The sequence below is a fragment of the Taudactylus pleione genome, unplaced genomic scaffold, assembly GCF_031769625.1.
Source record: "Taudactylus pleione unplaced genomic scaffold, aTauple2 ptg000157l, whole genome shotgun sequence".
Taxonomy (NCBI): domain Eukaryota; kingdom Metazoa; phylum Chordata; class Amphibia; order Anura; family Myobatrachidae; genus Taudactylus; species Taudactylus pleione.
In genome coordinates, this window is record NW_028284559.1 from 8,088,884 (window position 1) to 8,665,599 (window position 576,716).

The following is a 576,716-nucleotide window of genomic DNA, read 5'->3' on the forward strand; positions in this document are numbered from 1 at the left end:
TGGGTGGCGTGTCATGTTGGCATGCCCCATTTTTAGTGGCCACGCCCCTTCGATATGTGACCACACCCATTTTTTGCTGGGCGCCAGAGGCGCGCATAAATACTTTTCTCTATGTGTCTATGGGGGGGTCGGGGGGGGGGCACGCAGTTCTTCTCAACTTGCCCTAGGCTCCCAAGACCCTAGTGATGCCTCTGGCTGTTTTTTTTCCTAGGGAAGAGGCACACATCCCCTGCAGAATATGCTTGGACTAGGTGACAGGAGGACCCCATGCTTTGGGTTTTCTTCTTATGGTGTCAACAGCACAGGATCATGACATTGAGCAATTGCCTGGGTCTTGGCAGACACAATTAGGCATCTCGTAAGTTATTGTGAGCCAATGATGCCATTTTTCATCCATTCAGAATGGCTACCTGTTCTGCAAGTGCACCCCACTGCTTCCAAGTCTGCAGGATGATTGCATTAAATAATGCAACTGGACAGGGTATCCGACCTCTTTAAGAAATGCCTTGAAAACCATCTTAAATATTTGCTACTTAAAGGGACTGTAACCTTCCATATGTCGTTTGCTTCATTTTGTCCAGCACAGAAGAGTATATACTGTATATTAGAAAACATTTTATATTATTTCTGTTTCACCTGATCTCTTTTATTTTTTGTGTCCTTTCTAGACTTGACCAGTTCCCCAATGACATCATGTACCACCGCCATATCCTACACATTGCCATTAGGTCATAACCTTAAACTATTATGTAGTGCGAAGATTATCAAATCTCAATTCTATTAACAGGATAGTAGACCTCACTGCCTCTTAACCTTCTAAGAGACTCCATTATGAAAAAAAGGAAAGACCACATCAAGTAAAATCAATTTGAAAATATATTTATTATGAATTTTTAGCACAAGGAAAATAACACTTTATTTCTACTCTGCATTGTAAATAAATTAGTGCCCAAGATTAGCCGGAGGCTCTTACAAGGTTGTCCTATAAGAGGACCAAGATGGTGGAAGCCTCGTGACTCACAAAGAATCATCCTTCAGCACTCAGGAGAGGAAAAACCCCCTGTGGAGGAAACCTCTGGGGACCCATGGCTTGAAGGATTGCCCGTCCCTCTGGGCACTAGGAGGCTATGCAGAGTTATATTTCCAAACTTATTTAAAATACTGTATGAACATTTGACACTAAAATACATTATACAGTTTGCCACATTAATAAATAACATTGGCTGACGTCATTAATATAGTTCCTGTCCACATCTCCTGACATTACCCAATTTACATTCCTCACAAAGCTGCGCAATTTTCTGAAGAGGATGGTCATCCCCTTTTGAGAAGCACCGAGTTTACCTGAATGGCTACTACATTGCGATAGATGTGCTGTGCTGCTAGAACCTCCAATTATAGAAATAAACAAGCTCAAGGTCATATTTTAGGGTAGTCAAGCTCCAAGTCTGCAGGCACATCCAAGTGAAACGCCCTTGTCTTTGATGAGATACTTACCTCAAGAGGATATTTTTCCCTCAGTGGGCTGGGTGCAAGAGATTTATTTGGAGTATGTTAATGCCAGCAATGATAATGCTATGTCAGTGTCCTGGGCGGTTAAGAGTGAGCAACAGCAAAGAGTTACCATTATGACATCACAGCATGACCTCACTCGTGTTCTACATTCCTTAAAGGAGAAGTGCACAAAATAATCTCTACTGATGTGTGATATTTTTATATTCTCCATCACCTCTGCTTCCCATGATACACCTGCCATTTATTATTATTATTACACATCTGTCCCTTTGCCTTCTCCTTATTCGCCAAAGTTCTCTTTTACTGCATCCACTCATTTAATCAATCAGTTCCTATCAGCTCTTTCTCATTTCATTAACCTGCTGCTTCTGTCCAATTTTTATTTTTCAAGACTGCTACTTGGGTAGAAAACAAGCAAGGGATTAAATGAAAATAAAAAACACAATTAATATGAAAATACTGCTAGGATGTTTATAAATTGAAATGACATTAATAGCTAGGCCAAGGCTAGTTATTTCTGCACCTCTATAGGTGTGAGCAAAGCCGAGCGAGGTTTTCCTGCAGGATGACCAGCATTACATCAGCGTGCAATATTCTGATGGAAACGTGCATCTTTTAGAATCTCCCCAATAGTCTCTGTTCCCAGTATAGAATAGAATTGGCAATGATGAATATACAGTGGAGGACCGATTTTGCCCATTATACAGTAGACTTTTAGGATTGATAAATATTCAATTTAGCCTAATGTAACTTTTGATCAGTATGCAATATATCCCTGTTATGCTTGGCCACTATACAGAATAGGCCCACTGTGCTAAATATACGTACACTCTGGGGGTCATTTAGAGTTGGCTGTGCTGGCAAAGTGACTGTGTAAGGGGGCACACTGCTCGCTGATGTATGCTGCGCTATATACTGCTGATTAAAGGGGCTGTGTCCAGACTCACAAGTGGCTGTGTGTGCAAAAAAAACAAAGTTTAAAAGTAAAAAAAAAATTGAAGAGATTTAAAAGTTTAAAAAGTAAAAAAAAACACTTTTTTTTTGTGCTGTACCCCACTGTGTATACAAGCACCTTGACTCCTTGGGCTGTACCCCACTGTGTATACAAGTACTGTGATTCCTTGGGCCATAGCCCACTGTGTTTACATGCACCGTGACTCATTGGGCCTTAGCCCTCAGTGTGTCCGTAACACACAAGTACTGTGACTCAGTAGTCAGTGGCAATGTTTCATAGATGTGCTTTAAACTGTGGTGTCTGTGCCGCCACTCTGTCGCTTAGTAACCTGCCAGCTCACTGCAGCCTTTGGCCAATCATGGTGAAAATAATATTGTGAGCTGTGAGGTGGTCTAAATTGACTGTAAATGACTGGAAATGAATGTTATTGAGGTTAATAATACTCTGGGAACAAAAAAATGCCCAAATTATGTGATTTTAGCTTTCTTTGTCAATTTTTGTAAAAAAATCCAAATCTAAATTCGAATCCAAAACCAGTCATGGCGCTTTGGCAAATCCAAATCCAAGGCCGGACGACGAATCAGAGCCAAAACCAAATCCAGCAAAAATGGTCTGGCGCACATATCTAGTTTATATGTGTTTTTTTCTGTGGCACTACAGGTCCCAGCAGGTCCTGGGTGATTTCTTCAAGCTTCACCATGCTTTTTCAGCCATGGGTATGCAGGCACTGGTAGTGCTAAAAGTGCCTGCATACGCAAGCCGTTTTATTTATTTGGCTGGCTGCATTTGTGTGAAAGAGGTGTGCGTGTCTGTGTACGCTTTTGTCAGTGTGTGTCTGTCTGGGGAGGTTATGATGTGCTGAGAGACGATGCAGGGGGAGATGTTGTGGCTAAGAGATGCAGGGGGCAGGAAATACACAGGGGGAATGAGTGTGGTTGAACCGCTGTTGTAAGTTGATGACCTTGTTAATATTCCCACACAAACAGGCATCTTCTGGACGATGTGCCCTACATGAATAATGAATGCCGACTGCAGACGCTGTCTTCCCATGGAGGATATATTTCTTCAGAGGTTCCACATTGTGAGAAACCACCGCATCGGTAAGGTGTATATGGAATAGAAAGTAATGTTCCCAGAGTGACGAGAAATGGGTGGCATGTCATGTTGGCACGCCCCATTTTTAGTGGCCACGCCCCTTCGATATGTGACCACACCCATTTTTTGCTGGGCGCCAGAGGCGCGCATAAATACTTTTCTCTATGTGTCTATGGGGGGGTCGGGGGGGGGGGGCACGCAGTTCTTCTCAACTTGCCCTAGGCTCCCAAGACCCTAGTGATGCCTCTGGCTGTTTTTTTTCCTAGGGAAGAGGCACACATCCCCTGCAGAATATGCTTGGACTAGGTGACAGGAGGACCCCATGCTTTGGGTTTTCTTCTTATGGTGTCAACAGCACAGGATCATGACATTGAGCAATTGCCTGGGTCTTGGCAGACACAATTAGGCATCTCGTAAGTTATTGTGAGCCAATGATGCCATTTTTCATCCATTCAGAATGGCTACCTGTTCTGCAAGTGCACCCCACTGCTTCCAAGTCTGCAGGATGATTGCATTAAATAATGCAACTGGACAGGGTATCCGACCTCTTTAAGAAATGCCTTGAAAACCATCTTAAATATTTGCTACTTAAAGGGACTGTAACCTTCCATATGTCGTTTGCTTCATTTTGTCCAGCACAGAAGAGTATATACTGTATATTAGAAAACATTTTATATTATTTCTGTTTCACCTGATCTCTTTTATTTTTTGTGTCCTTTCTAGACTTGACCACTTCCCCAATGACATCATGTACCACCGCCATATCCTACACATTGCCATTAGGTCATAACCTTAAACTATTATGTAGTGCGAAGATTATCAAATCTCAATTCTATTAACAGGATAGTAGACCTCACAGCCTCTTAACCTTCTAAGAGACTCCATTATGAAAAAAAGGAAAGACCACATCAAGTAAAATCAATTTGAAAATATATTTATTATGAATTTTTAGCACAAGGAAAATAACACTTTATTTCTACTCTGCATTGTAAATAAATTAGTGCCCAAGATTAGCCGGGGGCTCTTACAAGGTTGTCCTATAAGAGGACCAAGATGGTGGAAGCCTCGTGACTCACAAAGAATCATCCTTCAGCACTCAGGAGAGGAAAAACCCCCTGTGGAGGAAACCTCTGGGGACCCATGGCTTGAAGGATTGCCCGTCCCTCTGGGCACTAGGAGGCTATGCAGAGTTATATTTCCAAACTTATTTAAAATACTGTATGAACATTTGACACTAAAATACAGTATACAGTTTACCACATTAATAAATAACATTGGCTGACGTCATTAATATAGTTCCTGTCCACATCTCCTGACATTACCCAATTTACATTCCTCACAAAGCTGCGCAATTTTCTGAAGAGGATGGTCATCCCCTTTTGAGAAGCACCGAGTTTACCCGAATGGCTACTACATTGCGATAGATGTGCTGTGCTGCTAGAACCTCCAATTATAGAAATAAACAAGCTCAAGGTCATATTTTAGGGTAGTCAAGCTCCAAGTCTGCAGGCACATCCAAGTGAAACGCCCTTGTCTTTGATGAGATACTTACCTCAAGAGGATATTTTTCCCTCAGTGGGCTGGGTGCAAGAGATTTATTTGGAGTATGTTAATGCCAGCAATGATAATGCTATGTCAGTGTCCTGGGCGGTTAAGAGTGAGCAACAGCAAAGAGTTACCATTATGACATCACAGCATGACCTCACTCGTGTTCTACATTCCTTAAAGGAGAAGTGCACAAAATAATCTCTACTGATGTGTGATATTTTTATATTCTCCATCACCTCTGCTTCCCATGATACACCTGCCATTTATTATTATTATTACACATCTGTCCCTTTGCCTTCTCCTTATTCGCCAAAGTTCTCTTTTACTGCATCCACTCATTTAATCAATCAGTTCCTATCAGCTCTTTCTCATTTCATTAACCTGCTGCTTCTGTCCAATTTTTATTTTTCAAGACTGCTACTTGGGTAGAAAACAAGCAAGGGATTAAATGAAAATAAAAAACACAATTAATATGAAAATACTGCTAGGATGTTTATAAATTGAAATGACATTAATAGCTAGGCCAAGGCTAGTTATTTCTGCACCTCTATAGGTGTGAGCAAAGCCGAGCGAGGTTTTCCTGCAGGATGACCAGCATTACATCAGCGTGCAATATTCTGATGGAAACGTGCTTCTTTTTGAATCTCCCCAATAGTCTCTGTTCCCAGTATAGAATAGAATTGGCAATGATGAATATACAGTGGAGGACCGATTTTGCCCATTATACAGTAGACTTTTAGGATTGATAAATATTCAATTTAGCCTAATGTAACTTTTGATCAGTATGCAATATATCCCTGTTATGCTTGGCCACTATACAGAATAGGCCCACTGTGCTAAATATACGTACACTCTGGGGGTCATTTAGAGTTGGCTGTGCTGGCAAAGTGACTGTGTAAGGGGGCACACTGCTCGCTGATGTATGCTGCGCTATATACTGCTGATTAAAGGGGCTGTGTCCAGACTCACAAGTGGCTGTGTGTGCAAAAAAAACAAAGTTTAAAAGTAAAAAAAAAATTGAAGAGATTTAAAAGTTTAAAAAGTAAAAAAAAAACACTTTTTTTTTGTGCTGTACCCCACTGTGTATACAAGCACCTTGACTCCTTGGGCTGTACCCCACTGTGTATACAAGTACTGTGATTCCTTGGGCCATAGCCCACTGTGTTTACATGTACCGTGACTCATTGGGCCTTAGCCCTCAGTGTGTCCGTAACACACAAGTACTGTGACTCAGTAGTCAGTGGCAATGTTTCATAGATGTGCTTTAAACTGCGGTGTCTGTGCCGCCACTCTGTCGCTTAGTAACCTGCCAGCTCACTGCAGCCTTTGGCCAATCATGGTGAAAATAATATTGTGAGCTGTGAGGTGGTCTAAATTGACTGTAAATGACTGGAAATGAATGTTATTGAGGTTAATAATACTCTGGGAACAAAAAAATGCCCAAATTATGTGATTTTAGCTTTCTTTGTCAATTTTTGTAAAAAAATCCAAATCTAAATTCGAATCCAAAACCAGTCATGGCGCTTTGGCAAATCCAAATCCAAGGCCGGACGACGAATCAGAGCCAAAATCAAATCCAGCAAAAATGGTCTGGCGCACATATCTAGTTTATATGTGTTTTTTTCTGTGGCACTACAGGTCCCAGCAGGTCCTGGGTGATTTCTTCAAGCTTCACCATGCTTTTTCAGCCATGGGTATGCAGGCACTGGTAGTGCTAAAAGTGCCTGCATACTCAAGCCGTTTTATTTATTTGGCTGGCTGCATTTGTGTGAAAGAGGTGTGCGTGTCTGTGTACGCTTTTGTCAGTGTGTGTCTGTCTGGGGAGGTTATGATGTGCTGAGAGACGATGCAGGGGGAGATGTTGTGGCTAAGAGATGCAGGGGGCAGGAAATACACAGGGGGAATGAGTGTGGTTGAACCGCTGTTGTAAGTTGATGACCTTGTTAATATTCCCACACAAACAGGCATCTTCTGGACGATGTGCCCTACATGAATAATGAATGCCGACTGCAGACGCTGTCTTCCCATGGAGGATATATTTCTTCAGAGGTTCCACATTGTGAGAAACCACCGCATCAGTAAGGTGTATATGGAATAGAAAGTAATGTTCCCAGAGTGACGAGAAATGGGTGGCGTGTCATGTTGGCATGCCCCATTTTTAGTGGCCACGCCCCTTCGATATGTGACCACACCCATTTTTTGCTGGGCGCCAGAGGCGCGCATAAATACTTTTCTCTATGTGTCTATGGGGGGGTCGGGGGGGGGGGCACGCAGTTCTTCTCAACTTGCCCTAGGCTCCCAAGACCCTAGTGATGCCTCTGGCTGTTTTTTTTCCTAGGGAAGAGGCACACATCCCCTGCAGAATATGCTTGGACTAGGTGACAGGAGGACCCCATGCTTTGGGTTTTCTTCTTATGGTGTCAACAGCACAGGATCATGACATTGAGCAATTGCCTGGGTCTTGGCAGACACAATTAGGCATCTCGTAAGTTATTGTGAGCCAATGATGCCATTTTTCATCCATTCAGAATGGCTACCTGTTCTGCAAGTGCACCCCACTGCTTCCAAGTCTGCAGGATGATTGCATTAAATAATGCAACTGGACAGGGTATCCGACCTCTTTAAGAAATGCCTTGAAAACCATCTTAAATATTTGCTACTTAAAGGGACTGTAACCTTCCATATGTCGTTTGCTTCATTTTGTCCAGCACAGAAGAGTATATACTGTATATTAGAAAACATTTTATATTATTTCTGTTTCACCTGATCTCTTTTATTTTTTGTGTCCTTTCTAGACTTGACCAGTTCCCCAATGACATCATGTACCACCGCCATATCCTACACATTGCCATTAGGTCATAACCTTAAACTATTATGTAGTGCGAAGATTATCAAATCTCAATTCTATTAACAGGATAGTAGACCTCACTGCCTCTTAACCTTCTAAGAGACTCCATTATGAAAAAAAGGAAAGACCACATCAAGTAAAATCAATTTGAAAATATATTTATTATGAATTTTTAGCACAAGGAAAATAACACTTTATTTCTACTCTGCATTGTAAATAAATTAGTGCCCAAGATTAGCCGGAGGCTCTTACAAGGTTGTCCTATAAGAGGACCAAGATGGTGGAAGCCTCGTGACTCACAAAGAATCATCCTTCAGCACTCAGGAGAGGAAAAACCCCCTGTGGAGGAAACCTCTGGGGACCCATGGCTTGAAGGATTGCCCGTCCCTCTGGGCACTAGGAGGCTATGCAGAGTTATATTTCCAAACTTATTTAAAATACTGTATGAACATTTGACACTAAAATACATTATACAGTTTGCCACATTAATAAATAACATTGGCTGACGTCATTAATATAGTTCCTGTCCACATCTCCTGACATTACCCAATTTACATTCCTCACAAAGCTGCGCAATTTTCTGAAGAGGATGGTCATCCCCTTTTGAGAAGCACCGAGTTTACCTGAATGGCTACTACATTGCGATAGATGTGCTGTGCTGCTAGAACCTCCAATTATAGAAATAAACAAGCTCAAGGTCATATTTTAGGGTAGTCAAGCTCCAAGTCTGCAGGCACATCCAAGTGAAACGCCCTTGTCTTTGATGAGATACTTACCTCAAGAGGATATTTTTCCCTCAGTGGGCTGGGTGCAAGAGATTTATTTGGAGTATGTTAATGCCAGCAATGATAATGCTATGTCAGTGTCCTGGGCGGTTAAGAGTGAGCAACAGCAAAGAGTTACCATTATGACATCACAGCATGACCTCACTCGTGTTCTACATTCCTTAAAGGAGAAGTGCACAAAATAATCTCTACTGATGTGTGATATTTTTATATTCTCCATCACCTCTGCTTCCCATGATACACCTGCCATTTATTATTATTATTACACATCTGTCCCTTTGCCTTCTCCTTATTCGCCAAAGTTCTCTTTTACTGCATCCACTCATTTAATCAATCAGTTCCTATCAGCTCTTTCTCATTTCATTAACCTGCTGCTTCTGTCCAATTTTTATTTTTCAAGACTGCTACTTGGGTAGAAAACAAGCAAGGGATTAAATGAAAATAAAAAACACAATTAATATGAAAATACTGCTAGGATGTTTATAAATTGAAATGACATTAATAGCTAGGCCAAGGCTAGTTATTTCTGCACCTCTATAGGTGTGAGCAAAGCCGAGCGAGGTTTTCCTGCAGGATGACCAGCATTACATCAGCGTGCAATATTCTGATGGAAACGTGCATCTTTTAGAATCTCCCCAATAGTCTCTGTTCCCAGTATAGAATAGAATTGGCAATGATGAATATACAGTGGAGGACCGATTTTGCCCATTATACAGTAGACTTTTAGGATTGATAAATATTCAATTTAGCCTAATGTAACTTTTGATCAGTATGCAATATATCCCTGTTATGCTTGGCCACTATACAGAATAGGCCCACTGTGCTAAATATACGTACACTCTGGGGGTCATTTAGAGTTGGCTGTGCTGGCAAAGTGACTGTGTAAGGGGGCACACTGCTCGCTGATGTATGCTGCGCTATATACTGCTGATTAAAGGGGCTGTGTCCAGACTCACAAGTGGCTGTGTGTGCAAAAAAAACAAAGTTTAAAAGTAAAAAAAAAATTGAAGAGATTTAAAAGTTTAAAAAGTAAAAAAAAACACTTTTTTTTTGTGCTGTACCCCACTGTGTATACAAGCACCTTGACTCCTTGGGCTGTACCCCACTGTGTATACAAGTACTGTGATTCCTTGGGCCATAGCCCACTGTGTTTACATGCACCGTGACTCATTGGGCCTTAGCCCTCAGTGTGTCCGTAACACACAAGTACTGTGACTCAGTAGTCAGTGGCAATGTTTCATAGATGTGCTTTAAACTGTGGTGTCTGTGCCGCCACTCTGTCGCTTAGTAACCTGCCAGCTCACTGCAGCCTTTGGCCAATCATGGTGAAAATAATATTGTGAGCTGTGAGGTGGTCTAAATTGACTGTAAATGACTGGAAATGAATGTTATTGAGGTTAATAATACTCTGGGAACAAAAAAATGCCCAAATTATGTGATTTTAGCTTTCTTTGTCAATTTTTGTAAAAAAATCCAAATCTAAATTCGAATCCAAAACCAGTCATGGCGCTTTGGCAAATCCAAATCCAAGGCCGGACGACGAATCAGAGCCAAAACCAAATCCAGCAAAAATGGTCTGGCGCACATATCTAGTTTATATGTGTTTTTTTCTGTGGCACTACAGGTCCCAGCAGGTCCTGGGTGATTTCTTCAAGCTTCACCATGCTTTTTCAGCCATGGGTATGCAGGCACTGGTAGTGCTAAAAGTGCCTGCATACGCAAGCCGTTTTATTTATTTGGCTGGCTGCATTTGTGTGAAAGAGGTGTGCGTGTCTGTGTACGCTTTTGTCAGTGTGTGTCTGTCTGGGGAGGTTATGATGTGCTGAGAGACGATGCAGGGGGAGATGTTGTGGCTAAGAGATGCAGGGGGCAGGAAATACACAGGGGGAATGAGTGTGGTTGAACCGCTGTTGTAAGTTGATGACCTTGTTAATATTCCCACACAAACAGGCATCTTCTGGACGATGTGCCCTACATGAATAATGAATGCCGACTGCAGACGCTGTCTTCCCATGGAGGATATATTTCTTCAGAGGTTCCACATTGTGAGAAACCACCGCATCGGTAAGGTGTATATGGAATAGAAAGTAATGTTCCCAGAGTGACGAGAAATGGGTGGCATGTCATGTTGGCACGCCCCATTTTTAGTGGCCACGCCCCTTCGATATGTGACCACACCCATTTTTTGCTGGGCGCCAGAGGCGCGCATAAATACTTTTCTCTATGTGTCTATGGGGGGGTCGGGGGGGGGGGGCACGCAGTTCTTCTCAACTTGCCCTAGGCTCCCAAGACCCTAGTGATGCCTCTGGCTGTTTTTTTTCCTAGGGAAGAGGCACACATCCCCTGCAGAATATGCTTGGACTAGGTGACAGGAGGACCCCATGCTTTGGGTTTTCTTCTTATGGTGTCAACAGCACAGGATCATGACATTGAGCAATTGCCTGGGTCTTGGCAGACACAATTAGGCATCTCGTAAGTTATTGTGAGCCAATGATGCCATTTTTCATCCATTCAGAATGGCTACCTGTTCTGCAAGTGCACCCCACTGCTTCCAAGTCTGCAGGATGATTGCATTAAATAATGCAACTGGACAGGGTATCCGACCTCTTTAAGAAATGCCTTGAAAACCATCTTAAATATTTGCTACTTAAAGGGACTGTAACCTTCCATATGTCGTTTGCTTCATTTTGTCCAGCACAGAAGAGTATATACTGTATATTAGAAAACATTTTATATTATTTCTGTTTCACCTGATCTCTTTTATTTTTTGTGTCCTTTCTAGACTTGACCACTTCCCCAATGACATCATGTACCACCGCCATATCCTACACATTGCCATTAGGTCATAACCTTAAACTATTATGTAGTGCGAAGATTATCAAATCTCAATTCTATTAACAGGATAGTAGACCTCACAGCCTCTTAACCTTCTAAGAGACTCCATTATGAAAAAAAGGAAAGACCACATCAAGTAAAATCAATTTGAAAATATATTTATTATGAATTTTTAGCACAAGGAAAATAACACTTTATTTCTACTCTGCATTGTAAATAAATTAGTGCCCAAGATTAGCCGGGGGCTCTTACAAGGTTGTCCTATAAGAGGACCAAGATGGTGGAAGCCTCGTGACTCACAAAGAATCATCCTTCAGCACTCAGGAGAGGAAAAACCCCCTGTGGAGGAAACCTCTGGGGACCCATGGCTTGAAGGATTGCCCGTCCCTCTGGGCACTAGGAGGCTATGCAGAGTTATATTTCCAAACTTATTTAAAATACTGTATGAACATTTGACACTAAAATACAGTATACAGTTTACCACATTAATAAATAACATTGGCTGACGTCATTAATATAGTTCCTGTCCACATCTCCTGACATTACCCAATTTACATTCCTCACAAAGCTGCGCAATTTTCTGAAGAGGATGGTCATCCCCTTTTGAGAAGCACCGAGTTTACCCGAATGGCTACTACATTGCGATAGATGTGCTGTGCTGCTAGAACCTCCAATTATAGAAATAAACAAGCTCAAGGTCATATTTTAGGGTAGTCAAGCTCCAAGTCTGCAGGCACATCCAAGTGAAACGCCCTTGTCTTTGATGAGATACTTACCTCAAGAGGATATTTTTCCCTCAGTGGGCTGGGTGCAAGAGATTTATTTGGAGTATGTTAATGCCAGCAATGATAATGCTATGTCAGTGTCCTGGGCGGTTAAGAGTGAGCAACAGCAAAGAGTTACCATTATGACATCACAGCATGACCTCACTCGTGTTCTACATTCCTTAAAGGAGAAGTGCACAAAATAATCTCTACTGATGTGTGATATTTTTATATTCTCCATCACCTCTGCTTCCCATGATACACCTGCCATTTATTATTATTATTACACATCTGTCCCTTTGCCTTCTCCTTATTCGCCAAAGTTCTCTTTTACTGCATCCACTCATTTAATCAATCAGTTCCTATCAGCTCTTTCTCATTTCATTAACCTGCTGCTTCTGTCCAATTTTTATTTTTCAAGACTGCTACTTGGGTAGAAAACAAGCAAGGGATTAAATGAAAATAAAAAACACAATTAATATGAAAATACTGCTAGGATGTTTATAAATTGAAATGACATTAATAGCTAGGCCAAGGCTAGTTATTTCTGCACCTCTATAGGTGTGAGCAAAGCCGAGCGAGGTTTTCCTGCAGGATGACCAGCATTACATCAGCGTGCAATATTCTGATGGAAACGTGCTTCTTTTTGAATCTCCCCAATAGTCTCTGTTCCCAGTATAGAATAGAATTGGCAATGATGAATATACAGTGGAGGACCGATTTTGCCCATTATACAGTAGACTTTTAGGATTGATAAATATTCAATTTAGCCTAATGTAACTTTTGATCAGTATGCAATATATCCCTGTTATGCTTGGCCACTATACAGAATAGGCCCACTGTGCTAAATATACGTACACTCTGGGGGTCATTTAGAGTTGGCTGTGCTGGCAAAGTGACTGTGTAAGGGGGCACACTGCTCGCTGATGTATGCTGCGCTATATACTGCTGATTAAAGGGGCTGTGTCCAGACTCACAAGTGGCTGTGTGTGCAAAAAAAACAAAGTTTAAAAGTAAAAAAAAAATTGAAGAGATTTAAAAGTTTAAAAAGTAAAAAAAAAACACTTTTTTTTTGTGCTGTACCCCACTGTGTATACAAGCACCTTGACTCCTTGGGCTGTACCCCACTGTGTATACAAGTACTGTGATTCCTTGGGCCATAGCCCACTGTGTTTACATGTACCGTGACTCATTGGGCCTTAGCCCTCAGTGTGTCCGTAACACACAAGTACTGTGACTCAGTAGTCAGTGGCAATGTTTCATAGATATGCTTTAAACTGCGGTGTCTGTGCCGCCACTCTGTCGCTTAGTAACCTGCCAGCTCACTGCAGCCTTTGGCCAATCATGGTGAAAATAATATTGTGAGCTGTGAGGTGGTCTAAATTGACTGTAAATGACTGGAAATGAATGTTATTGAGGTTAATAATACTCTGGGAACAAAAAAATGCCCAAATTATGTGATTTTAGCTTTCTTTGTCAATTTTTGTAAAAAAATCCAAATCTAAATTCGAATCCAAAACCAGTCATGGCGCTTTGGCAAATCCAAATCCAAGGCCGGACGACGAATCAGAGCCAAAATCAAATCCAGCAAAAATGGTCTGGCGCACATATCTAGTTTATATGTGTTTTTTTCTGTGGCACTACAGGTCCCAGCAGGTCCTGGGTGATTTCTTCAAGCTTCACCATGCTTTTTCAGCCATGGGTATGCAGGCACTGGTAGTGCTAAAAGTGCCTGCATACTCAAGCCGTTTTATTTATTTGGCTGGCTGCATTTGTGTGAAAGAGGTGTGCGTGTCTGTGTATGCTTTTGTCAGTGTGTGTCTGTCTGGGGAGGTTATGATGTGCTGAGAGACGATGCAGGGGGAGATGTTGTGGCTAAGAGATGCAGGGGGCAGGAAATACACAGGGGGAATGAGTGTGGTTGAACCGCTGTTGTAAGTTGATGACCTTGTTAATATTCCCACACAAACAGGCATCTTCTGGACGATGTGCCCTACATGAATAATGAATGCCGACTGCAGACGCTGTCTTCCCATGGAGGATATATTTCTTCAGAGGTTCCACATTGTGAGAAACCACCGCATCGGTAAGGTGTATATGGAATAGAAAGTAATGTTCCCAGAGTGACGAGAAATGGGTGGCATGTCATGTTGGCACGCCCCATTTTTAGTGGCCACGCCCCTTCGATATGTGACCACACCCATTTTTTGCTGGGCGCCAGAGGCGCGCATAAATACTTTTCTCTATGTGTCTATGGGGGGGTCGGGGGGGGGGGGCACGCAGTTCTTCTCAACTTGCCCTAGGCTCCCAAGACCCTAGTGATGCCTCTGGCTGGTTTTTTTCCTAGGGAAGAGGCACACATCCCCTGCAGAATATGCTTGGACTAGGTGACAGGAGGACCCCATGCTTTGGGTTTTCTTCTTATGGTGTCAACAGCACAGGATCATGACATTGAGCAATTGCCTGGGTCTTGGCAGACACAATTAGGCATCTCGTAAGTTATTGTGAGCCAATGATGCCATTTTTCATCCATTCAGAATGGCTACCTGTTCTGCAAGTGCACCCCACTGCTTCCAAGTCTGCAGGATGATTGCATTAAATAATGCAACTGGACAGGGTATCCGACCTCTTTAAGAAATGCCTTGAAAACCATCTTAAATATTTGCTACTTAAAGGGACTGTAACCTTCCATATGTCGTTTGCTTCATTTTGTCCAGCACAGAAGAGTATATACTGTATATTAGAAAACATTTTATATTATTTCTGTTTCACCTGATCTCTTTTATTTTTTGTGTCCTTTCTAGACTTGACCACTTCCCCAATGACATCATGTACCACCGCCATATCCTACACATTGCCATTAGGTCATAACCTTAAACTATTATGTAGTGCGAAGATTATCAAATCTCAATTCTATTAACAGGATAGTAGACCTCACAGCCTCTTAACCTTCTAAGAGACTCCATTATGAAAAAAAGGAAAGACCACATCAAGTAAAATCAATTTGAAAATATATTTATTATGAATTTTTAGCACAAGGAAAATAACACTTTATTTCTACTCTGCATTGTAAATAAATTAGTGCCCAAGATTAGCCGGGGGCTCTTACAAGGTTGTCCTATAAGAGGACCAAGATGGTGGAAGCCTCGTGACTCACAAAGAATCATCCTTCAGCACTCAGGAGAGGAAAAACCCCCTGTGGAGGAAACCTCTGGGGACCCATGGCTTGAAGGATTGCCCGTTCCTCTGGGCACTAGGAGGCTATGCAGAGTTATATTTCCAAACTTATTTAAAATACTGTATGAACATTTGACACTAAAATACAGTATACAGTTTACCACATTAATAAATAACATTGGCTGACGTCATTAATATAGTTCCTGTCCACATCTCCTGACATTACCCAATTTACATTCCTCACAAAGCTGCGCAATTTTCTGAAGAGGATGGTCATCCCCTTTTGAGAAGCACCGAGTTTACCCGAATGGCTACTACATTGCGATAGATGTGCTGTGCTGCTAGAACCTCCAATTATAGAAATAAACAAGCTCAAGGTCATATTTTAGGGTAGTCAAGCTCCAAGTCTGCTGGCACATCCAAGTGAAACGCCCTTGTCTTTGATGAGATACTTACCTCAAGAGGATATTTTTCCCTCAGTGGGCTGGGTGCAAGAGATTTATTTGGAGTATGTTAATGCCAGCAATGATAATGCTATGTCAGTGTCCTGGGCGGTTAAGAGTGAGCAACAGCAAAGAGTTACCATTATGACATCACAGCATGACCTCACTCGTGTTCTACATTCCTTAAAGGAGAAGTGCACAAAATAATCTCTACTGATGTGTGATATTTTTATATTCTCCATCACCTCTGCTTCCCATGATACACCTGCCATTTATTATTATTATTACACATCTGTCCCTTTGCCTTCTCCTTATTCGCCAAAGTTCTCTTTTACTGCATCCACTCATTTAATCAATCAGTTCCTATCAGCTCTTTCTCATTTCATTAACCTGCTGCTTCTGTCCAATTTTTATTTTTCAAGACTGCTACTTGGGTAGAAAACAAGCAAGGGATTAAATGAAAATAAAAAACACAATTAATATGAAAATACTGCTAGGATGTTTATAAATTGAAATGACATTAATAGCTAGGCCAAGGCTAGTTATTTCTGCACCTCTATAGGTGTGAGCAAAGCCGAGCGAGGTTTTCCTGCAGGATGACCAGCATTACATCAGCGTGCAATATTCTGATGGAAACGTGCTTCTTTTTGAATCTCCCCAATAGTCTCTGTTCCCAGTATAGAATAGAATTGGCAATGATGAATATACAGTGGAGGACCGATTTTGCCCATTATACAGTAGACTTTTAGGATTGATAAATATTCAATTTAGCCTAATGTAACTTTTGATCAGTATGCAATATATCCCTGTTATGCTTGGCCACTATACAGAATAGGCCCACTGTGCTAAATATACGTACACTCTGGGGGTCATTTAGAGTTGGCTGTGCTGGCAAAGTGACTGTGTAAGGGGGCACACTGCTCGCTGATGTATGCTGCGCTATATACTGCTGATTAAAGGGGCTGTGTCCAGACTCACAAGTGGCTGTGTGTGCAAAAAAAACAAAGTTTAAAATTAAAAAAAAAATTGAAGAGATTTAAAAGTTTAAAAAGTAAAAAAAAACACTTTTTTTTTGTGCTGTACCCCACTGTGTATACAAGCACCTTGACTCCTTGGGCTGTACCCCACTGTGTATACAAGTACTGTGATTCCTTGGGCCATAGCCCACTGTGTTTACATGCACCGTGACTCATTGGGCCTTAGCCCTCAGTGTGTCCGTAACACACAAGTACTGTGACTCAGTAGTCAGTGGCAATGTTTCATAGATGTGCTTTAAACTGCGGTGTCTGTGCCGCCACTCTGTCGCTTAGTAACCTGCCAGCTCACTGCAGCCTTTGGCCAATCATGGTGAAAATAATATTGTGAGCTGTGAGGTGGTCTAAATTGACTGTAAATGACTGGAAATGAATGTTATTGAGGTTAATAATACTCTGGGAACAAAAAAATGCCCAAATTATGTGATTTTAGCTTTCTTTGTCAATTTTTGTAAAAAAATCCAAATCTAAATTAGAATCCAAAACCAGTCATGGCGCTTTGGCAAATCCAAATCCAAGGCCGGACGACGAATCAGAGCCAAAATCAAATCCAGCAAAAATGGTCTGGCGCACATATCTAGTTTATATGTGTTTTTTTCTGTGGCACTACAGGTCCCAGCAGGTCCTGGGTGATTTCTTCAAGCTTCACCATGCTTTTTCAGCCATGGGTATGCAGGCACTGGTAGTGCTAAAAGTGCCTGCATACGCAAGCCGTTTTATTTATTTGGCTGGCTGCATTTGTGTGAAAGAGGTGTGCGTATCTGTGTACGCTTTTGTCAGTGTGTGTCTGTCTGGGGAGGTTATGATGTGCTGAGAGACGATGCAGGGGGAGATGTTGTGGCTAAGAGATGCAGGGGGCAGGAAATACACAGGGGGAATGAGTGTGGTTGAACCGCTGTTGTAAGTTGATGACCTTGTTAATATTCCCACACAAACAGGCTTCTTCTGGACGATGTGCCCTACATGAATAATGAATGCCGACTGCAGACGCTGTCTTCCCATGGAGGATATATTTCTTCAGAGGTTCCACATTGTGAGAAACCACCGCATCAGTAAGGTGTATATGGAATAGAAAGTAATGTTCCCAGAGTGACGAGAAATGGGTGGCGTGTCATGTTGGCACGCCCCATTTTTAATGGCCACGCCCCTTCGATATGTGACCACACCCATTTTTTGCTGGGCGCCAGAGGCGCGCATAAATACTTTTCTCTATGTGTCTATGGGGGGGTCGGGGGGGGGGGGGGGGGCACGCAGTTCTTCTCAACTTGCCCTAGGCTCCCAAGACCCTAGTGATGCCTCTGGCTGGTTTTTTTCCTAGGGAAGAGGCACACATCCCCTGCAGAATATGCTTGGACTAGGTGACAGGAGGACCCCATGCTTTGGGTTTTCTTCTTATGGTGTCAACAGCACAGGATCATGACATTGAGCAATTGCCTGGGTCTTGGCAGACACAATTAGGCATCTCGTAAGTTATTGTGAGCCAATGATGCCATTTTTCATCCATTCAGAATGGCTACCTGTTCTACAAGTGCACCCCACTGCTTCCAAGTCTGCAGGATGATTGCATTAAATAATGCAACTGGACAGGGTATCCGACCTCTTTAAGAAATGCCTTGAAAACCATCTTAAATATTTGCTACTTAAAGGGACTGTAACCTTCCATATGTCGTTTGCTTCATTTTGTCCAGCACAGAAGAGTATATACTGTATATTAGAAAACATTTTATATTATTTCTGTTTCACCTGATCTCTTTTATTTTTTGTGTCCTTTCTAGACTTGACCACTTCCCCAATGACATCATGTACCACCGCCATATCCTACACATTGCCATTAGGTCATAACCTTAAACTATTATGTAGTGCGAAGATTATCAAATCTCAATTCTATTAACAGGATAGTAGACCTCACAGCCTCTTAACCTTCTAAGAGACTCCATTATGAAAAAAAGGAAAGACCACATCAAGTAAAATCAATTTGAAAATATATTTATTATGAATTTTTAGCACAAGGAAAATAACACTTTATTTCTACTCTGCATTGTAAATAAATTAGTGCCCAAGATTAGCCGGGGGCTCTTACAAGGTTGTCCTATAAGAGGACCAAGATGGTGGAAGCCTCGTGACTCACAAAGAATCATCCTTCAGCACTCAGGAGAGGAAAAACCCCCTGTGGAGGAAACCTCTGGGGACCCATGGCTTGAAGGATTGCCCGTTCCTCTGGGCACTAGGAGGCTATGCAGAGTTATATTTCCAAACTTATTTAAAATACTGTATGAACATTTGACACTAAAATACAGTATACAGTTTACCACATTAATAAATAACATTGGCTGACGTCATTAATATAGTTCCTGTCCACATCTCCTGACATTACCCAATTTACATTCCTCACAAAGCTGCGCAATTTTCTGAAGAGGATGGTCATCCCCTTTTGAGAAGCACCGAGTTTACCCGAATGGCTACTACATTGCGATAGATGTGCTGTGCTGCTAGAACCTCCAATTATAGAAATAAACAAGCTCAAGGTCATATTTTAGGGTAGTCAAGCTCCAAGTCTGCTGGCACATCCAAGTGAAACGCCCTTGTCTTTGATGAGATACTTACCTCAAGAGGATATTTTTCCCTCAGTGGGCTGGGTGCAAGAGATTTATTTGGAGTATGTTAATGCCAGCAATGATAATGCTATGTCAGTGTCCTGGGCGGTTAAGAGTGAGCAACAGCAAAGAGTTACCATTATGACATCACAGCATGACCTCACTCGTGTTCTACATTCCTTAAAGGAGAAGTGCACAAAATAATCTCTACTGATGTGTGATATTTTTATATTCTCCATCACCTCTGCTTCCCATGATACACCTGCCATTTATTATTATTATTACACATCTGTCCCTTTGCCTTCTCCTTATTCGCCAAAGTTCTCTTTTACTGCATCCACTCATTTAATCAATCAGTTCCTATCAGCTCTTTCTCATTTCATTAACCTGCTGCTTCTGTCCAATTTTTATTTTTCAAGACTGCTACTTGGGTAGAAAACAAGCAAGGGATTAAATGAAAATAAAAAACACAATTAATATGAAAATACTGCTAGGATGTTTATAAATTGAAATGACATTAATAGCTAGGCCAAGGCTAGTTATTTCTGCACCTCTATAGGTGTGAGCAAAGCCGAGCGAGGTTTTCCTGCAGGATGACCAGCATTACATCAGCGTGCAATATTCTGATGGAAACGTGCTTCTTTTTGAATCTCCCCAATAGTCTCTGTTCCCAGTATAGAATAGAATTGGCAATGATGAATATACAGTGGAGGACCGATTTTGCCCATTATACAGTAGACTTTTAGGATTGATAAATATTCAATTTAGCCTAATGTAACTTTTGATCAGTATGCAATATATCCCTGTTATGCTTGGCCACTATACAGAATAGGCCCACTGTGCTAAATATACGTACACTCTGGGGGTCATTTAGAGTTGGCTGTGCTGGCAAAGTGACTGTGTAAGGGGGCACACTGCTCGCTGATGTATGCTGCGCTATATACTGCTGATTAAAGGGGCTGTGTCCAGACTCACAAGTGGCTGTGTGTGCAAAAAAAACAAAGTTTAAAATTAAAAAAAAAATTGAAGAGATTTAAAAGTTTAAAAAGTAAAAAAAAACACTTTTTTTTTGTGCTGTACCCCACTGTGTATACAAGCACCTTGACTCCTTGGGCTGTACCCCACTGTGTATACAAGTACTGTGATTCCTTGGGCCATAGCCCACTGTGTTTACATGCACCGTGACTCATTGGGCCTTAGCCCTCAGTGTGTCCGTAACACACAAGTACTGTGACTCAGTAGTCAGTGGCAATGTTTCATAGATGTGCTTTAAACTGCGGTGTCTGTGCCGCCACTCTGTCGCTTAGTAACCTGCCAGCTCACTGCAGCCTTTGGCCAATCATGGTGAAAATAATATTGTGAGCTGTGAGGTGGTCTAAATTGACTGTAAATGACTGGAAATGAATGTTATTGAGGTTAATAATACTCTGGGAACAAAAAAATGCCCAAATTATGTGATTTTAGCTTTCTTTGTCAATTTTTGTAAAAAAATCCAAATCTAAATTAGAATCCAAAACCAGTCATGGCGCTTTGGCAAATCCAAATCCAAGGCCGGACGACGAATCAGAGCCAAAATCAAATCCAGCAAAAATGGTCTGGCGCACATATCTAGTTTATATGTGTTTTTTTCTGTGGCACTACAGGTCCCAGCAGGTCCTGGGTGATTTCTTCAAGCTTCACCATGCTTTTTCAGCCATGGGTATGCAGGCACTGGTAGTGCTAAAAGTGCCTGCATACGCAAGCCGTTTTATTTATTTGGCTGGCTGCATTTGTGTGAAAGAGGTGTGCGTATCTGTGTACGCTTTTGTCAGTGTGTGTCTGTCTGGGGAGGTTATGATGTGCTGAGAGACGATGCAGGGGGAGATGTTGTGGCTAAGAGATGCAGGGGGCAGGAAATACACAGGGGGAATGAGTGTGGTTGAACCGCTGTTGTAAGTTGATGACCTTGTTAATATTCCCACACAAACAGGCTTCTTCTGGACGATGTGCCCTACATGAATAATGAATGCCGACTGCAGACGCTGTCTTCCCATGGAGGATATATTTCTTCAGAGGTTCCACATTGTGAGAAACCACCGCATCAGTAAGGTGAATATGGAATAGAAAGTAATGTTCCCAGAGTGACGAGAAATGGGTGGCGTGTCATGTTGGCACGCCCCATTTTTAATGGCCACGCCCCTTCGATATGTGACCACACCCATTTTTTGCTGGGCGCCAGAGGCGCGCATAAATACTTTTCTCTATGTGTCTATGGGGGGGTCGGGGGGGGGGGGGGGGCACGCAGTTCTTCTCAACTTGCCCTAGGCTCCCAAGACCCTAGTGATGCCTCTGGCTGGTTTTTTTCCTAGGGAAGAGGCACACATCCCCTGCAGAATATGCTTGGACTAGGTGACAGGAGGACCCCATGCTTTGGGTTTTCTTCTTATGGTGTCAACAGCACAGGATCATGACATTGAGCAATTGCCTGGGTCTTGGCAGACACAATTAGGCATCTCGTAAGTTATTGTGAGCCAATGATGCCATTTTTCATCCATTCAGAATGGCTACCTGTTCTACAAGTGCACCCCACTGCTTCCAAGTCTGCAGGATGATTGCATTAAATAATGCAACTGGACAGGGTATCCGACCTCTTTAAGAAATGCCTTGAAAACCATCTTAAATATTTGCTACTTAAAGGGACTGTAACCTTCCATATGTCGTTTGCTTCATTTTGTCCAGCACAGAAGAGTATATACTGTATATTAGAAAACATTTTATATTATTTCTGTTTCACCTGATCTCTTTTATTTTTTGTGTCCTTTCTAGACTTGACCACTTCCCCAATGACATCATGTACCACCGCCATATCCTACACATTGCCATTAGGTCATAACCTTAAACTATTATGTAGTGCGAAGATTATCAAATCTCAATTCTATTAACAGGATAGTAGACCTCACAGCCTCTTAACCTTCTAAGAGACTCCATTATGAAAAAAAGGAAAGACCACATCAAGTAAAATCAATTTGAAAATATATTTATTATGAATTTTTAGCACAAGGAAAATAACACTTTATTTCTACTCTGCATTGTAAATAAATTAGTGCCCAAGATTAGCCGGGGGCTCTTACAAGGTTGTCCTATAAGAGGACCAAGATGGTGGAAGCCTCGTGACTCACAAAGAATCATCCTTCAGCACTCAGGAGAGGAAAAACCCCCTGTGGAGGAAACCTCTGGGGACCCATGGCTTGAAGGATTGCCCGTTCCTCTGGGCACTAGGAGGCTATGCAGAGTTATATTTCCAAACTTATTTAAAATACTGTATGAACATTTGACACTAAAATACAGTATACAGTTTACCACATTAATAAATAACATTGGCTGACGTCATTAATATAGTTCCTGTCCACATCTCCTGACATTACCCAATTTACATTCCTCACAAAGCTGCGCAATTTTCTGAAGAGGATGGTCATCCCCTTTTGAGAAGCACCGAGTTTACCCGAATGGCTACTACATTGCGATAGATGTGCTGTGCTGCTAGAACCTCCAATTATAGAAATAAACAAGCTCAAGGTCATATTTTAGGGTAGTCAAGCTCCAAGTCTGCAGGCACATCCAAGTGAAACGCCCTTGTCTTTGATGAGATACTTACCTCAAGAGGATATTTTTCCCTCAGTGGGCTGGGTGCAAGAGATTTATTTGGAGTATGTTAATGCCAGCAATGATAATGCTATGTCAGTGTCCTGGGCGGTTAAGAGTGAGCAACAGCAAAGAGTTACCATTATGACATCACAGCATGACCTCACTCGTGTTCTACATTCCTTAAAGGAGAAGTGCACAAAATAATCTCTACTGATGTGTGATATTTTTATATTCTCCATCACCTCTGCTTCCCATGATACACCTGCCATTTATTATTATTATTACACATCTGTCCCTTTGCCTTCTCCTTATTCGCCAAAGTTCTCTTTTACTGCATCCACTCATTTAATCAATCAGTTCCTATCAGCTCTTTCTCATTTCATTAACCTGCTGCTTCTGTCCAATTTTTATTTTTCAAGACTGCTACTTGGGTAGAAAACAAGCAAGGGATTAAATGAAAATAAAAAACACAATTAATATGAAAATACTGCTAGGATGTTTATAAATTGAAATGACATTAATAGCTAGGCCAAGGCTAGTTATTTCTGCACCTCTATAGGTGTGAGCAAAGCCGAGCGAGGTTTTCCTGCAGGATGACCAGCATTACATCAGCGTGCAATATTCTGATGGAAACGTGCTTCTTTTTGAATCTCCCCAATAGTCTCTGTTCCCAGTATAGAATAGAATTGGCAATGATGAATATACAGTGGAGGACCGATTTTGCCCATTATACAGTAGACTTTTAGGATTGATAAATATTCAATTTAGCCTAATGTAACTTTTGATCAGTATGCAATATATCCCTGTTATGCTTGGCCACTATACAGAATAGGCCCACTGTGCTAAATATACGTACACTCTGGGGGTCATTTAGAGTTGGCTGTGCTGGCAAAGTGACTGTGTAAGGGGGCACACTGCTCGCTGATGTATGCTGCGCTATATACTGCTGATTAAAGGGGCTGTGTCCAGACTCACAAGTGGCTGTGTGTGCAAAAAAAACAAAGTTTAAAATTAAAAAAAAAATTGAAGAGATTTAAAAGTTTAAAAAGTAAAAAAAAACACTTTTTTTTTGTGCTGTACCCCACTGTGTATACAAGCACCTTGACTCCTTGGGCTGTACCCCACTGTGTATACAAGTACTGTGATTCCTTGGGCCATAGCCCACTGTGTTTACATGCACCGTGACTCATTGGGCCTTAGCCCTCAGTGTGTCCGTAACACACAAGTACTGTGACTCAGTAGTCAGTGGCAATGTTTCATAGATGTGCTTTAAACTGCGGTGTCTGTGCCGCCACTCTGTCGCTTAGTAACCTGCCAGCTCACTGCAGCCTTTGGCCAATCATGGTGAAAATAATATTGTGAGCTGTGAGGTGGTCTAAATTGACTGTAAATGACTGGAAATGAATGTTATTGAGGTTAATAATACTCTGGGAACAAAAAAATGCCCAAATTATGTGATTTTAGCTTTCTTTGTCAATTTTTGTAAAAAAATCCAAATCTAAATTCGAATCCAAAACCAGTCATGGCGCTTTGGCAAATCCAAATCCAAGGCCGGACGACGAATCAGAGCCAAAACCAAATCCAGCAAAAATGGTCTGGCGCACATATCTAGTTTATATGTGTTTTTTTCTGTGGCACTACAGGTCCCAGCAGGTCCTGGGTGATTTCTTCAAGCTTCACCATGCTTTTTCAGCCATGGGTATGCAGGCACTGGTAGTGCTAAAAGTGCCGGCATACGCAAGCCATTTTATTTATTTGGCTGGCTGCATTTGTGTGAAAGAGGTGTGCGTGTCTGTGTACGCTTTTGTCAGTGTGTGTCTGTCTGGGGAGGTTATGATGTGCTGAGAGACGATGCAGGGGGAGATGTTGTGGCTAAGAGATGCAGGGGGCAGGAAATACACAGGGGGAATGAGTCTGGTTGAACCGCTGTTGTAAGTTGATGACCTTGTTAATATTCCCACACAAACAGGCATCTTCTGGATGATGTGCCCTACATGAATAATGAATGCCGACTGCAGACGCTGTCTTCCCATGGAGGATATATTTCTTCAGAGGTTCCACATTGTGAGAAACCACCGCATCGGTAAGGTGTATATGGAATAGAAAGTAATGTTCCCAGAGTGACGAGAAATGGGTGGCGTGTCATGTTGGCACGCCCCATTTTTAGTGGCCATGCCCCTTCGATATGTGACCACACCCATTTTTTGCTGGGCGCCAGAGGCGCGCATAAATACTTTTCTCTATGTGTCTATGGGGGGGTCGGGGGGGGGGGGCACGCAGTTCTTCTCAACTTGCCCTAGGCTCCCAAGACCCTAGTGATGCCTCTGGCTGTTTTTTTTCCTAGGGAAGAGGCACACATCCCCTGCAGAATATGCTTGGACTAGGTGACAGGAGGACCCCATGCTTTGGGTTTTCTTCTTATGGTGTCAACAGCACAGGATCATGACATTGAGCAATTGCCTGGGTCTTGGCAGACACAATTAGGCATCTCGTAAGTTATTGTGAGCCAATGATGCCATTTTTCATCCATTCAGAATGGCTACCTGTTCTGCAAGTGCACCCCACTGCTTCCAAGTCTGCAGGATGATTGCATTAAATAATGCAATTGGACAGGGTATCCGACCTCTTTAAGAAATGCCTTGAAAACCATCTTAAATATTTGCTACTTAAAGGGACTGTAACCTTCCATATGTCGTTTGCTTCATTTTGTCCAGCACAGAAGAGTATATACTGTATATTAGAAAACATTTTATATTATTTCTGTTTCACCTGATCTCTTTTATTTTTTGTGTCCTTTCTAGACTTGACCACTTCCCCAATGACATCATGTACCACCGCCATATCCTACACATTGCCATTAGGTCATAACCTTAAACTATTATGTAGTGCGAAGATTATCAAATCTCAATTCTATTAACAGGATAGTAGACCTCACAGCCTCTTAACCTTCTAAGAGACTCCATTATGAAAAAAAGGAAAGACCACATCAAGTAAAATCAATTTGAAAATATATTTATTATGAATTTTTAGCACAAGGAAAATAACACTTTATTTCTACTCTGCATTGTAAATAAATTAGTGCCCAAGATTAGCCGGAGGCTCTTACAAGGTTGTCCTATAAGAGGACCAAGATGGTGGAAGCCTCGTGACTCACAAAGAATCATCCTTCAGCACTCAGGAGAGGAAAAACCCCCTGTGGAGGAAACCTCTGGGGACCCATGGCTTGAAGGATTGCCCGTCCCTCTGGGCACTAGGAGGCTATGCAGAGTTATATTTCCAAACTTATTTAAAATACTGTATGAACATTTGACACTAAAATACAGTATACAGTTTACCACATTAATAAATAACATTGGCTGACGTCATTAATATAGTTCCTGTCCACATCTCCTGACATTACCCAATTTACATTCCTCACAAAGCTGCGCAATTTTCTGAAGAGGATGGTCATCCCCTTTTGAGAAGCACCGAGTTTACCTGAATGGCTACTACATTGCGATAGATGTGCTGTGCTGCTAGAACCTCCAATTATAGAAATAAACAAGCTCAAGGTCATATTTTAGGGTAGTCAAGCTCCAAGTCTGCAGGCACATCCAAGTGAAACGCCCTTGTCTTTGATGAGATACTTACCTCAAGAGGATATTTTTCCCTCAGTGGGCTGGGTGCAAGAGATGTATTTGGAGTATGTTAATGCCAGCAATGATAATGCTATGTCAGTGTCCTGGGCGGTTAAGAGTGAGCAACAGCAAAGAGTTACCATTATGACATCACAGCATGACCTCACTCGTGTTCTACATTCCTTAAAGGAGAAGTGCACAAAATAATCTCTACTGATGTGTGATATTTTTATATTCTCCATCACCTCTGCTTCCCATAATACACCTGCCATTTATTATTATTATTTCACATCTGTCCCTTTGCCTTCTCCTTATTCGCCAAAGTTCTCTTTTACTGCATCCACTCATTTAATCAATCAGTTCCTATCAGCTCTTTCTCATTTCATTAACCTGCTGCTTCTGTCCAATTTTTATTTTTCAAGACTGCTACTTGGGTAGAAAACAAGCAAGGGATTAAATGAAAATAAAAAACACAATTAATATGAAAATACTGCTAGGATGTTTATAAATTGAAATGACATTAATAGCTAGGCCAAGGCTAGTTATTTCTGCACCTCTATAGGTGTGAGCAAAGCCGAGCGAGGTTTTCCTGCAGGATGACCAGCATTACATCAGCGTGCAATATTCTGATGGAAACGTGCTTCTTTTTGAATCTCCCCAATAGTCTCTGTTCCCAGTATAGAATAGAATTGGCAATGATGAATATACAGTGGAGGACCGATTTTGCCCATTATACAGTAGACTTTTAGGATTGATAAATATTCAATTTAGCCTAATGTAACTTTTGATCAGTATGCAATATATCCCTGTTATGCTTGGCCACTATACAGAATAGGCCCACTGTGCTAAATATACGTACACTCTGGGGGTCATTTAGAGTTGGCTGTGCTGGCAAAGTGACTGTGTAAGGGGGCACACTGCTCGCTGATGTATGCAGCGCTATATACTGCTGATTAAAGGGGCTGTGTCCAGACTCACAAGTGGCTGTGTGTGCAAAAAAAACAAAGTTTAAAAGTAAAAAAAAAATTGAAGAGATTTAAAAGTTTAAAAAGTTAAAAAAAACACTTTTTTTTTGTGCTGTACCCCACTGTGTATACAAGCACCTTGACTCCTTGGGCTGTACCCCACTGTGTATACAAGTACTGTGATTCCTTGGGCCATAGCCCACTGTGTTTACATGCACCGTGACTCATTGGGCCTTAGCCCTCAGTGTGTCCGTAACACACAAGTACTGTGACTCAGTAGTCAGTGGCAATGTTTCATAGATGTGCTTTAAACTGCGGTGTCTGTGCCGCCACTCTGTCGCTTAGTAACCTGCCAGCTCACTGCAGCCTTTGGCCAATCATGGTGAAAATAATATTGTGAGCTGTGAGGTGGTCTAAATTGACTGTAAATGACTGGAAATGAATGTTATTGAGGTTAATAATACTCTGGGAACAAAAAAATGCCCAAATTATGTGATTTTAGCTTTCTTTGTCAATTTTTGTAAAAAAATCCAAATCTAAATTCGAATCCAAAACCAGTCATGGCGCTTTGGCAAATCCAAATCCAAGGCCGGACGACGAATCAGAGCCAAAACCAAATCCAGCAAAAATGGTCTGGCGCACATATCTAGTTTATATGTGTTTTTTTCTGTGGCACTACAGGTCCCAGCAGGTCCTGGGTGATTTCTTCAAGCTTCACCATGCTTTTTCAGCCATGGGTATGCAGGCACTGGTAGTGCTAAAAGTGCCTGCATACGCAAGCCGTTTTATTTATTTGGCTGGCTGCATTTGTGTGAAAGAGGTGTGCGTGTCTGTGTACGCTTTTGTCAGTGTGTGTCTGTCTGGGGAGGTTATGATGTGCTGAGAGACGATGCAGGGGGATATGTTGTGGCTAAGAGATGCAGGGGGCAGAAAATACACAGGGGGAATGAGTGTGGTTGAACCGCTGTTGTAAGTTGATGACCTTGTTAATATTCCCACACAAACAGGCATCTTCTGGACGATGTGCCCTACATGAATAATGAATGCCGACTGCAGACGCTGTCTTCCCATGGAGGATATATTTCTTCAGAGGTTCCACATTGTGAGAAACCACCGTATCGGTAAGGTGTATATGGAATAGAAAGTAATGTTCCCAGAGTGACGAGAAATGGGTGGCGTGTCATGTTTGCACGCCCCATTTTTAGTGGCCACGCCCCTTCGATATGTGACCACACCCATTTTTTGCTTGGCGCCAGAGGCGCGCATAAATACTTTTCTCTATGTGTCTATGGGGGGGTCGGGGGGGGGGCACGCAGTTCTTCTCAACTTGCCCTAGGCTCCCAAGACCCTAGTGATGCCTCTGGCTGTTTTTTTTCCTAGGGAAGAGGCACACATCCCCTGCAGAATATGCTTGGACTAGGTGACAGGAGGACCCCGTGCTTTGGGTTTTCTTCTTATGGTGTCAACAGCACAGGATCATGACATTGAGCAATTGCCTGGGTCTTGGCAGACACAATTAGGCATCTCGTAAGTTATTGTGAGCCAATGATGCCATTTTTCATCCATTCAGAATGGCTACCTGTTCTGCAAGTGCACCCCACTGCTTCCAAGTCTGCAGGATGATTGCATTAAATAATGCAATTGGACAGGGTATCCGACCTCTTTAAGAAATGCCTTGAAAACCATCTTAAATATTTGCTACTTAAAGGGACTGTAACCTTCCATATGTCGTTTGCTTCATTTTGTCCAGCACAGAAGAGTATATACTGTATATTAGAAAACATTTTATATTATTTCTGTTTCACCTGATCTCTTTTATTTTTTGTGTCCTTTCTAGACTTGACCACTTTCCCCAATGACATCATGTACCACCGCCATATCCTACACATTGCCATTAGGTCATAACCTTAAACTATTATGTAGTGCGAAGATTATCAAATCTCAATTCTATTAACAGGATAGTAGACCTCACAGCCTCTTAACCTTCTAAGAGACTCCATTATGAAAAAAAGGAAAGACCACATCAAGTAAAATCAATTTGAAAATATATTTATTATGAATTTTTAGCACAAGGAAAATAACACTTTATTTCTACTCTGCATTGTAAATAAATTAGTGCCCAAGATTAGCCGGAGGCTCTTACAAGGTTGTCCTATAAGAGGACCAAGATGGTGGAAGCCTCGTGACTCACAAAGAATCATCCTTCAGCACTCAGGAGAGGAAAAACCCCCTGTGGAGGAAACCTCTGGGGACCAATGGCTTGAAGGATTGCCCGTCCCTCTGGGCACTAGGAGGCTATGCAGAGTTATATTTCCAAACTTATTTAAAATACTGTATGAACATTTGACACTAAAATACAGTATACAGTTTACCACATTAATAAATAACATTGGCTGACGTCATTAATATAGTTCCTGTCCACATCTCCTGACATTACCCAATTTACATTCCTCACAAAGCTGCGCAATTTTCTGAAGAGGATGGTCATCCCTTTTGAGAAGCACCGAGTTTACCTGAATGGCTACTACATTGCGATAGATGTGCTGTGCTGCTAGAACCTCCAATTATAGAAATAAACAAGCTCAAGGTCATATTTTAGGGTAGTCAAGCTCCAAGTCTGCAGGCACATCCAAGTGAAACTCCCTTGTCTTTGATGAGATACTTACCTCAAGAGGATATTTTTCCCTCAGTGGGCTGGGTGCAAGAGATGTATTTGGAGTATGTTAATGCCAGCAATGATAATGCTATGTCAGTGTCCTGGGCGGTTAAGAGTGAGCAACAGCAAAGAGTTACCATTATGACATCACAGCATGACCTCACTCGTGTTCTACATTCCTTAAAGGAGAAGTGCACAAAATAATCTCTACTGATGTGTGATATTTTTATATTCTCCATCACCTCTGCTTCCCATGATACACCTGCCATTTATTATTATTATTACACATCTGTCCCTTTGCCTTCTCCTTATTCGCCAAAGTTCTCTTTTACTGCATCCACTCATTTAATCAATCAGTTCCTATCAGCTCTTTCTCATTTCATTAACCTGCTGCTTCTGTCCAATTTTTATTTTTCAAGACTGCTACTTGGGTAGAAAACAAGCAAGGGATTAAATGAAAATAAAAAACACAATTAATATGAAAATACTGCTAGGATGTTTATAAATTGAAATGACATTAATAGCTAGGCCAAGGCTAGTTATTTCTGCACCTCTATAGGTGTGAGCAAAGCCGAGCGAGGTTTTCCTGCAGGATGACCAGCATTACATCAGCGTGCAATATTCTGATGGAAACGTGCTTCTTTTTGAATCTCCCCAATAGTCTCTGTTCCCAGTATAGAATAGAATTGGCAATGATGAATATACAGTGGAGGACCGATTTTGCCCATTATACAGTAGACTTTTAGGATTGATAAATATTCAATTTAGCCTAATGTAACTTTTGATCAGTATGCAATATATCCCTGTTATGCTTGGCCACTATACAGAATAGGCCCACTGTGCTAAATATACGTACACTCTGGGGGTCATTTAGAGTTGGCTGTGCTGGCAAAGTGACTGTGTAAGGGGGCACACTGCTCGCTGATGTATGCTGCGCTATATACTGCTGATTAAAGGGGCTGTGTCCAGACTCACAAGTGGCTGTGTGTGCAAAAAAAACAGTTTAAAAGTAAAAAAAAAATTGAAGAGATTTAAAAGTTTAAAAAGTAAAAAAAAACACTTTTTTTTTGTGCTGTACCCCACTGTGTATACAAGCACCTTGACTCCTTGGGCTGTACCCCACTGTGTATACAAGTACTGTGATTCCTTGGGCCATAGCCCACTGTGTTTACATGCACCGTGACTCATTGGGCCTTACCCCTCAGTGTGTCCGTAACACACAAGTACTGTGACTCAGTAGTCAGTGGCAATGTTTCATAGATGTGCTTTAAACTGCGGTGTCTGTGCCGCCACTCTGTCGCTTAGTAACCTGCCAGCTCACTGCAGCCTTTGGCCAATCATGGTGAAAATAATATTGTGAGCTGTGAGGTGGTCTAAATTGACTGTAAATGACTGGAAATGAATGTTATTGAGGTTAATAATACTCTGGGAACAAAAAAATGCCCAAATTATGTGATTTTAGCTTTCTTTGTCAATTTTTGTAAAAAAATCCAAATTTAAATTCGAATCCAAAACCAGTCATGGCGCTTTGGCAAATCCAAATCCAAGGCCGGACGACGAATCAGAGCCAAAACCAAATCCAGCAAAAATGGTCTGGCGCACATATCTAGTTTATATTAGGGATGTGCGCCGGACCATTTTTGGCGGATTTGGATTTGGATTTGGTTCTAATTCGTCATCCGGCTTTGGATTTGGATTTGGATTTGCCAAACTGCGGTGACTGGCTTTGGATTTGGATTTGGATTTGGATTTGGATTTTTTGCCAAAATTGGCAAAAAAAGCTAAAATTACATAAATTGGGCTTTTTTTTCTTCCTAGAGTGTTATTTACCTCAATAACATTAATTTCCAGTCATTTACAGTCAATTTAGACCACCTCACAGCTTAAATTATTCGTTTCACCATTATTGGCCAAAGGTTGCAGTGAGCTGACTGGTGACCAAGCGTCAGAGCAGCGGCGCAGTGGCACAGACACCACAGTTTAAAGCACATCTATGAAACTATGCCACACAGCAGTGGCAGAAATGAAAGGTAGTGCTAGATGGAATTGTCCTTGGGCCCTCCCACCCACCCTTTATGTTGGATCTTAAAAAGGACATGCACACTTTAACAAACAAAGCATTTCAGCGACAGGTACTGCCACTTTGTGGCTGAAGTGCTTGGTTTGTTTGGGCCCCCACAATAAAATCTTCCAATCTACTAAAGGCAACAGGTCTACAGTGGCATGATGTCACCATCATTGCCATCCTCACCCTCATCAGTGTGTACATCATCCGATTCCTCACACAATATCAGTTCATCCCCGCTGGAATCTACCATTACAGAAGTATCTGTACTGTGACGTGATTGGTGGGAAAGGTTTTCCTCGTGAAATTTCCAGTTCATTTTAATGAACATCATTTTTTCTACATTTTGTGGAAGTAGCCTCCTTTGTCGTTCACTCACAAGGTTCCCGGCTGTACTGAAAACTCTCTCCGAGTACACACTGGAGGGTGGGCAGCTTAAATAATGCAAAGCCAGTTTATACAAGGGTCTCCAAATTGCCTTTTTTTTCTTCCAATATTCGAAGGGACTCTGTGACATGTCTACGTGTATGGTGTCCTGAAAATAATCCTCCACCATTCTTTGGATGGTAATCGTATTAGATGGAGTTGCGGTAGAGGTGTCACTGGTGTTGGGCAAATCTTTTAGACCCGACCAGATGTCAAAATGTTGACTTGACTTATCTGCATCACCACTGGGTCTTTTGGAAAAGGTGCATTTTTTTCTGGCTGCTGCTGCAGAAACCGAAGGAGGAGACGTCATCGTAGTGCCATGTGTCACTTCAGCTGCCAACTTGCTCACCAGGAGCGCTTTGGTTCTTTTAAGATCTGGGTCAGTTGTAAAGAAAGACACAGCATATGACTTGAACCTAGGATCAAGAATGGTTGCTAAAATATAATGATCAGATTTCAAGATCTTGGCCACCCGTGGATCCTGGCGAAGCGAACAAAGGACTTGATCTATCAGTCCAGCATACTTTGCGGAATCACTTTGTTTAATATCATCCTTCAATTTCTCCAGCTGCTTTTCCAAAAGCGAAATCAGGGGAATCACCTTACTCAAGCTAGCAGTGTCAGCACTCACTTCACAAGTGGCAACTTCAAATGGTTTGAGCACCTTGCACAAGACAGAAAGTACTCTCCACTGTGCTGGGGTAAGGTACATTCCCCCTCCTCTCCCAATGTCATGGCTTGTCGTATAGCTATGGATGGCTTTTTGCTGCTCCTCCATCCGCTGAAGCATATACAGGGTTGAGTTCCACCTCGTTACCACTTCTTGCTTCAGTTGATGGCAGGGCAAATTAAACTGCTCTTGCAGGTGCTGCAATCTCCTGCATGCTGTTGCTGAATGCCGAAAATGTCCCGAAATTTTTCGGGCCACAGACAGCATCTCCTGAACGCCCCTGTCGTTTTTTAAAAAACCCTGCACCACTAAGTTTATTGTGTGAGCAAAACAGGGGATATGTTGGAATTCACCCAGCTGTAATGCTTTCACTATATTTGTAGCATTGTCAGAAATCACAAATCCTGAGGAGAGTCCAAGTGGGGTAAGCCATGTTTCTATGACATCTCTTAGTTTTTCTAAGAGGTTGTCAGCGGTATGCCTCTTATTGAATCCGGTGATGCACAGAGTTGCCTGCCTCTGAATGAGCTGGTGTTGTTTGTTAGATACTGCTGCTGCTGAAGGCGATTCACCCACCCAGTGGGCTGTCACAGTCATGTAATCTTTAGTTTGTCCACTACCGCTTGTCCACATATCTGTGGTTAAGTGGACAGTGGGTACAATAGCATTTTGCAGACCAATAATTAGGTTCTGTTTAACGTCCTGGTACAGCCGAGGAATGGCTTTTCGGGTAAAATGAAACCGAGATGGAATTTGGTACCGGGGACACATGACCTCAACTAGCTGTGTAAATCCCACTGCATTAATTGAGGATATTGGACGCAGATCTAATATTAGCATAGCTGTCATGGCGTCAGTGATCCGCTGTGCGACAGGGTGAGAGCTGTCATACTTGCTTCCCCTTGCAAGAGATTCTTTAACAGTCAATTGTTTTTTTGGTATACTACTAGTAGTCTTCTTTGTCCACTTCTGGGATGAAGATCCACCAGCAGCAGCAGCAGCAGGCCTAGCGCTCAAAGATTCAGTTTCTTCTGAGGTGTCCTGGAAATTGGAGGAGTCACCGTGACTTAGCACTAATAAATTGGATGTTGTACTACCACTGATCATTCCTGAGGATATTGAGGAGGAAGGTGTTGTCGGTGGAGATTGCAGGTGCTGGGATTTAGTAGAGAGAAGGCATCTAGCTAATGCTGGACTGCTTGTTGTTATTTTTTTTGCAGTAGTTTCTGTTATCAAACACCTGTCATGAGCTCGCTGCAGATGACGTAATAGCGTAGAGGTTCCTAGATGTTTAACGTCCCTACCTCTACTAACTGTGGTCTCACAGAGGCTACAAATGGCTTGACAAACGTTGTCAGGGTTTGGGTAAAAGTAATTCCACACAAAAGATGTGGATTTCTTGGTTCTATGCCCAGGCATGGCAATGGCCTTCTTATCTTGGCCAAGAGCTGCTTCCACTGGTGCCTGACTTATACAAATAATATCCTCATCCTCAACATCCTCATTAGTGCCAGCATCAGCTGCACATATATTCCTCTCATCCTCTTGCAATTCCACGGTGGCATCCTCAATTTCTATGTCCTCGGCAATACTGCTCATCCCCACAACTACAGATGGAAAAGAAACTGTGGAGGGCGGCTTCTCTGAAAGGTCAGGCTTACACATAGAAATGCCACTTGTGGACCCACTTAGACTCTCCTCAGGGATTTCTGACATTTGTGTTTCAAAAAACACAGTTTGTTCGACTGCCTTATTGGTTTTAAATTTTTTCACACTTCTATAGTCTGATTGAAAAGGTCTTTTATCATCACGAGAGGCACAAGATGCCTCACTGACAGCTGCAGAACCACCACTCAGAAATAAAGGGCAAAGCCTGAGTCTTTCCTTGCTGCTACGTGTGGTGAATGGTATGTTGCCAATTTTCTGTTTCTCTGCAAAAGTAGTAGTCTTTAGAGGTTTTTTTTTTGTCTTTACCCCTGTAAAATCTAAATTTTTTGATTTCAGATTCCCTAAGGTTTTAAAGCCTCTACGCCCTTGAGCATCAGCTTTAGATAAAAGTGATGGACTTCCAGCCGCTGCAATGCTAGCATTTACATGTTGTTTCTGCTCTCCTCTCAGTTCATTCTCGTGATCAATATTACTTTATCACTATGAACTGGAGTCACAGAGCTTGTATACACACAGTGGGCTATGCCCTTTCACGGAGCTTGTATAATAGACACAGTGGGCTATGCCCTGTCACGGAGCTTGTATAATACACTCAGTGGGCTATGCCCTGTCACGGAGCTTGTATAATAGACACAGTGGGCTATGCCCTGTCACGGAGCTTTTATAATACACTCAGTGGGCTATGCCCTGTCACGAAGCTTGTATAATACTCAGTGGGCTTATGCCCTGTCACGGAGCTTGTATAATAGACTCAGTGGGCTATGCCCTGTCACGAAGCTTGTATAATAGACACAGTGGGCTTATGCCCTGTCACAGAGCTTGTATAATAGACACAGTGGGCTTATGCCCTGTCACGGAGCTTGTATAATACTCAGTGGGCTTATGCCCTGTCACGGAGCTTGTATAATACACTCAGTGGGCTATGCCCTGTCACGGAGCTTGTATAATAGACACAGTGGGCTATGCCCTGTCACGGAGCTTGTATAATACTCAGTGGGCTTATGCCCTGTCACGGAGCTTGTATAATACTCAGTGGGCTTATGCCCTGTCACGGAGCTTGTATAATACACTCAGTGGGCTATGCCCTGTCACGGAGCTTGTATAATAGACACAGTAGGCTATGCCCTGTCACGGAGCTTGTATAATACTCAGTGGGTTTATGCCCTGTCACGGAGCTTGTATAATAGACACAGTGGGCTATGCCCTGTCACGGAGCTTGTATAATACACTCAGTGGGCTATGCCCTGTCACGGAGCTTGTATAATAGACACAGTGGGCTATGCCCTGTCACGGAGCTTGTATAATAGACCCAGTGGGCTATGCCCTGTCACGGAGCTTGTATAATACACTCAGTGGGCTATGCCCTGTCACGGAGCTTGTATAATAGACCCAGTGGGCTATGCCCTGTCACGGAGCTTGTATAATAGACACAGTGGGCTATGCCCTGTCACGGAGCTTGTATAATACTCAGTGGGCTTATGCCCTGTCACGGAGCTTGTATAATAGACACAGTGGGCTATGCCCTGTCACAGAGCTTGTATAATACACTCAGTGGGCTATGCCCTGTCACGGAGCTTGTATAATAGACACAGTAGGCTATGCCCTGTCACGGAGCTTGTATAATACTCAGTGGGTTTATGCCCTGTCACGGAGCTTGTATAATAGACACAGTGGGCTATGCCCTGTCACGGAGCTTGTATAATACACTCAGTGGGCTATGCCCTGTCACGGAGCTTGTATAATAGACACAGTGGGCTATGCCCTGTCACGGAGCTTGTATAATACACTCAGTGGGCTATGCCCTGTCACGGAGCTTGTATAATAGACCCAGTGGGCTATGCCCTGTCACGGAGCTTGTATAATAGACACAGTGGGCTATGCCCTGTCACGGAGCTTGTATAATAGACACAGTGGGCTATGCCCTGTCACGGAGCTTGTATAATACACTCAGTGGGCTATGCCCTGTCACGGAGCTTGTATAATACTCAGTGGGCATATGCCCTGTCACGGAGCTTGTATAATACACTCAGTGGGCTATGCCCTGTCACGGAGCTTGTATAATAGACACAGTGGGCTATGCCCTGTCACAGAGCTTGTATAATAGACACAGTGGGCTATGCCCTGTCAAGAAGCTTGTATAATACTCAGTGGGCTATGCCCTGTCACGGAGCTTGTATAATACACTGAGTGGGCTATGCCCTGTCACGGAGCTTGTATAATACTCAGTGGGCTTATGCCCTGTCACGGAGCTTGTATAATACACTCAGTGGGCTTATGCCCTGTCACGGAGCTTGTATAATAGACACAGTGGGCTATGCCCTGTCACAGAGCTTGTATAATAGACACAGTGGGCTATGCCCTGTCAAGGAGCTTGTATAATACTCAGTGGGCTATGCCCTGTCACGGAGCTTGTATAATACACTCAGTGGGCTATGCCCTGTCAGTTGTCATGGAGCTTGTATAATACAGTGAGTAGTAGAGTACACATACACACAGTGGGCTTATTATGCCCAGTCACGGAGCACACACAAGGGCTTATGCCCAGTAAAGTCACAGAGCACTGCCTACTCTAATCTATCTAACACTAGAACAGACAGCGCACTAGCTAACTACCTAACTACGCGTCACGCGAGAAATGGCGCCGACTGCCGGGCGCCGCGCCTTTTTATTGAGGCCGAAAGTCACTCGGCTCTCGCGAGAATCCGACGCCGGACGGGTGACGTTCGGCCTCGAGGTGGAATCCGAGTCAGGCGGGAACACCCGAACTTGCGTTTGGGTGGACTCGGATTCCACCTGTTCGGAGAGGTTCGGATTCCTCAGAATCCGAACCGCTCATCACTAGTTTATATGTGTTTTTTCTGTGGCACTACAGGTCCCAGCAGGTCCTGGGTGATTTCTTCAAGCTTCACCATGCTTTTTCAGCCATGGGTATGCAGGCACTGGTAGTGCTAAAAGTGCCTGCATACGCAAGCCGTTTTATTTATTTGGCTGGCTGCATTTGTGTGAAAGAGGTGTGCGTGTCTGTGTACGCTTTTGTCAGTGTGTGTCTGTCTGGGGAGGTTATGATGTGCTGAGAGATGATGCAGGGGGAGATGTTGTGGCTAAGAGATGCAGGGGGCAGGAAATACACAGGGGGAATGAGTGTGGTTGAACCGCTGTTGTAAGTTGATGACCTTGTTAATATTCCCACACAAACAGGCATCTTCTGGACGATGTGCCCTACATGAATAATGAATGCCGACTGCAGACGCTGTCTTCCCATGGAGGATATATTTCTTCAGAGGTTCCACATTGTGAGAAACCACCGCATCGGTAAGGTGTATATGGAATAGAAAGTAATGTTCCCAGAGTGACGAGAAATGGGTGGCGTGTCATGTTGGCACGCCCCATTTTTAGAGGCCACGCCCCTTCGATATGTGACCACACCCATTTTTTGCTGGGCGCCAGAGGCGCGCATAAATACTTTTCTCTATGTGTCTATGGGGGGGTCGGGGGGGGGGCACGCAGTTCTTCTCAACTTGCCCTAGGCTCCCAAGACCCTAGTGATGCCTCTGGCTGTTTTTTTTCCTAGGGAAGAGGCACACATCCCCTGCAGAATATGCTTGGACTAGGTGACAGGAGGACCCCATGCTTTGGGTTTTCTTCTTATGGTGTCAACAGCACAGGATCATGACATTGAGCAATTGCCTGGGTCTTGGCAGACACAATTAGGCATCTCGTAAGTTATTGTGAGCCAATGATGCCATTTTTCATCCATTCAGAATGGCTACCTGTTCTGCAAGTGCACCCCACTGCTTTCAAGTCTGCAGGATGATTGCATTAAATAATGCAATTGGACAGGGTATCCGACCTCTTTAAGAAATGCCTTGAAAACCATCTTAAATATTTGCTACTTAAAGGGACTGTAACCTTCCATATGTCGTTTGCTTCATTTTGTCCAGCACAGAAGAGTATATACTGTATATTAGAAAACATTTTAGATTATTTCTGTTTCACCTGATCTCTTTTATTTTTTGTGTCCTTTCTAGACTTGACCACTTCCCCAATGACATCATGTACCACCGCCATATCCTACACATTGCCATTAGGTCATAACCTTAAACTATTATGTAGTGCGAAGATTATCAAATCTCAATTCTATTAACAGGATAGTAGACCTCACAGCCTCTTAACCTTCTAAGAGACTCCATTATGAAAAAAAGGAAAGACCACATCAAGTAAAATCAATTTGAAAATATATTTATTATGAATTTTTAGCACAAGGAAAATAACACTTTATTTCTACTCTGCATTGTAAATAAATTAGTGCCCAAGATTAGCCGGAGGCTCTTACAAGGTTGTCCTATAAGAGGACCAAGATGGTGGAAGCCTCGTGACTCACAAAGAATCATCCTTCAGCACTCAGGAGAGGAAAAACCCCCTGTGGAGGAAACCTCTGGGGACCCATGGCTTGAAGGATTGCCCGTCCCTCTGGGCACTAGGAGGCTATGCAGAGTTATATTTCCAAACTTATTTAAAATACTGTATGAACATTTGACACTAAAATACAGTATACAGTTTACCACATTAATAAATAACATTGGCTGACGTCATTAATATAGTTCCTGTCCACATCTCCTGACATTACCCAATTTACATTCCTCACAAAGCTGCGCAATTTTCTGAAGAGGATGGTCATCCCCTTTTGAGAAGCACCGAGTTTACCTGAATGGCTACTACATTGCGATAGATGTGCTGTGCTGCTAGAACCTCCAATTATAGAAATAAACAAGCTCAAGGTCATATTTTAGGGTAGTCAAGCTCCAAGTCTGCAGGCACATCCAAGTGAAACGCCCTTGTCTTTGATGAGATACTTACCTCAAGAGGATATTTTTCCCTCAGTGGGCTGGGTGCAAGAGATGTATTTGGAGTATGTTAATGCCAGCAATGATAATGCTATGTCAGTGTCCTGGGCGGTTAAGAGTGAGCAACAGCAAAGAGTTACCATTATGACATCACAGCATGACCTCACTCGTGTTCTACATTCCTTAAAGGAGAAGTGCACAAAATAATCTCTACTGATGTGTGATATTTTTATATTCTCCATCACCTCTGCTTCCCATGATACACCTGCCATTTATTATTATTATTACACATCTGTCCCTTTGCCTTCTCCTTATTCGCCAAAGTTCTCTTTTACTGCATCCACTCATTTAATCAATCAGTTCCTATCAGCTCTTTCTCATTTCATTAACCTGCTGCTTCTGTCCAATTTTTATTTTTCAAGACTGCTACTTGGGTAGAAAACAAGCAAGGGATTAAATGAAAATAAAAAACACAATTAATATGAAAATACTGCTAGGATGTTTATAAATTGAAATGACATTAATAGCTAGGCCAAGGCTAGTTATTTCTGCACCTCTATAGGTGTGAGCAAAGCCGAGCGAGGTTTTCCTGCAGGATGACCAGCATTACATCAGCGTGCAATATTCTGATGGAAACGTGCTTCTTTTTGAATCTCCCCAATAGTCTCTGTTCCCAGTATAGAATAGAATTGGCAATGATGAATATACAGTGGAGGACCGATTTTGCCCATTATACAGTAGACTTTTAGGATTGATAAATATTCAATTTAGCCTAATGTAACTTTTGATCAGTATGCAATATATCGCTGTTATGCTTGGCCACTATACAGAATAGGCCCACTGTGCTAAATATACGTACACTCTGGGGGTCATTTAGAGTTGGCTGTGCTGGCAAAGTGACTGTGTAAGGGGGCACACTGCTCGCTGATGTATGCTGCGCTATATACTGCTGATTAAAGGGGCTGTGTCCAGACTCACAAGTGGCTGTGTGTGCAAAAAAAACAAAGTTTAAAAGTAAAAAAAAAATTGAAGAGATTTAAAAGTTTAAAAAGTTAAAAAAAACACTTTTTTTTTGTGCTGTACCCCACTGTGTATACAAGCACCTTGACTCCTTGGGCTGTACCCCACTGTGTATACAAGTACTGTGATTCCTTGGGCCATAGCCCACTGTGTTTACATGCACCGTGACTCATTGGGCCTTAGCCCTCAGTGTGTCCGTAACACACAAGTACTGTGACTCAGTAGTCAGTGGCAATGTTTCATAGATGTGCTTTAAACTGCGGTGTCTGTGCCGCCACTCTGTCGCTTAGTAACCTGCCAGCTCACTGCAGCCTTTGGCCAATCATGGTGAAAATAATATTGTGAGCTGTGAGGTGGTCTAAATTGACTGTAAATGACTGGAAATGAATGTTATTGAGGTTAATAATACTCTGGGAACAAAAAAATGCCCAAATTATGTGATTTTAGCTTTCTTTGTCAATTTTTGTAAAAAAATCCAAATCTAAATTCGAATCCAAAACCAGTCATGGCGCTTTGGCAAATCCAAATCCAAGGCCGGACGACGAATCAGAGCCAAAACCAAATCCAGCAAAAATGGTCTGGCGCACATATCTAGTTTATATGTGTTTTTTTCTGTGGCACTACAGGTCCCAGCAGGTCCTGGGTGATTTCTTCAAGCTTCACCATGCTTTTTCAGCCATGGGTATGCAGGCACTGGTAGTGCTAAAAGTGCCTGAATACGCAAGCCGTTTTATTTATTTGGCTGGCTGCATTTGTGTGAAAGAGGTGTGCGTGTCTGTGTACGCTTTTGTCAGTGTGTGTCTGTCTGGGGAGGTTATGATGTGCTGAGAGACGATGCAGGGGGAGATGTTGTGGCTAAGAGATGCAGGGGGTAGGAAATACACAGGGGGAATGAGTGTGGTTGAACCGCTGTTGTAAGTTGATGACCTTGTTAATATTCCCACACAAACAGGCATCTTCTGGACGATGTGCCCTACATGAATAATGAATGCCGACTGCAGACGCTGTCTTCCCATGGAGGATATATTTCTTCAGAGGTTCCACATTGTGAGAAACCACCGCATCGGTAAGGTGTATATGGAATAGAAAGTAATGTTCCCAGAGTGACGAGAAATAGGTGGCGTGTCATGTTGGTACGCCCCATTTTTAGTGGCCACGCTCCTTCGATATGTGACCACACCCATTTTTTGCTGGGCGCCAGAGGCGCGCATAAATACTTTTCTCTATGTGTCTATGGGGGGGTCGGGGGGGGGGGCACGCAGTTCTTCTCAACTTGCCCTAGGCTCCCAAGACCCTAGTGATGCCTCTGGCTGTTTTTTTTCCTAGGGAAGAGGCACACATCCCCTGCAGAATATGCTTGGACTAGGTGACAGGAGGACCCCATGCTTTGGGTTTTCTTCTGATGGTGTCAACAGCACAGGATCATGACATTGAGCAATTGCCTTGGTCTTGGCAGACACAATTAGGCATCTCGTAAGTTATTGTGAGCCAATGATGCCATTTTTCATCCATTCAGAATGGCTACCTGTTCTGCAAGTGCACCCCACTGCTTCCAAGTCTGCAGGATGATTGCATTAAATAATGCAATTGGACAGGGTATCCGACCTTTTTAAGAAATGCCTTGAAAACCATCTTAAATATTTGCTACTTAAAGGGACTGTAACCTTCCATATGTCGTTTGCTTCATTTTGTCCAGCACAGAAGAGTATATACTGTATATTAGAAAACATTTTAGATTATTTCTGTTTCACCTGATCTCTTTTATTTTTTGTGTCCTTTCTAGACTTGACCACTTCCCCAATGACATCATGTACCACCGCCATATCCTACACATTGCCATTAGGTCATAACCTTAAACTATTATGTAGTGCGAAGATTATCAAATCTCAATTCTATTAACAGGATAGTAGACCTCACAGCCTCTTAACCTTCTAAGAGACTCCATTATGAAAAAAAGGAAAGACCACATCAAGTAAAATCAATTTGAAAATATATTTATTATGAATTTTTAGCACAAGGAAAATAACACTTTATTTCTACTCTGCATTGTAAATAAATTAGTTCCCAAGATTAGCCGGAGGCTCTTACAAGGTTGTCCTATAAGAGGACCAAGATGGTGGAAGCCTCGTGACTCACAAAGAATCATCCTTCAGCACTCAGGAGAGGAAAAACCCCCTGTGGAGGAAACCTCTGGGGACCCATGGCTTGAAGGATTGCCCGTCCCTCTGGGCACTAGGAGGCTATGCAGAGTTATATTTCCAAACTTATTTAAAATACTGTATGAACATTTGACACTAAAATACAGTATACAGTTTACCACATTAATAAATAACATTGGCTGACGTCATTAATATAGTTCCTGTCCACATCTCCTGACATTACCCAATTTACATTCCTCACAAAGCTGCGCAATTTTCTGAAGAGGATGGTCATCCCCTTTTGAGAAGCACCGAGTTTACCTGAATGGCTACTACATTGCGATAGATGTGCTGTGCTGCTAGAACCTCCAATTATAGAAATAAACAAGCTCAAGGTCATATTTTAGGGTAGTCAAGCTCCAAGTCTGCAGGCACATCCAAGTGAAACGCCCTTGTCTTTGATGAGATACTTACCTCAAGAGGATATTTTTCCCTCAGTGGGCTGGGTGCAAGAGATGTATTTGGAGTATGTTAATGCCAGCAATGATAATGCTATGTCAGTGTCCTGGGCGGTTAAGAGTGAGCAACAGCAAAGAGTTACCATTATGACATCACAGCATGACCTCACTCGTGTTCTACATTCCTTAAAGGAGAAGTGCACAAAATAATCTCTACTGATGTGTGATATTTTTATATTCTCCATCACCTCTGCTTCCCATGATACACCTGCCATTTATTATTATTATTATTACACATCTGTCCCTTTGCCTTCTCCTTATTCGCCAAAGTTCTCTTTTACTGCATCCACTCATTTAATCAATCAGTTCCTATCAGCTCTTTCTCATTTCATTAACCTGCTGCTTCTGTCCAATTTTTATTTTTCAAGACTGCTACTTGGGTAGAAAACAAGCAAGGGATTAAATGAAAATAAAAAACACAATTAATATGAAAATACTGCTAGGATGTTTATAAATTGAAATGACATTAATAGCTAGGCCAAGGCTAGTTATTTCTGCACCTCTATAGGTGTGAGCAAAGCCGAGCGAGGTTTTCCTGCAGGATGACCAGCATTACATCAGCGTGGAATATTCTGATGGAAACGTGCTTCTTTTTGAATCTCCCCAATAGTCTCTGTTCCCAGTATAGAATAGAATTGCAATGATGAATATACAGTGGAGGACCGATTTTGCCCATTATACAGTAGACTTTTAGGATTGATAAATATTCAATTTAGCCTAATGTAACTTTTGATCAGTATGCAATATATCCCTGTTATGCTTGGCCACTATACAGAATAGGCCCACTGTGCTAAACATACGTACACTCTGGGGGTCATTTAGAGTTGGCTGTGCTGGCAAAGTGACTGTGTAAGGGGGCACACTGCTCGCTGATGTATGCTGCGCTATATACTGCTGATTAAAGGGGCTGTGTCCAGACTCACAAGTGGCTGTGTGTACTAAAAAAACAAAGTTTAAAAGTAAAAAAAAAATTGAAGAGATTTAAAAGTTTAAAAAGTAAAAAAGAACACTTTTTTTTTGTGCTGTACCCCACTGTGTATACAAGCACCTTGACTCCTTGGGCTGTACCCCACTGTGTATACAAGTACTGTGATTCCTTGGGCCATAGCCCACTGTGTTTACATGCACCGTGACTCATTGGGCCTTAGCCCTCAGTGTGTCCGTAACACACAAGTACTGTGACTCAGTAGTCAGTGGCAATGTTTCATAGATGTGCTTTAAACTGCGGTGTCTGTGCCGCCACTCTGTCGCTTAGTAACCTGCCAGCTCACTGCAGCCTTTGGCCAATCATGGTGAAAATAATATTGTGAGCTGTGAGGTGGTCTAAATTGACTGTAAATGACTGGAAATGAATGTTATTGAGGTTAATAATACTCTGGGAACAAAAAAATGCCCAAAGTATGTGATTTTAGCTTTCTTTGTCAATTTTTGTAAAAAAATCCAAATCTAAATTCGAATCCAAAACCAGTCATGGCGCTTTGGCAAATCCAAATCCAAGGCCGGACGACGAATCAGAGCCAAAACCAAATCCAGCAAAAATGGTCTGGCGCACATATCTAGTTTATATGTGTTTTTTTCTGTGGCACTACAGGTCCCAGCAGGTCCTGGGTGATTTCTTCAAGCTTCAACATGCTTTTTCAGCCATGGGTATGCAGGCACTGGTAGTGCTAGAAGTGCCTGCATACGCAAGCCGTTTTATTTATTTGGCTGGCTGCATTTGTGTGAAAGAGGTGTGCGTGTCTGTGTACGCTTTTGTCAGTGTGTGTCTGTCTGGGGAGGTTATGATGTGCTGAGAGACGATGCAGGGGGAGATGTTGTGGCTAAGAGATGCAGGGGGCAGGAAATACACAGGGGGAATGAGTGTGGTTGAACCGCTGTTGTAAGTTGATGACCTTGTTAATATTCCCACACAAACAGGCATCTTCTGGACGATGTGCCCAACATGAATAATGAATGCCGACTGCAGACGCTGTCTTCCCATGGAGGATATATTTCTTCAGAGGTTCCACATTGTGAGAAACCACCGCATCGGTAAGGTGTATATGGAATAGAAAGTAATGTTCCCAGAGTGACGAGAAATGGGTGGCGTGTCATGTTGGCACGCCCCATTTTTAGTGGCCACGCCCCTTCGATATGTGACCACACCCATTTTTTGCTGGGCGCCAGAGGCGCGCATAAATACTTTTCTCTATGTGTCTATGGGGGGGTCGGGGGGGGGGGGCACGCAGTTCTTCTCAACTTGCCCTAGGCTCCCAAGACCCTAGTGATGCCTCTGGCTGTTTTTTTTCCTAGGGAAGAGGCACACATCCCCTGCAGAATATGCTTGGACTAGGTGACAGGAGGACCCCATGCTTTGGGTTTTCTTCTTATGGTGTCAACAGCACAGGATCATGACATTGAGCAATTGCCTGGGTCTTGGCAGACACAATTAGGCATCTCGTAAGTTATTGTGAGCCAATGATGCCATTTTTCATCCATTCAGAATGGCTACCTGTTCTGCAAGTGCACCCCACTGCTTCCAAGTCTGCAGGATGATTGCATTAAATAATGCAATTGGACAGGGTATCCGACCTCTTTAAGAAATGCCTTGAAAACCATCTTAAATATTTGCTACTTAAAGGGACTGTAACCTTCCATATGTCGTTTGCTTCATTTTGTCCAGCACAGAAGAGTATATACTGTATATTAGAAAACATTTTATATTATTTCTGTTTCACCTGATCTCTTTTATTTTTTGTGTCCTTTCTAGACTTGACCACTTCCCCAATGGCATCATGTACCACCGCCATATCCTACACATTGCCATTAGGTCATAACCTTAAACTATTATGTAGAGCGAAGATTATCAAATCTCAATTCTATTAACAGGATAGTAGACCTCACAGCCTCTTAACCTTCTAAGAGACTCCATTATGAAAAAAAGGAAAGACCACATCAAGTAAAAGGAAAATAACACTTTATTTCTACTCTGCATTGTAAATAAATTAGTGCCCAAGATTAGCCGGAGGCTCTTACAAGGTTGTCCTATAAGAGGACCAAGATGGTGGAAGCCTCATGACTCACAAAGAATCATCCTTCAGCACTCAGGAGAGGAAAAACCCCCTGTGGAGGAAACCTCTGGGGACCCATGGCTTGAAGGATTGCCCGTCCCTCTGGGCACTAGGAGGCTATGCAGAGTTATATTTCCAAACTTATTTAAAATACTGTATGAACATTTGACACTAAAATACAGTATACAGTTTACCACATTAATAAATAACATTGGCTGACGTCATTAATATAGTTCCTGTCCACATCTCCTGACATTACCCAATTTACATTCCTCACAAAGCTGCGCAATTTTCTGAAGAGGATGGTCATCCCCTTTTGAGAAGCACCGAGTTTACCTGAATGGCTACTACATTGCGACAGATGTGCTGTGCTGCTAGAACCTCCAATTATAGAAATAAACAAGCTCATGGTCATATTTTAGGGTAGTCAAGCTCCAAGTCTGCAGGCACATCCAAGTGAAATACCCTTGTCTTTGATGAGATACTTACCTCAAGAGGATATTTTTCCCTCAGTGGGCTGGGTGCAAGAGATGTATTTGGAGGAGTATGTTAATGCCAGCAATGATAATGCTATGTCAGTGTCCTGGGCGGTTAAGAGTGAGCAACAGCAAAGAGTTACCATTATGACATCACAGCATGACCTCACTCGTGTTCTACATTCCTTAAAGGAGAAGTGCACAAAATAATCTCTACTGATGTGTGATATTTTTATAAACTTTCTATCGTCAGATGATAGATGTGACCCATAAACTTAAACTAAACTTAACTAAAATAAACGCAGGAGACCAAGTTATGCCGTTTAAATTAATTGGTCAGCTTTATTTGGTTACAAAGGTAGACATGGTGGCAGGAGAAAGAACGGCAACTAACCCGCGTCCGCTTGTCTTAGGCCGGAAGTAATTCACAACTTGTGAGGGCCAACTATCCCAGACAAGGGTAGGGTGATCTTAAAAACTTGCAAAGGGCCAACTATCCCTTTCAGAGCAAGTGATGCGGCCCCAACACCCATGCCAATGCACCATACATCCTGCTCGGTCGAGAGGTGCCGCTGACCCCAATAGGGTGAAATCAGCCTATCAGTGCATTGAAGGGGTGCGCACCGCTATTACTGCTGCAAGATGGACACTTCAATATTGCCGGTCTTTCCCCGCCAATGAAATAAAGCCGACACAAGACACAAGAGGGTAGGGAGGGTGGGAGATCAATTCAAAAGAGGCAGATTTTACCACAGTAGATTCTCTACACCCTCTCACTAACTCCGCCCCTAACCCAACGTCCTATCGCATCTGCCTATAACTGTAAACAAACATTTTTAACTTTATTAACCCCTCTATCCCTGACTAGAAGTTTATGTGCCGTCGGCTCTATTCCTAACCTCCGTTATATTAAACTTTCTATCGTCAGATGATAGATGTGACCCATAAACTTAAACTAAACTTAACTAAAATAAACACAGGAGACCAAGTTATGCCGTTTAAATTAATTGGTCAGCTTTATTTGGTTACAAAGGTAGACATGGTGGCAGGAGAAAGAACGGCAACTAACCCGCGTCCGCTTGTCTTAGGCCGGAAGTAAATCACAACTTGTGAGGGCCAACTATCCCAGACAAGGGTAGGGTGATCTTAAAAACTTGCAAAGGGCCAACTATCCCTTTCAGAGCAAGTGATGCGGCCCCAACACCCATGCCAATGCACCATACATCCTGCTCGGTCGAGAGGTGCCGCTGACCCCAATAGGGTGAAATCAGCCTATCAGTGCATTGAAGGGGTGCGCACCGCTATTACTGCTGCAAGATGGACACTTCAATATTGCCGGTCTTTCCCTCCACAGCGGCTCTCAGGAGAGAAGCAGCCCGCCACCATGCCAACCAACCAAACCCTTAAAAACTGCAAAAATATCTTCTAGAAACAAAAAATTACCCTCCTCAGTAAGATGAACTCCATCCCTGCGGAAAAGGTGGGCATCCTGAATCCGAATTAAAGGATGGTGCACCACTAGCCCTCCCATTTCCAGCACGTGCCTAGCCACCCATTTGTTAACCTTCCTCCTGGACCTGTCCAAAGCCACACTATTATAGCAATAGCGCCAGGAAAGCCTGGCGATGATAGGGGACCACACCAAAAGGCAGTTAGGCAATAACCGAACCACCTCTCTCAAGTCACGAACAATCGCATGGCGCAACTCTAAGGACGTTTGCTGACCCAAATCGTTGCCCCCGAGATGGATAATTAACACTAAAGGGGGACCAAATTCAGCTACTGCCCTGTGCAAGTTGCGCAACAAAGCTTCCCACAGCATGCCCCTCTGCCCCAACCACCTAACACTCTCCCAACGTGGGAACACGGAGGCATCTTCAGCAAAGCGCGACTGCCCGGCCCAAAAAATAAAAGAGTGACCAATCAACCAAATGGGCCTAGCGTCCTGGAAACCTGCAAATATACAGAAATATAATAGATAAGTATATATGCAACATGTAAATCACGAAGGAGGAGTGGGAGGGTGGGAGGGGGGGAGGAAGACTTGACCCGAGGTGAAAACCTACAAAAAACCTGCTGGATCTTTTCTATATTTCATTCGTTCACATTAATATTATTTTAAGCTAAACGATCAATGTCCAAAGCAGGGCAAAAAACAGGGCAAAATCTCTCGGGACCCCCACCGGAAAGGCAGCGAGTTGGCCAAGGCACTCAAGTCCAAACGAATAAAGTATAACAATTTATGATTCCAGACGAACATAACTTCTGTAAGCATTGGACTTCCATCTTCGGGAAGAGCCTGGATCTCCTGTGAAGAAAGACCCGAGGAGGCCGCAAAAGTGGCGGCACCTATTCTAAAAGAATGGGTGCCGTAATCCGAAGGGGAAAGCCCGAGGTGCCGTATGCAGCGATGGAAGACCGATCTAAATTGGAATTTAGTCAAAGGACTTCCGTCCTCGTGCATAAGCCAAGCCCCCGGCCGCATTGGCCTGCAAAGAGTATATTGGGAGGCTAAGTGAACCGGACAAATCCCGTCATCAGGACAGGACTTCAGGGACACCCAGCGACCTCTACCCATCTGATCGGTCTTGGAACGCCGAATACGGCACAGCAGCGTATCATGCAGCAAAATGTGACAACGAAGCAGAGGGGGCTGAGCGCGGCGTGAAGACGCTACCAGCTCGCTGATGCGAAACGCCCCATGAAAGGCCATCGCAAAAGCGAGTCGGAATAACAGAACCTCGAATTGCGAAGAACAAATGCCCGTCAAACTTTCACCTAGACGCGCTAACAAATCAGGACCAATAGGACGACGTCGGTCATCCGCGGCAGGCCTGACGCGAGACCAACCCCTAAGGGCCCTTTGTATTAAAAAACCCTTAGTTATGTCCCTCCGCCCCGCTAGGCGCAAAAAGAACGAAATCCCAGCAAGCCTCTGGGCAACATAAGCCCGCGACCTTCCGGAATCGAACAAGAAACAAACAAAAGCAACCATATTAGTATCACGAAATTTACCTGACGAACTCCGCCCTTGCAAAAACTTCTCCCACTGTTGCCAAGATGTCTGGTAGGCCGTCAACGTCCGTGGGGCCACGGACCGACGTGCGAGATCTTCCATTCTGGTTTGATGATCTGCCAGCAATGAAATGGACAAAGCTCACCTTTTAATGCCGCGTACGGGGCCAATTCGCGGAACCGTCGCCAATCCTGTCTGGAGAGCGCATCAGCAATGGAATTATCAGTACCCGGCACATGACGAGCTGTGAACAATATGTTAAACTGCAAAGCGCGCAGAACCAGCCAAGCAAGAAGCCGCAACACTGGCAGCGATGACGATCTTTGGTTATTGATCGCATGTACTACCCCCAGGTTATCGCACCAAAAAACTATGGAACGGTCGCGCAACCGCTGACACCATAGCTCTAATGCCACCACTATGGGAAACAGCTCCAGTAGGAGCAAGTTCTTGGTCAATCCTGCCTGCACCCATTCCGCCGGCCAAACTGAAAAACACCAATCTCCTCCCAAAAAAGATCCGAAACCTGATGATCCAGCAGCATCCGTGAAGAGCTGCAGGCAAGCATTAGGCTGAGGATCCGCAGGCCAGACGCGCACTCCATTAAAATCGACCAAAAAAAAACGTCCCAAACCGCCAGGTCCAGCTTTAGCTCAGACGACAGTCGCAGAAAATGGTGCGGGTGACGCAGCCCTACCAAAGCCCTCTGTAGCTTCCGACAGAAAATCTTCCCCATCGGGATAACTCGACACGCGAAGTTAAACAGCCCGAGCAGGGATTGACCTTGACGAAGAGTTACCTTTCCTCCTGCCAATGCTAGGAGGATAGCATCCTGCAAGCGACAAATCTTGTCTGGCGGCAGCCGGCAAAGACCCTCCAAGGTATCAATTTCAATACCCAAGAAAACCAGCTTAGTGGCTGGGCCCTCAGTTTTATCTTGCGCAATAGGTACTCCAAATTCCGAGAAGAGTGCTTGCAATGAAAAAAGGAGACGATTGCAGCGACGCGAGCCAGCTGGACCTACGCACAAGAAGTCATCCAAGTAATGGGCTATGCTCGTCTCCCCAGACCCCACCGCGACACACCAATGGAGAAAGGAACTGAAACGCTCGAAGAACGCGCAGGAAATAGAACAACCCATCGGAAGACATTTGTCCAGGTAATAGCCATCCGTCAACCGAAACCCCATGAAACGAAATGATTCAGGATGCAGGGGCAACAATCTGAAGGCGGACTCAATGTCCACTTTCGCCATGAAAGAACCCGGACCCGCTGCGCGAACCAAGGCTAACGCAGATTCGAATGACTGGTACTGTACGCGGCAGACCTCAACATCTATGGCATCGTTAACCGACGTGCCTGACGGATGTGACAGGTGCTGAATTAAACGGTAACTCCCGGGGGCCTTCTTGGGGACAACACCCACAGGGGAAAGGACCAGATCGGGTATCGGAGGCTGCGGGAAAGGTCCAATCATGCGACCCAGCCCTACCTCCTTCATAACCTTATCCTTTAGTACGTGAGGTAAATCGCAGGCCGAGCGTAAATTCCTAGGGGACCCGGAACTGACAGGCCGTATTATTGGAAGCGAAAATCCTTCTGCAAAACCCTTACGCAAAAAGGCGGCGGCGTCCCGCACAGGATACCAGTCTAACCATTTTGCCATGGCATCTAGATGAATGGGGGTCAACGCTTTACTTTGAAGTCCCGGCCCCTGACCGTTTGGCAGAGGGTACTGCAGAGGAGGCCTGAGCTCCTCCTGGACCGCGGGAGCAGTCCTTACTGGGGTGTGCCGCACCGCAGCGGAGGCACTGGTGTCGAAAGCGACACCTGTTACCAAGGGTACAATTCCCATTGTTGTATGCGTAACACTTCCACTTGTTTTGCCCTCCATTGGCTGTCCTTGGTGCCGAGGGGGACGAGGGTTGAACTGGCCGCCCAGGGGACTGATCAGCAAGGACGCGTGTAGGCTGTGTCACCTCCATCCACACTTCAACATCTTTACAACCCAATTCCATGACCTTAACCCGATCTTGCTTCCGACAAAACTCTTCGTCGTATTGGCGCCACGCCGTACTGCGTGAGGCCTTGAATAGGCCATGTATCAGGTGTAAATATCGTATAACATTAAGGTACTCGGAAGGCCTGGTTTTTAGATAGCAAGTTGAGAACACGCAGAACCCAGATAGCCAATTCGTGTAAGACTTAAAGGCCTCCAGACCAATACCCCCTTTTGTCTTTGCGGTCGCAGCAGCTTTCTTCGCCGTAGCTGTAAGGGTGAACATATCCACGTAGCGCCCTTTTTTGATCCGCTGCTTAACCCTGGTATGCATACCTCGAGTGACAGCTGTATTAGCGCTAAGGATGTGCAGGCTCGGATAGGTTCGAGTTTGCACGTAGAGTTTGGATTTTTCCCTCCAAAAAAACGGAACTCAGAACGAGGCAAAACGTCATCTTACATGGACGAACATCATCATTCCTGGTCTTTTGTCCAGGAATGATGATGTTCGTCCATGTAAGATGACGTTTTGCCTCGTTCTGAGTTCCGTTTTTTTGGAGGGAAAAATCCGAACTCCACGTGCAAACTCGAACCTATCCGAGCCTGCACATCCCTAATTAGCGCAGTGTACAACATCCTCCGGACCTGCTCCGCGATCTACACTGGTACTACTGCCAGAGGACCGTTCACTAGAATGCCTATGACGACGTGAGCGACGTCTGCGAGACCTCCTTGCCCTTTTACGCCTAGCCTTCTGCGAACTATCGCTTGAAGAGGAGGAGGAAATGGAAGTAGACCCGCAGTCAGATGTACTGTCACACTCACCAGAAGCACTGGCAAGGGCATTGGTAACTCCAGCGCCTGCGTTAGCTCCGACTTCCGCCGTCGCACTTCTGGTCGGGGCTGCGACCACTGTTAACTCCTCCAGACTGTCGTCTGTAAAAGAAGAGACTGAGGCGGCATCGTGCGCATTGTCTGTGTCCGTAGCCTGAGTGGGCTGAGGAAGGGTGATGGCAGAGGGAAAGAAAGAAACGGAAGGAGCTGCAGGCATGGGAGCGAGGGAAAGACCGCAAATCCTGCCTAATTGCTGCACCAGAGGGCCAAGCTGCGTCTGCACGGCGGACGCCGCCAACGCAGAAGGGCCTCCAGTGTCAGTGTTTCCAGGCTGCTGGGTCAAAAGCGGTGTCAGTGCACCCACCACAGACACCAGCAGTCCGGCTATGGCACCAGCATCCAGCAACGGAGCACTCCCTGGTGTCGCAGGCCCTGCAGGCATAGCAGACGCTTGAGCAGCTGCCACCCCCGTAGGCCTGGAGGAGCTGGCAACTGCAGACATGGGGGACCCCATGTCTGCATCATTATGAACAGAAGGCAGCAGAAGAGGGGGCGGATTAACCTGCCTGTCACTATGCAGGCGTTGGCTCCGCCCCCTTCGTCTCCGCCCCCCGCCTGTAGGAATATTGGCCTGCGTGCAAGCCGGCGCCATGACAGGCATCCGGCCTGCACGCTTATGTGGCCGCTTCCGCCGCCCTTCCCCCCGGACTTCAGCCGGCTCACTCTGAGCGGCCATTGGGGGAGAAGGGCCGGGCAGTGTAACTGCCCGCTGCTGGCCGCGTGAACGGCCGGAGCGCGCACCCGCTACATGCGTGGGCGCTGTATTATGCCCGGCCGCCGATCCCCGCCTGCCCTGGTCCCCCGTCGCACTAGTACTGGCGACCAGCGGGGAACCAGGGGCAGGCGGAGGCAGCAACTGCTGCGTTTCGCGGGACCGCCGCGTCCGCGTGCACGGGAAGGGGGCCGCTGTACCTGACCCTCCCGAACGCCGGGAGGGTAGGACCTGAGGGGGATAAAGCGCGCCGGGCCCGACACCGTCTGACAGACGGGCGGGTACCGAGCGCGCGCGCTGGGGGCGGCTCATAGTGCTAATGCACGGCAAGGGATAGAACAAAGAAAGAGAAAGAAAAGTTAGATAAGAAAAAAAGAGTGTAGATATAGGGAGAGTATGGAGTATGGAGAAGAGAGTAGGGAGAGATATAAAGTAGGGAAAAAGAAAGTAGGGATGTACAAACGATTATCCCAGCAGACAGATCTGCTAATAAGGAACTGTACTTTCCTGGTCGCAGATCAATTCAAAAGAGGCAGATTTTACCACAGTAGATTCTCTACACCCTCTCACTAACTCCGCCCCTAACCCAACGTCCTATCGCATCTGCCTATAACTGTAAACAAACATTTTTAACTTTATTAACCCCTCTATCCCTGACTAGAAGTTTATGTGCCGTCGGCTCTATTCCTAACCTCCGTTATATTATTCTCCATCACCTCTGCTTCCCATGATACACCTGCCATTTATTATGATTATTACACATCTGTCCCTTTGCCTTCTCCTTATTCGCCAAAGTTCTCTTTTACTGCATCCACTCATTTAATCAATCAGTTCCTATCAGCTCTTTCTCATTTCATTAACCTGCTGCTTCTGTCCAATTTTTATTTTTCAAGACTGCTACTTGGGTAGAAAACAAGCAAGGGATTAAATGAAAATAAAAAACACAATTAATATGAAAATACTGCTAGGATGTTTATAAATTGAAATGACATTAATAGCTAGGCCAAGGCTAGTTATTTCTGCACCTCTATAGGTGTGAGCAAAGCCGAGCGAGGTTTTCCTGCAGGATGACCAGCATTACATCAGCATGCAATATTCTGATGGAAACGTGCTTCTTTTTGAATCTCCCCAATAGTCTCTGTTCCCAGTATAGAATAGAATTGGCAATGATGAATATACAGTGGAGGACCGATTTTGCCCATTATACAGTAGACTTTTAGGATTGATAAATATTCAATTTAGCCTAATGTAACTTTTGATCAGTATGCAATATATCCCTGTTATGCTTGGCCACTATACAGAATAGGCCCACTGTGCTAAATATACGTACACTCTGGGGGTCATTTAGAGTTGGCTGTGCTGGCAAAGTGACTGTGTAAGGGGGCACACTGCTCGCTGATGTATGCTGCGCTATATACTGCTGATTAAAGGGGCTGTGTCCAGACTCACAAGTGGCTGTGTGTGCAAAAAAAACAAAGTTTAAAAGTAAAAAAAAAATTGAAGAGATTTAAAAGTTTAAAAAGTAAAAAAAAACACTTTTTTTTTTTGTGCTGTACCCCACTGTGTATACAAGCACCTTGACTCCTTGGGCTGTACCCCACTGTGTATACAAGTACTGTGATTCCTTGGGCCATAGCCCACTGTGTTTACATGCACCGTGACTCATTGGGCCTTAGCCCTCAGTGTGTCCGTAACACACAAGTACTGTGACTCAGTAGTCAGTGGCAATGTTTCATAGATGTGCTTTAAACTGCGGTGTCTGTGCCGCCACTCTGTCGCTTAGTAACCTGCCAGCTCACTGCAGCCTTTGGCCAATCATGGTGAAAATAATATTGTGAGCTGTGAGGTGGTCTAAATTGACTGTAAATGACTGGAAATTAATGTTATTGAGGTTAATAATACTCTGGGAACAAAAAAATGCCCAAATTATGTGATTTTAGCTTTCTTTGTCAATTTTTGTAAAAAAATCCAAATCTAAATTCGAATCCAAAACCAGTCATGGCGCTTTGGCAAATCCAAATCCAAGGCCGGACGACGAATCAGAGCCAAAACCAAATCCAGCAAAAATGGTCTGGCGCACATATCTAGTTTATATGTGTTTTTTTCTGTGGCACTACAGGTCCCAGCAGGTCCTGGGTGATTTCTTCAAGCTTCACCATGCTTTTTCAGCCATGGGTATGCAGGCACTGGTAGTGCTAAAAGTGCCTGCATACGCAAGCCGTTTTATTTATTTGGCTGGCTGCATTTGTGTGAAAGAGGTGTACGTGTCTGTGTACGCTTTTGTCAGTGTGTGTCTGTCTGGGGAGGTTATGATGTGCTGAGAGACGATGCAGGGGGAGATGTTGTGGCTAAGAGATGCAGGGGGTAGGAAATACACAGGGGGAATGAGTGTGGTTGAACCGCTGTTGTAAGTTGATGACCTTGTTAATATTCCCACACAAACAGGCATCTTCTGGACGATGTGCCCTACATGAATAATGAATGCCGACTGCAGACGCTGTCTTCCCATGGAGGATATATTTCTTCAGAGGTTCCACATTGTGAGAAACCACCGCATCGGTAAGGTGTATATGGAATAGAAAGTAATGTTCCCAGAGTGACGAGAAATGGGTGGCGTGTCATGTTGGCACGCCCCATTTTTAGTGGCCACGCCCCTTCGATATGTGACCACACCCATTTTTTGCTGGGCGCCAGAGGCGCGCATAAATACTTTTCTCTATGTGTCTATGGGGGGGTCGGGGGGGGGGGCACGCAGTTCTTCTCAACTTGCCCTAGGCTCCCAAGACCCTAGTGATGCCTCTGGCTGTTTTTTTTCCTAGGGAAGAGGCACACATCCCCTGCAGAATATGCTTGGACTAGGTGACAGGAGGACCCCATGCTTTGGGTTTTCTTCTTATGGTGTCAACAGCACAGGATCATGACATTGAGCAATTGCCTTGGTCTTGGCAGACACAATTAGGCATCTCGTAAGTTATTGTGAGCCAATGATGCCATTTTTCATCCATTCAGAATGGCTACCTGTTCTGCAAGTGCACCCCACTGCTTCCAAGTCTGCAGGATGATTGCATTAAATAATGCAATTGGACAGGGTATCCGACCTCTTTAAGAAATGCCTTGAAAACCATCTTAAATATTTGCTACTTAAAGGGACTGTAACCTTCCATATGTCGTTTGCTTCATTTTGTCCAGCACAGAAGAGTATATACTGTATATTAGAAAACATTTTAGATTATTTCTGTTTCACCTGATCTCTTTTATTTTTTGTGTCCTTTCTAGACTTGACCACTTCCCCAATGACATCATGTACCACCGCCATATCCTGCACATTGCCATTAGGTCATAACCTTAAACTATTATGTAGTGCGAAGATTATCAAATCTCAATTCTATTAACAGGATAGTAGACCTCACAGCCTCTTAACCTTCTAAGAGACTCCATTATGAAAAAAAGGAAAGACCACATCAAGTAAAATCAATTTGAAAATATATTTATTATGAATTTTTAGCACAAGGAAAATAACACTTTATTTCTACTCTGCATTGTAAATAAATTAGTGCCCAAGATTAGCCGGAGGCTCTTACAAGGTTGTCCTATAAGAGGACCAAGATGGTGGAAGCCTCGTGACTCACAAAGAATCATCCTTCAGCACTCAGGAGAGGAAAAACCCCCTGTGGAGGAAACCTCTGGGGACCCATGGCTTGAAGGATTGCCCGTCCCTCTGGGCACTAGGAGGCTATGCAGAGTTATATTTCCAAACTTATTTAAAATACTGTATGAACATTTGACACTAAAATACAGTATACAGTTTACCACATTAATAAATAACATTGGCTGACGTCATTAATATAGTTCCTGTCCACATCTCCTGACATTACCCAATTTACATTCCTCACAAAGCTGCGCAATTTTCTGAAGAGGAAGGTCATCCCCTTTTGAGAAGCACCGAGTTTACCTGAATGGCTACTACATTGCGATAGATGTGCTGTGCTGCTAGAACCTCCAATTATAGAAATAAACAAGCTCAAGGTCATATTTTAGGGTAGTCAAGCTCCAAGTCTGCAGGCACATCCAAGTGAAACGCCCTTGTCTTTGATGAGATACTTACCTCAAGAGGATATTTTTCCCTCAGTGGGCTGGGTGCAAGAGATGTATTTGGAGTATGTTAATGCCAGCAATGATAATGCTATGTCAGTGTCCTGGGCGGTTAAGAGTGAGCAACAGCAAAGAGTTACCATTATGACATCACAGCATGACCTCACTCGTGTTCTACATTCCTTAAAGGAGAAGTGCACAAAATAATCTCTACTGATGTGTGATATTTTTATATTCTCCATCACCTCTGCTTCCCATGATACACCTGCCATTTATTATTATTATTACACATCTGTCCCTTTTCCTTCTCCTTATTCGCCAAAGTTCTCTTTTACTGCATCCACTCATTTAATCAATCAGTTCCTATCAGCTCTTTCTCATTTCATTAACCTGCTGCTTCTGTCCAATTTTTATTTTTCAAGACTGCTACTTGGGTAGAAAACAAGCAAGGGATTAAATGAAAATAAAAAACACAATTAATATGAAAATACTGCTAGGATGTTTATAAATTGAAATGACATTAATAGCTAGGCCAAGGCTAGTTATTTCTGCACCTCTATAGGTGTGAGCAAAGTCGAGCGAGGTTTTCCTGCAGGATGACCAGCATTACATCAGCGTGCAATATTCTGATGGAAACGTGCTTCTTTTTGAATCTCCCCAATAGTCTCTGTTCCCAGTATAGAATAGAATTGGCAATGATGAATATACAGTGGAGGACCGATTTTGCCCATTATACAGTAGACTTTTAGGATTGATAAATATTCAATTTAGCCTAATGTAACTTTTGATCAGTATGCAATATATCCATGTTATGCTTGGCCACTATACAGAATAGGCCCACTGTGCTAAATATACGTACACTCTGGGGGTCATTTAGAGTTGGCTGTGCTGGCAAAGTGACTGTGTAAGGGGGCACACTGCTCGCTGATGTATGCTGCGCTATATACTGCTGATTAAAGGGGCTGTTTCCAGACTCACAAGTGGCTGTGTGTGCAAAAAAAACAAAGTTTAAAAGTAAAAAAAAAATTGAAGAGATTTAAAAGTTTAAAAAGTAAAAAAAAACACTTTTTTTTTGTGCTGTACCCCACTGTGTATACAAGCACCTTGACTCCTTGGGCTGTACCCCACTGTGTATACAAGTACTGTGATTCCTTGGGCCATAGCCCACTGTGTTTACATGCACCGTGACTCATTGGGCCTTAGCCCTCAGTGTGTCCGTAACACACAAGTACTGTGACTCAGTAGTCAGTGGCAATGTTTCATAGATGTGCTTTAAACTGCGGTGTCTGTGCCGCCACTCTGTCGCTTAGTAACCCGCCAGCTCACTGCAGCCTTTGGCCAATCATGGTGAAAATAATATTGTGAGCTGTGAGGTGGTCTAAATTGACTGTAAATGACTGGAAATGAATGTTATTGAGGTTAATAATACTCTGGGAACAAAAAAATGCCCAAATTATGTGATTTTAGCTTTCTTTGTCAATTTTTGTAAAAAAATCCAAATCTAAATTCGAATCCAAAACCAGTCATGGCGCTTTGGCAAATCCAAATCCAAGGCCGGACGACGAATCAGAGCCAAAACCAAATCCAGCAAAAATGGTCTGGCGCACATATCTAGTTTATATGTGTTTTTTTCTGTGGCACTACAGGTCCCAGCAGGTCCTGGGTGATTTCTTCAAGCTTCACCATGCTTTTTCAGCCATGGGTATGCAGGCACTTGTAGTGCTAAAAGTGCCTGCATACGCAAGCCGTTTTATTTATTTGGCTGGCTGCATTTGTGTGAAAGAGGTGTGCGTGTCTGTGTACGCTTTTGTCAGTGTGTGTCTGTCTGGGGAGGTTATGATGTGCTGAGAGACGATGCAGGGGGAGATGTTGTGGCTAAGAGATGCAGGGGGCAGGAAATACACAGGGGGAATGAGTGTGGTTGAACCGCTGTTGTAAGTTGATGACCTTGTTAATATTCCCACACAAACAGGCATCTTCTGGACGATGTGCCCTACATGAATAATGAATGCCGACTGCAGACGCTGTCTTCCCATGGAGGATATATTTCTTCAGAGGTTCCACATTGTGAGAAACCACCGCATCGGTAAGGTGTATATGGAATAGAAAGTAATGTTCCCAGAGTGACGAGAAATGGGTGGCGTGTCATGTTGGCACGCCCCATTTTTAGTGGCCACGCCCCTTCGATATGTGACCACACCCATTTTTTGCTGGGCGCCAGAGGCGCGCATAAATACTTTTCTCTATGTGTCTATGGGGGGGTCGGGGGGGGGGGGCACGCAGTTCTTCTCAACTTGCCCTAGGCTCCCAAGACCCTAGTGATGCCTCTGGCTGTTTTTTTTCCTAGGGAAGAGGCACACATCCCCTGCAGAATATGCTTGGACTAGGTGACAGGAGGACCCCATGCTTTGGGTTTTCTTCTTATGGTGTCAACAGCACATTATCATGACATTGAGCAATTGCCTGGGTCTTGGCAGACACAATTAGGCATCTCGTAAGTTATTGTGAGCCAATGATGCCATTTTTCATCCATTCAGAATGGCTACCTGTTCTGCAAGTGCACCCCACTGCTTCCAAGTCTGCAGGATGATTGCATTAAATAATGCAATTGGACAGGGTATCCGACCTCTTTAAGAAATGCCTTGAAAACCATCTTAAATATTTGCTACTTAAAGGGACTGTAACCTTCCATATGTCGTTTGCTTCATTTTGTCCAGCACAGAAGAGTATATACTGTATATTAGAAAACATTTTAGATTATTTCTGTTTCACCTGATCTCTTTTATTTTTTGTGTCCTTTCTAGACTTGACCACTTCCCCAATGACATCATGTACCACCGCCATATCCTACACATTGCCATTAGGTCATAACCTTAAACTATTATGTAGTGCGAAGATTATCAAATCTCAATTCTATTAACAGGATAGTAGACCTCACAGCCTCTTAACCTTCTAAGAGACTCCATTATGAAAAAAAGGAAAGACCACATCAAGTAAAATCAATTTGAAAATATATTTATTATGAATTTTTAGCACAAGGAAAATAACACTTTATTTCTACTCTGCATTGTAAATAAATTAGTGCCCAAGATTAGCCGGAGGCTCTTACAAGGTTGTCCTATAAGAGGACCAAGATGGTGGAAGCCTCGTGACTCACAAAGAATCATCCTTCAGCACTCAGGAGAGGAAAAACCCCCTGTGGAGGAAACCTCTGGGGACCCATGGCTTGAAGGATTGCCCGTCCCTCTGGGCACTAGGAGGCTATGCAGAGTTATATTTCCAAACTTATTTAAAATACTGTATGAACATTTGACACTAAAATACAGTATACAGTTTACCACATTAATAAATAACATTGGCTGACGTCATTAATATAGTTCCTGTCCACATCTCCTGACATTACCCAATTTACATTCCTCACAAAGCTGCGCAATTTTCTGAAGAGGATGGTCATCCCCTTTTGAGAAGCACCGAGTTTACCCGAATGGCTACTACATTGCGATAGATGTGCTGTGCTGCTAGAACCTCCAATTATAGAAATAAACACGCTCAAGGTCATATTTTAGGGTAGTCAAGCTCCAAGTCTGCAGGCACATCCAAGTGAAACGCCCTTGTCTTTGATGAGATACTTACCTCAAGAGGATATTTTTCCCTCAGTGGGCTGGGTGCAAGAGATGTATTTGGAGTATGTTAATGCCAGCAATGATAATGCTATGTCAGTGTCCTGGGCGGTTAAGAGTGAGCAACAGCAAAGAGTTACCATTATGACATCACAGCATGACCTCACTCGTGTTCTACATTCCTTAAAGGAGAAGTGCACAAAATAATCTCTACTGATGTGTGATATTTTTATATTCTCCATCACCTCTGCTTCCCATGATACACCTGCCATTTATTATTATTATTACACATCTGTCCCTTTGCCTTCTCCTTATTCACCAAAGTTCTCTTTTACTGCATCCACTCATTTAATCAATCAGTTCCTATCAGCTCTTTCTCATTTCATTAACCTGCTGCTTCTGTCCAATTTTTATTTTTCAAGACTGCTACTTGGGTAGAAAACAAGCAAGGGATTAAATGAAAATAAAAAACACAATTAATATGAAAATACTGCTAGGATGTTTATAAATTGAAATGACATTAATAGCTAGGCCAAGGCTAGTTATTTCTGCACCTCTATAGGTGTGAGCAAAGCCGAGCGAGGTTTTCCTGCAGGATGACCAGCATTACATCAGCGTGGAATATTCTGATGGAAACGTGCTTCTTTTTGAATCTCCCCAATAGTCTCTGTTCCCAGTATAGAATAGAATTGGCAATGATGAATATACAGTGGAGGACCGATTTTGCCCATTATACAGTAGACTTTTAGGATTGATAAATATTCAATTTAGCCTAATGTAACTTTTGATCAGTATGCAATATATCCCTGTTATGCTTGGCCACTATACAGAATAGGCCCACTGTGCTAAATATACGTACACTCTGGGGGTCATTTAGAGTTGGCTGTGCTGGCAAAGTGACTGTGTAAGGGGGCACACTGCTCGCTGATGTATGCTGCGCTATATACTGCTGATTAAAGGGGCTGTGTCCAGACTCACAAGTGGCTGTGTGTGCAAAAAAAACAAAGTTTAAAAGTAAAAAAAAAATTGAAGAGATTTAAAAGTTTAAAAAGTAAAAAAAACCACTTTTTTTTTTGTGCTGTACCCCACTGTGTATACAAGCACCTTGACTCCTTGGGCTGTACCCCACTGTGTATACAAGTACTGTGATTCCTTGGGCCATAGCCCACTGTGTTTACATGCACCGTGACTCATTGGGCCTTAGCCCTCAGTGTGTCCGTAACACACAAGTACTGTGACTCAGTAGTCAGTGGCAATGTTTCATAGATGTGCTTTAAACTGCGGTGTCTGTGCCGCCACTCTGTCGCTTAGTAACCTGCCAGCTCACTGCAGCCTTTGGCCAATCATGGTGAAAATAATATTGTGAGCTGTGAGGTGGTCTAAATTGACTGTAAATGACTGGAAATGAATGTTATTGAGGTTAATAATACTCTGGGAACAAAAAAATGCCCAAATTATGTGATTTTAGCTTTCTTTGTCAATTTTTGTAAAAAAATCCAAATCTAAATTCGAATCCAAAACCAGTCATGGCGCTTTGGCAAATCCAAATCCAAGGCCGGACGACGAATCAGAGCCAAAACCAAATCCAGCAAAAATGGTCTGGCGCACATATCTAGTTTATATGTGTTTTTTTCTGTGGCACTACAGGTCCCAGCAGGTCCTGGGTGATTTCTTCAAGCTTCACCATGCTTTTTCAGCCATGGGTATGCAGGCACTTGTAGTGCTAAAAGTGCCTGCATACGCAAGCCGTTTTATTTATTTGGCTGGCTGCATTTGTGTGAAAGAGGTGTGCGTGTCTGTGTACGCTTTTGTCAGTGTGTGTCTGTCTGGGGAGGTTATGATGTGCTGAGAGACGATGCAGGGGGAGATGTTGTGGCTAAGAGATGCAGGGGGTAGGAAATACACAGGGGGAATGAGTGTGGTTGAACCGCTGTTGTAAGTTGATGACCTTGTTAATATTTCCACACAAACAGGCATCTTCTGGACGATGTGCCCTACATGAATAATGAATGCCGACTGCAGACGCTGTCTTCCCATGGAGGATATATTTCTTCAGAGGTTCCACATTGTGAGAAACCACCGCATCGGTAAGGTGTATATGGAATAGAAAGTAATGTTCCCAGAGTGACGAGAAATGGGTGGCGTGTCATGTTGGCACGCCCCATTTTTAGTGGCCACGCCCCTTCGATATGTGACCACACCCATTTTTTGCTGGGCGCCAGAGGCGCGCATAAATACTTTTCTCTATGTGTCTATGGGGGGGTCGGGGGGGGGGGCACGCAGTTCTTCTCAACTTGCCCTAGGCTCCCAAGACCCTAGTGATGCCTCTGGCTGTTTTTTTTCCTAGGGAAGAGGCACACATCCCCTGCAGAATATGCTTGGACTAGGTGACAGGAGGACCCCATGCTTTGGGTTTTCTTCTGATGGTGTCAACAGCACAGGATCATGACATTGAGCAATTGCCTTGGTCTTGGCAGACACAATTAGGCATCTCGTAAGTTATTGTGAGCCAATGATGCCATTTTTCATCCATTCAGAATGGCTACCTGTTCTTCAAGTGCACCCCACTGCTTCCAAGTCTGCAGGATGATTGCATTAAATAATGCAATTGGACAGGGTATCCGACCTCTTTAAGAAATGCCTTGAAAACCATCTTAAATATTTGCTACTTAAAGGGACTGTAACCTTCCATATGTCGTTTGCTTCATTTTGTCCAGCACAGAAGAGTATATACTGTATATTAGAAAACATTTTAGATTATTTCTGTTTCACCTGATCTCTTTTATTTTTTGTGTCCTTTCTAGACTTGACCACTTCCCCAATGACATCATGTACCACCGCCATATCCTACACATTGCCATTAGGTCATAACCTTAAACTATTATGTAGTGCGAAGATTATCAAATCTCAATTCTATTAACAGGATAGTAGACCTCACAGCCTCTTAACCTTCTAAGAGACTCCATTATGAAAAAAAGGAAAGACCACATCAAGTAAAATCAATTTGAAAATATATTTATTATGAATTTTTAGCACAAGGAAAATAACACTTTATTTCTACTCTGCATTGTAAATAAATTAGTGCCCAAGATTAGCCGGAGGCTCTTACAAGGTTGTCCTATAAGAGGACCAAGATGGTGGAAGCCTCGTGACTCACAAAGAATCATCCTTCAGCACTCAGGAGAGGAAAAACCCCCTGTGGAGGAAACCTCTGGGGACCCATGGCTTGAAGGATTGCCCGTCCCTCTGGGCACTAGGAGGCTATGCAGAGTTATATTTCCAAACTTATTTAAAATACTGTATGAACATTTGACACTAAAATACAGTATACAGTTTACCACATTAATAAATAACATTGGCTGACGTCATTAATATAGTTCCTGTCCACATCTCCTGACATTACCCAATTTACATTCCTCACAAAGCTGCGCAATTTTCTGAAGAGGATGGTCATCCCCTTTTGAGAAGCACCGAGTTTACCTGAATGGCTACTACATTGCGATAGATGTGCTGTGCTGCTAGAACCTCCAATTATAGAAATAAACAAGCTCAAGGTCATATTTTAGGGTAGTCAAGCTCCAAGTCTGCAGGCACATCCAAGTGAAACGCCCTTGTCTTTGATGAGATACTTACCTCAAGAGGATATTTTTCCCTCAGTGGGCTGGGTGCAAGAGATGTATTTGGAGTATGTTAATGCCAGCAATGATAATGCTATGTCAGTGTCCTGGGCGGTTAAGAGTGAGCAACAGCAAAGAGTTACCATTATGACATCACAGCATGACCTCACTCATGTTCTACATTCCTTAAAGGAGAAGTGCACAAAATAATCTCTACTGATGTGTGATATTTTTATATTCTCCATCACCTCTGCTTCCCATGATACACCTGCCATTTATTATTATTATTACACATCTGTCCCTTTTCCTTCTCCTTATTCGCCAAAGTTCTCTTTTACTGCATCCACTCATTTAATCAATCAGTTCCTATCAGCTCTTTCTCATTTCATTAACCTGCTGCTTCTGTCCAATTTTTATTTTTCAAGACTGCTACTTGGGTAGAAAACAAGCAAGGGATTAAATGAAAATAAAAAACACAATTAATATGAAAATACTGCTAGGATGTTTATAAATTGAAATGACATTAATAGCTAGGCCAAGGCTAGTTATTTCTGCACCTCTATAGGTGTGAGCAAAGTCGAGCGAGGTTTTCCTGCAGGATGACCAGCATTACATCAGCGTGCAATATTCTGATGGAAACGTGCTTCTTTTTGAATCTCCCCAATAGTCTCTGTTCCCAGTATAGAATAGAATTGGCAATGATGAATATACAGTGGAGGACCGATTTTGCCCATTATACAGTAGACTTTTAGGATTGATAAATATTCAATTTAGCCTAATGTAACTTTTGATCAGTATGCAATATATCCATGTTATGCTTGGCCACTATACAGAATAGGCCCACTGTGCTAAATATACGTACACTCTGGGGGTCATTTAGAGTTGGCTGTGCTGGCAAAGTGACTGTGTAAGGGGGCACACTGCTCGCTGATGTATGCTGCGCTATATACTGCTGATTAAAGGGGCTGTTTCCAGACTCACAAGTGGCTGTGTGTGCAAAAAAAACAAAGTTTAAAAGTAAAAAAAAAATTGAAGAGATTTAAAAGTTTAAAAAGTAAAAAAAAACACTTTTTTTTTGTGCTGTACCCCACTGTGTATACAAGCACCTTGACTCCTTGGGCTGTACCCCACTGTGTATACAAGTACTGTGATTCCTTGGGCCATAGCCCACTGTGTTTACATGCACCGTGACTCATTGGGCCTTAGCCCTCAGTGTGTCCGTAACACACAAGTACTGTGACTCAGTAGTCAGTGGCAATGTTTCATAGATGTGCTTTAAACTGCGGTGTCTGTGCCGCCACTCTGTCGCTTAGTAACCTGCCAGCTCACTGCAGCCTTTGGCCAATCATGGTGAAAATAATATTGTGAGCTGTGAGGTGGTCTAAATTGACTGTAAATGACTGGAAATGAATGTTATTGAGGTTAATAATACTCTGGGAACAAAAAAATGCCCAAATTATGTGATTTTAGCTTTCTTTGTCAATTTTTGTAAAAAAATCCAAATCTAAATTCGAATCCAAAACCAGTCATGGCGCTTTGGCAAATCCAAATCCAAGGCCGGACGACGAATCAGAGCCAAAACCAAATCCAGCAAAAATGGTCTGGCGCACATATCTAGTTTATATGTGTTTTTTTCTGTGGCACTACAGGTCCCAGCAGGTCCTGGGTGATTTCTTCAAGCTTCACCATGCTTTTTCAGCCATGGGTATGCAGGCACTTGTAGTGCTAAAAGTGCCTGCATACGCAAGCCGTTTTATTTATTTGGCTGGCTGCATTTGTGTGAAAGAGGTGTGCGTGTCTGTGTACGCTTTTGTCAGTGTGTGTCTGTCTGGGGAGGTTATGATGTGCTGAGAGACGATGCAGGGGGAGATGTTGTGGCTAAGAGATGCAGGGGGCAGGAAATACACAGGGGGAATGAGTGTGGTTGAACCGCTGTTGTAAGTTGATGACCTTGTTAATATTCCCACACAAACAGGCATCTTCTGGACGATGTGCCCTACATGAATAATGAATGCCGACTGCAGACGCTGTCTTCCCATGGAGGATATATTTCTTCAGAGGTTCCACATTGTGAGAAACCACCGCATCGGTAAGGTGTATATGGAATAGAAAGTAATGTTCCCAGAGTGACGAGAAATGGGTGGCGTGTCATGTTGGCACGCCCCATTTTTAGTGGCCACGCCCCTTCGATATGTGACCACACCCATTTTTTGCTGGGCGCCAGAGGCGCGCATAAATACTTTTCTCTATGTGTCTATGGGGGGGTCGGGGGGGGGGGCACGCAGTTCTTCTCAACTTGCCCTAGGCTCCCAAGACCCTAGTGATGCCTCTGGCTGTTTTTTTTCCTAGGGAAGAGGCACACATCCCCTGCAGAATATGCTTGGACTAGGTGACAGGAGGACCCCATGCTTTGGGTTTTCTTCTTATGGTGTCAACAGCACATTATCATGACATTGAGCAATTGCCTGGGTCTTGGCAGACACAATTAGGCATCTCGTAAGTTATTGTGAGCCAATGATGCCATTTTTCATCCATTCAGAATGGCTACCTGTTCTGCAAGTGCACCCCACTGCTTCCAAGTCTGCAGGATGATTGCATTAAATAATGCAATTGGACAGGGTATCCGACCTCTTTAAGAAATGCCTTGAAAACCATCTTAAATATTTGCTACTTAAAGGGACTGTAACCTTCCATATGTCGTTTGCTTCATTTTGTCCAGCACAGAAGAGTATATACTGTATATTAGAAAACATTTTAGATTATTTCTGTTTCACCTGATTTCTTTTATTTTTTGTGTCCTTTCTAGACTTGACCACTTCCCCAATGACATCATGTACCACCGCCATATCCTACACATTGCCATTAGGTCATAACCTTAAACTATTATGTAGTGCGAAGATTATCAAATCTCAATTCTATTAACAGGATAGTAGACCTCACAGCCTCTTAACCTTCTAAGAGACTCCATTATGAAAAAAAGGAAAGACCACATCAAGTAAAATCAATTTGAAAATATATTTATTATGAATTTTTAGCACAAGGAAAATAACACTTTATTTCTACTCTGCATTGTAAATAAATTAGTGCCCAAGATTAGCCGGAGGCTCTTACAAGGTTGTCCTATAAGAGGACCAAGATGGTGGAAGCCTCGTGACTCACAAAGAATCATCCTTCAGCACTCAGGAGAGGAAAAACCCCCTGTGGAGGAAACCTCTGGGGACCCATGGCTTGAAGGATTGCCCGTCCCTCTGGGCACTAGGAGGCTATGCAGAGTTATATTTCCAAACTTATTTAAAATACTGTATGAACATTTGACACTAAAATACAGTATACAGTTTACCACATTAATAAATAACATTGGCTGACGTCATTAATATAGTTCCTGTCCACATCTCCTGACATTACCCAATTTACATTCCTCACAAAGCTGCGCAATTTTCTGAAGAGGATGGTCATCCCCTTTTGAGAAGCACCGAGTTTACCTGAATGGCTACTACATTGCGATAGATGTGCTGTGCTGCTAGAACCTCCAATTATAGAAATAAACACGCTCAAGGTCATATTTTAGGGTAGTCAAGCTCCAAGTCTGCAGGCACATCCAAGTGAAACGCCCTTGTCTTTGATGAGATACTTACCTCAAGAGGATATTTTTCCCTCAGTGGGCTGGATGCAAGAGATGTATTTGGAGTATGTTAATGCCAGCAATGATAATGCTATGTCAGTGTCCTGGGCGGTTAAGAGTGAGCAACAGCAAAGAGTTACCATTATGACATCACAGCATGACCTCACTCGTGTTCTACATTCCTTAAAGGAGAAGTGCACAAAATAATCTCTACTGATGTGTGATATTTTTATATTCTCCATCACCTCTGCTTCCCATGATACACCTGCCATTTATTATTATTATTACACATCTGTCCCTTTGCCTTCTCCTTATTCGCCAAAGTTCTCTTTTACTGCATCCACTCATTTAATCAATCAGTTCCTATCAGCTCTTTCTCATTTCATTAACCTGCTGCTTCTGTCCAATTTTTATTTTTCAAGACTGCTACTTGGGTAGAAAACAAGCAAGGGATTAAATGAAAATAAAAAACACAATTAATATGAAAATACTGCTAGGATGTTTATAAATTGAAATGACATTAATAGCTAGGCCAAGGCTAGTTATTTCTGCACCTCTATAGGTGTGAGCAAAGCCGAGCGAGGTTTTCCTGCAGGATGACCAGCATTACATCAGCGTGGAATATTCTGATGGAAACGTGCTTCTTTTTGAATCTCCCCAATAGTCTCTGTTCCCAGTATAGAATAGAATTGGCAATGATGAATATACAGTGGAGGACCGATTTTGCCCATTATACAGTAGACTTTTAGGATTGATAAATATTCAATTTAGCCTAATGTAACTTTTGATCAGTATGCAATATATCCCTGTTATGCTTGGCCACTATACAGAATAGGCCCACTGTGCTAAATATACGTACACTCTGGGGGTCATTTAGAGTTGGCTGTGCTGGCAAAGTGACTGTGTAAGGGGGCACACTGCTCGCTGATGTATGCTGCGCTATATACTGCTGATTAAAGGGGCTGTGTCCAGACTCACAAGTGGCTGTGTGTGCAAAAAAAACAAAGTTTAAAAGTAAAAAAAAAATTGAAGAGATTTAAAAGTTTAAAAAGTAAAAAAAACCACTTTTTTTTTTGTGCTGTACCCCACTGTGTATACAAGCACCTTGACTCCTTGGGCTGTACCCCACTGTGTATACAAGTACTGTGATTCCTTGGGCCATAGCCCACTGTGTTTACATGCACCGTGACTCATTGGGCCTTAGCCCTCAGTGTGTCCGTAACACACAAGTACTGTGACTCAGTAGTCAGTGGCAATGTTTCATAGATGTGCTTTAAACTGCGGTGTCTGTGCCGCCACTCTGTCGCTTAGTAACCTGCCAGCTCACTGCAGCCTTTGGCCAATCATGGTGAAAATAATATTGTGAGCTGTGAGGTGGTCTAAATTGACTGTAAATGACTGGAAATGAATGTTATTGAGGTTAATAATACTCTGGGAACAAAAAAATGCCCAAATTATGTGATTTTAGCTTTCTTTGTCAATTTTTGTAAAAAAATCCAAATCTAAATTCGAATCCAAAACCAGTCATGGCGCTTTGGCAAATCCAAATCCAAGGCCGGACGACGAATCAGAGCCAAAACCAAATCCAGCAAAAATGGTCTGGCGCACATATCTAGTTTATATGTGTTTTTTTCTGTGGCACTACAGGTCCCAGCAGGTCCTGGGTGATTTCTTCAAGCTTCACCATGCTTTTTCAGCCATGGGTATGCAGGCACTTGTAGTGCTAAAAGTGCCTGCATACGCAAGCCGTTTTATTTATTTGGCTGGCTGCATTTGTGTGAAAGAGGTGTGCGTGTCTGTGTACGCTTTTGTCAGTGTGTGTCTGTCTGGGGAGGTTATGATGTGCTGAGAGACGATGCAGGGGGAGATGTTGTGGCTAAGAGATGCAGGGGGTAGGAAATACACAGGGGGAATGAGTGTGGTTGAACCGCTGTTGTAAGTTGATGACCTTGTTAATATTCCCACACAAACAGGCATCTTCTGGACGATGTGCCCTACATGAATAATGAATGCCGACTGCAGACGCTGTCTTCCCATGGAGGATATATTTCTTCAGAGGTTCCACATTGTGAGAAACCACCGCATCGGTAAGGTGTATATGGAATAGAAAGTAATGTTCCCAGAGTGACGAGAAATGGGTGGCGTGTCATGTTGGCACGCCCCATTTTTAGTGGCCACGCCCCTTCGATATGTGACCACACCCATTTTTTGCTGGGCGCCAGAGGCGCGCATAAATACTTTTCTCTATGTGTCTATGGGGGGGTCGGGGGGGGGGGCACGCAGTTCTTCTCAACTTGCCCTAGGCTCCCAAGACCCTAGTGATGCCTCTGGCTGTTTTTTTTCCTAGGGAAGAGGCACACATCCCCTGCAGAATATGCTTGGACTAGGTGACAGGAGGACCCCATGCTTTGGGTTTTCTTCTTATGGTGTCAACAGCACAGGATCATGACATTGAGCAATTGCCTTGGTCTTGGCAGACACAATTAGGCATCTCGTAAGTTATTGTGAGCCAATGATGCCATTTTTCATCCATTCAGAATGGCTACCTGTTCTGCAAGTGCACCCCACTGCTTCCAAGTCTGCAGGATGATTGCATTAAATAATGCAATTGGACAGGGTATCCGACCTCTTTAAGAAATGCCTTGAAAACCATCTTAAATATTTGCTACTTAAAGGGACTGTAACCTTCCATATGTCGTTTGCTTCATTTTGTCCAGCACAGAAGAGTATATACTGTATATTAGAAAACATTTTAGATTATTTCTGTTTCACCTGATCTCTTTTATTTTTTGTGTCCTTTCTAGACTTGACCACTTCCCCAATGACATCATGTACCACCGCCATATCCTACACATTGCCATTAGGTCATAACCTTAAACTATTATGTAGTGCGAAGATTATCAAATCTCAATTCTATTAACAGGATAGTAGACCTCACAGCCTCTTAACCTTCTAAGAGACTCCATTATGAAAAAAAGGAAAGACCACATCAAGTAAAATCAATTTGAAAATATATTTATTATGAATTTTTAGCACAAGGAAAATAACACTTTATTTCTACTCTGCATTGTAAATAAATTAGTGCCCAAGATTAGCCGGAGGCTCTTACAAGGTTGTCCTATAAGAGGACCAAGATGGTGGAAGCCTCGTGACTCACAAAGAATCATCCTTCAGCACTCAGGAGAGGAAAAAATCCCTGTGGAGGAAACCTCTGGGGACCCATGGCTTGAAGGATTGCCCGTCCCTCTGGGCACTAGGAGGCTATGCAGAGTTATATTTCCAAACATTTAAAATACTGTATGAACATTTGACACTAAAATACAGTATACAGTTTACCACATTAATAAATAACATTGGCTGACGTCATTAATATAGTTCCTGTCCACATCTCCTGACATTACCCAATTTACATTCCTCACAAAGCTGCGCAATTTTCTGAAGAGGATGGTCATCCCCTTTTGAGAAGCACCGAGTTTACCTGAATGGCTACTACATTGCGATAGATGTGCTGTGCTGCTAGAACCTCCAATTATAGAAATAAACAAGCTCAAGGTCATATTTTAGGGTAGTCAAGCTCCAAGTCTGCAGGCACATCCAAGTGAAACGCCCTTGTCTTTGATGAGATACTTACCTCAAGAGGATATTTTTCCCTCAGTGGGCTGGGTGCAAGAGATGTATTTGGAGTATGTTAATGCCAGCAATGATAATGCTATGTCAGTGTCCTGGGCGGTTAAGAGTGAGCAACAGCAAAGAGTTACCATTATGACATCACAGCATGACCTCACTCGTGTTCTACATTCCTTAAAGGAGAAGTGCACAAAATAATCTCTACTGATGTGTGATATTTTTATATTCTCCATCACCTCTGCTTCCCATGATACACCTGCCATTTATTATTATTATTACACATCTGTCCCTTTGCCTTCTCCTTATTCGCCAAAGTTCTCTTTTACTGCATCCACTCATTTAATCAATCAGTTCCTATCAGCTCTTTCTCATTTCATTAACCTGCTGCTTCTGTCCAATTTTTATTTTTCAAGACTGCTACTTGGGTAGAAAACAAGCAAGGGATTAAATGAAAATAAAAAACACAATTAATATGAAAATACTGCTAGGATGTTTATAAATTGAAATGACATTAATAGCTAGGCCAAGGCTAGTTATTTCTGCACCTCTATAGGTGTGAGCAAAGCCGAGCGAGGTTTTCCTGCAGGATGACCAGCATTACATCAGCGTGGAATATTCTGATGGAAACGTGCTTCTTTTTGAATCTCCCAAATAGTCTCTGTTCCCAGTATAGAATAGAATTGGCAATGATGAATATACAGTGGAGGACCGATTTTGCCCATTATACAGTAGACTTTTAGGATTGATAAATATTCAATTTAGCCTAATGTAACTTTTGATCAGTATGCAATATATCCCTGTTATGCTTGGCCACTATACAGAATAGGCCCACTGTGCTAAATATACGTACACTCTGGGGGTCATTTAGAGTTGGCTGTGCTGGCAAAGTGACTGTGTAAGGGGGCACACTGCTCGCTGATGTATGCTGCGCTATATACTGCTGATTAAAGGGGCTGTGTCCAGACTCACAAGTGGCTGTGTGTGCAAAAAAAACAAAGTTTAAAAGTAAAAAAAAAATTGAAGAGATTTAAAAGTTTAAAAAGTAAAAAAAAACACTTTTTTTTTGTGCTGTACCCCACTGTGTATACAAGCACCTTGACTCCTTGGGCTGTACCCCACTGTGTATACAAGTACTGTGATTCCTTGGGCCATAGCCCACTGTGTTTACATGCACCGTGACTCATTGGGCCTTAGCCCTCAGTGTGTCCGTAACACACAAGTACTGTGACTCAGTAGTCAGTGGCAATGTTTCATAGATGTGCTTTAAACTGCGGTGTCTGTGCCGCCACTCTGTCGCTTAGTAACCTGCCAGCTCACTGCAGCCTTTGGCCAATCATGGTGAAAATAATATTGTGAGCTGTGAGGTGGTCTACTGTAAATGACTGGAAATGAATGTTATTGAGGTTAATAATACTCTGGGAACAAAAAAATGCCCAAATTATGTGATTTTAGCTTTCTTTGTCAATTTTTGTAAAAAAATCCAAATCTAAATTCGAATCCAAAACCAGTCATGGCGCTTTGGCAAATCCAAATACAAGGCCGGACGACGAATCAGAGCCAAAACCAAATCCAGCAAAAATGGTCTGGCGCACATATCTAGTTTATATGTGTTTTTTTCTGTGGCACTACAGGTCCCAGCAGGTCCTGGGTGATTTCTTCAAGCTTCACCATGCTTTTTCAGCCATGGGTATGCAGGCACTGGTAGTGCTAAAAGTGCCTGCATACGCAAGCCGTTTAATTTATTTGGCTGGCTGCATTTGTGTGAAAGAGGTGTGCGTGTCTGTGTACGCTTTTGTCAGTGTGTGTCTGTCTGGGGAGGTTATGATGTGCTGAGAGACGATGCAGGGGGAGATGTTGTGGCTAAGAGATGCAGGGGGTAGGAAATACACAGGGGGAATGAGTGTGGTTGAACCGCTGTTGTAAGTTGATGACCTTGTTAATATTCCCACACAAACAGGCATCTTCTGGATGATGTGCCCTACATGAATAATGAATGCCGACTGCAGACGCTGTCTTCCCATGGAGAATATATTTCTTCAGAGGTTCCACATTGTGAGAAACCACCGCATCGGTAAGGTGTATATGGAATAGAAAGTAATGTTCCCAGAGTGACGAGAAATGGGTGGCGTGTCATGTTGGCACGCCCCATTTTTAGAGGCCACGCCCCTTCGATATGTGACCACACCCATTTTTTGCTGGGCGCCAGAGGCGCGCATAAATACTTTTCTCTATGTGTCTATGGGGGGGTCGGGGGGGGGGGCACGCAGTTCTTCTCAACTTGCCCTAGGCTCCCAAGACCCTAGTGATGCCTCTGGCTGTTTTTTTTCCTAGGGAAGAGGCACACATCCCCTGCAGAATATGCTTGGACTAGGTGACAGGAGGACCCCATGCTTTGGGTTTTCTTATTATGGTGTCAACAGCACAGGATCATGACATTGAGGAATTGCCTTGGTCTTTGCAGACACAATTAGGCATCTCGTAAGTTATTGTGAGCCAATGATGCCATTTTTCATCCATTCAGAATGGCTACCTGTTCTGCAAGTGCACCCCACTGCTTCCAAGTCTGCAGGATGATTGCATTAAATAATGCAATTGGACAGGGTATCCGACCTCTTTAAGAAATGCCTTGAAAACCATCTTAAATATTTGCTACTTAAAGGGACTGTAACCTTCCATATGTCGTTTGCTTCATTTTGTCCAGCACAGAAGAGTATATACTGTATATTAGAAAACATTTTAGATTATTTCTGTTTCACCTGATCTCTTTTATTTTTTGTGTCCTTTCTAGACTTGACCACTTCCCCAATGACATCATGTACCACCGCCATATCCTACACATTGCCATTAGGTCATAACCTTAAACTATTATGTAGTGCGAAGATTATCAAATCTCAATTCTATTAACAGGATAGTAGACCTCACAGCCTCTTAACCTTCTAAGAGACTCCATTATGAAAAAAAGGAAAGACCACATCAAGTAAAATCAATTTGAAAATATATTTATTATGAATTTTTAGCACAAGGAAAATAACACTTTATTTCTACTCTGCATTGTAAATAAATTAGTGCCCAAGATTAGCCGGAGGCTCTTACAAGGTTGTCCTATAAGAGGACCAAGATGGTGGAAGCCTCGTGACTCACAAAGAATCATCCTTCAGCACTCAGGAGAGGAAAAACCCCCTGTGGAGGAAACCTCTGGGGACCCATGGCTTGAAGGATTGCCCGTCCCTCTGGGCACTAGGAGGCTATGCAGAGTTATATTTCCAAACTTATTTAAAATACTGTATGAACATTTGACACTAAAATACAGTATACAGTTTACCACATTAATAAATAACATTGGCTGACGTCATTAATATAGTTCCTGTCCACATCTCCTGACATTACCCAATTTACATTCCTCACAAAGCTGCGCAATTTTCTGAAGAGGATGGTCATCCCCTTTTGAGAAGCACCGAGTTTACCTGAATGGCTACTACATTGCGATAGATGTGCTGTGCTGCTAGAACCTCCAATTATAGAAATAAACAAGCTCAAGGTCATATTTTAGGGTAGTCAAGCTCCAAGTCTGCAGGCACATCCAAGTGAAACGCCCTTGTCTTTGATGAGATACTTACCTCAAGAGGATATTTTTCCCTCAGTGGGCTGGGTGCAAGAGATGTATTTGGAGTATGTTAATGCCAGCAATGATAATGCTATGTCAGTGTCCTGGGCGGTTAAGAGTGAGCAATAGCAAAGAATTACCATTATGACATCACAGCATGACCTCACTCGTGTTCTACATTCCTTAAAGGAGAAGTGCACAAAATAATCTCTACTGATGTGTGATATTTTTATATTCTCCATCACCTCTGCTTCCCATGATACACCTGCCATTTATTATTATTATTACACATCTGTCCCTTTGCCTTCTGCTTATTCGCCAAAGTTCTCTTTTACTGCATCCACTCATTTAATCAATCAGTTCCTATCAGCTCTTTCTCATTTCATTAACCTGCTGCTTCTGTCCAATTTTTATTGTTCAAGACTGCTACTTGGGTAGAAAACAAGCAAAGGATTAAATGAAAATAAAAAACACAATTAATATGAAAATACTGCTAGGATGTTTATAAATTGAAATGACATTAATAGCTAGGCCAAGGCTAGTTATTTCTGCACCTCTATAGGTGTGAGCAAAGCCGAGCGAGGTTTTCCTGCAGGATGACCAGCATTACATCAGCGTGCAATATTCTGATGGAAACGTGCTTCTTTTTGAATCTCCCCAATAGTCTCTGTTCCCAGTATAGAATAGAATTGGCAATGATGAATATACAGTGGAGGACCGATTTTGCCCATTATACAGTAGACTTTTAGGATTGATAAATATTCAATTTAGCCTAATGTAACTTTTGATCAGTATGCAATATATCCCTGTTATGCTTGGCCACTATACAGAATAGGCCCACTGTGCTAAATATACGTACACTCTGGGGGTCATTTAGAGTTGGCTGTGCTGGCAAAGTGACTGTGTAAGGGGGCACACTGCTCGCTGATGTATGCTGCGCTATATACTGCTGATTAAAGGGGCTGTGTCCAGACTCACAAGTGGCTGTGTGTGCAAAAAAAACAAAGTTTAAAAGTAAAAAAAAAATTGAAGAGATTTAAAAGTTTAAAAAGTAAAAAAAAACACTTTTTTTTTGTGCTGTACCCCACTGTGTATACAAGCACCTTGACTCCTTGGGCTGTACCCCACTGTGTATACAAGTACTGTGATTCCTTGGGCCATAGCCCACTGTGTTTACATGCACCGTGACTCATTGGGCCTTAGCCCTCAGTGTGTCCGTAACACACAAGTACTGTGACTCAGTAGTCAGTGGCAATGTTTCATAGATGTGCTTTAAACTGCGGTGTCTGTGCCGCCACTCTGTCGCTTAGTAACCTGCCAGCTCACTGCAGCCTTTGGCCAATCATGGTGAAAATAATATTGTGAGCTGTGAGGTGGTCTAAATTGACTGTAAATGACTGGAAATGAATGTTATTGAGGTTAATAATACTCTGGGAACAAAAAAATGCCCAAATTATGTGATTTTAGCTTTCTTTGTCAATTTTTGTAAAAAAATCCAAATCTAAATTCGAATCCAAAACCAGTCATGGCGCTTTGGCAAATCCAAATCCAAGGCCGGACGACGAATCAGAGCCAAAACCAAATCCAGCAAAAATGGTCTGGCGCACATATCTAGTTTATATGTGTTTTTTTCTGTGGCACTACAGGTCCCAGCAGGTCCTGGGTGATTTCTTCAAGCTTCACCATGCTTTTTCAGCCATGGGTATGCAGGCACTTGTAGTGCTAAAAGTGCCTGCATACGCAAGCCGTTTTATTTATTTGGCTGGCTGCATTTGTGTGAAAGAGGTGTGCGTGTCTGTGTACGCTTTTGTCAGTGTGTGTCTGTCTGGGGAGGTTATGATGTGCTGAGAGACGATGCAGGGGGAGATGTTGTGGCTAAGAGATGCAGGGGGCAGGAAATACACAGGGGGAATGAGTGTGGTTGAACCGCTGTTGTAAGTTGATGGCCTTGTTAATATTCCCACACAAACAGGCATCTTCTGGACGATGTGCCCTACATGAATAATGAATGCCGACTGCAGACGCTGTCTTCCCATGGAGGATATATTTCTTCAGAGGTTCCACATTGTGAGAAACCACCGCATCGGTAAGGTGTATATGGAATAGAAAGTAATGTTCCCAGAGTGACGAGAAATGGGTGGCGTGTCATGTTGGCACGCCCCATTTTTAGTGGCCACGCCCCTTCGATATGTGACCACACCCATTTTTTGCTGGGCGCCAGAGGCGCGCATAAATACTTTTCTCTATGTGTCTATGGGGGGGTCGGGGGGGGGGGGCACGCAGTTCTTCTCAGCTTGCCCTAGGCTCCCAAGACCCTAGTGATGCCTCTGGCTGTTTTTTTTCCTAGGGAAGAGGCACACATCCCCTGCAGAATATGCTTGGACTAGGTGACAGGAGGACCCCATGCTTTGGGTTTTCTTCTTATGGTGTCAACAGCACATTATCATGACATTGAGCAATTGCCTGGGTCTTGGCAGACACAATTAGGCATCTCGTAAGTTATTGTGAGCCAATGATGCCATTTTTCATCCATTCAGAATGGCTACCTGTTCTGCAAGTGCACCCCACTGCTTCCAAGTCTGCAGGATGATTGCATTAAATAATGCAATTGGACAGGGTATCCGACCTCTTTAAGAAATGCCTTGAAAACCATCTTAAATATTTGCTACTTAAAGGGACTGTAACCTTCCATATGTCGTTTGCTTCATTTTGTCCAGCACAGAAGAGTATATACTGTATATTAGAAAACATTTTAGATTATTTCTGTTTCACCTGATCTCTTTTATTTTTTGTGTCCTTTCTAGACTTGACCACTTCCCCAATGACATCATGTACCACCGCCATATCCTACACATTGCCATTAGGTCATAACCTTAAACTATTATGTAGAGCGAAGATTATCAAATCTCAATTCTATTAACAGGATAGTAGACCTCACAGCCTCTTAACCTTCTAAGAGACTCCATTATGAAAAAAAGGAAAGACCACATCAAGTAAAATCAATTTGAAAATATATTTATTATGAATTTTTAGCACAAGGAAAATAACACTTTATTTCTACTCTGCATTGTAAATAAATTAGTGCCCAAGATTAGCCGGAGGCTCTTACAAGGTTGTCCTATAAGAGGACCAAGATGGTGGAAGCCTCGTGACTCACAAAGAATCATCCTTCAGCACTCAGGAGAGGAAAAACCCCCTGTGGAGGAAACCTCTGGGGACCCATGGCTTGAAGGATTGCCCGTCCCTCTGGGCACTAGGAGGCTATGCAGAGTTATATTTCCAAACTTATTTAAAATACTGTATGAACATTTGACACTAAAATACAGTATACAGTTTACCACATTAATAAATAACATTGGCTGACGTCATTAATATAGTTCCTGTCCACATCTCCTGACATTACCCAATTTACATTCCTCACAAAGCTGCGCAATTTTCTGAAGAGGATGGTCATCCCCTTTTGAGAAGCACCGAGTTTACCTGAATGGCTACTACATTGCGACAGATGTGCTGTGCTGCTAGAACCTCCAATTATAGAAATAAACAAGCTCAAGGTCATATTTTAGGGTAGTCAAGCTCCAAGTCTGCAGGCACATCCAAGTGAAATGCCCTTGTCTTTGATGAGATACTTACCTCAAGAGGATATTTTTCCCTCAGTGGGCTGGGTGCAAGAGATGTATTTGGAGTATGTTAATGCCAGCAATGATAATGCTATGTCAGTGTCCTGGGCGGTTAAGAGTGAGCAACAGCGAAGAGTTACCATTATGACATCACAGCATGACCTCACTCGTGTTCTACATTCCTTAAAGGAGAAGTGCACAAAATAATCTCTACTGATGTGTGATATTTTTATAAACTTTCTATCGTCAGATGATAGATGTGACCCATAAACTTAAACTAAACTTAACTAAAATAAACACAGGAGACCAAGTTATGCCGTTTAAATTAATTGGTCAGCTTTATTTGGTTACAAAGGTAGACATGGTGGCAGGAGAAAGAACGGCAACTAACCCGCGTCCGCTTGTCTTAGGCCGGAAGTAAATCACAACTTGTGAGGGCCAACTATCCCAGACAAGGGTAGGGTGATCTTAAAAACTTGCAAAGGGCCAACTATCCCTTTCAGAGCAAGTGATGCGGCCCCAACACCCATGCCAATGCACCATACATCCTGCTCGGTCGAGAGGTGCCGCTGACCCCAATAGGGTGAAATCAGCCTATCAGTGCATTGAAGGGGTGCGCACCGCTATTACTGCTGCAAGATGGACACTTCAATATTGCCGGTCTTTCCCCGCCAATGAAATAAAGCCGACACAAGACACAAGAGGGTAGGGAGGGTGGGAGATCAATTCAAAAGAGGCAGATTTTACCACAGTAGATTCTCTACACCCTCTCACTAACTCCGCCCCTAACCCAACGTCTTATCGCATCTGCCTATAACTGTAAACAAACATTTTTAACTTTATTAACCCCTCTATCCCTGACTAGAAGTTTATGTGCCGTCGGCTCTATTCCTAACCTCCGTTATATTAAACTTTCTATCGTCAGATGATAGATGTGACCCATAAACTTAAACTAAACTTAACTAAAATAAACACAGGAGACCAAGTTATGCCGTTTAAATTAATTGGTCAGCTTTATTTGGTTACAAAGGTAGACATGGTGGCAGGAGAAAGAACGGCAACTAACCCGCGTCCGCTTGTCTTAGGCCGGAAGTAAATCACAACTTGTGAGGGCCAACTATCCCAGACAAGGGTAGGGTGATCTTTAAAACTTGCAAAGGGCCAACTATCCCTTTCAGAGCAAGTGATGCGGCCCCAACACCCATGCCAATGCACCATACATCCTGCTCGGTCGAGAGGTGCCGCTGACCCCAATAGGGTGAAATCAGCCTATCAGTGCATTGAAGGGGTGCGCACCGCTATTACTGCTGCAAGATGGACACTTCAATATTGCCGGTCTTTCCCGCCACAGCGGCTCTCAGGAGAGAAGCAGCCCGCCACCATGCCAACCAACCAAACCCTTAAAAACTGCAAAAATATCTTCTAGAAACAAAAAATTACCCTCCTCAGTAAGATGAACTCCATCCCTGCGGAAAAGGTGGGCATCCTGAATCCGAATTAAAGGATGGTGCACCACTAGCCCTCCCATTTCCAGCACGTGCCTAGCCACCCATTTGTTAACCTTTCTCCTGGACCTGTCCAAAGCCACACTATTATAGCAATAGCGCCAGGAAAGCCTGGCGATGATAGGGGACCACACCAAAAGGCAGTTAGGCAATAACCGAACCACCTCTCTCAAGTCACGAACAATCGCATGGCGCAACTCTAAGGACGTTTGCTGACCCAAATCGTTGCCCCCGAGATGGATAATTAACACTAAAGGGGGACCAAATTCAGCTACTGCCCTGTGCAAGTTGCGCAACAAAGCTTCCCACAGCATGCCCCTCTGCCCCAACCACCTAACACTCTCCCAACGTGGGAACACGGAGGCATCTTCAGCAAAGCGCGACTGCCCGGCCCAAAAAATAAAAGAGTGACCAATCAACCAAATGGGCCTAGCGTCCTGGAAACCTGCAAATATACAGAAATATAATAGATAAGTATATATGCAACATGTAAATCACGAAGGAGGAGTGGGAGGGTGGGAGGGGGGGAGGAAGACTTGACCCGAGGTGAAAACCTACAAAAAACCTGCTGGATCTTTTCTATATTTCATTCGTTCACATTAATATTATTTTAAGCTAAACGATCAATGTCCAAAGCAGGGCAAAAAACAGGGCAAAATCTCTCGGGACCCCCACCGGAAAGGCAGCGAGTTGGCCAAGGCACTCAAGTCCAAACGAATAAAGTATAACAATTTATGATTCCAGACGAACATAACTTCTGTAAGCATTGGACTTCCATCTTCCGAGAGCCTGGATCTCCTGTGAAGAAAGACCCGAGGAGGCCGCAAAAGTGGCGGCACCTATTCTAAAAGAATGGGTGCCGTAATCCGAAGGGGAAAGCCCGAGGTGCCGTATGCAGCGATGGAAGACCGATCTAAATTGGAATTTAGTCAAAGGACTTCCGTCCTCGTGCATAAGCCAAGCCTCCGGCCGCATTGGCCTGCAAAGAGTATATTGGGAGGCTAAGTGAACCGGACAAATCCCGTCATCAGGACAGGACTTCAGGGACACCCAGCGACCTCTACCCATCTGATCGGTCTTGGAACGGCGAATACGGCACAGCAGCGTATCACGCAGCAAAATGTGACAACGAAGCAGAGGGGGCTGAGCACGGCGCGAAGACGCTACCAGCTCGCTGATGCGAAACGCCCCATGAAAGGCCATCGCAAAAGCGAGTCGGAATAACAGAACCTCGAATTGCGAAGAACAAATGCCCGTCAAACTTTCACCTAGACGCGCTAACAAATCAGGACCAATAGGACGACGTCGGTCATCCGCGGCAGGCCTGACGCGAGACCAACCCCTAAGGGCCCTTTGTATTAAAAAACCCTTAGTTATGTCCCTCCGCCCCGCTAGGCGCAAAAAGAACGAAATCCCAGCAAGCCTCTGGGCAACATAAGCCCGCGACCTTCCGGAATCGAACAAGAAACAAACAAAAGCAACCATATTAGTATCACGAAATTTACCTGACGAACTCCGCCCTTGCAAAAACTTCTCCCACTGTTGCCAAGATGTCTGGTAGGCCGTCAACGTCCGTGGGGCCACGGACCGACGTGCGAGATCTTCCATTCTGGTTTGATGATCTGCCAGCAATGAAATGGACAAAGCTCACCTTTTAATGCCGCGTACGGGGCCAATTCGCGGAACCGTCGCCAATCCTGTCTGGAGAGCGCATCAGCAATGGAATTATCAGTACCCGGCACATGACGAGCTGTGAACAATATGTTAAACTGCAAAGCGCGCAGAACCAGCCAAGCAAGAAGCCGCAACACTGGCAGCGATGACGATCTTTGGTTATTGATCGCATGTACTACCCCCAGGTTATCGCACCAAAAAACTATGGAACGGTCGCGCAACCGCTGACACCATAGCTCTAATGCCACCACTATGGGAAACAGCTCCAGTAGGAGCAAGTTCTTGGTCAATCCTGCCTGCACCCATTCCGCCGGCCAAACTGAAAAACACCAATCTCCTCCCAAAAAAGATCCGAAACCTGATGATCCAGCAGCATCCGTGAAGAGCTGCAGGCAAGCATTAGGCTGAGGATCCGCAGGCCAGACGCGCACTCCATTAAAATCGACCAAAAAAAAACGTCCCAAACCGCCAGGTCCAGCTTTAGCTCAGACGACAGTCGCAGAAAATGGCGCGGGTGACGCAGCCCTACCAAAGCCCTCTGTAGCTTCCGACAGAAAATCTTCCCCATCGGGATAACTCGACACGCGAAGTTAAACAGCCCGAGCAGGGATTGACCTTGACGAAGAGTTACCTTTCCTCCTGCCAACGCTAGGAGGATAGCATCCTGCAAGCGACGAATCTTGTCCGGCGGCAGCCGGCAAAGACCCTCCAAGGTATCAATTTCAATACCCAAGAAAACCAGCTTAGTGGCTGGGCCCTCAGTTTTATCTTGCGCAATAGGTACTCCAAATTCCGAGAAGAGTGCTTGCAATGAAAAAAGGAGACGATTGCAGCGGCACGAGCCAGCTGGACCTACGCACAAGAAGTCATCCAAGTAATGGGCTATGCTCGTCTCCCCAGACCCCACCGCGACACACCAATGGAGAAAGGAACTGAAACGCTCGAAGAACGCGCAGGAAATAGAACAACCCATCGGAAGACATTTGTCCAGGTAATAGCCATCCGTCAACCGAAACCCCATGAAACGAAATGATTCAGGATGCAGGGGCAACAATCTGAAGGCGGACTCAATATCCACTTTCGCCATGAAAGAACCCGGACCCGCTGCGCGAACCAAGGCTAACGCAGATTCGAATGACTGGTACTGTACGCGGCAGACCTCAACATCTATGGCGTCGTTAACCGACGTGCCTGACGGATGTGACAGGTGCTGAATTAAACGGTAACTCCCGGGGGCCTTCTTGGGGACAACACCCACAGGGGAAAGGACCAGATCGGGTATCGGAGGCTGCGGGAAAGGTCCAATCATGCGACCCAGCCCTACCTCCTTCATAACCTTATCCTTTAGTACGTGAGGTAAATCGCAGGCCGAGCGTAAATTCCTAGGGGACCCGGAACTGACAGGCCGTATTATTGGAAGCGAAAATCCTTCTGCAAAACCCTTACGCAAAAAGGCGGCGGCGTCCCGCACAGGATACCAGTCTAACCATTTTGCCATGGCATCTAGATGAATGGGGGTCATCGCTTTACTTTGAAGTCCCGGCCCCTGACCGTTTGGCAGAGGGTACTGCAGAGGAGGCCTGAGCTCCTCCTGGACCGCGGGAGCAGTCCTTACTGGGGTGTGCCGCACCGCAGCGGAGGCACTGGTGTCGAAAGCGACACCTGTTACCAAGGGTACAATTCCCATTGTTGTATGCGTAACACTTCCGCTTGTTTTGCCCTCCATTGGCTGTCCTTGGTGCCGAGGGGGACGAGGGTTGAACTGGCCGCCCAGGGGACTGATCAGCAAGGACGCGTGTAGGCTGTGTCACCTCCATCCACACTTCAACATCTTTACAACCCAATTCCATGACCTTAACCCGATCTTGCTTCCGACGAAACTCTTCGTCGTATTGGCGCCACGCCGTACTGCGTGAGGCCTTGAATAGGCCATGTATCAGGTGTAAATATCGTATAACATTAAGGTACTCGGAAGGCCTGGTTTTTAGATAGCAAGTTGAGAACACGCAGAACCCAGATAGCCAATTCGTGTAAGACTTAAAGGCCTCCAGACCAATACCCCCTTTTGTCTTTGCGGTCGCAGCAGCTTTCTTCGCCGTAGCTGTAAGGGTGAACATATCCACGTAGCGCCCTTTTTTGATCCGCTGCTTAACCCTGGTACGCATACCTCAAGTGACAGCTGTATTAGCGCAGTGTACAACATCCTCCGGACCTGCTCCGCGATCTACACTGGTACTACTGCCAGAGGACCGTTCGCTAGAATGCCTATGACGACGTGAGCGACGTCTGCGAGACCTCCTTGCCCTTTTACGCCTAGCCTTCTGCGAACTATCGTTTGAAGAGGAGGAGGAAATGGAAGTAGACCCGCAGTCAGATGTACTGTCACACTCACCAGAAGCACTGGCAAGGGCATTGGTAACTCCAGCGCCTGCGTTAGCTCCGACTTCCGCCGTCGCACTTCTGGTCGGGGCTGCGACCACTGTTAACTCCTCCAGACTGTCGTCTGTAAAAGAAGAGACTGAGGCGGCATCGTGCACATTGTCTGTGTCCGTAGCCTGAGTGGGCTGAGGAAGGGAGATGGCAGAGGGAGAGAAAGAAACGGAAGGAGCTGCGGGCATGGGAGCGAGGGAAAGACCGCAAATCCTGCCTAATTGCTGCACCAGAGGGCCAAGCTGCGTCTGCACGGCGGACGCCGCCAACGCAGAAGGGCCTCCAGTGTCAGTGTTTCCAGGCTGCTGGGTCAAAAGCGGTGTCAGTGCACCCACCACAGACACCAGCAGTCCGGCTATGGCACCAGCATCCAGCAACGGAGCACTCCCTGGTGTCGCAGGCCCTGCAGGCATAGCAGACGCCTGAGCAGCTGCCACCCCCGTAGGCCTGGAGGAGCTGGCAACTGCAGACATGGGGGACCCCATGTCTGCATCATTATGAACAGAAGGCAGCAGAAGAGGGGGCGGATTAACCTGCCTGTCACTATGCAGGCGTTGGCTCCGCCCCCTTCGTCTCTGCCCCCCGCCTGTAGGAATATTGGCCTGCGTGCAAGCCGGCGCCATGACAGGCATCCGGCCTGCACGCTTATGTGGCCGCTTCCGCCGCCCTTCCCCCCGGACTTCAGCCGGCTCACTCTGAGCGGCCATTGGGGGAGAAGGGCCGGGCGGTGTAACTGCCCGCTGCTGGCCGCGTGAACGGCCGGAGCGCGCACCCGCTACATGCGCGGGCGCTGTATTATGCCCGGCCGCTGATCCCCGCCTGCCCTGGTCCCCCGTCGCACTAGTACTGGCGACCAGCGGGGAACCAGGGGAATGCGGAGGCAGCAACTGTGGCGTTTCGCGGGACCGCCGCGTCCGCGTGCACGGGAAGGGGGCCGCTGTACCTGACCCTCCCGAACGCCGGGAGGGTAGGACCTGAGGGGGATAAAGCGCGCCGGGCCCAACACCGTCTGACAGACGGGCGGGTACCGAGCGCGCGCGCTGGGGGCGGCTCATAGTGCTAATGCACGGCAAGGGATAGAACAAAGAAAGAGAAAGGAAAGTTAGATAAGAAAAAAAGAGTGTAGATATAGGGAGAGTATGGAGTATGGAGAAGAGAGTAGGGAGAGATATAAAGTAGGGAAAAAGAAAGTAGGGATGTACAAACGATTATCCCCACAGACAGATCTGCTAATAAGGAAATGTACTTTCCTGGTCGCAGATCAATTCAAAAGAGGCAGATTTTTCCACAGTAGATTCTCTACACCCTCTCACTAACTCCGCCCCTAACCCAACGTCCTATCGCATCTGCCTATAACTGTAAACAAACATTTTTAACTTTATTAACCCTTCTATCCCTGACTAGAAGTTTATGTGCCGTCGGCTCTATTCCTAACCTCCGTTATATTATTCTCCATCACCTCTGCTTCCCATGATACACCTGCCATTTATTATTATTATTACACATCTGTCCCTTTGCCTTCTCCTTATTCGCCAAAGTTCTCTTTTACTGCATCCGCTCATTTAATCAATCAGTTCCTATCAGCTCTTTCTCATTTCATTAACCTGCTGCTTCTGTCCAATTTTTATTTTTCAAGACTGCTACTTGGGTAGAAAACAAGCAAGGGATTAAATGAAAATAAAAAACACAATTAATATGAAAATACTGCTAGGATGTTTATAAATTGAAATGACATTAATAGCTAGGCCAAGGCTAGTTATTTCTGCACCTCTATAGGTGTGAGCAAAGCCGAGCGAGGTTTTCCTGCAGGATGACCAGCATTACATCAGCGTGCAATATTCTGATGGAAACGTGCTTCTTTTTGAATCTCCCCAATAGTCTCTGTTCCCAGTATAGAATAGAATTGGCAATGATGAATATACAGTGGAGGACCGATTTTGCCCATTATACAGTAGACTTTTAGGATTGATAAATATTCAATTTAGCCTAATGTAACTTTTGATCAGTATGCAATATATCCCTGTTATGCTTGGCCACTATACAGAATAGGCCCACTGTGCTAAATATACGTACACTCTGGGGGTCATTTAGAGTTGGCTGTGCTGGCAAAGTGACTGTGTAAGGGGGCACACTGCTCGCTGATGTATGCTGCGCTATATACTGCTGATTAAAGGGGCTGTGTCCAGACTCACAAGTGGCTGTGTGTGCAAAAAAACCAAAGTTTAAAAGTAAAAAAAAAATTGAAGAGATTTAAAAGTTTAAAAAGTAAAAAAAAACACTTTTTTTTTGTGCTGTACCCCACTGTGTATACAAGCACCTTGACTCCTTGGGCTGTACCCCACTGTGTATACAAGTACTGTGATTCCTTGGGCCATAGCCCACTGTGTTTACATGCACCGGGATTCATTGGGCCTTAGCCCTCAGTGTGTCCGTAACACACAAGTACTGTGACTCAGTAGTCAGTGGCAATGTTTCATAGATGTGCTTTAAACTGCGGTGTCTGTGCCGCCACTCTGTCGCTTAGTAACCTGCCAGCTCACTGCAGCCTTTGGCCAATCATGGTGAAAATAATATTGTGAGCTGTGAGGTGGTCTAAATTGACTGTAAATGACTGGAAATGAATGTTATTGAGGTTAATAATACTCTGGGAACAAAAAAATGCCCAAATTATGTGATTTTAGCTTTCTTTGTAAATTTTTGTAAAAATATCCAAATCTAAATTCGAATCCAAAACCAGTCATGGCGCTTTGGCAAATCCAAATCCAAGGCCGGACGACGAATCAGAGCCAAAACCAAATCCAGCAAAAATGGTCTGGCGCACATATCTAGTTTATATGTGTTTTTTTCTGTGGCACTACAGGTCCCAGCAGGTCCTGGGTGATTTCTTCAAGCTTCACCATGCTTTTTCAGCCATGGGTATGCAGGCACTTGTAGTGCTAAAAGTGCCTGCATACGCAAGCCGTTTTATTTATTTGGCTGGCTGCATTTGTGTGAAAGAGGTGTGCGTGTCTGTGTACGCTTTTGTCAGTGTGTGTCTGTCTGGGGAGGTTATGATGTGCTGAGAGACGATGCAGGGGGAGATGTTGTGGCTAAGAGATGCAGGGGGCAGGAAATACACAGGGGGAATGAGTGTGGTTGAACCGCTGTTGTAAGTTGATGACCTTGTTAATATTCCCACACAAACAGGCATCTTCTGGACGATGTGCCCTACATGAATAATGAATGCCGACTGCAGACGCTGTCTTCCCATGGAGGATATATTTCTTCAGAGGTTCCACATTGTGAGAAACCACCGCATCGGTAAGGTGTATATGGAATAGAAAGTAATGTTCCCAGAGTGACGAGAAATGGGTGGCGTGTCATGTTGGCACGCCCCATTTTTAGTGGCATCGCCCCTTCGATATGTGACCACACCCAATTTTTGCTGGGCGCCAGAGGCGCGCATAAATACTTTTCTCTATGTGTCTATGGGGGGGTCGGGGGGGGGGGCACACAGTTCTTCTCAACTTGCCCTAGGTTCCCAAGACCCTAGTGATGCCTCTGGCTGTTTTTTTTCCTAGGGAAGAGGCACACATCCCCTGCAGAATATGCTTGGACTAGGTGACAGGAGGACCCCATGCTTTGGGTTTTCTTCTTATGGTGTCAACAGCACAGGATCATGACATTGAGCAATTGCCTGGGTCTTGGCAGACACAATTAGGCATCTCGTAAGTTATTGTGAGCCAATGATGCCATTTTTCATCCATTCAGAATGGCTACCTGTTCTGCAAGTGCACCCCACTGCTTCCAAGTCTGCAGGATGATTGCATTAAATAATGCAATTGGACAGGGTATCCGACCTCTTTAAGAAATGCCTTGAAAACCATCTTAAATATTTGCTACTTAAAGGGACTGTAACCTTCCATATGTCGTTTGCTTCATTTTGTCCAGCACAGAAGAGTATATACTGTATATTAGAAAACATTTTAGATTATTTCTGATTCACCTGATCTCTTTTATTTTTTGTGTCCTTTCTAGACTTGACCACTTCCCCAATGACATCATGTACCACCGCCATATCCTACACATTGCCATTAGGTCATAACCTTAAACTATTATGTAGTGCGAAGATTATCAAATCTCAATTCTATTAACAGGATAGTAGACCTCACAGCCTCTTAACCTTCTAAGAGACTCCATTATGAAAAAAAGGAAAGACCACATCAAGTAAAATCAATTTGAAAATATATTTATTATGAATTTTTAGCACAAGGAAAATAACACTTTATTTCTACTCTGCATTGTAAATAAATTAGTGCCCAAGATTAGCCGGAGGCTCTTACAAGGTTGTCCTATAAGAGGACCAAGATGGTGGAAGCCTCGTGACTCACAAAGAATCATCCTTCAGCACTCAGGAGAGGAAAAACCCCCTGTGGAGGAAACCTCTGGGGACCCATGGCTTGAAGGATTGCCCGTCCCTCTGGGCACTAGGAGGCTATGCAGAGTTATATTTCCAAACTTATATAAAATACTGTATGAACATTTGACACTAAAATACAGTATACAGTTTACCACATTAATAAATAACATTGGCTGACGTCATTAATATAGTTCCTGTCCACATCTCCTGACATTACCCAATTTACATTCCTCACAAAGCTGCGCAATTTTCTGAAGAGGATGGTCATCCCCTTTTGAGAAGCACCGAGTTTACCTGAATGGCTACTACATTGCGATAGATGTGCTGTGCTGCTAGAACCTCCAATTACAGAAATAAACAAGCTCAAGGTCATATTTTAGGGTAGTCAAGCTCCAAGTCTGCAGGCACATCCAAGTGAAACGCCCTTGTCTTTGATGAGATACTTACCTCAAGAGGATATTTTTCCCTCAGTGGGCTGGGTGCAAGAGATGTATTTGGAGTATGTTAATGCCAGCAATGATAATGCTATGTCAGTGTCCTGGGCGGTTAAGAGTGAGCAACAGCAAAGAGTTACCATTATGACATCACAGCATGACCTCACTCGTGTTCTACATTCCTTAAAGGAGAAGTGCACAAAATAATCTCTACTGATGTGTGATATTTTTATATTCTCCATCACCTCTGCTTCCCATGATACACCTGCCATTTATTATTATTATTACACATCTGTCCCTTTGCCTTCTCCTTATTCGCCAAAGTTCTCTTTTACTGCATCCGCTCATTTAATCAATCAGTTCCTATCAGCTCTTTCTCATTTCATTAACCTGCTGCTTCTGTCCAATTTTTATTTTTCAAGACTGCTACTTGGGTAGAAAACAAGCAAGGGATTAAATGAAAATAAAAAACACAATTAATATGAAAATACTGCTAGGATGTTTATAAATTGAAATGACATTAATAGCTAGGCCAAGGCTAGTTATTTCTGCACCTCTATAGGTGTGAGCAAAGCCGAGCGAGGTTTTCCTGCAGGATGACCAGCATTACATCAGCGTGCAATATTCTGATGGAAACGTGCTTCTTTTTGAATCTCCCCAATAGTCTCTGTTCCCAGTATAGAATAGAATTGGCAATGATGAATATACAGTGGAGGACCGATTTTGCCCATTATACAGTAGACTTTTAGGATTGATAATTATTCAATTTAGCCTAATGTAACTTTTGATCAGTATGCAATATATCCCTGTTATGCTTGGCCACTATACAGAATAGGCCCACTGTGCTAAATATACGTACACTCTGGGGGTCATTTAGAGTTGGCTGTGCTGGCAAAGTGACTGTGTAAGGGGGCACACTGCTCGCTGATGTATGCTGCGCTATATACTGCTGATTAAAGGGGCTGTGTCCAGACTCACAAGTGGCTGTGTGTGCAAAAAAAACAAAGTTTAAAAGTAAAAAAAAAATTGAAGAGATTTAAAAGTTTAAAAAGTAAAAAAAAACACTTTTTTTTTGTGCTGTACCCCACTGTGTATACAAGCACCTTGACTCCTTGGGCTGTACCCCACTGTGTATACAAGTACTGTGATTCCTTGGGCCATAGCCCACTGTGTTTACATGCACCGTGACTCATTGGGCCTTAGCCCTCAGTGTGTCCGTAACACACAAGTACTGTGACTCAGTAGTCAGTGGCAATGTTTCATAGATGTGCTTTAAACTGCGGTGTCTGTGCCGCCACTCTGTCACTTAGTAACCTGCCAGCTCACTGCAGCCTTTGGCCAATCATGGTGAAAATAATATTGTGAGCTGTGAGGTGGTCTAAATTGACTGTAAATGACTGGAAATGAATGTTATTGAGGTTAATAATACTCTGGGAACAAAAAAATGCCCAAATTATGTGATTTTAGCTTTCTTTGTCAATTTTTGTAAAAATATCCAAATCTAAATTCGAATCCAAAACCAGTCATGGCGCTTTGGCAAATCCAAATCCAAGGCCGGACGACGAATCAGAGCCAAAACCAAATCCAGCAAAATGGTCTGGCGCACATATCTAGTTTATATGTGTTTTTTTCTGTGGCACTACAGGTCCCAGCAGGTCCTGGGTGATTTCTTCAAGCTTCACCATGCTTTTTCAGCCATGGGTATGCAGGCACTTGTAGTGCTAAAAGTGCCTGCATACGCAAGCCGTTTTATTTATTTGGCTGGCTGCATTTGTGTGAAAGAGGTGTGCGTGTCTGTGTACGCTTTTGTCAGTGTGTGTCTGTCTGGGGAGGTTATGATGTGCTGAGAGACGATGCAGGGGGAGATGTTGTGGCTAAGAGATGCAGGGGGCAGGAAATACACAGGGGGAATGAGTGTGGTTGAACCGCTGTTGTAAGTTGATGACCTTGTTAATATTCCCACACAAACAGGCATCTTCTGGACGATGTGCCCTACATGAATAATGAATGCCGACTGCAGACGCTGTCTTCCCATGGAGGATATATTTCTTCAGAGGTTCCACATTGTGAGAAACCACCGCATCGGTAAGGTGTATATGGAATAGAAAGTAATGTTCCCAGAGTGACGAGAAATGGGTGGCGTGTCATGTTGGCACGCCCCATTTTTAGTGGCATCGCCCCTTCGATATGTGACCACACCCTTTTTTTGCTGGGCGCCAGAGGCGCGCATAAATACTTTTCTCTATGTGTCTATGGGGGGGTCGGGGGGGGGGGCACACAGTTCTTCTCAACTTGCCCTAGGTTCCCAAGACCCTAGTGATGCCTCTGGCTGTTTTTTTTCCTAGGGAAGAGGCACACATCCCCTGCAGAATATGCTTGGACTAGGTGACAGGAGGACCCCATGCTTTGGGTTTTCTTCTTATGGTGTCAACAGCACAGGATCATGACATTGAGCAATTGCCTGGGTCTTGGCAGACACAATTAGGCATCTCGTAAGTTATTGTGAGCCAATGATGCCATTTTTCATCCATTCAGAATGGCTACCTGTTCTGCAAGTGCACCCCACTGCTTCCAAGTCTGCAGGATGATTGCATTAAATAATGCAATTGGACAGGGTATCCGACCTCTTTAAGAAATGCCTTGAAAACCATCTTAAATATTTGCTACTTAAAGGGACTGTAACCTTCCATATGTCGTTTGCTTCATTTTGTCCAGCACAGAAGAGTATATACTGTATATTAGAAAACATTTTAGATTATTTCTGATTCACCTGATCTCTTTTATTTTTTGTGTCCTTTCTAGACTTGACCACTTCCCCAATGACATCATGTACCACCGCCATATCCTACACATTGCCATTAGGTCATAACCTTAAACTATTATGTAGTGCGAAGATTATCAAATCTCAATTCTATTAACAGGATAGTAGACCTCACAGCCTCTTAACCTTCTAAGAGACTCCATTATGAAAAAAAGGAAAGACCACATCAAGTAAAATCAATTTGAAAATATATTTATTATGAATTTTTAGCACAAGGAAAATAACACTTTATTTCTACTCTGCATTGTAAATAAATTAGTGCCCAAGATTAGCCGGAGGCTCTTACAAGGTTGTCCTATAAGAGGACCAAGATGGTGGAAGCCTCGTGACTCACAAAGAATCATCCTTCAGCACTCAGGAGAGGAAAAACCCCCTGTGGAGGAAACCTCTGGGGACCCATGGCTTGAAGGATTGCCCGTCCCTCTGGGCACTAGGAGGCTATGCAGAGTTATATTTCCAAACTTATATAAAATACTGTATGAACATTTGACACTAAAATACAGTATACAGTTTACCACATTAATAAATAACATTGGCTGACGTCATTAATATAGTTCCTGTTCACATCTCCTGACATTACCCAATTTACATTCCTCACAAAGCTGCGCAATTTTCTGAAGAGGATGGTCATCCCCTTTTGAGAAGCACCGAGTTTACCTGAATGGCTACTACATTGCGATAGATGTGCTGTGCTGCTAGAACCTCCAATTACAGAAATAAACAAGCTCAAGGTCATATTTTAGGGTAGTCAAGCTCCAAGTCTGCAGGCACATCCAAGTGAAACGCCCTTGTCTTTGATGAGATACTTACCTCAAGAGGATATTTTTCCCTCAGTGGGCTGGGTGCAAGAGATGTATTTGGAGTATGTTAATGCCAGCAATGATAATGCTATGTCAGTGTCCTGGGCGGTTAAGAGTGAGCAACAGCAAAGAGTTACCATTATGACATCACAGCATGACCTCACTCGTGTTCTACATTCCTTAAAGGAGAAGTGCACAAAATAATCTCTACTGATGTGTGATATTTTTATATTCTCCATCACCTCTGCTTCCCATGATACACCTGCCATTTATTATTATTATTACACATCTGTCCCTTTGCCTTCTCCTTATTCGCCAAAGTTCTCTTTTACTGCATCCACTCATTTAATCAATCAGTTCCTATCAGCTCTTTCTCATTTCATTAACCTGCTGCTTCTGTCCAATTTTTATTTTTCAAGACTGCTACTTGGGTAGAAAACAAGCAAGGGATTAAATGAAAATAAAAAACACAATTAATATGAAAATACTGCTAGGATGTTTATAAATTGAAATGACATTAATAGCTAGGCCAAGGCTAGTTATTTCTGCACCTCTATAGGTGTGAGCAAAGCCGAGCGAGGTTTTCCTGCAGGATGACCAGCATTACATCAGCGTGCAATATTCTGATGGAAACGTGCTTCTTTTTGAATCTCCCCAATAGTCTCTGTTCCCAGTATAGAATAGAATTGGCAATGATGAATATACAGTGGAGGACCGATTTTGCCCATTATACAGTAGACTTTTAGGATTGATAAATATTTAATTTAGCCTAATGTAACTTTTGATCAGTATGCAATATATCCCTGTTATGCTTGGCCACTATACAGAATAGGCCCACTGTGCTAAATATACGTACACTCTGGGGGTCATTTAGAGTTGGCTGTGCTGGCAAAGTGACTGTGTAAGGGGGCACACTGCTCGCTGATGTATGCTGCGCTATATACTGCTGATTAAAGGGGCTGTGTCCAGACTCACAAGTGGCTGTGTGTGCAAAAAAAACAAAGTTTAAAAGTAAAAAAAAAATTGAAGAGATTTAAAAGTTTAAAAAGTAAAAAAAACCACTTTTTTTTTGTGCTGTACCCCACTGTGTATACAAGCACCTTGACTCCTTGGGCTATACCCCACTGTGTATACAAGTACTGTGATTCCTTGGGCCATAGCCCACTGTGTTTACATGCACCGTGACTCATTGGGCCTTAGCCCTCAGTGTGTCCGTAACACACAAGTACTGTGACTCAGTAGTCAGTGGCAATGTTTCATAGATGTGCTTTAAACTGCGGTGTCTGTGCCGCCACTCTGTCGCTTAGTAACCTGCCAGCTCACTGCAGCCTTTGGCCAATCATGGTGAAAATAATATTGTGAGCTGTGAGGTGGTCTAAATTGACTGTAAATGACTGGAAATGAATGTTATTGAGGTTAATAATACTCTGGGAACAAAAAAATGCCCAAATTATGTGATTTTAGCTTTCTTTGTCAATTTTTGTAAAAAAATCCAAATCTAAATTCGAATCCAAAACCAGTCATGGCGCTTTGGCAAATCCAAATCCAAGGCCGGACGACGAATCAGAGCCAAAACCAAATCCAGCAAAAATGGTCTGGCGCACATATCTAGTTTATATGTGTTTTTTTCTGTGGCACTACAGGTCCCAGCAGGTCCTGGGTGATTTCTTCAAGCTTCACCATGCTTTTTCAGCCATGGGTATGCAGGCACTGGTAGTGCTAAAAGTGCCTGCATACGCAAGCCGTTTTATTTATTTGGCTGGCTGCATTTGTGTGAAAGAGGTGTGCGTGTCTGTGTACGCTTTTGTCAGTGTGTGTCTGTCTGGGGAGGTTATGATGTGCTGAGAGACGATGCAGGGGGAGATGTTGTGGCTAAGAGATGCAGGGGGCAGGAAATACACAGGGGAAATGAGTGTGGTTGAACCGCTGTTGTAAGTTGATGACCTTGTTAATATTCCCACACAAACAGGCATCTTCTGGACGATGTGCCCTACATGAATAATGAATGCCGACTGCAGACGCTGTCTTCCCATGGAGGATATATTTCTTCAGAGGTTCCACATTGTGAGAAACCACCGCATCGGTAAGGTGTATATGGAATAGAAAGTAATGTTCCCAGAGTGACGAGAAATGGGTGGCGTGTCATGTTGGCACACCCCATTTTTAGTGGCCACGCCCCTTCGATATGTGACCACACCCATTTTTTGCTGGGCGCCAGAGGCGCGCATAAATACTTTTCTCTATGTGTCTATGGGGGGGTCGGGGGGGGGGGCACGCAGTTCTTCTCAACTTGCCCTAGGCTCCCAAGACCCTAGTGATGCCTCTGGCTGTTTTTTTTCCTAGGGAAGAGGCACACATCCCCTGCAGAATATGCGTGGACTAGGTGACAGGAGTACCCCATGCTTTGGGTTTTCTTCTTATGGTGTCAACAGCACAGGATCATGACATTGAGCAATTGCCTGGGTCTTGGCAGACACAATTAGGCATCTCGTAAGTTATTGTGAGCCAATGATGCCATTTTTCATCCATTCAGAATGGCTACCTGTTCTGCAAGTGCACCCCACTGCTTCCAAGTCTGCAGGATGATTGCATTAAATAATGCAATTGGACAGGGTATCCGACCTCTTTAAGAAATGCCTTGAAAACCATCTTAAATATTTGCTACTTAAAGGGACTGTAACCTTCCATATGTCGTTTGCTTCATTTTGTCCAGCACAGAAGAGTATATACTGTATATTAGAAAACATTTTAGATTATTTCTGTTTCACCTGATCTCTTTTATTTTTTGTGTCCTTTCTAGACTTGACCACTTCCCCAATGACATCATGTACCACCGCCATATCCTACACATTGCCATTAGGTCATAACCTTAAACTATTATGTAGTGCGAAGATTATCAAATCTCAATTCTATTAACAGGATAGTAGACCTCACAGCCTCTTAACCTTCTAAGAGACTCCATTATGAAAAAAAGGAAAGACCACATCAAGTAAAATCAATTTGAAAATATATTTATTATGAATTTTTAGCACAAGGAAAATAACACTTTATTTCTACTCTGCATTGTAAATAAATTAGTGCCCAAGATTAGCCGGAGGCTCTTACAAGGTTGTCCTATAAGAGGACCAAGATGGTGGAAGCCTCGTGACTCACAAAGAATCATCCTTCAGCACTCAGGAGAGGAAAAACCCCCTGTGGAGGAAACCTCTGGGGACCCATGGCTTGAAGGATTGCCCGTCCCTCTGGGCACTAGGAGGCTATGCAGAGTTAAATTTCCAAACTTATTTAAAATACTGTATGAACATTTGACCCTAAAATACAGTATACAGTTTACCACATTAATAAATAACATTGGCTGACGTCATTAATATAGTTCCTGTCCACATCTCCTGACATTACCCAATTTACATTCCTCACAAAGCTGCGCAATTTTCTGAAGAGGATGGTCATCCCCTTTTGAGAAGCACCGAGTTTACCTGAATGGCTACTACATTGCGACAGATGTGCTGTGCTGCTAGAACCTCCAATTATAGAAATAAACAAGCTCAAGGTCATATTTTAGGGTAGTCAAGCTCCAAGTCTGCAGGCACATCCAAGTGAAATGCCCTTGTCTTTGATGAGATACTTACCTCAAGAGGATATTTTTCCCTCAGTGGGCTGGGTGCAAGAGATGTATTTGGAGTATGTTAATGCCAGCAATGATAATGCTATGTCAGTGTCCTGGGCGGTTAAGAGTGAGCAACAGCAAAGAGTTACCATTATGACATCACAGCATGACCTCACTCGTGTTCTACATTCCTTAAAGGAGAAGTGCACAAAATAATCTCTACTGATGTGTGATATTTTTATAAACTTTCTATCGTCAGATGATAGATGTGACCCATAAACTTAAACTAAACTTAACTAAAATAAACACAGGAGACCAAGTTATGCCGTTTAAATTAATTGGTCAGCTTTATTTGGTTACAAAGGTAGACATGGTGGCAGGAGAAAGAACGGCAACTAACCCGCGTCCGCTTGTCTTAGGCCGGAAGTAAATCACAACTTGTGAGGGCCAACTATCCCAGACAAGGGTAGGGTGATCTTTAAAACTTGCAAAGGGCCAACTATCCCTTTCAGAGCAAGTGATGCGGCCCCAACACCCATGCCAATGCACCATACATCCTGCTCGGTCGAGAGGTGCCGCTGACCCCAATAGGGTGAAATCAGCCTATCAGTGCATTGAAGGGGTGCGCACCGCTATTACTGCTGCAAGATGGACACTTCAATATTGCCGGTCTTTCCCGCCACAGCGGCTCTCAGGAGAGAAGCAGCCCGCCACCATGCCAACCAACCAAACCCTTAAAAACTGCAAAAATATCTTCTAGAAACAAAAAATTACCCTCCTCAGTAAGATGAACTCCATCCCTGCGGAAAAGGTGGGCATCCTGAATCCGAATTAAAGGATGGTGCACCACTAGCCCTCCCATTTCCAGCACGTGCCTAGCCACCCATTTGTTAACCTTCCTCCTGGACCTGTCCAAAGCCACACTATTATAGCAATAGCGCCAGGAAAGCCTGGCGATGATAGGGGACCACACCAAAAGGCAGTTAGGCAATAACCGAACCACCTCTCTCAAGTCACGAACAATCGCATGGCGCAACTCTAAGGACGTTTGCTGACCCAAATCGTTGCCCCCGAGATGGATAATTAACACTAAAGGGGGACCAAATTCAGCTACTGCCCTGTGCAAGTTGCGCAACAAAGCTTCCCACAGCATGCCCCTCTGCCCCAACCACCTAACACTCTCCCAACGTGGGAACACGGAGGCATCTTCAGCAAAGCGCGACTGCCCGGCCCAAAAAATAAAAGAGTGACCAATCAACCAAATGGGCCTAGCGTCCTGGAAACTTGCAAATATACAGAAATATAATAGATAAGTATATATGCAACATGTAAATCACGAAGGAGGAGTGGGAGGGTGGGAGGGGGGGAGGAAGACTTGACCCGAGGTGAAAACCTACAAAAAACCTGCTGGATCTTTTCTATATTTCATTCGTTCACATTAATATTATTTTAAGCTAAACGATCAATGTCCAAAGCAGGACAAAAAACAGGGCAAAATCTCTCGGGACCCCCACCGGAAAGGCAGCGAGTTGGCCAAGGCACTCAAGTCCAAACGAATAAAGTATAACAATTTATGATTCCAGACGAACATAACTTCTGTAAGCATTGGACTTCCATCTTCCGAGAGCCTGGATCTCCTGTGAAGAAAGACTCGAGGAGGCCGCAAAAGTGGCGGCACCTATTGTAAAAGAATGGGTGCCGTAATCCGAAGGGGAAAGCCCGAGGTGCCGTATGCAGCGATGGAAGACCGATCTAAATTGGAATTTAGTCAAAGGACTTCCGTCCTCGTGCATAAGCCAAGCCCCCGGCCGCATTGGCCTGCAAAGAGTATATTGGGAGGCTAAGTGAACCGGACAAATCCCGTCATCAGGACAGGACTTCAGGGACACCCAGCGACCTCTACCCATCTGATCGGTCTTGGAACGCCGAATACGGCACAGCAGCGTATCACGCAGCAAAATGTGACAACGAAGCAGAGGGGGCTGAGCGCGGCGCGAAGACGCTACCAGCTCGCTGATGCGAAACGCCCCATGAAAGGCCATCGCAAAAGCGAGTCGGAATAACAGAACCTCGAATTGCGAAGAACAAATGCCCATCAAACTTTCACCTAGACGTGCTAACAAATCAGGACCAATAGGACGACGTCGGTCATCCGCGGCAGGCCTGACGCGAGACCAACCCCTAAGGGCCCTTTGTATTAAAAAACCCTTAGTTATGTCCCTCCGCCCCGCTAGGCGCAAAAAGAACGAAATCCCAGCAAGCCTCTGGGCAACATAAGCCCGCGACCTTCCGGAATCGAACAAGAAACAAACAAAAGCAACCATATTAGTATCACGAAATTTACCTGACGAACTCCGCCCTTGCAAAAACTTCTCCCACTGTTGCCAAGATGTCTGGTAGGCCGTCAACGTCCGTGGGGCCACGGACCGACGTGCGAGATCTTCCATTCTGGTTTGATGATCTGCCAGCAATGAAATGGACAAAGCTCACCTTTTAATGCCGCGTACGGGGCCAATTCGCGGAACCGTCGCCAATCCTGTCTGGAGAGCGCATCAGCAATGGAATTATCAGTACCCGGCACATGACGAGCTGTGAACAATATGTTAAACTGCAAAGCGCGCAGAACCAGCCAAGCAAGAAGCCGCAACACTGGCAGCGATGACGATCTTTGGTTATTGATCGCATGTACTACCCCCAGGTTATCGCACCAAAAAACTATGGAACGGTCGCGCAACCGCTGACACCATAGCTCTAATGCCACCACTATGGGAAACAGCTCCAGTAGGAGCAAGTTCTTGGTCAATCCTGCCTGCACCCATTCCGCCGGCCAAACTGAAAAACACCAATCTCCTCCCAAAAAAGATCCGAAACCTGATGATCCAGCAGCATCCGTGAAGAGCTGCAGGCAAGCATTAGGCTGAGGATCCGCAGGCCAGACGCGCACTCCATTAAAATCGACCAAAAAAAAACGTCCCAAACCGCCAGGTCCAGCTTTAGCTCAGACGACAGTCGCAGAAAATGGTGCGGGTGACGCAGCCCTTCCAAAGCCCACTGTAGCTTCCGACAGAAAATCTTCCCCATCGGGATAACTCGACACGCGAAGTTAAACAGCCCGAGCAGGGATTGACCTTGACGAAAAGTTACCTTTCCTCCTGCCAACGCTAGGAGGATAGCATCCTGCAAGCGACGAATCTTGTCCGGCGGCAGCCGGCAAAGAACCTCCAAGGTATCAATTTCAATACCCAAGAAAACCAGCTTAGTGGCTGGGCCCTCAGTTTTATCTTGCGCAATAGGTACTCCAAATTCCGAGAAGAGTGCTTGCAATGAAAAAAGGAGACGATTGCAGTGACGCGAGCCAGCTGGACCTACGCACAAGAAGTCATCCAAGTAATGGGCTATGCTCGTCTCCCCAGACCCCACCACGACACACCAATGGAGAAAGGAACTGAAACGCTCGAAGAACGCGCAGGAAATAGAACAACCCATCGGAAGACATTTGTCCAGGTAATAGCCATCCGTCAACCGAAACCCCATGAAACGAAATGATTCAGGATGCAGGGGCAACAATCTGAAGGCGGACTCAATGTCCACTTTCGCCATGAAAGAACCCGGACCCGCTGCGCGAACCAAGGCTAACGCAGATTCGAATGACTGGTACTGTACGCGGCAGACCTCAACATCTATGGCGTCGTTAACCGACGTGCCTGACGGATGTGACAGGTGCTGAATTAAACGGTAACTCCCGGGGGCCTTCTTGGGGACAACACCCACAGGGGAAAGGACCAGATCGGGTATCGGAGGCTGCGGGAAAGGTCCAATCATGCGACCCAGCCCTACCTCCTTCATAACCTTATCCTTTAGTACGTGAGGTAAATCGCAGGCCGAGCATAAATTCCTAGGGGACCCGGAACTGACAGGCCGTATTATTGGAAGCGAAAATCCTTCTGCAAAACCCTTACGCAAAAAGGCGGCGGCGTCCCGCACAGGATACCAGTCTAACCATTTTGCCATGGCATCTAGATGAATGGGGGTCAACGCTTTACTTTGAAGTCCCGGCCCCTGACCGTTTGGCAGAGGGTACTGCAGAGGAGGCCTGAGCTCCTCCTGGGCCGCGGGAGCAGTCCTTACTGGGGTGTGCCGCACCGCAGCGGAGGCACTGGTGTCGAAAGCGACACCTGTTACCAAGGGTACAATTCCCATTGTTGTATGCGTAACACTTCCGCTTGTTTTGCCCTCCATTGGCTGTCCTTGGTGCCGAGGGGGACGAGGGATGAACTGGCCGCCCAGGGGACTGATCAGCAAGGACGCGTGTAGGCTGTGTCACCTCCATCCACACTTCAACATCTTTACAACCCAATTCCATGACCTTAACCCGATCTTGCTTCCGACGAAACTCTTCGTCGTATTGGCGCCACGCCGTACTGCGTGAGGCCTTGAATAGGCCATGTATCAGGTGTAAATATCGTATAACATTAAGGTACTCGGAAGGCCTGGTTTTTAAATAGCAAGTTGAGAACACGCAGAACCCAGATAGCCAATTCGTGTAAGACTTAAAGGCCTCCAGACCAATACCCCCTTTTGTCTTTGCGGTCGCAGCAGCTTTCTTTGCCGTAGCTGTAAGGGTGAACATATCCACGTAGCGCCCTTTTTTGATCCGCTGCTTAACCCTGGTACGCATACCTCGAGTGACAGCTGTATTAGCGCAGTGTACAACATCCTCCGGACCTGCTCCGCGATCTACACTGGTACTACTGCCAGAGGACCGTTCGCTAGAATGCCTATGACGACGTGAGCGACGTCTGCGAGACCTCCTTGCCCTTTTACGCCTAGCCTTCTGCGAACTATCGATTGAAGAGGAGGAGGAAATGGAAGTAGACCCGCAGTCAGATGTACTGTCACACTCACCAGAAGCACTGGCAAGGGCATTGGTAACTCCAGCGCCTGCGTTAGCTCCGACTTCCGCCGTCGCACTTCTGGTCGGGGCTGCGACCACTGTTAACTCCTCCAGACTGTCGTCTGTAAAAGAAGAGACTGAGGCGGCATCGTGCGCATTGTCTGTGTCCGTAGCCTGAGTGGGCTGAGGAAGGGAGATGGTAGAGGGAGAGAAAGAAACGGAAGGAGCTGCGGGCATGGGAGCGAGGGAAAGACCGCAAATCCTGCCTAATTGCTGCACCAGAGGGCCAAGCTGCGTCTGCACGGCGGACGCCGCCAACGCAGAAGGGCCTCCAGTGTCAGTGTTTCCAGGCTGCTGGGTCAAAAGCGGTGTCAGTGCACCCACCACAGACACCAGCAGTCCGGCTATGGCACCAGCATCAAGCAACGGAGCACTCCCTGGTGTCGCAGGCCCTGCAGGCATAGCAGACGCCTGAGCAGCTGCCACCCCCGTAGGCCTGGAGGAGCTGGCAACTGCAGACATGGGGGACCCCATGTCTGCATCATTATGAACAGAAGGCAGCAGAAGAGGGGGCGGATTAACCTGCCTGTCACTATGCAGGTGTTGGCTCCGCCCCCTTCATCTCTGCCCCCCGCCTGTAGGAATATTGGCCTGCGTGCAAGCCGGCGCCATGACAGGCATCCGGCCTGCACGCTTATGTGGCCGCTTCCGCCGCCCTTCCCCCCGGACTTCAGCCGGCTCACTCTGAGCGGCCATTGGGGGAGAAGGGCCGGGCGGTGTAACTGCCCGCTGCTGGCCGCGTGAACGGCCGGAGCGCGCACCCGCTACATGCGCGGGCGCTGTATTATGCCCGGCCGCCGATCCCCGCCTGCCCTGGTCCCCCGTCGCACTAGTACTGGCGACCAGCGGGGAACCAGGGGCAGGAGGAGGCAGCAACTGCGGCGTTTCGCGGGACCGCCGCTTCCGCGTGCACGGGAAGGGGGCCGCTGTACCTGACCCTCCCGAACGCCGGGAGGGTAGGACCTGAGGGGGATAAAGCGCGCCGGGCCCGACACCGTCTGACAGACAGGCGGGTAACGAGCGCGCGCGCTGGGGGCGGCTCATAGTGCTAATGCACGGCAAGGGATAGAACAAAGAAAGAGAAAGAAAAGTTAGATAAGAAAAAAAGAGTGTAGATATAGGGAGAGTATGGAGTATGGAGAAGAGAGTAGGGAGAGATATAAAGTAGGGAAAAAGAAAGTAGGGATGTACAAACGATTATCCCAACAGACAGATCTGCTAATAAGGAACTGTACTTTCCTGGTCGCAGATCAATTCAAAAGAGGCAGATTTTACCACAGTAGATTCTCTACACCCTCTCACTAACTCCGCCCCTAACCCAACGTCCTATCGCATCTGCCTATAACTGTAAGCAAACATTTTTAACTTTATTAACCCCTCTATCCCTGACTAGAAGTTTATGTGCAGTCGGCTCTATTCCTAACCTCCGTTATATTATTCTCCATCACCTCTGCTTCCCATGATACACCTGCCATTTATTATTATTATTACACATCTGTCCCTTTGCCTTCTCCTTATTCGCCAAAGTTCTCTTTTACTGCATCCACTCATTTAATCAATCAGTTCCTATCAGCTCTTTCTCATTTCATTAACCTGCTGCTTCTGTCCAATTTTTATTTTTCAAGACTGCTACTTGGGTAGAAAACAAGCAAGGGATTAAATGAAAATAAAAAACACAATTAATATGAAAATACTGCTAGGATGTTTATAAATTGAAATGACATTAATAGCTAGGCCAAGGCTAGTTATTTCTGCACCTCTATAGGTGTGAGCAAAGCCGAGCGAGGTTTTCCTGCAGGATGACCAGCATTACATCAGCGTGCAATATTCTGATGGAAACGTGCTTCTTTTTGAATCTCCCCAATAGTCTCTGTTCCCAGTATAGAATAGAATTGGCAATGATGAATATACAGTGGAGGACCGATTTTGCCCATTATACAGTAGACTTTTAGGATTGATAAATATTCAATTTAGCCTAATGTAACTTTTGATCAGTATGCAATATATCCCTGTTATGCTTGGCCACTATACAGAATAGGCCCACTGTGCTAAATATACGTACACTCTGGGGGTCATTTAGAGTTGGCTGTGCTGGCAAAGTGACTGTGTAAGGGGGCACACTGCTCGCTGATGTATGCTGCGCTATATACTGCTGATTAAAGGGGCTGTGTCCAGACTCTCAAGTGGCTGTGTGTGCAAAAAAAACAAAGTTTAAAAGTAAAAAAAAAATTGAAGAGATTTAAAAGTTTAAAAAGTAAAAAAAAACACTTTTTTTTTGTGCTGTACCCCACTGTGTATACAAGCACCTTGACTCCTTGGGCTGTACCCCACTGTGTATACAAGTACTGTGATTCCTTGGGCCATAGCCCACTGTGTTTACATGCACCGTGACTCATTGGGCCTTAGCCCTCAGTGTGTCCGTAACACACAAGTACTGTGACTCAGTAGTCAGTGGCAATGTTTCATAGATGTGCTTTAAACTGCGGTGTCTGTGCCGCCACTCTGTCGCTTAGTAACCTGCCAGCTCACTGCAGCCTTTGGCCAATCATGGTGAAAATAATATTGTGAGCTGTGAGGTGGTCTAAATTGACTGTAAATGACTGGAAATGAATGTTATTGAGGTTAATAATACTCTGGGAACAAAAAAATGCCCAAATTATGTGATTTTAGCTTTCTTTGTCAATTTTTGTAAAAAAATCCAAATCTAAATTCGAATCCAAAACCAGTCATGGCGCTTTGGCAAATCCAAATCCAAGGCCGGACGACGAATCAGAGCCAAAACCAAATCCAGCAAAAATGGTCTGGCGCACATATCTAGTTTATATGTGTTTTTTTCTGTGGCACTACAGGTCCCAGCAGGTCCTGGGTGATTTCTTCAAGCTTCACCATGCTTTTTCAGCCATGGGTATGCAGGCACTGGTAGTGCTAAAAGTGCCTGCATACGCAAGCCGTTTTATTTATTTGGCTGGCTGCATTTGTGTGAAAGAGGTGTGCGTGTCTGTGTACGCTTTTGTCAGTGTGTGTCTGTCTGGGGAGGTTATGATGTGCTGAGAGACGATGCAGGGGGAGATGTTGTGGCTAAGAGATGCAGGGGGCAGGAAATACACAGGGGGAATGAGTGTGGTTGAACCGCTGTTGTAAGTTGATGACCTTGTTAATATTCCCACACAAACAGGCATCTTCTGGACGATGTGCCCTACATGAATAATGAATGCCGACTGCAGACGCTGTCTTCCCATGGAGGATATATTTCTTCAGAGGTTCCACATTGTGAGAAACCACCGCATCGGTAAGGTGTATATGGAATAGAAAGTAATGTTCCCAGAGTGACGAGAAATGGGTGGCGTGCCATGTTGGCACGCCCCATTTTTAGTGGCCATGCCCCTTCGATATGTGACCACACCCATTTTTTGCTGGGCGCCAGAGGCGCGCATAAATACTTTTCTCTATGTGTCTATGGGGGGGTCGGGGGGGGGGGGGGGCACGCAGTTCTTCTCAACTTGCCCTAGGCTCCCAAGACCCTAGTGATGCCTCTGGCTGTTTTTTTTCCTAGGGAAGAGGCACACATCCCCTGCAGAATATGCTTGGACTAGGTGACAGGAGGACCCCATGCTTTGGGTTTTCTTCTTATGGTGTCAACTGCACAGGATCATGACATTGAGCAATTGCCTGGGTCTTGGCAGACACAATTAGGCATCTCGTAAGTTATTGTGAGCCAATGATGCCATTTTTCATCCATTCAGAATGGCTACCTGTTCTGCAAGTGCACCCCACTGCTTCCAAGTCTGCAGGATGATTGCATTAAATAATGCAATTGGACAGGGTATCCTACCTCTTTAAGAAATGCCTTGAAAACCATCTTAAATATTTGCTACTTAAAGGGACTGTAACCTTCCATATGTCGTTTGCTTCATTTTGTCCAGCACAGAAGAGTATATACTGTATATTAGAAAACATTTTAGATTACTTCTGTTTCACCTGATCTCTTTTATTTTTTGTGTCCTTTCTAGACTTGACCACTTCCCCAATGACATCATGTACCACCGCCATATCCTACACATTGCCATTAGGTCATAACCTTAAACTATTATGTAGTGCGAAGATTATCAAATCTCAATTCTATTAACAGGATAGTAGACCTCACAGCCTCTTAACCTTCTAAGAGACTCCATTATGAAAAAAAGGAAAGACCACATCAAGTAAAATCAATTTGAAAATATATTTATTATGAATTTTTAGCACAAGGAAAATAACACTTTATTTCTACTCTGCATTGTAAATAAATTAGTGCCCAAGATTAGCCGGAGGCTCTTACAAGGTTGTCCTATAAGAGGACCAAGATGGTGGAAGCCTCGTGACTCACAAAGAATCATCCTTCAGCACTCAGGAGAGGAAAAACCCCCTGTGGAGGAAACCTCTGGGGACCCATGGCTTGAAGGATTGCCCGTCCCTCTGGGCACTAGGAGGCTATGCAGAGTTATATTTCCAAACTTATATAAAATACTGTATGAACATTTGACACTAAAATACAGTATACAGTTTACCACATTAATAAATAACATTGGCTGACGTCATTAATATAGTTCCTGTCCACATCTCCTGACATTACCCAATTTACATTCCTCACAAAGCTGCGCAATTTTCTGAAGAGGATGGTCATCCCCTTTTGAGAAGCACCGAGTTTACCTGAATGGCTACTACATTGCGATAGATGTGCTGTGCTGCTAGAACCTCCAATTATAGAAATAAACAAGCTCAAGGTCATATTTTAGGGTAGTCAAGCTCCAAGTCTGCAGGCACATCCAAGTGAAACGCCCTTGTCTTTGATGAGATACTTACCTCAAGAGGATATTTTTCCCTCAGTGGGCTGGGTGCAAGAGATGTATTTGGAGTATGTTAATGCCAGCAATGATAATGCTATGTCAGTGTCCTGGGCGGTTAAGAGTGAGCAACAGCAAAGAGTTACCATTATGACATCACAGCATGACCTCACTCGTGTTCTACATTCCTTAAAGGAGAAGTGCACAAAATAATCTCTACTGATGTGTGATATTTTTATATTCTCCATCACCTCTGCTTCCCATGATACACCTGCCATTTATTATTATTATTACACATCTGTCCCTTTGCCTTCTCCTTATTCGCCAAAGTTCTCTTTTACTGCATCCACTCATTTAATCAATCAGTTCCTATCAGCTCTTTCTCATTTCATTAACCTGCTGCTTCTGTCCAATTTTATTTTTCAAGACTGCTACTTGGGTAGAAAACAAGCAAGGGATTAAATGAAAATAAAAAACACAATTAATATGAAAATACTGCTAGGATGTTTATAAATTGAAATGACATTAATAGCTAGGCCAAGGCTAGTTATTTCTGCACCTCTATATGTGTGAGCAAAGCCGAGCGAGGTTTTCCTGCAGGAAGACCAGCATTACATCAGCGTGCAATATTCTGATGGAAACGTGCTTCTTTTTGAATCTCCCCAATAGTCTCTGTTCCCAGTATAGAATAGAATTGGCAATGATGAATATACAGTGGAGGACCGATTTTGCCCATTATACAGTAGACTTTTAGGATTGATAAATATTCAATTTAGCCTAATGTAACTTTTGATCAGTATGCAATATATCCCTGTTATGCTTGGCCACTATACAGAATAGGCCCACTGTGCTAAATATACGTACACTCTGGGGGTCATTTAGAGTTGGCTGTGCTGGCAAAGTGACTGTGTAAGGGGGCACACTGCTCGCTGATGTATGCTGCGCTATATACTGCTGATTAAAGGGGCTGTGTCCAGACTCTCAAGTGGCTGTGTGTGCAAAAAAAACAAAGTTTAAAAGTAAAAAAAAAATTGAAGAGATTTAAAAGTTTAAAAAGTAAAAAAAAACACTTTTTTTTTTTGTGCTGTACCCCACTGTGTATACAAGCACCTTGACTCCTTGGGCTGTACCCCACTGTGTATACAAGTACTGTGATTCCTTGGGCCATAGCCCACTGTGTTTACATGCACCGTGACTCATTGGGCCTTAGCCCTCAGTGTGTCCGTAACACACAAGTACTGTGACTCAGTAGTCAGTGGCAATGTTTCATAGATGTGCTTTAAACTGCGGTGTCTGTGCCGCCACTCTGTCGCTTAGTAACCTGCCAGCTCACTGCAGCCTTTGGCCAATCATGGTGAAAATAATATTGTGAGCTGTGAGGTGGTCTAAATTGACTGTAAATGACTGGAAATGAATGTTATTGAGGTTAATAATACTCTGGGAACAAAAAAATGCCCAAATTATGTGATTTTAGCTTTCTTTGTCAATTTTTGTAAAAAAATCCAAATCTAAATTAGAATCCAAAACCAGTCATGGCGCTTTGGCAAATCCAAATCCAAGGCCGGACGACGAATCAGAGCCAAAACCAAATCCAGCAAAAATGGTCTGGCGCACATATCTAGTTTATATGTGTTTTTTTCTGTGGCACTACAGGTCCCAGCAGGTCCTGGGTGATTTCTTCAAGCTTCACCATGCTTTTTCAGCCATGGGTATGCAGGCACTGGTAGTGCTAAAAGTGCCTGCATACGCAAGCCGTTTTATTTATTTGGCTGGCTGCATTTGTGTGAAAGAGGTGTGCGTGTCTGTGTACGCTTTTCTCAGTGTGTGTCTGTCTGGGGAGGTTATGATGTGCTGAGAGACGATGCAGGGGGAGATGTTGTGGCTAAGAGATGCAGGGGGCAGGAAATACACAGGGGGAATGAGTGTGGTTGAACCGCTGTTGTAAGTTGATGACCTTGTTAATATTCCCACACAAACAGGCATCTTCTGGACGATGTGCCCTACATGAATAATGAATGCCGACTGCAGACGCTGTCTTCCCATGGAGGATATATTTCTTCAGAGGTTCCACATTGTGAGAAACCACCGCATCGGTAAGGTGTATATGGAATAGAAAGTAATGTTCCCAGAGTGACGAGAAATGGGTGGCGTGTCATGTTGGCACGCCCCATTTTTAGTGGCCACGCCCCTTCGATATGTGACCACACCCATTTTTTGCTGGGCGCCAGAGGCGCGCATAAATACTTTTCTCTATGTGTCTATGGGGGGGTCGGGGGGGGGGGGGCACGCAGTTCTTCTCAACTTGCCCTAGGCTCCCAAGACCCTAGTGATGCCTCTGGCTGTTTTTTTTCCTAGGGAAGAGGCACACATCCCCTGCAGAATATGCTTGGACTAGGTGACAGGAGGACCCCATGCTTTGGGTTTTCTTCTTATGGTGTCAACAGCACAGGATCATGACATTGAGCAATTGCCTGGGTCTTGGCAGACACAATTAGGCATCTCGTAAGTTATTGTGAGCCAATGATGCCATTTTTCATCCATTCAGAATGGCTACCTGTTCTGCAAGTGCACCCCACTGCTTCCAAGTCTGCAGGATGATTGCATTAAATAATGCAATTGGACAGGGTATCCGACCTCTTTAAGAAATGCCTTGAAAACCATCTTAAATATTTGCTACTTAAAGGGACTGTAACCTTCCATATGTCGTTTGCTTCATTTTGTCCAGCACAGAAGAGTATATACTGTATATTAGAAAACATTTTAGATTATTTCTGTTTCACCTGATCTCTTTTATTTTTTGTGTCCTTTCTAGACTTGACCACTTCCCCAATGACATCATGTACCACCGCCATATCCTACACATTGCCATTAGGTCATAACCTTAAACTATTATGTAGTGCGAAGATTATCAAATCTCAATTCTATTAACAGGATAGTAGACCTCACAGCCTCTTAACCTTCTAAGAGACTCCATTATGAAAAAAAGGAAAGACCACATCAAGTAAAATCAATTTGAAAATATATTTATTATGAATTTTTAGCACAAGGAAAATAACACTTTATTTCTACTCTGCATTGTAAATAAATTAGTGCCCAAGATTAGCCGGAGGCTCTTACAAGGTTGTCCTATAAGAGGACTAAGATGGTGGAAGCCTCGTGACTCACAAAGAATCATCCTTCAGCACTCAGGAGAGGAAAAACCCCCTGTGGAGGAAACCTCTGGGGACCCATGGCTTGAAGGATTGCCCGTCCCTCTGGGCACTAGGAGGCTATGCAGAGTTATATTTCCAAACTTATATAAAATACTGTATGAACATTTGACACTAAAATACAGTATACAGTTTACCACATTAATAAATAACATTGGCTGACGTCATTAATATAGTTCCTGTCCACATCTCCTGACATTACCCAATTTACATTCCTCACAAAGCTGCGCAATTTTCTGAAGAGGATGGTCATCCCCTTTTGAGAAGCACCGAGTTTACCTGAATAGCTACTACATTGCGATAGATGTGCTGTGCTGCTAGAACCTCCAATTATAGAAATAAACAAGCTCAAGGTCATATTTTAGGGTAGTCAAGCTCCAAGTCTGCAGGCACATCCAAGTGAAACGCCCTTGTCTTTGATGAGATACTTACCTCAAGAGGATATTTTTCCCTCAGTGGGCTGGGTGCAAGAGATGTATTTGGAGTATGTTAATGCCAGCAATGATAATGCTATGTCAGTGTCCTGGGCGGTTAAGAGTGAGCAACAGCAAAGAGTTACCATTATGACATCACAGCATGACCTCACTCGTGTTCTACATTCCTTAAAGGAGAAGTGCACAAAATAATCTCTACTGATGTGTGATATTTTTATATTCTCCATCACCTCTGCTTCCCATGATACACCTGCCATTTATTATTATTATTACACATCTGTCCCTTTGCCTTCTCCTTATTCGCCAAAGTTCTCTTTTACTGCATCCACTCATTTAATCAATCAGTTCCTATCAGCTCTTTCTCATTTCATTAACCTGCTGCTTCTGTCCAATTTTTATTTTTCAAGACTGCTACTTGGGTAGAAACCAAGCAAGGGATTAAATGAAAATAAAAAACACAATTAATATGAAAATACTGCTAGGATGTTTATAAATTGAAATGACATTAATAGCTAGGCCAAGGCTAGTTATTTCTGCACCTCTATAGGTGTGAGCAAAGCCGAGCGAGGTTTTCCAGCAGGATGACCAGCATTACATCAGCGTGCAATATTCTGATGGAAACGTGCTTCTTTTTGAATCTCCCCAATAGTCTCTGTTCCCAGTATAGAATAGAATTGGCAATGATGAATATACAGTGGAGGACCGATTTTGCCCATTATACAGTAGACTTTTAGGATTGATAAATATTCAATTTAGCCTAATGTAACTTTTGATCAGTATGCAATATATCCCTGTTATGCTTGGCCACTATACAGAATAGGCCCACTGTGCTAAATATACGTACACTCTGGGGGTCATTTAGAGTTGGCTGTGCTGGCAAAGTGACTGTGTAAGGGGGCACACTGCTCGCTGATGTATGCTGCGCTATATACTGCTGATTAAAGGGGCTGTGTCCAGACTCACAAGTGGCTGTGTGTGCAAAAAAAACAAAGTTTAAAAGTAAAAAAAAAATTGAAGAGATTTAAAAGTTTAAAAAGTAAAAAAAAACACTTTTTTTTTGTGCTGTACCCCACTGTGTATACAAGCACCTTGACTCCTTGGGCTGTACCCCACTGTGTATACAAGTACTGTGATTCCTTGGGCCATAGCCCACTGTGTTTACATGCACCGTGACTCATTGGGCCTTAGCCCTCAGTGTGTCCGTAACACACAAGTACTGTGACTCAGTAGTCAGTGGCAATGTTTCATAGATGTGCTTTAAACTGCGGTGTCTGTGCCGCCACTCTGTCGCTTAGTAACCTGCCAGCTCACTGCAGCCTTTGGCCAATCATGGTGAAAATAATATTGTGAGCTGTGAGGTGGTCTAAATTGACTGTAAATGACTGGAAATGAATGTTATTGAGGTTAATAATACTCTGGGAACAAAAAAATGCCCAAATTATGTGATTTTAGCTTTCTTTGTCAATTTTTGTAAAAAAATCCAAATCTAAATTCGAATCCAAAACCAGTCATGGCGCTTTGGCAAATCCAAATCCAAGGCCGGACGACGAATCAGAGCCAAAACCAAATCCAGCGAAAATGGTCTGGCGCACATATCTAGTTTATATGTGTTTTTTTCTGTGGCACTACAGGTCCCAGCAGGGTCCTGGGTGATTTCTTCAAGCTTCACCATGCTTTTTCAGCCATGGGTATGCAGGCACTGGTAGTGCTAAAAGTGCCTGCATACGCAAGCCGTTTTATTTATTTGGCTGGCTGCATTTGTGTGAAAGAGGTGTGCGTGTCTGTGTACGCTTTTCTCAGTGTGTGTCTGTCTGGGGAGGTTATGATGTGCTGAGAGACGATGCAGGGGGAGATGTTGTGGCTAAGAGATGCAGGGGGCAGGAAATACACAGGGGGAATGAGTGTGGTTGAACCGCTGTTGTAAGTTGATGACCTTGTTAATATTCCCACACAAACAGGCATCTTCTGGACGATGTGCCCTACATGAATAATGAATGCCGACTGCAGACGCTGTCTTCCCATGGAGGATATATTTCTTCAGAGGTTCCACATTGTGAGAAACCACCGCATCGGTAAGGTGTATATGGAATAGAAAGTAATGTTCCCAGAGTGACGAGAAATGGGTGGTGTGTCATGTTGGCACGCCCCATTTTTAGTGGCCACGCCCCTTCGATATGTGACCACACCCATTTTTTGCTGGGCGCCAGAGGCGCGCATAAATACTTTTCTCTATGTGTCTATGGGGGGGTCGGGGGGGGGGGGCTCGCAGTTCTTCTCAACTTGCCCTAGGCTCCCAAGACCCTAGTGATGCCTCTGGCTGTTTTTTTTCCTAGGGAAGAGGCACACATCCCCTGCAGAATATGCTTGGACTAGGTGACAGGAGGACCCCATGCTTTGGGTTTTCTTCTTATGGTGTCAACAGCACAGGATCATGACATTGAGCAATTGCCTGGGTCTTGGCAGACAATTAGGCATCTCGTAAGTTATTGTGAGCCAATGATGCCATTTTTCATCCATTCAGAATGGCTACCTGTTCTGCAAGTGCACCCCACTGCTTCCAAGTCTGCAGGATGATTGCATTAAATAATGCAATTGGACAGGGTATCCGACCTCTTTAAGAAATGCCTTGAAAACCATCTTAAATATTTGCTACTTAAAGGGACTGTAACCTTCCATATGTCATTTGCTTCATTTTGTCCAGCACAGAAGAGTATATACTGTATATTAGAAAACATTTTAGATTATTTCTGTTTCACCTGATCTCTTTTATTTTTTGTGTCCTTTCTAGACTTGACCACTTCCCCAATGACATCATGTACCACCGCCATATCCTACACATTGCCATTAGGTCATAACCTTAAACTATTATGTAGTGCGAAGATTATCAAATCTCAATTCTATTAACAGGATAGTAGACCTCACAGCCTCTTAACCTTCTAAGAGACTCCATTATGAAAAAAAGGAAAGACCACATCAAGTAAAATCAATTTGAAAATATATTTATTATGAATTTTTAGCACAAGGAAAATAACACTTTATTTCTACTCTGCATTGTAAATAAATTAGTGCCCAAGATTAGCCGGAGGCTCTTACAAGGTTGTCCTATAAGAGGACCAAGATGGTGGAAGCCTCGTGACTCACAAAGAATCATCCTTCAGCACTCAGGAGAGGAAAAACCCCCTGTGGAGGAAACCTCTGGGGACCCATGGCTTGAAGGATTGCCCGTCCCTCTGGGCACTAGGAGGCTATGCAGAGTTATATTTCCAAACTTATTTAAAATACTGTATGAACATTTGACACTAAAATACAGTATACAGTTTACCACATTAATAAATAACATTGGCTGACGTCATTAATATAGTTCCTGTTCACATCTCCTGACATTACCCAATTTACATTCCTCACAAAGCTGCGCAATTTTCTGAAGAGGATGGTCATCCCCTTTTGAGAAGCACCGAGTTTACCCGAATGGCTACTACATTGCGATAGATGTGCTGTGCTGCTAGAACCTCCAATTATAGAAATAAACAAGCTCAAGGTCATATTTTAGGGTAGTCAAGCTCCAAGTCTGCAGGCACATCCAAGTGAAACGCCCTTGTCTTTGATGAGATACTTACCTCAAGAGGATATTTTTCCCTCAGTGGGCTGGGTGCAAGAGATGTATTTGGAGTATGTTAATGCCAGCAATGATAATGCTATGTCAGTGTCCTGGGCGGTTAAGAGTGAGCAACAGCAAAGAGTTACCATTATGACATCACAGCATGACCTCACTCGTGTTCTACATTCCTTAAAGGAGAAGTGCACAAAATAATCTCTACTGATGTGTGATATTTTTATATTCTCCATCACCTCTGCTTCCCATGATACACCTGCCATTTATTATTATTATTACACATCTGTCCCTTTGCCTTCTCCTTATTCGCCAAAGTTCTCTTTTACTGCATCCACTCATTTAATCAATCAGTTCCTATCAGCTCTTTCTCATTTCATTAACCTGCTGCTTCTGTCCAATTTTTATTTTTCAAGACTGCTACTTGGGTAGAAAACAAGCAAGGGATTAAATGAAAATAAAAAACACAATTAATATGAAAATACTGCTAGGATGTTTATAAATTGAAATGACATTAATAGCTAGGCCAAGGCTAGTTATTTCTGCACCTCTATAGGTGTGAGCAAAGCCGAGCGAGGTTTTCCTGCAGGATAACCAGCATTACATCAGCGTGCAATATTCTGATGGAAACGTGCTTCTTTTTGAATCTCACCAATAGTCTCTGTTCCCAGTATAGAATAGAATTGGCAATGATGAATATACAGTGGAGGACCGATTTTGCCCATTATACAGTAGACTTTTAGGATTGATAAATATTCAATTTAGCCTAATGTAACTTTTGATCAGTATGCAATATATCCCTGTTATGCTTGGCCACTATACAGAATAGGCCCACTGTGCTAAATATACGTACACTCTGGGGGTCATTTAGAGTTGGCTGTGCTGGCAAAGTGACTGTGTAAGGGGGCACACTGCTCGCTGATGTATGCTGCGCTATATACTGCTGATTAAAGGGGCTGTGTCCAGACTCACAAGTGGCTGTGTGTGCAAAAAAAACAAAGTTTAAAAGTAAAAAAAAAATTGAAGAGATTTAAAAGTTTAAAAAGTAAAAAAAAACACTTTTTTTTTTGTGCTGTACCCCACTGTGTATACAAGCACCTTGACTCCTTGGGCTGTACCCCACTGTGTATACAAGTACTGTGATTCCTTGGGCCATAGCCCACTGTGTTTACATGCACCGTGACTCATTGGGCCTTAGCCCTCAGTGTGTCCGTAACACACAAGTACTGTGACTCAGTAGTCAGTGGCAATGTTTCATAGATGTGCTTTAAACTGCGGTGTCTGTGCCGCCACTCTGTCGCTTAGTAACCTGCCAGCTCACTGCAGCCTTTGGCCAATCATGGTGAAAATAATATTGTGAGCTGTGAGGTGGTCTAAATTGACTGTAAATGACTGGAAATGAATGTTATTGAGGTTAATAATACTCTGGGAACAAAAAAATGCCCAAATTATGTGAATTTAGCTTTCTTTGTCAATTTTTGTAAAAAAATCCAAATCTAAATTCGAATCCAAAACCAGTCATGGCGCTTTGGCAAATCCAAATCCAAGGCCGGACGACGAATCAGAGCCAAAACCAAATCCAGCAAAAATGGTCTGGCGCACATATCTAGTTTATATGTGTTTTTTTCTGTGGCACTACAGGTCCCAGCAGGTCCTGGGTGATTTCTTCAAGCTTCACCATGCTTTTTCAGCCATGGGTATGCAGGCACTGGTAGTGCTAAAAGTGCCTGCATACGCAAGCCGTTTTATTTATTTGGCTGGCTGCATTTGTGTGAAAGAGGTGTGCGTGTCTGTGTACGCTTTTGTCAGTGTGTGTCTGTCTGGGGAGGTTATGATGTGCTGAGAGACGATGCAGGGGGAGATGTTGTGGCTAAGAGATGCAGGGGGCAGGAAATACACAGGGGGAATGAGTGTGGTTGAACCGCTGTTGTAAGTTGATGACCTTGTTAATATTCCCACACAAACAGGCATCTTCTGGACGATGTGCCCTACATGAATAATGAATGCCGACTGCAGACGCTGTCTTCCCATGGAGGATATATTTCTTCAGAGGTTCCACATTGTGAGAAACCACCGCATCGGTAAGGTGTATATGGAATAGAAAGTAATGTTCCCTGAGTGACGAGAAATGGGTGGCGTGTCATGTTGGCACGCCCCATTTTTAGTGGCCACGCCCCTTCGGTATGTGACCACACCCATTATTTGCTGCGCGCCTCTGCCGCGCATGAATACTTTTCTCTATGTGTCTATGGGGGGGTCGGGGGGGGGGGCACGCAGTTCTTCTCAACTTGCCCTAGGCTCCCAAGACCCTAGTGATGCCTCTGGCTGTTTTTTTTCCTAGGGAAGAGGCACACATCCCCTGCAGAATATGCTTGGACTAGGTGACAGGAGGACCCCATGCTTTGGGTTTTCTTCTTATGGTGTCAACAGCACAGGATCATGACATTGAGCAATTGCCTGGGTCTTGGCAGACACAATTAGGCATCTCGTAAGTTATTGTGAGCCAATGATGCCATTTTTCATCCATTCAGAATGGCTACCTGTTCTGCAAGTGCACCCCACTGCTTCCAAGTCTGCAGGATGATTGCATTAAATAATGCAATTGGACAGGGTATCCGACCTCTTTAAGAAATGCCTTGAAAACCATCTTAAATATTTGCTACTTAAAGGGACTGTAACCTTCCATATGTCGTTTGCTTCATTTTGTCCAGCACAGAAGAGTATATAGTGTATATTAGAAAACATTTTGGATTATTTCTGTTTCACCTGATCTCTTTTATTTTTTGTGTCCTTTCTAGACTTGATCACTTCCCCAATGACATCATGTACCACCGCCATATCCTACACATTGCCATTAGGTCATAACCTTAAACTATTATGTAGTGCGAAGATTATCAAATCTCAATTCTATTAACAGGATAGTAGACCTCACAGCCTCTTAACCTTCTAAGAGACTCCATTATGAAAAAAAGGAAAGACCACATCAAGTAAAATCAATTTGAAAATATATTTATTATGAATTTTTAGCACAAGGAAAATAACACTTTATTTCTACTCTGCATTGTAAATAAATTAGTGCCCAAGATTAGCCGGAGGCTCTTACAAGGTTGTCCTATAAGAGGACCAAGATGGTGGAAGCCTCGTGACTCACAAAGAATCATCCTTCAGCACTCAGGAGAGGAAAAACCCCCTGTGGAGGAAACCTCTGGGGACCCATGGCTTGAAGGATTGCCCGTCCCTCTGGGCACTAGGAGGCTATGCAGAGTTATATTTCCAAACTTATTTAAAATACTGTATGAACATTTGACACTAAAATACAGTATACAGTTTACCACATTAATAAATAACATTGGCTGACATCATTAATATAGTTCCTGTTCACATCTCCTGACATTACCCAATTTACATTCCTCACAAAGCTGCGCAATTTTCTGAAGAGGATGGTCATCCCCTTTTGAGAAGCACCGAGTTTACCTGAATGGCTACTACATTGCGACAGATGTGCTGTGCTGCTAGAACCTCCAATTATAGAAATAAACAAGCTCAAGGTCATATTTTAGGGTAGTCAAGCTCCAAGTCTGCAGGCACATCCAAGTGAAACGCCCTTGTCTTTGATGAGATACTTACCTCAAGAGGATATTTTTCCCTCAGTGGGCTGGGTGCAAGAGATGTATTTGGAGTATGTTAATGCCAGCAATGATAATGCTATGTCAGTGTCCTGGGCGGTTAAGAGTGAGCAACAGCAAAGAGTTACCATTATGACATCACAGCATGACCTCACTCGTGTTCTACATTCCTTAAAGGAGAAGTGCACAAAATAATCTCTACTGATGTGTGATATTTTTATATTCTCCATCACCTCTGCTTCCCATGATACACCTGCCATTTATTATTATTATTACACATCTGTCCCTTTGCCTTCTCCTTATTCGCCAAAGTTCTCTTTTACTGCATCCACTCATTTAATCAATCAGTTCCTATCAGCTCTTTCTCATTTCATTAACCTGCTGCTTCTGTCCAATTTTTATTTTTCAAGACTGCTACTTGGGTAGAAAACAAGCAAGGGATTAAATGAAAATAAAAAACACAATTAATATGAAAATACTGCTAGGATGTTTATAAATTGAAATGACATTAATAGCTAGGCCAAGGCTAGTTATTTCTGCACCTCTATAGGTGTGAGCAAAGCCGAGCGAGGTTTTCCTGCAGGATGACCAGCATTACATCAGCGTGCAATATTCTGATGGAAACGTGCTTCTTTTTGAATCTCCCCAATAGTCTCTGTTCCCAGTATAGAATAGAATTGGCAATGATGAATATACAGTGGAGGACCGATTTTGCCCATTATACAGTAGACTTTTAGGATTGATAAATATTCAATTTAGCCTAATGTAACTTTTGATCAGTATGCAATATATCCCTGTTATGCTTGGCCACTATACAGAATAGGCCCACTGTGCTAAATATACGTACACTCTGGGGGTCATTTAGAGTTGGCTGTGCTGGCAAAGTGACTGTGTAAGGGGGCACACTGCTCGCTGATGTATGCTGCGCTATATACTGCTGATTAAAGGGGCTGTGTCCAGACTCACAAGTGGCTGTGTGTGCAAAAAAAACAAAGTTTAAAAGTAAAAAAAAAATTGAAGAGATTTAAAAGTTTAAAAAGTAAAAAAAAACACTTTTTTTTGTGCTGTACCCCACTGTGTATACAAGCACCTTGACTCCTTGGGCTGTACCCCACTGTGTATACAAGTACTGTGATTCCTTGGGCCATAGCCCACTGTGTTTACATGCTCCGTGACTCATTGGGCCTTAGCCCTCAGTGTGTCCGTAACACACAAGTACTGTGACTCAGTAGTCAGTGGCAATGTTTCATAGATGTGCTTTAAACTGCGGTGTCTGTGCCGCCACTCTGTCGCTTAGTAACCTGCCAGCTCACTGCAGTCTTTGGCCAATCATGGTGAAAATAATATTGTGAGCTGTGAGGTGGTCTAAATTGACTGTAAATGACTGGAAATGAATGTTATTGAGGTTAATAATACTCTGGGAACAAAAAAATGCCCAAATTATGTGATTTTAGCTTTCTTTGTCAATTTTTGTAAAAAAATCCAAATCTAAATTCGAATCCAAAACCAGTCATGGCGCTTTGGCAAATCCAAATCCAAGGCCGGACGACGAATCAGAGCCAAAACCAAATCCAGCAAAAATGGTCTGGCGCACATATCTAGTTTATATGTGTTTTTTTCTGTGGCACTACAGGTCCCAGCAGGTCCTGGGTGATTTCTTCAAGCTTCACCATGCTTTTTCAGCCATGGGTATGCAGGCACTGGTAGTGCTAAAAGTGCCTGCATACGCAAGCCGTTTTATTTCTTTGGCTGGCTGCATTTGTGTGAAAGAGGTGTGCGTGTCTGTGTACGCTTTTGTCAGTGTGTGTCTGTCTGGGGAGGTTATGATGTGCTGAGAGACGATGCAGGGGGAGATGTTGTGGCTAAGAGATGCAGGGGGCAGGAAATACACAGGGGGAATGAGTGTGGTTGAACCGCTGTTGTAAGTTGATGACCTTGTTAATATTCCCACACAAACAGGCATCTTCTGGACGATGTGCCCTACATGAATAATGAATGCCGACTGCAGACGCTGTCTTCCCATGGAGGATATATTTCTTCAGAGGTTCCACATTGTGAGAAACCACCGCATCGGTAAGGTGTATATGGAATAGAAAGTAATGTTCCCAGAGTGACGAGAAATGGGTGGCGTGTCATGTTGGCACGCCCCATTTTTAGTGGCCACGCCCCTTCGATATGTGACCACACCCATTTTTTGCTGGGCGCCAGAGGCGCGCATAAATACTTTTCTCTATGTGTCTATGGGGGGGTCGGGGGGGGGGGGGCACGCAGTTCTTCTCAACTTGCCCTAGGCTCCCAAGACCCTAGTGATGCCTCTGGCTGTTTTTTTTCCTAGGGAAGAGGCACACATCCCCTGCAGAATATGCTTGGACTAGGTGACAGGAGGACCCCATGCTTTGGGTTTTCTTCTTATGGTGTCAACAGCACAGGATCATGACATTGAGCAATTGCCTGGGTCTTGGCAGACACAATTAGGCATCTCGTAAGTTATTGTGAGCCAATGATGCCATTTTTCATCCATTCAGAATGGCTACCTGTTCTGCAAGTGCACCCCACTGCTTCCAAGTCTGCAGGATGATTGCATTAAATAATGCAATTGGACAGGGTATCCGACCTCTTTAAGAAATGCCTTGAAAACCATCTTAAATATTTGCTACTTAAAGGGACTGTAACCTTCCATATGTCGTTTGCTTCATTTTGTCCAGCACAGAAGAGTATATACTGTATATTAGAAAACATTTTAGATTATTTCTGTTTCACCTGATCTCTTTTATTTTTTGTGTCCTTTCTAGACTTGACCACTTCCCCAATGACATCATGTACCACCGCCATATCCTACACATTGCCATTAGGTCATAACCTTAAACTATTATGTAGTGCGAAGATTATCAAATCTCAATTCTATTAACAGGATAGTAGACCTCACAGCCTCTTAACCTTCTAAGAGACTCCATTATGAAAAAAAGGAAAGACCACATCAAGTAAAATCAATTTGAAAATATATTTATTATGAATTTTTAGCACAAGGAAAATAACACTTTATTTCTACTCTGCATTGTAAATAAATTAGTGCCCAAGATTAGCCGGAGGCTCTTACAAGGTTGTCCTATAAGAGGACCAAGATGGTGGAAGCCTCGTGACTCACAAAGAATCATCCTTCAGCACTCAGGAGAGGAAAAAGCCCCTGTGGAGGAAACCTCTGGGGACCCATGGCTTGAAGGATTGCCCGTCCCTCTGGGCACTAGGAGGCTATGCAGAGTTATATTTCCAAACTTATTTAAAATACTGTATGAACATTTGACACTAAAATACAGTATACAGTTTACCACATTAATAAATAACATTGGCTGACGTCATTAATATAGTTCCTGTCCACATCTCCTGACATTACCCAATTTACATTCCTCACAAAGCTGCGCAATTTTCTGAAGAGGATGGTCATCCCCTTTTGAGAAGCACCGAGTTTACCTGAATGGCTACTACATTGCGACAGATGTGCTGTGCTGCTAGAACCTCCAATTATAGAAATAAACAAGCTCAAGGTCATATTTTAGGGTAGTCAAGCTCCAAGTCTGCAGGCACATCCAAGTGAAACGCCCTTGTCTTTGATGAGATACTTACCTCAAGAGGATATTTTTCCCTCAGTGGGCTGGGTGCAAGAGATGTATTTGGAGTATGTTAATGCCAGCAATGATAATGCTATGTCAGTGTCCTGGGCGGTTAAGAGTGAGCAACAGCAAAGAGTTACCATTATGACATCACAGCATGACCTCACTCGTGTTCTACATTCCTTAAAGGAGAAGTGCACAAAATAATCTCTACTGATGTGTGATATTTTTATATTCTCCATCACCTCTGCTTCCCATGATACACCTGCCATTTATTATTATTATTACACATCTGTCCCTTTGCCTTCTCCTTATTCGCCAAAGTTCTCTTTTACTGCATCCACTCATTTAATCAATCAGTTCCTATCAGCTCTTTCTCATTTCATTAACCTGCTGCTTCTGTCCAATTTTTATTTTTCAAGACTGCTACTTGGGTAGAAAACAAGCAAGGGATTAAATGAAAATAAAAAACACAATTAATATGAAAATACTGCTAGGATGTTTATAAATTGAAATGACATTAATAGCTAGGCCAAGGCTAGTTATTTCTGCACCTCTATAGGTGTGAGCAAAGCCGAGCGAGGTTTTCCTGCAGGATGACCAGCATTACATCAGCGTGCAATATTCTGATGGAAACGTGCTTCTTTTTGAATCTCCCCAATAGTCTCTGTTCCCAGTATAGAATAGAATTGGCAATGATGAATATACAGTGGAGGACCGATTTTGCCCATTATACAGTAGACTTTTAGGATTGATAAATATTCAATTTAGCCTAATGTAACTTTTGATCAGTATGCAATATATCCCTGTTATGCTTGGCCACTATACAGAATAGGCCCACTGTGCTAAATATACGTACACTCTGGGGGTCATTTAGAGTTGGCTGTGCTGGCAAAGTGACTGTGTAAGGGGGCACACTGCTCGCTGATGTATGCTGCGCTATATACTGCTGATTAAAGGGGCTGTGTCCAGACTCACAAGTGGCTGTGTGTGCAAAAAAAACAAAGTTTAAAAGTAAAAAAAAAATTGAAGAGATTTAAAAGTTTAAAAAGTAAAAAAAAACACTTTTTTTTTGTGCTGTACCCCACTGTGTATACAAGCACCTTGACTCCTTGGGCTGTACCCCACTGTGTATACAAGTACTGTGATTCCTTGGGCCATAGCCCACTGTGTTTACATGCACCGTGACTCATTGGGCCTTAGCCCTCAGTGTGTCCGTAACACACAAGTACTGTGACTCAGTAGTCAGTGGCAATGTTTCATAGATGTGCTTTAAACTGCGGTGTCTGTGCCGCCACTCTGTCGCTTAGTAACCTGCCAGCTCACTGCAGCCTTTGGCCAATCATGGTGAAAATAATATTGTGAGCTGTGAGGTGGTCTAAATTGACTGTAAATGACTGGAAATGAATGTTATTGAGGTTAATAATACTCTGGGAACAAAAAAATGCCCAAATTATGTGATTTTAGCTTTCTTTGTCAATTTTTGTAAAAAAATCCAAATCTAAATTCGAATCCAAAACCAGTCATGGCGCTTTGGCAAATCCAAATCCAAGGCCGGACGACGAATCAGAGCCAAAACCAAATCCAGCAAAAATGGTCTGGCGCACATATCTAGTTTATATGTGTTTTTTTCTGTGGCACTACAGGTCCCAGCAGGTCCTGGGTGATTTCTTCAAGCTTCACCATGCTTTTTCAGCCATGGGTATGCAGGCACTGGTAGTGCTAAAAGTGCCTGCATACGCAAGCCGTTTTATTTATTTGGCTGGCTGCATTTGTGTGAAAGAGGTGTGCGTGTCTGTGTACGCTTTTGTCAGTGTGTGTCTGTCTGGGGAGGTTATGATGTGCTGAGAGACGATGCAGGGGGAGATGTTGTGGCTAAGAGATGCAGGGGGCAGGAAATACACAGGGGGAATGAGTGTGGTTGAACCGCTGTTGTAAGTTGATGACCTTGTTAATATTCCCACACAAACAGGCATCTTCTGGACGATGTGCCCTACATGAATAATGAATGCCGACTGCAGACGCTGTCTTCCCATGGAGGATATATTTCTTCAGAGGTTCCACATTGTGAGAAACCACCGCATCGGTAAGGTGTATATGGAATAGAAAGTAATGTTCCCAGAGTGACGAGAAATGGGTGGCGTGTCATGTTGGCACGCCCCATTTTTAGTGGCCACGCCCCTTCGATATGTGACCACACCCATTTTTTGCTGGGCGCCAGAGGCGCGCATAAATACTTTTCTCTATGTGTCTATGGGGGGGTCGGGGGGGGGGGCACGCAGTTCTTCTCAACTTGCCCTAGGCTCCCAAGACCCTAGTGATGCCTCTGGCTGTTTTTTTTCCTAGGGAAGAGGCACACATCCCCTGCAGAATATGCTTGGACTAGGTGACAGGAGGACCCCATGCTTTGGGTTTTCTTCTTATGGTGTCAACAGCACAGGATCATGACATTGAGCAATTGCCTGGGTCTTGGCAGACACAATTAGGCATCTCGTAAGTTATTGTGAGCCAATGATGCCATTTTTCATCCATTCAGAATGGCTACCTGTTCTGCAAGTGCACCCCACTGCTTCCAAGTCTGCAGGATGATTGCATTAAATAATGCAATTGGACAGGGTATCCGACCTCTTTAAGAAATGCCTTGAAAACCATCTTAAATATTTGCTACTTAAAGGGACTGTAACCTTCCATATGTCGTTTGCTTCATTTTGTCCAGCACAGAAGAGTATATACTGTATATTAGAAAACATTTTAGATTACTTCTGTTTCACCTGATCTCTTTTATTTTTTGTGTCCTTTCTAGACTTGACCACTTCCCCAATGACATCATGTACCACCGCCATATCCTACACATTGCCATTAGGTCATAACCTTAAACTATTATGTAGTGCGAAGATTATCAAATCTCAATTCTATTAACAGGATAGTAGACCTCACAGCCTCTTAACCTTCTAAGAGACTCCATTATGAAAAAAACGAAAGACCACATCAAGTAAAATCAATTTGAAAATATATTTATTATGAATTTTTAGCACAAGGAAAATAACACTTTATTTCTACTCTGCATTGTAAATAAATTAGTGCCCAAGATTAGCCGGAGGCTCTTACAAGGTTGTCCTATAAGAGGACCAAGATGGTGGAAGCCTCGTGACTCACAAAGAATCATCCTTCAGCACTCAGGAGAGGAAAAACCCCCTGTGGAGGAAACCTCTGGGGACCCATGGCTTGAAGGATTGCCCGTCCCTCTGGGCACTAGGAGGCTATGCAGAGTTATATTTCCAAACTTATATAAAATACTGTATGAACATTTGACACTAAAATACAGTATACAGTTTACCACATTAATAAATAACATTGGCTGACGTCATTAATATAGTTCCTGTCCACATCTCCTGACATTACCCAATTTACATTCCTCACAAAGCTGCGCAATTTTCTGAAGAGGATGGTCATCCCCTTTTGAGAAGCACCGAGTTTACCTGAATGGCTACTACATTGCGATAGATGTGCTGTGCTGCTAGAACCTCCAATTATAGAAATAAACAAGCTCAAGGTCATATTTTAGGGTAGTCAAGCTCCAAGTCTGCAGGCACATCCAAGTGAAATGCCCTTGTCTTTGATGAGATACTTACCTCAAGAGGATATTTTTCCCTCAGTGGGCTGGGTGCAAGAGATGTATTTGGAGTATGTTAATGCCAGCAATGATAATGCTATGTCAGTGTCCTGGGCGGTTAAGAGTGAGCAACAGCAAAGAGTTACCATTATGACATCACAGCATGACCTCATTCGTGTTCTATATTCCTTAAAGGAGAAGTGCACAAAATAATCTCTACTGATGTGTGATATTTTTATATTCTCCATCACCTCTGCTTCCCATGATACACCTGCCATTTATTATTATTATTACACATCTGTCCCTTTGCCTTCTCCTTATTCGCCAAAGTTCTCTTTTACTGCATCCACTCATTTAATCAATCAGTTCCTATCAGCTCTTTCTCATTTCATTAACCTGCTGCTTCTGTCCAATTTTTATTTTTCAAGACTGCTACTTGGGTAGAAAACAAGCAAGGGATTAAATGAAAATAAAAAACACAATTAATATGAAAATACTGCTAGGATGTTTATAAATTGAAATGACATTAATAGCTAGGCCAAGGCTAGTTATTTCTGCACCTCTATAGGTGTGAGCAAAGCCGAGCGAGGTTTTCCTGCAGGATGACCAGCATTACATCAGCGTGCAATATTCTGATGGAAACGTGCTTCTTTTTGAATCTCCCCAATAGTCTCTGTTCCCAGTATAGAATAGAATTGGCAATGATGAATATACAGTGGAGGACCGATTTTGCCCATTATACAGTAGACTTTTAGGATTGATAAATATTCAATTTAGCCTAATGTAACTTTTGATCAGTATGCAATATATCCCTGTTATGCTTGGCCACTATACAGAATAGGCCCACTGTGCTAAATATACGTACACTCTGGGGGTCATTTAGAGTTGGCTGTGCTGGCAAAGTGACTGTGTAAGGGGGCACACTGCTCGCTGATGTATGCTGCGCTATATACTGCTGATTAAAGGGGCTGTGTCCAGACTCACAAGTGGCTGTGTGTGCAAAAAAAACAAAGTTTAAAAGTAAAAAGAAAATTGAAGAGATTTAAAAGTTTAAAAAGTAAAAAAAAACACTTTTTTTTTTGTGCTGTACCCCACTGTGTATACAAGCACCTTGACTCCTTGGGCTGCACCCCACTGTGTATACAAGTACTGTGATTCCTTGGGCCATAGCCCACTGTGTTTACATGCACCGTGACTCATTGGGCCTTAGCCCTCAGTGTGTCCGTAACACACAAGTACTGTGACTCAGTAGTCAGTGGCAATGTTTCATAGATGTGCTTTAAACTGCGGTGTCTGTGCCGCCACTCTGTCGCTTAGTAACCTGCCAGCTCACTGCAGCCTTTGGCCAATCATGGTGAAAATAATATTGTGAGCTGTGAGGTGGTCTAAATTGACTGTAAATGACTGGAAATGAATGTTATTGAGGTTAATAATACTCTGGGAACAAAAAAATGCCCAAATTATGTGATTTTAGCTTTCTTTGTCAATTTTTGTAAAAAAATCCAAATCTAAATTCGAATCCAAAACCAGTCATGGCGCTTTGGCAAATCCAAATCCAAGGCCGGACGACGAATCAGAGCCACAACCAAATCCAGCAAAAATGGTCTGGCGCACATATCTAGTTTATATGTGTTTTTTTCTGTGGCACTACAGGTCCCAGCAGGTCCTGGGTGATTTCTTCAAGCTTCACCATGCTTTTTCAGCCATGGGTATGCAGGCACTGGTAGTGCTAAATGTGCCTGCATACGCAAGCCGTTTTATTTATTTGGCTGGCTGCATTTGTGTGAAAGAGGTGTGCGTGTCTGTGTACGCTTTTGTCAGTGTGTGTCTGTCTGGGGAGGTTATGATGTGCTGAGAGACGATGCAGGGGGAGATGTTGTGGCTAAGAGATGCAGGGGGCAGGAAATACACAGGGGGAATGAGTGTGGTTGAACCGCTGTTGTAAGTTGATGACCTTGTTAATATTCCCACACAAACAGGCATCTTCTGGACGATGTGCCCTACATGAATAATGAATGCCGACTGCAGACGCTGTCTTCCCATGGAGGATATATTTCTTCAGAGGTTCCACATTGTGAGAAACCACCGCATCGGTAAGGTGTATATGGAATAGAAAGTAATGTTCCCAGAGTGACGAGAATGGGTGGCGTGTCATGTTGGCACGCCCCATTTTTAGTGGCCACGCCCCTTCGATATGTGACCACACCCATTTTTTGCTGGGCGCCAGAGGCGCGCATAAATACTTTTCTCTATGTGTCTATGGGGGGGTCGGGGGGGGGGGGGCACGCCGTTCTTCTCAACTTTTCCTAGGCTCCCAAGACCCTAGTGATGCCTCTGGCTGTTTTTTTTCCTAGGGAAGAGGCACACATCCCCTGCAGAATATGCTTGGACTAGGTGACAGGAGGACCCCATGCTTTGGGTTTTCTTCTTATGGTGTCAACAGCACAGGATCATGACATTGAGCAATTGCCTGGGTCTTGGCAGACACAATTAGGCATCTCGTAAGTTATTGTGAGCCAATGATGCCATTTTTCATCCATTCAGAATGGCTACCTGTTCTGCAAGTGCACCCCACTGCTTCCAAGTCTGCAGGATGATTGCATTAAATAATGCAATTGGACAGGGTATCCGACCTCTTTAAGAAATGCCTTGAAAACCATCTTAAATATTTGCTACTTAAAGGGACTGTAACCTTCCATATGTCGTTTGCTTCATTTTGTCCAGCACAGAAGAGTATATACTGTATATTAGAAAACATTTTAGATTATTTCTGTTTCACCTGATCTCTTTTATTTTTTGTGTCCTTTCTAGACTTGACCACTTCCCCAATGACATCATGTACCACCGCCATATCCTACACATTGCCATTAGGTCATAACCTTAAACTATTATGTAGTTCGAAGATTATCAAATCTCAATTCTATTAACAGGATAGTAGACCTCACAGCCTCTTAACCTTCTAAGAGACTCCATTATGAAAAAAAGGAAAGACCACATCAAGTAAAATCAATTTGAAAATATATTTATTATGAATTTTTAGCACAAGGAAAATAACACTTTATTTCTACTCTGCATTGTAAATAAATTAGTGCCCAAGATTAGCCGGAGGCTCTTACAAGGTTGTCCTATAAGAGGACCAAGATGGTGGAAGCCTCGTGACTCACAAAGAATCATCCTTCAGCACTCAGGAGAGGAAAAACCCCCTGTGGAGGAAACCTCTGGGGACCCATGGCTTGAAGGATTGCCCGTCCCTCTGGGCACTAGGAGGCTATGCAGAGTTATATTTCCAAACTTATATAAAATACTGTATGAACATTTGACACTAAAATACAGTATACAGTTTACCACATTAATAAATAACATTGGCTGACGTCATTAATATAGTTCCTGTCCACATCTCCTGACATTACCCAATTTACATTCCTCACAAAGCTGCGCAATTTTCTGAAGAGGATGGTCATCCCCTTTTGAGAAGCACCGAGTTTACCTGAATAGCTACTACATTGTGATAGATGTGCTGTGCTGCTAGAACCTCCAATTATAGAAATAAACAAGCTCAAGGTCATATTTTAGGGTAGTCAAGCTCCAAGTCTGCAGGCACATCCAAGTGAAACGCCCTTGTCTTTGATGAGATACTTACCTCAAGAGGATATTTTTCCCTCAGTGGGCTGGGTGCAAGAGATGTATTTGGAGTATGTTAATGCCAGCAATGATAATGCTATGTCAGTGTCCTGGGCGGTTAAGAGTGAGCAACAGCAAAGAGTTACCATTATGACATCACAGCATGACCTCACTCGTGTTCTACATTCCTTAAAGGAGAAGTGCACAAAATAATCTCTACTGATGTGTGATATTTTTATATTCTCCATCACCTCTGCTTCCCATGATACACCTGCCATTTATTATTATTGTTACACATCTGTCCCTTTGCCTTCTCCTTATTCGCCAAAGTTCTCTTTTACTGCATCCACTCATTTAATCAATCAGTTCCTATCAGCTCTTTCTCATTTCATTAACCTGCTGCTTCTGTCCAATTTTTATTTTTCAAGACTGCTACTTGGGTAGAAAACAAGCAAGGGATTAAATGAAAATAAAAAACACAATTAATATGAAAATACTGCTAGGATGTTTATAAATTGAAATGACATTAATAGCTAGGCCAAGGCTAGTTATTTCTGCACCTCTATAGGTGTGAGCAAAGCCGAGCTAGGTTTTCCTGCAGGATGACCAGCATTACATCAGCGTGCAATATTCTGATGGAAACGTGCTTCTTTTTGAATCTCCCCAATAGTCTCTGTTCCCAGTATAGAATAGAATTGGCAATGATGAATATACAGTGGAGGACCGATTTTGCCCATTATACAGTAGACTTTTAGGATTGATAAATATTCAATTTAGCTTAATGTAACTTTTGATCAGTATGCAATATATCCCTGTTATGCTTGGCCACTATACAGAATAGGCCCACTGTGCTAAATATACGTACACTCTGGGGGTCATTTAGAGTTGGCTGTGCTGGCAAAGTGACTGTGTAAGGGGGCACACTGCTCGCTGATGTATGCTGCGCTATATACTGCTGATTAAAGGGGCTGTGTCCAGACTCACAAGTGGCTGTGTGTGCAAAAAAAACAAAGTTTAAAAGTAAAAAAAAAATTGAAGAGATTTAAAAGTTTAAAAAGTAAAAAAAAACACTTTTTTTTTGTGCTGTACCCCACTGTGTATACAAGCACCTTGACTCCTTGGGCTGTACCCCACTGTGTATACAAGTACTGTGATTCCTTGGGCCATAGCCCACTGTGTTTACATGCACCGTGACTCATTGGGCCTTAGCCCTCAGTGTGTCCATAACACACAAGTACTGTGACTCAGTAGTCAGTGGCAATGTTTCATAGATGTGCTTTAAACTGCGGTGTCTGTGCCGCCACTCTGTCGCTTAGTAACCTGCCAGCTCACTGCAGCCTTTGGCCAATCATGGTGAAAATAATATTGTGAGCTGTGAGGTGGTCTAAATTGACTGTAAATGACTGGAAATGAATGTTATTGAGGTTAATAATACTCTGGGAACAAAAAAATGCCCAAATTATGTGATTTTAGCTTTCTTTGTCAATTTTTGTAAAAAAATCCAAATCTAAATTCGAATCCAAAACCAGTCATGGCGCTTTGGCAAATCCAAATCCAAGGCCGGACGACGAATCAGAGCCAAAACCAAATCCAGCAAAAATGGTCTGGCGCACATATCTAGTTTATATGTGTTTTTTTCTGTGGCACTACAGGTCCCAGCAGGTCCTGGGTGATTTCTTCAAGCTTCACCATGCTTTTTCAGCCATGGGTATGCAGGCACTGGTAGTGCTAAAAGTGCCTGCATACGCAAGCCGTTTTATTTATTTGGCTGGCTGCATTTGTGTGAAAGAGGTGTGCGTGTCTGTGTACGCTTTTGTCAGTGTGTGTCTGTCTGAGGAGGTTATGATGTGCTGAGAGACGATGCAGGGGGAGATGTTGTGGCTAAGAGATGCAGGGGGCAGGAAATACACAGGGGGAATGAGTGTGGTTGAACCGCTGTTGTAAGTTGATGACCTTGTTAATATTCCCACACAAACAGGCATCTTCTGGACGATGTGCCCTACATGAATAATGAATGCCGACTGCAGATGCTGTCTTCCCATGGAGGATATATTTCTTCAGAGGTTCCACATTGTGAGAAACCACCGCATCGGTAAGGTGTATATGGAATAGAAAGTAATGTTCCCAGAGTGACGAGAAATGGGTGGCGTGTCATGTTGGCACGCCCCATTTTTAGTGGCCACGCCCCTTCGATATGTGACCACACCCATTTTTTGCTGGGCACCAGAGGCGCGCATAAATACTTTTCTCTATGTGTCTATGGGGGGGTCGGGGGGGGGGGGCACGCAGTTCTTCTCAACTTGCCCTAGGCTCCCAAGACCCTAGTGATGCCTCTGGCTGTTTTTTTTCCTAGGGAAGAGGTACACATCCCCTGCAGAATATGCTTGGACTAGGTGACAGGAGGACCCCATGCTTTGGGTTTTCTTCTTATGGTGTCAACAGCACAGGATCATGACATTGAGCAATTGCCTGGGTCTTGGCAGACACAATTAGGCATCTCGTAAGTTATTGTGAGCCAATGATGCCATTTTTCATCCATTCAGAATGGCTAGCTGTTCTGCAAGTGCACCCCACTGCTTCCAAGTCTGCAGGATGATTGCATTAAATAATGCAATTGGACAGGGTATCCGACCTCTTTAAGAAATGCCTTGAAAACCATCTTAAATATTTGCTACTTAAAGGGACTGTAACCTTCCATATGTCGTTTGCTTCATTTTGTCCAGCACAGAAGAGTATATACTGTATATTAGAAAACATTTTAGATTATTTCTGTTTCACCTGATCTCTTTTATTTTTTGTGTCCTTTCTAGACTTGACCACTTCCCCAATGACATCATGTACCACCGCCATATCCTACACATTGCCATTAGGTCATAACCTTAAACTATTATGTAGTGCGAAGATTATCAAATCTCAATTCTATTAACAGGATAGTAGACCTCACAGCCTCTTAACCTTCTAAGAGACTCCATTATGAAAAAAAGGAAAGACCACATCAAGTAAAATCAATTTGAAAATATATTTATTATGAATTTTTAGCACAAGGAAAATAACACTTTATTTCTACTCTGCATTGTAAATAAATTAGTGCCCAAGATTAGCCGGAGGCTCTTACAAGGTTGTCCTATAAGATGACCAAGATGGTGGAAGCCTCGTGACTCACAAAGAATCATCCTTCAGCACTCAGGAGAGGAAAAACCCCCTGTGGAGGAAACCTCTGGGGACCCATGGCTTGAAGGATTGCCCGTCCCTCTGGGCACTAGGAGGCTATGCAGAGTTATATTTCCAAACTTATATAAAATACTGTTTGAACATTTGACACTAAAATACAGTATACAGTTTACCACATTAATAAATAACATTGGCTGACGTCATTAATATAGTTCCTGTCCACATCTCCTGACATTACCCAATTTACATTCCTCACAAAGCTGCGCAATTTTCTGAAGAGGATGGTCATCCCCTTTTGAGAAGCACCGAGTTTACCTGAATGGCTACTACATTGCGATAGATGTGCTGTGCTGCTAGAACCTCCAATTATAGAAATAAACAAGCTCAAGGTCATATTTTAGGGTAGTCAAGCTCCAAGTCTGCAGGCACATCCAAGTGAAACGCCCTTGTCTTTGATGAGATACTTACCTCAAGAGGATATTTTTCCCTCAGTGGGCTGGGTGCAAGAGAAGTATTTGGAGTATGTTAATGCCAGCAATGATAATGCTATGTCAGTGTCCTGGGCGGTTAAGAGTGAGCAACAGCAAAGAGTTACCATTATGACATCACAGCATGACCTCACTCGTGTTCTACATTCCTTAAAGGAGAAGTGCACAAAATAATCTCTACTGATGTGTGATATTTTTATATTCTCCATCACCTCTGCTTCCCATGATACACCTGCCATTTATTATTATTATTACACATCTGTCCCTTTGACTTCTCCTTATTCGCCAAAGTTCTCTTTTACTGCATCCACTCATTTAATCAATCAGTTCCTATCAGCTCTTTCTCATTTCATTAACCTGCTGCTTCTGTCCAATTTTTATTTTTCAAGACTGCTACTTGGGTAGAAAACAAGCAAGGGATTAAATGAAAATAAAAAACACAATTAATATGAAAATACTGCTAGGATGTTTATAAATTGAAATGACATTAATAGCTAGGCCAAGGCTAGTTATTTCTGCACCTCTATAGGTGTGAGCAAAGCCGAGCGAGGTTTTCCTGCAGGATGACCAGCATTACATCAGCGTGCAATATTCTGATGGAAACGTGCTTCTTTTTGAATCTCCCCAATAGTCTCTGTTCCCAGTATAGAATAGAATTGGCAATGATGAATATACAGTGGAGGACCGATTTTGCCCATTATACAGTAGACTTTTAGGATTGATAAATATTCAATTTAGCCTAATGTAACTTTTGATCAGTATGCAATATATCCCTGTTATGCTTGGCCACTATACAGAATAGGCCCACTGTGCTAAATATACGTACACTCTGGGGGTCATTTAGAGTTGGCTGTGCTGGCAAAGTGACTGTGTAAGGGGGCACACTGCTCGCTGATGTATGCTGCGCTATATACTGCTGATTAAAGGGGCTGTGTCCAGACTCACAAGTGGCTGTGTGTGCAAAAAAAACAAAGTTTAAAAGTAAAAAAAAAATTGAAGAGATTTAAAAGTTTAAAAAGTAAAAAAAAACACTTTTTTTTTGTGCTGTACCCCACTGTGTATACAAGCACCTTGACTCCTTGGGCTGTACCCCACTGTGTATACAAGTACTGTGATTCCTTGGGCCATAGCCCACTGTGTTTACATGCACCGTGACTCATTGGGCCTTAGCCCTCAGTGTGTCCGTAACACACAAGTACTGTGACTCAGTAGTCAGTGGCAATGTTTCATAGATGTGCTTTAAACTGCGGTGTCTGTGCCGCCACTCTGTCGCTTAGTAACCTGCCAGCTCACTGCAGCCTTTGGCCAATCATGGTGAAAATAATATTGTGAGCTGTGAGGTGGTCTAAATTGACTGTAAATGACTGGAAATGAATGTTATTGAGGTTAATAATACTCTGGGAACAAAAAAAATGCCCAAATTATGTGATTTTAGCTTTCTTTGTCAATTTTTGTAAAAAAATCCAAATCTAAATTCGAATCCAAAACCAGTCATGGCGCTTTGGCAAATCCAAATCCAAGGCCGGACGACGAATCAGAGCCAAAACCAAATCCAGCAAAAATGGTCTGGCGCACATATCTAGTTTATATGTGTTTTTTTCTGTGGCACTACAGGTCCCAGCAGGTCCTGGGTGATTTCTTCAAGCTTCACCATGCTTTTTCAGCCATGGGTATGCAGGCACTGGTAGTGCTAAAAGTGCCTGCATACGCAAGCCGTTTTATTTATTTGGCTGGCTGCATTTGTGTGAAAGAGGTGTGCGTGTCTGTGTACGCTTTTGTCAGTGTGTGTCTGTCTGGGGAGGTTATGATGTGCTGAGAGACGATGCAGGGGGAGATGTTGTGGCTAAGAGATGCAGGGGGCAGGAAATACACAGGGGGAATGAGTGTGGTTGAACCGCTGTTGTAAGTTGATGACCTTGTTAATATTCCCACACAAACAGGCATCTTCTGGACGATGTGCCCTACATGAATAATGAATGCCGACTGCAGACGCTGTCTTCCCATGGAGGATATATTTCTTCAGAGGTTCCACATTGTGAGAAACCACCGCATCTTTAAGGTGTATATGGAATAGAAAGTAATGTTCCCAGAGTGACGAGAAATGGGTGGCGTGTCATGTTGGCACGCCCCATTTTTAGTGGCCACGCCCCTTCGATATGTGACCACACCCATTTTTTGCTGGGCGCCAGAGGCGCGCATAAATACTTTTCTCTATGTGTCTATGGGGGGGTCGGGGGGGGGGCACGCCGTTCTTCTCAACTTGCCCTAGGCTCCCAAGACCCTAGTGATGCCTCTGGCTGGTTTTTTTCCTAGGGAAGAGGCACACATCCTCTGCAGAATATGCTTGGACTAGGTGACAGGAGGACCCAATGCTTTGGGTTTTCTTCTTATGGTGTCAACAGCACAGGATCATGACATTGAGCAATTGCCTGGGTCTTGGCAGACACAATTAGGCATCTCGTAAGTTATTGTGAGCCAATGATGCCATTTTTCATCCATTCAGAATGGCTACCTGTTCTGCAAGTGCACCCCACTGCTTCCAAGTCTGCAGGATGATTGCATTAAATAATGCAATTGGACAGGGTATCCGACCTCTTTAAGAAATGCCTTGAAAACCATCTTAAATATTTGCTACTTAAAGGGACTGTAACCTTCCATATGTCATTTGCTTCATTTTGTCCAGCACAGAAGAGTATATACTGTATATTAGAAAACATTTTAGATTATTTCTGTTTCACCTGATCTCTTTTATTTTTTGTGTCCTTTCTAGACTTGACCACTTCCCCAATGACATCATGTACCACCGCCATATCCTACACATTGCCATTAGGTCATAACCTTAAACTATTATGTAGTGCGAAGATTATCAAATCTCAATTCTATTAACAGGATAGTAGACCTCACAGCCTCTTAACCTTCTAAGAGACTCCATTATGAAAAAAAGGAAAGACCACATCAAGTAAAATCAATTTGAAAATATATTTATTATGAATTTTTAGCACAAGGAAAATAACACTTTATTTCTACTCTGCATTGTAAATAAATTAGTGCCCAAGATTAGCCGGAGGCTCTTACAAGGTTGTCCTATAAGAGGACCAAGATGGTGGAAGCCTCGTGACTCACAAAGAATCATCCTTCAGCACTCAGGAGAGGAAAAACCCCCTGTGGAGGAAACCTCTGGGGACCCATGGCTTGAAGGATTGCCCGTCCCTCTGGGCACTAGGAGGCTATGCAGAGTTATATTTCCAAACTTATATAAAATACTGTATGAACATTTGACACTAAAATACAGTATACAGGTTACCACATTAATAAATAACATTGGCTGACGTCATTAATATAGTTCCTGTCCACATCTCCTGACATTACCCAATTTACATTCCTCACAAAGCTGCGCAATTTTCTGAAGAGGATGGTCATCCCCTTTTGAGAAGCACCGAGTTTACCTGAATGGCTACTACATTGCGATAGATGTGCAGTGCTGCTAGAACCTCCAATTATAGAAATAAACAAGCTCAAGGTCATATTTTAGGGTAGTCAAGCTCCAAGTCTGCAGGCACATCCAAGTGAAACGCCCTTGTCTTTGATGAGATACTTACCTCAAGAGGATATTTTTCCCTCAGTGGGCTGGGTGCAAGAGAAGTATTTGGAGTATGTTAATGCCAGCAATGATAATGCTATGTCAGTGTCCTGGGCGGTTAAGAGTGAGCAACAGCAAAGAGTTACCATTATGACATCACAGCATGACCTCACTCGTGTTCTACATTCCTTAAAGGAGAAGTGCACAAAATAATCTCTACTGATGTGTGATATTTTTATATTCTCCATCACCTCTGCTTCCCATGATACACCTGCCATTTATTATTATTATTACACATCTGTCCCTTTGCCTTCTCCTTATTCGCCAAAGTTCTCTTTTACTGCATCCACTCATTTAATCAATCAGTTCCTATCAGCTCTTTCTCATTTCATTAACCTGCTGCTTCTGTCCAATTTTTATTTTTCAAGACTGCTACTTGGGTAGAAAACAAGCAAGGGATTAAATGAAAATAAAAAACACAATTAATATGAAAATACTGCTAGGATGTTTTTAAATTGAAATTACATTAATAGCTAGGCCAAGGCTAGTTATTTCTGCACCTCTATAGGTGTGAGCAAAGCCGAGCGAGGTTTTCCTGCAGGATGACCAGCATTACATCAGCGTGCAATATTCTGATGGAAACGTGCTTCTTTTTGAATCTCCCCAATAGTCTCTGTTCCCAGTATAGAATAGAATTGGCAATGATGAATATACAGTGGAGGACCGATTTTGCCCATTATACAGTAGACTTTTAGGATTGATAATTATTCAATTTAGCCTAATGTAACTTTTGATCAGTATGCAATATATCCCTGTTATGCTTGGCCACTATACAGAATAGGCCCACTGTGCTAAATATACGTACACTCTGGGGGTCATTTAGAGTTGGCTGTGCTGGCAAAGTGACTGTGTAAGGGGGCACACTGCTCGCTGATGTATGCTGCGCTATATACTGCTGATTAAAGGGGCTGTGTCCAGACTCACAAGTGGCTGTGTGTGCAAAAAAAACAAAGTTTAAAAGTAAAAAAAAAATTGAAGAGATTTAAAAGTTTAAAAAGTAAAAAAAAACACTTTTTTTTTGTGCTGTACCCCACTGTGTATACAAGCACCTTGACTCCTTGGGCTGTACCCCACTGTGTATACAAGTACTGTGATTCCTTGGGCCATAGCCCACTGTGTTTACATGCACCGGGATTCATTGGGCCTTAGCCCTCAGTGTGTCCGTAACACACAAGTACTGTGACTCAGTAGTCAGTGGCAATGTTTCATAGATGTGCTTTAAACTGCGGTGTCTGTGCCGCCACTCTGTCGCTTAGTAACCTGCCAGCTCACTGCAGCCTTTGGCCAATCATGGTGAAAATAATATTGTGAGCTGTGAGGTGGTCTAAATTGACTGTAAATGACTGGAAATGAATGTTATTGAGGTTAATAATACTCTGGGAACAAAAAAAATGCCCAAATTATGTGATTTTAGCTTTCTTTGTCAATTTTTGTAAAAAAATCCAAATCTAAATTCGAATCCAAAACCAGTCATGGCGCTTTGGCAAATCCAAATCCAAGGCCGGACGACGAATCAGAGCCAAAACCAAATCCAGCAAAAATGGTCTGGCGCACATATCTAGTTTATATGTGTTTTTTTCTGTGGCACTACAGGTCCCAGCAGGTCCTGGGTGATTTCTTCAAGCTTCACCATGCTTTTTCAGCCATGGGTATGCAGGCACTGGTAGTGCTAAAAGTGCCTGCATACGCAAGCCGTTTTATTTATTTGGCTGGCTGCATTTGTGTGAAAGAGGTGTGCGTGTCTGTGTACGCTTTTGTCAGTGTGTGTCTGTCTGGGGAGGTTATGATGTGCTGAGAGACGATGCAGGGGGAGATGTTGTGGCTAAGAGATGCAGGGGGCAGGAAATACACAGGGGGAATGAGTGTGGTTGAACCGCTGTTGTAAGTTGATGACCTTGTTAATATTCCCACACAAACAGGCATCTTCTGGACGATGTGCCCTACATGAATAATGAATGCCGACTGCAGACGCTGTCTTCCCATGGAGGATATATTTCTTCAGAGGTTCCACATTGTGAGAAACCACCGCATCTTTAAGGTGTATATGGAATAGAAAGTAATGTTCCCAGAGTGACGAGAAATGGGTGGCGTGTCATGTTGGCACGCCCCATTTTTAGTGGCCACGCCCCTTCGATATGTGACCACACCCATTTTTTGCTGGGCGCCAGAGGCGCGCATAAATACTTTTCTCTATGTGTCTATGGGGGGGTCGGGGGGGGGGCACGCCGTTCTTCTCAACTTGCCCTAGGCTCCCAAGACCCTAGTGATGCCTCTGGCTGGTTTTTTTCCTAGGGAAGAGGCACACATCCTCTGCAGAATATGCTTGGACTAGGTGACAGGAGGACCCAATGCTTTGGGTTTTCTTCTTATGGTGTCAACAGCACAGGATCATGACATTGAGCAATTGCCTGGGTCTTGGCAGACACAATTAGGCATCTCGTAAGTTATTGTGAGCCAATGATGCCATTTTTCATCCATTCAGAATGGCTACCTGTTCTGCAAGTGCACCCCACTGCTTCCAAGTCTGCAGGATGATTGCATTAAATAATGCAATTGGACAGGGTATCCGACCTCTTTAAGAAATGCCTTGAAAACCATCTTAAATATTTGCTACTTAAAGGGACTGTAACCTTCCATATGTCATTTGCTTCATTTTGTCCAGCACAGAAGAGTATATACTGTATATTAGAAAACATTTTAGATTATTTCTGTTTCACCTGATCTCTTTTATTTTTTGTGTCCTTTCTAGACTTGACCACTTCCCCAATGACATCATGTACCACCGCCATATCCTACACATTGCCATTAGGTCATAACCTTAAACTATTATGTAGTGCGAAGATTATCAAATCTCAATTCTATTAACAGGATAGTAGACCACACAGCCTCTTAACCTTCTAAGAGACTCCATTATGAAAAAAAGGAAAGACCACATCAAGTAAAATCAATTTGAAAATATATTTATTATGAATTTTTAGCACAAGGAAAATAACACTTTATTTCTACTCTGCATTGTAAATAAATTAGTGCCCAAGATTAGCCGGAGGCTCTTACAAGGTTGTCCTATAAGAGGACCAAGATGGTGGAAGCCTCGTGACTCACAAAGAATCATCCTTCAGCACTCAGGAGAGGAAAAACCCCCTGTGGAGGAAACCTCTGGGGACCCATGGCTTGAAGGATTGCCCGTCCCTCTGGGCACTAGGAGGCTATGCAGAGTTATATTTCCAAACTTATATAAAATACTGTATGAACATTTGACACTAAAATACAGTATACAGGTTACCACATTAATAAATAACATTGGCTGACGTCATTAATATAGTTCCTGTCCACATCTCCTGACATTACCCAATTTACATTCCTCACAAAGCTGCGCAATTTTCTGAAGAGGATGGTCATCCCCTTTTGAGAAGCACCGAGTTTACCTGAATGGCTACTACATTGCGATAGATGTGCAGTGCTGCTAGAACCTCCAATTATAGAAATAAACAAGCTCAAGGTCATATTTTAGGGTAGTCAAGCTCCAAGTCTGCAGGCACATCCAAGTGAAACGCCCTTGTCTTTGATGAGATACTTACCTCAAGAGGATATTTTTCCCTCAGTGGGCTGGGTGCAAGAGAAGTATTTGGAGTATGTTAATGCCAGCAATGATAATGCTATGTCAGTGTCCTGGGCGGTTAAGAGTGAGCAACAGCAAAGAGTTACCATTATGACATCACAGCATGACCTCACTCGTGTTCTACATTCCTTAAAGGAGAAGTGCACAAAATAATCTCTACTGATGTGTGATATTTTTATATTCTCCATCACCTCTGCTTCCCATGATACACCTGCCATTTATTATTATTATTACACATCTGTCCCTTTGCCTTCTCCTTATTCGCCAAAGTTCTCTTTTACTGCATCCACTCATTTAATCAATCAGTTCCTATCAGCTCTTTCTCATTTCATTAACCTGCTGCTTCTGTCCAATTTTTATTTTTCAAGACTGCTACTTGGGTAGAAAACAAGCAAGGGATTAAATGAAAATAAAAAACACAATTAATATGAAAATACTGCTAGGATGTTTTTAAATTGAAATTACATTAATAGCTAGGCCAAGGCTAGTTATTTCTGCACCTCTATAGGTGTGAGCAAAGCCGAGCGAGGTTTTCCTGCAGGATGACCAGCATTACATCAGCGTGCAATATTCTGATGGAAACGTGCTTCTTTTTGAATCTCCCCAATAGTCTCTGTTCCCAGTATAGAATAGAATTGGCAATGATGAATATACAGTGGAGGACCGATTTTGCCCATTATACAGTAGACTTTTAGGATTGATAATTATTCAATTTAGCCTAATGTAACTTTTGATCAGTATGCAATATATCCCTGTTATGCTTGGCCACTATACAGAATAGGCCCACTGTGCTAAATATACGTACACTCTGGGGGTCATTTAGAGTTGGCTGTGCTGGCAAAGTGACTGTGTAAGGGGGCACACTGCTCGCTGATGTATGCTGCGCTATATACTGCTGATTAAAGGGGCTGTGTCCAGACTCACAAGTGGCTGTGTGTGCAAAAAAAACAAAGTTTAAAAGTAAAAAAAAAATTGAAGAGATTTAAAAGTTTAAAAAGTAAAAAAAAACACTTTTTTTTTGTGCTGTACCCCACTGTGTATACAAGCACCTTGACTCCTTGGGCTGTACCCCACTGTGTATACAAGTACTGTGATTCCTTGGGCCATAGCCCACTGTGTTTACATGCACCGTGACTCATTGGGCCTTAGCCCTCAGTGTGTCCGTAACACACAAGTACTGTGACTCAGTAGTCAGTGGCAATGTTTCATAGATGTGCTTTAAACTGCGGTGTCTGTGCCGCCACTCTGTCGCTTAGTAACCTGCCAGCTCACTGCAGCCTTTGGCCAATCATGGTGAAAATAATATTGTGAGCTGTGAGGTAGTCTAAATTGACTGTAAATGACTGGAAATGAATGTTATTGAGGTTAATAATACTCTGGGAACAAAAAAATGCCCAAATTATGTGATTTTAGCTTTCTTTGTCAATTTTTGTAAAAAAATCCAAATCTAAATTCGAATCCAAAACCAGTCATGGCGCTTTGGCAAATCCAAATCCAAGGCCGGACGACGAATCAGAGCCAAAACCAAATCCAGCAAAAATGGTCTGGCGCACATATCTAGTTTATATGTGTTTTTTTCTGTGGCACTACAGGTCCCAGCAGGTCCTGGGTGATTTCTTCAAGCTTCACCATGCTTTTTCAGCCATGGGTATGCAGGCACTTGTAGTGCTAAAAGTGCCTGCATACACAAGCCATTTTATTTATTTGGCTGGCTGCATTTGTGTGAAAGAGGTGTGCGTGTCTGTGTACGCTTTTGTCAGTGTGTGTCTGTCTGGGGAGGTTATGATGTGCTGAGAGACGATGCAGGGGGAGATGTTGTGGCTAAGAGATGCAGGGGGCAGGAAATACACAGGGGGAATGAGTGTGGTTGAACCGCTGTTGTAAGTTGATGACCTTGTTAATATTCCCACACAAACAGGCATCTTCTGGACGATGTGCCCTACATGAATAATGAATGCCGACTGCAGACGCTGTCTTCCCATGGAGGATATATTTCTTCAGAGGTTCCACATTGTGAGAAACCACCGCATCTTTAAGGTGTATATGGAATAGAAAGTAATGTTCCCAGAGTGACGAGAAATGGGTGGCGTGTCATGTTGGCACGCCCCATTTTTAGTGGCCACGCCCCTTCGATATGTGACCACACCCATTTTTTGCTGGGCGCCAGAGGCGCGCATAAATACTTTTCTCTATGTGTCTATGGGGGGGTCGGGGGGGGGGGGCACGCCGTTCTTCTCAACTTGCCCTAGGCTCCCAAGACCCTAGTGATGCCTCTGGCTGGTTTTTTTCCTAGGGAAGAGGCACACATCCCCTGCAGAATATGCTTGGACTAGGTGACAGGAGGACCCCATGCTTTGGGTTTTCTTCTTATGGTGTCAACAGCACAGGATCATGACATTGAGCAATTGCCTGGGTCTTGGCAGACACAATTAGGCATCTCGTAAGTTATTGTGAGCCAATGATGCCATTTTTCATCCATTCAGAATGGCTACCTGTTCTGCAAGTGCACCCCACTGCTTCCAAGTCTGCAGGATGATTGCATTAAATAATGCAATTGGACAGGGTATCCGACCTCTTTAAGAAATGCCTTGAAAACTATCTTAAATATTTGCAACTTAAAGGGACTGTAACCTTCCATATGTCGTTTGCTTCATTTTGTCCAGCACAGAAGAGTATATACTGTATATTAGAAAACATTTTATATTATTTCTGTTTCACCTGATCTCTTTTATTTTTTGTGTCCTTTCTAGACTTGACCACTTCCCCAATGACATCATGTACCACCGCCATATCCTACACATTGCCATTAGGTCATAACCTTAAACTATTATGTAGTGCGAAGATTATCAAATCTCAATTCTATTAACAGGATAGTAGACCTCACAGCCTCTTAACCTTCTAAGAGACTCCATTATGAAAAAAAGGAAAGACCACATCAAGTAAAATCAATTTGAAAATATATTTATTATGAATTTTTAGCACAAGGAAAATAACACTTTATTTCTACTCTGCATTGTAAATAAATTAGTGCCCAAGATTAGCCGGAGGCTCTTACAAGGTTGTCCTATAAGAGGACCAAGATGGTGGAAGCCTCGTGACTCACAAAGAATCATCCTTCAGCACTCAGGAGAGGAAAAACCCCCTGTGGAGGAAACCTCTGGGGACCCATGGCTTGAAGGATTGCCCGTCCCTCTGGGCACTAGGAGGCTATGCAGAGTTATATTTCCAAACTTATTTAAAATACTGTATGAACATTTGACACTAAAATACAGTATACAGTTTACCACATTAATAAATAACATTGGCTGACGTCATTAATATAGTTCCTGTCCACATCTCCTGACATTACCCAATTTACATTCCTCACAAAGCTGCGCAATTTTCTGAAGAGAATGGTCATCCCCTTTTGAGAAGCACCGAGTTTACCTGAATGGCTACTACATTGCGATAGATGTGCTGTGCTGCTAGAACCTCCAATTATAGAAATAAACAAGCTCAAGGTCATATTTTAGGGTAGTCAAGCTCCAAGTCTGCAGGCACATCCAAGTGAAACGCCCTTGTCTTTGATGAGATACTTACCTCAAGAGGATATTTTTCCCTCAGTGGGCTGGGTGCAAGAGATGTATTTGGAGTATGTTAATGCCAGCAATGATAATGCTATGTCAGTGTCCTGGGCGGTTAAGAGTGAGCAACAGCAAAGAGTTACCATTATGACATCACAGCATGACCTCACTCGTGTTCTACATTCCTTAAAGGAGAAGTGCACAAAATAATCTCTACTGATGTGTGATATTTTTATATTCTCCATCACCTCTGCTTCCCATGATACACCTGCCATTTATTATTATTATTACACATCTGTCCCTTTGCCTTCTCCTTATTCGCCAAAGTTCTCTTTTACTGCATCCACTCATTTAATCAATCAGTTCCTATCAGCTCTTTCTCATTTCATTAACCTGCTGCTTCTGTCCAATTTTTATTTTTCAAGACTGCTACTTGGGTAGAAAACAAGCAAGGGATTAAATGAAAATAAAAAACACAATTAATATGAAAATACTGCTAGGATGTTTATAAATTGAAATGACATTAATAGCTAGGCCAAGGCTAGTTATTTCTGCACCTCTATAGGTGTGAGCAAAGCCGAGCGAGGTTTTCCTGCAGGATGACCAGCATTACATCAGCGTGCAATATTCTGATGGAAACGTGCTTCTTTTTGAATCTCCCCAATAGTCTCTGTTCCCAGTATAGAATAGAATTGGCAATGATGAATATACAGTGGAGGACCGATTTTGCCCATTATACAGTAGACTTTTAGGATTGATAAATATTCAATTTAGCCTAATGTAACTTTTGATCAGTATGCAATATATCCCTGTTATGCTTGGCCACTATACAGAATAGGCCCACTGTGCTAAATATACGTACACTCTGGGGGTCATTTAGAGTTGGCTGTGCTGGCAAAGTGACTGTGTAAGGGGGCACACTGCTCGCTGATGTATGCTGCGCTATATACTGCTGATTAAAGGGGCTGTGTCCAGACTCACAAGTGGCTGTGTGTGCAAAAAAAACAAAGTTTAAAAGTAAAAAAAAAATTGAAGAGATTTAAAAGTTTAAAAAGTAAAAAAAAACACTTTTTTTTTTTGTGCTGTACCCCACTGTGTATACAAGCACCTTGACTCCTTGGGCTGTACCCCACTGTGTATACAAGTACTGTGATTCCTTGGGCCATAGCCCACTGTGTTTACATGCACCGTGACTCATTGGGCCTTAGCCCTCAGTGTGTCCGTAACACACAAGTACTGTGACTCAGTAGTCAGTGGCAATGTTTCATAGATGTGCTTTAAACTGCGGTGTCTGTGCCGCCACTCTGTCGCTTAGTAACCTGCCAGCTCACTGCAGCCTTTGGCCAATCATGGTGAAAATAATATTGTGAGCTGTGAGGTGGTCTAAATTGACTGTAAATGACTGGAAATGAATGTTATTGAGGTTAATAATACTCTGGGAACAAAAAAATGCCCAAATTATGTGATTTTAGCTTTCTTTGTCAATTTTTGTAAAAAAATCCAAATCTAAATTCGAATCCAAAACCAGTCATGGCGCTTTGGCAAATCCAAATCCAAGGCCGGACGACGAATCAGAGCCAAAACCAAATCCAGCAAAAATGGTCTGGCGCACATATCTAGTTTATATGTGTTTTTTTCTGTGGCACTACAGGTCCCAGCAGGTCCTGGGTGATTTCTTCAAGCTTCACCATGCTTTTTCAGCCATGGGTATGCAGGCACTGGTAGTGCTAAAAGTGCCTGCATACGCAAGCCGTTTTATTTATTTGGCTGGCTGCATTTGTGTGAAAGAGGTGTGCGTGTCTGTGTACGCTTTTGTCAGTGTGTGTCTGTCTGGGGAGGTTATGATGTGCTGAGAGACGATGCAGGGGGAGATGTTGTGGCTAAGAGATGCAGGGGGCAGGAAATACACAGGGGGAATGAGTGTGGTTGAACCGCTGTTGTAAGTTGATGACCTTGTTAATATTCCCACACAAACAGGCATCTTCTGGACGATGTGCCCTACATGAATAATGAATGCCGACTGCAGACGCTGTCTTCCCATGGAGGATATATTTCTTCAGAGGTTCCACATTGTGAGAAACCACCGCATCAGTAAGGTGTATATGGAATAGAAAGTAATGTTCCCAGAGTGACGAGAAATGGGTGGCGTGTCATGTTGGCACGCCCCATTTTTAGTGGCCACGCCCCTTCGATATGTGACCACACCCATTTTTTGCTGGGCGCCAGAGGCGCGCATAAATACTTTTCTCTATGTGTCTATGGGGGGGTCGGGGGGGGGGGGCATGCAGTTCTTCTCAACTTGCCCTAGGCTCCCAAGACCCTAGTGATGCCTCTGGCTGTTTTTTTTCCTAGGGAAGAGGCACACATCCCTGCAGAATATGCTTGGACTAGGTGACAGGAGGACCCCATGCTTTGGGTTTTCTTCTTATGGTGTCAACAGCACAGGATCATGACATTGAGCAATTGCCTGGGTCTTGGCAGACACAATTAGGCATCACGTAAGTTATTGTGAGCCAATGATGCCATTTTTCATCCATTCAGAATGGCTACCTGTTCTGCAAGTGCACCCCACTGCTTCCAAGTCTGCAGGATGATTGCATTAAATAATGCAATTGGACAGGGTATCCGACCTCTTTAAGAAATGCCTTGAAAACCATCTTAAATATTTGCTACTTAAAGGGACTGTAACCTTCCATATGTCGTTTGCTTCATTTTGTCCAGCACAGAAGAGTATATACTGTATATTAGAAAACATTTTAGATTATTTCTGTTTCACCTGATCTCTTTTATTTTTTGTGTCCTTTCTAGACTTGACCACTTCCCCAATGACATCATGTACCACCGCCATATCCTACACATTGCCATTAGGTCATAACCTTAAACTATTATGTAGTGCGAAGATTATCAAATCTCAATTCTATTAACAGGATAGTAGACCTCACAGCCTCTTAACCTTCTAAGAGACTCCATTATGAAAAAAAGGAAAGACCACATCAAGTAAAATCAATTTGAAAATATATTTATTATGAATTTTTAGCACAAGGAAAATAACACTTTATTTCTACTCTGCATTGTAAATAAATTAGTGCCCAAGATTAGCCGGAGGCTCTTACAAGGTTGTCCTATAAGAGGACCAAGATGGTGGAAGCCTCGTGACTCACAAAGAATCATCCTTCAGCACTCAGGAGAGGAAAAACCCCCTGTGGAGGAAACCTCTGGGGACCCATGGCTTGAAGGATTGCCCGTCCCTCTGGGCACTAGGAGGCTATGCAGAGTTATATTTCCAAACTTATTTAAAATACTGTATGAACATTTGACACTAAAATACAGTATACAGTTTACCACATTAATAAATAACATTGGCTGACGTCATTAATATAGTTCCTGTCCACATCTCCTGACATTACCCAATTTACATTCCTCACAAAGCTGCGCAATTTTCTGAAGAGGATGGTCATCCCCTTTTGAGAAGCACCGAGTTTACCTGAATGGCTACTACATTGCGATAGATGTACTGTGCTGCTAGAACCTCCAATTATAGATATAAACAAGCTCAAGGTCATATTTTAGGGTAGTCAAGCTCCAAGTCTGCAGGCACATCCAAGTGAAACGCCCTTGTCTTTGATGAGATACTTACCTCAAGAGGATATTTTTCCCTCAGTGGGCTGGGTGCAAGAGATGTATTTGGAGTATGTTAATGCCAGCAATGATAATGCTATGTCAGTGTCCTGGGCGGTTAAGAGTGAGCAACAGCAAAGAGTTACCATTATGACATCACAGCATGACCTCACTCGTGTTCTACATTCCTTAAAGGAGAAGTGCACAAAATAATCTCTACTGATGTGTGATATTTTTATATTCTCCATCACCTCTGCTTCCCATGATACACCTGCCATTTATTATTATTATTACACATCTGTCCCTTTGCCTTCTCCTTATTCGCCAAAGTTCTCTTTTACTGCATCCACTCATTTAATCAATCAGTTCCTATCAGCTCTTTCTCATTTCATTAACCTGCTGCTTCTGTCCAATTTTTATTTTTCAAGACTGCTACTTGGGTAGAAAACAAGCAAGGGATTAAATGAAAATAAAAAACACAATTAATATGAAAATACTGCTAGGATGTTTATAAATTGAAATGACATTAATAGCTAGGCCAAGGCTAGTTATTTCTGCACCTCTATAGGTGTGAGCAAAGCCGAGCGAGGTTTTCCTGCAGGATGACCAGCATTACATCAGCGTGCAATATTCTGATGGAAACGTGCTTCTTTTTGAATCTCCCCAATAGTCTCTGTTCCCAGTATAGAATAGAATTGGCAATGATGAATATACAGTGGAGGACCGATTTTGCCCATTATAGAGTAGACTTTTAGGATTGATAAATATTCAATTTAGCCTAATGTAACTTTTGATCAGTATGCAATATATCCCTGTTATGCTTGGCCACTATACAGAATAGGCCCACTGTGCTAAATATACGTACACTCTGGGGGTCATTTAGAGTTGGCTGTGCTGGCAAAGTGACTGTGTAAGGGGGCACACTGCTCGCTGATGTATGCTGCGCTATATACTGCTGATTAAAGGGGCTGTGTCCAGACTCACAAGTGGCTGTGTGTGCAAAAAAAACAAAGTTTAAAAGTAAAAAAAAAATTGAAGAGATTTAAAAGTTTAAAAAGTAAAAAAAAACACTTTTTTTTTTTGTGCTGTACCCCACTGTGTATACAAGCACCTTGACTCCTTGGGCTGTACCCCACTGTGTATACAAGTACTGTGATTCCTTGGGCCATAGCCCACTGTGTTTACATGCACCGTGACTCATTGGGCCTTAGCCCTCAGTGTGTCCGTAACACACAAGTACTGTGACTCAGTAGTCAGTGGCAATGTTTCATAGATGTGCTTTAAACTGCGGTGTCTGTGCCGCCACTCTGTCGCTTAGTAACCTGCCAGCTCACTGCAGCCTTTGGCCAATCATGGTGAAAATAATATTGTGAGCTGTGAGGTGGTCTAAATTGACTGTAAATGACTGGAAATGAATGTTATTGAGGTTAATAATACTCTGGGAACAAAAAAATGCCCAAATTATGTGATTTTAGCTTTCTTTGTCAATTTTTGTAAAAAAATCCAAATCTAAATTCGAATCCAAAACCAGTCATGGCGCTTTGGCAAATCCAAATCCAAGGCCGGACGACGAATCAGAGCCAAAACCAAATCCAGCAAAAATGGTCTGGCGCACATATCTAGTTTATATGTGTTTTTTTCTGTGGCACTACAGGTCCCAGCAGGTCCTGGGTGATTTCTTCAAGCTTCACCATGCTTTTTCAGCCATGGGTATGCAGGCACTGGTAGTGCTAAAAGTGCCTGCATACGCAAGCCGTTTTATTTATTTGGCTGGCTGCATTTGTGTGAAAGAGGTGTGCGTGTCTGTGTACGCTTTTGTCAGTGTGTGTCTGTCTGGGGAGGTTATGATGTGCTGAGAGACGATGCAGGGGGAGATGTTGTGGCTAAGAGATGCAGGGGGCAGGAAATACACAGGGGGAATGAGTGTGGTTGAACCGCTGTTGTAAGTTGATGACCTTGTTAATATTCCCACACAAACAGGCATCTTCTGGACGATGTGCCCTACATGAATAATGAATGCCGACTGCAGACGCTGTCTTCCCATGGAGGATATATTTCTTCAGAGGTTCCACATTGTGAGAAACCACCGCATCAGTAAGGTGTATATGGAATAGAAAGTAATGTTCCCAGAGTGACGAGAAATGGGTGGCGTGTCATGTTGGCACGCCCCATTTTTAGTGGCCACGCCCCTTCGATATGTGACCACACCCATTTTTTGCTGGGCGCCAGATGCGCGCATAAATACTTTTCTCTATGTGTCTATGGGGGGGTCGGGCACGCAGTTCTTCTCAACTTGCCCTAGGCTCCCAAGACCCTAGTGATGCCTCTGGCTGTTTTTTTTCCTAGGGAAGAGGCACACATCCCCTGCAGAATATGCTTGGACTAGGTGACAGGAGGACCCCATGCTTTGGGTTTTCTTCTTATGGTGTCAACAGCACAGGATCATGACATTGAGCAATTGCCTGGGTCTTGGCAGACACAATTAGGCATCTCGTAAGTTATTGTGAGCCAATGATGCCATTTTTCATCCATTCAGAATGGCTACCTGTTCTGCAAGTGCACCCCACTGCTTCCAAGTCTGCAGGATGATTGCATTAAATAATGCAATTGGACAGGGTATCCGACCTCTTTAAGAAATGCCTTGAAAACTATCTTAAATATTTGCAACTTAAAGGGACTGTAACCTTCCATATGTCGTTTGCTTCATTTTGTCCAGCACAGAAGAGTATATACTGTATATTAGAAAACATTTTATATTATTTCTGTTTCACCTGATCTCTTTTATTTTTTGTGTCCTTTCTAGACTTGACCACTTCCCCAATGACATCATGTACCACCGCCATATCCTACACATTGCCATTAGGTCATAACCTTAAACTATTATGTAGTGCGAAGATTATCAAATCTCAATTCTATTAACAGGATAGTAGACCTCACAGCCTCTTAACCTTCTAAGAGACTCCATTATGAAAAAAGGAAAGACCACATCAAGTAAAATCAATTTGAAAATATATTTATTATGAATTTTTAGCACAAGGAAAATAACACTTTATTTCTACTCTGCATTGTAAATAAATTAGTGCCCAAGATTAGCCGGAGGCTCTTACAAGGTTGTCCTATAAGAGGACCAAGATGGTGGAAGCCTCGTGACTCACAAAGAATCATCCTTCAGCACTCAGGAGAGGAAAAACCCCCTGTGGAGGAAACCTCTGGGGACCCATGGCTTGAAGGATTGCCCGTCCCTCTGGGCACTAGGAGGCTATGCAGAGTTATATTTCCAAACTTATTTAAAATACTGTATGAACATTTGACACTAAAATACAGTATACAGTTTACCACATTAATAAATAACATTGGCTGACGTCATTAATATAGTTCCTGTCCACATCTCCTGACATTACCCAATTTACATTCCTCACAAAGCTGCGCAATTTTCTGAAGAGAATGGTCATCCCCTTTTGAGAAGCACCGAGTTTACCTGAATGGCTACTACATTGCGATAGATGTGCTGTGCTGCTAGAACCTCCAATTATAGAAATAAACAAGCTCAAGGTCATATTTTAGGGTAGTCAAGCTCCAAGTCTGCAGGCACATCCAAGTGAAACGCCCTTGTCTTTGATGAGATACTTACCTCAAGAGGATATTTTTCCCTCAGTGGGCTGGGTGCAAGAGATGTATTTGGAGTATGTTAATGCCAGCAATGATAATGCTATGTCAGTGTCCTGGGCGGTTAACAGTGAGCAACAGCAAAGAGTTACCATTATGACATCACAGCATGACCTCACTCGTGTTCTACATTCCTTAAAGGAGAAGTGCACAAAATAATCTCTACTGATGTGTGATATTTTTATATTCTCCATCACCTCTGCTTCCCATGATACACCTGCCATTTATTATTATTATTACACATCTGTCCCTTTGCCTTCTCCTTATTCGCCAAAGTTCTCTTTTACTGCATCCACTCATTTAATCAATCAGTTCCTATCAGCTCTTTCTCATTTCATTAACCTGCTGCTTCTGTCCAATTTTTATTTTTCAAGACTGCTACTTGGGTAGAAAACAAGCAAGGGATTAAATGAAAATAAAAAACACAATTAATATGAAAATACTGCTAGGATGTTTATAAATTGAAATGACATTAATAGCTAGGCCAAGGCTAGTTATTTCTGCACCTCTATAGGTGTGAGCAAAGCCGAGCGAGGTTTTCCTGCAGGATGACCAGCATTACATCAGCGTGCAATATTCTGATGGAAACGTGCTTCTTTTTGAATCTCCCCAATAGTCTCTGTTCCCAGTATAGAATAGAATTGGCAATGATGAATATACAGTGGAGGACCGATTTTGCCCATTATACAGTAGACTTTTAGGATTGATAAATATTCAATTTAGCCTAATGTAACTTTTGATCAGTATGCAATATATCCCTGTTATGCTTGGCCACTATACAGAATAGGCCCACTGTGCTAAATATACGTACACTCTGGGGGTCATTTAGAGTTGGCTGTGCTGGCAAAGTGACTGTGTAAGGGGGCACACTGCTCGCTGATGTATGCTGCGCTATATACTGCTGATTAAAGGGGCTGTGTCCAGACTCACAAGTGGCTGTGTGTGCAAAAAAAACAAAGTTTAAAAGTAAAAAAAAAATTGAAGAGATTTAAAAGTTTAAAAAGTAAAAAAAAACACTTTTTTTTTTTTGTGCTGTACCCCACTGTGTATACAAGCACCTTGACTCCTTGGGCTGTACCCCACTGTGTATACAAGTACTGTGATTCCTTGGGCCATAGCCCACTGTGTTTACATGCACCGTGACTCATTGGGCCTTAGCCCTCAGTGTGTCCGTAACACACAAGTACTGTGACTCAGTAGTCAGTGGCAATGTTTCATAGATGTGCTTTAAACTGCGGTGTCTGTGCCGCCACTCTGTCGCTTAGTAACCTGCCAGCTCACTGCAGCCTTTGGCCAATCATGGTGAAAATAATATTGTGAGCTGTGAGGTGGTCTAAATTGACTGTAAATGACTGGAAATGAATGTTATTGAGGTTAATAATACTCTGGGAACAAAAAAATGCCCAAATTATGTGATTTTAGCTTTCTTTGTCAATTTTTGTAAAAAAATCCAAATCTAAATTCGAATCCAAAACCAGTCATGGCGCTTTGGCAAATCCAAATCCAAGGCCGGACGACGAATCAGAGCCAAAACCAAATCCAGCAAAAATGGTCTGGCGCACATATCTAGTTTATATGTGTTTTTTTTCTGTGGCACTACAGGTCCCAGCAGGTCCTGGGTGATTTCTTCAAGCTTCACCATGCTTTTTCAGCCATGGGTATGCAGGCACTGGTAGTGCTAAAAGTGCCTGCATACGCAAGCCGTTTTATTTATTTGGCTGGCTGCATTTGTGTGAAAGAGGTGTGCGTGTCTGTGTACGCTTTTGTCAGTGTGTGTCTGTCTGGGGAGGTTATGATGTGCTGAGAGACGATGCAGGGGGAGATGTTGTGGCTAAGAGATGCAGGGGGCAGGAAATACACAGGGGGAATGAGTGTGGTTGAACCGCTGTTGTAAGTTGATGACCTTGTTAATATTCCCACACAAACAGGCATCTTCTGGACGATGTGCCCTACATGAATAATGAATGCCGACTGCAGACGCTGTCTTCCCATGGAGGATATATTTCTTCAGAGGTTCCACATTGTGAGAAACCACCGCATCAGTAAGGTGTATATGGAATAGAAAGTAATGTTCCCAGAGTGACGAGAAATGGGTGGCGTGTCATGTTGGCACGCCCCATTTTTAGTGGCCACGCCCCTTCGATATGTGACCACACCCATTTTTTGCTGGGCGCCAGAGGCGCGCATAAATACTTTTCTCTATGTGTCTATGGGGGGGTCGGGCACGCAGTTCTTCTCAACTTGCCCTAGGCTCCCAAGACCCTAGTGATGCCTCTGGCTGTTTTTTTTCCTAGGGAAGAGGCACACATCCCCTGCAGAATATGCTTGGACTAGGTGACAGGAGGCCCCCATGCTTTGGGTTTTCTTCTTATGGTGTCAACAGCACAGGATCATGACATTGAGCAATTGCCTGGGTCTTGGCAGACACAATTAGGCATCTCGTAAGTTATTGTGAGCCAATGATGCCATTTTTCATCCATTCAGAATGGCTACCTGTTCTGCAAGTGCACCCCACTGCTTCCAAGTCTGCAGGATGATTGCATTAAATAATGCAATTGGACAGGGTATCCGACCTCTTTAAGAAATGCCTTGAAAACTATCTTAAATATTTTCAACTTAAAGGGACTGTAACCTTCCATATGTCGTTTGCTTCATTTTGTCCAGCACAGAAGAGTATATACTGTATATTAGAAAACATTTTATATTATTTCTGTTTCACCTGATCTCTTTTATTTTTTGTGTCCTTTCTAGACTTGACCACTTCCCCAATGACATCATGTACCACCGCCATATCCTACACATTGCCATTAGGTCATAACCTTAAACTATTATGTAGTGCGAAGATTATCAAATCTCAATTCTATTAACAGGATAGTAGACCTCACAGCCTCTTAACCTTCTAAGAGACTCCATTATGAAAAAAGGAAAGACCACATCAAGTAAAATCAATTTGAAAATATATTTATTATGAATTTTTAGCACAAGGAAAATAACACTTTATTTCTACTCTGCATTGTAAATAAATTAGTGCCCAAGATTAGCCGGAGGCTCTTACAAGGTTGTCCTATAAGAGGACCAAGATGGTGGAAGCCTCGTGACTCACAAAGAATCATCCTTCAGCACTCAGGAGAGGAAAAACCCCCTGTGGAGGAAACCTCTGGGGACCCATGGCTTGAAGGATTGCCCGTCCCTCTGGGCACTAGGAGGCTATGCAGAGTTATATTTCCAAACTTATTTAAAATACTGTATGAACATTTGACACTAAAATACAGTATACAGTTTACCACATTAATAAATAACATTGGCTGACGTCATTAATATAGTTCCTGTCCACATCTCCTGACATTACCCAATTTACATTCCTCACAAAGCTGCGCAATTTTCTGAAGAGAATGGTCATCCCCTTTTGAGAAGCACCGAGTTTACCTGAATGGCTACTACATTGCGATAGATGTGCTGTGCTGCTAGAACCTCCAATTATAGAAATAAACAAGCTCAAGGTCATATTTTAGGGTAGTCAAGCTCCAAGTCTGCAGGCACATCCAAGTGAAACGCCCTTGTCTTTGATGAGATACTTACCTCAAGAGGATATTTTTCCCTCAGTGGGCTGGGTGCAAGAGATGTATTTGGAGTATGTTAATGCCAGCAATGATAATGCTATGTCAGTGTCCTGGGCGGTTAAGAGTGAGCAACAGCAAAGAGTTACCATTATGACATCACAGCATGACCTCACTCGTGTTCTACATTCCTTAAAGGAGAAGTGCACAAAATAATCTCTACTGATGTGTGATATTTTTATATTCTCCATCACCTCTGCTTCCCATGATACACCTGCCATTTATTATTATTATTACACATCTGTCCCTTTGCCTTCTCCTTATTCGCCAAAGTTCTCTTTTACTGCATCCACTCATTTAATCAATCAGTTCCTATCAGCTCTTTCTCATTTCATTAACCTGCTGCTTCTGTCCAATTTTTATTTTTCAAGACTGCTACTTGGGTAGAAAACAAGCAAGGGATTAAATGAAAATAAAAAACACAATTAATATGAAAATACTGCTAGGATGTTTATAAATTGAAATGACATTAATAGCTAGGCCAAGGCTAGTTATTTCTGCACCTCTATAGGTGTGAGCAAAGCCGAGCGAGGTTTTCCTACAGGATGACCAGCATTACATCAGCGTGCAATATTCTGATGGAAACGTGCTTCTTTTTGAATCTCCCCAATAGTCTCTGTTCCCAGTATAGAATAGAATTGGCAATGATGAATATACAGTGGAGGACCGATTTTGCCCATTATACAGTAGACTTTTAGGATTGATAAATATTCAATTTAGCCTAATGTAACTTTTGATCAGTATGCAATATATCCCTGTTATGCTTGGCCACTATACAGAATAGGCCCACTGTGCTAAATATACGTACACTCTGGGGGTCATTTAGAGTTGGCTGTGCTGGCAAAGTGACTGTGTAAGGGGGCACACTGCTCGCTGATGTATGCTGCGCTATATACTGCTGATTAAAGGGGCTGTGTCCAGACTCACAAGTGGCTGTGTGTGCAAAAAAAACAAAGTTTAAAAGTAAAAAAAAAATTGAAGAGATTTAAAAGTTTAAAAAGTAAAAAAAAACACTTTTTTTTTTTGTGCTGTACCCCACTGTGTATACAAGCACCTTGACTCCTTGGGCTGTACCCCACTGTGTATACAAGTACTGTGATTCCTTGGGCCATAGCCCACTGTGTTTACATGCACCGTGACTCATTGGGCCTTAGCCCTCAGTGTGTCCGTAACACACAAGTACTGTGACTCAGTAGTCAGTGGCAATGTTTCATAGATGTGCTTTAAACTGCGGTGTCTGTGCCGCCACTCTGTCGCTTAGTAACCTGCCAGCTCACTGCAGCCTTTGGCCAATCATGGTGAAAATAATATTGTGAGCTGTGAGGTGGTCTAAATTGACTGTAAATGACTGGAAATGAATGTTATTGAGGTTAATAATACTCTGGGAACAAAAAAATGCCCAAATTATGTGATTTTAGCTTTCTTTGTCAATTTTTGTAAAAAAATCCAAATCTAAATTCGAATCCAAAACCAGTCATGGCGCTTTGGCAAATCCAAATCCAAGGCCGGACGACGAATCAGAGCCAAAACCAAATCCAGCAAAAATGGTCTGGCGCACATATCTAGTTTATATGTGTTTTTTTCTGTGGCACTACAGGTCCCAGCAGGTCCTGGGTGATTTCTTCAAGCTTCACCATGCTTTTTCAGCCATGGGTATGCAGGCACTGGTAGTGCTAAAAGTGCCTGCATACGCAAGCCGTTTTATTTATTTGGCTGGCTGCATTTGTGTGAAAGAGGTGTGCGTGTCTGTGTACGCTTTTGTCAGTGTGTGTCTGTCTGGGGAGGTTATGATGTGCTGAGAGACGATGCAGGGGGAGATGTTGTGGCTAAGAGATGCAGGGGGCAGGAAATACACAGGGGGAATGAGTGTGGTTGAACCGCTGTTGTAAGTTGATGACCTTGTTAATATTCCCACACAAACAGGCATCTTCTGGACGATGTGCCCTACATGAATAATGAATGCCGACTGCAGACGCTGTCTTCCCATGGAGGATATATTTCTTCAGAGGTTCCACATTGTGAGAAACCACCGCATCAGTAAGGTGTATATGGAATAGAAAGTAATGTTCCCAGAGTGACGAGAAATGGGTGGCGTGTCATGTTGGCACGCCCCATTTTTAGTGGCCACGCCCCTTCGATATGTGACCACACCCATTTTTTGCTGGGCGCCAGAGGCGCGCATAAATACTTTTCTCTATGTGTCTATGGGGGGGTCGGGCACGCAGTTCTTCTCAACTTGCCCTAGGCTCCCAAGACCCTAGTGATGCCTCTGGCTGTTTTTTTTCCTAGGGAAGAGGCACACATCCCCTGCAGAATATGCTTGGACTAGGTGACAGGAGGACCCCATGCTTTGGGTTTTCTTCTTATGGTGTCAACAGCACAGGATCATGACATTGAGCAATTGCCTGGGTCTTGGCAGACACAATTAGGCATCTCGTAAGTTATTGTGAGCCAATGATGCCATTTTTCATCCATTCAGAATGGCTACCTGTTCTGCAAGTGCACCCCACTGCTTCCAAGTCTGCAGGATGATTGCATTAAATAATGCAATTGGACAGGGTATCCGACCTCTTTAAGAAATGCCTTGAAAACTATCTTAAATATTTTCAACTTAAAGGGACTGTAACCTTCCATATGTCGTTTGCTTCATTTTGTCCAGCACAGAAGAGTATATACTGTATATTAGAAAACATTTTATTATTTCTGTTTCACCTGATCTCTTTTATTTTTTGTGTCCTTTCTAGAATTGACCACTTCCCCAATGACATCATGTACCACCGCCATATCCTACACATTGCCATTAGGTCATAACCTTAAACTATTATGTAGTGCGAAGATTATCAAATCTCAATTCTATTAACAGGATAGTAGACCTCACAGCCTCTTAACCTTCTAAGAGACTCCATTATGAAAAAAGGAAAGACCACATCAAGTAAAATCAATTTGAAAATATATTTATTATGAATTTTTAGCACAAGGAAAATAACACTTTATTTCTACTCTGCATTGTAAATAAATTAGTGCCCAAGATTAGCCGGAGGCTCTTACAAGGTTGTCCTATAAGAGGACCAAGATGGTGGAAGCCTCGTGACTCACAAAGAATCATCCTTCAGCACTCAGGAGAGGAAAAACCCCCTGTGGAGGAAACCTCTGGGGACCCATGGCTTGAAGGATTGCCCGTCCCTCTGGGCACTAGGAGGCTATGCAGAGTTATATTTCCAAACTTATTTAAAATACTGTATGAACATTTGACACTAAAATACAGTATACAGTTTACCACATTAATAAATAACATTGGCTGACGTCATTAATATAGTTCCTGTCCACATCTCCTGACATTACCCAATTTACATTCCTCACAAAGCTGCGCAATTTTCTGAAGAGAATGGTCATCCCCTTTTGAGAAGCACCGAGTTTACCTGAATGGCTACTACATTGCGATAGATGTGCTGTGCTGCTAGAACCTCCAATTATAGAAATAAACAAGCTCAAGGTCATATTTTAGGGTAGTCAAGCTCCAAGTCTGCAGGCACATCCAAGTGAAACGCCCTTGTCTTTGATGAGATACTTACCTCAAGAGGATATTTTTCCCTCAGTGGGCTGGGTGCAAGAGATGTATTTGGAGTATGTTAATGCCAGCAATGATAATGCTATGTCAGTGTCCTGGGCGGTTAACAGTGAGCAACAGCAAAGAGTTACCATTATGACATCACAGCATGACCTCACTCGTGTTCTACATTCCTTAAAGGAGAAGTGCACAAAATAATCTCTACTGATGTGTGATATTTTTATATTCTCCATCACCTCTGCTTCCCATGATACACCTGCCATTTATTATTATTATTACACATCTGTCCCTTTGCCTTCTCCTTATTCGCCAAAGTTCTCTTTTACTGCATCCACTCATTTAATCAATCAGTTCCTATCAGCTCTTTCTCATTTCATTAACCTGCTGCTTCTGTCCAATTTTTATTTTTCAAGACTGCTACTTGGGTAGAAAACAAGCAAGGGATTAAATGAAAATAAAAAACACAATTAATATGAAAATACTGCTAGGATGTTTATAAATTGAAATGACATTAATAGCTAGGCCAAGGCTAGTTATTTCTGCACCTCTATAGGTGTGAGCAAAGCCGAGCGAGGTTTTCCTGCAGGATGACCAGCATTACATCAGCGTGCAATATTCTGATGGAAACGTGCTTCTTTTTGAATCTCCCCAATAGTCTCTGTTCCCAGTATAGAATAGAATTGGCAATGATGAATATACAGTGGAGGACCGATTTTGCCCATTATACAGTAGACTTTTAGGATTGATAAATATTCAATTTAGCCTAATGTAACTTTTGATCAGTATGCAATATATCCCTGTTATGCTTGGCCACTATACAGAATAGGCCCACTGTGCTAAATATACGTACACTCTGGGGGTCATTTAGAGTTGGCTGTGCTGGCAAAGTGACTGTGTAAGGGGGCACACTGCTCGCTGATGTATGCTGCGCTATATACTGCTGATTAAAGGGGCTGTGTCCAGACTCACAAGTGGCTGTGTGTGCAAAAAAAACAAAGTTTAAAAGTAAAAAAAAAATTGAAGAGATTTAAAAGTTTAAAAAGTAAAAAAAAACACTTTTTTTTTTGTGCTGTACCCCACTGTGTATACAAGCACCTTGACTCCTTGGGCTGTACCCCACTGTGTATACAAGTACTGTGATTCCTTGGGCCATAGCCCACTGTGTTTACATGCACCGTGACTCATTGGGCCTTAGCCCTCAGTGTGTCCGTAACACACAAGTACTGTGACTCAGTAGTCAGTGGCAATGTTTCATAGATGTGCTTTAAACTGCGGTATCTGTGCCGCCACTCTGTCGCTTAGTAACCTGCCAGCTCACTGCAGCCTTTGGCCAATCATGGTGAAAATAATATTGTGAGCTGTGAGGTGGTCTAAATTGACTGTAAATGACTGGAAATGAATGTTATTGAGGTTAATAATACTCTGGGAACAAAAAAATGCCCAAATTATGTGATTTTAGCTTTCTTTGTCAATTTTTGTAAAAAAATCCAAATCTAAATTCGAATCCAAAACCAGTCATGGCGCTTTGGCAAATCCAAATCCAAGGCCGGACGACGAATCAGAGCCAAAACCAAATCCAGCAAAAATGGTCTGGCGCACATATCTAGTTTATATGTGTTTTTTTCTGTGGCACTACAGGTCCCAGCAGGTCCTGGGTGATTTCTTCAAGCTTCACCATGCTTTTTCAGCCATGGGTATGCAGGCACTGGTAGTGCTAAAAGTGCCTGCATACGCAAGCCGTTTTATTTATTTGGCTGGCTGCATTTGTGTGAAAGAGGTGTGCGTGTCTGTGTACGCTTTTGTCAGTGTGTGTCTGTCTGGGGAGGTTATGATGTGCTGAGAGACGATGCAGGGGGAGATGTTGTGGCTAAGAGATGCAGGGGGCAGGAAATACACAGGGGGAATGAGTGTGGTTGAACCGCTGTTGTAAGTTGATGACCTTGTTAATATTCCCACACAAACAGGCATCTTCTGGACGATGTGCCCTACATGAATAATGAATGCCGACTGCAGACGCTGTCTTCCCATGGAGGATATATTTCTTCAGAGGTTCCACATTGTGAGAAACCACCGCATCAGTAAGGTGTATATGGAATAGAAAGTAATGTTCCCAGAGTGACGAGAAATGGGTGGCGTGTCATGTTGGCATGCCCCATTTTTAGTGGCCACGCCCCTTCGATATGTGACCACACCCATTTTTTGCTGGGCGCCAGAGGCGCGCATAAATACTTTTCTCTATGTGTCTATGGGGGGGTCGGGGGGGGGGCACGCAGTTCTTCTCAACTTGCCCTAGGCTCCCAAGACCCTAGTGATGCCTCTGGCTGTTTTTTTTCCTAGGGAAGAGGCACACATCCCCTGCAGAATATGCTTGGACTAGCTGACAGGAGGACCCCATGCTTTGGGTTTTCTTCTTATGGTGTCAACAGCACAGGATCATGACATTGAGCAATTGCCTGGGTCTTGGCAGACACAATTAGGCATCTCGTAAGTTATTGTGAGCCAATGATGCCATTTTTCATCCATTCAGAATGGCTACCTGTTCTGCAAGTGCACCCCACTGCTTCCAAGTCTGCAGGATGATTGCATTAAATAATGCAACTGGACAGGGTATCCGACCTCTTTAAGAAATGCCTTGAAAACCATCTTAAATATTTGCTACTTAAAGGGACTGTAACCTTCCATATGTCGTTTGCTTCATTTTGTCCAGCACAGAAGAGTATATACTGTATATTAGAAAACATTTTATATTATTTCTGTTTCACCTGATCTCTTTTATTTTTTGTGTCCTTTCTAGACTTGACCAGTTCCCCAATGACATCATGTACCACCGCCATATCCTACACATTGCCATTAGGTCATAACCTTAAACTATTATGTAGTGCGAAGATTATCAAATCTCAATTCTATTAACAGGATAGTAGACCTCACTGCCTCTTAACCTTCTAAGAGACTCCATTATGAAAAAAAGGAAAGACCACATCAAGTAAAATCAATTTGAAAATATATTTATTATGAATTTTTAGCACAAGGAAAATAACACTTTATTTCTACTCTGCATTGTAAATAAATTAGTGCCCAAGATTAGCCGGAGGCTCTTACAAGGTTGTCCTATAAGAGGACCAAGATGGTGGAAGCCTCGTGACTCACAAAGAATCATCCTTCAGCACTCAGGAGAGGAAAAACCCCCTGTGGAGGAAACCTCTGGGGACCCATGGCTTGAAGGATTGCCCGTCCCTCTGGGCACTAGGAGGCTATGCAGAGTTATATTTCCAAACTTATTTAAAATACTGTATGAACATTTGACACTAAAATACATTATACAGTTTGCCACATTAATAAATAACATTGGCTGACGTCATTAATATAGTTCCTGTCCACATCTCCTGACATTACCCAATTTACATTCCTCACAAAGCTGCGCAATTTTCTGAAGAGGATGGTCATCCCCTTTTGAGAAGCACCGAGTTTACCTGAATGGCTACTACATTGCGATAGATGTGCTGTGCTGCTAGAACCTCCAATTATAGAAATAAACAAGCTCAAGGTCATATTTTAGGGTAGTCAAGCTCCAAGTCTGCAGGCACATCCAAGTGAAACGCCCTTGTCTTTGATGAGATACTTACCTCAAGAGGATATTTTTCCCTCAGTGGGCTGGGTGCAAGAGATTTATTTGGAGTATGTTAATGCCAGCAATGATAATGCTATGTCAGTGTCCTGGGCGGTTAAGAGTGAGCAACAGCAAAGAGTTACCATTATTACATCACAGCATGACCTCACTCGTGTTCTACATTCCTTAAAGGAGAAGTGCACAAAATAATCTCTACTGATGTGTGATATTTTTATATTCTCCATCACCTCTGCTTCCCATGATACACCTGCCATTTATTATTATTATTACACATCTGTCCCTTTGCCTTCTCCTTATTCGCCAAAGTTCTCTTTTACTGCATCCACTCATTTAATCAATCAGTTCCTATCAGCTCTTTCTCATTTCATTAACCTGCTGCTTCTGTCCAATTTTTATTTTTCAAGACTGCTACTTGGGTAGAAAACAAGCAAGGGATTAAATGAAAATAAAAAACACAATTAATATGAAAATACTGCTAGGATGTTTATAAATTGAAATGACATTAATAGCTAGGCCAAGGCTAGTTATTTCTGCACCTCTATAGGTGTGAGCAAAGCCGAGCGAGGTTTTCCTGCAGGATGACCAGCATTACATCAGCGTGCAATATTCTGATGGAAACGTGCATCTTTTAGAATCTCCCCAATAGTCTCTGTTCCCAGTATAGAATAGAATTGGCAATGATGAATATACAGTGGAGGACCGATTTTGCCCATTATACAGTAGACTTTTAGGATTGATAAATATTCAATTTAGCCTAATGTAACTTTTGATCAGTATGCAATATATCCCTGTTATGCTTGGCCACTATACAGAATAGGCCCACTGTGCTAAATATACGTACACTCTGGGGGTCATTTAGAGTTGGCTGTGCTGGCAAAGTGACTGTGTAAGGGGGCACACTGCTCGCTGATGTATGCTGCGCTATATACTGCTGATTAAAGGGGCTGTGTCCAGACTCACAAGTGGCTGTGTGTGCAAAAAAAACAAAGTTTAAAAGTAAAAAAAAAATTGAAGAGATTTAAAAGTTTAAAAAGTAAAAAAAAACACTTTTTTTTTGTGCTGTACCCCACTGTGTATACAAGCACCTTGACTCCTTGGGCTGTACCCCACTGTGTATACAAGTACTGTGATTCCTTGGGCCATAGCCCACTGTGTTTACATGCACCGTGACTCATTGGGCCTTAGCCCTCAGTGTGTCCGTAACACACAAGTACTGTGACTCAGTAGTCAGTGGCAATGTTTCATAGATGTGCTTTAAACTGTGGTGTCTGTGCCGCCACTCTGTCGCTTAGTAACCTGCCAGCTCACTGCAGCCTTTGGCCAATCATGGTGAAAATAATATTGTGAGCTGTGAGGTGGTCTAAATTGACTGTAAATGACTGGAAATGAATGTTATTGAGGTTAATAATACTCTGGGAACAAAAAAATGCCCAAATTATGTGATTTTAGCTTTCTTTGTCAATTTTTGTAAAAAAATCCAAATCTAAATTCGAATCCAAAACCAGTCATGGCGCTTTGGCAAATCCAAATCCAAGGCCGGACGACGAATCAGAGCCAAAACCAAATCCAGCAAAAATGGTCTGGCGCACATATCTAGTTTATATGTGTTTTTTTCTGTGGCACTACAGGTCCCAGCAGGTCCTGGGTGATTTCTTCAAGCTTCACCATGCTTTTTCAGCCATGGGTATGCAGGCACTGGTAGTGCTAAAAGTGCCTGCATACGCAAGCCGTTTTATTTATTTGGCTGGCTGCATTTGTGTGAAAGAGGTGTGCGTGTCTGTGTACGCTTTTGTCAGTGTGTGTCTGTCTGGGGAGGTTATGATGTGCTGAGAGACGATGCAGGGGGAGATGTTGTGGCTAAGAGATGCAGGGGGCAGGAAATACACAGGGGGAATGAGTGTGGTTGAACCGCTGTTGTAAGTTGATGACCTTGTTAATATTCCCACACAAACAGGCATCTTCTGGACGATGTGCCCTACATGAATAATGAATGCCGACTGCAGACGCTGTCTTCCCATGGAGGATATATTTCTTCAGAGGTTCCACATTGTGAGAAACCACCGCATCGGTAAGGTGTATATGGAATAGAAAGTAATGTTCCCAGAGTGACGAGAAATGGGTGGCATGTCATGTTGGCACGCCCCATTTTTAGTGGCCACGCCCCTTCGATATGTGACCACACCCATTTTTTGCTGGGCGCCAGAGGCGCGCATAAATACTTTTCTCTATGTGTCTATGGGGGGGTCGGGGGGGGGGGGCACGCAGTTCTTCTCAACTTGCCCTAGGCTCCCAAGACCCTAGTGATGCCTCTGGCTGTTTTTTTTCCTAGGGAAGAGGCACACATCCCCTGCAGAATATGCTTGGACTAGGTGACAGGAGGACCCCATGCTTTGGGTTTTCTTCTTATGGTGTCAACAGCACAGGATCATGACATTGAGCAATTGCCTGGGTCTTGGCAGACACAATTAGGCATCTCGTAAGTTATTGTGAGCCAATGATGCCATTTTTCATCCATTCAGAATGGCTACCTGTTCTGCAAGTGCACCCCACTGCTTCCAAGTCTGCAGGATGATTGCATTAAATAATGCAACTGGACAGGGTATCCGACCTCTTTAAGAAATGCCTTGAAAACCATCTTAAATATTTGCTACTTAAAGGGACTGTAACCTTCCATATGTCGTTTGCTTCATTTTGTCCAGCACAGAAGAGTATATACTGTATATTAGAAAACATTTTATATTATTTCTGTTTCACCTGATCTCTTTTATTTTTTGTGTCCTTTCTAGACTTGACCACTTCCCCAATGACATCATGTACCACCGCCATATCCTACACATTGCCATTAGGTCATAACCTTAAACTATTATGTAGTGCGAAGATTATCAAATCTCAATTCTATTAACAGGATAGTAGACCTCACAGCCTCTTAACCTTCTAAGAGACTCCATTATGAAAAAAAGGAAAGACCACATCAAGTAAAATCAATTTGAAAATATATTTATTATGAATTTTTAGCACAAGGAAAATAACACTTTATTTCTACTCTGCATTGTAAATAAATTAGTGCCCAAGATTAGCCGGGGGCTCTTACAAGGTTGTCCTATAAGAGGACCAAGATGGTGGAAGCCTCGTGACTCACAAAGAATCATCCTTCAGCACTCAGGAGAGGAAAAACCCCCTGTGGAGGAAACCTCTGGGGACCCATGGCTTGAAGGATTGCCCGTCCCTCTGGGCACTAGGAGGCTATGCAGAGTTATATTTCCAAACTTATTTAAAATACTGTATGAACATTTGACACTAAAATACAGTATACAGTTTACCACATTAATAAATAACATTGGCTGACGTCATTAATATAGTTCCTGTCCACATCTCCTGACATTACCCAATTTACATTCCTCACAAAGCTGCGCAATTTTCTGAAGAGGATGGTCATCCCCTTTTGAGAAGCACCGAGTTTACCCGAATGGCTACTACATTGCGATAGATGTGCTGTGCTGCTAGAACCTCCAATTATAGAAATAAACAAGCTCAAGGTCATATTTTAGGGTAGTCAAGCTCCAAGTCTGCAGGCACATCCAAGTGAAACGCCCTTGTCTTTGATGAGATACTTACCTCAAGAGGATATTTTTCCCTCAGTGGGCTGGGTGCAAGAGATTTATTTGGAGTATGTTAATGCCAGCAATGATAATGCTATGTCAGTGTCCTGGGCGGTTAAGAGTGAGCAACAGCAAAGAGTTACCATTATGACATCACAGCATGACCTCACTCGTGTTCTACATTCCTTAAAGGAGAAGTGCACAAAATAATCTCTACTGATGTGTGATATTTTTATATTCTCCATCACCTCTGCTTCCCATGATACACCTGCCATTTATTATTATTATTACACATCTGTCCCTTTGCCTTCTCCTTATTCGCCAAAGTTCTCTTTTACTGCATCCACTCATTTAATCAATCAGTTCCTATCAGCTCTTTCTCATTTCATTAACCTGCTGCTTCTGTCCAATTTTTATTTTTCAAGACTGCTACTTGGGTAGAAAACAAGCAAGGGATTAAATGAAAATAAAAAACACAATTAATATGAAAATACTGCTAGGATGTTTATAAATTGAAATGACATTAATAGCTAGGCCAAGGCTAGTTATTTCTGCACCTCTATAGGTGTGAGCAAAGCCGAGCGAGGTTTTCCTGCAGGATGACCAGCATTACATCAGCGTGCAATATTCTGATGGAAACGTGCTTCTTTTTGAATCTCCCCAATAGTCTCTGTTCCCAGTATAGAATAGAATTGGCAATGATGAATATACAGTGGAGGACCGATTTTGCCCATTATACAGTAGACTTTTAGGATTGATAAATATTCAATTTAGCCTAATGTAACTTTTGATCAGTATGCAATATATCCCTGTTATGCTTGGCCACTATACAGAATAGGCCCACTGTGCTAAATATACGTACACTCTGGGGGTCATTTAGAGTTGGCTGTGCTGGCAAAGTGACTGTGTAAGGGGGCACACTGCTCGCTGATGTATGCTGCGCTATATACTGCTGATTAAAGGGGCTGTGTCCAGACTCACAAGTGGCTGTGTGTGCAAAAAAAACAAAGTTTAAAAGTAAAAAAAAAATTGAAGAGATTTAAAAGTTTAAAAAGTAAAAAAAAAACACTTTTTTTTTGTGCTGTACCCCACTGTGTATACAAGCACCTTGACTCCTTGGGCTGTACCCCACTGTGTATACAAGTACTGTGATTCCTTGGGCCATAGCCCACTGTGTTTACATGTACCGTGACTCATTGGGCCTTAGCCCTCAGTGTGTCCGTAACACACAAGTACTGTGACTCAGTAGTCAGTGGCAATGTTTCATAGATGTGCTTTAAACTGCGGTGTCTGTGCCGCCACTCTGTCGCTTAGTAACCTGCCAGCTCACTGCAGCCTTTGGCCAATCATGGTGAAAATAATATTGTGAGCTGTGAGGTGGTCTAAATTGACTGTAAATGACTGGAAATGAATGTTATTGAGGTTAATAATACTCTGGGAACAAAAAAATGCCCAAATTATGTGATTTTAGCTTTCTTTGTCAATTTTTGTAAAAAAATCCAAATCTAAATTCGAATCCAAAACCAGTCATGGCGCTTTGGCAAATCCAAATCCAAGGCCGGACGACGAATCAGAGCCAAAATCAAATCCAGCAAAAATGGTCTGGTGCACATATCTAGTTTATATGTGTTTTTTTCTGTGGCACTACAGGTCCCAGCAGGTCCTGGGTGATTTCTTCAAGCTTCACCATGCTTTTTCAGCCATGGGTATGCAGGCACTGGTAGTGCTAAAAGTGCCTGCATACTCAAGCCGTTTTATTTATTTGGCTGGCTGCATTTGTGTGAAAGAGGTGTGCGTGTCTGTGTACGCTTTTGTCAGTGTGTGTCTGTCTGGGGAGGTTATGATGTGCTGAGAGACGATGCAGGGGGAGATGTTGTGGCTAAGAGATGCAGGGGGCAGGAAATACACAGGGGGAATGAGTGTGGTTGAACCGCTGTTGTAAGTTGATGACCTTGTTAATATTCCCACACAAACAGGCATCTTCTGGACGATGTGCCCTACATGAATAATGAATGCCGACTGCAGACGCTGTCTTCCCATGGAGGATATATTTCTTCAGAGGTTCCACATTGTGAGAAACCACCGCATCGGTAAGGTGTATATGGAATAGAAAGTAATGTTCCCAGAGTGACGAGAAATGGGTGGCATGTCATGTTGGCACGCCCCATTTTTAGTGGCCACGCCCCTTCGATATGTGACCACACCCATTTTTTGCTGGGCGCCAGAGGCGCGCATAAATACTTTTCTCTATGTGTCTATGGGGGGGTCGGGGGGGGGGGGGCACGCAGTTCTTCTCAACTTGCCCTAGGCTCCCAAGACCCTAGTGATGCCTCTGGCTGGTTTTTTTCCTAGGGAAGAGGCACACATCCCCTGCAGAATATGCTTGGACTAGGTGACAGGAGGACCCCATGCTTTGGGTTTTCTTCTTATGGTGTCAACAGCACAGGATCATGACATTGAGCAATTGCCTGGGTCTTGGCAGACACAATTAGGCATCTCGTAAGTTATTGTGAGCCAATGATGCCATTTTTCATCCATTCAGAATGGCTACCTGTTCTGCAAGTGCACCCCACTGCTTCCAAGTCTGCAGGATGATTGCATTAAATAATGCAACTGGACAGGGTATCCGACCTCTTTAAGAAATGCCTTGAAAACCATCTTAAATATTTGCTACTTAAAGGGACTGTAACCTTCCATATGTCGTTTGCTTCATTTTGTCCAGCACAGAAGAGTATATACTGTATATTAGAAAACATTTTATATTATTTCTGTTTCACCTGATCTCTTTTATTTTTTGTGTCCTTTCTAGACTTGACCACTTCCCCAATGACATCATGTACCACCGCCATATCCTACACATTGCCATTAGGTCATAACCTTAAACTATTATGTAGTGCGAAGATTATCAAATCTCAATTCTATTAACAGGATAGTAGACCTCACAGCCTCTTAACCTTCTAAGAGACTCCATTATGAAAAAAAGGAAAGACCACATCAAGTAAAATCAATTTGAAAATATATTTATTATGAATTTTTAGCACAAGGAAAATAACACTTTATTTCTACTCTGCATTGTAAATAAATTAGTGCCCAAGATTAGCCGGGGGCTCTTACAAGGTTGTCCTATAAGAGGACCAAGATGGTGGAAGCCTCGTGACTCACAAAGAATCATCCTTCAGCACTCAGGAGAGGAAAAACCCCCTGTGGAGGAAACCTCTGGGGACCCATGGCTTGAAGGATTGCCCGTTCCTCTGGGCACTAGGAGGCTATGCAGAGTTATATTTCCAAACTTATTTAAAATACTGTATGAACATTTGACACTAAAATACAGTATACAGTTTACCACATTAATAAATAACATTGGCTGACGTCATTAATATAGTTCCTGTCCACATCTCCTGACATTACCCAATTTACATTCCTCACAAAGCTGCGCAATTTTCTGAAGAGGATGGTCATCCCCTTTTGAGAAGCACCGAGTTTACCCGAATGGCTACTACATTGCGATAGATGTGCTGTGCTGCTAGAACCTCCAATTATAGAAATAAACAAGCTCAAGGTCATATTTTAGGGTAGTCAAGCTCCAAGTCTGCTGGCACATCCAAGTGAAACGCCCTTGTCTTTGATGAGATACTTACCTCAAGAGGATATTTTTCCCTCAGTGGGCTGGGTGCAAGAGATTTATTTGGAGTATGTTAATGCCAGCAATGATAATGCTATGTCAGTGTCCTGGGCGGTTAAGAGTGAGCAACAGCAAAGAGTTACCATTATGACATCACAGCATGACCTCACTCGTGTTCTACATTCCTTAAAGGAGAAGTGCACAAAATAATCTCTACTGATGTGTGATATTTTTATATTCTCCATCACCTCTGCTTCCCATGATACACCTGCCATTTATTATTATTATTACACATCTGTCCCTTTGCCTTCTCCTTATTCGCCAAAGTTCTCTTTTACTGCATCCACTCATTTAATCAATCAGTTCCTATCAGCTCTTTCTCATTTCATTAACCTGCTGCTTCTGTCCAATTTTTATTTTTCAAGACTGCTACTTGGGTAGAAAACAAGCAAGGGATTAAATGAAAATAAAAAACACAATTAATATGAAAATACTGCTAGGATGTTTATAAATTGAAATGACATTAATAGCTAGGCCAAGGCTAGTTATTTCTGCACCTCTATAGGTGTGAGCAAAGCCGAGCGAGGTTTTCCTGCAGGATGACCAGCATTACATCAGCGTGCAATATTCTGATGGAAATGTGCTTCTTTTTGAATCTCCCCAATAGTCTCTGTTCCCAGTATAGAATAGAATTGGCAATGATGAATATACAGTGGAGGACCGATTTTGCCCATTATACAGTAGACTTTTAGGATTGATAAATATTCAATTTAGCCTAATGTAACTTTTGATCAGTATGCAATATATCCCTGTTATGCTTGGCCACTATACAGAATAGGCCCACTGTGCTAAATATACGTACACTCTGGGGGTCATTTAGAGTTGGCTGTGCTGGCAAAGTGACTGTGTAAGGGGGCACACTGCTCGCTGATGTATGCTGCGCTATATACTGCTGATTAAAGGGGCTGTGTCCAGACTCACAAGTGGCTGTGTGTGCAAAAAAAACAAAGTTTAAAATTAAAAAAAAAATTGAAGAGATTAAAAAGTTTAAAAAGTAAAAAAAAACACTTTTTTTTTGTGCTGTACCCCACTGTGTATACAAGCACCTTGACTCCTTGGGCTGTACCCCACTGTGTATACAAGTACTGTGATTCCTTGGGCCATAGCCCACTGTGTTTACATGCACCGTGACTCATTGGGCCTTAGCCCTCAGTGTGTCCGTAACACACAAGTACTGTGACTCAGTAGTCAGTGGCAATGTTTCATAGATGTGCTTTAAACTGCGGTGTCTGTGCCGCCACTCTGTCGCTTAGTAACCTGCCAGCTCACTGCAGCCTTTGGCCAATCATGGTGAAAATAATATTGTGAGCTGTGAGGTGGTCTAAATTGACTGTAAATGACTGGAAATGAATGTTATTGAGGTTAATAATACTCTGGGAACAAAAAAATGCCCAAATTATGTGATTTTAGCTTTCTTTGTCAATTTTTGTAAAAAAATCCAAATCTAAATTCGAATCCAAAACCAGTCATGGCGCTTTGGCAAATCCAAATCCAAGGCCGGACGACGAATCAGAGCCAAAATCAAATCCAGCAAAAATGGTCTGGCGCACATATCTAGTTTATATGTGTTTTTTTCTGTGGCACTACAGGTCCCAGCAGGTCCTGGGTGATTTCTTCAAGCTTCACCATGCTTTTTCAGCCATGGGTATGCAGGCACTGGTAGTGCTAAAAGTGCCTGCATACGCAAGCCATTTTATTTATTTGGCTGGCTGCATTTGTGTGAAAGAGGTGTGCGTGTCTGTGTACGCTTTTGTCAGTGTGTGTCTGTCTGGGGAGGTTATGATGTGCTGAGAGATGATGCAGGGGGAGATGTTGTGGCTAAGAGATGCAGGGGGCAGGAAATACACAGGGGGAATGAGTGTGGTTGAACCGCTGTTGTAAGTTGATGACCTTGTTAATATTCCCACTCAAACAGGCATCTTCTGGACGATGTGCCCTACATGAATAATGAATGCCGACTGCAGACGCTGTCTTCCCATGGAGGATATATTTCTTCAGAGGTTCCACATTGTGAGAAACCACCGCATCGGTAAGGTGTATATGGAATAGAAAGTAATGTTCCCAGAGTGACGAGAAATGGGTGTCGTGTCATGTTGGCACGCCCCATTTTTAGTGGCCACGCCCCTTCGATATGTGACCACACCCATTTTTTGCTGGGCGCCAGAGGCGCGCATAAATACTTTTCTCTATGTGTCTATGGGGGGGTCGGGGGGGGGGGGGCACGCAGTTCTTCTCAACTTGCCCTAGGCTCCCAAGACCCTAGTGATGCCTCTGGCTGTTTTTTTTCCTAGGGAAGAGGCACACATCCCCTGCAGAATATGCTTGGACTAGGTGACAGGAGGACCCCATGCTTTGGGTTTTCTTCTTATGGTGTCAACAGCACAGGATCATGACATTGAGCAATTGCCTGGGTCTTGGCAGACACAATTAGGCATCTCGTAAGTTATTGTGAGCCAATGATGCCATTTTTCATCCATTCAGAATGGCTACCTGTTCTGCAAGTGCACCCCACTGCTTCCAAGTCTGCTGGATGATTGCATTAAATAATGCAACTGGACAGGGTATCCGACCTCTTTAAGAAATGCCTTGAAAACCATCTTAAATATTTGCTACTTAAAGGGACTGTAACCTTCCATATGTCGTTTGCTTCATTTTGTCCAGCACAGAAGAGTATATACTGTATATTGGAAAACATTTTATATTATTTCTGTTTCACCTGATCTCTTTTATTTTTTGTGTCCTTTCTAGACTTGACCACTTCCCCAATGACATCATGTACCACCGCCATATCCTACACATTGCCATTAGGTCATAACCTTAAACTATTATGTAGTGCGAAGATTATCAAATCTCAATTCTATTAACAGGATAGTAGACCTCACAGCCTCTTCACCTTCTAAGAGACTCCATTATGAAAAAAAGGAAAGACCACATCAAGTAAAATCAATTTGAAAATATATTTATTATGAATTTTTAGCACAAGGAAAATAACACTTTATTTCTACTCTGCATTGTAAATAAATTAGTGCCCAAGATTAGCCGGAGGCTCTTACAAGGTTGTCCTATAAGAGGACCAAGATGGTGGAAGCCTCGTGACTCACAAAGAATCATCCTTCAGCACTCAGGAGAGGAAAAACCCCATGTGGAGGAAACCTCTGGGGACCCATGGCTTGAAGGATTGCCCGTCCCTCTGGGCACTAGGAGGCTATGCAGAGTTATATTTCCAAACTTATTTAAAATACTGTATGAACATTTGACACTAAAATACAGTATACAGTTTACCACATTAATAAATAACATTGGCTGACGTCATTAATATAGTTCCTGTCCACATCTCCTGACATTACCCAATTTACATTCCTCACAAAGCTGCGCAATTTTCTGAAGAGGATGGTCATCCCCTTTTGAGAAGCACCGAGTTTACCTGAATGGCTACTACATTGCGATAGATGTGCTGTGCTGCTAGAACCTCCAATTATAGAAATAAACAAGCTCAAGGTCATATTTTAGGGTAGTCAAGCTCCAAGTCTGCAGGCACATCCAAGTGAAACGCCCTTGTCTTTGATGAGATACTTACCTCAAGAGGATATTTTTCCCTCAGTGGGCTGGGTGCAAGAGATGTATTTGGAGTATGTTAATGCCAGCAATGATAATGCTATGTCAGTGTCCTGGGCGGTTAAGAGTGAGCAACAGCAAAGAGTTACCATTATGACATCACAGCATGACCTCACTCGTGTTCTACATTCCTTAAAGGAGAAGTGCACAAAATAATCTCTACTGATGTGTGATATTTTTATATTCTCCATCACCTCTGCTTCCCATGATACACCTGCCATTTATTATTATTATTACACATCTGTCCCTTTGCCTTCTCCTTATTCGCCAAAGTTCTCTTTTACTGCATCCACTCATTTAATCAATCAGTTCCTATCAGCTCTTTCTCATTTCATTAACCTGCTGCTTCTGTCCAATTTTTATTTTTCAAGACTGCTACTTGGGTAGAAAACAAGCAAGGGATTAAATGAAAATAAAAAACACAATTAATATGAAAATACTGCTAGGATGTTTATAAATTGAAATGACATTAATAGCTAGGCCAAGGCTAGTTATTTCTGCACCTCTATAGGTGTGAGCAAAGCCGAGCGAGGTTTTCCTGCAGGATGACCAGCATTACATCAGCGTGCAATATTCTGATGGAAACGTGCTTCTTTTTGAATCTCCCCAATAGTCTCTGTTCCCAGTATAGAATAGAATTGGCAATGATGAATATACAGTGGAGGACCGATTTTGCCCATTATACAGTAGACTTTTAGGATTGATAAATATTCAATTTAGCCTAATGTAACTTTTGATCAGTATGCAATATATCCCTGTTATGCTTGGCCACTATACAGAATAGGCCCACTGTGCTAAATATACGTACACTCTGGGGGTCATTTAGAGTTGGCTGTGCTGGCAAAGTGACTGTGTAAGGGGGCACACTGCTCGCTGATGTATGCTGCGCTATATACTGCTGATTAAAGGGGCTGTGTCCAGACTCACAAGTGGCTGTGTGTGCAAAAAAAACAAAGTTTAAAATTAAAAAAAAAATTGAAGAGATTTAAAAGTTTAAAAAGTAAAAAAAAACACTTTTTTTTTGTGCTGTACCCCACTGTGTATACAAGCACCTTGACTCCTTGGGCTGTACCCCACTGTGTATACAAGTACTGTGATTCCTTGGGCCATAGCCCACTGTGTTTACATGCACCGTGACTCATTGGGCCTTAGCCCTCAGTGTGTCCGTAACACACAAGTACTGTGACTCAGTAGTCAGTGGCAATGTTTCATAGATGTGCTTTAAACTGCGGTGTCTGTGCCGCCACTCTGTCGCTTAGTAACCTGCCAGCTCACTGCAGCCTTTGGCCAATCATGGTGAAAATAATATTGTGAGCTGTGAGGTGGTCTAAATTGACTGTAAATGACTGGAAATGAATGTTATTGAGGTTAATAATACTCTGGGAACAAAAAAATGCCCAAATTATGTGATTTTAGCTTTCTTTGTCAATTTTTGTAAAAAAATCCAAATCTAAATTCGAATCCAAAACCAGTCATGGCGCTTTGGCAAATCCAAATCCAAGGCCGGACGACGAATCAGAGCCAAAATCAAATCCAGCAAAAATGGTCTGGCGCACATATCTAGTTTATATGTGTTTTTTTCTGTGGCACTACAGGTCCCAGCAGGTCCTGGGTGATTTCTTCAAGCTTCACCATGCTTTTTCAGCCATGGGTATGCAGGCACTGGTAGTGCTAAAAGTGCCTGCATACGCAAGCCGTTTTATTTATTTGGCTGGCTGCATTTGTGTGAAAGAGGTGTGCGTATCTGTGTACGCTTTTGTCAGTGTGTGTCTGTCTGGGGAGGTTATGATGTGCTGAGAGACGATGCAGGGGGAGATGTTGTGGCTAAGAGATGCAGGGGGCAGGAAATACACAGGGGGAATGAGTGTGGTTGAACCGCTGTTGTAAGTTGATGACCTTGTTAATATTCCCACACAAACAGGCTTCTTCTGGACGATGTGCCCTACATGAATAATGAATGCCGACTGCAGACGCTGTCTTCCCATGGAGGATATATTTCTTCAGAGGTTCCACATTGTGAGAAACCACCGCATCAGTAAGGTGTATATGGAATAGAAAGTAATGTTCCCAGAGTGACGAGAAATGGGTGGCGTGTCATGTTGGCACGCCCCATTTTTAATGGCCACGCCCCTTCGATATGTGACCACACCCATTTTTTGCTGGGCGCCAGAGGCGCGCATAAATACTTTTCTCTATGTGTCTATGGGGGGGTCGGGGGGGGGGGGGGCACGCAGTTCTTCTCAACTTGCCCTAGGCTCCCAAGACCCTAGTGATGCCTCTGGCTGGTTTTTTTCCTAGGGAAGAGGCACACATCCCCTGCAGAATATGCTTGGACTAGGTGACAGGAGGACCCCATGCTTTGGGTTTTCTTCTTATGGTGTCAACAGCACAGGATCATGACATTGAGCAATTGCCTGGGTCTTGGCAGACACAATTAGGCATCTCGTAAGTTATTGTGAGCCAATGATGCCATTTTTCATCCATTCAGAATGGCTACCTGTTCTGCAAGTGCACCCCACTGCTTCCAAGTCTGCAGGATGATTGCATTAAATAATGCAACTGGACAGGGTATCCGACCTCTTTAAGAAATGCCTTGAAAACCATCTTAAATATTTGCTACTTAAAGGGACTGTAACCTTCCATATGTCGTTTGCTTCATTTTGTCCAGCACAGAAGAGTATATACTGTATATTAGAAAACATTTTATATTATTTCTGTTTCACCTGATCTCTTTTATTTTTTGTGTCCTTTCTAGACTTGACCACTTCCCCAATGACATCATGTACCACCGCCATATCCTACACATTGCCATTAGGTCATAACCTTAAACTATTATGTAGTGCGAAGATTATCAAATCTCAATTCTATTAACAGGATAGTAGACCTCACAGCCTCTTAACCTTCTAAGAGACTCCATTATGAAAAAAAGGAAAGACCACATCAAGTAAAATCAATTTGAAAATATATTTATTATGAATTTTTAGCACAAGGAAAATAACACTTTATTTCTACTCTGCATTGTAAATAAATTAGTGCCCAAGATTAGCCGGGGGCTCTTACAAGGTTGTCCTATAAGAGGACCAAGATGGTGGAAGCCTCGTGACTCACAAAGAATCATCCTTCAGCACTCAGGAGAGGAAAAACCCCCTGTGGAGGAAACCTCTGGGGACCCATGGCTTGAAGGATTGCCCGTTCCTCTGGGCACTAGGAGGCTATGCAGAGTTATATTTCCAAACTTATTTAAAATACTGTATGAACATTTGACACTAAAATACAGTATACAGTTTACCACATTAATAAATAACATTGGCTGACGTCATTAATATAGTTCCTGTCCACATCTCCTGACATTACCCAATTTACATTCCTCACAAAGCTGCGCAATTTTCTGAAGAGGATGGTCATCCCCTTTTGAGAAGCACCGAGTTTACCCGAATGGCTACTACATTGCGATAGATGTGCTGTGCTGCTAGAACCTCCAATTATAGAAATAAACAAGCTCAAGGTCATATTTTAGGGTAGTCAAGCTCCAAGTCTGCAGGCACATCCAAGTGAAACGCCCTTGTCTTTGATGAGATACTTACCTCAAGAGGATATTTTTCCCTCAGTGGGCTGGGTGCAAGAGATGTATTTGGAGTATGTTAATGCCAGCAATGATAATGCTATGTCAGTGTCCTGGGCGGTTAAGAGTGAGCAACAGCAAAGAGTTACCATTATGACATCACAGCATGACCTCACTCGTGTTCTACATTCCTTAAAGGAGAAGTGCACAAAATAATCTCTACTGATGTGTGATATTTTTATATTCTCCATCACCTCTGCTTCCCATGATACACCTGCCATTTATTATTATTATTACACATCTGTCCCTTTGCCTTCTCCTTATTCGCCAAAGTTCTCTTTTACTGCATCCACTCATTTAATCAATCAGTTCCTATCAGCTCTTTCTCATTTCATTAACCTGCTGCTTCTGTCCAATTTTTATTTTTCAAGACTGCTACTTGGGTAGAAAACAAGCAAGGGATTAAATGAAAATAAAAAACACAATTAATATGAAAATACTGCTAGGATGTTTATAAATTGAAATGACATTAATAGCTAGGCCAAGGCTAGTTATTTCTGCACCTCTATAGGTGTGAGCAAAGCCGAGCGAGGTTTTCCTGCAGGATGACCAGCATTACATCAGCGTGCAATATTCTGATGGAAACGTGCTTCTTTTTGAATCTCCCCAATAGTCTCTGTTCCCAGTATAGAATAGAATTGGCAATGATGAATATACAGTGGAGGACCGATTTTGCCCATTATACAGTAGACTTTTAGGATTGATAAATATTCAATTTAGCCTAATGTAACTTTTGATCAGTATGCAATATATCCCTGTTATGCTTGGCCACTATACAGAATAGGCCCACTGTGCTAAATATACGTACACTCTGGGGGTCATTTAGAGTTGGCTGTGCTGGCAAAGTGACTGTGTAAGGGGGCACACTGCTCGCTGATGTATGCTGCGCTATATACTGCTGATTAAAGGGGCTGTGTCCAGACTCACAAGTGGCTGTGTGTGCAAAAAAAACAAAGTTTAAAATTAAAAAAAAAATTGAAGAGATTTAAAAGTTTAAAAAGAAAAAAAAAACACTTTTTTTGTGTGCTGTACCCCACTGTGTATACAAGCACCTTGACTCCTTGGGCTGTACCCCACTGTGTATACAAGTACTGTGATTCCTTGGGCCATAGCCCACTGTGTTTACATGCACCGTGACTCATTGGGCCTTAGCCCTCAGTGTGTCCGTAACACACAAGTACTGTGACTCAGTAGTCAGTGGCAATGTTTCATAGATGTGCTTTAAACTGCGGTGTCTGTGCCGCCACTCTGTCGCTTAGTAACCTGCCAGCTCACTGCAGCCTTTGGCCAATCATGGTGAAAATAATATTGTGAGCTGTGAGGTGGTCTAAATTGACTGTAAATGACTGGAAATGAATGTTATTGAGGTTAATAATACTCTGGGAACAAAAAAATGCCCAAATTATGTGATTTTAGCTTTCTTTGTCAATTTTTGTAAAAAAATCCAAATCTAAATTCGAATCCAAAACCAGTCATGGCGCTTTGGCAAATCCAAATCCAAGGCCGGACGACGAATCAGAGCCAAAATCAAATCCAGCAAAAATGGTCTGGCGCACATATCTAGTTTATATGTGTTTTTTTCTGTGGCACTACAGGTCCCAGCAGGTCCTGGGTGATTTCTTCAAGCTTCACCATGCTTTTTCAGCCATGGGTATGCAGGCACTGGTAGTGCTAAAAGTGCCTGCATACGCAAGCCGTTTTATTTATTTGGCTGGCTGCATTTGTGTGAAAGAGGTGTGCGTGTCTGTATACGCTTTTGTCAGTGTGTGTCTGTCTGGGGAGGTTATGATGTGCTGAGAGACGATGCAGGGGGAGATGTTGTGGCTAAGAGATGCAGGGGGCAGGAAATACACAGGGGGAATGAGTGTGGTTGAACCGCTGTTGTAAGTTGATGACCTTGTTAATATTCCCACTCAAACAGGCATCTTCTGGACGATGTGCCCTACATGAATAATGAATGCCGACTGCAGACGCTGTCTTCCCATGGAGGATATATTTCTTCAGAGGTTCCACATTGTGAGAAACCACCGCATCGGTAAGGTGTATATGGAATAGAAAGTAATGTTCCCAGAGTGACGAGAAATGGGTGTCGTGTCATGTTGGCACGCCCCATTTTTAGTGGCCACGCCCCTTCGATATGTGACCACACCCATTTTTTGCTGGGCGCCAGAGGCGCGCATAAATACTTTTCTCTATGTGTCTATGGGGGGGTCGGGGGGGGGGCACGCAGTTCTTCTCAACTTGCCCTAGGCTCCCAAGACCCTAGTGATGCCTCTGGCTGTTTTTTTTCCTAGGGAAGAGGCACACATCCCCTGCAGAATATGCTTGGACTAGGTGACAGGAGGACCCCATGCTTTGGGTTTTCTTCTTATGGTGTCAACAGCACAGGATCATGACATTGAGCAATTGCCTGGGTCTTGGCAGACACAATTAGGCATCTCGTAAGTTATTGTGAGCCAATGATGCCATTTTTCATCCATTCAGAATGGCTACCTGTTCTGCAAGTGCACCCCACTGCTTCCAAGTCTGCTGGATGATTGCATTAAATAATGCAACTGGACAGGGTATCCGACCTCTTTAAGAAATGCCTTGAAAACCATCTTAAATATTTGCTACTTAAAGGGACTGTAACCTTCCATATGTCGTTTGCTTCATTTTGTCCAGCACAGAAGAGTATATACTGTATATTGGAAAACATTTTATATTATTTCTGTTTCACCTGATCTCTTTTATTTTTTGTGTCCTTTCTAGACTTGACCACTTCCCCAATGACATCATGTACCACCGCCATATCCTACACATTGCCATTAGGTCATAACCTTAAACTATTATGTAGTGCGAAGATTATCAAATCTCAATTCTATTAACAGGATAGTAGACCTCACAGCCTCTTCACCTTCTAAGAGACTCCATTATGAAAAAAAGGAAAGACCACATCAAGTAAAATCAATTTGAAAATATATTTATTATGAATTTTTAGCACAAGGAAAATAACACTTTATTTCTACTCTGCATTGTAAATAAATTAGTGCCCAAGATTAGCCGGAGGCTCTTACAAGGTTGTCCTATAAGAGGACCAAGATGGTGGAAGCCTCGTGACTCACAAAGAATCATCCTTCAGCACTCAGGAGAGGAAAAACCCCATGTGGAGGAAACCTCTGGGGACCCATGGCTTGAAGGATTGCCCGTCCCTCTGGGCACTAGGAGGCTATGCAGAGTTATATTTCCAAACTTATTTAAAATACTGTATGAACATTTGACACTAAAATACAGTATACAGTTTACCACATTAATAAATAACATTGGCTGACGTCATTAATATAGTTCCTGTCCACATCTCCTGACATTACCCAATTTACATTCCTCACAAAGCTGCGCAATTTTCTGAAGAGGATGGTCATCCCCTTTTGAGAAGCACCGAGTTTACCTGAATGGCTACTACATTGCGATAGATGTGCTGTGCTGCTAGAACCTCCAATTATAGAAATAAACAAGCTCAAGGTCATATTTTAGGGTAGTCAAGCTCCAAGTCTGCAGGCACATCCAAGTGAAACGCCCTTGTCTTTGATGAGATACTTACCTCAAGAGGATATTTTTCCCTCAGTGGGCTGGGTGCAAGAGATGTATTTGGAGTATGTTAATGCCAGCAATGATAATGCTATGTCAGTGTCCTGGGCGGTTAAGAGTGAGCAACAGCAAAGAGTTACCATTATGACATCACAGCATGACCTCACTCGTGTTCTACATTCCTTAAAGGAGAAGTGCACAAAATAATCTCTACTGATGTGTGATATTTTTATATTCTCCATCACCTCTGCTTCCCATGATACACCTGCCATTTATTATTATTATTACACATCTGTCCCTTTGCCTTCTCCTTATTCGCCAAAGTTCTCTTTTACTGCATCCACTCATTTAATCAATCAGTTCCTATCAGCTCTTTCTCATTTCATTAACCTGCTGCTTCTGTCCAATTTTTATTTTTCAAGACTGCTACTTGGGTAGAAAACAAGCAAGGGATTAAATGAAAATAAAAAACATAATTAATATGAAAATACTGCTAGGATGTTTATAAATTGAAATGACATTAAGAGCTAGGCCAAGGCTAGTTATTTCTGCACCTCTATAGGTGTGAGCAAAGCCGAGCGAGGTTTTCCTGCAGGATGACCAGCATTACATCAGCGTGCAATATTCTGATGGAAACGTGCTTCTTTTTGAATCTCCCCAATAGTCTCTGTTCCCAGTATAGAATAGAATTGGCAATGATGAATATACAGTGGAGGACCGATTTTGCCCATTATACAGTAGACTTTTAGGATTGATAAATATTCAATTTAGCCTAATGTAACTTTTGATCAGTATGCAATATATCCCTGTTATGCTTGGCCACTATACAGAATAGGCCCACTGTGCTAAATATACGTACACTCTGGGGGTCATTTAGAGTTGGCTGTGCTGGCAAAGTGACTGTGTAAGGGGGCACACTGCTCGCTGATGTATGCTGCGCTATATACTGCTGATTAAAGGGGCTGTGTCCAGACTCACAAGTGGCTGTGTGTGCAAAAAAAACAAAGTTTAAAAGTAAAAAAAAAATTGAAGAGATTTAAAAGTTTAAAAAGTAAAAAAAAACACTTTTTTTTTGTGCTGTACCCCACTGTGTATACAAGCACCTTGACTCCTTGGGCTGTACCCCACTGTGTATACAAGTACTGTGATTCCTTGGGCCATAGCCCACTGTGTTTACATGCACCGTGACTCATTGGGCCTTAGCCCTCAGTGTGTCCGTAACACACAAGTACTGTGACTCAGTAGTCAGTGGCAATGTTTCATAGATGTGCTTTAAACTGCGGTGTCTGTGCCGCCACTCTGTCGCTTAGTAACCTGCCAGCTCACTGCAGCCTTTGGCCAATCATGGTGAAAATAATATTGTGAGCTGTGAGGTGGTCTAAATTGACTGTAAATGACTGGAAATGAATGTTATTGAGGTTAATAATACTCTGGGAACAAAAAAATGCCCAAATTATGTGATTTTAGCTTTCTTTGTCAATTTTTGTAAAAAAATCCAAATCTAAATTCGAATCCAAAACCAGTCATGGCGCTTTGGCAAATCCAAATCCAAGGCCGGACGACGAATCAGAGCCAAAACCAAATCCAGCAAAAATGGTCTGGCGCACATATCTAGTTTATATGTGTTTTTTTCTGTGGCACTACAGGTCCCAGCAGGTCCTGGGTGATTTCTTCAAGCTTCACCATGCTTTTTCAGCCATGGGTATGCAGGCACTGGTAGTGCTAAAAGTGCCGGCATACGCAAGCCATTTTATTTATTTGGCTGGCTGCATTTGTGTGAAAGAGGTGTGCGTGTCTGTGTACGCTTTTGTCAGTGTGTGTCTGTCTGGGGAGGTTATGATGTGCTGAGAGACGATGCAGGGGGAGATGTTGTGGCTAAGAGATGCAGGGGGCAGGAAATACACAGGGGGAATGAGTCTGGTTGAACCGCTGTTGTAAGTTGATGACCTTGTTAATATTCCCACACAAACAGGCATCTTCTGGATGATGTGCCCTACATGAATAATGAATGCCGACTGCAGACGCTGTCTTCCCATGGAGGATATATTTCTTCAGAGGTTCCACATTGTGAGAAACCACCGCATCGGTAAGGTGTATATGGAATAGAAAGTAATGTTCCCAGAGTGACGAGAAATGGGTGGCGTGTCATGTTGGCACGCCCCATTTTTAGTGGCCATGCCCCTTCGATATGTGACCACACCCATTTTTTGCTGGGCGCCAGAGGCGCGCATAAATACTTTTCTCTATGTGTCTATGGGGGGGTCGGGGGGGGGGGCACGCAGTTCTTCTCAACTTGCCCTAGGCTCCCAAGACCCTAGTGATGCCTCTGGCTGGTTTTTTTCCTAGGGAAGAGGCACACATCCCCTGCAGAATATGCTTGGACTAGGTGACAGGAGGACCCCATGCTTTGGGTTTTCTTCTTATGGTGTCAACAGCACAGGATCATGACATTGAGCAATTGCCTGGGTCTTGGCAGACACAATTAGGCATCTCGTAAGTTATTGTGAGCCAATGATGCCATTTTTCATCCATTCAGAATGGCTACCTGTTCTGCAAGTGCACCCCACTGCTTCCAAGTCTGCAGGATGATTGCATTAAATAATGCAATTGGACAGGGTATCCGACCTCTTTAAGAAATGCCTTGAAAACCATCTTAAATATTTGCTACTTAAAGGGACTGTAACCTTCCATATGTCGTTTGCTTCATTTTGTCCAGCACAGAAGAGTATATACTGTATATTAGAAAACATTTTATATTATTTCTGTTTCACCTGATCTCTTTTATTTTTTGTGTCCTTTCTAGACTTGACCACTTCCCCAATGACATCATGTACCACCGCCATATCCTACACATTGCCATTAGGTCATAACCTTAAACTATTATGTAGTGCGAAGATTATCAAATCTCAATTCTATTAACAGGATAGTAGACCTCACAGCCTCTTAACCTTCTAAGAGACTCCATTATGAAAAAAAGGAAAGACCACATCAAGTAAAATCAATTTGAAAATATATTTATTATGAATTTTTAGCACAAGGAAAATAACACTTTATTTCTACTCTGCATTGTAAATAAATTAGTGCCCAAGATTAGCCGGAGGCTCTTACAAGGTTGTCCTATAAGAGGACCAAGATGGTGGAAGCCTCGTGACTCACAAAGAATCATCCTTCAGCACTCAGGAGAGGAAAAACCCCCTGTGGAGGAAACCTCTGGGGACCCATGGCTTGAAGGATTGCCCGTCCCTCTGGGCACTAGGAGGCTATGCAGAGTTATATTTCCAAACTTATTTAAAATACTGTATGAACATTTGACACTAAAATACAGTATACAGTTTACCACATTAATAAATAACATTGGCTGACGTCATTAATATAGTTCCTGTCCACATCTCCTGACATTACCCAATTTACATTCCTCACAAAGCTGCGCAATTTTCTGAAGAGGATGGTCATCCCCTTTTGAGAAGCACCGAGTTTACCTGAATGGCTACTACATTGCGATAGATGTGCTGTGCTGCTAGAACCTCCAATTATAGAAATAAACAAGCTCAAGGTCATATTTTAGGGTAGTCAAGCTCCAAGTCTGCAGGCACATCCAAGTGAAACGCCCTTGTCTTTGATGAGATACTTACCTCAAGAGGATATTTTTCCCTCAGTGGGCTGGGTGCAAGAGATGTATTTGGAGTATGTTAATGCCAGCAATGATAATGCTATGTCAGTGTCCTGGGCGGTTAAGAGTGAGCAACAGCAAAGAGTTACCATTATGACATCACAGCATGACCTCACTCGTGTTCTACATTCCTTAAAGGAGAAGTGCACAAAATAATCTCTACTGATGTGTGATATTTTTATATTCTCCATCACCTCTGCTTCCCATAATACACCTGCCATTTATTATTATTATTTCACATCTGTCCCTTTGCCTTCTCCTTATTCGCCAAAGTTCTCTTTTACTGCATCCACTCATTTAATCAATCAGTTCCTATCAGCTCTTTCTCATTTCATTAACCTGCTGCTTCTGTCCAATTTTTATTTTTCAAGACTGCTACTTGGGTAGAAAACAAGCAAGGGATTAAATGAAAATAAAAAACACAATTAATATGAAAATACTGCTAGGATGTTTATAAATTGAAATGACATTAATAGCTAGGCCAAGGCTAGTTATTTCTGCACCTCTATAGGTGTGAGCAAAGCCGAGCGAGGTTTTCCTGCAGGATGACCAGCATTACATCAGCGTGCAATATTCTGATGGAAACGTGCTTCTTTTTGAATCTCCCCAATAGTCTCTGTTCCCAGTATAGAATAGAATTGGCAATGATGAATATACAGTGGAGGACCGATTTTGCCCATTATACAGTAGACTTTTAGGATTGATAAATATTCAATTTAGCCTAATGTAACTTTTGATCAGTATGCAATATATCCCTGTTATGCTTGGCCACTATACAGAATAGGCCCACTGTGCTAAATATACGTACACTCTGGGGGTCATTTAGAGTTGGCTGTGCTGGCAAAGTGACTGTGTAAGGGGGCACACTGCTCGCTGATGTATGCTGCGCTATATACTGCTGATTAAAGGGGCTGTGTCCAGACTCACAAGTGGCTGTGTGTGCAAAAAAAACAGTTTAAAAGTAAAAAAAAAATTGAAGAGATTTAAAAGTTTAAAAAGTAAAAAAAAACACTTTTTTTTTGTGCTGTACCCCACTGTGTATACAAGCACCTTGACTCCTTGGGCTGTACCCCACTGTGTATACAAGTACTGTGATTCCTTGGGCCATAGCCCACTGTGTTTACATGCACCGTGACTCATTGGGCCTTACCCCTCAGTGTGTCCGTAACACACAAGTACTGTGACTCAGTAGTCAGTGGCAATGTTTCATAGATGTGCTTTAAACTGCGGTGTCTGTGCCGCCACTCTGTCGCTTAGTAACCTGCCAGCTCACTGCAGCCTTTGGCCAATCATGGTGAAAATAATATTGTGAGCTGTGAGGTGGTCTAAATTGACTGTAAATGACTGGAAATGAATGTTATTGAGGTTAATAATACTCTGGGAACAAAAAAATGCCCAAATTATGTGATTTTAGCTTTCTTTGTCAATTTTTGTAAAAAAATCCAAATCTAAATTCGAATCCAAAACCAGTCATGGCGCTTTGGCAAATCCAAATCCAAGGCCGGACGACGAATCAGAGCCAAAACCAAATCCAGCAAAAATGGTCTGGCGCACATATCTAGTTTATATTAGGGATGTGCGCCGGACCATTTTTGGCGGATTTGGATTTGGATTTGGTTCTAATTCGTCATCCGGCTTTGGATTTGGATTTGGATTTGCCAAACTGCGGTGACTGGCTTTGGATTTGGATTTGGATTTGGATTTGGATTTTTTGCCAAAATTGGCAAAAAAAGCTAAAATTACATAAATTGGGCTTTTTTTTCTTCCTAGAGTGTTATTTACCTCAATAACATTAATTTCCAGTCATTTACAGTCAATTTAGACCACCTCACAGCTTAAATTATTCGTTTCACCATTATTGGCCAAAGGTTGCAGTGAGCTGACTGGTGACCAAGCGTCAGAGCAGCGGCGCAGTGGCACAGACACCACAGTTTAAAGCACATCTATGAAACTATGCCACACAGCAGTGGCAGAAATGAAAGGTAGTGCTAGATGGAATTGTCCTTGGGCCCTCCCACCCACCCTTTATGTTGGATCTTAAAAAGGACATGCACACTTTAACAAACAAAGCATTTCAGCGACAGGTACTGCCACTTTGTGGCTGAAGTGCTTGGTTTGTTTGGGCCCCCACAATAAAATCTTCCAATCTACTAAAGGCAACAGGTCTACAGTGGCATGATGTCACCATCATTGCCATCCTCACCCTCATCAGTGTGTACATCATCCGATTCCTCACACAATATCAGTTCATCCCCGCTGGAATCTACCATTACAGAAGTATCTGTACTGTGACGTGATTGGTGGGAAAGGTTTTCCTCGTGAAATTTCCAGTTCATTTTAATGAACATCATTTTTTCTACATTTTGTGGAAGTAGCCTCCTTTGTCGTTCACTCACAAGGTTCCCGGCTGTACTGAAAACTCTCTCCGAGTACACACTGGAGGGTGGGCAGCTTAAATAATGCAAAGCCAGTTTATACAAGGGTCTCCAAATTGCCTTTTTTTTCTTCCAATATTCGAAGGGACTCTGTGACATGTCTACGTGTATGGTGTCCTGAAAATAATCCTCCACCATTCTTTGGATGGTAATCGTATTAGATGGAGTTGCGGTAGAGGTGTCACTGGTGTTGGGCAAATCTTTTAGACCTGACCAGATGTCAAAATGTTGACTTGACTTATCTGCATCACCACTGGGTCTTTTGGAAAAGGTGCATTTTTTTCTGGCTGCTGCTGCAGAAACCGAAGGAGGAGACGTCATCGTAGTGCCATGTGTCACTTCAGCTGCCAACTTGCTCACCAGGAGCGCTTTGGTTCTTTTAAGATCTGGGTCAGTTGTAAAGAAAGACACAGCATATGACTTGAACCTAGGATCAAGAATGGTTGCTAAAATATAATGATCAGATTTCAAGATCTTGGCCACCCGTGGATCCTGGCGAAGCGAACAAAGGACTTGATCTATCAGTCCAGCATACTTTGCGGAATCACTTTGTTTAATATCATCCTTCAATTTCTCCAGCTGCTTTTCCAAAAGCGAAATCAGGGGAATCACCTTACTCAAGCTAGCAGTGTCAGCACTCACTTCACAAGTGGCAACTTCAAATGGTTTGAGCACCTTGCACAAGACAGAAAGTACTCTCCACTGTGCTGGGGTAAGGTACATTCCCCCTCCTCTCCCAATGTCATGGCTTGTCGTATAGCTATGGATGGCTTTTTGCTGCTCCTCCATCCGCTGAAGCATATACAGGGTTGAGTTCCACCTCGTTACCACTTCTTGCTTCAGTTGATGGCAGGGCAAATTAAACTGCTCTTGCAGGTGCTGCAATCTCCTGCACGCTGTTGCTGAATGCCGAAAATGTCCCGAAATTTTTCGGGCCACAGACAGCATCTCCTGAACGCCCCTGTCGTTTTTTAAAAAACCCTGCACCACTAAGTTTATTGTGTGAGCAAAACAGGGGATATGTTGGAATTCACCCAGCTGTAATGCTTTCACTATATTTGTAGCATTGTCAGAAATCACAAATCCTGAGGAGAGTCCAAGTGGGGTAAGCCATGTTTCTATGACATCTCTTAGTTTTTCTAAGAGGTTGTCAGCGGTATGCCTCTTATTGAATCCGGTGATGCACAGAGTTGCCTGCCTCTGAATGAGCTGGTGTTGTTTGTTAGATACTGCTGCTGCTGAAGGCGATTCACCCACCCAGTGGGCTGTCACAGTCATGTAATCTTTAGTTTGTCCACTACCGCTTGTCCACATATCTGTGGTTAAGTGGACAGTGGGTACAATAGCATTTTGCAGACCAATAATTAGGTTCTGTTTAACGTCCTGGTACAGCCGAGGAATGGCTTTTCGGGTAAAATGAAACCGAGATGGAATTTGGTACCGGGGACACATGACCTCAACTAGCTGTGTAAATCCCACTGCATTAATTGAGGATATTGGACGCAGATCTAATATTAGCATAGCTGTCATGGCGTCAGTGATCCGCTGTGCGACAGGGTGAGAGCTGTCATACTTGCTTCCCCTTGCAAGAGATTCTTTAACAGTCAATTGTTTTTTTGGTATACTACTAGTAGTCTTCTTTGTCCACTTCTGGGATGAAGATCCACCAGCAGCAGCAGCAGCAGGCCTAGCGCTCAAAGATTCAGTTTCTTCTGAGGTGTCCTGGAAATTGGAGGAGTCACCGTGACTTAGCACTAATAAATTGGATGTTGTACTACCACTGATCATTCCTGAGGATATTGAGGAGGAAGGTGTTGTCGGTGGAGATTGCAGGTGCTGGGATTTAGTAGAGAGAAGGCATCTAGCTAATGCTGGACTGCTTGTTGTTATTTTTTTTGCAGTAGTTTCTGTTATCAAACACCTGTCATGAGCTCGCTGCAGATGACGTAATAGCGTAGAGGTTCCTAGATGTTTAACGTCCCTACCTCTACTAACTGTGGTCTCACAGAGGCTACAAATGGCTTGACAAACGTTGTCAGGGTTTGGGTAAAAGTAATTCCACACAAAAGATGTGGATTTCTTGGTTCTATGCCCAGGCATGGCAATGGCCTTCTTATCTTGGCCAAGAGCTGCTTCCACTGGTGCCTGACTTATACAAATAATATCCTCATCCTCAACATCCTCATTAGTGCCAGCATCAGCTGCACATATATTCCTCTCATCCTCTTGCAATTCCACGGTGGCATCCTCAATTTCTATGTCCTCGGCAATACTGCTCATCCCCACAACTACAGATGGAAAAGAAACTGTGGAGGGCGGCTTCTCTGAAAGGTCAGGCTTACACATAGAAATGCCACTTGTGGACCCACTTAGACTCTCCTCAGGGATTTCTGACATTTGTGTTTCAAAAAACACAGTTTGTTCGACTGCCTTATTGGTTTTAAATTTTTTCACACTTCTATAGTCTGATTGAAAAGGTCTTTTATCATCACGAGAGGCACAAGATGCCTCACTGACAGCTGCAGAACCACCACTCAGAAATAAAGGGCAAAGCCTGAGTCTTTCCTTGCCGCTACGTGTGGTGAATGGTATGTTGCCAATTTTCTGTTTCTCTGCAAAAGTAGTAGTCTTTAGAGGTTTTTTTTTTGTCTTTACCCCTGTAAAATCTAAATTTTTTGATTTCACATTCCCTAAGGTTTTAAAGCCTCTACGCCCTTGAGCATCAGCTTTAGATAAAAGTGATGGACTTCCAGCCGCTGCAATGCTAGCATTTACATGTTGTTTCTGCTCTCCTCTCAGTTCATTCTCGTGATCCATATTACTTTATCACTATGAACTGGAGTCACAGAGCTTGTATACACACAGTGGGCTATGCCCTTTCACGGAGCTTGTATAATAGACACAGTGGGCTATGCCCTGTCACGGAGCTTGTATAATACACTCAGTGGGCTATGCCCTGTCACGGAGCTTGTATAATAGACACAGTGGGCTATGCCCTGTCACGGAGCTTTTATAATACACTCAGTGGGCTATGCCCTGTCACGAAGCTTGTATAATACTCAGTGGGCTTATGCCCTGTCACGGAGCTTGTATAATAGACTCAGTGGGCTATGCCCTGTCACGAAGCTTGTATAATAGACACAGTGGGCTTATGCCCTGTCACAGAGCTTGTATAATAGACACAGTGGGCTTATGCCCTGTCACGGAGCTTGTATAATACTCAGTGGGCTTATGCCCTGTCACGGAGCTTGTATAATACACTCAGTGGGCTATGCCCTGTCACGGAGCTTGTATAATAGACACAGTGGGCTATGCCCTGTCACGGAGCTTGTATAATACTCAGTGGGCTTATGCCCTGTCACGGAGCTTGTATAATACTCAGTGGGCTTATGCCCTGTCACGGAGCTTGTATAATACACTCAGTGGGCTATGCCCTGTCACGGAGCTTGTATAATAGACACAGTAGGCTATGCCCTGTCACGGAGCTTGTATAATACTCAGTGGGTTTATGCCCTGTCACGGAGCTTGTATAATAGACACAGTGGGCTATGCCCTGTCACGGAGCTTGTATAATACACTCAGTGGGCTATGCCCTGTCACGGAGCTTGTATAATAGACACAGTGGGCTATGCCCTGTCACGGAGCTTGTATAATAGACCCAGTGGGCTATGCCCTGTCACGGAGCTTGTATAATACACTCAGTGGGCTATGCCCTGTCACGGAGCTTGTATAATAGACCCAGTGGGCTATGCCCTGTCACGGAGCTTGTATAATAGACACAGTGGGCTATGCCCTGTCACGGAGCTTGTATAATACTCAGTGGGCTTATGCCCTGTCACGGAGCTTGTATAATAGACACAGTGGGCTATGCCCTGTCACAGAGCTTGTATAATACACTCAGTGGGCTATGCCCTGTCACGGAGCTTGTATAATAGACACAGTAGGCTATGCCCTGTCACGGAGCTTGTATAATACTCAGTGGGTTTATGCCCTGTCACGGAGCTTGTATAATAGACACAGTGGGCTATGCCCTGTCACGGAGCTTGTATAATACACTCAGTGGGCTATGCCCTGTCACGGAGCTTGTATAATAGACACAGTGGGCTATGCCCTGTCACGGAGCTTGTATAATACACTCAGTGGGCTATGCCCTGTCACGGAGCTTGTATAATAGACCCAGTGGGCTATGCCCTGTCACGGAGCTTGTATAATAGACACAGTGGGCTATGCCCTGTCACGGAGCTTGTATAATAGACACAGTGGGCTATGCCCTGTCACGGAGCTTGTATAATACACTCAGTGGGCTATGCCCTGTCACGGAGCTTGTATAATACTCAGTGGGCATATGCCCTGTCACGGAGCTTGTATAATACACTCAGTGGGCTATGCCCTGTCACGGAGCTTGTATAATAGACACAGTGGGCTATGCCCTGTCACAGAGCTTGTATAATAGACACAGTGGGCTATGCCCTGTCAAGAAGCTTGTATAATACTCAGTGGGCTATGCCCTGTCACGGAGCTTGTATAATACACTGAGTGGGCTATGCCCTGTCACGGAGCTTGTATAATACTCAGTGGGCTTATGCCCTGTCACGGAGCTTGTATAATACACTCAGTGGGCTTATGCCCTGTCACGGAGCTTGTATAATAGACACAGTGGGCTATGCCCTGTCACAGAGCTTGTATAATAGACACAGTGGGCTATGCCCTGTCAAGGAGCTTGTATAATACTCAGTGGGCTATGCCCTGTCACGGAGCTTGTATAATACACTCAGTGGGCTATGCCCTGTCAGTTGTCATGGAGCTTGTATAATACAGTGAGTAGTAGAGTACACATACACACAGTGGGCTTATTATGCCCAGTCACGGAGCACACACAAGGGCTTATGCCCAGTAAAGTCACAGAGCACTGCCTACTCTAATCTATCTAACACTAGAACAGACAGCGCACTAGCTAACTACCTAACTACGCGTCACGCGAGAAATGGCGCCGACTGCCGGGCGCCGCGCCTTTTTATTGAGGCCGAAAGTCACTCGGCTCTCGCGAGAATCCGACGCCGGACGGGTGACGTTCGGCCTCGAGGTGGAATCCGAGTCAGGCGGGAACACCCGAACTTGCGTTTGGGTGGACTCGGATTCCACCTGTTCGGAGAGGTTCGGATTCCTCAGAATCCGAACCGCTCATCACTAGTTTATATGTGTTTTTTCTGTGGCACTACAGGTCCCAGCAGGTCCTGGGTGATTTCTTCAAGCTTCACCATGCTTTTTCAGCCATGGGTATGCAGGCACTGGTAGTGCTAAAAGTGCCTGCATACGCAAGCCGTTTTATTTATTTGGCTGGCTGCATTTGTGTGAAAGAGGTGTGCGTGTCTGTGTACGCTTTTGTCAGTGTGTGTCTGTCTGGGGAGGTTATGATGTGCTGAGAGATGATGCAGGGGGAGATGTTGTGGCTAAGAGATGCAGGGGGCAGGAAATACACAGGGGGAATGAGTGTGGTTGAACCGCTGTTGTAAGTTGATGACCTTGTTAATATTCCCACACAAACAGGCATCTTCTGGACGATGTGCCCTACATGAATAATGAATGCCGACTGCAGACGCTGTCTTCCCATGGAGGATATATTTCTTCAGAGGTTCCACATTGTGAGAAACCACCGCATCGGTAAGGTGTATATGGAATAGAAAGTAATGTTCCCAGAGTGACGAGAAATGGGTGGCGTGTCATGTTGGCACGCCCCATTTTTAGAGGCCACGCCCCTTCGATATGTGACCACACCCATTTTTTGCTGGGCGCCAGAGGCGCGCATAAATACTTTTCTCTATGTGTCTATGGGGGGGTCGGGGGGGGGGGCACGCAGTTCTTCTCAACTTGCCCTAGGCTCCCAAGACCCTAGTGATGCCTCTGGCTGTTTTTTTTCCTAGGGAAGAGGCACACATCCCCTGCAGAATATGCTTGGACTAGGTGACAGGAGGACCCCATGCTTTGGGTTTTCTTCTTATGGTGTCAACAGCACAGGATCATGACATTGAGCAATTGCCTGGGTCTTGGCAGACACAATTAGGCATCTCGTAAGTTATTGTGAGCCAATGATGCCATTTTTCATCCATTCAGAATGGCTACCTGTTCTGCAAGTGCACCCCACTGCTTTCAAGTCTGCAGGATGATTGCATTAAATAATGCAATTGGACAGGGTATCCGACCTCTTTAAGAAATGCCTTGAAAACCATCTTAAATATTTGCTACTTAAAGGGACTGTAACCTTCCATATGTCGTTTGCTTCATTTTGTCCAGCACAGAAGAGTATATACTGTATATTAGAAAACATTTTAGATTATTTCTGTTTCACCTGATCTCTTTTATTTTTTGTGTCCTTTCTAGACTTGACCACTTCCCCAATGACATCATGTACCACCGCCATATCCTACACATTGCCATTAGGTCATAACCTTAAACTATTATGTAGTGCGAAGATTATCAAATCTCAATTCTATTAACAGGATAGTAGACCTCACAGCCTCTTAACCTTCTAAGAGACTCCATTATGAAAAAAAGGAAAGACCACATCAAGTAAAATCAATTTGAAAATATATTTATTATGAATTTTTAGCACAAGGAAAATAACACTTTATTTCTACTCTGCATTGTAAATAAATTAGTGCCCAAGATTAGCCGGAGGCTCTTACAAGGTTGTCCTATAAGAGGACCAAGATGGTGGAAGCCTCGTGACTCACAAAGAATCATCCTTCAGCACTCAGGAGAGGAAAAACCCCCTGTGGAGGAAACCTCTGGGGACCCATGGCTTGAAGGATTGCCCGTCCCTCTGGGCACTAGGAGGCTATGCAGAGTTATATTTCCAAACTTATTTAAAATACTGTATGAACATTTGACACTAAAATACAGTATACAGTTTACCACATTAATAAATAACATTGGCTGACGTCATTAATATAGTTCCTGTCCACATCTCCTGACATTACCCAATTTACATTCCTCACAAAGCTGCGCAATTTTCTGAAGAGGATGGTCATCCCCTTTTGAGAAGCACCGAGTTTACCTGAATGGCTACTACATTGCGATAGATGTGCTGTGCTGCTAGAACCTCCAATTATAGAAATAAACAAGCTCAAGGTCATATTTTAGGGTAGTCAAGCTCCAAGTCTGCAGGCACATCCAAGTGAAACGCCCTTGTCTTTGATGAGATACTTACCTCAAGAGGATATTTTTCCCTCAGTGGGCTGGGTGCAAGAGATGTATTTGGAGTATGTTAATGCCAGCAATGATAATGCTATGTCAGTGTCCTGGGCGGTTAAGAGTGAGCAACAGCAAAGAGTTACCATTATGACATCACAGCATGACCTCACTCGTGTTCTACATTCCTTAAAGGAGAAGTGCACAAAATAATCTCTACTGATGTGTGATATTTTTATATTCTCCATCACCTCTGCTTCCCATGATACACCTGCCATTTATTATTATTATTATTATTACACATCTGTCCCTTTGCCTTCTCCTTATTCGCCAAAGTTCTCTTTTACTGCATCCACTCATTTAATCAATCAGTTCCTATCAGCTCTTTCTCATTTCATTAACCTGCTGCTTCTGTCCAATTTTTATTTTTCAAGACTGCTACTTGGGTAGAAAACAAGCAAGGGATTAAATGAAAATAAAAAACACAATTAATATGAAAATACTGCTAGGATGTTTATAAATTGAAATGACATTAATAGCTAGGCCAAGGCTAGTTATTTCTGCACCTCTATAGGTGTGAGCAAAGCCGAGCGAGGTTTTCCTGCAGGATGACCAGCATTACATCAGCGTGGAATATTCTGATGGAAACGTGCTTCTTTTTGAATCTCCCCAATAGTCTCTGTTCCCAGTATAGAATAGAATTGCAATGATGAATATACAGTGGAGGACCGATTTTGCCCATTATACAGTAGACTTTTAGGATTGATAAATATTCAATTTAGCCTAATGTAACTTTTGATCAGTATGCAATATATCCCTGTTATGCTTGGCCACTATACAGAATAGGCCCACTGTGCTAAACATACGTACACTCTGGGGGTCATTTAGAGTTGGCTGTGCTGGCAAAGTGACTGTGTAAGGGGGCACACTGCTCGCTGATGTATGCTGCGCTATATACTGCTGATTAAAGGGGCTGTGTCCAGACTCACAAGTGGCTGTGTGTACTAAAAAAACAAAGTTTAAAAGTAAAAAAAAAATTGAAGAGATTTAAAAGTTTAAAAAGTAAAAAAGAACACTTTTTTTTTGTGCTGTACCCCACTGTGTATACAAGCACCTTGACTCCTTGGGCTGTACCCCACTGTGTATACAAGTACTGTGATTCCTTGGGCCATAGCCCACTGTGTTTACATGCACCGTGACTCATTGGGCCTTAGCCCTCAGTGTGTCCGTAACACACAAGTACTGTGACTCAGTAGTCAGTGGCAATGTTTCATAGATGTGCTTTAAACTGCGGTGTCTGTGCCGCCACTCTGTCGCTTAGTAACCTGCCAGCTCACTGCAGCCTTTGGCCAATCATGGTGAAAATAATATTGTGAGCTGTGAGGTGGTCTAAATTGACTGTAAATGACTGGAAATGAATGTTATTGAGGTTAATAATACTCTGGGAACAAAAAAATGCCCAAATTATGTGATTTTAGCTTTCTTTGTCAATTTTTGTAAAAAAATCCAAATCTAAATTCGAATCCAAAACCAGTCATGGCGCTTTGGCAAATCCAAATCCAAGGCCGGACGACGAATCAGAGCCAAAACCAAATCCAGCAAAAATGGTCTGGCGCACATATCTAGTTTATATGTGTTTTTTTCTGTGGCACTACAGGTCCCAGCAGGTCCTGGGTGATTTCTTCAAGCTTCAACATGCTTTTTCAGCCATGGGTATGCAGGCACTGGTAGTGCTAGAAGTGCCTGCATACGCAAGCCGTTTTATTTATTTGGCTGGCTGCATTTGTGTGAAAGAGGTGTGCGTGTCTGTGTACGCTTTTGTCAGTGTGTGTCTGTCTGGGGAGGTTATGATGTGCTGAGAGACGATGCAGGGGGAGATGTTGTGGCTAAGAGATGCAGGGGGCAGGAAATACACAGGGGGAATGAGTGTGGTTGAACCGCTGTTGTAAGTTGATGACCTTGTTAATATTCCCACACAAACAGGCATCTTCTGGACGATGTGCCCAACATGAATAATGAATGCCGACTGCAGACGCTGTCTTCCCATGGAGGATATATTTCTTCAGAGGTTCCACATTGTGAGAAACCACCGCATCGGTAAGGTGTATATGGAATAGAAAGTAATGTTCCCAGAGTGACGAGAAATGGGTGGCGTGTCATGTTGGCACGCCCCATTTTTAGTGGCCACGCCCCTTCGATATGTGACCACACCCATTTTTTGCTGGGCGCCAGAGGCGCGCATAAATACTTTTCTCTATGTGTCTATGGGGGGGTCGGGGGGGGGGGGGCACGCAGTTCTTCTCAACTTGCCCTAGGCTCCCAAGACCCTAGTGATGCCTCTGGCTGTTTTTTTTCCTAGGGAAGAGGCACACATCCCCTGCAGAATATGCTTGGACTAGGTGACAGGAGGACCCCATGCTTTGGGTTTTCTTCTTATGGTGTCAACAGCACAGGATCATGACATTGAGCAATTGCCTGGGTCTTGGCAGACACAATTAGGCATCTCGTAAGTTATTGTGAGCCAATGATGCCATTTTTCATCCATTCAGAATGGCTACCTGTTCTGCAAGTGCACCCCACTGCTTCCAAGTCTGCAGGATGATTGCATTAAATAATGCAATTGGACAGGGTATCCGACCTCTTTAAGAAATGCCTTGAAAACCATCTTAAATATTTGCTACTTAAAGGGACTGTAACCTTCCATATGTCGTTTGCTTCATTTTGTCCAGCACAGAAGAGTATATACTGTATATTAGAAAACATTTTATATTATTTCTGTTTCACCTGATCTCTTTTATTTTTTGTGTCCTTTCTAGACTTGACCACTTCCCCAATGGCATCATGTACCACCGCCATATCCTACACATTGCCATTAAGTCATAACCTTAAACTATTATGTAGTGCGAAGATTATCAAATCTCAATTCTATTAACAGGATAGTAGACCTCACAGCCTCTTAACCTTCTAAGAGACTCCATTATGAAAAAAAGGAAAGACCACATCAAGTAAAATCAATTTGAAAATATATTTATTATGAATTTTTAGCACAAGGAAAATAACACTTTATTTCTACTCTGCATTGTAAATAAATTAGTGCCCAAGATTAGCCGGAGGCTCTTACAAGGTTGTCCTATAAGAGGACCAAGATGGTGGAAGCCTCATGACTCACAAAGAATCATCCTTCAGCACTCAGGAGAGGAAAAACCCCCTGTGGAGGAAACCTCTGGGGACCCATGGCTTGAAGGATTGCCCGTCCCTCTGGGCACTAGGAGGCTATGCAGAGTTATATTTCCAAACTTATTTAAAATACTGTATGAACATTTGACACTAAAATACAGTATACAGTTTACCACATTAATAAATAACATTGGCTGACGTCATTAATATAGTTCCTGTCCACATCTCCTGACATTACCCAATTTACATTCCTCACAAAGCTGCGCAATTTTCTGAAGAGGATGGTCATCCCCTTTTGAGAAGCACCGAGTTTACCTGAATGGCTACTACATTGCGACAGATGTGCTGTGCTGCTAGAACCTCCAATTATAGAAATAAACAAGCTCATGGTCATATTTTAGGGTAGTCAAGCTCCAAGTCTGCAGGCACATCCAAGTGAAATACCCTTGTCTTTGATGAGATACTTACCTCAAGAGGATATTTTTCCCTCAGTGGGCTGGGTGCAAGAGATGTATTTGGAGGAGTATGTTAATGCCAGCAATGATAATGCTATGTCAGTGTCCTGGGCGGTTAAGAGTGAGCAACAGCAAAGAGTTACCATTATGACATCACAGCATGACCTCACTCGTGTTCTACATTCCTTAAAGGAGAAGTGCACAAAATAATCTCTACTGATGTGTGATATTTTTATAAACTTTCTATCGTCAGATGATAGATGTGACCCATAAACTTAAACTAAACTTAACTAAAATAAACGCAGGAGACCAAGTTATGCCGTTTAAATTAATTGGTCAGCTTTATTTGGTTACAAAGGTAGACATGGTGGCAGGAGAAAGAACGGCAACTAACCCGCGTCCGCTTGTCTTAGGCCGGAAGTAATTCACAACTTGTGAGGGCCAACTATCCCAGACAAGGGTAGGGTGATCTTAAAAACTTGCAAAGGGCCAACTATCCCTTTCAGAGCAAGTGATGCGGCCCCAACACCCATGCCAATGCACCATACATCCTGCTCGGTCGAGAGGTGCCGCTGACCCCAATAGGGTGAAATCAGCCTATCAGTGCATTGAAGGGGTGCGCACCGCTATTACTGCTGCAAGATGGACACTTCAATATTGCCGGTCTTTCCCCGCCAATGAAATAAAGCCGACACAAGACACAAGAGGGTAGGGAGGGTGGGAGATCAATTCAAAAGAGGCAGATTTTACCACAGTAGATTCTCTACACCCTCTCACTAACTCCGCCCCTAACCCAACGTCCTATCGCATCTGCCTATAACTGTAAACAAACATTTTTAACTTTATTAACCCCTCTATCCCTGACTAGAAGTTTATGTGCCGTCGGCTCTATTCCTAACCTCCGTTATATTAAACTTTCTATCGTCAGATGATAGATGTGACCCATAAACTTAAACTAAACTTAACTAAAATAAACACAGGAGACCAAGTTATGCCGTTTAAATTAATTGGTCAGCTTTATTTGGTTACAAAGGTAGACATGGTGGCAGGAGAAAGAACGGCAACTAACCCGCGTCCGCTTGTCTTAGGCCGGAAGTAAATCACAACTTGTGAGGGCCAACTATCCCAGACAAGGGTAGGGTGATCTTAAAAACTTGCAAAGGGCCAACTATCCCTTTCAGAGCAAGTGATGCGGCCCCAACACCCATGCCAATGCACCATACATCCTGCTCGGTCGAGAGGTGCCGCTGACCCCAATAGGGTGAAATCAGCCTATCAGTGCATTGAAGGGGTGCGCACCGCTATTACTGCTGCAAGATGGACACTTCAATATTGCCGGTCTTTCCCTCCACAGCGGCTCTCAGGAGAGAAGCAGCCCGCCACCATGCCAACCAACCAAACCCTTAAAAACTGCAAAAATATCTTCTAGAAACAAAAAATTACCCTCCTCAGTAAGATGAACTCCATCCCTGCGGAAAAGGTGGGCATCCTGAATCCGAATTAAAGGATGGTGCACCACTAGCCCTCCCATTTCCAGCACGTGCCTAGCCACCCATTTGTTAACCTTCCTCCTGGACCTGTCCAAAGCCACACTATTATAGCAATAGCGCCAGGAAAGCCTGGCGATGATAGGGGACCACACCAAAAGGCAGTTAGGCAATAACCGAACCACCTCTCTCAAGTCACGAACAATCGCATGGCGCAACTCTAAGGACGTTTGCTGACCCAAATCGTTGCCCCCGAGATGGATAATTAACACTAAAGGGGGACCAAATTCAGCTACTGCCCTGTGCAAGTTGCGCAACAAAGCTTCCCACAGCATGCCCCTCTGCCCCAACCACCTAACACTCTCCCAACGTGGGAACACGGAGGCATCTTCAGCAAAGCGCGACTGCCCGGCCCAAAAAATAAAAGAGTGACCAATCAACCAAATGGGCCTAGCGTCCTGGAAACCTGCAAATATACAGAAATATAATAGATAAGTATATATGCAACATGTAAATCACGAAGGAGGAGTGGGAGGGTGGGAGGGGGGGAGGAAGACTTGACCCGAGGTGAAAACCTACAAAAAACCTGCTGGATCTTTTCTATATTTCATTCGTTCACATTAATATTATTTTAAGCTAAACGATCAATGTCCAAAGCAGGGCAAAAAACAGGGCAAAATCTCTCGGGACCCCCACCGGAAAGGCAGCGAGTTGGCCAAGGCACTCAAGTCCAAACGAATAAAGTATAACAATTTATGATTCCAGACGAACATAACTTCTGTAAGCATTGGACTTCCATCTTCGGGAAGAGCCTGGATCTCCTGTGAAGAAAGACCCGAGGAGGCCGCAAAAGTGGCGGCACCTATTCTAAAAGAATGGGTGCCGTAATCCGAAGGGGAAAGCCCGAGGTGCCGTATGCAGCGATGGAAGACCGATCTAAATTGGAATTTAGTCAAAGGACTTCCGTCCTCGTGCATAAGCCAAGCCCCCGGCCGCATTGGCCTGCAAAGAGTATATTGGGAGGCTAAGTGAACCGGACAAATCCCGTCATCAGGACAGGACTTCAGGGACACCCAGCGACCTCTACCCATCTGATCGGTCTTGGAACGCCGAATACGGCACAGCAGCGTATCATGCAGCAAAATGTGACAACGAAGCAGAGGGGGCTGAGCGCGGCGTGAAGACGCTACCAGCTCGCTGATGCGAAACGCCCCATGAAAGGCCATCGCAAAAGCGAGTCGGAATAACAGAACCTCGAATTGCGAAGAACAAATGCCCGTCAAACTTTCACCTAGACGCGCTAACAAATCAGGACCAATAGGACGACGTCGGTCATCCGCGGCAGGCCTGACGCGAGACCAACCCCTAAGGGCCCTTTGTATTAAAAAACCCTTAGTTATGTCCCTCCGCCCCGCTAGGCGCAAAAAGAACGAAATCCCAGCAAGCCTCTGGGCAACATAAGCCCGCGACCTTCCGGAATCGAACAAGAAACAAACAAAAGCAACCATATTAGTATCACGAAATTTACCTGACGAACTCCGCCCTTGCAAAAACTTCTCCCACTGTTGCCAAGATGTCTGGTAGGCCGTCAACGTCCGTGGGGCCACGGACCGACGTGCGAGATCTTCCATTCTGGTTTGATGATCTGCCAGCAATGAAATGGACAAAGCTCACCTTTTAATGCCGCGTACGGGGCCAATTCGCGGAACCGTCGCCAATCCTGTCTGGAGAGCGCATCAGCAATGGAATTATCAGTACCCGGCACATGACGAGCTGTGAACAATATGTTAAACTGCAAAGCGCGCAGAACCAGCCAAGCAAGAAGCCGCAACACTGGCAGCGATGACGATCTTTGGTTATTGATCGCATGTACTACCCCCAGGTTATCGCACCAAAAAACTATGGAACGGTCGCGCAACCACTGACACCATAGCTCTAATGCCACCACTATGGGAAACAGCTCCAGTAGGAGCAAGTTCTTGGTCAATCCTGCCTGCACCCATTCCGCCGGCCAAACTGAAAAACACCAATCTCCTCCCAAAAAAGATCCGAAACCTGATGATCCAGCAGCATCCGTGAAGAGCTGCAGGCAAGCATTAGGCTGAGGATCCGCAGGCCAGACGCGCACTCCATTAAAATCGACCAAAAAAAAACGTCCCAAACCGCCAGGTCCAGCTTTAGCTCAGACGACAGTCGCAGAAAATGGTGCGGGTGACGCAGCCCTACCAAAGCCCTCTGTAGCTTCCGACAGAAAATCTTCCCCATCGGGATAACTCGACACGCGAAGTTAAACAGCCCGAGCAGGGATTGACCTTGACGAAGAGTTACCTTTCCTCCTGCCAATGCTAGGAGGATAGCATCCTGCAAGCGACAAATCTTGTCTGGCGGCAGCCGGCAAAGACCCTCCAAGGTATCAATTTCAATACCCAAGAAAACCAGCTTAGTGGCTGGGCCCTCAGTTTTATCTTGCGCAATAGGTACTCCAAATTCCGAGAAGAGTGCTTGCAATGAAAAAAGGAGACGATTGCAGCGACGCGAGCCAGCTGGACCTACGCACAAGAAGTCATCCAAGTAATGGGCTATGCTCGTCTCCCCAGACCCCACCGCGACACACCAATGGAGAAAGGAACTGAAACGCTCGAAGAACGCGCAGGAAATAGAACAACCCATCGGAAGACATTTGTCCAGGTAATAGCCATCCGTCAACCGAAACCCCATGAAACGAAATGATTCAGGATGCAGGGGCAACAATCTGAAGGCGGACTCAATGTCCACTTTCGCCATGAAAGAACCCGGACCCGCTGCGCGAACCAAGGCTAACGCAGATTCGAATGACTGGTACTGTACGCGGCAGACCTCAACATCTATGGCATCGTTAACCGACGTGCCTGACGGATGTGACAGGTGCTGAATTAAACGGTAACTCCCGGGGGCCTTCTTGGGGACAACACCCACAGGGGAAAGGACCAGATCGGGTATCGGAGGCTGCGGGAAAGGTCCAATCATGCGACCCAGCCCTACCTCCTTCATAACCTTATCCTTTAGTACGTGAGGTAAATCGCAGGCCGAGCGTAAATTCCTAGGGGACCCGGAACTGACAGGCCGTATTATTGGAAGCGAAAATCCTTCTGCAAAACCCTTACGCAAAAAGGCGGCGGCGTCCCGCACAGGATACCAGTCTAACCATTTTGCCATGGCATCTAGATGAATGGGGGTCAACGCTTTACTTTGAAGTCCCGGCCCCTGACCGTTTGGCAGAGGGTACTGCAGAGGAGGCCTGAGCTCCTCCTGGACCGCGGGAGCAGTCCTTACTGGGGTGTGCCGCACCGCAGCGGAGGCACTGGTGTCGAAAGCGACACCTGTTACCAAGGGTACAATTCCCATTGTTGTATGCGTAACACTTCCACTTGTTTTGCCCTCCATTGGCTGTCCTTGGTGCCGAGGGGGACGAGGGTTGAACTGGCCGCCCAGGGGACTGATCAGCAAGGACGCGTGTAGGCTGTGTCACCTCCATCCACACTTCAACATCTTTACAACCCAATTCCATGACCTTAACCCGATCTTGCTTCCGACAAAACTCTTCGTCGTATTGGCGCCATGCCGTACTGCGTGAGGCCTTGAATAGGCCATGTATCAGGTGTAAATATCGTATAACATTAAGGTACTCGGAAGGCCTGGTTTTTAGATAGCAAGTTGAGAACACGCAGAACCCAGATAGCCAATTCGTGTAAGACTTAAAGGCCTCCAGACCAATACCCCCTTTTGTCTTTGCGGTCGCAGCAGCTTTCTTCGCCGTAGCTGTAAGGGTGAACATATCCACGTAGCGCCCTTTTTTGATCCGCTGCTTAACCCTGGTATGCATACCTCGAGTGACAGCTGTATTAGCGCTAGGGATGTGCAGGCTCGGATAGGTTCGAGTTTGCACGTAGAGTTCGGATTTTTCCCTCCAAAAAAACGGAACTCAGAACGAGGCAAAACGTCATCTTACATGGACGAACATCATCATTCCTGGTCTTTTGTCCAGGAATGATGATGTTCGTCCATGTAAGATGACGTTTTGCCTCGTTCTGAGTTCCGTTTTTTTGGAGGGAAAAATCCGAACTCCACGTGCAAACTCGAACCTATCCGAGCCTGCACATCCCTAATTAGCGCAGTGTACAACATCCTCCGGACCTGCTCCGCGATCTACACTGGTACTACTGCCAGAGGACCGTTCACTAGAATGCCTATGACGACGTGAGCGACGTCTGCGAGACCTCCTTGCCCTTTTACGCCTAGCCTTCTGCGAACTATCGCTTGAAGAGGAGGAGGAAATGGAAGTAGACCCGCAGTCAGATGTACTGTCACACTCACCAGAAGCACTGGCAAGGGCATTGGTAACTCCAGCGCCTGCGTTAGCTCCGACTTCCGCCGTCGCACTTCTGGTCGGGGCTGCGACCACTGTTAACTCCTCCAGACTGTCGTCTGTAAAAGAAGAGACTGAGGCGGCATCGTGCGCATTGTCTGTGTCCGTAGCCTGAGTGGGCTGAGGAAGGGTGATGGCAGAGGGAAAGAAAGAAACGGAAGGAGCTGCAGGCATGGGAGCGAGGGAAAGACCGCAAATCCTGCCTAATTGCTGCACCAGAGGGCCAAGCTGCGTCTGCACGGCGGACGCCGCCAACGCAGAAGGGCCTCCAGTGTCAGTGTTTCCAGGCTGCTGGGTCAAAAGCGGTGTCAGTGCACCCACCACAGACACCAGCAGTCCGGCTATGGCACCAGCATCCAGCAACGGAGCACTCCCTGGTGTCGCAGGCCCTGCAGGCATAGCAGACGCTTGAGCAGCTGCCACCCCCGTAGGCCTGGAGGAGCTGGCAACTGCAGACATGGGGGACCCCATGTCTGCATCATTATGAACAGAAGGCAGCAGAAGAGGGGGCGGATTAACCTGCCTGTCACTATGCAGGCGTTGGCTCCGCCCCCTTCGTCTCCGCCCCCCGCCTGTAGGAATATTGGCCTGCGTGCAAGCCGGCGCCATGACAGGCATCCGGCCTGCACGCTTATGTGGCCGCTTCCGCCGCCCTTCCCCCCGGACTTCAGCCGGCTCACTCTGAGCGGCCATTGGGGGAGAAGGGCCGGGCAGTGTAACTGCCCGCTGCTGGCCGCGTGAACGGCCGGAGCGCGCACCCGCTACATGCGTGGGCGCTGTATTATGCCCGGCCGCCGATCCCCGCCTGCCCTGGTCCCCCGTCGCACTAGTACTGGCGACCAGCGGGGAACCAGGGGCAGGCGGAGGCAGCAACTGCTGCGTTTCGCGGGACCGCCGCGTCCGCGTGCACGGGAAGGGGGCCGCTGTACCTGACCCTCCCGAACGCCGGGAGGGTAGGACCTGAGGGGGATAAAGCGCGCCGGGCCCGACACCGTCTGACAGACGGGCGGGTACCGAGCGCGCGCGCTGGGGGCGGCTCATAGTGCTAATGCACGGCAAGGGATAGAACAAAGAAAGAGAAAGAAAAGTTAGATAAGAAAAAAAGAGTGTAGATATAGGGAGAGTATGGAGTATGGAGAAGAGAGTAGGGAGAGATATAAAGTAGGGAAAAAGAAAGTAGGGATGTACAAACGATTATCCCAGCAGACAGATCTGCTAATAAGGAACTGTACTTTCCTGGTCGCAGATCAATTCAAAAGAGGCAGATTTTACCACAGTAGATTCTCTACACCCTCTCACTAACTCCGCCCCTAACCCAACGTCCTATCGCATCTGCCTATAACTGTAAACAAACATTTTTAACTTTATTAACCCCTCTATCCCTGACTAGAAGTTTATGTGCCGTCGGCTCTATTCCTAACCTCCGTTATATTATTCTCCATCACCTCTGCTTCCCATGATACACCTGCCATTTATTATGATTATTACACATCTGTCCCTTTGCCTTCTCCTTATTCGCCAAAGTTCTCTTTTACTGCATCCACTCATTTAATCAATCAGTTCCTATCAGCTCTTTCTCATTTCATTAACCTGCTGCTTCTGTCCAATTTTTATTTTTCAAGACTGCTACTTGGGTAGAAAACAAGCAAGGGATTAAATGAAAATAAAAAACACAATTAATATGAAAATACTGCTAGGATGTTTATAAATTGAAATGACATTAATAGCTAGGCCAAGGCTAGTTATTTCTGCACCTCTATAGGTGTGAGCAAAGCCGAGCGAGGTTTTCCTGCAGGATGACCAGCATTACATCAGCATGCAATATTCTGATGGAAACGTGCTTCTTTTTGAATCTCCCCAATAGTCTCTGTTCCCAGTATAGAATAGAATTGGCAATGATGAATATACAGTGGAGGACCGATTTTGCCCATTATACAGTAGACTTTTAGGATTGATAAATATTCAATTTAGCCTAATGTAACTTTTGATCAGTATGCAATATATCCCTGTTATGCTTGGCCACTATACAGAATAGGCCCACTGTGCTAAATATACGTACACTCTGGGGGTCATTTAGAGTTGGCTGTGCTGGCAAAGTGACTGTGTAAGGGGGCACACTGCTCGCTGATGTATGCTGCGCTATATACTGCTGATTAAAGGGGCTGTGTCCAGACTCACAAGTGGCTGTGTGTGCAAAAAAAACAAAGTTTAAAAGTAAAAAAAAAATTGAAGAGATTTAAAAGTTTAAAAAGTAAAAAAAAACACTTTTTTTTTTTGTGCTGTACCCCACTGTGTATACAAGCACCTTGACTCCTTGGGCTGTACCCCACTGTGTATACAAGTACTGTGATTCCTTGGGCCATAGCCCACTGTGTTTACATGCACCGTGACTCATTGGGCCTTAGCCCTCAGTGTGTCCGTAACACACAAGTACTGTGACTCAGTAGTCAGTGGCAATGTTTCATAGATGTGCTTTAAACTGCGGTGTCTGTGCCGCCACTCTGTCGCTTAGTAACCTGCCAGCTCACTGCAGCCTTTGGCCAATCATGGTGAAAATAATATTGTGAGCTGTGAGGTGGTCTAAATTGACTGTAAATGACTGGAAATGAATGTTATTGAGGTTAATAATACTCTGGGAACAAAAAAATGCCCAAATTATGTGATTTTAGCTTTCTTTGTCAATTTTTGTAAAAAAATCCAAATCTAAATTCGAATCCAAAACCAGTCATGGCGCTTTGGCAAATCCAAATCCAAGGCCGGACGACGAATCAGAGCCAAAACCAAATCCAGCAAAAATGGTCTGGCGCACATATCTAGTTTATATGTGTTTTTTTCTGTGGCACTACAGGTCCCAGCAGGTCCTGGGTGATTTCTTCAAGCTTCACCATGCTTTTTCAGCCATGGGTATGCAGGCACTGGTAGTGCTAAAAGTGTCTGCATACGCAAGCCGTTTTATTTATTTGGCTGGCTGCATTTGTGTGAAAGAGGTGTGCGTGTCTGTGTACGCTTTTGTCAGTGTGTGTCTGTCTGGGGAGGTTATGATGTGCTGAGAGACGATGCAGGGGGAGATGTTGTGGCTAAGAGATGCAGGGGGTAGGAAATACACAGGGGGAATGAGTGTGGTTGAACCGCTGTTGTAAGTTGATGACCTTGTTAATATTCCCACACAAACAGGCATCTTCTGGACGATGTGCCCTACATGAATAATGAATGCCGACTGCAGACGCTGTCTTCCCATGGAGGATATATTTCTTCAGAGGTTCCACATTGTGAGAAACCACCGCATCGGTAAGGTGTATATGGAATAGAAAGTAATGTTCCCAGAGTGACGAGAAATGGGTGGCGTGTCATGTTGGCACGCCCCATTTTTAGTGGCCACGCCCCTTCGATATGTGACCACACCCATTTTTTGCTGGGCGCCAGAGGCGCGCATAAATACTTTTCTCTATGTGTCTATGGGGGGGTCGGGGGGGGGGGGCACGCAGTTCTTCTCAACTTGCCCTAGGCTCCCAAGACCCTAGTGATGCCTCTGGCTGTTTTTTTTCCTAGGGAAGAGGCACACATCCCCTGCAGAATATGCTTGGACTAGGTGACAGGAGGACCCCATGCTTTGGGTTTTCTTCTTATGGTGTCAACAGCACAGGATCATGACATTGAGCAATTGCCTTGGTCTTGGCAGACACAATTAGGCATCTCGTAAGTTATTGTGAGCCAATGATGCCATTTTTCATCCATTCAGAATGGCTACCTGTTCTGCAAGTGCACCCCACTGCTTCCAAGTCTGCAGGATGATTGCATTAAATAATGCAATTGGACAGGGTATCCGACCTCTTTAAGAAATGCCTTGAAAACCATCTTAAATATTTGCTACTTAAAGGGACTGTAACCTTCCATATGTCGTTTGCTTCATTTTGTCCAGCACAGAAGAGTATATACTGTATATTAGAAAACATTTTAGATTATTTCTGTTTCACCTGATCTCTTTTATTTTTTGTGTCCTTTCTAGACTTGACCACTTCCCCAATGACATCATGTACCACCGCCATATCCTGCACATTGCCATTAGGTCATAACCTTAAACTATTATGTAGTGCGAAGATTATCAAATCTCAATTCTATTAACAGGATAGTAGACCTCACAGCCTCTTAACCTTCTAAGAGACTCCATTATGAAAAAAAGGAAAGACCACATCAAGTAAAATCAATTTGAAAATATATTTATTATGAATTTTTAGCACAAGGAAAATAACACTTTATTTCTACTCTGCATTGTAAATAAATTAGTGCCCAAGATTAGCCGGAGGCTCTTACAAGGTTGTCCTATAAGAGGACCAAGATGGTGGAAGCCTCGTGACTCACAAAGAATCATCCTTCAGCACTCAGGAGAGGAAAAACCCCCTGTGGAGGAAACCTCTGGGGACCCATGGCTTGAAGGATTGCCCGTCCCTCTGGGCACTAGGAGGCTATGCAGAGTTATATTTCCAAACTTATTTAAAATACTGTATGAACATTTGACACTAAAATACAGTATACAGTTTACCACATTAATAAATAACATTGGCTGACGTCATTAATATAGTTCCTGTCCACATCTCCTGACATTACCCAATTTACATTCCTCACAAAGCTGCGCAATTTTCTGAAGAGGAAGGTCATCCCCTTTTGAGAAGCACCGAGTTTACCTGAATGGCTACTACATTGCGATAGATGTGCTGTGCTGCTAGAACCTCCAATTATAGAAATAAACAAGCTCAAGGTCATATTTTAGGGTAGTCAAGCTCCAAGTCTGCAGGCACATCCAAGTGAAACGCCCTTGTCTTTGATGAGATACTTACCTCAAGAGGATATTTTTCCCTCAGTGGGCTGGGTGCAAGAGATGTATTTGGAGTATGTTAATGCCAGCAATGATAATGCTATGTCAGTGTCCTGGGCGGTTAAGAGTGAGCAACAGCAAAGAGTTACCATTATGACATCACAGCATGACCTCACTCGTGTTCTACATTCCTTAAAGGAGAAGTGCACAAAATAATCTCTACTGATGTGTGATATTTTTATATTCTCCATCACCTCTGCTTCCCATGATACACCTGCCATTTATTATTATTATTACACATCTGTCCCTTTTCCTTCTCCTTATTCGCCAAAGTTCTCTTTTACTGCATCCACTCATTTAATCAATCAGTTCCTATCAGCTCTTTCTCATTTCATTAACCTGCTGCTTCTGTCCAATTTTTATTTTTCAAGACTGCTACTTGGGTAGAAAACAAGCAAGGGATTAAATGAAAATAAAAAACACAATTAATATGAAAATACTGCTAGGATGTTTATAAATTGAAATGACATTAATAGCTAGGCCAAGGCTAGTTATTTCTGCACCTCTATAGGTGTGAGCAAAGTCGAGCGAGGTTTTCCTGCAGGATGACCAGCATTACATCAGCGTGCAATATTCTGATGGAAACGTGCTTCTTTTTGAATCTCCCCAATAGTCTCTGTTCCCAGTATAGAATAGAATTGGCAATGATGAATATACAGTGGAGGACCGATTTTGCCCATTATACAGTAGACTTTTAGGATTGATAAATATTCAATTTAGCCTAATGTAACTTTTGATCAGTATGCAATATATCCATGTTATGCTTGGCCACTATACAGAATAGGCCCACTGTGCTAAATATACGTACACTCTGGGGGTCATTTAGAGTTGGCTGTGCTGGCAAAGTGACTGTGTAAGGGGGCACACTGCTCGCTGATGTATGCTGCGCTATATACTGCTGATTAAAGGGGCTGTTTCCAGACTCACAAGTGGCTGTGTGTGCAAAAAAAACAAAGTTTAAAAGTAAAAAAAAAATTGAAGAGATTTAAAAGTTTAAAAAGTAAAAAAAAACACTTTTTTTTTGTGCTGTACCCCACTGTGTATACAAGCACCTTGACTCCTTGGGCTGTACCCCACTGTGTATACAAGTACTGTGATTCCTTGGGCCATAGCCCACTGTGTTTACATGCACCGTGACTCATTGGGCCTTAGCCCTCAGTGTGTCCGTAACACACAAGTACTGTGACTCAGTAGTCAGTGGCAATGTTTCATAGATGTGCTTTAAACTGCGGTGTCTGTGCCGCCACTCTGTCGCTTAGTAACCCGCCAGCTCACTGCAGCCTTTGGCCAATCATGGTGAAAATAATATTGTGAGCTGTGAGGTGGTCTAAATTGACTGTAAATGACTGGAAATGAATGTTATTGAGGTTAATAATACTCTGGGAACAAAAAAATGCCCAAATTATGTGATTTTAGCTTTCTTTGTCAATTTTTGTAAAAAAATCCAAATCTAAATTCGAATCCAAAACCAGTCATGGCGCTTTGGCAAATCCAAATCCAAGGCCGGACGACGAATCAGAGCCAAAACCAAATCCAGCAAAAATGGTCTGGCGCACATATCTAGTTTATATGTGTTTTTTTCTGTGGCACTACAGGTCCCAGCAGGTCCTGGGTGATTTCTTCAAGCTTCAACATGCTTTTTCAGCCATGGGTATGCAGGCACTTGTAGTGCTAAAAGTGCCTGCATACGCAAGCCGTTTTATTTATTTGGCTGGCTGCATTTGTGTGAAAGAGGTGTGCGTGTCTGTGTACGCTTTTGTCAGTGTGTGTCTGTCTGGGGAGGTTATGATGTGCTGAGAGACGATGCAGGGGGAGATGTTGTGGCTAAGAGATGCAGGGGGCAGGAAATACACAGGGGGAATGAGTGTGGTTGAACCGCTGTTGTAAGTTGATGACCTTGTTAATATTCCCACACAAACAGGCATCTTCTGGACGATGTGCCCTACATGAATAATGAATGCCGACTGCAGACGCTGTCTTCCCATGGAGGATATATTTCTTCAGAGGTTCCACATTGTGAGAAACCACCGCATCGGTAAGGTGTATATGGAATAGAAAGTAATGTTCCCAGAGTGACGAGAAATGGGTGGCGTGTCATGTTGGCACGCCCCATTTTTAGTGGCCACGCCCCTTCGATATGTGACCACACCCATTTTTTGCTGGGCGCCAGAGGCGCGCATAAATACTTTTCTCTATGTGTCTATGGGGGGGTCGGGGGGGGGGGGCACGCAGTTCTTCTCAACTTGCCCTAGGCTCCCAAGACCCTAGTGATGCCTCTGGCTGTTTTTTTTCCTAGGGAAGAGGCACACATCCCCTGCAGAATATGCTTGGACTAGGTGACAGGAGGACCCCATGCTTTGGGTTTTCTTCTTATGGTGTCAACAGCACATTATCATGACATTGAGCAATTGCCTGGGTCTTGGCAGACACAATTAGGCATCTCGTAAGTTATTGTGAGCCAATGATGCCATTTTTCATCCATTCAGAATGGCTACCTGTTCTGCAAGTGCACCCCACTGCTTCCAAGTCTGCAGGATGATTGCATTAAATAATGCAATTGGACAGGGTATCCGACCTCTTTAAGAAATGCCTTGAAAACCATCTTAAATATTTGCTACTTAAAGGGACTGTAACCTTCCATATGTCGTTTGCTTCATTTTGTCCAGCACAGAAGAGTATATACTGTATATTAGAAAACATTTTAGATTATTTCTGTTTCACCTGATCTCTTTTATTTTTTGTGTCCTTTCTAGACTTGACCACTTCCCCAATGACATCATGTACCACCGCCATATCCTACACATTGCCATTAGGTCATAACCTTAAACTATTATGTAGTGCGAAGATTATCAAATCTCAATTCTATTAACAGGATAGTAGACCTCACAGCCTCTTAACCTTCTAAGAGACTCCATTATGAAAAAAAGGAAAGACCACATCAAGTAAAATCAATTTGAAAATATATTTATTATGAATTTTTAGCACAAGGAAAATAACACTTTATTTCTACTCTGCATTGTAAATAAATTAGTGCCCAAGATTAGCCGGAGGCTCTTACAAGGTTGTCCTATAAGAGGACCAAGATGGTGGAAGCCTCGTGACTCACAAAGAATCATCCTTCAGCACTCAGGAGAGGAAAAACCCCCTGTGGAGGAAACCTCTGGGGACCCATGGCTTGAAGGATTGCCCGTCCCTCTGGGCACTAGGAGGCTATGCAGAGTTATATTTCCAAACTTATTTAAAATACTGTATGAACATTTGACACTAAAATACAGTATACAGTTTACCACATTAATAAATAACATTGGCTGACGTCATTAATATAGTTCCTGTCCACATCTCCTGACATTACCCAATTTACATTCCTCACAAAGCTGCGCAATTTTCTGAAGAGGATGGTCATCCCCTTTTGAGAAGCACCGAGTTTACCTGAATGGCTACTACATTGCGATAGATGTGCTGTGCTGCTAGAACCTCCAATTATAGAAATAAACACGCTCAAGGTCATATTTTAGGGTAGTCAAGCTCCAAGTCTGCAGGCACATCCAAGTGAAACGCCCTTGTCTTTGATGAGATACTTACCTCAAGAGGATATTTTTCCCTCAGTGGGCTGGGTGCAAGAGATGTATTTGGAGTATGTTAATGCCAGCAATGATAATGCTATGTCAGTGTCCTGGGCGGTTAAGAGTGAGCAACAGCAAAGAGTTACCATTATGACATCACAGCATGACCTCACTCGTGTTCTACATTCCTTAAAGGAGAAGTGCACAAAATAATCTCTACTGATGTGTGATATTTTTATATTCTCCATCACCTCTGCTTCCCATGATACACCTGCCATTTATTATTATTATTACACATCTGTCCCTTTGCCTTCTCCTTATTCACCAAAGTTCTCTTTTACTGCATCCACTCATTTAATCAATCAGTTCCTATCAGCTCTTTCTCATTTCATTAACCTGCTGCTTCTGTCCAATTTTTATTTTTCAAGACTGCTACTTGGGTAGAAAACAAGCAAGGGATTAAATGAAAATAAAAAACACAATTAATATGAAAATACTGCTAGGATGTTTATAAATTGAAATGACATTAATAGCTAGGCCAAGGCTAGTTATTTCTGCACCTCTATAGGTGTGAGCAAAGCCGAGCGAGGTTTTCCTGCAGGATGACCAGCATTACATCAGCGTGGAATATTCTGATGGAAACGTGCTTCTTTTTGAATCTCCCCAATAGTCTCTGTTCCCAGTATAGAATAGAATTGGCAATGATGAATATACAGTGGAGGACCGATTTTGCCCATTATACAGTAGACTTTTAGGATTGATAAATATTCAATTTAGCCTAATGTAACTTTTGATCAGTATGCAATATATCCCTGTTATGCTTGGCCACTATACAGAATAGGCCCACTGTGCTAAATATACGTACACTCTGGGGGTCATTTAGAGTTGGCTGTGCTGGCAAAGTGACTGTGTAAGGGGGCACACTGCTCGCTGATGTATGCTGCGCTATATACTGCTGATTAAAGGGGCTGTGTCCAGACTCACAAGTGGCTGTGTGTGCAAAAAAAACAAAGTTTAAAAGTAAAAAAAAAATTGAAGAGATTTAAAAGTTTAAAAAGTAAAAAAAACCACTTTTTTTTTTGTGCTGTACCCCACTGTGTATACAAGCACCTTGACTCCTTGGGCTGTACCCCACTGTGTATACAAGTACTGTGATTCCTTGGGCCATAGCCCACTGTGTTTACATGCACCGTGACTCATTGGGCCTTAGCCCTCAGTGTGTCCGTAACACACAAGTACTGTGACTCAGTAGTCAGTGGCAATGTTTCATAGATGTGCTTTAAACTGCGGTGTCTGTGCCGCCACTCTGTCGCTTAGTAACCTGCCAGCTCACTGCAGCCTTTGGCCAATCATGGTGAAAATAATATTGTGAGCTGTGAGGTGGTCTAAATTGACTGTAAATGACTGGAAATGAATGTTATTGAGGTTAATAATACTCTGGGAACAAAAAAATGCCCAAATTATGTGATTTTAGCTTTCTTTGTCAATTTTTGTAAAAAAATCCAAATCTAAATTCGAATCCAAAACCAGTCATGGCGCTTTGGCAAATCCAAATCCAAGGCCGGACGACGAATCAGAGCCAAAACCAAATCCAGCAAAAATGGTCTGGCGCACATATCTAGTTTATATGTGTTTTTTTCTGTGGCACTACAGGTCCCAGCAGGTCCTGGGTGATTTCTTCAAGCTTCACCATGCTTTTTCAGCCATGGGTATGCAGGCACTTGTAGTGCTAAAAGTGCCTGCATACGCAAGCCGTTTTATTTATTTGGCTGGCTGCATTTGTGTGAAAGAGGTGTGCGTGTCTGTGTACGCTTTTGTCAGTGTGTGTCTGTCTGGGGAGGTTATGATGTGCTGAGAGACGATGCAGGGGGAGATGTTGTGGCTAAGAGATGCAGGGGGTAGGAAATACACAGGGGGAATGAGTGTGGTTGAACCGCTGTTGTAAGTTGATGACCTTGTTAATATTCCCACACAAACAGGCATCTTCTGGACGATGTGCCCTACATGAATAATGAATGCCGACTGCAGACGCTGTCTTCCCATGGAGGATATATTTCTTCAGAGGTTCCACATTGTGAGAAACCACCGCATCGGTAAGGTGTATATGGAATAGAAAGTAATGTTCCCAGAGTGACGAGAAATGGGTGGCGTGTCATGTTGGCACGCCCCATTTTTAGTGGCCACGCCCCTTCGATATGTGACCACACCCATTTTTTGCTGGGCGCCAGAGGCGCGCATAAATACTTTTCTCTATGTGTCTATGGGGGGGTCGGGGGGGGGGGGCACGCAGTTCTTCTCAACTTGCCCTAGGCTCCCAAGACCCTAGTGATGCCTCTGGCTGTTTTTTTTCCTAGGGAAGAGGCACACATCCCCTGCAGAATATGCTTGGACTAGGTGACAGGAGGACCCCATGCTTTGGGTTTTCTTCTTATGGTGTCAACAGCACAGGATCATGACATTGAGCAATTGCCTTGGTCTTGGCAGACACAATTAGGCATCTCGTAAGTTATTGTGAGCCAATGATGCCATTTTTCATCCATTCAGAATGGCTACCTTTTCTTCAAGTGCACCCCACTGCTTCCAAGTCTGCAGGATGATTGCATTAAATAATGCAATTGGACAGGGTATCCGACCTCTTTAAGAAATGCCTTGAAAACCATCTTAAATATTTGCTACTTAAAGGGACTGTAACCTTCCATATGTCGTTTGCTTCATTTTGTCCAGCACAGAAGAGTATATACTGTATATTAGAAAACATTTTAGATTATTTCTGTTTCACCTGATCTCTTTTATTTTTTGTGTCCTTTCTAGACTTGACCACTTCCCCAATGACATCATGTACCACCGCCATATCCTACACATTGCCATTAGGTCATAACCTTAAACTATTATGTAGTGCGAAGATTATCAAATCTCAATTCTATTAACAGGATAGTAGACCTCACAGCCTCTTAACCTTCTAAGAGACTCCATTATGAAAAAAAGGAAAGACCACATCAAGTAAAATCAATTTGAAAATATATTTATTATGAATTTTTAGCACAAGGAAAATAACACTTTATTTCTACTCTGCATTGTAAATAAATTAGTGCCCAAGATTAGCCGGAGGCTCTTACAAGGTTGTCCTATAAGAGGACCAAGATGGTGGAAGCCTCGTGACTCACAAAGAATCATCCTTCAGCACTCAGGAGAGGAAAAACCCCCTGTGGAGGAAACCTCTGGGGACCCATGGCTTGAAGGATTGCCCGTCCCTCTGGGCACTAGGAGGCTATGCAGAGTTATATTTCCAAACTTATTTAAAATACTGTATGAACATTTGACACTAAAATACAGTATACAGTTTACCACATTAATAAATAACATTGGCTGACGTCATTAATATAGTTCCTGTCCACATCTCCTGACATTACCCAATTTACATTCCTCACAAAGCTGCGCAATTTTCTGAAGAGGATGGTCATCCCCTTTTGAGAAGCACCGAGTTTACCTGAATGGCTACTACATTGCGATAGATGTGCTGTGCTGCTAGAACCTCCAATTATAGAAATAAACAAGCTCAAGGTCATATTTTAGGGTAGTCAAGCTCCAAGTCTGCAGGCACATCCAAGTGAAACGCCCTTGTCTTTGATGAGATACTTACCTCAAGAGGATATTTTTCCCTCAGTGGGCTGGGTGCAAGAGATGTATTTGGAGTATGTTAATGCCAGCAATGATAATGCTATGTCAGTGTCCTGGGCGGTTAAGAGTGAGCAACAGCAAAGAGTTACCATTATGACATCACAGCATGACCTCACTCGTGTTCTACATTCCTTAAAGGAGAAGTGCACAAAATAATCTCTACTGATGTGTGATATTTTTATATTCTCCATCACCTCTGCTTCCCATGATACACCTGCCATTTATTATTATTATTACACATCTGTCCCTTTTCCTTCTCCTTATTCGCCAAAGTTCTCTTTTACTGCATCCACTCATTTAATCAATCAGTTCCTATCAGCTCTTTCTCATTTCATTAACCTGCTGCTTCTGTCCAATTTTTATTTTTCAAGACTGCTACTTGGGTAGAAAACAAGCAAGGGATTAAATGAAAATAAAAAACACAATTAATATGAAAATACTGCTAGGATGTTTATAAATTGAAATGACATTAATAGCTAGGCCAAGGCTAGTTATTTCTGCACCTCTATAGGTGTGAGCAAAGTCGAGCGAGGTTTTCCTGCAGGATGACCAGCATTACATCAGCGTGCAATATTCTGATGGAAACGTGCTTCTTTTTGAATCTCCCCAATAGTCTCTGTTCCCAGTATAGAATAGAATTGGCAATGATGAATATACAGTGGAGGACCGATTTTGCCCATTATACAGTAGACTTTTAGGATTGATAAATATTCAATTTAGCCTAATGTAACTTTTGATCAGTATGCAATATATCCATGTTATGCTTGGCCACTATACAGAATAGGCCCACTGTGCTAAATATACGTACACTCTGGGGGTCATTTAGAGTTGGCTGTGCTGGCAAAGTGACTGTGTAAGGGGGCACACTGCTCGCTGATGTATGCTGCGCTATATACTGCTGATTAAAGGGGCTGTTTCCAGACTCACAAGTGGCTGTGTGTGCAAAAAAAACAAAGTTTAAAAGTAAAAAAAAAATTGAAGAGATTTAAAAGTTTAAAAAGTAAAAAAAAAACACTTTTTTTTTGTGCTGTACCCCACTGTGTATACAAGCACCTTGACTCCTTGGGCTGTACCCCACTGTGTATACAAGTACTGTGATTCCTTGGGCCATAGCCCACTGTGTTTACATGCACCGTGACTCATTGGGCCTTAGCCCTCAGTGTGTCCGTAACACACAAGTACTGTGACTCAGTAGTCAGTGGCAATGTTTCATAGATGTGCTTTAAACTGCGGTGTCTGTGCCGCCACTCTGTCGCTTAGTAACCTGCCAGCTCACTGCAGCCTTTGGCCAATCATGGTGAAAATAATATTGTGAGCTGTGAGGTGGTCTAAATTGACTGTAAATGACTGGAAATGAATGTTATTGAGGTTAATAATACTCTGGGAACAAAAAAATGCCCAAATTATGTGATTTTAGCTTTCTTTGTCAATTTTTGTAAAAAAATCCAAATCTAAATTCGAATCCAAAACCAGTCATGGCGCTTTGGCAAATCCAAATCCAAGGCCGGACGACGAATCAGAGCCAAAACCAAATCCAGCAAAAATGGTCTGGCGCACATATCTAGTTTATATGTGTTTTTTTCTGTGGCACTACAGGTCCCAGCAGGTCCTGGGTGATTTCTTCAAGCTTCACCATGCTTTTTCAGCCATGGGTATGCAGGCACTTGTAGTGCTAAAAGTGCCTGCATACGCAAGCCGTTTTATTTATTTGGCTGGCTGCATTTGTGTGAAAGAGGTGTGCGTGTCTGTGTACGCTTTTGTCAGTTTGTGTCTGTCTGGGGAGGTTATGATGTGCTGAGAGACGATGCAGGGGGAGATGTTGTGGCTAAGAGATGCAGGGGGCAGGAAATACACAGGGGGAATGAGTGTGGTTGAACCGCTGTTGTAAGTTGATGACCTTGTTAATATTCCCACACAAACAGGCATCTTCTGGACGATGTGCCCTACATGAATAATGAATGCCGACTGCAGACGCTGTCTTCCCATGGAGGATATATTTCTTCAGAGGTTCCACATTGTGAGAAACCACCGCATCGGTAAGGTGTATATGGAATAGAAAGTAATGTTCCCAGAGTGACGAGAAATGGGTGGCGTGTCATGTTGGCACGCCCCATTTTTAGTGGCCACGCCCCTTCGATATGTGACCACACCCATTTTTTGCTGGGCGCCAGAGGCGCGCATAAATACTTTTCTCTATGTGTCTATGGGGGGGTCGGGGGGGCACGCAGTTCTTCTCAACTTGCCCTAGGCTCCCAAGACCCTAGTGATGCCTCTGGCTGTTTTTTTTCCTAGGGAAGAGGCACACATCCCCTGCAGAATATGCTTGGACTAGGTGACAGGAGGACCCCATGCTTTGGGTTTTCTTCTTATGGTGTCAACAGCACATTATCATGACATTGAGCAATTGCCTGGGTCTTGGCAGACACAATTAGGCATCTCGTAAGTTATTGTGAGCCAATGATGCCATTTTTCATCCATTCAGAATGGCTACCTGTTCTGCAAGTGCACCCCACTGCTTCCAAGTCTGCAGGATGATTGCATTAAATAATGCAATTGGACAGGGTATCCGACCTCTTTAAGAAATGCCTTGAAAACCATCTTAAATATTTGCTACTTAAAGGGACTGTAACCTTCCATATGTCGTTTGCTTCATTTTGTCCAGCACAGAAGAGTATATACTGTATATTAGAAAACATTTTAGATTATTTCTGTTTCACCTGATTTCTTTTATTTTTTGTGTCCTTTCTAGACTTGACCACTTCCCCAATGACATCATGTACCACCGCCATATCCTACACATTGCCATTAGGTCATAACCTTAAACTATTATGTAGTGCGAAGATTATCAAATCTCAATTCTATTAACAGGATAGTAGACCTCACAGCCTCTTAACCTTCTAAGAGACTCCATTATGAAAAAAAGGAAAGACCACATCAAGTAAAATCAATTTGAAAATATATTTATTATGAATTTTTAGCACAAGGAAAATAACACTTTATTTCTACTCTGCATTGTAAATAAATTAGTGCCCAAGATTAGCCGGAGGCTCTTACAAGGTTGTCCTATAAGAGGACCAAGATGGTGGAAGCCTCGTGACTCACAAAGAATCATCCTTCAGCACTCAGGAGAGGAAAAACCCCCTGTGGAGGAAACCTCTGGGGACCCATGGCTTGAAGGATTGCCCGTCCCTCTGGGCACTAGGAGGCTATGCAGAGTTATATTTCCAAACTTATTTAAAATACTGTATGAACATTTGACACTAAAATACAGTATACAGTTTACCACATTAATAAATAACATTGGCTGACGTCATTAATATAGTTCCTGTCCACATCTCCTGACATTACCCAATTTACATTCCTCACAAAGCTGCGCAATTTTCTGAAGAGGATGGTCATCCCCTTTTGAGAAGCACCGAGTTTACCTGAATGGCTACTACATTGCGATAGATGTGCTGTGCTGCTAGAACCTCCAATTATAGAAATAAACACGCTCAAGGTCATATTTTAGGGTAGTCAAGCTCCAAGTCTGCAGGCACATCCAAGTGAAACGCCCTTGTCTTTGATGAGATACTTACCTCAAGAGGATATTTTTCCCTCAGTGGGCTGGGTGCAAGAGATGTATTTGGAGTATGTTAATGCCAGCAATGATAATGCTATGTCAGTGTCCTGGGCGGTTAAGAGTGAGCAACAGCAAAGAGTTACCATTATGACATCACAGCATGACCTCACTCGTGTTCTACATTCCTTAAAGGAGAAGTGCACAAAATAATCTCTACTGATGTGTGATATTTTTATATTCTCCATCACCTCTGCTTCCCATGATACACCTGCCATTTATTATTATTATTACACATCTGTCCCTTTGCCTTCTCCTTATTCGCCAAAGTTCTCTTTTACTGCATCCACTCATTTAATCAATCAGTTCCTATCAGCTCTTTCTCATTTCATTAACCTGCTGCTTCTGTCCAATTTTTATTTTTCAAGACTGCTACTTGGGTAGAAAACAAGCAAGGGATTAAATGAAAATAAAAAACACAATTAATATGAAAATACTGCTAGGATGTTTATAAATTGAAATGACATTAATAGCTAGGCCAAGGCTAGTTATTTCTGCACCTCTATAGGTGTGAGCAAAGCCGAGCGAGGTTTTCCTGCAGGATGACCAGCATTACATCAGCGTGGAATATTCTGATGGAAACGTGCTTCTTTTTGAATCTCCCCAATAGTCTCTGTTCCCAGTATAGAATAGAATTGGCAATGATGAATATACAGTGGAGGACCGATTTTGCCCATTATACAGTAGACTTTTAGGATTGATAAATATTCAATTTAGCCTAATGTAACTTTTGATCAGTATGCAATATATCCCTGTTATGCTTGGCCACTATACAGAATAGGCCCACTGTGCTAAATATACGTACACTCTGGGGGTCATTTAGAGTTGGCTGTGCTGGCAAAGTGACTGTGTAAGGGGGCACACTGCTCGCTGATGTATGCTGCGCTATATACTGCTGATTAAAGGGGCTGTGTCCAGACTCACAAGTGGCTGTGTGTGCAAAAAAAACAAAGTTTAAAAGTAAAAAAAAAATTGAAGAGATTTAAAAGTTTAAAAAGTAAAAAAAACCACTTTTTTTTTTGTGCTGTACCCCACTGTGTATACAAGCACCTTGACTCCTTGGGCTGTACCCCACTGTGTATACAAGTACTGTGATTCCTTGGGCCATAGCCCACTGTGTTTACATGCACCGTGACTCATTGGGCCTTAGCCCTCAGTGTGTCCGTAACACACAAGTACTGTGACTCAGTAGTCAGTGGCAATGTTTCATAGATGTGCTTTAAACTGCGGTGTCTGTGCCGCCACTCTGTCGCTTAGTAACCTGCCAGCTCACTGCAGCCTTTGGCCAATCATGGTGAAAATAATATTGTGAGCTGTGAGGTGGTCTAAATTGACTGTAAATGACTGGAAATGAATGTTATTGAGGTTAATAATACTCTGGGAACAAAAAAATGCCCAAATTATGTGATTTTAGCTTTCTTTGTCAATTTTTGTAAAAAAATCCAAATCTAAATTCGAATCCAAAACCAGTCATGGCGCTTTGGCAAATCCAAATCCAAGGCCGGACGACGAATCAGAGCCAAAACCAAATCCAGCAAAAATGGTCTGGCGCACATATCTAGTTTATATGTGTTTTTTTCTGTGGCACTACAGGTCCCAGCAGGTCCTGGGTGATTTCTTCAAGCTTCACCATGCTTTTTCAGCCATGGGTATGCAGGCACTTGTAGTGCTAAAAGTGCCTGCATACGCAAGCCGTTTTATTTATTTGGCTGGCTGCATTTGTGTGAAAGAGGTGTGCGTGTCTGTGTACGCTTTTGTCAGTGTGTGTCTGTCTGGGGAGGTTATGATGTGCTGAGAGACGATGCAGGGGGAGATGTTGTGGCTAAGAGATGCAGGGGGTAGGAAATACACAGGGGGAATGAGTGTGGTTGAACCGCTGTTGTAAGTTGATGACCTTGTTAATATTCCCACACAAACAGGCATCTTCTGGACGATGTGCCCTACATGAATAATGAATGCCGACTGCAGACGCTGTCTTCCCATGGAGGATATATTTCTTCAGAGGTTCCACATTGTGAGAAACCACCGCATCGGTAAGGTGTATATGGAATAGAAAGTAATGTTCCCAGAGTGACGAGAAATGGGTGGCGTGTCATGTTGGCACGCCCCATTTTTAGTGGCCACGCCCCTTCGATATGTGACCACACCCATTTTTTGCTGGGCGCCAGAGGCGCGCATAAATACTTTTCTCTATGTGTCTATGGGGGGGTCGGGGGGGGGGGCACGCAGTTCTTCTCAACTTGCCCTAGGCTCCCAAGACCCTAGTGATGCCTCTGGCTGTTTTTTTTCCTAGGGAAGAGGCACACATCCCCTGCAGAATATGCTTGGACTAGGTGACAGGAGGACCCCATGCTTTGGGTTTTCTTCTTATGGTGTCAACAGCACAGGATCATGACATTGAGCAATTGCCTTGGTCTTGGCAGACACAATTAGGCATCTCGTAAGTTATTGTGAGCCAATGATGCCATTTTTCATCCATTCAGAATGGCTACCTGTTCTGCAAGTGCACCCCACTGCTTCCAAGTCTGCAGGATGATTGCATTAAATAATGCAATTGGACAGGGTATCCGACCTCTTTAAGAAATGCCTTGAAAACCATCTTAAATATTTGCTACTTAAAGGGACTGTAACCTTCCATATGTCGTTTGCTTCATTTTGTCCAGCACAGAAGAGTATATACTGTATATTAGAAAACATTTTAGATTATTTCTGTTTCACCTGATCTCTTTTATTTTTTGTGTCCTTTCTAGACTTGACCACTTCCCCAATGACATCATGTACCACCGCCATATCCTACACATTGCCATTAGGTCATAACCTTAAACTATTATGTAGTGCGAAGATTATCAAATCTCAATTCTATTAACAGGATAGTAGACCTCACAGCCTCTTAACCTTCTAAGAGACTCCATTATGAAAAAAAGGAAAGACCACATCAAGTAAAATCAATTTGAAAATATATTTATTATGAATTTTTAGCACAAGGAAAATAACACTTTATTTCTACTCTGCATTGTAAATAAATTAGTGCCCAAGATTAGCCGGAGGCTCTTACAAGGTTGTCCTATAAGAGGACCAAGATGGTGGAAGCCTCGTGACTCACAAAGAATCATCCTTCAGCACTCAGGAGAGGAAAAAACCCCTGTGGAGGAAACCTCTGGGGACCCATGGCTTGAAGGATTGCCCGTCCCTCTGGGCACTAGGAGGCTATGCAGAGTTATATTTCCAAACATTTAAAATACTGTATGAACATTTGACACTAAAATACAGTATACAGTTTACCACATTAATAAATAACATTGGCTGACGTCATTAATATAGTTCCTGTCCACATCTCCTGACATTACCCAATTTACATTCCTCACAAAGCTGCGCAATTTTCTGAAGAGGATGGTCATCCCCTTTTGAGAAGCACCGAGTTTACCTGAATGGCTACTACATTGCGATAGATGTGCTGTGCTGCTAGAACCTCCAATTATAGAAATAAACAAGCTCAAGGTCATATTTTAGGGTAGTCAAGCTCCAAGTCTGCAGGCACATCCAAGTGAAACGCCCTTGTCTTTGATGAGATACTTACCTCAAGAGGATATTTTTCCCTCAGTGGGCTGGGTGCAAGAGATGTATTTGGAGTATGTTAATGCCAGCAATGATAATGCTATGTCAGTGTCCTGGGCGGTTAAGAGTGAGCAACAGCAAAGAGTTACCATTATGACATCACAGCATGACCTCACTCGTGTTCTACATTCCTTAAAGGAGAAGTGCACAAAATAATCTCTACTGATGTGTGATATTTTTATATTCTCCATCACCTCTGCTTCCCATGATACACCTGCCATTTATTATTATTATTACACATCTGTCCCTTTGCCTTCTCCTTATTCGCCAAAGTTCTCTTTTACTGCATCCACTCATTTAATCAATCAGTTCCTATCAGCTCTTTCTCATTTCATTAACCTGCTGCTTCTGTCCAATTTTTATTTTTCAAGACTGCTACTTGGGTAGAAAACAAGCAAGGGATTAAATGAAAATAAAAAACACAATTAATATGAAAATACTGCTAGGATGTTTATAAATTGAAATGACATTAATAGCTAGGCCAAGGCTAGTTATTTCTGCACCTCTATAGGTGTGAGCAAAGCCGAGCGAGGTTTTCCTGCAGGATGACCAGCATTACATCAGCGTGGAATATTCTGATGGAAACGTGCTTCTTTTTGAATCTCCCAAATAGTCTCTGTTCCCAGTATAGAATAGAATTGGCAATGATGAATATACAGTGGAGGACCGATTTTGCCCATTATACAGTAGACTTTTAGGATTGATAAATATTCAATTTAGCCTAATGTAACTTTTGATCAGTATGCAATATATCCCTGTTATGCTTGGCCACTATACAGAATAGGCCCATTGTGCTAAATATACGTACACTCTGGGGGTCATTTAGAGTTGGCTGTGCTGGCAAAGTGACTGTGTAAGGGGGCACACTGCTCGCTGATGTATGCTGCGCTATATACTGCTGATTAAAGGGGCTGTGTCCAGACTCACAAGTGGCTGTGTGTGCAAAAAAAACAAAGTTTAAAAGTAAAAAAAAAATTGAAGAGATTTAAAAGTTTAAAAAGTAAAAAAAAACACTTTTTTTGTGTGCTGTACCCCACTGTGTATACAAGCACCTTGACTCCTTGGGCTGTACCCCACTGTGTATACAAGTACTGTGATTCCTTGGGCCATAGCCCACTGTGTTTACATGCACCGTGACTCATTGGGCCTTAGCCCTCAGTGTGTCCGTAACACACAAGTACTGTGACTCAGTAGTCAGTGGCAATGTTTCATAGATGTGCTTTAAACTGCGGTGTCTGTGCCGCCACTCTGTCGCTTAGTAACCTGCCAGCTCACTGCAGCCTTTGGCCAATCATGGTGAAAATAATATTGTGAGCTGTGAGGTGGTCTACTGTAAATGACTGGAAATGAATGTTATTGAGGTTAATAATACTCTGGGAACAAAAAAATGCCCAAATTATGTGATTTTAGCTTTCTTTGTCAATTTTTGTAAAAAAATCCAAATCTAAATTCGAATCCAAAACCAGTCATGGCGCTTTGGCAAATCCAAATACAAGGCCGGACGACGAATCAGAGCCAAAACCAAATCCAGCAAAAATGGTCTGGCGCACATATCTAGTTTATATGTGTTTTTTTCTGTGGCACTACAGGTCCCAGCAGGTCCTGGGTGATTTCTTCAAGCTTCACCATGCTTTTTCAGCCATGGGTATGCAGGCACTGGTAGTGCTAAAAGTGCCTGCATACGCAAGCCGTTTAATTTATTTGGCTGGCTGCATTTGTGTGAAAGAGGTGTGCGTGTCTGTGTACGCTTTTGTCAGTGTGTGTCTGTCTGGGGAGGTTATGATGTGCTGAGAGACGATGCAGGGGGAGATGTTGTGGCTAAGAGATGCAGGGGGTAGGAAATACACAGGGGGAATGAGTGTGGTTGAACCGCTGTTGTAAGTTGATGACCTTGTTAATATTCCCACACAAACAGGCATCTTCTGGATGATGTGCCCTACATGAATAATGAATGCCGACTGCAGACGCTGTCTTCCCATGGAGAATATATTTCTTCAGAGGTTCCACATTGTGAGAAACCACCGCATCGGTAAGGTGTATATGGAATAGAAAGTAATGTTCCCAGAGTGACGAGAAATGGGTGGCGTGTCATGTTGGCACGCCCCATTTTTAGAGGCCACGCCCCTTCGATATGTGACCACACCCATTTTTTGCTGGGCGCCAGAGGCGCGCATAAATACTTTTCTCTATGTGTCTATGGGGGGGTCGGGGGGGGGGCACGCAGTTCTTCTCAACTTGCCCTAGGCTCCCAAGACCCTAGTGATGCCTCTGGCTGTTTTTTTTCCTAGGGAAGAGGCACACATCCCCTGCAGAATATGCTTGGACTAGGTGACAGGAGGACCCCATGCTTTGGGTTTTCTTATTATGGTGTCAACAGCACAGGATCATGACATTGAGCAATTGCCTTGGTCTTTGCAGACACAATTAGGCATCTCGTAAGTTATTGTGAGCCAATGATGCCATTTTTCATCCATTCAGAATGGCTACCTGTTCTGCAAGTGCACCCCACTGCTTCCAAGTCTGCAGGATGATTGCATTAAATAATGCAATTGGACAGGGTATCCGACCTCTTTAAGAAATGCCTTGAAAACCATCTTAAATATTTGCTACTTAAAGGGACTGTAACCTTCCATATGTCGTTTGCTTCATTTTGTCCAGCACAGAAGAGTATATACTGTATATTAGAAAACATTTTAGATTATTTCTGTTTCACCTGATCTCTTTTATTTTTTGTGTCCTTTCTAGACTTGACCACTTCCCCAATGACATCATGTACCACCGCCATATCCTACACATTGCCATTAGGTCATAACCTTAAACTATTATGTAGTGCGAAGATTATCAAATCTCAATTCTATTAACAGGATAGTAGACCTCACAGCCTCTTAACCTTCTAAGAGACTCCATTATGAAAAAAAGGAAAGACCACATCAAGTAAAATCAATTTGAAAATATATTTATTATGAATTTTTAGCACAAGGAAAATAACACTTTATTTCTACTCTGCATTGTAAATAAATTAGTGCCCAAGATTAGCCGGAGGCTCTTACAAGGTTGTCCTATAAGAGGACCAAGATGGTGGAAGCCTCGTGACTCACAAAGAATCATCCTTCAGCACTCAGGAGAGGAAAAACCCCCTGTGGAGGAAACCTCTGGGGACCCATGGCTTGAAGGATTGCCCGTCCCTCTGGGCACTAGGAGGCTATGCAGAGTTATATTTCCAAACTTATTTAAAATACTGTATGAACATTTGACACTAAAATACAGTATACAGTTTACCACATTAATAAATAACATTGGCTGACGTCATTAATATAGTTCCTGTCCACATCTCCTGACATTACCCAATTTACATTCCTCACAAAGCTGCGCAATTTTCTGAAGAGGATGGTCATCCCCTTTTGAGAAGCACCGAGTTTACCTGAATGGCTACTACATTGCGATAGATGTGCTGTGCTGCTAGAACCTCCAATTATAGAAATAAACACGCTCAAGGTCATATTTTAGGGTAGTCAAGCTCCAAGTCTGCAGGCACATCCAAGTGAAACGCCCTTGTCTTTGATGAGATACTTACCTCAAGAGGATATTTTTCCCTCAGTGGGCTGGGTGCAAGAGATGTATTTGGAGTATGTTAATGCCAGCAATGATAATGCTATGTCAGTGTCCTGGGCGGTTAAGAGTGAGCAACAGCAAAGAGTTACCATTATGACATCACAGCATGACCTCACTCGTGTTCTACATTCCTTAAAGGAGAAGTGCACAAAATAATCTCTACTGATGTGTGATATTTTTATATTCTCCATCACCTCTGCTTCCCATGATACACCTGCCATTTATTATTATTATTACACATCTGTCCCTTTGCCTTCTGCTTATTCGCCAAAGTTCTCTTTTACTGCATCCACTCATTTAATCAATCAGTTCCTATCAGCTCTTTCTCATTTCATTAACCTGCTGCTTCTGTCCAATTTTTATTGTTCAAGACTGCTACTTGGGTAGAAAACAAGCAAAGGATTAAATGAAAATAAAAAACACAATTAATATGAAAATACTGCTAGGATGTTTATAAATTCAAATGACATTAATAGCTAGGCCAAGGCTAGTTATTTCTGCACCTCTATAGGTGTGAGCAAAGCCGAGCGAGGTTTTCCTGCAGGATGACCAGCATTACATCAGCGTGCAATATTCTGATGGAAACGTGCTTCTTTTTGAATCTCCCCAATAGTCTCTGTTCCCAGTATAGAATAGAATTGGCAATGATGAATATACAGTGGAGGACCGATTTTGCCCATTATACAGTAGACTTTTAGGATTGATAAATATTCAATTTAGCCTAATGTAACTTTTGATCAGTATGCAATATATCCCTGTTATGCTTGGCCACTATACAGAATAGGCCCACTGTGCTAAATATACGTACACTCTGGGGGTCATTTAGAGTTGGCTGTGCTGGCAAAGTGACTGTGTAAGGGGGCACACTGCTCGCTGATGTATGCTGCGCTATATACTGCTGATTAAAGGGGCTGTGTCCAGACTCACAAGTGGCTGTGTGTGCAAAAAAAACAAAGTTTAAAAGTAAAAAAAAAATTGAAGAGATTTAAAAGTTTAAAAAGTAAAAAAAAACACTTTTTTTTTGTGCTGTACCCCACTGTGTATACAAGCACCTTGACTCCTTGGGCTGTACCCCACTGTGTATACAAGTATTGTGATTCCTTGGGCCATAGCCCACTGTGTTTACATGCACCGTGACTCATTGGGCCTTAGCCCTCAGTGTGTCCGTAACACACAAGTACTGTGACTCAGTAGTCAGTGGCAATGTTTCATAGATGTGCTTTAAACTGCGGTGTCTGTGCCGCCACTCTGTCGCTTAGTAACCTGCCAGCTCACTGCAGCCTTTGGCCAATCATGGTGAAAATAATATTGTGAGCTGTGAGGTGGTCTAAATTGACTGTAAATGACTGGAAATGAATGTTATTGAGGTTAATAATACTCTGGGAACAAAAAAATGCCCAAATTATGTGATTTTAGCTTTCTTTGTCAATTTTTGTAAAAAAATCCAAATCTAAATTCGAATCCAAAACCAGTCATGGCGCTTTGGCAAATCCAAATCCAAGGCCGGACGACGAATCAGAGCCAAAACCAAATCCAGCAAAAATGGTCTGGCGCACATATCTAGTTTATATGTGTTTTTTTCTGTGGCACTACAGGTCCCAGCAGGTCCTGGGTGATTTCTTCAAGCTTCACCATGCTTTTTCAGCCATGGGTATGCAGGCACTTGTAGTGCTAAAAGTGCCTGCATACGCAAGCCGTTTTATTTATTTGGCTGGCTGCATTTGTGTGAAAGAGGTGTGCGTGTCTGTGTACGCTTTTGTCAGTGTGTGTCTGTCTGGGGAGGTTATGATGTGCTGAGAGACGATGCAGGGGGAGATGTTGTGGCTAAGAGATGCAGGGGGCAGGAAATACACAGGGGGAATGAGTGTGGTTGAACCGCTGTTGTAAGTTGATGGCCTTGTTAATATTCCCACACAAACAGGCATCTTCTGGACGATGTGCCCTACATGAATAATGAATGCCGACTGCAGACGCTGTCTTCCCATGGAGGATATATTTCTTCAGAGGTTCCACATTGTGAGAAACCACCGCATCGGTAAGGTGTATATGGAATAGAAAGTAATGTTCCCAGAGTGACGAGAAATGGGTGGCGTGTCATGTTGGCACGCCCCATTTTTAGTGGCCACGCCCCTTCGATATGTGACCACACCCATTTTTTGCTGGGCGCCAGAGGCGCGCATAAATACTTTTCTCTATGTGTCTATGGGGGGGTCGGGGGGGGGGGCACGCAGTTCTTCTCAGCTTGCCCTAGGCTCCCAAGACCCTAGTGATGCCTCTGGCTGTTTTTTTTCCTAGGGAAGAGGCACACATCCCCTGCAGAATATGCTTGGACTAGGTGACAGGAGGACCCCATGCTTTGGGTTTTCTTCTTATGGTGTCAACAGCACATTATCATGACATTGAGCAATTGCCTGGGTCTTGGCAGACACAATTAGGCATCTCGTAAGTTATTGTGAGCCAATGATGCCATTTTTCATCCATTCAGAATGGCTACCTGTTCTGCAAGTGCACCCCACTGCTTCCAAGTCTGCAGGATGATTGCATTAAATAATGCAATTGGACAGGGTATCCGACCTCTTTAAGAAATGCCTTGAAAACCATCTTAAATATTTGCTACTTAAAGGGACTGTAACCTTCCATATGTCGTTTGCTTCATTTTGTCCAGCACAGAAGAGTATATACTGTATATTAGAAAACATTTTAGATTATTTCTGTTTCACCTGATCTCTTTTATTTTTTGTGTCCTTTCTAGACTTGACCACTTCCCCAATGACATCATGTACCACCGCCATATCCTACACATTGCCATTAGGTCATAACCTTAAACTATTATGTAGTGCGAAGATTATCAAATCTCAATTCTATTAACAGGATAGTAGACCTCACAGCCTCTTAACCTTCTAAGAGACTCCATTATGAAAAAAAGGAAAGACCACATCAAGTAAAATCAATTTGAAAATATATTTATTATGAATTTTTAGCACAAGGAAAATAACACTTTATTTCTACTCTGCATTGTAAATAAATTAGTGCCCAAGATTAGCCGGAGGCTCTTACAAGGTTGTCCTATAAGAGGACCAAGATGGTGGAAGCCTCGTGACTCACAAAGAATCATCCTTCAGCACTCAGGAGAGGAAAAACCCCCTGTGGAGGAAACCTCTGGGGACCCATGGCTTGAAGGATTGCCCGTCCCTCTGGGCACTAGGAGGCTATGCAGAGTTATATTTCCAAACTTATTTAAAATACTGTATGAACATTTGACACTAAAATACAGTATACAGTTTACCACATTAATAAATAACATTGGCTGACGTCATTAATATAGTTCCTGTCCACATCTCCTGACATTACCCAATTTACATTCCTCACAAAGCTGCGCAATTTTCTGAAGAGGATGGTCATCCCCTTTTGAGAAGCACCGAGTTTACCTGAATGGCTACTACATTGCGACAGATGTGCTGTGCTGCTAGAACCTCCAATTATAGAAATAAACAAGCTCAAGGTCATATTTTAGGGTAGTCAAGCTCCAAGTCTGCAGGCACATCCAAGTGAAATGCCCTTGTCTTTGATGAGATACTTACCTCAAGAGGATATTTTTCCCTCAGTGGGCTGGGTGCAAGAGATGTATTTGGAGTATGTTAATGCCAGCAATGATAATGCTATGTCAGTGTCCTGGGCGGTTAAGAGTGAGCAACAGCAAAGAGTTACCATTATGACATCACAGCATGACCTCACTCGTGTTCTACATTCCTTAAAGGAGAAGTGCACAAAATAATCTCTACTGATGTGTGATATTTTTATAAACTTTCTATCGTCAGATGATAGATGTGACCCATAAACTTAAACTAAACTTAACTAAAATAAACACAGGAGACCAAGTTATGCCGTTTAAATTAATTGGTCAGCTTTATTTGGTTACAAAGGTAGACATGGTGGCAGGAGAAAGAACGGCAACTAACCCGCGTCCGCTTGTCTTAGGCCGGAAGTAAATCACAACTTGTGAGGGCCAACTATCCCAGACAAGGGTAGGGTGATCTTAAAAACTTGCAAAGGGCCAACTATCCCTTTCAGAGCAAGTGATGCGGCCCCAACACCCATGCCAATGCACCATACATCCTGCTCGGTCGAGAGGTGCCGCTGACCCCAATAGGGTGAAATCAGCCTATCAGTGCATTGAAGGGGTGCGCACCGCTATTACTGCTGCAAGATGGACACTTCAATATTGCCGGTCTTTCCCCGCCAATGAAATAAAGCCGACACAAGACACAAGAGGGTAGGGAGGGTGGGAGATCAATTCAAAAGAGGCAGATTTTACCACAGTAGATTCTCTACACCCTCTCACTAACTCCGCCCCTAACCCAACGTCTTATCGCATCTGCCTATAACTGTAAACAAACATTTTTAACTTTATTAACCCCTCTATCCCTGACTAGAAGTTTATGTGCCGTCGGCTCTATTCCTAACCTCCGTTATATTAAACTTTCTATCGTCAGATGATAGATGTGACCCATAAACTTAAACTAAACTTAACTAAAATAAACACAGGAGACCAAGTTATGCCGTTTAAATTAATTGGTCAGCTTTATTTGGTTACAAAGGTAGACATGGTGGCAGGAGAAAGAACGGCAACTAACCCGCGTCCGCTTGTCTTAGGCCGGAAGTAAATCACAACTTGTGAGGGCCAACTATCCCAGACAAGGGTAGGGTGATCTTTAAAACTTGCAAAGGGCCAACTATCCCTTTCAGAGCAAGTGATGCGGCCCCAACACCCATGCCAATGCACCATACATCCTGCTCGGTCGAGAGGTGCCGCTGACCCCAATAGGGTGAAATCAGCCTATCAGTGCATTGAAGGGGTGCGCACCGCTATTACTGCTGCAAGATGGACACTTCAATATTGCCGGTCTTTCCCGCCACAGCGGCTCTCAGGAGAGAAGCAGCCCGCCACCATGCCAACCAACCAAACCCTTAAAAACTGCAAAAATATCTTCTAGAAACAAAAAATTACCCTCCTCAGTAAGATGAACTCCATCCCTGCGGAAAAGGTGGGCATCCTGAATCCGAATTAAAGGATGGTGCACCACTAGCCCTCCCATTTCCAGCACGTGCCTAGCCACCCATTTGTTAACCTTTCTCCTGGACCTGTCCAAAGCCACACTATTATAGCAATAGCGCCAGGAAAGCCTGGCGATGATAGGGGACCACACCAAAAGGCAGTTAGGCAATAACCGAACCACCTCTCTCAAGTCACGAACAATCGCATGACGCAACTCTAAGGACGTTTGCTGACCCAAATCGTTGCCCCCGAGATGGATAATTAACACTAAAGGGGGACCAAATTCAGCTACTGCCCTGTGCAAGTTGCGCAACAAAGCTTCCCACAGCATGCCCCTCTGCCCCAACCACCTAACACTCTCCCAACGTGGGAACACGGAGGCATCTTCAGCAAAGCGCGACTGCCCGGCCCAAAAAATAAAAGAGTGACCAATCAACCAAATGGGCCTAGCGTCCTGGAAACCTGCAAATATACAGAAATATAATAGATAAGTATATATGCAACATGTAAATCACGAAGGAGGAGTGGGAGGGTGGGAGGGGGGGAGGAAGACTTGACCCGAGGTGAAAACCTACAAAAAACCTGCTGGATCTTTTCTATATTTCATTCGTTCACATTAATATTATTTTAAGCTAAACGATCAATGTCCAAAGCAGGGCAAAAAACAGGGCAAAATCTCTCGGGACCCCCACCGGAAAGGCAGCGAGTTGGCCAAGGCACTCAAGTCCAAACGAATAAAGTATAACAATTTATGATTCCAGACGAACATAACTTCTGTAAGCATTGGACTTCCATCTTCCGAGAGCCTGGATCTCCTGTGAAGAAAGACCCGAGGAGGCCGCAAAAGTGGCGGCACCTATTCTAAAAGAATGGGTGCCGTAATCCGAAGGGGAAAGCCCGAGGTGCCGTATGCAGCGATGGAAGACCGATCTAAATTGGAATTTAGTCAAAGGACTTCCGTCCTCGTGCATAAGCCAAGCCTCCGGCCGCATTGGCCTGCAAAGAGTATATTGGGAGGCTAAGTGAACCGGACAAATCCCGTCATCAGGACAGGACTTCAGGGACACCCAGCGACCTCTACCCATCTGATCGGTCTTGGAACGGCGAATACGGCACAGCAGCGTATCACGCAGCAAAATGTGACAACGAAGCAGAGGGGGCTGAGCACGGCGCGAAGACGCTACCAGCTCGCTGATGCGAAACGCCCCATGAAAGGCCATCGCAAAAGCGAGTCGGAATAACAGAACCTCGAATTGCGAAGAACAAATGCCCGTCAAACTTTCACCTAGACGCGCTAACAAATCAGGACCAATAGGACGACGTCGGTCATCCGCGGCAGGCCTGACGCGAGACCAACCCCTAAGGGCCCTTTGTATTAAAAAACCCTTAGTTATGTCCCTCCGCCCCGCTAGGCGCAAAAAGAACGAAATCCCAGCAAGCCTCTGGGCAACATAAGCCCGCGACCTTCCGGAATCGAACAAGAAACAAACAAAAGCAACCATATTAGTATCACGAAATTTACCTGACGAACTCCGCCCTTGCAAAAACTTCTCCCACTGTTGCCAAGATGTCTGGTAGGCCGTCAACGTCCGTGGGGCCACGGACCGACGTGCGAGATCTTCCATTCTGGTTTGATGATCTGCCAGCAATGAAATGGACAAAGCTCACCTTTTAATGCCGCGTACGGGGCCAATTCGCGGAACCGTCGCCAATCCTGTCTGGAGAGCGCATCAGCAATGGAATTATCAGTACCCGGCACATGACGAGCTGTGAACAATATGTTAAACTGCAAAGCGCGCAGAACCAGCCAAGCAAGAAGCCGCAACACTGGCAGCGATGACGATCTTTGGTTATTGATCGCATGTACTACCCCCAGGTTATCGCACCAAAAAACTATGGAACGGTCGCGCAACCGCTGACACCATAGCTCTAATGCCACCACTATGGGAAACAGCTCCAGTAGGAGCAAGTTCTTGGTCAATCCTGCCTGCACCCATTCCGCCGGCCAAACTGAAAAACACCAATCTCCTCCCAAAAAAGATCCGAAACCTGATGATCCAGCAGCATCCGTGAAGAGCTGCAGGCAAGCATTAGGCTGAGGATCCGCAGGCCAGACGCGCACTCCATTAAAATCGACCAAAAAAAAACGTCCCAAACCGCCAGGTCCAGCTTTAGCTCAGACGACAGTCGCAGAAAATGGCGCGGGTGACGCAGCCCTACCAAAGCCCTCTGTAGCTTCCGACAGAAAATCTTCCCCATCGGGATAACTCGACACGCGAAGTTAAACAGCCCGAGCAGGGATTGACCTTGACGAAAAGTTACCTTTCCTCCTGCCAACGCTAGGAGGATAGCATCCTGCAAGCGACGAATCTTGTCCGGCGGCAGCCGGCAAAGACCCTCCAAGGTATCAATTTCAATACCCAAGAAAACCAGCTTAGTGGCTGGGCCCTCAGTTTTATCTTGCGCAATAGGTACTCCAAATTCCGAGAAGAGTGCTTGCAATGAAAAAAGGAGACGATTGCAGCGGCACGAGCCAGCTGGACCTACGCACAAGAAGTCATCCAAGTAATGGGCTATGCTCGTCTCCCCAGACCCCACCGCGACACACCAATGGAGAAAGGAACTGAAACGCTCGAAGAACGCGCAGGAAATAGAACAACCCATCGGAAGACATTTGTCCAGGTAATAGCCATCCGTCAACCGAAACCCCATGAAACGAAATGATTCAGGATGCAGGGGCAACAATCTGAAGGCGGACTCAATATCCACTTTCGCCATGAAAGAACCCGGACCCGCTGCGCGAACCAAGGCTAACGCAGATTCGAATGACTGGTACTGTACGCGGCAGACCTCAACATCTATGGCGTCGTTAACCGACGTGCCTGACGGATGTGACAGGTGCTGAATTAAACGGTAACTCCCGGGGGCCTTCTTGGGGACAACACCCACAGGGGAAAGGACCAGATCGGGTATCGGAGGCTGCGGGAAAGGTCCAATCATGCGACCCAGCCCTACCTCCTTCATAACCTTATCCTTTAGTACGTGAGGTAAATCGCAGGCCGAGCGTAAATTCCTAGGGGACCCGGAACTGACAGGCCGTATTATTGGAAGCGAAAATCCTTCTGCAAAACCCTTACGCAAAAAGGCGGCGGCGTCCCGCACAGGATACCAGTCTAACCATTTTGCCATGGCATCTAGATGAATGGGGGTCATCGCTTTACTTTGAAGTCCCGGCCCCTGACCGTTTGGCAGAGGGTACTGCAGAGGAGGCCTGAGCTCCTCCTGGACTGCGGGAGCAGTCCTTACTGGGGTGTGCCGCACCGCAGCGGAGGCACTGGTGTCGAAAGCGACACCTGTTACCAAGGGTACAATTCCCATTGTTGTATGCGTAACACTTCCGCTTGTTTTGCCCTCCATTGGCTGTCCTTGGTGCCGAGGGGGACGAGGGTTGAACTGGCCGCCCAGGGGACTGATCAGCAAGGACGCGTGTAGGCTGTGTCACCTCCATCCACACTTCAACATCTTTACAACCCAATTCCATGACCTTAACCCGATCTTGCTTCCGACGAAACTCTTCGTCGTATTGGCGCCACGCCGTACTGCGTGAGGCCTTGAATAGGCCATGTATCAGGTGTAAATATCGTATAACATTAAGGTACTCGGAAGGCCTGGTTTTTAGATAGCAAGTTGAGAACACGCAGAACCCAGATAGCCAATTCGTGTAAGACTTAAAGGCCTCCAGACCAATACCCCCTTTTGTCTTTGCGGTCGCAGCAGCTTTCTTCGCCGTAGCTGTAAGGGTGAACATATCCACGTAGCGCCCTTTTTTGATCCGCTGCTTAACCCTGGTACGCATACCTCAAGTGACAGCTGTATTAGCGCAGTGTACAACATCCTCCGGACCTGCTCCGCGATCTACACTGGTACTACTGCCAGAGGACCGTTCGCTAGAATGCCTATGACGACGTGAGCGACGTCTGCGAGACCTCCTTGCCCTTTTACGCCTAGCCTTCTGCGAACTATCGTTTGAAGAGGAGGAGGAAATGGAAGTAGACCCGCAGTCAGATGTACTGTCACACTCACCAGAAGCACTGGCAAGGGCATTGGTAACTCCAGCGCCTGCGTTAGCTCCGACTTCCGCCGTCGCACTTCTGGTCGGGGCTGCGACCACTGTTAACTCCTCCAGACTGTCGTCTGTAAAAGAAGAGACTGAGGCGGCATCGTGCACATTGTCTGTGTCCGTAGCCTGAGTGGGCTGAGGAAGGGAGATGGCAGAGGGAGAGAAAGAAACGGAAGGAGCTGCGGGCATGGGAGCGAGGGAAAGACCGCAAATCCTGCCTAATTGCTGCACCAGAGGGCCAAGCTGCGTCTGCACGGCGGACGCCGCCAACGCAGAAGGGCCTCCAGTGTCAGTGTTTCCAGGCTGCTGGGTCAAAAGCGGTGTCAGTGCACCCACCACAGACACCAGCAGTCCGGCTATGGCACCAGCATCCAGCAACGGAGCACTCCCTGGTGTCGCAGGCCCTGCAGGCATAGCAGACGCCTGAGCAGCTGCCACCCCCGTAGGCCTGGAGGAGCTGGCAACTGCAGACATGGGGGACCCCATGTCTGCATCATTATGAACAGAAGGCAGCAGAAGAGGGGGCGGATTAACCTGCCTGTCACTATGCAGGCGTTGGCTCCGCCCCCTTCGTCTCTGCCCCCCGCCTGTAGGAATATTGGCCTGCGTGCAAGCCGGCGCCATGACAGGCATCCGGCCTGCACGCTTATGTGGCCGCTTCCGCCGCCCTTCCCCCCGGACTTCAGCCGGCTCACTCTGAGTGGCCATTGGGGGAGAAGGGCCGGGCGGTGTAACTGCCCGCTGCTGGCCGCGTGAACGGCCGGAGCGCGCACCCGCTACATGCGCGGGCGCTGTATTATGCCCGGCCGCTGATCCCCGCCTGCCCTGGTCCCCCGTCGCACTAGTACTGGCGACCAGCGGGGAACCAGGGGCAGGCGGAGGCAGCAACTGTGGCGTTTCGCGGGACCGCCGCGTCCGCGTGCACGGGAAGGGGGCCGCTGTACCTGACCCTCCCGAACGCCGGGAGGGTAGGACCTGAGGGGGATAAAGCGCGCCGGGCCCAACACCGTCTGACAGACGGGCGGGTACCGAGCGCGCGCGCTGGGGGCGGCTCATAGTGCTAATGCACGGCAAGGGATAGAACAAAGAAAGAGAAAGGAAAGTTAGATAAGAAAAAAAGAGTGTAGATATAGGGAGAGTATGGAGTATGGAGAAGAGAGTAGGGAGAGATATAAAGTAGGGAAAAAGAAAGTAGGGATGTACAAACGATTATCCCCACAGACAGATCTGCTAATAAGGAAATGTACTTTCCTGGTCGCAGATCAATTCAAAAGAGGCAGATTTTTCCACAGTAGATTCTCTACACCCTCTCACTAACTCCGCCCCTAACCCAACGTCCTATCGCATCTGCCTATAACTGTAAACAAACATTTTTAACTTTATTAACCCTTCTATCCCTGACTAGAAGTTTATGTGCCGTCGGCTCTATTCCTAACCTCCGTTATATTATTCTCCATCACCTCTGCTTCCCATGATACACCTGCCATTTATTATTATTATTACACATCTGTCCCTTTGCCTTCTCCTTATTCGCCAAAGTTCTCTTTTACTGCATCCGCTCATTTAATCAATCAGTTCCTATCAGCTCTTTCTCATTTCATTAACCTGCTGCTTCTGTCCAATTTTTATTTTTCAAGACTGCTACTTGGGTAGAAAACAAGCAAGGGATTAAATGAAAATAAAAAACACAATTAATATGAAAATACTGCTAGGATGTTTATAAATTGAAATGACATTAATAGCTAGGCCAAGGCTAGTTATTTCTGCACCTCTATAGGTGTGAGCAAAGCCGAGCGAGGTTTTCCTGCAGGATGACCAGCATTACATCAGCGTGCAATATTCTGATGGAAACGTGCTTCTTTTTGAATCTCCCCAATAGTCTCTGTTCCCAGTATAGAATAGAATTGGCAATGATGAATATACAGTGGAGGACCGATTTTGCCCATTATACAGTAGACTTTTAGGATTGATAAATATTCAATTTAGCCTAATGTAACTTTTGATCAGTATGCAATATATCCCTGTTATGCTTGGCCACTATACAGAATAGGCCCACTGTGCTAAATATACGTACACTCTGGGGGTCATTTAGAGTTGGCTGTGCTGGCAAAGTGACTGTGTAAGGGGGCACACTGCTCGCTGATGTATGCTGCGCTATATACTGCTGATTAAAGGGGCTGTGTCCAGACTCACAAGTGGCTGTGTGTGCAAAAAAACCAAAGTTTAAAAGTAAAAAAAAAATTGAAGAGATTTAAAAGTTTAAAAAGTAAAAAAAAAACACTTTTTTTTTTGTGCTGTACCCCACTGTGTATACAAGCACCTTGACTCCTTGGGCTGTACCCCACTGTGTATACAAGTACTGTGATTCCTTGGGCCATAGCCCACTGTGTTTACATGCACCGGGATTCATTGGGCCTTAGCCCTCAGTGTGTCCGTAACACACAAGTACTGTGACTCAGTAGTCAGTGGCAATGTTTCATAGATGTGCTTTAAACTGCGGTGTCTGTGCCGCCACTCTGTCGCTTAGTAACCTGCCAGCTCACTGCAGCCTTTGGCCAATCATGGTGAAAATAATATTGTGAGCTGTGAGGTGGTCTAAATTGACTGTAAATGACTGGAAATGAATGTTATTGAGGTTAATAATACTCTGGGAACAAAAAAATGCCCAAATTATGTGATTTTAGCTTTCTTTGTAAATTTTTGTAAAAATATCCAAATCTAAATTCGAATCCAAAACCAGTCATGGCGCTTTGGCAAATCCAAATCCAAGGCCGGACGACGAATCAGAGCCAAAACCAAATCCAGCAAAAATGGTCTGGCGCACATATCTAGTTTATATGTGTTTTTTTCTGTGGCACTACAGGTCCCAGCAGGTCCTGGGTGATTTCTTCAAGCTTCACCATGCTTTTTCAGCCATGGGTATGCAGGCACTTGTAGTGCTAAAAGTGCCTGCATACGCAAGCCGTTTTATTTATTTGGCTGGCTGCATTTGTGTGAAAGAGGTGTGCGTGTCTGTGTACGCTTTTGTCAGTGTGTGTCTGTCTGGGGAGGTTATGATGTGCTGAGAGACGATGCAGGGGGAGATGTTGTGGCTAAGAGATGCAGGGGGCAGGAAATACACAGGGGGAATGAGTGTGGTTGAACCGCTGTTGTAAGTTGATGACCTTGTTAATATTCCCACACAAACAGGCATCTTCTGGACGATGTGCCCTACATGAATAATGAATGCCGACTGCAGACGCTGTCTTCCCATGGAGGATATATTTCTTCAGAGGTTCCACATTGTGAGAAACCACCGCATCGGTAAGGTGTATATGGAATAGAAAGTAATGTTCCCAGAGTGACGAGAAATGGGTGGCGTGTCATGTTGGCACGCCCCATTTTTAGTGGCATCGCCCCTTCGATATGTGACCACACCCAATTTTTGCTGGGCGCCAGAGGCGCGCATAAATACTTTTCTCTATGTGTCTATGGGGGGGTCGGGGGGGGGGGCACACAGTTCTTCTCAACTTGCCCTAGGTTCCCAAGACCCTAGTGATGCCTCTGGCTGTTTTTTTTCCTAGGGAAGAGGCACACATCCCCTGCAGAATATGCTTGGACTAGGTGACAGGAGGACCCCATGCTTTGGGTTTTCTTCTTATGGTGTCAACAGCACAGGATCATGACATTGAGCAATTGCCTGGGTCTTGGCAGACACAATTAGGCATCTCGTAAGTTATTGTGAGCCAATGATGCCATTTTTCATCCATTCAGAATGGCTACCTGTTCTGCAAGTGCACCCCACTGCTTCCAAGTCTGCAGGATGATTGCATTAAATAATGCAATTGGACAGGGTATCCGACCTCTTTAAGAAATGCCTTGAAAACCATCTTAAATATTTGCTACTTAAAGGGACTGTAACCTTCCATATGTCGTTTGCTTCATTTTGTCCAGCACAGAAGAGTATATACTGTATATTAGAAAACATTTTAGATTATTTCTGATTCACCTGATCTCTTTTATTTTTTGTGTCCTTTCTAGACTTGACCACTTCCCCAATGACATCATGTACCACCGCCATATCCTACACATTGCCATTAGGTCATAACCTTAAACTATTATGTAGTGCGAAGATTATCAAATCTCAATTCTATTAACAGGATAGTAGACCTCACAGCCTCTTAACCTTCTAAGAGACTCCATTATGAAAAAAAGGAAAGACCACATCAAGTAAAATCAATTTGAAAATATATTTATTATGAATTTTTAGCACAAGGAAAATAACACTTTATTTCTACTCTGCATTGTAAATAAATTAGTGCCCAAGATTAGCCGGAGGCTCTTACAAGGTTGTCCTATAAGAGGACCAAGATGGTGGAAGCCTCGTGACTCACAAAGAATCATCCTTCAGCACTCAGGAGAGGAAAAACCCCCTGTGGAGGAAACCTCTGGGGACCCATGGCTTGAAGGATTGCCCGTCCCTCTGGGCACTAGGAGGCTATGCAGAGTTATATTTCCAAACTTATATAAAATACTGTATGAACATTTGACACTAAAATACAGTATACAGTTTACCACATTAATAAATAACATTGGCTGACGTCATTAATATAGTTCCTGTCCACATCTCCTGACATTACCCAATTTACATTCCTCACAAAGCTGCGCAATTTTCTGAAGAGGATGGTCATCCCCTTTTGAGAAGCACCGAGTTTACCTGAATGGCTACTACATTGCGATAGATGTGCTGTGCTGCTAGAACCTCCAATTACAGAAATAAACAAGCTCAAGGTCATATTTTAGGGTAGTCAAGCTCCAAGTCTGCAGGCACATCCAAGTGAAACGCCCTTGTCTTTGATGAGATACTTACCTCAAGAGGATATTTTTCCCTCAGTGGGCTGGGTGCAAGAGATGTATTTGGAGTATGTTAATGCCAGCAATGATAATGCTATGTCAGTGTCCTGGGCGGTTAAGAGTGAGCAACAGCAAAGAGTTACCATTATGACATCACAGCATGACCTCACTCGTGTTCTACATTCCTTAAAGGAGAAGTGCACAAAATAATCTCTACTGATGTGTGATATTTTTATATTCTCCATCACCTCTGCTTCCCATGATACACCTGCCATTTATTATTATTATTACACATCTGTCCCTTTGCCTTCTCCTTATTCGCCAAAGTTCTCTTTTACTGCATCCGCTCATTTAATCAATCAGTTCCTATCAGCTCTTTCTCATTTCATTAACCTGCTGCTTCTGTCCAATTTTTATTTTTCAAGACTGCTACTTGGGTAGAAAACAAGCAAGGGATTAAATGAAAATAAAAAACACAATTAATATGAAAATACTGCTAGGATGTTTATAAATTGAAATGACATTAATAGCTAGGCCAAGGCTAGTTATTTCTGCACCTCTATAGGTGTGAGCAAAGCCGAGCGAGGTTTTCCTGCAGGATGACCAGCATTACATCAGCGTGCAATATTCTGATGGAAACGTGCTTCTTTTTGAATCTCCCCAATAGTCTCTGTTCCCAGTATAGAATAGAATTGGCAATGATGAATATACAGTGGAGGACCGATTTTGCCCATTATACAGTAGACTTTTAGGATTGATAAATATTTAATTTAGCCTAATGTAACTTTTGATCAGTATGCAATATATCCCTGTTATGCTTGGCCACTATACAGAATAGGCCCACTGTGCTAAATATACGTACACTCTGGGGGTCATTTAGAGTTGGCTGTGCTGGCAAAGTGACTGTGTAAGGGGGCACACTGCTCGCTGATGTATGCTGCGCTATATACTGCTGATTAAAGGGGCTGTGTCCAGACTCACAAGTGGCTGTGTGTGCAAAAAAAACAAAGTTTAAAAGTAAAAAAAAAATTGAAGAGATTTAAAAGTTTAAAAAGTAAAAAAAAACACTTTTTTTTTGTGCTGTACCCCACTGTGTATACAAGCACCTTGACTCCTTGGGCTATACCCCACTGTGTATACAAGTACTGTGATTCCTTGGGCCATAGCCCACTGTGTTTACATGCACCGTGACTCATTGGGCCTTAGCCCTCAGTGTGTCCGTAACACACAAGTACTGTGACTCAGTAGTCAGTGGCAATGTTTCATAGATGTGCTTTAAACTGCGGTGTCTGTGCCGCCACTCTGTCGCTTAGTAACCTGCCAGCTCACTGCAGCCTTTGGCCAATCATGGTGAAAATAATATTGTGAGCTGTGAGGTGGTCTAAATTGACTGTAAATGACTGGAAATGAATGTTATTGAGGTTAATAATACTCTGGGAACAAAAAAATGCCCAAATTATGTGATTTTAGCTTTCTTTGTCAATTTTTGTAAAAAAATCCAAATCTAAATTCGAATCCAAAACCAGTCATGGCGCTTTGGCAAATCCAAATCCAAGGCCGGACGACGAATCAGAGCCAAAACCAAATCCAGCAAAAATGGTCTGGCGCACATATCTAGTTTATATGTGTTTTTTTCTGTGGCACTACAGGTCCCAGCAGGTCCTGTGTGATTTCTTCAAGCTTCACCATGCTTTTTCAGCCATGGGTATGCAGGCACTGGTAGTGCTAAAAGTGCCTGCATACGCAAGCCGTTTTATTTATTTGGCTGGCTGCATTTGTGTGAAAGAGGTGTGCGTGTCTGTGTACGCTTTTGTCAGTGTGTGTCTGTCTGGGGAGGTTATGATGTGCTGAGAGACGATGCAGGGGGAGATGTTGTGGCTAAGAGATGCAGGGGGCAGGAAATACACAGGGGAAATGAGTGTGGTTGAACCGCTGTTGTAAGTTGATGACCTTGTTAATATTCCCACACAAACAGGCATCTTCTGGACGATGTGCCCTACATGAATAATGAATGCCGACTGCAGACGCTGTCTTCCCATGGAGGATATATTTCTTCAGAGGTTCCACATTGTGAGAAACCACCGCATCGGTAAGGTGTATATGGAATAGAAAGTAATGTTCCCAGAGTGACGAGAAATGGGTGGCGTGTCATGTTGGCACACCCCATTTTTAGTGGCCACGCCCCTTCGATATGTGACCACACCCATTTTTTGCTGGGCGCCAGAGGCGCGCATAAATACTTTTCTCTATGTGTCTATGGGGGGGTCGGGGGGGGGGGGCACGCAGTTCTTCTCAACTTGCCCTAGGCTCCCAAGACCCTAGTGATGCCTCTGGCTGTTTTTTTTCCTAGGGAAGAGGCACACATCCCCTGCAGAATATGCGTGGACTAGGTGACAGGAGTACCCCATGCTTTGGGTTTTCTTCTTATGGTGTCAACAGCACAGGATCATGACATTGAGCAATTGCCTGGGTCTTGGCAGACACAATTAGGCATCTCGTAAGTTATTGTGAGCCAATGATGCCATTTTTCATCCATTCAGAATGGCTACCTGTTCTGCAAGTGCACCCCACTGCTTCCAAGTCTGCAGGATGATTGCATTAAATAATGCAATTGGACAGGGTATCCGACCTCTTTAAGAAATGCCTTGAAAACCATCTTAAATATTTGCTACTTAAAGGGACTGTAACCTTCCATATGTCGTTTGCTTCATTTTGTCCAGCACAGAAGAGTATATACTGTATATTAGAAAACATTTTAGATTATTTCTGTTTCACCTGATCTCTTTTATTTTTTGTGTCCTTTCTAGACTTGACCACTTCCCCAATGACATCATGTACCACCGCCATATCCTACACATTGCCATTAGGTCATAACCTTAAACTATTATGTAGTGCGAAGATTATCAAATCTCAATTCTATTAACAGGATAGTAGACCTCACAGCCTCTTAACCTTCTAAGAGACTCCATTATGAAAAAAAGGAAAGACCACATCAAGTAAAATCAATTTGAAAATATATTTATTATGAATTTTTAGCACAAGGAAAATAACACTTTATTTCTACTCTGCATTGTAAATAAATTAGTGCCCAAGATTAGCCGGAGGCTCTTACAAGGTTGTCCTATAAGAGGACCAAGATGGTGGAAGCCTCGTGACTCACAAAGAATCATCCTTCAGCACTCAGGAGAGGAAAAACCCCCTGTGGAGGAAACCTCTGGGGACCCATGGCTTGAAGGATTGCCCGTCCCTCTGGGCACTAGGAGGCTATGCAGAGTTATATTTCCAAACTTATTTAAAATACTGTATGAACATTTGACCCTAAAATACAGTATACAGTTTACCACATTAATAAATAACATTGGCTGACGTCATTAATATAGTTCCTGTCCACATCTCCTGACATTACCCAATTTACATTCCTCACAAAGCTGCGCAATTTTCTGAAGAGGATGGTCATCCCCTTTTGAGAAGCACCGAGTTTACCTGAATGGCTACTACATTGCGACAGATGTGCTGTGCTGCTAGAACCTCCAATTATAGAAATAAACAATCTCAAGGTCATATTTTAGGGTAGTCAAGCTCCAAGTCTGCAGGCACATCCAAGTGAAATGCCCTTGTCTTTGATGAGATACTTACCTCAAGAGGATATTTTTCCCTCAGTGGGCTGGGTGCAAGAGATGTATTTGGAGTATGTTAATGCCAGCAATGATAATGCTATGTCAGTGTCCTGGGCGGTTAAGAGTGAGCAACAGCAAAGAGTTACCATTATGACATCACAGCATGACCTCACTCGTGTTCTACATTCCTTAAAGGAGAAGTGCACAAAATAATCTCTACTGATGTGTGATATTTTTATAAACTTTCTATCGTCAGATGATAGATGTGACCCATAAACTTAAACTAAACTTAACTAAAATAAACACAGGAGACCAAGTTATGCCGTTTAAATTAATTGGTCAGCTTTATTTGGTTACAAAGGTAGACATGGTGGCAGGAGAAAGAACGGCAACTAACCCGCGTCCGCTTGTCTTAGGCCGGAAGTAAATCACAACTTGTGAGGGCCAACTATCCCAGACAAGGGTAGAGTGATCTTAAAAACTTGCAAAGGGCCAACTATCCCTTTCAGAGCAAGTGATGCGGCCCCAACACCCATGCCAATGCACCATACATCCTGCTCGGTCGAGAGGTGCCGCTGACCCCAATAGGGTGAAATCAGCCTATCAGTGCATTGAAGGGGTGCGCACCGCTATTACTGCTGCAAGATGGACACTTCAATATTGCCGGTCTTTCCCCGCCAATGAAATAAAGCCGACACAAGACACAAGAGGGTAGGGAGGGTGGGAGATCAATTCAAAAGAGGCAGATTTTACCACAGTAGATTCTCTACACCCTCTCACTAACTCCGCCCCTAACCCAACGTCCTATCGCATCTGCCTATAACTGTAAACAAACATTTTTAACTTTATTAACCCCTCTATCCCTGACTAGAAGTTTATGTGCCATCGGCTCTATTCCTAACCTCCGTTATATTAAACTTTCTATCGTCAGATGATAGATGTGACCCATAAACTTAAACTAAACTTAACTAAAATAAACACAGGAGACCAAGTTATGCCGTTTAAATTAATTGGTCAGCTTTATTTGGTTACAAAGGTAGACATGGTGGCAGGAGAAAGAACGGCAACTAACCCGCGTCCGCTTGTCTTAGGCCGGAAGTAAATCACAACTTGTGAGGGCCAACTATCCCAGACAAGGGTAGGGTGATCTTTAAAACTTGCAAAGGGCCAACTATCCCTTTCAGAGCAAGTGATGCGGCCCCAACACCCATGCCAATGCACCATACATCCTGCTCGGTCGAGAGGTGCCGCTGACCCCAATAGGGTGAAATCAGCCTATCAGTGCATTGAAGGGGTGCGCACCGCTATTACTGCTGCAAGATGGACACTTCAATATTGCCGGTCTTTCCCGCCACAGCGGCTCTCAGGAGAGAAGCAGCCCGCCACCATGCCAACCAACCAAACCCTTAAAAACTGCAAAAATATCTTCTAGAAACAAAAAATTACCCTCCTCAGTAAGATGAACTCCATCCCTGCGGAAAAGGTGGGCATCCTGAATCCGAATTAAAGGATGGTGCACCACTAGCCCTCCCATTTCCAGCACGTGCCTAGCCACCCATTTGTTAACCTTCCTCCTGGACCTGTCCAAAGCCACACTATTATAGCAATAGCGCCAGGAAAGCCTGGCGATGATAGGGGACCACACCAAAAGGCAGTTAGGCAATAACCGAACCACCTCTCTCAAGTCATGAACAATCGCATGGCGCAACTCTAAGGACGTTTGCTGACCCAAATCGTTGCCCCCGAGATGGATAATTAACACTAAAGGGGGACCAAATTCAGCTACTGCCCTGTGCAAGTTGCGCAACAAAGCTTCCCACAGCATGCCCCTCTGCCCCAACCACCTAACACTCTCCCAACGTGGGAACACGGAGGCATCTTCAGCAAAGCGCGACTGCCCGGCCCAAAAAATAAAAGAGTGACCAATCAACCAAATGGGCCTAGCGTCCTGGAAACTTGCAAATATACAGAAATATAATAGATAAGTATATATGCAACATGTAAATCACGAAGGAGGAGTGGGAGGGTGGGAGGGGGGGAGGAAGACTTGACCCGAGGTGAAAACCTACAAAAAACCTGCTGGATCTTTTCTATATTTCATTCGTTCACATTAATATTATTTTAAGCTAAACGATCAATGTCCAAAGCAGGACAAAAAACAGGGCAAAATCTCTCGGGACCCCCACCGGAAAGGCAGCGAGTTGGCCAAGGCACTCAAGTCCAAACGAATAAAGTATAACAATTTATGATTCCAGACGAACATAACTTCTGTAAGCATTGGACTTCCATCTTCCGAGAGCCTGGATCTCCTGTGAAGAAAGACTCGAGGAGGCCGCAAAAGTGGCGGCACCTATTGTAAAAGAATGGGTGCCGTAATCCGAAGGGGAAAGCCCGAGGTGCCGTATGCAGCGATAGAAGACCGATCTAAATTGGAATTTAGTCAAAGGACTTCCGTCCTCGTGCATAAGCCAAGCCCCCGGCCGCATTGGCCTGCAAAGAGTATATTGGGAGGCTAAGTGAACCGGACAAATCCCGTCATCAGGACAGGACTTCAGGGACACCCAGCGACCTCTACCCATCTGATCGGTCTTGGAACGCCGAATACGGCACAGCAGCGTATAACGCAGCAAAATGTGACAACGAAGCAGAGGGGGCTGAGCGCGGCGCGAAGACGCTACCAGCTCGCTGATGCGAAACGCCCCATGAAAGGCCATCGCAAAAGCGAGTCGGAATAACAGAACCTCGAATTGCGAAGAACAAATGCCCATCAAACTTTCACCTAGACGTGCTAACAAATCAGGACCAATAGGACGACGTCGGTCATCCGCGGCAGGCCTGACGCGAGACCAACCCCTAAGGGCCCTTTGTATTAAAAAACCCTTAGTTATGTCCCTCCGCCCCGCTAGGCGCAAAAAGAACGAAATCCCAGCAAGCCTCTGGGCAACATAAGCCCGCGACCTTCCGGAATCGAACAAGAAACAAACAAAAGCAACCATATTAGTATCACGAAATTTACCTGACGAACTCCGCCCTTGCAAAAACTTCTCCCACTGTTGCCAAGATGTCTGGTAGGCCGTCAACGTCCGTGGGGCCACGGACCGACGTGCGAGATCTTCCATTCTGGTTTGATGATCTGCCAGCAATGAAATGGACAAAGCTCACCTTTTAATGCCGCGTACGGGGCCAATTCGCGGAACCGTCGCCAATCCTGTCTGGAGAGCGCATCAGCAATGGAATTATCAGTACCCGGCACATGACGAGCTGTGAACAATATGTTAAACTGCAAAGCGCGCAGAACCAGCCAAGCAAGAAGCCGCAACACTGGCAGCGATGACGATCTTTGGTTATTGATCGCATGTACTACCCCCAGGTTATCGCACCAAAAAACTATGGAACGGTCGCGCAACCGCTGACACCATAGCTCTAATGCCACCACTATGGGAAACAGCTCCAGTAGGAGCAAGTTCTTGGTCAATCCTGCCTGCACCCATTCCGCCGGCCAAACTGAAAAACACCAATCTCCTCCCAAAAAAGATCCGAAACCTGATGATCCAGCAGCATCCGTGAAGAGCTGCAGGCAAGCATTAGGCTGAGGATCCGCAGGCCAGACGCGCACTCCATTAAAATCGACCAAAAAAAAAACGTCCCAAACCGCCAGGTCCAGCTTTAGCTCAGACGACAGTCGCAGAAAATGGTGCGGGTGACGCAGCCCTTCCAAAGCCCTCTGTAGCTTCCGACAGAAAATCTTCCCCATCGGGATAACTCGACACGCGAAGTTAAACAGCCCGAGCAGGGATTGACCTTGACGAAAAGTTACCTTTCCTCCTGCCAACGCTAGGAGGATAGCATCCTGCAAGCGACGAATCTTGTCCGGCGGCAGCCGGCAAAGAACCTCCAAGGTATCAATTTCAATACCCAAGAAAACCAGCTTAGTGGCTGGGCCCTCAGTTTTATCTTGCGCAATAGGTACTCCAAATTCCGAGAAGAGTGCTTGCAATGAAAAAAGGAGACGATTGCAGTGACGCGAGCCAGCTGGACCTACGCACAAGAAGTCATCCAAGTAATGGGCTATGCTCGTCTCCCCAGACCCCACCGCGACACACCAATGGAGAAAGGAACTGAAACGCTCGAAGAACGCGCAGGAAATAGAACAACCCATCGGAAGACATTTGTCCAGGTAATAGCCATCCGTCAACCGAAACCCCATGAAACGAAATGATTCAGGATGCAGGGGCAACAATCTGAAGGCGGACTCAATGTCCACTTTCGCCATGAAAGAACCCGGACCCGCTGCGCGAACCAAGGCTAACGCAGATTCGAATGACTGGTACTGTACGCGGCAGACCTCAACATCTATGGCGTCGTTAACCGACGTGCCTGACGGATGTGACAGGTGCTGAATTAAACGGTAACTCCCGGGGGCCTTCTTGGGGACAACACCCACAGGGGAAAGGACCAGATCGGGTATCGGAGGCTGCGGGAAAGGTCCAATCATGCGACCCAGCCCTACCTCCTTCATAACCTTATCCTTTAGTACGTGAGGTAAATCGCAGGCCGAGCATAAATTCCTAGGGGACCCGGAACTGACAGGCCGTATTATTGGAAGCGAAAATCCTTCTGCAAAACCCTTACGCAAAAAGGCGGCGGCGTCCCGCACAGGATACCAGTCTAACCATTTTGCCATGGCATCTAGATGAATGGGGGTCAACGCTTTACTTTGAAGTCCCGGCCCCTGACCGTTTGGCAGAGGGTACTGCAGAGGAGGCCTGAGCTCCTCCTGGACCGCGGGAGCAGTCCTTACTGGGGTGTGCCGCACCGCAGCGGAGGCACTGGTGTCGAAAGCGACACCTGTTACCAAGGGTACAATTCCCATTGTTGTATGCGTAACACTTCCGCTTGTTTTGCCCTCCATTGGCTGTCCTTGGTGCCGAGGGGGACGAGGGATGAACTGGCCGCCCAGGGGACTGATCAGCAAGGACGCGTGTAGGCTGTGTCACCTCCATCCACACTTCAACATCTTTACAACCCAATTCCATGACCTTAACCCGATCTTGCTTCCGACGAAACTCTTCGTCGTATTGGCGCCACGCCGTACTGCGTGAGGCCTTGAATAGGCCATGTATCAGGTGTAAATATCGTATAACATTAAGGTACTCGGAAGGCCTGGTTTTTAAATAGCAAGTTGAGAACACGCAGAACCCAGATAGCCAATTCGTGTAAGACTTAAAGGCCTCCAGACCAATACCCCCCTTTTGTCTTTGCGGTCGCAGCATCTTTCTTTGCCGTAGCTGTAAGGGTGAACATATCCACGTAGCGCCCTTTTTTGATCCGCTGCTTAACCCTGGTACGCATACCTCGAGTGACAGCTGTATTAGCGCAGTGTACAACATCCTCCGGACCTGCTCCGCGATCTACACTGGTACTACTGCCAGAGGACCGTTCGCTAGAATGCCTATGACGACGTGAGCGACGTCTGCGAGACCTCCTTGCCCTTTTACGCCTAGCCTTCTGCGAACTATCGATTGAAGAGGAGGAGGAAATGGAAGTAGACCCGCAGTCAGATGTACTGTCACACTCACCAGAAGCACTGGCAAGGGCATTGGTAACTCCAGCGCCTGCGTTAGCTCCGACTTCCGCCGTCGCACTTCTGGTCGGGGCTGCGACCACTGTTAACTCCTCCAGACTGTCGTCTGTAAAAGAAGAGACTGAGGCGGCATCGTGCGCATTGTCTGTGTCCGTAGCCTGAGTGGGCTGAGGAAGGGAGATGGTAGAGGGAGAGAAAGAAACGGAAGGAGCTGCGGGCATGGGAGCGAGGGAAAGACCGCAAATCCTGCCTAATTGCTGCACCAGAGGGCCAAGCTGCGTCTGCACGGCGGACGCCGCCAACGCAGAAGGGCCTCCAGTGTCAGTGTTTCCAGGCTGCTGGGTCAAAAGCGGTGTCAGTGCACCCACCACAGACACCAGCAGTCCGGCTATGGCACCAGCATCAAGCAACGGAGCACTCCCTGGTGTCGCAGGCCCTGCAGGCATAGCAGACGCCTGAGCAGCTGCCACCCCCGTAGGCCTGGAGGAGCTGGCAACTGCAGACATGGGGGACCCCATGTCTGCATCATTATGAACAGAAGGCAGCAGAAGAGGGGGCGGATTAACCTGCCTGTCACTATGCAGGTGTTGGCTCCGCCCCCTTCATCTCTGCCCCCCGCCTGTAGGAATATTGGCCTGCGTGCAAGCCGGCGCCATGACAGGCATCCGGCCTGCACGCTTATGTGGCCGCTTCCGCCGCCCTTCCCCCCGGACTTCAGCCGGCTCACTCTGAGCGGCCATTGGGGGAGAAGGGCCGGGCGGTGTAACTGCCCGCTGCTGGCCGCGTGAACGGCCGGAGCGCGCACCCGCTACATGCGCGGGCGCTGTATTATGCCCGGCCGCCGATCCCCGCCTGCCCTGGTCCCCCGTCGCACTAGTACTGGCGACCAGCGGGGAACCAGGGGCAGGCGGAGGCAGCAACTGCGGCGTTTCGCGGGACCGCCGCTTCCGCGTGCACGGGAAGGGGGCCGCTGTACCTGACCCTCCCGAACGCCGGGAGGGTAGGACCTGAGGGGGATAAAGCGCGCCGGGCCCGACACCGTCTGACAGACAGGCGGGTAACGAGCGCGCGCGCTGGGGGCGGCTCATAGTGCTAATGCACGGCAAGGGATAGAACAAAGAAAGAGAAAGAAAAGTTAGATAAGAAAAAAAGAGTGTAGATATAGGGAGAGTATGGAGTATGGAGAAGAGAGTAGGGAGAGATATAAAGTAGGGAAAAAGAAAGTAGGGATGTACAAACAATTATCCCAACAGACAGATCTGCTAATAAGGAACTGTACTTTCCTGGTCGCAGATCAGTTCAAAAGAGGCAGATTTTACCACAGTAGATTCTCTACACCCTCTCACTAACTCCGCCCCTAACCCAACGTCCTATCGCATCTGCCTATAACTGTAAGCAAACATTTTTAACTTTATTAACCCCTCTATCCCTGACTAGAAGTTTATGTGCAGTCGGCTCTATTCCTAACCTCCGTTATATTATTCTCCATCACCTCTGCTTCCCATGATACACCTGCCATTTATTATTATTATTACACATCTGTCCCTTTGCCTTCTCCTTATTCGCCAAAGTTCTCTTTTACTGCATCCACTCATTTAATCAATCAGTTCCTATCAGCTCTTTCTCATTTCATTAACCTGCTGCTTCTGTCCAATTTTTATTTTTCAAGACTGCTACTTGGGTAGAAAACAAGCAAGGGATTAAATGAAAATAAAAAACACAATTAATATGAAAATACTGCTAGGATGTTTATAAATTGAAATGACATTAATAGCTAGGCCAAGGCTAGTTATTTCTGCACCTCTATAGGTGTGAGCAAAGCCGAGCGAGGTTTTCCTGCAGGATGACCAGCATTACATCAGCGTGCAATATTCTGATGGAAACGTGCTTCTTTTTGAATCTCCCCAATAGTCTCTGTTCCCAGTATAGAATAGAATTGGCAATGATGAATATACAGTGGAGGACCGATTTTGCCCATTATACAGTAGACTTTTAGGATTGATAAATATTCAATTTAGCCTAATGTAACTTTTGATCAGTATGCAATATATCCCTGTTATGCTTGGCCACTATACAGAATAGGCCCACTGTGCTAAATATACGTACACTCTGGGGGTCATTTAGAGTTGGCTGTGCTGGCAAAGTGACTGTGTAAGGGGGCACACTGCTCGCTGATGTATGCTGCGCTATATACTGCTGATTAAAGGGGCTGTGTCCAGACTCTCAAGTGGCTGTGTGTGCAAAAAAAACAAAGTTTAAAAGTAAAAAAAAAATTGAAGAGATTTAAAAGTTTAAAAAGTAAAAAAAAACACTTTTTTTTTGTGCTGTACCCCACTGTGTATACAAGCACCTTGACTCCTTGGGCTGTACCCCACTGTGTATACAAGTACTGTGATTCCTTGGGCCATAGCCCACTGTGTTTACATGCACCGTGACTCATTGGGCCTTAGCCCTCAGTGTGTCCGTAACACACAAGTACTGTGACTCAGTAGTCAGTGGCAATGTTTCATAGATGTGCTTTAAACTGCGGTGTCTGTGCCGCCACTCTGTCGCTTAGTAACCTGCCAGCTCACTGCAGCCTTTGGCCAATCATGGTGAAAATAATATTGTGAGCTGTGAGGTGGTCTAAATTGACTGTAAATGACTGGAAATGAATGTTATTGAGGTTAATAATACTCTGGGAACAAAAAAATGCCCAAATTATGTGATTTTAGCTTTCTTTGTCAATTTTTGTAAAAAAATCCAAATCTAAATTCGAATCCAAAACCAGTCATGGCGCTTTGGCAAATCCAAATCCAAGGCCGGACGACGAATCAGAGCCAAAACCAAATCCAGCAAAAATGGTCTGGCGCACATATCTAGTTTATATGTGTTTTTTTCTGTGGCACTACAGGTCCCAGCAGGTCCTGGGTGATTTCTTCAAGCTTCACCATGCTTTTTCAGCCATGGGTATGCAGGCACTGGTAGTGCTAAAAGTGCCTGCATACGCAAGCCGTTTTATTTATTTGGCTGGCTGCATTTGTGTGAAAGAGGTGTGCGTGTCTGTGTACGCTTTTGTCAGTGTGTGTCTGTCTGGGGAGGTTATGATGTGCTGAGAGACGATGCAGGGGGAGATGTTGTGGCTAAGAGATGCAGGGGGCAGGAAATACACAGGGGGAATGAGTGTGGTTGAACCGCTGTTGTAAGTTGATGACCTTGTTAATATTCCCACACAAACAGGCATCTTCTGGACGATGTGCCCTACATGAATAATGAATGCCGACTGCAGACGCTGTCTTCCCATGGAGGATATATTTCTTCAGAGGTTCCACATTGTGAGAAACCACCGCATCGGTAAGGTGTATATGGAATAGAAAGTAATGTTCCCAGAGTGACGAGAAATGGGTGGCGTGCCATGTTGGCACGCCCCATTTTTAGTGGCCATGCCCCTTCGATATGTGACCACACCCATTTTTTGCTGGGCGCCAGAGGCGCGCATAAATACTTTTCTCTATGTGTCTATGGGGGGGTCGGGGGGGGGGGGGGCACGCAGTTCTTCTCAACTTGCCCTAGGCTCCCAAGACCCTAGTGATGCCTCTGGCTGTTTTTTTTCCTAGGGAAGAGGCACACATCCCCTGCAGAATATGCTTGGACTAGGTGACAGGAGGACCCCATGCTTTGGGTTTTCTTCTTATGGTGTCAACTGCACAGGATCATGACATTGAGCAATTGCCTGGGTCTTGGCAGACACAATTAGGCATCTCGTAAGTTATTGTGAGCCAATGATGCCATTTTTCATCCATTCAGAATGGCTACCTGTTCTGCAAGTGCACCCCACTGCTTCCAAGTCTGCAGGATGATTGCATTAAATAATGCAATTGGACAGGGTATCCTACCTCTTTAAGAAATGCCTTGAAAACCATCTTAAATATTTGCTACTTAAAGGGACTGTAACCTTCCATATGTCGTTTGCTTCATTTTGTCCAGCACAGAAGAGTATATACTGTATATTAGAAAACATTTTAGATTACTTCTGTTTCACCTGATCTCTTTTATTTTTTGTGTCCTTTCTAGACTTGACCACTTCCCCAATGACATCATGTACCACCGCCATATCCTACACATTGCCATTAGGTCATAACCTTAAACTATTATGTAGTGCGAAGATTATCAAATCTCAATTCTATTAACAGGATAGTAGACCTCACAGCCTCTTAACCTTCTAAGAGACTCCATTATGAAAAAAAGGAAAGACCACATCAAGTAAAATCAATTTGAAAATATATTTATTATGAATTTTTAGCACAAGGAAAATAACACTTTATTTCTACTCTGCATTGTAAATAAATTAGTGCCCAAGATTAGCCGGAGGCTCTTACAAGGTTGTCCTATAAGAGGACCAAGATGGTGGAAGCCTCGTGACTCACAAAGAATCATCCTTCAGCACTCAGGAGAGGAAAAACCCCCTGTGGAGGAAACCTCTGGGGACCCATGGCTTGAAGGATTGCCCGTCCCTCTGGGCACTAGGAGGCTATGCAGAGTTATATTTCCAAACTTATATAAAATACTGTATGAACATTTGACACTAAAATACAGTATACAGTTTACCACATTAATAAATAACATTGGCTGACGTCATTAATATAGTTCCTGTCCACATCTCCTGACATTACCCAATTTACATTCCTCACAAAGCTGCGCAATTTTCTGAAGAGGATGGTCATCCCCTTTTGAGAAGCACCGAGTTTACCTGAATGGCTACTACATTGCGATAGATGTGCTGTGCTGCTAGAACCTCCAATTATAGAAATAAACAAGCTCAAGGTCATATTTTAGGGTAGTCAAGCTCCAAGTCTGCAGGCACATCCAAGTGAAACGCCCTTGTCTTTGATGAGATACTTACCTCAAGAGGATATTTTTCCCTCAGTGGGCTGGGTGCAAGAGATGTATTTGGAGTATGTTAATGCCAGCAATGATAATGCTATGTCAGTGTCCTGGGCGGTTAAGAGTGAGCAACAGCAAAGAGTTACCATTATGACATCACAGCATGACCTCACTCGTGTTCTACATTCCTTAAAGGAGAAGTGCACAAAATAATCTCTACTGATGTGTGATATTTTTATATTCTCCATCACCTCTGCTTCCCATGATACACCTGCCATTTATTATTATTATTACACATCTGTCCCTTTGCCTTCTCCTTATTCGCCAAAGTTCTCTTTTACTGCATCCACTCATTTAATCAATCAGTTCCTATCAGCTCTTTCTCATTTCATTAACCTGCTGCTTCTGTCCAATTTTATTTTTCAAGACTGCTACTTGGGTAGAAAACAAGCAAGGGATTAAATGAAAATAAAAAACACAATTAATATGAAAATACTGCTAGGATGTTTATAAATTGAAATGACATTAATAGCTAGGCCAAGGCTAGTTATTTCTGCACCTCTATATGTGTGAGCAAAGCCGAGCGAGGTTTTCCTGCAGGAAGACCAGCATTACATCAGCGTGCAATATTCTGATGGAAACGTGCTTCTTTTTGAATCTCCCCAATAGTCTCTGTTCCCAGTATAGAATAGAATTGGCAATGATGAATATACAGTGGAGGACCGATTTTGCCCATTATACAGTAGACTTTTAGGATTGATAAATATTCAATTTAGCCTAATGTAACTTTTGATCAGTATGCAATATATCCCTGTTATGCTTGGCCACTATACAGAATAGGCCCACTGTGCTAAATATACGTACACTCTGGGGGTCATTTAGAGTTGGCTGTGCTGGCAAAGTGACTGTGTAAGGGGGCACACTGCTCGCTGATGTATGCTGCGCTATATACTGCTGATTAAAGGGGCTGTGTCCAGACTCTCAAGTGGCTGTGTGTGCAAAAAAAACAAAGTTTAAAAGTAAAAAAAAAATTGAAGAGATTTAAAAGTTTAAAAAGTAAAAAAAAACACTTTTTTTTTTTGTGCTGTACCCCACTGTGTATACAAGCACCTTGACTCCTTGGGCTGTACCCCACTGTGTATACAAGTACTGTGATTCCTTGGGCCATAGCCCACTGTGTTTACATGCACCGTGACTCATTGGGCCTTAGCCCTCAGTGTGTCCGTAACACACAAGTACTGTGACTCAGTAGTCAGTGGCAATGTTTCATAGATGTGCTTTAAACTGCGGTGTCTGTGCCGCCACTCTGTCGCTTAGTAACCTGCCAGCTCACTGCAGCCTTTGGCCAATCATGGTGAAAATAATATTGTGAGCTGTGAGGTGGTCTAAATTGACTGTAAATGACTGGAAATGAATGTTATTGAGGTTAATAATACTCTGGGAACAAAAAAATGCCCAAATTATGTGATTTTAGCTTTCTTTGTCAATTTTTGTAAAAAAATCCAAATCTAAATTAGAATCCAAAACCAGTCATGGCGCTTTGGCAAATCCAAATCCAAGGCCGGACGACGAATCAGAGCCAAAACCAAATCCAGCAAAAATGGTCTGGCGCACATATCTAGTTTATATGTGTTTTTTTCTGTGGCACTACAGGTCCCAGCAGGTCCTGGGTGATTTCTTCAAGCTTCACCATGCTTTTTCAGCCATGGGTATGCAGGCACTGGTAGTGCTAAAAGTGCCTGCATACGCAAGCCGTTTTATTTATTTGGCTGGCTGCATTTGTGTGAAAGAGGTGTGCGTGTCTGTGTACGCTTTTCTCAGTGTGTGTCTGTCTGGGGAGGTTATGATGTGCTGAGAGACGATGCAGGGGGAGATGTTGTGGCTAAGAGATGCAGGGGGCAGGAAATACACAGGGGGAATGAGTGTGGTTGAACCGCTGTTGTAAGTTGATGACCTTGTTAATATTCCCACACAAACAGGCATCTTCTGGACGATGTGCCCTACATGAATAATGAATGCCGACTGCAGACGCTGTCTTCCCATGGAGGATATATTTCTTCAGAGGTTCCACATTGTGAGAAACCACCGCATCGGTAAGGTGTATATGGAATAGAAAGTAATGTTCCCAGAGTGACGAGAAATGGGTGGCGTGTCATGTTGGCACGCCCCATTTTTAGTGGCCACGCCCCTTCGATATGTGACCACACCCATTTTTTGCTGGGCGCCAGAGGCGCGCATAAATACTTTTCTCTATGTGTCTATGGGGGGGTCGGGGGGGGGGGCACGCAGTTCTTCTCAACTTGCCCTAGGCTCCCAAGACCCTAGTGATGCCTCTGGCTGTTTTTTTTCCTAGGGAAGAGGCACACATCCCCTGCAGAATATGCTTGGACTAGGTGACAGGAGGACCCCATGCTTTGGGTTTTCTTCTTATGGTGTCAACAGCACAGGATCATGACATTGAGCAATAGGCATCTCGTAAGTTATTGTGAGCCAATGATGCCATTTTTCATCCATTCAGAATGGCTACCTGTTCTGCAAGTGCACCCCACTGCTTCCAAGTCTGCAGGATGATTGCATTAAATAATGCAATTGGACAGGGTATCCGACCTCTTTAAGAAATGCCTTGAAAACCATCTTAAATATTTGCTACTTAAAGGGACTGTAACCTTCCATATGTCGTTTGCTTCATTTTGTCCAGCACAGAAGAGTATATACTGTATATTAGAAAACATTTTAGATTATTTCTGTTTCACCTGATCTCTTTTATTTTTTGTGTCCTTTCTAGACTTGACCACTTCCCCAATGACATCATGTACCACCGCCATATCCTACACATTGCCATTAGGTCATAACCTTAAACTATTATGTAGTGCGAAGATTATCAAATCTCAATTCTATTAACAGGATAGTAGACCTCACAGCCTCTTAACCTTCTAAGAGACTCCATTATGAAAAAAAGGAAAGACCACATCAAGTAAAATCAATTTGAAAATATATTTATTATGAATTTTTAGCACAAGGAAAATAACACTTTATTTCTACTCTGCATTGTAAATAAATTAGTGCCCAAGATTAGCCGGAGGCTCTTACAAGGTTGTCCTATAAGAGGACTAAGATGGTGGAAGCCTCGTGACTCACAAAGAATCATCCTTCAGCACTCAGGAGAGGAAAAACCCCCTGTGGAGGAAACCTCTGGGGACCCATGGCTTGAAGGATTGCCCGTCCCTCTGGGCACTAGGAGGCTATGCAGAGTTATATTTCCAAACTTATATAAAATACTGTATGAACATTTGACACTAAAATACAGTATACAGTTTACCACATTAATAAATAACATTGGCTGACGTCATTAATATAGTTCCTGTCCACATCTCCTGACATTACCCAATTTACATTCCTCACAAAGCTGCGCAATTTTCTGAAGAGGATGGTCATCCCCTTTTGAGAAGCACCGAGTTTACCTGAATAGCTACTACATTGCGATAGATGTGCTGTGCTGCTAGCACCTCCAATTATAGAAATAAACAAGCTCAAGGTCATATTTTAGGGTAGTCAAGCTCCAAGTCTGCAGGCACATCCAAGTGAAACGCCCTTGTCTTTGATGAGATACTTACCTCAAGAGGATATTTTTCCCTCAGTGGGCTGGGTGCAAGAGATGTATTTGGAGTATGTTAATGCCAGCAATGATAATGCTATGTCAGTGTCCTGGGCGGTTAAGAGTGAGCAACAGCAAAGAGTTACCATTATGACATCACAGCATGACCTCACTCGTGTTCTACATTCCTTAAAGGAGAAGTGCACAAAATAATCTCTACTGATGTGTGATATTTTTATATTCTCCATCACCTCTGCTTCCCATGATACACCTGCCATTTATTATTATTATTACACATCTGTCCCTTTGCCTTCTCCTTATTCGCCAAAGTTCTCTTTTACTGCATCCACTCATTTAATCAATCAGTTCCTATCAGCTCTTTCTCATTTCATTAACCTGCTGCTTCTGTCCAATTTTTATTTTTCAAGACTGCTACTTGGGTAGAAACCAAGCAAGGGATTAAATGAAAATAAAAAACACAATTAATATGAAAATACTGCTAGGATGTTTATAAATTGAAATGACATTAATAGCTAGGCCAAGGCTAGTTATTTCTGCACCTCTATAGGTGTGAGCAAAGCCGAGCGAGGTTTTCCAGCAGGATGACCAGCATTACATCAGCGTGCAATATTCTGATGGAAACGTGCTTCTTTTTGAATCTCCCCAATAGTCTCTGTTCCCAGTATAGAATAGAATTGGCAATGATGAATATACAGTGGAGGACCGATTTTGCCCATTATACAGTAGACTTTTAGGATTGATAAATATTCAATTTAGCCTAATGTAACTTTTGATCAGTATGCAATATATCCCTGTTATGCTTGGCCACTATACAGAATAGGCCCACTGTGCTAAATATACGTACACTCTGGGGGTCATTTAGAGTTGGCTGTGCTGGCAAAGTGACTGTGTAAGGGGGCACACTGCTCGCTGATGTATGCTGCGCTATATACTGCTGATTAAAGGGGCTGTGTCCAGACTCACAAGTGGCTGTGTGTGCAAAAAAAACAAAGTTTAAAAGTAAAAAAAAAATTGAAGAGATTTAAAAGTTTAAAAAGTAAAAAAAAACACTTTTTTTTTGTGCTGTACCCCACTGTGTATACAAGCACCTTGACTCCTTGGGCTGTACCCCACTGTGTATACAAGTACTGTGATTCCTTGGGCCATAGCCCACTGTGTTTACATGCACCGTGACTCATTGGGCCTTAGCCCTCAGTGTGTCCGTAACACACAAGTACTGTGACTCAGTAGTCAGTGGCAATGTTTCATAGATGTGCTTTAAACTGCGGTGTCTGTGCCGCCACTCTGTCGCTTAGTAACCTGCCAGCTCACTGCAGCCTTTGGCCAATCATGGTGAAAATAATATTGTGAGCTGTGAGGTGGTCTAAATTGACTGTAAATGACTGGAAATGAATGTTATTGAGGTTAATAATACTCTGGGAACAAAAAAATGCCCAAATTATGTGATTTTAGCTTTCTTTGTCAATTTTTGTAAAAAAATCCAAATCTAAATTCGAATCCAAAACCAGTCATGGCGCTTTGGCAAATCCAAATCCAAGGCCGGACGACGAATCAGAGCCAAAACCAAATCCAGCAAAAATGGTCTGGCGCACATATCTAGTTTATATGTGTTTTTTTCTGTGGCACTACAGGTCCCAGCAGGTCCTGGGTGATTTCTTCAAGCTTCACCATGCTTTTTCAGCCATGGGTATGCAGGCACTGGTAGTGCTAAAAGTGCCTGCATACGCAAGCCGTTTTATTTCTTTGGCTGGCTGCATTTGTGTGAAAGAGGTGTGCGTGTCTGTGTACGCTTTTGTCAGTGTGTGTCTGTCTGGGGAGGTTATGATGTGCTGAGAGACGATGCAGGGGGAGATGTTGTGGCTAAGAGATGCAGGGGGCAGGAAATACACAGGGGGAATGAGTGTGGTTGAACCGCTGTTGTAAGTTGATGACCTTGTTAATATTCCCACACAAACAGGCATCTTCTGGACGATGTGCCCTACATGAATAATGAATGCCGACTGCACACGCTGTCTTCCCATGGAGGATATATTTCTTCAGAGGTTCCACATTGTGAGAAACCACCGCATCGGTAAGGTGTATATGGAATAGAAAGTAATGTTCCCAGAGTGATGAGAAATGGGTGGCGTGTCATGTTGGCACGCCCCATTTTTAGTGGCCACGCCCCTTCGATATGTGACCACACCCATTTTTTGCCGGGCGCCAGAGGCGCGCATAAATACTTTTCTCTATGTGTCTATGGGGGGGTCGGGGGGGGGGGCACGCAGTTCTTCTCAACTTGCCCTAGGCTCCCAAGACCCTAGTGATGCCTCTGGCTGTTTTTTTTCCTAGGGAAGAGGCACACATCCCCTGCAGAATATGCTTGGACTAGGTGACAGGAGGACCCCATGCTTTGGGTTTTCTTCTTATGGTGTCAACAGCACAGGATCATGACATTGAGCAATTGCCTGGGTCTTGGCAGACACAATTAGGCATCTCATAAGTTATTGTGAGCCAATGATGCCATTTTTCATCCATTCAGAATGGCTACCTGTTCTGCAAGTGCACCCCACTGCTTCCAAGTCTGCAGGATGATTGCATTAAATAATGCAATTGGACAGGGTATCCGACCTCTTTAAGAAATGCCTTGAAAACCATCTTAAATATTTGCTACTTAAAGGGACTGTAACCTTCCATATGTCGTTTGCTTCATTTTGTCCAGCACAGAAGAGTATATACTGTATATTAGAAAACATTTTAGATTATTTCTGTTTCACCTGATCTCTTTTATTTTTTGTGTCCTTTCTAGACTTGACCACTTCCCCAATGACATCATGTACCACCGCCATATCCTACACATTGCCATTAGGTCATAACCTTAAACTATTATGTAGTGCGAAGATTATCAAATCTCAATTCTATTAACAGGATAGTAGACCTCACAGCCTCTTAACCTTCTAAGAGACTCCATTATGAAAAAAAGGAAAGACCACATCAAGTAAAATCAATTTGAAAATATATTTATTATGAATTTTTAGCACAAGGAAAATAACACTTTATTTCTACTCTGCATTGTAAATAAATTAGTGCCCAAGATTAGCCGGAGGCTCTTACAAGGTTGTCCTATAAGAGGACTAAGATGGTGGAAGCCTCGTGACTCACAAAGAATCATCCTTCAGCACTCAGGAGAGGAAAAACCCCCTGTGGAGGAAACCTCTGGGGACCCATGGCTTGAAGGATTGCCCGTCCCTCTGGGCACTAGGAGGCTATGCAGAGTTATATTTCCAAACTTATATAAAATACTGTATGAACATTTGACACTAAAATACAGTATACAGTTTACCACATTAATAAATAACATTGGCTGACGTCATTAATATAGTTCCTGTCCACATCTCCTGACATTACCCAATTTACATTCCTCACAAAGCTGCGCAATTTTCTGAAGAGGATGGTCATCCCCTTTTGAGAAGCACCGAGTTTACCTGAATAGCTACTACATTGCGATAGATGTGCTGTGCTGCTAGCACCTCCAATTATAGAAATAAACAAGCTCAAGGTCATATTTTAGGGTAGTCAAGCTCCAAGTCTGCAGGCACATCCAAGTGAAACGCCCTTGTCTTTGATGAGATACTTACCTCAAGAGGATATTTTTCCCTCAGTGGGCTGGGTGCAAGAGATGTATTTGGAGTATGTTAATGCCAGCAATGATAATGCTATGTCAGTGTCCTGGGCGGTTAAGAGTGAGCAACAGCAAAGAGTTACCATTATGACATCACAGCATGACCTCACTCGTGTTCTACATTCCTTAAAGGAGAAGTGCACAAAATAATCTCTACTGATGTGTGATATTTTTATATTCTCCATCACCTCTGCTTCCCATGATACACCTGCCATTTATTATTATTATTACACATCTGTCCCTTTGCCTTCTCCTTATTCGCCAAAGTTCTCTTTTACTGCATCCACTCATTTAATCAATCAGTTCCTATCAGCTCTTTCTCATTTCATTAACCTGCTGCTTCTGTCCAATTTTTATTTTTCAAGACTGCTACTTGGGTAGAAACCAAGCAAGGGATTAAATGAAAATAAAAAACACAATTAATATGAAAATACTGCTAGGATGTTTATAAATTGAAATGACATTAATAGCTAGGCCAAGGCTAGTTATTTCTGCACCTCTATAGGTGTGAGCAAAGCCGAGCGAGGTTTTCCAGCAGGATGACCAGCATTACATCAGCGTGCAATATTCTGATGGAAACGTGCTTCTTTTTGAATCTCCCCAATAGTCTCTGTTCCCAGTATAGAATAGAATTGGCAATGATGAATATACAGTGGAGGACCGATTTTGCCCATTATACAGTAGACTTTTAGGATTGATAAATATTCAATTTAGCCTAATGTAACTTTTGATCAGTATGCAATATATCCCTGTTATGCTTGGCCACTATACAGAATAGGCCCACTGTGCTAAATATACGTACACTCTGGGGGTCATTTAGAGTTGGCTGTGCTGGCAAAGTGACTGTGTAAGGGGGCACACTGCTCGCTGATGTATGCTGCGCTATATACTGCTGATTAAAGGGGCTGTGTCCAGACTCACAAGTGGCTGTGTGTGCAAAAAAAACAAAGTTTAAAAGTAAAAAAAAAATTGAAGAGATTTAAAAGTTTAAAAAGTAAAAAAAAACACTTTTTTTTTGTGCTGTACCCCACTGTGTATACAAGCACCTTGACTCCTTGGGCTGTACCCCACTGTGTATACAAGTACTGTGATTCCTTGGGCCATAGCCCACTGTGTTTACATGCACCGTGACTCATTGGGCCTTAGCCCTCAGTGTGTCCGTAACACACAAGTACTGTGACTCAGTAGTCAGTGGCAATGTTTCATAGATGTGCTTTAAACTGCGGTGTCTGTGCCGCCACTCTGTCGCTTAGTAACCTGCCAGCTCACTGCAGCCTTTGGCCAATCATGGTGAAAATAATATTGTGAGCTGTGAGGTGGTCTAAATTGACTGTAAATGACTGGAAATGAATGTTATTGAGGTTAATAATACTCTGGGAACAAAAAAATGCCCAAATTATGTGATTTTAGCTTTCTTTGTCAATTTTTGTAAAAAAATCCAAATCTAAATTCGAATCCAAAACCAGTCATGGCGCTTTGGCAAATCCAAATCCAAGGCCGGACGACGAATCAGAGCCAAAACCAAATCCAGCAAAAATGGTCTGGCGCACATATCTAGTTTATATGTGTTTTTTTCTGTGGCACTACAGGTCCCAGCAGGTCCTGGGTGATTTCTTCAAGCTTCACCATGCTTTTTCAGCCATGGGTATGCAGGCACTGGTAGTGCTAAAAGTGCCTGCATACGCAAGCCGTTTTATTTCTTTGGCTGGCTGCATTTGTGTGAAAGAGGTGTGCGTGTCTGTGTACGCTTTTGTCAGTGTGTGTCTGTCTGGGGAGGTTATGATGTGCTGAGAGACGATGCAGGGGGAGATGTTGTGGCTAAGAGATGCAGGGGGCAGGAAATACACAGGGGGAATGAGTGTGGTTGAACCGCTGTTGTAAGTTGATGACCTTGTTAATATTCCCACACAAACAGGCATCTTCTGGACGATGTGCCCTACATGAATAATGAATGCCGACTGCACACGCTGTCTTCCCATGGAGGATATATTTCTTCAGAGGTTCCACATTGTGAGAAACCACCGCATCGGTAAGGTGTATATGGAATAGAAAGTAATGTTCCCAGAGTGATGAGAAATGGGTGGCGTGTCATGTTGGCACGCCCCATTTTTAGTGGCCACGCCCCTTCGATATGTGACCACACCCATTTTTTGCCGGGCGCCAGAGGCGCGCATAAATACTTTTCTCTATGTGTCTATGGGGGGGTCGGGGGGGGGGGCACGCAGTTCTTCTCAACTTGCCCTAGGCTCCCAAGACCCTAGTGATGCCTCTGGCTGTTTTTTTTCCTAGGGAAGAGGCACACATCCCCTGCAGAATATGCTTGGACTAGGTGACAGGAGGACCCCATGCTTTGGGTTTTCTTCTTATGGTGTCAACAGCACAGGATCATGACATTGAGCAATTGCCTGGGTCTTGGCAGACACAATTAGGCATCTCATAAGTTATTGTGAGCCAATGATGCCATTTTTCATCCATTCAGAATGGCTACCTGTTCTGCAAGTGCACCCCACTGCTTCCAAGTCTGCAGGATGATTGCATTAAATAATGCAATTGGACAGGGTATCCGACCTCTTTAAGAAATGCCTTGAAAACCATCTTAAATATTTGCTACTTAAAGGGACTGTAACCTTCCATATGTCGTTTGCTTCATTTTGTCCAGCACAGAAGAGTATATACTGTATATTAGAAAACATTTTAGATTATTTCTGTTTCACCTGATCTCTTTTATTTTTTGTGTCCTTTCTAGACTTGACCACTTCCCCAATGACATCATGTACCACCGCCATATCCTACACATTGCCATTAGGTCATAACCTTAAACTATTATGTAGTGCGAAGATTATCAAATCTCAATTCTATTAACAGGATAGTAGACCTCACAGCCTCTTAACCTTCTAAGAGACTCCATTATGAAAAAAAGGAAAGACCACATCAAGTAAAATCAATTTGAAAATATATTTATTATGAATTTTTAGCACAAGGAAAATAACACTTTATTTCTACTCTGCATTGTAAATAAATTAGTGCCCAAGATTAGCCGGAGGCTCTTACAAGGTTGTCCTATAAGAGGACTAAGATGGTGGAAGCCTCGTGACTCACAAAGAATCATCCTTCAGCACTCAGGAGAGGAAAAACCCCCTGTGGAGGAAACCTCTGGGGACCCATGGCTTGAAGGATTGCCCGTCCCTCTGGGCACTAGGAGGCTATGCAGAGTTATATTTCCAAACTTATATAAAATACTGTATGAACATTTGACACTAAAATACAGTATACAGTTTACCACATTAATAAATAACATTGGCTGACGTCATTAATATAGTTCCTGTCCACATCTCCTGACATTACCCAATTTACATTCCTCACAAAGCTGCGCAATTTTCTGAAGAGGATGGTCATCCCCTTTTGAGAAGCACCGAGTTTACCTGAATAGCTACTACATTGCGATAGATGTGCTGTGCTGCTAGCACCTCCAATTATAGAAATAAACAAGCTCAAGGTCATATTTTAGGGTAGTCAAGCTCCAAGTCTGCAGGCACATCCAAGTGAAACGCCCTTGTCTTTGATGAGATACTTACCTCAAGAGGATATTTTTCCCTCAGTGGGCTGGGTGCAAGAGATGTATTTGGAGTATGTTAATGCCAGCAATGATAATGCTATGTCAGTGTCCTGGGCGGTTAAGAGTGAGCAACAGCAAAGAGTTACCATTATGACATCACAGCATGACCTCACTCGTGTTCTACATTCCTTAAAGGAGAAGTGCACAAAATAATCTCTACTGATGTGTGATATTTTTATATTCTCCATCACCTCTGCTTCCCATGATACACCTGCCATTTATTATTATTATTACACATCTGTCCCTTTGCCTTCTCCTTATTCGCCAAAGTTCTCTTTTACTGCATCCACTCATTTAATCAATCAGTTCCTATCAGCTCTTTCTCATTTCATTAACCTGCTGCTTCTGTCCAATTTTTATTTTTCAAGACTGCTACTTGGGTAGAAACCAAGCAAGGGATTAAATGAAAATAAAAAACACAATTAATATGAAAATACTGCTAGGATGTTTATAAATTGAAATGACATTAATAGCTAGGCCAAGGCTAGTTATTTCTGCACCTCTATAGGTGTGAGCAAAGCCGAGCGAGGTTTTCCAGCAGGATGACCAGCATTACATCAGCGTGCAATATTCTGATGGAAACGTGCTTCTTTTTGAATCTCCCCAATAGTCTCTGTTCCCAGTATAGAATAGAATTGGCAATGATGAATATACAGTGGAGGACCGATTTTGCCCATTATACAGTAGACTTTTAGGATTGATAAATATTCAATTTAGCCTAATGTAACTTTTGATCAGTATGCAATATATCCCTGTTATGCTTGGCCACTATACAGAATAGGCCCACTGTGCTAAATATACGTACACTCTGGGGGTCATTTAGAGTTGGCTGTGCTGGCAAAGTGACTGTGTAAGGGGGCACACTGCTCGCTGATGTATGCTGCGCTATATACTGCTGATTAAAGGGGCTGTGTCCAGACTCACAAGTGGCTGTGTGTGCAAAAAAAACAAAGTTTAAAAGTAAAAAAAAAATTGAAGAGATTTAAAAGTTTAAAAAGTAAAAAAAAACACTTTTTTTTTGTGCTGTACCCCACTGTGTATACAAGCACCTTGACTCCTTGGGCTGTACCCCACTGTGTATACAAGTACTGTGATTCCTTGGGCCATAGCCCACTGTGTTTACATGCACCGTGACTCATTGGGCCTTAGCCCTCAGTGTGTCCGTAACACACAAGTACTGTGACTCAGTAGTCAGTGGCAATGTTTCATAGATGTGCTTTAAACTGCGGTGTCTGTGCCGCCACTCTGTCGCTTAGTAACCTGCCAGCTCACTGCAGCCTTTGGCCAATCATGGTGAAAATAATATTGTGAGCTGTGAGGTGGTCTAAATTGACTGTAAATGACTGGAAATGAATGTTATTGAGGTTAATAATACTCTGGGAACAAAAAAATGCCCAAATTATGTGATTTTAGCTTTCTTTGTCAATTTTTGTAAAAAAATCCAAATCTAAATTCGAATCCAAAACCAGTCATGGCGCTTTGGCAAATCCAAATCCAAGGCCGGACGACGAATCAGAGCCAAAACCAAATCCAGCAAAAATGGTCTGGCGCACATATCTAGTTTATATGTGTTTTTTTCTGTGGCACTACAGGTCCCAGCAGGTCCTGGGTGATTTCTTCAAGCTTCACCATGCTTTTTCAGCCATGGGTATGCAGGCACTGGTAGTGCTAAAAGTGCCTGCATACGCAAGCCGTTTTATTTCTTTGGCTGGCTGCATTTGTGTGAAAGAGGTGTGCGTGTCTGTGTACGCTTTTGTCAGTGTGTGTCTGTCTGGGGAGGTTATGATGTGCTGAGAGACGATGCAGGGGGAGATGTTGTGGCTAAGAGATGCAGGGGGCAGGAAATACACAGGGGGAATGAGTGTGGTTGAACCGCTGTTGTAAGTTGATGACCTTGTTAATATTCCCACACAAACAGGCATCTTCTGGACGATGTGCCCTACATGAATAATGAATGCCGACTGCACACGCTGTCTTCCCATGGAGGATATATTTCTTCAGAGGTTCCACATTGTGAGAAACCACCGCATCGGTAAGGTGTATATGGAATAGAAAGTAATGTTCCCAGAGTGATGAGAAATGGGTGGCGTGTCATGTTGGCACGCCCCATTTTTAGTGGCCACGCCCCTTCGATATGTGACCACACCCATTTTTTGCCGGGCGCCAGAGGCGCGCATAAATACTTTTCTCTATGTGTCTATGGGGGGGTCGGGGGGGGGGGCACGCAGTTCTTCTCAACTTGCCCTAGGCTCCCAAGACCCTAGTGATGCCTCTGGCTGTTTTTTTTCCTAGGGAAGAGGCACACATCCCCTGCAGAATATGCTTGGACTAGGTGACAGGAGGACCCCATGCTTTGGGTTTTCTTCTTATGGTGTCAACAGCACAGGATCATGACATTGAGCAATTGCCTGGGTCTTGGCAGACACAATTAGGCATCTCATAAGTTATTGTGAGCCAATGATGCCATTTTTCATCCATTCAGAATGGCTACCTGTTCTGCAAGTGCACCCCACTGCTTCCAAGTCTGCAGGATGATTGCATTAAATAATGCAATTGGACAGGGTATCCGACCTCTTTAAGAAATGCCTTGAAAACCATCTTAAATATTTGCTACTTAAAGGGACTGTAACCTTCCATATGTTGTTTGCTTCATTTTGTCCAGCACAGAAGAGTATATACTGTATATTAGAAAACATTTTAGATTATTTCTGTTTCACCTGATCTCTTTTATTTTTTGTGTCCTTTCTAGACTTGACCACTTCCCCAATGACATCATGTACCACCGCCATATCCTACACATTGCCATTAGGTCATAACCTTAAACTATTATGTAGTGCGAAGATTATCAAATCTCAATTCTATTAACAGGATAGTAGACCTCACAGCCTCTTAACCTTCTAAGAGACTCCATTATGAAAAAAAGGAAAGACCACATCAAGTAAAATCAATTTGAAAATATATTTATTATGAATTTTTAGCACAAGGAAAATAACACTTTATTTCTACTCTGCATTGTAAATAAATTAGTGCCCAAGATTAGCCGGAGGCTCTTACAAGGTTGTCCTATAAGAGGACCAAGATGGTGGAAGCCTCGTGACTCACAAAGAATCATCCTTCAGCACTCAGGAGAGGAAAAACCCCCTGTGGAGGAAACCTCTGGGGACCCATGGCTTGAAGGATTGCCCGTCCCTCTGGGCACTAGGAGGCTATGCAGAGTTATATTTCCAAACTTATATAAAATACTGTATGAACATTTGACACTAAAATACAGTATACAGTTTACCACATTAATAAATAACATTGGCTGACATCATTAATATAGTTCCTGTCCACATCTCCTGACATTACCCAATTTACATTCCTCACAAAGCTGCGCAATTTTCTGAAGAGGATGGTCATCCCCTTTTGAGAAGCACCGAGTTTACCTGAATGGCTACTACATTGCGATAGATGTGCTGTGCTGCTAGAACCTCCAATTATAGAAATAAACAAGCTCAAGGTCATATTTTAGGGTAGTCAAGCTCCAAGTCTGCAGGCACATCCAAGTGAAACGCCCTTGTCTTTGATGAGATACTTACCTCAAGAGGATATTTTTCCCTCAGTGGGCTGGGTGCAAGAGATGTATTTGGAGTATGTTAATGCCAGCAATGATAATGCTATGTCAGTGTCCTGGGCGGTTAAGAGTGAGCAACAGCAAAGAGTTACCATTATGACATCACAGCATGACCTCACTCGTGTTCTACATTCCTTAAAGGAGAAGTGCACAAAATAATCTCTACTGATGTGTGATATTTTTATATTCTCCATCACCTCTGCTTCCCATGATACACCTGCCATTTATTATTATTATTACACATCTGTCCCTTTGCCTTCTCCTTATTCGCCAAAGTTCTCTTTTACTGCATCCACTCATTTAATCAATCAGTTCCTATCATCTCTTTCTCATTTCATTAACCTGCTGCTTCTGTCCAATTTTTATTTTTCAAGACTGCTACTTGGGTAGAAACCAAGCAAGGGATTAAATGAAAATAAAAAACACAATTAATATGAAAATACTGCTAGGATGTTTATAAATTGAAATGACATTAATAGCTAGGCCAAGGCTAGTTATTTCTGCACCTCTATAGGTGTGAGCAAAGCCGAGCGAGGTTTTCCTGCAGGATGACCAGCATTACATCAGCGTGCAATATTCTGATGGAAACGTGCTTCTTTTTGAATCTCCCCAATAGTCTCTGTTCCCAGTATAGAATAGAATTGGCAATGATGAATATACAGTGGAGGACCGATTTTGCCCATTATACAGTAGACTTTTAGGATTGATAAATATTCAATTTAGCCTAATGTAACTTTTGATCAGTATGCAATATATCCCTGTTATGCTTGGCCACTATACAGAATAGGCCCACTGTGCTAAATATACGTACACTCTGGGGGTCATTTAGAGTTGGCTGTGCTGGCAAAGTGACTGTGTAAGGGGGCACACTGCTCGCTGATGTATGCTGCGCTATATACTGCTGATTAAAGGGGCTGTGTCCAGACTCACAAGTGGCTGTGTGTGCAAAAAAAACAAAGTTTAAAAGTAAAAAAAAAATTGAAGAGATTTAAAAGTTTAAAAAGTAAAAAAAAGCACTTTTTTTTTGTGCTGTACCCCACTGTGTATACAAGCACCTTGACTCCTTGGGCCATAGCCCACTGTGTTTACATGCACCGTGACTCATTGGGCCTTAGCCCTCAGTGTGTCCGTAACACACAAGTACTGTGACTCAGTAGTCAGTGGCAATGTTTCATAGATGTGCTTTAAACTGCGGTGTCTGTGCCGCCACTCTGTCGCTTAGTAACCTGCCAGCTCACTGCAGCCTTTGGCCAATCATGGTGAAAATAATATTGTGAGCTGTGAGGTGGTCTAAATTGACTGTAAATGACTGGAAATGAATGTTATTGAGGTTAATAATACTCTGGGAACAAAAAAATGCCCAAATTATGTGATTTTAGCTTTCTTTGTCAATTTTTGTAAAAAAATCCAAATCTAAATTCGAATCCAAAACCAGTCATGGCGCTTTGGCAAATCCAAATCCAAGGCCGGACGACGAATCAGAGCCAAAACCAAATCCAGCGAAAATGGTCTGGCGCACATATCTAGTTTATATGTGTTTTTTTCTGTGGCACTACAGGTCCCAGCAGGTCCTGGGTGATTTCTTCAAGCTTCACCATGCTTTTTCAGCCATGGGTATGCAGGCACTGGTAGTGCTAAAAGTGCCTGCATACGCAAGCCGTTTTATTTATTTGGCTGGCTGCATTTGTGTGAAAGAGGTGTGCGTGTCTGTGTACGCTTTTGTCAGTGTGTGTCTGTCTGGGGAGGTTATGATGTGCTGAGAGACGATGCAGGGGGAGATGTTGTGGCTAAGAGATGCAGGGGGCAGGAAATACACAGGGGGAATGAGTGTGGTTGAACCGCTGTTGTAAGTTGATGACCTTGTTAATATTCCCACACAAACAGGCATCTTCTGGACGATGTGCCCTACATGAATAATGAATGCCGACTGCAGACGCTGTCTTCCCATGGAGGATATATTTCTTCAGAGGTTCCACATTGTGAGAAACCACCGCATCGGTAAGGTGTATATGGAATAGAAAGTAATGTTCCCAGAGTGACGAGAAATGGGTGGTGTGTCATGTTGGCACGCCCCATTTTTAGTGGCCACGCCCCTTCGATATGTGACCACACCCATTTTTTGCTGGGCGCCAGAGGCGCGCATAAATACTTTTCTCTATGTGTCTATGGGGGGGTCGGGGGGGGGGGGCTCGCAGTTCTTCTCAACTTGCCCTAGGCTCCCAAGACCCTAGTGATGCCTCTGGCTGTTTTTTTTCCTAGGGAAGAGGCACACATCCCCTGCAGAATATGCTTGGACTAGGTGACAGGAGGACCCCATGCTTTGGGTTTTCTTCTTATGGTGTCAACAGCACAGGATCATGACATTGAGCAATTGCCTGGGTCTTGGCAGACAATTAGGCATCTCGTAAGTTATTGTGAGCCAATGATGCCATTTTTCATCCATTCAGAATGGCTACCTGTTCTGCAAGTGCACCCCACTGCTTCCAAGTCTGCAGGATGATTGCATTAAATAATGCAATTGGACAGGGTATCCGACCTCTTTAAGAAATGCCTTGAAAACCATCTTAAATATTTGCTACTTAAAGGGACTGTAACCTTCCATATGTCATTTGCTTCATTTTGTCCAGCACAGAAGAGTATATACTGTATATTAGAAAACATTTTAGATTATTTCTGTTTCACCTGATCTCTTTTATTTTTTGTGTCCTTTCTAGACTTGACCACTTCCCCAATGACATCATGTACCACCGCCATATCCTACACATTGCCATTAGGTCATAACCTTAAACTATTATGTAGTGCGAAGATTATCAAATCTCAATTCTATTAACAGGATAGTAGACCTCACAGCCTCTTAACCTTCTAAGAGACTCCATTATGAAAAAAAGGAAAGACCACATCAAGTAAAATCAATTTGAAAATATATTTATTATGAATTTTTAGCACAAGGAAAATAACACTTTATTTCTACTCTGCATTGTAAATAAATTAGTGCCCAAGATTAGCCGGAGGCTCTTACAAGGTTGTCCTATAAGAGGACCAAGATGGTGGAAGCCTCGTGACTCACAAAGAATCATCCTTCAGCACTCAGGAGAGGAAAAACCCCCTGTGGAGGAAACCTCTGGGGACCCATGGCTTGAAGGATTGCCCGTCCCTCTGGGCACTAGGAGGCTATGCAGAGTTATATTTCCAAACTTATTTAAAATACTGTATGAACATTTGACACTAAAATACAGTATACAGTTTACCACATTAATAAATAACATTGGCTGACGTCATTAATATAGTTCCTGTCCACATCTCCTGACATTACCCAATTTACATTCCTCACAAAGCTGCGCAATTTTCTGAAGAGGATGGTCATCCCCTTTTGAGAAGCACCGAGTTTACCTGAATGGCTACTACATTGCGACAGATGTGCTGTGCTGCTAGAACCTCCAATTATAGAAATAAACAAGCTCAAGGTCATATTTTAGGGTAGTCAAGCTCCAAGTCTGCAGGCACATTCAAGTGAAACGCCCTTGTCTTTGATGAGATACTTACCTCAAGAGGATATTTTTCCCTCAGTGGGCTGGGTGCAAGAGATGTATTTGGAGTATGTTAATGCCAGCAATGATAATGCTATGTCAGTGTCCTGGGCGGTTAAGAGTGAGCAACAGCAAAGAGTTACCATTATGACATCACAGCATGACCTCACTCGTGTTCTACATTCCTTAAAGGAGAAGTGCACAAAATAATCTCTACTGATGTGTGATATTTTTATATTCTCCATCACCTCTGCTTCCCATGATACACCTGCCATTTATTATTATTATTACACATCTGTCCCTTTGCCTTCTCCTTATTCGCCAAAGTTCTCTTTTACTGCATCCACTCATTTAATCAATCAGTTCCTATCAGCTCTTTCTCATTTCATTAACCTGCTGCTTCTGTCCAATTTTTATTTTTCAAGACTGCTACTTGGGTAGAAAACAAGCAAGGGATTAAATGAAAATAAAAAACACAATTAATATGAAAATACTGCTAGGATGTTTATAAATTGAAATGACATTAATAGCTAGGCCAAGGCTAGTTATTTCTGCACCTCTATAGGTGTGAGCAAAGCCGAGCGAGGTTTTCCTGCAGGATGACCAGCATTACATCAGCGTGCAATATTCTGATGGAAACGTGCTTCTTTTTGAATCTCCCCAATAGTCTCTGTTCCCAGTATAGAATAGAATTGGCAATGATGAATATACAGTGGAGGACCGATTTTGCCCATTATACAGTAGACTTTTAGGATTGATAAATATTCAATTTAGCCTAATGTAACTTTTGATCAGTATGCAATATATCCCTGTTATGCTTGGCCACTATACAGAATAGGCCCACTGTGCTAAATATACGTACACTCTGGGGGTCATTTAGAGTTGGCTGTGCTGGCAAAGTGACTGTGTAAGGGGGCACACTGCTCGCTGATGTATGCTGCGCTATATACTGCTGATTAAAGGGGCTGTGTCCAGACTCACAAGTGGCTGTGTGTGCAAAAAAAACAAAGTTTAAAAGTAAAAAAAAAATTGAAGAGATTTAAAAGTTTAAAAAGTAAAAAAAAACACTTTTTTTTTGTGCTGTACCCCACTGTGTATACAAGCACCTTGACTCCTTGGGCTGTACCCCACTGTGTATACAAGTACTGTGATTCCTTGGGCCATAGCCCACTGTGTTTACATGCACCGTGACTCATTGGGCCTTAGCCCTCAGTGTGTCCGTAACACACAAGTACTGTGACTCAGTAGTCAGTGGCAATGTTTCATAGATGTGCTTTAAACTGCGGTGTCTGTGCCGCCACTCTGTCGCTTAGTAACCTGCCAGCTCACTGCAGCCTTTGGCCAATCATGGTGAAAATAATATTGTGAGCTGTGAGGTGGTCTAAATTGACTGTAAATGACTGGAAATGAATGTTATTGAGGTTAATAAAACTCTGGGAACAAAAAAATGCCCAAATTATGTGATTTTAGCTTTCTTTGTCAATTTTTGTAAAAAAATCCAAATCTAAATTCGAATCCAAAACCAGTCATGGCGCTTTGGCAAATCCAAATCCAAGGCCGGACGACGAATCAGAGCCAAAACCAAATCCAGCAAAAATGGTCTGGTGCACATATCTAGTTTATATGTGTTTTTTTCTGTGGCACTACAGGTCCCAGCAAGTCCTGGGTGATTTCTTCAAGCTTCACCATGCTTTTTCAGCCATGGGTATGCAGGCACTGGTAGTGCTAAAAGTGCCTGCATACGCAAGCCGTTTTATTTATTTGGCTGGCTGCATTTGTGTGAAAGAGGTGTGCGTGTCTGTGTACGCTTTTGTCAGTGTGTGTCTGTCTGGGGAGGTTATGATGTGCTGAGAGACGATGCAGGGGGAGATGTTGTGGCTAAGAGATGCAGGGGGCAGGAAATACACAGGGGGAATGAGTGTGGTTGAACCGCTGTTGTAAGTTGATGACCTTGTTAATATTCCCACACAAACAGGCATCTTCTGGACGATGTGCCCTACATGAATAATAAATGCTGACTGCAGACGCTGTCTTCCCATGGAGGATATATTTCTTCAGAGGTTCCACATTGTGAGAAACCACCGCATCGGTAAGGTGTATATGGAATAGAAAGTAATGTTCCCAGAGTGACGAGAAATGGGTGGCGTGTCATGTTGGCACGCCCCATTTTTAGTGGCCACGCCCCTTCGATATGTGACCACACCCATTTTTTGCTGGGCGCCAGAGGCGCGCATAAATACTTTTCTCTATGTGTCTATGGGGGGGTCGGGGGGGGGGGGGCTCGCAGTTCTTCTCAACTTGCCCTAGGCTCCCAAGACCCTAGTGATGCCTCTGGCTGTTTTTTTTCCTAGGGAAGAGGCACACATCCCCTGCAGAATATGCTTGGACTAGGTGACAGGAGGACCCCATGCTTTGGGTTTTCTTCTTATGGTGTCAACAGCACAGGATCATGACATTGAGCAATTGCCTGGGTCTTGGCAGACACAATTAGGCATCTCGTAAGTTATTGTGAGCCAATGATGCCATTTTTCATCCATTCAGAATGGCTACCTGTTCTGCAAGTGCACCCCACTGCTTCCAAGTCTGCAGGATGATTGCATTAAATAATGCAATTGGACAGGGTATCCGACCTCTTTAAGAAATGCCTTGAAAACCATCTTAAATATTTGCTACTTAAAGGGACTGTAACCTTCCATATGTCGTTTGCTTCATTTTGTCCAGCACAGAAGAGTATATACTGTATATTAGAAAACATTTTAGATTATTTCTGTTTCACCTGATCTCTTTTATTTTTTGTGTCCTTTCTAGACTTGACCACTTCCCCAATGACATCATGTACCACCGCCATATCCTACACATTGCCATTAGGTCATAACCTTAAACTATTATGTAGTGCGAAGATTATCAAATCTCAATTCTATTAACAGGATAGTAGACCTCACAGCCTCTTAACCTTCTAAGAGACTCCATAATGAAAAAAAGGAAAGACCACATCAAGTAAAATCAATTTGAAAATATATTTATTATGAATTTTTAGCACAAGGAAAATAACACTTTATTTCTACTCTGCATTGTAAATAAATTAGTGCCCAAGATTAGCCGGAGGCTCTTACAAGGTTGTCCTATAAGAGGACCAAGATGGTGGAAGCCTCGTGACTCACAAAGAATCATCCTTCAGCACTCAGGAGAGGAAAAACCCCCTGTGGAGGAAACCTCTGGGGACCCATGGCTTGAAGGATTGCCCGTCCCTCTGGGCACTAGGAGGCTATGCAGAGTTATATTTCCAAACTTATTTAAAATACTGTATGAACATTTGACACTAAAATACAGTATACAGTTTACCACATTAATAAATAACATTGGCTGACGTCATTAATATAGTTCCTGTTCACATCTCCTGACATTACCCAATTTACATTCCTCACAAAGCTGCGCAATTTTCTGAAGAGGATGGTCATCCCCTTTTGAGAAGCACCGAGTTTACCTGAATGGCTACTACATTGCGACAGATGTGCTGTGCTGCTAGAACCTCCAATTATAGAAATAAACAAGCTCAAGGTCATATTTTAGGGTAGTCAAGCTCCAAGTCTGCAGGCACATCCAAGTGAAACGCCCTTGTCTTTGATGAGATACTTACCTCAAGAGGATATTTTTCCCTCAGTGGGCTGGGTGCAAGAGATGTATTTGGAGCATGTTAATGCCAGCAATGATAATGCTATGTCAGTGTCCTGGGCGGTTAAGAGTGAGCAACAGCAAAGAGTTACCATTATGACATCACAGCATGACCTCACTCGTGTTCTACATTCCTTAAAGGAGAAGTGCACAAAATAATTTCTACTGATGTGTGATATTTTTATATTCTCCATCACCTCTGCTTCCCATGATACACCTGCCATTTATTATTATTATTACACATCTGTCCCTTTGCCTTCTCCTTATTCGCCAAAGTTCTCTTTTACTGCATCCACTCATTTAATCAATCAGTTCCTATCAGCTCTTTCTCATTTCATTAACCTGCTGCTTCTGTCCAATTTTTATTTTTCAAGACTGCTACTTGGGTAGAAAACAAGCAAGGGATTAAATGAAAATAAAAAACACAATTAATATGAAAATACTGCTAGGATGTTTATAAATTGAAATGACATTAATAGCTAGGCCAAGGCTAGTTATTTCTGCACCTCTATAGGTGTGAGCAAAGCCGAGCGAGGTTTTCCTGCAGGATAACCAGCATTACATCAGCGTGCAATATTCTGATGGAAACGTGCTTCTTTTTGAATCTCACCAATAGTCTCTGTTCCCAGTATAGAATAGAATTGGCAATGATGAATATACAGTGGAGGACCGATTTTGCCCATTATACAGTAGACTTTTAGGATTGATAAATATTCAATTTAGCCTAATGTAACTTTTGATCAGTATGCAATATATCCCTGTTATGCTTGGCCACTATACAGAATAGGCCCACTGTGCTAAATATACGTACACTCTGGGGGTCATTTAGAGTTGGCTGTGCTGGCAAAGTGACTGTGTAAGGGGGCACACTGCTCGCTGATGTATGCTGCGCTATATACTGCTGATTAAAGGGGCTGTGTCCAGACTCACAAGTGGCTGTGTGTGCAAAAAAAACAAAGTTTAAAAGTAAAAAAAAATTTGAAGAGATTTAAAAGTTTAAAAAGTAAAAAAAAACACTTTTTTTTTTGTGCTGTACCCCACTGTGTATACAAGCACCTTGACTCCTTGGGCTGTACCCCACTGTGTATACAAGTACTGTGATTCCTTGGGCCATAGCCCACTGTGTTTACATGCACCGTGACTCATTGGGCCTTAGCCCTCAGTGTGTCCGTAACACACAAGTACTGTGACTCAGTAGTCAGTGGCAATGTTTCATAGATGTGCTTTAAACTGCGGTGTCTGTGCCGCCACTCTGTCGCTTAGTAACCTGCCAGCTCACTGCAGCCTTTGGCCAATCATGGTGAAAATAATATTGTGAGCTGTGAGGTGGTCTAAATTGACTGTAAATGACTGGAAATGAATGTTATTGAGGTTAATAATACTCTGGGAACAAAAAAATGCCCAAATTATGTGAATTTAGCTTTCTTTGTCAATTTTTGTAAAAAAATCCAAATCTAAATTCGAATCCAAAACCAGTCATGGCGCTTTGGCAAATCCAAATCCAAGGCCGGACGACGAATCAGAGCCAAAACCAAATCCAGCAAAAATGGTCTGGCGCACATATCTAGTTTATATGTGTTTTTTTCTGTGGCACTACAGGTCCCAGCAGGTCCTGGGTGATTTCTTCAAGCTTCACCATGCTTTTTCAGCCATGGGTATGCAGGCACTGGTAGTGCTAAAAGTGCCTGCATACGCAAGCCGTTTTATTTATTTGGCTGGCTGCATTTGTGTGAAAGAGGTGTGCGTGTCTGTGTACGCTTTTGTCAGTGTGTGTCTGTCTGGGGAGGTTATGATGTGCTGAGAGACGATGCAGGGGGAGATGTTGTGGCTAAGAGATGCAGGGGGCAGGAAATACACAGGGGGAATGAGTGTGGTTGAACCGCTGTTGTAAGTTGATGACCTTGTTAATATTCCCACACAAACAGGCATCTTCTGGACGATGTGCCCTACATGAATAATGAATGCCGACTGCAGACGCTGTCTTCCCATGGAGGATATATTTCTTCAGAGGTTCCACATTGTGAGAAACCACCGCATCGGTAAGGTGTATATGGAATAGAAAGTAATGTTCCCTGAGTGACGAGAAATGGGTGGCGTGTCATGTTGGCACGCCCCATTTTTAGTGGCCACGCCCCTTCGGTATGTGACCACACCCATTATTTGCTGCGCGCCTCTGCCGCGCATGAATACTTTTCTCTATGTGTCTATGGGGGGGTCGGGGGGGGGGCACGCAGTTCTTCTCAACTTGCCCTAGGCTCCCAAGACCCTAGTGATGCCTCTGGCTGTTTTTTTTCCTAGGGAAGAGGCACACATCCCCTGCAGAATATGCTTGGACTAGGTGACAGGAGGACCCCATGCTTTGGGTTTTCTTCTTATGGTGTCAACAGCACAGGATCATGACATTGAGCAATTGCCTGGGTCTTGGCAGACACAATTAGGCATCTCGTAAGTTATTGTGAGCCAATGATGCCATTTTTCATCCATTCAGAATGGCTACCTGTTCTGCAAGTGCACCCCACTGCTTCCAAGTCTGCAGGATGATTGCATTAAATAATGCAATTGGACAGGGTATCCGACCTCTTTAAGAAATGCCTTGAAAACCATCTTAAATATTTGCTACTTAAAGGGACTGTAACCTTCCATATGTCGTTTGCTTCATTTTGTCCAGCACAGAAGAGTATATAGTGTATATTAGAAAACATTTTGGATTATTTCTGTTTCACCTGATCTCTTTTATTTTTTGTGTCCTTTCTAGACTTGATCACTTCCCCAATGACATCATGTACCACCGCCATATCCTACACATTGCCATTAGGTCATAACCTTAAACTATTATGTAGTGCGAAGATTATCAAATCTCAATTCTATTAACAGGATAGTAGACCTCACAGCCTCTTAACCTTCTAAGAGACTCCATTATGAAAAAAAGGAAAGACCACATCAAGTAAAATCAATTTGAAAATATATTTATTATGAATTTTTAGCACAAGGAAAATAACACTTTATTTCTACTCTGCATTGTAAATAAATTAGTGCCCAAGATTAGCCGGAGGCTCTTACAAGGTTGTCCTATAAGAGGACCAAGATGGTGGAAGCCTCGTGACTCACAAAGAATCATCCTTCAGCACTCAGGAGAGGAAAAACCCCCTGTGGAGGAAACCTCTGGGGACCCATGGCTTGAAGGATTGCCCGTCCCTCTGGGCACTAGGAGGCTATGCAGAGTTATATTTCCAAACTTATTTAAAATACTGTATGAACATTTGACACTAAAATACAGTATACAGTTTACCACATTAATAAATAACATTGGCTGACATCATTAATATAGTTCCTGTTCACATCTCCTGACATTACCCAATTTACATTCCTCACAAAGCTGCGCAATTTTCTGAAGAGGATGGTCATCCCCTTTTGAGAAGCACCGAGTTTACCTGAATGGCTACTACATTGCGACAGATGTGCTGTGCTGCTAGAACCTCCAATTATAGAAATAAACAAGCTCAAGGTCATATTTTAGGGTAGTCAAGCTCCAAGTCTGCAGGCACATCCAAGTGAAACGCCCTTGTCTTTGATGAGATACTTACCTCAAGAGGATATTTTTCCCTCAGTGGGCTGGGTGCAAGAGATGTATTTGGAGTATGTTAATGCCAGCAATGATAATGCTATGTCAGTGTCCTGGGCGGTTAAGAGTGAGCAACAGCAAAGAGTTACCATTATGACATCACAGCATGACCTCACTCGTGTTCTACATTCCTTAAAGGAGAAGTGCACAAAATAATCTCTACTGATGTGTGATATTTTTATATTCTCCATCACCTCTGCTTCCCATGATACACCTGCCATTTATTATTATTACACATCTGTCCCTTTGCCTTCTCCTTATTCGCCAAAGTTCTCTTTTACTGCATCCACTCATTTAATCAATCAGTTCCTATCAGCTCTTTCTCATTTCATTAACCTGCTGCTTCTGTCCAATTTTTATTTTTCAAGACTGCTACTTGGGTAGAAAACAAGCAAGGGATTAAATGAAAATAAAAAACACAATTAATATGAAAATACTGCTAGGATGTTTATAAATTGAAATGACATTAATAGCTAGGCCAAGGCTAGTTATTTCTGCACCTCTATAGGTGTGAGCAAAGCCGAGCGAGGTTTTCCTGCAGGATGACCAGCATTACATCAGCGTGCAATATTCTGATGGAAACGTGCTTCTTTTTGAATCTCCCCAATAGTCTCTGTTCCCAGTATAGAATAGAATTGGCAATGATGAATATACAGTGGAGGACCGATTTTGCCCATTATACAGTAGACTTTTAGGATTGATAAATATTCAATTTAGCCTAATGTAACTTTTGATCAGTATGCAATATATCCCTGTTATGCTTGGCCACTATACAGAATAGGCCCACTGTGCTAAATATACGTACACTCTGGGGGTCATTTAGAGTTGGCTGTGCTGGCAAAGTGACTGTGTAAGGGGGCACACTGCTCGCTGATGTATGCTGCGCTATATACTGCTGATTAAAGGGGCTGTGTCCAGACTCACAAGTGGCTGTGTGTGCAAAAAAAACAAAGTTTAAAAGTAAAAAAAAAATTGAAGAGATTTAAAAGTTTAAAAAGTAAAAAAAAACACTTTTTTTTGTGCTGTACCCCACTGTGTATACAAGCACCTTGACTCCTTGGGCTGTACCCCACTGTGTATACAAGTACTGTGATTCCTTGGGCCATAGCCCACTGTGTTTACATGCTCCGTGACTCATTGGGCCTTAGCCCTCAGTGTGTCCGTAACACACAAGTACTGTGACTCAGTAGTCAGTGGCAATGTTTCATAGATGTGCTTTAAACTGCGGTGTCTGTGCCGCCACTCTGTCGCTTAGTAACCTGCCAGCTCACTGCAGTCTTTGGCCAATCATGGTGAAAATAATATTGTGAGCTGTGAGGTGGTCTAAATTGACTGTAAATGACTGGAAATGAATGTTATTGAGGTTAATAATACTCTGGGAACAAAAAAATGCCCAAATTATGTGATTTTAGCTTTCTTTGTCAATTTTTGTAAAAAAATCCAAATCTAAATTCGAATCCAAAACCAGTCATGGCGCTTTGGCAAATCCAAATCCAAGGCCGGACGACGAATCAGAGCCAAAACCAAATCCAGCAAAAATGGTCTGGCGCACATATCTAGTTTATATGTGTTTTTTTCTGTGGCACTACAGGTCCCAGCAGGTCCTGGGTGATTTCTTCAAGCTTCACCATGCTTTTTCAGCCATGGGTATGCAGGCACTGGTAGTGCTAAAAGTGCCTGCATACGCAAGCCGTTTTATTTCTTTGGCTGGCTGCATTTGTGTGAAAGAGGTGTGCGTGTCTGTGTACGCTTTTGTCAGTGTGTGTCTGTCTGGGGAGGTTATGATGTGCTGAGAGACGATGCAGGGGGAGATGTTGTGGCTAAGAGATGCAGGGGGCAGGAAATACACAGGGGGAATGAGTGTGGTTGAACCGCTGTTGTAAGTTGATGACCTTGTTAATATTCCCACACAAACAGGCATCTTCTGGACGATGTGCCCTACATGAATAATGAATGCCGACTGCAGACGCTGTCTTCCCATGGAGGATATATTTCTTCAGAGGTTCCACATTGTGAGAAACCACCGCATCGGTAAGGTGTATATGGAATAGAAAGTAATGTTCCCAGAGTGACGAGAAATGGGTGGCGTGTCATGTTGGCACGCCCCATTTTTAGTGGCCACGCCCCTTCGATATGTGACCACACCCATTTTTTGCTGGGCGCCAGAGGCGCGCATAAATACTTTTCTCTATGTGTCTATGGGGGGGTCGGGGGGGGGGGGCACGCAGTTCTTCTCAACTTGCCCTAGGCTCCCAAGACCCTAGTGATGCCTCTGGCTGTTTTTTTTCCTAGGGAAGAGGCACACATCCCCTGCAGAATATGCTTGGACTAGGTGACAGGAGGACCCCATGCTTTGGGTTTTCTTCTTATGGTGTCAACAGCACAGGATCATGACATTGAGCAATTGCCTGGGTCTTGGCAGACACAATTAGGCATCTCGTAAGTTATTGTGAGCCAATGATGCCATTTTTCATCCATTCAGAATGGCTACCTGTTCTGCAAGTGCACCCCACTGCTTCCAAGTCTGCAGGATGATTGCATTAAATAATGCAATTGGACAGGGTATCCGACCTCTTTAAGAAATGCCTTGAAAACCATCTTAAATATTTGCTACTTAAAGGGACTGTAACCTTCCATATGTCGTTTGCTTCATTTTGTCCAGCACAGAAGAGTATATACTGTATATTAGAAAACATTTTAGATTATTTCTGTTTCACCTGATCTCTTTTATTTTTTGTGTCCTTTCTAGACTTGACCACTTCCCCAATGACATCATGTACCACCGCCATATCCTACACATTGCCATTAGGTCATAACCTTAAACTATTATGTAGTGCGAAGATTATCAAATCTCAATTCTATTAACAGGATAGTAGACCTCACAGCCTCTTAACCTTCTAAGAGACTCCATTATGAAAAAAAGGAAAGACCACATCAAGTAAAATCAATTTGAAAATATATTTATTATGAATTTTTAGCACAAGGAAAATAACACTTTATTTCTACTCTGCATTGTAAATAAATTAGTGCCCAAGATTAGCCGGAGGCTCTTACAAGGTTGTCCTATAAGAGGACCAAGATGGTGGAAGCCTCGTGACTCACAAAGAATCATCCTTCAGCACTCAGGAGAGGAAAAAGCCCCTGTGGAGGAAACCTCTGGGGACCCATGGCTTGAAGGATTGCCCGTCCCTCTGGGCACTAGGAGGCTATGCAGAGTTATATTTCCAAACTTATTTAAAATACTGTATGAACATTTGACACTAAAATACAGTATACAGTTTACCACATTAATAAATAACATTGGCTGACGTCATTAATATAGTTCCTGTCCACATCTCCTGACATTACCCAATTTACATTCCTCACAAAGCTGCGCAATTTTCTGAAGAGGATGGTCATCCCCTTTTGAGAAGCACCGAGTTTACCTGAATGGCTACTACATTGCGACAGATGTGCTGTGCTGCTAGAACCTCCAATTATAGAAATAAACAAGCTCAAGGTCATATTTTAGGGTAGTCAAGCTCCAAGTCTGCAGGCACATCCAAGTGAAACGCCCTTGTCTTTGATGAGATACTTACCTCAAGAGGATATTTTTCCCTCAGTGGGCTGGGTGCAAGAGATGTATTTGGAGTATGTTAATGCCAGCAATGATAATGCTATGTCAGTGTCCTGGGCGGTTAAGAGTGAGCAACAGCAAAGAGTTACCATTATGACATCACAGCATGACCTCACTCGTGTTCTACATTCCTTAAAGGAGAAGTGCACAAAATAATCTCTACTGATGTGTGATATTTTTATATTCTCCATCACCTCTGCTTCCCATGATACACCTGCCATTTATTATTATTATTACACATCTGTCCCTTTGCCTTCTCCTTATTCGCCAAAGTTCTCTTTTACTGCATCCACTCATTTAATCAATCAGTTCCTATCAGCTCTTTCTCATTTCATTAACCTGCTGCTTCTGTCCAATTTTTATTTTTCAAGACTGCTACTTGGGTAGAAAACAAGCAAGGGATTAAATGAAAATAAAAAACACAATTAATATGAAAATACTGCTAGGATGTTTATAAATTGAAATGACATTAATAGCTAGGCCAAGGCTAGTTATTTCTGCACCTCTATAGGTGTGAGCAAAGCCGAGCGAGGTTTTCCTGCAGGATGACCAGCATTACATCAGCGTGCAATATTCTGATGGAAACGTGCTTCTTTTTGAATCTCCCCAATAGTCTCTGTTCCCAGTATAGAATAGAATTGGCAATGATGAATATACAGTGGAGGACCGATTTTGCCCATTATATAGTAGACTTTTAGGATTGATAAATATTCAATTTAGCCTAATGTAACTTTTGATCAGTATGCAATATATCCCTGTTATGCTTGGCCACTATACAGAATAGGCCCACTGTGCTAAATATACGTACACTCTGGGGGTCATTTAGAGTTGGCTGTGCTGGCAAAGTGACTGTGTAAGGGGGCACACTGCTCGCTGATGTATGCTGCGCTATATACTGCTGATTAAAGGGGCTGTGTCCAGACTCACAAGTGGCTGTGTGTGCAAAAAAAACAAAGTTTAAAAGTAAAAAAAAAATTGAAGAGATTTAAAAGTTTAAAAAGTAAAAAAAAACACTTTTTTTTTGTGCTGTACCCCACTGTGTATACAAGCACCTTGACTCCTTGGGCTGTACCCCACTGTGTATACAAGTACTGTGATTCCTTGGGCCATAGCCCACTGTGTTTACATGCACCGTGACTCATTGGGCCTTAGCCCTCAGTGTGTCCGTAACACACAAGTACTGTGACTCAGTAGTCAGTGGCAATGTTTCATAGATGTGCTTTAAACTGCGGTGTCTGTGCCACCACTCTGTCGCTTAGTAACCTGCCAGCTCACTGCAGCCTTTGGCCAATCATGGTGAAAATAATATTGTGAGCTGTGAGGTGGTCTAAATTGACTGTAAATGACTGGAAATGAATGTTATTGAGGTTAATAATACTCTGGGAACAAAAAAATGCCCAAATTATGTGATTTTAGCTTTCTTTGTCAATTTTTGTAAAAAAATCCAAATCTAAATTCGAATCCAAAACCAGTCATGGCGCTTTGGCAAATCCAAATCCAAGGCCGGACGACGAATCAGAGCCAAAACCAAATCCAGCAAAAATGGTCTGGCGCACATATCTAGTTTATATGTGTTTTTTTCTGTGGCACTACAGGTCCCAGCAGGTCCTGGGTGATTTCTTCAAGCTTCACCATGCTTTTTCAGCCATGGGTATGCAGGCACTGGTAGTGCTAAAAGTGCCTGCATACGCAAGCCGTTTTATTTATTTGGCTGGCTGCATTTGTGTGAAAGAGGTGTGCGTGTCTGTGTACGCTTTTGTCAGTGTGTGTCTGTCTGGGGAGGTTATGATGTGCTGAGAGACGATGCAGGGGGAGATGTTGTGGCTAAGAGATGCAGGGGGCAGGAAATACACAGGGGGAATGAGTGTGGTTGAACCGCTGTTGTAAGTTGATGACCTTGTTAATATTCCCACACAAACAGGCATCTTCTGGACGATGTGCCCTACATGAATAATGAATGCCGACTGCAGACGCTGTCTTCCCATGGAGGATATATTTCTTCAGAGGTTCCACATTGTGAGAAACCACCGCATCGGTAAGGTGTATATGGAATAGAAAGTAATGTTCCCAGAGTGACGAGAATGGGTGGCGTGTCATGTTGGCACGCCCCATTTTTAGTGGCCACGCCCCTTCGATATGTGACCACACCCATTTTTTGCTGGGCGCCAGAGGCGCGCATAAATACTTTTCTCTATGTGTCTATGGGGGGGTCGGGGGGGGGGGGGGCACGCCGTTCTTCTCAACTTTTCCTAGGCTCCCAAGACCCTAGTGATGCCTCTGGCTGTTTTTTTTCCTAGGGAAGAGGCACACATCCCCTGCAGAATATGCTTGGACTAGGTGACAGGAGGACCCCATGCTTTGGGTTTTCTTCTTATGGTGTCAACAGCACAGGATCATGACATTGAGCAATTGCCTGGGTCTTGGCAGACACAATTAGGCATCTCGTAAGTTATTGTGAGCCAATGATGCCATTTTTCATCCATTCAGAATGGCTACCTGTTCTGCAAGTGCACCCCACTGCTTCCAAGTCTGCAGGATGATTGCATTAAATAATGCAATTGGACAGGGTATCCGACCTCTTTAAGAAATGCCTTGAAAACCATCTTAAATATTTGCTACTTAAAGGGACTGTAACCTTCCATATGTCATTTGCTTCATTTTGTCCAGCACAGAAGAGTATATACTGTATATTAGAAAACATTTTAGATTATTTCTGTTTCACCTGATCTCTTTTATTTTTTGTGTCCTTTCTAGACTTGACCACTTCCCCAATGACATCATGTACCACCGCCATATCCTACACATTGCCATTAGGTCATAACCTTAAACTATTATGTAGTTCGAAGATTATCAAATCTCAATTCTATTAACAGGATAGTAGACCTCACAGCCTCTTAACCTTCTAAGAGACTCCATTATGAAAAAAAGGAAAGACCACATCAAGTAAAATCAATTTGAAAATATATTTATTATGAATTTTTAGCACAAGGAAAATAACACTTTATTTCTACTCTGCATTGTAAATAAATTAGTGCCCAAGATTAGCCGGAGGCTCTTACAAGGTTGTCCTATAAGAGGACCAAGATGGTGGAAGCCTCGTGACTCACAAAGAATCATCCTTCAGCACTCAGGAGAGGAAAAACCCCCTGTGGAGGAAACCTCTGGGGACCCATGGCTTGAAGGATTGCCCGTCCCTCTGGGCACTAGGAGGCTATGCAGAGTTATATTTCCAAACTTATATAAAATACTGTATGAACATTTGACACTAAAATACAGTATACAGTTTACCACATTAATAAATAACATTGGCTGACGTCATTAATATAGTTCCTGTCCACATCTCCTGACATTACCCAATTTACATTCCTCACAAAGCTGCGCAATTTTCTGAAGAGGATGGTCATCCCCTTTTGAGAAGCACCGAGTTTACCTGAATAGCTACTACATTGTGATAGATGTGCTGTGCTGCTAGAACCTCCAATTATAGAAATAAACAAGCTCAAGGTCATATTTTAGGGTAGTCAAGCTCCAAGTCTGCAGGCACATCCAAGTGAAACGCCCTTGTCTTTGATGAGATACTTACCTCAAGAGGATATTTTTCCCTCAGTGGGCTGGGTGCAAGAGATGTATTTGGAGTATGTTAATGCCAGCAATGATAATGCTATGTCAGTGTCCTGGGCGGTTAAGAGTGAGCAACAGCAAAGAGTTACCATTATGACATCACAGCATGACCTCACTCGTGTTCTACATTCCTTAAAGGAGAAGTGCACAAAATAATCTCTACTGATGTGTGATATTTTTATATTCTCCATCACCTCTGCTTCCCATGATACACCTGCCATTTATTATTATTGTTACACATCTGTCCCTTTGCCTTCTCCTTATTCGCCAAAGTTCTCTTTTACTGCATCCACTCATTTAATCAATCAGTTCCTATCAGCTCTTTCTCATTTCATTAACCTGCTGCTTCTGTCCAATTTTTATTTTTCAAGACTGCTACTTGGGTAGAAAACAAGCAAGGGATTAAATGAAAATAAAAAACACAATTAATATGAAAATACTGCTAGGATGTTTATAAATTGAAATGACATTAATAGCTAGGCCAAGGCTAGTTATTTCTGCACCTCTATAGGTGTGAGCAAAGCCGAGCTAGGTTTTCCTGCAGGATGACCAGCATTACATCAGCGTGCAATATTCTGATGGAAACGTGCTTCTTTTTGAATCTCCCCAATAGTCTCTGTTCCCAGTATAGAATAGAATTGGCAATGATGAATATACAGTGGAGGACCGATTTTGCCCATTATACAGTAGACTTTTAGGATTGATAAATATTCAATTTAGCTTAATGTAACTTTTGATCAGTATGCAATATATCCCTGTTATGCTTGGCCACTATACAGAATAGGCCCACTGTGCTAAATATACGTACACTCTGGGGGTCATTTAGAGTTGGCTGTGCTGGCAAAGTGACTGTGTAAGGGGGCACACTGCTCGCTGATGTATGCTGCGCTATATACTGCTGATTAAAGGGGCTGTGTCCAGACTCACAAGTGGCTGTGTGTGCAAAAAAAACAAAGTTTAAAAGTAAAAAAAAAATTGAAGAGATTTAAAAGTTTAAAAAGTAAAAAAAAACACTTTTTTTTTGTGCTGTACCCCACTGTGTATACAAGCACCTTGACTCCTTGGGCTGTACCCCACTGTGTATACAAGTACTGTGATTCCTTGGGCCATAGCCCACTGTGTTTACATGCACCGTGACTCATTGGGCCTTAGCCCTCAGTGTGTCCATAACACACAAGTACTGTGACTCAGTAGTCAGTGGCAATGTTTCATAGATGTGCTTTAAACTGCGGTGTCTGTGCCGCCACTCTGTCGCTTAGTAACCTGCCAGCTCACTGCAGCCTTTGGCCAATCATGGTGAAAATAATATTGTGAGCTGTGAGGTGGTCTAAATTGACTGTAAATGACTGGAAATGAATGTTATTGAGGTTAATAATACTCTGGGAACAAAAAAATGCCCAAATTATGTGATTTTAGCTTTCTTTGTCAATTTTTGTAAAAAAATCCAAATCTAAATTCGAATCCAAAACCAGTCATGGCGCTTTGGCAAATCCAAATCCAAGGCCGGACGACGAATCAGAGCCAAAACCAAATCCAGCAAAAATGGTCTGGCGCACATATCTAGTTTATATGTGTTTTTTTCTGTGGCACTACAGGTCCCAGCAGGTCCTGGGTGATTTCTTCAAGCTTCACCATGCTTTTTCAGCCATGGGTATGCAGGCACTGGTAGTGCTAAAAGTGCCTGCATACGCAAGCCGTTTTATTTCTTTGGCTGGCTGCATTTGTGTGAAAGAGGTGTGCGTGTCTGTGTACGCTTTTGTCAGTGTGTGTCTGTCTGAGGAGGTTATGATGTGCTGAGAGACGATGCAGGGGGAGATGTTGTGGCTAAGAGATGCAGGGGGCAGGAAATACACAGGGGGAATGAGTGTGGTTGAACCGCTGTTGTAAGTTGATGACCTTGTTAATATTCCCACACAAACAGGCATCTTCTGGACGATGTGCCCTACATGAATATAGAATGCCGACTGCAGATGCTGTCTTCCCATGGAGGATATATTTCTTCAGAGGTTCCACATTGTGAGAAACCACCGCATCGGTAAGGTGTATATGGAATAGAAAGTAATGTTCCCAGAGTGACGAGAAATGGGTGGCGTGTCATGTTGGCACGCCCCATTTTTAGTGGCCACGCCCCTTCGATATGTGACCACACCCATTTTTTGCTGGGCGCCAGAGGCGCGCATAAATACTTTTCTCTATGTGTCTATGGGGGGGTCGGGGGGGGGGGGGCACGCAGTTCTTCTCAACTTGCCCTAGGCTCCCAAGACCCTAGTGATGCCTCTGGCTGTTTTTTTTCCTAGGGAAGAGGTACACATCCCCTGCAGAATATGCTTGGACTAGGTGACAGGAGGACCCCATGCTTTGGGTTTTCTTCTTATGGTGTCAACAGCACAGGATCATGACATTGAGCAATTGCCTGGGTCTTGGCAGACACAATTAGGCATCTCGTAAGTTATTGTGAGCCAATGATGCCATTTTTCATCCATTCAGAATGGCTAGCTGTTCTGCAAGTGCACCCCACTGCTTCCAAGTCTGCAGGATGATTGCATTAAATAATGCAATTGGACAGGGTATCCGACCTCTTTAAGAAATGCCTTGAAAACCATCTTAAATATTTGCTACTTAAAGGGACTGTAACCTTCCATATGTCGTTTGCTTCATTTTGTCCAGCACAGAAGAGTATATACTGTATATTAGAAAACATTTTAGATTATTTCTGTTTCACCTGATCTCTTTAATTTTTTGTGTCCTTTCTAGACTTGACCACTTCCCCAATGACATCATGTACCACCGCCATATCCTACACATTGCCATTAGGTCATAACCTTAAACTATTATGTAGTGCGAAGATTATCAAATCTCAATTCTATTAACAGGATAGTAGACCTCACAGCCTCTTAACCTTCTAAGAGACTCCATTATGAAAAAAAGGAAAGACCACATCAAGTAAAATCAATTTGAAAATATATTTATTATGAATTTTTAGCACAAGGAAAATAACACTTTATTTCTACTCTGCATTGTAAATAAATTAGTGCCCAAGATTAGCCGGAGGCTCTTACAAGGTTGTCCTATAAGAGGACCAAGATGGTGGAAGCCTCGTGACTCACAAAGAATCATCCTTCAGCACTCAGGAGAGGAAAAACCCCCTGTGGAGGAAACCTCTGGGGACCCATGGCTTGAAGGATTGCCCGTCCCTCTGGGCACTAGGAGGCTATGCAGAGTTATATTTCCAAACTTATTTAAAATACTGTATGAACATTTGACACTAAAATACAGTATACAGTTTACCACATTAATAAATAACATTGGCTGACGTCATTAATATAGTTCCTGTCCACATCTCCTGACATTACCCAATTTACATTCCTCACAAAGCTGCGCAATTTTCTGAAGAGGATGGTCATCCCCTTTTGAGAAGCACCGAGTTTACCTGAATGGCTACTACATTGCGATAGATGTGCTGTGCTGCTAGAACCTCCAATTATAGAAATAAACAAGCTCAAGGTCATATTTTAGGGTAGTCAAGCTCCAAGTCTGCAGGCACATCCAAGTGAAACGCCCTTGTCTTTGATGAGATACTTACCTCAAGAGGATATTTTTCCCTCAGTGGGCTGGGTGCAAGAGATGTATTTGGAGTATGTTAATGCCAGCAATGATAATGCTATGTCAGTGTCCTGGGCGGTTAAGAGTGAGCAACAGCAAAGAGTTACCATTATGACATCACAGCATGACCTCACTCGTGTTCTACATTCCTTAAAGGAGAAGTGCACAAAATAATCTCTACTGATGTGTGATATTTTTATATTCTCCATCACCTCTGCTTCCCATGATACACCTGCCATTTATTATTATTATTACACATCTGTCCCTTTGCCTTCTCCTTATTCGCCAAAGTTCTCTTTTACTGCATCCACTCATTTAATCAATCAGTTCCTATCAGCTCTTTCTCATTTCATTAACCTGCTGCTTCTGTCCAATTTTTATTTTTCAAGACTGCTACTTGGGTAGAAAACAAGCAAGGGATTAAATGAAAATAAAAAACACAATTAATATGAAAATACTGCTAGGATGTTTATAAATTGAAATGACATTAATAGCTAGGCCAAGGCTAGTTATTTCTGCACCTCTATAGGTGTGAGCAAAGCCGAGCGAGGTTTTCCTGCAGGATGACCAGCATTACATCAGCGTGCAATATTCTGATGGAAACGTGCTTCTTTTTGAATCTCCCCAATAGTCTCTGTTCCCAGTATAGAATAGAATTGGCAATGATGAATATACAGTGGAGGACCGATTTTGCCCATTATACAGTAGACTTTTAGGATTGATAAATATTCAATTTAGCCTAATGTAACTTTTGATCAGTATGCAATATATCCCTGTTATGCTTGGCCACTATACAGAATAGGCCCACTGTGCTAAATATACGTACACTCTGGGGGTCATTTAGAGTTGGCTGTGCTGGCAAAGTGACTGTGTAAGGGGGCACACTGCTCGCTGATGTATGCTGCGCTATATACTGCTGATTAAAGGGGCTGTGTCCAGACTCACAAGTGGCTGTGTGTGCAAAAAAAACAAAGTTTAAAAGTAAAAAAAAAATTGAAGAGATTTAAAAGTTTAAAAAGTAAAAAAAAACACTTTTTTTTTTGTGCTGTACCCCACTGTGTATACAAGCACCTTGACTCCTTGGGCTGTACCCCACTGTGTATACAAGTACTGTGATTCCTTGGGCCATAGCCCACTGTGTTTACATGCACCGTGACTCATTGGGCCTTAGCCCTCAGTGTGTCCGTAACACACAAGTACTGTGACTCAGTAGTCAGTGGCAATGTTTCATAGATGTGCTTTAAACTGCGGTGTCTGTGCCGCCACTCTGTCGCTTAGTAACCTGCCAGCTCACTGCAGCCTTTGGCCAATCATGGTGAAAATAATATTGTGAGCTGTGAGGTGGTCTAAATTGACTGTAAATGACTGGAAATGAATGTTATTGAGGTTAATAATACTCTGAGAACAAAAAAATGCCCAAATTATGTGATTTTAGCTTTCTTTGTCAATTTTTGTAAAAAAATCCAAATCTAAATTCGAATCCAAAACCAGTCATGGCGCTTTGGCAAATCCAAATCCAAGGCCGGACGACGAATCAGAGCCAAAACCAAATCCAGCAAAAATGGTCTGGCGCACATATCTAGTTTATATGTGTATTTTTCTGTGGCACTACAGGTCCCAGCAGGTCCTGGGTGATTTCTTCAAGCTTCACCATGCTTTTTCAGCCATGGGTATGCAGGCACTGGTAGTGCTAAAAGTGCCTGCATACGCAAGCCGTTTTATTTCTTTGGCTGGCTGCATTTGTGTGAAAGAGGTGTGCGTGTCTGTGTACGCTTTTGTCAGTGTGTGTCTGTCTGGGGAGGTTATGATGTGCTGAGAGACGATGCAGGGGGAGATGTTGTGGCTAAGAGATGCAGGGGGCAGGAAATACACAGGGGGAATGAGTGTGGTTGAACCGCTGTTGTAAGTTGATGACCTTGTTAATATTCCCACACAAACAGGCATCTTCTGGACGATGTGCCCTACATGAATAATGAATGCCGACTGCAGACGCTGTCTTCCCATGGAGGATATATTTCTTCAGAGGTTCCACATTGTGAGAAACCACCGCATCTTTAAGGTGTATATGGAATAGAAAGTAATGTTCCCAGAGTGACGAGAAATGGGTGGCGTGTCATGTTGGCACGCCCCATTTTTAGTGGCCACGCCCCTTCGATATGTGACCACACCCATTTTTTGCTGGGCGCCAGAGGCGCGCATAAATACTTTTCTCTATGTGTCTATGGGGGGGTCGGGGGGGGGGGGGGGCACGCCGTTCTTCTCAACTTGCCCTAGGCTCCCAAGACCCTAGTGATGCCTCTGGCTGGTTTTTTTCCTAGGGAAGAGGCACACATCCCCTGCAGAATATGCTTGGACTAGGTGACAGGAGGACCCCATGCTTTGGGTTTTCTTCTTATGGTGTCAACAGCACAGGATCATGACATTGAGCAATTGCCTGGGTCTTGGCAGACACAATTAGGCATCTCGTAAGTTATTGTGAGCCAATGATGCCATTTTTCATCCATTCAGAATGGCTACCTGTTCTGCAAGTGCACCCCACTGCTTCCAAGTCTGCAGGATGATTGCATTAAATAATGCAATTGGACAGGGTATCCGACCTCTTTAAGAAATGCCTTGAAAACCATCTTAAATATTTGCTACTTAAAGTGACTGTAACCTTCCATATGTCGTTTGCTTCATTTTGTCCAGCACAGAAGAGTATATACTGTATATTAGAAAACATTTTAGATTATTTCTGTTTCACCTGATCTCTTTTATTTTTTGTGTCCTTTCTAGACTTGACCACTTCCCCAATGACATCATGTACCACCGCCATATCCTACACATTGCCATTAGGTCATAACCTTAAACTATTATGTAGTGCGAAGATTATCAAATCTCAATTCTATTAACAGGATAGTAGACCTCACAGCCTCTTAACCTTCTAAGAGACTCCATTATGAAAAAAAGGAAAGACCACATCAAGTAAAATCAATTTGAAAATATATTTATTATGAATTTTTAGCACAAGGAAAATAACACTTTATTTCTACTCTGCATTGTAAATAAATTAGTGCCCAAGATTAGCCGGAGGCTCTTACAAGGTTGTCCTATAAGATGACCAAGATGGTGGAAGCCTCGTGACTCACAAAGAATCATCCTTCAGCACTCAGGAGAGGAAAAACCCCCTGTGGAGGAAACCTCTGGGGACCCATGGCTTGAAGGATTGCCCGTCCCTCTGGGCACTAGGAGGCTATGCAGAGTTATATTTCCAAACTTATATAAAATACTGTTTGAACATTTGACACTAAAATACAGTATACAGTTTACCACATTAATAAATAACATTGGCTGACGTCATTAATATAGTTCCTGTCCACATCTCCTGACATTACCCAATTTACATTCCTCACAAAGCTGCGCAATTTTCTGAAGAGGATGGTCATCCCCTTTTGAGAAGCACCGAGTTTACCTGAATGGCTACTACATTGCGATAGATGTGCTGTGCTGCTAGAACCTCCAATTATAGAAATAAACAAGCTCAAGGTCATATTTTAGGGTAGTCAAGCTCCAAGTCTGCAGGCACATCCAAGTGAAACGCCCTTGTCTTTGATGAGATACTTACCTCAAGAGGATATTTTTCCCTCAGTGGGCTGGGTGCAAGAGAAGTATTTGGAGTATGTTAATGCCAGCAATGATAATGCTATGTCAGTGTCCTGGGCGGTTAAGAGTGAGCAACAGCAAAGAGTTACCATTATGACATCACAGCATGACCTCACTCGTGTTCTACATTCCTTAAAGGAGAAGTGCACAAAATAATCTCTACTGATGTGTGATATTTTTATATTCTCCATCACCTCTGCTTCCCATGATACACCTGCCATTTATTATTATTATTACACATCTGTCCCTTTGACTTCTCCTTATTCGCCAAAGTTCTCTTTTACTGCATCCACTCATTTAATCAATCAGTTCCTATCAGCTCTTTCTCATTTCATTAACCTGCTGCTTCTGTCCAATTTTTATTTTTCAAGACTGCTACTTGGGTAGAAAACAAGCAAGGGATTAAATGAAAATAAAAAACACAATTAATATGAAAATACTGCTAGGATGTTTATAAATTGAAATGACATTAATAGCTAGGCCAAGGCTAGTTATTTCTGCACCTCTATAGGTGTGAGCAAAGCCGAGCGAGGTTTTCCTGCAGGATGACCAGCATTACATCAGCGTGCAATATTCTGATGGAAACGTGCTTCTTTTTGAATCTCCCCAATAGTCTCTGTTCCCAGTATAGAATAGAATTGGCAATGATGAATATACAGTGGAGGACCGATTTTGCCCATTATACAGTAGACTTTTAGGATTGATAAATATTCAATTTAGCCTAATGTAACTTTTGATCAGTATGCAATATATCCCTGTTATGCTTGGCCACTATACAGAATAGGCCCACTGTGCTAAATATACGTACACTCTGGGGGTCATTTAGAGTTGGCTGTGCTGGCAAAGTGACTGTGTAAGGGGGCACACTGCTCGCTGATGTATGCTGCGCTATATACTGCTGATTAAAGGGGCTGTGTCCAGACTCACAAGTGGCTGTGTGTGCAAAAAAAACAAAGTTTAAAAGTAAAAAAAAAATTGAAGAGATTTAAAAGTTTAAAAAGTAAAAAAAAACACTTTTTTTTTGTGCTGTACCCCACTGTGTATACAAGCACCTTGACTCCTTGGGCTGTACCCCACTGTGTATACAAGTACTGTGATTCCTTGGGCCATAGCCCACTGTGTTTACATGCACCGTGACTCATTGGGCCTTAGCCCTCAGTGTGTCCGTAACACACAAGTACTGTGACTCAGTAGTCAGTGGCAATGTTTCATAGATGTGCTTTAAACTGCGGTGTCTGTGCCGCCACTCTGTCGCTTAGTAACCTGCCAGCTCACTGCAGCCTTTGGCCAATCATGGTGAAAATAATATTGTGAGCTGTGAGGTGGTCTAAATTGACTGTAAATGACTGGAAATGAATGTTATTGAGGTTAATAATACTCTGGGAACAAAAAAAATGCCCAAATTATGTGATTTTAGCTTTCTTTGTCAATTTTTGTAAAAAAATCCAAATCTAAATTCGAATCCAAAACCAGTCATGGCGCTTTGGCAAATCCAAATCCAAGGCCGGACGACGAATCAGAGCCAAAACCAAATCCAGCAAAAATGGTCTGGCGCACATATCTAGTTTATATGTGTTTTTTTCTGTGGCACTACAGGTCCCAGCAGGTCCTGGGTGATTTCTTCAAGCTTCACCATGCTTTTTCAGCCATGGGTATGCAGGCACTGGTAGTGCTAAAAGTGCCTGCATACGCAAGCCGTTTTATTTATTTGGCTGGCTGCATTTGTGTGAAAGAGGTGTGCGTGTCTGTGTACGCTTTTGTCAGTGTGTGTCTGTCTGGGGAGGTTATGATGTGCTGAGAGACGATGCAGGGGGAGATGTTGTGGCTAAGAGATGCAGGGGGCAGGAAATACACAGGGGGAATGAGTGTGGTTGAACCGCTGTTGTAAGTTGATGACCTTGTTAATATTCCCACACAAACAGGCATCTTCTGGACGATGTGCCCTACATGAATAATGAATGCCGACTGCAGACGCTGTCTTCCCATGGAGGATATATTTCTTCAGAGGTTCCACATTGTGAGAAACCACCGCATCTTTAAGGTGTATATGGAATAGAAAGTAATGTTCCCAGAGTGACGAGAAATGGGTGGCGTGTCATGTTGGCACGCCCCATTTTTAGTGGCCACGCCCCTTCGATATGTGACCACACCCATTTTTTGCTGGGCGCCAGAGGCGCGCATAAATACTTTTCTCTATGTGTCTATGGGGGGGTCGGGGGGGGGGCACGCCGTTCTTCTCAACTTGCCCTAGGCTCCCAAGACCCTAGTGATGCCTCTGGCTGGTTTTTTTCCTAGGGAAGAGGCACACATCCTCTGCAGAATATGCTTGGACTAGGTGACAGGAGGACCCAATGCTTTGGGTTTTCTTCTTATGGTGTCAACAGCACAGGATCATGACATTGAGCAATTGCCTGGGTCTTGGCAGACACAATTAGGCATCTCGTAAGTTATTGTGAGCCAATGATGCCATTTTTCATCCATTCAGAATGGCTACCTGTTCTGCAAGTGCACCCCACTGCTTCCAAGTCTGCAGGATGATTGCATTAAATAATGCAATTGGACAGGGTATCCGACCTCTTTAAGAAATGCCTTGAAAACCATCTTAAATATTTGCTACTTAAAGGGACTGTAACCTTCCATATGTCATTTGCTTCATTTTGTCCAGCACAGAAGAGTATATACTGTATATTAGAAAACATTTTAGATTATTTCTGTTTCACCTGATCTCTTTTATTTTTTGTGTCCTTTCTAGACTTGACCACTTCCCCAATGACATCATGTACCACCGCCATATCCTACACATTGCCATTAGGTCATAACCTTAAACTATTATGTAGTGCGAAGATTATCAAATCTCAATTCTATTAACAGGATAGTAGACCTCACAGCCTCTTAACCTTCTAAGAGACTCCATTATGAAAAAAAGGAAAGACCACATCAAGTAAAATCAATTTGAAAATATATTTATTATGAATTTTTAGCACAAGGAAAATAACACTTTATTTCTACTCTGCATTGTAAATAAATTAGTGCCCAAGATTAGCCGGAGGCTCTTACAAGGTTGTCCTATAAGAGGACCAAGATGGTGGAAGCCTCGTGACTCACAAAGAATCATCCTTCAGCACTCAGGAGAGGAAAAACCCCCTGTGGAGGAAACCTCTGGGGACCCATGGCTTGAAGGATTGCCCGTCCCTCTGGGCACTAGGAGGCTATGCAGAGTTATATTTCCAAACTTATATAAAATACTGTATGAACATTTGACACTAAAATACAGTATACAGTTTACCACATTAATAAATAACATTGGCTGACGTCATTAATATAGTTCCTGTCCACATCTCCTGACATTACCCAATTTACATTCCTCACAAAGCTGCGCAATTTTCTGAAGAGGATGGTCATCCCCTTTTGAGAAGCACCGAGTTTACCTGAATGGCTACTACATTGCGATAGATGTGCTGTGCTGCTAGAACCTCCAATTATAGAAATAAACAAGCTCAAGGTCATATTTTAGGGTAGTCAAGCTCCATGTCTGCAGGCACATCCAAGTGAAACGCCCTTGTCTTTGATGAGATACTTACCTCAAGAGGATATTTTTCCCTCAGTGGGCTGGGTGCAAGAGAAGTATTTGGAGTATGTTAATGCCAGCAATGATAATGCTATGTCAGTGTCCTGGGCGGTTAAGAGTGAGCAACAGCAAAGAGTTACCATTATGACATCACAGCATGACCTCACTCGTGTTCTACATTCCTTAAAGGAGAAGTGCACAAAATAATCTCTACTGATGTGTGATATTTTTATATTCTCCATCACCTCTGCTTCCCATGATACACCTGCCATTTATTATTATTATTACACATCTGTCCCTTTGCCTTCTCCTTATTCGCCAAAGTTCTCTTTTACTGCATCCACTCATTTAATCAATCAGTTCCTATCAGCTCTTTCTCATTTCATTAACCTGCTGCTTCTGTCCAATTTTTATTTTTCAAGACTGCTACTTGGGTAGAAAACAAGCAAGGGATTAAATGAAAATAAAAAACACAATTAATATGAAAATACTGCTAGGATGTTTTTAAATTGAAATTACATTAATAGCTAGGCCAAGGCTAGTTATTTCTGCACCTCTATAGGTGTGAGCAAAGCCGAGCGAGGTTTTCCTGCAGGATGACCAGCATTACATCAGCGTGCAATATTCTGATGGAAACGTGCTTCTTTTTGAATCTCCCCAATAGTCTCTGTTCCCAGTATAGAATAGAATTGGCAATGATGAATATACAGTGGAGGACCGATTTTGCCCATTATACAGTAGACTTTTAGGATTGATAAATATTCAATTTAGCCTAATGTAACTTTTGATCAGTATGCAATATATCCCTGTTATGCTTGGCCACTATACAGAATAGGCCCACTGTGCTAAATATACGTACACTCTGGGGGTCATTTAGAGTTGGCTGTGCTGGCAAAGTGACTGTGTAAGGGGGCACACTGCTCGCTGATGTATGCTGCGCTATATACTGCTGATTAAAGGGGCTGTGTCCAGACTCACAAGTGGCTGTGTGTGCAAAAAAAACAAAGTTTAAAAGTAAAAAAAAAATTGAAGAGATTTAAAAGTTTAAAAAGTAAAAAAAAACACTTTTTTTTTGTGCTGTACCCCACTGTGTATACAAGCACCTTGACTCCTTGGGCTGTACCCCACTGTGTATACAAGTACTGTGATTCCTTGGGCCATAGCCCACTGTGTTTACATGCACCGTGACTCATTGGGCCTTAGCCCTCAGTGTGTCCGTAACACACAAGTACTGTGACTCAGTAGTCAGTGGCAATGTTTCATAGATGTGCTTTAAACTGCGGTGTCTGTGCCGCCACTCTGTCGCTTAGTAACCTGCCAGCTCACTGCAGCCTTTGGCCAATCATGGTGAAAATAATATTGTGAGCTGTGAGGTAGTCTAAATTGACTGTAAATGACTGGAAATGAATGTTATTGAGGTTAATAATACTCTGGGAACAAAAAAATGCCCAAATTATGTGATTTTAGCTTTCTTTGTCAATTTTTGTAAAAAAATCCAAATCTAAATTCGAATCCAAAACCAGTCATGGCGCTTTGGCAAATCCAAATCCAAGGCCGGACGACGAATCAGAGCCAAAACCAAATCCAGCAAAAATGGTCTGGCGCACATATCTAGTTTATATGTGTTTTTTTCTGTGGCACTACAGGTCCCAGCAGGTCCTGGGTGATTTCTTCAAGCTTCACCATGCTTTTTCAGCCATGGGTATGCAGGCACTGGTAGTGCTAAAAGTGCCTGCATACGCAAGCCGTTTTATTTATTTGGCTGGCTGCATTTGTGTGAAAGAGGTGTGCGTGTCTGTGTACGCTTTTGTCAGTGTGTGTCTGTCTGGGGAGGTTATGATGTGCTGAGAGACGATGCAGGGGGAGATGTTGTGGCTAAGAGATGCAGGGGGCAGGAAATACACAGGGGGAATGAGTGTGGTTGAACCGCTGTTGTAAGTTGATGACCTTGTTAATATTCCCACACAAACAGGCATCTTCTGGACGATGTGCCCTACATGAATAATGAATGCCGACTGCAGACGCTGTCTTCCCATGGAGGATATATTTCTTCAGAGGTTCCACATTGTGAGAAACCACCGCATCTTTAAGGTGTATATGGAATAGAAAGTAATGTTCCCAGAGTGACGAGAAATGGGTGGCGTGTCATGTTGGCACGCCCCATTTTTAGTGGCCACGCCCCTTCGATATGTGACCACACCCATTTTTTGCTGAGCGCCAGAGGCGCGCATAAATACTTTTCTCTATGTGTCTATGGGGGGGTCGGGGGGGGGGCACGCCGTTCTTCTCAACTTGTCGTAGGCTCCCAAGACCCTAGTGATGCCTCTGGCTGGTTTTTTTCCTAGGGAAGAGGCACACATCCCCTGCAGAATATGCTTGGACTAGGTGACAGGAGGACCCCATGCTTTGGGTTTTCTTCTTATGGTGTCAACAGCACAGGATCATGACATTGAGCAATTGCCTGGGTCTTGGCAGACACAATTAGGCATCTCGTAAGTTATTGTGAGCCAATGATGCCATTTTTCATCCATTCAGAATGGCTACCTGTTCTGCAAGTGCACCCCACTGCTTCCAAGTCTGCAGGATGATTGCATTAAATAATGCAATTGGACAGGGTATCCGACCTCTTTAAGAAATGCTTTGAAAACCATCTTAAATATTTGCTACTTAAAGGGACTGTAACCTTCCATATGTCGTTTGCTTCATTTTGTCCAGCACAGAAGAGTATATACTGTATATTAGAAAACATTTTAGATTATTTCTGTTTCACCTGATCTCTTTTATTTTTTGTGTCCTTTCTAGACTTGACCACTTCCCCAATGACATCATGTACCACCGCCATATCCTACACATTGCCATTAGGTCATAACCTTAAACTATTATGTAGTGCGAAGATTATCAAATCTCAATTCTATTAACAGGATAGTAGACCTCACAGCCTCTTAACCTTCTAAGAGACTCCATTATGAAAAAAAGGAAAGACCACATCAAGTAAAATCAATTTGAAAATATATTTATTATGAATTTTTAGCACAAGGAAAATAACACTTTATTTCTACTCTGCATTGTAAATAAATTAGTGCCCAAGATTAGCCGGAGGCTCTTACAAGGTTGTCCTATAAGAGGACCAAGATGGTGGAAGCCTCGTGACTCACAAAGAATCATCCTTCAGCACTCAGGAGAGGAAAAACCCCCTGTGGAGGAAACCTCTGGGGACCCATGGCTTGAAGGATTGCCCGTCCCTCTGGGCACTAGGAGGCTATGCAGAGTTATATTTCCAAACTTATTTAAAATACTGTATGAACATTTGACATTAAAATACAGTATACAGTTTACCACATTAATAAATAACATTGGCTGACATCATTAATATAGTTCCTGTCCACATCTCCTGACATTACCCAATTTACATTCCTCACAAAGCTGCGCAATTTTCTGAAGAGGATGGTCATCCCCTTTTGAGAAGCACCGAGTTTACCTGAATGGCTACTACATTGCGACAGATGTGCTGTGCTGCTAGAACCTCCAATTATAGAAATAAACAAGCTCAAGGTCATATTTTAGGGTAGTCAAGCTCCAAGTCTGCAGGCACATCCAAGTGAAACGCCCTTGTCTTTGATGAGATACTTACCTCAAGAGGATATTTTTCCCTCAGTGGGCTGGGTGCAAGAGATGTATTTGGAGTATGTTAATGCCAGCAATGATAATGCTATGTCAGTGTCCTGGGCGGTTAAGAGTGAGCAACAGCAAAGAGTTACCATTATGACATCACAGCATGACCTCACTCGTGTTCTACATTCCTTAAAGGAGAAGTGCACAAAATAATCTCTACTGATGTGTGATATTTTTATATTCTCCATCACCTCTGCTTCCCATGATACACCTGCCATTTATTATTATTATTACACATCTGTCCCTTTGCCTTCTCCTTATTCGCCAAAGTTCTCTTTTACTGCATCCACTCATTTAATCAATCAGTTCCTATCAGCTCTTTCTCATTTCATTAACCTGCTGCTTCTGTCCAATTTTTATTTTTCAAGACTGCTACTTGGGTAGAAAACAAGCAAGGGATTAAATGAAAATAAAAAACACAATTAATATGAAAATACTGCTAGGATGTTTATAAATTGAAATGACATTAATAGCTAGGCCAAGGCTAGTTATTTCTGCACCTCTATAGGTGTGAGCAAAGCCGAGCGAGGTTTTCCTGCAGGATGACCAGCATTACATCAGCGTGCAATATTCTGATGGAAACGTGCTTCTTTTTGAATCTCCCCAATAGTCTCTGTTCCCAGTATAGAATAGAATTGGCAATGATGAATATACAGTGGAGGACCGATTTTGCCCATTATACAGTAGACTTTTAGGATTGATAAATATTCAATTTAGCCTAATGTAACTTTTGATCAGTATGCAATATATCCCTGTTATGCTTGGCCACTATACAGAATAGGCCCACTGTGCTAAATATGCGTACACTCTGGGGGTCATTTAGAGTTGGCTGTGCTGGCAAAGTGACTGTGTAAGGGGGCACACTGCTCGCTGATGTATGCTGCGCTATATACTGCTGATTAAAGGGGCTGTGTCCAGACTCACAAGTGGCTGTGTGTGCAAAAAAAACAAAGTTTAAAAGTAAAAAAAAAATTGAAGAGATTTAAAAGTTTAAAAAGTAAAAAAAAACACTTTTTTTTTTTGTGCTGTACCCCACTGTGTATACAAGCACCTTGACTCCTTGGGCTGTACCCCACTGTGTATACAAGTACTGTGATTCCTTGGGCCATAGCCCACTGTGTTTACATGCACCGTGACTCATTGGGCCTTAGCCCTCAGTGTGTCCGTAACACACAAGTACTGTGACTCAGTAGTCAGTGGCAATGTTTCATAGATGTGCTTTAAACTGCGGTGTCTGTGCCGCCACTCTGTCGCTTAGTAACCTGCCAGCTCACTGCAGCCTTTGGCCAATCATGGTGAAAATAATATTGTGAGCTGTGAGGTGGTCTAAATTGACTGTAAATGACTGGAAATGAATGTTATTGAGGTTAATAATACTCTGGGAACAAAAAAATGCCCAAATTATGTGATTTTAGCTTTCTTTGTCAATTTTTGTAAAAAAATCCAAATCTAAATTCGAATCCAAAACCAGTCATGGCGCTTTGGCAAATCCAAATCCAAGGCCGGACGACGAATCAGAGCCAAAACCAAATCCAGCAAAAATGGTCTGGCGCACATATCTAGTTTATATGTGTTTTTTTCTGTGGCACTACAGGTCCCAGCAGGTCCTGGGTGATTTCTTCAAGCTTCACCATGCTTTTTCAGCCATGGGTATGCAGGCACTTGTAGTGCTAAAAGTGCCTGCATACACAAGCCATTTTATTTATTTGGCTGGCTGCATTTGTGTGAAAGAGGTGTGCGTGTCTGTGTACGCTTTTGTCAGTGTGTGTCTGTCTGGGGAGGTTATGATGTGCTGAGAGACGATGCAGGGGGAGATGTTGTGGCTAAGAGATGCAGGGGGCAGGAAATACACAGGGGGAATGAGTGTGGTTGAACCGCTGTTGTAAGTTGATGACCTTGTTAATATTCCCACACAAACAGGCATCTTCTGGACGATGTGCCCTACATGAATAATGAATGCCGACTGCAGACGCTGTCTTCCCATGGAGGATATATTTCTTCAGAGGTTCCACATTGTGAGAAACCACCGCATCTTTAAGGTGTATATGGAATAGAAAGTAATGTTCCCAGAGTGACGAGAAATGGGTGGCGTGTCATGTTGGCACGCCCCATTTTTAGTGGCCACGCCCCTTCGATATGTGACCACACCCATTTTTTGCTGGGCGCCAGAGGCGCGCATAAATACTTTTCTCTATGTGTCTATGGGGGGGTCGGGGGGGGGGGGGCACGCCGTTCTTCTCAACTTGCCCTAGGCTCCCAAGACCCTAGTGATGCCTCTGGCTGGTTTTTTTCCTAGGGAAGAGGCACACATCCCCTGCAGAATATGCTTGGACTAGGTGACAGGAGGACCCCATGCTTTGGGTTTTCTTCTTATGGTGTCAACAGCACAGGATCATGACATTGAGCAATTGCCTGGGTCTTGGCAGACACAATTAGGCATCTCGTAAGTTATTGTGAGCCAATGATGCCATTTTTCATCCATTCAGAATGGCTACCTGTTCTGCAAGTGCACCCCACTGCTTCCAAGTCTGCAGGATGATTGCATTAAATAATGCAATTGGACAGGGTATCCGACCTCTTTAAGAAATGCCTTGAAAACCATCTTAAATATTTGCTACTTAAAGGGACTGTAACCTTCCATATGTCGTTTGCTTCATTTTGTCCAGCACAGAAGAGTATATACTGTATATTAGAAAACATTTTAGATTATTTCTGTTTCACCTGATCTCTTTTATTTTTTGTGTCCTTTCTAGACTTGACCACTTCCCCAATGACATCATGTACCACCGCCATATCCTACACATTGCCATTAGGTCATAACCTTAAACTATTATGTAGTGCGAAGATTATCAAATCTCAATTCTATTAACAGGATAGTAGACCTCACAGCCTCTTAACCTTCTAAGAGACTCCATTATGAAAAAAAGGAAAGACCACATCAAGTAAAATCAATTTGAAAATATATTTATTATGAATTTTTAGCACAAGGAAAATAACACTTTATTTCTACTCTGCATTGTAAATAAATTAGTGCCCAAGATTAGCCGGAGGCTCTTACAAGGTTGTCCTATAAGAGGACCAAGATGGTGGAAGCCTCGTGACTCACAAAGAATCATCCTTCAGCACTCAGGAGAGGAAAAACCCCCTGTGGAGGAAACCTCTGGGGACCCATGGCTTGAAGGATTGCCCGTCCCTCTGGGCACTAGGAGGCTATGCAGAGTTATATTTCCAAACTTATATAAAATACTGTATGAACATTTGACACTAAAATACAGTATACAGTTTACCACATTAATAAATAACATTGGCTGACGTCATTAATATAGTTCCTGTCCACATCTCCTGACATTACCCAATTTACATTCCTCACAAAGCTGCGCAATTTTCTGAAGAGGATGGTCATCCCCTTTTGAGAAGCACCGAGTTTACCTGAATGGCTACTACATTGCGATAGATGTGCTGTGCTGCTAGAACCTCCAATTATAGAAATAAACAAGCTCAAGGTCATATTTTAGGGTAGTCAAGCTCCAAGTCTGCAGGCACATCCAAGTGAAACGCCCTTGTCTTTGATGAGATACTTACCTCAAGAGGATATTTTTCCCTCAGTGGGCTGGGTGCAAGAGAAGTATTTGGAGTATGTTAATGCCAGCAATGATAATGCTATGTCAGTGTCCTGGGCGGTTAAGAGTGAGCAACAGCAAAGAGTTACCATTATGACATCACAGCATGACCTCACTCGTGTTCTACATTCCTTAAAGGAGAAGTGCACAAAATAATCTCTACTGATGTGTGATATTTTTATATTCTCCATCACCTCTGCTTCCCATGATACACCTGCCATTTATTATTATTATTACACATCTGTCCCTTTGCCTTCTCCTTATTCGCCAAAGTTCTCTTTTACTGCATCCACTCATTTAATCAATCAGTTCCTATCAGCTCTTTCTCATTTCATTAACCTGCTGCTTCTGTCCAATTTTTATTTTTCAAGACTGCTACTTGGGTAGAAAACAAGCAAGGGATTAAATGAAAATAAAAAACACAATTAATATGAAAATACTGCTAGGATGTTTATAAATTGAAATTACATTAATAGCTAGGCCAAGGCTAGTTATTTCTGCACCTCTATAGGTGTGAGCAAAGCCGAGCGAGGTTTTCCTGCAGGATGACCAGCATTACATCAGCGTGCAATATTCTGATGGAAACGTGCTTCTTTTTGAATCTCCCCAATAGTCTCTGTTCCCAGTATAGAATAGAATTGGCAATGATGAATATACAGTGGAGGACCGATTTTGCCCATTATACAGTAGACTTTTAGGATTGATAAATATTCAATTTAGCCTAATGTAACTTTTGATCAGTATGCAATATATCCCTGTTATGCTTGGCCACTATACAGAATAGGCCCACTGTGCTAAATATACGTACACTCTGGGGGTCATTTAGAGTTGGCTGTGCTGGCAAAGTGACTGTGTAAGGGGGCACACTGCTCGCTGATGTATGCTGCGCTATATACTGCTGATTAAAGGGGCTGTGTCCAGACTCACAAGTGGCTGTGTGTGCAAAAAAAACAAAGTTTAAAAGTAAAAAAAAAATTGAAGAGATTTAAAAGTTTAAAAAGTAAAAAAAAACACTTTTTTTTTGTGCTGTACCCCACTGTGTATACAAGCACCTTGACTCCTTGGGCTGTACCCCACTGTGTATACAAGTACTGTGATTCCTTGGGCCATAGCCCACTGTGTTTACATGCACCGTGACTCATTGGGCCTTAGCCCTCAGTGTGTCCGTAACACACAAGTACTGTGACTCAGTAGTCAGTGGCAATGTTTCATAGATGTGCTTTAAACTGCGGTGTCTGTGTCGCCACTCTGTCGCTTAGTAACCTGCCAGCTCACTGCAGCCTTTGGCCAATCATGGTGAAAATAATATTGTGAGCTGTGAGGTAGTCTAAATTGACTGTAAATGACTGGAAATGAATGTTATTGAGGTTAATAATACTCTGGGAACAAAAAAATGCCCAAATTATGTGATTTTAGCTTTCTTTGTCAATTTTTGTAAAAAAATCCAAATCTAAATTCGAATCCAAAACCAGTCATGGCGCTTTGGCAAATCCAAATCCAAGGCCGGACGACGAATCAGAGCCAAAACCAAATCCAGCAAAAATGGTCTGGCGCACATATCTAGTTTATATGTGTTTTTTTCTGTGGCACTACAGGTCCCAGCAGGTCCTGGGTGATTTCTTCAAGCTTCACCATGCTTTTTCAGCCATGGGTATGCAGGCACTGGTAGTGCTAAAAGTGCCTGCATACGCAAGCCGTTTTATTTATTTGGCTGGCTGCATTTGTGTGAAAGAGGTGTGCGTGTCTGTGTACGCTTTTGTCAGTGTGTGTCTGTCTGGGGAGGTTATGATGTGCTGAGAGACGATGCAGGGGGAGATGTTGTGGCTAAGAGATGCAGGGGGCAGGAAATACACAGGGGGAATGAGTGTGGTTGAACCGCTGTTGTAAGTTGATGACCTTGTTAATATTCCCACACAAACAGGCATCTTCTGGACGATGTGCCCTACATGAATAATGAATGCCGACTGCAGACGCTGTCTTCCCATGGAGGATATATTTCTTCAGAGGTTCCACATTGTGAGAAACCACCGCATCTTTAAGGTGTATATGGAATAGAAAGTAATGTTCCCAGAGTGACGAGAAATGGGTGGCGTGTCATGTTGGCACGCCCCATTTTTAGTGGCCACGCCCCTTCGATATGTGACCACACCCATTTTTTGCTGGGCGCCAGAGGCGCGCATAAATACTTTTCTCTATGTGTCTATGGGGGGGTCGGGGGGGGGGGGCACGCCGTTCTTCTTAACTTGTCCTAGGCTCCCAAGACCCTAGTGATGCCTCTGGCTGGTTTTTTTCCTAGGGAAGAGGCACACATCCCCTGCAGAATATGCTTGGACTAGGTGACAGGAGGACCCCATGCTTTGGGTTTTCTTCTTATGGTGTCAACAGCACAGGATCATGACATTGAGCAATTGCCTGGGTCTTGGCAGACACAATTAGGCATCTCGTAAGTTATTGTGAGCCAATGATGCCATTTTTCATCCATTCAGAATGGCTACCTGTTCTGCAAGTGCACCCCACTGCTTCCAAGTCTGCAGGATGATTGCATTAAATAATGCAATTGGACAGGGTATCCGACCTCTTTAAGAAATGCTTTGAAAACCATCTTAAATATTTGCTACTTAAAGGGACTGTAACCTTCCATATGTCGTTTGCTTCATTTTGTCCAGCACAGAAGAGTATATACTGTATATTAGAAAACATTTTAGATTATTTCTGTTTCACCTGATCTCTTTTATTTTTTGTGTCCTTTCTAGACTTGACCACTTCCCCAATGACATCATGTACCACCGCCATATCCTACACATTGCCATTAGGTCATAACCTTAAACTATTATGTAGTGCGAAGATTATCAAATCTCAATTCTATTAACAGGATAGTAGACCTCACAGCCTCTTAACCTTCTAAGAGACTCCATTATGAAAAAAAGGAAAGACCACATCAAGTAAAATCAATTAGAAAATATATTTATTATGAATTTTTAGCACAAGGAAAATAACACTTTATTTCTACTCTGCATTGTAAATAAATTAGTGCCCAAGATTAGCCGGAGGCTCTTACAAGGTTGTCCTATAAGAGGACCAAGATGGTGGAAGCCTCGTGACTCACAAAGAATCATCCTTCAGCACTCAGGAGAGGAAAAAACCCCTGTGGAGGAAACCTCTGGGGACCCATGGCTTGAAGGATTGCCCGTCCCTCTGGGCACTAGGAGGCTATGCAGAGTTATATTTCCAAACTTATTTAAAATACTGTATGAACATTTGACATTAAAATACAGTATACAGTTTACCACATTAATAAATAACATTGGCTGACGTCATTAATATAGTTCCTGTCCACATCTCCTGACATTACCCAATTTACATTCCTCACAAAGCTGCGCAATTTTCTGAAGAGGATGGTCATCCCCTTTTGAGAAGCACCGAGTTTACCTGAATGGCTACTACATTGCGACAGATGTGCTGTGCTGCTAGAACCTCCAATTATAGAAATAAACAAGCTCAAGGTCATATTTTAGGGTAGTCAAGCTCCAAGTCTGCAGGCACATCCAAGTGAAACGCCCTTGTCTTTGATGAGATACTTACCTCAAGAGGATATTTTTCCCTCAGTGGGCTGGGTGCAAGAGATGTATTTGGAGTATGTTAATGCCAGCAATGATAATGCTATGTCAGTGTCCTGGGCGGTTAAGAGTGAGCAACAGCAAAGAGTTACCATTATGACATCACAGCATGACCTCACTCGTGTTCTACATTCCTTAAAGGAGAAGTGCACAAAATAATCTCTACTGATGTGTGATATTTTTATATTCTCCATCACCTCTGCTTCCCATGATACACCTGCCATTTATTATTATTATTACACATCTGTCCCTTTGCCTTCTCCTTATTCGCCAAAGTTCTCTTTTACTGCATCCACTCATTTAATCAATCAGTTCCTATCAGCTCTTTCTCATTTCATTAACCTGCTGCTTCTGTCCAATTTTTATTTTTCAAGACTGCTACTTGGGTAGAAAACAAGCAAGGGATTAAATGAAAATAAAAAACACAATTAATATGAAAATACTGCTAGGATGTTTATAAATTGAAATGACATTAATAGCTAGGCCAAGGCTAGTTATTTCTGCACCTCTATAGGTGTGAGCAAAGCCGAGCGAGGTTTTCCTGCAGGATGACCAGCATTACATCAGCGTGCAATATTCTGATGGAAACGTGCTTCTTTTTGAATCTCCCCAATAGTCTCTGTTCCCAGTATAGAATAGAATTGGCAATGATGAATATACAGTGGAGGACCGATTTTGCCCATTATACAGTAGACTTTTAGGATTGATAAATATTCAATTTAGCCTAATGTAACTTTTGATCAGTATGCAATATATCCCTGTTATGCTTGGCCACTATACAGAATAGGCCCACTGTGCTAAATATACGTACACTCTGGGGGTCATTTAGAGTTGGCTGTGCTGGCAAAGTGACTGTGTAAGGGGGCACACTGCTCGCTGATGTATGCTGCGCTATATACTGCTGATTAAAGGGGCTGTGTCCAGACTCACAAGTGGCTGTGTGTGCAAAAAAAACAAAGTTTAAAAGTAAAAAAAAAATTGAAGAGATTTAAAAGTTTAAAAAGTAAAAAAAAAACACTTTTTTTTTTGTGCTGTACCCCACTGTGTATACAAGCACCTTGACTCCTTGGGCTGTACCCCACTGTGTATACAAGTACTGTGATTCCTTGGGCCATAGCCCACTGTGTTTACATGCACCGTGACTCATTGGGCCTTAGCCCTCAGTGTGTCCGTAACACACAAGTACTGTGACTCAGTAGTCAGTGGCAATGTTTCATAGATGTGCTTTAAACTGCGGTGTCTGTGCCGCCACTCTGTCGCTTAGTAACCTGCCAGCTCACTGCAGCCTTTGGCCAATCATGGTGAAAATAATATTGTGAGCTGTGAGGTGGTCTAAATTGACTGTAAATGACTGGAAATGAATGTTATTGAGGTTAATAATACTCTGGGAACAAAAAAATGCCCAAATTATGTGATTTTAGCTTTCTTTGTCAATTTTTGTAAAAAAATCCAAATCTAAATTCGAATCCAAAACCAGTCATGGCGCTTTGGCAAATCCAAATCCAAGGCCGGACGACGAATCAGAGCCAAAACCAAATCCAGCAAAAATGGTCTGGCGCACATATCTAGTTTATATGTGTTTTTTTCTGTGGCACTACAGGTCCCAGCAGGTCCTGGGTGATTTCTTCAAGCTTCACCATGCTTTTTCAGCCATGGGTATGCAGGCACTGGTAGTGCTAAAAGTGCCTGCATACGCAAACCGTTTTATTTATTTGGCTGGCTGCATTTGTGTGAAAGAGGTGTGCTTGTCTGTGTACGCTTTTGTCAGTGTGTGTCTGTCTGGGGAGGTTATGATGTGCTGAGAGACGATGCAGGGGGAGATGTTGTGGCTAAGAGATGCAGGGGGCAGGAAATACACAGGGGGAATGAGTGTGGTTGAACCGCTGTTGTAAGTTGATGACCTTGTTAATATTCCCACACAAACAGGCATCTTCTGGACGATGTGCCCTACATGAATAATGAATGCCGACTGCAGACGCTGTCTTCCCATGGAGGATATATTTCTTCAGAGGTTCCACATTGTGAGAAACCACCGCATCGGTAAGGTGTATATGGAATAGAAAGTAATGTTCCCAGAGTGACGAGAAATGGGTGGCGTGTCATGTTGGCACGCCCCATTTTTAGTGGCCACGCCCCTTCGGTATGTGACCACACCCATTTTTTGCTGGGCGCCAGAGGCGCGCATAAATACTTTTCTCTATGTGTCTATGGGGGGGTCGGGGGGGGATTTGCGCAGTTCTTCTCAACTTGCCCTAGGCTCCCAAGACCCTAGTGATGCCTCTGGCTGGTTTTTTTCCTAGGGAAGAGGCACACATCACCTGCAGAATATGCTTGGACTAGGTGACAGGAGGACCCCATGCTTTGGGTTTTCTTCTTATGGTGTCAACAGCACAGGATCATGACATTGAGCAATTGCCTGGGTCTTGGCAGACACAATTAGGCATCTCGTAAGTTATTGTGAGCCAATGATGCCATTTTTCATCCATTCAGAATGGCTACCTGTTCTGCAAGTGCACCCCACTGCTTCCAAGTCTGCAGGATGATTGCATTAAATAATGCAATTGGACAGGGTATCCGACCTCTTTAAGAAATGCTTTGAAAACCATCTTAAATATTTGCTACTTAAAGGGACTGTAACCTTCCATATGTCGTTTGCTTCATTTTGTCCAGCACAGAAGAGTATATACTGTATATTAGAAAACATTTTAGATTATTTCTGTTTCACCTGATCTCTTTTATTTTTTGTGTCCTTTCTAGACTTGACCACTTCCCCAATGACATCATGTACCACCGCCATATCCTACACATTGCCATTAGGTCATAACCTTAAACTATTATGTAGTGCGAAGATTATCAAATCTCAATTCTATTAACAGGATAGTAGACCTCACAGCCTCTTAACCTTCTAAGAGACTCCATTATGAAAAAAAGGAAAGACCACATCAAGTAAAATCAATTTGAAAATATATTTATTATGAATTTCTAGCACAAGGAAAATAACACTTTATTTCTACTCTGCATTGTAAATAAATTAGTGCCCAAGATTAGCCGGAGGTTCTTACAAGGTTGTCCTATAAGAGGACCAAGATGGTGGAAGCCTCGTGACTCACAAAGAATCATCCTTCAGCACTCAGGAGAGGAAAAACCCCCTGTGGAGGAAACCTCTGGGGACCCATGGCTTGAAGGATTGCCCGTCCCTCTGGGCACTAGGAGGCTATGCAGAGTTATATTTCCAAACTTATTTAAAATACTGTATGAACATTTGACACTAAAATACAGTATACAGTTTACCACATTAATAAATAACATTGGCTGACGTCATTAATATAGTTCCTGTCCACATCTCCTGACATTACCCAATTTACATTCCTCACAAAGCTGCGCAATTTTCTGAAGAGGATGGTCATCCCCTTTTGAGAAGCACCGAGTTTACCCGAATGGCTACTACATTGCGATAGATGTGCTGTGCTGCTAGAACCTCCAATTATAGAAATAAACAAGCTCAAGGTCATATTTTAGGGTAGTCAAGCTCCAAGTCTGCAGGCACATCCAAGTGAAACGCCCTTGTCTTTGATGAGATACTTACCTCAAGAGGATATTTTTCCCTCAGTGGGCTGGGTGCAAGAGATGTATTTGGAGTATGTTAATGCCAGCAATGATAATGCTATGTCAGTGTCCTGGGCGGTTAAGAGTGAGCAACAGCAAAGAGTTACCATTATGACATCACACCATGACCTCACTCGTGTTCTACATTCCTTAAAGGAGAAGTGCACAAAATAATCTCTACTGATGTGTGATATTTTTATATTCTCCATCACCTCTGCTTCCCATGATACACCTGCCATTTATTATTATTATTACACATCTGTCCCTTTGCCTTCTCCTTATTCGCCAAAGTTCTCTTTTACTGCATCCACTCATTTAATCAATCAGTTCCTATCAGCTCTTTCTCATTTCATTAACCTGCTGCTTCTGTCCAATTTTTATTTTTCAAGACTGCTACTTGGGTAGAAAACAAGCAAGGGATTAAATGAAAATAAAAAACACAATTAATATGAAAATACTGCTAGGTTGTTTATAAATTGAAATGACATTAATAGCTAGGCCAAGGCTAGTTATTTCTGCACCTCTATAGGTGTGAGCAAAGCCGAGCGAGGTTTTCCTGCAGGATGACCAGCATTACATCAGCGTGCAATATTCTGATGGAAACGTGCTTCTTTTTGAATCTCCCCAATAGTCTCTGTTCCCAGTATAGAATAGAATTGGCAATGATGAATATACAGTGGAGGACCGATTTTGCCCATTATACAGTAGACTTTTAGGATTGATAAATATTCAATTTAGCCTAATGTAACTTTTGATCAGTATGCAATATATCCCTGTTATGCTTGGCCACTATACAGAATAGGCCCACTGTGCTAAATATACGTACACTCTGGGGGTCATTTAGAGTTGGCTGTGCTGGCAAAGTGACTGTGTAAGGGGGCACACTGCTCGCTGATGTATGCTGCGCTATATACTGCTGATTAAAGGGGCTGTGTCCAGACTCACAAGTGGCTGTGTGTGCAAAAAAAACAAAGTTTAAAAGTAAAAAAAAAATTGAAGAGATTTAAAAGTTTAAAAAGTAAAAAAAAACACTTTTTTTTTTGTGCTGTACCCCACTGTGTATACAAGCACCTTGACTCCTTGGGCTGTACCCCACTGTGTATACAAGTACTGTGATTCCTTGGGCCATAGCCCACTGTGTTTACATGCACCGTGACTCATTGGGCCTTAGCCCTCTGTGTGTCCGTAACACACAAGTACTATGACTCAGTAGTCAGTGGCAATGTTTCATAGATGTGCTTTAAACTGCGGTGTCTGTGCCGCCACTCTGTCGCTTAGTAACCTGCCAGCTCACTGCAGCCTTTGGCCAATCATGGTGAAAATAATATTGTGAGCTGTGAGGTGGTCTAAATTGACTGTAAATGACTGGAAATGAATGTTATTGAGGTTAATAATACTCTGGGAACAAAAAAATGCCCAAATTATGTGATTTTAGCTTTCTTTGTCAATTTTTGTAAAAAAATCCAAATCTAAATTCAAATCCAAAACCAGTCATGGCGCTTTGGCAAATCCAAATCCAAGGCCGGACGACGAATCAGAGCCAAAACCAAATCCAGCAAAAATGGTCTGGCGCACATATCTAGTTTATATGTGTTTTTTTCTGTGGCACTACAGGTCCCAGCAGGTCCTGGGTGATTTCTTCAAGCTTCACCATGCTTTTTCAGCCATGGGTATGCAGGCACTTGTAGTGCTAAAAGTGCCTGCATACGCAAGCCGTTTTATTTATTTGGCTGGCTGCATTTGTGTGAAAGAGGTGTGCGTGTCTGTGTACGCTTTTGTCAGTTTGTGTCTGTCTGGGGAGGTTATGATGTGCTGAGAGACGATGCAGGGGGAGATGTTGTGGATAAGAGATGCAGGGGGCAGGAAATACACAGGGGGAATGAGTGTGGTTGAACCGCTGTTGTAAGTTGATGACCTTGTTAATATTCCCACACAAACAGGCATCTTCTGGACGATGTGCCCTACATGAATAATGAATGCCGACTGCAGACGCTGTCTTCCCATGGAGGATATATTACTTCAGAGGTTCCACATTGTGAGAAACCACCGCATCGGTAAGGTGTATATGGAATAGAAAGTAGTGTTCCCAGAGTGACGAGAAATGGGTGGCGTGTCATGTTGGCACGCCCCATTTTTAGTGGCCACGCCCCTTCGGTATGTGACCACACCCATTTTTTGCTGCGCGCCAGGGGCACGCATAAATACTTTTCTCTATGTGTCTATGGGGGGGTCACGCAGTTCTTCTCAACTTGCCCTAGGCTCCCAAGACCCTAGTGATGCCTCTGGCTGTTTTTTTTCCTGGGGAAGAGGCACACATCCCCTGCAGAATATGCTTGGACTAGGTGACAGGAGGACCCCATGCTTTGGGTTTTCTTCTTATGGTGTCAACAGCACAGGATCATGACATTGAGCAATTGACTGGGTCTTGGCAGACACAATTAGGCATCTCGTAAGTTATTGTGAGCCAATGATGCCATTTTTCATCCATTCAGAATGGCTACCTGTTCTGCAAGTGCACCCCACCGCTTCCAAGTCTGCAGGATGATTGCATTAAATAATGCAATTGGACAGGGTATCCGACCTCTTTAAGAAATGCCTTGAAATCCATCTTAAATATTTGCTACTTAAAGGGACTGTAACCTTCCATATGTCGTTTGCTTCATTTTGTCCAGCACAGAAGAGTATATACTGCATATTAGAAAACATTTTAGATTATTTCTGTTTCACCTGATCTCTTTTATTTTTTGTGTCCTTTCTAGACTTGACCACTTCCCCAATGACATCATGTACCACCGCCATATCCTACACATTGCCATTAGATCATAACCTTAAACTATTATGTAGTGCGAAGATTATCAAATCTCAATTCTATTAACAGGATAGTAGACCTCACAGCCTCTTAACCTTCTAAGAGACTCCATTATGAAAAAAAGGAAAGACCACATCAAGTAAAATCAATTTGAAAATATATTTATTATGAATTTTTAGCACAAGGAAAAAAACACTTTATTTCTACTCTGCATTGTAAATAAATTAGTGCCCAAGATTAGCCGGAGGCTCTTACAAGGTTGTCCTATAAGAGGACCAAGATGGTGGAAGCCTCGTGACTCACAAAGAATCATCCTTCAGCACTCAGGAGAGGAAAAACCCCCTGTGGAGGAAACCTCTGGGGACCCATGGCTTGAAGGATTGCCCGTCCCTCTGGGCACTAGGAGGCTATGCAGAGTTATATTTCCAAACTTATTTAAAATACTGTATGAACATTTGACACTAAAATACAGTATACAGTTAACCACATTAATAAATAACATTGGCTGACGTCATTAATATAGTTCCTGTCCACATCTCCTGACATTACCCAATTTACATTCCTCACAAAGCTGCGCAATTTTCTGAAGAGGATGGTCATCCCCTTTTGAGAAGCACCGAGTTTACCCGAATGGCTACTACATTGCGATAGATGTGCAGTGCTGCTAGAACCTCCAATTATAGAAATAAACAAGCTCAAGGTCATATTTTAGGGTAGTCAAGCTCCAAGTCTGCAGGCACATCCAAGTGAAACGCCCTTGTCTTTGATGAGATACTTACCTCAAGAGGATATTTTTCCCTCAGTGGGCTGGGTGCAAGAGATGTATTTGGAGTATGTTAATGCCAGCAATGATAATGCTATGTCAGTGTCCTGGGCGGTTAAGAGTGAGCAACAGCAAAGAGTTACCATTATGACATCACAGCATGACCTCACTCGTGTTCTACATTCCTTAAAGGAGAAGTGCACAAAATAATCTCTACTGATGTGTGATATTTTTATATTCTCCATCACCTCTGCTTCCCATGATACACCTGCACCTGCCATTTATTATTATTATTACACATCTGTCCCTTTGCCTTCTCCTTATTCGCCAAAGTTCTCTTTTACTGCATCCACTCATTTAATCAATCAGTTCCTATCAGCTCTTTCTCATTTCATTAACCTGCTGCTTCTGTCCAATTTTTATTTTTCAAGACTGCTACTTGGGTAGAAAACAAGCAAGGGATTAAATGAAAATAAAAAACACAATTAATATGAAAATACTGCTAGGTTGTTTATAAATTGAAATGACATTAATAGCTAGGCCAAGGCTAGTTATTTCTGCACCTCTATAGGTGTGAGCAAAGCCGAGCGAGGTTTTCCTGCAGGATGACCAGCATTACATCAGCGTGCAATATTCTGATGGAAACGTGCTTCTTTTTGAATCTCCCCAATAGTCTCTGTTCCCAGTATAGAATAGAATTGGCAATGATGAATATACAGTGGAGGACCGATTTTGCCCATTATACAGTAGACTTTTAGGATTGATAAATATTCAATTTAGCCTAATGTAACTTTTGATCAGTATGCAATATATCCCTGTTATGCTTGGCCACTATACAGAATAGGCCCACTGTGCTAAATATACGTACACTCTGGGGGTCATTTAGAGTTGGCTGTGCTGGCAAAGTGACTGTGTAAGGGGGCACACTGCTCGCTGATGTATGCTGCGCTATATACTGCTGATTAAAGGGGCTGTGTCCAGACTCACAAGTGGCTGTGTGTGCAAAAAAAACAAAGTTTAAAAGTAAAAAAAAAATTGAAGAGATTTAAAAGTTTAAAAAGTAAAAAAAAACACTTTTTTTTTTGTGCTGTACCCCACTGTGTATACAAGCACCTTGACTCCTTGGGCTGTACCCCACTGTGTATACAAGTACTGTGATTCCTTGGGCCATAGCCCACTGTGTTTACATGCACCGTGACTCATTGGGCCTTAGCCCTCTGTGTGTCCGTAACACACAAGTACTATGACTCAGTAGTCAGTGGCAATGTTTCATAGATGTGCTTTAAACTGCGGTGTCTGTGCCGCCACTCTGTCGCTTAGTAACCTGCCAGCTCACTGCAGCCTTTGGCCAATCATGGTGAAAATAATATTGTGAGCTGTGAGGTGGTCTAAATTGACTGTAAATGACTGGAAATGAATGTTATTGAGGTTAATAATACTCTGGGAACAAAAAAAATGCCCAAATTATGTGATTTTAGCTTTCTTTGTCAATTTTTGTAAAAAAATCCAAATCTAAATTCAAATCCAAAACCAGTCATGGCGCTTTGGCAAATCCAAATCCAAGGCCGGACGATGAATCAGAGCCAAAACCAAATCCAGCAAAAATGGTCTGGCGCACATATCTAGTTTATATGTGTTTTTTTCTGTGGCACTACAGGTCCCAGCAGGTCCTGGGTGATTTCTTCAAGCTTCACCATGCATTTTCAGCCATGGGTATGCAGGCACTTGTAGTGCTAAAAGTGCCTGCATACGCAAGCCGTTTTATTTATTTGGCTGGCTGCATTTGTGTGAAAGAGGTGTGCGTGTCTGTGTACGCTTTTGTCAGTTTGTGTCTGTCTGGGGAGGTTATGATGTGCTGAGAGACGATGCAGGGGGAGATGTTGTGGATAAGAGATGCAGGGGGCAGGAAATACACAGGGGGAATGAGTGTGGTTGAACAACTGTTGTAAGTTGATGACCTTGTTAATATTCCCACACAAACAGGCATCTTCTGGACGATGTGCCCTACATGAATAATGAATGCCGACTGCAGACGCTGTCTTCCCATGGAGGATATATTTCTTCAGAGGTTCCACATTGTGAGAAACCACCGCATCGGTAAGGTGTATATGGAATAGAAAGTAGTGTTCCCAGAGTGACGAGAAATGGGTGGCGTGTCATGTTGGCACGCCCCATTTTTAGTGGCCACGCCCCTTTGGTATGTGACCACACCCATTTTTTGCTGCGCACCAGAGGCGCGCATAAATACTTTTCTCTATGTGTCTATGGGGGGGTCGGGTGGGGGGGGGGCACGCAGTTCTTCTCAACTTGCCCTAGACTCCCAAGACCCTAGTGAAGCCTCTGGCTGTTTTTTTTCCTAGGGAAGAGGCACACATCCCCTGCAGAATATGCTTGGACTAGGTGACAGGAGGACCCCATGCTTTGGGTTTTCTTCTTATGGTGTCAACAGCACAGGATCATGACATTGAGCAATTGCCTGGGTCTTGGCAGACACAATTAGGCATCTCGTAAGTTATTGTGAGCCAATGATGCCATTTTTCATCCATTCAGAATGGCTACCTGTTCTGCAAGTGCACCCCACCGCTTCCAAGTCTGCAGGATGATTGCATTAAATAATGCAATTGGACAGGGTATCCGACCTCTTTAAGAAATGCCTTGAAAACCATCTTAAATATTTGCTACTTAAAGGGACTGTAACCTTCCATATGTCATTTGCTTCATTTTGTCCAGCACAGAAGAGTATATACTGCATATTAGAAAACATTTTAGATTATTTCTGTTTCACCTGATCTCTTTTATTTTTTGTGTCCTTTCTAGACTTGACCACTTCCCCAATGACATCATGTACCACCGCCATATCCTACACATTGCCATTAGGTCATAAACTTAAACTATTATGTAGTGCGAAGATTATCAAATCTCAATTCTATTAACAGGATAGTAGACCTCACAGCCTCTTAACCTTCTAAGAGACTCCATTATGAAAAAAAGGAAAGACCACATCAAGTAAAATCAATTTGAAAATATATTTATTATGAATTTTTAGCACAAGGAAAATAACACTTTATTTCTACTCTGCATTGTAAATAAATTAGTGCCCAAGATTAGCCGGAGGCTCTTACAAGGTTGTCCTATAAGAGGACCAAGATGGTGGAAGCCTCGTGACTCACAAAGAATCATCCTTCAGCACTCAGGAGAGGAAAAACCCCCTGTGGAGGAAACCTCTGGGGACCCATGGCTTGAAGGATTGCCCGTCCCTCTGGGCACTAGGAGGCTATGCAGAGTTATATTTCCAAACTTATTTAAAATACTGTATGAACATTTGACACTAAAATACAGTATACAGTTTACCACATTAATAAATAACATTGGCTGACGTCATTAATATAGTTCCTGTCCACATCTCCTGACATTACCCAATTTACATTCCTCACAAAGCTGCGCAATTTTCTGAAGAGGATGGTCATCCCCTTTTGAGAAGCACCGAGTTTACCTGAATGGCTACTACATTGCGATAGATGTGCTGTGCTGCTAGAACCTCCAATTATAGAAATAAACAAGCTCAAGGTCATATTTTAGGGTAGTCAAGCTCCAAGTCTGCAGGCACATCCAAGTGAAACGCCCTTGTCTTTGATGAGATACTTACCTCAAGAGGATATTTTTCCCTCAGTGGGCTGGGTGCAAGAGATGTATTTGGAGTATGTTAATGCCAGCAATGATAATGCTATGTCAGTGTCCTGGGCGGTTAAGAGTGAGCAACAGCAAAGAGTTACCATTATGACATCACACCATGACCTCACTCGTGTTCTACATTCCTTAAAGGAGAAGTGCACAAAATAATCTCTACTGATGTGTGATATTTTTATATTCTCCATCACCTCTGCTTCCCATGATACACCTGCCATTTATTATTATTATTACACATCTGTCCCTTTGCCTTCTCCTTATTCGTCAAAGTTCTCTTTTACTGCATCCACTCATTTAATCAATCAGTTCCTATCAGCTCTTTCTCATTTCATTAACCTGCTGCTTCTGTCCAATTTTTATTTTTCAAGACTGCTACTTGGGTAGAAAACAAGCAAGGGATTAAATGAAAATAAAAAACACAATTAATATGAAAATACTGCTAGGTTGTTTATAAATTGAAATTACATTAATAGCTAGGCCAAGGCTAGTTATTTCTGCACCTCTATAGGTGTGAGCAAAGCCGAGCGAGGTTTTCCTGCAGGATGACCAGCATTACATCAGCGTGCAATATTCTGATGGAAACGTGCTTCTTTTTGAATCTCCCCAATAGTCTCTGTTCCCAGTATAGAATAGAATTGGCAATGATGAATATACAGTGGAGGACCGATTTTGCCCATTATACAGTAGACTTTTAGGATTGATAAATATTCAATTTAGCCTAATGTAACTTTTGATCAGTATGCAATATATCCCTGTTATGCTTGGCCACTATACAGAATAGGCCCACTGTGCTAAATATACGTACACTCTGGGGGTCATTTAGAGTTGGCTGTGCTGGCAAAGTGACTGTGTAAGGGGGCACACTGCTCGCTGATGTATGCTGCGCTATATACTGCTGATTAAAGGGGCTGTGTCCAGACTCACAAGTGGCTGTGTGTGCAAAAAAAACAAAGTTTAAAAGTAAAAAAAAAATTGAAGAGATTTAAAAGTTTAAAAAGTAAAAAAAAACACTTTTTTTTTGTGCTGTACCCCACTGTGTATACAAGCACCTTGACTCCTTGGGCTGTACCCCACTGTGTATACAAGTACTGTGATTCCTTGGGCCATAGCCCACTGTGTTTACATGCACCGTGACTCATTGGGCCTTAGCCCTCTGTGTGTCCGTAACACACAAGTACTATGACTCAGTAGTCAGTGGCAATGTTTCATAGATGTGCTTTAAACTGCGGTGTCTGTGCCGCCACTCTGTCGCTTAGTAACCTGCCAGCTCACTGCAGCCTTTGGCCAATCATGGTGAAAATAATATTGTGAGCTGTGAGGTGGTCTAAATTGACTGTAAATGACTGGAAATGAATGTTATTGAGGTTAATAATACTCTGGGAACAAAAAAATGCCCAAATTATGTGATTTTAGCTTTCTTTGTCAATTTTTGTAAAAAAATCCAAATCTAAATTCAAATCCAAAACCAGTCATGGCGCTTTGGCAAATCCAAATCCAAGGCCGGACGACGAATCAGAGCCAAAACCAAATCCAGCAAAAATGGTCTGGCGCACATATCTAGTTTATATGTGTTTTTTTCTGTGGCACTACAGGTCCCAGCAGGTCCTGGGTGATTTCTTCAAGCTTCACCATGCTTTTTCAGCCATGGGTATGCAGGCACTTGTAGTGCTAAAAGTGCCTGCATACGCAAGCCGTTTTATTTATTTGGCTGGCTGCATTTGTGTGAAAGAGGTGTGCGTGTCTGTGTACGCTTTTGTCAGTTTGTGTCTGTCTGGGGAGGTTATGATGTGCTGAGAGACGATGCAGGGGGAGATGTTGTGGATAAGAGATGCAGGGGGCAGGAAATACACAGGGGGAATGAGTGTGGTCGAACCGCTGTTGTAAGTTGATGACCTTGTTAATATTCCCACACAAACAGGCATCTTCTGGACGATGTGCCCTACATGAATAATGAATGCCGACTGCAGACGCTGTCTTCCCATGGAGGATATATTACTTCAGAGGTTCCACATTGTGAGAAACCACCGCATCGGTAAGGTGTATATGGAATAGAAAGTAGTGTTCCCAGAGTGACGAGAAATGGGTGGCGTGTCATGTTGGCACGCCCCATTTTTAGTGGCCACGCCCCTTCGGTATGTGACCACACCCATTTTTTGCTGCGCGCCAGGGGCACGCATAAATACTTTTCTCTATGTGTCTATGGGGGGGTCACGCAGTTCTTCTCAACTTGCCCTAGGCTCCCAAGACCCTAGTGATGCCTCTGGCTGTTTTTTTTCCTGGGGAAGAGGCACACATCCCCTGCAGAATATGCTTGGACTAGGTGACAGGAGGACCCCATGCTTTGGGTTTTCTTCTTATGGTGTCAACAGCACAGGATCATGACATTGAGCAATTGACTGGGTCTTGGCAGACACAATTAGGCATCTCGTAAGTTATTGTGAGCCAATGATGCCATTTTTCATCCATTCAGAATGGCTACCTGTTCTGCAAGTGCACCCCACCGCTTCCAAGTCTGCAGGATGATTGCATTAAATAATGCAATTGGACAGGGTATCCGACCTCTTTAAGAAATGCCTTGAAAACCATCTTAAATATTTGCTACTTAAAGGGACTGTAACCTTCCATATGTCGTTTGCTTCATTTTGTCCAGCACAGAAGAGTATATACTGCATATTAGAAAACATTTTAGATTATTTCTGTTTCACCTGATCTCTTTTATTTTTTGTGTCCTTTCTAGACTTGACCACTTCCCCAATGACATCATGTACCACCGCCATATCCTACACATTGCCATTAGATCATAACCTTAAACTATTATGTAGTGCGAAGATTATCAAATCTCAATTCTATTAACAGGATAGTAGACCTCACAGCCTCTTAACCTTCTAAGAGACTCCATTATGAAAAAAAGGAAAGACCACATCAAGTAAAATCAATTTGAAAATATATTTATTATGAAATTTTAGAACAAGGAAAATAACACTTTATTTCTACTCTGCATTGTAAATAAATTAGTGCCCAAGATTAGCCGGAGGCTCTTACAAGGTTGTCCTATAAGAGGACCAAGATGGTGGAAGCCTCGTGACTCACAAAGAATCATCCTTCAGCACTCAGGAGAGGAAAAACCCCCTGTGGAGGAAACCTCTGGGGACCCATGGCTTGAAGGATTGCCCGTCCCTCTGGGCACTAGGAGGCTATGCAGAGTTATATTTCCAAACTTATTTAAAATACTGTATGAACATTTGACACTAAAATACAGTATACAGTTAACCACATTAATAAATAACATTGGCTGACGTCATTAATATAGTTCCTGTCCACATCTCCTGACATTACCCAATTTACATTCCTCACAAAGCTGCGCAATTTTCTGAAGAGGATGGTCATCCCCTTTTGAGAAGCACCGAGTTTACCCGAATGGCTACTACATTGCGATAGATGTGCAGTGCTGCTAGAACCTCCAATTATAGAAATAAACAAGCTCAAGGTCATATTTTAGGGTAGTCAAGCTCCAAGTCTGCAGGCACATCCAAGTGAAACGCCCTTGTCTTTGATGAGATACTTACCTCAAGAGGATATTTTTCCCTCAGTGGGCTGGGTGCAAGAGATGTATTTGGAGTATGTTAATGCCAGCAATGATAATGCTATGTCAGTGTCCTGGGCGGTTAAGAGTGAGCAACAGCAAAGAGTTACCATTATGACATCACAGCATGACCTCACTCGTGTTCTACATTCCTTAAAGGAGAAGTGCACAAAATAATCTCTACTGATGTGTGATATTTTTATATTCTCCATCACCTCTGCTTCCCATGATACACCTGCACCTGCCATTTATTATTATTATTACACATCTGTCCCTTTGCCTTCTCCTTATTCGCCAAAGTTCTCTTTTACTGCATCCACTCATTTAATCAATCAGTTCCTATCAGCTCTTTCTCATTTCATTAACCTGCTGCTTCTGTCCAATTTTTATTTTTCAAGACTGCTACTTGGGTAGAAAACAAGCAAGGGATTAAATGAAAATAAAAAACACAATTAATATGAAAATACTGCTAGGTTGTTTATAAATTGAAATGACATTAATAGCTAGGCCAAGGCTAGTTATTTCTGCACCTCTATAGGTGTGAGCAAAGCCGAGCGAGGTTTTCCTGCAGGATGACCAGCATTACATCAGCGTGCAATATTCTGATGGAAACGTGCTTCTTTTTGAATCTCCCCAATAGTCTCTGTTCCCAGTATAGAATAGAATTGGCAATGATGAATATACAGTGGAGGACCGATTTTGCCCATTATACAGTAGACTTTTAGGATTGATAAATATTCAATTTAGCCTAATGTAACTTTTGATCAGTATGCAATATATCCCTGTTATGCTTGGCCACTATACAGAATAGGCCCACTGTGCTAAATATACGTACACTCTGGGGGTCATTTAGAGTTGGCTGTGCTGGCAAAGTGACTGTGTAAGGGGGCACACCGCTCGCTGATGTATGCTGCGCTATATACTGCTGATTAAAGGGGCTGTGTCCAGACTCACAAGTGGCTGTGTGTGCAAAAAAAACAAAGTTTAAAAGTAAAAAAAAAATTGAAGAGATTTAAAAGTTTAAAAAGTAAAAAAAAACACTTTTTTTTTGTGCTGTACCCCACTGTGTATACAAGCACCTTGACTCCTTGGGCTGTACCCCACTGTGTATACAAGTACTGTGATTCCTTGGGCCATAGCCCACTGTGTTTACATGCACCGTGACTCATTGGGCCTTAGCCCTCTGTGTGTCCGTAACACACAAGTACTATGACTCAGTAGTCAGTGGCAATGTTTCATAGATGTGCTTTAAACTGCGGTGTCTGTGCCGCCACTCTGTCGCTTAGTAACCTGCCAGCTCACTGCAGCCTTTGGCCAATCATGGTGAAAATAATATTGTGAGCTGTGAGGTGGTCTAAATTGACTGTAAATGACTGGAAATGAATGTTATTGAGGTTAATAATACTCTGGGAACAAAAAAAATGCCCAAATTATGTGATTTTAGCTTTCTTTGTCAATTTTTGTAAAAAAATCCAAATCTAAATTCAAATCCAAAACCAGTCATGGCGCTTTGGCAAATCCAAATCCAAGGCCGGACGATGAATCAGAGCCAAAACCAAATCCAGCAAAAATGGTCTGGCGCACATATCTAGTTTATATGTGTTTTTTTCTGTGGCACTACAGGTCCCAGCAGGTCCTGGGTGATTTCTTCAAGCTTCACCATGCATTTTCAGCCATGGGTATGCAGGCACTTGTAGTGCTAAAAGTGCCTGCATACGCAAGCCGTTTTATTTATTTGGCTGGCTGCATTTGTGTGAAAGAGGTGTGCGTGTCTGTGTACGCTTTTGTCAGTTTGTGTCTGTCTGGGGAGGTTATGATGTGCTGAGAGACGATGCAGGGGGAGATGTTGTGGATAAGAGATGCAGGGGGCAGGAAATACACAGGGGGAATGAGTGTGGTTGAACAACTGTTGTAAGTTGATGACCTTGTTAATATTCCCACACAAACAGGCATCTTCTGGACGATGTGCCCTACATGAATAATGAATGCCGACTGCAGACGCTGTCTTCCCATGGAGGATATATTTCTTCAGAGGTTCCACATTGTGAGAAACCACCGCATCGGTAAGGTGTATATGGAATAGAAAGTAGTGTTCCCAGAGTGACGAGAAATGGGTGGCGTGTCATGTTGGCACGCCCCATTTTTAGTGGCCACGCCCCTTCGGTATGTGACCACACCCATTTTTTGCTGCGCACCAGAGGCGCGCATAAATACTTTTCTCTATGTGTCTATGGGGGGGTCGGGTGGGGGGGGGCACGCAGTTCTTCTCAACTTGCCCTAGACTCCCAAGACCCTAGTGAAGCCTCTGGCTGTTTTTTTTCCTAGGGAAGAGGCACACATCCCCTGCAGAATATGCTTGGACTAGGTGACAGGAGGACCCCATGCTTTGGGTTTTCTTCTTATGGTGTCAACAGCACAGGATCATGACATTGAGCAATTGCCTGGGTCTTGGCAGACACAATTAGGCATCTCGTAAGTTATTGTGAGCCAATGATGCCATTTTTCATCCATTCAGAATGGCTACCTGTTCTGCAAGTGCACCCCACCGCTTCCAAGTCTGCAGGATGATTGCATTAAATAATGCAATTGGACAGGGTATCCGACCTCTTTAAGAAATGCCTTGAAAACCATCTTAAATATTTGCTACATAAAGGGACTGTAACCTTCCATATGTCGTTTGCTTCATTTTGTCCAGCACAGAAGAGTATATACTGCATATTAGAAAACATTTTAGATTATTTCTGTTTCACCTGATCTCTTTTATTTTTTGTGTCCTTTCTAGACTTGACCACTTCCCCAATGACATCATGTACCACCGCCATATCCTACACATTGCCATTAGGTCATAACCTTAAACTATTATGTAGTGCGAAGATTATCAAATCTCAATTCTATTAACAGGATAGTAGACCTCACAGCCTCTTAACCTTCTAAGAGACTCCATTATGAAAAAAAGGAAAGACCACATCAAGTAAAATCAATTTGAAAATATATTTATTATGAATTTTTAGCACAAGGAAAATAACACTTTATTTCTACTCTGCATTGTAAATAAATTAGTGCCCAAGATTAGCCGGAGGCTCTTACAAGGTTGTCCTATAAGAGGACCAAGATGGTGGAAGCCTCGTGACTCACAAAGAATAATCCTTCAGCACTCAAGAGAGGAAAAACCCCCTCTGGAGGAAACCTCTGGGGACCCATGGCTTGAAGGATTGCCCGTCCCTCTGGGCACTAGGAGGCTATGCAGAGTTATATTTCCAAACTTATTTAAAATACTGTATGAACATTTGACACTAAAATACAGTATACAGTTTACCACATTAATAAATAACATTGGCTGACGTCATTAATATAGTTCCTGTCCACATCTCCTGACATTAGCCAATTTACATTCCTCACAAAGCTGCGCAATTTTCTGAAGAGGATGGTCATCCCCTTTTGAGAAGCACCGAGTTTACCCGAATGGCTACTACATTGCGATAGATGTGCTGTGCTGCTTGAACCTCCAATTATAGAAATAAACAAGCTCAAGGTCATATTTTAGGGTAGTCAAGCTCCAAGTCTGCAGGCACATCCAAGTGAAATGCCCTTGTCTTTGATGAGATACTTACCTCAAGAGGATATTTTTCCCTCAGTGGGCTGGGTGCAAGAGATGTATTTGGAGTATGTTAATGCCAGCAATGATAATGCTATGTCAGTGTCCTGGGCAGTTAAGAGTGAGCAACAGCAAAGAGTTACCATTATGACATCACAGCATGACCTCACTCGTGTTCTACATTCCTTAAAGGAGAAGTGCACAAAATAATCTCTACTGATGTGTGATATTTTTATATTCTCCATCACCTCTGCTTCCCATGATACACCTGCCATTTATTATTATTATTACACATCTGTCCCTTTGCCTTCTCCTTATTCGCCAAAGTTCTCTTTTACTGCATCCACTCATTTAATCAATCAGTTCCTATCAGCTCTTTCTCATTTCATTAACCTGCTGCTTCTGTCCAATTTTTATTTTTCAAGACTGCTACTTGGGTAGAAAACAAGCAAGGGATTAAATGAAAATAAAAAACACAATTAATATGAAAATACTGCTAGGTTGTTTATAAATTGAAATGACATTAATAGCTAGGCCAAGGCTAGTTATTTCTGCACCTCTATAGGTGTGAGCAAAGCCGAGCGAGGTTTTCCTGCAGGATGACCAGCATTACATCAGCGTGCAATATTCTGATGGAAACGTGCTTCTTTTTGAATCTCCCCAATAGTCTCTGTTCCCAGTATAGAATAGAATTGGCAATGATGAATATACAGTGGAGGACCGATTTTGCCCATTATACAGTAGACTTTTAGGATTGATAAATATTCAATTTAGCCTAATGTAACTTTTGATCAGTATGCAATATATCCCTGTTATGCTTGGCCACTATATAGAATAGGCCCACTGTGCTAAATATACGTACACTCTGGGGGTCATTTAGAGTTGGCTGTGCTGGCAAAGTGACTGTGTAAGGGGGCACACTGCTCGCTGATGTATGCTGCGCTATATACTGCTGATTAAAGGGGCTGTGTCCAGACTCACAAGTGGCTGTGTGTGCAAAAAAAACAAAGTTTAAAAGTAAAAAAAAAATTGAAGAGATTTAAAAGTTTAAAAAGTTAAAAAAAACACTTTTTTTTTTTGTGCTGTACCCCACTGTGTATACAAGCACCTTGACTCCTTGGGCTGTACCCCACTGTGTATACAAGTACTGTGATTCCTTGGGCCATAGCCCACTGTGTTTACATGCACCGTGACTCATTGGGCCTTAGCCCTCTGTGTGTCCGTAACACACAAGTACTGTGACTCAGTAGTCAGTGGCAATGTTTCATAGATGTGCTTTAAACTGCGGTGTCTGTGCCGCCGCTCTGTCGCTTAGTAACCTGCCAGCTCACTGCAGCCTTTGGCCAATCATGGTGAAAATAATATTGTGAGCTGTGAGGTGATCTAAATTGACTGTAAATGACTGGAAATGAATGTTATTGAGGTTAATAATACTCTGGGAACAAAAAAATGCCCAAATTATGTGATTTTAGCTTTCTTTGTCAATTTTGGTAAAAAAATCCAAATCTAAATTCAAATCCAAAACCAGTCATGGCGCTTTGGCAAATCCAAATCCAAGGCCGGATGACGAATCAGAGCCAAAACCAAATCCAGCAAAAATGGTCTGGCGCACATATCTAGTTTATATGTGTTTTTTTCTGTGGCACTACAGGTCCCAGCAGGACCTGGGTGATTTCTTCAAGTTTCACCATGCTTTTTCAGCCATGGGTATGCAGGCACTTGTAGTGCTAAAAGTGCCTGCATACGCAAGCCGTTTTATTTATTTGGCTGGCTGCATTTGTGTGAAAGAGGTGTGCGTGTCTGTGTACGCTTTTGTCAGTTTGTGTCTGTCTGGGGAGGTTATGATGTGCTGAGAGACGATGCAGGGGGAGATGTTGTGGCTAAGAGATGCAGGGGGCAGGAAATACACAGGGGGAATGAGTGTGGTTGAACCGCTGTTGTAAGTTGATGACCTTGTTAATATTCCCACACAAACAGGCATCTTCTGGACGATGTGCCCTACATGAATAATGAATGCCGACTGCAGACGCTGTCTTCCCATGGAGGATATATTTCTTCAGAGGTTCCACATTGTGAGAAACCACCGCATCGGTAAGGTGTATATGGAATAGAAAGTAATGTTCCCAGAGTGACGAGAAATGGGTGGCGTGTCATGTTGGCACGCCCCATTTTTAGTGGCCACGCCCCTTCGGTATGTGACCACACCCATTTTTTGTTGCGCACCAGAGGCGCGCAGAAATACTTTTCTCTATGTGTCTATGGGGGGGTCGGGGGGGGGGGGGCACGCAGTTCTTCTCAACTTGCCCTAGACTCCCAAGACCCTAGTGAAGCCTCTGGCTGTTTTTTTTCCTAGGGAAGAGGCACACGTCCCCTGCAGAATATGCTTGGACTAGGTGACAGGAGGACCCCATGCTTTGGGTTTTCTTCTTATGGTGTCAACAGCACAGGATCATGACATTGAGCAATTGCCTGGGTCTTGGCAGACACAATTAGGCATCTCGTAAGTTATTGTGAGCCAATGATGCCATTTTTCATCCATTCAGAATGGCTACCTGTTCTGCAAGTGCACCCCACCGCTTCCAAGTCTGCAGGATGATTGCATTAAATAATGCAATTGGACAGGGTATCCGACCTCTTTAAGAAATGCCTTGAAAACCATCTTAAATATTTGCTACTTAAAGGGACTGTAACCTTCCATATGTCATTTGCTTCATTTTGTCCAGCACAGAAGAGTATATACTGCATATTAGAAAACATTTTAGATTATTTCTGTTTCACCTGATCTCTTTTATTTTTTGTGTCCTTTCTAGACTTGACCACTTCCCCAATGACATCATGTACCACCGCCATATCCTACACATTGCCATTAGGTCATAACCTTAAACTATTATGTAGTGCGAAGATTATCAAATCTCAATTCTATTAACAGGATAGTAGACCTCACAGCCTCTTAACCTTCTAAGAGAATCCATTATGAAAAAAAGGAAAGACCACATCAAGTAAAATCAATTTGAAAATATATTTATTATGAATTTTTAGCACAAGGAAAATAACACTTTATTTCTACTCTGCATTGTAAATAAATTAGTGCCCAAGATTAGCCGGAGGCTCTTACAAGGTTGTCCTATAAGAGGACCAAGATGGTGGAAGCCTCGTGACTCACAAAGAATCATCCTTCAGCACTCAAGAGAGGAAAAACCCCCTGTGGAGGAAACCTCTGGGGACCCATGGCTTGAAGGATTGCCCGTCCCTCTGGGCACTAGGAGGCTATGCAGAGTTATATTTCCAAACTTATTTAAAATACTGTATGAACATTTGACACTAAAATACAGTATACAGTTTACCACATTAATAAATAACATTGGCTGACGTCATTAATATAGTTCCTGTCCACATCTCCTGACATTAGCCAATTTACATTCCTCACAAAGCTGCGCAATTTTCTGAAGAGGATGGTCATCCCCTTTTGAGAAGCACCGAGTTTACCCGAATGGCTACTACATTGCGATAGATGTGCTGTGCTGCTAGAACCTCCAATTATAGAAATAAACAAGCTCAAGGTCATATTTTAGGGTAGTCAAGCTCCAAGTCTGCAGGCACATCCAAGTGAAACGCCCTTGTCTTTGATGAGATACTTACCTCAAGAGGATATTTTTCCCTCAGTGGGCTGGGTGCAAGAGATGTATTTGGAGTATGTTAATGCCAGCAATGATAATGCTATGTCAGTGTCCTGGGCAGTTAAGAGTGAGCAACAGCAAAGAGTTACCATTATGACATCACAGCATGACCTCACTCGTGTTCTACATTCCTTAAAGGAGAAGTGCACAAAATAATCTCTACTGATGTGTGATATTTTTATATTCTCCATCACCTCTGCTTCCCATGATACACCTGCCATTTATTATTATTATTACACATCTGTCCCTTTGCCTTCTCCTTATTCGCCAAAGTTCTCTTTTACTGCATCCACTCATTTAATCAATCAGTTCCTATCAGCTCTTTCTCATTTCATTAACCTGCTGCTTCTGTCCAATTTTTATTTTTCAAGACTGCTACTTGGGTAGAAAACAAGCAAGGGATTAAATGAAAATAAAAAACACAATTAATATGAAAATACTGCTAGGTTGTTTATAAATTGAAATGACATTAATAGCTAGGCCAAGGCTAGTTATTTCTGCACCTCTATAGGTGTGAGCAAAGCCGAGCGAGGTTTTCCTGCAGGATGACCAGCATTACATCAGCGTGCAATATTCTGATGGAAACGTGCTTCTTTTTGAATCTCCCCAATAGTCTCTGTTCCCAGTATAGAATAGAATTGGCAATGATGAATATACAGTGGAGGACCGATTTTGCCCATTATACAGTAGACTTTTAGGATTGATAAATATTCAATTTAGCCTAATGTAACTTTTGATCAGTATGCAATATATCCCTGTTATGCTTGGCCACTATATAGAATAGGCCCACTGTGCTAAATATACGTACACTCTGGGGGTCATTTAGAGTTGGCTGTGCTGGCAAAGTGACTGTGTAAGGGGGCACACTGCTCGCTGATGTATGCTGCGCTATATACTGCTGATTAAAGGGGCTGTGTCCAGACTCACAAGTGGCTGTGTGTGCAAAAAAAACAAAGTTTAAAAGTAAAAAAAAAATTGAAGAGATTTAAAAGTTTAAAAAGTAAAAAAAAAAACTTTTTTTTTTGTGCTGTACCCCACTGTGTATACAAGCACCTTGACTCCTTGGGCTGTACCCCACTGTGTATACAAGTACTGTGATTCCTTGGGCCATAGCCAACTGTGTTTACATGCACCGTGACTCATTGGGCCTTAGCCCTCTGTGTGTCCGTAACACACAAGTACTGTGACTCAGTAGTCAGTGGCAATGTTTCATAGATGTGCTTTAAACTGCGGTGTCTGTGCCGCCGCTCTGTCACTTAGTAACCTGCCAGCTCACTGCAGCCTTTGGCCAATCATGGTGAAAATAATATTGTGAGCTGTGAGGTGATCTAAATTGACTGTAAATGACTGGAAATGAATGTTATTGAGGTTAATAATACTCTGGGAACAAAAAAATGCCCAAATTATGTGATTTTAGCTTTCTTTGTCAATTTTGGTAAAAAAATCCAAATCTAAATTCAAATCCAAAACCAGTCATGGCGCTTTGGCAAATCCAAATCCAAGGCCGGACGACGAATCAGAGCCAAAACCAAATCCAGCAAAAATGGTCTGGCGCACATATCTAGTTTATATGTGTTTTTTTCTGTGGCACTACAGGTCCCAGCAGGTCCTGGGTGATTTCTTCAAGCTTCACCATGCTTTTTCAGCCATGGGTATGCAGGCACTTGTAGTGCTAAAAGTGCCTGCATACAAAAGCCGTTTTATTTATTTGGCTGGCTGCATTTGTGTGAAAGAGGTGTGCGTGTCTGTGTACGCTTTTGTCAGTTTGTGTCTGTCTGGGGAGGTTATGATGAGCTGAGAGACGATGCAGGGGGAGATGTTGTGGCTAAGAGATGCAGGGGGCAGGAAATACACAGGGGGAATGAGTGTGGTTGAACCGCTGTTGTAAGTTGATGACCTTGTTAATATTCCCACACAAACAGGCATCTTCTGGACGATGTGCCCTACATGAATAATGAATGCCGACTGCAGACGCTGTCTTCCCATGGAGGATATATTTCTTCAGAGGTTCCACATTGTGAGAAACCACCGCATCGGTAAGGTGTATATGGAATAGAAAGTAATGTTCCCAGAGTGACGAGAAATGGGTGGCGTGTCATGTTGGCACGCCCCATTTTTAGTGGCCACGCCCCTTCGGTATGTGACCACACCCATTTTTTGCTGCGCGACAGAGGCGCGCATAAATACTTTCCTCTATGTGTCTATGGGGGGGTCGGTGGGGGGGGGGGGCACGCAGTTCTTCTCAACTTGCCCTAGACTCCCAAGACCCTAGTGAAGCCTCTGGCTGTTTTTTTTCCTAGGGAAGAGGCACACATCCCCTGCAGAATATGCTTGGACTAGGTGACAGGAGGACCCCATGCTTTGGGTTTTCTTCTTATGGTGTCAACAGCACAGGATCATGACATTGAGCAATTGCCTGGGTCTTGGCAGACACAATTAGGCATCTCGTAAGTTATTGTGAGCCAATGATGCCATTTTTCATCCATTCAGAATGGCTACCTGTTCTGCAAGTGCACCCCACCGCTTCCAAGTCTGCAGGATGATTGCATTAAATAATGCAATTGGACAGGGTATCCGACCTCTTTAAGAAATGCCTTGAAAACCATCTTAAATATTTGCTACTTAAAGGGACTGTAACCTTCCATATGTCGTTTGCTTCATTTTGTCCAGCACAGAAGAGTATATACTGCATATTAGAAAACATTTTAGATTATTTCTGTTTCACCTGATCTCTTTTATTTTTTGTGTCCTTTCTAGACTTGACCACTTCCCCAATGACATCATGTACCACCGCCATATCCTACACATTGCCATTAGGTCATAACCTTAAACTATTAAGTAGTGCGAAGATTATCAAATCTCAATTCTATTAACAGGATAGTAGACCTCACAGCCTCTTAACCTTCTAAGAGACTCCATTATGAAAAAAAGGAAAGACCACATCAAGTAAAATCAATTTGAAAATATATTTATTATGAATTTTTAGCACAAGGAAAATAACACTTTATTTCTACTCTGCATTGTAAATAAATTAGTGCCCAAGATTAGCCGGAGGCTCTTACAAGGTTGTCCTATAAGAGGACCAAGATGGTGGAAGCCTCATGACTCACAAAGAATCATCCTTCAGCACTCAGGAGAGGAAAAAACCCCTGTGGAGGAAACCTCTGGGGACCCATGGCTTGAAGGATTGCCCGTCCCTCTGGGCACTAGGAGGCTATGCAGAGTTATATTTCCAAACTTATTTAAAATACTGTATGAACATTTGACACTAAAATACAGTATACAGTTTACCACATTAATAAATAACATTGGCTGACGTCATTAATATAGTTCCTGTCCACATCTCCTGACATTAGCCAATTTACATTCCTCACAAAGCTGCGCAATTTTCTGAAGAGGATGGTCATCCCCTTTTGAGAAGCACCGAGTTTACCCGAATGGCTACTACATTGCGATAGATGTGCAGTGCTGCTAGAACCTCCAATTATAGAAATAAACAAGCTCAAGGTCATATTTTAGGGTAGTCAAGCTCCAAGTCTGCAGGCACATCCAAGTGAAACGCCCTTGTCTTTGATGAGATACTTACCTCAAGAGGATATTTTTCCCTCAGTGGGCTGGGTGCAAGAGATGTATTTGGAGTATGTTAATGCCAGCAATGATAATGCTATGTCAGTGTCCTGGGCAGTTAAGAGTGAGCAACAGCAAAGAGTTACCATTATGACATCACAGCATGACCTCACTCGTGTTCTACATTCCTTAAAGGAGAAGTGCACAAAATAATCTCTACTGATGTGTGATATTTTTATATTCTCCATCACCTCTGCTTCCCATGATACACCTGCCATTTATTATTATTATTACACATCTGTCCCTTTGCCTTCTCCTTATTCGCCAAAGTTCTCTTTTACTGCATCCACTCATTTAATCAATCAGTTCCTATCAGCTCTTTCTCATTTCATTAACCTGCTGCTTCTGTCCAATTTTTATTTTTCAAGACTGCTACTTGGGTAGAAAACAAGCAAGGGATTAAATGAAAATAAAAAACACAATTAATATGAAAATACTGCTAGGTTGTTTATAAATTGAAATGACATTAATAGCTAGGCCAAGGCTAGTTATTTCTGCACCTCTATAGGTGTGAGCAAAGCCGAGCGAGGTTTTCCTGCAGGATGACCAGCATTACATCAGCGTGCAATATTCTGATGGAAACGTGCTTCTTTTTGAATCTCCCCAATAGTCTCTGTTCCCAGTATAGAATAGAATTGGCAATGATGAATATACAGTGGAGGACCGATTTTGCCCATTATACAGTAGACTTTTAGGATTGATAAATATTCAATTTAGCCTAATGTAACTTTTGATCAGTATGCAATATATCCCTGTTATGCTTGGCCACTATATAGAATAGGCCCACTGTGCTAAATATACGTACACTCTGGGGGTCATTTAGAGTTGGCTGTGCTGGCAAAGTGACTGTGTAAGGGGGCACACTGCTCGCTGATGTATGCTGCGCTATATACTGCTGATTAAAGGGGCTGTGTCCAGACTCACAAGTGGCTGTGTGTGCAAAAAAAACAAAGTTTAAAAGTAAAAAAAAAATTGAAGAGATTTAAAAGTTTAAAAAGTAAAAAAAAAAACTTTTTTTTTTTGTGCTGTACCCCACTGTGTATACAAGCACCTTGACTCCTTGGGCTGTACCCCACTGTGTATACAAGTACTGTGATTCCTTGGGCCATAGCCCACTGTGTTTACATGCACCGTGACTCATTGGGCCTTAGCCCTCTGTGTGTCCGTAACACACAAGTACTGTGACTCAGTAGTCAGTGGCAATGTTTCATAGATGTGCTTTAAACTGCGGTGTCTGTGCCGCCGCTCTGTCGCTTAGTAACCTGCCAGCTCACTGCAGCCTTTGGCCAATCATGGTGAAAATAATATTGTGAGCTGTGAGGTGATCTAAATTGACTGTAAATGACTGTAAATGAATGTTATTGAGGTTAATAATACTCTGGGAACAAAAAAATGCCCAAATTATGTGATTTTAGCTTTCTTTGTCAATTTTGGTAAAAAAATCCAAATCTAAATTCAAATCCAAAACCAGTCATGGCGCTTTGGCAAATCCAAATCCAAGGCCGGACGACGAATCAGAGCCAAAACCAAATCCAGCAAAAATGGTCTGGCGCACATATCTAGTTTATATGTGTTTTTTTCTGTGGCACTACAGGTCCCAGCAGGTCCTGGGTGATTTCTTCAAGCTTCACCATGCTTTTTCAGCCATGGGTATGCAGGCACTTGTAGTGCTAAAAGTGCCTGCATACGAAAGCCGTTTTATTTATTTGGCTGGCTGCATTTGTGTGAAAGAGGTGTGCGTGTCTGTGTACGCTTTTGTCAGTTTGTGTCTGTCTGGGGAGGTTATGATGTGCTGAGAGACGATGCAGGGGGAGATGTTGTGGCTAAGAGATGCAGGGGGCAGGAAATACACAGGGGGAATGAGTGTGGTTGAAACGCTGTTGTAAGTTGATGACCTTGTTAATATTCCCACACAAACAGGCATCTTCTGGACGATGTGCCCTACATGAATAATGAATGCCGACTGCAGACGCTGTCTTCCCATGGAGGATATATTTCTTCAGAGGTTCCACATTGTGAGAAACCACCGCATCGGTAAGGTGTATATGGAATAGAAAGTAATGTTCCCAGAGTGACGAGAAATGGGTGGCGTGTCATGTTGGCACGCCCCATTTTTAGTGGCCACGCCCCTTCGGTATGTGACCACATCCATTTTTTGCTGCGTGACAGAGGCGCGCATAAATACTTTCCTCTATGTGTCTATGGGGGGGTCGGTGGGGGGGGGGGCACGCAGTTCTTCTCAACTTGCCCTAGACTCCCAAGACCCTAGTGAAGCCTCTGGCTATTTTTTTTCCTAGGGAAGAGGCACACATCCCCTGCAGAATATGCTTGGACTAGGTGACAGGAGGACCCCATGCTTTGGGTTTTCTTCTTATGGTGTCAACAGCACAGGATCATGACATTGAGCAATTGCCTGGGTCTTGGCAGACACAATTAGGCATCTCGTAAGTTATTGTGAGCCAATGATGCCATTTTTCATCCATTCAGAATGGCTACCTGTTCTGCAAGTGCACCCCACCGCTTCCAAGTCTGCAGGATGATTGCATTAAATAATGCAATTGGACAGGGTATCCGACCTCTTTAAGAAATGCCTTGAAAACCATCTTAAATATTTGCTACTTAAAGGGACTGTAACCTTCCATATGTCGTTTGCTTCATTTTGTCCAGCACAGAAGAGTATATACTGCATATTAGAAAACATTTTAGATTATTTCTGTTTCACCTGATCTCTTTTATTTTTTGTGTCCTTTCTAGACTTGACCACTTCCCCAATGACATCATGTACCACCGCCATATCCTACACATTGCCATTAGGTCATAACCTTAAACTATTAAGTAGTGCGAAGATTATCAAATCTCAATTCTATTAACAGGATAGTAGACCTCACAGCCTCTTAACCTTCTAAGAGACTCCATTATGAAAAAAAGGAAAGACCACATCAAGTAAAATCAATTTGAAAATATATTTATTATGAATTTTTAGCACAAGGAAAATAACACTTTATTTCTACTCTGCATTGTAAATAAATTAGTGCCCAAGATTAGCCGGACGCTCTTACAAGGTTGTCCTATAAGAGGACCAAGATGGTGGAAGCCTCGTGACTCACAAAGAATCATCCTTCAGCACTCAGGAGAGGAAAAACCCCCTGTGGAGGAAACCTCTGGGGACCCATGGCTTGAAGGATTGCCCGTCCCTCTGGGCACTAGGAGACTATGCAGAGTTATATTTCCAAACTTATTTAAAATACTGTATGAACATTTGACACTAAAATACAGTATACAGTTTACCACATTAATAAATAACATTGGCTGACGTCATTAATATAGTTCCTGTCCACATCTCCTGACATTAGCCAATTTACATTCCTCACAAAGCTGCGCAATTTTCTGAAGAGGATGGTCATCCCCTTTTGAGAAGCACCGAGTTTACCCGAATGGCTACTACATTGCGATAGATGTGCTGTGCTGCTTGAACCTCCAATTATAGAAATAAACAAGCTCAAGGTCATATTTTAGGGTAGTCAAGCTCCAAGTCTGCAGGCACATCCAAGTGAAACGCCCTTGTCTTTGATGAGATACCTCAAGAGGATATTTTTCCCTCAGTGGGCTGGGTGCAAGAGATGTATTTGGAGTATGTTAATGCCAGCAATGATAATGCTATGTCAGTGTCCTGGGCAGTTAAGAGTGAGCAACAGCAAAGAGTTACCATTATGACATCACAGCATGACCTCACTCGTGTTCTACATTCCTTAAAGGAGAAGTGCACAAAATAATCTCTACTGATGTGTGATATTTTTATATTCTCCATCACCTCTGCTTCCCATGATACACCTGCCATTTATTATTATTATTACACATCTGTCCCTTTGCCTTCTCCTTATTCACCAAAGTTCTCTTTTACTGCATCCACTCATTTAATCAATCAGTTCCTATCAGCTCTTTCTCATTTCATTAACCTGCTGCTTCTGTCCAATTTTTATTTTTCAAGACTGCTACTTGGGTAGAAAACAAGCAAGGGATTAAATGAAAATAAAAAACACAATTAATATGAAAATACTGCTAGGTTGTTTATAAATTGAAATGACATTAATAGCTAGGCCAAGGCTAGTTATTTCTGCACCTCTATAGGTGTGAGCAAAGCCGAGCGAGGTTTTCCTGCAGGATGACCAGCATTACATCAGCGTGCAATATTCTGATGGAAACGTGCTTCTTTTTGAATCTCCCCAATAGTCTCTGTTCCCAGTATAGAATAGAATTGGCAATGATGAATATACAGTGGAGGACCGATTTTGCCCATTATACAGTAGACTTTTAGGATTGATAAATATTCAATTTAGCCTAATGTAACTTTTGATCAGTATGCAATATATCCCTGTTATGCTTGGCCACTATATAGAATAGGCCCACTGTGCTAAATATACGTACACTCTGGGGGTCATTTAGAGTTGGCTGTGCTGGCAAAGTGACTGTGTAAGGGGGCACACTGCTCGCTGATGTATGCTGCGCTATATACTGCTGATTAAAGGGGCTGTGTCCAGACTCACAAGTGGCTGTGTGTGCAAAAAAAACAAAGTTTAAAAGTAAAAAAAAAATTGAAGAGATTTAAAAGTTTAAAAAGTAAAAAAAAACACTTTTTTTTTTTGTGCTGTACCCCACTGTGTATACAAGCACCTTGACTCCTTGGGCTGTACCCCACTGTGTATACAAGTACTGTGATTCCTTGGGCCATAGCCAACTGTGTTTACATGCACCGTGACTCATTGGGCCTTAGCCCTCTGTGTGTCCGTAACACACAAGTACTGTGACTCAGTAGTCAGTGGCAATGTTTCATAGATGTGCTTTAAACTGCGGTGTCTGTGCCGCCGCTCTGTCACTTAGTAACCTGCCAGCTCACTGCAGCCTTTGGCCAATCATGGTGAAAATAATATTGTGAGCTGTGAGGTGATCTAAATTGACTGTAAATGACTGGAAATGAATGTTATTGAGGTTAATAATACTCTGGGAACAAAAAAATGCCCAAATTATGTGATTTTAGCTTTCTTTGTCAATTTTGGTAAAAAAATCCAAATCTAAATTCAAATCCAAAACCAGTCATGGCGCTTTGGCAAATCCAAATCCAAGGCCGGACGACGAATCAGAGCCAAAAACCAAATCCAGCAAAAATGGTCTGGCGCACATATCTAGTTTATATGTGTTTTTTTCTGTGGCACTACAGGTCCCAGCAGGTCCTGGGTGATTTCTTCAAGCTTCACCATGCTTTTTCAGCCATGGGTATGCAGGCACTTGTAGTGCTAAAAGTGCCTGCATACAAAAGCCGTTTTATTTATTTGGCTGGCTGCATTTGTGTGAAAGAGGTGTGCGTGTCTGTGTACGCTTTTGTCAGTTTGTGTCTGTCTGGGGAGGTTATGATGAGCTGAGAGACGATGCAGGGGGAGATGTTGTGGCTAAGAGATGCAGGGGGCAGGAAATACACAGGGGGAATGAGTGTGGTTGAACCGCTGTTGTAAGTTGATGACCTTGTTAATATTCCCACACAAACAGGCATCTTCTGGACGATGTGCCCTACATGAATAATGAATGCCGACTGCAGACGCTGTCTTCCCATGGAGGATATATTTCTTCAGAGGTTCCACATTGTGAGAAACCACCGCATCGGTAAGGTGTATATGGAATAGAAAGTAATGTTCCCAGAGTGACGAGAAATGGGTGGCGTGTCATGTTGGCACGCCCCATTTTTAGTGGCCACGCCCCTTCGGTATGTGACCACACCCATTTTTTGCTGCGCGACAGAGGCGCGCATAAATACTTTCCTCTATGTGTCTATGGGGGGGTCGGTGGGGGGGGGGGCACGCAGTTCTTCTCAACTTGCCCTAGACTCCCAAGACCCTAGTGAAGCCTCTGGCTGTTTTTTTTCCTAGGGAAGAGGCACACATCCCCTGCAGAATATGCTTGGACTAGGTGACAGGAGGACCCCATGCTTTGGGTTTTCTTCTTATGGTGTCAACAGCACAGGATCATGACATTGAGCAATTGCCTGGGTCTTGGCAGACACAATTAGGCATCTCGTAAGTTATTGTGAGCCAATGATGCCATTTTTCATCCATTCAGAATGGCTACCTGTTCTGCAAGTGCACCCCACCGCTTCCAAGTCTGCAGGATGATTGCATTAAATAATGCAATTGGACAGGGTATCCGACCTCTTTAAGAAATGCCTTGAAAACCATCTTAAATATTTGCTACTTAAAGGGACTGTAACCTTCCATATGTCGTTTGCTTCATTTTGTCCAGCACAGAAGAGTATATACTGCATATTAGAAAACATTTTAGATTATTTCTGTTTCACCTGATCTCTTTTATTTTTTGTGTCCTTTCTAGACTTGACCACTTCCCCAATGACATCATGTACCACCGCCATATCCTACACATTGCCATTAGGTCATAACCTTAAACTATTAAGTAGTGCGAAGATTATCAAATCTCAATTCTATTAACAGGATAGTAGACCTCACAGCCTCTTAACCTTCTAAGAGACTCCATTATGAAAAAAAGGAAAGACCACATCAAGTAAAATCAATTTGAAAATATATTTATTATGAATTTTTAGCACAAGGAAAATAACACTTTATTTCTACTCTGCATTGTAAATAAATTAGTGCCCAAGATTAGCCGGAGGCTCTTACAAGGTTGTCCTATAAGAGGACCAAGATGGTGGAAGCCTCATGACTCACAAAGAATCATCCTTCAGCACTCAGGAGAGGAAAAAACCCCTGTGGAGGAAACCTCTGGGGACCCATGGCTTGAAGGATTGCCCGTCCCTCTGGGCACTAGGAGGCTATGCAGAGTTATATTTCCAAACTTATTTAAAATACTGTATGAACATTTGACACTAAAATACAGTATACAGTTTACCACATTAATAAATAACATTGGCTGACGTCATTAATATAGTTCCTGTCCACATCTCCTGACATTAGCCAATTTACATTCCTCACAAAGCTGCGCAATTTTCTGAAGAGGATGGTCATCCCCTTTTGAGAAGCACCGAGTTTACCCGAATGGCTACTACATTGCGATAGATGTGCAGTGCTGCTAGAACCTCCAATTATAGAAATAAACAAGCTCAAGGTCATATTTTAGGGTAGTCAAGCTCCAAGTCTGCAGGCACATCCAAGTGAAACGCCCTTGTCTTTGATGAGATACTTACCTCAAGAGGATATTTTTCCCTCAGTGGGCTGGGTGCAAGAGATGTATTTGGAGTATGTTAATGCCAGCAATGATAATGCTATGTCAGTGTCCTGGGCAGTTAAGAGTGAGCAACAGCAAAGAGTTACCATTATGACATCACAGCATGACCTCACTCGTGTTCTACATTCCTTAAAGGAGAAGTGCACAAAATAATCTCTACTGATGTGTGATATTTTTATATTCTCCATCACCTCTGCTTCCCATGATACACCTGCCATTTATTATTATTATTACACATCTGTCCCTTTGCCTTCTCCTTATTCGCCAAAGTTCTCTTTTACTGCATCCACTCATTTAATCAATCAGTTCCTATCAGCTCTTTCTCATTTCATTAACCTGCTGCTTCTGTCCAATTTTTATTTTTCAAGACTGCTACTTGGGTAGAAAACAAGCAAGGGATTAAATGAAAATAAAAAACACAATTAATATGAAAATACTGCTAGGTTGTTTATAAATTGAAATGACATTAATAGCTAGGCCAAGGCTAGTTATTTCTGCACCTCTATAGGTGTGAGCAAAGCCGAGCGAGGTTTTCCTGCAGGATGACCAGCATTACATCAGCGTGCAATATTCTGATGGAAACGTGCTTCTTTTTGAATCTCCCCAATAGTCTCTGTTCCCAGTATAGAATAGAATTGGCAATGATGAATATACAGTGGAGGACCGATTTTGCCCATTATACAGTAGACTTTTAGGATTGATAAATATTCAATTTAGCCTAATGTAACTTTTGATCAGTATGCAATATATCCCTGTTATGCTTGGCCACTATATAGAATAGGCCCACTGTGCTAAATATACGTACACTCTGGGGGTCATTTAGAGTTGGCTGTGCTGGCAAAGTGACTGTGTAAGGGGGCACACTGCTCGCTGATGTATGCTGCGCTATATACTGCTGATTAAAGGGGCTGTGTCCAGACTCACAAGTGGCTGTGTGTGCAAAAAAAACAAAGTTTAAAAGTAAAAAAAAAATTGAAGAGATTTAAAAGTTTAAAAAGTAAAAAAAAACACTTTTTTTTTTGTGCTGTACCCCACTGTGTATACAAGCACCTTGACTCCTTGGGCTGTACCCCACTGTGTATACAAGTACTGTGATTCCCTGGGCCATAGCCCACTGTGTTTACGTGCACCGTGACTCATTGGGCCTTAGCCCTCTGTGTGTCCGTAACACACAAGTACTGTGACTCAGTAGTCAGTGGCAATGTTTCATAGATGTGCTTTAAACTGCGGTGTCTGTGCCGCCGCTCTGTCGCTTAGTAACCTGCCAGCTCACTGCAGCCTTTGGCCAATCATGGTGAAAATAATATTGTGAGCTGTGAGGTGATCTAAATTGACTGTAAATGACTGGAAATGAATGTTATTGAGGTTAATAATACTCTGGGAACAAAAAAATGCCCAAATTATGTGATTTTAGCTTTCTTTGTCAATTTTGGTAAAAAAATCCAAATCTAAATTCAAATCCAAAACCAGTCATGGCGCTTTGGCAAATCCAAATCCAAGGCCGGACGACGAATCAGAGCCAAAACCAAATCCAGCAAAAATGGTCTCGCGCACATATCTAGTTTATATGTGTTTTTTTCTGTGGCACTACAGGTCCCAGCAGGTCCTGGGTGATTTCTTCAAGCTTCACCATGCTTTTTCAGCCATGGGTATGCAGGCACTTGTAGTGCTAAAAGTGCCTGCATACGAAAGCCGTTTTATTTATTTGGCTGGCTGCATTTGTGTGAAAGAGGTGTGCGTGTCTGTGTACGCTTTTGTCAGTTTGTGTCTGTCTGGGGAGGTTATGATGTGCTGAGAGACGATGCAGGGGGAGATGTTGTGGCTAAGAGATGCAGGGGGCAGGAAATACACAGGGGGAATGAGTGTGGTTGAACCGCTGTTGTAAGTTGATGACCTTGTTAATATTCCCACACAAACAGGCATCTTCTGGACGATGTGCCCTACATGAATAATGAATGCCGACTGCAGACGCTGTCTTCCCATGGAGGATATATTTCTTCAGAGGTTCCACATTGTGAGAAACCACCGCATCGGTAAGGTGTATATGGAATAGAAAGTAATGTTCCCAGAGTGACGAGAAATGGGTGGTGTGTCATGTTGGCACACCCCATTTTTAGTGGCCACACCCCTTCGGTATGTGACCACACCCATTTTTTGCTGCGCGACAGAGGCGCGCATAAATACTTTCCTCTATGTGTCTATGGGGGGGTCGGTGGGGGGGGGGGCACGCAGTTCTTCTCAACTTGCCCTAGACTCCCAAGACCCTAGTGAAGCCTCTGGCTGTTTTTTTTCCTAGGGAAGAGGCACACATCCCCTGCAGAATATGCTTGGACTAGGTGACAGGAGGACCCCATGCTTTGGGTTTTCTTCTTATGGTGTCAACAGCACAGGATCATGACATTGAGCAATTGCCTGGGTCTTGGCAGACACAATTAGGCATCTCGTAAGTTATTGTGAGCCAATGATGCCATTTTTCATCCATTCAGAATGGCTACCTGTTCTGCAAGTGCACCCCACCGCTTCCAAGTCTGCAGGATGATTGCATTAAATAATGCAATTGGACAGGGTATCCGACCTCTTTAAGAAATGCCTTGAAAACCATCTTAAATATTTGCTACTTAAAGGGACTGTAACCTTCCATATGTCGTTTGCTTCATTTTGTCCAGCACAGAAGAGTATATACTGCATATTAGAAAACATTTTAGATTATTTCTGTTTCACCTGATCTCTTTTATTTTTTGTGTCCTTTCTAGACTTGACCACTTCCCCAATGACATCATGTACCACCGCCATATCCTACACATTGCCATTAGGTCATAACCTTAAACTATTATGTAGTGCGAAGATTATCAAATCTCAATTCTATTAACAGGATAGTAGACCTCACAGCCTCTTAACCTTCTAAGAGACTCCATTATGAAAAAAAGGAAAGACCACATCAAGTAAAATCAATTTGAAAATATATTTATTATGAATTTTTAGCACAAGGAAAATAACACTTTATTTCTACTCTGCATTGTAAATAAATTAGTGCCCAAGATTAGCCGGAGGCTCTTACAAGGTTGTCCTATAAGAGGACCAAGATGGTGGAAGCCTCATGACTCACAAAGAATCATCCTTCAGCACTCAGGAGAGGAAAAACCCCCTGTGGAGGAAACCTCTGGGGACCCATGGCTTGAAGGATTGCCCGTCCCTCTGGGCACTAGGAGGCTATGCAGAGTTATATTTCCAAACTTATTTAAAATACTGTATGAACATTTGACACTAAAATACAGTATACAGTTTACCACATTAATAAATAACATTGGCTGACGTCATTAATATAGTTCCTGTCCACATCTCCTGACATTAGCCAATTTACATTCCTCACAAAGCTGCGCAATTTTCTGAAGAGGATGGTCATCCCCTTTTGAGAAGCACCGAGTTTACCCGAATGGCTACTACATTGCGATAGATGTGCAGTGCTGCTAGAACCTCCAATTATAGAAATAAACAAGCTCAAGGTCATATTTTAGGGTAGTCAAGCTCCAAGTCTGCAGGCACATCCAAGTGAAACGCCCTTGTCTTTGATGAGATACTTACCTCAAGAGGATATTTTTCCCTCAGTGGGCTGGGTGCAAGAGATGTATTTGGAGTATGTTAATGCCAGCAATGATAATGCTATGTCAGTGTCCTGGGCAGTTAAGAGTGAGCAACAGCAAAGAGTTACCATTATGACATCACAGCATGACCTCACTCATGTTCTACATTCCTTAAAGGAGAAGTGCACAAAATAATCTCTACTGATGTGTGATATTTTTATATTCTCCATCACCTCTGCTTCCCATGATACACCTGCCATTTATTATTATTATTACACATCTGTCCCTTTGCCTTCTCCTTATTCGCCAAAGTTCTCTTTTACTGCATCCACTCATTTAATCAATCAGTTCCTATCAGCTCTTTCTCATTTCATTAACCTGCTGCTTCTGTCCAATTTTTATTTTTCAAGACTGCTACTTGGGTAGAAAACAAGCAAGGGATTAAATGAAAATAAAAAACACAATTAATATGAAAATACTGCTAGGTTGTTTATAAATTGAAATGACATTAATAGCTAGGCCAAGGCTAGTTATTTCTGCACCTCTATAGGTGTGAGCAAAGCCGAGCGAGGTTTTCCTGCAGGATGACCAGCATTACATCAGCGTGCAATATTCTGATGGAAACGTGCTTCTTTTTGAATCTCCCCAATAGTCTCTGTTCCCAGTATAGAATAGAATTGGCAATGATGAATATACAGTGGAGGACCGATTTTGCCCATTATACAGTAGACTTTTAGGATTGATAAATATTCAATTTAGCCTAATGTAACTTTTGATCAGTATGCAATATATCCCTGTTATGCTTGGCCACTATATAGAATAGGCCCACTGTGCTAAATATACGTACACTCTGGGGGTCATTTAGAGTTGGCTGTGCTGGCAAAGTGACTGTGTAAGGGGGCACACTGCTCGCTGATGTATGCTGCGCTATATACTGCTGATTAAAGGGGCTGTGTCCAGACTCACAAGTGGCTGTGTGTGCAAAAAAAACAAAGTTTAAAAGTAAAAAAAAAATTGAAGAGATTTAAAAGTTTAAAAAGTAAAAAAAAACACTTTTTTTTTTTGTGCTGTACCCCACTGTGTATACAAGCACCTTGACTCCTTGGGCTGTACCCCACTGTGTATACAAGTACTGTGATTCCTTGGGCCATAGCCCACTGTGTTTACATGCACCGTGACTCATTGGGCCTTAGCCCTCTGTGTGTCCGTAACACACAAGTACTGTGACTCAGTAGTCAGTGGCAATGTTTCATAGATGTGCTTTAAACTGCGGTGTCTGTGCCGCCGCTCTGTCGCTTAGTAACCTGCCAGCTCACTGCAGCCTTTGGCCAATCATGGTGAAAATAATATTGTGAGCTGTGAGGTGATCTAAATTGACTGTAAATGACTGGAAATGAATGTTATTGAGGTTAATAATACTCTGGGAACAAAAAAATGCCCAAATTATGTGATTTTAGCTTTCTTTGTCAATTTTGGTAAAAAAATCCAAATCTAAATTCAAATCCAAAACCAGTCATGGCGCTTTGGCAAATCCAAATCCAAGGCCGGACGACGAATCAGAGCCAAAACCAAATCCAGCAAAAATGGTCTCGCGCACATATCTAGTTTATATGTGTTTTTTTCTGTGGCACTACAGGTCCCAGCAGGTCCTGGGTGATTTCTTCAAGCTTCACCATGCTTTTTCAGCCATGGGTATGCAGGCACTTGTAGTGCTAAAAGTGCCTGCATACGCAAGCCGTTTTATTTATTTGGCTGGCTGCATTTGTGTGAAAGAGGTGTGCGTGTCTGTGTACGCTTTTGTCAGTTTGTGTCTGTCTGGGGAGGTTATGATGTGCTGAGAGACGATGCAGGGGGAGATGTTGTGGCTAAGAGATGCAGGGGGCAGGAAATACACAGGGGGAATGAGTGTGGTTGAACCGCTGTTGTAAGTTGATGACCTTGTTAATATTCCCACACAAACAGGCATCTTCTGGACGATGTGACCTACATGAATAATGAATGCCGACTGCAGACGCTGTCTTCCCATGGAGGATATATTTCTTCAGAGGTTCCACATTGTGAGAAACCACCGCATCGGTAAGGTGTATATGGAATAGAAAGTAATGTTCCCAGAGTGACGAGAAATGGGTGGCGTGTCATGTTGGCACGCCCCATTTTTAGTGGCCACGCCCCTTCGGTATGTGACCACACCCATTTTTTGCTGCGTGACAGAGGCGCGCATAAATACTTTCCTCTATGTGTCTATGGGGGGGTCGGTGGGGGGGGGGCACGCAGTTCTTCTCAACTTGCCCTAGACTCCCAAGACCCTAGTGAAGCCTCTGGCTGTTTTTTTTCCTAGGGAAGAGGCACACATCCCCTGCAGAATATGCTTGGACTAGGTGACAGGAGGACCCCATGCTTTGGGTTTTCTTCTTATGGTGTCAACAGCACAGGATCATGACATTGAGCAATTGCCTGGGTCTTGGCAGACACAATTAGGCATCTCGTAAGTTATTGTGAGCCAATGATGCCATTTTTCATCCATTCAGAATGGCTACCTGTTCTGCAAGTGCACCCCACCGCTTCCAAGTCTGCAGGATGATTGCATTAAATAATGCAATTGGACAGGGTATCCGACCTCTTTAAGAAATGCCTTGAAAACCATCTTAAATATTTGCTACTTAAAGGGACTGTAACCTTCCATATGTCGTTTGCTTCATTTTGTCCAGCACAGAAGAGTATATACTGCATATTAGAAAACATTTTAGATTATTTCTGTTTCACCTGATCTCTTTTATTTTTTGTGTCCTTTCTAGACTTGACCACTTCCCCAATGACATCATGTACCACCGCCATATCCTACACATTGCCATTAGGTCATAACCTTAAACTATTATGTAGTGCGAAGATTATCAAATCTCAATTCTATTAACAGGATAGTAGACCTCACAGCCTCTTAACCTTCTAAGAGACTCCATTATGAAAAAAAGGAAAGACCACATCAAGTAAAATCAATTTGAAAATATATTTATTATGAATTTTTAGCACAAGGAAAATAACACTTTATTTCTACTCTGCATTGTAAATAAATTAGTGCCCAAGATTAGCCGGAGGCTCTTACAAGGTTGTCCTATAAGAGGACCAAGATGGTGGAAGCCTCATGACTCACAAAGAATCATCCTTCAGCACTCAGGAGAGGAAAAACCCCCTGTGGAGGAAACCTCTGGGGACCCATGGCTTGAAGGATTGCCCGTCCCTCTGGGCACTAGGAGGCTATGCAGAGTTATATTTCCAAACTTATTTAAAATACTGTATGAACATTTGACACTAAAATACAGTATACAGTTTACCACATTAATAAATAACATTGGCTGACGTCATTAATATAGTTCCTGTCCACATCTCCTGACATTAGCCAATTTACATTCCTCACAAAGCTGCGCAATTTTCTGAAGAGGATGGTCATCCCCTTTTGAGAAGCACCGAGTTTACCCGAATGGCTACTACATTGCGATAGATGTGCAGTGCTGCTAGAACCTCCAATTATAGAAATAAACAAGCTCAAGGTCATATTTTAGGGTAGTCAAGCTCCAAGTCTGCAGGCACATCCAAGTGAAACGCCCTTGTCTTTGATGAGATACTTACCTCAAGAGGATATTTTTCCCTCAGTGGGCTGGGTGCAAGAGATGTATTTGGAGTATGTTAATGCCAGCAATGATAATGCTATGTCAGTGTCCTGGGCAGTTAAGAGTGAGCAACAGCAAAGAGTTACCATTATGACATCACAGCATGACCTCACTCGTGTTCTACATTCCTTAAAGGAGAAGTGCACAAAATAATCTCTACTGATGTGTGATATTTTTATATTCTCCATCACCTCTGCTTCCCATGATACACCTGCCATTTATTATTATTATTACACATCTGTCCCTTTGCCTTCTCCTTATTCGCCAAAGTTCTCTTTTACTGCATCCACTCATTTAATCAATCAGTTCCTATCAGCTCTTTCTCATTTCATTAACCTGCTGCTTCTGTCCAATTTTTATTTTTCAAGACTGCTACTTGGGTAGAAAACAAGCAAGGGATTAAATGAAAATAAAAAACACAATTAATATGAAAATACTGCTAGGTTGTTTATAAATTGAAATGACATTAATAGCTAGGCCAAGGCTAGTTATTTCTGCACCTCTATAGGTGTGAGCAAAGCCGAGCGAGGTTTTCCTGCAGGATGACCAGCATTACATCAGCGTGCAATATTCTGATGGAAACGTGCTTCTTTTTGAATCTCCCCAATAGTCTCTGTTCCCAGTATAGAATAGAATTGGCAATGATGAATATACAGTGGAGGACCGATTTTGCCCATTATACAGTAGACTTTTAGGATTGATAAATATTCAATTTAGCCTAATGTAACTTTTGATCAGTATGCAATATATCCCTGTTATGCTTGGCCACTATATAGAATAGGCCCACTGTGCTAAATATACGTACACTCTGGGGGTCATTTAGAGTTGGCTGTGCTGGCAAAGTGACTGTGTAAGGGGGCACACTGCTCGCTGATGTATGCTGCGCTATATACTGCTGATTAAAGGGGCTGTGTCCAGACTCACAAGTGGCTGTGTGTGCAAAAAAAACAAAGTTTAAAAGTAAAAAAAAAATTGAAGAGATTTAAAAGTTTAAAAAGTAAAAAAAAACACTTTTTTTTTTTGTGCTGTACCCCACTGTGTATACAAGCACCTTGACTCCTTGGGCTGTACCCCACTGTGTATACAAGTACTGTGATTCCTTGGGCCATAGCCCACTGTGTTTACATGCACCGTGACTCATTGGGCCTTAGCCCTCTGTGTGTCCGTAACACACAAGTACTATGACTCAGTAGTCAGTGGCAATGTTTCATAGATGTGCTTTAAACTGCGGTGTCTGTGCCGCCGCTCTGTCGCTTAGTAACCTGCCAGCTCACTGCAGCCTTTGGCCAATCATGGTGAAAATAATATTGTGAGCTGTGAGGTGATCTAAATTGACTGTAAATGACTGGAAATGAATGTTATTGAGGTTAATAATACTCTGGGAACAAAAAAATGCCCAAATTATGTGATTTTAGCTTTCTTTGTCAATTTTGGTAAAAAAATCCAAATCTAAATTCAAATCCAAAACCAGTCATGGCGCTTTGGCAAATCCAAATCCAAGGCCGGACGACGAATCAGAGCCAAAACCAAATCCAGCAAAAATGGTCTGGCGCACATATCTAGTTTATATGTGTTTTTTTCTGTGGCACTACAGGTCCCAGCAGGTCCTGGGTGATTTCTTCAAGCTTCACCATGCTTTTTCAGCCATGGGTATGCAGGCACTTGTAGTGCTAAAAGTGCCTGCATACGAAAGCCGTTTTATTTATTTGGCTGGCTGCATTTGTGTGAAAGAGGTGTGCGTGTCTGTGTACGCTTTTGTCAGTTTGTGTCTGTCTGGGGAGGTTATGATGTGCTGAGAGACGATGCAGGGGGAGATGTTGTGGCTAAGAGATGCAGGGGGCAGGAAATACACAGGGGGAATGAGTGTGGTTGAACCGCTGTTGTAAGTTGATGACCTTGTTAATATTCCCACACAAACAGGCATCTTCTGGACGATGTGCCCTACATGAATAATGAATGCCGACTGCAGACGCTGTCTTCCCATGGAGGATATATTTCTTCAGAGGTTCCACATTGTGAGAAACCACCGCATCGGTAAGGTGTATATGGAATAGAAAGTAATGTTCCCAGAGTGACGAGAAATGGGTGGCGTGTCATGTTGGCACGCCCCATTTTTAGTGGCCACGCCCCTTCGATATGTGACCACACCCATTTTTTGCTGCGCGACAGAGGCGCGCATAAATACTTTCCTCTGTGTGTCTATGGGGGGGTCGGTGGGGGGGGGGGCACGCAGTTCTTCTCAACTTGCCCTAGACTCCCAAGACCCTAGTGAAGCCTCTGGCTGTTTTTTTTCCTAGGGAAGAGGCACACATCCCCTGCAGAATATGCTTGGACTAGGTGACAGGAGGACCCCATGCTTTGGGTTTTCTTCTTATGGTGTCAACAGCACAGGATCATGACATTGAGCAATTGCCTGGGTCTTGGCAGACACAATTAGGCATCTCGTAAGTTATTGTGAGCCAATGATGCCATTTTTCATCCATTCAGAATGGCTACCTGTTCTGCAAGTGCACCCCACCGCTTCCAAGTCTGCAGGATGATTGCATTAAATAATGCAATTGGACAGGGTATCCGACCTCTTTAAGAAATGCCTTGAAAACCATCTTAAATATTTGCTACTTAAAGGGACTGTAACCTTCCATATGTCGTTTGCTTCATTTTGTCCAGCACAGAAGAGTATATACTGCATATTAGAAAACATTTTAGATTATTTCTGTTTCACCTGATCTCTTTTATTTTTTGTGTCCTTTCTAGACTTGACCACTTCCCCAATGACATCATGTACCACCGCCATATCCTACACATTGCCATTAGGTCATAACCTTAAACTATTATGTAGTGCGAAGATTATCAAATCTCAATTCTATTAACAGGATAGTAGACCTCACAGCCTCTTAACCTTCTAAGAGACTCCATTATGAAAAAAAGGAAAGACCACATCAAGTAAAATCAATTTGAAAATATATTTATTATGAATTTTTAGCACAAGGAAAATAACACTTTATTTCTACTCTGCATTGTAAATAAATTAGTGCCCAAGATTAGCCGGAGGCTCTTACAAGGTTGTCCTATAAGAGGACCAAGATGGTGGAAGCCTCATGACTCACAAAGAATCATCCTTCAGCACTCAGGAGAGGAAAAACCCCCTGTGGAGGAAACCTCTGGGGACCCATGGCTTGAAGGATTGCCCGTCCCTCTGGGCACTAGGAGGCTATGCAGAGTTATATTTCCAAACTTATTTAAAATACTGTATGAACATTTGACACTAAAATACAGTATACAGTTTACCACATTAATAAATAACATTGGCTGACGTCATTAATATAGTTCCTGTCCACATCTCCTGACATTAGCCAATTTACATTCCTCACAAAGCTGCGCAATTTTCTGAAGAGGATGGTCATCCCCTTTTGAGAAGCACCGAGTTTACCCGAATGGCTACTACATTGCGATAGATGTGCAGTGCTGCTAGAACCTCCAATTATAGAAATAAACAAGCTCAAGGTCATATTTTAGGGTAGTCAAGCTCCAAGTCTGCAGGCACATCCAAGTGAAACGCCCTTGTCTTTGATGAGATACTTACCTCAAGAGGATATTTTTCCCTCAGTGGGCTGGGTGCAAGAGATGTATTTGGAGTATGTTAATGCCAGCAATGATAATGCTATGTCAGTGTCCTGGGCAGTTAAGAGTGAGCAACAGCAAAGAGTTACCATTATGACATCACAGCATGACCTCACTCGTGTTCTACATTCCTTAAAGGAGAAGTGCACAAAATAATCTCTACTGATGTGTGATATTTTTATATTCTCCATCACCTCTGCTTCCCATGATACACCTGCCATTTATTATTATTATTACACATCTGTCCCTTTGCCTTCTCCTTATTCGCCAAAGTTCTCTTTTACTGCATCCACTCATTTAATCAATCAGTTCCTATCAGCTCTTTCTCATTTCATTAACCTGCTGCTTCTGTCCAATTTTTATTTTTCAAGACTGCTACTTGGGTAGAAAACAAGCAAGGGATTAAATGAAAATAAAAAACACAATTAATATGAAAATACTGCTAGGTTGTTTATAAATTGAAATGACATTAATAGCTAGGCCAAGGCTAGTTATTTCTGCACCTCTATAGGTGTGAGCAAAGCCGAGCGAGGTTTTCCTGCAGGATGACCAGCATTACATCAGCGTGCAATATTCTGATGGAAACGTGCTTCTTTTTGAATCTCCCCAATAGTCTCTGTTCCCAGTATAGAATAGAATTGGCAATGATGAATATACAGTGGAGGACCGATTTTGCCCATTATACAGTAGACTTTTAGGATTGATAAATATTCAATTTAGCCTAATGTAACTTTTGATCAGTATGCAATATATCCCTGTTATGCTTGGCCACTATATAGAATAGGCCCACTGTGCTAAATATACGTACACTCTGGGGGTCATTTAGAGTTGGCTGTGCTGGCAAAGTGACTGTGTAAGGGGGCACACTGCTCGCTGATGTATGCTGCGCTATATACTGCTGATTAAAGGGGCTGTGTCCAGACTCACAAGTGGCTGTGTGTGCAAAAAAAACAAAGTTTAAAAGTAAAAAAAAAATTGAAGAGATTTAAAAGTTTAAAAAGTAAAAAAAAACACTTTTTTTTTTTGTGCTGTACCCCACTGTGTATACAAGCACCTTGACTCCTTGGGCTGTACCCCACTGTGTATACAAGTACTGTGATTCCTTGGGCCATAGCCCACTGTGTTTACATGCACCGTGACTCATTGGGCCTTAGCCCTCTGTGTGTCCGTAACACACAAGTACTGTGACTCAGTAGTCAGTGGCAATGTTTCATAGATGTGCTTTAAACTGCGGTGTCTGTGCCGCCGCTCTGTCGCTTAGTAACCTGCCAGCTCACTGCAGCCTTTGGCCAATCATGGTGAAAATAATATTGTGAGCTGTGAGGTGATCTAAATTGACTGTAAATGACTGGAAATGAATGTTATTGAGGTTAATAATACTCTGGGAACAAAAAAATGCCCAAATTATGTGATTTTAGCTTTCTTTGTCAATTTTGGTAAAAAAATCCAAATCTAAATTCAAATCCAAAACCAGTCATGGCGCTTTGGCAAATCCAAATCCAAGGCCGGACGACGAATCAGAGCCAAAACCAAATCCAGCAAAAATGGTCTGGCGCACATATCTAGTTTATATGTGTTTTTTTCTGTGGCACTACAGGTCCCAGCAGGTCCTGGGTGATTTCTTCAAGCTTCACCATGCTTTTTCAGCCATGGGTATGCAGGCACTTGTAGTGCTAAAAGTGCCTGCATACGAAAGCCGTTTTATTTATTTGGCTGGCTGCATTTGTGTGAAAGAGGTGTGCGTGTCTGTGTACGCTTTTGTCAGTTTGTGTCTGTCTGGGGAGGTTATGATGTGCTGAGAGACGATGCAGGGGGAGATGTTGTGGCTAAGAGATGCAGGGGGCAGGAAATACACAGGGGGAATGAGTGTGGTTGAACCGCTGTTGTAAGTTGATGACCTTGTTAATATTCCCACACAAACAGGCATCTTCTGGACGATGTGCCCTACATGAATAATGAATGCCGACTGCAGACGCTGTCTTCCCATGGAGGATATATTTCTTCAGAGGTTCCACATTGTGAGAAACCACCGCATCGGTAAGGTGTATATGGAATAGAAAGTAATGTTCCCAGAGTGACGAGAAATGGGTGGCGTGTCATGTTGGCACGCCCCATTTTTAGTGGCCACGCCCCTTCGGTATGTGACCACACCCATTTTTTTGCTGCGCGCCAGAGGCGCACATAAATACTTTCCTCTATGTGTCTATGGGGGGGTCGGTGGGGGGGGGGGGGCACGCAGTTCTTCTCAACTTGCCCTAGACTCCCAAGACCCTAGTGAAGCCTCTGGCTGTTTTTTTTCCTAGGGAAGAGGCACACATCCCCTGCAGAATATGCTTGGACTAGGTGACAGGAGGACCCCATGCTTTGGGTTTTCTTCTTATGGTGTCAACAGCACAGGATCATGACATTGAGCAATTGCCTGGGTCTTGGCAGACACAATTAGGCATCTCGTAAGTTATTGTGAGCCAATGATGCCATTTTTCATCCATTCAGAATGGCTACCTGTTCTGCAAGTGCACCCCACCGCTTCCAAGTCTGCAGGATGATTGCATTAAATAATGCAATTGGACAGGGTATCCGACCTCTTTAAGAAATGCCTTGAAAACCATCTTAAATATTTGCTACTTAAAGGGACTGTAACCTTCCATATGTTGTTTGCTTCATTTTGTCCAGCACAGAAGAGTATATACTGCATATTAGAAAACATTTTAGATTATTTCTGTTTCACCTGATCTCTTTTATTTTTTGTGTCCTTTCTAGACTTGACCACTTCCCCAATGACATCATGTACCACCGCCATATCCTACACATTGCCATTAGGTCATAACCTTAAACTATTAAGTAGTGCGAAGATTATCAAATCTCAATACTATTAACAGGATAGTAGACCTCACAGCCTCTTAACCTTCTAAGAGACTCCATTATGAAAAAAAGGAAAGACCACATCAAGTAAAATCAATTTGAAAATATATTTATTATGAATTTTTAGCACAAGGAAAATAACACTTTATTTCTACTCTGCATTGTAAATAAATTAGTGCCCAAGATTAGCCGGAGGCTCTTACAAGGTTGTCCTATAAGAGGACCAAGATGGTGGAAGCCTCGTGACTCACAAAGAATCATCCTTCAGCACTCAGGAGAGGAAAAACCCCCTGTGGAGGAAACCTCTGTGGACCCATGGCTTGAAGGATTGCCCGTCCCTCTGGGCACTAGGAGGCTATGCAGAGTTATATTTCCAAACTTATTTAAAATACTGTATGAACATTTGACACTAAAATACAGTATACAGTTTACCACATTAATAAATAACATTGGCTGACGTCATTAATATAGTTCCTGTCCACATCTCCTGACATTAGCCAATTTACATTCCTCACAAAGCTGCGCAATTTTCTGAAGAGGATGGTCATCCCCTTTTGAGAAGCACCGAGTTTACCCGAATGGCTACTACATTGCGATAGATGTGCTGTGCTGCTTGAACCTCCAATTATAGAAATAAACAAGCTCAAGGTCATATTTTAGGGTAGTCAAGCTCCAAGTCTGCAGGCACATCCAAGTGAAACGCCCTTGTCTTTGATGAGATACTTACCTCAAGAGGATATTTTTCCCTCAGTGGGCTGGGTGCAAGAGATGTATTTGGAGTATGTTAATGCCAGCAATGATAATGCTATGTCAGTGTCCTGGGCAGTTAAGAGTGAGCAACAGCAAAGAGTTACCATTATGACATCACAGCATGACCTCACTCGTGTTCTACATTCCTTAAAGGAGAAGTGCACAAAATAATCTCTACTGATGTGTGATATTTTTATATTCTCCATCACCTCTGCTTCCCATGATACACCTGCCATTTATTATTATTATTACACATCTGTCCCTTTGCCTTCTCCTTATTCGCCAAAGTTCTCTTTTACTGCATCCACTCATTTAATCAATCAGTTCCTATCAGCTCTTTCTCATTTCATTAACCTGCTGCTTCTGTCCAATTTTTATTTTTCAAGACTGCTACTTGGGTAGAAAACAAGCAAGGGATTAAATGAAAATAAAAAACACAATTAATATGAAAATACTGCTAGGTTGTTTATAAATTGAAATGACATTAATAGCTAGGCCAAGGCTAGTTATTTCTGCACCTCTATAGGTGTGAGCAAAGCCGAGCGAGGTTTTCCTGCAGGATGACCAGCATTACATCAGCGTGCAATATTCTGATGGAAACGTGCTTCTTTTTGAATCTCCCCAATAGTCTCTGTTCCCAGTATAGAATAGAATTGGCAATGATGAATATACAGTGGAGGACCGATTTTGCCCATTATACAGTAGACTTTTAGGATTGATAAATATTCAATTTAGCCTAATGTAACTTTTGATCAGTATGCAATATATCCCTGTTATGCTTGGCCACTATATAGAATAGGCCCACTGTGCTAAATATACGTACACTCTGGGGGTCATTTAGAGTTGGCTGTGCTGGCAAAGTGACTGTGTAAGGGGGCACACTGCTCGCTGATGTATGCTGCGCTATATACTGCTGATTAAAGGGGCTGTGTCCAGACTCACAAGTGGCTGTGTGTGCAAAAAAAACAAAGTTTAAAAGTAAAAAAAAAATTGAAGAGATTTAAAAGTTTAAAAAGTAAAAAAAAACACTTTTTTTTTTTGTGCTGTACCCCACTGTGTATACAAGCACCTTGACTCCTTGGGCTGTACCCCACTGTGTATACAAGTACTGTGATTCCTTGGGCCATAGCCCACTGTGTTTACATGCACCGTGACTCATTGGGCCTTAGCCCTCTGTGTGTCCGTAACACACAAGTACTGTGACTCAGTAGTCAGTGGCAATGTTTCATAGATGTGCTTTAAACTGCGGTGTCTGTGCCGCCGCTCTGTCGCTTAGTAACCTGCCAGCTCACTGCAGCCTTTGGCCAATCATGGTGAAAATAATATTGTGAGCTGTGAGGTGATCTAAATTGACTGTAAATGACTGGAAATGAATGTTATTGAGGTTAATAATACTCTGGGAACAAAAAAATGCCCAAATTATGTGATTTTAGCTTTCTTTGTCAATTTTGGTAAAAAAATCCAAATCTAAATTCAAATCCAAAACCAGTCATGGCGCTTTGGCAAATCCAAATCCAAGGCCGGACGACGAATCAGAGCCAAAACCAAATCCAGCAAAAATGGTCTGGCGCACATATCTAGTTTATATGTGTTTTTTTCTGTGGCACTACAGGTCCCAGCAGGTCCTGGGTGATTTCTTCAAGCTTCACCATGCTTTTTCAGCCATGGGTATGCAGGCACTTGTAGTGCTAAAAGTGCCTGCATACGAAAGCCGTTTTATTTATTTGGCTGGCTGCATTTGTGTGAAAGAGGTGTGCGTGTCTGTGTACGCTTTTGTCAGTTTGTGTCTGTCTGGGGAGGTTATGATGTGCTGAGAGACGATGCAGGGGGAGATGTTGTGGCTAAGAGATGCAGGGGGCAGGAAATACACAGGGGGAATGAGTGTGGTTGAACCGCTGTTGTAAGTTGATGACCTTGTTAATATTCCCACACAAACAGGCATCTTCTGGACGATGTGCCCTACATGAATAATGAATGCCGACTGCAGACGCTGTCTTCCCATGGAGGATATATTTCTTCAGAGGTTCCACATTGTGAGAAACCACCGCATCGGTAAGGTGTATATGGAATAGAAAGTAATGTTCCCAGAGTGACGAGAAATGGGTGGCGTGTCATGTTGGCACGCCCCATTTTTAGTGGCCACGCCCCTTTGGTATGTGACCACACCCATTTTTTTGCTGCGCGCCAGAGGCGCACATAAATACTTTCCTCTATGTGTCTATGGGGGGGTCGGTGGGGGGGGGGGCACGCAGTTCTTCTCAACTTGCCCTAGACTCCCAAGACCCTAGTGAAGCCTCTGGCTGTTTTTTTTCCTAGGGAAGAGGCACACATCCCCTGCAGAATATGCTTGGACTAGGTGACAGGAGGACCCCATGCTTTGGGTTTTCTTCTTATGGTGTCAACAGCACAGGATCATGACATTGAGCAATTGCCTGGGTCTTGGCAGACACAATTAGGCATCTCGTAAGTTATTGTGAGCCAATGATGCCATTTTTCATCCATTCAGAATGGCTACCTGTTCTGCAAGTGCACCCCACCGCTTCCAAGTCTGCAGGATGATTGCATTAAATAATGCAATTGGACAGGGTATCCGACCTCTTTAAGAAATGCCTTGAAAACCATCTTAAATATTTGCTACTTAAAGGGACTGTAACCTTCCATATGTTGTTTGCTTCATTTTGTCCAGCACAGAAGAGTATATACTGCATATTAGAAAACATTTTAGATTATTTCTGTTTCACCTGATCTCTTTTATTTTTTGTGTCCTTTCTAGACTTGACCACTTCCCCAATGACATCATGTACCACCGCCATATCCTACACATTGCCATTAGGTCATAACCTTAAACTATTAAGTAGTGCGAAGATTATCAAATCTCAATACTATTAACAGGATAGTAGACCTCACAGCCTCTTAACCTTCTAAGAGACTCCATTATGAAAAAAAGGAAAGACCACATCAAGTAAAATCAATTTGAAAATATATTTATTATGAATTTTTAGCACAAGGAAAATAACACTTTATTTCTACTCTGCATTGTAAATAAATTAGTGCCCAAGATTAGCCGGAGGCTCTTACAAGGTTGTCCTATAAGAGGACCAAGATGGTGGAAGCCTCGTGACTCACAAAGAATCATCCTTCAGCACTCAGGAGAGGAAAAACCCCCTGTGGAGGAAACCTCTGGGGACCCATGGCTTGAAGGATTGCCCGTCCCTCTGGGCACTAGGAGGCTATGCAGAGTTATATTTCCAAACTTATTTAAAATACTGTATGAACATTTGACACTAAAATACAGTATACAGTTTACCACATTAATAAATAACATTGGCTGACGTCATTAATATAGTTCCTGTCCACATCTCCTGACATTAGCCAATTTACATTCCTCACAAAGCTGCGCAATTTTCTGAAGAGGATGGTCATCCCCTTTTGAGAAGCACCGAGTTTACCCGAATGGCTACTACATTGCGATAGATGTGCTGTGCTGCTTGAACCTCCAATTATAGAAATAAACAAGCTCAAGGTCATATTTTAGGGTAGTCAAGCTCCAAGTCTGCAGGCACATCCAAGTGAAACGCCCTTGTCTTTGATGAGATACTTACCTCAAGAGGATATTTTTCCCTCAGTGGGCTGGGTGCAAGAGATGTATTTGGAGTATGTTAATGCCAGCAATGATAATGCTATGTCAGTGTCCTGGGCAGTTAAGAGTGAGCAACAGCAAAGAGTTACCATTATGACATCACAGCATGACCTCACTCGTGTTCTACATTCCTTAAAGGAGAAGTGCACAAAATAATCTCTACTGATGTGTGATATTTTTATATTCTCCATCACCTCTGCTTCCCATGATACACCTGCCATTTATTATTATTATTACACATCTGTCCCTTTGCCTTCTCCTTATTCGCCAAAGTTCTCTTTTACTGCATCCACTCATTTAATCAATCAGTTCCTATCAGCTCTTTCTCATTTCATTAACCTGCTGCTTCTGTCCAATTTTTATTTTTCAAGACTGCTACTTGGGTAGAAAACAAGCAAGGGATTAAATGAAAATAAAAAACACAATTAATATGAAAATACTGCTAGGTTGTTTATAAATTGAAATGACATTAATAGCTAGGCCAAGGCTAGTTATTTCTGCACCTCTATAGGTGTGAGCAAAGCCGAGCGAGGTTTTCCTGCAGGATGACCAGCATTACATCAGCGTGCAATATTCTGATGGAAACGTGCTTCTTTTTGAATCTCCCCAATAGTCTCTGTTCCCAGTATAGAATAGAATTGGCAATGATGAATATACAGTGGAGGACCGATTTTGCCCATTATACAGTAGACTTTTAGGATTGATAAATATTCAATTTAGCCTAATGTAACTTTTGATCAGTATGCAATATATCCCTGTTATGCTTGGCCACTATATAGAATAGGCCCACTGTGCTAAATATACGTACACTCTGGGGGTCATTTAGAGTTGGCTGTGCTGGCAAAGTGACTGTGTAAGGGGGCACACTGCTCGCTGATGTATGCTGCGCTATATACTGCTGATTAAAGGGGCTGTGTCCAGACTCACAAGTGGCTGTGTGTGCAAAAAAAACAAAGTTTAAAAGTAAAAAAAAAATTGAAGAGATTTAAAAGTTTAAAAAGTAAAAAAAAACACTTTTTTTTTTTGTGCTGTACCCCACTGTGTATACAAGCACCTTGACTCCTTGGGCTGTACCCCACTGTGTATACAAGTACTGTGATTCCTTGGGCCATAGCCCACTGTGTTTACATGCACCGTGACTCATTGGGCCTTAGCCCTCTGTGTGTCCGTAACACACAAGTACTGTGACTCAGTAGTCAGTGGCAATGTTTCATAGATGTGCTTTAAACTGCGGTGTCTGTGCCGCCGCTCTGTCGCTTAGTAACCTGCCAGCTCACTGCAGCCTTTGGCCAATCATGGTGAAAATAATATTGTGAGCTGTGAGGTGATCTAAATTGACTGTAAATGACTGGAAATGAATGTTATTGAGGTTAATAATACTCTGGGAACAAAAAAATGCCCAAATTATGTGATTTTAGCTTTCTTTGTCAATTTTGGTAAAAAAATCCAAATCTAAATTCAAATCCAAAACCAGTCATGGCGCTTTGGCAAATCCAAATCCAAGGCCGGACGACGAATCAGAGCCAAAACCAAATCCAGCAAAAATGGTCTGGCGCACATATCTAGTTTATATGTGTTTTTTTCTGTGGCACTACAGGTCCCAGCAGGTCCTGGGTGATTTCTTCAAGCTTCACCATGCTTTTTCAGCCATGGGTATGCAGGCACTTGTAGTGCTAAAAGTGCCTGCATACGAAAGCCGTTTTATTTATTTGGCTGGCTGCATTTGTGTGAAAGAGGTGTGCGTGTCTGTGTACGCTTTTGTCAGTTTGTGTCTGTCTGGGGAGGTTATGATGTGCTGAGAGACGATGCAGGGGGAGATGTTGTGGCTAAGAGATGCAGGGGGCAGGAAATACACAGGGGGAATGAGTGTGGTTGAACCGCTGTTGTAAGTTGATGACCTTGTTAATATTCCCACACAAACAGGCATCTTCTGGACGATGTGCCCTACATGAATAATGAATGCCGACTGCAGACGCTGTCTTCCCATGGAGGATATATTTCTTCAGAGGTTCCACATTGTGAGAAACCACCGCATCGGTAAGGTGTATATGGAATAGAAAGTAATGTTCCCAGAGTGACGAGAAATGGGTGGCGTGTCATGTTGGCACGCCCCATTTTTAGTGGCCACGCCCCTTTGGTATGTGACCACACCCATTTTTTTGCTGCGCGCCAGAGGCGCACATAAATACTTTCCTCTATGTGTCTATGGGGGGGTCGGTGGGGGGGGGGGGCACGCAGTTCTTCTCAACTTGCCCTAGACTCCCAAGACCCTAGTGAAGCCTCTGGCTGTTTTTTTTCCTAGGGAAGAGGCACACATCCCCTGCAGAATATGCTTGGACTAGGTGACAGGAGGACCCCATGCTTTGGGTTTTCTTCTTATGGTGTCAACAGCACAGGATCATGACATTGAGCAATTGCCTGGGTCTTGGCAGACACAATTAGGCATCTCGTAAGTTATTGTGAGCCAATGATGCCATTTTTCATCCATTCAGAATGGCTACCTGTTCTGCAAGTGCACCCCACCGCTTCCAAGTCTGCAGGATGATTGCATTAAATAATGCAATTGGACAGGGTATCCGACCTCTTTAAGAAATGCCTTGAAAACCATCTTAAATATTTGCTACTTAAAGGGACTGTAACCTTCCATATGTTGTTTGCTTCATTTTGTCCAGCACAGAAGAGTATATACTGCATATTAGAAAACATTTTAGATTATTTCTGTTTCACCTGATCTCTTTTATTTTTTGTGTCCTTTCTAGACTTGACCACTTCCCCAATGACATCATGTACCACCGCCATATCCTACACATTGCCATTAGGTCATAACCTTAAACTATTAAGTAGTGCGAAGATTATCAAATCTCAATACTATTAACAGGATAGTAGACCTCACAGCCTCTTAACCTTCTAAGAGACTCCATTATGAAAAAAAGGAAAGACCACATCAAGTAAAATCAATTTGAAAATATATTTATTATGAATTTTTAGCACAAGGAAAATAACACTTTATTTCTACTCTGCATTGTAAATAAATTAGTGCCCAAGATTAGCCGGAGGCTCTTACAAGGTTGTCCTATAAGAGGACCAAGATGGTGGAAGCCTCGTGACTCACAAAGAATCATCCTTCAGCACTCAGGAGAGGAAAAACCCCCTGTGGAGGAAACCTCTGGGGACCCATGGCTTGAAGGATTGCCCGTCCCTCTGGGCACTAGGAGGCTATGCAGAGTTATATTTCCAAACTTATTTAAAATACTGTATGAACATTTGACACTAAAATACAGTATACAGTTTACCACATTAATAAATAACATTGGCTGACGTCATTAATATAGTTCCTGTCCACATCTCCTGACATTAGCCAATTTACATTCCTCACAAAGCTGCGCAATTTTCTGAAGAGGATGGTCATCCCCTTTTGAGAAGCACCGAGTTTACCCGAATGGCTACTACATTGCGATAGATGTGCTGTGCTGCTTGAACCTCCAATTATAGAAATAAACAAGCTCAAGGTCATATTTTAGGGTAGTCAAGCTCCAAGTCTGCAGGCACATCCAAGTGAAACGCCCTTGTCTTTGATGAGATACTTACCTCAAGAGGATATTTTTCCCTCAGTGGGCTGGGTGCAAGAGATGTATTTGGTAGGGGTGTGCACCGGCCACTTTTCGTGTTTTGTGTTTTGGTTTTGGATCTGGATCTTTCTTCGTGTTTTGGATCTGGATTGGTTTTGCCAAAACCACCCTTCCGTGTTTTGGGTTCTGGGTTTTGTGTTTTGGATCTGTATTTTTTTGAAAAAAAGCATAAAAACAGCTAAAATCACAGAATTTGTAGGTTTTTCTGCTCCTATGCTATTAATAACCTCAATAACCTTCATTTCCACTCATTTCCAGTCTATTCTGAACACCTCACACCTCACAATAGTGTTTTTATGTCCAAAAGGTTGCACCGAGGTAGCTGGATGACTATGCTAAGCGACACGAGTGGGCGGCACAAACACGTGACCCATCTAGGCGTGAAACTGCAGTGGCAGACAGGATGGCAGTTTGAAAAACTAGGCCCCAAACTGTACATAATGCAAAGAAAAAAAAGAGGTGCAAGATGGAATTGTCCTTGGGCCCTCCCACCCATCCTTATGTTGTATAAACAGGACATGCACACTTTAACAAACCAATCATTTCAGCGCCAGGGTCTGCCACACAACTGTGGCTGAAATGATTGGTTCGTTTGGGCCCCCACAAAACAAGCTGGCAATTAATCTGTCCCTGCACAAACTGGCTCTACGGAGGCAAGATGTCATCCTCATCCTCCTCATCCACCGATTCCTCACCCTCTTCAGTGTGTACATCCTCATCCTCACAGAGTATTAATTCATCCCCGCTGGAACCACAGGTCCCTCTGTACGTTCTGGAGGCTGGTCTCCCTGGAAGAGTTGATAATTCATTTTATGAACATCATCTTCTCCACATTTTGTGGAAGCAACCTCCTACGCCTTTCGCTGACAAGGTTCCCGGCTGCACTAAACACTCTTTCGGAGTACACACTGGAGGGGGGGCAACTCAGGTAAAATAGAGCCAGTTTGTACAGGGACCTCTAAATTGCTTCTTTTTCCTGCCCGTACAGGTACGGACTGTCTGACATGCCTACTTGGATGCTGTCACCGATGTAATCCTTTAACAGACAGACGCACGCTTGTCGCTGCTGCTTTGAGGATGCAAGTGCGGCTACAGCCCACACAATTCACAAAGACAGAAAAAAAAAGAAGAATATTTTTATTGTTTGTGGAGCGCACTTTGAGGGTTACACCACCCTTTAACAGACAGATGCATGCTTGTCGCTGCTGCTTTGAGGATGCAAGTGCGGCTACAGCCCACACAATTCACAAAGACAGAAAAAAGAAGAAGAATATTTTTATTGTTTGTGTAGCACACTTTGAGGGTGTCACCACCCTTTAACAGACAGACGCACGCTTGTCGCTGCTGCTTTAAGGATGCAGGTGCGGCTACAGCCCACACATTTCACAAAGACCGAAAAAAAAAGAACAATATTTTAATTGTTTGTGTAGCACACTTTGAGGGTGTCACCACCCTTTAACAGACAGACGCACGCTTGTCGCTGCTGCTTTAAGGGTGCAGGTGCGGCTACAGCCCACACAATTCACAAAGACAGAAAAAAGAAGAAGAATATTTTTATTGTTTGTGTAGCACACTTTGAGGGTGTCACCACCCTTTAACAGACAGACGCACACTTGTCGCTGCTGCTTTGAGGATGCAAGTGCGGCTACATCGCACACAAATCACAAACACATTAAAAAAATAGTTTTTTATTTTTTGGAGCACTTTGAGAGTTACACCACCCTTTAACAGACAGACGCACGCTTGTCGCTGCTGTTTTGAGGATGCAAGTGCGGCTACAGCCCACACAATTCACAAAGACAGAAAAAAAAAGAACAATATTTTTATTGTTTGTGTAGCACACTTTGAGGGTGTCACCACCCTTTAACAGACAGACGCACGCTTGTCGCTGCTGCTTTAAGGATGCAGGTGCGGCTACAGCCCACACATTTCACAAAGACCGAAAAAAAAAGAACAATATTTTTATTGTTTGTGTAGCACACTTTGAGGGTGTCACCACCCTTTAACAGACAGACGCACGCATGTCGCTGCTGCTTTGAGGATGCATGTGGAATCTAGACGGGATTTGGAACCGGGGACACACTACCTCCATCAATTGTCTAAATCCCACTGCACTAATAGCGGATACCGGACGCACGTCTAACACCAACATAGCAGTCAAGGCCTCAGTTATACGTTTTGCTTCAGGATGACTGCTGTCGTACTTCATCCTCATCGCTAGGGACTGTTGGAGGGTCAATTGTTTAGTAAAAGTAGTGATGTTCCTACTTCCTCTCTGGGATGATGAACAACTCCCAGCAGCAGCAATTGCACTAGGAGGAAGTGGTTCTTGATCTTTCCCTATTTTATTTTTATCGGAGAAAGTTTGGTCCTCCATTTATGTTATATTGATATATATGTGCGGCTAAAGCGCACACAAACACAGAAAATATTTTTTTATTTTAGCTGGAGTGTAGTGCACTTTGTGGGTTACACCACCCTTTAAGAAATGAGCCAGCCAGCTCTTTACTTATGGGACACAGGCGCACGCTTGGCGCTGCTCCTTTGTTGATGCACGTGCAGCCACAGTGCACACAAGTCACAAACACAGAAAATATATATTTTTTTGGTTTGGAGTGTACTTTGGGGGTTACAGCACCCTTTAACGGTCAAGCCAGCCGGCCCTTTACTTATGACACAGGCACACGCTTGGCACTACTTTGTTGATGCACGTGCGGCTACTGTGCACACAGTTCACAAACACAGAAAATAATTTTTTTTTTGGTTTGGACTGGAGTGTACTTTGGGGGCTACAGCACCCTTTAATGGTCAAGCCAGCCGGCCCTTTACTTATGACACAAGCGCACGCTTGGCACTACTTTGTTGATGCACGTGCGGCTACTGCGCACACAATTCACAAACACAGAAAATAATTTTTTCTTTGGTTTGGACTGGAGTGTACTTTGGGGGTTACAGCACCCTTTAACGGTCAAGCCAGCCGGCCCTTTACTTATGACACAGGCACACGCTTGGCACTACTTTGTTGATGCACGTGTGGCTACTGCGCACACAATTCACAAACACAGAAAATATTTTTTTTTTTGGTTTGGACTGGAGTGTACTTTGGGGGTTACAGCACCCTTTAACGGTCAAGCCAGCCGGCCCTTTACTTATGACACAGGCGCACGCTTGGCACTACTTTGTTGATGCACGTGCGGCTACTGTGCACACAATTCACAAACACAGAAAATATTTTTTTTTTGGTTTGGACTGGAGTGTACTTTGGGGGTTACAGCACCCTTTAACGGTCAAGCCAGCCGGCCCTTTACTTATGACACAGGCGCACGCTTGGCACTACTTTGTTGATGCACGTGTGGCTACTGCGCACACAATTCACAAACACAGAAAATATTTTTTTTTTTGGTTTGGACTGGAGTGTACTTTGGGGGTTACAGCACCCTTTAACGGTCAAGCCAGCCGGCCCTTTACTTATGACACAGGCGCACGCTTGGCACTACTTTGTTGATGCACGTGCGGCTACTGCTCACACAATTCACAAACACAGAAAATAATTTTTTTTTTGGTTTGGACTGGAGTGTACTTTGGGGGTTACAGCACCCTTTAACGGTCAAGCCAGCCGGCCCTTTACTTATGACACAGGCGCACGCTTGGCACTACTTTGTTGATGCACGTGCGGCTACTGCGCACACAATTCACAAACACAGAAAATAATTTTTTTTTTGGTTTGAACTGGAGTGTACTTTGGGGGTTACAGCACCCTTTAACGGTCAAGCCAGCCGGCCCTTTACTTATGACACAGGCGCACGCTTGGCACTACTTTGTTGATGCACGTGCGGCTACTGCGCACACAATTCACAAACACAAAAAAAATATTATTTTTTAGCACTTGGGGGGAGCACCCCTAATGGACAGAGCACCCCCTGGACAACACTACAGCACCCCTTTAGGACTGGGACACTGCACAGGACTTTGGAGTGGACACAGCCCCTATGGACAACTGACTGCACAACACAGTCCAGCCAGCCCCTATGGACTTTGAAGTAGTGGACACAGCCCCTATTAACAACAGCAGCACAGCACAACACAGCCAGCCCCTATGGACTTTGAAGTAGTGGACAACAGCAGCACAGCGCAGCACAGCACAGCACAACACTATTCTGCACTACACTACACTACACAGCCCAGCCAGCCCTAACTCCCACCCTCCCTCTTCACTGTCCACAGCCGAGTGAGAAAATGGCGCCGACGCGGGTACCTTATATAGGATCCAAAACCCGCGAGACTCGGAAGGCGGGAAGATGACGTTTTGCCTCGATTTCAGAATCCGAGTCAGGCGGGAAAAGTCGAGCCTGACTCGGATCGGACACGGATCGGGGGGGCTCGGGGGGGTTCGGATTTCAGAAATCCGAACCCGCTCACCCCTAGTATTTGGAGTATGTTAATGCCAGCAATGATAATGCTATGTCAGTGTCCTGGGCAGTTAAGAGTGAGCAACAGCAAAGAGTTACCATTATGACATCACAGCATGACCTCACTCGTGTTCTACATTCCTTAAAGGAGAAGTGCACAAAATAATCTCTACTGATGTGTGATATTTTTATATTCTCCATCACCTCTGCTTCCCATGATACACCTGCCATTTATTATTATTATTACACATCTGTCCCTTTGCCTTCTCCTTATTCGCCAAAGTTCTCTTTTACTGCATCCACTCATTTAATCAATCAGTTCCTATCAGCTCTTTCTCATTTCATTAACCTGCTGCTTCTGTCCAATTTTTATTTTTCAAGACTGCTACTTGGGTAGAAAACAAGCAAGGGATTAAATGAAAATAAAAAACACAATTAATATGAAAATACTGCTAGGTTGTTTATAAATTGAAATGACATTAATAGCTAGGCCAAGGCTAGTTATTTCTGCACCTCTATAGGTGTGAGCAAAGCCGAGCGAGGTTTTCCTGCAGGATGACCAGCATTACATCAGCGTGCAATATTCTGATGGAAACGTGCTTCTTTTTGAATCTCCCCAATAGTCTCTGTTCCCAGTATAGAATAGAATTGGCAATGATGAATATACAGTGGAGGACCGATTTTGCCCATTATACAGTAGACTTTTAGGATTGATAAATATTCAATTTAGCCTAATGTAACTTTTGATCAGTATGCAATATATCCCTCTTATGCTTGGCCACTATATAGAATAGGCCCACTGTGCTAAATATACGTACACTCTGGGGGTCATTTAGAGTTGGCTGTGCTGGCAAAGTGACTGTGTAAGGGGGCACACTGCTCGCTGATGTATGCTGCGCTATATACTGCTGATTAAAGGGGCTGTGTCCAGACTCACAAGTGGCTGTGTGTGCAAAAAAAACAAAGTTTAAAAGTAAAAAAAAAATTGAAGAGATTTAAAAGTTTAAAAAGTAAAAAAAAACACTTTTTTTTTTGTGCTGTACCCCACTGTGTATACAAGCACCTTGACTCCTTGGGCTGTACCCCACTGTGTATACAAGTACTGTGATTCCTTGGGCCATAGCCCACTGTGTTTACATGCACCGTGACTCATTGGGCCTTAGCCCTCTGTGTGTCCGTAACACACAAGTACTGTGACTCAGTAGTCAGTGGCAATGTTTCATAGATGTGCTTTAAACTGCGGTGTCTGTGCCGCCGCTCTGTCGCTTAGTAACCTGCCAGCTCACTGCAGCCTTTGGCCAATCATGGTGAAAATAATATTGTGAGCTGTGAGGTGATCTAAATTGACTGTAAATGACTGGAAATGAATGTTATTGAGGTTAATAATACTCTGGGAACAAAAAAATGCCCAAATTATGTGATTTTAGCTTTCTTTGTCAATTTTGGTAAAAAAATCCAAATCTAAATTCAAATCCAAAACCAGTCATGGCGCTTTGGCAAATCCAAATCCAAGGCCGGACGACGAATCAGAGCCAAAACCAAATCCAGCAAAAATGGTCTGGCGCACATATCTAGTTTATATGTGTTTTTTTCTGTGGCACTACAGGTCCCAGCAGGTCCTGGGTGATTTCTTCAAGCTTCACCATGCTTTTTCAGCCATGGGTATGCAGGCACTTGTAGTGCTAAAAGTGCCTGCATACGAAAGCCGTTTTATTTATTTGGCTGGCTGCATTTGTGTGAAAGAGGTGTGCGTGTCTGTGTACGCTTTTGTCAGTTTGTGTCTGTCTGGGGAGGTTATGATGTGCTGAGAGACGATGCAGGGGGAGATGTTGTGGCTAAGAGATGCAGGGGGCAGGAAATACACAGGGGGAATGAGTGTGGTTGAACCGCTGTTGTAAGTTGATGACCTTGTTAATATTCCCACACAAACAGGCATCTTCTGGACGATGTGCCCTACATGAATAATGAATGCCGACTGCAGACGCTGTCTTCCCATGGAGGATATATTTCTTCAGAGGTTCCACATTGTGAGAAACCACCGCATCGGTAAGGTGTATATGGAATAGAAAGTAATGTTCCCAGAGTGACGAGAAATGGGTGGCGTGTCATGTTGGCACGCCCCATTTTTAGTGGCCACGCCCCTTCGGTATGTGACCACACCCATTTTTTGCTGCGCGACAGAGGCGCGCATAAATACTTTCCTCTATGTGTCTATGGGGGGGTCGGTGGGGGGGGGGGGCACGCAGTTCTTCTCAACTTGCCCTAGACTCCCAAGACCCTAGTGAAGCCTCTGGCTGTTTTTTTTCCTAGGGAAGAGGCACACATCCCCTGCAGAATATGCTTGGACTAGGTGACAGGAGGACCCCATGCTTTGGGTTTTCTTCTTATGGTGTCAACAGCACAGGATCATGACATTGAGCAATTGCCTGGGTCTTGGCAGACACAATGATCCTGCGCGACAGAGGCGCGCATAAATACTTTCCTCTATGTGTCTATGGGGGGGTCGGTGGGGGGGGGGGGCACGCAGTTCTTCTCAACTTGCCCTAGACTCCCAAGACCCTAGTGAAGCCTCTGGCTGTTTTTTTTCCTAGGGAAGAGGCACACATCCCCTGCAGAATATGCTTGGACTAGGTGACAGGAGGACCCCATGCTTTGGGTTTTCTTCTTATGGTGTCAACAGCACAGGATCATGACATTGAGCAATTGCCTGGGTCTTGGCAGACACAATTAGGCATCTCGTAAGTTATTGTGAGCCAATGATGCCATTTTTCATCCATTCAGAATGGCTACCTGTTCTGCAAGTGCACCCCACCGCTTCCAAGTCTGCAGGATGATTGCATTAAATAATGCAATTGGACAGGGTATCCGACCTCTTTAAGAAATGCCTTGAAAACCATCTTAAATATTTGCTACTTAAAGGGACTGTAACCTTCCATATGTCGTTTGCTTCATTTTGTCCAGCACAGAAGAGTATATACTGCATATTAGAAAACATTTTAGATTATTTCTGTTTCACCTGATCTCTTTTATTTTTTGTGTCCTTTCTAGACTTGACCACTTCCCCAATGACATCATGTACCACCGCCATATCCTACACATTGCCATTAGGTCATAACCTTAAACTATTAAGTAGTGCGAAGATTATCAAATCTCAATTCTATTAACAGGATAGTAGACCTCACAGCCTCTTAACCTTCTAAGAGACTCCATTATGAAAAAAAGGAAAGACCACATCAAGTAAAATCAATTTGAAAATATATTTATTATGAATTTTTAGCACAAGGAAAATAACACTTTATTTCTACTCTGCATTGTAAATAAATTAGTGCCCAAGATTAGCCGGAGGCTCTTACAAGGTTGTCCTATAAGAGGACCAAGATGGTGGAAGCCTCGTGACTCACAAAGAATCATCCTTCAGCACTCAGGAGAGGAAAAACCCCCTGTGGAGGAAACCTCTGGGGACCCATGGCTTGAAGGATTGCCCGTCCCTCTGGGCACTAGGAGGCTATGCAGAGTTATATTTCCAAACTTATTTAAAATACTGTATGAACATTTGACACTAAAATACAGTATACAGTTTACCACATTAATAAATAACATTGGCTGACGTCATTAATATAGTTCCTGTCCACATCTCCTGACATTAGCCAATTTACATTCCTCACAAAGCTGCGCAATTTTCTGAAGAGGATGGTCATCCCCTTTTGAGAAGCACCGAGTTTACCCGAATGGCTACTACATTGCGATAGATGTGCTGTGCTGCTTGAACCTCCAATTATAGAAATAAACAAGCTCAAGGTCATATTTTAGGGTAGTCAAGCTCCAAGTCTGCAGGCACATCCAAGTGAAACGCCCTTGTCTTTGATGAGATACTTACCTCAAGAGGATATTTTTCCCTCAGTGGGCTGGGTGCAAGAGATGTATTTGGAGTATGTTAATGCCAGCAATGATAATGCTATGTCAGTGTCCTGGGCAGTTAAGAGTGAGCAACAGCAAAGAGTTACCATTATGACATCACAGCATGACCTCACTCGTGTTCTACATTCCTTAAAGGAGAAGTGCACAAAATAATCTCTACTGATGTGTGATATTTTTATATTCTCCATCACCTCTGCTTCCCATGATACACCTGCCATTTATTATTATTATTACACATCTGTCCCTTTGCCTTCTCCTTATTCGCCAAAGTTCTCTTTTACTGCATCCACTCATTTAATCAATCAGTTCCTATCAGCTCTTTCTCATTTCATTAACCTGCTGCTTCTGTCCAATTTTTATTTTTCAAGACTGCTACTTGGGTAGAAAACAAGCAAGGGATTAAATGAAAATAAAAAACACAATTAATATGAAAATACTGCTAGGTTGTTTATAAATTGAAATGACATTAATAGCTAGGCCAAGGCTAGTTATTTCTGCACCTCTATAGGTGTGAGCAAAGCCGAGCGAGGTTTTCCTGCAGGATGACCAGCATTACATCAGCGTGCAATATTCTGATGGAAACGTGCTTCTTTTTGAATCTCCCCAATAGTCTCTGTTCCCAGTATAGAATAGAATTGGCAATGATGAATATACAGTGGAGGACCGATTTTGCCCATTATACAGTAGACTTTTAGGATTGATAAATATTCAATTTAGCCTAATGTAACTTTTGATCAGTATGCAATATATCCCTCTTATGCTTGGCCACTATATAGAATAGGCCCACTGTGCTAAATATACGTACACTCTGGGGGTCATTTAGAGTTGGCTGTGCTGGCAAAGTGACTGTGTAAGGGGGCACACTGCTCGCTGATGTATGCTGCGCTATATACTGCTGATTAAAGGGGCTGTGTCCAGACTCACAAGTGGCTGTGTGTGCAAAAAAAACAAAGTTTAAAAGTAAAAAAAAAATTGAAGAGATTTAAAAGTTTAAAAAGTAAAAAAAAACACTTTTTTTTTTTGTGCTGTACCCCACTGTGTATACAAGCACCTTGACTCCTTGGGCTGTACCCCACTGTGTATACAAGTACTGTGATTCCTTGGGCCATAGCCCACTGTGTTTACATGCACCGTGACTCATTGGGCCTTAGCCCTCTGTGTGTCCGTAACACACAAGTACTGTGACTCAGTAGTCAGTGGCAATGTTTCATAGATGTGCTTTAAACTGCGGTGTCTGTGCCGCCGCTCTGTCGCTTAGTAACCTGCCAGCTCACTGCAGCCTTTGGCCAATCATGGTGAAAATAATATTGTGAGCTGTGAGGTGATCTAAATTGACTGTAAATGACTGGAAATGAATGTTATTGAGGTTAATAATACTCTGGGAACAAAAAAATGCCCAAATTATGTGATTTTAACTTTCTTTGTCAATTTTGGTAAAAAAATCCAAATCTAAATTCAAATCCAAAACCAGTCATGGTGCTTTGGCAAATCCAAATCCAAGGCCGGACGACGAATCAGAGCCAAAACCAAATCCAGCAAAAATGGTCTGGCGCACATATCTAGTTTATGTGTTTTTTTCTGTGGCACTACAGGTCCCAGCAGGTCCTGGGTGATTTCTTCAAGCTTCACCATGCTTTTTCAGCCATGGGTATGCAGGCACTTGTAGTGCTAAAAGTGCCTGCATACGAAAGCCGTTTTATTTATTTGGCTGGCTGCATTTGTGTGAAAGAGGTGTGCGTGTCTGTGTACGCTTTTGTCAGTTTGTGTCTGTCTGGGGAGGTTATGATGAGCTGAGAGACGATGCAGGGGGAGATGTTGTGGCTAAGAGATGCAGGGGGCAGGAAATACACAGGGGGAATGAGTGTGGTTGAACCGCTGTTGTAAGTTGATGACCTTGTTAATATTCCCACACAAACAGGCATCTTCTGGACGATGTGCCCTACATGAATAATGAATGCCGACTGCAGACGCTGTCTTCCCATGGAGGATATATTTCTTCAGAGGTTCCACATTGTGAGAAACCACCGCATCGGTAAGGTGTATATGGAATAGAAAGTATTGTTCCCAGAGTGACGAGAAATGGTTGGCGTGTCATGTTGGCACACCCCATTTTTAGTGGCCACGCCCCTTCGGTATGTGACCACACCCATTTTTTGCTGCGCGACAGAGGCGCGCATAAATACTTTCCTCTATGTGTCTATGGGGGGGTCGGTGGGGGGGGGGGGCACGCAGTTCTTCTCAACTTGCCCTAGACTCCCAAGACCCTAGTGAAGCCTCTGGCTGTTTTTTTTCCTAGGGAAGAGGCACACATCCCCTGCAGAATATGCTTGGACTAGGTGACAGGAGGACCCCATGCTTTGGGTTTTCTTCTTATGGTGTCAACAGCACAGGATCATGACATTGAGCAATTGCCTGGGTCTTGGCAGACACAATTAGGCATCTCGTAAGTTATTGTGAGCCAATGATGCCATTTTTCATCCATTCAGAATGGCTACCTGTTCTGCAAGTGCACCCCACCGCTTCCAAGTCTGCAGGATGATTGCATTAAATAATGCAATTGGACAGGGTATCCGACCTCTTTAAGAAATGCCTTGAAAACCATCTTAAATATTTGCTACTTAAAGGGACTGTAACCTTCCATATGTCGTTTGCTTCATTTTGTCCAGCACAGAAGAGTATATACTGCATATTAGAAAACATTTTAGATTATTTCTGTTTCACCTGATCTCTTTTATTTTTTGTGTCCTTTCTAGACTTGACCACTTCCCCAATGACATCATGTACCACCGCCATATCCTACACATTGCCATTAGGTCATAACCTTAAACTATTATGTAGTGCGAAGATTATCAAATCTCAATTCTATTAACAGGATAGTAGACCTCACAGCCTCTTAACCTTCTAAGAGACTCCATTATGAAAAAAAGGAAAGACCACATCAAGTAAAATCAATTTGAAAATATATTTATTATGAATTTTTAGCACAAGGAAAATAACACTTTATTTCTACTCTGCATTGTAAATAAATTAGTGCCCAAGATTAGCCGGAGGCTCTTACAAGGTTGTCCTATAAGAGGACCAAGATGGTGGAAGCCTCGTGACTCACAAAGAATCATCCTTCAGCACTCAGGAGAGGAAAAACCCCCTGTGGAGGAAACCTCTGGGGACCCATGGCTTGAAGGATTGCCCGTCCCTCTGGGCACTAGGAGGCTATGCAGAGTTATATTTCCAAACTTATTTAAAATACTGTATGAACATTTGACACTAAAATACAGTATACAGTTTACCACATTAATAAATAACATTGGCTGACGTCATTAATATAGTTCCTGTCCACATCTCCTGACATTAGCCAATTTACATTCCTCACAAAGCTGCGCAATTTTCTGAAGAGGATGGTCATCCCCTTTTGAGAAGCACCGAGTTTACCCGAATGGCTACTACATTGCGATACATGTGCAGTGCTGCTAGAACCTCCAATTATAGAAATAAACAAGCTCAAGGTCATATTTTAGGGTAGTCAAGCTCCAAGTCTGCAGGCACATCCAAGTGAAACGCCCTTGTCTTTGATGAGATACTTACCTCAAGAGGATATTTTTCCCTCAGTGGGCTGGGTGCAAGAGATGTATTTGGAGTATGTTAATGCCAGCAATGATAATGCTATGTCAGTGTCCTGGGCAGTTAAGAGTGAGCAACAGCAAAGAGTTACCATTATGACATCACAGCATGACCTCACTCGTGTTCTACATTCCTTAAAGGAGAAGTGCACAAAATAATCTCTACTGATGTGTGATATTTTTATATTCTCCATCACCTCTGCTTCCCATGATACACCTGCCATTTATTATTATTATTACACATCTGTCCCTTTGCCTTCTCCTTATTCGCCAAAGTTCTCTTTTACTGCATCCACTCATTTAATCAATCAGTTCCTATCAGCTCTTTCTCATTTCATTAACCTGCTGCTTCTGTCCAATTTTTATTTTTCAAGACTGCTACTTGGGTAGAAAACAAGCAAGGGATTAAATGAAAATAAAAAACACAATTAATATGAAAATACTGCTAGGTTGTTTATAAATTGAAATGACATTAATAGCTAGGCCAAGGCTAGTTATTTCTGCACCTCTATAGGTGTGAGCAAAGCCGAGCGAGGTTTTCCTGCAGGATGACCAGCATTACATCAGCGTGCAATATTCTGATGGAAACGTGCTTCTTTTTGAATCTCCCCAATAGTCTCTGTTCCCAGTATAGAATAGAATTGGCAATGATGAATATACAGTGGAGGACCGATTTTGCCCATTATACAGTAGACTTTTAGGATTGATAAATATTCAATTTAGCCTAATGTAACTTTTGATCAGTATGCAATATATCCCTGTTATGCTTGGCCACTATATAGAATAGGCCCACTGTGCTAAATATACGTACACTCTGGGGGTCATTTAGAGTTGGCTGTGCTGGCAAAGTGACTGTGTAAGGGGGCACACTGCTCGCTGATGTATGCTGCGCTATATACTGCTGATTAAAGGGGCTTTGTCCAGACTCACAAGTGGCTGTGTGTGCAAAAAAAACAAAGTTTAAAAGTAAAAAAAAAATTGAAGAGATTTAAAAGTTTAAAAAGTAAAAAAAAACACTTTTTTTTTTGTGCTGTACCCCACTGTGTATACAAGCACCTTGACTCCTTGGGCTGTACCCCACTGTGTATACAAGTACTGTGATTCCTTGGGCCATAGCCCACTGTGTTTACATGCACCGTGACTCATTGGGCCTTAGCCCTCTGTGTGTCCGTAACACACAAGTACTGTGACTCAGTAGTCAGTGGCAATGTTTCATAGATGTGCTTTAAACTGCGGTGTCTGTGCCGCCGCTCTGTCGCTTAGTAACCTGCCAGCTCACTGCAGCCTTTGGCCAATCATGGTGAAAATAATATTGTGAGCTGTGAGGTGATCTAAATTGACTGTAAATGACTGGAAATGAATGTTATTGAGGTTAATAATACTCTGGGAACAAAAAAATGCCCAAATTATGTGATTTTAGCTTTCTTTGTCAATTTTGGTAAAAAAATCCAAATCTAAATTCAAATCCAAAACCAGTCATGGCGCTTTGGCAAATCCAAATCCAAGGCCGGACGACGAATCAGAGCCAAAACCAAATCCAGCAAAAATGGTCTGGCGCACATATCTAGTTTATATGTGTTTTTTTCTGTGGCACTACAGGTCCCAGCAGGTCCTGGGTGATTTCTTCAAGCTTCACCATGCTTTTTCAGCCATGGGTATGCAGGCACTTGTAGTGCTAAAAGTGCCTGCATACGAAAGCCGTTTTATTTATTTGGCTGGCTGCATTTGTGTGAAAGAGGTGTGCGTGTCTGTGTACGCTTTTGTCAGTTTGTGTCTGTCTGGGGAGGTTATGATGTGCTGAGAGACGATGCAGGGGGAGATGTTGTGGCTAAGAGATGCAGGGGGCAGGAAATACACAGGGGGAATGAGTGTGGTTGAACCGCTGTTGTAAGTTGATGACCTTGTTAATATTCCCACACAAACAGGCATCTTCTGGACGATGTGCCCTACATGAATAATGAATGCCGACTGCAGACGCTGTCTTCCCATGGAGGATATATTTCTTCAGAGGTTCCACATTGTGAGAAACCACCGCATCGGTAAGGTGTATATGGAATAGAAAGTAATGTTCCCAGAGTGACGAGAAATGGGTGGCGTGTCAAGTTGGCACGCCCCATTTTTAGTGGCCACGCCCCTTCGGTATGTGACCACACCCATTTTTTGCTGCGCGACAGAGGCGCGCATAAATACTTTCCTCTATGTGTCTATGGGGGGGTCGGGGGGGGGGGGGCACGCAGTTCTTCTCAACTTGCCCTAGACTCCCAAGACCCTAGTGAAGCCTCTGGCTGTTTTTTTTCCTAGGGAAGAGGCACACATCCCCTGCAGAATATGCTTGGACTAGGTGACAGGAGGACCCCATGCTTTTGGTTTTCTTCTTATGGTGTCAACAGCACAGGATCATGACATTGAGCAATTGCCTGGGTCTTGGCAGACACAATTAGGCATCTCGTAAGTTATTGTGAGCCAATGATGCCATTTTTCATCCATTCAGAATGGCTACCTGTTCTGCAAGTGCACCCCACCGCTTCCAAGTCTGCAGGATGATTGCATTAAATAATGCAATTGGACAGGGTATCCGACCTCTTTAAGAAATGCCTTGAAAACCATCATAAATATTTGCTACTTAAAGGGACTGTAACCTTCCATATGTCGTTTGCTTCATTTTGTCCAGCACAGAAGAGTATATACTGCATATTAGAAAACATTTTAGATTATTTCTGTTTCACCTGATCTCTTTTATTTTTTGTGTCCTTTCTAGACTTGACCACTTCCCCAATGACATCATGTACCACCGCCATATCCTACACATTGCCATTAGGTCATAACCTTAAACTATTAAGTAGTGCGAAGATTATCAAATCTCAATTCTATTAACAGGATAGTAGACCTCACAGCCTCTTAACCTTCTAAGAGACTCCATTATGAAAAAAAGGAAAGACCACATCAAGTAAAATCAATTTGAAAATATATTTATTATGAATTTTTAGCACAAGGAAAATAACACTTTATTTCTACTCTGCATTGTAAATAAATTAGTGCCCAAGATTAGCCGGAGGCTCTTACAAGGTTGTCCTATAAGAGGACCAAGATGGTGGAAGCCTCGTGACTCACAAAGAATCATCCTTCAGCACTCAGGAGAGGAAAAACCCCCTGTGGAGGAAACCTCTGGGGACCCATGGCTTGAAGGATTGCCCGTCCCTCTGGGCACTAGGAGGCTATGCAGAGTTATATTTCCAAACTTATTTAAAATACTGTATGAACATTTGACACTAAAATACAGTATACAGTTTACCACATTAATAAATAACATTGGCTGACGTCATTAATATAGTTCCTGTCCACATCTCCTGACATTAGCCAATTTACATTCCTCACAAAGCTGCGCAATTTTCTGAAGAGGATGGTCATCCCCTTTTGAGAAGCACCGAGTTTACCCGAATGGCTACTACATTGCGATAGATGTGCTGTGCTGCTTGAACCTCCAATTATAGAAATAAACAAGCTCAAGGTCATATTTTAGGGTAGTCAAGCTCCAAGTCTGCAGGCACATCCAAGTGAAACGCCCTTGTCTTTGATGAGATACTTACCTCAAGAGGATATTTTTCCCTCAGTGGGCTGGGTGCAAGAGATGTATTTGGAGTATGTTAATGCCAGCAATGATAATGCTATGTCAGTGTCCTGGGCAGTTAAGAGTGAGCAACAGCAAAGAGTTACCATTATGACATCACAGCATGACCTCACTCGTGTTCTACATTCCTTAAAGGAGAAGTGCACAAAATAATCTCTACTGATGTGTGATATTTTTATATTCTCCATCACCTCTGCTTCCCATGATACACCTGCCATTTATTATTATTATTACACATCTGTCCCTTTGCCTTCTCCTTATTCGCCAAAGTTCTCTTTTACTGCATCCACTCATTTAATCAATCAGTTCCTATCAGCTCTTTCTCATTTCATTAACCTGCTGCTTCTGTCCAATTTTTATTTTTCAAGACTGCTACTTGGGTAGAAAACAAGCAAGGGATTAAATGAAAATAAAAAACACAATTAATATGAAAATACTGCTAGGTTGTTTATAAATTGAAATGACATTAATAGCTAGGCCAAGGCTAGTTATTTCTGCACCTCTATAGGTGTGAGCAAAGCCGAGCGAGGTTTTCCTGCAGGATGACCAGCATTACATCAGCGTGCAATATTCTGATGGAAACGTGCTTCTTTTTGAATCTCCCCAATAGTCTCTGTTCCCAGTATAGAATAGAATTGGCAATGATGAATATACAGTGGAGGACCGATTTTGCCCATTATACAGTAGACTTTTAGGATTGATAAATATTCAATTTAGCCTAATGTAACTTTTGATCAGTATGCAATATATCCCTGTTATGCTTGGCCACTATATAGAATAGGCCCACTGTGCTAAATATACGTACACTCTGGGGGTCATTTAGAGTTGGCTGTGCTGGCAAAGTGACTGTGTAAGGGGGCACACTGCTCGCTGATGTATGCTGCGCTATATACTGCTGATTAAAGGGGCTGTGTCCAGACTCACAAGTGGCTGTGTGTGCAAAAAAAACAAAGTTTAAAAGTAAAAAAAAAATTGAAGAGATTTAAAAGTTTAAAAAGTAAAAAAAAACACTTTTTTTTTTTGTGCTGTACCCCACTGTGTATACAAGCACCTTGACTCCTTGGGCTGTACCCCACTGTGTATACAAGTACTGTGATTCCTTGGGCCATAGCCCACTGTGTTTACATGCACCGTGACTCATTGGGCCTTAGCCCTCTGTGTGTCCGTAACACACAAGTACTGTGACTCAGTAGTCAGTGGCAATGTTTCATAGATGTGCTTTAAACTGCGGTGTCTGTGCCGCCGCTCTGTCGCTTAGTAACCTGCCAGCTCACTGCAGCCTTTGGCCAATCATGGTGAAAATAATATTGTGAGCTGTGAGGTGATCTAAATTGACTGTAAATGACTGGAAATGAATGTTATTGAGGTTAATAATACTCTGGGAACAAAAAAATGCCCAAATTATGTGATTTTAGCTTTCTTTGTCAATTTTGGTAAAAAAATCCAAATCTAAATTCAAATCCAAAACCAGTCATGGCGCTTTGGCAAATCCAAATCCAAGGCCGGACGACGAATCAGAGCCAAAACCAAATCCAGCAAAAATGGTCTGGCGCACATATCTAGTTTATATGTGTTTTTTTCTGTGGCACTACAGGTCCCAGCAGGTCCTGGGTGATTTCTTCAAGCTTCACCATGCTTTTTCAGCCATGGGTATGCAGGCACTTGTAGTGCTAAAAGTGCCTGCATACGAAAGCCGTTTTATTTATTTGGCTGGCTGCATTTGTGTGAAAGAGGTGTGCGTGTCTGTGTACGCTTTTGTCAGTTTGTGTCTGTCTGGGGAGGTTATGATTTGCTGAGAGACGATGCAGGGGGAGATGTTGTGGCTAAGAGATGCAGGGGGCAGGAAATACACAGGGGGAATGAGTGTGGTTGAACCGCTGTTGTAAGTTGATGACCTTGTTAATATTCCCACACAAACAGGCATCTTCTGGACGATGTGCCCTACATGAATAATGAATGCCGACTGCAGACGCTGTCTTCCCATGGAGGATATATTTCTTCAGAGGTTCCACATTGTGAGAAACCACCGCATCGGTAAGGTGTATATGGAATAGAAAGTAATGTTCCCAGAGTGACGAGAAATGGTTGGCGTGTCATGTTGGCACACCCCATTTTTAGTGGCCACGCCCCTTCGGTATGTGACCACACCCATTTTTTGCTGCGCGACAGAGGCGCGCATAAATACTTTCCTCTATGTGTCTATGGGGGGGTCGGTGGGGGGGGGGGCACGCAGTTCTTCTCAACTTGCCCTAGACTCCCAAGACCCTAGTGAAGCCTCTGGCTGTTTTTTTTCCTAGGGAAGAGGCACACATCCCCTGCAGAATATGCTTGGACTAGGTGACAGGAGGACCCCATGCTTTGGGTTTTCTTCTTATGGTGTCAACAGCACAGGATCATGACATTGAGCAATTGCCTGGGTCTTGGCAGACACAATTAGGCATCTCGTAAGTTATTGTGAGCCAATGATGCCATTTTTCATCCATTCAGAATGGCTACCTGTTCTGCAAGTGCACCCCACCGCTTCCAAGTCTGCAGGATGATTGCATTAAATAATGCAATTGGACAGGGTATCCGACCTCTTTAAGAAATGCCTTGAAAACCATCTTAAATATTTGCTACTTAAAGGGACTGTAACCTTCCATATGTCGTTTGCTTCATTTTGTCCAGCACAGAAGAGTATATACTGCATATTAGAAAACATTTTAGATTATTTCTGTTTCACCTGATCTCTTTTATTTTTTGTGTCCTTTCTAGACTTGACCACTTCCCCAATGACATCATGTACCACCGCCATATCCTACACATTGCCATTAGGTCATAACCTTAAACTATTAAGTAGTGCGAAGATTATCAAATCTCAATTCTATTAACAGGATAGTAGACCTCACAGCCTCTTAACCTTCTAAGAGACTCCATTATGAAAAAAAGGAAAGACCACATCAAGTAAAATCAATTTGAAAATATATTTATTATGAATTTTTAGCACAAGGAAAATAACACTTTATTTCTACTCTGCATTGTAAATAAATTAGTGCCCAAGATTAGCCGGAGGCTCTTACAAGGTTGTCCTATAAGAGGACCAAGATGGTGGAAGCCTCGTGACTCACAAAGAATCATCCTTCAGCACTCAGGAGAGGAAAAACCCCCTGTGGAGGAAACCTCTGGGGACCCATGGCTTGAAGGATTGCCCATCCCTCTGGGCACTAGGAATCTATGCAGAGTTATATTTCCAAACTTATTTAAAATACTGTATGAACATTTGACACTAAAATACAGTATACAGTTTACCACATTAATAAATAACATTGGCTGACGTCATTAATATAGTTCCTGTCCACATCTCCTGACATTAGCCAATTTACATTCCTCACAAAGCTGCGCAATTTTCTGAAGAGGATGGTCATCCCCTTTTGAGAAGCACCGAGTTTACCCGAATGGCTACTACATTGCGATAGATGTGCTGTGCTGCTTGAACCTCCAATTATAGAAATAAACAAGCTCAAGGTCATATTTTAGGGTAGTCAAGCTCCAAGTCTGCAGGCACATCCAAGTGAAACGCCCTTGTCTTTGATGAGATACTTACCTCAAGAGGATATTTTTCCCTCAGTGGGCTGGGTGCAAGAGATGTATTTGGAGTATGTTAATGCCAGCAATGATAATGCTATGTCAGTGTCCTGGGCAGTTAAGAGTGAGCAACAGCAAAGAGTTACCATTATGACATCACAGCATGACCTCACTCGTGTTCTACATTCCTTAAAGGAGAAGTGCACAAAATAATCTCTACTGATGTGTGATATTTTTATATTCTCCATCACCTCTGCTTCCCATGATACACCTGCCATTTATTATTATTATTACACATCTGTCCCTTTGCCTTCTCCTTATTCGCCAAAGTTCTCTTTTACTGCATCCACTCATTTAATCAATCAGTTCCTATCAGCTCTTTCTCATTTCATTAACCTGCTGCTTCTGTCCAATTTTTATTTTTCAAGACTGCTACTTGGGTAGAAAACAAGCAAGGGATTAAATGAAAATAAAAAACACAATTAATATGAAAATACTGCTAGGTTGTTTATAAATTGAAATGACATTAATAGCTAGGCCAAGGCTAGTTATTTCTGCACCTCTATAGGTGTGAGCAAAGCCGAGCGAGGTTTTCCTGCAGGATGACCAGCATTACATCAGCGTGCAATATTCTGATGGAAACGTGCTTCTTTTTGAATCTCCCCAATAGTCTCTGTTCCCAGTATAGAATAGAATTGGCAATGATGAATATACAGTGGAGGACCGATTTTGCCCATTATACAGTAGACTTTTAGGATTGATAAATATTCAATTTAGCCTAATGTAACTTTTGATCAGTATGCAATATATCCCTCTTATGCTTGGCCACTATATAGAATAGGCCCACTGTGCTAAATATACGTACACTCTGGGGGTCATTTAGAGTTGGCTGTGCTGGCAAAGTGACTGTGTAAGGGGGCACACTGCTCGCTGATGTATGCTGCGCTATATACTGCTGATTAAAGGGGCTGTGTCCAGACTCACAAGTGGCTGTGTGTGCAAAAAAAACAAAGTTTAAAAGTAAAAAAAAAATTGAAGAGATTTAAAAGTTTAAAAAGTAAAAAAAAACACTTTTTTTTTTTGTGCTGTACCCCACTGTGTATACAAGCACCTTGACTCCTTGGGCTGTACCCCACTGTGTATACAAGTACTGTGATTCCTTGGGCCATAGCCCACTGTGTTTACATGCACCGTGACTCATTGGGCCTTAGCCCTCTGTGTGTCCGTAACACACAAGTACTGTGACTCAGTAGTCAGTGGCAATGTTTCATAGATGTGCTTTAAACTGCGGTGTCTGTGCCGCCGCTCTGTCGCTTAGTAACCTGCCAGCTCACTGCAGCCTTTGGCCAATCATGGTGAAAATAATATTGTGAGCTGTGAGGTGATCTAAATTGACTGTAAATGACTGGAAATGAATGTTATTGAGGTTAATAATACTCTGGGAACAAAAAAATGCCCAAATTATGTGATTTTAACTTTCTTTGTCAATTTTGGTAAAAAAATCCAAATCTAAATTCAAATCCAAAACCAGTCATGGCGCTTTGGCAAATCCAAATCCAAGGCCGGACGACGAATCAGAGCCAAAACCAAATCCAGCAAAAATGGTCTGGCGCACATATCTAGTTTATATGTGTTTTTTTCTGTGGCACTACAGGTCCCAGCAGGTCCTGGGTGATTTCTTCAAGCTTCACCATGCTTTTTCAGCCATGGGTATGCAGGCACTTGTAGTGCTAAAAGTGCCTGCATACGAAAGCCGTTTTATTTATTTGGCTGGCTGCATTTGTGTGAAAGAGGTGTGCGTGTCTGTGTATGCTTTTGTCAGTTTGTGTCTGTCTGGGGAGGTTATGATGAGCTGAGAGACGATGCAGGGGGAGATGTTGTGGCTAAGAGATGCAGGGGGCAGGAAATACACAGGGGGAATGAGTGTGGTTGAACCGCTGTTGTAAGTTGATGACCTTGTTAATATTCCCACACAAACAGGCATCTTCTGGACGATGTGCCCTACATGAATAATGAATGCCGACTGCAGACGCTGTCTTCCCATGGAGGATATATTTCTTCAGAAGTTCCACATTGTGAGAAACCACCGCATCGGTAAGGTGTATATGGAATAGAAAGTAATGTTCCCAGAGTGACGAGAAATGGGTGGCGTGTCATGTTGGCACGCCCCATTTTTAGTGGCCACGCCCCTTCGGTATGTGACCACACCCATTTTTTGCTGCGCGACAGAGGCGCGCTACATACTTTCCTCTATGTGTCTATGGGGGGGTCGGTGGGGGGGGGGGCACGCAGTTCTTCTCAACTTGCCCTAGACTCCCAAGACCCTAGTGAAGCCTCTGGCTGTTTTTTTTCCTAGGGAAGAGGCACACATCCCCTGCAGAATATGCTTGGACTAGGTGACAGGAGGACCCCATGCTTTGGGTTTTCTTCTTATGGTGTCAACAGCACAGGATCATGACATTGAGCAATTGCCTGGGTCTTGGCAGACACAATTAGGCATCTCGTAAGTTATTGTGAGCCAATGATGCCATTTTTCATCCATTCAGAATGGCTACCTGTTCTGCAAGTGCACCCCACCGCTTCCAAGTCTGCAGGATGATTGCATTAAATAATGCAATTGGACAGGGTATCCGACCTCTTTAAGAAATGCCTTGAAAACCATCTTAAATATTTGCTACTTAAAGGGACTGTAACCTTCCATATGTCGTTTGCTTCATTTTGTCCAGCACAGAAGAGTATATACTGCATATTAGAAAACATTTTAGATTATTTCTGTTTCACCTGATCTCTTTTATTTTTTGTGTCCTTTCTAGACTTGACCACTTCCCCAATGACATCATGTACCACCGCCATATCCTACACATTGCCATTAGGTCATAACCTTAAACTATTAAGTAGTGCGAAGATTATCAAATCTCAATTCTATTAACAGGATAGTAGACCTCACAGCCTCTTAACCTTCTAAGAGACTCCATTATGAAAAAAAGGAAAGACCACATCAAGTAAAATCAATTTGAAAATATATTTATTATGAATTTTTAGCACAAGGAAAATAACACTTTATTTCTACTCTGCATTGTAAATAAATTAGTGCCCAAGATTAGCCGGAGGCTCTTACAAGGTTGTCCTATAAGAGGACCAAGATGGTGGAAGCCTCGTGACTCACAAAGAATCATCCTTCAGCACTCAGGAGAGGAAAAACCCCCTGTGGAGGAAACCTCTGGGGACCCATGGCTTGAAGGATTGCCCATCCCTCTGGGCACTAGGAGGCTATGCAGAGTTATATTTCCAAACTTATTTAAAATACTGTATGAACATTTGACACTAAAATACAGTATACAGTTTACCACATTAATAAATAACATTGGCTGACGTCATTAATATAGTTCCTGTCCACATCTCCTGACATTAGCCAATTTACATTCCTCACAAAGCTGCGCAATTTTCTGAAGAGGATGGTCATCCCCTTTTGAGAAGCACCGAGTTTACCCGAATGGCTACTACATTGCGATAGATGTGCTGTGCTGCTTGAACCTCCAATTATAGAAATAAACAAGCTCAAGGTCATATTTTAGGGTAGTCAAGCTCCAAGTCTGCAGGCACATCCAAGTGAAACGCCCTTGTCTTTGATGAGATACTTACCTCAAGAGGATATTTTTCCCTCAGTGGGCTGGGTGCAAGAGATGTATTTGGAGTATGTTAATGCCAGCAATGATAATGCTATGTCAGTGTCCTGGGCAGTTAAGAGTGAGCAACAGCAAAGAGTTACCATTATGACATCACAGCATGACCTCACTCGTGTTCTACATTCCTTAAAGGAGAAGTGCACAAAATAATCTCTACTGATGTGTGATATTTTTATATTCTCCATCACCTCTGCTTCCCATGATACACCTGCCATTTATTATTATTATTACACATCTGTCCCTTTGCCTTCTCCTTATTCGCCAAAGTTCTCTTTTACTGCATCCACTCATTTAATCAATCAGTTCCTATCAGCTCTTTCTCATTTCATTAACCTGCTGCTTCTGTCCAATTTTTATTTTTCAAGACTGCTACTTGGGTAGAAAACAAGCAAGGGATTAAATGAAAATAAAAAACACAATTAATATGAAAATACTGCTAGGTTGTTTATAAATTGAAATGACATTAATAGCTAGGCCAAGGCTAGTTATTTCTGCACCTCTATAGGTGTGAGCAAAGCCGAGCGAGGTTTTCCTGCAGGATGACCAGCATTACATCAGCGTGCAATATTCTGATGGAAACGTGCTTCTTTTTGAATCTCCCCAATAGTCTCTGTTCCCAGTATAGAATAGAATTGGCAATGATGAATATACAGTGGAGGACCGATTTTGCCCATTATACAGTAGACTTTTAGGATTGATAAATATTCAATTTAGCCTAATGTAACTTTTGATCAGTATGCAATATATCCCTGTTATGCTTGGCCACTATATAGAATAGGCCCACTGTGCTAAATATACGTACACTCTGGGGGTCATTTAGAGTTGGCTGTGCTGGCAAAGTGACTGTGTAAGGGGGCACACTGCTCGCTGATGTATGCTGCGCTATATACTGCTGATTAAAGGGGCTGTGTCCAGACTCACAAGTGGCTGTGTGTGCAAAAAAAACAAAGTTTAAAAGTAAAAAAAAAATTGAAGAGATTTAAAAGTTTAAAAAGTAAAAAAAAACACTTTTTTTTTTTGTGCTGTACCCCACTGTGTATACAAGCACCTTGACTCCTTGGGCTGTACCCCACTGTGTATACAAGTACTGTGATTCCTTGGGCCATAGCCCACTGTGTTTACATGCACCGTGACTCATTGGGCCTTAGCCCTCTGTGTGTCCGTAACACACAAGTACTGTGACTCAGTAGTCAGTGGCAATGTTTCATAGATGTGCTTTAAACTGCGGTGTCTGTGCCGCCGCTCTGTCGCTTAGTAACCTGCCAGCTCACTGCAGCCTTTGGCCAATCATGGTGAAAATAATATTGTGAGCTGTGAGGTGATCTAAATTGACTGTAAATGACTGGAAATGAATGTTATTGAGGTTAATAATACTCTGGGAACAAAAAAATGCCCAAATTATGTGATTTTAACTTTCTTTGTCAATTTTGGTAAAAAAATCCAAATCTAAATTCAAATCCAAAACCAGTCATGGCGCTTTGGCAAATCCAAATCCAAGGCCGGACGACGAATCAGAGCCAAAACCAAATCCAGCAAAAATGGTCTGGCGCACATATCTAGTTTATATGTGTTTTTTTCTGTGGCACTACAGGTCCCAGCAGGTCCTGGGTGATTTCTTCAAGCTTCACCATGCTTTTTCAGCCATGGGTATGCAGGCACTTGTAGTGCTAAAAGTGCCTGCATACGAAAGCCGTTTTATTTATTTGGCTGGCTGCATTTGTGTGAAAGAGGTGTGCGTGTCTGTGTACGCTTTTGTCAGTTTGTGTCTGTCTGGGGAGGTTATGATGAGCTGAGAGACGATGCAGGGGGAGATGTTGTGGCTAAGAGATGCAGGGGGCAGGAAATACACAGGGGGAATGAGTGTGGTTGAACCGCTGTTGTAAGTTGATGACCTTGTTAATATTCCCACACAAACAGGCATCTTCTGGACGATGTGCCCTACATGAATAATGAATGCCGACTGCAGACGCTGTCTTCCCATGGAGGATATATTTCTTCAGAGGTTCCACATTGTGAGAAACCACCGCATCGGTAAGGTGTATATGGAATAGAAAGTAATGTTCCCAGAGTGACGAGAAATGGGTGGCGTGTCATGTTGGCACGCCCCATTTTTAGTGGCCACGCCCCTTCGGTATGTGACCACACCCATTTTTTTGCTGCGCGACAGAGGCGCGCATACATACTTTCCTCTATGTGTCTATGGGGGGGTCGGTGGGGGGGGGGCACGCAGTTCTTCTCAACTTGCCCTAGACTCCCAAGACCCTAGTGAAGCCTCTGGCTGTTTTTTTTCCTAGGGAAGAGGCACACATCCCCTGCAGAATATGCTTGGACTAGGTGACAGGAGGACCCCATGCTTTGGGTTTTCTTCTTATGGTGTCAACAGCACAGGATCATGACATTGAGCAATTGCCTGGGTCTTGGCAGACAAAATTAGGCATCTCGTAAGTTATTGTGAGCCAATGATGCCATTTTTCATCCATTCAGAATGGCTACCTGTTCTGCAAGTGCACCCCACCGCTTCCAAGTCTGCAGGATGATTGCATTAAATAATGCAATTGGACAGGGTATCCGACCTCTTTAAGAAATGCCTTGAAAACCATCTTAAATATTTGCTACTTAAAGGGACTGTAACCTTCCATATGTCGTTTGCTTCATTTTGTCCAGCACAGAAGAGTATATACTGCATATTAGAAAACATTTTAGATTATTTCTGTTTCACCTGATCTCTTTTATTTTTTGTGTCCTTTCTAGACTTGACCACTTCCCCAATGACATCATGTACCACCGCCATATCCTACACATTGCCATTAGGTCATAACCTTAAACTATTATGTAGTGCGAAGATTATCAAATCTCAATTCTATTAACAGGATAGTAGACCTCACAGCCTCTTAACCTTCTAAGAGACTCCATTATGAAAAAAAGGAAAGACCACATCAAGTAAAATCAATTTGAAAATATATTTATTATGAATTTTTAGCACAAGGAAAATAACACTTTATTTCTACTCTGCATTGTAAATAAATTAGTGCCCAAGATTAGCCGGAGGCTCTTACAAGGTTGTCCTATAAGAGGACCAAGATGGTGGAAGCCTCGTGACTCACAAAGAATCATCCTTCAGCACTCAGGAGAGGAAAAACCCCCTGTGGAGGAAACCTCTGGGGACCCATGGCTTGAAGGATTGCCCGTCCCTCTGGGCACTAGGAGGCTATGCAGAGTTATATTTCCAAACTTATTTAAAATACTGTATGAACATTTGACACTAAAATACAGTATACAGTTTACCACATTAATAAATAACATTGGCTGACGTCATTAATATAGTTCCTGTCCACATCTCCTGACATTAGCCAATTTACATTCCTCACAAAGCTGCGCAATTTTCTGAAGAGGATGGTCATCCCCTTTTGAGAAGCACCGAGTTTACCCGAATGGCTACTACATTGCGATAGATGTGCAGTGCTGCTAGAACCTCCAATTATAGAAATAAACAAGCTCAAGGTCATATTTTAGGGTAGTCAAGCTCCAAGTCTGCAGGCACATCCAAGTGAAACGCCCTTGTCTTTGATGAGATACTTACCTCAAGAGGATATTTTTCCCTCAGTGGGCTGGGTGCAAGAGATGTATTTGGAGTATGTTAATGCCAGCAATGATAATGCTATGTCAGTGTCCTGGGCAGTTAAGAGTGAGCAACAGCAAAGAGTTACCATTATGACATCACAGCATGACCTCACTCGTGTTCTACATTCCTTAAAGGAGAAGTGCACAAAATAATCTCTACTGATGTGTGATATTTTTATATTCTCCATCACCTCTGCTTCCCATGATACACCTGCCATTTATTATTATTATTACACATCTGTCCCTTTGCCTTCTCCTTATTCGCCAAAGTTCTCTTTTACTGCATCCACTCATTTAATCAATCAGTTCCTATCAGCTCTTTCTCATTTCATTAACCTGCTGCTTCTGTCCAATTTTTATTTTTCAAGACTGCTACTTGGGTAGAAAACAAGCAAGGGATTAAATGAAAATAAAAAACACAATTAATATGAAAATACTGCTAGGTTGTTTATAAATTGAAATGACATTAATAGCTAGGCCAAGGCTAGTTATTTCTGCACCTCTATAGGTGTGAGCAAAGCCGAGCGAGGTTTTCCTGCAGGATGACCAGCATTACATCAGCGTGCAATATTCTGATGGAAACATGCTTCTTTTTGAATCTCCCCAATAGTCTCTGTTCCCAGTATAGAATAGAATTGGCAATGATGAATATACAGTGGAGGACCGATTTTGCCCATTATACAGTAGACTTTTAGGATTGATAAATATTCAATTTAGCCTAATGTAACTTTTGATCAGTATGCAATATATCCCTGTTATGCTTGGCCACTATATAGAATAGGCCCACTGTGCTAAATATACGTACACTCTGGGGGTCATTTAGAGTTGGCTGTGCTGGCAAAGTGACTGTGTAAGGGGGCACACTGCTCGCTGATGTATGCTGCGCTATATACTGCTGATTAAAGGGGCTGTGTCCAGACTCACAAGTGGCTGTGTGTGCAAAAAAAACAAAGTTTAAAAGTAAAAAAAAAATTGAAGAGATTTAAAAGTTTAAAAAGTAAAAAAAAACACTTTTTTTTTTTGTGCTGTACCCCACTGTGTATACAAGCACCTTGACTCCTTGGGCTGTACCCCACTGTGTATACAAGTACTGTGATTCCTTGGGCCATAGCCCACTGTGTTTACATGCACCGTGACTCATTGGGCCTTAGCCCTCTGTGTGTCTGTAACACACAAGTACTGTGACTCAGTAGTCAGTGGCAATGTTTCATAGATGTGCTTTAAACTGCGGTGTCTGTGCCGCCGCTCTGTCGCTTAGTAACCTGCCAGCTCACTGCAGCCTTTGGCCAATCATGGTGAAAATAATATTGTGAGCTGTGAGGTGATCTAAATTGACTGTAAATGACTGGAAATGAATGTTATTGAGGTTAATAATACTCTGGGAACAAAAAAATGCCCAAATTATGCGATTTTAGCTTTCTTTGTCAATTTTGGTAAAAAAATCCAAATCTAAATTCAAATCCAAAACCAGTCATGGCGCTTTGGCAAATCCAAATCCAAGGCCGGACGACGAATCAGAGCCAAAACCAAATCCAGCAAAAATGGTCTGGCGCACATATCTAGTTTATATGTGTTTTTTTCTGTGGCACTACAGGTCCCAGCAGGTCCTGGGTGATTTCTTCAAGCTTCACCATGCTTTTTCAGCCATGGGTATGCAGGCACTTGTAGTGCTAAAAGTGCCTGCATACGAAAGCCGTTTTATTTATTTGGCTGGCTGCATTTGTGTGAAAGAGGTGTGCGTGTCTGTGTACGCTTTTGTCAGTTTGTGTCTGTCTGGGGAGGTTATGATGTGCTGAGAGACGATGCAGGGGGAGATGTTGTGGCTAAGAGATGCAGGGGGCAGGAAATACACAGGGGGAATGAGTGTGGTTGAACCGCTGTTGTAAGTTGATGACCTTGTTAATATTCCCACACAAACAGGCATCTTCTGGACGATGTGCCCTACATGAATAATGAATGCCGACTGCAGACGCTGTCTTCCCATGGAGGATATATTTCTTCAGAGGTTCCACATTGTGAGAAACCACCGCATCGGTAAGGTGTATATGGAATAGAAAGTAATGTTCCCAGAGTGACGAAAAATGGGTGGCGTGTCATGTTGGCACACCCCATTTTTAGTGGCCACTCCCCTTCGGTATGTGACCACACCCATTTTTTTGCTGCGCGACAGAGGCGCGCATAAATACTTTCCTCTATGTGTCTATGGGGGGGTCGGTGGGGGGGGGGCACGCAGTTCTTCTCAACTTGCCCTAGACTCCCAAGACCCTAGTGAAGCCTCTGGCTGTTTTTTTTCCTAGGGAAGAGGCACACATCCCCTGCAGAATATGCTTGGACTAGGTGACAGGAGGACCCCATGCTTTGGGTTTTCTTCTTATGGTGTCAACAGCACAGGATCATGACATTGAGCAATTGCCTGGGTCTTGGCAGACACAATTAGGCATCTCGTAAGTTATTGTGAGCCAATGATGCCATTTTTCATCCATTCAGAATGGCTACCTGTTCTGCAAGTGCACCCCACCGCTTCCAAGTCTGCAGGATGATTGCATTAAATAATGCAATTGGACAGGGTATCCGACCTCTTTAAGAAATGCCTTGAAAACCATCTTAAATATTTGCTACTTAAAGGGACTGTAACCTTCCATATGTCGTTTGCTTCATTTTGTCCAGCACAGAAGAGTATATACTGCATATTAGAAAACATTTTAGATTATTTCTGTTTCACCTGATCTCTTTTATTTTTTGTGTCCTTTCTAGACTTGACCACTTCCCCAATGACATCATGTACCACCGCCATATCCTACACATTGCCATTAGGTCATAACCTTAAACTATTAAGTAGTGCGAAGATTATCAAATCTCAATTCTATTAACAGGATAGTAGACCTCACAGCCTCTTAACCTTCTAAGAGACTCCATTATGAAAAAAAGGAAAGACCACATCAAGTAAAATCAATTTGAAAATATATTTATTATGAATTTTTAGCACAAGGAAAATAACACTTTATTTCTACTCTGCATTGTAAATAAATTAGTGCCCAAGATTAGCCGGAGGCTCTTACAAGGTTGTCCTATAAGAGGACCAAGATGGTGGAAGCCTCGTGACTCACAAAGAATCATCCTTCAGCACTCAGGAGAGGAAAAACCCCCTGTGGAGGAAACCTCTGGGGACCCATGGCTTGAAGGATTGCCCGTCCCTCTGGGCACTAGGAGGCTATGCAGAGTTATATTTCCAAACTTATTTAAAATACTGTATGAACATTTGACACTAAAATACAGTATACAGTTTACCACATTAATAAATAACATTGGCTGACGTCATTAATATAGTTCCTGTCCACATCTCCTGACATTAGCCAATTTACATTCCTCACAAAGCTGCGCAATTTTCTGAAGAGGATGGTCATCCCCTTTTGAGAAGCACCGAGTTTACCCGAATGGCTACTACATTGCGATAGATGTGCTGTGCTGCTTGAACCTCCAATTATAGAAATAAACAAGCTCAAGGTCATATTTTAGGGTAGTCAAGCTCCAAGTCTGCAGGCACATCCAAGTGAAACGCCCTTGTCTTTGATGAGATACTTACCTCAAGAGGATATTTTTCCCTCAGTGGGCTGGGTGCAAGAGATGTATTTGGAGTATGTTAATGCCAGCAATGATAATGCTATGTCAGTGTCCTGGGCAGTTAAGAGTGAGCAACAGCAAAGAATTACCATTATGACATCACAGCATGACCTCACTCGTGTTCTACATTCCTTAAAGGAGAAGTGCACAAAATAATCTCTACTGATGTGTGATATTTTTATATTCTCCATCACCTCTGCTTCCCATGATACACCTGCCATTTATTATTATTATTACACATCTGTCCCTTTGCCTTCTCCTTATTCGCCAAAGTTCTCTTTTACTGCATCCACTCATTTAATCAATCAGTTCCTATCAGCTCTTTCTCATTTCATTAACCTGCTGCTTCTGTCCAATTTTTATTTTTCAAGACTGCTACTTGGGTAGAAAACAAGCAAGGGATTAAATGAAAATAAAAAACACAATTAATATGAAAATACTGCTAGGTTGTTTATAAATTGAAATGACATTAATAGGTAGGCCAAGGCTAGTTATTTCTGCACCTCTATAGGTGTGAGCAAAGCCGAGCGAGGTTTTCCTGCAGGATGACCAGCATTACATCAGCGTGCAATATTCTGATGGAAACGTGCTTCTTTTTGAATCTCCCCAATAGTCTCTGTTCCCAGTATAGAATAGAATTGGCAATGATGAATATACAGTGGAGGACCGATTTTGCCCATTATACAGTAGACTTTTAGGATTGATAAATATTCAATTTAGCCTAATGTAACTTTTGATCAGTATGCAATATATCCCTGTTATGCTTGGCCACTATATAGAATAGGCCCACTGTGCTAAATATACGTACACTCTGGGGGTCATTTAGAGTTGGCTGTGCTGGCAAAGTGACTGTGTAAGGGGGCACACTGCTCGCTGATGTATGCTGCGCTATATATTGCTGATTAAAGGGGCTGTGTCCAGACTCACAAGTGGCTGTGTGTGCAAAAAAAACAAAGTTTAAAAGTAAAAAAAAAATTGAAGAGATTTAAAAGTTTAAAAAGTAAAAAAAAACACTTTTTTTTTTTTGTGCTGTACCCCACTGTGTATACAAGCACCTTGACTCCTTGGGCTGTACCCCACTGTGTATACAAGTACTGTGATTCCTTGGGCCATAGCCCACTGTGTTTACATGCACCGTGACTCATTGGGCCTTAGCCCTCTGTGTGTCCGTAACACACAAGTACTGTGACTCAGTAGTCAGTGGCAATGTTTCATAGATGTGCTTTAAACTGCGGTGTCTGTGCCGCCGCTCTGTCGCTTAGTAACCTGCCAGCTCACTGCAGCCTTTGGCCAATCATGGTGAAAATAATATTGTGAGCTGTGAGGTGATCTAAATTGACTGTAAATGACTGGAAATGAATGTTATTGAGGTTAATAATACTCTGGGAACAAAAAAATGCCCAAATTATGTGATTTTAGCTTTCTTTGTCAATTTTGGTAAAAAAATCCAAATCTAAATTCAAATCCAAAACCAGTCATGGCGCTTTGGCAAATCCAAATCCAAGGCCGGACGACGAATCAGAGCCAAAACCAAATCCAGCAAAAATGGTCTGGCGCACATATCTAGTTTATATGTGTTTTTTTCTGTACACTACAGGTCCCAGCAGGTCCTGGGTGATTTCTTCAAGCTTCACCATGCTTTTTCAGCCATGGGTATGCAGGCACTTGTAGTGCTAAAAGTGCCTGCATACGAAAGCCGTTTTATTTATTTGGCTGGCTGCATTTGTGTGAAAGAGGTGTGCGTGTCTGTGTACGCTTTTGTCAGTTTGTGTCTGTCTGGGGAGGTTATGATGTGCTGAGAGACGATGCAGGGGGAGATGTTGTGGCTAAGAGATGCAGGGGGCAGGAAATACACAGGGGGAATGAGTGTGGTTGAACCGCTGTTGTAAGTTGATGACCTTGTTAATATTCCCACACAAACAGGCATCTTCTGGACGATGTGCCCTACATGAATAATGAATGCCGACTGCAGACGCTGTCTTCCCATGGAGGATATATTTCTTCAGAGGTTCCACATTGTGAGAAACCACCGCATCGGTAAGGTGTATATGGAATAGAAAGTAATGTTCCCAGAGTGACGAAAAATGGGTGGCGTGTCATGTTGGCACACCCCATTTTTAGTGGCCACTCCCCTTCGGTATGTGACCACACCCATTTTTTTGCTGCGCGCCAGAGGCGCGCATAAATACTTTCCTCTATGTGTCTATGGGGGGGTCGGTGGGGGGGGGGCACGCAGTTCTTCTCAACTTGCCCTAGACTCCCAAGACCCTAGTGAAGCCTCTGGCTGTTTTTTTTCCTAGGGAAGAGGCACACATCCCCTGCAGAATATGCTTGGACTAGGTGACAGGAGGACCCCATGCTTTGGGTTTTCTTCTTATGGTGTCAACAGCACAGGATCATGACATTGAGCAATTGCCTGGGTCTTGGCAGACACAATTAGGCATCTCGTAAGTTATTGTGAGCCAATGATGCCATTTTTCATCCATTCAGAATGGCTACCTGTTCTGCAAGTGCACCCCACCGCTTCCAAGTCTGCAGGATGATTGCATTAAATAATGCAATTGGACAGGGTATCCGACCTCTTTAAGAAATGCCTTGAAAACCATCTTAAATATTTGCTACTTAAAGGGACTGTAACCTTCCATATGTCGTTTGCTTCATTTTGTCCAGCACAGAAGAGTATATACTGCATATTAGAAAACATTTTAGATTATTTCTGTTTCACCTGATCTCTTTTATTTTTTGTGTCCTTTCTAGACTTGACCACTTCCCCAATGACATCATGTACCACCGCCATATCCTACACATTGCCATTAGGTCATAACCTTAAACTATTAAGTAGTGCGAAGATTATCAAATCTCAATTCTATTAACAGGATAGTAGACCTCACAGCCTCTTAACCTTCTAAGAGACTCCATTATGAAAAAAAGGAAAGACCACATCAAGTAAAATCAATTTGAAAATATATTTATTATGAATTTTTAGCACAAGGAAAATAACACTTTATTTCTACTCTGCATTGTAAATAAATTAGTGCCCAAGATTAGCCGGAGGCTCTTACAAGGTTGTCCTATAAGAGGACCAAGATGGTGGAAGCCTCGTGACTCACAAAGAATCATCCTTCAGCACTCAGGAGAGGAAAAACCCCCTGTGGAGGAAACCTCTGGGGACCCATGGCTTGAAGGATTGCCCGTCCCTCTGGGCACTAGGAGGCTATGCAGAGTTATATTTCCAAACTTATTTAAAATACTGTATGAACATTTGACACTAAAATACAGTATACAGTTTACCACATTAATAAATAACATTGGCTGACGTCATTAATATAGTTCCTGTCCACATCTCCTGACATTAGCCAATTTACATTCCTCACAAAGCTGCGCAATTTTCTGAAGAGGATGGTCATCCCCTTTTGAGAAGCACCGAGTTTACCCGAATGGCTACTACATTGCGATAGATGTGCTGTGCTGCTTGAACCTCCAATTATAGAAATAAACAAGCTCAAGGTCATATTTTAGGGTAGTCAAGCTCCAAGTCTGCAGGCACATCCAAGTGAAACGCCCTTGTTTTTGATGAGATACTTACCTCAAGAGGATATTTTTCCCTCAGTGGGCTGGGTGCAAGAGATGTATTTGGAGTATGTTAATGCCAGCAATGATAATGCTATGTCAGTGTCCTGGGCAGTTAAGAGTGAGCAACAGCAAAGAATTACCATTATGACATCACAGCATGACCTCACTCGTGTTCTACATTCCTTAAAGGAGAAGTGCACAAAATAATCTCTACTGATGTGTGATATTTTTATATTCTCCATCACCTCTGCTTCCCATGATACACCTGCCATTTATTATTATTATTACACATCTGTCCCTTTGCCTTCTCCTTATTCGCCAAAGTTCTCTTTTACTGCATCCACTCATTTAATCAATCAGTTCCTATCAGCTCTTTCTCATTTCATTAACCTGCTGCTTCTGTCCAATTTTTATTTTTCAAGACTGCTACTTGGGTAGAAAACAAGCAAGGGATTAAATGAAAATAAAAAACACAATTAATATGAAAATACTGCTAGGTTGTTTATAAATTGAAATGACATTAATAGCTAGGCCAAGGCTAGTTATTTCTGCACCTCTATAGGTGTGAGCAAAGCCGAGCGAGGTTTTCCTGCAGGATGACCAGCATTACATCAGCGTGCAATATTCTGATGGAAACGTGCTTCTTTTTGAATCTCCCCAATAGTCTCTGTTCCCAGTATAGAATAGAATTGGCAATGATGAATATACAGTGGAGGACCGATTTTGCCCATTATACAGTAGACTTTTAGGATTGATAAATATTCAATTTAGCCTAATGTAACTTTTGATCAGTATGCAATATATCCCTGTTATGCTTGGCCACTATATAGAATAGGCCCACTGTGCTAAATATACGTACACTCTGGGGGTCATTTAGAGTTGGCTGTGCTGGCAAAGTGACTGTGTAAGGGGGCACACTGCTCGCTGATGTATGCTGCGCTATATATTGCTGATTAAAGGGGCTGTGTCCAGACTCACAAGTGGCTGTGTGTGCAAAAAAAACAAAGTTTAAAAGTAAAAAAAAAATTGAAGAGATTTAAAAGTTTAAAAAGTAAAAAAAAACACTTTTTTTTTTTTGTGCTGTACCCCACTGTGTATACAAGCACCTTGACTCCTTGGGCTGTACCCCACTGTGTATACAAGTACTGTGATTCCTTGGGCCATAGCCCACTGTGTTTACATGCACCGTGACTCATTGGGCCTTAGCCCTCTGTGTGTCCGTAACACACAAGTACTGTGACTCAGTAGTCAGTGGCAATGTTTCATAGATGTGCTTTAAACTGCGGTGTCTGTGCCGCCGCTCTGTCGCTTAGTAACCTGCCAGCTCACTGCAGCCTTTGGCCAATCATGGTGAAAATAATATTGTGAGCTGTGAGGTGATCTAAATTGACTGTAAATGACTGGAAATGAATGTTATTGAGGTTAATAATACTCTGGGAACAAAAAAATGCCCAAATTATGTGATTTTAGCTTTCTTTGTCAATTTTGGTAAAAAAATCCAAATCTAAATTCAAATCCAAAACCAGTCATGGCGCTTTGGCAAATCCAAATCCAAGGCCGGACGACGAATCAGAGCCAAAACCAAATCCAGCAAAAATGGTCTGGCGCACATATCTAGTTTATATGTGTTTTTTTCTGTGGCACTACAGGTCCCAGCAGGTCCTGGGTGATTTCTTCAAGCTTCACCATGCTTTTTCAGCCATGGGTATGCAGGCACTTGTAGTGCTAAAAGTGCCTGCATACGAAAGCCGTTTTATTTATTTGGCTGGCTGCATTTGTGTGAAAGAGGTGTGCGTGTCTGTGTACGCTTTTGTCAGTTTGTGTCTGTCTGGGGAGGTTATGATGTGCTGAGAGACGATGCAGGGGGAGATGTTGTGGCTAAGAGATGCAGGGGGCAGGAAATACACAGGGGGAATGAGTGTGGTTGAACCGCTGTTGTAAGTTGATGACCTTGTTAATATTCCCACACAAACAGGCATCTTCTGGACGATGTGCCCTACATGAATAATGAATGCCGACTGCAGACGCTGTCTTCCCATGGAGGATATATTTCTTCAGAGGTTCCACATTGTGAGAAACCACCGCATCGGTAAGGTGTATATGGAATAGAAAGTAATGTTCCCAGAGTGACGAAAAATGGGTGGCGTGTCATGTTGGCACGGCCCATTTTTAGTGGCCACGCCCCTTCGGTATGTGACCACACCCATTTTTTTGCTGCGCGACAGAGGCGCGCATAAATACTTTCCTCTATGTGTCTATGGGGGGGTCGGTGGGGGGGGGGGGCACGCAGTTCTTCTCAACTTGCCCTAGACTCCCAAGACCCTAGTGAAGCCTCTGGCTGTTTTTTTTCCTAGGGAAGAGGCACACATCCCCTGCAGAATATGCTTGGACTAGGTGACAGGAGGACCCCATGCTTTGGGTTTTCTTCTTATGGTGTCAACAGCACAGGATCATGACATTGAGCAATTGCCTGGGTCTTGGCAGACACAATTAGGCATCTCGTAAGTTATTGTGAGCCAATGATGCCATTTTTCATCCATTCAGAATGGCTACCTGTTCTGCAAGTGCACCCCACTGCTTCCAAGTCTGCAGGATGATTGCATTAAATAATGCAATTGGACAGGGTATCCGACCTCTTTAAGAAATGCCTTGAAAACCATCTTAAATATTTGCTACTTAAAGGGACTGTAACCTTCCATATGTCGTTTGCTTCATTTTGTCCAGCACAGAAGAGTATATACTGCATATTAGAAAACATTTTAGATTATTTCTGTTTCACCTGATCTCTTTTATTTTTTGTGTCCTTTCTAGACTTGACCACTTCCCCAATGACATCATGTACCACCGCCATATCCTACACATTGCCATTAGGTCATAACCTTAAACTATTAAGTAGTGCGAAGATTATCAAATCTCAATTCTATTAACAGGATAGTAGACCTCACAGCCTCTTAACCTTCTAAGAGACTCCATTATGAAAAAAAGGAAAGACCACATCAAGTAAAATCAATTTGAAAATATATTTATTATGAATTTTTAGCACAAGGAAAATAACACTTTATTTCTACTCTGCATTGTAAATAAATTAGTGCCCAAGATTAGCCGGAGGCTCTTACAAGGTTGTCCTATAAGAGGACCAAGATGGTGGAAGCCTCGTGACTCACAAAGAATCATCCTTCAGCACTCAGGAGAGGAAAAACCCCCTGTGGAGGAAACCTCTGGGGACCCATGGCTTGAAGGATTGCCCGTCCCTCTGGGCACTAGGAGGCTATGCAGAGTTATATTTCCAAACTTATTTAAAATACTGTATGAACATTTGACACTAAAATACAGTATACAGTTTACCACATTAATAAATAACATTGGCTGACGTCATTAATATAGTTCCTGTCCACATCTCCTGACATTAGCCAATTTACATTCCTCACAAAGCTGCGCAATTTTCTGAAGAGGATGGTCATCCCCTTTTGAGAAGCACCGAGTTTACCCGAATGGCTACTACATTGCGATAGATGTGCTGTGCTGCTTGAACCTCCAATTATAGAAATAAACAAGCTCAAGGTCATATTTTAGGGTAGTCAAGCTCCAAGTCTGCAGGCACATCCAAGTGAAACGCCCTTGTCTTTGATGAGATACTTACCTCAAGAGGATATTTTTCCCTCAGTGGGCTGGGTGCAAGAGATGTATTTGGAGTATGTTAATGCCAGCAATGATAATGCTATGTCAGTGTCCTGGGCAGTTAAGAGTGAGCAACAGCAAAGAGTTACCATTATGACATCACAGCATGACCTCACTCGTGTTCTACATTCCTTAAAGGAGAAGTGCACAAAATAATCTCTACTGATGTGTGATATTTTTATATTCTCCATCACCTCTGCTTCCCATGATACACCTGCCATTTATTATTATTATTACACATCTGTCCCTTTGCCTTCTCCTTATTCGCCAAAGTTCTCTTTTACTGCATCCACTCATTTAATCAATCAGTTCCTATCAGCTCTTTCTCATTTCATTAACCTGCTGCTTCTGTCCAATTTTTATTTTTCAAGACTGCTACTTGGGTAGAAAACAAGCAAGGGATTAAATGAAAATAAAAAACACAATTAATATGAAAATACTGCTAGGTTGTTTATAAATTGAAATGACATTAATAGCTAGGCCAAGGCTAGTTATTTCTGCACCTCTATAGGTGTGAGCAAAGCCGAGCGAGGTTTTCCTGCAGGATGACCAGCATTACATCAGCGTGCAATATTCTGATGGAAACGTGCTTCTTTTTGAATCTCCCCAATAGTCTCTGTTCCCAGTATAGAATAGAATTGGCAATGATGAATATACAGTGGAGGACCGATTTTGCCCATTATACAGTAGACTTTTAGGATTGATAAATATTCAATTTAGCCTAATGTAACTTTTGATCAGTATGCAATATATCCCTGTTATGCTTGGCCACTATATAGAATAGGCCCACTGTGCTAAATATACGTACACTCTGGGGGTCATTTAGAGTTGGCTGTGCTGGCAAAGTGACTGTGTAAGGGGGCACACTGCTCGCTGATGTATGCTGCGCTATATATTGCTGATTAAAGGGGCTGTGTCCAGACTCACAAGTGGCTGTGTGTGCAAAAAAAACAAAGTTTAAAAGTAAAAAAAAAATTGAAGAGATTTAAAAGTTTAAAAAGTAAAAAAAAACACTTTTTTTTTTTGTGCTGTACCCCACTGTGTATACAAGCACCTTGACTCCTTGGGCTGTACCCCACTGTGTATACAAGTACTGTGATTCCTTGGGCCATAGCCCACTGTGTTTACATGCACCGTGACTCATTGGGCCTTAGCCCTCTGTGTGTCCGTAACACACAAGTACTGTGACTCAGTAGTCAGTGGCAATGTTTCATAGATGTGCTTTAAACTGCGGTGTCTGTGCCGCCGCTCTGTCGCTTAGTAACCTGCCAGCTCACTGCAGCCTTTGGCCAATCATGGTGAAAATAATATTGTGAGCTGTGAGGTGATCTAAATTGACTGTAAATGACTGGAAATGAATGTTATTGAGGTTAATAATACTCTGGGAACAAAAAAATGCCCAAATTATGTGATTTTAGCTTTCTTTGTCAATTTTGGTAAAAAAATCCAAATCTAAATTCAAATCCAAAACCAGTCATGGCGCTTTGGCAAATCCAAATCCAAGGCCGGACGACGAATCAGAGCCAAAACCAAATCCAGCAAAAATGGTCTGGCGCACATATCTAGTTTATATGTGTTTTTTTCTGTGGCACTACAGGTCCCAGCAGGTCCTGGGTGATTTCTTCAAGCTTCACCATGCTTTTTCAGCCATGGGTATGCAGGCACTTGTAGTGCTAAAAGTGCCTGCATACGAAAGCCATTTTATTTATTTGGCTGGCTGCATTTGTGTGAAAGAGGTGTGCGTGTCTGTGTACGCTTTTGTCAGTTTGTGTCTGTCTGGGGAGGTTATGATGTGCTGAGAGACGATGCAGGGGGAGATGTTGTGGCTAAGAGATGCAGGGGGCAGGAAATACACAGGGGGAATGAGTGTGGTTGAACCGCTGTTGTAAGTTGATGACCTTGTTAATATTCCCACACAAACAGGCATCTTCTGGACGATGTGCCCTACATGAATAATGAATGCCGACTGCAGACGCTGTCTTCCCATGGAGGATATATTTCTTCAGAGGTTCCACATTGTGAGAAACCACCGCATCGGTAAGGTGTATATGGAATAGAAAGTAATGTTCCCAGAGTGACGAGAAATGGGTGGCGTGTCATGTTGGCACGCCCCATTTTTAGTGGCCACGCCCCTTCGGTATGTGACCACACCCATTTTTTTGCTGCGCGCCAGAGGCGTGCATAAATACTTTCCTCTATGTGTCTATGGGGGGGTCAGTGGGGGGGGGGCACGCAGTTCTTCTCAACTTGCCCTAGACTCCCAAGACCCTAGTGAAGCCTCTGGCTGTTTTTTTTCCTAGGGAAGAGGCACACATCCCCTGCAGACTATGCTTGGACTAGGTGACAGGAGGACCCCATGCTTTGGGTTTTCTTCTTATGGTGTCAACAGCACAGGATCATGACATTGAGCAATTGCCTGGGTCTTGGCAGACACAATTAGGCATCTCGTAAGTTATTGTGAGCCAATGATGCCATTTTTCATCCATTCAGAATGGCTACCTGTTCTGCAAGTGCACCCCACCGCTTCCAAGTCTGCAGGATGATTGCATTAAATAATGCAATTGGACAGGGTATCCGACCTCTTTAAGAAATGCCTTGAAAACCATCTTAAATATTTGCTACTTAAAGGGACTGTAACCTTCCATATGTCGTTTGCTTCATTTTGTCCAGCACAGAAGAGTATATACTGCATATTAGAAAACATTTTAGATTATTTCTGTTTCACCTGATCTCTTTTATTTTTTGTGTCCTTTCTAGACTTGACCACTTCCCCAATGACATCATGTACCACCGCCATATCCTACACATTGCCATTAGGTCATAACCTTAAACTATTAAGTAGTGCGAAGATTATCAAATCTCAATTCTATTAACAGGATAGTAGACCTCACAGCCTCTTAACCTTCTAAGAGACTCCATTATGAAAAAAAGGAAAGACCACATCAAGTAAAATCAATTTGAAAATATATTTATTATGAATTTTTAGCACAAGGAAAATAACACTTTATTTCTACTCTGCATTGTAAATAAATTAGTGCCCAAGATTAGCCGGAGGCTCTTACAAGGTTGTCCTATAAGAGGACCAAGATGGTGGAAGCCTCGTGACTCACAAAGAATCATCCTTCAGCACTCAGGAGAGGAAAAACCCCCTGTGGAGGAAACCTCTGGGGACCCATGGCTTGAAGGATTGCCCGTCCCTCTGGGCACTAGGAGGCTATGCAGAGTTATATTTCCAAACTTATTTAAAATACTGTATGAACATTTGACACTAAAATACAGTATACAGTTTACCACATTAATAAATAACATTGGCTGACGTCATTAATATAGTTCCTGTCCACATCTCCTGACATTAGCCAATTTACATTCCTCACAAAGCTGCGCAATTTTCTGAAGAGGATGGTCATCCCCTTTTGAGAAGCACCGAGTTTACCCGAATGGCTACTACATTGCGATAGATGTGCTGTGCTGCTTGAACCTCCAATTATAGAAATAAACAAGCTCAAGGTCATATTTTAGGGTAGTCAAGCTCCAAGTCTGCAGGCACATCCAAGTGAAACGCCCTTGTCTTTGATGAGATACTTACCTCAAGAGGATATTTTTCCCTCAGTGGGCTGGGTGCAAGAGATGTATTTGGAGTATGTTAATGCCAGCAATGATAATGCTATGTCAGTGTCCTGGGCAGTTAAGAGTGAGCAACAGCAAAGAGTTACCATTATGACATCACAGCATGACCTCACTCGTGTTCTACATTCCTTAAAGGAGAAGTGCACAAAATAATCTCTACTGATGTGTGATATTTTTATATTCTCCATCACCTCTGCTTCCCATGATACACCTGCCATTTATTATTATTATTACACATCTGTCCCTTTGCCTTCTCCTTATTCGCCAAAGTTCTCTTTTACTGCATCCACTCATTTAATCAATCAGTTCCTATCAGCTCTTTCTCATTTCATTAACCTGCTGCTTCTGTCCAATTTTTATTTTTCAAGACTGCTACTTGGGTAGAAAACAAGCAAGGGATTAAATGAAAATAAAAAACACAATTAATATGAAAATACTGCTAGGTTGTTTATAAATTGAAATGACATTAATAGCTAGGCCAAGGCTAGTTATTTCTGCACCTCTATAGGTGTGAGCAAAGCCGAGCGAGGTTTTCCTGCAGGATGACCAGCATTACATCAGCGTGCAATATTCTGATGGAAACGTGCTTCTTTTTGAATCTCCCCAATAGTCTCTGTTCCCAGTATAGAATAGAATTGGCAATGATGAATATACAGTGGAGGACCGATTTTGCCCATTATACAGTAGACTTTTAGGATTGATAAATATTCAATTTAGCCTAATGTAACTTTTGATCAGTATGCAATATATCCCTGTTATGCTTGGCCACTATATAGAATAGGCCCACTGTGCTAAATATACGTACACTCTGGGGGTCATTTAGAGTTGGCTGTGCTGGCAAAGTGACTGTGTAAGGGGGCACACTGCTCGCTGATGTATGCTGCGCTATATACTGCTGATTAAAGGGGCTGTGTCCAGACTCACAAGTGGCTGTGTGTGCAAAAAAAACAAAGTTTAAAAGTAAAAAAAAAATTGAAGAGATTTAAAAGTTTAAAAAGTAAAAAAAACACTTTTTTTTTTTGTGCTGTACCCCACTGTGTATACAAGCACCTTGACTCCTTGGGCTGTACCCCACTGTGTATACAAGTACTGTGATTCCTTGGGCCATAGCCCACTGTGTTTACATGCACCGTGACTCATTGGGCCTTAGCCCTCTGTGTGTCCGTAACACACAAGTACTGTGACTCAGTAGTCAGTGGCAATGTTTCATAGATGTGCTTTAAACTGCGGTGTCTGTGCCGCCGCTCTGTCGCTTAGTAACCTGCCAGCTCACTGCAGCCTTTGGCCAATCATGGTGAAAATAATATTGTGAGCTGCGAGGTGATCTAAATTGACTGTAAATGACTGGAAATGAATGTTATTGAGGTTAATAATACTCTGGGAACAAAAAAATGCCCAAATTATGTGATTTTAGCTTTCTTTGTCAATTTTGGTAAAAAAATCCAAATCTAAATTCAAATCCAAAACCAGTCATGGCGCTTTGGCAAATCCAAATCCAAGGCCGGACGACGAATCAGAGCCAAAACCAAATCCAGCAAAAATGGTCTGGCGCACATATCTAGTTTATATGTGTTTTTTTCTGTGGCACTACAGGTCCCAGCAGGTCCTGGGTGATTTCTTCAAGCATCACCATGCTTTTTCAGCCATGGGTATGCAGGCACTTGTAGTGCTAAAAGTGCCTGCATACGAAAGCCGTTTTATTTATTTGGCTGGCTGCATTTGTGTGAAAGAGGTGTGCGTGTCTGTGTACGCTTTTGTCAGTTTGTGTCTGTCTGGGGAGGTTATGATGTGCTGAGAGACGATGCAGGGGGAGATGTTGTGGCTAAGAGATGCAGGGGGCAGGAAATACACAGGGGGAATGAGTGTGGTTGAACCGCTGTTGTAAGTTGATGACCTTGTTAATATTCCCACACAAACAGGCATCTTCTGGACGATGTGCCCTACATGAATAATGAATGCCGACTGCAGACGCTGTCTTCCCATGGAGGATATATTTCTTCAGAGGTTCCACATTGTGAGAAACCACCGCATCGGTAAGGTGTATATGGAATAGAAAGTAATGTTCCCAGAGTGACGAGAAATGGGTGGCGTGTCATGTTGGCACGCCCCATTTTTAGTGGCCACGCCCCTTCGGTATGTGACCACACCCATTTTTTTGCTGCGCGCCAGAGGCACGCATAAATACTTTCCTCTATGTGTCTATGGGGGGGTCGGTGGGGGGGGGGGGCACGCAGTTCTTCTCAACTTGCCCTAGACTCCCAAGACCCTAGTGAAGCCTCTGGCTGTTTTTTTTCCTAGGGAAGAGGCACACATCCCCTGCAGAATATGCTTGGACTAGGTGACAGGAGGACCCCATGCTTTGGGTTTTCTTCTTATGGTGTCAACAGCACAGGATCATGACATTGAGCAATTGCCTGGGTCTTGGCAGACACAATTAGGCATCTCGTAAGTTATTGTGAGCCAATGATGCCATTTTTCATCCATTCAGAATGGCTACCTGTTCTGCAAGTGCACCCCACCGCTTCCAAGTCTGCAGGATGATTGCATTAAATAATGCAATTGGACAGGGTATCCGACCTCTTTAAGAAATGCCTTGAAAACCATCATAAATATTTGCTACTTAAAGGGACTGTAACCTTCCATATGTCGTTTGCTTCATTTTGTCCAGCACAGAAGAGTATATACTGCATATTAGAAAACATTTTAGATTATTTCTGTTTCACCTGATCTCTTTTATTTTTTGTGTCCTTTCTAGACTTGACCACTTCCCCAATGACATCATGTACCACCGCCATATCCTACACATTGCCATTAGGTCATAACCTTAAACTATTAAGTAGTGCGAAGATTATCAAATCTCAATTCTATTAACAGGATAGTAGACCTCACAGCCTCTTAACCTTCTAAGAGACTCCATTATGAAAAAAAGGAAAGACCACATCAAGTAAAATCAATTTGAAAATATATTTATTATGAATTTTTAGCACAAGGAAAATAACACTTTATTTCTACTCTGCATTGTAAATAAATTAGTGCCCAAGATTAGCCGGAGGCTCTTACAAGGTTGTCCTATAAGAGGACCAAGATGGTGGAAGCCTCGTGACTCACAAAGAATCATCCTTCAGCACTCAGGAGAGGAAAAACCCCCTGTGGAGGAAACCTCTGGGGACCCATGGCTTGAAGGATTGCCCGTCCCTCTGGGCACTAGGAGGCTATGCAGAGTTATATTTCCAAACTTATTTAAAATACTGTATGAACATTTGACACTAAAATACAGTATACAGTTTACCACATTAATAAATAACATTGGCTGACGTCATTAATATAGTTCCTGTCCACATCTCCTGACATTAGCCAATTTACATTCCTCACAAAGCTGCGCAATTTTCTGAAGAGGATGGTCATCCCCTTTTGAGAAGCACCGAGTTTACCCGAATGGCTACTACATTGCGATAGATGTGCTGTGCTGCTTGAACCTCCAATTATAGAAATAAACAAGCTCAAGGTCATATTTTAGGGTAGTCAAGCTCCAAGTCTGCAGGCACATCCAAGTGAAACGCCCTTGTCTTTGATGAGATACTTACCTCAAGAGGATATTTTTCCCTCAGTGGGCTGGGTGCAAGAGATGTATTTGGAGTATGTTAATGCCAGCAATGATAATGCTATGTCAGTGTCCTGGGCAGTTAAGAGTGAGCAACAGCAAAGAGTTACCATTATGACATCACAGCATGACCTCACTCGTGTTCTACATTCCTTAAAGGAGAAGTGCACAAAATAATCTCTACTGATGTGTGATATTTTTATATTCTCCATCACCTCTGCTTCCCATGATACACCTGCCATTTATTATTATTATTACACATCTGTCCCTTTGCCTTCTCCTTATTCGCCAAAGTTCTCTTTTACTGCATCCACTCATTTAATCAATCAGTTCCTATCAGCTCTTTCTCATTTCATTAACCTGCTGCTTCTGTCCAATTTTTATTTTTCAAGACTGCTACTTGGGTAGAAAACAAGCAAGGGATTAAATGAAAATAAAAAACACAATTAATATGAAAATACTGCTAGGTTGTTTATAAATTGAAATGACATTAATAGCTAGGCCAAGGCTAGTTATTTCTGCACCTCTATAGGTGTGAGCAAAGCCGAGCGAGGTTTTCCTGCAGGATGACCAGCATTACATCAGCGTGCAATATTCTGATGGAAACGTGCTTCTTTTTGAATCTCCCCAATAGTCTCTGTTCCCAGTATAGAATAGAATTGGCAATGATGAATATACAGTGGAGGACCGATTTTGCCCATTATACAGTAGACTTTTAGGATTGATAAATATTCAATTTAGCCTAATGTAACTTTTGATCAGTATGCAATATATCCCTGTTATGCTTGGCCACTATATAGAATAGGCCCACTGTGCTAAATATACGTACACTCTGGGGGTCATTTAGAGTTGGCTGTGCTGGCAAAGTGACTGTGTAAGGGGGCACACTGCTCGCTGATGTATGCTGCGCTATATACTGCTGATTAAAGGGGCTGTGTCCAGACTCACAAGTGGCTGTGTGTGCAAAAAAAACAAAGTTTAAAAGTAAAAAAAAAATTGAAGAGATTTAAAAGTTTAAAAAGTAAAAAAAACACTTTTTTTTTTTGTGCTGTACCCCACTGTGTATACAAGCACCTTGACTCCTTGGGCTGTACCCCACTGTGTATACAAGTACTGTGATTCCTTGGGCCATAGCCCACTGTGTTTACATGCACCGTGACTCATTGGGCCTTAGCCCTCTGTGTGTCCGTAACACACAAGTACTGTGACTCAGTAGTCAGTGGCAATGTTTCATAGATGTGCTTTAAACTGCGGTGTCTGTGCCGCCGCTCTGTCGCTTAGTAACCTGCCAGCTCACTGCAGCCTTTGGCCAATCATGGTGAAAATAATATTGTGAGCTGTGAGGTGATCTAAATTGACTGTAAATGACTGGAAATGAATGTTATTGAGGTTAATAATACTCTGGGAACAAAAAAATGCCCAAATTATGTGATTTTAGCTTTCTTTGTCAATTTTGGTAAAAAAATCCAAATCTAAATTCAAATCCAAAACCAGTCATGGCGCTTTGGCAAATCCAAATCCAAGGCCGGACGACGAATCAGAGCCAAAACCAAATCCAGCAAAAATGGTCTGGCGCACATATCTAGTTTATATGTGTTTTTTTCTGTGGCACTACAGGTCCCAGCAGGTCCTGGGTGATTTCTTCAAGCATCACCATGCTTTTTCAGCCATGGGTATGCAGGCACTTGTAGTGCTAAAAGTGCCTGCATACGAAAGCCGTTTTATTTATTTGGCTGGCTGCATTTGTGTGAAAGAGGTGTGCGTGTCTGTGTATGCTTTTGTCAGTTTGTGTCTGTCTGGGGAGGTTATGATGTGCTGAGAGATGATGCAGGGGGAGATGTTGTGGCTAAGAGATGCAGGGGGCAGGAAATACACAGGGGGAATGAGTGTGGTTGAACCGCTGTTGTAAGTTGATGACCTTGTTAATATTCCCACACAAACAGGCATCTTCTGGACGATGTGCCCTACATGAATAATGAATGCCGACTGCAGACGCTGTCTTCCCATGGAGGATATATTTCTTCAGAGGTTCCACATTGTGAGAAACCACCGCATCGGTAAGGTGTATATGGAATAGAAAGTAATGTTCCCAGAGTGACGAGAAATGGGTGGCGTGTCAAGTTGGCACGCCCCATTTTTAGTGGCCACGCCCCTTCGGTATGTGACCACACCCATTTTTTGCTGCGCGACAGAGGCGCGCATAAATACTTTCCTCTATGTGTCTATGGGGGGGTCGGGGGGGGGGGGCACGCAGTTCTTCTCAACTTGCCCTAGACTCCCAAGACCCTAGTGAAGCCTCTGGCTGTTTTTTTTCCTAGGGAAGAGGCACACATCCCCTGCAGAATATGCTTGGACTAGGTGACAGGAGGACCCCATGCTTTTGGTTTTCTTCTTATGGTGTCAACAGCACAGGATCATGACATTGAGCAATTGCCTGAGTCTTGGCAGACACAATTAGGCATCTCATAAGTTATTGTGAGCCAATGATGCCATTTTTCATCCATTCAGAATGGCTACCTGTTCTGCAAGTGCACCCCACCGCTTCCAAGTCTGCAGGATGATTGCATTAAATAATGCAATTGGACAGGGTATCCGACCTCTTTAAGAAATGCCTTGAAAACCATCTTAAATATTTGCTACTTAAAGGGACTGTAACCTTCCATATGTCGTTTGCTTCATTTTGTCCAGCACAGAAGAGTATATACTGCATATTAGAAAACATTTTAGATTATTTCTGTTTCACCTGATCTCTTTTATTTTTTGTGTCCTTTCTAGACTTGACCACTTCCCCAATGACATCATGTACCACCACCATATCCTACACATTGCCATTAGGTCATAACCTTAAACTATTAAGTAGTGCGAAGATTATCAAATCTCAATTCTATTAACAGGATAGTAGACCTCACAGCCTCTTAACCTTCTAAGAGACTCCATTATGAAAAAAAGGAAAGACCACATCAAGTAAAATCAATTTGAAAATATATTTATTATGAATTTTTAGCACAAGGAAAATAACACTTTATTTCTACTCTGCATTGTAAATAAATTAGTGCCCAAGATTAGCCGGAGGCTCTTACAAGGTTGTCCTATAAGAGGACCAAGATGGTGGAAGCCTCGTGACTCACAAAGAATCATCCTTCAGCACTCAGGAGAGGAAAAGCCCCCTGTGGAGGAAACCTCTGGGGACCCATGGCTTGAAGGATTGCCCGTCCCTCTGGGCACTAGGAGGCTATGCAGAGTTATATTTCCAAACTTATTTAAAATACTGTATGAACATTTGACACTAAAATACAGTATACAGTTTACCACATTAATAAATAACATTGGCTGACGTCATTAATATAGTTCCTGTCCACATCTCCTGACATTAGCCAATTTACATTCCTCACAAAGCTGCGCAATTTTCTGAAGAGGATGGTCATCCCCTTTTGAGAAGCACCGAGTTTACCCGAATGGCTACTACATTGCGATAGATGTGCTGTGCTGCTTGAACCTCCAATTATAGAAATAAACAAGCTCAAGGTCATATTTTAGGGTAGTCAAGCTCCAAGTCTGCAGGCACATCCAAGTGAAACGCCCTTGTCTTTGAAGAGATACTTACCTCAAGAGGATATTTTTCCCTCAGTGGGCTGGGTGCAAGAGATGTATTTGGAGTATGTTAATGCCAGCAATGATAATGCTATGTCAGTGTCCTGGGCAGTTAAGAGTGAGCAACAGCAAAGAGTTACCATTATGACATCACAGCATGACCTCACTCGTGTTCTACATTCCTTAAAGGAGAAGTGCACAAAATAATCTCTACTGATGTGTGATATTTTTATATTCTCCATCACCTCTGCTTCCCATGATACACCTGCCATTTATTATTATTATTACACATCTGTCCCTTTGCCTTCTCCTTATTCGCCAAAGTTCTCTTTTACTGCATCCACTCATTTAATCAATCAGTTCCTATCAGCTCTTTCTCATTTCATTAACCTGCTGCTTCTGTCCAATTTTTATTTTTCAAGACTGCTACTTGGGTAGAAAACAAGCAAGGGATTAAATGAAAATAAAAAACACAATTAATATGAAAATACTGCTAGGTTGTTTATAAATTGAAATGACATTAATAGCTAGGCCAAGGCTAGTTATTTCTGCACCTCTATAGGTGTGAGCAAAGCCGAGCGAGGTTTTCCTGCAGGATGACCAGCATTACATCAGCGTGCAATATTCTGATGGAAACGTGCTTCTTTTTGAATCTCCCCAATAGTCTCTGTTCCCAGTATAGAATAGAATTGGCAATGATGAATATACAGTGGAGGACCGATTTTGCCCATTATACAGTAGACTTTTAGGATTGATAAATATTCAATTTAGCCTAATGTAACTTTTGATCAGTATGCAATATATCCCTGTTATGCTTGGCCACTATATAGAATAGGCCCACTGTGCTAAATATACGTACACTCTGGGGGTCATTTAGAGTTGGCTGTGCTGGCAAAGTGACTGTGTAAGGGGGCACACTGCTCGCTGATGTATGCTGCGCTATATACTGCTGATTAAAGGGGCTTTGTCCAGACTCACAAGTGGCTGTGTGTGCAAAAAAAACAAAGTTTAAAAGTAAAAAAAAAATTGAAGAGATTTAAAAGTTTAAAAAGTAAAAAAAAACACTTTTTTTTTTTGTGCTGTACCCCACTGTGTATACAAGCACCTTGACTCCTTGGGCTGTACCCCACTGTGTATACAAGTACTGTGATTCCTTGGGCCATAGCCCACTGTGTTTACATGCACCGTGACTCATTGGGCCTTAGCCCTCTGTGTGTCCGTAACACACAAGTACTGTGACTCAGTAGTCAGTGGCAATGTTTCATAGATGTGCTTTAAACTGCGGTGTCTGTGCCGCCGCTCTGTCGCTTAGTAACCTGCCAGCTCACTGCAGCCTTTGGCCAATCATGGTGAAAATAATATTGTGAGCTGTGAGGTGATCTAAATTGACTGTAAATGACTGGAAATGAATGTTATTGAGGTTAATAATACTCTGGGAACAAAAAAATGCCCAAATTATGTGATTTTAGCTTTCTTTGTCAATTTTGGTAAAAAAATCCAAATCTAAATTCAAATCCAAAACCAGTCATGGCGCTTTGGCAAATCCAAATCCAAGGCCGGACGACGAATCAGAGCCAAAACCAAATCCAGCAAAAATGGTCTGGCGCACATATCTAGTTTATATGTGTTTTTTTCTGTGGCACTACAGGTCCCAGCAGGTCCTGGGTGATTTCTTCAAGCATCACCATGCTTTTTCAGCCATGGGTATGCAGGCACTTGTAGTGCTAAAAGTGCCTGCATACGAAAGCCGTTTTATTTATTTGGCTGGCTGCATTTGTGTGAAAGAGGTGTGCGTGTCTGTGTACGCTTTTGTCAGTTTGTGTCTGTCTGGGGAGGTTATGATGTGCTGAGAGACGATGCAGGGGGAGATGTTGTGGCTAAGAGATGCAGGGGGCAGGAAATACACAGGGGGAATGAGTGTGGTTGAACCGCTGTTGTAAGTTGATGACCTTGTTAATATTCCCACACAAACAGGCATCTTCTGGACGATGTGCCCTACATGAATAATGAATGCCGACTGCAGACGCTGTCTTCCCATGGAGGATATATTTCTTCAGAGGTTCCACATTGTGAGAAACCACCGCATCGGTAAGGTGTATATGGAATAGAAAGTAATGTTCCCAGAGTGACGAGAAATGGGTGGCGTGTCAAGTTGGCACGCCCCATTTTTAGTGGCCACGCCCCTTCGGTATGTGACCACACCCATTTTTTGCTGCGCGACAGAGGCGCGCATAAATACTTTCCTCTATGTGTCTATGGGGGGGTCGGGGGGGGGGGCACGCAGTTCTTCTCAACTTGCCCTAGACTCCCAAGACCCTAGTGAAGCCTCTGGCTGTTTTTTTTCCTAGGGAAGAGGCACACATCCCCTGCAGAATATGCTTGGACTAGGTGACAGGAGGACCCCATGCTTTTGGTTTTCTTCTTATGGTGTCAACAGCACAGGATCATGACATTGAGCAATTGCCTGGGTCTTGGCAGACACAATTAGGCATCTCGTAAGTTATTGTGAGCCAATGATGCCATTTTTCATCCATTCAGAATGGCTACCTGTTCTGCAAGTGCACCCCACCGCTTCCAAGTCTGCAGGATGATTGCATTAAATAATGCAATTGGACAGGGTATCCGACCTCTTTAAGAAATGCCTTGAAAACCATCTTAAATATTTGCTACTTAAAGGGACTGTAACCTTCCATATGTCGTTTGCTTCATTTTGTCCAGCACAGAAGAGTATATACTGCATATTAGAAAACATTTTAGATTATTTCTGTTTCACCTGATCTCTTTTATTTTTTGTGTCCTTTCTAGACTTGACCACTTCCCCAATGACATCATGTACCACCGCCATATCCTACACATTGCCATTAGGTCATAACCTTAAACTATTAAGTAGTGCGAAGATTATCAAATCTCAATTCTATTAACAGGATAGTAGACCTCACAGCCTCTTAACCTTCTAAGAGACTCCATTATGAAAAAAAGGAAAGACCACATCAAGTAAAATCAATGTGAAAATATATTTATTATGAATTTTTAGCACAAGGAAAATAACACTTTATTTCTACTCTGCATTGTAAATAAATTAGTGCCCAAGATTAGCCGGAGGCTCTTACAAGGTTGTCCTATAAGAGGACCAAGATGGTGGAAGCCTCGTGACTCACAAAGAATCATCCTTCAGCACTCAGGAGAGGAAAAGCCCCCTGTGGAGGAAACCTCTGGGGACCCATGGCTTGAAGGATTGCCCGTCCCTCTGGGCACTAGGAGGCTATGCAGAGTTATATTTCCAAACTTATTTAAAATACTGTATGAACATTTGACACTAAAATACAGTATACAGTTTACCACATTAATAAATAACATTGGCTGACGTCATTAATATAGTTCCTGTCCACATCTCCTGACATTAGCCAATTTACATTCCTCACAAAGCTGCGCAATTTTCTGAAGAGGATGGTCATCCCCTTTTGAGAAGCACCGAGTTTACCCGAATGGCTACTACATTGCGATAGATGTGCTGTGCTGCTTGAACCTCCAATTATAGAAATAAACAAGCTCAAGGTCATATTTTAGGGTAGTCAAGCTCCAAGTCTGCAGGCACATCCAAGTGAAACGCCCTTGTCTTTGATGAGATACTTACCTCAAGAGGATATTTTTCCCTCAGTGGGCTGGGTGCAAGAGATGTATTTGGAGTATGTTAATGCCAGCAATGATAATGCTATGTCAGTGTCCTGGGCAGTTAAGAGTGAGCAACAGCAAAGAGTTACCATTATGACATCACAGCATGACCTCACTCGTGTTCTACATTCCTTAAAGGAGAAGTGCACAAAATAATCTCTACTGATGTGTGATATTTTTATATTCTCCATCACCTCTGCTTCCCATGATACACCTGCCATTTATTATTATTATTACACATCTGTCCCTTTGCCTTCTCCTTATTCGCCAAAGTTCTCTTTTACTGCATCCACTCATTTAATCAATCAGTTCCTATCAGCTCTTTCTCATTTCATTAACCTGCTGCTTCTGTCCAATTTTTATTTTTCAAGACTGCTACTTGGGTAGAAAACAAGCAAGGGATTAAATGAAAATAAAAAACACAATTAATATGAAAATACTGCTAGGTTGTTTATAAATTGAAATGACATTAATAGCTAGGCCAAGGCTAGTTATTTCTGCACCTCTATAGGTGTGAGCAAAGCCGAGCGAGGTTTTCCTGCAGGATGACCAGCATTACATCAGCGTGCAATATTCTGATGGAAACGTGCTTCTTTTTGAATCTCCCCAATAGTCTCTGTTCCCAGTATAGAATAGAATTGGCAATGATGAATATACAGTGGAGGACCGATTTTGCCCATTATACAGTAGACTTTTAGGATTGATAAATATTCAATTTAGCCTAATGTAACTTTTGATCAGTATGCAATATATCCCTGTTATGCTTGGCCACTATATAGAATAGGCCCACTGTGCTAAATATACGTACACTCTGGGGGTCATTTAGAGTTGGCTGTGCTGGCAAAGTGACTGTGTAAGGGGGCACACTGCTCGCTGATGTATGCTGCGCTATATACTGCTGATTAAAGGGGCTTTGTCCAGACTCACAAGTGGCTGTGTGTGCAAAAAAAACAAAGTTTAAAAGTAAAAAAAAAATTGAAGAGATTTAAAAGTTTAAAAAGTAAAAAAAAACACTTTTTTTTTTGTGCTGTACCCCACTGTGTATACAAGCACCTTGACTCCTTGGGCTGTACCCCACTGTGTATACAAGTACTGTGATTCCTTGGGCCATAGCCCACTGTGTTTACATGCACCGTGACTCATTGGGCCTTAGCCCTCTGTGTGTCCGTAACACACAAGTACTGTGACTCAGTAGTCAGTGGCAATGTTTCATAGATGTGCTTTAAACTGCGGTGTCTGTGCCGCCGCTCTGTCGCTTAGTAACCTGCCAGCTCACTGCAGCCTTTGGCCAATCATGGTGAAAATAATATTGTGAGCTGTGAGGTGATCTAAATTGACTGTAAATGACTGGAAATGAATGTTATTGAGGTTAATAATACTCTGGGAACAAAAAAATGCCCAAATTATGTGATTTTAGCTTTCTTTGTCAATTTTGGTAAAAAAATCCAAATCTAAATTCAAATCCAAAACCAGTCATGGCGCTTTGGCAAATCCAAATCCAAGGCCGGACGACGAATCAGAGCCAAAACCAAATCCAGCAAAAATGGTCTGGCGCACATATCTAGTTTATATGTGTTTTTTTCTGTGGCACTACAGGTCCCAGCAGGTCCTGGGTGATTTCTTCAAGCTTCACCATGCTTTTTCAGCCATGGGTATGCAGGCACTTGTAGTGCTAAAAGTGCCTGCATACGAAAGCCGTTTTATTTATTTGGCTGGCTGCATTTGTGTGAAAGAGGTGTGCGTGTCTGTGTACGCTTTTGTCAGTTTGTGTCTGTCTGGGGAGGTTATGATGTGCTGAGAGACGATGCAGGGGGAGATGTTGTGGCTAAGAGATGCAGGGGGCAGGAAATACACAGGGGGAATGAGTGTGGTTGAACCGCTGTTGTAAGTTGATGACCTTGTTAATATTCCCACACAAACAGGCATCTTCTGGACGATGTGCCCTACATGAATAATGAATGCCGACTGCAGACGCTGTCTTCCCATGGAGGATATATTTCTTCAGAGGTTCCACATTGTGAGAAACCACCGCATCGGTAAGGTGTATATGGAATAGAAAGTAATGTTCCCAGAGTGACGAGAAATGGGTGGCGTGTCAAGTTGGCACGCCCCATTTTTAGTGGCCACGCCCCTTCGGTATGTGACCACACCCATTTTTTGCTGCGCGACAGAGGCGCGCATAAATACTTTCCTCTATGTGTCTATGGGGGGGTCGGGGGGGGGGGGCACGCAGTTCTTCTCAACTTGCCCTAGACTCCCAAGACCCTAGTGAAGCCTCTGGCTGTTTTTTTTCCTAGGGAAGAGGCACACATCCCCTGCAGAATATGCTTGGACTAGGTGACAGGAGGACCCCATGCTTTTGGTTTTCTTCTTATGGTGTCAACAGCACAGGATCATGACATTGAGCAATTGCCTGGGTCTTGGCAGACACAATTAGGCATCTCGTAAGTTATTGTGAGCCAATGATGCCATTTTTCATCCATTCAGAATGGCTACCTGTTCTGCAAGTGCACCCCACCGCTTCCAAGTCTGCAGGATGATTGCATTAAATAATGCAATTGGACAGGGTATCCGACCTCTTTAAGAAATGCCTTGAAAACCATCTTAAATATTTGCTACTTAAAGGGACTGTAACCTTCCATATGTCGTTTGCTTCATTTTGTCCAGCACAGAAGAGTATATACTGCATATTAGAAAACATTTTAGATTATTTCTGTTTCACCTGATCTCTTTTATTTTTTGTGTCCTTTCTAGACTTGACCACTTCCCCAATGACATCATGTACCACCGCCATATCCTACACATTGCCATTAGGTCATAACCTTAAACTATTAAGTAGTGCGAAGATTATCAAATCTCAATTCTATTAACAGGATAGTAGACCTCACAGCCTCTTAACCTTCTAAGAGACTCCATTATGAAAAAAAGGAAAGACCACATCAAGTAAAATCAATTTGAAAATATATTTATTATGAATTTTTAGCACAAGGAAAATAACACTTTATTTCTACTCTGCATTGTAAATAAATTAGTGCCCAAGATTAGCCGGAGGCTCTTACAAGGTTGTCCTATAAGAGGACCAAGATGGTGGAAGCCTCGTGACTCACAAAGAATCATCCTTCAGCACTCAGGAGAGGAAAAGCCCCCTGTGGAGGAAACCTCTGGGGACCCATGGCTTGAAGGATTGCCCGTCCCTCTGGGCACTAGGAGGCTATGCAGAGTTATATTTCCAAACTTATTTAAAATACTGTATGAACATTTGACACTAAAATACAGTATACAGTTTACCACATTAATAAATAACATTGGCTGACGTCATTAATATAGTTCCTGTCCACATCTCCTGACATTAGCCAATTTACATTCCTCACAAAGCTGCGCAATTTTCTGAAGAGGATGGTCATCCCCTTTTGAGAAGCACCGAGTTTACCCGAATGGCTACTACATTGCGATAGATGTGCTGTGCTGCTTGAACCTCCAATTATAGAAATAAACAAGCTCAAGGTCATATTTTAGGGTAGTCAAGCTCCAAGTCTGCAGGCACATCCAAGTGAAACGCCCTTGTCTTTGATGAGATACTTACCTCAAGAGGATATTTTTCCCTCAGTGGGCTGGGTGCAAGAGATGTATTTGGAGTATGTTAATGCCAGCAATGATAATGCTATGTCAGTGTCCTGGGCAGTTAAGAGTGAGCAACAGCAAAGAGTTACCATTATGACATCACAGCATGACCTCACTCGTGTTCTACATTCCTTAAAGGAGAAGTGCACAAAATAATCTCTACTGATGTGTGATATTTTTATATTCTCCATCACCTCTGCTTCCCATGATACACCTGCCATTTATTATTATTATTACACATCTGTCCCTTTGCCTTCTCCTTATTCGCCAAAGTTCTCTTTTACTGCATCCACTCATTTAATCAATCAGTTCCTATCAGCTCTTTCTCATTTCATTAACCTGCTGCTTCTGTCCAATTTTTATTTTTCAAGACTGCTACTTGGGTAGAAAACAAGCAAGGGATTAAATGAAAATAAAAAACACAATTAATATGAAAATACTGCTAGGTTGTTTATAAATTGAAATGACATTAATAGCTAGGCCAAGGCTAGTTATTTCTGCACCTCTATAGGTGTGAGCAAAGCCGAGCGAGGTTTTCCTGCAGGATGACCAGCATTACATCAGCGTGCAATATTCTGATGGAAACGTGCTTCTTTTTGAATCTCCCCAATAGTCTCTGTTCCCAGTATAGAATAGAATTGGCAATGATGAATATACAGTGGAGGACCGATTTTGCCCATTATACAGTAGACTTTTAGGATTGATAAATATTCAATTTAGCCTAATGTAACTTTTGATCAGTATGCAATATATCCCTGTTATGCTTGGCCACTATATAGAATAGGCCCACTGTGCTAAATATACGTACACTCTGGGGGTCATTTAGAGTTGGCTGTGCTGGCAAAGTGACTGTGTAAGGGGGCACACTGCTCGCTGATGTATGCTGCGCTATATACTGCTGATTAAAGGGGCTTTGTCCAGACTCACAAGTGGCTGTGTGTGCAAAAAAAACAAAGTTTAAAAGTAAAAAAAAAATTGAAGAGATTTAAAAGTTTAAAAAGTAAAAAAAAACACTTTTTTTTTTTGTGCTGTACCCCACTGTGTATACAAGCACCTTGACTCCTTGGGCTGTACCCCACTGTGTATACAAGTACTGTGATTCCTTGGGCCATAGCCCACTGTGTTTACATGCACCGTGACTCATTGGGCCTTAGCCCTCTGTGTGTCCGTAACACACAAGTACTGTGACTCAGTAGTCAGTGGCAATGTTTCATAGATGTGCTTTAAACTGCGGTGTCTGTGCCGCCGCTCTGTCGCTTAGTAACCTGCCAGCTCACTGCAGCCTTTGGCCAATCATGGTGAAAATAATATTGTGAGCTGTGAGGTGATCTAAATTGACTGTAAATGACTGGAGATGAATGTTATTGAGGTTAATAATACTCTGGGAACAAAAAAATGCCCAAATTATGTGATTTTAGCTTTCTTTGTCAATTTTGGTAAAAAAATCCAAATCTAAATTCAAATCCAAAACCAGTCATGGCGCTTTGGCAAATCCAAATCCAAGGCCGGACGACGAATCAGAGCCAAAACCAAATCCAGCAAAAATGGTCTGGCGCACATATCTAGTTTATATGTGTTTTTTTCTGTGGCACTACAGGTCCCAGCAGGTCCTGGGTGATTTCTTCAAGCATCACCATGCTTTTTCAGCCATGGGTATGCAGGCACTTGTAGTGCTAAAAGTGCCTGCATACGAAAGCCGTTTTATTTATTTGGCTGGCTGCATTTGTGTGAAAGAGGTGTGCGTGTCTGTGTACGCTTTTGTCAGTTTGTGTCTGTCTGGGGAGGTTATGATGTGCTGAGAGACGATGCAGGGGGAGATGTTGTGGCTAAGAGATGCAGGGGGCAGGAAATACACAGGGGGAATGAGTGTGGTTGAACCGCTGTTGTAAGTTGATGACCTTGTTAATATTCCCACACAAACAGGCATCTTCTGGACGATGTGCCCTACATGAATAATGAATGCCGACTGCAGACGCTGTCTTCCCATGGAGGATATATTTCTTCAGAGGTTCCACATTGTGAGAAACCACCGCATCGGTAAGGTGTATATGGAATAGAAAGTAATGTTCCCAGAGTGACGAGAAATGGGTGGCGTGTCAAGTTGGCACGCCCCATTTTTAGTGGCCACGCCCCTTCGGTATGTGACCACACCCATTTTTTGCTGCGCGACAGAGGCGCGCATAAATACTTTCCTCTATGTGTCTATGGGGGGGTCGGGGGGGGGGGCACGCAGTTCTTCTCAACTTGCCCTAGACTCCCAAGACCCTAGTGAAGCCTCTGGCTGTTTTTTTTCCTAGGGAAGAGGCACACATCCCCTGCAGAATATGCTTGGACTAGGTGACAGGAGGACCCCATGCTTTTGGTTTTCTTCTTATGGTGTCAACAGCACAGGATCATGACATTGAGCAATTGCCTGGGTCTTGGCAGACACAATTAGGCATCTCGTAAGTTATTGTGAGCCAATGATGCCATTTTTCATCCATTCAGAATGGCTACCTGTTCTGCAAGTGCACCCCACCGCTTCCAAGTCTGCAGGATGATTGCATTAAATAATGCAATTGGACAGGGTATCCGACCTCTTTAAGAAATGCCTTGAAAACCATCTTAAATATTTGCTACTTAAAGGGACTGTAACCTTCCATATGTCGTTTGCTTCATTTTGTCCAGCACAGAAGAGTATATACTGCATATTAGAAAACATTTTAGATTATTTCTGTTTCACCTGATCTCTTTTATTTTTTGTGTCCTTTCTAGACTTGACCACTTCCCCAATGACATCATGTACCACCGCCATATCCTACACATTGCCATTAGGTCATAACCTTAAACTATTAAGTAGTGCGAAGATTATCAAATCTCAATTCTATTAACAGGATAGTAGACCTCACAGCCTCTTAACCTTCTAAGAGACTCCATTATGAAAAAAAGGAAAGACCACATCAAGTAAAATCAATTTGAAAATATATTTATTATGAATTTTTAGCACAAGGAAAATAACACTTTATTTCTACTCTGCATTGTAAATAAATTAGTGCCCAAGATTAGCCGGAGGCTCTTACAAGGTTGTCCTATAAGAGGACCAAGATGGTGGAAGCCTCGTGACTCACAAAGAATCATCCTTCAGCACTCAGGAGAGGAAAAGCCCCCTGTGGAGGAAACCTCTGGGGACCCATGGCTTGAAGGATTGCCCGTCCCTCTGGGCACTAGGAGGCTATGCAGAGTTATATTTCCAAACTTATTTAAAATACTGTATGAACATTTGACACTAAAATACAGTATACAGTTTACCACATTAATAAATAACATTGGCTGACGTCATTAATATAGTTCCTGTCCACATCTCCTGACATTAGCCAATTTACATTCCTCACAAAGCTGCGCAATTTTCTGAAGAGGATGGTCATCCCCTTTTGAGAAGCACCGAGTTTACCCGAATGGCTACTACATTGCGATAGATGTGCTGTGCTGCTTGAACCTCCAATTATAGAAATAAACAAGCTCAAGGTCATATTTTAGGGTAGTCAAGCTCCAAGTCTGCAGGCACATCCAAGTGAAACGCCCTTGTCTTTGATGAGATACTTACCTCAAGAGGATATTTTTCCCTCAGTGGGCTGGGTGCAAGAGATGTATTTGGAGTATGTTAATGCCAGCAATGATAATGCTATGTCAGTGTCCTGGGCAGTTAAGAGTGAGCAACAGCAAAGAGTTACCATTATGACATCACAGCATGACCTCACTCGTGTTCTACATTCCTTAAAGGAGAAGTGCACAAAATAATCTCTACTGATGTGTGATATTTTTATATTCTCCATCACCTCTGCTTCCCATGATACACCTGCCATTTATTATTATTATTACACATCTGTCCCTTTGCCTTCTCCTTATTCGCCAAAGTTCTCTTTTACTGCATCCACTCATTTAATCAATCAGTTCCTATCAGCTCTTTCTCATTTCATTAACCTGCTGCTTCTGTCCAATTTTTATTTTTCAAGACTGCTACTTGGGTAGAAAACAAGCAAGGGATTAAATGAAAATAAAAAACACAATTAATATGAAAATACTGCTAGGTTGTTTATAAATTGAAATGACATTAATAGCTAGGCCAAGGCTAGTTATTTCTGCACCTCTATAGGTGTGAGCAAAGCCGAGCGAGGTTTTCCTGCAGGATGACCAGCATTACATCAGCGTGCAATATTCTGATGGAAACGTGCTTCTTTTTGAATCTCCCCAATAGTCTCTGTTCCCAGTATAGAATAGAATTGGCAATGATGAATATACAGTGGAGGACCGATTTTGCCCATTATACAGTAGACTTTTAGGATTGATAAATATTCAATTTAGCCTAATGTAACTTTTGATCAGTATGCAATATATCCCTGTTATGCTTGGCCACTATATAGAATAGGCCCACTGTGCTAAATATACGTACACTCTGGGGGTCATTTAGAGTTGGCTGTGCTGGCAAAGTGACTGTGTAAGGGGGCACACTGCTCGCTGATGTATGCTGCGCTATATACTGCTGATTAAAGGGGCTTTGTCCAGACTCACAAGTGGCTGTGTGTGCAAAAAAAACAAAGTTTAAAAGTAAAAAAAAAATTGAAGAGATTTAAAAGTTTAAAAAGTAAAAAAAAACACTTTTTTTTTTTGTGCTGTACCCCACTGTGTATACAAGCACCTTGACTCCTTGGGCTGTACCCCACTGTGTATACAAGTACTGTGATTCCTTGGGCCATAGCCCACTGTGTTTACATGCACCGTGACTCATTGGGCCTTAGCCCTCTGTGTGTCCGTAACACACAAGTACTGTGACTCAGTAGTCAGTGGCAATGTTTCATAGATGTGCTTTAAACTGCGGTGTCTGTGCCGCCGCTCTGTCGCTTAGTAACCTGCCAGCTCACTGCAGCCTTTGGCCAATCATGGTGAAAATAATATTGTGAGCTGTGAGGTGATCTAAATTGACTGTAAATGACTGGAAATGAATGTTATTGAGGTTAATAATACTCTGGGAACAAAAAAATGCCCAAATTATGTGATTTTAGCTTTCTTTGTCAATTTTGGTAAAAAAATCCAAATCTAAATTCAAATCCAAAACCAGTCATGGCGCTTTGGCAAATCCAAATCCAAGGCCGGACGACGAATCAGAGCCAAAACCAAATCCAGCAAAAATGGTCTGGCGCACATATCTAGTTTATATGTGTTTTTTTCTGTGGCACTACAGGTCCCAGCAGGTCCTGGGTGATTTCTTCAAGCATCACCATGCTTTTTCAGCCATGGGTATGCAGGCACTTGTAGTGCTAAAAGTGCCTGCATACGAAAGCCGTTTTATTTATTTGGCTGGCTGCATTTGTGTGAAAGAGGTGTGCGTGTCTGTGTACGCTTTTGTCAGTTTGTGTCTGTCTGGGGAGGTTATGATGTGCTGAGAGACGATGCAGGGGGAGATGTTGTGGCTAAGAGATGCAGGGGGCAGGAAATACACAGGGGGAATGAGTGTGGTTGAACCGCTCTTGTAAGTTGATGACCTTGTTAATATTCCCACACAAACAGGCATCTTCTGGACGATGTGCCCTACATGAATAATGAATGCCGACTGCAGACGCTGTCTTCCCATGGAGGATATATTTCTTCAGAGGTTCCACATTGTGAGAAACCACCGCATCGGTAAGGTGTATATGGAATAGAAAGTAATGTTCCCAGAGTGACGAGAAATGGGTGGCGTGTCAAGTTGGCACGCCCCATTTTTAGTGGCCACGCCCCTTCGGTATGTGACCACACCCATTTTTTGCTGCGCGACAGAGGCGCGCATAAATACTTTCCTCTATGTGTCTATGGGGGGGTCGGGGGGGGGGGGCACGCAGTTCTTCTCAACTTGCCCTAGACTCCCAAGACCCTAGTGAAGCCTCTGGCTGTTTTTTTTCCTAGGGAAGAGGCACACATCCCCTGCAGAATATGCTTGGACTAGGTGACAGGAGGACCCCATGCTTTTGGTTTTCTTCTTATGGTGTCAACAGCACAGGATCATGACATTGAGCAATTGCCTGGGTCTTGGCAGACACAATTAGGCATCTCGTAAGTTATTGTGAGCCAATGATGCCATTTTTCATCCATTCAGAATGGCTACCTGTTCTGCAAGTGCACCCCACCGCTTCCAAGTCTGCAGGATGATTGCATTAAATAATGCAATTGGACAGGGTATCCGACCTCTTTAAGAAATGCCTTGAAAACCATCTTAAATATTTGCTACTTAAAGGGACTGTAACCTTCCATATGTCGTTTGCTTCATTTTGTCCAGCACAGAAGAGTATATACTGCATATTAGAAAACATTTTAGATTATTTCTGTTTCACCTGATCTCTTTTATTTTTTGTGTCCTTTCTAGACTTGACCACTTCCCCAATGACATCATGTACCACCGCCATATCCTACACATTGCCATTAGGTCATAACCTTAAACTATTAAGTAGTGCGAAGATTATCAAATCTCAATTCTATTAACAGGATAGTAGACCTCACAGCCTCTTAACCTTCTAAGAGACTCCATTATGAAAAAAAGGAAAGACCACATCAAGTAAAATCAATTTGAAAATATATTTATTATGAATTTTTAGCACAAGGAAAATAACACTTTATTTCTACTCTGCATTGTAAATAAATTAGTGCCCAAGATTAGCCGGAGGCTCTTACAAGGTTGTCCTATAAGAGGACCAAGATGGTGGAAGCCTCGTGACTCACAAAGAATCATCCTTCAGCACTCAGGAGAGGAAAAGCCCCCTGTGGAGGAAACCTCTGGGGACCCATGGCTTGAAGGATTGCCCGTCCCTCTGGGCACTAGGAGGCTATGCAGAGTTATATTTCCAAACTTATTTAAAATACTGTATGAACATTTGACACTAAAATACAGTATACAGTTTACCACATTAATAAATAACATTGGCTGACGTCATTAATATAGTTCCTGTCCACATCTCCTGACATTAGCCAATTTACATTCCTCACAAAGCTGCGCAATTTTCTGAAGAGGATGGTCATCCCCTTTTGAGAAGCACCGAGTTTACCCGAATGGCTACTACATTGCGATAGATGTGCTGTGCTGCTTGAACCTCCAATTATAGAAATAAACAAGCTCAAGGTCATATTTTAGGGTAGTCAAGCTCCAAGTCTGCAGGCACATCCAAGTGAAACGCCCTTGTCTTTGATGAGATACTTACCTCAAGAGGATATTTTTCCCTCAGTGGGCTGGGTGCAAGAGATGTATTTGGAGTATGTTAATGCCAGCAATGATAATGCTATGTCAGTGTCCTGGGCAGTTAAGAGTGAGCAACAGCAAAGAGTTACCATTATGACATCACAGCATGACCTCACTCGTGTTCTACATTCCTTAAAGGAGAAGTGCACAAAATAATCTCTACTGATGTGTGATATTTTTATATTCTCCATCACCTCTGCTTCCCATGATACACCTGCCATTTATTATTATTATTACACATCTGTCCCTTTGCCTTCTCCTTATTCGCCAAAGTTCTCTTTTACTGCATCCACTCATTTAATCAATCAGTTCCTATCAGCTCTTTCTCATTTCATTAACCTGCTGCTTCTGTCCAATTTTTATTTTTCAAGACTGCTACTTGGGTAGAAAACAAGCAAGGGATTAAATGAAAATAAAAAACACAATTAATATGAAAATACTGCTAGGTTGTTTATAAATTGAAATGACATTAATAGCTAGGCCAAGGCTAGTTATTTCTGCACCTCTATAGGTGTGAGCAAAGCCGAGCGAGGTTTTCCTGCAGGATGACCAGCATTACATCAGCGTGCAATATTCTGATGGAAACGTGCTTCTTTTTGAATCTCCCCAATAGTCTCTGTTCCCAGTATAGAATAGAATTGGCAATGATGAATATACAGTGGAGGACCGATTTTGCCCATTATACAGTAGACTTTTAGGATTGATAAATATTCAATTTAGCCTAATGTAACTTTTGATCAGTATGCAATATATCCCTGTTATGCTTGGCCACTATATAGAATAGGCCCACTGTGCTAAATATACGTACACTCTGGGGGTCATTTAGAGTTGGCTGTGCTGGCAAAGTGACTGTGTAAGGGGGCACACTGCTCGCTGATGTATGCTGCGCTATATACTGCTGATTAAAGGGGCTTTGTCCAGACTCACAAGTGGCTGTGTGTGCAAAAAAAACAAAGTTTAAAAGTAAAAAAAAAATTGAAGAGATTTAAAAGTTTAAAAAGTAAAAAAAAACACTTTTTTTTTTTGTGCTGTACCCCACTGTGTATACAAGCACCTTGACTCCTTGGGCTGTACCCCACTGTGTATACAAGTACTGTGATTCCTTGGGCCATAGCCCACTGTGTTTACATGCACCGTGACTCATTGGGCCTTAGCCCTCTGTGTGTCCGTAACACACAAGTACTGTGACTCAGTAGTCAGTGGCAATGTTTCATAGATGTGCTTTAAACTGCGGTGTCTGTGCCGCCGCTCTGTCGCTTAGTAACCTGCCAGCTCACTGCAGCCTTTGGCCAATCATGGTGAAAATAATATTGTGAGCTGTGAGGTGATCTAAATTGACTGTAAATGACTGGAAATGAATGTTATTGAGGTTAATAATACTCTGGGAACAAAAAAATGCCCAAATTATGTGATTTTAGCTTTCTTTGTCAATTTTGGTAAAAAAATCCAAATCTAAATTCAAATCCAAAACCAGTCATGGCGCTTTGGCAAATCCAAATCCAAGGCCGGACGACGAATCAGAGCCAAAACCAAATCCAGCAAAAATGGTCTGGCGCACATATCTAGTTTATATGTGTTTTTTTCTGTGGCACTACAGGTCCCAGCAGGTCCTGGGTGATTTCTTCAAGCATCACCATGCTTTTTCAGCCATGGGTATGCAGGCACTTGTAGTGCTAAAAGTGCCTGCATACGAAAGCCGTTTTATTTATTTGGCTGGCTGCATTTGTGTGAAAGAGGTGTGCGTGTCTGTGTACGCTTTTGTCAGTTTGTGTCTGTCTGGGGAGGTTATGATGTGCTGAGAGACGATGCAGGGGGAGATGTTGTGGCTAAGAGATGCAGGGGGCAGGAAATACACAGGGGGAATGAGTGTGGTTGAACCGCTCTTGTAAGTTGATGACCTTGTTAATATTCCCACACAAACAGGCATCTTCTGGACGATGTGCCCTACATGAATAATGAATGCCGACTGCAGACGCTGTCTTCCCATGGAGGATATATTTCTTCAGAGGTTCCACATTGTGAGAAACCACCGCATCGGTAAGGTGTATATGGAATAGAAAGTAATGTTCCCAGAGTGACGAGAAATGGGTGGCGTGTCAAGTTGGCACGCCCCATTTTTAGTGGCCACGCCCCTTCGGTATGTGACCACACCCATTTTTTGCTGCGCGACAGAGGCGCGCATAAATACTTTCCTCTATGTGTCTATGGGGGGGTCGGGGGGGGGGGGCACGCAGTTCTTCTCAACTTGCCCTAGACTCCCAAGACCCTAGTGAAGCCTCTGGCTGTTTTTTTTCCTAGGGAAGAGGCACACATCCCCTGCAGAATATGCTTGGACTAGGTGACAGGAGGACCCCATGCTTTTGGTTTTCTTCTTATGGTGTCAACAGCACAGGATCATGACATTGAGCAATTGCCTGGGTCTTGGCAGACACAATTAGGCATCTCGTAAGTTATTGTGAGCCAATGATGCCATTTTTCATCCATTCAGAATGGCTACCTGTTCTGCAAGTGCACCCCACCGCTTCCAAGTCTGCAGGATGATTGCATTAAATAATGCAATTGGACAGGGTATCCGACCTCTTTAAGAAATGCCTTGAAAACCATCTTAAATATTTGCTACTTAAAGGGACTGTAACCTTCCATATGTCGTTTGCTTCATTTTGTCCAGCACAGAAGAGTATATACTGCATATTAGAAAACATTTTAGATTATTTCTGTTTCACCTGATCTCTTTTATTTTTTGTGTCCTTTCTAGACTTGACCACTTCCCCAATGACATCATGTACCACCGCCATATCCTACACATTGCCATTAGGTCATAACCTTAAACTATTAAGTAGTGCGAAGATTATCAAATCTCAATTCTATTAACAGGATAGTAGACCTCACAGCCTCTTAACCTTCTAAGAGACTCCATTATGAAAAAAAGGAAAGACCACATCAAGTAAAATCAATTTGAAAATATATTTATTATGAATTTTTAGCACAAGGAAAATAACACTTTATTTCTACTCTGCATTGTAAATAAATTAGTGCCCAAGATTAGCCGGAGGCTCTTACAAGGTTGTCCTATAAGAGGACCAAGATGGTGGAAGCCTCGTGACTCACAAAGAATCATCCTTCAGCACTCAGGAGAGGAAAAGCCCCCTGTGGAGGAAACCTCTGGGGACCCATGGCTTGAAGGATTGCCCGTCCCTCTGGGCACTAGGAGGCTATGCAGAGTTATATTTCCAAACTTATTTAAAATACTGTATGAACATTTGACACTAAAATACAGTATACAGTTTACCACATTAATAAATAACATTGGCTGACGTCATTAATATAGTTCCTGTCCACATCTCCTGACATTAGCCAATTTACATTCCTCACAAAGCTGCGCAATTTTCTGAAGAGGATGGTCATCCCCTTTTGAGAAGCACCGAGTTTACCCGAATGGCTACTACATTGCGATAGATGTGCTGTGCTGCTTGAACCTCCAATTATAGAAATAAACAAGCTCAAGGTCATATTTTAGGGTAGTCAAGCTCCAAGTCTGCAGGCACATCCAAGTGAAACGCCCTTGTCTTTGATGAGATACTTACCTCAAGAGGATATTTTTCCCTCAGTGGGCTGGGTGCAAGAGATGTATTTGGAGTATGTTAATGCCAGCAATGATAATGCTATGTCAGTGTCCTGGGCAGTTAAGAGTGAGCAACAGCAAAGAGTTACCATTATGACATCACAGCATGACCTCACTCGTGTTCTACATTCCTTAAAGGAGAAGTGCACAAAATAATCTCTACTGATGTGTGATATTTTTATATTCTCCATCACCTCTGCTTCCCATGATACACCTGCCATTTATTATTATTATTACACATCTGTCCCTTTGCCTTCTCCTTATTCGCCAAAGTTCTCTTTTACTGCATCCACTCATTTAATCAATCAGTTCCTATCAGCTCTTTCTCATTTCATTAACCTGCTGCTTCTGTCCAATTTTTATTTTTCAAGACTGCTACTTGGGTAGAAAACAAGCAAGGGATTAAATGAAAATAAAAAACACAATTAATATGAAAATACTGCTAGGTTGTTTATAAATTGAAATGACATTAATAGCTAGGCCAAGGCTAGTTATTTCTGCACCTCTATAGGTGTGAGCAAAGCCGAGCGAGGTTTTCCTGCAGGATGACCAGCATTACATCAGCGTGCAATATTCTGATGGAAACGTGCTTCTTTTTGAATCTCCCCAATAGTCTCTGTTCCCAGTATAGAATAGAATTGGCAATGATGAATATACAGTGGAGGACCGATTTTGCCCATTATACAGTAGACTTTTAGGATTGATAAATATTCAATTTAGCCTAATGTAACTTTTGATCAGTATGCAATATATCCCTGTTATGCTTGGCCACTATATAGAATAGGCCCACTGTGCTAAATATACGTACACTCTGGGGGTCATTTAGAGTTGGCTGTGCTGGCAAAGTGACTGTGTAAGGGGGCACACTGCTCGCTGATGTATGCTGCGCTATATACTGCTGATTAAAGGGGCTTTGTCCAGACTCACAAGTGGCTGTGTGTGCAAAAAAAACAAAGTTTAAAAGTAAAAAAAAAATTGAAGAGATTTAAAAGTTTAAAAAGTAAAAAAAAACACTTTTTTTTTTTGTGCTGTACCCCACTGTGTATACAAGCACCTTGACTCCTTGGGCTGTACCCCACTGTGTATACAAGTACTGTGATTCCTTGGGCCATAGCCCACTGTGTTTACATGCACCGTGACTCATTGGGCCTTAGCCCTCTGTGTGTCCGTAACACACAAGTACTGTGACTCAGTAGTCAGTGGCAATGTTTCATAGATGTGCTTTAAACTGCGGTGTCTGTGCCGCCGCTCTGTCGCTTAGTAACCTGCCAGCTCACTGCAGCCTTTGGCCAATCATGGTGAAAATAATATTGTGAGCTGTGAGGTGATCTAAATTGACTGTAAATGACTGGAAATGAATGTTATTGAGGTTAATAATACTCTGGGAACAAAAAAATGCCCAAATTATGTGATTTTAGCTTTCTTTGTCAATTTTGGTAAAAAAATCCAAATCTAAATTCAAATCCAAAACCAGTCATGGCGCTTTGGCAAATCCAAATCCAAGGCCGGACGACGAATCAGAGCCAAAACCAAATCCAGCAAAAATGGTCTGGCGCACATATCTAGTTTATATGTGTTTTTTTCTGTGGCACTACAGGTCCCAGCAGGTCCTGGGTGATTTCTTCAAGCTTCACCATGCTTTTTCAGCCATGGGTATGCAGGCACTTGTAGTGCTAAAAGTGCCTGCATACGAAAGCCGTTTTATTTATTTGGCTGGCTGCATTTGTGTGAAAGAGGTGTGCGTGTCTGTGTACGCTTTTGTCAGTTTGTGTCTGTCTGGGGAGGTTATGATGTGCTGAGAGACGATGCAGGGGGAGATGTTGTGGCTAAGAGATGCAGGGGGCAGGAAATACACAGGGGGAATGAGTGTGGTTGAACCGCTGTTGTAAGTTGATGACCTTGTTAATATTCCCACACAAACAGGCATCTTCTGGACGATGTGCCCTACATGAATAATGAATGCCGACTGCAGACGCTGTCTTCCCATGGAGGATATATTTCTTCAGAGGTTCCACATTGTGAGAAACCACCGCATCGGTAAGGTGTATATGGAATAGAAAGTAATGTTCCCAGAGTGACGAGAAATGGGTGGCGTGTCAAGTTGGCACGCCCCATTTTTAGTGGCCACGCCCCTTCGGTATGTGACCACACCCATTTTTTGCTGCGCGACAGAGGCGCGCATAAATACTTTCCTCTATGTGTCTATGGGGGGGTCGGGGGGGGGGGGCACGCAGTTCTTCTCAACTTGCCCTAGACTCCCAAGACCCTAGTGAAGCCTCTGGCTGTTTTTTTTCCTAGGGAAGAGGCACACATCCCCTGCAGAATATGCTTGGACTAGGTGACAGGAGGACCCCATGCTTTTGGTTTTCTTCTTATGGTGTCAACAGCACAGGATCATGACATTGAGCAATTGCCTGGGTCTTGGCAGACACAATTAGGCATCTCGTAAGTTATTGTGAGCCAATGATGCCATTTTTCATCCATTCAGAATGGCTACCTGTTCTGCAAGTGCACCCCACCGCTTCCAAGTCTGCAGGATGATTGCATTAAATAATGCAATTGGACAGGGTATCCGACCTCTTTAAGAAATGCCTTGAAAACCATCTTAAATATTTGCTACTTAAAGGGACTGTAACCTTCCATATGTCGTTTGCTTCATTTTGTCCAGCACAGAAGAGTATATACTGCATATTAGAAAACATTTTAGATTATTTCTGTTTCACCTGATCTCTTTTATTTTTTGTGTCCTTTCTAGACTTGACCACTTCCCCAATGACATCATGTACCACCGCCATATCCTACACATTGCCATTAGGTCATAACCTTAAACTATTAAGTAGTGCGAAGATTATCAAATCTCAATTCTATTAACAGGATAGTAGACCTCACAGCCTCTTAACCTTCTAAGAGACTCCATTATGAAAAAAAGGAAAGACCACATCAAGTAAAATCAATTTGAAAATATATTTATTATGAATTTTTAGCACAAGGAAAATAACACTTTATTTCTACTCTGCATTGTAAATAAATTAGTGCCCAAGATTAGCCGGAGGCTCTTACAAGGTTGTCCTATAAGAGGACCAAGATGGTGGAAGCCTCGTGACTCACAAAGAATCATCCTTCAGCACTCAGGAGAGGAAAAGCCCCCTGTGGAGGAAACCTCTGGGGACCCATGGCTTGAAGGATTGCCCGTCCCTCTGGGCACTAGGAGGCTATGCAGAGTTATATTTCCAAACTTATTTAAAATACTGTATGAACATTTGACACTAAAATACAGTATACAGTTTACCACATTAATAAATAACATTGGCTGACGTCATTAATATAGTTCCTGTCCACATCTCCTGACATTAGCCAATTTACATTCCTCACAAAGCTGCGCAATTTTCTGAAGAGGATGGTCATCCCCTTTTGAGAAGCACCGAGTTTACCCGAATGGCTACTACATTGCGATAGATGTGCTGTGCTGCTTGAACCTCCAATTATAGAAATAAACAAGCTCAAGGTCATATTTTAGGGTAGTCAAGCTCCAAGTCTGCAGGCACATCCAAGTGAAACGCCCTTGTCTTTGATGAGATACTTACCTCAAGAGGATATTTTTCCCTCAGTGGGCTGGGTGCAAGAGATGTATTTGGAGTATGTTAATGCCAGCAATGATAATGCTATGTCAGTGTCCTGGGCAGTTAAGAGTGAGCAACAGCAAAGAGTTACCATTATGACATCACAGCATGACCTCACTCGTGTTCTACATTCCTTAAAGGAGAAGTGCACAAAATAATCTCTACTGATGTGTGATATTTTTATATTCTCCATCACCTCTGCTTCCCATGATACACCTGCCATTTATTATTATTATTACACATCTGTCCCTTTGCCTTCTCCTTATTCGCCAAAGTTCTCTTTTACTGCATCCACTCATTTAATCAATCAGTTCCTATCAGCTCTTTCTCATTTCATTAACCTGCTGCTTCTGTCCAATTTTTATTTTTCAAGACTGCTACTTGGGTAGAAAACAAGCAAGGGATTAAATGAAAATAAAAAACACAATTAATATGAAAATACTGCTAGGTTGTTTATAAATTGAAATGACATTAATAGCTAGGCCAAGGCTAGTTATTTCTGCACCTCTATAGGTGTGAGCAAAGCCGAGCGAGGTTTTCCTGCAGGATGACCAGCATTACATCAGCGTGCAATATTCTGATGGAAACGTGCTTCTTTTTGAATCTCCCCAATAGTCTCTGTTCCCAGTATAGAATAGAATTGGCAATGATGAATATACAGTGGAGGACCAATTTTGCCCATTATACAGTAGACTTTTAGGATTGATAAATATTCAATTTAGCCTAATGTAACTTTTGATCAGTATGCAATATATCCCTGTTATGCTTGGCCACTATATAGAATAGGCCCACTGTGCTAAATATACGTACACTCTGGGGGTCATTTAGAGTTGGCTGTGCTGGCAAAGTGACTGTGTAAGGGGGCACACTGCTCGCTGATGTATGCTGCGCTATATACTGCTGATTAAAGGGGCTTTGTCCAGACTCACAAGTGGCTGTGTGTGCAAAAAAAACAAAGTTTAAAAGTAAAAAAAAAATTGAAGAGATTTAAAAGTTTAAAAAGTAAAAAAAAACACTTTTTTTTTTGTGCTGTACCCCACTGTGTATACAAGCACCTTGACTCCTTGGGCTGTACCCCACTGTGTATACAAGTACTGTGATTCCTTGGGCCATAGCCCACTGTGTTTACATGCACCGTGACTCATTGGGCCTTAGCCCTCTGTGTGTCCGTAACACACAAGTACTGTGACTCAGTAGTCAGTGGCAATGTTTCATAGATGTGCTTTAAACTGCGGTGTCTGTGCCGCCGCTCTGTCGCTTAATAACCTGCCAGCTCACTGCAGCCTTTGGCCAATCATGGTGAAAATAATATTGTGAGCTGTGAGGTGATCTAAATTGACTGTAAATGACTGGAAATGAATGTTATTGAGGTTAATAATACTCTGGGAACAAAAAAATGCCCAAATTATGTGATTTTAGCTTTCTTTGTCAATTTTGGTAAAAAAATCCAAATCTAAATTCAAATCCAAAACCAGTCATGGCGCTTTGGCAAATCCAAATCCAAGGCCGGACGACGAATCAGAGCCAAAACCAAATCCAGCAAAAATGGTCTGGCGCACATATCTAGTTTATATGTGTTTTTTTCTGTGGCACTACAGGTCCCAGCAGGTCCTGGGTGATTTCTTCAAGCTTCACCATGCTTTTTCAGCCATGGGTATGCAGGCACTTGTAGTGCTAAAAGTGCCTGCATACGAAAGCCGTTTTATTTATTTGGCTGGCTGCATTTGTGTGAAAGAGGTGTGCGTGTCTGTGTACGCTTTTGTCAGTTTGTGTCTGTCTGGGGAGGTTATGATGTGCTGAGAGACGATGCAGAGGGAGATGTTGTGGCTAAGAGATGCAGGGGGCAGGAAATACACAGGGGGAATGAGTGTGGTTGAACCGCTGTTGTAAGTTGATGACCTTGTTAATATTCCCACACAAACAGGCATCTTCTGGACGATGTGCCCTACATGAATAATGAATGCCGACTGCAGACGCTGTCTTCCCATGGAGGATATATTTCTTCAGAGGTTCCACATTGTGAGAAACCACCGCATCGGTAAGGTGTATATGGAATAGAAAGTAATGTTCCCAGAGTGACGAGAAATGGGTGGCGTGTCATGTTGGCACACCCCATTTTTAGTGGCCACGCCCCTTCGGTATGTGACCACACCCATTTTTTGCTGCGCGACAGAGGCGCGCATAAATGCTTTTCTCTATGTGTCTATGGGGGGGTCGGTGGGTGGGGGGGCACGCAGTTCTTCTCAACTTGCCCTAGACTCCCAAGACCCTAGTGAAGCCTCTGGCTGTTTTTTTTCCTAGGGAAGAGGCACACATCCCCTGCAGAATATGCTTGGACTAGGTGACAGGAGGACCCCATGCTTTGGGTTTTCTTCTTATGGTGTCAACAGCACAGGATCATGACATTGAGCAATTGCCTGGGTCTTGGCAGACACAATTAGGCATCTCGTAAGTTATTGTGAGCCAATGATGCCATTTTTCATCCATTCAGAATGGCTACCTGTTCTGCAAGTGCACCCCACCGCTTCCAAGTCTGCAGGATGATTGCATTAAATAATGCAATTGGACAGGGTATCCGACCTCTTTAAGAAATGCCTTGAAAACCATCTTAAATATTTGCTACTTAAAGGGACTGTAACCTTCCATATGTCGTTTGCTTCATTTTGTCCAGCACAGAAGAGTATATACTGCATATTAGAAAACATTTTAGATTATTTCTGTTTCACCTGATCTCTTTTATTTTTTGTGTCCTTTCTAGACTTGACCACTTCCCCAATGACATCATGTACCACCGCCATATCCTACACATTGCCATTAGGTCATAACCTTAAACTATTAAGTAGTGCGAAGATTATCAAATCTCAATTCTATTAACAGGATAGTAGACCTCACAGCCTCTTAACCTTCTAAGAGACTCCATTATGAAAAAAAGGAAAGACCACATCAAGTAAAATCAATTTAAAAATATATTTATTATGAATTTTTAGCACAAGGAAAATAACACTTTATTTCTACTCTGCATTGTAAATAAATTAGTGCCCAAGATTAGCCGGAGGCTCTTACAAGGTTGTCCTATAAGAGGACCAAGATGGTGGAAGCCTCGTGACTCACAAAGAATCATCCTTCAGCACTCAGGAGAGGAAAAACCCCCTGTGGAGGAAACCTCTGGGGACCCATGGCTTGAAGGATTGCCCGTCCCTCTGGGCACTAGGAGGCTATGCAGAGTTATATTTCCAAACTTATTTAAAATACTGTATGAACATTTGACACTAAAATACAGTATACAGTTTACCACATTAATAAATAACATTGGCTGACGTCATTAATATAGTTCCTGTCCACATCTCCTGACATTAGCCAATTTACATTCCTCACAAAGCTGCGCAATTTTCTGAAGAGGATGGTCATCCCCTTTTGAGAAGCACCGAGTTTACCCGAATGGCTACTACATTGCGATAGATGTGCTGTGCTGCTTGAACCTCCAATTATAGAAATAAACAAGCTCAAGGTCATATTTTAGGGTAGTCAAGCTCCAAGTCTGCAGGCACATCCAAGTGAAACGCCCTTGTCTTTGATGAGATACTTACCTCAAGAGGATATTTTTCCCTCAGTGGGCTGGGTGCAAGAGATGTATTTGGAGTATGTTAATGCCAGCAATGATAATGCTATGTCAGTGTCCTGGGCAGTTAAGAGTGAGCAACAGCAAAGAGTTACCATTATGACATCACAGCATGACCTCACTCGTGTTCTACATTCCTTAAAGGAGAAGTGCACAAAATAATCTCTACTGATGTGTGATATTTTTATATTCTCCATCACCTCTGCTTCCCATGATACACCTGCCATTTATTATTATTACACATCTGTCCCTTTGCCTTCTCCTTATTCGCCAAAGTTCTCTTTTACTGCATCCACTCATTTAATCAATCAGTTCCTATCAGCTCTTTCTCATTTCATTAACCTGCTGCTTCTGTCCAATTTTTATTTTTCAAGACTGCTACTTGGGTAGAAAACAAGCAAGGGATTAAATGAAAATAAAAAACACAATTAATATGAAAATACTGCTAGGTTGTTTATAAATTGAAATGACATTAATAGCTAGGCCAAGGCTAGTTATTTCTGCACCTCTATAGGTGTGAGCAAAGCCGAGCGAGGTTTTCCTGCAGGATGACCAGCATTACATCAGCGTGCAATATTCTGATGGAAACGTGCTTCTTTTTGAATCTCCCCAATAGTCTCTGTTCCCAGTATAGAATAGAATTGGCAATGATGAATATACAGTGGAGGACCGATTTTGCCCATTATACAGTAGACTTTTAGGATTGATAAATATTCAATTTAGCCTAATGTAACTTTTGATCAGTATGCAATATATCCCTGTTATGCTTGGCCACTATATAGAATAGGCCCACTGTGCTAAATATACGTACACTCTGGGGGTCATTTAGAGTTGGCTGTGCTGGCAAAGTGACTGTGTAAGGGGGCACACTGCTCGCTGATGTATGCTGCGCTATATACTGCTGATTAAAGGGGCTTTGTCCAGACTCACAAGTGGCTGTGTGTGCAAAAAAAACAAAGTTTAAAAGTAAAAAAAAAATTGAAGAGATTTAAAAGTTTAAAAAGTAAAAAAAAACACTTTTTTTTTTGTGCTGTACCCCACTGTGTATACAAGCACCTTGACTCCTTGGGCTGTACCCCACTGTGTATACAAGTACTGTGATTCCTTGGGCCATAGCCCACTGTGTTTACATGCACCGTGACTCATTGGGCCTTAGCCCTCTGTGTGTCCGTAACACACAAGTACTGTGACTCAGTAGTCAGTGGCAATGTTTCATAGATGTGCTTTAAACTGCGGTGTCTGTGCCGCCGCTCTGTCGCTTAGTAACCTGCCAGCTCACTGCAGCCTTTGGCCAATCATGGTGAAAATAATATTGTGAGCTGTGAGGTGATCTAAATTGACTGTAAATGACTGGAAATGAATGTTATTGAGGTTAATAATACTCTGGGAACAAAAAAATGCCCAAATTATGTGATTTTAGCTTTCTTTGTCAATTTTGGTAAAAAAATCCAAATCTAAATTCAAATCCAAAACCAGTCATGGCGCTTTGGCAAATCCAAATCCAAGGCCGGACGACGAATCAGAGCCAAAACCAAATCCAGCAAAAATGGTCTGGCGCACATATCTAGTTTATATGTGTTTTTTTCTGTGGCACTACAGGTCCCAGCAGGTCCTGGGTGATTTCTTCAAGCTTCACCATGCTTTTTCAGCCATGGGTATGCAGGCACTTGTAGTGCTAAAAGTGCCTGCATACGAAAGCCGTTTTATTTATTTGGCTGGCTGCATTTGTGTGAAAGAGGTGTGCGTGTCTGTGTACGCTTTTGTCAGTTTGTGTCTGTCTGGGGAGGTTATGATGTGCTGAGAGACGATGCAGAGGGAGATGTTGTGGCTAAGAGATGCAGGGGGCAGGAAATACACAGGGGGAATGAGTGTGGTTGAACCGCTGTTGTAAGTTGATGACCTTGTTAATATTCCCACACAAACAGGCATCTTCTGGACGATGTGCCCTACATGAATAATGAATGCCGACTGCAGACGCTGTCTTCCCATGGAGGATATATTTCTTCAGAGGTTCCACATTGTGAGAAACCACCGCATCGGTAAGGTGTATATGGAATAGAAAGTAATGTTCCCAGAGTGACGAGAAATGGGTGGCGTGTCATGTTGGCACGCCCCATTTTTAGTGGCCACGCCCCTTCGGTATGTGACCACACCCATTTTTTGCTGCGCGACAGAGGCGCGCATAAATGCTTTTCTCTATGTGTCTATGGGGGGGTCGGTGGGTGGGGGGGCACGCAGTTCTTCTCAACTTGCCCTAGACTCCCAAGACCCTAGTGAAGCCTCTGGCTGTTTTTTTTCCTAGGGAAGAGGCACACATCCCCTGCAGAATATGCTTGGACTAGGTGACAGGAGGACCCCATGCTTTGGGTTTTCTTCTTATGGTGTCAACAGCACAGGATCATGACATTGAGCAATTGCCTGGGTCTTGGCAGACACAATTAGGCATCTCGTAAGTTATTGTGAGCCAATGATGCCATTTTTCATCCATTCAGAATGGCTACCTGTTCTGCAAGTGCACCCCACCGCTTCCAAGTCTGCAGGATGATTGCATTAAATAATGCAATTGGACAGGGTATCCGACCTCTTTAAGAAATGCCTTGAAAACCATCTTAAATATTTGCTACTTAAAGGGACTGTAACCTTCCATATGTCGTTTGCTTCATTTTGTCCAGCACAGAAGAGTATATACTGCATATTAGAAAACATTTTAGATTATTTCTGTTTCACCTGATCTCTTTTATTTTTTGTGTCCTTTCTAGACTTGACCACTTCCCCAATGACATCATGTACCACCGCCATATCCTACACATTGCCATTAGGTCATAACCTTAAACTATTAAGTAGTGCGAAGATTATCAAATCTCAATTCTATTAACAGGATAGTAGACCTCACAGCCTCTTAACCTTCTAAGAGACTCCATTATGAAAAAAAGGAAAGACCACATCAAGTAAAATCAATTTAAAAATATATTTATTATGAATTTTTAGCACAAGGAAAATAACACTTTATTTCTACTCTGCATTGTAAATAAATTAGTGCCCAAGATTAGCCGGAGGCTCTTACAAGGTTGTCCTATAAGAGGACCAAGATGGTGGAAGCCTCGTGACTCACAAAGAATCATCCTTCAGCACTCAGGAGAGGAAAAACCCCCTGTGGAGGAAACCTCTGGGGACCCATGGCTTGAAGGATTGCCCGTCCCTCTGGGCACTAGGAGGCTATGCAGAGTTATATTTCCAAACTTATTTAAAATACTGTATGAACATTTGACACTAAAATACAGTATACAGTTTACCACATTAATAAATAACATTGGCTGACGTCATTAATATAGTTCCTGTCCACATCTCCTGACATTAGCCAATTTACATTCCTCACAAAGCTGCGCAATTTTCTGAAGAGGATGGTCATCCCCTTTTGAGAAGCACCGAGTTTACCCGAATGGCTACTACATTGCGATAGATGTGCTGTGCTGCTTGAACCTCCAATTATAGAAATAAACAAGCTCAAGGTCATATTTTAGGGTAGTCAAGCTCCAAGTCTGCAGGCACATCCAAGTGAAACGCCCTTGTCTTTGATGAGATACTTACCTCAAGAGGATATTTTTCCCTCAGTGGGCTGGGTGCAAGAGATGTATTTGGAGTATGTTAATGCCAGCAATGATAATGCTATGTCAGTGTCCTGGGCAGTTAAGAGTGAGCAACAGCAAAGAGTTACCATTATGACATCACAGCATGACCTCACTCGTGTTCTACATTCCTTAAAGGAGAAGTGCACAAAATAATCTCTACTGATGTGTGATATTTTTATATTCTCCATCACCTCTGCTTCCCATGATACACCTGCCATTTATTATTATTACACATCTGTCCCTTTGCCTTCTCCTTATTCGCCAAAGTTCTCTTTTACTGCATCCACTCATTTAATCAATCAGTTCCTATCAGCTCTTTCTCATTTCATTAACCTGCTGCTTCTGTCCAATTTTTATTTTTCAAGACTGCTACTTGGGTAGAAAACAAGCAAGGGATTAAATGAAAATAAAAAACACAATTAATATGAAAATACTGCTAGGTTGTTTATAAATTGAAATGACATTAATAGCTAGGCCAAGGCTAGTTATTTCTGCACCTCTATAGGTGTGAGCAAAGCCGAGCGAGGTTTTCCTGCAGGATGACCAGCATTACATCAGCGTGCAATATTCTGATGGAAACGTGCTTCTTTTTGAATCTCCCCAATAGTCTCTGTTCCCAGTATAGAATAGAATTGGCAATGATGAATATACAGTGGAGGACCGATTTTGCCCATTATACAGTAGACTTTTAGGATTGATAAATATTCAATTTAGCCTAATGTAACTTTTGATCAGTATGCAATATATCCCTGTTATGCTTGGCCACTATATAGAATAGGCCCACTGTGCTAAATATACGTACACTCTGGGGGTCATTTAGAGTTGGCTGTGCTGGCAAAGTGACTGTGTAAGGGGGCACACTGCTCGCTGATGTATGCTGCGCTATATACTGCTGATTAAAGGGGCTTTGTCCAGACTCACAAGTGGCTGTGTGTGCAAAAAAAACAAAGTTTAAAAGTAAAAAAAAAATTGAAGAGATTTAAAAGTTTAAAAAGTAAAAAAAAACACTTTTTTTTTGTGCTGTACCCCACTGTGTATACAAGCACCTTGACTCCTTGGGCTGTACCCCACTGTGTATACAAGTACTGTGATTCCTTGGGCCATAGCCCACTGTGTTTACATGCACCGTGACTCATTGGGCCTTAGCCCTCTGTGTGTCCGTAACACACAAGTACTGTGACTCAGTAGTCAGTGGCAATGTTTCATAGATGTGCTTTAAACTGCGGTGTCTGTGCCGCCGCTCTGTCGCTTAGTAACCTGCCAGCTCACTGCAGCCTTTGGCCAATCATGGTGAAAATAATATTGTGAGCTGTGAGGTGATCTAAATTGACTGTAAATGACTGGAAATGAATGTTATTGAGGTTAATAATACTCTGGGAACAAAAAAATGCCCAAATTATGTGATTTTAGCTTTCTTTGTCAATTTTGGTAAAAAAATCCAAATCTAAATTCAAATCCAAAACCAGTCATGGCGCTTTGGCAAATCCAAATCCAAGGCCGGACGACGAATCAGAGCCAAAACCAAATCCAGCAAAAATGGTCTGGCGCACATATCTAGTTTATATGTGTTTTTTTCTGTGGCACTACAGGTCCCAGCAGGTCCTGGGTGATTTCTTCAAGCTTCACCATGCTTTTTCAGCCATGGGTATGCAGGCACTTGTAGTGCTAAAAGTGCCTGCATACGAAAGCCGTTTTATTTATTTGGCTGGCTGCATTTGTGTGAAAGAGGTGTGCGTGTCTGTGTACGCTTTTGTCAGTTTGTGTCTGTCTGGGGAGGTTATGATGTGCTGAGAGACGATGCAGGGGGAGATGTTGTGGCTAAGAGATGCAGGGGGCAGGAAATACACAGGGGGAATGAGTGTGGTTGAACCGCTGTTGTAAGTTGATGACCTTGTTAATATTCCCACACAAACAGGCATCTTCTGGACGATGTGCCCTACATGAATAATGAATGCCGACTGCAGACGCTGTCTTCCCATGGAGGATATATTTCTTCAGAGGTTCCACATTGTGAGAAACCACCGCATCGGTAAGGTGTATATGGAATAGAAAGTAATGTTCCCAGAGTGACGAGAAATGGGTGGCGTGTCATGTTGGCACGCCCCATTTTTAGTGGCCACGCCCCTTCGGTATGTGACCACACCCATTTTTTGCTGCGCGCCAGAGGCGCGCATTAATGCTTTTCTCTATGTGTCTATGGGGGGGTCGGTGGGTGGGGGGGCACGCAGTTCTTCTCAACTTGCCCTAGACTCCCAAGACCCTAGTGAAGCCTCTGGCTGTTTTTTTTCCTAGGGAAGAGGCACACATCCCCTGCAGAATATGCTTGGACTAGGTGACAGGAGGACCCCATGCTTTGGGTTTTCTTCTTATGGTGTCAACAGCACAGGATCATGACATTGAGCAATTGCCTGGGTCTTGGCAGACACAATTAGGCATCTCGTAAGTTATTGTGAGCCAATGATGCCATTTTTCATCCATTCAGAATGGCTACCTGTTCTGCAAGTGCACCCCACCGCTTCCAAGTCTGCAGGATGATTGCATTAAATAATGCAATTGGACAGGGTATCCGACCTCTTTAAGAAATGCCTTGAAAACCATCTTAAATATTTGCTACTTAAAGGGACTGTAACCTTCCATATGTCGTTTGCTTCATTTTGTCCAGCACAGAAGAGTATATACTGCATATTAGAAAACATTTTAGATTATTTCTGTTTCACCTGATCTCTTTTATTTTTTGTGTCCTTTCTAGACTTGACCACTTCCCCAATGACATCATGTACCACCGCCATATCCTACACATTGCCATTAGGTCATAACCTTAAACTATTAAGTAGTGCGAAGATTATCAAATCTCAATTCTATTAACAGGATAGTAGACCTCACAGCCTCTTAACCTTCTAAGAGACTCCATTATGAAAAAAAGGAAAGACCACATCAAGTAAAATCAATTTGAAAATATATTTATTATGAATTTTTAGCACAAGGAAAATAACACTTTATTTCTACTCTGCATTGTAAATAAATTAGTGCCCAAGGTTAGCCGGAGGCTCTTACAAGGTTGTCCTATAAGAGGACCAAGATGGTGGAAGCCTCGTGACTCACAAAGAATCATCCTTCAGCACTCAGGAGAGGAAAAACCCCCTGTGGAGGAAACCTCTGGGGACCCATGGCTTGAAGGATTGCCCGTCCCTCTGGGCACTAGGAGGCTATGCAGAGTTATATTTCCAAACTTATTTAAAATACTGTATGAACATTTGACACTAAAATACAGTATACAGTTTACCACATTAATAAATAACATTGGCTGACGTCATTAATATAGTTCCTGTCCACATCTCCTGACATTAGCCAATTTACATTCCTCACAAAGCTGCGCAATTTTCTGAAGAGGATGGTCATCCCCTTTTGAGAAGCACCGAGTTTACCCGAATGGCTACTACATTGCGATAGATGTGCTGTGCTGCTTGAACCTCCAATTATAGAAATAAACAAGCTCAAGGTCATATTTTAGGGTAGTCAAGCTCCAAGTCTGCAGGCACATCAAGTGAAATGCCCTTGTCTTTGATGAGATACTTACCTCAAGAGGATATTTTTCCCTCAGTGGGCTGGGTGCAAGAGATGTATTTGGAGTATGTTAATGCCAGCAATGATAATGCTATGTCAGTGTCCTGGGCAGTTAAGAGTGAGCAACAGCAAAGAGTTACCATTATGACATCACAGCATGACCTCACTCGTGTTCTACATTCCTTAAAGGAGAAGTGCACAAAATAATCTCTACTGATGTGTGATATTTTTATATTCTCCATCACCTCTGCTTCCCATGATACACCTGCCATTTATTATTATTATTACACATCTGTCCCTTTGCCTTCTCCTTATTCGCCAAAGTTCTCTTTTACTGCATCCACTCATTTAATCAATCAGTTCCTATCAGCTCTTTCTCATTTCATTAACCTGCTGCTTCTGTCCAATTTTTATTTTTCAAGACTGCTACTTGGGTAGAAAACAAGCAAGGGATTAAATGAAAATAAAAAACACAATTAATATGAAAATACTGCTAGGTTGTTTATAAATTGAAATGACATTAATAGCTAGGCCAAGGCTAGTTATTTCTGCACCTCTATAGGTGTGAGCAAAGCCGAGCGAGGTTTTCCTGCAGGATGACCAGCATTACATCAGCGTGCAATATTCTGATGGAAACGTGCTTCTTTTTGAATCTCCCCAATAGTCTCTGTTCCCAGTATAGAATAGAATTGGCAATGATGAATATACAGTGGAGGACCGATTTTGCCCATTATACAGTAGACTTTTAGGATTGATAAATATTCAATTTAGCCTAATGTAACTTTTGATCAGTATGCAATATATCCCTGTTATGCTTGGCCACTATATAGAATAGGCCCACTGTGCTAAATATACGTACACTCTGGGGGTCATTTAGAGTTGGCTGTGCTGGCAAAGTGACTGTGTAAGGGGGCACACTGCTCGCTGATGTATGCTGCGCTATATACTGCTGATTAAAGGGGCTGTGTCCAGACTCACAAGTGGCTGTGTGTGCAAAAAAAACAAAGTTTAAAAGTAAAAAAAAAATTGAAGAGATTTAAAAGTTTAAAAAGTAAAAAAAAACACTTTTTTTTTTGTGCTGTACCCCACTGTGTATACAAGCACCTTGACTCCTTGGGCTGTACCCCACTGTGTATACAAGTACTGTGATTCCTTGGGCCATAGCCCACTGTGTTTACATGCACCGTGACTCATTGGGCCTTAGCCCTCTGTGTGTCCGTAACACACAAGTACTGTGACTCAGTAGTCAGTGGCAATGTTTCATAGATGTGCTTTAAACTGCGGTGTCTGTGCCGCCGCTCTGTCGCTTAGTAACCTGCCAGCTCACTGCAGCCTTTGGCCAATCATGGTGAAAATAATATTGTGAGCTGTGAGGTGATCTAAATTGACTGTAAATGACTGGAAATGAATGTTATTGAGGTTAATAATACTCTGGGAACAAAAAAATGCCCAAATTATGTGATTTTAGCTTTCTTTGTCAATTTTGGTAAAAAAATCCAAATCTAAATTCAAATCCAAAACCAGTCATGGCGCTTTGGCAAATCCAAATCCAAGGCCGGACGACGAATCAGAGCCAAAACCAAATCCAGCAAAAATGGTCTGGCGCACATATCTAGTTTATATGTGTTTTTTTCTGTGGCACTACAGGTCCCAGCAGGTCCTGGGTGATTTCTTCAAGCTTCACCATGCTTTTTCAGCCATGGGTATGCAGGCACTTGTAGTGCTAAAAGTGCCTGCATACGCAAGCCGTTTTATTTATTTGGCTGGCTGCATTTGTGTGAAAGAGGTGTGCGTGTCTGTGTACGCTTTTGTCAGTTTGTGTCTGTCTGGGGAGGTTATGATGTGCTGAGAGACGATGCAGGGGGAGATGTTGTGGCTAAGAGATGCAGGGGGCAGGAAATACACAGGGGGAATGAGTGTGGTTGAACCGCTGTTGTAAGTTGATGACCTTGTTAATATTCCCACACAAACAGGCATCTTCTGGACGATGTGCCCTACATGAATAATGAATGCCGACTGCAGACGCTGTCTTCCCATGGAGGATATATTTCTTCAGAGGTTCCACATTGTGAGAAACCACCGCATCGGTAAGGTGTATATGGAATAGAAAGTAATGTTCCCAGAGTGACGAGAAATGGGTGGCGTGTCATGTTGGCACGCCCCATTTTTAGTGGCCACGCCCCTTCAGTATGTGACCACACCCATTTTTTGCTGCGCGACAGAGGCGCGCAGAAATACTTTTCTCTATGTGTCTATGGGGGGGTCGGGGGGGGGGGGGCACGCAGTTCTTCTCAACTTGCCCTAGACTCCCAAGACCCTAGTGAAGCCTCTGGCTGTTTTTTTTCCTAGGGAAGAGGCACACATCCCCTGCAGAATATGCTTGGACTAGGTGACAGGAGGACCCCATGCTTTGGGTTTTCTTCTTATGGTGTCAACAGCACAGGATCATGACATTGAGCAATTGCCTGGGTCTTGGCAGACACAATTAGGCATCTCGTAAGTTATTGTGAGCCAATGATGCCATTTTTCATCCATTAAGAATGGCTACCTGTTCTGCAAGTGCACCCCACCGCTTCCAAGTCTGCAGGATGATTGCATTAAATAATGCAATTGGACAGGGTATCCGACCTCTTTAAGAAATGCCTTGAAAACCATCTTAAATATTTGCTACTTAAAGGGACTGTAACCTTCCATATGTCGTTTGCTTCATTTTGTCCAGCACAGAAGAGTATATACTGCATATTAGAAAACATTTTAGATTATTTCTGTTTCACCTGATCTCTTTTATTTTTTGTGTCCTTTCTAGACTTGACCACTTCCCCAATGACATCATGTACCACCGCCATATCCTACACATTGCCATTAGGTCATAACCTTAAACTATTAAGTAGTGCGAAGATTATCAAATCTCAATTCTATTAACAGGATAGTAGACCTCACAGCCTCTTAACCTTCTAAGAGACTCCATTATGAAAAAAAGGAAAGACCACATCAAGTAAAATCAATTTGAAAATATATTTATTATGAATTTTTAGCACAAGGAAAATAACACTTTATTTCTACTCTGCATTGTAAATAAATTAGTGCCCAAGATTAGCCGGAGGCTCTTACAAGGTTGTCCTATAAGAGGACCAAGATGGTGGAAGCCTCGTGACTCACAAAGAATCATCCTTCAGCACTCAGGAGAGGAAAAACCCCCTGTGGAGGAAACCTCTGGGGACCCATGGCTTGAAGGATTGCCCGTCCCTCTGGGCACTAGGAGGCTATGCAGAGTTATATTTCCAAACTTATTTAAAATACTGTATGAACATTTGACACTAAAATACAGTATACAGTTTACCACATTAATAAATAACATTGGCTGACGTCATTAATATAGTTCCTGTCCACATCTCCTGACATTAGCCAATTTACATTCCTCACAAAGCTGCGCAATTTTCTGAAGAGGATGGTCATCCCCTTTTGAGAAGCACCGAGTTTACCCGAATGGCTACTACATTGCGATAGATGTGCTGTGCTGCTTGAACCTCCAATTATAGAAATAAACAAGCTCAAGGTCATATTTTAGGGTAGTCAAGCTCCAAGTCTGCAGGCACATCCAAGTGAAAAGCCCTTGTCTTTGATGAGATACTTACCTCAAGAGGATATTTTTCCCTCAGTGGGCTGGGTGCAAGAGATGTATTTGGAGTATGTTAATGCCAGCAATGATAATGCTATGTCAGTGTCCTGGGCAGTTAAGAGTGAGCAACAGCAAAGAGTTACCATTATGACATCACAGCATGACCTCACTCGTGTTCTACATTCCTTAAAGGAGAAGTGCACAAAATAATCTCTACTGATGTGTGATATTTTTATATTCTCCATCACCTCTGCTTCCCATGATACACCTGCCATTTATTATTATTATTACACATCTGTCCCTTTGCCTTCTCCTTATTCGCCAAAGTTCTCTTTTACTGCATCCACTCATTTAATCAATCAGTTCCTATCAGCTCTTTCTCATTTCATTAACCTCCTGCTTCTGTCCAATTTTTATTTTTCAAGACTGCTACTTGGGTAGAAAACAAGCAAGGGATAAATGAAAATAAAAAACACAATTAATATGAAAATACTGCTAGGTTGTTTATAAATTGAAATGACATTAATAGCTAGGCCAAGGCTAGTTATTTCTGCACCTCTATAGGTGTGAGCAAAGCCGAGCGAGGTTTTCCTGCAGGATGACCAGCATTACATCAGCGTGCAATATTCTGATGGAAACGTGCTTCTTTTTGAATCTCCCCAATAGTCTCTGTTCCCAGTATAGAATAGAATTGGCAATGATGAATATACAGTGGAGGACCGATTTTGCCCATTATACAGTAGACTTTTAGGATTGATAAATATTCAATTTAGCCTAATGTAACTTTTGATCAGTATGCAATATATCCCTGTTATGCTTGGCCACTATATAGAATAGGCCCACTGTGCTAAATATACGTACACTCTGGGGGTCATTTAGAGTTGGCTGTGCTGGCAAAGTGACTGTGTAAGGGGGCACACTGCTCGCTGATGTATGCTGCGCTATATACTGCTGATTAAAGGGGCTGTGTCCAGACTCACAAGTGGCTGTGTGTGCAAAAAAAACAAAGTTTAAAAGTAAAAAAAAAATTGAAGAGATTTAAAAGTTTAAAAAGTAAAAAAAAACACTTTTTTTTTTTGTGCTGTACCCCACTGTGTATACAAGCACCTTGACTCCTTGGGCTGTACCCCACTGTGTATACAAGTACTGTGATTCCTTGGGCCATAGCCCACTGTGTTTACATGCACCGTGACTCATTGGGCCTTAGCCCTCTGTGTGTCCGTAACACACAAGTACTATGACTCAGTAGTCAGTGGCAATGTTTCATAGATGTGCTTTAAACTGCGGTGTCTGTGCCGCCGCTCTGTCGCTTAGTAACCTGCCAGCTCACTGCAGCCTTTGGCCAATCATGGTGAAAATAATATTGTGAGCTGTGAGGTGATCTAAATTGACTGTAAATGACTGGAAATGAATGTTATTGAGGTTAATAATACTCTGGGAACAAAAAAATGCCCAAATTATGTGATTTTAGCTTTCTTTGTCAATTTTGGTAAAAAAATCCAAATCTAAATTCAAATCCAAAACCAGTCATGGCGCTTTGGCAAATCCAAATCCAAGGCCGGACGACGAATCAGAGCCAAAACCAAATCCAGCAAAAATGGTCTGGCGCACATATCTAGTTTATATGTGTTTTTTTCTGTGGCACTACAGGTCCCAGCAGGTCCTGGGTGATTTCTTCAAGCTTCACCATGCTTTTTCAGCCATGGGTATGCAGGCACTTGTAGTGCTAAAAGTGCCTGCATACGCAAGCCGTTTTATTTATTTGGCTGGCTGCATTTGTGTGAAAGAGGTGTGCGTGTCTGTGTACGCTTTTGTCAGTTTGTGTCTGTCTGGGGAGGTTATGATGTGCTGAGAGACGATGCAGGGGGAGATGTTGTGGCTAAGAGATGCAGGGGGCAGGAAATACACAGGGGGAATGAGTGTGGTTGAACCGTTGTTGTAAGTTGATGACCTTGTTAATATTCCCACACAAACAGGCATCTTCTGGACGATGTGCCCTACATGAATAATGAATGCCGACTGCAGACGCTGTCTTCCCATGGAGGATATATTTCTTCAGAGGTTCCACATTGTGAGAAACCACCACATCGGTAAGGTGTATATGGAATAGAAAGTAATGTTCCCAGAGTGACGAGAAATGGGTGGCGTGTCATGTTGGCACGCCCCATTTTTAGTGGCCACGCCCCTTCGGTATGTGACCACACCCATTTTTTTGCTGCGCGACAGAGGCGCGCAGAAATACTTTTCTCTATGTGTCTATGGGGGGGTCGGGGGGGGGGGGGGCACGCAGTTCTTCTCAACTTGCCCTAGACTCCCAAGACCCTAGTGAAGCCTCTGGCTGTTTTTTTTCCTAGGGAAGAGGCACACATCCCCTGCAGAATATGCTTGGACTAGGTGACAGGAGGACCCCATGCTTTGGGTTTTCTTCTTATGGTGTCAACAGCACAGGATCATGACATTGAGCAATTGCCTGGGTCTTGGCAGACACAATTAGGCATCTCGTAAGTTATTGTGAGCCAATGATGCCATTTTTCATCCATTAAGAATGGCTACCTGTTCTGCAAGTGCACCCCACCGCTTCCAAGTCTGCAGGATGATTGCATTAAATAATGCAATTGGACAGGGTATCCGACCTCTTTAAGAAATGCCTTGAAAACCATCTTAAATATTTGCTACTTAAAGGGACTGTAACCTTCCATATGTCGTTTGCTTCATTTTGTCCAGCACAGAAGAGTATATACTGCATATTAGAAAACATTTTAGATTATTTCTGTTTCACCTGATCTCTTTTATTTTTTGTGTCCTTTCTAGACTTGACCACTTCCCCAATGACATCATGTACCACCGCCATATCCTACACATTGCCATTAGGTCATAACCTTAAACTATTAAGTAGTGCGAAGATTATCAAATCTCAATTCTATTAACAGGATAGTAGACCTCACAGCCTCTTAACCTTCTAAGAGACTCCATTATGAAAAAAAGGAAAGACCACATCAAGTAAAATCAATTTGAAAATATATTTATTATGAATTTTTAGCACAAGGAAAATAACACTTTATTTCTACTCTGCATTGTAAATAAATTAGTGCCCAAGATTAGCCGGAGGCTCTTACAAGGTTGTCCTATAAGAGGACCAAGATGGTGGAAGCCTCGTGACTCACAAAGAATCATCCTTCAGCACTCAGGAGAGGAAAAACCCCCTGTGGAGGAAACCTCTGGGGACCCATGGCTTGAAGGATTGCCCGTCCCTCTGGGCACTAGGAGGCTATGCAGAGTTATATTTCCAAACTTATTTAAAATACTGTATGAACATTTGACACTAAAATACAGTATACAGTTTACCACATTAATAAATAACATTGGCTGACGTCATTAATATAGTTCCTGTCCACATCTCCTGACATTAGCCAATTTACATTCCTCACAAAGCTGCGCAATTTTCTGAAGAGGATGGTCATCCCCTTTTGAGAAGCACCGAGTTTACCCGAATGGCTACTACATTGCGATAGATGTGCTGTGCTGCTTGAACCTCCAATTATAGAAATAAACAAGCTCAAGGTCATATTTTAGGGTAGTCAAGCTCCAAGTCTGCAGGCACATCCAAGTGAAACGCCCTTGTCTTTGATGAGATACTTACCTCAAGAGGATATTTTTCCCTCAGTGGGCTGGGTGCAAGAGATGTATTTGGAGTATGTTAATGCCAGCAATGATAATGCTATGTCAGTGTCCTGGGCAGTTAAGAGTGAGCAACAGCAAAGAGTTACCATTATGACATCACAGCATGACCTCACTCGTGTTCTACATTCCTTAAAGGAGAAGTGCACAAAATAATCTCTACTGATGTGTGATATTTTTATATTCTCCATCACCTCTGCTTCCCATGATACACCTGCCATTTATTATTATTATTACACATCTGTCCCTTTGCCTTCTCCTTATTCGCCAAAGTTCTCTTTTACTGCATCCACTCATTTAATCAATCAGTTCCTATCAGCTCTTTCTCATTTCATTAACCTGCTGCTTCTGTCCAATTTTTATTTTTCAAGACTGCTACTTGGGTAGAAAACAAGCAAGGGATAAATGAAAATAAAAAACACAATTAATATGAAAATACTGCTAGGTTGTTTATAAATTGAAATGACATTAATAGCTAGGCCAAGGCTAGTTATTTCTGCACCTCTATAGGTGTGAGCAAAGCCGAGCGAGGTTTTCCTGCAGGATGACCAGCATTACATCAGCGTGCAATATTCTGATGGAAACGTGCTTCTTTTTGAATCTCCCCAATAGTCTCTGTTCCCAGTATAGAATAGAATTGGCAATGATGAATATACAGTGGAGGACCGATTTTGCCCATTATACAGTAGACTTTTAGGATTGATAAATATTCAATTTAGCCTAATGTAACTTTTGATCAGTATGCAATATATCCCTGTTATGCTTGGCCACTATATAGAATAGGCCCACTGTGCTAAATATACGTACACTCTGGGGGTCATTTAGAGTTGGCTGTGCTGGCAAAGTGACTGTGTAAGGGGGCACACTGCTCGCTGATGTATGCTGCGCTATATACTGCTGATTAAAGGGGCTGTGTCCAGACTCACAAGTGGCTGTGTGTGCAAAAAAAACAAAGTTTAAAAGTAAAAAAAAAATTGAAGAGATTTAAAAGTTTAAAAGTAAAAAAAAACACTTTTTTTTTTTGTGCTGTACCCCACTGTGTATACAAGCACCTTGACTCCTTGGGCTGTACCCCACTGTGTATACAAGTACTGTGATTCCTTGGGCCATAGCCCACTGTGTTTACATGCACCGTGACTCATTGGGCCTTAGCCCTCTGTGTGTCCGTAACACACAAGTACTATGACTCAGTAGTCAGTGGCAATGTTTCATAGATGTGCTTTAAACTGCGGTGTCTGTGCCGCCGCTCTGTCGCTTAGTAACCTGCCAGCTCACTGCAGCCTTTGGCCAATCATGGTGAAAATAATATTGTGAGCTGTGAGGTGATCTAAATTGACTGTAAATGACTGGAAATGAATGTTATTGAGGTTAATAATACTCTGGGAACAAAAAAATGCCCAAATTATGTGATTTTAGCTTTCTTTGTCAATTTTGGTAAAAAAATCCAAATCTAAATTCAAATCCAAAACCAGTCATGGCGCTTTGGCAAATCCAAATCCAAGGCCGGACGACGAATCAGAGCCAAAACCAAATCCAGCAAAAATGGTCTGGCGCACATATCTAGTTTATATGTGTTTTTTTCTGTGGCACTACAGGTCCCAGCAGGTCCTGGGTGATTTCTTCAAGCTTCACCATGCTTTTTCAGCCATGGGTATGCAGGCACTTGTAGTGCTAAAAGTGCCTGCATACGCAAGCCGTTTTATTTATTTGGCTGGCTGCATTTGTGTGAAAGAGGTGTGCGTGTCTGTGTACGCTTTTGTCAGTTTGTGTCTGTCTGGGGAGGTTATGATGTGCTGAGAGACGATGCAGGGGGAGATGTTGTGGCTAAGAGATGCAGGGGGCAGGAAATACACAGGGGGAATGAGTGTGGTTGAACCGTTGTTGTAAGTTGATGACCTTGTTAATATTCCCACACAAACAGGCATCTTCTGGACGATGTGCCCTACATGAATAATGAATGCCGACTGCAGACGCTGTCTTCCCATGGAGGATATATTTCTTCAGAGGTTCCACATTGTGAGAAACCACCGCATCGGTAAGGTGTATATGGAATAGAAAGTAATGTTCCCAGAGTGACGAGAAATGGGTGGCGTGTCATGTTGGCACGCCCCATTTTTAGTGGCCACGCCCCTTCGGTATGTGACCACACCCATTTTTTTGCTGCGCGCCAGAGGCGCGCATAAATACTTTCCTCTATGTGTCTATGGGGGGGTCGGTGGGGGGGGGGCACGCAGTTCTTCTCAACTTGCCCTAGACTCCCAAGACCCTAGTGAAGCCTCTGGCTGTTTTTTTTCCTAGGGAAGAGGCACACATCCCCTGCAGAATATGCTTGGACTAGGTGACAGGAGGACCCCATGCTTTGGGTTTTCTTCTTATGGTGTCAACAGCACAGGATCATGACATTGAGCAATTGCCTGGGTCTTGGCAGACACAATTAGGCATCTCGTAAGTTATTGTGAGCCAATGATGCCATTTTTCATCCATTCAGAATGGCTACCTGTTCTGCAAGTGCACCCCACCGCTTCCAAGTCTGCAGGATGATTGCATTAAATAATGCAATTGGACAGGGTATCCGACCTCTTTAAGAAATGCCTTGAAAACCATCTTAAATATTTGCTACTTAAAGGGACTGTAACCTTCCATATGTCGTTTGCTTCATTTTGTCCAGCACAGAAGAGTATATACTGCATATTAGAAAACATTTTAGATTATTTCTGTTTCACCTGATCTCTTTTATTTTTTGTGTCCTTTCTAGACTTGACCACTTCCCCAATGACATCATGTACCACCGCCATATCCTACACATTGCCATTAGGTCATAACCTTAAACTATTAAGTAGTGCGAAGATTATCAAATCTCAATTCTATTAACAGGATAGTAGACCTCACAGCCTCTTAACCTTCTAAGAGACTCCATTATGAAAAAAAGGAAAGACCACATCAAGTAAAATCAATTTGAAAATATATTTATTATGAATTTTTAGCACAAGGAAAATAACACTTTATTTCTACTCTGCATTGTAAATAAATTAGTGCCCAAGATTAGCCGGAGGCTCTTACAAGGTTGTCCTATAAGAGGACCAAGATGGTGGAAGCCTCGTGACTCACAAAGAATCATCCTTCAGCACTCAGGAGAGGAAAAACCCCCTGTGGAGGAAACCTCTGGGGACCCATGGCTTGAAGGATTGCCCGTCCCTCTGGGCACTAGGAGGCTATGCAGAGTTATATTTCCAAACTTATTTAAAATACTGTATGAACATTTGACACTAAAATACAGTATACAGTTTACCACATTAATAAATAACATTGGCTGACGTCATTAATATAGTTCCTGTCCACATCTCCTGACATTAGCCAATTTACATTCCTCACAAAGCTGCGCAATTTTCTGAAGAGGATGGTCATCCCCTTTTGAGAAGCACCGAGTTTACCCGAATGGCTACTACATTGCGATAGATGTGCTGTGCTGCTTGAACCTCCAATTATAGAAATAAACAAGCTCAAGGTCATATTTTAGGGTAGTCAAGCTCCAAGTCTGCAGGCACATCCAAGTGAAACGCCCTTGTCTTTGATGAGATACTTACCTCAAGAGGATATTTTTCCCTCAGTGGGCTGGGTGCAAGAGATGTATTTGGAGTATGTTAATGCCAGCAATGATAATGCTATGTTAGTGTCCTGGGCAGTTAAGAGTGAGCAACAGCAAAGAGTTACCATTATGACATCACAGCATGACCTCACTCGTGTTCTACATTCCTTAAAGGAGAAGTGCACAAAATAATCTCTACTGATGTGTGATATTTTTATATTATCCATCACCTCTGCTTCCCATGATACACCTGCCATTTATTATTATTATTACACATCTGTCCCTTTGCCTTCTCCTTATTCGCCAAAGTTCTCTTTTACTGCATCCACTCATTTAATCAATCAGTTCCTATCAGCTCTTTCTCATTTCATTAACCTGCTGCTTCTGTCCAATTTTTATTTTTCAAGACTGCTACTTGGGTAGAAAACAAGCAAGGGATTAAATGAAAATAAAAAACACAATTAATATGAAAATACTGCTAGGTTGTTTATAAATTGAAATGACATTAATAGCTAGGCCAAGGCTAGTTATTTCTGCACCTCTATAGGTGTGAGCAAAGCCGAGCGAGGTTTTCCTGCAGGATGACCAGCATTACATCAGCGTGCAATATTCTGATGGAAACGTGCTTCTTTTTGAATCTCCCCAATAGTCTCTGTTCCCAGTATAGAATAGAATTGGCAATGATGAATATACAGTGGAGGACCGATTTTGCCCATTATACAGTAGACTTTTAGGATTGATAAATATTCAATTTAGCCTAATGTAACTTTTGATCAGTATGCAATATATCCCTGTTATGCTTGGCCACTATATAGAATAGGCCCACTGTGCTAAATATACGTACACTCTGGGGGTCATTTAGAGTTGGCTGTGCTGGCAAAGTGACTGTGTAAGGGGGCACACTGCTCGCTGATGTATGCTGCGCTATATACTGCTGATTAAAGGGGCTTTGTCCAGACTCACAAGTGGCTGTGTGTGCAAAAAAAACAAAGTTTAAAAGTAAAAAAAAAATTGAAGAGATTTAAAAGTTTAAAAAGTAAAAAAAAACACTTTTTTTTTTGTGCTGTACCCCACTGTGTATACAAGCACCTTGACTCCTTGGGCTGTACCCCACTGTGTATACAAGTACTGTGATTCCTTGGGCCATAGCCCACTGTGTTTACATGCACCGTGACTCATTGGGCCTTAGCCCTCTGTGTGTCCGTAACACACAAGTACTGTGACTCAGTAGTCAGTGGCAATGTTTCATAGATGTGCTTTAAACTGCGGTGTCTGTGCCGCCGCTCTGTCGCTTAGTAACCTGCCAGCTCACTGCAGCCTTTGGCCAATCATGGTGAAAATAATATTGTGAGCTGTGAGGTGATCTAAATTGACTGTAAATGACTGGAAATGAATGTTATTGAGGTTAATAATACTCTGGGAACAAAAAAATGCCCAAATTATGTGATTTTAGCTTTCTTTGTCAATTTTGGTAAAAAATCCAAATCTAAATTCAAATCCAAAACCAGTCATGGCGCTTTGGCAAATCCAAATCCAAGGCCGGATGACGAATCAGAGCCAAAACCAAATCCAGCAAAAATGGTCTGGCGCACATATCTAGTTTATATGTGTTTTTTTCTGTGGCACTACAGGTCCCAGCAGGTCCTGGGTGATTTCTTCAAGCTTCACCATGCTTTTTCAGCCATGGGTATGCAGGCACTTGTAGTGCTAAAAGTGCCTGCATACGAAAGCCGTTTTATTTATTTGGCTGGCTGCATTTGTGTGAAAGAGGTGTGCGTGTCTGTGTACGCTTTTGTCAGTTTGTGTCTGTCTGGGGAGGTTATGATGTGCTGAGAGACGATGCAGGGGGAGATGTTGTGGCTAAGAGATGCAGGGGGCAGGAAATACACAGGGGGAATGAGTGTGGTTGAACCGCTGTTGTAAGTTGATGACCTTGTTAATATTCCCACACAAACAGGCATCTTCTGGACGATGTGCCCTACATGAATAATGAATGCCGACTGCAGACGCTGTCTTCCCATGGAGGATATATTTCTTCAGAGGTTCCACATTGTGAGAAACCACCGCATCGGTAAGGTGTATATGGAATAGAAAGTAATGTTCCCAGAGTGACGAGAAATGGGTGGCGTGTCATGTTGGCACGCCCCATTTTTAGTGGCCACGCCCCTTCGGTATGTGACCACACCCATTTTTTGCTGCGCGACAGAGGCGCGCATAAATACTTTCCTCTATGTGTCTATGGGGGGGTCGGTGGGGGGGGGGGCACGCAGTTCTTCTCAACTTGCCCTAGACTCCCAAGACCCTAGTGAAGCCTCTGGCTGTTTTTTTTCCTAGGGAAGAGGCACACATCCCCTGCAGAATATGCTTGGACTAGGTGACAGGAGGACCCCATGCTTTGGGTTTTCTTCTTATGGTGTCAACAGCACAGGATCATGACATTGAGCAATTGCCTGGGTCTTGGCAGACACAATTAGGCATCTCGTAAGTTATTGTGAGCCAATGATGCCATTTTTCATCCATTCAGAATGGCTACCTGTTCTGCAAGTGCACCCCACCGCTTCCAAGTCTGCAGGATGATTGCATTAAATAATGCAATTGGACAGGGTATCCGACCTCTTTAAGAAATGCCTTGAAAACCATCTTAAATATTTGCTACTTAAAGGGACTGTAACCTTCCATATGTCGTTTGCTTCATTTTGTCCAGCACAGAAGAGTATATACTGCATATTAGAAAACATTTTAGATTATTTCTGTTTCACCTGATCTCTTTTATTTTTTGTGTCCTTTCTAGACTTGACCACTTCCCCAATGACATCATGTACCACCGCCATATCCTACACATTGCCATTAGGTCATAACCTTAAACTATTAAGTAGTGCGAAGATTATCAAATCTCAATTCTATTAACAGGATAGTAGACCTCACAGCCTCTTAACCTTCTAAGAGACTCCATTATGAAAAAAAGGAAAGACCACATCAAGTAAAATCAATTTGAAAATATATTTATTATGAATTTTTAGCACAAGGAAAATAACACTTTATTTCTACTCTGCATTGTAAATAAATTAGTGCCCAAGATTAGCCGGAGGCTCTTACAAGGTTGTCCTATAAGAGGACCAAGATGGTGGAAGCCTCGTGACTCACAAAGAATCATCCTTCAGCACTCAGGAGAGGAAAAACCCCCTGTGGAGGAAACCTCTGGGGACCCATGGCTTGAAGGATTGCCCGTCCCTCTGGGCACTAGGAGGCTATGCAGAGTTATATTTCCAAACTTATTTAAAATACTGTATGAACATTTGACACTAAAATACAGTATACAGTTTACCACATTAATAAATAACATTGGCTGACGTCATTAATATAGTTCCTGTCCACATCTCCTGACATTAGCCAATTTACATTCCTCACAAAGCTGCGCAATTTTCTGAAGAGGATGGTCATCCCCTTTTGAGAAGCACCGAGTTTACCCGAATGGCTACTACATTGCGATAGATGTGCTGTGCTGCTTGAACCTCCAATTATAGAAATAAACAAGCTCAAGGTCATATTTTAGGGTAGTCAAGCTCCAAGTCTGCAGGCACATCCAAGTGAAACGCCCTTGTCTTTGATGAGATACTTACCTCAAGAGGATATTTTTCCCTCAGTGGGCTGGGTGCAAGAGATGTATTTGGAGTATGTTAATGCCAGCAATGATAATGCTATGTCAGTGTCCTGGGCAGTTAAGAGTGAGCAACAGCAAAGAGTTACCATTATGACATCACAGCATGACCTCACTCGTGTTCTACATTCCTTAAAGGAGAAGTGCACAAAATAATCTCTACTGATGTGTGATATTTTTATATTATCCATCACCTCTGCTTCCCATGATACACCTGCCATTTATTATTATTATTACACATCTGTCCCTTTGCCTTCTCCTTATTCGCCAAAGTTCTCTTTTACTGCATCCACTCATTTAATCAATCAGTTCCTATCAGCTCTTTCTCATTTCATTAACCTGCTGCTTCTGTCCAATTTTTATTTTTCAAGACTGCTACTTGGGTAGAAAACAAGCAAGGGATTAAATGAAAATAAAAAACACAATTAATATGAAAATACTGCTAGGTTGTTTATAAATTGAAATGACATTAATAGCTAGGCCAAGGCTAGTTATTTCTGCACCTCTATAGGTGTGAGCAAAGCCGAGCGAGGTTTTCCTGCAGGATGACCAGCATTACATCAGCGTGCAATATTCTGATGGAAACGTGCTTCTTTTTGAATCTCCCCAATAGTCTCTGTTCCCAGTATAGAATAGAATTGGCAATGATGAATATACAGTGGAGGACCGATTTTGCCCATTATACAGTAGACTTTTAGGATTGATAAATATTCAATTTAGCCTAATGTAACTTTTGATCAGTATGCAATATATCCCTGTTATGCTTGGCCACTATATAGAATAGGCCCACTGTGCTAAATATACGTACACTCTGGGGGTCATTTAGAGTTGGCTGTGCTGGCAAAGTGACTGTGTAAGGGGGCACACTGCTCGCTGATGTATGCTGCGCTATATACTGCTGATTAAAGGGGCTTTGTCCAGACTCACAAGTGGCTGTGTGTGCAAAAAAAACAAAGTTTAAAAGTAAAAAAAAAATTGAAGAGATTTAAAAGTTTAAAAAGTAAAAAAAAACACTTTTTTTTTTGTGCTGTACCCCACTGTGTATACAAGCACCTTGACTCCTTGGGCTGTACCCCACTGTGTATACAAGTACTGTGATTCCTTGGGCCATAGCCCACTGTGTTTACATGCACCGTGACTCATTGGGCCTTAGCCCTCTGTGTGTCCGTAACACACAAGTACTGTGACTCAGTAGTCAGTGGCAATGTTTCATAGATGTGCTTTAAACTGCGGTGTCTGTGCCGCCGCTCTGTCGCTTAGTAACCTGCCAGCTCACTGCAGCCTTTGGCCAATCATGGTGAAAATAATATTGTGAGCTGTGAGGTGATCTAAATTGACTGTAAATGACTGGAAATGAATGTTATTGAGGTTAATAATACTCTGGGAACAAAAAAATGCCCAAATTATGTGATTTTAGCTTTCTTTGTCAATTTTGGTAAAAAAATCCAAATCTAAATTCAAATCCAAAACCAGTCATGGCGCTTTGGCAAATCCAAATCCAAGGCCGGATGACGAATCAGAGCCAAAACCAAATCCAGCAAAAATGGTCTGGCGCACATATCTAGTTTATATGTGTTTTTTTCTGTGGCACTACAGGTCCCAGCAGGTCCTGGGTGATTTCTTCAAGCTTCACCATGCTTTTTCAGCCATGGGTATGCAGGCACTTGTAGTGCTAAAAGTGCCTGCATACGAAAGCCGTTTTATTTATTTGGCTGGCTGCATTTGTGTGAAAGAGGTGTGCGTGTCTGTGTACGCTTTTGTCAGTTTGTGTCTGTCTGGGGAGGTTATGATGTGCTGAGAGACGATGCAGGGGGAGATGTTGTGGCTAAGAGATGCAGGGGGCAGGAAATACACAGGGGGAATGAGTGTGGTTGAACCGCTGTTGTAAGTTGATGACCTTGTTAATATTCCCACACAAACAGGCATCTTCTGGACGATGTGCCCTACATGAATAATGAATGCCGACTGCAGACGCTGTCTTCCCATGGAGGATATATTTCTTCAGAGGTTCCACATTGTGAGAAACCACCGCATCGGTAAGGTGTATATGGAATAGAAAGTAATGTTCCCAGAGTGACGAGAAATGGGTGGCGTGTCATGTTGGCACGCCCCATTTTTAGTGGCCACGCCCCTTCGGTATGTGACCACACCCATTTTTTGCTGCGCGACAGAGGCGCGCATAAATGCTTTTCTCTATGTGTCTATGGGGGGGTCGGTGGGTGGGGGGGCACGCAGTTCTTCTCAACTTGCCCTAGACTCCCAAGACCCTAGTGAAGCCTCTGGCTGTTTTTTTTCCTAGGGAAGAGGCACACATCCCCTGCAGAATATGCTTGGACTAGGTGACAGGAGGACCCCATGCTTTGGGTTTTCTTCTTATGGTGTCAACAGCACAGGATCATGACATTGAGCAATTGCCTGGGTCTTGGCAGACACAATTAGGCATCTCGTAAGTTATTGTGAGCCAATGATGCCATTTTTCATCCATTCAGAATGGCTACCTGTTCTGCAAGTGCACCCCACCGCTTCCAAGTCTGCAGGATGATTGCATTAAATAATGCAATTGGACAGGGTATCTGACCTCTTTAAGAAATGCCTTGAAAACCATCTTAAATATTTGCTACTTAAAGGGACTGTAACCTTCCATATGTCGTTTGCTTCATTTTGTCCAGCACAGAAGAGTATATACTGCATATTAGAAAACATTTTAGATTATTTCTGTTTCACCTGATCTCTTTTATTTTTTGTGTCCTTTCTAGACTTGACCACTTCCCCAATGACATCATGTACCACCGCCATATCCTACACATTGCCATTAGGTCATAACCTTAAACTATTAAGTAGTGCGAAGATTATCAAATCTCAATTCTATTAACAGGATAGTAGACCTCACAGCCTCTTAACCTTCTAAGAGACTCCATTATGAAAAAAAGGAAAGACCACATCAAGTAAAATCAATTTGAAAATATATTTATTATGAATTTTTAGCACAAGGAAAATAACACTTTATTTCTACTCTGCATTGTAAATAAATTAGTGCCCAAGATTAGCCGGAGGCTCTTACAAGGTTGTCCTATAAGAGGACCAAGATGGTGGAAGCCTCGTGACTCACAAAGAATCATCCTTCAGCACTCAGGAGAGGAAAAACCCCCTGTGGAGGAAACCTCTGGGGACCCATGGCTTGAAGGATTGCCCGTCCCTCTGGGCACTAGGAGGCTATGCAGAGTTATATTTCCAAACTTATTTAAAATACTGTATGAACATTTGACACTAAAATACAGTATACAGTTTACCACATTAATAAATAACATTGGCTGACGTCATTAATATAGTTCCTGTCCACATCTCCTGACATTAGCCAATTTACATTCCTCACAAAGCTGCGCAATTTTCTGAAGAGGATGGTCATCCCCTTTTGAGAAGCACCGAGTTTACCCGAATGGCTACTACATTGCGATAGATGTGCTGTGCTGCTTGAACCTCCAATTATAGAAATAAACAAGCTCAAGGTCATATTTTAGGGTAGTCAAGCTCCAAGTCTGCAGGCACATCCAAGTGAAAAGCCCTTGTCTTTGATGAGATACTTACCTCAAGAGGATATTTTTCCCTCAGTGGGCTGGGTGCAAGAGATGTATTTGGAGTATGTTAATGCCAGCAATGATAATGCTATGTCAGTGTCCTGGGCAGTTAAGAGTGAGCAACAGCAAAGAGTTACCATTATGACATCACAGCATGACCTCACTCGTGTTCTACATTCCTTAAAGGAGAAGTGCACAAAATAATCTCTACTGATGTGTGATATTTTTATATTCTCCATCACCTCTGCTTCCCATGATACACCTGCCATTTATTATTATTATTACACATCTGTCCCTTTGCCTTCTCCTTATTCGCCAAAGTTCTCTTTTACTGCATCCACTCATTTAATCAATCAGTTCCTATCAGCTCTTTCTCATTTCATTAACCTCCTGCTTCTGTCCAATTTTTATTTTTCAAGACTGCTACTTGGGTAGAAAACAAGCAAGGGATAAATGAAAATAAAAAACACAATTAATATGAAAATACTGCTAGGTTGTTTATAAATTGAAATGACATTAATAGCTAGGCCAAGGCTAGTTATTTCTGCACCTCTATAGGTGTGAGCAAAGCCGAGCGAGGTTTTCCTGCAGGATGACCAGCATTACATCAGCGTGCAATATTCTGATGGAAACGTGCTTCTTTTTGAATCTCCCCAATAGTCTCTGTTCCCAGTATAGAATAGAATTGGCAATGATGAATATACAGTGGAGGACCGATTTTGCCCATTATACAGTAGACTTTTAGGATTGATAAATATTCAATTTAGCCTAATGTAACTTTTGATCAGTATGCAATATATCCCTGTTATGCTTGGCCACTATATAGAATAGGCCCACTGTGCTAAATATACGTACACTCTGGGGGTCATTTAGAGTTGGCTGTGCTGGCAAAGTGACTGTGTAAGGGGGCACACTGCTCGCTGATGTATGCTGCGCTATATACTGCTGATTAAAGGGGCTGTGTCCAGACTCACAAGTGGCTGTGTGTGCAAAAAAAACAAAGTTTAAAAGTAAAAAAAAAATTGAAGAGATTTAAAAGTTTAAAAAGTAAAAAAAAACACTTTTTTTTTTTGTGCTGTACCCCACTGTGTATACAAGCACCTTGACTCCTTGGGCTGTACCCCACTGTGTATACAAGTACTGTGATTCCTTGGGCCATAGCCCACTGTGTTTACATGCACCGTGACTCATTGGGCCTTAGCCCTCTGTGTGTCCGTAACACACAAGTACTATGACTCAGTAGTCAGTGGCAATGTTTCATAGATGTGCTTTAAACTGCGGTGTCTGTGCCGCCGCTCTGTCGCTTAGTAACCTGCCAGCTCACTGCAGCCTTTGGCCAATCATGGTGAAAATAATATTGTGAGCTGTGAGGTGATCTAAATTGACTGTAAATGACTGGAAATGAATGTTATTGAGGTTAATAATACTCTGGGAACAAAAAAATGCCCAAATTATGTGATTTTAGCTTTCTTTGTCAATTTTGGTAAAAAAATCCAAATCTAAATTCAAATCCAAAACCAGTCATGGCGCTTTGGCAAATCCAAATCCAAGGCTGGACGACGAATCAGAGCCAAAACCAAATCCAGCAAAAATGGTCTGGCGCACATATCTAGTTTATATGTGTTTTTTTCTGTGGCACTACAGGTCCCAGCAGGTCCTGGGTGATTTCTTCAAGCTTCACCATGCTTTTTCAGCCATGGGTATGCAGGCACTTGTAGTGCTAAAAGTGCCTGCATACGCAAGCCGTTTTATTTATTTGGCTGGCTGCATTTGTGTGAAAGAGGTGTGCGTGTCTGTGTACGCTTTTGTCAGTTTGTGTCTGTCTGGGGAGGTTATGATGTGCTGAGAGACGATGCAGGGGGAGATGTTGTGGCTAAGAGATGCAGGGGGCAGGAAATACACAGGGGGAATGAGTGTGGTTGAACCGTTGTTGTAAGTTGATGACCTTGTTAATATTCCCACACAAACAGGCATCTTCTGGACGATGTGCCCTACATGAATAATGAATGCCGACTGCAGACGCTGTCTTCCCATGGAGGATATATTTCTTCAGAGGTTCCACATTGTGAGAAACCACCACATCGGTAAGGTGTATATGGAATAGAAAGTAATGTTCCCAGAGTGACGAGAAATGGGTGGCGTGTCATGTTGGCACGCCCCATTTTTAGTGGCCACGCCCCTTCGGTATGTGACCACACCCATTTTTTTGCTGCGCGACAGAGGCGCGCAGAAATACTTTTCTCTATGTGTCTATGGGGGGGTCGGGGGGGGGGGGGGCACGCAGTTCTTCTCAACTTGCCCTAGACTCCCAAGACCCTAGTGAAGCCTCTGGCTGTTTTTTTTCCTAGGGAAGAGGCACACATCCCCTGCAGAATATGCTTGGACTAGGTGACAGGAGGACCCCATGCTTTGGGTTTTCTTCTTATGGTGTCAACAGCACAGGATCATGACATTGAGCAATTGCCTGGGTCTTGGCAGACACAATTAGGCATCTCGTAAGTTATTGTGAGCCAATGATGCCATTTTTCATCCATTAAGAATGGCTACCTGTTCTGCAAGTGCACCCCACCGCTTCCAAGTCTGCAGGATGATTGCATTAAATAATGCAATTGGACAGGGTATCCGACCTCTTTAAGAAATGCCTTGAAAACCATCTTAAATATTTGCTACTTAAAGGGACTGTAACCTTCCATATGTCGTTTGCTTCATTTTGTCCAGCACAGAAGAGTATATACTGCATATTAGAAAACATTTTAGATTATTTCTGTTTCACCTGATCTCTTTTATTTTTTGTGTCCTTTCTAGACTTGACCACTTCCCCAATGACATCATGTACCACCGCCATATCCTACACATTGCCATTAGGTCATAACCTTAAACTATTAAGTAGTGCGAAGATTATCAAATCTCAATTCTATTAACAGGATAGTAGACCTCACAGCCTCTTAACCTTCTAAGAGACTCCATTATGAAAAAAAGGAAAGACCACATCAAGTAAAATCAATTTGAAAATATATTTATTATGAATTTTTAGCACAAGGAAAATAACACTTTATTTCTACTCTGCATTGTAAATAAATTAGTGCCCAAGATTAGCCGGAGGCTCTTACAAGGTTGTCCTATAAGAGGACCAAGATGGTGGAAGCCTCGTGACTCACAAAGAATCATCCTTCAGCACTCAGGAGAGGAAAAACCCCCTGTGGAGGAAACCTCTGGGGACCCATGGCTTGAAGGATTGCCCGTCCCTCTGGGCACTAGGAGGCTATGCAGAGTTATATTTCCAAACTTATTTAAAATACTGTATGAACATTTGACACTAAAATACAGTATACAGTTTACCACATTAATAAATAACATTGGCTGACGTCATTAATATAGTTCCTGTCCACATCTCCTGACATTAGCCAATTTACATTCCTCACAAAGCTGCGCAATTTTCTGAAGAGGATGGTCATCCCCTTTTGAGAAGCACCGAGTTTACCCGAATGGCTACTACATTGCGATAGATGTGCTGTGCTGCTTGAACCTCCAATTATAGAAATAAACAAGCTCAAGGTCATATTTTAGGGTAGTCAAGCTCCAAGTCTGCAGGCACATCCAAGTGAAACGCCCTTGTCTTTGATGAGATACTTACCTCAAGAGGATATTTTTCCCTCAGTGGGCTGGGTGCAAGAGATGTATTTGGAGTATGTTAATGCCAGCAATGATAATGCTATGTCAGTGTCCTGGGCAGTTAAGAGTGAGCAACAGCAAAGAGTTACCATTATGACATCACAGCATGACCTCACTCGTGTTCTACATTCCTTAAAGGAGAAGTGCACAAAATAATCTCTACTGATGTGTGATATTTTTATATTCTCCATCACCTCTGCTTCCCATGATACACCTGCCATTTATTATTATTATTACACATCTGTCCCTTTGCCTTCTCCTTATTCGCCAAAGTTCTCTTTTACTGCATCCACTCATTTAATCAATCAGTTCCTATCAGCTCTTTCTCATTTCATTAACCTGCTGCTTCTGTCCAATTTTTATTTTTCAAGACTGCTACTTGGGTAGAAAACAAGCAAGGGATAAATGAAAATAAAAAACACAATTAATATGAAAATACTGCTAGGTTGTTTATAAATTGAAATGACATTAATAGCTAGGCCAAGGCTAGTTATTTCTGCACCTCTATAGGTGTGAGCAAAGCCGAGCGAGGTTTTCCTGCAGGATGACCAGCATTACATCAGCGTGCAATATTCTGATGGAAACGTGCTTCTTTTTGAATCTCCCCAATAGTCTCTGTTCCCAGTATAGAATAGAATTGGCAATGATGAATATACAGTGGAGGACCGATTTTGCCCATTATACAGTAGACTTTTAGGATTGATAAATATTCAATTTAGCCTAATGTAACTTTTGATCAGTATGCAATATATCCCTGTTATGCTTGGCCACTATATAGAATAGGCCCACTGTGCTAAATATACGTACACTCTGGGGGTCATTTAGAGTTGGCTGTGCTGGCAAAGTGACTGTGTAAGGGGGCACACTGCTCGCTGATGTATGCTGCGCTATATACTGCTGATTAAAGGGGCTGTGTCCAGACTCACAAGTGGCTGTGTGTGCAAAAAAAACAAAGTTTAAAAGTAAAAAAAAAATTGAAGAGATTTAAAAGTTTAAAAGTAAAAAAAAACACTTTTTTTTTTTGTGCTGTACCCCACTGTGTATACAAGCACCTTGACTCCTTGGGCTGTACCCCACTGTGTATACAAGTACTGTGATTCCTTGGGCCATAGCCCACTGTGTTTACATGCACCGTGACTCATTGGGCCTTAGCCCTCTGTGTGTCCGTAACACACAAGTACTATGACTCAGTAGTCAGTGGCAATGTTTCATAGATGTGCTTTAAACTGCGGTGTCTGTGCCGCCGCTCTGTCGCTTAGTAACCTGCCAGCTCACTGCAGCCTTTGGCCAATCATGGTGAAAATAATATTGTGAGCTGTGAGGTGATCTAAATTGACTGTAAATGACTGGAAATGAATGTTATTGAGGTTAATAATACTCTGGGAACAAAAAAATGCCCAAATTATGTGATTTTAGCTTTCTTTGTCAATTTTGGTAAAAAAATCCAAATCTAAATTCAAATCCAAAACCAGTCATGGCGCTTTGGCAAATCCAAATCCAAGGCCGGACGACGAATCAGAGCCAAAACCAAATCCAGCAAAAATGGTCTGGCGCACATATCTAGTTTATATGTGTTTTTTTCTGTGGCACTACAGGTCCCAGCAGGTCCTGGGTGATTTCTTCAAGCTTCACCATGCTTTTTCAGCCATGGGTATGCAGGCACTTGTAGTGCTAAAAGTGCCTGCATACGCAAGCCGTTTTATTTATTTGGCTGGCTGCATTTGTGTGAAAGAGGTGTGCGTGTCTGTGTACGCTTTTGTCAGTTTGTGTCTGTCTGGGGAGGTTATGATGTGCTGAGAGACGATGCAGGGGGAGATGTTGTGGCTAAGAGATGCAGGGGGCAGGAAATACACAGGGGGAATGAGTGTGGTTGAACCGTTGTTGTAAGTTGATGACCTTGTTAATATTCCCACACAAACAGGCATCTTCTGGACGATGTGCCCTACATGAATAATGAATGCCGACTGCAGACGCTGTCTTCCCATGGAGGATATATTTCTTCAGAGGTTCCACATTGTGAGAAACCACCGCATCGGTAAGGTGTATATGGAATAGAAAGTAATGTTCCCAGAGTGACGAGAAATGGGTGGCGTGTCATGTTGGCACGCCCCATTTTTAGTGGCCACGCCCCTTCGGTATGTGACCACACCCATTTTTTTGCTGCGCGCCAGAGGCGCGCATAAATACTTTCCTCTATGTGTCTATGGGGGGGTCGGTGGGGGGGGGGGGGCACGCAGTTCTTCTCAACTTGCCCTAGACTCCCAAGACCCTAGTGAAGCCTCTGGCTGTTTTTTTTCCTAGGGAAGAGGCACACATCCCCTGCAGAATATGCTTGGACTAGGTGACAGGAGGACCCCATGCTTTGGGTTTTCTTCTTATGGTGTCAACAGCACAGGATCATGACATTGAGCAATTGCCTGGGTCTTGGCAGACACAATTAGGCATCTCGTAAGTTATTGTGAGCCAATGATGCCATTTTTCATCCATTCAGAATGGCTACCTGTTCTGCAAGTGCACCCCACCGCTTCCAAGTCTGCAGGATGATTGCATTAAATAATGCAATTGGACAGGGTATCCGACCTCTTTAAGAAATGCCTTGAAAACCATCTTAAATATTTGCTACTTAAAGGGACTGTAACCTTCCATATGTCGTTTGCTTCATTTTGTCCAGCACAGAAGAGTATATACTGCATATTAGAAAACATTTTAGATTATTTCTGTTTCACCTGATCTCTTTTATTTTTTGTGTCCTTTCTAGACTTGACCACTTCCCCAATGACATCATGTACCACCGCCATATCCTACACATTGCCATTAGGTCATAACCTTAAACTATTAAGTAGTGCGAAGATTATCAAATCTCAATTCTATTAACAGGATAGTAGACCTCACAGCCTCTTAACCTTCTAAGAGACTCCATTATGAAAAAAAGGAAAGACCACATCAAGTAAAATCAATTTGAAAATATATTTATTATGAATTTTTAGCACAAGGAAAATAACACTTTATTTCTACTCTGCATTGTAAATAAATTAGTGCCCAAGATTAGCCGGAGGCTCTTACAAGGTTGTCCTATAAGAGGACCAAGATGGTGGAAGCCTCGTGACTCACAAAGAATCATCCTTCAGCACTCAGGAGAGGAAAAACCCCCTGTGGAGGAAACCTCTGGGGACCCATGGCTTGAAGGATTGCCCGTCCCTCTGGGCACTAGGAGGCTATGCAGAGTTATATTTCCAAACTTATTTAAAATACTGTATGAACATTTGACACTAAAATACAGTATACAGTTTACCACATTAATAAATAACATTGGCTGACGTCATTAATATAGTTCCTGTCCACATCTCCTGACATTAGCCAATTTACATTCCTCACAAAGCTGCGCAATTTTCTGAAGAGGATGGTCATCCCCTTTTGAGAAGCACCGAGTTTACCCGAATGGCTACTACATTGCGATAGATGTGCTGTGCTGCTTGAACCTCCAATTATAGAAATAAACAAGCTCAAGGTCATATTTTAGGGTAGTCAAGCTCCAAGTCTGCAGGCACATCCAAGTGAAACGCCCTTGTCTTTGATGAGATACTTACCTCAAGAGGATATTTTTCCCTCAGTGGGCTGGGTGCAAGAGATGTATTTGGAGTATGTTAATGCCAGCAATGATAATGCTATGTCAGTGTCCTGGGCAGTTAAGAGTGAGCAACAGCAAAGAGTTACCATTATGACATCACAGCATGACCTCACTCGTGTTCTACATTCCTTAAAGGAGAAGTGCACAAAATAATCTCTACTGATGTGTGATATTTTTATATTATCCATCACCTCTGCTTCCCATGATACACCTGCCATTTATTATTATTATTACACATCTGTCCCTTTGCCTTCTCCTTATTCGCCAAAGTTCTCTTTTACTGCATCCACTCATTTAATCAATCAGTTCCTATCAGCTCTTTCTCATTTCATTAACCTGCTGCTTCTGTCCAATTTTTATTTTTCAAGACTGCTACTTGGGTAGAAAACAAGCAAGGGATTAAATGAAAATAAAAAACACAATTAATATGAAAATACTGCTAGGTTGTTTATAAATTGAAATGACATTAATAGCTAGGCCAAGGCTAGTTATTTCTGCACCTCTATAGGTGTGAGCAAAGCCGAGCGAGGTTTTCCTGCAGGATGACCAGCATTACATCAGCGTGCAATATTCTGATGGAAACGTGCTTCTTTTTGAATCTCCCCAATAGTCTCTGTTCCCAGTATAGAATAGAATTGGCAATGATGAATATACAGTGGAGGACCGATTTTGCCCATTATACAGTAGACTTTTAGGATTGATAAATATTCAATTTAGCCTAATGTAACTTTTGATCAGTATGCAATATATCCCTGTTATGCTTGGCCACTATATAGAATAGGCCCACTGTGCTAAATATACGTACACTCTGGGGGTCATTTAGAGTTGGCTGTGCTGGCAAAGTGACTGTGTAAGGGGGCACACTGCTCGCTGATGTATGCTGCGCTATATACTGCTGATTAAAGGGGCTTTGTCCAGACTCACAAGTGGCTGTGTGTGCAAAAAAAACAAAGTTTAAAAGTAAAAAAAAAATTGAAGAGATTTAAAAGTTTAAAAAGTAAAAAAAAACACTTTTTTTTTTGTGCTGTACCCCACTGTGTATACAAGCACCTTGACTCCTTGGGCTGTACCCCACTGTGTATACAAGTACTGTGATTCCTTGGGCCATAGCCCACTGTGTTTACATGCACCGTGACTCATTGGGCCTTAGCCCTCTGTGTGTCCGTAACACACAAGTACTGTGACTCAGTAGTCAGTGGCAATGTTTCATAGATGTGCTTTAAACTGCGGTGTCTGTGCCGCCGCTCTGTCGCTTAGTAACCTGCCAGCTCACTGCAGCCTTTGGCCAATCATGGTGAAAATAATATTGTGAGCTGTGAGGTGATCTAAATTGACTGTAAATGACTGGAAATGAATGTTATTGAGGTTAATAATACTCTGGGAACAAAAAAATGCCCAAATTATGTGATTTTAGCTTTCTTTGTCAATTTTGGTAAAAAAATCCAAATCTAAATTCAAATCCAAAACCAGTCATGGCGCTTTGGCAAATCCAAATCCAAGGCCGGATGACGAATCAGAGCCAAAACCAAATCCAGCAAAAATGGTCTGGCGCACATATCTAGTTTATATGTGTTTTTTTCTGTGGCACTACAGGTCCCAGCAGGTCCTGGGTGATTTCTTCAAGCTTCACCATGCTTTTTCAGCCATGGGTATGCAGGCACTTGTAGTGCTAAAAGTGCCTGCATACGAAAGCCGTTTTATTTATTTGGCTGGCTGCATTTGTGTGAAAGAGGTGTGCGTGTCTGTGTACGCTTTTGTCAGTTTGTGTCTGTCTGGGGAGGTTATGATGTGCTGAGAGACGATGCAGGGGGAGATGTTGTGGCTAAGAGATGCAGGGGGCAGGAAATACACAGGGGGAATGAGTGTGGTTGAACCGCTGTTGTAAGTTGATGACCTTGTTAATATTCCCACACAAACAGGCATCTTCTGGACGATGTGCCCTACATGAATAATGAATGCCGACTGCAGACGCTATCTTCCCATGGAGGATATATTTCTTCAGAGGTTCCACATTGTGAGAAACCACCGCATCGGTAAGGTGTATATGGAATAGAAAGTAATGTTCCCAGAGTGACGAGAAATGGGTGGCGTGTCATGTTGGCACGCCCCATTTTTAGTGGCCACGCCCCTTCGGTATGTGACCACACCCATTTTTTGCTGCGCGACAGAGGCGCGCATAAATACTTTCCTCTATGTGTCTATGGGGGGGTCGGTGGGGGGGGGGGCACGCAGTTCTTCTCAACTTGCCCTAGACTCCCAAGACCCTAGTGAAGCCTCTGGCTGTTTTTTTTCCTAGGGAAGAGGCACACATCCCCTGCAGAATATGCTTGGACTAGGTGACAGGAGGACCCCATGCTTTGGGTTTTCTTCTTATGGTGTCAACAGCACAGGATCATGACATTGAGCAATTGCCTGGGTCTTGGCAGACACAATTAGGCATCTCGTAAGTTATTGTGAGCCAATGATGCCATTTTTCATCCATTCAGAATGGCTACCTGTTCTGCAAGTGCACCCCACCGCTTCCAAGTCTGCAGGATGATTGCATTAAATAATGCAATTGGACAGGGTATCCGACCTCTTTAAGAAATGCCTTGAAAACCATCTTAAATATTTGCTACTTAAAGGGACTGTAACCTTCCATATGTCGTTTGCTTCATTTTGTCCAGCACAGAAGAGTATATACTGCATATTAGAAAACATTTTAGATTATTTCTGTTTCACCTGATCTCTTTTATTTTTTGTGTCCTTTCTAGACTTGACCACTTCCCCAATGACATCATGTACCACCGCCATATCCTACACATTGCCATTAGGTCATAACCTTAAACTATTAAGTAGTGCGAAGATTATCAAATCTCAATTCTATTAACAGGATAGTAGACCTCACAGCCTCTTAACCTTCTAAGAGACTCCATTATGAAAAAAAGGAAAGACCACATCAAGTAAAATCAATTTGAAAATATATTTATTATGAATTTTTAGCACAAGGAAAATAACACTTTATTTCTACTCTGCATTGTAAATAAATTAGTGCCCAAGATTAGCCGGAGGCTCTTACAAGGTTGTCCTATAAGAGGACCAAGATGGTGGAAGCCTCGTGACTCACAAAGAATCATCCTTCAGCACTCAGGAGAGGAAAAACCCCCTGTGGAGGAAACCTCTGGGGACCCATGGCTTGAAGGATTGCCCGTCCCTCTGGGCACTAGGAGGCTATGCAGAGTTATATTTCCAAACTTATTTAAAATACTGTATGAACATTTGACACTAAAATACAGTATACAGTTTACCACATTAATAAATAACATTGGCTGACGTCATTAATATAGTTCCTGTCCACATCTCCTGACATTAGCCAATTTACATTCCTCACAAAGCTGCGCAATTTTCTGAAGAGGATGGTCATCCCCTTTTGAGAAGCACCGAGTTTACCCGAATGGCTACTACATTGCGATAGATGTGCTGTGCTGCTTGAACCTCCAATTATAGAAATAAACAAGCTCAAGGTCATATTTTAGGGTAGTCAAGCTCCAAGTCTGCAGGCACATCCAAGTGAAACGCCCTTGTCTTTGATGAGATACTTACCTCAAGAGGATATTTTTCCCTCAGTGGGCTGGGTGCAAGAGATGTATTTGGAGTATGTTAATGCCAGCAATGATAATGCTATGTCAGTGTCCTGGGCAGTTAAGAGTGAGCAACAGCAAAGAGTTACCATTATGACATCACAGCATGACCTCACTCGTGTTCTACATTCCTTAAAGGAGAAGTGCACAAAATAATCTCTACTGATGTGTGATATTTTTATATTCTCCATCACCTCTGCTTCCCATGATACACCTGCCATTTATTATTATTATTACACATCTGTCCCTTTGCCTTCTCCTTATTCGCCAAAGTTCTCTTTTACTGCATCCACTCATTTAATCAATCAGTTCCTATCAGCTCTTTCTCATTTCATTAACCTGCTGCTTCTGTCCAATTTTTATTTTTCAAGACTGCTACTTGGGTAGAAAACAAGCAAGGGATTAAATGAAAATAAAAAACACAATTAATATGAAAATACTGCTAGGTTGTTTATAAATTGAAATGACATTAATAGCTAGGCCAAGGCTAGTTATTTCTGCACCTCTATAGGTGTGAGCAAAGCCGAGCGAGGTTTTCCTGCAGGATGACCAGCATTACATCAGCGTGCAATATTCTGATGGAAACGTGCTTCTTTTTGAATCTCCCCAATAGTCTCTGTTCCCAGTATAGAATAGAATTGGCAATGATGAATATACAGTGGAGGACCGATTTTGCCCATTATACAGTAGACTTTTAGGATTGATAAATATTCAATTTAGCCTAATGTAACTTTTGATCAGTATGCAATATATCCCTGTTATGCTTGGCCACTATATAGAATAGGCCCACTGTGCTAAATATACGTACACTCTGGGGGTCATTTAGAGTTGGCTGTGCTGGCAAAGTGACTGTGTAAGGGGGCACACTGCTCGCTGATGTATGCTGCGCTATATACTGCTGATTAAAGGGGCTTTGTCCAGACTCACAAGTGGCTGTGTGTGCAAAAAAAACAAAGTTTAAAAGTAAAAAAAAAATTGAAGAGATTTAAAAGTTTAAAAAGTAAAAAAAAACACTTTTTTTTTTGTGCTGTACCCCACTGTGTATACAAGCACCTTGACTCCTTGGGCTGTACCCCACTGTGTATACAAGTACTGTGATTCCTTGGGCCATAGCCCACTGTGTTTACATGCACCGTGACTCATTGGGCCTTAGCCCTCTGTGTGTCCGTAACACACAAGTACTGTGACTCAGTAGTCAGTGGCAATGTTTCATAGATGTGCTTTAAACTGCGGTGTCTGTGCCGCCGCTCTGTCGCTTAGTAACCTGCCAGCTCACTGCAGCCTTTGGCCAATCATGGTGAAAATAATATTGTGAGCTGTGAGGTGATCTAAATTGACTGTAAATGACTGGAAATGAATGTTATTGAGGTTAATAATACTCTGGGAACAAAAAAATGCCCAAATTATGTGATTTTAGCTTTCTTTGTCAATTTTGGTAAAAAAATCCAAATCTAAATTCAAATCCAAAACCAGTCATGGCGCTTTGGCAAATCCAAATCCAAGGCCGGATGACGAATCAGAGCCAAAACCAAATCCAGCAAAAATGGTCTGGCGCACATATCTAGTTTATATGTGTTTTTTTCTGTGGCACTACAGGTCCCAGCAGGTCCTGGGTGATTTCTTCAAGCTTCACCATGCTTTTTCAGCCATGGGTATGCAGGCACTTGTAGTGCTAAAAGTGCCTGCATACGAAAGCCGTTTTATTTATTTGGCTGGCTGCATTTGTGTGAAAGAGGTGTGCGTGTCTGTGTACGCTTTTGTCAGTTTGTGTCTGTCTGGGGAGGTTATGATGTGCTGAGAGACGATGCAGGGGGAGATGTTGTGGCTAAGAGATGCAGGGGGCAGGAAATACACAGGGGGAATGAGTGTGGTTGAACCGCTGTTGTAAGTTGATGACCTTGTTAATATTCCCACACAAACAGGCATCTTCTGGACGATGTGCCCTACATGAATAATGAATGCCGACTGCAGACGCTGTCTTCCCATGGAGGATATATTTCTTCAGAGGTTCCACATTGTGAGAAACCACCGCATCGGTAAGGTGTATATGGAATAGAAAGTAATGTTCCCAGAGTGACGAGAAATGGGTGGCGTGTCATGTTGGCACGCCCCATTTTTAGTGGCCACGCCCCTTCGGTATGTGACCACACCCATTTTTTGCTGCGCGACAGAGGCGCGCATAAATGCTTTTCTCTATGTGTCTATGGGGGGGTCGGTGGGTGGGGGGGCACGCAGTTCTTCTCAACTTGCCCTAGACTCCCAAGACCCTAGTGAAGCCTCTGGCTGTTTTTTTTCCTAGGGAAGAGGCACACATCCCCTGCAGAATATGCTTGGACTAGGTGACAGGAGGACCCCATGCTTTGGGTTTTCTTCTTATGGTGTCAACAGCACAGGATCATGACATTGAGCAATTGCCTGGGTCTTGGCAGACACAATTAGGCATCTCGTAAGTTATTGTGAGCCAATGATGCCATTTTTCATCCATTCAGAATGGCTACCTGTTCTGCAAGTGCACCCCACCGCTTCCAAGTCTGCAGGATGATTGCATTAAATAATGCAATTGGACAGGGTATCCGACCTCTTTAAGAAATGCCTTGAAAACCATCTTAAATATTTGCTACTTAAAGGGACTGTAACCTTCCATATGTCGTTTGCTTCATTTTGTCCAGCACAGAAGAGTATATACTGCATATTAGAAAACATTTTAGATTATTTCTGTTTCACCTGATCTCTTTTATTTTTTGTGTCCTTTCTAGACTTGACCACTTCCCCAATGACATCATGTACCACCGCCATATCCTACACATTGCCATTAGGTCATAACCTTAAACTATTAAGTAGTGCGAAGATTATCAAATCTCAATTCTATTAACAGGATAGTAGACCTCACAGCCTCTTAACCTTCTAAGAGACTCCATTATGAAAAAAAGGAAAGACAACATCAAGTAAAATCAATTTGAAAAAATATTTATTATGAATTTTTAGCACAAGGAAAATAACACTTTATTTCTACTCTGCATTGTAAATAAATTAGTGCCCAAGATTAGCCGGAGGCTCTTACAAGGTTGTCCTATAAGAGGACCAAGATGGTGGAAGCCTCGTGACTCACAAAGAATCATCCTTCAGCACTCAGGAGAGGAAAAACCCCCTGTGGAGGAAACCTCTGGGGACCCATGGCTTGAAGGATTGCCCGTCCCTCTGGGCACTAGGAGGCTATGCAGAGTTATATTTCCAAACTTATTTAAAATACTGTATGAACATTTGACACTAAAATACAGTATACAGTTTACCACATTAATAAATAACATTGGCTGACGTCATTAATATAGTTCCTGTCCACATCTCCTGACATTAGCCAATTTACATTCCTCACAAAGCTGCGCAATTTTCTGAAGAGGATGGTCATCCCCTTTTGAGAAGCACCGAGTTTACCCGAATGGCTACTACATTGCGATAGATGTGCTGTGCTGCTTGAACCTCCAATTATAGAAATAAACAAGCTCAAGGTCATATTTTAGGGTAGTCAAGCTCCAAGTCTGCAGGCACATCAAGTGAAACGCCCTTGTCTTTGATGAGATACTTACCTCAAGAGGATATTTTTCCCTCAGTGGGCTGGGTGCAAGAGATGTATTTGGAGTATGTTAATGCCAGCAATGATAATGCTATGTCAGTGTCCTGGGCAGTTAAGAGTGAGCAACAGCAAAGAGTTACCATTATGACATCACAGCATGACCTCACTCGTGTTCTACATTCCTTAAAGGAGAAGTGCACAAAATAATCTCTACTGATGTGTGATATTTTTATATTCTCCATCACCTCTGCTTCCCATGATACACCTGCCATTTATTATTATTATTACACATCTGTCCCTTTGCCTTCTCCTTATTCGCCAAAGTTCTCTTTTACTGCATCCACTCATTTAATCAATCAGTTCCTATCAGCTCTTTCTCATTTCATTAACCTGCTGCTTCTGTCCAATTTTTATTTTTCAAGACTGCTACTTGGGTAGAAAACAAGCAAGGGATTAAATGAAAATAAAAAACACAATTAATATGAAAATACTGCTAGGTTGTTTATAAATTGAAATGACATTAATAGCTAGGCCAAGGCTAGTTATTTCTGCACCTCTATAGGTGTGAGCAAAGCCGAGCGAGGTTTTCCTGCAGGATGACCAGCATTACATCAGCGTGCAATATTCTGATGGAAACGTGCTTCTTTTTGAATCTCCCCAATAGTCTCTGTTCCCAGTATAGAATAGAATTGGCAATGATGAATATACAGTGGAGGACCGATTTTGCCCATTATACAGTAGACTTTTAGGATTGATAAATATTCAATTTAGCCTAATGTAACTTTTGATCAGTATGCAATATATCCCTGTTATGCTTGGCCACTATATAGAATAGGCCCACTGTGCTAAATATACGTACACTCTGGGGGTCATTTAGAGTTGGCTGTGCTGGCAAAGTGACTGTGTAAGGGGGCACACTGCTCGCTGATGTATGCTGCGCTATATACTGCTGATTAAAGGGGCTGTGTCCAGACTCACAAGTGGCTGTGTGTGCAAACAAAACAAAGTTTAAAAGTAAAAAAAAAATTGAAGAGATTTAAAAGTTTAAAAAGTAAAAAAAAACACTTTTTTTTTTTGTGCTGTACCCCACTGTGTATACAAGCACCTTGACTCCTTGGGCTGTACCCCACTGTGTATACAAGTACTGTGATTCCTTGGGCCATAGCCCACTGTGTTTACATGCACCGTGACTCATTGGGCCTTAGCCCTCTGTGTGTCCGTAACACACAAGTACTGTGACTCAGTAGTCAGTGGCAATGTTTCATAGATGTGCTTTAAACTGCGGTGTCTGTGCCGCCGCTCTGTCGCTTAGTAACCTGCCAGCTCACTGCAGCCTTTGGCCAATCATGGTGAAAATAATATTGTGAGCTGTGAGGTGATCTAAATTGACTGTAAATGACTGGAAATGAATGTTATTGAGGTTAATAATACTCTGGGAACAAAAAAATGCCCAAATTATGTGATTTTAGCTTTCTTTGTCAATTTTGGTAAAAAAATCCAAATCTAAATTCAAATCCAAAACCAGTCATGGCGCTTTGGCAAATCCAAATCCAAGGCCGGACGACGAATCAGAGCCAAAACCAAATCCAGCAAAAATGGTCTGGCGCACATATCTAGTTTATATGTGTTTTTTTCTGTGGCACTACAGGTCCCAGCAGGTCCTGGGTGATTTCTTCAAGCTTCACCATGCTTTTTCAGCCATGGGTATGCAGGCACTTGTAGTGCTAAAAGTGCCTGCATACGCAAGCCGTTTTATTTATTTGGCTGGCTGCATTTGTGTGAAAGAGGTGTGCGTGTCTGTGTACGCTTTTGTCAGTTTGTGTCTGTCTGGGGAGGTTATGATGTGCTGAGAGACGATGCAGGGGGAGATGTTGTGGCTAAGAGATGCAGGGGGCAGGAAATACACAGGGGGAATGAGTGTGGTTGAACCGCTGTTGTAAGTTGATGACCTTGTTAATATTCCCACACAAACAGGCATCTTCTGGACGATGTGCCCTACATGAATAATGAATGCCGACTGCAGACGCTGTCTTCCCATGGAGGATATATTTCTTCAGAGGTTCCACATTGTGAGAAACCACCGCATCGGTAAGGTGTATATGGAATAGAAAGTAATGTTCCCAGAGTGACGAGAAATGGGTGGCGTGTCATGTTGGCACGCCCCATTTTTAGTGGCCACGCCCCTTCGGTATGTGACCACACCCATTTTTTGCTGCGCGACAGAGGCGCGCAGAAATACTTTTCTCTATGTGTCTATGGGGGGGTCGGGGGGGGGGGCACGCAGTTCTTCTCAACTTGCCCTAGACTCCCAAGACCCTAGTGAAGCCTCTGGCTGTTTTTTTTCCTAGGGAAGAGGCACACATCCCCTGCAGAATATGCTTGGACTAGGTGACAGGAGGACCCCATGCTTTGGGTTTTCTTCTTATGGTGTCAACAGCACAGGATCATGACATTGAGCAATTGCCTGGGTCTTGGCAGACACAATTAGGCATCTCGTAAGTTATTGTGAGCCAATGATGCCATTTTTCATCCATTCAGAATGGCTACCTGTTCTGCAAGTGCACCCCACCGCTTCCAAGTCTGCAGGATGATTGCATTAAATAATGCAATTGGACAGGGTATCCGACCTCTTTAAGAAATGCCTTGAAAACCATCTTAAATATTTGCTACTTAAAGGGACTGTAACCTTCCATATGTCGTTTGCTTCATTTTGTCCAGCACAGAAGAGTATATACTGCATATTAGAAAACATTTTAGATTATTTCTGTTTCACCTGATCTCTTTTATTTTTTGTGTCCTTTCTAGACTTGACCACTTCCCCAATGACATCATGTACCACCGCCATATCCTACACATTGCCATTAGGTCATAACCTTAAACTATTAAGTAGTGCGAAGATTATCAAATCTCAATTCTATTAACAGGATAGTAGACCTCACAGCCTCTTAACCTTCTAAGAAACTCCATTATGAAAAAAAGGAAAGACCACATCAAGTAAAATCAATTTGAAAATATATTTATTATGAATTTTTAGCACAAGGAAAATAACACTTTATTTCTACTCTGCATTGTAAATAAATTAGTGCCCAAGATTAGCCGGAGGCTCTTACAAGGTTGTCCTATAAGAGGACCAAGATGGTGGAAGCCTCGTGACTCACAAAGAATCATCCTTCAGCACTCAGGAGAGGAAAAACCCCCTGTGGAGGAAACCTCTGGGGACCCATGGCTTGAAGGATTGCCCGTCCCTCTGGGCACTAGGAGGCTATGCAGAGTTATATTTCCAAACTTATTTAAAATACTGTATGAACATTTGACACTAAAATACAGTATACAGTTTACCACATTAATAAATAACATTGGCTGACGTCATTAATATAGTTCCTGTCCACATCTCCTGACATTAGCCAATTTACATTCCTCACAAAGCTGCGCAATTTTCTGAAGAGGATGGTCATCCCCTTTTGAGAAGCACCGAGTTTACCCGAATGGCTACTACATTGCGATAGATGTGCTGTGCTGCTTGAACCTCCAATTATAGAAATAAACAAGCTCAAGGTCATATTTTAGGGTAGTCAAGCTCCAAGTCTGCAGGCACATCCAAGTGAAACGCCCTTGTCTTTGATGAGATACTTACCTCAAGAGGATATTTTTCCCTCAGTGGGCTGGGTGCAAGAGATGTATTTGGAGTATGTTAATGCCAGCAATGATAATGCTATGTCAGTGTCCTGGGCAGTTAAGAGTGAGCAACAGCAAAGAGTTACCATTATGACATCACAGCATGACCTCACTCGTGTTCTACATTCCTTAAAGGAGAAGTGCACAAAATAATCTCTACTGATGTGTGATATTTTTATATTCTCCATCACCTCTGCTTCCCATGATACACCTGCCATTTATTATTATTATTACACATCTGTCCCTTTGCCTTCTCCTTATTCGCCAAAGTTCTCTTTTACTGCATCCACTCATTTAATCAATCAGTTCCTATCAGCTCTTTCTCATTTCATTAACCTGCTGCTTCTGTCCAATTTTTATTTTTCAAGACTGCTACTTGGGTAGAAAACAAGCAAGGGATTAAATGAAAATAAAAAACACAATTAATATGAAAATACTGCTAGGTTGTTTATAAATTGAAATGACATTAATAGCTAGGCCAAGGCTAGTTATTTCTGCACCTCTATAGGTGTGAGCAAAGCCGAGCGAGGTTTTCCTGCAGGATGACCAGCATTACATCAGCGTGCAATATTCTGATGGAAACGTGCTTCTTTTTGAATCTCCCCAATAGTCTCTGTTCCCAGTATAGAATAGAATTGGCAATGATGAATATACAGTGGAGGACCGATTTTGCCCATTATACAGTAGACTTTTAGGATTGATAAATATTCAATTTAGCCTAATGTAACTTTTGATCAGTATGCAATATATCCCTGTTATGCTTGGCCACTATATAGAATAGGCCCACTGTGCTAAATATACGTACACTCTGGGGGTCATTTAGAGTTGGCTGTGCTGGCAAAGTGACTGTGTAAGGGGGCACACTGCTCGCTGATGTATGCTGCGCTATATACTGCTGATTAAAGGGGCTTTGTCCAGACTCACAAGTGGCTGTGTGTGCAAAAAAAACAAAGTTTAAAAGTAAAAAAAAAATTGAAGAGATTTAAAAGTTTAAAAAGTAAAAAAAAACACTTTTTTTTTTGTGCTGTACCCCACTGTGTATACAAGCACCTTGACTCCTTGGGCTGTACCCCACTGTGTATACAAGTACTGTGATTCCTTGGGCCATAGCCCACTGTGTTTACATGCACCGTGACTCATTGGGCCTTAGCCCTCTGTGTGTCCGTAACACACAAGTACTGTGACTCAGTAGTCAGTGGCAATGTTTCATAGATGTGCTTTAAACTGCGGTGTCTGTGCCGCCGCTCTGTCGCTTAGTAACCTGCCAGCTCACTGCAGCCTTTGGCCAATCATGGTGAAAATAATATTGTGAGCTGTGAGGTGATCTAAATTGACTGTAAATGACTGGAAATGAATGTTATTGAGGTTAATAATACTCTGGGAACAAAAAAATGCCCAAATTATGTGATTTTAGCTTTCTTTGTCAATTTTGGTAAAAAAATCCAAATCTAAATTCAAATCCAAAACCAGTCATGGCGCTTTGGCAAATCCAAATCCAAGGCCGGACGACGAATCAGAGCCAAAACCAAATCCAGCAAAAATGGTCTGGCGAACATATCTAGTTTATATGTGTTTTTTTCTGTGGCACTACAGGTCCCAGCAGGTCCTGGGTGATTTCTTCAAGCTTCACCATGCTTTTTCAGCCATGGGTATGCAGGCACTTGTAGTGCTAAAAGTGCCTGCATACGCAAGCCGTTTTATTTATTTGGCTGGCTGCATTTGTGTGAAAGAGGTGTGCGTGTCTGTGTACGCTTTTGTCAGTTTGTGTCTGTCTGGGGAGGTTATGATGTGCTGAGAGACGATGCAGGGGGAGATGTTGTGGCTAAGAGATGCAGGGGGCAGGAAATACACAGGGGGAATGAGTGTGGTTGAACCGCTGTTGTAAGTTGATGACCTTGTTAATATTCCCACACAAACAGGCATCTTCTGGACGATGTGCCCTACATGAATAATGAATGCTGACTGCAGACGCTGTCTTCCCATGGAGGATATATTTCTTCAGAGGTTCCACATTGTGAGAAACCACCGCATCGGTAAGGTGTATATGGAATAGAAAGTAATGTTCCCAGAGTGACGAGAAATGGGTGGCGTGTCATGTTGGCACGCCCCATTTTTAGTGGCCACGCCCCTTCGGTATGTGACCACACCCATTTTTTGCTGCGCGACAGAGGCGCGCAGAAATACTTTTCTCTATGTGTCTATGGGGGGGTCGGGGGGGGGGGCACGCAGTTCTTCTCAACTTGCCCTAGACTCCCAAGACCCTAGTGAAGCCTCTGGCTGTGTTTTTTCCTAGGGAAGAGGCACACATCCCCTGCAGAATATGCTTGGACTAGGTGACAGGAGGACCCCATGCTTTGGGTTTTCTTCTTATGGTGTCAACAGCACAGGATCATGACATTGAGCAATTGCCTGGGTCTTGGCAGACACAATTAGGCATCTCGTAAGTTATTGTGAGCCAATGATGCCATTTTTCATCCATTCAGAATGGCTACCTGTTCTGCAAGTGCACCCCACCGCTTCCAAGTCTGCAGGATGATTGCATTAAATAATGCAATTGGACAGGGTATCCGACCTCTTTAAGAAATGCCTTGAAAACCATCTTAAATATTTGCTACTTAAAGGGACTGTAACCTTCCATATGTCGTTTGCTTCATTTTGTCCAGCACAGAAGAGTATATACTGCATATTAGAAAACATTTTAGATTATTTCTGTTTCACCTGATCTCTTTTATTTTTTGTGTCCTTTCTAGACTTGACCACTTCCCCAATGACATCATGTACCACCGCCATATCCTACACATTGCCATTAGGTCATAACCTTAAACTATTAAGTAGTGCGAAGATTATCAAATCTCAATTCTATTAACAGGATAGTAGACCTCACAGCCTCTTAACCTTCTAAGAGACTCCATTATGAAAAAAAGGAAAGACCACATCAAGTAAAATCAATTTGAAAATATATTTATTATGAATTTTTAGCACAAGGAAAATAACACTTTATTTCTACTCTGCATTGTAAATAAATTAGTGCCCAAGATTAGCCGGAGGCTCTTACAAGGTTGTCCTATAAGAGGACCAAGATGGTGGAAGCCTCGTGACTCACAAAGAATCATCCTTCAGCACTCAGGAGAGGAAAAACCCCCTGTGGAGGAAACCTCTGGGGACCCATGGCTTGAAGGATTGCCCGTCCCTCTGGGCACTAGGAGGCTATGCAGAGTTATATTTCCAAACTTATTTAAAATAGTGTATGAACATTTGACACTAAAATACAGTATACAGTTTACCACATTAATAAATAACATTGGCTGACGTCATTAATATAGTTCCTGTCCACATCTCCTGACATTAGCCAATTTACATTCCTCACAAAGCTGCGCAATTTTCTGAAGAGGATGGTCATCCCCTTTTGAGAAGCACCGAGTTTACCCGAATGGCTACTACATTGCGATAGATGTGCTGTGCTGCTTGAACCTCCAATTATAGAAATAAACAAGCTCAAAGTCATATTTTAGGGTAGTCAAGCTCCAAGTCTGCAGGCACATCCAAGTGAAACGCCCTTGTCTTTGATGAGATACTTACCTCAAGAGGATATTTTTCCCTCAGTGGGCTGGGTGCAAGAGATGTATTTGGAGTATGTTAATGCCAGCAATGATAATGCTATGTCAGTGTCCTGGGCAGTTAAGAGTGAGCAACAGCAAAGAGTTACCATTATGACATCACAGCATGACCTCACTCGTGTTCTACATTCCTTAAAGGAGAAGTGCACAAAATAATCTCTACTGATGTGTGATATTTTTATATTCTCCATCACCTCTGCTTCCCATGATACACCTGCCATTTATTATTATTATTACACATCTGTCCCTTTGCCTTCTCCTTATTCGCCAAAGTTCTCTTTTACTGCATCCACTCATTTAATCAATCAGTTCCTATCAGCTCTTTCTCATTTCATTAACCTGCTGCTTCTGTCCAATTTTTATTTTTCAAGACTGCTACTTGGGTAGAAAACAAGCAAGGGATAAATGAAAATAAAAAACACAATTAATATGAAAATACTGCTAGGTTGTTTATAAATTGAAATGACATTAATAGCTAGGCCAAGGCTAGTTATTTCTGCACCTCTATAGGTGTGAGCAAAGCCGAGCGAGGTTTTCCTGCAGGATGACCAGCATTACATCAGCGTGCAATATTCTGATGGAAACGTGCTTCTTTTTGAATCTCCCCAATAGTCTCTGTTCCCAGTATAGAATAGAATTGTCAATGATGAATATACAGTGGAGGACCGATTTTGCCCATTATACAGTAGACTTTTAGGATTGATAAATATTCAATTTAGCCTAATGTAACTTTTGATCAGTATGCAATATATCCCTGTTATGCTTGGCCACTATATAGAATAGGCCCACTGTGCTAAATATACGTACACTCTGGGGGTCATTTAGAGTTGGCTGTGCTGGCAAAGTGACTGTGTAAGGGGGCACACTGCTCGCTGATGTATGCTGCGCTATATACTGCTGATTAAAGGGGCTGTGTCCAGACTCACAAGTGGCTGTGTGTGCAAAAAAAACAAAGTTTAAAAGTAAAAAAAAAATTGAAGAGATTTAAAAGTTTAAAAAGTAAAAAAAAACACTTTTTTTTTTTGTGCTGTACCCCACTGTGTATACAAGCACCTTGACTCCTTGGGCTGTACCCCACTGTGTATACAAGTACTGTGATTCCTTGGGCCATAGCCCACTGTGTTTACATGCACCGTGACTCATTGGGCCTTAGCCCTCTGTGTGTCCGTAACACACAAGTACTATGACTCAGTAGTCAGCGGCAATGTTTCATAGATGTGCTTTAAACTGCGGTGTCTGTGCCGCCGCTCTGTCGCTTAGTAACCTGCCAGCTCACTGCAGCCTTTGGCCAATCATGGTGAAAATAATATTGTGAGCTGTGAGGTGATCTAAATTGACTGTAAATGACTGGAAATGAATGTTATTGAGGTTAATAATACTCTGGGAACAAAAAAATGCCCAAATTATGTGATTTTAGCTTTCTTTGTCAATTTTGGTAAAAAAATCCAAATCTAAATTCAAATCCAAAACCAGTCATGGCGCTTTGGCAAATCCAAATCCAAGGCCGGACGACGAATCAGAGCCAAAACCAAATCCAGCAAAAATGGTCTGGCGCACATATCTAGTTTATATGTGTTTTTTTCTGTGGCACTACAGGTCCCAGCAGGTCCTGGGTGATTTCTTCAAGCTTCACCATGCTTTTTCAGCCATGGGTATGCAGGCACTTGTAGTGCTAAAAGTGCCTGCATACGCAAGCCGTTTTATTTATTTGGCTGGCTGCATTTGTGTGAAAGAGGTGTGCGTGTCTGTGTACGCTTTTGTCAGTTTGTGTCTGTCTGGGGAGGTTATGATGTGCTGAGAGACGATGCAGGGGGAGATGTTGTGGCTAAGAGATGCAGGGGGCAGGAAATACACAGGGGGAATGAGTGTGGTTGAACCGTTGTTGTAAGTTGATGACCTTGTTAATATTCCCACACAAACAGGCATCTTCTGGACGATGTGCCCTACATGAATAATGAATGCCGACTGCAGACGCTGTCTTCCCATGGAGGATATATTTCTTCAGAGGTTCCACATTGTGAGAAACCACCGCATCGGTAAGGTGTATATGGAATAGAAAGTAATGTTCCCAGAGTGACGAGAAATGGGTGGCGTGTCATGTTGGCACGCCCCATTTTTAGTGGCCACGCCCCTTCGGTATGTGACCACACCCATTTTTTTGCTGCGCGCCAGAGGCGCACATAAATACTTTCCTCTATGTGTCTATGGGGGGGTCGGTGGGGGGGGGGGCACGCAGTTCTTCTCAACTTGCCCTAGACTCCCAAGACCCTAGTGAAGCCTCTGGCTGTTTTTTTTCCTAGGGAAGAGGCACACATCCCCTGCAGAATATGCTTGGACTAGGTGACAGGAGGACCCCATGCTTTGGGTTTTCTTCTTATGGTGTCAACAGCACAGGATCATGACATTGAGCAATTGCCTGGGTCTTGGCAGACACAATTAGGCATCTCGTAAGTTATTGTGAGCCAATGATGCCATTTTTCATCCATTCAGAATGGCTACCTGTTCTGCAAGTGCACCCCACCGCTTCCAAGTCTGCAGGATGATTGCATTAAATAATGCAATTGGACAGGGTATCCGACCTCTTTAAGAAATGCCTTGAAAACCATCTTAAATATTTGCTACTTAAAGGGACTGTAACCTTCCATATGTCGTTTGCTTCATTTTGTCCAGCACAGAAGAGTATATACTGCATATTAGAAAACATTTTAGATTATTTCTGTTTCACCTGATCTCTTTTATTTTTTGTGTCCTTTCTAGACTTGACCACTTCCCCAATGACATCATGTACCACCGCCATATCCTACACATTGCCATTAGGTCATAACCTTAAACTATTAAGTAGTGCGAAGATTATCAAATCTCAATTCTATTAACAGGATAGTAGACCTCACAGCCTCTTAACCTTCTAAGAGACTCCATTATGAAAAAAAGGAAAGACCACATCAAGTAAAATCAATTTGAAAATATATTTATTATGAATTTTTAGCACAAGGAAAATAAAACTTTATTTCTACTCTGCATTGTAAATAAATTAGTGCCCAAGATTAGCCGGAGGCTCTTACAAGGTTGTCCTATAAGAGGACCAAGATGGTGGAAGCCTCGTGACTCACAAAGAATCATCCTTCAGCACTCAGGAGAGGAAAAACCCCCTGTGGAGGAAACCTCTGGGGACCCATGGCTTGAAGGATTGCCCGTCCCTCTGGGCACTAGGAGGCTATGCAGAGTTATATTTCCAAACTTATTTAAAATACTGTATGAACATTTGACACTAAAATACAGTATACAGTTTACCACATTAATAAATAACATTGGCTGACGTCATTAATATAGTTCCTGTCCACATCTCCTGACATTAGCCAATTTACATTCCTCACAAAGCTGCGCAATTTTCTGAAGAGGATGGTCATCCCCTTTTGAGAAGCACCGAGTTTACCCGAATGGCTACTACATTGCGATAGATGTGCTGTGCTGCTTGAACCTCCAATTATAGAAATAAACAAGCTCAAGGTCATATTTTAGGGTAGTCAAGCTCCAAGTCTGCAGGCACATCCAAGTGAAACGCTCTTGTCTTTGATGAGATACTTACCTCAAGAGGATATTTTTCCCTCAGTGGGCTGGGTGCAAGAGATGTATTTGGAGTATGTTAATGCCAGCAATGATAATGCTATGTCAGTGTCCTGGGCAGTTAAGAGTGAGCAACAGCAAAGAGTTACCATTATGACATCACAGCATGACCTCACTCGTGTTCTACATTCCTTAAAGGAGAAGTGCACAAAATAATCTCTACTGATGTGTGATATTTTTATATTCTCCATCACCTCTGCTTCCCATGATACACCTGCCATTTATTATTATTATTACACATCTGTCCCTTTGCCTTCTCCTTATTCGCCAAAGTTCTCTTTTACTGCATCCACTCATTTAATCAATCAGTTCCTATCAGCTCTTTCTCATTTCATTAACCTGCTGCTTCTGTCCAATTTTTATTTTTCAAGACTGCTACTTGGGTAGAAAACAAGCAAGGGATTAAATGAAAATAAAAAACACAATTAATATGAAAATACTGCTAGGTTGTTTATAAATTGAAATGACATTAATAGCTAGGCCAAGGCTAGTTATTTCTGCACCTCTATAGGTGTGAGCAAAGCCGAGCGAGGTTTTCCTGCAGGATGACCAGCATTACATCAGCGTGCAATATTCTGATGGAAACGTGCTTCTTTTTGAATCTCCCCAATAGTCTCTGTTCCCAGTATAGAATAGAATTGGCAATGATGAATATACAGTGGAGGACCGATTTTGCCCATTATACAGTAGACTTTTAGGATTGATAAATATTCAATTTAGCCTAATGTAACTTTTGATCAGTATGCAATATATCCCTGTTATGCTTGGCCACTATATAGAATAGGCCCACTGTGCTAAATATACGTACACTCTGGGGGTCATTTAGAGTTGGCTGTGCTGGCAAAGTGACTGTGTAAGGGGGCACACTGCTCGCTGATGTATGCTGCGCTATATACTGCTGATTAAAGGGGCTGTGTCCAGACTCACAAGTGGCTGTGTGTGCAAAAAAAACAAAGTTTAAAAGTAAAAAAAAAATTGAAGAGATTTAAAAGTTTAAAAAGTAAAAAAAAACACTTTTTTTTTTTTGTGCTGTACCCCACTGTGTATACAAGCACCTTGACTCCTTGGGCTGTACCCCACTGTGTATACAAGTACTGTGATTCCTTGGGCCATAGCCCACTGTGTTTACATGCACCGTGACTCATTGGGCCTTAGCCCTCTGTGTGTCCGTAACACACAAGTACTGTGACTCAGTAGTCAGTGGCAATGTTTCATAGATGTGCTTTAAACTGCGGTGTCTGTGCCGCCGCTCTGTCGCTTAGTAACCTGCCAGCTCACTGCAGCCTTTGGCCAATCATGGTGAAAATAATATTGTGAGCTGTGAGGTGATCTAAATTGACTGTAAATGACTGGAAATGAATGTTATTGAGGTTAATAATACTCTGGGAACAAAAAAATGCCCAAATTATGTGATTTTAGCTTTCTTTGTCAATTTTGGTAAAAAAATCCAAATCTAAATTCAAATCCAAAACCAGTCATGGCGCTTTGGCAAATCCAAATCCAAGGCCGGACGACGAATCAGAGCCAAAACCAAATCCAGCAAAAATGGCCTGGCGCACATATCTAGTTTATATGTGTTTTTTTCTGTGGCACTACAGGTCCCAGCAGGTCCTGGGTGATTTCTTCAAGCTTCACCATGCTTTTTCAGCCATGGGTATGCAGGCACTTGTAGTGCTAAAAGTGCCTGCATACGAAAGCCGTTTTATTTATTTGGCTGGCTGCATTTGTGTGAAAGAGGTGTGCGTGTCTGTGTACGCTTTTGTCAGTTTGTGTCTGTCTGGGGAGGTTATGATGTGCTGAGAGACGATGCAGGGGGAGATGTTGTGGCTAAGAGATGCAGGGGGCAGGAAATACACAGGGGGAATGAGTGTGGTTGAACCGCTGTTGTAAGTTGATGACCTTGTTAATATTCCCACACAAACAGGCATCTTCTGGACGATGTGCCCTACATGAATAATGAATGCCGACTGCAGACGCTGTCTTCCCATGGAGGATATATTTCTTCAGAGGTTCCACATTGTGAGAAACCACCGCATCGGTAAGGTGTATATGGAATAGAAAGTAATGTTCCCAGAGTGACGAGAAATGGGTGGCGTGTCATGTTGGCACGCCCCATTTTTAGTGGCCACGCCCCTTCGGTATGTGACCACACCCATTTTTTGCTGCGCGACAGAGGCGCGCACAAATGCTTTTCTCTATGTGTCTATGGGGGGGTCGGTGGGGGGGGGGCACGCAGTTCTTCTCAACTTGCCCTAGACTCCCAAGACCCTAGTGAAGCCTCTGGCTGTTTTTTTTCCTAGGGAAGAGGCACACATCCCCTGCAGAATATGCTTGGACTAGGTGACAGGAGGACCCCATGCTTTGGGTTTTCTTCTTATGGTGTCAACAGCACAGGATCATGACATTGAGCAATTGCCTGGGTCTTGGCAGACACAATTAGGCATCTCGTAAGTTATTGTGAGCCAATGATGCCATTTTTCATCCATTCAGAATGGCTACCTGTTCTGCAAGTGCACCCCACCGCTTCCAAGTCTGCAGGATGATTGCATTAAATAATGCAATTGGACAGGGTATCCGACCTCTTTAAGAAATGCCTTGAAAACCATCTTAAATATTTGCTACTTAAAGGGACTGTAACCTTCCATATGTCGTTTGCTTCATTTTGTCCAGCACAGAAGAGTATATACTGCATATTAGAAAACATTTTAGATTATTTCTGTTTCACCTGATCTCTTTTATTTTTTGTGTCCTTTCTAGACTTGACCACTTCCCCAATGACATCATGTACCACCGCCATATCCTACACATTGCCATTAGGTCATAACCTTAAACTATTAAGTAGTGCGAAGATTATCAAATCTCAATTCTATTAACAGGATAGTAGACCTCACAGCCTCTTAACCTTCTAAGAGACTCCATTATGAAAAAAAGGAAAGACCACATCAAGTAAAATCAATTTGAAAATATATTTATTATGAATTTTTAGCACAAGGAAAATAACACTTTATTTCTACTCTGCATTGTAAATAAATTAGTGCCCAAGATTAGCCGGAGGCTCTTACAAGGTTGTCCTATAAGAGGACCAAGATGGTGGAAGCCTCATGACTCACAAAGAATCATCCTTCAGCACTCAGGAGAGGAAAAACCCCCTGTGGAGGAAACCCCTTTGGGGGACACATGGCTTGAAGGATTGCCCGTCCCTCTGGGCACTAGGAGGCTATGCAGAGTTATATTTCCAAACTTATTTAAAATACTGTATGAACATTTGACACTAAAATACAGTATACAGTTTACCACATTAATAAATAACATTGGCTGACGTCATTAATATAGTTCCTGTCCACATCTCCTGACATTAGCCAATTTACATTCCTCACAAAGCTGCGCAATTTTCTGAAGAGGATGGTCATCCCCTTTTGAGAAGCACCGAGTTTACCCGAATGGCTACTACATTGCGATAGATGTGCAGTGCTGCTAGAACCTCCAATTATAGAAATAAACAAGCTCAAGGTCATATTTTAGGGTAGTCAAGCTCCAAGTCTGCAGGCACATCCAAGTGAAACGCCCTTGTCTTTGATGAGATACTTACCTCAAGAGGATATTTTTCCCTCAGTGGGCTGGGTGCAAGAGATGTATTTGGAGTATGTTAATGCCAGCAATGATAATGCTATGTCAGTGTCCTGGGCAGTTAAGAGTGAGCAACAGCAAAGAGTTACCATTATGACATCACAGCATGACCTCACTCGTGTTCTACATTCCTTAAAGGAGAAGTGCACAAAATAATCTCTACTGATGTGTGATATTTTTATATTCTCCATCACCTCTGCTTCCCATGATACACCTGCCATTTATTATTATTATTACACATCTGTCCCTTTGCCTTCTCCTTATTCGCCAAAGTTCTCTTTTACTGTATCCACTCATTTAATCAATCAGTTCCTATCAGCTCTTTCTCATTTCATTAACCTGCTGCTTCTGTCCAATTTTTATTTTTCAAGACTGCTACTTGGGTAGAAAACAAGCAAGGGATTAAATGAAAATAAAAAACACAATTAATATGAAAATACTGCTAGGTTGTTTATAAATTGAAATGACATTAATAGCTAGGCCAAGGCTAGTTATTTCTGCACCTCTATAGGTGTGAGCAAAGCCGAGCGAGGTTTTCCTGCAGGATGACCAGCATTACATCAGCGTGCAATATTCTGATGGAAACGTGCTTCTTTTTGAATCTCCCCAATAGTCTCTGTTCCCAGTATAGAATAGAATTGGCAATGATGAATATACAGTGGAGGACCGATTTTGCCCATTATACAGTAGACTTTTAGGATTGATAAATATTCAATTTAGCCTAATGTAACTTTTGATCAGTATGCAATATATCCCTGTTATGCTTGGCCACTATATAGAATAGGCCCACTGTGCTAAATATACGTACACTCTGGGGGTCATTTAGAGTTGGCTGTGCTGGCAAAGTGACTGTGTAAGGGGGCACACTGCTCGCTGATGTATGCTGCGCTATATACTGCTGATTAAAGGGGCTTTGTCCAGACTCACAAGTGGCTGTGTGTGCAAAAAAAACAAAGTTTAAAAGTAAAAAAAAAATTGAAGAGATTTAAAAGTTTAAAAAGTAAAAAAAAACACTTTTTTTTTTTGTGCTGTACCCCACTGTGTATACAAGCACCTTGACTCCTTGGGCTGTACCCCACTGTGTATACAAGTACTGTGATTCCTTGGGCCATAGCCCACTGTGTTTACATGCACCGTGACTCATTGGGCCTTAGCCCTCTGTGTGTCCGTAACACACAAGTACTGTGACTCAGTAGTCAGTGGCAATGTTTCATAGATGTGCTTTAAACTGCGGTGTCTGTGCCGCCGCTCTGTCGCTTAGTAACCTGCCAGCTCACTGCAGCCTTTGGCCAATCATGGTGAAAATAATATTGTGAGCTGTGAGGTGATCTAAATTGACTGTAAATGACTGGAAATGAATGTTATTGAGGTTAATAATACTCTGGGAACAAAAAAATGCCCAAATTATGTGATTTTAGCTTTCTTTGTCAATTTTGGTAAAAAAATCCAAATCTAAATTCAAATCCAAAACCAGTCATAGCGCTTTGGCAAATCCAAATCCAAGGCCGGACGACGAATCAGAGCCAAAACCAAATCCAGCAAAAATGGTCTGGCGCACATATCTAGTTTATATGTGTTTTTTTCTGTGGCACTACAGGTCCCAGCAGGTCCTGGGTGATTTCTTCAAGCTTCACCATGCTTTTTCAGCTATGGGTATGCAGGCACTTGTAGTGCTAAAAGTGCCTGCATACGAAAGCCGTTTTATTTATTTGGCTGGCTGCATTTGTGTGAAAGAGGTGTGCGTGTCTGTGTACGCTTTTGTCAGTTTGTGTCTGTCTGGGGAGGTTATGATGTGCTGAGAGACGATGCAGGGGGAGATGTTGTGGCTAAGAGATGCAGGGGGCAGGAAATACACAGGGGGAATGAGTGTGGTTGAACCGCTGTTGTAAGTTGATGACCTTGTTAATATTCCCACACAAACAGGCATCTTCTGGACGATGTGCCCTACATGAATAATGAATGCTGACTGCAGACGCTGTCTTCCCATGGAGGATATATTTCTTCAGAGGTTCCACATTGTGAGAAACCACCGCATCGGTAAGGTGTATATGGAATAGAAAGTAATGTTCCCAGAGTGACGAGAAATGGGTGGCGTGTCATGTTGGCACGCCCCATTTTTAGTGGCCACGCCCCTTCGGTATGTGACCACACCCATTTTTTGCTGCGCGACAGAGGCGCGCAGAAATACTTTTCTCTATGTGTCTATGGGGGGGTCGGGGGGGGGGGGCACGCAGTTCTTCTCAACTTGCCCTAGACTCCCAAGACCCTAGTGAAGCCTCTGGCTGTGTTTTTTCCTAGGGAAGAGGCACACATCCCCTGCAGAATATGCTTGGACTAGGTGACAGGAGGACCCCATGCTTTGGGTTTTCTTCTTATGGTGTCAACAGCACAGGATCATGACATTGAGCAATTGCCTGGGTCTTGGCAGACACAATTAGGCATCTCGTAAGTTATTGTGAGCCAATGATGCCATTTTTCATCCATTCAGAATGGCTACCTGTTCTGCAAGTGCACCCCACCGCTTCCAAGTCTGCAGGATGATTGCATTAAATAATGCAATTGGACAGGGTATCCGACCTCTTTAAGAAATGCCTTGAAAACCATCTTAAATATTTGCTACTTAAAGGGACTGTAACCTTCCATATGTCGTTTGCTTCATTTTGTCCAGCACAGAAGAGTATATACTGCATATTAGAAAACATTTTAGATTATTTCTGTTTCACCTGATCTCTTTTATTTTTTGTGTCCTTTCTAGACTTGACCACTTCCCCAATGACATCATGTACCACCGCCATATCCTACACATTGCCATTAGGTCATAACCTTAAACTATTAAGTAGTGCGAAGATTATCAAATCTCAATTCTATTAACAGGATAGTAGACCTCACAGCCTCTTAACCTTCTAAGAGACTCCATTATGAAAAAAAGGAAAGACCACATCAAGTAAAATCAATTTGAAAATATATTTATTATGAATTTTTAGCACAAGGAAAATAACACTTTATTTCTACTCTGCATTGTAAATAAATTAGTGCCCAAGATTAGCCGGAGGCTCTTACAAGGTTGTCCTATAAGAGGACCAAGATGGTGGAAGCCTCGTGACTCACAAAGAATCATCCTTCAGCACTCAGGAGAGGAAAAACCCCCTGTGGAGGAAACCTCTGGGGACCCATGGCTTGAAGGATTGCCCGTCCCTCTGGGCACTAGGAGGCTATGCAGAGTTATATTTCCAAACTTATTTAAAATACTGTATGAACATTTGACACTAAAATACAGTATACAGTTTACCACATTAATAAATAACATTGGCTGACGTCATTAATATAGTTCCTGTCCACATCTCCTGACATTAGCCAATTTACATTCCTCACAAAGCTGCGCAATTTTCTGAAGAGGATGGTCATCCCCTTTTGAGAAGCACCGAGTTTACCCGAATGGCTACTACATTGCGATAGATGTGCTGTGCTGCTTGAACCTCCAATTATAGAAATAAACAAGCTCAAGGTCATATTTTAGGGTAGTCAAGCTCCAAGTCTGCAGGCACATCCAAGTGAAACGCCCTTGTCTTTGATGAGATACTTACCTCAAGAGGATATTTTTCCCTCAGTGGGCTGGGTGCAAGAGATGTATTTGGAGTATGTTAATGCCAGCAATGATAATGCTATGTCAGTGTCCTGGGCAGTTAAGAGTGAGCAACAGCAAAGAGTTACCATTATGACATCACAGCATGACCTCACTCGTGTTCTACATTCCTTAAAGGAGAAGTGCACAAAATAATCTCTACTGATGTGTGATATTTTTATATTCTCCATCACCTCTGCTTCCCATGATACACCTGCCATTTATTATTATTATTACACATCTGTCCCTTTGCCTTCTCCTTATTCGCCAAAGTTCTCTTTTACTGCATCCACTCATTTAATCAATCAGTTCCTATCAGCTCTTTCTCATTTCATTAACCTGCTGCTTCTGTCCAATTTTTATTTTTCAAGACTGCTACTTGGGTAGAAAACAAGCAAGGGATAAATGAAAATAAAAAACACAATTAATATGAAAATACTGCTAGGTTGTTTATAAATTGAAATGACATTAATAGCTAGGCCAAGGCTAGTTATTTCTGCACCTCTATAGGTGTGAGCAAAGCCGAGCGAGGTTTTCCTGCAGGATGACCAGCATTACATCAGCGTGCAATATTCTGATGGAAACGTGCTTCTTTTTGAATCTCCCCAATAGTCTCTGTTCCCAGTATAGAATAGAATTGGCAATGATGAATATACAGTGGAGGACCGATTTTGCCCATTATACAGTAGACTTTTAGGATTGATAAATATTCAATTTAGCCTAATGTAACTTTTGATCAGTATGCAATATATCCCTGTTATGCTTGGCCACTATATAGAATAGGCCCACTGTGCTAAATATACGTACACTCTGGGGGTCATTTAGAGTTGGCTGTGCTGGCAAAGTGACTGTGTAAGGGGGCACACTGCTCGCTGATGTATGCTGCGCTATATACTGCTGATTAAAGGGGCTGTGTCCAGACTCACAAGTGGCTGTGTGTGCAAAAAAAACAAAGTTTAAAAGTAAAAAAAAAATTGAAGAGATTTAAAAGTTTAAAAAGTAAAAAAAAACACTTTTTTTTTTTGTGCTGTACCCCACTGTGTATACAAGCACCTTGACTCCTTGGGCTGTACCCCACTGTGTATACAAGTACTGTGATTCCTTGGGCCATAGCCCACTGTGTTTACATGCACCGTGACTCATTGGGCCTTAGCCCTCTGTGTGTCCGTAACACACAAGTACTATGACTCAGTAGTCAGCGGCAATGTTTCATAGATGTGCTTTAAACTGCGGTGTCTGTGCCGCCGCTCTGTCGCTTAGTAACCTGCCAGCTCACTGCAGCCTTTGGCCAATCATGGTGAAAATAATATTGTGAGCTGTGAGGTGATCTAAATTGACTGTAAATGACTGGAAATGAATGTTATTGAGGTTAATAATACTCTGGGAACAAAAAAATGCCCAAATTATGTGATTTTAGCTTTCTTTGTCAATTTTGGTAAAAAAATCCAAATCTAAATTCAAATCCAAAACCAGTCATGGCGCTTTGGCAAATCCAAATCCAAGGCCGGACGACGAATCAGAGCCAAAACCAAATCCAGCAAAAATGGTCTGGCGCACATATCTAGTTTATATGTGTTTTTTTCTGTGGCACTACAGGTCCCAGCAGGTCCTGGGTGATTTCTTCAAGCTTCACCATGCTTTTTCAGCCATGGGTATGCAGGCACTTGTAGTGCTAAAAGTGCCTGCATACGCAAGCCGTTTTATTTATTTGGCTGGCTGCATTTGTGTGAAAGAGGTGTGCGTGTCTGTGTACGCTTTTGTCAGTTTGTGTCTGTCTGGGGAGGTTATGATGTGCTGAGAGACGATGCAGGGGGAGATGTTGTGGCTAAGAGATGCAGGGGGCAGGAAATACACAGGGGGAATGAGTGTGGTTGAACCGTTGTTGTAAGTTGATGACCTTGTTAATATTCCCACACAAACAGGCATCTTCTGGACGATGTGCCCTACATGAATAATGAATGCCGACTGCAGACGCTGTCTTCCCATGGAGGATATATTTCTTCAGAGGTTCCACATTGTGAGAAACCACCGCATCGGTAAGGTGTATATGGAATAGAAAGTAATGTTCCCAGAGTGACGAGAAATGGGTGGCGTGTCATGTTGGCACGCCCCATTTTTAGTGGCCACGCCCCTTCGGTATGTGACCACACCCATTTTTTTGCTGCGCGCCAGAGGCGCACATAAATACTTTCCTCTATGTGTCTATGGGGGGGTCGGTGGGGGGGGGGGCACGCAGTTCTTCTCAACTTGCCCTAGACTCCCAAGACCCTAGTGAAGCCTCTGGCTGTTTTTTTTCCTAGGGAAGAGGCACACATCCCCTGCAGAATATGCTTGGACTAGGTGACAGGAGGACCCCATGCTTTGGGTTTTCTTCTTATGGTGTCAACAGCACAGGATCATGACATTGAGCAATTGCCTGGGTCTTGGCAGACACAATTAGGCATCTCGTAAGTTATTGTGAGCCAATGATGCCATTTTTCATCCATTCAGAATGGCTACCTGTTCTGCAAGTGCACCCCACCGCTTCCAAGTCTGCAGGATGATTGCATTAAATAATGCAATTGGACAGGGTATCCGACCTCTTTAAGAAATGCCTTGAAAACCATCTTAAATATTTGCTACTTAAAGGGACTGTAACCTTCCATATGTCGTTTGCTTCATTTTGTCCAGCACAGAAGAGTATATACTGCATATTAGAAAACATTTTAGATTATTTCTGTTTCACCTGATCTCTTTTATTTTTTGTGTCCTTTCTAGACTTGACCACTTCCCCAATGACATCATGTACCACCGCCATATCCTACACATTGCCATTAGGTCATAACCTTAAACTATTAAGTAGTGCGAAGATTATCAAATCTCAATTCTATTAACAGGATAGTAGACCTCACAGCCTCTTAACCTTCTAAGAGACTCCATTATGAAAAAAAGGAAAGACCACATCAAGTAAAATCAATTTGAAAATATATTTATTATGAATTTTTAGCACAAGGAAAATAAAACTTTATTTCTACTCTGCATTGTAAATAAATTAGTGCCCAAGATTAGCCGGAGGCTCTTACAAGGTTGTCCTATAAGAGGACCAAGATGGTGGAAGCCTCGTGACTCACAAAGAATCATCCTTCAGCACTCAGGAGAGGAAAAACCCCCTGTGGAGGAAACCTCTGGGGACCCATGGCTTGAAGGATTGCCCGTCCCTCTGGGCACTAGGAGGCTATGCAGAGTTATATTTCCAAACTTATTTAAAATACTGTATGAACATTTGACACTAAAATACAGTATACAGTTTACCACATTAATAAATAACATTGGCTGACGTCATTAATATAGTTCCTGTCCACATCTCCTGACATTAGCCAATTTACATTCCTCACAAAGCTGCGCAATTTTCTGAAGAGGATGGTCATCCCCTTTTGAGAAGCACCGAGTTTACCCGAATGGCTACTACATTGCGATAGATGTGCTGTGCTGCTTGAACCTCCAATTATAGAAATAAACAAGCTCAAGGTCATATTTTAGGGTAGTCAAGCTCCAAGTCTGCAGGCACATCCAAGTGAAACGCTCTTGTCTTTGATGAGATACTTACCTCAAGAGGATATTTTTCCCTCAGTGGGCTGGGTGCAAGAGATGTATTTGGAGTATGTTAATGCCAGCAATGATAATGCTATGTCAGTGTCCTGGGCAGTTAAGAGTGAGCAACAGCAAAGAGTTACCATTATGACATCACAGCATGACCTCACTCGTGTTCTACATTCCTTAAAGGAGAAGTGCACAAAATAATCTCTACTGATGTGTGATATTTTTATATTCTCCATCACCTCTGCTTCCCATGATACACCTGCCATTTATTATTATTATTACACATCTGTCCCTTTGCCTTCTCCTTATTCGCCAAAGTTCTCTTTTACTGCATCCACTCATTTAATCAATCAGTTCCTATCAGCTCTTTCTCATTTCATTAACCTGCTGCTTCTGTCCAATTTTTATTTTTCAAGACTGCTACTTGGGTAGAAAACAAGCAAGGGATTAAATGAAAATAAAAAACACAATTAATATGAAAATACTGCTAGGTTGTTTATAAATTGAAATGACATTAATAGCTAGGCCAAGGCTAGTTATTTCTGCACCTCTATAGGTGTGAGCAAAGCCGAGCGAGGTTTTCCTGCAGGATGACCAGCATTACATCAGCGTGCAATATTCTGATGGAAACGTGCTTCTTTTTGAATCTCCCCAATAGTCTCTGTTCCCAGTATAGAATAGAATTGGCAATGATGAATATACAGTGGAGGACCGATTTTGCCCATTATACAGTAGACTTTTAGGATTGATAAATATTCAATTTAGCCTAATGTAACTTTTGATCAGTATGCAATATATCCCTGTTATGCTTGGCCACTATATAGAATAGGCCCACTGTGCTAAATATACGTACACTCTGGGGGTCATTTAGAGTTGGCTGTGCTGGCAAAGTGACTGTGTAAGGGGGCACACTGCTCGCTGATGTATGCTGCGCTATATACTGCTGATTAAAGGGGCTGTGTCCAGACTCACAAGTGGCTGTGTGTGCAAAAAAAACAAAGTTTAAAAGTAAAAAAAAAATTGAAGAGATTTAAAAGTTTAAAAAGTAAAAAAAAACACTTTTTTTTTTTTGTGCTGTACCCCACTGTGTATACAAGCACCTTGACTCCTTGGGCTGTACCCCACTGTGTATACAAGTACTGTGATTCCTTGGGCCATAGCCCACTGTGTTTACATGCACCGTGACTCATTGGGCCTTAGCCCTCTGTGTGTCCGTAACACACAAGTACTGTGACTCAGTAGTCAGTGGCAATGTTTCATAGATGTGCTTTAAACTGCGGTGTCTGTGCCGCCGCTCTGTCGCTTAGTAACCTGCCAGCTCACTGCAGCCTTTGGCCAATCATGGTGAAAATAATATTGTGAGCTGTGAGGTGATCTAAATTGACTGTAAATGACTGGAAATGAATGTTATTGAGGTTAATAATACTCTGGGAACAAAAAAATGCCCAAATTATGTGATTTTAGCTTTCTTTGTCAATTTTGGTAAAAAAATCCAAATCTAAATTCAAATCCAAAACCAGTCATGGCGCTTTGGCAAATCCAAATCCAAGGCCGGACGACGAATCAGAGCCAAAACCAAATCCAGCAAAAATGGCCTGGCGCACATATCTAGTTTATATGTGTTTTTTTCTGTGGCACTACAGGTCCCAGCAGGTCCTGGGTGATTTCTTCAAGCTTCACCATGCTTTTTCAGCCATGGGTATGCAGGCACTTGTAGTGCTAAAAGTGCCTGCATACGAAAGCCGTTTTATTTATTTGGCTGGCTGCATTTGTGTGAAAGAGGTGTGCGTGTCTGTGTACGCTTTTGTCAGTTTGTGTCTGTCTGGGGAGGTTATGATGTGCTGAGAGACGATGCAGGGGGAGATGTTGTGGCTAAGAGATGCAGGGGGCAGGAAATACACAGGGGGAATGAGTGTGGTTGAACCGCTGTTGTAAGTTGATGACCTTGTTAATATTCCCACACAAACAGGCATCTTCTGGACGATGTGCCCTACATGAATAATGAATGCCGACTGCAGACGCTGTCTTCCCATGGAGGATATATTTCTTCAGAGGTTCCACATTGTGAGAAACCACCGCATCGGTAAGGTGTATATGGAATAGAAAGTAATGTTCCCAGAGTGACGAGAAATGGGTGGCGTGTCATGTTGGCACGCCCCATTTTTAGTGGCCACGCCCCTTTGGTATGTGACCACACCCATTTTTTGCTGCGCGCCAGAGGCGCGCATAAATGCTTTTCTCTATGTGTCTATGGGGGGGTCGGTGGGGGGGGGGGGCACGCAGTTCTTCTCAACTTGCCCTAGACTCCCAAGACCCTAGTGAAGCCTCTGGCTGTTTTTTTTCCTAGGGAAGAGGCACACATCCCCTGCAGAATATGCTTGGACTAGGTGACAGGAGGACCCCATGCTTTGGGTTTTCTTCTTATGGTGTCAACAGCACAGGATCATGACATTGAGCAATTGCCTGGGTCTTGGCAGACACAATTAGGCATCTCGTAAGTTATTGTGAGCCAATGATGCCATTTTTCATCCATTCAGAATGGCTACCTGTTCTGCAAGTGCACCCCACCGCTTCCAAGTCTGCAGGATGATTGCATTAAATAATGCAATTGGACAGGGTATCCGACCTCTTTAAGAAATGCCTTGAAAACCATCTTAAATATTTGCTACTTAAAGGGACTGTAACCTTCCATATGTCGTTTGCTTCATTTTGTCCAGCACAGAAGAGTATATACTGCATATTAGAAAACATTTTAGATTATTTCTGTTTCACCTGATCTCTTTTATTTTTTGTGTCCTTTCTAGACTTGACCACTTCCCCAATGACATCATGTACCACCGCCATATCCTACACATTGCCATTAGGTCATAACCTTAAACTATTAAGTAGTGCGAAGATTATCAAATCTCAATTCTATTAACAGGATAGTAGACCTCACAGCCTCTTAACCTTCTAAGAGACTCCATTATGAAAAAAAGGAAAGACCACATCAAGTAAAATCAATTTGAAAATATATTTATTATGAATTTTTAGCACAAGGAAAATAACACTTTATTTCTACTCTGCATTGTAAATAAATTAGTGCCCAAGATTAGCTGGAGGCTCTTACAAGGTTGTCCTATAAGAGGACCAAGATGGTGGAAGCCTCGTGACTCACAAAGAATCATCCTTCAGCACTCAGGAGAGGAAAAACCCCCTGTGGAGGAAACCCCTTTGGGGGACCCATGGCTTGAAGGATTGCCCGTCCCTCTGGGCACTAGGAGGCTATGCAGAGTTATATTTCCAAACTTATTTAAAATACTGTATGAACATTTGACACTAAAATACAGTATACAGTTTACCACATTAATAAATAACATTGGCTGACGTCATTAATATAGTTCCTGTCCACATCTCCTGACATTAGCCAATTTACATTCCTCACAAAGCTGCGCAATTTTCTGAAGAGGATGGTCATCCCCTTTTGAGAAGCACCGAGTTTACCCGAATGGCTACTACATTGCGATAGATGTGCAGTGCTGCTAGAACCTCCAATTATAGAAATAAACAAGCTCAAGGTCATATTTTAGGGTAGTCAAGCTCCAAGTCTGCAGGCACATCCAAGTGAAACGCCCTTGTCTTTGATGAGATACTTACCTCAAGAGGATATTTTTCCCTCAGTGGGCTGGGTGCAAGAGATGTATTTGGAGTATGTTAATGCCAGCAATGATAATGCTATGTCAGTGTCCTGGGCAGTTAAGAGTGAGCAACAGCAAAGAGTTACCATTATGACATCACAGCATGACCTCACTCGTGTTCTACATTCCTTAAAGGAGAAGTGCACAAAATAATCTCTACTGATGTGTGATATTTTTATATTCTCCATCACCTCTGCTTCCCATGATACACCTGCCATTTATTATTATTATTACACATCTGTCCCTTTGCCTTCTCCTTATTCGCCAAAGTTCTCTTTTACTGCATCCACTCATTTAATCAATCAGTTCCTATCAGCTCTTTCTCATTTCATTAACCTGCTGCTTCTGTCCAATTTTTATTTTTCAAGACTGCTACTTGGGTAGAAAACAAGCAAGGGATTAAATGAAAATAAAAAACACAATTAATATGAAAATACTGCTAGGTTGTTTATAAATTGAAATGACATTAATAGCTAGGCCAAGGCTAGTTATTTCTGCACCTCTATAGGTGTGAGCAAAGCCGAGCGAGGTTTTCCTGCAGGATGACCAGCATTACATCAGCGTGCAATATTCTGATGGAAACGTGCTTCTTTTTGAATCTCCCCAATAGTCTCTGTTCCCAGTATAGAATAGAATTGGCAATGATGAATATACAGTGGAGGACCGATTTTGCCCATTATACAGTAGACTTTTAGGATTGATAAATATTCAATTTAGCCTAATGTAACTTTTGATCAGTATGCAATATATCCCTGTTATGCTTGGCCACTATATAGAATAGGCCCACTGTGCTAAATATACGTACACTCTGGGGGTCATTTAGAGTTGGCTGTGCTGGCAAAGTGACTGTGTAAGGGGGCACACTGCTCGCTGATGTATGCTGCGCTATATACTGCTGATTAAAGGGGCTTTGTCCAGACTCACAAGTGGCTGTGTGTGCAAAAAAAACAAAGTTTAAAAGTAAAAAAAAAATTGAAGAGATTTAAAAGTTTAAAAAGTAAAAAAAAACACTTTTTTTTTTTGTGCTGTACCCCACTGTGTATACAAGCACCTTGACTCCTTGGGCTGTACCCCACTGTGTATACAAGTACTGTGATTCCTTGGGCCATAGCCCACTGTGTTTACATGCACCGTGACTCATTGGGCCTTAGCCCTCTGTGTGTCCGTAACACACAAGTACTGTGACTCAGTAGTCAGTGGCAATGTTTCATAGATGTGCTTTAAACTGCGGTGTCTGTGCCGCCGCTCTGTCGCTTAGTAACCTGCCAGCTCACTGCAGCCTTTGGCCAATCATGGTGAAAATAATATTGTGAGCTGTGAGGTGATCTAAATTGACTGTAAATGACTGGAAATGAATGTTATTGAGGTTAATAATACTCTGGGAACAAAAAAATGCCCAAATTATGTGATTTTAGCTTTCTTTGTCAATTTTGGTAAAAAAATCCAAATCTAAATTCAAATCCAAAACCAGTCATGGCGCTTTGGCAAATCCAAATCCAAGGCCGGACGACGAATCAGAGCCAAAACCAAATCCAGCAAAAATGGTCTGGCGCACATATCTAGTTTATATGTGTTTTTTTCTGTGGCACTACAGGTCCCAGCAGGTCCTGGGTGATTTCTTCAAGCTTCACCATGCTTTTTCAGCTATGGGTATGCAGGCACTTGTAGTGCTAAAAGTGCCTGCATACGCAAGCCGTTTTATTTATTTGGCTGGCTGCATTTGTGTGAAAGAGGTGTGCGTGTCTGTGTACGCTTTTGTCAGTTTGTGTCTGTCTGGGGAGGTTATGATGTGCTGAGAGACGATGCAGGGGGAGATGTTGTGGCTAAGAGATGCAGGGGGCAGGAAATACACAGGGGGAATGAGTGTGGTTGAACCGCTGTTGTAAGTTGATGACCTTGTTAATATTCCCACACAAACAGGCATCTTCTGGACGATGTGCCCTACATGAATAATGAATGCCGACTGCAGACGCTGTCTTCCCATGGAGGATATATTTCTTCAGAGGTTCCACATTGTGAGAAACCACCGCATCGGTAAGGTGTATATGGAATAGAAAGTAATGTTCCCAGAGTGACGAGAAATGGGTGGCGTGTCATGTTGGCACGCCCCATTTTTAGTGGCCACGCCCCTTCGGTATGTGACCACACCCATTTTTTGCTGCGCGACAGAGGCGCGCACAAATGCTTTTCTCTATGTGTCTATGGGGGGGTCGGTGGGGGGGGGGCACGCAGTTCTTCTCAACTTGCCCTAGACTCCCAAGACCCTAGTGAAGCCTCTGGCTGTTTTTTTTCCTAGGGAAGAGGCACACATCCCCTGCAGAATATGCTTGGACTAGGTGACAGGAGGACCCCATGCTTTGGGTTTTCTTCTTATGGTGTCAACAGCACAGGATCATGACATTGAGCAATTGCCTGGGTCTTGGCAGACACAATTAGGCATCTCGTAAGTTATTGTGAGCCAATGATGCCATTTTTCATCCATTCAGAATGGCTACCTGTTCTGCAAGTGCACCCCACCGCTTCCAAGTCTGCAGGATGATTGCATTAAATAATGCAATTGGACAGGGTATCCGACCTCTTTAAGAAATGCCTTGAAAACCATCTTAAATATTTGCTACTTAAAGGGACTGTAACCTTCCATATGTCGTTTGCTTCATTTTGTCCAGCACAGAAGAGTATATACTGCATATTAGAAAACATTTTAGATTATTTCTGTTTCACCTGATCTCTTTTATTTTTTGTGTCCTTTCTAGACTTGACCACTTCCCCAATGACATCATGTACCACCGCCATATCCTACACATTGCCATTAGGTCATAACCTTAAACTATTAAGTAGTGCGAAGATTATCAAATCTCAATTCTATTAACAGGATAGTAGACCTCACAGCCTCTTAACCTTCTAAGAGACTCCATTATGAAAAAAAGGAAAGACCACATCAAGTAAAATCAATTTGAAAATATATTTATTATGAATTTTTAGCACAAGGAAAATAACACTTTATTTCTACTCTGCATTGTAAATAAATTAGTGTCCAAGATTAGCCGGAGGCTCTTACAAGGTTGTCCTATAAGAGGACCAAGATGGTGGAAGCCTCGTGACTCACAAAGAATCATCCTTCAGCACTCAGGAGAGGAAAAACCCCCTGTGGAGGAAACCTCTGGGGACCCATGGCTTGAAGGATTGCCCGTCCCTCTGGGCACTAGGAGGCTATGCAGAGTTATATTTCCAAACTTATTTAAAATACTGTATGAACATTTGACACTAAAATACAGTATACAGTTTACCACATTAATAAATAACATTGGCTGACGTCATTAATATAGTTCCTGTCCACATCTCCTGACATTAGCCAATTTACATTCCTCACAAAGCTGCGCAATTTTCTGAAGAGGATGGTCATCCCCTTTTGAGAAGCACCGAGTTTACCCGAATGGCTACTACATTGCGATAGATGTGCTGTGCTGCTTGAACCTCCAATTATAGAAATAAACAAGCTCAAGGTCATATTTTAGGGTAGTCAAGCTCCAAGTCTGCAGGCACATCAAGTGAAACGCCCTTGTCTTTGATGAGATACTTACCTCAAGAGGATATTTTTCCCTCAGTGGGCTGGGTGCAAGAGATGTATTTGGAGTATGTTAATGCCAGCAATGATAATGCTATGTCAGTGTCCTGGGCAGTTAAGAGTGAGCAACAGCAAAGAGTTACCATTATGACATCACAGCATGACCTCACTCGTGTTCTACATTCCTTAAAGGAGAAGTGCACAAAATAATCTCTACTGATGTGTGATATTTTTATATTCTCCATCACCTCTGCTTCCCATGATACACCTGCCATTTATTATTATTATTACACATCTGTCCCTTTGCCTTCTCCTTATTCGCCAAAGTTCTCTTTTACTGCATCCACTCATTTAATCAATCAGTTCCTATCAGCTCTTTCTCATTTCATTAACCTGCTGCTTCTGTCCAATTTTTATTTTTCAAGACTGCTACTTGGGTAGAAAACAAGCAAGGGATTAAATGAAAATAAAAAACACAATTAATATGAAAATACTGCTAGGTTGTTTATAAATTGAAATGACATTAATAGCTAGGCCAAGGCTAGTTATTTCTGCACCTCTATAGGTGTGAGCAAAGCCGAGCGAGGTTTTCCTGCAGGATGACCAGCATTACATCAGCGTGCAATATTCTGATGGAAACGTGCTTCTTTTTGAATCTCCCCAATAGTCTCTGTTCCCAGTATAGAATAGAATTGGCAATGATGAATATACAGTGGAGGACCGATTTTGCCCATTATACAGTAGACTTTTAGGATTGATAAATATTCAATTTAGCCTAATGTAACTTTTGATCAGTATGCAATATATCCCTGTTATGCTTGGCCACTATATAGAATAGGCCCACTGTGCTAAATATACGTACACTCTGGGGGTCATTTAGAGTTGGCTGTGCTGGCAAAGTGACAGTGTAAGGGGGCACACTGCTCGCTGATGTATGCTGCGCTATATACTGCTGATTAAAGGGGCTGTGTCCAGACTCACAAGTGGCTGTGTGTGCAAAAAAAACAAAGTTTAAAAGTAAAAAAAAAATTGAAGAGATTTAAAAGTTTAAAAAGTAAAAAAAAACACTTTTTTTTTTTTGTGCTGTACCCCACTGTGTATACAAGCACCTTGACTCCTTGGGCTGTACCCCACTGTGTATACAAGTACTGTGATTCCTTGGGCCATAGCCCACTGTGTTTACATGCACCGTGACTCATTGGGCCTTAGCCCTCTGTGTGTCCGTAACACACAAGTACTGTGACTCAGTAGTCAGTGGCAATGTTTCATAGATGTGCTTTAAACTGCGGTGTCTGTGCCGCCGCTCTGTCGCTTAGTAACCTGCCAGCTCACTGCAGCCTTTGGCCAATCATGGTGAAAATAATATTGTGAGCTGTGAGGTGATCTAAATTGACTGTAAATGACTGGAAATGAATGTTATTGAGGTTAATAATACTCTGGGAACAAAAAAATGCCCAAATTATGTGATTTTAGCTTTCTTTGTCAATTTTGGTAAAAAAATCCAAATCTAAATTCAAATCCAAAACCAGTCATGGCGCTTTGGCAAATCCAAATCCAAGGCCGGACGACGAATCAGAGCCAAAACCAAATCCAGCAAAAATGGTCTGGCGCACAAATCTAGTTTATATGTGTTTTTTTCTGTGGCACTACAGGTCCCAGCAGGTCCTGGGTGATTTCTTCAAGCTTCACCATGCTTTTTCAGCCATGGGTATGCAGGCACTTGTAGTGCTAAAAGTGCCTGCATACGAAAGCCGTTTTATTTATTTGGCTGGCTGCATTTGTGTGAAAGAGGTGTGCGTGTCTGTGTACGCTTTTGTCAGTTTGTGTCTGTCTGGGGAGGTTATGATGTGCTGAGAGACGATGCAGGGGGAGATGTTGTGGCTAAGAGATGCAGGGGGCAGGAAATACACAGGGGGAATGAGTGTGGTTGAACCGCTGTTGTAAGTTGATGACCTTGTTAATATTCCCACACAAACAGGCATCTTCTGGACGATGTGCCCTACATGAAAAATGAATGCCGACTGCAGACGCTGTCTTCCCATGGAGGATATATTTCTTCAGAGGTTCCACATTGTGAGAAACCACCGCATCGGTAAGGTGTATATGGAATAGAAAGTAATGTTCCCAGAGTGACGAGAAATGGGTGGCGTGTCATGTTGGCACGCCCCATTTTTAGTGGCCACGCCCCTTCGGTATGTGACCACACCCATTTTTTGCTGCGCGACAGAGGCGCGCACAAATGCTTTTCTCTATGTGTCTATGGGGGGGTCGGTGGGGGGGGGGCACGCAGTTCTTCTCAACTTGCCCTAGACTCCCAAGACCCTAGTGAAGCCTCTGGCTGTTTTTTTTCCTAGGGAAGAGGCACACATCCCCTGCAGAATATGCTTGGACTAGGTGACAGGAGGACCCCATGCTTTGGGTTTTCTTCTTATGGTGTCAACAGCACAGGATCATGACATTGAGCAATTGCCTGGGTCTTGGCAGACACAATTAGGCATCTCGTAAGTTATTGTGAGCCAATGATGCCATTTTTCATCCATTCAGAATGGCTACCTGTTCTGCAAGTGCACCCCACCGCTTCCAAGTCTGCAGGATGATTGCATTAAATAATGCAATTGGACAGGGTATCCGACCTCTTTAAGAAATGCCTTGAAAACCATCTTAAATATTTGCTACTTAAAGGGACTGTAACCTTCCATATGTCGTTTGCTTCATTTTGTCCAGCACAGAAGAGTATATACTGCATATTAGAAAACATTTTAGATTATTTCTGTTTCACCTGATCTCTTTTATTTTTTGTGTCCTTTCTAGACTTGACCACTTCCCCAATGACATCATGTACCACCGCCATATCCTACACATTGCCATTAGGTCATAACCTTAAACTATTAAGTAGTGCGAAGATTATCAAATCTCAATTCTATTAACAGGATAGTAGACCTCACAGCCTCTTAACCTTCTAAGAGACTCCATTATGAAAAAAAGGAAAGACCACATCAAGTAAAATCAATTTGAAAATATATTTATTATGAATTTTTAGCACAAGGAAAATAACACTTTATTTCTACTCTGCATTGTAAATAAATTATTGCCCAAGATTAGCCGGAGGCTCTTACAAGGTTGTCCTATAAGAGGACCAAGATGGTGGAAGACTCATGACTCACAAAGAATCATCCTTCAGCACTCAGGAGAGGAAAAACCCCCTGTGGAGGAAACCCCTTTGGGGGACCCATGGCTTGAAGGATTGCCCGTCCCTCTGGGCACTAGGAGGCTATGCAGAGTTATATTTCCAAACTTATTTAAAATACTGTATGAACATTTGACACTAAAATACAGTATACAGTTTACCACATTAATAAATAACATTGGCTGACGTCATTAATATAGTTCCTGTCCACATCTCCTGACATTAGCCAATTTACATTCCTCACAAAGCTGCGCAATTTTCTGAAGAGGATGGTCATCCCCTTTTGAGAAGCACCGAGTTTACCCGAATGGCTACTACATTGCGATAGATGTGCAGTGCTGCTAGAACCTCCAATTATAGAAATAAACAAGCTCAAGGTCATATTTTAGGGTAGTCAAGCTCCAAGTCTGCAGGCACATCCAAGTGAAACGCCCTTGTCTTTGATGAGATACTTACCTCAAGAGGATATTTTTCCCTCAGTGGGCTGGGTGCAAGAGATGTATTTGGAGTATGTTAATGCCAGCAATGATAATGCTATGTCAGTGTCCTGGGCAGTTAAGAGTGAGCAACAGCAAAGAGTTACCATTATGACATCACAGCATGACCTCACTCGTGTTCTACATTCCTTAAAGGAGAAGTGCACAAAATAATCTCTACTGATGTGTGATATTTTTATATTCTCCATCACCTCTGCTTCCCATGATACACCTGCCATTTATTATTATTATTACACATCTGTCCCTTTGCCTTCTCCTTATTCGCCAAAGTTCTCTTTTACTGCATCCACTCATTTAATCAATCAGTTCCTATCAGCTCTTTCTCATTTCATTAACCTGCTGCTTCTGTCCAATTTTTATTTTTCAAGACTGCTACTTGGGTAGAAAACAAGCAAGGGATTAAATGAAAATAAAAAACACAATTAATATGAAAATACTGCTAGGTTGTTTATAAATTGAAATGACATTAATAGCTAGGCCAAGGCTAGTTATTTCTGCACCTCTATAGGTGTGAGCAAAGCCGAGCGAGGTTTTCCTGCAGGATGACCAGCATTACATCAGCGTGCAATATTCTGATGGAAACGTGCTTCTTTTTGAATCTCCCCAATAGTCTCTGTTCCCAGTATAGAATAGAATTGGCAATGATGAATATACAGTGGAGGACCGATTTTGCCCATTATACAGTAGACTTTTAGGATTGATAAATATTCAATTTAGCCTAATGTAACTTTTGATCAGTATGCAATATATCCCTGTTATGCTTGGCCACTATATAGAATAGGCCCACTGTGCTAAATATACGTACACTCTGGGGGTCATTTAGAGTTGGCTGTGCTGGCAAAGTGACTGTGTAAGGGGGCACACTGCTCGCTGATGTATGCTGCGCTATATACTGCTGATTAAAGGGGCTGTGTCCAGACTCACAAGTGGCTGTGTGTGCAAAAAAAACAAAGTTTAAAAGTAAAAAAAAAATTGAAGAGATTTAAAAGTTTAAAAAGTAAAAAAAAACACTTTTTTTTTTTTGTGCTGTACCCCACTGTGTATACAAGCACCTTGACTCCTTGGGCTGTACCCCACTGTGTATACAAGTACTGTGATTCCTTGGGCCATAGCCCACTGTGTTTACATGCACCGTGACTCATTGGGCCTTAGCCCTCTGTGTGTCCGTAACACACAAGTACTGTGACTCAGTAGTCAGTGGCAATGTTTCATAGATGTGCTTTAAACTGCGGTGTCTGTGCCGCCGCTCTGTCGCTTAGTAACCTGCCAGCTCACTGCAGCCTTTGGCCAATCATGGTGAAAATAATATTGTGAGCTGTGAGGTGATCTAAATTGACTGTAAATGACTGGAAATGAATGTTATTGAGGTTAATAATACTCTGGGAACAAAAAAATGCCCAAATTATGTGATTTTAGCTTTCTTTGTCAATTTTGGTAAAAAAATCCAAATCTAAATTCAAATCCAAAACCAGTCATGGCGCTTTGGCAAATCCAAATCCAAGGCCGGACGACGAATCAGAGCCAAAACCAAATCCAGCAAAAATGGTCTGGCGCACAAATCTAGTTTATATGTGTTTTTTTCTGTGGCACTACAGGTCCCAGCAGGTCCTGGGTGATTTCTTCAAGCTTCACCATGCTTTTTCAGCCATGGGTATGCAGGCACTTGTAGTGCTAAAAGTGCCTGCATACGAAAGCCGTTTTATTTATTTGGCTGGCTGCATTTGTGTGAAAGAGGTGTGCGTGTCTGTGTACGCTTTTGTCAGTTTGTGTCTGTCTGGGGAGGTTATGATGTGCTGAGAGACGATGCAGGGGGAGATGTTGTGGCTAAGAGATGCAGGGGGCAGGAAATACACAGGGGGAATGAGTGTGGTTGAACCGCTGTTGTAAGTTGATGACCTTGTTAATATTCCCACACAAACAGGCATCTTCTGGACGATGTGCCCTACATGAAAAATGAATGCCGACTGCAGACGCTGTCTTCCCATGGAGGATATATTTCTTCAGAGGTTCCACATTGTGAGAAACCACCGCATCGGTAAGGTGTATATGGAATAGAAAGTAATGTTCCCAGAGTGACGAGAAATGGGTGGCGTGTCATGTTGGCACGCCCCATTTTTAGTGGCCACGCCCCTTCGGTATGTGACCACACCCATTTTTTGCTGCGCGACAGAGGCGCGCACAAATGCTTTTCTCTATGTGTCTATGGGGGGGTCGGTGGGGGGGGGGCACGCAGTTCTTCTCAACTTGCCCTAGACTCCCAAGACCCTAGTGAAGCCTCTGGCTGTTTTTTTTCCTAGGGAAGAGGCACACATCCCCTGCAGAATATGCTTGGACTAGGTGACAGGAGGACCCCATGCTTTGGGTTTTCTTCTTATGGTGTCAACAGCACAGGATCATGACATTGAGCAATTGCCTGGGTCTTGGCAGACACAATTAGGCATCTCGTAAGTTATTGTGAGCCAATGATGCCATTTTTCATCCATTCAGAATGGCTACCTGTTCTGCAAGTGCACCCCACCGCTTCCAAGTCTGCAGGATGATTGCATTAAATAATGCAATTGGACAGGGTATCCGACCTCTTTAAGAAATGCCTTGAAAACCATCTTAAATATTTGCTACTTAAAGGGACTGTAACCTTCCATATGTCGTTTGCTTCATTTTGTCCAGCACAGAAGAGTATATACTGCATATTAGAAAACATTTTAGATTATTTCTGTTTCACCTGATCTCTTTTATTTTTTGTGTCCTTTCTAGACTTGACCACTTCCCCAATGACATCATGTACCACCGCCATATCCTACACATTGCCATTAGGTCATAACCTTAAACTATTAAGTAGTGCGAAGATTATCAAATCTCAATTCTATTAACAGGATAGTAGACCTCACAGCCTCTTAACCTTCTAAGAGACTCCATTATGAAAAAAAGGAAAGACCACATCAAGTAAAATCAATTTGAAAATATATTTATTATGAATTTTTAGCACAAGGAAAATAACACTTTATTTCTACTCTGCATTGTAAATAAATTATTGCCCAAGATTAGCCGGAGGCTCTTACAAGGTTGTCCTATAAGAGGACCAAGATGGTGGAAGACTCATGACTCACAAAGAATCATCCTTCAGCACTCAGGAGAGGAAAAACCCCCTGTGGAGGAAACCCCTTTGGGGGACCCATGGCTTGAAGGATTGCCCGTCCCTCTGGGCACTAGGAGGCTATGCAGAGTTATATTTCCAAACTTATTTAAAATACTGTATGAACATTTGACACTAAAATACAGTATACAGTTTACCACATTAATAAATAACATTGGCTGACGTCATTAATATAGTTCCTGTCCACATCTCCTGACATTAGCCAATTTACATTCCTCACAAAGCTGCGCAATTTTCTGAAGAGGATGGTCATCCCCTTTTGAGAAGCACCGAGTTTACCCGAATGGCTACTACATTGCGATAGATGTGCAGTGCTGCTAGAACCTCCAATTATAGAAATAAACAAGCTCAAGGTCATATTTTAGGGTAGTCAAGCTCCAAGTCTGCAGGCACATCCAAGTGAAACGCCCTTGTCTTTGATGAGATACTTACCTCAAGAGGATATTTTTCCCTCAGTGGGCTGGGTGCAAGAGATGTATTTGGAGTATGTTAATGCCAGCAATGATAATGCTATGTCAGTGTCCTGGGCAGTTAAGAGTGAGCAACAGCAAAGAGTTACCATTATGACATCACAGCATGACCTCACTCGTGTTCTACATTCCTTAAAGGAGAAGTGCACAAAATAATCTCTACTGATGTGTGATATTTTTATATTCTCCATCACCTCTGCTTCCCATGATACACCTGCCATTTATTATTATTATTACACATCTGTCCCTTTGCCTTCTCCTTATTCGCCAAAGTTCTCTTTTACTGCATCCACTCATTTAATCAATCAGTTCCTATCAGCTCTTTCTCATTTCATTAACCTGCTGCTTCTGTCCAATTTTTATTTTTCAAGACTGCTACTTGGGTAGAAAACAAGCAAGGGATTAAATGAAAATAAAAAACACAATTAATATGAAAATACTGCTAGGTTGTTTATAAATTGAAATGACATTAATAGCTAGGCCAAGGCTAGTTATTTCTGCACCTCTATAGGTGTGAGCAAAGCCGAGCGAGGTTTTCCTGCAGGATGACCAGCATTACATCAGCGTGCAATATTCTGATGGAAACGTGCTTCTTTTTGAATCTCCCCAATAGTCTCTGTTCCCAGTATAGAATAGAATTGGCAATGATGAATATACAGTGGAGGACCGATTTTGCCCATTATACAGTAGACTTTTAGGATTGATAAATATTCAATTTAGCCTAATGTAACTTTTGATCAGTATGCAATATATCCCTGTTATGCTTGGCCACTATATAGAATAGGCCCACTGTGCTAAATATACGTACACTCTGGGGGTCATTTAGAGTTGGCTGTGCTGGCAAAGTGACTGTGTAAGGGGGCACACTGCTCGCTGATGTATGCTGCGCTATATACTGCTGATTAAAGGGGCTTTGTCCAGACTCACAAGTGGCTGTGTGTGCAAAAAAAACAAAGTTTAAAAGTAAAAAAAAAATTGAAGAGATTTAAAAGTTTAAAAAGTAAAAAAAAACACTTTTTTTTTTTGTGCTGTACCCCACTGTGTATACAAGCACCTTGACTCCTTGGGCTGTACCCCACTGTGTATACAAGTACTGTGATTCCTTGGGCCATAGCCCACTGTGTTTACATGCACCGTGACTCATTGGGCCTTAGCCCTCTGTGTGTCCGTAACACACAAGTACTGTGACTCAGTAGTCAGTGGCAATGTTTCATAGATGTGCTTTAAACTGCGGTGTCTGTGCCGCCGCTCTGTCGCTTAGTAACCTGCCAGCTCACTGCAGCCTTTGGCCAATCATGGTGAAAATAATATTGTGAGCTGTGAGGTGATCTAAATTGACTGTAAATGACTGGAAATGAATGTTATTGAGGTTAATAATACTCTGGGAACAAAAAAATGCCCAAATTATGTGATTTTAGCTTTCTTTGTCAATTTTGGTAAAAAAATCCAAATCTAAATTCAAATCCAAAACCAGTCATGGCGCTTTGGCAAATCCAAATCCAAGGCCGGACGACGAATCAGAGCCAAAACCAAATCCAGCAAAAATGGTCTGGCGCACATATCTAGTTTATATGTGTTTTTTTCTGTGGCACTACAGGTCCCAGCAGGTCCTGGGTGATTTCTTCAAGCTTCACCATGCTTTTTCAGCTATGGGTATGCAGGCACTTGTAGTGCTAAAAGTGCCTGCATACGAAAGCCGTTTTATTTATTTGGCTGGCTGCATTTGTGTGAAAGAGGTGTGCGTGTCTGTGTACGCTTTTGTCAGTTTGTGTCTGTCTGGGGAGGTTATGATGTGCTGAGAGACGATGCAGGGGGAGATGTTGTGGCTAAGAGATGCAGGGGGCAGGAAATACACAGGGGGAATGAGTGTGGTTGAACCGCTGTTGTAAGTTGATGACCTTGTTAATATTCCCACACAAACAGGCATCTTCTGGACGATGTGCCCTACATGAATAATGAATGCCGACTGCAGACGCTGTCTTCCCATGGAGGATATATTTCTTCAGAGGTTCCACATTGTGAGAAACCACCGCATCGGTAAGGTGTATATGGAATAGAAAGTAATGTTCCCAGAGTGACGAGAAATGGGTGGCGTGTCATGTTGGCACGCCCCATTTTTAGTGGCCACGCCCCTTTGGTATGTGACCACACCCATTTTTTGCTGCGCGCCAGAGGCGCGCATAAATGCTTTTCTCTATGTGTCTATGGGGGGGTCGGTGGGGGGGGGGGGCACGCAGTTCTTCTCAACTTGCCCTAGACTCCCAAGACCCTAGTGAAGCCTCTGGCTGTTTTTTTTCCTAGGGAAGAGGCACACATCCCCTGCAGAATATGCTTGGACTAGGTGACAGGAGGACCCCATGCTTTGGGTTTTCTTCTTATGGTGTCAACAGCACAGGATCATGACATTGAGCAATTGCCTGGGTCTTGGCAGACACAATTAGGCATCTCGTAAGTTATTGTGAGCCAATGATGCCATTTTTCATCCATTCAGAATGGCTACCTGTTCTGCAAGTGCACCCCACCGCTTCCAAGTCTGCAGGATGATTGCATTAAATAATGCAATTGGACAGGGTATCCGACCTCTTTAAGAAATGCCTTGAAAACCATCTTAAATATTTGCTACTTAAAGGGACTGTAACCTTCCATATGTCGTTTGCTTCATTTTGTCCAGCACAGAAGAGTATATACTGCATATTAGAAAACATTTTAGATTATTTCTGTTTCACCTGATCTCTTTTATTTTTTGTGTCCTTTCTAGACTTGACCACTTCCCCAATGACATCATGTACCACCGCCATATCCTACACATTGCCATTAGGTCATAACCTTAAACTATTAAGTAGTGCGAAGATTATCAAATCTCAATTCTATTAACAGGATAGTAGACCTCACAGCCTCTTAACCTTCTAAGAGACTCCATTATGAAAAAAAGGAAAGACCACATCAAGTAAAATCAATTTGAAAATATATTTATTATGAATTTTTAGCACAAGGAAAATAACACTTTATTTCTACTCTGCATTGTAAATAAATTAGTGCCCAAGATTAGCCGGAGGCTCTTACAAGGTTGTCCTATAAGAGGACCAAGATGGTGGAAGCCTCGTGACTCACAAAGAATCATCCTTCAGCACTCAGGAGAGGAAAAACCCCCTGTGGAGGAAACCCCTTTGGGGGACCCATGGCTTGAAGGATTGCCCGTCCCTCTGGGCACTAGGAGGCTATGCAGAGTTATATTTCCAAACTTATTTAAAATACTGTATGAACATTTGACACTAAAATACAGTATACAGTTTACCACATTAATAAATAACATTGGCTGACGTCATTAATATAGTTCCTGTCCACATCTCCTGACATTAGCCAATTTACATTCCTCACAAAGCTGCGCAATTTTCTGAAGAGGATGGTCATCCCCTTTTGAGAAGCACCGAGTTTACCCGAATGGCTACTACATTGCGATAGATGTGCAGTGCTGCTAGAACCTCCAATTATAGAAATAAACAAGCTCAAGGTCATATTTTAGGGTAGTCAAGCTCCAAGTCTGCAGGCACATCCAAGTGAAACGCCCTTGTCTTTGATGAGATACTTACCTCAAGAGGATATTTTTCCCTCAGTGGGCTGGGTGCAAGAGATGTATTTGGAGTATGTTAATGCCAGCAATGATAATGCTATGTCAGTGTCCTGGGCAGTTAAGAGTGAGCAACAGCAAAGAGTTACCATTATGACATCACAGCATGACCTCACTCGTGTTCTACATTCCTTAAAGGAGAAGTGCACAAAATAATCTCTACTGATGTGTGATATTTTTATATTCTCCATCACCTCTGCTTCCCATGATACACCTGCCATTTATTATTATTATTACACATCTGTCCCTTTGCCTTCTCCTTATTCGCCAAAGTTCTCTTTTACTGCATCCACTCATTTAATCAATCAGTTCCTATCAGCTCTTTCTCATTTCATTAACCTGCTGCTTCTGTCCAATTTTTATTTTTCAAGACTGCTACTTGGGTAGAAAACAAGCAAGGGATTAAATGAAAATAAAAAACACAATTAATATGAAAATACTGCTAGGTTGTTTATAAATTGAAATGACATTAATAGCTAGGCCAAGGCTAGTTATTTCTGCACCTCTATAGGTGTGAGCAAAGCCGAGCGAGGTTTTCCTGCAGGATGACCAGCATTACATCAGCGTGCAATATTCTGATGGAAACGTGCTTCTTTTTGAATCTCCCCAATAGTCTCTGTTCCCAGTATAGAATAGAATTGGCAATGATGAATATACAGTGGAGGACCGATTTTGCCCATTATACAGTAGACTTTTAGGATTGATAAATATTCAATTTAGCCTAATGTAACTTTTGATCAGTATGCAATATATCCCTGTTATGCTTGGCCACTATATAGAATAGGCCCACTGTGCTAAATATACGTACACTCTGGGGGTCATTTAGAGTTGGCTGTGCTGGCAAAGTGACTGTGTAAGGGGGCACACTGCTCGCTGATGTATGCTGCGCTATATACTGCTGATTAAAGGGGCTTTGTCCAGACTCACAAGTGGCTGTGTGTGCAAAAAAAACAAAGTTTAAAAGTAAAAAAAAAATTGAAGAGATTTAAAAGTTTAAAAAGTAAAAAAAAACACTTTTTTTTTTTGTGCTGTACCCCACTGTGTATACAAGCACCTTGACTCCTTGGGCTGTACCCCACTGTGTATACAAGTACTGTGATTCCTTGGGCCATAGCCCACTGTGTTTACATGCACCGTGACTCATTGGGCCTTAGCCCTCTGTGTGTCCGTAACACACAAGTACTGTGACTCAGTAGTCAGTGGCAATGTTTCATAGATGTGCTTTAAACTGCGGTGTCTGTGCCGCCGCTCTGTCGCTTAGTAACCTGCCAGCTCACTGCAGCCTTTGGCCAATCATGGTGAAAATAATATTGTGAGCTGTGAGGTGATCTAAATTGACTGTAAATGACTGGAAATGAATGTTATTGAGGTTAATAATACTCTGGGAACAAAAAAATGCCCAAATTATGTGATTTTAGCTTTCTTTGTCAATTTTGGTAAAAAAATCCAAATCTAAATTCAAATCCAAAACCAGTCATGGCGCTTTGGCAAATCCAAATCCAAGGCCGGACGACGAATCAGAGCCAAAACCAAATCCAGCAAAAATGGTCTGGCGCACATATCTAGTTTATATGTGTTTTTTTCTGTGGCACTACAGGTCCCAGCAGGTCCTGGGTGATTTCTTCAAGCTTCACCATGCTTTTTCAGCTATGGGTATGCAGGCACTTGTAGTGCTAAAAGTGCCTGCATACGCAAGCCGTTTTATTTATTTGGCTGGCTGCATTTGTGTGAAAGAGGTGTGCGTGTCTGTGTACGCTTTTGTCAGTTTGTGTCTGTCTGGGGAGGTTATGATGTGCTGAGAGACGATGCAGGGGGAGATGTTGTGGCTAAGAGATGCAGGGGGCAGGAAATACACAGGGGGAATGAGTGTGGTTGAACCGCTGTTGTAAGTTGATGACCTTGTTAATATTCCCACACAAACAGGCATTTTCTGGACGATGTGCCCTACATGAATAATGAATGCCGACTGCAGACGCTGTCTTCCCATGGAGGATATATTTCTTCAGAGGTTCCACATTGTGAGAAACCACCGCATCGGTAAGGTGTATATGGAATAGAAAGTAATGTTCCCAGAGTGACGAGAAATGGGTGGCGTGTCATGTTGGCACGCCCCATTTTTAGTGGCCACGCCCCTTCGGTATGTGACCACACCCATTTTTTGCTGCGCGCCAGAGGCGCGCATAAATGCTTTTCTCTATGTGTCTATGGGGGGGTCGGTGGGGGGGGGGGCACGCAGTTCTTCTCAACTTGCCCTAGACTCCCAAGACCCTAGTGAAGCCTCTGGCTGTTTTTTTTCCTAGGGAAGAGGCACACATCCCCTGCAGAATATGCTTGGACTAGGTGACAGGAGGACCCCATGCTTTGGGTTTTCTTCTTATGGTGTCAACAGCACAGGATCATGACATTGAGCAATTGCCTGGGTCTTGGCAGACACAATTAGGCATCTCGTAAGTTATTGTGAGCCAATGATGCCATTTTTCATCCATTCAGAATGGCTACCTGTTCTGCAAGTGCACCCCACCGCTTCCAAGTCTGCAGGATGATTGCATTAAATAATGCAATTGGACAGGGTATCCGACCTCTTTAAGAAATGCCTTGAAAACCATCTTAAATATTTGCTACTTAAAGGGACTGTAACCTTCCATATGTCGTTTGCTTCATTTTGTCCAGCACAGAAGAGTATATACTGCATATTAGAAAACATTTTAGATTATTTCTGTTTCACCTGATCTCTTTTATTTTTTGTGTCCTTTCTAGACTTGACCACTTCCCCAATGACATCATGTACCACCGCCATATCCTACACATTGCCATTAGGTCATAACCTTAAACTATTAAGTAGTGCGAAGATTATGAAATCTCAATTCTATTAACAGGATAGTAGACCTCACAGCCTCTTAACCTTCTAAGAGACTCCATTATGAAAAAAAGGAAAGACCACATCAAGTAAAATCAATTTGAAAATGTATTTATTATGAATTTTTAGCACAAGGAAAATAACACTTTATTTCTACTCTGCATTGTAAATAAATTAGTGCCCAAGATTAGCCGGAGGCTCTTACAAGGTTGTCCTATAAGAGGACCAAGATGGTGGAAGCCTCGTGACTCACAAAGAATCATCCTTCAGCACTCAGGAGAGGAAAAACCCCCTGTGGAGGAAACCTCTGGGGACCCATGGCTTGAAGGATTGCCCGTCCCTCTGGGCACTAGGAGGCTATGCAGAGTTATATTTCCAAACTTATTTAAAATACTGTATGAACATTTGACACTAAAATACAGTATACAGTTTACCACATTAATAAATAACATTGGCTGACGTCATTAATATAGTTCCTGTCCACATCTCCTGACATTAGCCAATTTACATTCCTCACAAAGCTGCGCAATTTTCTGAAGAGGATGGTCATCCCCTTTTGAGAAGCACCGAGTTTACCCGAATGGCTACTACATTGCGATAGATGTGCAGTGCTGCTAGAACCTCCAATTATAGAAATAAACAAGCTCAAGGTCATATTTTAGGGTAGTCAAGCTCCAAGTCTGCAGGCACATCCAAGTGAAACGCCCTTGTCTTTGATGAGATACTTACCTCAAGAGGATATTTTTCCCTCAGTGGGCTGGGTGCAAGAGATGTATTTGGAGTATGTTAATGCCAGCAATGATAATGCTATGTCAGTGTCCTGGGCAGTTAAGAGTGAGCAACAGCAAAGAGTTACCATTATGACATCACAGCATGACCTCACTCGTGTTCTACATTCCTTAAAGGAGAAGTGCACAAAATAATCTCTACTGATGTGTGATATTTTTATATTCTCCATCACCTCTGCTTCCCATGATACACCTGCCATTTATTATTATTATTACACATCTGTCCCTTTGCCTTCTCCTTATTCGCCAAAGTTCTCTTTTACTGCATCCACTCATTTAATCAATCAGTTCCTATCAGCTCTTTCTCATTTCATTAACCTGCTGCTTCTGTCCAATTTTTATTTTTCAAGACTGCTACTTGGGTAGAAAACAAGCAAGGGATTAAATGAAAATAAAAAACACAATTAATATGAAAATACTGCTAGGTTGTTTATAAATTGAAATGACATTAATAGCTAGGCCAAGGCTAGTTATTTCTGCACCTCTATAGGTGTGAGCAAAGCCGAGCGAGGTTTTCCTGCAGGATGACCAGCATTACATCAGCGTGCAATATTCTGATGGAAACGTGCTTCTTTTTGAATCTCCCCAATAGTCTCTGTTCCCAGTATAGAATAGAATTGGCAATGATGAATATACAGTGGAGGACCGATTTTGCCCATTATACAGTAGACTTTTAGGATTGATAAATATTCAATTTAGCCTAATGTAACTTTTGATCAGTATGCAATATATCCCTGTTATGCTTGGCCACTATATAGAATAGGCCCACTGTGCTAAATATACGTACACTCTGGGGGTCATTTAGAGTTGGCTGTGCTGGCAAAGTGACTGTGTAAGGGGGCACACTGCTCGCTGATGTATGCTGCGCTATATACTGATGATTAAAGGGGCTGTGTCCAGACTCACAAGTGGCTGTGTGTGCAAAAAAAACAAAGTTTAAAAGTAAAAAAAAAATTGAAGAGATTTAAAAGTTTAAAAAGTAAAAAAAAACACTTTTTTTTTTTGTGCTGTACCCCACTGTGTATACAAGCACCTTGACTCCTTGGGCTGTACCCCACTGTGTATACAAGTACTGTGATTCCTTGGGCCATAGCCCACTGTGTTTACATGCACCGTGACTCATTGGGCCTTAGCCCTCTGTGTGTCCGTAACACACAAGTACTGTGACTCAGTAGTCAGTGGCAATGTTTCATAGATGTGCTTTAAACTGCGGTGTCTGTGCCGCCGCTCTGTCGCTTAGTAACCTGCCAGCTCACTGCAGCCTTTGGCCAATCATGGTGAAAATAATATTGTGAGCTGTGAGGTGATCTAAATTGACTGTAAATGACTGGAAATGAATGTTATTGAGGTTAATAATACTCTGGGAACAAAAAAATGCCCAAATTATGTGATTTTAGCTTTCTTTGTCAATTTTGGTAAAAAAATCCAAATCTAAATTCAAATCCAAAACCAGTCATGGCGCTTTGGCAAATCCAAATCCAAGGCCGGACGACGAATCAGAGCCAAAACCAAATCCAGCAAAAATGGTCTGGCGCACATATCTAGTTTATATGTGTTTTTTTCTGTGGCACTACAGGTCCCAGCAGGTCCTGGGTGATTTCTTCAAGCTTCACCATGCTTTTTCAGCTATGGGTATGCAGGCACTTGTAGTGCTAAAAGTGCCTGCATACGCAAGCCGTTTTATTTATTTGGCTGGCTGCATTTGTGTGAAAGAGGTGTGCGTGTCTGTGTACGCTTTTGTCAGTTTGTGTCTGTCTGGGGAGGTTATGATGAGCTGAGAGACGATGCAGGGGGAGATGTTGTGGCTAAGAGATGCAGGGGGCAGGAAATACACAGGGGGAATGAGTGTGGTTGAACCGCTGTTGTAAGTTGATGACCTTGTTAATATTCCCACACAAACAGGCATCTTCTGGACGATGTGCCCTACATGAATAATGAATGCCGACTGCAGACGTTGTCTTCCCATGGAGGATATATTTCTTCAGAGGTTCCACATTGTGAGAAACCACCGCATCGGTAAGGTGTATATGGAATAGAAAGTAATGTTCCCAGAGTGACGAGAAATGGGTGGCGTGTCATGTTGGCACGCCCCATTTTTAGTGGCCACGCCCCTTCGGTATGTGACCACACCCATTTTTTGCTGCGCGCCAGAGGCGCGCATAAATGCTTTTCTCTATGTGTCTATGGGGGGGTCGGTGGGGGGGGGGGCACGCAGTTCTTCTCAACTTGCCCTAGACTCCCAAGACCCTAGTGAAGCCTCTGGCTGTTTTTTTTCCTAGGGAAGAGGCACACATCCCCTGCAGAATATGCTTGGACTAGGTGACAGGAGGACCCCATGCTTTGGGTTTTCTTCTTATGGTGTCAACAGCACAGGATCATGACATTGAGCAATTGCCTGGGTCTTGGCAGACACAATTAGGCATCTCGTAAGTTATTGTGAGCCAATGATGCCATTTTTCATCCATTCAGAATGGCTACCTGTTCTGCAAGTGCACCCCACCGCTTCCAAGTCTGCAGGATGATTGCATTAAATAATGCAATTGGACAGGGTATCCGACCTCTTTAAGAAATGCCTTGAAAACCATCTTAAATATTTGCTACTTAAAGGGACTGTAACCTTCCATATGTCGTTTGCTTCATTTTGTCCAGCACAGAAGAGTATATACTGCATATTAGAAAACATTTTAGATTATTTCTGTTTCACCTGATCTCTTTTATTTTTTGTGTCCTTTCTAGACTTGACCACTTCCCCAATGACATCATGTACCACCGCCATATCCTACACATTGCCATTAGGTCATAACCTTAAACTATTAAGTAGTGCGAAGATTATCAAATCTCAATTCTATTAACAGGATAGTAGACCTCACAGCCTCTTAACCTTCTAAGAGACTCCATTATGAAAAAAAGGAAAGACCACATCAAGTAAAATCAATTTGAAAATATATTTATTATGAATTTTTAGCACAAGGAAAATAACACTTTATTTCTACTCTGCATTGTAAATAAATTAGTGCCCAAGATTAGCCGGAGGCTCTTACAAGGTTGTCCTATAAGAGGACCAAGATGGTGGAAGCCTCATGACTCACAAAGAATCATCCTTCAGCACTCAGGAGAGGAAAAACCCCCTGTGGAGGAAACCCCTTTGGGGGACCCATGGCTTGAAGGATTGCCCGTCCCTCTGGGCACTAGGAGGCTATGCAGAGTTATATTTCCAAACTTATTTAAAATACTGTATGAACATTTGACACTAAAATACAGTATACAGTTTACCACATTAATAAATAACATTGGCTGACGTCATTAATATAGTTCCTGTCCACATCTCCTGACATTAGCCAATTTACATTCCTCACAAAGCTGCGCAATTTTCTGAAGAGGATGGTCATCCCCTTTTGAGAAGCACCGAGTTTACCCGAATGGCTACTACATTGCGATAGATGTGCAGTGCTGCTAGAACCTCCAATTATAGAAATAAACAAGCTCAAGGTCATATTTTAGGGTAGTCAAGCTCCAAGTCTGCAGGCACATCCAAGTGAAACGCCCTTGTCTTTGATGAGATACTTACCTCAAGAGGATATTTTTCCCTCAGTGGGCTGGGTGCAAGAGATGTATTTGGAGTATGTTAATGCCAGCAATGATAATGCTATGTCAGTGTCCTGGGCAGTTAAGAGTGAGCAACAGCAAAGAGTTACCATTATGACATCACAGCATGACCTCACTCGTGTTCTACATTCCTTAAAGGAGAAGTGCACAAAATAATCTCTACTGATGTGTGATATTTTTATATTCTCCATCACCTCTGCTTCCCATGATACACCTGCCATTTATTATTATTATTACACATCTGTCCCTTTGCCTTCTCCTTATTCGCCAAAGTTCTCTTTTACTGCATCCACTCATTTAATCAATCAGTTCCTATCAGCTCTTTCTCATTTCATTAACCTGCTGCTTCTGTCCAATTTTTATTTTTCAAGACTGCTACTTGGGTAGAAAACAAGCAAGGGATTAAATGAAAATAAAAAACACAATTAATATGAAAATACTGCTAGGTTGTTTATAAATTGAAATGACATTAATAGCTAGGCCAAGGCTAGTTATTTCTGCACCTCTATAGGTGTGAGCAAAGCCGAGCGAGGTTTTCCTGCAGGATGACCAGCATTACATCAGCGTGCAATATTCTGATGGAAACGTGCTTCTTTTTGAATCTCCCCAATAGTCTCTGTTCCCAGTATAGAATAGAATTGGCAATGATGAATATACAGTGGAGGACCGATTTTGCCCATTATACAGTAGACTTTTAGGATTGATAAATATTCAATTTAGCCTAATGTAACTTTTGATCAGTATGCAATATATCCCTGTTATGCTTGGCCACTATATAGAATAGGCCCACTGTGCTAAATATACGTACACTCTGGGGGTCATTTAGAGTTGGCTGTGCTGGCAAAGTGACTGTGTAAGGGGGCACACTGCTCGCTGATGTATGCTGCGCTATATACTGCTGATTAAAGGGGCTGTGTCCAGACTCACAAGTGGCTGTGTGTGCAAAAAAAACAAAGTTTAAAAGTAAAAAAAAAATTGAAGAGATTTAAAAGTTTAAAAAGTAAAAAAAAACACTTTTTTTTTTTGTGCTGTACCCCACTGTGTATACAAGCACCTTGACTCCTTGGGCTGTACCCCACTGTGTATACAAGTACTGTGATTCCTTGGGCCATAGCCCACTGTGTTTACATGCACCGTGACTCATTGGGCCTTAGCCCTCTGTGTGTCCGTAACACACAAGTACTGTGACTCAGTAGTCAGTGGCAATGTTTCATAGATGTGCTTTAAACTGCGGTGTCTGTGCCGCCGCTCTGTCGCTTAGTAACCTGCCAGCTCACTGCAGCCTTTGGCCAATCATGGTGAAAATAATATTGTGAGCTGTGAGGTGATCTAAATTGACTGTAAATGACTGGAAATGAATGTTATTGAGGTTAATAATACTCTGGGAACAAAAAAATGCCCAAATTATGTGATTTTAGCTTTCTTTGTCAATTTTGGTAAAAAAATCCAAATCTAAATTCAAATCCAAAACCAGTCATGGCGCTTTGGCAAATCCAAATCCAAGGCCGGACGACGAATCAGAGCCAAAACCAAATCCAGCAAAAATGGTCTGGCGCACATATCTAGTTTATATGTGTTTTTTTCTGTGGCACTACAGGTCCCAGCAGGTCCTGGGTGATTTCTTCAAGCTTCACCATGCTTTTTCAGCCATGGGTATGCAGGCACTTGTAGTGCTAAAAGTGCCTGCATACGAAAGCCGTTTTATTTATTTGGCTGGCTGCATTTGTGTGAAAGAGGTGTGCGTGTCTGTGTACGCTTTTGTCAGTTTGTGTCTGTCTGGGGAGGTTATGATGAGCTGAGAGACGATGCAGGGGGAGATGTTGTGGCTAAGAGATGCAGGGGGCAGGAAATACACAGGGGGAATGAGTGTGGTTGAACCGCTGTTGTAAGTTGATGACCTTGTTAATATTCCCACACAAACAGGCATCTTCTGGACGATGTGCCCTACATGAATAATGAATGCCGACTGCAGACGCTGTCTTCCCATGGAGGATATATTTCTTCAGAGGTTCCACATTGTGAGAAACCACCGCATCGGTAAGGTGTATATGGAATAGAAAGTAATGTTCCCAGAGTGACGAGAAATGGGTGGCGTGTCATGTTGGCACGCCCCATTTTTAGTGGCCACGCCCCTTTGGTATGTGACCACACCCATTTTTTGCTGCGCGCCAGAGGCGCGCATAAATGCTTTTCTCTATGTGTCTATGGGGGGGTCGGTGGGGGGGGGGCACGCAGTTCTTCTCAACTTGCCCTAGACTCCCAAGACCCTAGTGAAGCCTCTGGCTGTTTTTTTTCCTAGGGAAGAGGCACACATCCCCTGCAGAATATGCTTGGACTAGGTGACAGGAGGACCCCATGCTTTGGGTTTTCTTCTTATGGTGTCAACAGCACAGGATCATGACATTGAGCAATTGCCTGGGTCTTGGCAGACACAATTAGGCATCTCGTAAGTTATTGTGAGCCAATGATGCCATTTTTCATCCATTCAGAATGGCTACCTGTTCTGCAAGTGCACCCCACCGCTTCCAAGTCTGCAGGATGATTGCATTAAATAATGCAATTGGACAGGGTATCCGACCTCTTTAAGAAATGCCTTGAAAACCATCTTAAATATTTGCTACTTAAAGGGACTGTAACCTTCCATATGTCGTTTGCTTCATTTTGTCCAGCACAGAAGAGTATATACTGCATATTAGAAAACATTTTAGATTATTTCTGTTTCACCTGATCTCTTTTATTTTTTGTGTCCTTTCTAGACTTGACCACTTCCCCAATGACATCATGTACCACCGCCATATCCTACACATTGCCATTAGGTCATAACCTTAAACTATTAAGTAGTGCGAAGATTATCAAATCTCAATTCTATTAACAGGATAGTAGACCTCACAGCCTCTTAACCTTCTAAGAGACTCCATTATGAAAAAAAGGAAAGACCACATCAAGTAAAATCAATTTGAAAATATATTTATTATGAATTTTTAGCACAAGGAAAATAACACTTTATTTCTACTCTGCATTGTAAATAAATTAGTGCCCAAGATTAGCCGGAGGCTCTTACAAGGTTGTCCTATAAGAGGACCAAGATGGTGGAAGCCTCGTGACTCACAAAGAATCATCCTTGAGCACTCAGGAGAGGAAAAACCCCCTGTGGAGGAAACCTCTGGGGACCCATGGCTTGAAGGATTGCCCGTCCCTCTGGGCACTAGGAGGCTATGCAGAGTTATATTTCCAAACTTATTTAAAATACTGTATGAACATTTGACACTAAAATACAGTATACAGTTTACCACATTAATAAATAACATTGGCTGACGTCATTAATATAGTTCCTGTCCACATCTCCTGACATTAGCCAATTTACATTCCTCACAAAGCTGCGCAATTTTCTGAAGAGGATGGTCATCCCCTTTTGAGAAGCACCGAGTTTACCCGAATGGCTACTACATTGCGATAGATGTGCTGTGCTGCTTGAACCTCCAATTATAGAAATAAACAAGCTCAAGGTCATATTTTAGGGTAGTCAAGCTCCAAGTCTGCAGGCACATCAAGTGAAACACCCTTGTCTTTGATGAGATACCTCAAGAGGATATTTTTCCCTCAGTGGGCTGGGTGCAAGAGATGTATTTGGAGTATGTTAATGCCAGCAATGATAATGCTATGTCAGTGTCCTGGGCAGTTAAGAGTGAGCAACAGCAAAGAGTTACCATTATGACATCACAGCATGACCTCACTCGTGTTCTACATTCCTTAAAGGAGAAGTGCACAAAATAATCTCTACTGATGTGTGATATTTTTATATTCTCCATCACCTCTGCTTCCCATGATACACCTGCCATTTATTATTATTATTACACATCTGTCCCTTTGCCTTCTCCTTATTCGCCAAAGTTCTCTTTTACTGCATCCACTCATTTAATCAATCAGTTCCTATCAGCTCTTTCTCATTTCATTAACCTGCTGCTTCTGTCCAATTTTTATTTTTCAAGACTGCTACTTGGGTAGAAAACAAGCAAGGGATTAAATGAAAATAAAAAACACAATTAATATGAAAATACTGCTAGGTTGTTTATAAATTGAAATGACATTAATAGCTAGGCCAAGGCTAGTTATTTCTGCACCTCTATAGGTGTGAGCAAAGCCGAGCGAGGTTTTCCTGCAGGATGACCAGCATTACATCAGCGTGCAATATTCTGATGGAAACGTGCTTCTTTTTGAATCTCCCCAATAGTCTCTGTTCCCAGTATAGAATAGAATTGGCAATGATGAATATACAGTGGAGGACCGATTTTGCCCATTATACAGTAGACTTTTAGGATTGATAAATATTCAATTTAGCCTAATGTAACTTTTGATCAGTATGCAATATATCCCTGTTATGCTTGGCCACTATATAGAATAGGCCCACTGTGCTAAATATACGTACACTCTGGGGGTCATTTAGAGTTGGCTGTGCTGGCAAAGTGACTGTGTAAGGGGGCACACTGCTCGCTGATGTATGCTGCGCTATATACTGCTGATTAAAGGGGCTGTGTCCAGACTCACAAGTGGCTGTGTGTGCAAAAAAAACAAAGTTTAAAAGTAAAAAAAAAATTGAAGAGATTTAAAAGTTTAAAAAGTAAAAAAAAACACTTTTTTTTTTTTGTGCTGTACCCCACTGTGTATACAAGCACCTTGACTCCTTGGGCTGTACCCCACTGTGTATACAAGTACTGTGATTCCTTGGGCCATAGCCCACTGTGTTTACATGCACCGTGACTCATTGGGCCTTAGCCCTCTGTGTGTCCGTAACACACAAGTACTGTGACTCAGTAGTCAGTGGCAATGTTTCATAGATGTGCTTTAAACTGCGGTGTCTGTGCCGCCGCTCTGTCGCTTAGTAACCTGCCAGCTCACTGCAGCCTTTGGCCAATCATGGTGAAAATAATATTGTGAGCTGTGAGGTGATCTAAATTGACTGTAAATGACTGGAAATGAATGTTATTGAGGTTAATAATACTCTGGGAACAAAAAAATGCCCAAATTATGTGATTTTAGCTTTCTTTGTCAATTTTGGTAAAAAAATCCAAATCTAAATTCAAATCCAAAACCAGTCATGGCGCTTTGGCAAATCCAAATCCAAGGCCGGACGACGAATCAGAGCCAAAACCAAATCCAGCAAAAATGGTCTGGCGCACATATCTAGTTTATATGTGTTTTTTCTGTGGCACTACAGGTCCCAGCAGGTCCTGGGTGATTTCTTCAAGCTTCACCATGCTTTTTCAGCCATGGGTATGCAGGCACTTGTAGTGCTAAAAGTGCCTGCATACGAAAGCCGTTTTATTTATTTGGCTGGCTGCATTTGTGTGAAAGAGGTGTGCGTGTCTGTGTACGCTTTTGTCAGTTTGTGTCTGTCTGGGGAGGTTATGATGTGCTGAGAGACGATGCAGGGGGAGATGTTGTGGCTAAGAGATGCAGGGGGCAGGAAATACACAGGGGGAATGAGTGTGGTTGAACCGCTGTTGTAAGTTGATGACCTTGTTAATATTCCCACACAAACAGGCATCTTCTGGACGATGTGCCCTACATGAATAATGAATGCCGACTGCAGACGCTGTCTTCCCATGGAGGATATATTTCTTCAGAGGTTCCACATTGTGAGAAACCACCGCATCGGTAAGGTGTATATGGAATAGAAAGTAATGTTCCCAGAGTGACGAGAAATGGGTGGCGTGTCATGTTGGCACGCCCCATTTTTAGTGGCCACGCCCCTTCGGTATGTGACCACACCCATTTTTTGCTGCGCGCCAGAGGCGCGCATAAATTCTTTTCTCTATGTGTCTATGGGGGGGTCGGTGGGGGGGGGGGCACGCAGTCCTTCTCAACTTGCCCTAGACTCCCAAGACCCTAGTGAAGCCTCTGGCTGTTTTTTTTCCTAGGGAAGAGGCACACATCCCCTGCAGAATATGCTTGGACTAGGTGACAGGAGGACCCCATGCTTTGGGTTTTCTTCTTATGGTGTCAACAGCACAGGATCATGACATTGAGCAATTGCCTGGGTCTTGGCAGACACAATTAGGCATCTCATAAGTTATTGTGAGCCAATGATGCCATTTTTCATCCATTAAGAATGGCTACCTGTTCTGCAAGTGCACCCCACCGCTTCCAAGTCTGCAGGATGATTGCATTAAATAATGCAATTGGACAGGGTATCCGACCTCTTTAAGAAATGCCTTGAAAACCATCTTAAATATTTGCTACTTAAAGGGACTGTAACCTTCCATATGTCGTTTGCTTCATTTTGTCCAGCACAGAAGAGTATATACTGCATATTAGAAAACATTTTAGATTATTTCTGTTTCACCTGATCTCTTTTATTTTTTGTGTCCTTTCTAGACTTGACCACTTCCCCAATGACATCATGTACCACCGCCATATCCTACACATTGCCATTAGGTCATAACCTTAAACTATTAAGTAGTGCGAAGATTATCAAATCTCAATTCTATTAACAGGATAGTAGACCTCACAGCCTCTTAACCTTCTAAGAGACTCCATTATGAAAAAAAGGAAAGACCACATCAAGTAAAATCAATTTGAAAATATATTTATTATGAATTTTTAGCACAAGGAAAATAACACTTTATTTCTACTCTGCATTGTAAATAAATTAGTGCCCAAGATTAGCCGGAGGCTCTTACAAGGTTGTCCTATAAGAGGACCAAGATGGTGGAAGCCTCATGACTCACAAAGAATCATCCTTCAGCAATCAGGAGAGGAAAAACCCCCTGTGGAGGAAACCCCTTTGGGGGACCCATGGCTTGAAGGATTGCCCGTCCCTCTGGGCACTAGGAGGCTATGCAGAGTTATATTTCCAAACTTATTTAAAATACTGTATGAACATTTGACACTAAAATACAGTATACAGTTTACCACATTAATAAATAACATTGGCTGACGTCATTAATATAGTTCCTGTCCACATCTCCTGACATTAGCCAATTTACATTCCTCACAAAGCTGCGCAATTTTCTGAAGAGGATGGTCATCCCCTTTTGAGAAGCACCGAGTTTACCCGAATGGCTACTACATTGCGATAGATGTGCAGTGCTGCTAGAACCTCCAATTATAGAAATAAACAAGCTCAAGGTCATATTTTAGGGTAGTCAAGCTCCAAGTCTGCAGGCACATCCAAGTGAAACGCCCTTGTCTTTGATGAGATACTTACCTCAAGAGGATATTTTTCCCTCAGTGGGCTGGGTGCAAGAGATGTATTTGGAGTATGTTAATGCCAGCAATGATAATGCTATGTCAGTGTCCTGGGCAGTTAAGAGTGAGCAACAGCAAAGAGTTACCATTATGACATCACAGCATGACCTCACTCGTGTTCTACATTCCTTAAAGGAGAAGTGCACAAAATAATCTCTACTGATGTGTGATATTTTTATATTCTCCATCACCTCTGCTTCCCATGATACACCTGCCATTTATTATTATTATTACACATCTGTCCCTTTGCCTTCTCCTTATTCGCCAAAGTTCTCTTTTACTGCATCCACTCATTTAATCAATCAGTTCCTATCAGCTCTTTCTCATTTCATTAACCTGCTGCTTCTGTCCAATTTTTATTTTTCAAGACTGCTACTTGGGTAGAAAACAAGCAAGGGATTAAATGAAAATAAAAAACACAATTAATATGAAAATACTGCTAGGTTGTTTATAAATTGAAATGACATTAATAGCTAGGCCAAGGCTAGTTATTTCTGCACCTCTATAGGTGTGAGCAAAGCCGAGCGAGGTTTTCCTGCAGGATGACCAGCATTACATCAGCGTGCAATATTCTGATGGAAACGTGCTTCTTTTTGAATCTCCCCAATAGTCTCTGTTCCCAGTATAGAATAGAATTGGCAATGATGAATATACAGTGGAGGACCGATTTTGCCCATTATACAGTAGACTTTTAGGATTGATAAATATTCAATTTAGCCTAATGTAACTTTTGATCAGTATGCAATATATCCCTGTTATGCTTGGCCACTATATAGAATAGGCCCACTGTGCTAAATATACGTACACTCTGGGGGTCATTTAGAGTTGGCTGTGCTGGCAAAGTGACTGTGTAAGGGGGCACACTGCTCGCTGATGTATGCTGCGCTATATACTGCTGATTAAAGGGGCTTTGTCCAGACTCACAAGTGGCTGTGTGTGCAATAAAAACAAAGTTTAAAAGTAAAAAAAAAATTGAAGAGATTTAAAAGTTTAAAAAGTAAAAAAAAACACTTTTTTTTTTGTGCTGTACCCCACTGTGTATACAAGCACCTTGACTCCTTGGGCTGTACCCCACTGTGTATACAAGTACTGTGATTCCTTGGGCCATAGCCCACTGTGTTTACATGCACCGTGACTCATTGGGCCTTAGCCCTCTGTGTGTCCGTAACACACAAGTACTGTGACTCAGTAGTCAGTGGCAATGTTTCATAGATGTGCTTTAAACTGCGGTGTCTGTGCCGCCGCTCTGTCGCTTAGTAACCTGCCAGCTCACTGCAGCCTTTGGCCAATCATGGTGAAAATAATATTGTGAGCTGTGAGGTGATCTAAATTGACTGTAAATGACTGGAAATGAATGTTATTGAGGTTAATAATACTCTGGGAACAAAAAAATGCCCAAATTATGTGATTTTAGCTTTCTTTGTCAATTTTGGTAAAAAAATCCAAATCTAAATTCAAATCCAAAACCAGTCATGGCGCTTTGGCAAATCCAAATCCAAGGCCGGACGACGAATCAGAGCCAAAACCAAATCCAGCAAAAATGGTCTGGCGCACATATCTAGTTTATATGTGTTTTTTTCTGTGGCACTACAGGTCCCAGCAGGTCCTGGGTGATTTCTTCAAGCTTCACCATGCTTTTTCAGCCATGGGTATGCAGGCACTTGTAGTGCTAAAAGTGCCTGCATACGAAAGCCGTTTTATTTATTTGGCTGGCTGCATTTGTGTGAAAGAGGTGTGCGTGTCTGTGTACGCTTTTGTCAGTTTGTGTCTGTCTGGGGAGGTTATGATGTGCTGAGAGACGATGCAGGGGGAGATGTTGTGGCTAAGAGATGCAGGGGGCAGGAAATACACAGGGGGAATGAGTGTGGTTGAACCGCTGTTGTAAGTTGATGACCTTGTTAATATTCCCACACAAACAGGCATCTTCTGGACGATGTGCCCTACATGAATAATGAATGCCGACTGCAGACGCTGTCTTCCCATGGAGGATATATTTCTTCAGAGGTTCCACATTGTGAGAAACCACCGCATCGGTAAGGTGTATATGGAATAGAAAGTAATGTTCCCAGAGTGACGAGAAATGGGTGGCGTGTCATGTTGGCACGCCCCATTTTTAGTGGCCACGCCCCTTCGGTATGTGACCACACCCATTTTTTGCTGCGCGCCAGAGGCGCGCATAAATTCTTTTCTCTATGTGTCTATGGGGGGGTCGGTGGGGGGGGGGGGCACGCAGTCCTTCTCAACTTGCCCTAGACTCCCAAGACCCTAGTGAAGCCTCTGGCTGTTTTTTTTCCTAGGGAAGAGGCACACATCCCCTGCAGAATATGCTTGGACTAGGTGACAGGAGGACCCCATGCTTTGGGTTTTCTTCTTATGGTGTCAACAGCACAGGATCATGACATTGAGCAATTGCCTGGGTCTTGGCAGACACAATTAGGCATCTCGTAAGTTATTGTGAGCCAATGATGCCATTTTTCATCCATTAAGAATGGCTACCTGTTCTGCAAGTGCACCCCACCGCTTCCAAGTCTGCAGGATGATTGCATTAAATAATGCAATTGGACAGGGTATCCGACCTCTTTAAGAAATGCCTTGAAAACCATCTTAAATATTTGCTACTTAAAGGGACTGTAACCTTCCATATGTCGTTTGCTTCATTTTGTCCAGCACAGAAGAGTATATACTGCATATTAGAAAACATTTTAGATTATTTCTGTTTCACCTGATCTCTTTTATTTTTTGTGTCCTTTCTAGACTTGACCACTTCCCCAATGACATCATGTACCACCGCCATATCCTACACATTGCCATTAGGTCATAACCTTAAACTATTAAGTAGTGCGAAGATTATCAAATCTCAATTCTATTAACAGGATAGTAGACCTCACAGCCTCTTAACCTTCTAAGAGACTCCATTATGAAAAAAAGGAAAGACCACATCAAGTAAAATCAATTTGAAAATATATTTATTATGAATTTTTAGCACAAGGAAAATAACACTTTATTTCTACTCTGCATTGTAAATAAATTAGTGCCCAAGATTAGCCGGAGGCTCTTACAAGGTTGTCCTATAAGAGGACCAAGATGGTGGAAGCCTCATGACTCACAAAGAATCATCCTTCAGCAATCAGGAGAGGAAAAACCCCCTGTGGAGGAAACCCCTTTGGGGGACCCATGGCTTGAAGGATTGCCCGTCCCTCTGGGCACTAGGAGGCTATGCAGAGTTATATTTCCAAACTTATTTAAAATACTGTATGAACATTTGACACTAAAATACAGTATACAGTTTACCACATTAATAAATAACATTGGCTGACGTCATTAATATAGTTCCTGTCCACATCTCCTGACATTAGCCAATTTACATTCCTCACAAAGCTGCGCAATTTTCTGAAGAGGATGGTCATCCCCTTTTGAGAAGCACCGAGTTTACCCGAATGGCTACTACATTGCGATAGATGTGCAGTGCTGCTAGAACCTCCAATTATAGAAATAAACAAGCTCAAGGTCATATTTTAGGGTAGTCAAGCTCCAAGTCTGCAGGCACATCCAAGTGAAACGCCCTTGTCTTTGATGAGATACTTACCTCAAGAGGATATTTTTCCCTCAGTGGGCTGGGTGCAAGAGATGTATTTGGAGTATGTTAATGCCAGCAATGATAATGCTATGTCAGTGTCCTGGGCAGTTAAGAGTGAGCAACAGCAAAGAGTTACCATTATGACATCACAGCATGACCTCACTCGTGTTCTACATTCCTTAAAGGAGAAGTGCACAAAATAATCTCTACTGATGTGTGATATTTTTATATTCTCCATCACCTCTGCTTCCCATGATACACCTGCCATTTATTATTATTATTACACATCTGTCCCTTTGCCTTCTCCTTATTCGCCAAAGTTCTCTTTTACTGCATCCACTCATTTAATCAATCAGTTCCTATCAGCTCTTTCTCATTTCATTAACCTGCTGCTTCTGTCCAATTTTTATTTTTCAAGACTGCTACTTGGGTAGAAAACAAGCAAGGGATTAAATGAAAATAAAAAACACAATTAATATGAAAATACTGCTAGGTTGTTTATAAATTGAAATGACATTAATAGCTAGGCCAAGGCTAGTTATTTCTGCACCTCTATAGGTGTGAGCAAAGCCGAGCGAGGTTTTCCTGCAGGATGACCAGCATTACATCAGCGTGCAATATTCTGATGGAAACGTGCTTCTTTTTGAATCTCCCCAATAGTCTCTGTTCCCAGTATAGAATAGAATTGGCAATGATGAATATACAGTGGAGGACCGATTTTGCCCATTATACAGTAAACTTTTAGGATTGATAAATATTCAATTTAGCCTAATGTAACTTTTGATCAGTATGCAATATATCCCTGTTATGCTTGGCCACTATATAGAATAGGCCCACTGTGCTAAATATACGTACACTCTGGGGGTCATTTAGAGTTGGCTGTGCTGGCACAGTGACTGTGTAAGGGGGCACACTGCTCGCTGATGTATGCTGCGCTATATACTGCTGATTAACGGGGCTTTGTCCAGACTCACAAGTGGCTGTGTGTGCAAAAAAAACAAAGTTTAAAAGTAAAAAAAAAATTGAAGAGATTTAAAAGTTTAAAAAGTAAAAAAAAACACTTTTTTTTTTGTGCTGTACCCCACTGTGTATACAAGCACCTTGACTCCTTGGGCTGTACCCCACTGTGTATACAAGTACTGTGATTCCTTGGGCCATAGCCCACTGTGTTTACATGCACCGTGACTCATTGGGCCTTAGCCCTCTGTGTGTCCGTAACACACAAGTACTGTGACTCAGTAGTCAGTGGCAATGTTTCATAGATGTGCTTTAAACTGCGGTGTCTGTGCCGCCGCTCTGTCGCTTAGTAACCTGCCAGCTCACTGCAGCCTTTGGCCAATCATGGTGAAAATAATATTGTGAGCTGTGAGGTGATCTAAATTGACTGTAAATGACTGGAAATGAATGTTATTGAGGTTAATAATACTCTGGGAACAAAAAAATGCCCAAATTATGTGATTTTAGCTTTCTTTGTCAATTTTGGTAAAAAAATCCAAATCTAAATTCAAATCCAAAACCAGTCATGGCGCTTTGGCAAATCCAAATCCAAGGCCGGACGACGAATCAGAGCCAAAACCAAATCCAGCAAAAATGGTCTGGCGCACATATCTAGTTTATATGTGTTTTTTTCTGTGGCACTACAGGTCCCAGCAGGTCCTGGGTGATTTCTTCAAGCTTCACCATGCTTTTTCAGCCATGGGTATGCAGGCACTTGTAGTGCTAAAAGTGCCTGCATACGAAAGCCGTTTTATTTATTTGGCTGGCTGCATTTGTGTGAAAGAGGTGTGCGTGTCTGTGTACGCTTTTGTCAGTTTGTGTCTGTCTGGGGAGGTTATGATGTGCTGAGAGACGATGCAGGGGGAGATGTTGTGGCTAAGAGATGCAGGGGGCAGGAAATACACAGGGGGAATGAGTGTGGTTGAACCGCTGTTGTAAGTTGATGACCTTGTTAATATTCCCACACAAACAGGCATCTTCTGGACGATGTGCCCTACATGAATAATGAATGCCGACTGCAGACGCTGTCTTCCCATGGAGGATATATTTCTTCAGAGGTTCCACATTGTGAGAAACCACCGCATCGGTAAGGTGTATATGGAATAGAAAGTAATGTTCCCAGAGTGACGAGAAATGGGTGGCGTGTCATGTTGGCACGCCCCATTTTTAGTGGCCACGCCCCTTCGGTATGTGACCACACCCATTTTTTTGCTGCGCGCCAAAGGCGCGCATAAATACTTTCCTCTATGTGTCTATGGGGGGGTCGGTGGGGGGGGGGGGGGAAACGCAGTTCTTCTCAACTTGCCCTAGACTCCCAAGACCCTAGTGAAGCCTCTGGCTGTTTTTTTTCCTAGGGAAGAGGCACACATCCCCTGCAGAATATGCTTGGACTAGGTGACAGGAGGACCCCATGCTTTGGGTTTTCTTCTTATGGTGTCAACAGCACAGGATCATGACATTGAGCAATTGCCTGGGTCTTGGCAGACACAATTAGGCATCTCGTAAGTTATTGTGAGCCAATGATGCCATTTTTCATCCATTCAGAATGGCTACCTGTTCTGCAAGTGCACCCCACCGCTTCCAAGTCTGCAGGATGATTGCATTAAATAATGCAATTGGACAGGGTATCCGACCTCTTTAAGAAATGCCTTGAAAACCATCTTAAATATTTGCTACTTAAAGGGACTGTAACCTTCCATATGTCGTTTGCTTCATTTTGTCCAGCACAGAAGAGTATATACTGCATATTAGAAAACATTTTAGATTATTTCTGTTTCACCTGATCTCTTTTATTTTTTGTGTCCTTTCTAGACTTGACCACTTCCCCAATGACATCATGTACCACCGCCATATCCTACACATTGCCATTAGGTCATAACCTTAAACTATTAAGTAGTGCGAAGATTATCAAATCTCAATTCTATTAACAGGATAGTAGACCTCACAGCCTCTTAACCTTCTAAGAGACTCCATTATGAAAAAAAGGAAAGACCACATCAAGTAAAATCAATTTGAAAACATATTTATTATGAATTTTTAGCACAAGGAAAATAACACTTTATTTCTACTCTGCATTGTAAATAAATTAGTGCCCAAGATTAGCCGGAGGCTCTTACAAGGTTGTCCTATAAGAGGACCAAGATGGTGGAAGCCTCGTGACTCACAAAGAATCATCCTTCAGCACTCAGGAGAGGAAAAACCCCCTGTGGAGGAAACCTCTGGGGACCCATGGCTTGAAGGATTGCCCGTCCCTCTGGGCACTAGGAGGCTATGCAGAGTTATATTTCCAAACTTATTTAAAATACTGTATGAACATTTGACACTAAAATACAGTATACAGTTTACCACATTAATAAATAACATTGGCTGACGTCATTAATATAGTTCCTGTCCACATCTCCTGACATTAGCCAATTTACATTCCTCACAAAGCTGCGCAATTTTCTGAAGAGGATGGTCATCCCCTTTTGAGAAGCACCGAGTTTACCCGAATGGCTACTACATTGCGATAGATGTGCTGTGCTGCTTGAACCTCCAATTATAGAAATAAACAAGCTCAAGGTCATATTTTAGGGTAGTCAAGCTCCAAGTCTGCAGGCACATCCAAGTGAAACGCCCTTGTCTTTGATGAGATACTTACCTCAAGAGGATATTTTTCCCTCAGTGGGCTGGGTGCAAGAGATGTATTTGGAGTATGTTAATGCCAGCAATGATAATGCTATGTCAGTGTCCTGGGCAGTTAAGAGTGAGCAACAGCAAAGAGTTACCATTATGACATCACAGCATGACCTCACTCGTGTTCTACATTCCTTAAAGGAGAAGTGCACAAAATAATCTCTACTGATGTGTGATATTTTTATATTCTCCATCACCTCTGCTTCCCATGATACACCTGCCATTTATTATTATTATTACACATCTGTCCCTTTGCCTTCTCCTTATTCGCCAAAGTTCTCTTTTACTGCATCCACTCATTTAATCAATCAGTTCCTATCAGCTCTTTCTCATTTCATTAACCTGCTGCTTCTGTCCAATTTTTATTTTTCAAGACTGCTACTTGGGTAGAAAACAAGCAAGGGATTAAATGAAAATAAAAAACACAATTAATATGAAAATACTGCTAGGTTGTTTATAAATTGAAATGACATTAATAGCTAGGCCAAGGCTAGTTATTTCTGCACCTCTATAGGTGTGAGCAAAGCCGAGCGAGGTTTTCCTGCAGGATGACCAGCATTACATCAGCGTGCAATATTCTGATGGAAACGTGCTTCTTTTTGAATCTCCCCAATAGTCTCTGTTCCCAGTATAGAATAGAATTGGCAATGATGAATATACAGTGGAGGACCGATTTTGCCCATTATACAGTAGACTTTTAGGATTGATAAATATTCAATTTAGCCTAATGTAACTTTTGATCAGTATGCAATATATCCCTGTTATGCTTGGCCACTATATAGAATAGGCCCACTGTGCTAAATATACGTACACTCTGGGGGTCATTTAGAGTTGGCTGTGCTGGCAAAGTGACTGTGTAAGGGGGCACACTGCTCGCTGATGTATGCTGCGCTATATACTGCTGATTAAAGGGGCTGTGTCCAGACTCACAAGTGGCTGTGTGTGCAAAAAAAACAAAGTTTAAAAGTAAAAAAAAAAATTGAAGAGATTTAAAAGTTTAAAAAGTAAAAAAAAACACTTTTTTTTTTTGTGCTGTACCCCACTGTGTATACAAGCACCTTGACTCCTTGGGCTGTACCCCACTGTGTATACAAGTACTGTGATTCCTTGGGCCATAGCCCACTGTGTTTACATGCACCGTGACTCATTGGGCCTTAGCCCTCTGTGTGTCCGTAACACACAAGTACTGTGACTCAGTAGTCAGTGGCAATGTTTCATAGATGTGCTTTAAACTGCGGTGTCTGTGCCGCCGCTCTGTCGCTTAGTAACCTGCCAGCTCACTGCAGCCTTTGGCCAATCATGGTGAAAATAATATTGTGAGCTGTGAGGTGATCTAAATTGACTGTAAATGACTGGAAATGAATGTTATTGAGGTTAATAATACTCTGGGAACAAAAAAATGCCCAAATTATGTGATTTTAGCTTTCTTTGTCAATTTTGGTAAAAAAATCCAAATCTAAATTCAAATCCAAAACCAGTCATGGCGCTTTGGCAAATCCAAATCCAAGGCCGGACGACGAATCAGAGCCAAAACCAAATCCAGCAAAAATGGTCTGGCGCACATATCTAGTTTATATGTGTTTTTTTCTGTGGCACTACAGGTCCCAGCAGGTCCTGGGTGATTTCTTCAAGCTTCACCATGCTTTTTCAGCCATGGGTATGCAGGCACTTGTAGTGCTAAAAGTGCCTGCATACGAAAGCCGTTTTATTTATTTGGCTGGCTGCATTTGTGTGAAAGAGGTGTGCGTGTCTGTGTACGCTTTTGTCAGTTTGTGTCTGTCTGGGGAGGTTATGATGTGCTGAGAGACGATGCAGGGGGAGATGTTGTGGCTAAGAGATGCAGGGGGCAGGAAATACACAGGGGGAATGAGTGTGGTTGAACCGCTGTTGTAAGTTGATGACCTTGTTAATATTCCCACACAAACAGGCATCTTCTGGACGATGTGCCCTACATGAATAATGAATGCCGACTGCAGACGCTGTCTTCCCATGGAGGATATATTTCTTCAGAGGTTCCACATTGTGAGAAACCACCGCATCGGTAAGGTGTATATGGAATAGAAAGTAATGTTCCCAGAGTGACGAGAAATGGGTGGCGTGTCATGTTGGCACGCCCCATTTTTAGTGGCCACGCCCCTTCGGTATGTGACCACACCCATTTTTTGCTGCGCGACAGAGGCGCGCAGAAATGCTTTTCTCTATGTGTCTGTGGGGGGGTCGGTGGGGGGGGGGGCACGCAGTTCTTCTCAACTTGCCCTAGACTCCCAAGACCCTAGTGAAGCCTCTGGCTGTTTTTTTTCCTAGGGAAGAGGCACACATCCCCTGCAGAATATGCTTGGACTAGGTGACAGGAGGACCCCATGCTTTGGGTTTTCTTCTTATGGTGTCAACAGCACAGGATCATGACATTGAGCAATTGCCTGGGTCTTGGCAGACACAATTAGGCATCTCGTAAGTTATTGTGAGCCAATGATGCCATTTTTCATCCATTCAGAATGGCTACCTGTTCTGCAAGTGCACCCCACCGCTTCCAAGTCTGCAGGATGATTGCATTAAATAATGCAATTGGACAGGGTATCCGACCTCTTTAAGAAATGCCTTGAAAACCATCTTAAATATTTGCTACTTAAAGGGACTGTAACCTTCCATATGTCGTTTGCTTCATTTTGTCCAGCACAGAAGAGTATATACTGCATATTAGAAAACATTTTAGATTATTTCTGTTTCACCTGATCTCTTTTATTTTTTGTGTCCTTTCTAGACTTGACCACTTCCCCAATGACATCATGTACCACCGCCATATCCTACACATTGCCATTAGGTCATAACCTTAAACTATTAAGTAGTGCGAAGATTATCAAATCTCAATTCTATTAACAGGATAGTAGACCTCACAGCCTCTTAACCTTCTAAGAGACTCCATTATGAAAAAAAGGAAAGACCACATCAAGTAAAATCAATTTGAAAATATATTTATTATGAATTTTTAGCACAAGGAAAATAACACTTTATTTCTACTCTGCATTGTAAATAAATTAGTGCCCAAGATTAGCCGGAGGCTCTTACAAGGTTGTCCTATAAGAGGACCAAGATGGTGGAAGCCTCGTGACTCACAAAGAATCATCCTTCAGCACTCAGGAGAGGAAAAACCCCCTGTGGAGGAAACCTCTGGGGACCCATGGCTTGAAGGATTGCCCGTCCCTCTGGGCACTAGGAGGCTATGCAGAGTTATATTTCCAAACTTATTTAAAATACTGTATGAACATTTGACACTAAAATACAGTATACAGTTTACCACATTAATAAATAACATTGGCTGACGTCATTAATATAGTTCCTGTCCACATCTCCTGACATTAGCCAATTTACATTCCTCACAAAGCTGCGCAATTTTCTGAAGAGGATGGTCATCCCCTTTTGAGAAGCACCGAGTTTACCCGAATGGCTACTACATTGCGATAGATGTGCTGTGCTGCTTGAACCTCCAATTATAGAAATAAACAAGCTCAAGGTCATATTTTAGGGTAGTCAAGCTCCAAGTCTGCAGGCACATCAAGTGAAACGCCCTTGTCTTTGATGAGATACTTACCTCAAGAGGATATTTTTCCCTCAGTGGGCTGGGTGCAAGAGATGTATTTGGAGTATGTTAATGCCAGCAATGATAATGCTATGTCAGTGTCCTGGGCAGTTAAGAGTGAGCAACAGCAAAGAGTTACCATTATGACATCACAGCATGACCTCACTCGTGTTCTACATTCCTTAAAGGAGAAGTGCACAAAATAATCTCTACTGATGTGTGATATTTTTATATTCTCCATCACCTCTGCTTCCCATGATACACCTGCCATTTATTATTATTATTACACATCTGTCCCTTTGCCTTCTCCTTATTCGCCAAAGTTCTCTTTTACTGCATCCACTCATTTAATCAATCAGTTCCTATCAGCTCTTTCTCATTTCATTAACCTGCTGCTTCTGTCCAATTTTTATTTTTCAAGACTGCTACTTGGGTAGAAAACAAGCAAGGGATTAAATGAAAATAAAAAACACAATTAATATGAAAATACTGCTAGGTTGTTTATAAATTGAAATGACATTAATAGCTAGGCCAAGGCTAGTTATTTCTGCACCTCTATAGGTGTGAGCAAAGCCGAGCGAGGTTTTCCTGCAGGATGACCAGCATTACATCAGCGTGCAATATTCTGATGGAAACGTGCTTCTTTTTGAATCTCCCCAATAGTCTCTGTTCCCAGTATAGAATAGAATTGGCAATGATGAATATACAGTGGAGGACCGATTTTGCCCATTATACAGTAGACTTTTAGGATTGATAAATATTCAATTTAGCCTAATGTAACTTTTGATCAGTATGCAATATATCCCTGTTATGCTTGGCCACTATATAGAATAGGCCCACTGTGCTAAATATACGTACACTCTGGGGGTCATTTAGAGTTGGCTGTGCTGGCAAAGTGACTGTGTAAGGGGGCACACTGCTCGCTGATGTATGCTGCGCTATATACTGCTGATTAAAGGGGCTGTGTCCAGACTCACAAGTGGCTGTGTGTGCAAAAAAAACAAAGTTTAAAAGTAAAAAAAAAATTGAAGAGATTTAAAAGTTTAAAAAGTAAAAAAAAACACTTTTTTTTTTTGTGCTGTACCCCACTGTGTATACAAGCACCTTGACTCCTTGGGCTGTACCCCACTGTGTATACAAGTACTGTGATTCCTTGGGCCATAGCCCACTGTGTTTACATGCACCGTGACTCATTGGGCCTTAGCCCTCTGTGTGTCCGTAACACACAAGTACTGTGACTCAGTAGTCAGTGGCAATGTTTCATAGATGTGCTTTAAACTGCGGTGTCTGTGCCGCCGCTCTGTCGCTTAGTAACCTGCCAGCTCACTGCAGCCTTTGGCCAATCATGGTGAAAATAATATTGTGAGCTGTGAGGTGATCTAAATTGACTGTAAATGACTGGAAATGAATGTTATTGAGGTTAATAATACTCTGGGAACAAAAAAATGCCCAAATTATGTGATTTTAGCTTTCTTTGTCAATTTTGGTAAAAAAATCCAAATCTAAATTCAAATCCAAAACCAGTCATGGCGCTTTGGCAAATCCAAATCCAAGGCCGGACGACGAATCAGAGCCAAAACCAAATCCAGCAAAAATGGTCTGGCGCACATATCTAGTTTATATGTGTTTTTTTCTGTGGCACTACAGGTCCCAGCAGGTCCTGGGTGATTTCTTCAAGCTTCACCATGCTTTTTCAGCCATGGGTATGCAGGCACTTGTAGTGCTAAAAGTGCCTGCATACGAAAGCCGTTTTATTTATTTGGCTGGCTGCATTTGTGTGAAAGAGGTGTGCGTGTCTGTGTACGCTTTTGTCAGTTTGTGTCTGTCTGGGGAGGTTATGATGTGCTGAGAGACGATGCAGGGGGAGATGTTGTGGCTAAGAGATGCAGGGGGCAGGAAATACACAGGGGGAATGAGTGTGGTTGAACCGCTGTTGTAAGTTGATGACCTTGTTAATATTCCCACACAAACAGGCATCTTCTGGACGATGTGCCCTACATGAATAATGAATGCCGACTGCAGACGCTGTCTTCCCATGGAGGATATATTTCTTCAGAGGTTCCACATTGTGAGAAACCACCGCATCGGTAAGGTGTATATGGAATAGAAAGTAATGTTCCCAGAGTGACGAGAAATGGGTGGCGTGTCATGTTGGCACGCCCCATTTTTAGTGGCCACGCCCCTTCGGTATGTGACCACACCCATTTTTTGCTGCGCGACAGAGGCGCGCATAAATGCTTTTCTCTATGTGTCTATGGGGGGGTCGGTGGGGGGGGGGGCACGCAGTTCTTCTCAACTTGCCCTAGACTCCCAAGACCCTAGTGAAGCCTCTGGCTGTTTTTTTTCCTAGGGAAGAGGCACACATCCCCTGCAGAATATGCTTGGACTAGGTGACAGGAGGACCCCATGCTTTGGGTTTTCTTCTTATGGTGTCAACAGCACAGGATCATGACATTGAGCAATTGCCTGGGTCTTGGCAGACACAATTAGGCATCTCGTAAGTTATTGTGAGCCAATGATGCCATTTTTCATCCATTCAGAATGGCTACCTGTTCTGCAAGTGCACCCCACCGCTTCCAAGTCTGCAGGATGATTGCATTAAATAATGCAATTGGACAGGGTATCCGACCTCTTTAAGAAATGCCTTGAAAACCATCTTAAATATTTGCTACTTTAAGGGACTGTAACCTTCCATATGTCGTTTGCTTCATTTTGTCCAGCACAGAAGAGTATATACTGCATATTAGAAAACATTTTAGATTATTTCTGTTTCACCTGATCTCTTTTATTTTTTGTGTCCTTTCTAGACTTGACCACTTCCCCAATGACATCATGTACCACCGCCATATCCTACACATTGCCATTAGGTCATAACCTTAAACTATTAAGTAGTGCGAAGATTATCAAATCTCAATTCTATTAACAGGATAGTAGACCTCACAGCCTCTTAACCTTCTAAGAGACTCCATTATGAAAAAAAGGAAAGACCACATCAAGTAAAATCAATTTGAAAATATATTTATTATGAATTTTTAGCACAAGGAAAATAACACTTTATTTCTACTCTGCATTGTAAATAAATTAGTGCCCAAGATTAGCCGGAGGCTCTTACAAGGTTGTCCTATAAGAGGACCAAGATGGTGGAAGCCTCGTGACTCACAAAGAATCATCCTTCAATACTCAGGAGAGGAAAAACCCCCTGTGGAGGAAACCTCTGGGGACCCATGGCTTGAAGGATTGCCCGTCCCTCTGGGCACTAGGAGGCTATGCAGAGTTATATTTCCAAACTTATTTAAAATACTGTATGAACATTTGACACTAAAATACAGTATATAGTTTACCACATTAATAAATAACATTGGCTGACGTCATTAATATAGTTCCTGTCCACATCTCCTGACATTAGCCAATTTACATTCCTCACAAAGCTGCGCAATTTTCTGAAGAGGATGGTCATCCCCTTTTGAGAAGCACCGAGTTTACCCGAATGGCTACTACATTGCGATAGATGTGCTGTGCTGCTTGAACCTCCAATTATAGAAATAAACAAGCTCAAGGTCATATTTTAGGGTAGTCAAGCTCCAAGTCTGCAGGCACATCAAGTGAAACGCCCTTGTCTTTGATGAGATACTTACCTCAAGAGGATATTTTTCCCTCAGTGGGCTGGGTGCAAGAGATGTATTTGGAGTATGTTAATGCCAGCAATGATAATGCTATGTCAGTGTCCTGGGCAGTTAAGAGTGAGCAACAGCAAAGAGTTACCATTATGACATCACAGCATGACCTCACTCGTGTTCTACATTCCTTAAAGGAGAAGTGCACAAAATAATCTCTACTGATGTGTGATATTTTTATATTCTCCATCACCTCTGCTTCCCATGATACACCTGCCATTTATTATTATTATTACACATCTGTCCCTTTGCCTTCTCCTTATTCGCCAAAGTTCTCTTTTACTGCATCCACTCATTTAATCAATCAGTTCCTATCAGCTCTTTCTCATTTCATTAACCTGCTGCTTCTGTCCAATTTTTATTTTTCAAGACTGCTACTTGGGTAGAAAACAAGCAAGGGATTAAATGAAAATAAAAAACACAATTAATATGAAAATACTGCTAGGTTGTTTATAAATTGAAATGACATTAATAGCTAGGCCAAGGCTAGTTATTTCTGCACCTCTATAGGTGTGAGCAAAGCCGAGCGAGGTTTTCCTGCAGGATGACCAGCATTACATCAGCGTGCAATATTCTGATGGAAACGTGCTTCTTTTTGAATCTCCCCAATAGTCTCTGTTCCCAGTATAGAATAGAATTGGCAATGATGAATATACAGTGGAGGACCGATTTTGCCCATTATACAGTAGACTTTTAGGATTGATAAATATTCAATTTAGCCTAATGTAACTTTTGATCAGTATGCAATATATCCCTGTTATGCTTGGCCACTATATAGAATAGGCCCACTGTGCTAAATATACGTACACTCTGGGGGTCATTTAGAGTTGGCTGTGCTGGCAAAGTGACTGTGTAAGGGGGCACACTGCTCGCTGATGTATGCTGCGCTATATACTGCTGATTAAAGGGGCTGTGTCCAGACTCACAAGTGGCTGTGTGTGCAAAAAAAACAAAGTTTAAAAGTAAAAAAAAAATTGAAGAGATTTAAAAGTTTAAAAAGTAAAAAAAAACACTTTTTTTTTTTGTGCTGTACCCCACTGTGTATACAAGCACCTTGACTCCTTGGGCTGTACCCCACTGTGTATACAAGTACTGTGATTCCTTGGGCCATAGCCCACTGTGTTTACATGCACCGTGACTCATTGGGCCTTAGCCCTCTGTGTGTCCGTAACACACAAGTACTGTGACTCAGTAGTCAGTGGCAATGTTTCATAGATGTGCTTTAAACTGCGGTGTCTGTGCCGCCGCTCTGTCGCTTAGTAACCTGCCAGCTCACTGCAGCCTTTGGCCAATCATGGTGAAAATAATATTGTGAGCTGTGAGGTGATCTAAATTGACTGTAAATGACTGGAAATGAATGTTATTGAGGTTAATAATACTCTGGGAAGAAAAAAATGCCCAAATTATGTGATTTTAGCTTTCTTTGTCAATTTTGGTAAAAAAATCCAAATCTAAATTCAAATCCAAAACCAGTCATGGCGCTTTGGCAAATCCAAATCCAAGGCCGGACGACGAATCAGAGCCAAAACCAAATCCAGCAAAAATGGTCTGGCGCACATATCTAGTTTATATGTGTTTTTTTCTGTGGCACTACAGGTCCCAGCAGGTCCTGGGTGATTTCTTCAAGCTTCACCATGCTTTTTCAGCCATGGGTATGCAGGCACTTGTAGTGCTAAAAGTGCCTGCATACGAAAGCCGTTTTATTTATTTGGCTGGCTGCATTTGTGTGAAAGAGGTGTGCGTGTCTGTGTACGCTTTTGTCAGTTTGTGTCTGTCTGGGGAGGTTATGATGTGCTGAGAGACGATGCAGGGGGAGATGTTGTGGCTAAGAGATGCAGGGGGCAGGAAATACACAGGGGGAATGAGTGTGGTTGAACCGCTGTTGTAAGTTGATGACCTTGTTAATATTCCCACACAAACAGGCATCTTCTGGACGATGTGCCCTACATGAATAATGAATGCCGACTGCAGACGCTGTCTTCCCATGGAGGATATATTTCTTCAGAGGTTCCACATTGTGAGAAACCACCGCATCGGTAAGGTGTATATGGAATAGAAAGTAATGTTCCCAGAGTGACGAGAAATGGGTGGCGTGTCATGTTGGCACGCCCCATTTTTAGTGGCCACGCCCCTTTGGTATGTGACCACACCCATTTTTTGCTGCGCGCCAGAGGCGCGCATAAATACATTTCTCTATGTGTCTATGGGGGGGTCGGTGGGGGGGGGGGCACGCAGTTCTTCTCAACTTGCCCTAGACTCCCAAGACCCTAGTGAAGCCTCTGGCTGTTTTTTTTCCTAGGGAAGAGGCACACATCCCCTGCAGAATATGCTTGGACTAGGTGACAGGAGGACCCCATGCTTTGGGTTTTCTTCTTATGGTGTCAACAGCACAGGATCATGACATTGAGCAATTGCCTGGGTCTTGGCAGACACAATTAGGCATCTCGTAAGTTATTGTGAGCCAATGATGCCATTTTTCATCCATTCAGAATGGCTACCTGTTCTGCAAGTGCACCCCACCGCTTCCAAGTCTGCAGGATGATTGCATTAAATAATGCAATTGGACAGGGTATCCGACCTCTTTAAGAAATGCCTTGAAAACCATCTTAAATATTTGCTACTTAAAGGGACTGTAACCTTCTATATGTCGTTTGCTTCATTTTGTCCAGCACAGAAGAGTATATACTGCATATTAGAAAACATTTTAGATTATTTCTGTTTCACCTGATCTCTTTTATTTTTTGTGTCCTTTCTAGACTTGACCACTTCCCCAATGACATCATGTACCACCGCCATATCCTACACATTGCCATTAGGTCATAACCTTAAACTATTAAGTAGTGCGAAGATTATCAAATCTCAATTCTATTAACAGGATAGTAGACCTCACAGCCTCTTAACCTTCTAAGAGACTCCATTATGAAAAAAAGGAAAGACCACATCAAGTAAAATCAATTTGAAAATATATTTATTATGAATTTTTAGCACAAGGAAAATAACACTTTATTTCTACTCTGCATTGTAAATAAATTAGTGCCCAAGATTAGCCGGAGGCTCTTACAAGGTTGTCCTATAAGAGGACCAAGATGGTGGAAGCCTCGTGACTCACAAAGAATCATCCTTCAGCACTCAGGAGAGGAAAAACCCCCTGTGGAGGAAACCTCTGGGGACCCATGGCTTGAAGGATTGCCCGTCCCTCTGGGCACTAGGAGGCTATGCAGAGTTATATTTCCAAACTTATTTAAAATACTGTATGAACATTTGACACTAAAATACAGTATACAGTTTACCACATTAATAAATAACATTGGCTGACGTCATTAATATAGTTCCTGTCCACATCTCCTGACATTAGCCAATTTACATTCCTCACAAAGCTGCGCAATTTTCTGAAGAGGATGGTCATCCCCTTTTGAGAAGCACCGAGTTTACCCGAATGGCTACTACATTGCGATACATGTGCTGTGCTGCTTGAACCTCCAATTATAGAAATAAACAAGCTCAAGGTCATATTTTAGGGTAGTCAAGCTCCAAGTCTGCAGGCACATCCAAGTGAAACGCCCTTGTCTTTGATGAGATACTTACCTCAAGAGGATATTTTTCCCTCAGTGGGCTGGGTGCAAGAGATGTATTTGGAGTATGTTAATGCCAGCAATGATAATGCTATGTCAGTGTCCTGGGCAGTTAAGAGTGAGCAACAGCAAAGAGTTACCATTATGACATCACAGCATGACCTCACTCGTGTTCTACATTCCTTAAAGGAGAAGTGCACAAAATAATCTCTACTGATGTGTGATATTTTTATATTCTCCATCACCTCTGCTTCCCATGATACACCTGCCATTTATTATTATTATTACACATCTGTCCCTTTGCCTTCTCCTTATTCGCCAAAGTTCTCTTTTACTGCATCCACTCATTTAATCAATCAGTTCCTATCAGCTCTTTCTCATTTCATTAACCTGCTGCTTCTGTCCAATTTTTATTTTTCAAGACTGCTACTTGGGTAGAAAACAAGCAAGGGATTAAATGAAAATAAAAAACACAATTAATATGAAAATACTGCTAGGTTGTTTATAAATTGAAATGACATTAATAGCTAGGCCAAGGCTAGTTATTTCTGCACCTCTATAGGTGTGAGCAAAGCCGAGCGAGGTTTTCCTGCAGGATGACCAGCATTACATCAGCGTGCAATATTCTGATGGAAACGTGCTTCTTTTTGAATCTCCCCAATAGTCTCTGTTCCCAGTATAGAATAGAATTGGCAATGATGAATATACAGTGGAGGACCGATTTTGCCCATTATACAGTAGACTTTTAGGATTGATAAATATTCAATTTAGCCTAATGTAACTTTTGATCAGTATGCAATATATCCCTGTTATGCTTGGCCACTATATAGAATAGGCCCACTGTGCTAAATATACGTACACTCTGGGGGTCATTTAGAGTTGGCTGTGCTGGCAAAGTGACTGTGTAAGGGGGCACACTGCTCGCTGATGTATGCTGCGCTATATACTGCTGATTAAAGGGGCTGTGTCCAGACTCACAAGTGGCTGTGTGTGCAAAAAAAACAAAGTTTAAAAGTGAAAAAAAAATTGAAGAGATTTAAAAGTTTAAAAAGTAAAAAAAAACACTTTTTTTTTTTGTGCTGTACCCCACTGTGTATACAAGCACCTTGACTCCTTGGGCTGTACCCCACTGTGTATACAAGTACTGTGATTCCTTGGGCCATAGCCCACTGTGTTTACATGCACCGTGACTCATTGGGCCTTAGCCCTCTGTGTGTCCGTAACACACAAGTACTGTGACTCAGTAGTCAGTGGCAATGTTTCATAGATGTGCTTTAAACTGCGGTGTCTGTGCCGCCGCTCTGTCGCTTAGTAACCTGCCAGCTCACTGCAGCCTTTGGCCAATCATGGTGAAAATAATATTGTGAGCTGTGAGGTGATCTAAATTGACTGTAAATGACTGGAAATGAATGTTATTGAGGTTAATAATACTCTGGGAACAAAAAAATGCCCAAATTATGTGATTTTAGCTTTCTTTGTCAATTTTGGTAAAAAAATCCAAATCTAAATTCAAATCCAAAACCAGTCATGGCGCTTTGGCAAATCCAAATCCAAGGCCGGACGACGAATCAGAGCCAAAACCAAATCCAGCAAAAATGGTCTGGCGCACATATCTAGTTTATATGTGTTTTTTTCTGTGGCACTACAGGTCCCAGCAGGTCCTGGGTGATTTCTTCAAGCTTCACCATGCTTTTTCAGCCATGGGTATGCAGGCACTTGTAGTGCTAAAAGTGCCTGCATACGAAAGCCGTTTTATTTATTTGGCTGGCTGCATTTGTGTGAAAGAGGTGTGCGTGTCTGTGTACGCTTTTGTCAGTTTGTGTCTGTCTGGGGAGGTTATGATGTGCTGAGAGACGATGCAGGGGGAGATGTTGTGGCTAAGAGATGCAGGGGGCAGGAAATACACAGGGGGAATGAGTGTGGTTGAACCGCTGTTGTAAGTTGATGACCTTGTTAATATTCCCACACAAACAGGCATCTTCTGGACGATGTGCCCTACATGAATAATGAATGCCGACTGCAGACGCTGTCTTCCCATGGAGGATATATTTCTTCAGAGGTTCCACATTGTGAGAAACCACCGCATCGGTAAGGTGTATATGGAATAGAAAGTAATGTTCCCAGAGTGACGAGAAATGGGTGGCGTGTCATGTTGGCACGCCCCATTTTAGTGGCCACGCCCCTTCGGTATGTGACCACACCCATTTTTTGCTGCGCGACAGAGGCGCGCAGAAATACTTTTCTCTATGTGTCTATGGGGGAGTCGGGGGGGGGGGGGCACGCAGTTCTTCTCAACTTGCCCTAGACTCCCAAGACCCTAGTGAAGCCTCTGGCTGTTTTTTTTCCTAGGGAAGAGGCACACATCCCCTGCAGAATATGCTTGGACTAGGTGACAGGAGGACCCCATGCTTTGGGTTTTCTTCTTATGGTGTCAACAGCACAGGATCATGACATTGAGCAATTGCCTGGGTCTTGGCAGACACAATTAGGCATCTCGTAAGTTATTGTGAGCCAATGATGCCATTTTTCATCCATTAAGAATGGCTACCTGTTCTGCAAGTGCACCCCACCGCTTCCAAGTCTGCAGGATGATTGCATTAAATAATGCAATTGGACAGGGTATCCGACCTCTTTAAGAAATGCCTTGAAAACCATCTTAAATATTTGCTACTTAAAGGGACTGTAACCTTCCATATGTCGTTTGCTTCATTTTGTCCAGCACAGAAGAGTATATACTGCATATTAGAAAACATTTTAGATTATTTCTGTTTCACCTGATCTCTTTTATTTTTTGTGTCCTTTCTAGACTTGACCACTTCCCCAATGACATCATGTACCACCGCCATATCCTAAACATTGCCATTAGGTCATAACCTTAAACTATTAAGTAGTGCGAAGATTATCAAATCTCAATTCTATTAACAGGATAGTAGACCTCACAGCCTCTTAACCTTCTAAGAGACTCCATTATGAAAAAAAGGAAAGACCACATCAAGTAAAATCAATTTGAAAATATATTTATTATGAATTTTTAGCACAAGGAAAATAACACTTTATTTCTACTCTGCATTGTAAATAAATTAGTGCCCAAGATTAGCCGGAGGCTCTTACAAGGTTGTCCTATAAGAGGACCAAGATGGTGGAAGCCTCGTGACTCACAAAGAATCATCCTTCAGCACTCAGGAGAGGAAAAACCCCCTGTGGAGGAAACCTCTGGGGACCCATGGCTTGAAGGATTGCCCGTCCCTCTGGGCACTAGGAGGCTATGCAGAGTTATATTTCCAAACTTATTTAAAATACTGTATGAACATTTGACACTAAAATACAGTATACAGTTTACCACATTAATAAATAACATTGGCTGACGTCATTAATATAGTTCCTGTCCACATCTCCTGACATTAGCCAATTTACATTCCTCACAAAGCTGCGCAATTTTCTGAAGAGGATGGTCATCCCCTTTTGAGAAGCACCGAGTTTACCCGAATGGCTACTACATTGCGATAGATGTGCTGTGCTGCTTGAACCTCCAATTATAGAAATAAACAAGCTCAAGGTCATATTTTAGGGTAGTCAAGCTCCAAGTCTGCAGGCACATCCAAGTGAAACGCCCTTGTCTTTGATGAGATACTTACCTCAAGAGGATATTTTTCCCTCAGTGGGCTGGGTGCAAGAGATGTATTTGGAGTATGTTAATGCCAGCAATGATAATGCTATGTCAGTGTCCTGGGCAGTTAAGAGTGAGCAACAGCAAAGAGTTACCATTATGACATCACAGCATGACCTCACTCGTGTTCTACATTCCTTAAAGGAGAAGTGCACAAAATAATCTCTACTGATGTGTGATATTTTTATATTCTCCATCACCTCTGCTTCCCATGATACACCTGCCATTTATTATTATTATTACACATCTGTCCCTTTGCCTTCTCCTTATTCGCCAAAGTTCTCTTTTACTGCATCCACTCATTTAATCAATCAGTTCCTATCAGCTCTTTCTCATTTCATTAACCTGCTGCTTCTGTCCAATTTTTATTTTTCAAGACTGCTACTTGGGTAGAAAACAAGCAAGGGATAAATGAAAATAAAAAACACAATTAATATGAAAATACTGCTAGGTTGTTTATAAATTGAAATGACATTAATAGCTAGGCCAAGGCTAGTTATTTCTGCACCTCTATAGGTGTGAGCAAAGCCGAGCGAGGTTTTCCTGCAGGATGACCAGCATTACATCAGCGTGCAATATTCTGATGGAAACGTGCTTCTTTTTGAATCTCCCCAATAGTCTCTGTTCCCAGTATAGAATAGAATTGGCAATGATGAATATACAGTGGAGGACCGATTTTGCCCATTATACAGTAGACTTTTAGGATTGATAAATATTCAATTTAGCCTAATGTAACTTTTGATCAGTATGCAATATATCCCTGTTATGCTTGGCCACTATATAGAATAGGCCCACTGTGCTAAATATACGTACACTCTGGGGGTCATTTAGAGTTGGCTGTGCTGGCAAAGTGACTGTGTAAGGGGGCACACTGCTCGCTGATGTATGCTGCGCTATATACTGCTGATTAAAGGGGCTGTGTCCAGACTCACAAGTGGCTGTGTGTGCAAAAAAAACAAAGTTTAAAAGTAAAAAAAAAATTGAAGAGATTTAAAAGTTTAAAAAGTAAAAAAAAACACTTTTTTTTTTGTGCTGTACCCCACTGTGTATACAAGCACCTTGACTCCTTGGGCTGTACCCCACTGTGTATACAAGTACTGTGATTCCTTGGGCCATAGCCCACTGTGTTTACATGCACCGTGACTCATTGGGCCTTAGCCCTCTGTGTGTCCGTAACACACAAGTACTATGACTCAGTAGTCAGTGGCAATGTTTCATAGATGTGCTTTAAACTGCGGTGTCTGTGCCGCCGCTCTGTCGCTTAGTAACCTGCCAGCTCACTGCAGCCTTTGGCCAATCATGGTGAAAATAATATTGTGAGCTGTGAGGTGGTCTAAATTGACTGTAAATGACTGGAAATGAATGTTATTGAGGTTAATAATACTCTGGGAACAAAAAAATGCCCAAATTATGTGATTTTAGCTTTCTTTGTCAATTTTGGTAAAAAAATCCAAATCTAAATTCAAATCCAAAACCAGTCATGGCGCTTTGGCAAATCCAAATCCAAGGCCGGACGACGAATCAGAGCCAAAACCAAATCCAGCAAAAATGGTCTGGCGCACATATCTAGTTTATATGTGTTTTTTTCTGTGGCACTACAGGTCCCAGCAGGTCCTGGGTGATTTCTTCAAGCTTCACCATGCTTTTTCAGCCATGGGTATGCAGGCACTTGTAGTGCTAAAAGTGCCTGCATACGCAAGCTGTTTTATTTATTTGGCTGGCTGCATTTGTGTGAAAGAGGTGTGCGTGTCTGTGTACGCTTTTGTCAGTTTGTGTCTGTCTGGGGAGGTTATGATGTGCTGAGAGACGATGCAGGGGGAGATGTTGTGGCTAAGAGATGCAGGGGGTAGGAAATACACAGGGGGAATGAGTGTGGTTGAACCGCTGTTGTAAGTTGATGACCTTGTTAATATTCCCACACAAACAGGCATCTTCTGGACGATGTGCCCTACATGAATAATGAATGCCGACTGCAGACGCTGTCTTCCCATGGAGGATATATTTCTTCAGAGGTTCCACATTGTGAGAAACCACCGCATCGGTAAGGTGTATATGGAATAGAAAGTAATGTTCCCAGAGTGACGAGAAATGGGTGGCGTGTCATGTTGGCACGCCCCATTTTTAGTGGCCACGCCCCTTCGGTATGTGACCACACCCATTTTTTTGCTGCGCGCCAGAGGCGCGCATAAATACTTTCCTCTATGTGTCTATGGGGGGGTCGGTGGGGGGGGGGGCACGCAGTTCTTCTCAACTTGCCCTAGACTCCCAAGACCCTAGTGAAGCCTCTGGCTGTTTTTTTTCCTAGGGAAGAGGCACACATCCCCTGCAGAATATGCTTGGACTAGGTGACAGGAGGACCCCATGCTTTGGGTTTTCTTCTTATGGTGTCAACAGCACAGGATCATGACATTGAGCAATTGCCTGGGTCTTGGCAGACACAATTAGGCATCTCGTAAGTTATTGTGAGCCAATGATGCCATTTTTCATCCATTCAGAATGGCTACCTGTTCTGCAAGTGCACCCCACCGCTTCCAAGTCTGCAGGATGATTGCATTAAATAATGCAATTGGACAGGGTATCCGACCTCTTTAAGAAATGCCTTGAAAACCATCTTAAATATTTGCTACTTAAAGGGACTGTAACCTTCCATATGTCGTTTGCTTCATTTTGTCCAGCACAGAAGAGTATATACTGCATATTAGAAAACATTTTAGATTATTTCTGTTTCACCTGATCTCTTTTATTTTTTGTGTCCTTTCTAGACTTGACCACTTCCCCAATGACATCATGTACCACCGCCATATCCTACACATTGCCATTAGGTCATAACCTTAAACTATTAAGTAGTGCAAAGATTATCAAATCTCAATTCTATTAACAGGATAGTAGACCTCACAGCCTCTTAACCTTCTAAGAGACTCCATTATGAAAAAAAGGAAAGACCACATCAAGTAAAATCAATTTGAAAATATATTTATTATGAATTTTTAGCACAAGGAAAATAACACTTTATTTCTACTCTGCATTGTAAATAAATTAGTGCCCAAGATTAGCCGGAGGCTCTTACAAGGTTGTCCTATAAGAGGACCAAGATGGTGGAAGCCTCGTGACTCACAAAGAATCATCCTTAAGCACTCAGGAGAGGAAAAACCCCCTGTGGAGGAAACCTCTGGGGACCCATGGCTTGAAGGATTGCCCGTCCCTCTGGGCACTAGGAGGCTATGCAGAGTTATATTTCCAAACTTATATAAAATACTGTATGAACATTTGACACTAAAATACAGTATACAGTTTACCACATTAATAAATAACATTGGCTGACGTCATTAATATAGTTCCTGTCCACATCTCCTGACATTACCCAATTTACATTCCTCACAAAGCTGCGCAATTTTCTGAAGAGGATGGTCATCCCCTTTTGAGAAGCACCGAGTTTACCCGAATGGCTACTACATTGCGATAGATGTGCTGTGCTGCTTGAACCTCCAATTATAGAAATAAACAAGCTCAAGGTCATATTTTAGGGTAGTCAAGCTCCAAGTCTGCAGGCACATCCAAGTGAAACGCCCTTGTCTTTGATGAGATACTTACCTCAAGAGGATATTTTTCCCTCAGTGGGCTGGGTGCAAGAGATGTATTTGGAGTATGTTAATGCCAGCAATGATAATGCTATGTCAGTGTCCTGGGCAGTTAAGAGTGAGCAACAGCAAAGAGTTACCATTATGACATCACAGCATGACCTCACTCGTGTTCTACATTCCTTAAAGGAGAAGTGCACAAAATAATCTCTACTGATGTGTGATATTTTTATATTCTCCATCACCTCTGCTTCCCATGATACACCTGCCATTTATTATTATTATTACACATCTGTCCCTTTGCCTTCTCCTTATTCGCCAAAGTTCTCTTTTACTGCATCCACTCATTTAATCAATCAGTTCCTATCAGCTCTTTCTCATTTCATTAACCTGCTGCTTCTGTCCAATTTTTATTTTTCAAGACTGCTACTTGGGTAGAAAACAAGCAAGGGATTAAATGAAAATAAAAAACACAATTAATATGAAAATACTGCTAGGTTGTTTATAAATTGAAATGACATTAATAGCTAGGCCAAGGCTAGTTATTTCTGCACCTCTATAGGTGTGAGCAAAGCCGAGCGAGGTTTTCCTGCAGGATGACCAGCATTACATCAGCGTGCAATATTCTGATGGAAACGTGCTTCTTTTTGAATCTCCCCAATAGTCTCTGTTCCCAGTATAGAATAGAATTGGCAATGATGAATATACAGTGGAGGACCGATTTTGCCCATTATACAGTAGACTTTTAGGATTGATAAATATTCAATTTAGCCTAATGTAACTTTTGATCAGTATGCAATATATCCCTGTTATGCTTGGCCACTATATAGAATAGGCCCACTGTGCTAAATATACGTACACTCTGGGGGTCATTTAGAGTTGGCTGTGCTGGCAAAGTGACTGTGTAAGGGGGCACACTGCTCGCTGATGTATGCTGCGCTATATACTGCTGATTAAAGGGGCTGTGTCCAGACTCACAAGTGGCTGTGTGTGCAAAAAAAACAAAGTTTAAAAGTAAAAAAAAAATTGAAGAGATTTAAAAGTTTAAAAAGTAAAAAAAAACACTTTTTTTTTTTGTGCTGTACCCCACTGTGTATACAAGCACCTTGACTCCTTGGGCTGTACCCCACTGTGTATACAAGTACTGTGATTCCTTGGGCCATAGCCCACTGTGTTTACATGCACTGTGACTCATTGGGCCTTAGCCCTCTGTGTGTCCGTAACACACAAGTACTATGACTCAGTAGTCAGTGGCAATGTTTCATAGATGTGCTTTAAACTGCGGTGTCTGTGCCGCCGCTCTGTCGCTTAGTAACCTGCCAGCTCACTGCAGCCTTTGGCCAATCATGGTGAAAATAATATTGTGAGCTGTGAGGTGATCTAAATTGACTGTAAATGACTGGAAATGAATGTTATTGAGGTTAATAATACTCTGGGAACAAAAAAATGCCCAAATTATGTGATTTTAGCTTTCTTTGTCAATTTTGGTAAAAAAATCCAAATCTAAATTCAAATCCAAAACCAGTCATGGCGCTTTGGCAAATCCAAATCCAAGGCCGGACGACGAATCAGAGCCAAAACCAAATCCAGCAAAAATGGTCTGGCGCACATATCTAGTTTATATGTGTTTTTTTCTGTGGCACTACAGGTCCCAGCAGGTCCTGGGTGATTTCTTCAAGCTTCACCATGCTTTTTCAGCCATGGGTATGCAGGCACTTGTAGTGCTAAAAGTGCCTGCATACGCAAGCTGTTTTATTTATTTGGCTGGCTGCATTTGTGTGAAAGAGGTGTGCGTGTCTGTGTACGCTTTTGTCAGTTTGTGTCTGTCTGGGGAGGTTATGATGTGCTGAGAGACGATGCAGGGGGAGATGTTGTGGCTAAGAGATGCAGGGTGTAGGAAATACACAGGGGGAATGAGTGTGGTTGAACCGCTGTTGTAAGTTGATGACCTTGTTAATATTCCCACACAAACAGGCATCTTCTGGACGATGTGCCCTACATGAATAATGAATGCCGACTGCAGACGCTGTCTTCCCATGGAGGATATATTTCTTCAGAGGTTCCACATTGTGAGAAACCACCGCATCGGTAAGGTGTATATGGAATAGAAAGTAATGTTCCCAGAGTGACGAGAAATGGGTGGCGTGTCATGTTGGCACGCCCCATTTTTAGTGGCCACGCCCCTTCGGTATGTGACCACACCCATTTTTTTGCTGCGCGCCAGAGGCGCGCATAAATACTTTCCTCTATGTGTCTATGGGGGGGTCGGTGGGGGGGGGGCACGCAGTTCTTCTCAACTTGCCCTAGACTCCCAAGACCCTAGTGAAGCCTCTGGCTGTTTTTTTTCCTAGGGAAGAGGCACACATCCCCTGCAGAATATGCTTGGACTAGGTGACAGGAGGACCCCATGCTTTGGGTTTTCTTCTTATGGTGTCAACAGCACAGGATCATGACATTGAGCAATTGCCTGGGTCTTGGCAGACACAATTAGGCATCTCGTAAGTTATTGTGAGCCAATGATGCCATTTTTCATCCATTCAGAATGGCTACCTGTTCTGCAAGTGCACCCCACCGCTTCCAAGTCTGCAGGATGATTGCATTAAATAATGCAATTGGACAGGGTATCCGACCTCTTTAAGAAATGCCTTGAAAACCATCTTAAATATTTGCTACTTAAAGGGACTGTAACCTTCCATATGTCGTTTGCTTCATTTTGTCCAGCACAGAAGAGTATATACTGCATATTAGAAAACATTTTAGATTATTTCTGTTTCACCTGATCTCTTTTATTTTTTGTGTCCTTTCTAGACTTGACCACTTCCCCAATGACATCATGTACCACCGCCATATCCTACACATTGCCATTAGGTCATAACCTTAAACTATTAAGTAGTGCAAAGATTATCAAATCTCAATTCTATTAACAGGATAGTAGACCTCACAGCCTCTTAACCTTCTAAGAGACTCCATTATGAAAAAAAGGAAAGACCACATCAAGTAAAATCAATTTGAAAATATATTTATTATGAATTTTTAGCACAAGGAAAATAACACTTTATTTCTACTCTGCATTGTAAATAAATTAGTGCCCAAGATTAGCCGGAGGCTCTTACAAGGTTGTCCTATAAGAGGACCAAGATGGTGGAAGCCTCGTGACTCACAAAGAATCATCCTTCAGCACTCAGGAGAGGAAAAACCCCCTGTGGAGGAAACCTCTGGGGACCCATGGCTTGAAGGATTGCCCGTCCCTCTGGGCACTAGGAGGCTATGCAGAGTTATATTTCCAAACTTATATAAAATACTGTATGAACATTTGACACTAAAATACAGTATACAGTTTACCACATTAATAAATAACATTGGCTGACGTCATTAATATAGTTCCTGTCCACATCTCCTGACATTACCCAATTTACATTCCTCACAAAGCTGCGCAATTTTCTGAAGAGGATGGTCATCCCCTTTTGAGAAGCACCGAGTTTACCCGAATGGCTACTACATTGCGATAGATGTGCTGTGCTGCTTGAACCTCCAATTATAGAAATAAACAAGCTCAAGGTCATATTTTAGGGTAGTCAAGCTCCAAGTCTGCAGGCACATCCAAGTGAAACGCCCTTGTCTTTGATGAGATACTTACCTCAAGAGGATATTTTTCCCTCAGTGGGCTGGGTGCAAGAGATGTATTTGGAGTATGTTAATGCCAGCAATGATAATGCTATGTCAGTGTCCTGGGCAGTTAAGAGTGAGCAACAGCAAAGAGTTACCATTATGACATCACAGCATGACCTCACTCGTGTTCTACATTCCTTAAAGGAGAAGTGCACAAAATAATCTCTACTGATGTGTGATATTTTTATATTCTCCATCACCTCTGCTTCCCATGATACACCTGCCATTTATTATTATTATTACACATCTGTCCCTTTGCCTTCTCCTTATTCGCCAAAGTTCTCTTTTACTGCATCCACTCATTTAATCAATCAGTTCCTATCAGCTCTTTCTCATTTCATTAACCTGCTGCTTCTGTCCAATTTTTATTTTTCAAGACTGCTACTTGGGTAGAAAACAATCAAGGGATTAAATGAAAATAAAAAACACAATTAATATGAAAATACTGCTAGGTTGTTTATAAATTGAAATGACATTAATAGCTAGGCCAAGGCTAGTTATTTCTGCACCTCTATAGGTGTGAGCAAAGCCGAGCGAGGTTATCCTGCAGGATGACCAGCATTACATCAGCGTGCAATATTCTGATGGAAACGTGCTTCTTTTTGAATCTCCCCAATAGTCTCTGTTCCCAGTATAGAATAGAATTGGCAATGATGAATATACAGTGGAGGACCGATTTTGCCCATTATACTGTAAACTTTTAGGATTGATAAATATTCAATTTAGCCTAATGTAACTTTTGATCAGTATGCAATATATCCCTGTTATGCTTGGCCACTATATAGAATAGGCCCACTGTGCTAAATATACGTACACTCTGGGGGTCATTTAGAGTTGGCTGTGCTGGCAAAGTGACTGTGTAAGGGGGCACACTGCTCGCTGATGTATGCTGCGCTATATACTGCTGATTAAAGGGGCTTTGTCCAGACTCACAAGTGGCTGTGTGTGCAAAAAAAACAAAGTTTAAAAGTAAAAAAAAAATTGAAGAGATTTAAAAGTTTAAAAAGTAAAAAAAAACACTTTTTTTTTTGTGCTGTACCCCACTGTGTATACAAGCACCTTGACTCCTTGGGCTGTACCCCACTGTGTATACAAGTACTGTGATTCCTTGGGCCATAGCCCACTGTGTTTACATGCACCGTGACTCATTGGGCCTTAGCCCTCTGTGTGTCCGTAACACACAAGTACTGTGACTCAGTAGTCAGTGGCAATGTTTCATAGATGTGCTTTAAACTGCGGTGTCTGTGCCGCCGCTCTGTCGCTTAGTAACCTGCCAGCTCACTGCAGCCTTTGGCCAATCATGGTGAAAATAATATTGTGAGCTGTGAGGTGATCTAAATTGACTGTAAATGACTGGAAATGAATGTTATTGAGGTTAATAATACTCTGGGAACAAAAAAATGCCCAAATTATGTGATTTTAGCTTTCTTTGTCAATTTTGGTAAAAAAATCCAAATCTAAATTCAAATCCAAAACCAGTCATGGCGCTTTGGCAAATCCAAATCCAAGGCCGGACGACGAATCAGAGCCAAAACCAAATCCAGCAAAAATGGTCTGGCGCACATATCTAGTTTATATGTGTTTTTTTCTGTGGCACTACAGGTCCCAGCAGGTCCTGGGTGATTTCTTCAAGCTTCACCATGCTTTTTCAGCCATGGGTATGCAGGCACTTGTAGTGCTAAAAGTGCCTGCATACGAAAGCCGTTTTATTTATTTGGCTGGCTGCATTTGTGTGAAAGAGGTGTGCGTGTCTGTGTACGCTTTTGTCAGTTTGTGTCTGTCTGGGGAGGTTATGATGTGCTGAGAGACGATGCAGGGGGAGATGTTGTGGCTAAGAGATGCAGGGGGCAGGAAATACACAGGGGGAATGAGTGTGGTTGAACCGCTGTTGTAAGTTGATGACCTTGTTAATATTCCCACACAAACAGGCATCTTCTGGACGATGTGCCCTACATGAATAATGAATGCCGACTGCAGACGCTGTCTTCCCATGGAGGATATATTTCTTCAGAGGTTCCACATTGTGAGAAACCACCGCATCGGTAAGGTGTATATGGAATAGAAAGTAATGTTCCCAGAGTGACGAGAAATGGGTGGCGTGTCATGTTGGCACGCCCCATTTTTAGTGGCCACGCCCCTTCGGTATGTGACCACACCCATTTTTTGCTGCGCGACAGAGGCGCGCAGAAATGCTTTTCTCTATGTGTCTATGGGGGGGTCGGTGGGGGGGGGGGCACGCAGTTCTTCTCAACTTGCCCTAGACTCCCAAGACCCTAGTGAAGCCTCTGGCTGTTTTTTTTCCTAGGGAAGAGGCACACATCCCCTGCAGAATATGCTTGGACTAGGTGACAGGAGGACCCCATGCTTTGGGTTTTCTTCTTATGGTGTCAACAGCACAGGATCATGACATTGAGCAATTGCCTGGGTCTTGGCAGACACAATTAGGCATCTCGTAAGTTATTGTGAGCCAATGATGCCATTTTTCATCCATTCAGAATGGCTACCTGTTCTGCAAGTGCACCCCACCGCTTCCAAGTCTGCAGGATGATTGCATTAAATAATGCAATTGGACAGGGTATCCGACCTCTTTAAGAAATGCCTTGAAAACCATCTTAAATATTTGCTACTTAAAGGGACTGTAACCTTCCATATGTCGTTTGCTTCATTTTGTCCAGCACAGAAGAGTATATACTGCATATTAGAAAACATTTTAGATTATTTCTGTTTCACCTGATCTCTTTTATTTTTTGTGTCCTTTCTAGACTTGACCACTTCCCCAATGACATCATGTACCACCGCCATATCCTACACATTGCCATTAGGTCATAACCTTAAACTATTAAGTAGTGCGAAGATTATCAAATCTCAATTCTATTAACAGGATAGTAGACCTCACAGCCTCTTAACCTTCTAAGAGACTCCATTATGAAAAAAAGGAAAGACCACATCAAGTAAAATCAATTTGAAAATATATTTATTATGAATTTTTAGCACAAGGAAAATAACACTTTATTTCTACTCTGCATTGTAAATAAATTAGTGCCCAAGATTAGCCGGAGGCTCTTACAAGGTTGTCCTATAAGAGGACCAAGATGGTGGAAGCCTCGTGACTCACAAAGAATCATCCTTCAGCACTCAGGAGAGGAAAAACCCCCTGTGGAGGAAACCTCTGGGGACCCATGGCTTGAAGGATTGCCCGTCCCTCTGGGCACTAGGAGGCTATGCAGAGTTATATTTCCAAACTTATTTAAAATACTGTATGAACATTTGACACTAAAATACAGTATACAGTTTACCACATTAATAAATAACATTGGCTGACGTCATTAATATAGTTCCTGTCCACATCTCCTGACATTAGCCAATTTACATTCCTCACAAAGCTGCGCAATTTTCTGAAGAGGATGGTCATCCCCTTTTGAGAAGCACCGAGTTTACCCGAATGGCTACTACATTGCGATAGATGTGCTGTGCTGCTTGAACCTCCAATTATAGAAATAAACAAGCTCAAGGTCATATTTTAGGGTAGTCAAGCTCCAAGTCTGCAGGCACATCCAAGTGAAACGCCCTTGTCTTTGATGAGATACTTACCTCAAGAGGATATTTTTCCCTCAGTGGGCTGGGTGCAAGAGATGTATTTGGAGTATGTTAATGCCAGCAATGATAATGCTATGTCAGTGTCCTGGGCAGTTAAGAGTGAGCAACAGCAAAGAGTTACCATTATGACATCACAGCATGACCTCACTCGTGTTCTACATTCCTTAAAGGAGAAGTGCACAAAATAATCTCTACTGATGTGTGATATTTTTATATTCTCCATCACCTCTGCTTCCCATGATACACCTGCCATTTATTATTATTATTACACATCTGTCCCTTTGCCTTCTCCTTATTCGCCAAAGTTCTCTTTTACTGCATCCACTCATTTAATCAATCAGTTCCTATCAGCTCTTTCTCATTTCATTAACCTGCTGCTTCTGTCCAATTTTTATTTTTCAAGACTGCTACTTGGGTAGAAAACAAGCAAGGGATAAATGAAAATAAAAAACACAATTAATATGAAAATACTGCTAGGTTGTTTATAAATTGAAATGACATTAATAGCTAGGCCAAGGCTAGTTATTTCTGCACCTCTATAGGTGTGAGCAAAGCCGAGCGAGGTTTTCCTGCAGGATGACCAGCATTACATCAGCGTGCAATATTCTGATGGAAACGTGCTTCTTTTTGAATCTCCCCAATAGTCTCTGTTCCCAGTATAGAATAGAATTGGCAATGATGAATATACAGTGGAGGACCGATTTTGCCCATTATACAGTAGACTTTTAGGATTGATAAATATTCAATTTAGCCTAATGTAACTTTTGATCAGTATGCAATATATCCCTGTTATGCTTGGCCACTATATAGAATAGGCCCACTGTGCTAAATATACGTACACTCTGGGGGTCATTTAGAGTTGGCTGTGCTGGCAAAGTGACTGTGTAAGGGGGCACACTGCTCGCTGATGTATGCTGCGCTATATACTGCTGATTAAAGGGGCTGTGTCCAGACTCACAAGTGGCTGTGTGTGCAAAAAAAACAAAGTTTAAAAGTAAAAAAAAAATTGAAGAGATTTAAAAGTTTAAAAAGTAAAAAAAAACACTTTTTTTTTTTGTGCTGTACCCCACTGTGTATACAAGCACCTTGACTCCTTGGGCTGTACCCCACTGTGTATACAAGTACTGTGATTCCTTGGGCCATAGCCCACTGTGTTTACATGCACCGTGACTCATTGGGCCTTAGCCCTCTGTGTGTCCGTAACACACAAGTACTGTGACTCAGTAGTCAGTGGCAATGTTTCATAGATGTGCTTTAAACTGCGGTGTCTGTGCCGCCGCTCTGTCGCTTAGTAACCTGCCAGCTCACTGCAGCCTTTGGCCAATCATGGTGAAAATAATATTGTGAGCTGTGAGGTGATCTAAATTGACTGTAAATGACTGGAAATGAATGTTATTGAGGTTAATAATACTCTGGGAACAAAAAAATGCCCAAATTATGTGATTTTAGCTTTCTTTGTCAATTTTGGTAAAAAAATCCAAATCTAAATTCAAATCCAAAACCAGTCATGGCGCTTTGGCAAATCCAAATCCAAGGCCGGACGACGAATCAGAGCCAAAACCAAATCCAGCAAAAATGGTCTGGCGCACATATCTAGTTTATATGTGTTTTTTTCTGTGGCACTACAGGTCCCAGCAGGTCCTGGGTGATTTCTTCAAGCTTCACCATGCTTTTTCAGCCATGGGTATGCAGGCACTTGTAGTGCTAATAGTGCCTGCATACGAAAGCCGTTTTATTTATTTGGCTGGCTGCATTTGTGTGAAAGAGGTGTGCGTGTCTGTGTACGCTTTTGTCAGTTTGTGTCTGTCTGGGGAGGTTATGATGTGCTGAGAGACGATGCAGGGGGAGATGTTGTGGCTAAGAGATGCAGGGGGCAGGAAATACACAGGGGGAATGAGTGTGGTTGAACCGCTGTTGTAAGTTGATGACCTTGTTAATATTCCCACACAAACAGGCATCTTCTGGACGATGTGCCCTACATGAATAATGAATGCCGACTGCAGACGCTGTCTTCCCATGGAGGATATATTTCTTCAGAGGTTCCACATTGTGAGAAACCACCGCATCGGTAAGGTGTATATGGAATAGAAAGTAATGTTCCCAGAGTGACGAGAAATGGGTGGCGTGTCATGTTGGCACGCCCCATTTTTAGTGGCCACGCCCCTTCGGTATGTGACCACACCCATTTTTTGCTGCGCGACAGAGGCGCGCATAAATGCTTTTCTCTATGTGTCTATGGGGGGGTCGGTGGGGGGGGGGGGGCACGCAGTTCTTCTCAACTTGCCCTAGACTCCCAAGACCCTAGTGAAGCCTCTGGCTGTTTTTTTTCCTAGGGAAGAGGCACACATCCCCTGCAGAATATGCTTGGACTAGGTGACAGGAGGACCCCATGCTTTGGGTTTTCTTCTTATGGTGTCAACAGCACAGGATCATGACATTGAGCAATTGCCTGGGTCTTGGCAGACACAATTAGGCATCTCGTAAGTTATTGTGAGCCAATGATGCCATTTTTCATCCATTCAGAATGGCTACCTGTTCTGCAAGTGCACCCCACCGCTTCCAAGTCTGCAGGATGATTGCATTAAATAATGCAATTGGACAGGGTATCCGACCTCTTTAAGAAATGCCTTGAAAACCATCTTAAATATTTGCTACTTAAAGGGACTGTAACCTTCCATATGTCGTTTGCTTCATTTTGTCCAGCACAGAAGAGTATATACTGCATATTAGAAAACATTTTAGATTATTTCTGTTTCACCTGATCTCTTTTATTTTTTGTGTCCTTTCTAGACTTGACCACTTCCCCAATGACATCATGTACCACCGCCATATCCTACACATTGCCATTAGGTCATAACCTTAAACTATTAAGTAGTGCGAAGATTATCAAATCTCAATTCTATTAACAGGATAGTAGACCTCACAGCCTCTTAACCTTCTAAGAGACTCCATTATGAAAAAAAGGAAAGACCACATCAAGTAAAATCAATTTGAAAATATATTTATTATGAATTTTTAGCACAAGGAAAATAACACTTTATTTCTACTCTGCATTGTAAATAAATTAGTGCCCAAGATTAGCCGGAGGCTCTTACAAGGTTGTCCTATAAGAGGACCAAGATGGTGGAAGCCTCGTGACTCACAAAGAATCATCCTTCAGCACTCAGGAGAGGAAAAACCCCCTGTGGAGGAAACCTCTGGGGACCCATGGCTTGAAGGATTGCCCGTCCCTCTGGGCACTAGGAGGCTATGCAGAGTTATATTTCCAAACTTATTTAAAATACTGTATGAACATTTGACACTAAAATACAGTATACAGTTTACCACATTAATAAATAACATTGGCTGACGTCATTAATATAGTTCCTGTCCACATCTCCTGACATTACCCAATTTACATTCCTCACAAAGCTGCGCAATTTTCTGAAGAGGTTGGTCATCCCCTTTTGAGAAGCACCGAGTTTACCCGAATGGCTACTACATTGCGATAGATGTGCTGTGCTGCTTGAACCTCCAATTATAGAAATAAACAAGCTCAAGGTCATATTTTAGGGTAGTCAAGCTCCAAGTCTGCAGGCACATCAAGTGAAACGCCCTTGTCTTTGATGAGATACTTACCTCAAGAGGATATTTTTCCCTCAGTGGGCTGGGTGCAAGAGATGTATTTGGAGTATGTTAATGCCAGCAATGATAATGCTATGTCAGTGTCCTGGGCAGTTAAGAGTGAGCAACAGCAAAGAGTTACCATTATGACATCACAGCATGACCTCACTCGTGTTCTACATTCCTTAAAGGAGAAGTGCACAAAATAATCTCTACTGATGTGTGATATTTTTATATTCTCCATCACCTCTGCTTCCCATGATACACCTGCCATTTATTATTATTATTACACATCTGTCCCTTTGCCTTCTCCTTATTCGCCAAAGTTCTCTTTTACTGCATCCACTCATTTAATCAATCAGTTCCTATCAGCTCTTTCTCATTTCATTAACCTGCTGCTTCTGTCCAATTTTTATTTTTCAAGACTGCTACTTGGGTAGAAAACAAGCAAGGGATTAAATGAAAATAAAAAACACAATTAATATGAAAATACTGCTAGGTTGTTTATAAATTGAAATGACATTAATAGCTAGGCCAAGGCTAGTTATTTCTGCACCTCTATAGGTGTGAGCAAAGCCGAGCGAGGTTTTCCTGCAGGATGACCAGCATTACATCAGCGTGCAATATTCTGATGGAAACGTGCTTCTTTTTGAATCTCCCCAATAGTCTCTGTTCCCAGTATAGAATAGAATTGGCAATGATGAATATACAGTGGAGGACCGATTTTGCCCATTATACAGTAGACTTTTAGGATTGATAAATATTCAATTTAGCCTAATGTAACTTTTGATCAGTATGCAATATATCCCTGTTATGCTTGGCCACTATATAGAATAGGCCCACTGTGCTAAATATACGTACACTCTGGGGGTCATTTAGAGTTGGCTGTGCTGGCAAAGTGACTGTGTAAGGGGGCACACTGCTCGCTGATGTATGCTGCGCTATATACTGCTGATTAAAGGGGCTGTGTCCAGACTCACAAGTGGCTGTGTGTGCAAAAAAAACAAAGTTTAAAAGTAAAAAAAAAATTGAAGAGATTTAAAAGTTTAAAAAGTAAAAAAAAACACTTTTTTTTTTTGTGCTGTACCCCACTGTGTATACAAGCACCTTGACTCCTTGGGCTGTACCCCACTGTGTATACAAGTACTGTGATTCCTTGGGCCATAGCCCACTGTGTTTACATGCACCGTGACTCATTGGGCCTTAGCCCTCTGTGTGTCCGTAACACACAAGTACTGTGACTCAGTAGTCAGTGGCAATGTTTCATAGATGTGCTTTAAACTGCGGTGTCTGTGCCGCCGCTCTGTCGCTTAGTAACCTGCCAGCTCACTGCAGCCTTTGGCCAATCATGGTGAAAATAATATTGTGAGCTGTGAGGTGATCTAAATTGACTGTAAATGACTGGAAATGAATGTTATTGAGGTTAATAATACTCTGGGAACAAAAAAATGCCCAAATTATGTGATTTTAGCTTTCTTTGTCAATTTTGGTAAAAAAATCCAAATCTAAATTCAAATCCAAAACCAGTCATGGCGCTTTGGCAAATCCAAATCCAAGGCCGGACGACGAATCAGAGCCAAAACCAAATCCAGCAAAAATGGTCTGGCGCACATATCTAGTTTATATGTGTTTTTTTCTGTGGCACTACAGGTCCCAGCAGGTCCTGGGTGATTTCTTCAAGCTTCACCATGCTTTTTCAGCCATGGGTATGCAGGCACTTGTAGTGCTAAAAGTGCCTGCATACGAAAGCCGTTTTATTTATTTGGCTGGCTGCATTTGTGTGAAAGAGGTGTGCGTGTCTGTGTACGCTTTTGTCAGTTTGTGTCTGTCTGGGGAGGTTATGATGTGCTGAGAGACGATGCAGGGGGAGATGTTGTGGCTAAGAGATGCAGGGGGCAGGAAATACACAGGGGGAATGAGTGTGGTTGAACCGCTGTTGTAAGTTGATGACCTTGTTAATATTCCCACACAAACAGGCATCTTCTGGACGATGTGCCCTACATGAATAATGAATGCCGACTGCAGACGCTGTCTTCCCATGGAGGATATATTTCTTCAGAGGTTCCACATTGTGAGAAACCACCGCATCGGTAAGGTGTATATGGAATAGAAAGTAATGTTCCCAGAGTGACGAGAAATGGGTGACGTGTCATGTTGGCACGCCCCATTTTTAGTGGCCACGCCCCTTCGGTATGTGACCACACCCATTTTTTGCTGCGCGACAGAGGCGCGCATAAATGCTTTTCTCTATGTGTCTATGGGGGGGTCGGTGGGGGGGGGGGGCACGCAGTTCTTCTCAACTTGCCCTAGACTCCCAAGACCCTAGTGAAGCCTCTGGCTGTTTTTTTTCCTAGGGAAGAGGCACACATCCCCTGCAGAATATGCTTGGACTAGGTGACAGGAGGACCCCATGCTTTGGGTTTTCTTCTTATGGTGTCAACAGCACAGGATCATGACATTGAGCAATTGCCTGGGTCTTGGCAGACACAATTAGGCATCTCGTAAGTTATTGTGAGCCAATGATGCCATTTTTCATCCATTCAGAATGGCTACCTGTTCTGCAAGTGCACCCCACCGCTTCCAAGTCTGCAGGATGATTGCATTAAATAATGCAATTGGACAGGGTATCCGACCTCTTTAAGAAATGCCTTGAAAACCATCTTAAATATTTGCTACTTAAAGGGACTGTAACCTTCCATATGTCGTTTGCTTCATTTTGTCCAGCACAGAAGAGTATATACTGCATATTAGAAAACATTTTAGATTATTTCTGTTTCACCTGATCTCTTTTATTTTTTGTGTCCTTTCTAGACTTGACCACTTCCCCAATGACATCATGTACCACCGCCATATCCTACACATTGCCATTAGGTCATAACCTTAAACTATTAAGTAGTGCGAAGATTATCAAATCTCAATTCTATTAACAGGATAGTAGACCTCACAGCCTCTTAACCTTCTAAGAGACTCCATTATGAAAAAAAGGAAAGACCACATCAAGTAAAATCAATTTGAAAATATATTTATTATGAATTTTTAGCACAAGGAAAATAACACTTTATTTCTACTCTGCATTGTAAATAAATTAGTGCCCAAGATTAGCCGGAGGCTCTTACAAGGTTGTCCTATAAGAGGACCAAGATGGTGGAAGCCTCGTGACTCACAAAGAATCATCCTTCAGCACTCAGGAGAGGAAAAACCCCCTGTGGAGGAAACCTCTGGGGACCCATGGCTTGAAGGATTGCCCGTCCCTCTGGGCACTAGGAGGCTATGCAGAGTTATATTTCCAAACTTATTTAAAATACTGTATGAACATTTGACACTAAAATACAGTATACAGTTTACCACATTAATAAATAACATTGGCTGACGTCATTAATATAGTTCCTGTCCACATCTCCTGACATTAGCCAATTTACATTCCTCACAAAGCTGCGCAATTTTCTGAAGAGGATGGTCATCCCCTTTTGAGAAGCACCGAGTTTACCCGAATGGCTACTACATTGCGATAGATGTGCTGTGCTGCTAGAACCTCCAATTATAGAAATAAACAAGCTCAAGGTCATATTTTAGGGTAGTCAAGCTCCAAGTCTGCAGGCACATCCAAGTGAAACGCCCTTGTCTTTGATGAGATACTTACCTCAAGAGGATATTTTTCCCTCAGTGGGCTGGGTGCAAGAGATGTATTTGGAGTATGTTAATGCCAGCAATGATAATGCTATGTCAGTGTCCTGGGCAGTTAAGAGTGAGCAACAGCAAAGAGTTACCATTATGACATCACAGCATGACCTCACTCGTGTTCTACATTCCTTAAAGGAGAAGTGCACAAAATAATCTCTACTGATGTGTGATATTTTTATATTCTCCATCACCTCTGCTTCCCATGATACACCTGCCATTTATTATTATTATTACACATCTGTCCCTTTGCCTTCTCCTTATTCGCCAAAGTTCTCTTTTACTGCATCCACTCATTTAATCAATCAGTTCCTATCAGCTCTTTCTCATTTCATTAACCTGCTGCTTCTGTCCAATTTTTATTTTTCAAGACTGCTACTTGGGTAGAAAACAAGCAAGGGATTAAATGAAAATAAAAAACACAATTAATATGAAAATACTGCTAGGTTGTTTATAAATTGAAATGACATTAATAGCTAGGCCAAGGCTAGTTATTTCTGCACCTCTATAGGTGTGAGCAAAGCCGAGCGAGGTTTTCCTGCAGGATGACCAGCATTACATCAGCGTGCAATATTCTGATGGAAACGTGCTTCTTTTTGAATCTCCCCAATAGTCTCTGTTCCCAGTATAGAATAGAATTGGCAATGATGAATATACAGTGGAGGACCGATTTTGCCCATTATACAGTAGACTTTTAGGATTGATAAATATTCAATTTAGCCTAATGTAACTTTTGATCAGTATGCAATATATCCCTGTTATGCTTGGCCACTATATAGAATAGGCCCACTGTGCTAAATATACGTACACTCTGGGGGTCATTTAGAGTTGGCTGTGCTGGCAAAGTGACTGTGTAAGGGGGCACACTGCTCGCTGATGTATGCTGCGCTATATACTGCTGATTAAAGGGGCTGTGTCCAGACTCACAAGTGGCTGTGTGTGCAAAAAAAACAAAGTTTAAAAGTAAAAAAAAAATTGAAGAGATTTAAAAGTTTAAAAAGTAAAAAAAAACACTTTTTTTTTTTGTGCTGTACCCCACTGTGTATACAAGCACCTTGACTCCTTGGGCTGTACCCCACTGTGTATACAAGTACTGTGATTCCTTGGGCCATAGCCCACTGTGTTTACATGCACCGTGACTCATTGGGCCTTAGCCCTCTGTGTGTCCGTAACACACAAGTACTGTGACTCAGTAGTCAGTGGCAATGTTTCATAGATGTGCTTTAAACTGCGGTGTCTGTGCCGCCGCTCTGTCGCTTAGTAACCTGCCAGCTCACTGCAGCCTTTGGCCAATCATGGTGAAAATAATATTGTGAGCTGTGAGGTGATCTAAATTGACTGTAAATGACTGGAAATGAATGTTATTGAGGTTAATAATACTCTGGGAACAAAAAAATGCCCAAATTATGTGATTTTAGCTTTCTTTGTCAATTTTGGTAAAAAAATCCAAATCTAAATTCAAATCCAAAACCAGTCATGGCGCTTTGGCAAATCCAAATCCAAGGCCGGACGACGAATCAGAGCCAAAACCAAATCCAGCAAAAATGGTCTGGCGCACATATCTAGTTTATATGTGTTTTTTTCTGTGGCACTACAGGTCCCAGCAGGTCCTGGGTGATTTCTTCAAGCTTCACCATGCTTTTTCAGCCATGGGTATGCAGGCACTTGTAGTGCTAAAAGTGCCTGCATACGCAAGCCGTTTTATTTATTTGGCTGGCTGCATTTGTGTGAAAGAGGTGTGCGTGTCTGTGTACGCTTTTGTCAGTTTGTGTCTGTCTGGGGAGGTTATGATGTGCTGAGAGACGATGCAGGGGGAGATGTTGTGGCTAAGAGATTCAGGGGGCAGGAAATACACAGGGGGAATGAGTGTGGTTGAACCGTTGTTGTAAGTTGATGACCTTGTTAATATTCCCACACAAACAGGCATCTTCTGGACGATGTGCCCTACATGAATAATGAATGCCGACTGCAGACGCTGTCTTCCCATGGAGGATATATTTCTTCAGAGGTTCCACATTGTGAGAAACCACCGCATCGGTAAGGTGTATATGGAATAGAAAGTAATGTTCCCAGAGTGACGAGAAATGGGTGGCGTGTCATGTTGGCACGCCCCATTTTTAGTGGCCACGCCCCTTCGGTATGTGACCACACCCATTTTTTTGCTGCGCGCCAGAGGCGCGCATAAATACTTTCCTCTATGTGTCTATGGGGGGGTCGGTGGGGGGGGGGGCACGCAGTTCTTCTCAACTTGCCCTAGACTCCCAAGACCCTAGTGAAGCCTCTGGCTGTTTTTTTTCCTAGGGAAGAGGCACACATCCCCTGCAGAATATGCTTGGACTAGGTGACAGGAGGACCCCATGCTTTGGGTTTTCTTCTTATGGTGTCAACAGCACAGGATCATGACATTGAGCAATTGCCTGGGTCTTGGCAGACACAATTAGGCATCTCGTAAGTTATTGTGAGCCAATGATGCCATTTTTCATCCATTCAGAATGGCTACCTGTTCTGCAAGTGCACCCCACCGCTTCCAAGTCTGCAGGATGATTGCATTAAATAATGCAATTGGACAGGGTATCCGACCTCTTTAAGAAATGCCTTGAAAACCATCTTAAATATTTGCTACTTAAAGGGACTGTAACCTTCCATATGTCGTTTGCTTCATTTTGTCCAGCACAGAAGAGTATATACTGCATATTAGAAAACATTTTAGATTATTTCTGTTTCACCTGATCTCTTTTATTTTTTGTGTCCTTTCTAGACTTGACCACTTCCCCAATGACATCATGTACCACCGCCATATCCTACACATTGCCATTAGGTCATAACCTTAAACTATTAAGTAGTGCGAAGATTATCAAATCTCAATTCTATTAACAGGATAGTAGACCTCACAGCCTCTTAACCTTCTAAGAGACTCCATTATGAAAAAAAGGAAAGACCACATCAAGTAAAATCAATTTGAAAATATATTTATTATGAATTTTTAGCACAAGGAAAATAACACTTTATTTCTACTCTGCATTGTAAATAAATTAGTGCCCAAGATTAGCCGGAGGCTCTTACAAGGTTGTCCTATAAGAGGACCAAGATGGTGGAAGCCTCGTGACTCACAAAGAATCATCCTTCAGCACTCAGGAGAGGAAAAACCCCCTGTGGAGGAAACCTCTGGGGACCCATGGCTTGAAGGATTGCCCGTCCCTCTGGGCACTAGGAGGCTATGCAGAGTTATATTTCCAAACTTATTTAAAATACTGTATGAACATTTGACACTAAAATACAGTATACAGTTTACCACATTAATAAATAACATTGGTTGACGTCATTAATATAGTTCCTGTCCACATCTCCTGACATTAGCCAATTTACATTCCTCACAAAGCTGCGCAATTTTCTGAAGAGGATGGTCATCCCCTTTTGAGAAGCACCGAGTTTACCCGAATGGCTACTACATTGCGATAGATGTGCTGTGCTGCTTGAACCTCCAATTATAGAAATAAACAAGCTCAAGGTCATATTTTAGGGTAGTCAAGCTCCAAGTCTGCAGGCACATCCAAGTGAAACGCCCTTGTCTTTGATGAGATACTTACCTCAAGAGGATATTTTTCCCTCAGTGGGCTGGGTGCAAGAGATGTATTTGGAGTATGTTAATGCCAGCAATGATAATGCTATGTCAGTGTCCTGGGCAGTTAAGAGTGAGCAACAGCAAAGAGTTACCATTATGACATCACAGCATGACCTCACTCGTGTTCTACATTCCTTAAAGGAGAAGTGCACAAAATAATCTCTACTGATGTGTGATATTTTTATATTCTCCATCACCTCTGCTTCCCATGATACACCTGCCATTTATTATTATTATTACACATCTGTCCCTTTGCCTTCTCCTTATTCGCCAAAGTTCTCTTTTACTGCATCCACTCATTTAATCAATCAGTTCCTATCAGCTCTTTCTCATTTCATTAACCTGCTGCTTCTGTCCAATTTTTATTTTTCAAGACTGCTACTTGGGTAGAAAACAAGCAAGGGATAAATGAAAATAAAAAACACAATTAATATGAAAATACTGCTAGGTTGTTTATAAATTGAAATGACATTAATAGCTAGGCCAAGGCTAGTTATTTCTGCACCTCTATAGGTGTGAGCAAAGCCGAGCGAGGTTTTCCTGCAGGATGACCAGCATTACATCAGCGTGCAATATTCTGATGGAAACGTGCTTCTTTTTGAATCTCCCCAATAGTCTCTGTTCCCAGTATAGAATAGAATTGGCAATGATGAATATACAGTGGAGGACCGATTTTGCCCATTATACAGTAGACTTTTAGGATTGATAAATATTCAATTTAGCCTAATGTAACTTTTGATCAGTATGCAATATATCCCTGTTATGCTTGGCCACTATATAGAATAGGCCCACTGTGCTAAATATACGTACACTCTGGGGGTCATTTAGAGTTGGCTGTGCTGGCAAAGTGACTGTGTAAGGGGGCACACTGCTCGCTGATGTATGCTGCGCTATATACTGCTGATTAAAGGGGCTGTGTCCAGACTCACAAGTGGCTGTGTGTGCAAAAAAAACAAAGTTTAAAAGTAAAAAAAAAATTGAAGAGATTTAAAAGTTTAAAAAGTAAAAAAGAACACTTTTTTTTTTTGTGCTGTACCCCACTGTGTATACAAGCACCTTGACTCCTTGGGCTGTACCCCACTGTGTATACAAGTACTGTGATTCCTTGGGCCATAGCCCACTGTGTTTACATGCACTGTGACTCATTGGGCCTTAGCCCTCTGTGTGTCCGTAACACACAAGTACTATGACTCAGTAGTCAGTGGCAATGTTTCATAGATGTGCTTTAAACTGCGGTGTCTGTGCCGCCGCTCTGTCGCTTAGTAACCTGCCAGCTCACTGCAGCCTTTGGCCAATCATGGTGAAAATAATATTGTGAGCTGTGAGGTGATCTAAATTGACTGTAAATGACTGGAAATGAATGTTATTGAGGTTAATAATACTCTGGGAACAAAAAAATGCCCAAATTATGTGATTTTAGCTTTCTTTGTCAATTTTGGTAAAAAAATCCAAATCTAAATTCAAATCCAAAACCAGTCATGGCGCTTTGGCAAATTCAAATCCAAGGCCGGACGACGAATCAGAGCCAAAACCAAATCCAGCAAAAATGGTCTGGCGCACATATCTAGTTTATATGTGTTTTTTTCTGTGGCACTACAGGTCCCAGCAGGTCCTGGGTGATTTCTTCAAGCTTCACCATGCTTTTTCAGCCATGGGTATGCAGGCACTTGTAGTGCTAAAAGTGCCTGCATACGCAAGCTGTTTTATTTATTTGGCTGGCTGCATTTGTGTGAAAGAGGTGTGCGTGTCTGTGTACGCTTTTGTCAGTTTGTGTCTGTCTGGGGAGGTTATGATGTGCTGAGAGACGATGCAGGGGGAGATGTTGTGGCTAAGAGATGCAGGGGGTAGGAAATACACAGGGGGAATGAGTGTGGTTGAACCGCTGTTGTAAGTTGATGACCTTGTTAATATTCCCACACAAACAGGCATCTTCTGGACGATGTGCCCTACATGAATAATGAATGCCGACTGCAGACGCTGTCTTCCCATGGAGGATATATTTCTTCAGAGGTTCCACATTGTGAGAAACCACCGCATCGGTAAGGTGTATATGGAATAGAAAGTAATGTTCCCAGAGTGACGAGAAATGGGTGGCGTGTCATGTTGGCACGCCCCATTTTTAGTGGCCACGCCCCTTCGGTATGTGACCACACCCATTTTTTGCTGCGCGCCAGAGACGCGCATAAATACTTTTCTCTGTGTGTCTATGGCGGGGTCGGGGCGGGGGGGCACGCAGTTCTTCTCAACTTGCCCTAGGCTCCCAAGACCCTAGTGAAGCCTCTGGCTGTTTTTTTTCCTAGGGAAGAGGCACACATCCCCTGCAGAATATGCTTGGACTAGGTGACAGGAGGACCCCATGCTTTGGGTTTTCTTCTTATGGTGTCAACAGCACAGGATCATGACATTGAGCAATTGCCTGGGTCTTGGCAGACACAATTAGGCATCTCGTAAGTTATTGTGAGCCAATGATGCCATTTTTCATCCATTCAGAATGGCTACCTGTTCTGCAAGTGCACCCCACCGCTTCCAAGTCTGCAGGATGATTGCATTAAATAATGCAATTGGACAGGGTATCCGACCTCTTTAAGAAATGCCTTGAAAACCATCTTAAATATTTGCTACATAAAGGGACTGTAACCTTCCATATGTCGTTTGCTTCATTTTGTCCAGCACAGAAGAGTATATACTGCATATTAGAAAACATTTTAGATTATTTCTGTTTCACCTGATCTCTTTTATTTTTTGTGTCCTTTCTAGACTTGACCACTTCCCCAATGACATCATGTACCACCGCCATATCCTACACATTGCCATTAGGTCATAACCTTAAACTATTATGTAGTGCGAAGATTATCAAATCTCAATTCTATTAACAGGATAGTAGACCTCACAGCCTCTTAACCTTCTAAGAGACTCCATTATGAAAAAAAGGAAAGACCACATCAAGTAAAATCAATTTGAAAATATATTTATTATGAATTTTTAGCACAAGGAAAATAACACTTTATTTCTACTCTGCATTGTAAATAAATTAGTGCCCAAGATTAGCCGGAGGCTCTTACAAGGTTGTCCTATAAGAGGACCAAGATGGTGGAAGCCTCGTGACTCACAAAGAATCATCCTTCAGCACTCAGGAGAGGAAAAACCCCCTGTGGAGGAAACCTCTGGGGACCCATGGCTTGAAGGATTGCCCGTCCCTCTGGGCACTAGGAGGCTATGCAGAGTTATATTTCCAAACTTATTTAAAATACTGTATGAACATTTGACACTAAAATACAGTATACAGTTTACCACATTAATAAATAACATTGGCTGACGTCATTAATATAGTTCCTGTCCACATCTCCTGACATTAGCCAATTTACATTCCTCACAAAGCTGCGCAATTTTCTGAAGAGGATGGTCATCCCCTTTTGAG